Source organism: Netta rufina (assembly GCF_964035555.1).
Source record: "Netta rufina genome assembly, chromosome: Z".
NCBI lineage: Eukaryota > Metazoa > Chordata > Aves > Anseriformes > Anatidae > Netta > Netta rufina.
Window position 1 is genome coordinate 30,479,375 of NC_140126.1, and position 490,060 is coordinate 30,969,434.

Below are 490,060 nucleotides of genomic sequence, written 5' to 3' on the forward strand. Positions count from 1 at the left end.
GCACTATGACTCCCTGGATTCTTACAGCTTACAAGTCCCTTGCTTCATAAGGCTGTGTTCCAGGATTCATTTTGTGTCCAATTGTACCCTATGATCGATGTGCAGTAGGGGCTATCTGTGTTCAGGTATCTCCTGGGTTGAGAAATCAGCCTTTTCAACAGTACATACCTTCCTGGATCCTCCTAAATTGTGCAGTTTGTTACTGCCACTTCTTTTCTTTGGCACCACTTTTGTTGCTCACTTCCTTGGAAACCTTGCTAGTATAAATTGGAGACTCTTGTAAACTTCAGAAGGAGCCAAATTCTTTATGTCGTGAAGGTCCACATTTCTGGTGCATGACAGAGGTCCTTATTAGTCACATGCCACATTGAAATGAAACCTGCCCTGATCCTGGCCCAGAAGCTTTTGTCAGTCACAATGTCACATACTGAGGATGAAGCATTAAAAGTTAAAAGAATATATCTTATAAATTTGCACAATGCATTTTTTTCTTTTCCTTTTGCCATTTTCAAAAACAAACAAACAAAAACCTTTTCAATTATTCCCACTCAGCATCCCTTGGAATATTTTAGTCATGCATTTCAGGGACTCCATTTTCTCTCCATTTCTGACCTAATCGCAAGGGAAATGAAAGGCCAGATTCATTTTCTGATCCCTCTGCCTCAGTTGTAGGCACGGTGAATCCCCCAGCCCAGAGAGGTTAAATGAAGTCTATACTAAACCAGGCAGTAGTCTAATTTAGGGGGTTAATTTTCACCCAGCCCTCCGAAGGCATGAGGAGCTCCCCTCAGGAGCTCCCCTACTGTAACATTAGCTCTTCTAAGCCCTCTCTCCCTCCAGGGCTTACTGCTAGGAGTTCAGGCAGGGTGACAGGAGGGATGAATGTCTCCATAGCTATTAGACTGTGAGGTGCATTTGAACCAGCTTCAGCAGAGAGTAAATGGCTGCTAATAGCAAAATCCTAAACCGGCAAAAGAAGAACTCCCCAGAAAAGGCCATCGTGAAGGCTGGCATCTTTTTGTTTTTGTTTTGTCATGGTGTTTTTTGGGGGGGTTGCTTTGGTTGGTTGGTTTTTGGGGGAGGGGGTTGTTTGTTTTGGATTCCATTTAGCTTTTGATCTGTTCTTCACTGTTTAAATTGAAGTGCGTTTTGCTGGTGCCATGGATCATGAGGCACTGTAAACAGGATGACTTTGTTCTCAATATAGAGATTTAGTGTTTTTAGCAATACTCTTGCAGTGGGCCAAATGCAGCATCTTTTTATCTCCTTTCTCATTTGAGGAAAGGGAATACTGGCAGCTGACAGGGTGAGCTTTAAAGGGAGCAGAAATCAGTAGCTGCCTACCAGATGTTCAAGGAGTTAGGATTGGTTAGCAAGACAGAAAATGTGAAATACTTATAATTCACTATCAGTACGTATTTTCTGTTTCCACTGGCAAAGTCCCAAAACACAGGCCTGCTGATGGGGGACCCCAGGTAGCCTCAACCCCACACCTTTTCCCGTGCACAGCACACATTCCCAGTTGCCCCATACAACGTGGTTATCCAGCTGCAGAGACTGGCAGGGGGCTCTTCCCGGAGCAAGGAATCTTGTTGTCTTGTGATTCCAGTGAGGAGCTCATAAATTTAGGAGAAAGTACTGCGTGAGATTTCACCACCTGTCAGTGAAACATGCTAAAGCTTGTTAGCTGACAGCCATGAGGTTTGCTGTGAACATTTCTTAAGTGTAGTGGACAAAGTACCAACCACAAAGTACTGAGTGCAACTTCAGAGATTTTTTTTTTTCCTGGAAATTATGGTTCAGTAGAATTCACTAAGAGCTACCCTCTGGTGTCTGATGTAGTTACAGGCATTAAAGCCAACCTTGTAAAACACTTATTATAAAGAATAACATACAGCGAAGATATAATTTTCTTAAGCAATTTAAAAAATAAAAAATAAAACAGCATTATTTATAAAAAATTAAAAAATAAACAGCATTTTTCCTCAATTATTTCCAATGTAAAGAACAGAAACTCCACATCCATTTCAAAATGTCCAGGAGGTCAAATAAAATGTCAGAAATGCACAGACCTCACTTCAGATTGAGGTGAGCTTTCTGACAGCTCTGTAGCTATAGCTTAGTCTTGTTCTGTATGTTAGGTTTGAACCGTAGAGGTCACATTACAGTACTCCACTGCAAGCATAGATACAGTGGGAAAGTTTTAATTACAGGAAGCGTGCAACCTCTTAGTGCACACAACTGAAGTGAAGTCATGCAGGTTTGCTGCTATAATAGCATTACTGCAGGAAGGATCCATATACAGATACGGGTCATTCCCCTCACCTTTCTGACCCACATCATTATACTAGTAGAGGCCATCACAGTTGTGCTGAGAGAACAAAATCTTGTTAGCTTGAGGCACAACTTACTCCTAATAATGAATTTTTAGAGGCTGAGAAGTCTTATCCAATTAACACATTCTTGATTTTGCAGAATGCTGTGCTAATTACATGCAACCAGTCATTGCTGGGTTAATTAAACATTCATCCAAAAAAACCTACAGCACTAATCTAATTAGCAATTACTACAGCTGTCATTACCTCTTTTCACCTCCTTTTAAGCTGTGCAAATTCACACTAAGAATTTACTCCTTCAGACTCTTTACATGAATAGCTTTCTTTGACTACAGTAATCTTCAGTACACAGAAGGAGCTTTAAAAATCAGGCTGAATTCTTTACAGTCTAAAATATAACTTCAGTTCTGCCATTCATATATGCAAAAGTCACATTTTAGCAGTCAATCATGTCAAAATTAAAAGACTAGATGACTTTTCTTTTTAATTACCTTCTTATTGGAAGCATAGGTCCTACCTTCAAAGTGGTTCTCTGTAAGTATCAAGTCTGAAACATACTTGCATCAAAAAAAAGAAAAAGAGAAAATGCAGACAAAGATTCCTGTATATTCATGCAGCTTTAAATGTCAGTAATTAGAAGCCTCAGAAAATTTAGCTTTTTCAGGTTAAATAGTAAAGTTGTTCATAATCTCAGCCCATTTATGCTCCATGCAGCCCAGCATGTGATGGCAGATTTCTGAATCCTTTCACCAGCTGGCATCCTAAGAATATCGATCAGTATTATAAAGCTAGAATATATATTAAAATAAGTTAAAAATAAGTATTTATTGGGAGTAATGCATTCAATACAAGGATGGTAAAAACTTAACAGATTGTTATTTGAAATAACATTATATATCATACTGTAACATACAAACAGCTATATACAGTTTACACATTAGTCTTTAGTGCAAAAGGACAGACAGAAGGCTTTGCTTAGTTTTAATGGGCTATTTTTATTATTTAGAATCAGGTTTATATACAGTGAAATATAACTATATACTAGTCTTCAGTTCTGTCACTGCATGTAACATGCAAACTGCTACTGCAGCCATTCAGACTCAGTACCAGAATATCATTCAGATGCAATTTTCAGTAAAATTAAAAATGAGCAGATCACTCTAAATCCACAATGAACTTGGACAAAATATTAAGATACTTCTGGTCACAGCACAATTCATACACAAAGGAATCATTTACCAAACCCTTGAATTCACCAGTTATACGAATACTGATTTCCAATACCCAAAGAAAGAGCTGTGGATAGTTTAATAAGAGGGGCCCAGGTCTGACAGTGTGGCAGTAGCACTAGAGCAGATTCCCAGAGGATTACAGGAGCTGGTTAGAAGTAGTATGGTCCAGTTTTTGGAATCTGGGATGCCAGACAAGTCCAGGGAGAAGCAACTGGAGAAAGCAGCAAAGACAGCAATTCAGCTAACAGCTACTCATGCTGTCTGTACTGGCTAGGACTGGAATCAGACCTTTTCTAACAGAAGGCCTTCTCTGGTGTTCCTATAAACCTATACAGGTATCGGCATGCTGATAAGATCCTTTTGCAGATTTTCGATCACACAAATGTGTTTTCTGCTTTAGTTTAGCTGTTGAGAATGCTACTTAAACTTTATCTGGCAGTCACCACCAACACTGAAATTCATCTAACAGGAAAATATGCATTGCCTTTCCACAGTGAACTTAAATAATAACAACAGTGGAAATACATTAATTTCTGGTGCTTTCTGTGGAAGTCTATATTTTTCTTTTTTTTTTTTTTCCTCCTTCTACTGTATGAAAGTTTCAAGAAAAATACATGCAGAGGAACTGCAGGTGTGTAAAAAGAGAGTAAGGGGTTTCTATGGCAAACCACTTGCAAACCATTCGCAACTACTAAGCATATAAGTTGTGAGGTGTGTTAGTTTTTGCTGGAAACTGAACTCCAGCTGGGAGCAATCAGAATGACCCTAACTCATCACAGCTCTCTTTTTGCCTTATATCCATTTATATTTTACACTCTCCAGTCACTATCTTGATATAAAAACGGACCTGTTTTTGCAATGAAGAGACTAAAGCCTCCTATGTGTTCTCAGTAGAACAATACTGGCAGTCTCTGCAAGCAAAGGCAATGTAGAACAGCCATTACATTACGTTTTTGTAGAGATAAATCATCATGCTAGTTCTTCAGCTGTTGTTTGCTAGCATCCTAGGATGCTAGTAGTTATAGGAAGGTTGGAAAACTTTAGAAGGTTTCCCTTGTTAAAGTAAAAACTTTATGCACAAACCCAATAATTCCATCTCCATTTCTTTAACAACTGCAAGGAAACATCTGTTAAATTTTAGGTAAAATTATTGTTGAAGCAAAGAGGCAGTTTATGTAGAAATTTACATCTTTAATATTTTGGTGTAACTGTGTGATGAAAGCCTTTGAAGTTCTTTGATTATTTTTTTTTTCCCATTGGCAAATTCTTATGATCAGGGACTTGAGAGGTACCTTGAACAGGTTAGTTGTGCTCGTGTGCATTTTCATGCAAATCTGACTGTCGAGATTCAAGCACAGGATCTTTAATCTTCTGAATCTCACATTTACACTCTTCCACAATCATGACTTCTTTGACCACTGGGACAGAATTGGTGCAGTTGAGATCCAAGCGCTTCATGGAAAACTTGGTTGGCATGCACTGAGAACAGAAGGTATAAAGACGATCTTCTGGACCAGGAACATGAAAGGAACTACACTTTCCAAAGCACAGATTATTCTGTACTATCACCTTCTCACAGCTCTCATGAGCTATACCCTGAAACAGAAAACAGTTTGAAGATCACAGTATTAGCAGTGATACATTAATATAATTTAGTACTAAGTCTATATTTCTGGTACATGAGTGACCAGTGGGATTTACTAGAAAGCATGAAGGCAAAAATAACAAAACAAATCAAAAAGCATAACTCCAAACTACTATTCTATAAGAACCATTTTTTTTTCTCTGAACATTTACTTTAAAAATGTTTATTTTCGATGGCAATCAAGCAGTAAAATACAAGACTGATTTCTGTTTTACAAAACAAAAATAACAAAGACCAAACTTTGGAACTCCTATGGGCACTTTTTAGATTGAACAACACAGGAAAAAAATTCTGCTCAACTCAGAGCCTTTGTGAACTGGTGGGAGAAATCCAATAGGTGGATTTACCTTTCAATTGGTCTCTGAGTTCTGCATTTCCAACATGGTTAAGCAGTCTTTCCCACTTGCAGGACTTAAAACATCATTTTGTACCAATATTATTTCAGATAAACCACAAGCTAAATTCAGCTGTAATCCTGATTCATTTTGATGTGGGAGATGAATATAATGTTATTTAGCAGTTAAAAAATAAATATATAAAATATTTAAAGTGTAATTCAAGTTCTGTAATTTTCTTGATTTGCAAGAGTAATAATTGCTTGTATCAGGAGGGACTATGTCACATTCCCAAACCAGGAAAAGCTAGACTGAAGTTAGCTCTTTGATATTGGCATAACTGCAGCCATCATGGAGAAAGCTTGCCATATTAGGCTGACACAAAAAGTAAAACAGTACATGTGCCTAGGCCATATATGTCTGCCAAGGAAATAAATTTAGGGATGTAAAAAAAGAAAAAAAAAAAAAAAAAGAAAAAAAAAAAAAAAAAAAAAAGTGATCCTTAACTTATAGTCACAGTGTTGATAGAATGCTCAGAATACATACGGCCTTATGAGGAAAACAGCACTGTTGTCTACACTGCTTACTTGCCTTGATATTACAGCATGACTGAATGGCTTCATCTGGGAATGGGACAATTTACCTGTTCTCCAACATTCTTAGTATGGAATTAGATATATGCATCAGTCTTTCAATTAATACAGTAGACAGGAAAATTTGCTTAGCTGTAGGAAATCAACCAGCTTCTCCTGTAAATTGTTGTTCTGGGACACATTTTTTATACATAAGTACATATATAGAGAGATGTATAGCAACTCATGTATAGAAACATTATAGATGTATATTTGTTGTGTAGACCACCTCCCTGCTTGCACAGGCTAGGTCAGAACATCATTGCAAAAAGAGAATAAATAACTCTGAAAACAATGTGTGGCTTTCCAGTGCTGTGGTTTCACAGTCTGCCTCATCAAAATAAAGCTTCGAGTCTTTCTCAGAGCTTATGGAGTGTGTGGCCCTTTGTCTTAGCAAATGAACTAACCCATGCATGTTTACTTGCTGATTATAAGAGGCAGGAAAAAGGACACATTTATTGACCTTGGACACCTGTTCTTACCTGAGAAAAAGGCAGGGTTCTGCAGGTTTCTTGGTGCATTTCATTAGTCTTGATTGGCAGGACAACCTCTTCTGAAGCTGAATTTTTCCTTAACATGAAGTGGTCCCAGAATTTCTTGGCATCTTTTCTGTAGGTATGTTCAACCTCCCTCTTGCTGGAATAGTGGGATGGAGAGACGTTTTCCATGGGAGAGACCTCTCTGGGTGCTGTCCAGGTTCTAACATCTTGGTCTGCATAGAGTTCTGCATTAGGAAGGATGAATCTGGACATTTTTTTCTCCCCTTGCTTCTGACTCTCTCCTGCTGTCTGTGGAATTGCTACAAAAAAACTTGGTTGTCCCTGGGTTTCCTCAACAGCTACTGGGTTTTCCCCCACCAGCTCACGAAAACTTTGACTCTCAAGCAGCTTTTTGTCCAGGTAGAAAAGCCGCTGAAATGGCCTTCTGCTTTTCCTTTGCTGTGAGTCTACCTGTGGCTCTGTGGCTCCAAGATGTGAGAGCACTAGCAGCTGAAAGAGAAGCAGTGACATGGTCCTGCTGAGTGTAGCCCTGTAGACCTGCTTCTATTGCACTGAACAGTGTGCTAGTTTTATACAGGAGCCTGGTGTCAGCTTAAGTTTGTGTGCCAAGAGGAGGGGGGAGCTCAGAGGAGACCGTGGTGTGCTTAATTGTATTCATTTGCTGTAGATTACAATTATGATAGTGGAGTTTGTGCTAATGAAATTCCACTTTCAATCTGTATGATGTGTATTGCAAGTTCCTATCTAAAAACTAGTAACCTAGGATGGTGTGGGAGACAGGGGGAGTCAACAGGAGGAAATGTTTGGATAAGCTGTCTAGCTGAGGCCTAGGAATTAAGGAAACATTTGAGGTTGTGTATTAGCATGTTCAATGTGGTCTTCATTGTTTATTTTGACTTTCCATTCCACAAAGCTAGAGACTGTCAAAACAGGGAATGTTATTTCATCACAACAGGAAAAGGCAAGCTGATTAATGTTTTCTAAAACATGAAGCTGGATCTGGAGATGTAAAATCAGTCTGTGTTTTCAAAAGTTGCTACTAATTTTGGTCTTTCAGATTTTGAATATGATCCAAGGCCTGCATCAGCACTGCTGCAAACTGGCAGACTTGTGCTCACACACCCAGAGGAACCTGGCAGAGAGCACTAGTTCTAGCTTCATCTCTTTCACAGTAGTTTTGCAGATGTGAGAGTGCAGAAGTTTTACTAGTCCAGAATAAGTTCACAAGGTCAATAAAATCTGCACCCTCAGTTGTCAAAGATCCATACTGAAATTTCCTGTACTGACACCAAAGACACTACAAATAACCAATAAAGCTGGTAAACAAAATGAGGACTTAAGCAAAACACATTTTGTGATGCATTTTGTGATTCCAGAGTTGAATGTCTCAACAGAAATATCTAAAGACTACCAGAGCTAAGCTGGAGGCTTAGTTTCACAAAGTTATGCTATGCAGCATGTGAGAAGAAACTTCTGGTAGTACAGCATACTTAGGAAAGCACTGAGAGAAGGAAAAAAATATTTTCAATAAATATCTCAAACATTGATTCTAATCCAAAAATATTAAAAGGAAAATCTGTTTCAGATAACTTGTGATGTTAGTACTCTGTCCTCTACACATACCTGTTTCTACTGGGAAGATTCTATCAATAGACTCTTAAGTTTGTAGCTAATTTCTTCATTAATTTTGAAAACCAAGCAGGTCTGTACCAGACATATAGAATAATATGTCTTTCATTTCAGGGGAATTAGTTTAGTTTACTTCGATTAGCAGGTAATAAGTTCTTGGCAATTTCCTTGCATGGCACTGATGCAACACACAGTGAAGATTTAGAGCTTGTCCTTATTCCATAATTTACTTGAGTTAAAATTTGTTCTTGTCTTGATTTGAACCCTGAGACAGAAGTGCATGGAGCTCCAGCAAGAATGGTATTCACACACCACTATTTGAGTATGTGTGCTTTGACCTCAGTGGGATGACTATCTTGTTAAGGGAAGCAAAACTGTCAGGCACAAACTTTATTACTCTGTATCTTCAGTCCAGAGAAATTTAATTCTGCTACTGATTTGGTACCTTCCTGAAGTCTCAGAATTGCCAGGGACAGCAGACCTCAGTTGTCAGGAATGAAATCACTGGAAATCTTGGCATTTGCAACAAGATCAGCTATGACACATATCCCCCAGAAGTCCTTGCATCAGATTTACATAAGCATGTGCAGTAATAAAGTGGAGTAGGAAAGAATCAAGAGGAATAATTTGATTGTCAATAGCAAATTAAGTAGTATAAAAGTACAGTTTGGATCCTCACACCTTGTCTTCATTGGCCACCATGTGTAGCTGAAGTGACTGAGGTTTGGATCTAAAATTCCTTATATCTGGTGCATATTGGTCGTAGCTGTCCAGAATTACTCAAGGAGGATAAGTACATTATATTTGTGTAGAGGTGGTGGTTAGGGGCACGGTAAACTTGGTATTGCTAGGTTAATGGCTGGACTTAAAAGATTCTGTCATTTCATGTTTTTATGACTCTTTCTCCTTTTTCCTCATTATTTTAGTTGCTTGGAATGTTACAAGACAAGGGTGATACTCAGACCTGTGTATTATATTGTATTATATTGACATAGAAGGGTCTGACGTGTTTGGTAATGACTTTCAAATACTAGATTTGATTGTTTGAAGTAATATATATTTTTGTAGCTCTTTGCTTCAGAATTTAAAATTATAAAGCTCACTAAAACAATTTAAAGTCCATTTCTTCTGGATTATAGAAATACAACAGAAATATTCCTTCTGTTTGCTTTTAAGCTGTTTTTCACTTCCTTTGTCAGAAGTGCCTTTTCACCAAGTTGAAGAACCTAGCAATGTACCAGCATTTTTTGTTTAAAAGGTCCAGCTATGGTCTTGAGCCTTTAATGCTTGTTTCAACTTTATCCATATAAGCAAAATTATACGGATAAATTAACTCACATGTATGTTTACAGAAATGAAAACTAAGTGCCTGAAGGGCCCAATTTACCCCTTTTCAAAGCCTTCTGAAGAAAAAATAATAATAAATTTAAAAAAATCCCACCACCTTCAAGGTAAAAATGAACAGACTTTTAGTCTTGGTTAAAAGTTACCCTAATCTGCCCTGAAAGAAGAAGCATACATGCAAGGCCTTTCTTATCTGGTGTGTCTGATGTGGTTGAGGCATGGTCTAGTACCCAGACAGCTTTAACTTCTGTTGGAAGCTTCTCCTGTTCATAATATGAATATGAGCAAAATAATTTTATGACTGCCTTCTCTCCCCCCCCCCGCCCTCTACCCCCTCCCTTCCTTTTTTTTTCTCCAAGAGGGGGTTCTTCCTGCATCTTTTCACAAAGAACCAATCAGGCTGCAAGCAGGAAACATTGTGCAAACAATTTAAGAATATCACACAATAATAAAGAAAATGTTAGTACTGGAATTCTTGTCCTAGACACTTGTATGTAAAGTAAAATGTTGTGGATTATTTGTGCAGTGCAAATGTTAACAAGGAATGCATAAAGATTTATTCTGGCATATAGATATAGATGTTAAACTGCTAGTGTGCAATGGCACTGGAAAACAAAACAAAACAAAACAAAACAAAACAAAACACTGTTTAAGATCAGGATGGTATTTTCTGTTCTATCCTGTACCACACAGCAAGAAAGAAGGCTGAAGCAAAGCAATACCAACAAATCTCTCTACAACCTAAAGGCAGAAAACCGAGCTCTTATCTCCTCTAGGCTAAGCAAACTCTGGTTCTTGGATTTTCTTGGATAGTTTTACCTAAAGATCTGCTGAGAGCCAAAAGCTGCATGCCAGCTCCGGTTCTGCCAGGCCAATCTCATCCTGCTTCTTCATGCCTACAATAGTAAGCTGTGGCTGGTTTCCAAGAGACAAATTTGGTAAGAAATGGGGCCTGGTACATCTGGGCACAGTTTGTTCTATATTTACACACAGTCTAGATCTGCTTTGGAGTCAGCTGCGTGCATAACTGCACACAGGTAGCAGGACATGTCCTCAGCCTCTCGTTTCAGCGAGGAGCCAGCCTGCATTATGGGAAGGCATCCCAGCTTGGACAGTGAATTTGGAGAACCACTACAAAGTTAAAAATAGTAAGTATTTGTACGTCTTTTTGTGGTGACATCAACCGCATAGTCTAATAATTGACAACAGAGATTGGACTGAGCACATTATCATTATGTTCCAAATGCAGCTAATCTCAGATTTCTACAAAAAGCAATGATGTATCTTTTATAAAAACTTGTTTTCCTGCCTGATTATCCTTTCATGTAAGCATAGCACATGTTTTCACTGTATTTTGGTTGTTAAATTTTGTGGCTAAATGCAGCAGCGTCTTTCAGGCAGGCTTTGATTTGCCTTCATAGTAGCATTTTTTCAGGACATTCTGCTTTCAGAAATAGTCACTGTGAATGTTTGCCCATCTTTTTAAAAACACTATCAGGTCTATAGATGACAAGTGACATGCAAATGCAAAGTGGTATTATTCATTCGTTTCAGAGCTGGAGTTTATTCAGTCATTATGGACATAAACTGAGTAATTAGTTACACTGCCAGTTGATGCCTAAAAATAATTCTTAGGCAGTGCCTGAATTACTTGCCTTCTGTTGAGCTAAATAATTTCATTATAACATGATTAATGATTAAATCATTAAAATGGATTTTATATTTTACAGTCCACTTCAATATCCTATCATTTTAGAAACACATTGTATGTAGACAAACTTGTATCCACATATATCTTTTACAGAACCCACATGAAGACCTCAGAACTAATGAATTAGCACTATGCAGTTTATTCTCCAATTATTGTACTTATCAAAGAAAGCCATCTGTGGTCTTTGTTTTACTGAGTTTCGGGAAAACAGATCGCATACAGGCCTCACGGGGAAGTTATAATTATGAAACCAAAAGGCTTTTGTGAAGTATGATAGGAAAGAATAGCCAGTAAATAATTTTGTATTTTCAACCTTATGTACTGTACAGCATGAATTTCACCCTTTGTCTATTCAGCTTCTAGTCTTTTGTTGTGTTGTTTCTTGCATTGACTCATTAATATACCTTTCCATTCACATTTTTCTCTTTCTTTTCTCTGTTCTGGAGAAACACAGCTAGAATCTAAGTTTCAAACTACTGCCAAAATGTAGATTCTTGCACTTGAGAATGTTCACTTTTGTGTCTAGCAGAGCTAGGATAAGTTTCTTTTCATATGTGTTGATTCATTGCTCTCACAACACTTGACAGTAAGATGGAATAATCTGCATGGCATTAAGGACACATGATGCAATGGATTGTTTTCTCTCTGTTGCAGTTCTCAGGATGGAAGATTTTGGACTGGTAGCCACCTCTGAAGCATTTCCTCCATCATACCGGTACATATGTACCACCTAATTGAGAACATACTCAATTCCAAAGCCATGCTGAGGACCTGTGCTGAATATGTTCCTGATCGCTACAGCTTATTAAACCTTGAGACACTGAAGGAGGAGGAGTCTGCGCAATGGGAAATTTCAGTCTTGAGGAAAACACGATTTCTCAGAATAATTTGTGTGAATAATAATTGGTTAGCAGTGATAATTCACCAAGGAGTTCAACAATACCAATTGAAGAAATATGCAAGAAAATGTTTCTAGCATAATTCAAGAAAGAAGAAGAAAGAAAGAAATTAAATTTAACAAGAAAAACAAGAAAGAAAGAAATTAAATGTATTTAATTACAGTAAAAATGTATTAAGACTTGTCTGAAAAATTTGTCTGTATGCATAAAATAGTATCCTTTTGCATACTGTGCTTATATCCAATTATTTAGGTATCATGTTCCTATTCATTAGGTCTTCCACTACTGAAAAAAATACATTATCTCAGCTCTGTGAAAATAAACTAACAAATCTCTGTTCTTGTCTTCTACCCTTATACTGGTTATATACTGATAAACAGAATAGTAGTTAAGCAGTGGAGATAGTGTAGCAGCATTGTCCAAATTACAAGTAGCATAGCTTCTTGTAATAAAAGAGTTGAAATCTCAATGAAGCTGGCTGAAGATCACAATGAGAAACAATGCCTTTTTTTTTTCCTGTTAATTTTAATGATCCTTTAAATGATGAATCATTTTAAAAATCAATTTTATGGACTGACAATCTTTCTTGAAGTCATTCTTTCTCTTATATATCTGCTTGTAGACTTGTAACTTTCTTTAAATTTACTTCTCAAAATAAACATTCCAGCATTTTCTATTAAACATATAGTTTGCTTATGATATATATGTCCTTATAGTACTAATTCAGAAAGGCTCATGCAGAAGAAGAAACAGAATTCAGAAACTGCAAAGAATAAACAGCAGCTATATTATACTTAACTATAAGTACGTTACTACCATGCCCAACACTTACGTTTTTACCACTAGCTAAAAAAATAAAAATAAAACCACCAAAAATAAAACACACACACACAAAAAATGAAAACAACAACAACAAAAAGCACCTTTGGTTCAATTATGGAAGGAAACTGAAGAAACACAGATTCACCAAAATGATATGTTTCAGTTTTGTATTGACACTAAGCTATGCATAACAATGTATATAGTGTTCTGAATACAGTAATTAGGTTAACACCAGTCTTGTGATGTAAATAAAGTAGAATCACAGTATTCGCTGAGTTATATATATAATTTCCTCAAGCCTATTTTTGTAGTTTTAGAATGAGTGAAAAAAGAATGCCTTCATTACATTTCTGTGTGTACAGAAGAGATCTCGAAAACTTTAGTGATTTTTTCCAAATTAAACTTGATCTCTATGACATTAGTAACAACACACTTGCTCACGCAAATACAATTTGTTCTTAAGTTATTGAAGCTTGTTTTCCCTGTATTTGGCTGAATCTGGGGAGCGACAAGAGGTAATATTACTACCTTCAGTTACTGGGTTACTTCAAAGGTCTCCACCCGTGGCAAGATCTCAACAGTGTAATATCAAAAGAATTCAGGTCAGAATTTTCTGCTTTGGAAGAAGTGTTCCTGTGGCAAGTTGCCTACCATTTTTTTACACAGCTGTCATCTGCAAGTCATCTGCTTGGTCAACAAATTAAAAAGATAGCTGACAGGGAGAGGAGGTGGTTAAAAGAAGCAGGCACACAAGCAGCTCACCATTCCCTTTTTAGAAAGCTGGGCTAACAACATTTGTGTTTTTTTGTTTGTTTGTTTGTTTGTTTGTTTGTTTTCACTGAGCTGTCACCTGTTGATTCTGTTGCTGTTAAAAGACACATGGGTAGTTCTGGTAAAATAAAACTTGTGCTCATTCAAAACATCCACAGGTGAACACCAGTATTTATATGACTTTCAGCCTCTCAAAATTCCATGTTGACACTGATCCTTGAATGCTTGCTCAGTTTCCCAAGTTTATTGAGAGTCTAAATCAAGCTGTATTGAAGACTGAAAAAGTTCCCAGTAACTTCTCAGGATTTTAGGCTTTTTCTTTACTAGAACTCTTAGAGACAACAACTTCCTATGGCAACAGAAAAAGTGACATATTTTTGCTTTCCCTGTTTTGAATATGTAATATTTTTTGAACCTATCCTAATAAAGAGTGCAAAAATCACTGAAAAAAAAAATGCTTCATTTTAAAATCATGTAAGAATTTTAGCTTCATTAATGTATTGTATCAGATCTCATGAAAGCAGAAAATGCATATAGTTTGCATAACTAACTATCCGTTGTGTACTGAAAACTTCAAACACCTCAATTGCTTTAAGGTACTTCAAGTAAAGTACAGAAAAGGGGTATTTTCCACTCTTCACACACAAGCAAATTTCTGAGATCAGTGCTGTCTCAGTACAGTCACTAGTCATATATTAGTTACTGGTCCAGTAACAAACTCCACGGCCAAAATTCCCTCTCTGTTAAGGTCATTCATTATATAAGTAGGAGGGGTACTTAATAATCTTGATAGGTTTTGTAAAGATAGTACCAATAAGCTCAGTAGTTTTTATAACAAGAAGTCCCTAAAGAAATAAAATTTTATGTTTATGTTTAACAACCTCTCTTAATCATTTTTCCCTGCAATTACAGAACATGATATCAAGCTATCAAGTGTGCTTTGTTGCACCATGGGTTTTGTTTTTTTGTTTGTTTGTTTTTGTTTGTTTTCAGCGAAAAGAAATATATATATATTTATATATAAAATTACAAAGAAATAAAAACAGGTCTGGACAGGTACTCAGAGACTACTTGTTTTGGGGGTATTCTTGAAACAATTAGCATATATATCATTTTGGTTTAGATAATTTCTTGAGCAAAAGTGTTAGTGTTTATAAAAATGTCTAGAAGCTTGGCATAAAGGTTATAAAGACAAAAACGAATTATGGAAGTGTGTTTGGTTGTATCTGTTGATACCAACAATATGATATGGTTCTGTCCACAGTATTTTACCTCTAATCTTGTAAGGCACTTGTGCTTATCTGCAAGAGTGCAAGAGTCCCTTCAGAAAGGTACTCTCCTACATGGAAGGACTGTCCAGCTACTCACATGCCTGTTCTAACTCATCATACGCAAGAAGGAGGGATAAATAATCTCTGGAACAGTTCCTCCAGCACAGAGAGGAGAGGTGATTCTGCTGCATCTGTTCCTTCACAGGACTGAGAAATTACTTTGAGGAGTCCTAGAAAGAGCAGAGGTGCAAATGGTGCACAAATGTAATTGATCAAGAGTCTGGCCGAATTGATGAGCTTGTAAGGGACGTGGACAGAAACAACTGCTGGCAGCAGGCAGGCAGATGGGAGGGCTGAGAGTTCATATGGTACATGGTAAATTCTTCATACTTGATGCCACACCACCTGTCATACACTCATGTCAGGCAGAGGGAGGGTTTGAAAAAAGCTTTAATTTTTTAGCAAGCTTATGACTTGTTTCTTTTTTTAATTTTAAGGCTGGCAGTAAAGAGGTCCTAAAACAAGATTTTTGTCATGTCAAGAATAACTTTACTATAATGTTACCAAGTGGTAACATGACAATGGCATGTATATATAATAAGTTAAAATTAAGTTATGGGCAGCTGTTTGGGTTTTGGTGTTTTGTTATCTTGTTTTGTTGTTTTGTTCTGTTTTTTTTTTTTTTTTGGTCTTGTTTTGTTTTGTTTTGTTTTGTTTTCCTATTAAATGCTGTTTTTAAGCTATTCTCAGAACTAAATCTGGATTTTTTATAATTATTTTTTAAAACCTCAAATCCCTAATAAGGACTTAGATTAATACTTTTCAAAAGCCATAGCTGCTTTAGTACAAAGTATGTCTCACGATTACATTGGCTTATACACACATATAAATCCTATTCGTGTTCATGTATCACTGAATCCCATGATACTATTCTGGAATTAAGCTTCAGTATTAATTTTTTTGTGTGTGTAAATCATCCTTCGAGATAGCATTAAATTTGCAGAGGTCCAGTTATTTAATTACACTGTAAAAATTATAGCAACATCATGCAATTCTAAAAAACAGTGAATAAGTGAATAATTTTAGTCAGAAGTGACAAACAATGTGCAGTTCTATATGAGCAGATCCATTAGGATCTGAAGCTGTTCTTGGATACTAGAAAAAGTAATACAAGGCTTTTGCTCATGTTGGTACTCTGTCACTAAACCATATCACTGCTATTCTTTTGTAGAACATTGAACTAGGATATCCACACAAAAAGTACAAAGTAAAAAAAGTATCCTAACAAAATGTCTCACCCTTCCACACACAAGATAACCTGCTTTCAGACAGCAGAGTCTGCCCTCACTTCCACCCCAAACAGTATTTCTTTCACTGTGACTGCAGGGTAAAACTGCTGTTTTTATTGCAAATGTACTAAAGCAATAGCCAATCCATAATCACTCCTTAAGAGTGAAGCAAATCAACTGATGTGCTACTTTCTTTGTTTTTTCTTTCTTTCTGTGTAAACAAAGGTATGTTTACACAGAAATTTGATGAAAGCGGTTAGGCCTAGCTCTTTGGTGTGAAAATACAAATGAATAAGCGACAGATCAAAGTTTCTGGGAAGAGTTCAAAGCCTTGACCTGGACTTACTGTTTGCAACTGACCTCTATTTCTTGTTTGGAATCCAATGCACCTGCATCTCTGGCAACACAAAATAAAACCTCGGTGATAATTAAGATAGTTTTCTGTCTGCATACCATCACATGCCTGCAGATAAATAGACTGAAACAAAAGGAATATCCACATGCTTTCACAGGGATCCTCCATTCTTTACAGCTTTCTAGAACATACATAGCTGTTCCGTTTGACCTTCCTGCAGTCAGTTGCTTGCCATTTTCCTCTCTTCTGCACTAATACACAATTGTTGCCTCTCTTTGGAAAGTGATAGAAGCCTCTTCTCCAGTTAACATATGTGACAGGTTCTCCTCCATTCCACTCCCAATGTCCAGGATTGACTTGGTCATTCAAGCCTGTGTGAAATAAGTAAGACCAAATGAGTGATATTGTTCATCCCTGGAGCCTGATGTCAACAGAAGCATGTTGTCCTATCCCTCTTAAAAAATATATGCAAATTGTGCAGGCCAAAAATAAATAAATAAATGAACAAATCTGGAGAAATACAAGCAATAATACACTTTAATATTTTGTACGGCATCTACACTTAACTTTTTTCCACATTACTGGCCTGAAATGTTTTCTTTCTCTCCATGTCTATCATACCCCAAGTTTCTCTTTTGATACTTAGGATGCCAAATAGAGTGTCATATTCAAGCCTGGGCAGCTTCAGACTTCATGGATTCCTCCTGAAAATAAAATCCTGCAGATCTTCATAGATCTTGTTTATACTGTTGAAAGGATGATAGTTAGCACAACTTAAAGTATGCATTTTCACTTAGCCTCTGAGTTCCTAAGACCAAAATGGGTCAGATATGACCTTTCTTCTTAGCTAGAAGAGATGACAATTAGAAAATTGACACAATGGGCTTGTAGTTTTTATTCTTATCAAAGGACTTTATTTCTCTCAGGGTAACAGAATCATTATGCCATTAAACATGAGTACAAACTGAATGTAGTTTTTAAAGCTGATTTAGTTGATTTATTTTACCAGCTAGGTTTAAAACGGGAAAGGTTTCTAGGCAACACAGATCATGATAAACTCTTCTTTTTGATAAAGACATAAAATTATCCAGGTGCATGACAGCTATCAGTTTATGCATTGCTCTGAAATACCAAAAGCTGCAGAAAGTTGAGGGCAATGAAGCATTTGGAAATGGTGCTGAAAACTTGTAGCAGTTTAAGGCTTTATCATCAGTCACTTTATTGTCAGCTGATATACTTGCCTATCCAAAAAGGCTTTCTCCCGCTGAAGTCCCACAGCCACTGCATGTGTTGTTCATTAGCCACACTTGCTAGACTCCCCTGGTATCTAGGCTCAACAAGAGAGAAGAAAGTAATTAGAATTCCACAGAGCGACAGACATCTCCCATAGACTTACCAACAAGATGCATGAAGGATTCTAACATACACCATATAGCTCACATTTCACAGGAAAATCAGTACAGGCATGAAAGAATAACTACATAAAGATTTAGTCTTACATTTACCAATTACTTGTAGAACTTAAGTCCTAGATTGATTTTTCTAATTTTCTAATGGAAAAATTAAAATGTCTGCGCAAATAAAATATGTGTATACTGGACATGTGTAACAAACTCAAAAACTATGTTTTAAATCATGGACATAATTGTTTATCAATACTGCCTTTTCTCTAAAATAAAAATCCACCACACTAAAAATCCAACACAGCACAGGATTCACCCCCCTACCCCTCTTTGCACAGTGGATCCCCCAACACCTACAGGACAGCTGTGTGTTAGCCCTTATGCTGTGTACCTGATGTGCCCTGATGCAAGGCTACCCTAGACCAAGGACCATACAGTAACACAGGCCCCATCAAGGTCCCTTAAGATCTGAGACCACCAAAAAACAAAGTATGAAGGATCTTACTGACATCTTCCATGTACAATCCACAGATAGAGGTGTGGCAGGGTGGCCTCAGAAGCATTGATCATGACTTTACAAATGGTAGACTGACCCAGCAGAAAGTGGTTAGAAGCACCCAGACAGGGGCCAGGGATTGCACACCTCCTTATGGTACAGAATCCCCAAACTTCACCCACTGATTGCAAAGCTGTGTTACCAGCTCTTGTGTGTGTACTCTTTGTCCCCTTGCGTCACAAGGGTGACATGCTTCTTCTCTGTGCTCAACCACCAGGCCCATCTACCAAGTCTCCAGTGAACAAAGCAGTTACTCTGGCTAATGCTCTTGGAAAGTTTTGGATTCTTCTTCTTCAAACAAAAGGTCCAGGAAAGCAGGGCAGCTCATTCAGGGTGTCCTCCCCAGGTAACTGATTCAGCAGCAGAACGCCATTCCCCCTCACAGTGACTGTGGCTGGCCAGTCACCAAACTTGAGGCTGAGAAGAGTTTTGGGCAGCAGTCTCTGTGGTATCACCATTAGTAAGCAAGAACAAAAATAGGCATTTTATCTGGCTGCTGCTTAAAGACAATCAAAGCACCAGAACTTAGTCAGATACTTTAGAGAGTTGTAATAGTTTCAAGAAAATTAAAAACAAAAAAAAGCATCAATTTGTATCAGTAACTGCTATACCATTTACATACAAGGGTGGTCTGAGCAGTAACAGATTCAGACTTTCTTCAACACAAGCACCAGTGAGAGCCTTCAGCATTGTGAAGGGAAAGTAGTGCAATAATTATGTTATCTAATCTTTCCTCCATAAGAGTGCTTTCTAAATACAGCCTGACCAACAAACATGACTGGAGAGAGAACAACTATTCTAATCATTAAACCTGGTCAAGGGTTTTGCGGTATTGTAGGGAAATGAAAACAGTACTGAAATACCACTGCTGTTAATATTTCTAACCTGTATCTCCAGGCAGAGCTCCTGACACAAGAATTGATGAAATAATGTTCATTATGGAGTTATGTAAATCTACCACTTCCTAATTTAAATTACTCCATACTGCCTTATTTATAAATATTTATAAATAAGGTCATACTGCCTTATTTAAACAACAACAAAACCACAACACTGATTCCTCTGGTAAGTAAGTCCATTTGCAAATCATTCCTTTGTGATTTAAAATTTTTGCTTTCAAGTCAAGAGCATTCTTCTAAGAGCAGTTTCCCAAGCTAAGGAAATATTTCAGGTAGCCATTAACCTTGAAGTATTATATGCAAAACACTTAGCACAAAGACTTTTCTGATTTTACATGAAATTAACCAGTACATTTAAAGGAGATCTGTACCATTCTGATAAACTGAACTTCTGCAAAAGCAGACTTGACTGGCAGTGAAGATCTCTGTAGCACAGGAGGACATGTGATATGAATTACTGCAGTAAATTCATGTCCCATACTGACAGTGAAGGGGCAGTGACTGAGAGGCTCTGCTGTAATTATCCCAGGCTTTTGTTTGCTCACCTAGGGAGTAATCCTGGTGCCTTGAAATAGCTGTCTAGCGTTGCTTATGACACCTCCTGATATTCAAAACAATCAGATGAGATTGACAGACATGATGCTGAGTTTACAGGAGCCCTATATATCCAGAGTGGCTGTTGAAAGTCAAACACCTTGGGCCTTCAAAATTACTCCCTGTAATTACTCTCCTATGCTGGAGTCGCCTGTAACAATGTAAGTTAAATCAGTCTCTTACAGAACTAGTGCAGCATTAGGAGTGGAGAGCAGTTGGGTCCACCCTGCTTTGCACAAGGCAGTACAGAGCCATCACAAAGGATCTAACCATTGTTTTAGATATGGCTTTGCCTGTGATTCCTAAGGACTGAAGTCACATGTTGCTAAAATACAAACACAAAACAGAAGAACAGCCTGTCTTAAAAAGCTGGCAGCAAATGATCTGCAATCTGATCATATTTAGACTCTCATTGAATATTTAACTTTGAGATGGTGAAGGCATCATTTGACTAACAGCAAATCAAGCAACAGTGGATTCTGTCTTTGCAGGAGCAGCAGTGAAACCATCTTACATGTGAGTCAGCCCTGCTGCATTGACCCTAGGGGAACATGTGGTTCTATGGGATAAACAAAAACTGCAACATAAATGACCAAAATTGCTGCTAAATCAGGCTGCTGTATGGTCACTGAGCCATAATATCCCTCAGATGCCTCTCTTCATGCTGCCAAGAGTCTCCTCATGCATAAGAAACAAACACAGATAAATGAGTTTTAAAACACCTTTCTCTCCAGTGTATTGGAGGAGGTTTAGAAATGGTACAAGATTTTATGTGCAATTAGCTGAGATTTTTTTTTAACCATACTATCACTATTCAGCAACTTCTGTCAAGACAAGCCCATTTTTATGTTGTCTTCTATCTCTGCACATGGAAACCAAAGAGTGGTATGTCCCTTGTAACAAATGGATGCAACACATATCAAAGCTCACTGCTGCAACATGCAGCGATAGAACCCAAATGGGTTTGCATAAGCCCAAATACATAGTTATGTCCAGACAGCAGTTGCTTCCATGATAAATTGTTTGTGCTGTTTATCCTGATCTACATACTAGCAAACGTCAAGCAAGAAAATAGAATAGAAAATTGAAAATAATGCCACTTTTTTAGTAATAAAAAATATTCTTTTTTTGTATTTTTTTTAGTAATATATATATATTTATTTTTTTTTTAGTGAAATTGGCTGGTATCATGAAAGTCAATTCTAATCTTTTTATTCAATATCTGATGTTTCTCTGATCTATTAAGTGGCATCCATGTTGATTTCATTTGCTTATTGGAAAACTTCAGCCAATTAAATGCCAACAGTAGAAGTACTAGAAGTATTAATTACAGAAATACCAGAACCAGCAGTGGTGGATGATGGGGGCATGGGAGGAGGAGGACAAAAGCACAAAATAAGATGTATTAAGTTATCTTATAGTAACACTTTAAAGTGTGTGCTTGGGGTCCTACTTTGGAAATCAATTCCAGGTGGAGGGCAGGAGTACTCCATTTACCATGATAAGGCTTCATCAGTCTGTGGTAATCTGACATTAATTAAATTGTCACTGCCCTAGGATTCACTTGCTTGTGGATTGTGATATGCCTTGACTCTTTGTGTATCTGTTTCATGCTGTCACTAACTTACTGTTACTCAGTTTAAATTCTGTATTACACGCTATAGCCTTCAGCAGGAAGTTATCTTCCACAGACAGTATGGGTCCCTGGGAACACACTCTTCTACGAAATGGGAATACCTCCCAGCATACAGACATGTGATTAGTTCAGCGAGAATTCCTCAGAAATCAACTGAATGCTGAGTCCTTTGGGAAGAAATACTAGAATATTCACAACTGACGGCTTTGCTGGGATAACCCAACACTTTAGGAAAAACTATCAACAATATGAGATTTGTGGTGAGTTTTCATACAGAGTATTGTCCATTATCTGGATAGAACATATTTGGAACTAAGACTCTCCTTTCGCCTGTTACCAAGACAAAATAAACCGGTATAACTGACTGGAATAAATCAAGGTTTGTCATGCATGCTTGTACATGTTTCATGTTGCCTATATATTCTTCAACCACTTCCTGAATATATTCTGTTTCTTTCATCTCCAACCCATCTGTGTGTTTCAATTTTCATTTCATGAAGCAATAGAAAGAGGCAATTAAAGCCCATCCTTTTGTTCAGCCTGGTGCTCAGGATTCAACACAAGGTACTGAACATGCATGATCCCAGGCAAGCTCGATGTTACGAAGGCTAGCATTTCTTCCAGTCCTAAACTGTTGCTCCTAAAACAAAAATCACAAAGCAGGCCTCAAAAGCAGGCCTCAAGGCTGGCTTGTATGGTGGATTTTGTATTTGTCTCCTACTCTGTTACAATTATTATTATAATTTACTAACTTTCATTTTTCCCTGGAAGTCAAAATCTTATTGTAAAATTGGATGACAAAGTTTTTGAGTAGTTACAGATCCTGAATCAGCTTCTTCAGAAGAATACCATGCAGCACAAAGGAGCTGGTAACATTGTGCTGTTGCTAATATTAACTGAAGACAGAGTCAAAGAAGCGGTGGATCAGAGAAGGCTGAAGAAAGGCATCCATATAATGAATATAGTATGATAACCACCCAAAATCCTATGACACTAATGATATGTGAATTTTCCACTGGGTCAGAATCCCAGGGCTTGTTCAATCATGTTGTAGCTGTGCAGCACAACAAAAGCAGGGCTTATCCAAGTGAGCTTATCCTCAGGATCAACATTCAGTTCAGGGCAACAGTCAGTGCACATCAAATACATTTGTTTTGAGAAGTGGCTTACTGTTCTCTGCAAGCCCGAGCAGCAGTATTCCAGGTGACCTTGTGATTTACTACCAGTAAATAGCAGTTCCCATCATGATGACTCCATCCGGAGGTACATTTTTTTGGGCTCACCTCCTGAAATAAAAGATGAAAAGGCAGAACAGACTCTTACTCACAGTAGTCTAGCTCTGCCCTAATAATCAGGCTTGAAGCTGAAGGTGCTGCTGATAGCCTCTCCAGAATTCGACTGAACATGAAAATTAGTGTATGTCAATAAAGCTAAAGCATCACTTAGAAGATGTAAAGAATTACATGCCTGCCAGAGGACTCCATGGTTTATAACCAGTAGCATAAAGCTGACACAAAGTCTCAGATCCAGAAATCCTCTTAAGAGAGGACATTGCTTTGGATAACATTTCCTGGCTCCTACAGTTTGCATAGGGAATGAGGTATAACAAAAATTCAGTATGAGATAGTGAGTGGCAAGGGAGGATGTTTGCTTACAGAATACCTAAGTCAGTTGATTTTACTAAATCCCATCCACAAGCATCAAGACAACTGTGTCCATGCAGTTTGTCTAGAAGCACCTGTGGGTGGCAGAAACAAAAGGTAGCCACAGCAATCAAGCTCTCATCTTGTCTCTGGGAATTTTCACTTCTGTTGACAGTAAACGTGACTCTGGACAACTTTTTTATCCCCTGCAAGCACAACTCAGTAGTTGTTACAGGCTGAACCTTTGCTTCAGAGTCTTAAGCTTTGCAGACTCCATGCTCTGCTTCAGATGCATAGTAATGGTGACCTTTTTACCTTGCTTTGGGAACTCCAGAATGTCCATATTATCCCATCACACTGAAATAACTTCTGAGTGCTTTCTTCATAATGCAAGAGCCCCTTCAAATCTGGTGTACAAGCCTTTGGAAAGGAGTTGAAGTCCTGGAAAAGGGAATGGCACTTGAACATTTGAAGGGAAATAATTACAAAAAACAAACAAGTTACATGAAACAGATGCAACAGCTCTTATATTAAACTTCATTACATGAAAACTGCAAGGATTAAGTTGTTAATTTATCTGCGTATTGTTCAAACTCAGTTTTGGAACAGGGGGAGTTAGGCTTCTGATCTCAGAGGCATTAACTAATTTTGGAAAAGAGCACGACTGAAAGCAGATGGTAAAAATTCCTATGAAAGAAAAGGTTTCATACTTCATGGCTTGAGCGTGGTTCAGATGCCAGTTCTGCCTTATCAGCTTGTGGGATTTCTGTCTTCCTAGAGGAGATGACATTTATCTGCGTTTGTGCTTGATTAATTACTGACACTTCAGCCTTCTTGTTTGCTTTAGCTGATGAGGTATCATCCTCCATTTTGAGTGATACCATCCCATGATACTTGGATTTACAGTACCACAAACAAGCAAAACAGGAGAGGAAAAACTGTGTTAGCTCTTACAAGCAGCTTTTAAATACTGCCTCCCCACCCCTACCTCCTCACCCCCACCCCCAGCAATAGTACAAACTGTTGGAAATTAAAGGGGAATTATACCAATGAAAAAGGAAGATACACAGAAAAATAAAGCATTGGTCACAATGAACAATGAACTTGGTTAGCAAGTTGTTCTGCATAGAGTCCAGAAAGAGCAGAATCAGAAAGAAATCACAGAAATGTATGAGCAATATTCACAAGATTCTTACTTTGAAAAATACATCCGTTCCATTTCTAAATACAGATGAAGGATGAACCTGAAAAAAAAAAAAAGTACAATAGCAGAACGAGATGGACATATTCATATATTAAAGAAACAAAAATTTCAGTGAGATGCGCTACATGGTCTAAATTATAAATTATGCAGAATGATTTTAGCTCTTTCTCTCTGAAAATGCAGACTAATGACTTTTGAAAACAGCCGTCAAAAATCACACGTTAAAAGTGTTTTTATAAACAGATTGCATTAACTTTTAAGCAGAACATGACAAAACCAACATAGCTTAAATAGGAAAACTCAATGGGCAGGCTCTGTTCACTGTTTAAACTAACAGTATTTTTACCCTTACAACTTCAGGACCGGTTTTACAATTTCCATGCATTGGCGTGACTTGAGTGTCTTCAGTGAAACCTTGCATCTTTCTTCTAGCTGACCCATAACTTAGACAAGATTAAAAGCTACATAATTACTGTTGTTGCTTGTTGAACTTTTCCTTGTCCCAGCTGCTTTCATTCCTCTCCCTCATACATGGATCTTCAAAATCAGGAAAGGTTCCTGTGCCTCCTCACTCCCCAGCCTCCTTCACAGTATTTTTAGTCCTGTAACACTTATGTCTGACTCAGAACAAATGCAAATAGGTAGTACCTATTGCACAGTCAAGTAGAATCACTTCAGAAATAGGACAATTAAATGAAGATATCAAACCCCAATTAATATATAAATCAGTCCATCACCACACAACAGAAGTGTCTTACTATTCTGCCATTTCCTATCACTCTCAGCCTGGTCCTTGACTGATTCACCAAGCTGTGCTCCTGGAGCGTGTCTCCTCTGTGCTCTCTCATCCCTTTGGAAGGAGGTGGTGGGATCCCTTCCAAGTGAATGCTGCCAAGCCTGGAAGGTGATGAGGAGCCTGAGGAAACTGCAAACAGCGTGCCTCTCCTCCAGAAGTCATGCTTGCTTTGGCCAGAAGAATGAAAAGAGCTGCACTGACCTGAAAGCATTAAAAATGGCAGATGGTCAGTTCTAGCTGCACAATCAGATAACTGGTCATGTTGACATGGCCACATAAACAGTTTGTCCTTAAAAGCTGGATGACTCTTTCACTTGATGTGGCTGATTTGCTGTTTGTTCAATCATCCTTGTTTGTGGGGTTTTCTTAATTATAACTGTCTATGACTGCAGCTATCTGTATATGTACATTTTTTTGCATAATGCATTTACATAATCATGGATCAGAATCCCTACCAAGTGTCTGCAGAAGATACCTGTTTTCATGCATAGATTAGGGTTTGGAGAGCTGGATTTTTGGGCAGGGATAGGTATCTTTAACTAATATTGGTGATACGTCCAGTATGACCAGTCAATTTCCTCTTCAGAAACCCAGGACACTATTGTTCCTTCAAATTAATTGTGACAATTAACTCCTGACTTATGTTATGAATGTTAAAGAGAAACTAGATCTCAAATTTGAAATGGAATTTTGGTAAAATTAAGCCTCATTCATTACAACACATGTATTTAAAATACTGTTTCACTAAGTACCAGATGGGAAAATATTATTCACCTTTTACAGGACTCAGCTGCTTTGCTAATCATTTGTATTTTTCTTCAGTTGTTACTTTTTGGTGTGCTTTTAGGCACACTGAAAAACACAATAATAATAAAGAAATAAAGGCCTAAAGTCTGTAATAATCACTGCTGTGCACTGTAATGTTGTGGCCTGTATTTGCTATGCATTAGAAAATGTATTTCTAAGAGCTGTGTCTCGTTATGTTTCTTTTTAGAGAGGAAAATCAATCTTTTTCAGAGGTATGTAACCGCTGTTGTACAATCACTGAAAAACAATTCTAATGGACTCAACAATCTTTTTTTTTTCCACTTTAATAAATAAGAACTGAACTCATGTTGTTATGAAAAGTGGTTTGTTTCCCCCCACTCTTCTCATTTTGTACTTGTTGCTTTCTCCATGCTGTGTTTCCTAAGAGGATGAATATGATTGTGTGAGAGAATAAATGGTCTGCAACTGCCAAGCCTGTTTTCTCTGAAAAGAAAGTAAGCATTTTGATGTGAAGGTAAGTGTTAGGAACAACTTGTGGTTGGCAATAAGTAGCTACCTAGCCAAGATTGTCCCACAGTTTAAAGATGAAGATCAAAAGAGAATACCTCCTTTTGAGTCCAAAATTTTCACTACAGCTTTTGTCCTGGTGCCAAGAACAGCATTCACAGGGGAGTTCAGAACTACTTCAAAGACTTCATCATCTTCCTCTAATCCATCATGGGTAATTGCAATATTCCACATCTTGGTTGACATTCCTAACAGAAATAAACATTTTAATTACTCTTTAATTGCTATTTCAATCAATTGGAGTGTCAAAGAAATATATTAATTAACATGTCTGTAGCTAGAATGGAGTAGTTTATGTATGTTATTGTACTCCCACCAACTGACTGGACTCCTGCTGTTCTCCCAGATAACTTTAGGTTCGAATTTGCTCTTGAACAAAGATGATTCATTTCAAGTGCATACACTGTAACAAAAAGCTGCTTTAGACACTGCAAATGGCAATACAATACATAAATTTGGGACTTCCATTGGGATTTTCAGGAGGAAATGTAGCATATGCTTTTTATGCTGAAAACTTGGAGATGGAACAGCTATTCAAAATACCTGCAAATGGATCAAAGAGTACATCCAAAGAGGACACCAAGTACAACCTTTCAGAAGGCACAACATACACCTGGTTACAAAATTTGGCTTAGTTGCTTAAATTAAATTCTAAATTAATATCAGGCTTGCATTAGTGAAAATGAGAAAAGATTATTCCAAGATAAAGGACTAGACTAGTTATTAGCCAAAAATCTTCAGAATTTGTCTGTGAAAGGTCAGAGGTATTATGGCAGAAGCCAATCTGTGTACACGTTGTTGTAATATAAATTTTTCAGGAACTGTTTCTGCATTACAAATTCAATGCTAAGGTCCAGAATTAGTATCAAAGACACAAGGGCAGCATGGAAAAATAGAATCTCTACAACCTTATGACACCTTCCGTTGCTTCCAAGTTGCTTCTTTCCGGTTTGTATCCTTTGGCCGAGAGCAGCTCAGTTAGTACCTACGGATCCATAAGCTTCAATAGGGCTGCCTTTGTCCTAACTTTCATTTAGAATTTATTGATATAAATCTAATGTGTCAAGTGGTTCCATCAACTGGCATGGTTGAAGTTTGCTTTTAAAACAAACCTGTCAGACTTATGATTAATAAATACAACTAATGAAAAAATATCAAACCTCTTTAATTGAGAACTGAGAAATTGATGCCCTTGATGTACCATTCTAGAAGGTCCTTCCAGGTAAACCTAAGCAAAAGACTGAGAGACAGCCACCCAGAAAGACTGTGTGAGGGAGCTCATCTGTTTGAAAGAGAAGCTGTCCAGAAAAGGGGAACAGTGTGCACCTCTCCTGTCCACGTTCATCGTCAACTTTCATGTGACTCACCATCATAATCAGGAAGCACCATGCTTGGAGAATCTGCTGCTACCAGCAGAAAAGGAAAATTCAGTAAGGGGACTTACACAGAAAATCTCTTTGCAATGATTTCTAGCCATTTTCATCTAAAGTTGGGTAAGTTTGATTGCACAATACATTACAGGAAGGAGAGCTGGAGTGATGTGTAAGCACAGTGTGAAAGATTTTTTCACACTGATCTCTAATCTTTCTTCCATCTTCTAATTTAGCATGAAAAAAACAAAATCTAATACTAAATATAGGGCATTAAGGAGTGGCTCACTGGTTTCAGAGATTTCATGTGTGCTTCAGAGTATTGAAAATTAGGGCAGAGTTCCACCTTCCCCCCTTCCCACCCCTTTTTTTTTTAAATTGTTGTCTGCTGAGGTACATTTATGATTTCATCTATGGAATACAGTGCTACATAATCTCCAAAGGATGTGATGCTCTTTTTTAATTAACATAAAAGCTGAGGTGCTAAAGTAAAAATCTCCAGGCTGGAACTGACTTGCTGTATTCCCAGTATCTGTTTTCCAAATGAAGATAAGCACTTGGACTAATTTTTACCATCAAATATGTGCTATTTATTTCAGCCTTTTACCCATTCTATATTTTTTCTCCTCTATAGGCACAGTGACTTTCTGCCATTGAAATCTTACTCCTGTCAGCAGTGGCATAACCTCCACTATCATTGCAGGGCACACCCAAGGGGCCCTCTGTGGACTCCATTTTCTAAACCCTAATAAATCCTAGTCTATGCCTACAGAATGCATTCCAAAAATCTCCAAAAGGCTAGCATATGCAAACGGACTGATTGTGATAGCATATGGGTTTTCATACCTAGATAATCTATATGCGCAAAAACTTTCTTTTCCCTTCCCTTCCCTTCCCTTCCCTTCCCTTCCCTTCCCTTCCCTTCCCTTCCCTTCCCTTCCCTTCCCTTCCCTTCCCTTCCCTTCCCTTCCCTTCCCTTCCCTTCCCTTCCCTTCCCTTCCCTTCCCTTCCCTTCCCTTCCCTTCCCTTCCCTTCCCTTCCCTTTTTTCCTTTCTTTTCTTTTTTTGGGTGAAGCCGAATCTCTGAATGGTAAATTGTGAAACTCAGTCCCAGAGTATTTTTTCCCCAGAGACACCCAAAACATGACAATAATGAAGCCCACAGCACTTCTGGAAAATGAACCCAAGTATCTTTAATCATATGTTGCTCCTCTAGCTATGAAAACATAACACATTGCACTCACCAAAATGAGACTTTACACCTTCAAAATCAGTGAATTTGTTTTAAAATTAGTCAGTGCACTTGTTTGTACCTGGATCAAACTGAACAAGTTTGGAGGGTGTCACTGTGAAGTCCTTTCCCAGCACAGCAGATATTTCATTGACCTGCAAAGAAACAAAGCAGTACATGGCATGCTGCAACCTGTTTCACCAAACCAGTGTGCTGTGCTGTGTGCTGAAGGTACAGCGTTTCCCCACAGGATCCCAACAAGACATGCTTAGCTGAATGTGTGCATACACTGAAAAACAAGATGAAGGCCTAAAGAATAAATGTTGTGATATGTAGCTGTCATTCAATGCCAGTCCAAGGAAGAAATTAACAGACTCCACTACTTATTATTAGTTTCCAGTTAAAACTTTTGGTTTTAGCTTTACCTTCACTGCGATGAAGGCAGAGTCGGCAGAGTGTCCTGCCCTGGTGATTTTCAGGGACAGCATCCCCACATTCTCACACACCTCATACTCGGTCTGCTGCATTTCAATCCGAGACCACTGCAGCTCCAGCCTGTAGGCAGAGGAAGGAAAGCCTGCATAGAACAAAGCCACCTTTCCCTGCTGCCCCCACCCCCTGCTGTCTGCAGGGTCAGTAAGGTGGCGCTTCTCTCTCTCGACTGTTAGTCTAGGCAATACACATACTCAGTCTTTCCTTCCAAGTCAAAACAAAAACATTTGTGTGTGATTTGGCTGATTACAAAGTGAGAAGCAGTTAATAAATCTTCCAGTTGAGCCCTTGTCTGACTCAAGCCAAGCTTAAACTTTTTTTTTCTTTTTTTTTTTTTTTCTTTTTTTTTTTTTCAGAACCAGAGAGGTTCTGCAGTGGGTTTGGAAAGAGCATGGTTTGTCCATAACATCAGACAGGCCAAGCAATACAGGCTGTTGTGGTTCCCACCATCCCTGTGATTTGTTTTTATTGTCACTCCACAGTATTTACTCTGCAACACCCTCCTTTCCTCCCACTTCATTTCTCCTCCAACTCACCTCCTCTAGTGTATGGGCACACTCCAGGACTTCACTGCTTCTATATGTGTGTTCACCCCACAACCCTTCATTTCATACTCTGTGTGCTTTTCTCCTCAGCCATAGAAGTAGCTGAATCCAAACTTCTCATATAATCAATTTTAGAATGGCCTATAGGGAATGTGACTGAACCTTAGAGAATCCCATGCTGCACAGGGTAACCAATAAAGATCTCACCTTTTGAAAAGCTGTAATAAAAATTAGTGAGAGTCAGAGATGAATGAGACAGAGCAGAATGAAGGAAAATGAGCTGCACTACTTACAAATCAACCTCAACTTTTCCAAAACAAACTTCTAGAACTTTTGGGGTTGAATAGCTCTAACACTAGTGGAAGTTTCTTAATAGTCCTCCTAATACCTGCTGATACCCAAAAGTAGACAACCTACTTAGAAACTGATTTTCTTTCTTTTTTTCTTAAGAGTATTAATGATCCTGATATGGTGCAGCAGTCAGACAAAAGGTGGGATTCAATTTTGATAGTATCAATATACACATCAACTTTTCTTTTGACCCATTGACAATTACGTGATGAACTATTAAAAAAAAAAAAAAAAAAAAAGTCACAAGCTTATAAATAACATAATGAAAACATTATTTTTTCCTTAAAAGACAAATTCCTCTTTGTTCTGGGGTCCAGTGCAGCTATAAAATATTTTCTACTTCTCTGAAATTCCTTTTTCCCATAGGAATAATGTTTACTCTTTTCGCTTTTCCTAAAAACTATATTATGCCTTGCTATTTATATGCAAGTTCCCATGCTTTCCCATGAAGAGTGACTGCATATTAATATTGTGTTTAATATCAGAACATCTCTGAGCAAGCACAGGGCAGCTGAGAAGCGCTCAGGTTAACTATGTTCAGATGTGTTTGGATATAGGGACATCTTTTGGCTTAGTGTGTAACTGCGGAAACACTGGCTCCAGCTCTGCTCAGCCTCAATCCTCTCTGTCTTTCAAGTGCTTTGCAGAGGGGCCTGGAGCCTGAAGCCATCTGTCTGCTCCTTCCCCTTTTTCCTCTCCAGAGAAGTTTCCTTTGTGATTCCTGGTTTGTGGGAACCAGTTCAGCACAGGGAAATAGTGTCAGTTATTTTTCTCAGTTACTTCAGATTAAATAAATTGAACATTCAGTCCTATTTGCAGAAATAAGAAAAACATTGTCCCCTTTGGAAGAGTTACTCCCACTTTCAGCCTTTATCTTCAAAGTACAGTTCAGATGATAACCCAGTGTGCAATTTTTGTACAAAAGGTTTATCATATGTCAAAAGGAAGATTGGATAATATGCCTAGTTGAAACTGTAGAATTACATGACAAAGAGAATGATGTGTGCCCTCCACCTTCTTTCATTTCTCTTTTGAAAAATTACGACTCCCTTAGCTTTTACAGCTGAAGAGCATCTCCACCATCGTGATCTTAGGCCTGTGGCACAAAGTGTGCCCCAATCTGACTTGAAACTAACCCTTTGTATTTTGCTACCCCAAGGGGAAGAAAACTTCTCTATTTTTTAGCAAAAGAAATGGTGGTTCGAGTCTTTGAAACCATAGCTACATTCAGTTGTGCTCAGCTTCCAGGCCAGCACTGATTCATTTGACCTTAGCCACCCCAGAGCCCTGAGAGATGATGTGCACAGTGCATTGCAGCGCTCAAAACCAACAATCAAACTTACATTTGTGGAACTGCTGAATTTCCACTGGGATCTGTGACCTGAAACTCCAAGTTGTCTGAATTCATCTCCCGCAATGGATTGATGACATAAAGTATAATCTTGCTATTTACATCCTTTTGGCTAAACCCTTCATGGATAAATCCACCTGGGAAAGAAAGGAAAAGTCAAGGTAAGTTAAAAGTCTTTTAAGTCTATATGAACCATGTAGCTCATACAGACTGTTTTCAATATTTCTCTTTGTTAAACACTTAGAAAACTTTGAAATTCCAGAAAGCTGTTTTTATAACTACACAGCAACAGTTTATTATCCCAGTTTATTATAAGCCCCAGTCAATTAGCTCCTGTGTAACATGTTGATCAAGTGAGCTAGTTTTGGGCCCCTCGCTACAAGAAGGACATGGAGATGCTTGAGCGGGTTCAGAGAAGGGTGACGAAGCTGGTGAGGGGCCTGGAGAACAAGTCCTACGAGGAGCGGCTGAGGGAGCTGGGCTTGTTCAGCCTGGAGAAGAGGAGGCTCAGGGGCGACCTTATCGCTCTCTATGGGTACCTCAAGGGAGGCTGTAGCGAGGTGGGGGTTGGCCTGTTCTCCCACGTGCCTGGTGACAGGACGAGGGGGAATGGGCTTAAGTTGAGCCAGGGGAGTTTTAGGTTAGATGTTAGGAAGAACTTCTTCACTGAAAGGGTTGTGAGGCATTGGAACAGGCTGCCCAGGGAAGTGGTGGAGTCACCATCCCTGGAAGTCTTCAAAAGACGTTTAGATGTAGAGCTTAGGGAAATGGTTTAGTGGGGACTGTTAGCGTTAGGTCAGAGGTTGGACTCGATGATCTTGAGGTCTCTTCCAACCTAGAAAATTCTGTGATTCTGTGTGATTCTGTGATATTCATTATTACTCTCCTTGTCATAAAGTTCAGAGTACATATGCTTTATTCTAGTTTGCTACCTCCTATACCAATCTTTCAAGCTTCCTTTCCTAAAAGCAGTTTCTGAACTGCAACTACTAACAATCTTCACAAACTTTGTAAGGATTAATGATGAACATGACATTCAGGTCTTGGTGCAAAAGCTTTGCTACTACAATCAAACTTTACCCAAAGTTTGCTAAAAATTTTTGCTTTCCTCTGCCAAGCAACTATTAAGAGAATAGGTTTTGAAATCTGGTCTGATTATGTCCCAAAAGACGGAGGTAGAGATTACAGAATACAGTACCCGATGTTACATTTTCCAGGTAGCCATAATGAGGACCTCGTAAAATCTTAAAAATTATTTTGTCATCTTCTGTATTGTGATCAGATGCCTTCAGGGACCTGGCAGTAATATAGATCCCATAATTGCCATTCTTCAGCAGTTCCACATCAGAACAGCAGTGGAGGTGAATAATTTTTGGTGCCATTTTGTCCGTATGATCCACCTAAATCAAAGTTAGATAAATGTATATTTATTTGACAGTATCAGGATATTCTTTATCCATTCTTCTTTTGCTACAAGCACAATAGCCTGCTTAGGAGAGCAACTATCATCTTGATTAGCTGTCTGCTCCAGAAGGAATCTGACTACCAGTTAAGTACTATTTTCCATGTGAGGTTTCCAGGCTCTGTTTGCACAATTGCTTGTTTCATGCAGTGAGATACAGCACATGCTTGGGAGAGCAACACAGGTTCTGTGTATCTCTTTCCTATATCTATCTATCTATCTATATAGATATGTATATATATTTCTCTGAGTAATGTATTGTGGTAATTACTTAGAACATGGAAAGCAAGCCTTTTAGCTTATAAATATCTCTGTTAAATAATAGGCTGCAGCAAGTAGCAATTCTAAGCTTAGTCAAAATCAGTGCATTTCCCATCTTATCATGCTATATATCTCTTTTAAGTAGGCCTGTGGTCACACTTGCCTGAATGGTGAATGCCACTGGCTCGATCTGCACCCTCCCATTCACGATGAAGCCTTGATTAGTCCTATCTGTTGCAACAAATGTAAATCTGTCAATCTGGGAATCCCCACCTCGGTGCTTGTATGCAACATCCATGTTGTCCACATCTTTCTGAGTGAAATTGTACTGTAGCAGCACAACCCCTCGATAATAGAGATGACCATATTGGGGGAGCTGAGCCAAGAGGAAGGTAAGGTCTTCATTAGCTGTGTCTGGATCTGAAAGCTGCAGGACATCAGGAGAAAGGAGTACCATAGCACCTTCCACTAATCTTAACCCTGTGTTCCTAGATAGTGTCGGCAAAGCTTGGTCGACTGCCTCCAAGGAGATCATGAATGTCCCATGCTTAGTCCTCAATCCATTGCTGATGACGAATCTGGCAAAAAGAGGCAAGGTAGTCTTCAACATGTGTCTTGATTCACCATCTACTGAAATGAAATGATAATACACACCTTTACTACAGGACTTGCCTGTGGTGATACTGCAAAACACATGAAGACTGGAGCTGATTTGAGATCAAACCCAGACTGTGGGGCCTATGTATAACTTAAAAACATGAAATAATATAGCCAGGTATATTGTCTCTGCAGGAATATGACAAAATGCCAAAGGAATGGCTTTGAGAATACACCTGTCAGTCTCAGCAGTCCTAACAGAGTTGATCTGATCTTCTAGCTCAGGTACAGATGGAGCATATCTAAAATGAAGGGATGGTACAGATACAGATGTTTTCTTTAACTATATCTTCACCTGGTTACCTGCCAGTGGTAAAGTGAATATGCTGGCTTTGCCTACAAATTGCAGAAAGAGGTGTGTAAAGTACATGGTCTGCCTGGACAATGGTTTTGTTCTGTTCACTGCTGCAAACCTGTTATATCTAGTAGTCCCCAAACTACCTAAAGAAGACACAGTGGGAAAAGAAATGTAGAGATCCCTCCTCATCTTGCTTTATAGCCTAGATTGGGCACTAGCTGTAACTATACATTTCTGTATATTCAGAGGAACTGAATTATGTTTCTTTACAAAACACTAGTGCAATTTCACTGAAATATTAAGAATCTGATGAATATATTGGGCAGAACTGTACAAGTTGCTAGGGTAATTTAAAAAAATATAGATGTCCGTACCAGATTTTTATCAAAGAGTCACATCTGCAGGATTATTACTCTGTGTTGGGAATTTCTATTAATAGCAGCATAGTTTCTTATACTTCTCTCCCAAGCTGTAATAGCTCTTCAGATATACTAAAGACATGATTATGCTTTATAGTTATTTTTCCTTTCCTGAACTTGAAAAAGATAAAGATACCCATGTATGGAGAGAAAATCTGTTGGAAGTCTACCAGCTGGGTATGGTCTTTTCAGTATAAGTGACAGCATGCTCTGCAGACATTTATTTATCAATTTTTTTTTGGCAGATAAAGACTGAGACAATCAGTCTTTTAACCTTCAATATTCATTCTAGGTTTCACTGCCAATATTACTACTTAAATATTTTTGTCTGAAAGCAGTAACATTGCACATTGTCATGCCTGTAACAAAACCCATTGATAGTATAGAAAAAATAAAAATTGTCTTGGAAGCATCTCATCAATCTTAATGTCACATCATCATAAAATAAATGAGACTTACCTTTCTCTCTACAGAGCTTTCTCTGGTTGTGGCACATAGTACTTACTAAAGCTTCTTGGAGATTGGTTTTCATGCAAGTTTGTTCTGTCTGAGTGAGAACAGAGTACCAAAAGGCCTTGTTTGGACCAAGGCTGCCTTGCAAAGAAATGCTGTTCACATTACCTGTTTTTTTTGTTTGTTTGTTTTTTTGTTTTTTGGGTTTTTTTTTTTTTTAGTTAGTTAGTTAGTTTGTTTTGTTTTGGTTTGTTTTTTTGCACAATCCTTTGAGTACACATACAGCACCATTTAGACTGTTGATCTTGTGAGGGACATCACTGCATGCCAAAGAAAATATGTGGGCCAACCTAGCTGGCTGCTTTCCATCTATACCATATATATATATACCATCTATCTTCTACCATATATAAGTGGAATGAGGACTGGTTGAGGTTTAGATTTTTCCCCTCTTCTTGCTTTCTTGCCTACAGACTTCAGAGGAGTATTAAAAGAATCACAGTGTCAGAACCTGGTCTGCTGTTGTGCGCTTGGAATATTTGACCTTCAGTAGGTCATGATGTACCTTCCTGTGTCACACAGGCTGTCCATCTAAAACTCCTCACTGACTTCACCAATGCTGGATGATTAGGGCTTGATCAACTTGTAAGCAGGCAAAATGCCATGAAGCAGATGGGAATGAGCATAGGCAGAGCAGGGACAATATAGCAGTTAGAAATATGTTTACTGAGGATGGTTTTCCCAGCTGGGAACCTAGAGACATCTGTCTGCACTGACCTAATGCTATTGTGCCAATGGTAAAAGCGTTGTGCTATTAGTAATCTAGCTAAAATCAAATACAGAATTAGAATAATGATGATTAATAGTATGCTAAAGGGAAAAAAAAAAAAAAAAAGCAAAATATATTCAGTGAAGACCTTATCTGTATCTCAAAAAATCTGGGAGATTGCAGCTGAAGTGAGTTTTGTCTGGTTTCTTTGATGGCTATACAATCATTTGGATAATATCTGAAACCATATGCAAGTGAAAGACTTAAAGAGGGTAATTCAGTTTGTGAAAGTGAAGATTCATCCGGAATCTTCTACAGAATACCAGACAGGAGCATACTTCTTGATTATACATCAGATTGAACATTACAATGTAAATGTTGTATTCCAATTGATTTTACAGGTGATGAAGCTGTCTGTGTCCAAGAAGTCCTTTTTTTTTTCTGTACTTGGGGAGACTTTGTTTTTTTAATTCTGGTTTATGGCTGCTTCATCTTTCCCCGGGGAATGGAGAACAGCCAATAGTCTCCTCACTCTGATGAAATTTAGGGTAAAACTCCCAAGCACAGTTAGGAGGACATGTTGCATGGTTTGATTTCACCATTACCAACATTTCATGCTTTCTGCAGTTCGATGGCAATAGAGTTGGCTGTAGGACCTACCATCTGTCATGGCATTTAAAAGATAAAAATGGAATCATAAATAGTGCCAGCTCATTACAAAATTGAGCCAGCGTGTCAAAATGGAGGACATTAGCATGTTCTTTTAGCATCCTGCTGCCAGCATCTGATGTCAGGTTGCTAATCACTTGAAGTCATCTGTCCAAACAAGCACTGCCAAATCTTTCTTCCAGGCCAGCAGCACCAAACAATACAGGCAAATTTATGACCAAAGAAAGCATTTCAGTGGAAGGTAAAAATCTGATCTGTTCATTTCCCAAACTCCTACCCACACACCCTCCATAATTACCCATATAATTAACATAACCATTCCTAGTTTAAATAATAATAATAATATTCTGCCACAAAAATTATGTGCCTATACAAAACCAAATTCTTTGCCAAAAGCTAACTTCAAGGAACATCAATTATTGTGATTAAAATATTTATCAAATATCAATATTTATTAAAACATCATAACCTTACTTTTATTAAAGCTGATTTTCTAATTTGTTTTTCAGCAGTTGTCCTAAACAGAGGACATTGACCATATATATGCACATTTGCCCTAGAATTATTTCATCTGTTGTCATTAGTCTGGTACAAGTCATACTGATGCAAGCCACTCATACACTACCTATTCCACTACCTAGTTTAGAGTTGGCACAACTGCAGGTTTTCTTGCCTGAGATAATTTTAGTTTTGGTCATAGTGTTTTACAACTGTATCACTAAGCTTCCATGTAGCCAAAGAATATTCATTCACTTTTCCTTTTATGACAAGTGGACCAGACAAGTCTCATAACTATAGGCATCTGAAAATCTGAATTTCTGTTGCACTGAATTCAGTGGAAGGAATAGTTTTAAGTGTTTCTTCTGAGGAATGTCTCAAAATTACATTTGGCTTAACTATAGATAATGTCACTGGAGCTGCCCCACTGGAGCAGTGTCATAGGGAGGTTTATTTGATGTTTCCACACCCCACTTCCTTGGCTTCCCTCCAAAAAAGCTCTTAAAATGGTTGATGAAACATGTCCTTGTAGCTTCATCATGTATCATGGAAAATGCAGTAGGGATTCTATTCTTGTGAGTGTGAATACCTCTGAACTGCAACCATTAGGAGTGACACACTCCATTTCTCATAGTCACAAATGAAAAATAATTGACTTTTCCTGGGGAAAATCTGAATTTTAAAGGAACTTCTTTTTCCATAAAAGTCTCTTTTTAGGAAAAAATTAAAAAAAATAAATAAATAAAACAAAAAAACAACAACCAAAAAAAAAAAAAAAACCAACAACAAACAATGCTAACAAGAAGTTATCATTCTTTCCTTAGAAACATTTTATTTACTTCTGAACTATTTCTTTCTGAATTTTCTCTCTTTTAAAAAACTTCCCTTGAGACAATACATATCCCCTGTTTTTACCTGAGGATAACTCATTGCATCATTCCATTCACTAAACAAGGGAAGTTTATTTAATAAAATAAGGAAATACTCACTTTAGGATTGAGCCTAGTCTAAGCTGGTATAAGGGAAAGGTTCAGAATAATGTGAAGCAAATTTAAATATCACTAGACTGCTGAATTGCACCTATAAGTAGCCAGGTTTGCTCCAAAAAAAAAAAAAATCCAGTTTCTACATGATTTTATGAGCCATTAGAAGCTAGTCAGAATTGATTAATTGTTTCCAGTGTGTCGAAGAACAATTTATGCATTCAAAAAGCCTACAAGAGAATAGACATAATAAATACGAATGGAAAAGCAAGCAGTTGGCTAATAGCTGGATGAAGCTGTTTTATCACATCCGTCCACAGCAAGAAACCAAAGGAAATTTACACAGAGGATACTCTTGGTCCATCTCCCCCACTTAAATCTTAACATCTGTGTAAGCTTGGGTGCTATGATAATATTTAAGCCAGTATCATTAATTGCATGTGCCTCTGGCTACTATTTAAGCATCAATTAGAAAATACAGTTATTACTAAGGCAGTCACAACTAGCTATATAAATATTGAATATTCCCATAGAGCTTCCTCTTTCTTTTATTTATTTTTTTCTTTTCTTAGTGGATATGCAAGAAATACAAGGGGAAAATTGTTCAGATGAGGTTTTGCATGCCTTACCTCAGTGTATCTTCTGGAACAGCTGCCTTAGTGTTGTGAACATAACAGACTATTTGTCTTGCTACGTCCATTTGACTGAAGCTTGTAATGGGGATTCCAGGGTGGCTGACATACTCTATTTGTCCATACTGGGGTGGGGAAGTTATCACATACAGCAGCTCCTCTGGCTTGTCAGTACCATCCAGTGCAAGCAGGACGTCGGTTGTAATGTAACCCCGATCCCCTTTAGGTACTTTGAGAGGTTTTATGAAAACAGCAATGTCTCCTGCAGGATAGGCAAAACAACACAAAAATAGTCATACTGAAGTGAAAATTGATCTCTCATCATTTAGCATCATTTAGCTATAGGGAAATTCACGTGGGAAGGGACTTCAGGACCCTTCTGCTCAAAGTAGGGTCAGCCATGGTACTAACAATATCCAGTGTTCTCAGAGCTTGATCCCATCAGGGCCTGAAAACCACCAACTGTGGAAAGAACAGAACCTCTCTTGATGTTTGTCTCAATACCCATTCCTAAACTAACATGGTGTTGGGATAGCCTGATCTAATTTAGGGCTTTAATAGCTATCCAGTGAAGGAAGAGAGACTGTAGGACAACAGCACAAACCTGGGAGGAAGGGTTGTCTTTGAGCAACATTTTTCTTTTCTTATTACATTCTTGTCATTTTTTATTTTTTTTTTCTATGCTGTGATTTACTCACATAAAGATAGTTTCAGAAAGATACTGTCAATTATGTTTGAAAAGTAGCTGGGATTCCTTGGAGGCAAGGTGGAGTGCACTGCCTTAGGCAGAGGCTTTTCAAATCTCATGATGCCTTCTCCAGCACCAGGAGCATCAGGGCTCTGATCAGCGTGAAATTTGAGCAGAGAGACTTTGGGGGCTGCAGGGAGACTTGCCAAGGGCCTACATAGTGCTCAGGAAAGTATCAGGACGTGCCCTCAGATCATCTTTGTTTCAGAAACAAGCACTGTAAAACATCATCAGGCAGATCTTTACCCTTTTCCATGTCCTTGATATTTATGTAGAAGTCTATAGCTGGGGATCTGTTGTACCCATCCCACAGATAAAATGTGAACCAGTCTTGGTTCTTGGACCCTAGAGTTCCTGTATGGACGTATCTTACAAGGTTCATATCCAGTTCTTCCTGAGTACACTTCATTCTGGTTTGGAGAGTCACCCAGTCTTTGCCTACCTAGAAAGAAGAAACATCCCTCAGTAAATAGATGCAATCTCCTGTGTATCCTCCACAGTTAATTCTGTTTATTTGTGGTTGTGAGAACTGAAAGTGGCAGCTACCTGGCTTCCTTTCTAAGCTTTAGACTTTCTTCATATATGTTTCATATGTTTTGAAGGGTGGGATTTAGATGCAGTTTTTCCCAGGCATCTGTAAGCCTGGAGAAAATAGAGCTATCATAAATAAATGCAGGTAAATGGAATTTAGTGACTTTTACTCTGGGAAACACGTTTCTGTACACTTCTCAGTGAGACGCCAATAAGATGAAAATTAAAGAGTTCCTGACTCAGCTTGTGTTTTCTATTTCTTAATCTGACAAAGCTGCTCATAATTCTGTCCCAAACGATACCTGAAAGGATAACACAAATGAATCTATGGAGAACTCTAGAGAAGCATAGAAACTTAGAAAGTTCCAGCCGTCTAATGGAAAAATGCAGTGTCCAATACAATTTCCTGCTTTTCAGAAGATGATATGGTAGCCTAAGCTAGACTCTCTGTGTATTTGAAATTTAGCATGTAGTTATAGTAGCACTGGCTTCAGAGCAAAAGATATCAAGCACAGAAGGTTCAAGTACGCTCTGGTACCCTCTATATTCTAAACTGTCAGACTTGTCAGTAACTCTCTCTTGTCCCAGTGTGTAGATCCCTTTGAATTCACAAGCCTCACATGGTCCCAGATTCTTTCAGAAAGCCACGATAAAATACTTTGGGGCTCACAAGTTTTTAAAATTTATTTTTTTCTTTCTATTATATGTGTGTGCAATAAAAAAGAGGCATTTTTTCTCTCTCTCTTTTTTTTTTTTTTTTTTTTTTTTTTTGTTCTAATATCTTACCTTTGGTTAGTAGATAATTATCTTTCATTCCATTTCTAATCTTATTTTCTAACTCCCCTTTTGCTATATCCTTTTCTTTTTTTTTTTTTGGTCTTTCTTCTCCCCATGCTTTTCTTCTAACTCATTAATTAGTCTTTCAGAAACGTCTCCCACCATTCCTTCTAAACCCTAAAGTAACTAAAGTAATGGCTTACTAGCCACCTTTGTTGGTCTAGAACTTTTTTCCTTCCTTTTTTCACTTAGTTTCAACCCACTGATTGTCCATCCCAGCATTTCTCTCCATTGTCACCTCAGATGATCTGTCCTGCTTTTCACCTTCCCTCCCATCCTGTTGAGGATATGGCTTTTAGTGTCAAAGCCTCCGGAACAGCATCATTTTTTTGTTCAAATACTCTCTACAATTGAACTAGCCACATCAGTCTACTTCAAAACATGAAAGAGATCTGGGAGAAAAGGAAAAGAAGCTACATTCTATCTTAAGAAGAGATAGTTGTTCGCATACCTGCTTCTTGTCAAAATATAAAACCTAACCTTGAGCTGAAGCTGACCATTTTCTGGAAGTCTTTCAAATAAGTAGTAAATTCTGTCCCTGGGGGTATCTTTATCTTCAGCTGACAGAACAGCACTAGAAATTATTCGAGTTTCGCCCATGTTCACCTCTATATCATCCTTCCTGCAAAAGTTAAAGGTTATGCATTTATTTAATGCAAGAAAACTAATGCAATACATAAATTCCTTTCCAGGAATATGGATTACCCAGATGCTGACAGAAATAAGATCTACAGAATGGAACAAGGTTCCTATTTCAGCTCAAAACAGGAGAAGAATAGACCAGCTTCTCCTAACAGTGGTGAAAAACAACAAAGCAGCTCAATATGACAACTTCAGATTTACAAAGTCTGTCTTTTTCCCCCAGAAGAGTACACCATAAACAAAAAAGCTGCATTATATGTTACTGCCACTGCAGACCATAACAATATTGGCTCTGATGTTTATTAGAGAAAAGACTCTTTTTCAGTTAACTAGCTATCACTGCTCGTCTTTATCTTCAAGAGACACCCATCTACAAAGAACTAAGTGTCTTATTCTCTGAGCTCCCTGTTGCATATTTCTTTCTGGGTGTTTGAAGCAGGTAAATAGGTTAAAGTCACCTGCTCCTTGACAGTCAATAGCCACATGAGCTTTTTTCCTAGTTTCCTTATTTAAACTGAAATGGGTATGATTTCATGCTTGGCAAAATGAGAAGCAACCACAATGACATCATATAGCAAGGCATGTCAAGTCATGTGAGTGATAGGTCAAGCAACCTTGATAATTCACTAATATCACTAATCATGCTGGGGCTATCCAAACATAAAGACCAGTTGTTTGACCTAAAGACTGTATGACCAGGGAAAAGAAAATTCAAACAAAGAGTGTGTGAAGATAAACACATTTAGGTATGCTCCCCAAATGCTTTCTAATCCCAAAACATTTATCTGCGTAGCAGTTAGTTGGTTACGTCTTTATAGCACCCATGTATCTGATCCTGAGAAGAAGCTTTCAAGGGGAATGCGTGGGGGCCTTATATTCCCCAAGGGCACTCCTTGCTACAGCATGCAATCCAAGTAGTGACAGATTGAGTTTTTGGCAAACACTGCAGATTAGAGCCACTGTTTGCCAGCCGTTCTTCAGTCTGTTGACCATAGCTAATGGAGATGAGAACTGAAACTCCTTGGGGTGAAAAGATGCTCTTAGATCAAAAGGTGAGAAAAAGCTTACAGGTATTGTCATATGTTCACTTGCAAAACATCTCAGTGGCATAAGGGAGTTCATACCCCACAGCAAAGACGTGGCAGCTGCATATGGTGGCTAAACCACTTTGTGCCAAATTGGACATGTTAGAGCACTACTGCTTAACTGCTGGCAGCAAACTGCATCTCAGTGGAAGAGTAACAGGTAAGAAGCATTAAGTTCATAGAATGATAGAGCTGTTTTGCAAGGAAATGGCTCAGTATATGCTACTGTTCACTACAGGAATTGTGATTTGTAAGATGTAGTACTGCCAGCAAAAGAAACAACCTTTTCTGGATCCAGCTGGGCAAAAGTGCTCTCCATCACCTTCCTTCAGAGAGAAAGATGGAAAATGACATAGAAGCATGGAACGGCTTGAGCTGGAAGGGATCTTAAAGATCATCTAGTTCCAACTAGACATACCAACATTCAATAAGCAAAGAACAAAAAGGCCATGGCCTTTAATCTGTGCTTATGTAAAATCTGTGCTGATGTAAATATATAAACTATATCCTTTATTCTAACTTGAAATGGACTTTGTCCCTTGTTAGTGTTGGGTGGTTTTTGATAATCCTCACTAAAAAACTAACATTTGTATTGCAGGAGGCTCTACATGGTAAACAAAACAATTCAAAACTCTCTGCAATGGGAAATATAGGTCTGGTTTGAAGATAGGCCAAATCCATACTGTTCTGTAGCTAAATATCCTGAGGGATCAGAAATTCCTGCATTAGTGGCAGCCTGCTTAACATGCTGCAAGTCATTTCCGAAACACAGACTTTGGAGGTTTGGAGCCATATCCCCGAAGCCTTCAGGCCTCTAGCTCCCCATCTGCCTGCCTGGGTCTGGAAGACAGCCAGGAGGATGTAGGCCATGAAAATATTCTGGGGCAGGTCATCAGTTGAAAAATGGGGATCCCAAGGGACAAGTTCACTACTAAAATGTCCAGGAGGTTCAGCTCAGTCACAGTCAGCTGCCTATCTGAAAAGGGTCTGCCAGGCAATTTCTGACCAGGGCTAATTCATTTATGAATTCTAGTATTGGAAAGTAAAGGAGATTAGTGTATACCTCATAAAAAGTTGAATTAGGGCTGAGCAATAGAGTATTTTTAATTGCAAAGAAGAGAATCATCAAACTGAAAGACTATCCCTGGTGAGTCAAGGAGGTGTCAACCTTGTGGACTCTTGTGAAAGAGCTGATTTCAGAGGGGTGTTTGACAGGCGGCTGCAGCAGGGAAGGGTAAAGCAAAGCATCTGGGGTGGATACCAGTACAGTGGCCAGCAGAAATGTGTAAATATCAGGGCTCCCTGACAAACATCTTGAAGTAGGTTGTGAAAAACAAAACAGGCATGTTCTCCCTCTTTCTTTTCCAGTATTCTCCCTATACGCAACTAACAACCCTGTTTTATGTATTTTGAATACTGAGCAGCATTCAACATGTCTTTCACTAAAAATGCTTTTATTAAACATTCTGATAGTGACCCACATAGAAACATCTGTGTTGACATTAATCTCTGACTAATTATGGAATCTTCTCCTTATCAGTCACAGATTAGCTCCTTTGATCACTTTTGGATCATTTTGTCTGATCTCAGCTCTGTGCCAGAGACAGAAACATGTGGCTTACTTGCTCAGCACTGGTTTCTCATCATTAACTGGGATGACCTTTACAAAAATGGTTCTGAGGACTTTATGTTTCCCATCTGAGAGCTGGATTTTAAAGCTGTCAGTGAGGTTTTCAGAATTGTCATGCATGTACATCAGCTTCATTCCTATAGAGGTGGGGGGGGGGGGGGGAAAGGGGAGGAGGGAAGGGGAGGGAAGTGAGACAGAGAGTAAGAGAGAAAGGAAAAGAACAAATAAATCCAAAGTGACCTTGGTGAGCTGCTGCCATTCATTAATTTAACAATGTAGTAGTGACTCAAAGACACCAGTCTGACCAGCCTGAAGGAGTTACCCACTTCACGAATGGCTCTCTGTCAGACTGGAAGAAGACACATTTCTTCTCCTCTCCCCCTTCCAATTCATTTTAACAGAGACCACAGAAAGGGTGAGACAATTAGGTAGTACTCTCTGTACCTTGAATAATCCTCAGGGAGCTTTAAAGTCTCCGAGAGAAAAGCTGGACTTGTGGTTATGGCTATGGCCATGGGCAATCAGAAGATCTGTGCTGGAGATAGCTAATAACAGATAATGGTAAGCTATAGAGCCTGATTTCATACCCTTATCGTTTATGGCTATGTTGAACCCCATAATAAATATATATGACTAAATATGACTTCTCATAATCAGACAGCGTGTTTTTAAATGAATCTCTCTCTTCTAGATACTGTCAAACATTTTGAAATGTGTTTATTGATATGTTTCAATACTCCCTTTATTCTTTTCAGGGCAGATGGCCTCTCTAGTCAGATTACTACCTCTTCTGACAGGTAGGCCTCTCAGGGTGAGTTTATTGGCAATTCCTCAAATCATTAGATAACATTAGTATTAAATAGGTTGGTTTATATTCTTTAAAATTATCTTGAAATTATACCTAAGGCAAATGAATAAATAAGTGATGAAGGTTTCTTATGGTGCCACTTTGTCTGCTATGAATTATTAAAGGAATGAAAGACCAATGTCAGAAGAACTTTGCACCTACCATTCTTCAGTAGGTCCATAGAAAATTCATGAACAAGCAAGCCATGCCTGTGGTGGTGAATTAACTCTTTGTAATGTAGAGTGTCATGGCCATGAACTCCATTAATGAGGAAACCATGCAAGGGCTTCTGCACAACCCCAAATACCAAGTGGTCTTGAGGCACATCCAGATCAACTGCATTGATAACAGAGAGATCCAGCTCTTTCATCTCACCCTCTTGAACCTGACAATAAAAGAAAAAAAAATCTTTAACATAAAAAGAAGCTGTAGCATTTTAGCGCACTTTTCTAAGTAGACCTTTTTAATCTAGGAGTCTGTGTTTCCTCAACTTCTTTCCCAGTAGTTCTTGAGCAAAGCTACTGATTTCAACCAAGTGTAAGAGGCATAGAGTAGTAAGTGGTTGCGGTGATGAAAAGGTGAGAAAAGGGATTCATATCTGCCCCTATTAATAGAAAAGCTTTGGTAAGTAAAGATCATTTTAAGACATTTACTTAGGTAAGTAAAGATCACGTTAAGCATTAGTGAATGCAGAGAGGAGAAAGCCTTTAAACACATAAATGTGTATGTATATATGATATACATACGTATATGTTTATGATATAAAAATACACACAATATAAAAATGTGTATATGAATACACATTTATACATATGTCTATGCATATATATGTATAGATCTATAAACATGCATACACTTTTTTCTTTACAGTAAGATAAACTCATGTTTCCCTGGCATAGTAGTCACAGATGTATTATTTATATTAAAAACAGTCTTCAGAGAGAGGCTTTGCCAGGAGCAAATACTACTCTGCAAAAAAATTCTGAAAGACTCATGTGTAACCAGAAGAAGCATAAAGATCCTTCTGCTGTCTGAATGACTTATTTCTTTGAGACCTCATTTACTTTACTTAAAGTTACCAAACAGAGCTGTGCACAGCTTCAGGCTCATTGAAGCTGTGTCTTACAGGTTTACATGGGATTTAACTAAGGTGTTTCCTGAACTAGGCTGAATTGCACACGAGAAGGGAAAGATACGGAGGAATATATGTCAGAACAATGTTCTGATTTATATTAAAGGGTGTTTTCTATAAAAAGTAGTACTATGGCAGGCATTTTTCTTCTGTCCTTACAGTGATGTTTCTTGCTATGAATTCTGGGACTTCATCATTGGTTGGGCTAATCAACACGAAAAACGGGGTCTCTGCTGAGCGATGCAGCCCATCGGTGACATAAAGTACAAAGTGGTCTGTCGTTGGCTCCATTCGCATGTGCCTGGCTTGTACATAGTTTATGTTCCGGGCTTTCAGGTGCTTCAGCTGAAATGAAGCTAGAAATGTTAAAGAAATGAGTTAGTGCAATCAGTCTTCCGTCCACTGGTGTGACATACCATAAACAAATCTGAAACTATGCCCTTCTTCAAAGACCAAATTGTTTGGATTTTGTAAGCTCTCAGACATTTTCTTGTCTGCCTTACTGGGTACTGAGGAAAAAGACAGAAAAAGGCTCTCCCCTCTAACACTCTGCAAATCCCAGTTTCAGACCTCAAGGCAGGGAGGGAAGGCAATTCCTTGTTCCCATGATGCTCAAATGAGAGGACTGATGAGAGAAGAGGAGCTGTTAATCCTTCTCTTCCACTACTCACAAGCCAGCTTGTGACTGGAAAAAAGTCAGTCGCTGGGAAGAGAAAGCCACCATGCACATTTCCAGAGGAGTATGCTGGACATATGACCTTCTCTCTGTGGCACACCACTCTGTCCATCTCAGTGTAGACTGCAGAATGGCCCCAGATAACAAGACCCAGAAAACATCTGGGGCCTAAGTAATTACATTGATTGTTTTTGACTGGCAGACCAAGAAACCGGGGACCAAAAGGCTCAGCAATGCTGGGTGTCCAGCTGAAGACACAAGTAAGCATTACCAGTGCATGCGTGGTACAGTTTATTCTGCAGCAATTGAAACTGCCTTGCGGTATTCGAAGGCAGACCAGGGAAAAGACTGAAGTCAACTACTATCTCTATCACTTTTGCAACTTGGCCTTGGAGAATAACACAGGATCCAGATTTTTCACATCCTCTGCTACAGGTTTTTTTTGACAGAAATGAAGAGAGGCTGGGGGAAGGTTGCTTGGGAGAGTGAAGGCACAGAAAGCAGATTAATATTTCTTATTGCCACTTCTACTGGATTGCAGCTGGAATGCATAACACAAGAGCTGGCTTGTGCACTCCAAGTGCCAATTGTTCACATTTGCATAGTTGCAGTCTCTTTTTGAACTCCCCCTACACAATCCTACAATTCTTAATTTGCCAGCCACTGCTTTCCCCAATAAGCCCATACACACCTGCAGCTACCTTTCCACAGCCCACCACATGGTTCTCTCTGTGTTTCATCTTCTCTATTACTTCATGTTTTGTAGACTTACCTATGCTTATACCAATGTTGCTCTTCTCAAACCCAGGAGAAGGCAGTATATTTTCAATGTAACCAAACTGGGGAGGAGAAACCAAGACAAACTCTAAGTCATCGGCAGTGGTGTCAGGGTCAGTGGCAAACAAATGGTTAATGGTAAGGGCTGCTGAGGAGCCCTCCTCCACCACAAACCTTGCACCTGCACACAAACAATATGATAACCATTACTGCTTATTAAGTTCAGCTTACTATTGTTTTTGTTAACAAGAATGGAAATAATAACTATGGAGGAAATGACAATAAATTCAGAGTTACTGAGGGCATTGGTTTGCCTTGGGAATTTTTGCTTACACCATCAACTTTCCCCATCATATAAGTAAAGGGGAAGGGTATCACACAATCATTTTACTGGTAAGTTATTAAGTATGGTTTATGTGCTGCTCAGAATCACTTGTTACCTCTGTTTGTCAGAGCATTAATTACATGATAGCTGTTACGAATTGCTCATAATGAACAATTTTTCATGCATCACTGCTTAATTTCCCTGCTGGGACAATGCTTCATTTCCAGAACATTGCTTGGGTGATAGCCTGTAAATTACAAAACTACTCATACATATGCTTAAATATTCTCTGGAATACATACATATACATGATGCATACAAACAAATGACATTGAAAAAGAAAAAGACAAGCATATGGAAAGCACACCTTTAATACATATACTACAAGCCTCATCCAAAGCCCTGTGATTCAATGGAAATTTCACATAGTAGCTAGTTGTTGCATTAAATGTTTGTTATCAGCACAATTTCCTTTTCAGCTGAGAACTTTTGATCCTGAAAAGTACTAGAGAAAAAGTGGCTTCTGATCTATTCATTTCATTAGTTACATATATGGACTAGATTTGTTTCTATTCATTAACAGAATTAAACATAGAAAATAAAATATTCCCTTCCTTGATACCTACATACTCATATAAACTAAATTTCTGTTGCATACTTAACACACAAAGGTATATACATGTAGATACTTATGGGTATGTTTTTGCATTGTATAAACATGACAATTGTTTGGACCTAAGTTCTGGGATGAGATGTTGCTCTGTTTTACCCAGATATAGTGTACATCTACAACAATACACACGTGTAGATGGATGGGAGCAGATCTGAGCACCCTAATTTCTAGCCACATGAATATGCAGCTGAACTCATACTTGCACCTGCAACTGAATTTGGTGGTTGCACTGCACTAGTAAAAGAATAAATAAATAAATAAATAGAAATTCAATCTAAAACTTCTGCATGTTGATCTCAGCTGACTCTTCCTGGTGCTTAAAGAAAAAAAAAAAAAAAAAAAAAAAAAAAAAAAAAAAAGCTAGAGTCTTTAGCTGTTACATTAATTACTGCATAGCCCACATTATAATAATATGCTATAGTGAGAGGAAGCTTTCACCAGTTGCAATGGATGGTGGCTGGTTGTCCACTGGGAGTATAGTGATGTTAAGGTCATACACTGGGAATGGATCATGGAGTGGAACTGGAGGAGGAAGAGGTCTATCATAACAGCAGTCTTTCACATCTGGGCCAGCTTCACCATCAGAAATAATAAAGGTTAAGATCTCAAAGGAAGGAGTCAGGCCAATCTCCCCACCTGGAAAAGATGTTGCAAGTAAGAAGAAATGTTTTACTATAAGGAACCAAAACTTCAAAAACTTCACAAAGAAGAGTCTTGAATCCTGCAAGGAGAGACTCCAGTATTTGAAATCAAAAGATGGAGACAGACCAAAAGAACAAAACAAAACAAAACAAAACAAAATAAACAAACAAACAAACAAAAACAGTAAAATAACTAGAATTCTTAATTTGGGCTGTTTGGTCCACAGTTTGGTTTGGTATTTTTAAATAATTTTAATCAGATTACTTCTCTTCTAGAATAAAAAGCTGTAGACAAGTGTACAACTAAGTTAATATTACTGCTTTAATGTTATAATTTAATATTTTAATATTATAATTATAATTTAATATTATAATTTTAATATTACTGCAATAATATAATATTCAATTGTAATAAAATTGCTAATAGTCCTCATGATTCCGTTCTGCTTGTACTGAAGCATGTTCAGAATGTTCTTTTGTGCAGAAAGGATATTTTTTCTGGATTCCTCATCCAAGAAAGTTGGCAAAGATCTTTCTTGTATAAAATACTGTCACTCTGTGACATGAGGCAACATTCATGCTCTTCGGGAAGAAAACATTTTTGCATACCAAGAAATGCATGTATTCCTATATGCCTCTTAACCCTATAAAATGGACTGTAACAAGGACTGTGCTTTGTTACTGTGCTATATATGATGCCTATATCCAATCACTTTCAAGCTGTGGGCTGATGTTGAATGTCACGCAACAGGCCACAACTGCCACCCCTCACCAGAAGCATCTGAGGGTGAGTGCATTCCATTTCTCAGCAGCCCTGGCAGCCTGCATCCAGTGCTGCTGCAAGTTGCTCCTGATACACTGCCTGAGAAGGAAAGGGAGTGACTCCCTGCCTCCTGTGCAACAGCTACTGGAAGCACATCTAGCATGCAGAAAATTGGGAATGGCAAATGCAAGTGACTTTACTCTTGAAAGTCAGCTTCTGGCCTTTAGTGCCCCTGCAAAACACTACTATTAAAATAGCATTCACAATATCTTTAGGATAATGCACAAAAGTTTGTTATGGGTGGCCATAACCAAGTACTTCCTTCTCTTCTTAAATGCCAGCTGTTCATTTTAGACAGCGCCAAGCCTGAAAATATCACATAAATTCCCCACGCTAGCACAAAATTACAGACTAATTACACATAAAACTGGAGCCTTTGGAAAAAAAAATAAATAAAATTAAAGCTGTCATCAGAGATGCAGAAAAGAGAACCTCTTTCATGCTAATAAAAGGACCAAATTAAGTAGGAAAGGGAGCTAACCAGCCGTTGATTTCTGTGAGTAATTAAAAAAATGTATTTGGGGATTTTAAAGATAAAACCACAAAATGACATCTTTCACCACATTCTCTTGAAGGAAATCTGAACACATTTTACCTTTTGGTACAGATAGACTGTAAACTTTCCAAAAGTGGGTACCTATCTAAATTGGAGAGGCAAGTGGCTAGTACCTTATGTTGTAAGCAGTTCTCTATTATAACTCAGCATCGATATATACAGCATTACATTACTTTATCTACACAACTAAGAAAAAAGTCAAAGATATTTTAGTGTCATAAAACAAACAAAAAGATTCTATTTAGCTTCTATTTTAATATTAATATTGATAAAAATAATTTAAAAAACAATATTGCATCTGCAGCAGTGAAAGATATTGTCCAGGATTATGTTGCTTTCACGTAGCTCTACTATAATTTTAATTTCAAACAGTGATTTGGAGAACACATTAAAACATTTGATAGTAGTACATCATCAGCCCTGTTTCAAAGGCACCTCAGTTTTCTCACCAATCACAACATGTGATTTCTCAGCAGCTCCTGCTGAGCTTCTGGGAGGATTTTATGGATAAGGTTAAGATTTTCTGCCAAAACTACCTGACCACCTCCCAGTCTCACTTACCAGTATGTTTATATGTGACTAAACCAGAGATGACATCAGCCTGGGAGAAACGCTCCACAGCTATGCCAGCTTTCCTCACCACCCCATGGTAGGGCTGGCGAACCAGCATAAACATCAATCTCATGTCATCACTGTCTGCATCTGTGGCATAAATGTACTTGGAGGAGAGGACCACTTCTTCACCTTCTTGGCAGTGTACCACAGGGATGAGGCCTGTTTGCAAAATGGGTGGCTCATCATTCACAGGCAACACCTAATCAGAAAGAGAATTTAAGATCTTTTATTCTTCATTTCAATGAAAGCCTGTTGTTTTAAATGCATTGCTTTCCAGACCAAACCATCAGCACACTGTCACAGTAAGAGTACATTGAGCTCTCTGTGAACAAGATTGAAACAGCTGAATTAGGTCCACTGTTAAAATCCAGATGTGAAAGTAAACCAAATTAAGTAGACTGTGTAAAGGAAATGGAACACATATATTGCTTCTGTCTTTACTTGCTCAATGATAAGGATGATTTGCCAAATTAACCCAAAAGCTAGGGTGAAAATGAAACCTAACAAGTCCATTATCTCCCAGTTTCCAAGGGAATATGAAGATTTTCAGAAGTTAAGCTTTGCAGTCTTCTGCATGGGCAAATGCTCTCAGAAGTATGCAACACACTGACCTTGACATGTAGGATGAACTCTACAGAGTGGATGCTGTCTGTGGCTGCAAAGAGGATTTCATCAGTAAATGTCTCAGAGCCATCATGCCAATACCTGTGAGAAAAAGAAGCCATACTAATTTCACACAGAAAAAGAAGTTGTGGTTTTTGATCATGCCAGACAATGTGTATGCCCAGATAGAAAGCCAATCCCTGTGCAAGGGTTCCTATCAAAGACTTACAGTTCTAAATCACAGTATGTTCAGAAGGCTTGTGGGGTCTCCTATGTGAGGAACACCCCTAAGATATGGCAGATATCAACTACGAAAAAGTTTTCACTGAATCTTTGTTATTTCTACTCTATTAAACTTGCTTTCTCTCTGCAGTACTAACAGCCTCTGACTAACAGATGGTAACAAAGTCAGGGATCTCTAATTCTGCATGCATGCAGAAAGTCAGCATCCTGTTCTCACCCCAGATACAGTAGCAAAATTTGCATCTTCAGGTTAATCAGTTTCAATAACAACCAAACTTTCTTGTAAGTTTCATTAAAAGAAAAAAGCTGATAACTGTTGCATTCTTCAAAGGAACTACATGGCTGCATGGCTTCCTCCTCACATGTGTGAGACAATGCTTCCTATTTACATCAGACGTGGTCTCTAGCTCTGTTTACTGGCCACACTTCTAGTTAGTTTCCACAGTGACCTTTGTGGTCCTCTGAGGCTGAGGTGGTAGTTTTGGCCAGGAGCAATATTGCCAGAGCCTGCTGCAGTGAGAACTTCTTGCTGTAGCCTCTGCACCTCACACTTCTTCACTGCAAGCGTCTCACTCATCCAGCTGAGACAGCCACCACGAGAAGAAAAGCAAACACTCTTCTAACCTGACTGCCCTGGTACGCAGCTCCCCACAGGAAAACCTGTCACCTTCACTCATGGGAACACTATCCAGCTCCACCACCCCGTGCTGAGGCTGTCGCTGCAGGAGGAGGAAGAGATGTTCTTGTTTTGTGTCCACATCAGAGATGAGAATGTGTCCCTCTGTGACAAGGCTCAGGCCACCCTCTTCCACTGTCAAGTGGCTTGTAAAAACCTATACGGAGGAGAAATGCTTAACTGATATTTGCTACTTCATGTCCAAACATACATTGAACACAGCAATTTCAATTTGCTCTAGTATTAAGACAGGTGACATCTTAAAAATCAAAACACCAAAGGCTTTAATCTTTTCTAATGCATCTAGAAAACCTGAAGAGTATACTAACAGTATGCCTTAATATGTAAAGCCCAGTCCTGATCCCATTCAGGGAGGCTCTTGACCTTCAAAGGCAACAATGCAGAATAGGGATTTAGGAGTTGTGGTTGAAGCCCTCAGTTTACTCACTATAAAAATTTTTAAATTAATAATAATAATAAAATAAATAAATAAAAATGAACAAACAAACAAAACAAACAAACAAACAAACCAGGCAGAGATCAGGACATTTCCCTATATTTCTTTTTTCTACGCAAAGCCATTTCCAAGTCCTTCAACCTCCACCTCCCCATCACCCTACCTCTGGGGCTTGGTTGTCCACAGGAAGAATTGTAATATTGAAGCAGATCCCATATAAAGTGCCACCGTGCTGATTGCTGACAGAAAAAACAAACTTCACTTGCTGAGGTTCAGGACCAATGTCCTGAAGTGGAGGCATATAAGCAACTTTCATGTAGTTGACAGCATGCTGCAAAAAGTGAAGAGGGGTGCATGTAAGAAGATAATATAGGAGTAGTGAAAATCAGAACTTCAGGGACCTTTCTCATCCCCTCATTAGATGTTATCTGAACTTGCAAAATTAATTTCAGGAACATTGCTCACAGTCTTTAGCTGCTGACAATACTGTGAGCAAGTGTATTTTTGCAGAACCACAGAATGGCCAAGGCTGGAAGGGACCTCTAAGATCATCTGGTCCAACCCCCCTACTGAGCAGGATCACCCAGAGCACAGTGCACAGGATGGCATCCAGGCTGGTTTTGAATATCTCCAGAGAAAGAGACTCTACAACCTCTCTGGGGAACTTGTTCCAGTGCTCTCTCAGCTGAGTACAAGTTCAAACACTCAAAACTCTTGTGGCAAATAATACAGTCATACACAGCAAGTGATTACAGAGGCAATGGCTTTACCTACTTGATGGAAAATGAGCTCTTTAAAAATGCTGGTTCCAGAGCCTTTTCCACACTGTGACTTTAAAAAAATTATCGAAACATAACTTTTATTACAATATCTTCCAAAGCAGCTGAATTTGCCCTCACCCATATGAATAAACTGCACATCCTGCTTCCACAGGTAAGTGCAGACTGGTGAAAGAGCCTAGAACAATCAACAAAATTTTTCATTCGAACACATATGTTGGGTTAGGGATTAAGGACCTCTAGGCTCGCGGTTCTCATCATGGTATTACAATGGTCACCACTGTGCAGCCTTAAGCATACAGCAGGGTACAAAACAGGGCACTTTAATAATATGCTTAACAAAGACATCTGTCAAACTACAGAACAAAATCTTGAAAAAGAGCACATAGGCCTATTCTAGCTTGGTACACAGCTATCAGTGGAGACACTGAGAAGAAACAGGGAACAGTCAGGGCCCCGTTTCCACATTTTGTGCACTTTTTCTTCATATCAGCATTATGCTGCAACCAAATACAGCCTACCTGTCAGCAACTGCAGCCCTTGTGGTTTCAGAGAGAGAGTTACATTTGCATACTCCAGAAATGAAGCATGACAGAAATTAGTTTTAAAAAACTGAGTTGAATTAACAAGCAATTGAATTATCTCTTCTAAAGCAGTATTCATGTGATAAAACTGAACCTCAATTTTCACTGCTTGTTTTCCTGTCAGGAATAAGCTATATGCTTGTGATTGTTCTTAAAATTGCTTGGTACTGATTATAGTACCACCTAACATAACAAACCTGAGTAAATGACCTCAGTGCAAGAGCAGCAGGATCCTTGACCAGTTTGGGGATGGTGTCCACCATAAACAGCTTCCCAGCATCGGAGTGCCTGTACAAAAATATGCATGTTACATCCAAGTTAGTGATATTAAAGAACAGGTTAAAAAAGTAAAAATAAAAAAAGGCACATAGATAAGTCTTGCCTTTCAAATTAGCTTTGCAGTCCCAACTGCACTGAAAGGAAAAACATTTTTCTTTCTTATTTTTTAATTATTAATTCAAATTTTATCACAGAAGACTGACCGAAAGAAATATCTGTTGGGAAAGTCAAAAAAATCATTGCATACCTCATAAGCAAGCTCTGGGTTTCCTACTAGCATGTCTCTGCACATCGCAGATACCAGTTTCAGGGCAACTGTGCCCATTTACACCACCTGCAATGCTAGACCATCATATTCCTTTTATTTACACAACTGCATCTATCTGTATATAAAAATTAAATTATTTCTTCCTATAGACTGTCAAAGTCAACTAGTTTTCACCCAGCCATCTTTCCTATGGAGACAACGACAGTAATTAGCAAACTGAATAATTATGTACCTCATCAGCTGAACAGGGAAAGTGCCTAAACATCCTGATCCCTCAGCTACATACTGATTCTCTGTGTTTTCAGGTTAGAGTTGAAAATGTTGATTTTCAGCTTAAACTATATGGTGGCTGGAGTTTGAAATTTTCTGTTTAGTAGGTTGTTGCCAATGTTATCATGAATTTACCAAACAGTGAAGCAGCATCAGGCATGTAAATTGCTATTACACCGGCTTGTCACATGTCCATGTTGTCCCCTGCATCCTGTCTTGACTGCAATTCTGCTCCACAAGTTCCTGGTCCAGGAGCTCACAATGCCATACATCACCTGGAAAAAGCTGTAGCACCTCATCTTCTCAGGCAGGGACAGCACAGGTCAGCACCAGTCTATCCATTAGGAGAGTTTCTGTGACTTGTAATACAGTATCCCAGGGGTGAGTGTAAAGTGCAAACCCAACCAAAGGAAAGAAAAGATTTCAGGTGCATTTCTTCTACTTTCTTGCTAAATTTTGCAACTTTCTTGTATTATTCTGTGTATTACTCTGTTACTTTCAGCTCTAGCTCTGACTTAATTACTAACAGGAGAGCTGCACCCAGCTATTGTCAGCTGTACTTTAAGCGAACAGATGAATAACCTGAGATACAAGCATGCTATTGCCACTGAGTTTGCTCTCAGGCTTTGCCCTGACCCACCTGAAAGTTATGAGTCCACACCTACCCATGCATGCAAGAGAAAAATGGGGAAGTGGTTATGGTGTATGTGAGTTCCCTGTCTTGCTCTTCCACGTCTATGAAGTGAAGATGTTTCTTAGTGAGGTGAGCAATCTCAGTCTCCTTAACAACAAGGTGACGGGTCACTCCTGGGGCTTCTCTGGGTAGCTGATCATCCACAGGGATAATTTGCACCATCATCACCTAGAGTCAGAAGTTGATAAAATCAGCAGCCACTCGTCTTGATGAGAGACTGTCCAAGCAATTTTTTTGCACACAAGCACATACAGAAATAACTGGATCACTGGAATATGAGATAAATAACAGTTAATTACAGAGCCCATAAACATCAGCAGCATACCTTTAAAACAAAATCAAAGTTAAATTCAGTATGTTTGACATCTGAGTGGAATAGTCTGTTCTCTGTTGATTTCAGGAGTACTGTTTTTGTTGTTATTTTTGTTGTTGTTGTTGTTGTTGTTGTTTTACCATCCCCAAATCCAATATTTTCAGCATTTAATTTTATGATATGGGGAAAAGGTCACTGAGAATGGATGGTATTTTTCAGACAGAGAGAATTACCCCATGGAAAGCAAGAACAGGAACTAGCCCTGAAGGATATTACTTGTGGTGATGACTATGGTGACAGCAAACAGAAGAGACCTATCCCAATTTGGCTTGAAAGTCTTGCAGAAGTTGTAAAATCATCAGCTGTTTGAAGGAGAAATAGAGGGCCCTGCCAAAGATGTGTCAGTGTCGTACCTGTGGCTCCGAGAGATTGGGAGGGTCATGGCTATCACACAGCACAAACTCAAGGGAGTCTTCAAACACTTCTCCTCCCAAATGATGATAATAAATTATTCCATTAAACAGATCCCTCTGAAGAAAACTGCTGACAGGATATCCTGTTGAATTAAAGAATATGTCTTCTATTCAATAGTGTAAGACTTTAATCATTCATAAATACTGTCCATTAGCTATTCAAGTAACTAGTGAAGCGTAATGACCCCTTTCTCACCCTAGGTAGAGAAAAGTCTTTAAAATGTTCTCTGATCATCTTCCATGTTTCCTGAAGATCGTCAACTTCTTTTCTTTGTCAGTAAGCAATCATTTAAATAATGAAGCAATGTAGAAAATGGACCTGGAGCTCTAAGCAGAGGATAACAGAATTCATGTGGCTGGCAGCCTCTGCATCTAACACAGGGGTTTCTGAGTTCAGCTCATCTAATAGCTCTGAACTTTTCAGGTATCCTTGCAGATAAAGTTACTCCTGACTAGCCCAACACCTCTGGAGGAGAAAAATAGAGTAGAGAAATAGATGGAAGACTCAGGGCTAAATTGTGTTCATATTTAAAATTTTGCTTTAAAAGTGCAGAGACCACCATTAATTAATGATTAGGATTTACATTATAATAACAGCCCAATTTTTCCTGAGCCAAAGTAAGCCTAATCGTTTCACATAAAGCAGTCTAAAAAGCAGAGGGAAAAGAAAATTGTGCTATTGTGGATGTGTTTCATTACCTATTAAGTTTGGCCCTGGTTTCTTCATGATTTCTCCAGCCTGGGGTAGCTTGGTAATGTTGAACACTATGTAGTCATCACTGGAATCCATGTCAGAAGCTTGAAGCATGGAGCCCTGAATCAGGATCATCTGTCCCTCGTGAACCTCAATTATTACATTGCTGATCAGAAATGGAGGGCTGTCATCTTTAGGAAGGATATTGATTGGAAATTTATGGCGAATACTGTGGGAGCCATCAAAAATCCTAAACACTACAAAATCCTTAGTAGAATCACTGTCATCATGATGGTAGTAAACAACTCCAGCCTGAATGTCAGAGACTGTGAACATGAATCCTTTCCCTCCTGTCAAAGCAGTATAAGAAAATGTATCAAAAATGTGTAATTCAGCCCAGAGGAGAATACTTCCACCAATATAAATGTTACAATGGTAAAGACGAGGAGAGTGCATTTCTAAACTTTCTAGTACAAAATTAAAAAAAAAAAAAAAAAAAAAATCATCTACTGGAATAGTTAAGAATGCAGAATTTACAACTGTGCTATCAGGCAAAATCCTGCAAATGTCCATTGCATTAAGATAATTGGAGGCATCAGGGATTTCTAACTGTGACAGTTTGGATTTTAATTTCAACCAATCCTTTCTTATCAGAACATTTTGCTTTTATTTTATGAATCAAGGAGACTATGCTTTGTAATTACAGCTCAGTGTTTCATTGCAGATAAAAATAACATTTTTATCTGATAGTTCTTAGGCTTTTTGTGCATATTCAGGTTACTGTCCATAAAGAGACTATTTTGTACCTCTGCTTCACTGGATGTGTTATACATACACAAATATTTCAGGCAGGTTAAAAGTTCTGTGAACTCCAGGCTGGTGCAGGACAAAATGGTCTACCCAGGGCCTCCAAGGAAAATATTTTTGGCCCTCCATTCTTTGTGACCTCCACAGAGCCACCCACAGCTGCATGTACAGGTGCTTTCACACTTCCTTTGTGCCTTACTTGAAGAGAATTATAGGCAGACTTTAGGATGCAGTCATAACTGCATCCCCATCAAACAAAAGCCTTTTAAAGGTGACAGGAGGCACGGAGCAACACCGTATATTCCTTTTCCTTTCAGGGCTTTCCTTTAGCCCTAGGACTGGGATTACCAGACCTATCACACAAGCACTCAAAACATTGGGTTGATTTATTGCTCTCTAAGCCGGTGGGGTTCGGTGGGCACTGGCTCAGACCATCTTCCAGCAGCATTAAAGGAGTGACAGTGCAGCTGGAAGGCTAAACCTGGGGCCTTCCTTTAGTATGTGAGCACCAGCTGGTGTTTGCCAGACCAGAAAGGCAACCACTAAAAATTGCAGTTACAGCTTCCTCTGCACGTGCCTACGCATAAATGACACAAAACCGAGAACCAGGCATGGTCACTGGACAAGAAGCATCTGTCACAGGGTGGCCTGCGGGAGGCAGAGCAGGCCCAGGGTGCTGCAGGCAGGGACACCAATGCCACCACAATAGGGGCCTGGGCTCAGGCTCTGCTTGCTGCCAAGGCTCGGCCAGCCTGGGTGCTTGGCCAGCCTGGCTGCGTGGCCACCCCAGGCCACCTCCTGCCACAGTCTGTCAGGCAGAGCTGGCCCTGGAGGCTCTGCCCATAGGGTGGCAGGAGGCCAATCCCTTGAGGCCCACAACTGCACAGCAAGGGTTTCCTGAGGGGAAACATACTTCTCAACAACTTCTGTTTCCAGCAAATTCCAAAAGTACCACCTTCCCCTTTTCTTTGAATGTTTGCTTTGTGTTTCTAGGCTGTGCATTTTACTAAAAATATTTAACTATCAAAAATCCAGCATTAAGACTGGCAGCATCTTTCCACCCTGCCAACAGCAGAGTGATTTCTTTTACCTGTATTCTTTCCCATATGAGAGTAGCACTGAGATGACTCTTGAGATTTCAGACAAAAAATAGTAATATGGAAAATGCAGCAGGCTAATGAATTAGAAGTGTAAATTGATTTCCACCTTTTAAATTAAACTTTTTAAGATGCTGGTAAACAACAACCCTATCCTGGATTGTCTGTTGTCTGTATTTGTCAACAAATAAAGATCATTCAGCAAACCTTAAGCATCCTCAGCACTTAAGAAGAAAATGTAGTAACTGAATTTGACCTAGGCCATGCCTGCTCTATGACAGCATAGCTGATTTCTTTAAAGTTTCGGCTTTGGGATTTAAATTAATGTTAAGAAAGTAAAAAATTAAATACTGTGGATTTTTTTATTTTTATTTTTATTTTTTACAGTGGTATTTATTGCATGGTTGCAATAGAGGAGGCCAGTCAGCAGAGGGAGATCAAGCCTGACATCAAGCCTTCCCAGCGGTGCAGCGCTGAGATGCCCAGAGCCGCGGGGCAGGGATAGCCCAGCACAGGGCTACCTTGCTCCTCGGTTCATTGCAGAGCCGGCTCCTCTCTGGCTCTGCTTTTGCTGTTCTCTCTGGCGGTGAACGCTGCAGAAGCAGCACTCCCATATCCCTGGCTTTCTTGCTGTCTTTGAGCAGCACGGGGAAATGTCAGGCTATGCTGGTATTTCTCTGGTTCTGTGGAGGGATCACAGCCACCAAGGACTTCACCCATCCCTGGTGAGAACTGGCAGTAACAGGGCTGCTGCCCATGGTTACTCACATTAATTCACTTGGGCTGAATTCACCTACAGTGAAGAAAATAAGAACCAATTTCATTTTCAAATGAAAGTGGCATGTAGGCAAAATGCCAGACTTACAAGTCTTTCCCACTTAATGATGGAGACAATATAAATATACTATTTGCAAAAGTGTGCGAGCTATGCAACTGACTTTCATTACGAACTTTTGAAATTCTTTGTGTACATCCTGCTGTTCCCTTCTGCATCTTCATTCCCTTATAAATCTGTCTCTCAAGCTGGCTGTCCTCAGCAGGGAGTGACATACAACAGACTCTGTCAGCATCTTCTTAACCACCACGTTAGCATAGCCAGTTGTCTCTAGAGACAGTGTTTCCCGGCCCCCAAGTCTAAACAATGATTTACCTCTCACTGTGAGCCGCCCATGCTGTAAGCCATCAACTGTCACCAAGCGAACATTTTGGATGTCATCATTGTCTACAATTTGGAAGTGTTGCCATGTGATTGGTCGGGATTGTCCTTCCAGGAGATTGAGGCCTACAAAGAGCAGAGTGTTATTTTACAAAAGTATCAGCAACATTCAAGGCTCTCAGTATCCCTTTCTGAATGTTTCTGCAGTCAGGGAAAAAAAATTAAAAAATAAAAAAAAATTTAGTCCCATCCATGTATCTGCCTGATGCAAACATTTCAAGAGCAGCTTAAAAAAATAAAATAAAAAATTAACATTTCTTTAAGTTTCTATAACATTTCCTCCCCAAAAGGGATAAAGAAAAAAAAAATTACACTCCTTCAGTTTCATCCTTAAACTCCAGGTGTAGGTTTGAATTTTAGAGCTCTGTCAAATGCCATGTCCAGACTGTGAGCAATTCTGTAGAATAAACTAAGTAAAAGAAATCTCACCTGTATTCCATGAAACCCGGGGAGCATTTGTATCTGCTGTTCTGATAGAAAGATGCACTGTGATCGGTAAACTCCTTTCAAAGTAGAAGTCATGAACCTCAACCTCTAGCTGTTGAAAAAACAAAGAGTTTATTGGAAAAAAAAAAAAAAAAGTGTTTGTACATCAAAAATGTGTTTGTACACCAAAACACATACAGTGTGTTCTTATCTCAGTGACAGGAGATTTTAACATCTTCTGATAAAAAAAGTAAAAAACAAAACTCAGCTTAGCTTGTAAAGAGTCTTTGAGATTCTGTACTAGATTAAATATCTGTCTTCTGTGTTCTTGACAGCAAATGGAGGTAATCTGCAATGTATAGAAATTAATGGGAAAGATGAGCGTTTTCATTGTTGGTTGGGGTATAATTAATACTGCAGTTAACACAAGACTTTTTTATAGCAATAATAAAGGGGGGAAGGGATACTTCCCTCTTTTTAATACCTGTAGGAGGGAAAAAAATATTTTGAAAAAAAAAGATGTACCCAAAGTGGGAGACATTCATCTTCTGCAGTCTCTGGCATGTCTGGTGGGTGAAAAATTGCTAGCAGCAAACATGGGAAAGGTAGAAGTGGTGCTCAGTTCCTGCCCAGAATACATAAATGTATTCCTGCAGCCTTGGTCTCATAGCTTTATACTGTTTAGTTGTTGACTTACTACAGACCTGCATACACCAGAAGAAGTAGAAGAAGAAGCAGAGGAAGAAGAAGAAGCAGAGGAAGAAGAAGAAGAAGAAGAAGAAGAAGAAGAAGAAGAAGAAGAAGAAGAAGAAGAAGAAGAAGAAGAAGAAGAAGAAAGAGGAGGAGGAGGAGGAGGAATAAAAAGAAAATTGTTTTTAGGTATTTTGAGACAAAGGATAAAACTCTTCAAGTTCAAAGAAATTACTAGAGTAGCAAGCAACAAAGACATGGTTTTTGTTAAACTGGTAAGCTGATGAGACATAGGTGAAAGCAGTAATATTTATAATCTCAGTTCCTGTATTGCATATAGTTAGAGTAACAGTAAGTTTTGTTCTGAAAAATATCTGTTACAAATGGATGCATTTGTTTATAGATTAACAAACTGCAAGATGAAAACCAGCAAATATTCATGTTTTACACTGGTACCTCATAACTCCTCCTCTCTGTGTGGCTGTTATTTGGAGGCTGATAAGCAATGAGCATTTCACTGAGATCTTTCCAAGTGAAGGAGCCAACAGGTTTTGTGTGGTCTGATAAATGAGTGATGAAGCCCTGCAGAGGTGGCTTGGTAATGTTGAACACAAGCAGGGACTTTGGAGTTTCACTGTCTTCAGCATCAACCGTTGTGGTTGTAATGGAGGTTAAAATAAACTGGTCTACTTCCAGGAAGAACTTTGCTCCCAGAGCAGGTTTGGGAATTTGATTGGGAATAGCACCTTTAATCTGAACACGGAGCCATGCATATTCAGTCTACAACAGGGAGAAAAAGGAAAACTGAAAGGACAAAGTAAAGCAAACAACATAAATTCAACTTCCATTACCATCACATAGCTAATTGGGGCACTTGTTAAAGCAATAAATTATTCTGAAAAGAATTTAAACATTTTCAAGAGAAAATGCCTAAAGTAAAATATTTATACCTCAGGAAAGGTCTTCCAGGTTCACTTGTCTTCTTTGTGGTTTTAATTTTGGGCTGAAACAACTTGCCTAATTTGATGTGAGTTTCATGAATAATTTTACCTGACAGAAACATGCACATGAGTCATTAATTATTATTAACTGAAAATGCTCACACAGCTCTTAGCTTATTAATTACTATATATGTTGAAAGCAGTGCAGTTCATGCTCTGTAAAGGAGTGGAATTATGCCAGGATTAATTTTGCTTTTAGGCTAAACTACTCAAGACTGCCAGTAAACAGCCAAAGGTGTTTCTCTCTAGCATAGGGACATAAAGATAATGCATGCAATTTGTCCAGCTGGCAACACTGTAAGAATAATTTAAAAAATAAAAATAATTTTTTTTTTTGGAAACCAAGAAGACAGACATTGTAAGTTGCATAGAAGTCTACCTTGTGCAGAGTTTTGCTTCTGCTGTCTGTGAGATCCAGCCTCACAGGAATATAATCAGTGTCTGGTGAGGAAGGGTCAAGGTGCTGATACCGAATCCCCATCCTCAGAAACTCTTCACAGCTCATTTTTGTGTTGTAGATGACTCCCACTCCCGGTGTACAGCTCCCATTTCTGCACTGCTGGCCTGGACTGTGCTCTGTAACACAACAGAAGCCATAGTGAAACAGTTAACTGAGCAGAAACCAATACAGGAAGCCCGTTCACTAGGTTAAACTAACCCAGATTTCCTGACCCAATTTCTCCTACAGGATTTTGCTTTCACCTGAGCTTTTCCAGCTCCAGACTCCCTTGGTCCTTGGCAAGATGCTTCCTCCAACTACTCCCTCTGCTGTTTCTACTGGGTTTTGGCACTCCCAAAGCCGTCACATCGGTCTACAGGTCTCAGAGCCAAAACCAGATTCCTCTTAGGGGATTACTGACCATTTGTGAGCTGCATTTTGCCCCACACAAACTTCATGACCCTTTCTGTTTCCAAGATAGCTCAAGCTGTTTGTTAAACTTCTCATGACCCACTCCTACCCAGCATGTCTGGAGAAAACAGCAAATGCAATCTGCCAGGTCCCTTTGAACCTGCTAACACAAACAACTAAAGCACATCATACTAGGGCCAGGGAAGAAGCTCTGTGGCTGATCCCCACGAAGCTGTTCCTGCTGCACGTCCCCCACGATGAGCTGGCCATGGGCAGGTAGGTGGGTTTCCGAAGAGGCTATGGAAATGGTACATTCCAGATTTATCTTCCTGTCGTAGTCAAAAGTGAGGACATTTTTGTCAATTGCCCTGGACAGACCGTAGTACTCAGGCACCTCCAAGGCTTGGGAGCGCATTTTGATGATGTTACAGTCTGGCTCAAGTAACTGCACGTGGAGAGTGAATGTTTCTACAAATGTTTCGGTTTCTGTAAACCTGCAGGTGATAGGAGGAAATGAATTATGCTTCATCCCATCTGTCACTCTCAGTGAATTTTGTGTTAGCCTCACTTTCTAAACTGATTTACTTGAACTCCTTTCACTCATGTGCTCTCAAATCCCAGATCTTCAGAGAACATGAGGTGTCCAACACAGCTGCCAACCTCTTCATGCTTGTAAAAAGGGTGTCAGTGAATGAATAGGCTATTTGTTATTTATACCCAGGGGTCTGTGTCCCTGTCAGAAGTAAAGGATGGGACATGCCATGCTTTTAAAGTACTCATGCCACTTTCAATAACAAGAAGAAGAATCACTAGTTTTCTGTAATGAACAAGCAGTATATAATATTTAGGAATACTAATAAACACATTTTCACAGTGTACTTGATATAAATCATGAAAAATGTTCCAGTAAACAGATGGTCAGCTGTTCATTAACAATGCTGCTGCTGAATCTAAGTAGTTACCACGTGTACAGCAGAACCTGCTTTTACCCTGAAAAATGAACTGCTTGCTCTTCCTTACAAAATTGCATTCATTGTAACAATGAAATGTGATGATCCAGTGTGATCCAATGCTGCTTACCTGTACAGCCTGAGCATGACCGTGTCTTCATCTAAAATTGGACAACCATTGTGGGTATATTTAACTTCATTAGGAAGGAAGTGGCAATCAAAAACCTATGGAGGAAGAACAGACAAGTACAACACTGTCGAGGAAGCTAACTTCACAACTTCTGTTGTTGTTCTCTTTGGCTATCAGGAATGCATCAGCCTAAGGAAATTTCTAATCTACTGTTTATTTCTGTAAATAGGTATTTACCCATCCTTTGGTCTCCCAGAGAGATCCAGAGCACCAACAGCAATGTGCTGCTCTGAGGTTAGAACGACATATAAATTGATTTTCTCATGCCACCAATTCCCTTCTCTTCCCTGACTCTTTCCAACAGCCAGCTTTGCACACACTCGCCACCGCTGCCTGTGCATGTATGGATACTGTTGTGCTCAGAGGAAGAACTGCAACTGACCTGAACTGATCTGAACTGCAGTTCTGATCAACAGTTTCTGAAGGATAACTTTGCATTTAATAGTTTTACAAGTTGCTTATACTGTAGCTACTTTAAACATTAAATCCTTTATATATATATAATATAATATATATATATATTGCTCTGGAGAGTTCTGATATGCCCATTCTTCAGAAAAGAGATTTAGATTTTGGGGCATATGATTGGCATGTCCTCATATATGCCAATTTGGTATATGTCCTCACATATGCCAGTTTGAGAGTATGGTAAGTTACATGCAGTTATAATTTTTAACAGAGTTTAATGACTGAAAGCTCCTGGCATTAATTTAGCATAGACCATTTCCAAGTTATCCTTGTGATAAGAGGGAACCCTTACACATCCCATGCATGGGCAGAGGATAATCAATGTCTCATATTTACAGAAAGAATATATTAGTGTCAGCAACAGGGCAGAAGCTAATCATTTCTTGTGTGTTTCACGGCAGAGTGAAATGTGTTTTTGATTCAGTTTCTATGGGCAGTATTCACACATGATTTCTTCCTCTGTGTACTAAAATAAAATCTGTTTAGCATTCACCAATAGTTCTGATGAGGTCATAACCTATCAGAATTAACACATGTGCAGTTGACTGGCAAGCGAGGGCTTTTTGCAGAAAGTAGTTTTTTCATACTACCAGTCATCTCTTAAAATACAGTAAAAGAGTAATGAAAATGAAATGGATTGCCTTAATTAGCTACACCTCCCAGCCGCTCTGGAGGATGGTAAAATGGAAAGGGCTTTTTGGTGAGATTTTGACTGTAACTGTTGTAAACAACGAAATTCTTTAGATGCTCTGAATTTCAATGTAAAAATAAAGTAATACTCTCATTATTAGTAGTAGCAGTATAGTAGTAGTAGTGGTAGTAGAACTAGTAGTAGTACAGCAAGATGGAAGTTCTAATGCTGTGTAATGGCTACATAGAAACAAAGGCCAGTAGTTCTTACATCTTTCAATGTAAATCAATGAAATGGTCAGGATGCACTTCTGTTAATTGCACATTAGCAATCAGAAATTTAGAAATTAGATTTCATCTGCTGTCCCTTCATCACTTTCATTATTATTGGCAGTGTCCATTTTCACTGATGGTACTCTCAGAGGCTCAAGCTACGTGGTAATTGTTCCGTATTTCTAGTGATTTTAAAATGTATTCCCTGCTTTTAACTTTTACAAAGAAGCAGGTTGCACAAAATCATATTTTTTCAGTAAGTAATGAATTAGTTGTTTATCAGACACATATACATGGATTTACCACCATATTCCAATTGGCTAAAATAACCTTGGAACAATCCACAATATATGGTGTTACAGACATTATGACTGATTTTTGTTTGTTGAGGCTGCTTAGGAAAAAAACGATAAGAAGAGTTCGTGAAAAAATGCTTCATATATAGCCAGTTTTTGAACTATGTTGTGTTTGTTCCGCTGTATGTTGTTTTCACGTGTTTTAGAAATATATTTTGTATTTTGCAGTATTCAGCAAATAACATGCCCTTTTCTTACTTAATATCTTCCTCTTTTTTATGGAAGCTAACAGCAAGGAAGGTAATTAACAAATTAGAGAATGAATTAACAGCAAGGAAGGTTAAGTAATGAATTAGAGAGTCTTCAGTGACATTCTAGAGAAAAAAAAAATGTTGAAAAAAAGTTGTTAATGTTGTGTCAAGCTAAACAAAAATATGCATTTATATAGGAAAGTCACTCATGCTATAGCTTCCTGTAGTTTAGTAACATACGCTGATGATAAGATTCTTCACTGATATAAACCAGTGAAGAGCCGTCAAGGTCTGTGGGGTTTTTGGTAACGTGTAGACCTGACCTGCACCTAACAATTGGCTGATGAATCCCTGTTTGTACAAGAATAGACTTCCTACAACTGAGGAGGTGGTTATTCATATCAAAGAATTTATTTCTTTCTTTATAAGACATAATTAGTTCCACCTCTTAATTGATAGCAAGGGGATAGAAGATGAAGGACCTTTCCACAAAGGTCTGTTACCACTGACTGGTTATTTTATATGTGTATAAGACTCAATCTGCTTTGCAAGAAGAAACATCTGTTTTATGTTTCCTAATATGTTTTCCTTTTATATGAGCAGGCAACTCTAATTGTCTATAAATTCACTGGGTAAAACAAAGGAGATCTAAATCTTTTCCTAATTACTGTCGAGCTTTGTTTTTTTCCACTTCAACTGCTTTTCAATTACAAATTATAATTAAATTGTCACACATTCCTAGTACATTACTCACTTTAATGGCAGTAAAATAGATCAGATCAGAGAGATTTTCAGGTGGTAGAATTTCCTAGTAGAAAGAGCATGAGTGGCACCAGGATGGCCAGACTCTGGCATGTTGTTACAGGAATGGTTAAAGATCAGAGAACACATTTGAGTGTGTCATTGAAAAGAGAAGGTCTTATCCTACAAATGGCATATTGCCAGCTGGGCAATATGACTTGACAAGCAGACTGGCTAATCCTCTGGCAGCGTCCATGGAGAAACCCACTTGGAAACATGTTTGCAGCGGTCCCACCTCCATGTGGATACAGAGCGAAGGAGAAGGCACCTCTCCTGTTGGGATGTCACTCTGGCCAGCACCCATCCAGGGGAGGTATCCCCACACCACTAGCAGCCATAGCCCTTCGCCATCTTGGTACCCTGTGTTCACCTGCCCATGAGAGCTCCTTCTTCCAGGTGAGGTGCACCTGTAGCCTCCAAGAGGTGCTCTTGTGCCTGGGATAGAATTGGGACCGTGAAAGGATGGGCCCTTCACTTAACAGAGGTGGGGTTGGGAGCAGAGAAAGGCAAGGACCCTAGGTATTTCAGAAAAATTGAAAGCAAAGAGTAAGGTCAATTCCTCAGTCAGCCGCTTTGCATACAGAAGCAGTCTACTGGCAATGTGGTGTGTAAGACTCTCTTTTTCTCCTAGTGGGCCAGGCAAGGCTGGGGAAGTGGAGAGAAAAAAATGCTGCATGCACCCTTGAGCTCAGAGAAGAGGGTTCTCTGCAAAGCCTTCCAGCAGAGGTACTGAACTTCCAGGGACCGGTCTCTGGAGAAGCTAACATGTTGCCATGGTCATCACCTGCTGTTTTCCCTGGCGTGAATGTGCTGGTTTGGCAAAAGTAATTGTGGTGCAAAATGATGTAAAAAATAATGTTGATGACCAAGCCAGAAGCTCTGAAAAACTTTCTGGGGCTAGTGTTTCTGCAGAGACCACGACAAACCTCAGGGAGAGTGTTTAAAAATCCAGACACATACACAAATATAGCCAAGTACGTTATATGGTACAATTAACAAAACTTTACAGAAACAGAAAAAAGCTGTTTGGTTATGGTTCATTTTAAAGCCATTAATCTACCTCTACCATTATGTTTTCATGCCAGTTACTTCCAACTCCCTCCTGCTATGACTTAAATGGGGAGATTTGTGAGGCAAATGAGTGAATGGTGGTATGTGAAATATATTTCATCATTCCTACAAGCTTGAGATTTTAAAAGAAAACAATTTTTTTTTAATGTATTTGCCATCTGTTAGCAATTTGGCTGTTGCAGAGTTCAGCAAACAATACTGTACACAATATGCTTATTGTATGTGATGATTTTTTTTTCTTAATTGCTCCCAAGGTAGTGGCTGCGTGACTAAAATGCAAAATGTTCTAGCTGGCTCTGCATTACCCAAGGGACAGTGAATATCCTTATGGTAGAAAAACAGGCAGCTGAGATTAGAAGAGGTCTCCTAACCAAAAGTTTTGAAATACCCATTCTCCATTTGTGAAAGGAGACTGACCACTTTTATGTATGCATGTTACTGGGCTCAGCTTTTCCATTTCAGGAGTGCAATCCTCTGTCAGCTGGCTAACTTTAACAAAAAGTTGAATCTCATTCACACAAAGCAGTCAGTTCAATGCAATTTAACCACTACCACAAAAAATCTTACATAAAGCAACACTTCCTACTTTCTCCCATACTTGTACGCAGGCAGACATGCAGAGCAGCACGACAGGGCCCAAATACCTGTGGAGTTAGCTTCCCAACCCTCTGTGTTATTGGCTCATTTATCACAACTTCAACTTTGCACAAATCCTTCTCTTTGGGGATGGAGAACTTGAGGTCATCTTCTGACAGAAAGACAGACTGTCCCTTCATCACTTTCATGCCAAGGTTGACGCTAATAAAGGAGGAGCAGACAACTCTTAGGAGAACAGACAACAGTGGCAACAACCAGGTTTTCTCAAATGGCTTCATGTTATGAGGGTACATCAGCTCTTTCCCACTAGTGAAAATGTTCTTGATGAAAGTGGTCTTCTCTTCCTCCACCAGAAGATTTATACCATATAATGAAGGACCAAAACGTTAGTCACAGGATAAAATGTACCACATTTTATATTAAGATGCATCCCTTGACTGAAATTTCGACAGAGACCTTTCAAATCATCCTTGGGTTTTTCTAAAATTCATTGGTAAAGCCAGACGAAATGATAAATTTGTTCTCAGAGTACTTCTCAGGTTTGTTAATCCTTTAAAAAAGAGAAAAAAAAAAAAAAAAAAAAAAAAAAAAGTATAAGGCATTGAGCATCTCTTAAAAGCAAACAAGCAAGCAAGAAAACAAACATATTTCCCTATAATTCATTGTAATTTCAATTTAATTTCAATCAAAAAAATGAACTTTACCTTTGAACACCATTAAGAACATATATGCTCAGAAAATTAGCTATGTACCAATGAGACTTCTCCCTCAACAGATAAGCTCTCACTGTGCACTCCAGGCATTTTCACAAATAAACATTTGGTATGTAGGATCCTCTGCTACCAGCCATTTTTATCACTGAATCATGTTAGTTTTACTGAATAGCATATTAATCAAAGGGTATGAGTATCCAGACAATTTCAAAGTGCAGAAAAGTAGGCCTTTGTCCAGATTCAATGTAAGTAGTAGAATAAAGTAGAATAAAGGAAATGTGGCTTTTTGTTAAATACATTTTTTCTGTGTCATCGAATGTGGATGAAAAAAAACAACTTTTAGCTCCAAACATGATCCTAGTACTCTCTACTCTTCCTACTACAGTGACTGACTATCCCACAATGTTAACAGAGATATATATGATATTGCACTGCAAAGCTGAATTTTTTCTTTAAAAAATAAAAAATGTAATCAGTCTGAACTGAACTAAAAAATAAAAATAAAAAAACAGTAGCAATAAGAAACAATAGACAATGATAAAAATAAAATTACACAAAGTCTCTCATGCCCCTAGTTACAGCTAATCTCTTTTTTCATGTTTATAACTTCATAAGAAAAGCATAGTTCTGTCATTAACCAAGCAGTTTTGAAATCCTTACAAGACCCTTATACAGCCCTCCAAAGTAACTGGAACTGTGGCCCAAAGAATAGGCAACAGTATTGATTTAATTAAATCTAATCAGATCCTAGGCAATTACAACCTATTAAAGTATCAGAATTCCTTCAGTTTCTTATGTATCTCTCTATATTTCCTTCATTACTATTCACAGATACGTGTTCACTCTACATTTTTCTGCAGTGACCTTCTGAACAGTCTACACTTGTACATAGCCATCAGCTCAGTTCTACAGTTCAGTGAACAACAAATGGCAGTTAGAATTTGTTAAAGATTATCCCCTGCCTAAAGTAACACAAGACAGACCCACTCACTTCAGCCCAAATTTAAAACTGAAGACACTGGGAGTAACATATGTTTAAAGTTAGATGTATGTTGATTATGGAACCCAGATCTTAACTCTAGTTTTCTGGCTTTTTATCTAAAAATCTTTCCATTTTGGTCTAAAATTATGCAGCTTGCTCAGTCTGAAAAAATCTAGGAGAAAATGTAGAGTTCTAGGTAGAGAAAAGAGAATGAAATTCATGATTTCATCACATTTTGATGAAAAATGTGATGAAAAAAACAGGAAAAAAAAAGGAATAAATAAAATAAAAATAAAAATAAAAAGATCAACGTATTTAAAAGCATTTAATTAAACATGCAGATTTTACTAAAATCCTAACATATAAATGTGTGCAAAGTATATGCTAATTTTTGTTTTGTTTTGTTTTGTTTTTTTCTAGTGGGATGCATGTGCATAACACATCATCAAAATGAGCACATCCAAGACAGCACTCTTATTCCTACAATTCAGTTTTGAAACACAGTTGGCAATTCCATAAAGGAAGGCATGGAAAGAGGGGGAAGAAAACAAATTAGACCTCAGGCTTTTTCCAAGTGAAAGAGTACAGTACCCTTTTAGCCTGAATATATCTGACTGGTATTTATCACCTAGTGCACGGAATGTTAACATTTTTCAGATATACACTATGTTTCCTAAAAATATCAGCTGCAAAGCATGGTCAGACGTTCTGAGTGAAGACTTGCCTCACTTGCCCTGCCCTCATCCTAATTCCTGAATCTAGCATGGCAAGGACTAGGCTAAAACAAACTCCTTGGCATATGGCTCAAGAAGATACTGTGTTTAATGTCTCCTCTGGCCTCAGGCATGCCAGAATCCTTAGCCAGCAAGAAACTCCTGGCAGAGGAATGCAGTGGCTTTTAAATTGTTGGAGGAGGAGAAGGAGGAGGAGGAGGAGTAAGAGAAGGAGGAGTAAGAGGAGGAGAAGAAGAAGACAAAGAAAAAAAAAGGAAAAAGGAAAAAAAAAAAAAAGGAAAAGGAAAAGGAAAAGGAAAAAAAGAAGGAAAAGAAGGAGAAGGAGAAGGAGAAGGAGAAGGAGAAGGAGAAGGAGAAGGAGAAGGAGAAGGAGAAGGAGAAGGAGAAGGAGAAGGAGAAGGAAAAGGAAAAGGAAAAGGAAAAGGAAAAGGAAAAGGAAAAGGAAAAGGAAAAGGAAAAGGAAAAGGAAAAGGAAAAGGAAAAGGAAAAGGAAAAGGAAAAGGAAAAGGAAAAGGAAAAGGAAAAGGAAAAGGAAAAGGAAAAGGAAAAGGAAAAAAATATAGCCTGCACAGTCTTTATTCCCACCTGAATGGCTACCACAAAAGTACTTTGTAGCTTAATACAGCCTGACCTCCAATTCAGCAGTGACAGTGTTCAGCAAATGTATTGTTTTCTTTACACTTTCCATACATGCTTACGAAAGAGAAAGCCAGCTGTATCTCTCAAACAAGCACTGTCAGAACATTGCTCATGTAGAGACATCCACAGCTCACTGTGGTTAAGCTCAGGTCAATCTACATTCTGGTCCCTGCCCCATAAACCCCAAGACTGAGTGCAGGTATAAACCTCAGGCATGGGCAGTGGTTTCTTCACTGCCTTTTCTTACTCTGCATCAAGAACACTAAGAACAGAAAACCAGAGGCCCAGAGGAGCCAGGAACATTTTGTCCAATTTCATGGTGGATATATGAGCTATTCTCTGCCACGAAATTGGTCCCATGCTGTCACTGTGTCTTACAGGCTTTCTTTAACTGCTTTTACCTGCAGGCATTGCTCCCATACACATGTGTTTTCCCGGAATGTTCCTGCAATTGTTCCCTACTTATCTGCTGCAGGGCTGTCTCCCTGTGTGGCTGAGTGAAGTTCTTGCGAAGTGTAACCTCACTTCCTCAGTCCAGTGACAACAAAACAAAATGACAGGGGATCCTTTCCAAACGTAATGTCAATAACATGAGAAATAAAATGTCCAAGTGAGAGCTATGATATTAACATTCTCACTTTTGTATGAAGAAGGACATTGCTTCAGCAAAGTCATGCATGCCCTACAAGGCACTTATGCTGGTGCAGAGTGTCCATGTGTTGTTGCTCTACTGCAGATGTACCACTGCTGGTGATGCCACTGTTGTTTTTCGTGGCTGCTTCTAAGTTGCTTACGGCTTCCCTACTGCTCTACCCTTCATATTACTGCTAAGCCTGATTCATCCCTGCTGTTCCTTCATGTGCCACCTATGTATCCAGAATGAAGGATACTGGGGCATTACTTCCAAATACTCTGCAATATTTCATATAAATGTAGATGCTTAATGAAATAATGAAGTTCATTAACTATACATTAGGAAGATTAGCGCAGAGTTTTTAGACTAAGCTGTTTTCTCATTGATTTTCTAAAGGTTTGGCTATGGAGTAAAATAGCTGAACTCCAGGTGAGTTCTGAGTTGTGCGAGAACCTAGTCCAAGATTCAAAACAGACATGCCAATTCAGCACTGTATTATATAGTAGTTGCTATGTCTTGGCAGAGTTACGAATAGTCAGGGGTCTGGAGCACATGATTTATGAGGAGAGGTCAAGAGAGCTGAAGAAGCGAGAGCTATGAGACAATCTTGTATCTGCTTTCAGATGTCTAACAAAGGAGTGCAGAGAACCTGGAGGCAAACAGCAAAGAGGTAAGATGCAACAAAAAATTCACAACAAGGGAAATTCCCATTAGATATTGGGGAAGAGAAATTCACAGTGAGTACTGCCAGTGGAACAGGTCACCAAACACTGTGGAGTTTCTATGGTGGAATTTACTTGTAGGGGTCTTTTACACCCTAAACCATGCTATGATTCTCAGCTGAAATGGTATAGCTTTCTGGATTCTATCACCCAAGTGAATTACCTGCTGTGTTTTTCTGAATCACTGCATTGTACCCTGCAGACTGTCCAGTAATTCCTGTGAGATCCAGTATAAAACCATAGTAGCATAACAACTGTGTTGATAAAGAAAGAAACTTGATAAAGAAACTTTGACACGATTACTTGTGGATTTGCCAATCTGATGCTGCCAGAGGAAAACTGCTTGAAAAGAACTGCGAACCTGGAAAAGGAGTCTACCTCTGGCAATATGGACAATGGATATTGTTCTTGGTGCAAAACATATCTCCAAGCATGTGTACAAGGCACTGTGCATGAGACACTCAGCAAGGGGAACTCCAAGGAGCTCCTTGTCTGCCAGCAGACTTCTGCCCTGCTCTGCAGATGATCCCAGGGGAGCAAGAAGGGAGAGGGAGAAGCAGCCTCTGAGGAGACATTGGTGTGACTCTGATGAGCTAACAGAGGAATAGAGCATATTGGGTACAGTTTCGAGGAGAGTAACTGAGAACGTCTGAAGTGGTTTGTTAAACATTTCCTCCAAATGCTAGAAGAACTAGTTTTCCCTCACGGCTGCTGGTACACATGTGAAAAATTATGCAATGGTTAATTACAATCATAAGCGTCCTCACCAAATACAACTGACTTTCAAGAGGGAAGGGAAGGGAAGGGAAGGGAAGGGAAGGGAAGGGAAGGGAAGGGAAGGGAAGGGAAGGGAAGGGAAGGGAAGGGAAGGGAAGGGAAGGGAAGGGAAGGGAAGGGAAGGGAAGGGAAGGGAAGGGAAGGGAAGGGAAGGGAAGGGAAGGGAAGGGAAGGGAAGGGAAGGGAAGGGAAGGGAAGGGAAGGGAAGGGAAGGCAAGGCAAGGCAAGGGAAGGCAAGGGAAGGCAAGGGAAGGCAAGGGAAGGCAAGGGAAGGCAAGGGAAGGCAAGGACTCAAACACTTTTTTTAGAGTTATTACTATCACAAAATTTCTTACAAAACTTCTCAATTTAGCATTATCTAGTGTAAATTTTTCAAGTGTTAACTGTCTTCAGAATCTGGAGAACTATGTATGTCCCTAAAAGTATCCATGAGTTATGGAAAGCTAGACATCTGTGCAGAACCCCTTCAGAGGTACATACAGAAACTCTCAGTTGTGTACCTCCAGAACCGTGTCAAAGTACATCTGGTCTTTTACATAATCTTTGCAAACAAAATTTATCATTGCAACTCCTGCATGAATGGAATTTACTTTCAAGAATGTAAATATTAATAAGCTGGTGAAAAGGTTTCCAGCACTTCTTCTTTATTTAACATTATAAAGGCAAGTATCCCTGGGTCTGAATCTGAGGGGAGCTAATGTTACATAAATAAAGACTAATCCCAAAGATTTAGATACACTTCTATTATACAAAATGACTGAAAATAAGATCCCAGGGGAAAAAAATAGCACTCATTTGTAATACTTAAAACCTTACTAAAAGAGCTGTAAACACAAGCAACCATGGACCAAGTTTCAATGACATCCGAAGTCTTCAGTGAGATTTGGATGAGACTTTAGTAGCTGTGACTTTACGATGAGAGTAGGCTGTGTGACAAAATCGCTGGTTGCCTGGGAGATTTCACAGAACAATAGCATTCATAATTGCCCTCTTCTTTCACAAAGCTTAAAAGGGATTATAGAGCATGATTGGTTTGGGCTGGGAGTTGGCCTGATTTGTTTTAATGAACACCAGGAAAAGTTTAAAAAAAAAAAAAAAAAAGACCATGGGATTTTTTTAGAAGGCAGGATTAAAGAGAACAAATTGTCATTCCTTGCACGATTTCTAGGAAGTGAGATAAATATTATTACAGCAATTAAAACTTCCCTCAGGGCAATGAGAGGACCCTAAAATATTCAATTAGGGGATTGTCACTTCAGAACGTGCAATTAACCCATGCACCATTGGACTGTTTGCTATTTATCATTTTAGCTCCACACACCACAAACAAAGATTATAGGCCACAGTGAAACTAAGTATTCAACAAGGTATTTGCTGAATTAAGGAATGCTAGGTAGCAGTTTTCCTCACTTCTTCCCTTCTCAGTTTTGGTCTGTAAACAGAGTCCTATATACTTTTCCACAAATCCTGTGCCTTTTTATGCAAAGCAAATAAACTTTTTTTTCATCAAGGAAAACAAATGAAGGATGTAAAACACATCAGATATATGCAGTCCATTAGAGTTTCTCTGTTGTACTCTCATAGCAGTGGCATAATACTTAGAGTATACAAACAAGTAAGCAAAGAAACAAAAACTGTTCTTTATTCTACTTTCTTCCACATTACAGGTATGGATTATAAGATTAAAACCTGATATAGTTTCAGTTTACAGAGGTTATTTTTTACTTCAGTGTTCATTCTCAGTGTGCTGTTGTTACTCCCATAAACTAAATTATGATTCCTCCAAGTTTATGGTATTAGGTGCCTGGTGACAGGATGAGGGGGAATAGGCTAAAGTTGCTCCAGGGGAGTTTTAGGTTAGATGTTAGGAAGAACTTCTTTACCAAAAGGGTTGTTGGACACTGGAACAGGCTGCCCAGGGAAGTGGTGGAGTCACCATCCCTGGAAGTCTTTAAAAGACGTTTAGATGTAGAGCTTAGGGATATGGTTTAGTGGGGACTGCTAGCGTTAGGTAGAGGTTGGACTCGATGATCTTGAGGTCTCTTCCAACCTAGAAATTCTGTGATTCTGTGATTCTGTGATAGGTGGTGGAAACTGAATATAGCAGTATCCCCCATTTGCTGAAGGGACACCATAAGACTGAAAGCATATTTGGTGTTATACAAAGACAGACAAGAAACTGAGGAGAAAAATCTGAATGTGATGTCATAAACATTAATGCAGTGTAGTGTGAGGTATTGGACCTTATGGCAAGGTGGAAGGAGCAGGGTGCTAGTTTCACTGTGGGGACAGGATCCCTTCCATAATCAAATACCTGGGGCTCAGCACCAGGATTGAGGACTGAGAGGTAATGGAAAAACAAATTGAAAACTTCCAGAGAGGTTCCTCCACAGATGCTTTTAGTATGATAATTTCCTGCATATCACCCTCATGCTCCTGGGACTGAACACTCACTGATTTCCCATTTTCCCCTTGATAGTATCAACCTACAGGAAACATCTGTTTGCAGGGAACATCAAGCCAGCCTAGGAGAAGCCAATGAGCTTCTCATTGAGCCAGAATGAGCCGACCACTTCGCCACTTCCAGGACTAACTAACCTTTCAGAAGATTTGGATATTTCCACTTATAATTTTCTTTAAACCATTCAGATACAGCAATAGGTTTTTCTGTCAGCGTTTAAAGGGAGTAGACTACTCAGTGTAAATAGTATCACAATCCACTGTGTTTTTCACTGGTTTCATTTGCTTGTTTGCTTTTGTTTTAGTTTAGTGTCTTGGTGGTACTTTCATGACAGTATGACACAACTGTGAAGTTCAGAAAGGTGTTTAATCTCTCTCCCTCTCCTCTCTCTCCTCAGAGAAATACTGGAGGCTCTCTGTTATGAGAGACGGGATAAAAACTAGGGGAAAACTGGTGAAAATAGTGAAATGAAAGGACTAGAACAACTGCTAGATAAACTCTTCTTTAGGCTTTTTGCATAATAATATGCACTGCAGAGACAGAATAAGAACTAGTCTTCCTAAGAATAGAGAAGTGTATAACAAGTGGGTAGACAAGTGGTTTCCCCTCATCCACACAGAAATGACTCAAAAGTAAAAATGAAAACTACCTCTAATAATGGAAACTGTGGATGGGTGAAAGAAGGCAAGTGTAATGGGCAGAGGAAATTTCCCAAGAAATTTTAACATCAAGTAGCTGTTTCATGTTAGCAATTAACTCGCTATAGATAGAAAAGAAATGAGTTAAACATAAGCAGGCTACCTAGAACTAGTCAATGATTATCATGTCAGTGTTACAAGGATAAAAGTGTTTGCCTCTCCTCAAGCCATGAGATTGACAAGCAAAACGCAAAAATTAGGGCACTGTACCCAATACTTAACGTGACAACACAAAGCTGGCTTTACAGCCCCATACTTTTCCATGACCTTTGCTAGCTATGGCCTCACCTCAAGTGTGAGGTGCTAGATGAGCTTGACCCATGGCAAAGCAACTACACCAGTGAATGAACACATCCCTGATCCAAAGGCCTGGGGGTGCAAAAACCCATGAAATAGGAACAGAAAAAGCCTCCTGTGAAAGGAAGAGAAAAGTGAGGAGACAGGGAGTCCATGACCTTTTTTCACTACACCATGAACTACATGGTGTGATACCTCTGGAAACAATCATCAGGCTGTGGTGATGAAATGTAACACCACTGACACACTGCACCTCTTCGCAGTGTCATGCATTGATTGGTTCATGTACTGAGGAAGCTGTGTGATCCCACCCATCCTTGTCCTGCATGGACAGCTGTGGGCTTCTACCCCTGGCTGACACCCTTATATGGTTAAAAACTTACTAGGAGCACAGCATGTGGTTTTGATGTTTTTAGAATAATTTCTTTATGCACTGTTATTGGTTGGCTGGTTTTCTGAGTGTGGGGGAGAAAGCTGGTGAGCCTGGAAGATAGTGGCAGAGGTTTTAAATTTCTGCAAGGGAAGATTTTGCAGGCTGCTCTGCACAAAGATGAGCTCACTGAAGGGTGTACTGCGTCTCACAGAATTAAACAAGCATTGCAGTCTCCTGCACATGCTATACACAGGACTTTCTTGAATGCTTAAATTTTAACAGCTGGTAGATGGTATAGTTTACATTTTCCCACAATCACGGTGTCTTGGTTCATCTCTCTGAGCCTTAGACATGTGAAACTTAGAGGCTCATTTGAGCTTTTCACCAAGATTACTGCTATACTCTGGTTGAAAAAGATGAGTCTCTAAAGAGCAATTCGTTCCTGTTTATAAAGATACATAAAGGCAAGAGGATGGATTTAGAACACATACAAATTTAGGTTTACAAAGTTGTGTGAGGGGGCTTGATGTTTCCTACATACAAATCAAAAGAGATTTTGAAATTCTGTGAAATCCATAATGTAACATAGAAGTGGTATTATTGCATGCAAATTATATTTGACAAACAGAGAGTATGCACTAAATCAAATAGTAGCACACCTCATTGAAATTATTCTAGATCCAAAACTACACAGTCCTTCTTTTATTAACAGATTTTTATTGACAAAGTTATATCCTTCTGCATTCAGGATGCCTGCACACTGCAGCTACAGCCTGTCTGCTCATGTGGTCAATGGTATAATGGTTTTAGACAACTGGAGGCTACATCTGGCAGAAAATCACACATGGTCCAGCTACAGTTTATTGTCACAGCTAGCTACTAGAGTTCTTTGAAATGTTGTTGCAGACGATGATAGCAGCTAGAGACAGAAAGAGTACGTTAGGGAGTGTTTAACAACTTCCCAAACAGTCTATTCAAGTCTTTTGTCCAACTGCATAAAAGGCAGTTGAATCACACCAAGAATCACACACACATTGCAAGTTGTAAAATCAGAAAGTTGTGATGGACACCGTCACTACAATAATTGCAGACCACACAGCCAATGGCAGGAGAGAAGTAAATCAGGGTCCACAAGCAGTGGCCACAGAATCTCAGAGAGAGAGAGACACAGAGAGAGAGAAACACAAAGTTAAAGTATTCATCAAGAATGATGTTTTTATTGTCTCTTTCTGCTCAACAGGTGTAATCTGCATGCAGTCATGTTTTTATTAAAATAAACCACACAGAAAAATAAGAATGAAAATGCTGGCAGGCTTACAACAGTAACGCCCGAGTAAGAGAAATAAGATGGGACAACTTCTACAGATGCATGTGCTCTTCCATGGTGCAAACTGGTATCAGTGCATCATGCATTTTGCCTAAAGTAACAAGTAGCTCTGAGTTAACTGAGATGATGAACTACTAGAATTCTCTAAGCAGCAAACATGTAACTTGCAAAATACCCTTTTAATAAATACTTCAAGAAGCTATGTATTATTGTCTACAGGACTTTTTGAAGTATCTCAGAACAACACAGAGTGAGAGAAACCAATCTCTAAAAACTGTTCTAGAGTTCAATTATACATAAGTGAATAAAAATGAGCAAGAAATTAAAAGACTGTGCAAGCTGTGTTCTCGTGTGTTCAGAAACAAACATAAACATTTACACACATATATGACCAATGAGCAGCCATCTAAATCAGATGAGTAAAGTCAGCTGTCTAAACACACACAAAAATGTGAAAAGCCTTGCAGATATCTCCTGCAAAATAAAAGTCTACAATTTTAAAGCATTCATTTAAAAATGAATTCTTCCAGTTAAATAATATATCCTTTGGGCAGACTTACTAATATCAGAAGTTTTCATGATGTTTTCCAGTGCTTCGTAATACATTTCTCTCTCTCAGTGTGTTTTTATTAAAAAGACAATTTTAAGAAAAAAATTCTTACTAAGTGTTTCCAAGCTCTTATAAAATATAAAAGCATAAAGTTTTATTAGTGCTGGTGGAAGAAAGCCAGCACAGTTAAGAAATCTGTACCAACTTGAACCTTAAGTTAAACTAAGTTACTTGGAACCTTTAACTTCCATGGGTCTACTAAACAACCAGCAAAATACAGTGCCTGTTTCCCTCCTAAGTCAGAATTGAGCTTTCAACCACCTTAAGTTCAAAAAATTGCTGTCTGATTGCCTTGGTGCAACATTTGTTAAGCATTTAAATATTACAAGCACAAACACAATAGCATTCAGCATATACAACAAACCTGAAACAGATACTTACGGGAAGCAATATTAGTCCAGGAGGCTGAACACAAGATCATACTAAAATGAAAGGAATAATGAATGTCACTGACCTGGTAGTCTCTGGTTTAAAAAGGCTGGCAGAGAAAGAAATCCAATGAGTGGGTGACAGAGGGAGGGAGGGAGGGAGAGAGAGAGAGAGAGAGGGAGAGAGATGAAATTCCAGTCTTTTTGGTCAGCTTGTCTGTAGTTTCCTTTGTACTAAAATTTGACAATAAACACTCTTTACTGGCAAGACTGTTCCTGGCTGCAGAGCCCCAGAGTACAAATGCTTTTGGGCTCCCTATGATAAGGGCATTCTGAGATGCCTTGCAGTGTTTACACTCAGCAATGCCTCTCTGGCAGCCAGCCCCGGATCTTCCCTTCCCCTTCTGCTAGTTAAATCTGTTGGGACTAGAAACTGAGCTCCTGTGAATAATGCTTGCTCATTTTTTCTCCCCACTTCTGCTGGCTTACTCCCTGCTACACACACATACAGACACACACGCCAACTTATGCATGTATTAAAGACTCAGAGAAAGTTGTGAGTTAAAATCTTTTCAGATCACCCAGTTTTTCCCCACAAAAAAGGGAAATTCTTTAACGAAATACAGATGTGATTAATTTCCTTCCTAATATAGTAGCATAGTTTAGTTTGGTCTTATTTGAGGTTGGGTGATGAAATTAAAATAAGTAAATTATCTATTTTATTGTGAAGTGTATTGCATGTGTGATACTTCTTAGAAGCTCTACTGTTCAGTTGACTGTGGTTCAAAATCCTTTTGCATAAGAAAGTATAAAGTATTCAAATTAACACAGTACGGGCCAAATCCCAGCAATGATTTAATACCTCAAGATACCCCTCCAGCTTTCTGACACCAGCTTTGCATCAGATTTGTAGATTTGACTGGCTTGTTCCTGGAAGTCTGTAAAATGTGCTAGCACATTCTGGCTTGTTCCTGAGAAGCATGCTCAACTGTGCACATTTTGAGTGTAGAGGCTACATTGCAAAGTCACCTTTCTCAGCATTGCCAGGGATAGACCATTATTACCATTGCAACACTTGAGCCAAAACCATTTTTTAGCATAAGGGTCACAAATGTTTTTAGCCCGGTGATGGGAGCATTGCTACAAGTCAAAGGGGCATGTGGGGAAGGATTGCTGACTTGCTTGTGTAAGCAGGGGCCAAATCCAGCACTAATGTAACAGGCCTAAGATCACCTCCTCTTGCAGGCTGACTTTAACCTTCATATGGAAACAAAACTGCAGTATAGAAACACAAAACAGTCAGCAGTATAGAAGAAAAGAACCGGCAGATGTTCCTGTGCCATGATGTAAAGGCAAATGAAAAAAACAGACAACTGTTAAAAGTTAAGACTCAAAGTTATGCCATGCGTTATATGCTACAATATGGGCTATAGTCACTTAAGAAAAAACACTAGACAAAAAAGCCTCCTTCAGGAACAACAGTAGTATCAGAGTGGTATAATGTTCAGGTTTTCAGACCTTGTAGAAATCCTTGGATTTCATAAAGTTTCAGAAACACTTGGAACGAGTATTTATCTTCTGTGAGCCATGTAGCTGACTATAATTTGTATGTTTGTGTTTGTATTTACTAAAGTGTGGCTTCTAACTCACTGTGATGAGACACTGGTCTGTTTGTTCTGTACACTGGTCTGGTTGGGTTCATCAACATAACTATACTTACAGGCTGGTAGAAAAAGTGGTGGCTTGTTTTGAATTGTAACTTCTTCAACCCATTAATCCACAGCATAATTGCAGAAGCTTGTTTCAAAACAGATTGATTACTCCAGCAATGAATGTGGCCTTCTATTTCTTATTGCCATCCTTAACTATGATTGATTTTTGCAGTCTATCAATGTCACATTATCTAAAGAACAGATTAAAATTAACAAAGGTTTTCTTGAAAAATGCCACAGCACTGAAAAGAATACACGTCTTCTATATATACACTTTCACTTCTTATTTCAACATCTGTCCACATGGGAAAAGGAATAGGTCAGTTTCCTGTGAATTAAACTTAAGCACAGTGTATATCCCTCCTTAATTAGCAGATAAAATCTTACAGCCCAAACTGTTGATATGAAGGTAATCATTCAGCTGTTGTCTGTAAGCTGTCTGTAACAGGGTATAGTCATAATCAGTACCATTCTTTTCTGGCTTTTATCTGGAAAGTAGCATGTGTACCTGAGGCACAAAACAGGCAAGAATGCATAGACAGAGAGAGCAAACTCTTCTCTTTCCTTTCAACTCACATTACTAAGCAACAGCCTAAACTATTAACAGTGTCTAGAACTGTCAAGAACATGCTGATCTGCACAGTCAACACTCCTGCCAGGAGGATGAGGTTCTCAAAACAACAAAAGTCTCATGCTTATCTGAAATCTGAAGGTTGCACACAGGAAGATCTGCTGAACTGCAGGGGAAAAACAGAAATGATTATTTCCTGGGTATTTATAACATGGCAGAAGTTCTATTCTGTTAGCAGCACCACCAGGCTGCAGCAGTATCTCCTGTCCCACTCTTCACTCTGTTGAGGGATGCGGAGAACAGCATGAAAGACCATATTTAAAAGGGCAAACATTAAATCTACGTTCTTCTCCCTCTCCTGATTGTATATCCTCTGTCTGTAAAGATTCACTGTACTCCTGGTTACCACAAACGTGGGAAGATTCAATCAAAGTACACTGAATTATTTTTTGATCATGAAAATACAAGATCAGCAATGCAAAGTGAGACAGTGAACAGGAAATTAAGATACACTAACAGACAGCTGATCCTGACAGGAGCCTATCAGGTAGCCTTGAATGGGGACTTGCCTTCTTGCTCCCAGGACCTAGCTGAATTTATTTGTAAGAACATTATAAATGAATTAATTAATAAAAATAAATAAATAAAAATAATAATAAAAAGACAAACAAACAAAACCAGCTTCCACAGAACAAACAAGTATAATCTGGGGCTGCCACCAGACTGTGGCTGGATCCCCTGTCAGGGGCTTCTTTACAACAGCAGGTACTATCACCACAACAAGGAAGGAACATTTGTCTTCATCCACAGTAACCCAGCATTCAGACAAGAAGTTAATAATGAAATTCATAATGCAACTGTCTGCTGGATATTTTCCCTCTTTATCTAAAAGTATTTAGTAGATGACTACCAAGTAAATACTATACAAGATAGTATATATAGTATATACTAGTATACTACTATACTAGTATATATAGATATATAGTATATACAAGAACTGCATGAAGTTCAACAAGGCCAAGTGCCGGGTCCTGCACCTGGGGCGCAATAACCCCAAGCAGAGCTACAGACTGGGAGAAGAATGGTTGGAGAGCTGCCAGGCAGAGAAGGACCTGGGAGTGATGGTGGATAGTCAGCTGAATATGAGCCAGCAGTGTGCTCAGGTAGCCAAGAAGGCCAACGGCATCCTGGCTTGCATAAGAAACAGTGTGACCAGCAGGGCTAGGGAGGTGATCGTCCCCCTGTACTCAGCTCTGGTGAGGCCGCACCTCGAGTACTGTGTTCAGTTTTGGGCCCCTCGCTACAAGAAGGACATCGAGGTGCTTGAGCAGGTGCAGAGAAGGGCGACGAAGCTGGTGAGGGGCCTGGAGAACAAGTCCTACGAGGAGCGGCTGAGGGAGCTGGGCTTGTTCAGCCTGGAGAAGAGGAGGCTCAGGGGTGACCTTATCGCTCTCTATAGGTACCTCAAGGGAGGCTGTAGCGAGGTGGGGGTTGGCCTGTTCTCCTACGTGCCTGGTGACAGGACGAGGGGGAATGGGCTTAAGTTGAGCCAGGGGAGTTTTAGGTTAGATGTTAGGAAGAACTTCTTCACTGAAAGGGTTGTTAGACATTGGAACAGGCTGCCCAGGGAAGTGGTGGAGTCACCATCCCTGGAAGTCTTCAAAAGACATTTAGATGTAGAGCTTAGGGATATGGTTTAGTGGAGGGCTGTTAGCGTTAGGTTGGAGGTTGGACTCGATGACCTTGAGGTCTCTTCCAACCTAGAAATTCTGTGATTCTGTGATTCTGTGAAGATACTCCTTTGAGTTTTCTCATAGAAGACTAAGTGTCTATTGGTTATCAGGTATGACCAAGCAAGAAATATGCCCATTTTTCATGGTACAAAAAAATTAACATGTATATCACAACAGAGGAGATGGTCCTTGCTGCAGGGAGTGCAACCAATTCCTCCTCCACTTCTGAGACACAGAAATACATCATCCAAGACCAGAAAAAGCCCCTCTGCTTGTCACTCACAGTCTCTGAGTGGCAGTGATGGAGAGGTTGCTGTAGTAGCAAATTGAATAGAGCGATGCCTAGTCAGATTAATGACAGTCTGCAGACTTGCCATAACACAGCCAACATATCCTCAGAATTTGGAACATAGTCCTGGACAGTTCTGGTGACTTTCTTAAAGAGCCTGGCAGGAAGAAGATCTGGGAGACACCAACCCCCTTACATAAGCATGGGCATGCCACAAGGCAGCTCTTGAGATTCAGTACTGTCGTGGTTTAACCCGGCCGGCAGCTAAATACCACGCAGCCGTTCGCTCACTGTCCCCCCTCCCTCTCTGGGACAGGGGAGAGAAAGTGAAGCCTGTGAGTTGAGATAAAGACAGTTTAATAAGACAGGAAAATAATAATAATAACAATAACAATAATAATAATAATAATAATAATAATAATACAACGATGATAATAGTACTACTACTACTAATATGTACAAACAAGTGATGCACAATGCAATTGCTCACCACCCGCTGACCGATGCCCAGCCTAACCCCGAGCAGTCTGGCCCCCTCCCCCCGGCTAGCCACCCCTATATATTGTTTAGCATGACGTCAGATGGTATGGAATACCCCTTTGGCTAGTTTGGGTCACCTGTCCTGGGTCTGTCCCCTCCCAGCTCTTACTGCACCCCCAGCCTGCCTGTTGGCAGGACAGAGCAAGAAGCTGAGATGTCCTTGGCTTGGTATAAGCACTGCTCTGCAACAATTAAAACATCGGGGTGTTATCAGCACTCTTCTCATCCTAAGCCAAAACATAGCATTCTACCAGCTACTAGGAAGAAAATTAACTCTGTTCTAACTGAAACCAGGACAGTAGCACAGCTACATGAACATTGTTTCTGGCTCTATGCCACAAAATCATTCTTAAGTATTTCAAATTTAGAATAGTTTAGTTGGAAGGGACCTACAAAGACCATCAAGTCCAACTGCCTGACCACTTCAGGGCTAACAGAAAGTTAAAGCATGTTAATGAGAGCATTATCCAAATGTCTCTTGAACACTGACAAGCACAGGGCAACAGTCACCCGGCTAGAAAGCCTGCCCCATTGTCACCTGGCTAGGAAGCCTGCCCCATTTTCTGACCACCCTCAAGGGTGTTTCCTAATGTTTCCTAATGCCAGCCTGACTCTTCCCTGGTGCAAATTCGTGCAGTTCCCTTGTATCATTGGTTATCATAGGTTATCACAGAGAAGAGACCAACATCTCCATGTCCATTTCCCCTCCTTGGGAAGTTCTTAATAAACAAAAAGACTGGAAATTACTTTTCATCAGCATTACTGAGTCTGATGTGGCATAGAAGGGTTTAACTCTCTCTATAATCAATAATACGAGTGTCAAGTAACACAGACTTCTATACAAACAGCATGACAAAGGTTTCTCAGCTAATGAGTCCAAAAGGATAAGACATCATGCTGTTGACATTTCTTCACTGATAAGTATCAGAAAATACTCCTTTCAAAAAGACCATTGTAATAGAAACTTGGCAGTATTTTAAAGAATCTCTCAGGTGCCTAAGATGATATTTTCATTTCTGGTGACAAACAATTGACCTCTTAATTTATGAACCATGACATTACTGTGTTGTCTGGGAAAAAAAAAAAAAAAAAAAAAAAAAAAAAGACCATGTAGCTGTGATCCAAAGTCAGATTTAACCCACATACACTTCCAATAAACTGCTAGAAAGGCAAGCTGTTAACCTTCAGGAAATGAAGGAAATTACTATAGACCCAAACCACTGACAATAGTCACTTACTGAATATGAGGAAGCTTGTATATACCCTACTGCAAAGCTTCAAACCAGAAGAAAATATACTGTTAGTTCATTCAGATTACATTTACAGTACTAGTTTTGTTTGAGGAAAGAGCTGGGAGGATCTCTCTGCTAGCACAACTGCCCTGACTTTCAATTTATTTTTAACAGGTAATGAGCATGGGCAAGACATACCAGCATGTCAAAATGCTTGCCAGATTGAGTGTGACAACTACAGTTAGATATTCTCGATACTGATTTCAACTTAGAAGTTTCAGTCCAGCCACCTGGAAAGCATTTTTTAACTCAGTTATCCTATCAAATGAAAATTCTGCTTACTTCAGTCATCTTAAATGATTTGATTTGTTGAAGCCTAAGTCATATCAAGGCCATTTGAAGCCATTATTGGTCTTAAAGAGTGAAGGTGTGTGCTTGTAAAACATTGAGATTCTCAGCTGGAATATATTAGACACAATTACAATGCTATTTATTTCATGTATCATGGCAAATGGTTCATTTATGTTTACTAAGGTAGTTCCCTAAGTTAATGTTGTATTTTGGTTAAAGAATAAAGGAGAAAAAGAGAGAGAAGATTCTATTTTTGCCTACTGTTACATCAAATAAAAGGTGGTGGTTTTGTTTGTTTGTTTGTTTGTTTATCAAGCTGGCAATCTACATAAATCCTTCTTTGAATAAGGTCAATTTTTCTGCAAAATCTGACATAACTGCAAAGCCTTTCTCTCCTAAACTGTCTATATCTATGTCCTTAGCATCTGAGATCATTACAGGAACTACATGTTTTACAGTTTTTCATTATGCTGTCAGTCAGTAAGTCTGACAACAATCCAATTCAGGTCTGTATACAACTCCAGGGAGTAAAACGAAGTATTGTGACGCAGTGTTAGTATTACACTCTTTATTAATCTCACACAACTTTTAAAGAAAATACTCTAATGCATTAATATCTTAAATAGTACACAGCTGTCAGGAGATCAAATGCCAGCTGTTTCACTGGACAGTACATGCAGCAAATGTGTAATAGCACAGCCCCTGAACTCGAACTGTTCAAGTGAATAACCACAGAAGAGGAACAAAACTTAAGGTTAGGAACGGCATTCTCAAAAATCAAACCAGTGAAAAACCTTAAAAGACACCACAATGCATTTGCTGTGTGGCCAAGTAGAAGTCTGAGTTGAGAGTGAGTGGGCAGCATTTTCAGGAAGACTTGTAGCTTCGCTGAAAAATCCACACTTGATGCTATTCTCTCCATTTTCAAACAGTTTCGGTTTTCCCAGAATTATTTGTATCTTGAGTCATAGCAGTGGTGAATGGATCTATAAAGACTCCAGCACTTTGGTGGTCCCTGAAGTCCTTTGGCCTGAGCATGCACCACTGCTCCTAAGGTTTCTTTAAGTTATACCAGCCATAAGGGGCAGTGTCTATATGTCCATACTGCAAATGATCAAAACATTTCCTCATAGCCGTGGCTTTCCCTTTGTGGCTGCATGAGAGGGACTACATGCAGCTGGCCATACAGCAGCAGCAGATTGCCCTCTGTGCACTCAGTAGTGGGATGTGTGGCTGTCGGGGTCATGGAACTATGTGACCATCAGAGATGCCTGACCCTTGCTGGGTTGGGACAGTAGAGGCATGCTATAGGATGAGAATCTTGGGCTAACACTGTAAGCTGCATATCTAGGGAAAAAAAAAAAAAAAAGATTGGATAGTATGAAATGGTTGGCAGCATCTAATATGACCACAAGCATCTCTAACTTCTGAGGGCGGGAATGGACTGATAATGCCACACAGATGTCACAGAGGAGGCCCAGGATGAACCTATTTCCATCCCTTTCTCAGACAACCAGTGTGCTCAAAGAGGGTAAAGATAGGTCTTGAGCACTACAAAATTAATGAATTTGGCACAGTTGGAGACAGGAACTCACTGAAAGAACTGGAGAAGCAGAAATTTTGGCATAATAGAAGAAATAATTAGATTACAGCTTGTGAAAAGCTGGCCTATTCTTTAATGTACATAGCAAGGGATAGAAAAAGAAGACTTTTTTTTTTTTTTTTTTTTTTTTTAAGATCAAGAAGTGTAGGAGGCCTGGAGTAAAGACTACATGTTCAAACTGTAGTTAGTCACCCCCACAGACTAAAAAAAACATGTGTAGGATTGTTGCATGTTGGCAGTCTGCCCACTTCCTGTAACAATGCTTGCAGCTAGGTTTCAAAATACATGTTCAAAATGCCCATGATTTCTCTCGCTTCCCTTAAATTGTCTTGTTCCTGCTCCAGTCCTTCCCCCAAAAACCCCGGACCATATGGCCCCAGTCATGCTGATGGAGGATTATTGTCCGTGTTAGAAAACTACCCAATTTAAAACAAATGGGCTTTTAGAAATACTGCTTTATTGCCATTAAATTAATATCAATACACTCAGAAAACATTCCTTAGTTATTTTAATTGAGATCAATCAAAGTGAACTTAATGGGGTCTGAATGTTTTTACCATGTGTCTGGACTCTTTGAAAAAGGAGCCTTTGGACGGGCAGGCCATTAATTTTGGCTTACATGGATTTAGACCACAGCTGGCACAACTGGATTTTTAATCCATTTAATGCCTCTGAAGTTTCACTAGCTTTCCTTGTTTAGGTCACACTGCCGCTGATGATGAAAGATCTGCAAAATAAAGTTTCCAGACAATATGGTGCATTTTACACCATTTTTTGCAGAAAGTTGCAAGTTCTGCAGTCAGAGCATGTCTCAGAAGCACTAGCGGGCAAGACTAGTGTGTAACCAGTACAAATCCTGATCTCAACCAGTAGCTCCAGTAAAGTAATACATTTAGTACAGTGAAATCACCCGTCATCTATGCTTGCATGTGCTACACATAGGATCCAGACTGAAAACCAAGAATGCTAATTGTCACAAAGACCGTCCGTTTCCTCTGGTCTAAATTTTTACTTACAGCAATGTTTTAATAAATAAGCATATTCTAAAACTGTTGCAATCCCTAACTGTTTGGAAGGTATGCTGAAGTCGTTAAGCACAGGATGGAGCTATAATCTGCTATAATCCTCTAAAAAGATTAGTTTCTGAAGAATTTTCATATCTTGGCATTCAGCCAAGATATTATTAAGGTGACAGTTTAATTAGACAAAATCGAAGGAGCTTTCTGAGATACAGGAAGAAAGGAAACCTCACTTGTATGCACCTAGAGGGGGCTTGGGGAAATCTAGGAAGATGTGTTATTTTAATTATGACAGTGTCAAATCTGATCTTCCCTAGCCATGAATGAAAATATCAACTGAAAAAGTGACGTTCAGATTTCTCCATACCTGCACTTGCACGTATTCCTGCGTTTTTTCTACTTAAACACTGAATTCCAGCTGTGGCCTAACCAGTGTTGTCTGGGCAGGTACAGGTGTGAGAATGAGAAATACACTGGAAGGTAAGAGACAACAGTCAACCTGGGAGGTGCCAGGTTGGAAGATAAAGACAAAGAGAAAAGGAGAAGAGTGCACAACAGAGGCAACATCAGAAAATGAGAACCTGAAACCCAGGCACCAAGTATGGCCTGCAGCTCCATCTCACACAGTCTCAAGGCATGCCTTTGTTCTGCTATTCTTATTGAATAACATGCTAGCGTTAAGCAATGATCTGTGATGATCAGCCAAAGAAGCAGTTCCTCAGCCTGACACAGATGTACAGATAGATAAAACACAGCATGAATTAGGTAAGAAATTACTACAAAAACTGCAAATAATGCAGCTAAATCAGGTTTGTGGGAGAAATATTTTTTTTTTTTAAAGGAGCTCTGAAGATGGCAGTAGGTAATATGAGAAGAAAGTTCCTGTGAAAAACTAAGTTGTGTTTTTGTAGTCAAACATGTTTTCAAAGTAGAGTGTGTTTTTGCAGTAGAAAACTAACCTTCTGTATTCAAAGGTAGTTGTGTAGTCATAACAAAGAGAAATGCTAAGTAAGTGGACAGTAGAAGGCCTCACAGTTCCAAAATAATCACAGAATCACAGAATTTCTAGGTTGGAAGAGACCTCAAGATCATCGAGTCCAACCTCTGACCTAACGCTAACAGTCCCCACTAAACCATATCCCTAAGCTCTACATCTAAAGATAGAAGACTGAGAAAAACAGGGTGAGCAGTGTGAGAACAGTAAAAAAAAAAAAAAAAAAAAAAAAAAAAAAAAACAAAGATCACAAGTTATCTAAACAGAAGAAAGGAGAAAAAAAAGAAAGGGGGGGAGGGGGAGGGAGGAGGAAGGAGACATTAAAGTGTTGATCAAAACACTTATGTTATGATTTGTTTACTATAATGTGCTCCTAATTGGCAGGACACACACCATTACAATTACGAATAAAATAGCGTCACAGAAGATCCTGTCTAAAGAAAATTATTGAGATTTTTCTCACAGTTCCCAAACGAGAACTTCTGAGAACCCAACACATGCTCCTGAATAAATGTTTTAAGTTGTGTTAACATCATGATCTCCCATTAACAGAAAAGGAAATTATAAAATACACATCATGAAACACCTGGAAAAGTTACACAGAGCAGAGACTTTTCCCAAAATTTAGCATGTTAACCTCATAGCCACATTTACAGCTGGTAGCATTTGTTTTGTTTTGCTTTGTAGAAAAGAAAAGAAAAGAAAAGAAAAGAAAAGAAAAGAAAAGAAAAGAAAAGAAAAGAAAAGAAAAGAAAAGAAAAGAAAAGAAAAGAAAAGAAAAGAAAAGAAAAGAAAAGAAAAGAAAAGAAAAGAAAAGAAAAGAAAAGAAAAGAAAAGAAAAGAAAAAAAGAAAAGAAAAGAAAAGAAAAGAAAAGAAAAGAAGAAAAGAAAAAACACTAATCCTTCCATTATTTCACTACCAGCTACTGTTTTTCCTTTTTTTTTTTTTTTTCTTGAAGTCTTTTTCCAAGTTTTTTAATGACCAGAAGACATAGCTCTATTTAAGTTTCTCTTAGATCTGTTTATTTTTATCCTCAGGATTTGTTTCTTGCAATGTATTTTGGTTCCTGAGCCATATCTGAATTTTTTGCCTTGTATTCTGGTTAGCTAATATCTTGGTTTCCTAGACCTCTGTGCTAAAGTATGGTCTCTCAAATGTTCTGCCAACCTAAACTTTTTGTTTGACTTGAATCAGCATCTTCTGCTGGTCTTGGCTTCTTTTTTAGCTCTTCTATTTAAAACTTCCAGCTACATAACGACTCAGAAGTCATTCAGCCTCCTCCCTGCACAAGTCCAGTTAAAAAAAAAAAAAAAAAAATTAAATTAAATTTAAAAAAATCAATGTAATTTAAAACCTATTTCCAGACTGAGACTCTTTACAGAGTACCAGTGGATGATATTGAGAAGTCCATTCCCCTGAAAGTTTGTCCAAACAGAACTTGAAATCAGCCAAATATGGTCACTGTTAAAAAGCATAAAGGAAGTCAATTGACAATTGCAGTGTGTTGACTGGAAATACTGGTGTTCTGTGAGGGAGGGAGGTGTTGTGGAGGCACAGGAATATGAAAAAATTAACTGTGAAAATTCTCCCATTTTCTGATATTCCCCTTCTAAAGATTAAGGTTAGATTCAAATACCAACATCACAGAAATTGGGCTCCCCCAGAGACTGGAGTCAGCTGGGAAATTTCAAGGCCACCAGCAAACTTTGTCTATGTTCACAGGGAGACTTGGGGGCACATCTTAAACGCCAGTGTTGGATTAAAAAAATCCAATTACTTTATTCAGCCATGTAAACAGAGGGAAGGGGAAGCATCTCCCCCAGAGTCTGTGTTAGGTGATTAGATGAATTTATTCAGCCTTAACAACAGTACAATGCACAGGGATGCCATTATGAAAGTAAAGGGTGTGTGCATGTAAATTTGTGCCTGTGTCAGTCCTTCATGCTGTTGAAAGCACTTTTGAGACTGAATTCAGAGTAAAACTGACCAAACAAACAAACAAACAAAACAACAACCTGAAGGTCAAAGCTGCTCAATTATTTTTGTTTCTGTGTCCACAAGTACAGAGGAAGCTTCACCTGCAGGGCACCACTGTGCTGAGCAAATACTGAATGCACTCAGCTTGGCGCTTGCTGTTGCAAGGCCAAGTCAGCACAGGGCTTTGCCTTGAAGAATACATCCCGCTTCTGGCAGAAATAATGAGCTAAGGAACCATGCTTACAGTCACTGAGAGCTGCAGTGGCATCTGTTTGTCTCCACCAGTAAGGAGTTTGTGACCACCCTTGTCCTGAGGTCACTGTTCCTGAAGCAGAGTGAGCAGAGGAGATGGGCTGGGTGCTCCTCAGCTACTTCGTCACAAGTACTGAAATAGCCACCAGGCTTTTTCCCAGATCTCAGCAACTGTTTTTATTCAGGACATGCCCAAAACATCTGAGGGTTTAGAACTGAAAATCAGCATAAAACAAGCTTTTATTCAAAGCAGGCAACTCTACTCTAATCCACAAAAAAAGGGGGTCTGATTTGACAAGATAAAACCCTTTACAACCCATAAAAATATTTTGTGAGCATATACAGAGATTTCCAATGGTGGAATGTTGGTTCATTTCCAGAGAGATTTGTTATTTACTCATTTAAACTTAAAATAGAGCCCAATGAGATGGAAGTGCTATAAAACTGAATTTTTTATAGCTTTTGACAAGAAAGAATCTTTTCCTCTGCAGAAGTCAGAATATGGAACTTTTACTTCCTAGCAGTTTAATCCATCATCACTTGTAGCAACATCATTGGATATTTAAGTAGACTTCCAAAATTGAAAATGACATTTTGTCAAACAATTTTTTTTCTTTTTAAGAGAGAGAAAGAGAGTTTTAATTTCATAAAGGTTTAGGTATGTCACGTTAAGGGGTATAGCTGATTAACCGTTACGGGCCCGGTCGGATTCAGGGTACTGAACCAGTCGGACATTCACCAACAACGCATTAACAGTCTGGGGGTCCATTCAGACATTCACCAACAATGCATTAATCGTCTGGGGTTCTGGTTGGATTAAGAACACTGAAATATCACGGATAACCACTCTTACCCTAGTTGCATTTAATGAGAGCTATCACAATGCAATCAAGTATGGTTTATTACAGCAACAGATAATGAGGTTCTTTTGGATTGCCAGCGATAGTGACTGTCTGCAAAAGCAAGCTATCATGCATGAAATATTCAGGTGTTACAGGTGTTACAGGTGTTACAGGTGCGCAGCCTAGAAATAAACACGTTAAAAAGATCAAAGACTCTAGAGAGATTTATAAGCAAGTATTCAGATCTCACCCAAAGGCGTCCCAATGGGGGGGGGTGAAGAGAGGCTCAGCCCGTCAACTGATCCCAGGAGTCAGGAGGTCCTAAGGATGTTGTATTTCCTCGGGATGGTATCTCCCCTGATGGTGGTATCTTCCCTGACATCCCCTCTCTCTTGGGCCAATTTATATTATTTTCTATCTTTTAGGTGGAGCTTGAGTGGCTCTAGTCAAGCATATCTTAGTTATGATTGGTGAAAAGTTCTCCCGTCTCCGTTTAAAGTAATCGGCTCCGAGAAATTCAGGGCGCATGCTTGGTGAGGGGTGATTGCACCTTGGAGGCAGGTAGCTTTTGGGATGGAGGTGTGTTTTGGTATTATAATGATATTATAATGAGCAAAAAGTACACTAGGGTACAGCATTTGTCAAAACATGACAGGTCCTTGGCTCAGGGTGGCAAAAGCGCAGCTTATCAGTCTCAGTGTGCACAAGAACAATAGAGTCCCTACCTGGTTACAGAGCCTAGCCGTGGTGTCTCCACTCCACTCTATGCTCCGTACTGTTCCTTAGGGCTAACACACCAAGTTTCCCCAGCGCGATAGCATCTAAGGTTGGGAGCCCGGGGAACACTCAGGTAATGCAGCTATGCCCTACCCTGAAAGCCTCTTCAATGCTGTACATTTTCTTTAAAAATGTGAATGTTAGTTTTATTTTCCTAGTTACTTCAGGCAATTACACCACAAGGTAGCACTTGAGGTTGTTTGGGAAGAGCATGAATTTAAATGCCACCATATAAAGCACATCAAAATCCTCTTCACTAATGCTCAAACCTTGAACAAGGCAAGCCAACAGCCTCACCAGTGGAATTTACTGAATTATTTTGTCTTCCAGCCAGTACCTTTATTAAAGCAAACAATGCAAACAATAAAAATCCTAGTAAGCATCTAGCAAAAAGTTGTTGTTTGATCCTTTTAAATCACAGACTTATGTCACATATGTAATTACATGGAAGGGAATTACACAGACAGCATAAAGGGTCTCTTACCTGTGGTGATGGATATGATCTTGGCCCGCAGTCTTTATAACATACTGAGTTTCACTGCTTCAAGGTTCTTGTATTCTGCTAACTGCTCTTTTATCCCAATAGAAGGTAAAAAGAGTAGTTTCTAAAAAAGTAATTAAGTAATTAAAGTAAATGAGAATGAAAGCATGACCTGAGAGGTTTGCTTTATTTTTTATTTATTTTTTTTTAATTGTTCTCTGTGCTTTGTATTTCTGTATTTCCATGCTTGCAGTATGAGAGATTGGAAGATTGGAGCCTGGCTGCTGTGTTGGGGTGGGGGGTGGGGGAAGGGTAGGAGGTGATATGTCCATAAATGAGATTTCCCCAGTTGCAGCCATTTAGATGGGGAGAAAGCTCACAAGCAAAGCTGCTATCCAAATGCAGCCTGGGCATCCTAGTCTTAGTGACTGCTTGAACCAAATGCATGCATCTGTAGCTCACTTGCCCCCAGCACCAACTCCAGAAGAAAGTGCCACCATTGTGTGCCACTGCTGGAAGACACTTCATGCCCTGGACATACCCTGTTGAAGGGCAGATCGCTGCTGCTAGCACAGCACTCACCTCCAGCGCCAGTGACAGGCTGTCCCCATGGACACTGGTCAAACCATGCTATGGTCATACCATGCTACAGCAGGAGGATCCTGCGTGGAACTTGGCAGCATCGGCCTGGCTGTGTTACACCCATAGTTGTGATTGGGGTGGGGTCATGGATGAGAAAACAGCTGGAAGCACATTTTTCTTTTCTTCTGCCAGGCTCTTCTGCCCTCATCACTCACAACACTGCATCAGTGCTTTTACAGGGAGTTACAGTGGCAGTTTACAGGGAGTTACCTGGCCAGCACTGGGGCACTTGCAGCCCACGCACAGACGAGCCTCATCTAAAGTCTAAGGGCAAGTTTTTAACCATGCCTTAGTGTTCAATGTAAACTAAATGGCGACTCCAGTGCTTAACATAAAATGGAGCTGGACAGAAAGTCCCCATCACTTACCACACCTGCTGCCCCTTTTGCTCTCCAGCACTATGTGGACCACTGACAAGGCCAGACAAGAGACATTGTCCATCTGAGTGAAAATGCTAATTTTAATGTTTCTAATATTATGCCTTTATGTCCAAGGCTGATCTGGGTTATGTGCAGGACTGTTTACATGCTTAACAGGATATGTTATAGACAGGGATATAGGCAAGCTACGAAAATGCAGACCTCCTGTCTGCAGACCTGAGGTTTTGGGTGAGAGCCCCTCTCCACTAAATCCAGTCAGAGCTGTGACAATGGCATGAGAGATTTTATCCTTGAGAACCAGGTTTTACCCCTTTAGGATTCCTGAATTTTGACTGAAACCCACTATTAAATATAGAGAAGAGTCATATCAAATGGATCAAAGACAATATAGTGGTTTTTTAATCCATGTATAAACCAAAAGCTTCAGCCAAAACACATTTTAGATGCTTTTTCCAGAGTTTTTGTTTGAATGGGCCAAACAGGTAGCACCAGTAACAGAAAGTCACTGTGTTTTTAGGAAAAAAAAAAAAAAAAAAAAAAAAAAGAGTGGAAAAGTCTCATTGAAGTGTTTTTGTTTGTTTGTTTGTTTGAAATAATATCTTAACTCAAAATGATGTTCTGTCTCTTCCATATTACCACATTCAGCTCAAGTTTCCTCATTTCTGATCTCCATACGCGTCACTAATATAATCCTCTGGAGTCTCATTCCTGTCAATTCTGACCCCATCTCTTGCTAACTTTTAGCACCTTCCTCTTTCCAGCAGCTTCACACAGTGAATCCTCAGTCTTGTTGGCACCAGGCAGGGCTATGGAACTCCCATGAGTGTGAAGATTCAGTCCTGCACTTGGATGCCATCACAAGACACTCTGATTTGTGGAGGTGCAGAGAATCTGGCATCTCCAGTCTTCCAGTGTCAGATGTTTATGGGTTTAGGTGACAATGTCATACCAACAGAGAGTTGCCATCAGGACCACAGCCACCAGGACCTATTCTTCTGTGCTTTTCAAGCCATTTCCTATTGATGTGCATTAAAATTAAAATATTTTTGTTTAGAAAACTTCAATTGCCTTCATTCTAAACAGTAGCCAAACAGTTGCTTCTCCTGGACAGTCCACACCAAGTGCCAGACCTGTAGTCCTACAATGAATTGACACTGCCTAAGAGGATCTGTGCATGGAGCCCCACCGAGGTAAATACGGCTCTCCACATTCAAAGTTTGTCAGGGGATCCAAGCCTCATTGTTTATTGAAAGCTCAACATAAATATTATTAACAATATCTAGTTTTGCAAACAAAGCAGAAATCCTACCAGTGCCACAAAACCTGCCAAATGAATTGCTAATTGCATTAGAAAATGAGGTGCAACCATGTTGTACTGTCAAACAGAAACATCCACTCCTCTTTTATACTGTGTGTTGAGGACCCCCCCACACACACAATACCCAGCATTCAGCTTGGGACCAAACAACACTACAGTGTTTGCACTACTCACTCATTCTGCTAGGCTGAGCTCAGGCAGACAGGAGCGGCAGCTCAGCTCTTTCTGAGCCTGTTTCACAACAGATGGTTACAATCAGCTTTTACCAGTAAGCAGAAATGAACAGTGATGTTTAAATTCTTAGCATCCTCTAGATAACATCTCATGTAAACAGGAGTAAATTACATATAAGAAATGTCTTTAAATACCATTAGAGGGAGCACATTTATTTCAGTACTCCTCTGCAACTGAGAGCATGACTTCTTGAATATATACAGTTCAAGGGGCCCCAAATTCGCATCCTGCTGGATTAACCAAACAAGTTCTTGCTAAGAGCACTGCCAAATACTGGAGATGACAGGATGTAGAGCATGTATATCACCCTCCATAAACAAAGCAACTGCCAGAGTAACTATTCATGCTGGCTTTGCAAAATGTATTTTAATTCTAAAATGAGAACAATCTTTCACTCCCTGTAGCAAACATAAGATTAGAGGCCTGTGTTATGTATGACTAATAAGCATGCCAGTCTCAATCTTGCCTAAACAGATGTTATAATACTGAAAAGTATATTTCTGAAAGTTGGGGAAGGGAGGAGGGAGGTGCTAGGATGGGCAGAGCAGGAAATTTCTTTAAAGGAAACAGACTGCTAATCTCTGCAAGTGTCAGCAGTGTTGCATCACTCATAATCCTACAGCAATTTTTAGGAAATTAAATTTACCTCTGCTTACTGCAAAGAAACACATTTCTTTCCTAATACAGCTTCATAATTTTGTGATGTTTACACTTTTAAAGCACTTGCTTACTTTGGAAAAAAAAATAGTTCATCCCCACATGAAAAGTGTTTTCCATAATTTCTGCCATAAGCAGAAGGAGCTCTGGTAAAGAGCCAGCCCAGAATTTTTATAGAAATGCCAGAGTAATGTTTTGTATGTAAGTTTGCAGTCTTATTTTCTCTGCTTCTTTGTTCTCATCCTTCCACCTCTATTTGCTTTAGGGGGATGTGGAAAAAAAAGGAAAAAAAAAAAAAAAGAAAAGGAAGCTCAACTTTTTGGTTTTCCTTTAAACTGATCTTCACAGATGCAAACATAAGAGAAGCAAAAACTGGGGTCAAAAGGGGGGGTTGTTGCAGCAGAAACTTCTCTTTGGACAGAACATCAAGTCTTGGTTGCTACAAATTAAGATGTATAGGGAACTGGTAAAGCGATTTTCTCATTAAAGTCAAGAAACAGAACAAGGATGTTAAAATCCTTAGGAAAAAGGATGTTAAACTAGACTTTTGAGAATTTTTCAACTTCTTAAAGTTTTTTGTTTGTTTGTTTGTTTGTTTTTGTTTTTGTTTTTGTTTTAAGCAGCTTTTTATTATGATTTATAAAAAGTGTTTGGAAAACACTTTAAAACATCTTCCTGTCAGTCAAAGAATATGAGCTGACTACATGTGTGGGTTTCCTCCTAGGCTAGGAGGTCCATCAACAAACAAAACACAGAGCAAATAGTCTTGATGCTTTTTAAGAAATAAAATGAAAGACACTCTTCTTAAAAACAGAGGGGTGGGTTGAGAAGGAGGAGTCAACTCTTGAAAGCTCAGGAAGCTGGAAAGCAGAGAAAAACATGATTTTAGGATGCCTTTATTATATTTTATTATTACTATTTACTATTTATTATTACTATTTATTATGAACATTTCAGTCCACCTTGAAGTAACATAATGGTGATGTTATCAAAGCTTTTTTTTCATACTATTAAATGTTTACTACTCAAATTTCACTGCATCATTTTTCTGCTCATGAATACACAACCCCTTTTATTAGAAGATAATTGTTTTGGAGAAAGAAGAAGAAAATTGATAAAGTGACATCTTGTTTATGTGGCATAATGAAGTCAATGTTTATAGTTCTCCTTTGTTTTCCTGAATAGGGGATGGATCTCTTCTCCCACAAAATAGGGTTGATATGTCTGTTAATTTCATGCAGATGCACAGTTTCCATAAGAAGAAAAAGCTCTTGTTAATACAACATGCAACTTAAGTTTCACATTAACCAAGTGTCCCAACCATCCTTTATCTTTAAATATTCAACAGATTATCATCATGATTTTGTCTCCTTTTTTTCAACATTGGTAATAGATTACATTCAGTGTTGAAGAGTCACCAGATTTAGTATATTATTTCTACAGTAGCCCTGGAGATTACAGCAAAGTAAGCAGGGGGACAAACCTAATTGTAGGCAGAGAAGCGTATACATTTCACTTGCAGCAATGCTATTAATCCCTGCATTTTTTCAATTGGTTTTCTGTGACCAGAACATTAGATTGCTGTTGTATTAAAGGCTCTTTCCATTAATCAAATCACACCCAGATGTTGTAATGGCCATAGGTGGTACTCTACAGGATCTCCACACATTGTATTGGTTGTTATATCCAGCTCCTCTCTTCTAAGAAATGGAGTCTAAACATGCTATATGACTTATGCTGCCAGAAGTCTAAACCATGAAAAAACACATTATCTTGTCTGAGCTAAAACACAGATCTTGGATAAGTGTAGCCAGAGACAGCTAGATTTATATGAACTGCACTGAGATATTCTCTCATCACAGACAGCTGGTAGATTGTAATCATAGTCAGTCCCAGACTATTTCAAAGTCACAGATAACCATAAAATATCAGGTATGTCTCCCTTAGATTATATCTTAATGTACTTTAGTTGTTTTAGTAAAAGCTAACTGCTTTCTCAGGGTAGCCAGAAGTCAGGGTAGCCAGAAGTGCAGGTTTCCCATATAAACTACTTCCCTCAGTCGTTTCTGTCATGCTGCTCCTTTACCATGTTCTCCAGAGGTACATTCAAAGGCCTGGATCAAGTAGCAGTGACAAAAATGCAGTGTTAGTCCTTCTGGTGTGAGTCTTAGTGTACAAAGGCTTAGGGGAGGGGAAAAAAAAATAAAAAAGAAAAAAAAAAAAATCCTGTGTTTCCCGCAACAGATGCTTAAGCTCTCAAAATAGCCAGAAAAACATTAAGAGTAAAGGCCCCATTAATCATTTCCAGTGCATTGCACTTTCAATTAAAGTTCTGCCCTGGACAAGCACTTAAGCGCTTTGAAAAATCCCATGTCCTGCAGGGCCTAATGGTATTTATTCTGAGCTTTGCACACAGAATGAAGGTAAAATAAGGTCTGACAGGTACTAAAGTAAGCCACACTTCATGCTCTTAGCAAGCCATTAAGGAGGCATCTTTAATACCATATTAATGAAATGCCAAAAGGAAAGACTACTAACACCAATGAAAATAAATATAAGAAAATATCTTACAGATTACAGAATACACTTGGGGACACATATACATTAACACAGAACACACACCTGTGTAAACAGATCATAGAATCATAGACTGGCTTTGGTTGGAAGGGACCCTAAAGGTCATTTCCCAATTTCCAACACCCCCCTGCCATGGGCAGGGACACCTCCCACCAGACAAGGTTGCCCAAAGCCCCATCCAGCCTGGCCTTGAACACTTCCAGGGATGGGGCATCCACAGCTTCTCTGGGCAACTTGTGCTAGTGCCTCACCACCCTCATAGGAAACAATTTCTTCCTTATATCTAATCTAAATCTCCCATCTTTTAGTTTTAAACCATTCCTCCTTGTCCTGTCAGTATAATCCCTGACAATGAGTCCCTCCCCAGCTTTCCTGTAGGAGCTAGAAGGCTGTTATGGGATGGGGCCCTGGGCAACCTGATCTAGTGGGTAGCATCCCTCCCCATGGCAGGGGGTTGGAACTAGATGATCTTTAAGGTTACTTCCAAACAAAACCATTCTGTGATACTGTGACCTTATAGCAGCCTTCCATTACTTAAATGGGGCCTGCAAGGAAGCTGGAGAGGGACTTTTTGCAAGGGCATGCAGGACAAGAGGTAATGGCTTAAAACCAAAATAGGGGAGATATATATTAGGTATAAGGAAGAAATTCTTCACTCAGAGGGTGGTGAGGCACTGGCACAGGTTGCCCAGAGAAGCTGTGGATTCCCCGTCCCTGGAAGTGTTCAAGGTCAGGTTGGATGGGGCTTTGAGCAACCTGGTCTGGTGGGAGGTGTCCCTGCCTGTGGCAGGAGGTTTGGAACTAGATAGTCTTTAAGGTCCCTTCCAACCCAAACCTCTGTGATTCTGTGATTCTATGATTCTGAAACATTAACATTTTGAGCATACAGACATATTCTGATTCTTAGGACTTTGTTTTTGTGGAAATTGCAGACACACAGTGACAGGCCCATGTCATGGGGTCCAGATTCTGAGTCAGAACTCCTGGAGAACTTGCTTTCCCCAGCAGTCTCTACATTTCAGGGCACGGCTCCAGAAAGATCACACATCAGAAAATGAATCGGGGGCTCTTCTCTCCTTCAGAGCTTCCTGTTGATTCCAGAGGCTACATCTGCTTTCCAATGGAGAAGTCCATTCACATGTAAAATATTTGCACTGTACCTCCACACATTGGATTTTTAGTTCACTAAAGCTTAAAAGACCTTCAAGATACCACCTGAAGATACCACCATTCAAGATCAAGCATAGGTGCTGTGTTGCTCCACCAAAAGCTGCTGAAGTAATCCATTCACATGGGGTCTCATTGTCTTCAGTAGAGATCCTGTCCATGGGTTTTATGTAGTACTACAGGTAGTTTTTGTCAAATGGTTAGGGAAGGTGAGAATAACTGGCCTGTACAGAAATGTAATTCTTCTTGAACCAAACCAGTTAAATGTTGTCAGGGAGTTTTTGTAATCCAGTTAACTCTGACCCAGACTTATGTTCTTCTAAAATGGACAATAACAAGTGCAACTTATTTTAATGCTGAAACCCATCGCCCTTAAAAAGTTTTGACACGGGCTTCTCAGTAACAACAACAACAAAAAACAAAAACAGAGAAACACCTACCACCCTGTTACATATTCTGAAGATCATGAAGATCATTAAATGAATTTGCATTTCATTTCTCCTTTTCCCAAACCTAGAAGAAATGAATTCTTAACAAAACCACAGAATGCATCTGATCTAGTGGTGGTAAAATACCTTAAAGTGTTATGTTTTCTTCCCCATTCAGACAAACCTATATACACACTCAAGAGATTTCATGAACTATACAAGGGCATATCAGGTTCCCATTGCTGCCCACTGCTTGTCTAGTGCAATCACAAGATAATTTGTTCTGTGTCAGTAACAGCATTCATGAGGCTGTGCTGATAAGGTGGCCCTGGATGTGATTTATTCCCAGAGCAGCTGAAGATGAAACTCCAGCTGCATTATGTCCTCTTTGTGGAAACAGCTGTAAGTTATATCCAGGTCCCTGCAAAAGGCAGGGAGATACAGAAAAGATTAAAAAGGAAAATATCTCCAGGGACACAGCACCTCAAAAGCTCCAGGACATTTGGTAATCAGCTTGGCTTGGCTAATAGTCCTCTGCGTGACAGGGAACATATGGCTTTCACAATTAAAAAAGTTCTTGGAAAAACATATCATACAGGGAACATTAAACCTCAGGTAAATTCATCTGGTGAAGGGCAAAGGGCAGAATCTTAACTGGAAAGCACTAAAACAATCCCAGACATTCTTACTGGATCTGGGATCTGAAAAATACAGCTAATGAAAAAGATGGTCTAGTAATGAGCCATATACACCCTTCCATGGAGAAATTTTTCCAGATATATAATTGTTCATAGAAAAAAAACAACAGCAACAACAAAAACAACAAGTCCTCCTTCAGGTTTCTCTTTATGCCTTTCTCTTTCAGAATATTTTGTAGCATCACAGGGAAGCAAGACATGAGCATCACCTCAGAGCCAAAGAGATAGGGAGTGCAACTACACAAAGTCTGAAGCAATAGTGATTTTGTCATCCAAGGGACCAATCATCCTAACAATCTTTCCAAAATGCTCAAAAGCTGCCAAGCTGGGGTTAAACCTTCTTGCTCCTTTTTATACCTCCTAAGGGCATAGTGGAATAAATATTCCACTGTTAGTATGTATGTTAGCAAATATTATACTGTTAGTATGAGAAAGGGATGGGAGAGCTGCACCATGCAGGATGTGTTACCATCGAGCACCCTGTCCCGTCCCCATGTCCAATGCCAGGACCAGGTATGGCCACGGCCCCTTTTCCATGGGGTCACCAAGGTGGCCCAGAGTGGAACTGGGAGAAGAGGACGGTGAGACAGAGGCAGCTCATTACCTAAATGAAGGTCATTGCACAGGTGGAGAGGGGGAAGGAAGCAGCTCCAGGGATGTCTGTGATTTACCAGAGTATTTGTTTGACCAAGCAGAAAGCTCTACTGCCAGCACCACCCCAGCCTTTCAGTGTGCCAAGGGAAAGTGTCAGCCCTGAGGAGCTTGCAACCTGAAGATGAAGGATGGGACAAAAGAAGGGTGAAGTCCATATTTACAAGCACACACTTACTACCTACCATGAGATTTGAGTGAAATGTTATAAAATGCAGACTGCAGTCCAGAAGTTCCTGCCTAGCCTTCTGAGGTTTATGAACCTTCATCAGCTTCTCCATGTTGGTAGATCTGGTAGCACACACACACAACCTGGTTTATCCTGGTTTTCTCTTCTTCTTCCCTTCCCCTCACCACATGCAAACTCCATTGCAGAACCAGAGTCAGCTGGCTTCTCACCATCTGCTCATCCACCTCTCTCCACAACCCTTCAGCACATCTGCACACTTCCCCGGCCTTCTGAATCTGGGAAAATTGCTGGGCATACACTAGTTGTCTGTTTAGGAAACAGCACATAGCCACAATGTTTTTGGGAGCTTGAATTCACAGTTTTCAATTGCCTGCAAACAGACTCAGGTAGGAACCAGTCTCCACCTCTTCTCTGGTCTTAGAGGGAAACAGTATAGGTAATAAGGATCTTTTATTTGAAACACAAGCATCAATCCCAAGTAAACCCACTACTGTAAAGTTACTCTATAACCAGAGATTGCACACGCTAACAATTCCCCTCTTCTGTGTTTTTTGCTCAAAGGACAGAGCAACCAGACCTTTGCAAAGCAAGAAGCATTGTTAATACAATTCACAGTGAACTAAACTCAGACCTATTACATTTTTGCAGTCTTTTGCAAACTATTGTTTTAAGGTGAAAATGAGAAGAAAAGGTAGCTCAATATAAAACCATGAATAAAAGGTTTTAGTTTGTTTTTATATTGGTGCCAGTGTTTTCTTTAGAGTAGGAAAAAACAGCTTTCCCTGTCTTTCTGTTTGTTTGTTTTTTGAATAAATCTTTTCATTTTTACATAGACATTTTATATCTGGAGATAATATAAAAAAAAACATAGATATATATCATTGTCCAGCTGCAGGAAGGCTCCACCACAGCAATCAGGAGCCTTCTCTAATCTCTGGAATTATTAAAAAGTAAAAATAACTCAAATAAACTGCATTTTGGATTGGAACAGAAAAAGAAAAAAGAAAAAAAAAAAAAAAAGAAAAAAAATCTGTCCTTGGCAATGTTCACCTGGTTGCCCCCATTTTCAAATTACATTTGGAGAAAAACATTTTCTTTCCCCAGTTTTTCTTAATCTGCTTGCCTTCATACTTCTGCTCCTATTTAGCATCAAAAGATAGCTATCAAAGATAGTCATAAGCAAAATCAAACTGGCAGACAAACATTACAGATAAAATAATTACGAAAAGCATGATTTTGCATACCACCCAGACAATCATATATTTTCTCTTTCCATCACATGACGTTTCTGAGGACATGTGCATCTGGCAGAGCCATGGACATTGTACCAACACTAGCCTAAAACATGAAAGGTGCAGATGGCAAATGCTAGAGAAGATTCCTGAAACATTAACTCCACACCACTGCTGTCCTTTGTTTTGTGGTCAGGTCCAAGGTTGGCTTTAAAAAAAAAAACACTCAGTACTAGCAAAGGATGTTATTTTTCCCAGGATAGATCCAAACTACACCAACTTTTGAAATAAGAAGAAATGGCAATGCCTTAAGTATTTTGGAGCTTTTCCAGATGGTCATCATAGTCCAGACTGTGAGTAAAAGGTAGTGCTAAAATACCTCCAAGAGTCCAAACTCATATTTGTTCAGAGACAAGTAAGAAATTAGCACTGGAAATGCTTTTCTCCTGGAAGTTTCTGTGTACAAACTCCCTTAATCATATTTTTTTTCTTAAGTCATTAATGTGCAATATTTGTCATGGAACAGGTACCTATTTGTGACAGACTTTGAAACTGATGCATTTCACTTTGTTTACAGAAAGTATGAATTTTGGTAGGCTCACAAACAATTTCTGTAAATACGTCTGTGTTGGACGGCTAGGCTGCACTGCACAGAGTCCGTCAGTTGAACAATGAATCCAAAGGAGATTACAGTGCAGCTGCAGTGAATCGTAGAGACATGCAACGAACAAAGTGAGAAATCCTGCAGAGGGTGTAGCAATTTCCTTCTAACACTGGAATTGGGAAAATGTGAGAGGAGATGTTAAATCAACATGCTCTAATGAAAGAACAACACTGATGTGACCTCCTCCTCCACTCTGCACACCAAAAGGTATTTTATTAGCTAACTAGTAACTGACCATCAAGCAGTGGGAGCAGAGGGAGTGAATGCTGCAAGATGATGTTTCCAATCTTCCTGAAAGACTGAGCTACAACCGCTCAATAGAAAACACAATTCTGACAAGAAGAAACTGAAGACTGGACCAGACAAATCCTGACTAAATACAGGCCTTGTCACCTGTAAACTCTGGCTTTCATATCAGATCCCAGGAAGTGTCAAAACAGTACGATGGATGGAGGTCACAAAACTATAAGCAATCAAAAATTACAGTTTTAATCCTGCATTTACTTTGTGATAACTGGGTGCATGCTTTTTCTCTATGGCAAGCACACAGTAGAATATTCTGGCCAAAATCAAGATGACAACTGGTATGAAACATTTTACCTCATTAAGATATGGTGGTCAAGAGCTTCAGCACAGACCTCATCTGACAAACAGTTATTTGTGAAACTGCAATTGTGATATTGTTTTCTGCAATACCTTTCTGGAGTTGACAGTGAAGCTGGTTCAACAAATCAATACTATTTAATGCAGGCACCAACAACAAGTTTTGCAATTTCTTTCAGTAAAAAAACATGTACAGGTCTGATTTTTAAGTAGAGCCACCTTAATGGTTTAGTTCCTCAGGTATTTCCCTGAATAAGCATATATTTTTTGTAAAACCACTAATTATAAAATAATTATTTTAAGTGTTCTAAATAATACTAAGGATGGATATAGAAATGGTAAAGAGAAGTCCTGAAAAGAAAAACACCAAAGAATGCAACCCAGCAGTGAAATTTGAGTTTCTTCATATAATCTATGCTGAGCTAAGACAGTCCAGAGAAGCTGAAATCAACAGTTAAAACATGTCTTGTCATTGGAGAAACTACTGATACTTTATGCAAATATAAAGTCTTCTAAATCTCTGTAGGATTCCTGACCCAGCATTCCTTCTAGATCTCTGTAACATTCTTGATTCCACTACAGGTTTTCCAGAAAGTAACTTTGCCTAGTCTCTGGAGGAAATAATTCAATGAGTCCCTCAGGCAGTTAAAATGTTGTTCTCCAGCCTTCTAGCTTATAAATGACTGGCCTTGCATATAGTTTCATTTTCTGGTAAGGAAAAATGGATCACAAATGGATGCAGAACAGCCAATTGAGCTGTGCATACTAGCTATAAAGCGCAGAGAAATTTCAGCCAAACAATAGGTTGCTTGCAGTTGTTTTTTCATGTTTTATATTCTAGTGATGTGACCGGATCAGCTATCCAACTGAGAAGAAACAGATTCATGAAGTCCCTAAAATGCCAAAGAAAAAGACAGAAGGCACACTAAATTTTCACAAGGAAAATTGACTATCTGCCAATTGGTACTCTGAATTTGTGGAGATTCCTCCATTAATCCATAAATTATGAGGATTATCCATTTAAAAAACACAAGAAGCAAAACACAACATATCAGAACCTGTTCAAGACATCTAAAATAAGAACAATACTTTGATAGATATTCACAACTAGATCGTGGTCCAACAGCACAGTTAGTAAAAAAAGAGTTACAGATGAACCCTAATGAGAACATTAACCTCAGCTAATCTGCTCAGACAGTAATAAAAATTGCAGAAGAGTCCAATACTTGCAATACCACTACAACATATGTGAAAAAAAGCACGCAGTCTCAGTATTTGCAGGCATGCATCACAGACAATATTCAGATACCAAATGGGTGTACACCAGAACAGGTCACTGCAGCCACCATGCACACGCTCTGTGTGGGTTTCTCATCCTACTGCTGCCCCATTCCTATCCTCCGTGCCATGAGGCATTTGGGTTGCTGTTACAAAAAGATCACAGCACAGCAGCAAGTTTTGCTCAGACAGTTTCAGATTTCACATCCGAAGCGGATGGGGAATGTAGGCCAGAGCTGAACTCTCTGGCAATTAAGGGCTCTCCAGACCTTCCTCCATCCAGCACTCATTCTGAGGTCACATTAGCCTTTAGGGGGCCCTGATCATGGAGGGCTTGCCCTTTAAATTGCAGTGCACAGCTCTTTGTGTGGTCCTCTGCTAGACTCTTGATTAAAAAAATATGGCCAGCTTTGTTTTTTAAAGAACATGTATTTATGGAGCAGTTTTTGGCTCACAAATACTGTGGAACATATAGAAGAACACACAAAGTGACACTTTCCAACTTTTTTTGTGTAAAATTTGAAGTGTTAAAGGCCAAACTTTTTCATATTTTTTAATGAATCTGCACTTACATGATGCTGAAACAAAGCAACTTTCAGGCAGTGAGGATTCAATAAGGATTTTAACGAAGTATGTGTAATTGCTCTCTAGTTTAAGATAAGTGCTCCATTCTCCTCTCCATAGCTGAGAGAAATTACAACAGTGGTTGAGCTCTGAAGCTGGCAAGTTGTTTCTTGGGCATGAATCTGAAGGGCTACAGAGTATGTAAATAGTACATTGCAAGAAGCCAAAAATCCAGAGAAAACTTAGGTTTGCTCAGCTAGTAATGTCCAGCCCAGGCTCCTGAACCTTCTGTCTTTCCACTGTGACTGCCCTCAACTCCTCTAGGTGGTGCAGACATGACAATAAAGTAGTCCTGTGAAGCTGGCTGGTCAGTCTTAGCCTGCTTACCTCAGTCCTTGTGCTACCTCAGTTTCTCCACCTGTGAAATGAGAAGACTAATATTTTTAACTGTAATGTTTTGCCATCTAAAAAAGAAAGAGGAAAGCACATGCCATTCTTCAAAATCTTGGGCACGATATTTGCCATTGGTTGTCTATTTTCATTCTAAACTAACTGGAAGGTATTTATTGAAACTGAGGACATGGGTGAAAAGACACAAAATCAGTCAACACTACATTCTTACTTTGTAAGTAATACAAACTAAAGCTATTGTTTGCCAATCTGTCAGTTTAGGAGTGACTGACCAGGTGCCTTGCAAACAGTTTCTGCTATCAGTGAGACACAGTAAATAAAAGCAAGGCTGTTAAGAGGTTGCTTTGTGGAAAACAAGATTGTATCTCATTTCATGAATCCTTTCAAGTGGCACATTCCTATCCCTATTGCCTTACTGTCTTCCTTTTTGGTTTAAACTACTTATAAGTGAAAAAAAAAAAAAAAAAAAAAAAAGGAAAAAAAAAAAGAAAAAAAAAAGAAGAAGAAGAAAAAAAAAAAAAAAGTAAAGATAGCCCCGTTCTTTGGGCTCCCATGCCAAGCTTTGAAAGAAGTAAGCTGAAATCACAGCTGTGTTAATCACATTTTGAGACTCCAAAGAAGACAATGTTTCCAGATTTTTAGCATTCAGGAATGGCAGCAGAATCTGTGAAAGAAGTAAACTAGAATATGTTTCAAGACAGCAGCATTTGGGTTTATTTTTGCATGTCCTTAGCTACCTCCTTGAAAGGTTTGGGTATGAGTGGATGTTAAAGCAATTTCCTAGATTAAAGGAAAATGTCCAGGTCTGAGAGTGCGTGGTGCACATCTAGGATAACCATGCAGGAGTAAATGTCAACATCACAACAGTGGAAATGGGAATTAAAAAATCATGTAATTGGTACTGAGTACCCCAAAGTTAGGTTAAAATGAGTGGTCTTCTCAGATCCAAGCCTTAAACACACTCTGAGTTCATTAGAGCATTTAGTCAGCATTCTACTGAATCTGTGCAAGGCTTTGATGAACACAAGGTAACTGCAAAAGTTCTCTTTTTTTTTTTTCCTGTTGAACTAGCATCAAGAATTTAAGATATATTAAAAGGCAGAAAATATGATACTGTATATAAAATCACATATTACAAAAATTAGGGAAAATAATCTGCTTCTATTAATTGAAAACTGTTATTTCCACATACATACTAAAAGCATATTTAAAGGAAATTGAACCATTATGTAGTGCTGTAGCTCATTAACAATAAAAAGACAAAGCTATACTCAAGCAGCAAGAGCATTTTAAAGAGGAGTCAGAGTAACTGGTATTTCATAGGACTGAAGTGCTAGGCAGTCTATAAGGAAAAAATTATAGTGATGAACCAAAGAGTATAGCAAAGGTTTTAAAAATATCTGGAGCATGGGAGTTTTGCTCAGGCATTCCTGATGAAGTGTTCCACAAAAAGGCATCAGCCATTTTATGAACTCTGCAAAGAGGGTATCTGAGCCTTTTTCTTCTCTGGAGAATAGAGTCCTCTTACAAAGCAGACACATAGCCTTTGTTATCAGTTACTTTAAAGCCCACAAAAGCTGAAACAGAACGGTCAGGGGTCAAGGATGAGAAGAGGGTCAAGCAAAAGCTAAAAAACTACACAGAAATTCAGTAGTGAGCTGTCAAAGCAGAGGAAAGCCTCTGGGATTCCCTTAATGTGTTCACTCCATTTTAATTTCTTTGTTAACTAATGAAGACAATGATGTGTAATGGTATTTATCAATGAGCTTTTGGAGGATGAAACGATAACTAATAATTAAAATAAGGAGGCTTTTTCTGCATAAGACTGGCTTTGCTAAACATGCAGACACAACTGTATTAAAAAAAAAAAAAAAAAAAAAAAAAAAAAGACATATGAAAGAGGTACCCAGGGAGGTCAGTAGGCTCTGCTCAGGGGATGATGGCATTGAGAGAAAGCAGATAGCACTGCTGGAGAGCATTAAAATTGAGGGACAGTTAAATTTGATGCAGTGGAGAGGAAAACTAGTGAAGAAAGGAGATTGAAAGTACAGCAATGTGATTACGGTGACATTTACAACTGTCACTTCACTGACCAAGAAGCTACAGGCACGCCAAGGGACATGGCATTGCGAAGGACAAAATAGGTGACCAATCCTCCCTCCTTTGAGCCACTATCTCCTTTTCATACCTACCAGCTTCAGGGGGAGCAGGAAAGAACTGTGATTTCTGCATATTAGCTCAGTTTTTGGATCAAAAACAGACACAAGATCAAACAGCAGACAATGGCTTCAGTGTAAATTCTGAAATGGAGTGATCAGATGGGAAGAATAGGCAGTTTTTGTGAAGTACACAAAAACTCAGGGTTTTCAGTACACAAAAATTCGGGGTTTAGAGGGAAGTTCTCAGTGTTTTCTGCTTCACTGATGCCAGGAATCAGTTGTCATAAGAACAGGTAAAACATCTGCTCATTACTGCAAGCATGAAAGATTTATATGAGGGAAAGTCCAATACAACTAGAAGTAATTTCAGGAATTTGAGGAGGCAGATAAACACCTAGACAATTCAGGTCATTTTCCCATAGACTCCTTTTCTAGTGCATTGAAGCTGGAGAAAAGTCACTAGAAAAAGATTAATTCTGGAGCTACAACAGGAGAAAAGGTGTTAAGTGGGTGAAACTGGGTTCCTAGGATGATATACTGAATTAAGACTTTCTTAAGGAACTCATTCTTATTACTCTATTACTACAAAGTAAACTGGAAACTGGGTCATCCTAAGTTAATTATTTCACAGTAGGAGGACTCATCTGCATTCTGTATGGTGAAATTATCCCCATTTGACACACAGAAGGATAAAAATGCAAGCCCTGACTTGCCCAAGTTCAAACACTAAGTAGAGAGAAGTGGAAGACTTCCAGATTCTTTTGTATTTAGGGTTTTTATTCCAGTCCCTTGAGTCCCTCTGCACTTTACTAAACCTTAACCTTTGCTCCTACAAAACAGCAAGAAGGAAAAATTCAGTAGGCAAGGCCTATACATTGGACAGAGAGTGTCTAAAAATATCAGTAGGAATCTCTTGATCTCTGGAAAAAAAGAAAAGAAAAAAAAAAAAAGAGAGAGAGAGAGAGAGAGAAAAAAAAGTTTCTGTGGCTTACGCCAGAAGCTGCTTTTTGATGTGGGAATGAGATTGTATATTCCAGTCTTCTCTTCCTCATTTCTGAGAACTGAAATACATGTAAAACTATGCAGATTATCCAGGGAAAGAACTACCACAGCTGCTGTTCTGCTGATGCACCAGAATGACCAAGGGAAATAATCCAACAGTTGTCATGATGGTCTGAATCAGCCCATGGAATAACTCAATGGGGGACAGCAAAGATGCAGTTATGAAAACAGACTTCATGGGAAAGCTTTCGTGATGGAGTAATCCAACCTGATCTGTGTGTGTTCTCACTTTAATTTTCTCTGCATTTCATACAAATTGGAACAATGCTCAATGCTCTTTTTTTATTTTTTTTTTTATTTTTGTCTTTTCACTTGCTTTCACATGACTTGCTGTTCCTTCAATGCTTGCTTGTACTGATGAGAGGAACTAATGAGCTATCACAAGTTTGCCTTCATCTCACAGAAAGGCACTCATTAGCAATAATATTCTGTGCCTACCACTGGGATTTCAGAGTCTTTAAGAAAAAAAGTTTTTGCAACTTCCACTGCATTTTGCATAGCAGAGTGAGAGGCTCCTCCCTTGTGGGCACTGAAAACTCAGAAGTTGTCTGGAGTCTTCAAATGCCTTCCTCAGATGCATCTTGTGGACAATTCATCATTCTGCACAGAAAAGAAACAGAATTGGCTTCAGCTAAGTTTCAATCTCAGCTGTGCTGTACAGAAGAACTGCAGGGATCTGATCCATCTATCTACCAGGGCAGGCTGTTTTTGTCAAAAAAAAAAAAAAAAGCCTTAGCTAGACTGTCTTCAGCAGTCTGATTTTTCTCCCCCATTTCTTTGTAAAACTTCAGGATGAATTAATGTTTTTCCTTGTATTTTCATCTTTTCCATTTCTTTCACCTCAAGTTGCACATCAAGAAGAAGGCAAATGGATAGCTGGAATATCAACTGCCCCCAGAGCAATGCAGTTTAAAAAGTCAACAACTGTATGCTTTCCTGATAGAAAACTAGAAGCACAAAATGCATTGTCCCTGGATAAGTAACCATGATTATTTCTAGTCACAGCTTGGCTCTATTCTTACTTATTCTGTAGTTCCCTGATGTAGTGACAGCTTAATTGCTCAAAAATAACAGTTGATATTAAACCTTAATGTTTGTTTTTGAACTTTCCATAGTTGACAATGAGTAATCCTGGTATGATAAATGCTACATCTTTCCCGCCAGCACTGAACCTGAAATCATTGATGGTGTTCTCCACAGCAGAGCAGCTGCACCATGCAGGCAATCACAAAAGAAGGCGATAGCTGAAACTCAGGGCGAGGGGCCAGGGAAATTTCACACATAAAATCAGAAGAGATCCTAGTCAACCTTGCTTAAATATTCTATCCAAAAGGATATTTTGCAGAATGCTTAGAAATTTTAGGATATTTTCAAAAAGATTTTGTGTAAGAGAAACAATCCTGTAAAATCACTATTTTACTGAATTATCTCAGCCATTATGTAGAAGGACCAAGGAAAGGTTTTCAAGAACTTTCCAAGTTTTTAATTTCTCTGCAAAGACCCAAGTAAATGGGAGACTTTGTATAGCCATTTTTGCAGTGAAGTAGGGTCTTGCTCCAGACCACTGATCCCCAGGAGGAACTGCAAATCCAAGACATTTTTGAACAAGCCAAAGCCCAAGTGAGTTGATAAGTAAATAAGCAACTGGAAGAAATGGCAGTTAAAAAACAGACAAAGCCTGATTTCATATTGCATCCACTTAATGTCCATATTCTTCTGCTAAGCTCTTTTGATAAAACAACGTAGCAGGTGCAAGCACGAGTCCATGAAGACAGTGAAACAACAGAAGTATTAATAATTTTACCAAAAAAAAAAAAAATCCCCTTTTGTGACAAAATATAAATTCATAAAGCTTTGGTTCCTCTTACTTCCACTGAAGTCCTTGGCTTTAGTAGGTTCAATTTCTAATGATTTCAAGTGTACAGTCTTGCAATAGGACTGTAAAAGAAATTTCTGGAAGAAAAAAAAAATCTGACCACCTCTTCTGAAAAAAAAGTAAAAGTGCATGTGACATTGTGTCAAAACCTGTACAGATCATGCTGCCTTAGCGGAGATCACAGTGTATTTCTACTGCATTGCATTACATGCTGCAAACTGCATGGTCACAAAGAGTCAGAGAAAGTCTCTACCACACTGCTACCTCTAGCTTTTGCCCTTACCCTCTGCAGAGCCCTGCCTCAGCTTTTTCTTTCTCAGCACAGAGGCAGGGAGCCTGCCAGGCTGCTCAGAATACGGTCAAACAACTCTTTGCACATCTGAAACCATGCATCTGGTAAACAACCTGGCTTAGCTGGGCCAGGCTACAAAGGGGGGCAGAGCAGAGTGCTTCAGCTTCTTCCACTGCAGGGCAGAAGCTGGGGAGGTGGCAGAACTGCACTTTCAACATCAGGGTTAAAAGTACACCCAGAGCCTGTGCCACATGGAAGGTGGCCCTCAGCCCTGCCAAGTCAGTCTGTGTACTACTGGCTGTCTTGGCCAGCACAGCAGGTCATGCCTTTATGGTCCTCTTTTCCTTGTCATTGGTACCACATATCCCTTACTGTTACCTACCTACATTGATTATTTTCTATTACTTTTTTAAAATTTTTTATTTTTTTTCTAGATGTAATGGGGAAAAGTAATTCTTTCCCTCATTAGATGTTTTTGGCACCATGTTGCCCTGTTCTAAAGCCCTGCTCCAGAAGAGTCACTCAGTCGGGTATTTCCTAAAAGCACAAGGTGTATGCCTGCTGATGTCTGAGCTGGTCTCAGACCAGCCATTTTCCTTTGGGTAACAGAGAAAAATTCACCTTCTGTATAGCAAAGAAGTGAAGAAACAACACCAGTTTTACTGACAATAATCTCCCAAGAGGCTTTTTACTTTCTTTCCCCCTTCCTTAGACCTTTATGGTCCTTTAAGCAGCTGTGACATGACAGGAGGCAAGCCAAGCCCTTGGAGTCCCAGAGGGCAGGTAGCATGCCATGGCCGAGGTGTCTGCGCTGTGCACAGCACCTCCTCATACTCACTGTTCAGCTTCACAAGGGACACATTTCTCCTCAGCATGTGCCCTGCAATAGATGCATGTCCTGACCAGCTCTCTGCACTCACTTGGGCACATGCACCTCACTCTTCTTCCACCCTCCCCTGTATTTCAGCCAAAACAACATTTTGTTCAGCTCTCTGGCTTTGATGGCCATCTTCCTCATGCCTTTAGGTAGCTTTATTATTTCCCCTCACAACCTGGCTGTATTTGCCATGTCAGCGGGGGATGGTTCCCCTTCTTCAATCTTCTTCCACTGCAGGCTGCGAGGGGTCACCCTAAAGGACACACTTTCTTGTCTGGTTTAGTGCCCCAGATATTTGCAGACATGCAAAACATGACATGGAATCTTTGCTTTCTGCTTTTCCCTCAGCTAGTCAGTTATAAGTTCAAGCTTTTCCTGTCTTCTTACCAGGATAGTCAGAGGCAGAACTGGAGGACCACCGTTTCAAGACCTTTTTCCACTGCTAGTCTGTGAACCTCTTATTGTGAGTCTCTTGTTGATTAGGAGGAATATTTTCCTCCCAGTGCTACCCTGGACTTTTCTTCCAACACTCAGTAATGTTTCTCTAGTCAAGGTCATGCCTTGTTCTTTGCTGAAAGTCTCAGCCTTAGCCTGCCATTTTACCCTGGGGGTCGTTATGATTGTGCCCACTCAGAAAGGCTACAAGCTCATCCTTTTTTTCACTGCTTTGTAAGGAGCCAGTTTGCCCCCAAGAAAGATGGCTGTCACATCATAAATGGGAGGTGTAAGTAAAAAATTGAGGGGGTGGATGCATGTAGAAAACACCAGGAGAAAAAGATAAGGAAGCAACAAGGTCAGCATATGGAGAGGTAATTCCATCTTAAACCCTGGAGACTAACACATTTAAGATGAACACAAATTTGGACTGGCTGAACAGGTTCTATGGGGAGCACACAGAGCAAGGTGCTATGGACAGCAGAGGTGAGAAGATAGGAAACAGGGTATTGTTTTATGAAAATGATTGAACCAAGTGACTGTATTAACAGATTTACAGGGGATGCAGATTGGAAGGTGAATAAATCAGAGGAGGTGGGTGCAAAGGAGAGTAAAGACCTAGTCCAAGGATGAGGAAAGGATTAACAGAGTTCTCCCTCAGCAAGTCCATATGTTTTCAGCAGTTTATATGAGTCCTGCAGGATTGGACCCTCCAGCTCAGAAAAACAGATGTCAGGTATTAAAACAACTCCTATTATTGTTTACAGATCTCATGGCTGGCAGTCCAAATAAAGAGAAGCACAGCGTAATGAAACGACCTGTGCATGGATGCACAGCTTGCCATCACAACCACTCAGGAGCAAATTCCAGTTAAACCACAGGACTTTACCAGTGCAACTGGTTTCAATCTTCTCCACCAGCACACTTCATTCCTGTTAATGAGCATGCAATCTCTCCTTCACATACCCAGAAACATTCCCCCACAGGACTTGCTAGCTGTTCAATAGAGGGGCTTTGTTCTTTGTCTAAGTCCAGTATCTTTAAAAATAAACCAAACAGCTGCAGCAACTGTTACAGCTGAATTGTCATCCCAACTACTGAAGTTCCTAAGTTCTTTTCAGATCCTCTGTTAAAACTCCCTGGTGTTCCTCATGTTTGTTTCTCCACTTTTCTTCGCTCCCTCTTTTTACTTCAAGAAGCACTACAGACCAAGCATCCATATGAAATACTATGAAAATTAAGCACACAATATTTTATACTGTAAATGTAATAACAGATCTTTCTACGGATTCTGATCAGTGTCAGACCAACCTCCCACAGCCCTTTTTGTTTCAAACTCTTTTCTTAATGTTTTGGTGTATCAGACATCCAGTTTGTTTCCTTCCAAATGCCTGAAATGTGAGTTCTCCTGAAAAGCCAATCAACATTTAGTAGAAATGCCACAGGCCCAAGGAAGAAAAGAAATATCTGTTGGGATCCCAAGGCCAGTCCTGCTCTCTGTACCACTCAGCTACTTTTGTTCTCTACTTGAAATTAAATTACATGGTTGCTAAAACACGGGAATCATTTTAGTTATATACTGGAGGGGCCTCTTAGGTTTCTAGAAGGTCACTCTTTTCTCAATAATATACAAAGAGTTATGCCCAGACTTAATAAGTATAATAAACAAATGGCAGCAGCAAAGCATATTAATTATAAAGAAAGAAATTGCAGTGTTTTTTTATTATTTAAGCCAATGATTATGCTGGAATATCAATAAACCAGGCCTGTGTTTTATGGATGGAGTTTATATTTGTTTTTGTTGTTGTTTTATTTTGTTTCAATGGCAAAGGGGGAAAAAGGGGGGGGGGAGGGAGGGGGGGCATTTTCCCTGTTGTTTACTCAACAATCTCAAAGAGCACTACACATAGAAAGTAAATACTCCACTGCAGTGGCTATAGCCTTTTCACAGATCAGGCCAGAAAGGAAAATGATTGAATTAGGAGCAATAATGGCTCCTTTTTGCAAGTGAAAGAAAGCAAATTTTATTTGGATGAGGTCCAAGAAAAGCTTTCCCAGCGTATGCTATTTTAATTGCATTATGTAGGAGTGCAAAAAATATCCAGCCAAGTATAGCTTGTGAAGTTTGCCACCTACTGAGGAAAGCACAGCACAGCAATGCCAAGGAAAACGGGAGAAAGAAAAAGGGGGGAAAAAGAAAAAACACTGGATTTATATGATATTGCCATATTCACTCTTGGAAACAATGCTCATAAAGACTTTTGAACAGCTCTAGGCAGCTGCTGCCAATGGATCGATAAACAACAGAAATGCTTCTCTCTGCATTTACACACAAAAAAAATCTTTCCAGAGCAATCCAAGCCTTATCATCTGTGTTTTAACCCAAACCAGTCCTAAATTTGAGATCTGATATATAATTCTCTCTCTTAGAGATTTAACGTATTGAGATGTCCAAAGTCACAAACTACTAAATAAGAGGAAGTCTTACTGTAGATATTTCTAAAATCATATTGGTAATTTTTATTTACCTCCAAAGCCTGTAAGAAATATTGTTAAGAAACTAAGAGTCTGTCTCTATGAGTAGCATACAAGAAAACACTACCTGTTAAAGTTTAGAAATACTTGTTAAGGTTTAGGAAAATCTCTCTTTAGTATGCTTTTCTGTGAGATGCATGGCATATACATAGCCTCAGAGAAAGGTAGAGTCCTACACAGGTCATGGAGACTTTGCTGACTGTGACAGAGTTGCTTTCATTTCAAATTTACTTAGATAAAATATGTGTAAAACTGAAAATTTTGTTAATAACTTTAATGAAGCCACAAATAATAATAATAATAATAGTAATAATAATAATAGCAATAACAATAACATATCAGAAAGTAAACACTTCAGAAGGCTGAAGAGTCCAATGAAATGCTCCTCTGCATCCGATCACTGAGTTTTATAAAGCACCACAACAAAAATACTCCCCTTCTTCAGAAGAGATTGCTTCCTACCACAGCAGAGAGCAACATCTTTGCAGCAGAACTCATCGCCTTCCCTTTGGCGCAGAAATAGTCTGCTCTGGCGACCCCAGCTGGACATCTAATTGAGTTTCAGAAGGCCCATGAACCCTCAGAGCTACATTTGACATGGAAGCAAATCGCACTACACCAGTAGATGAGTACCTCCACTGGAGCATGCAGCCATGACTCTGCAGCCACCCAGTCAGTGAGTCCCCAGGTCAGCTGTAGACCCTTCCTGCAGTAACAACTCACTCTCTGCTTTAGCATGGGTGCTGCAACCTCAGCACTAGCATGAGCACTTGTTTTATGTTCCTTTCTCATTTGGTGCACCTACCTCGGATCCCCTACCAACAGATTTTCGAAAGAGTTTTGCTGCAGTTGCTTCCTCTCCTGTGTGTGGTGTGGGACATCACTGTAACGGTCTCTTCACCACAGTCCTGGCATCAGGCTTGGCACCTGCAGTCTCACTCACCCCCTTCTGATGTTATTCAGATATCTTGTTGTCCTTCATACCTCAAATGATTTAAAGAGGTTCAGCCAGCCCCACGTGGCAGCTCTGTGCTTTGGATGTGCCAGGTCCCATGTCTACAGGGCTGCAGACCTCCAGATGAACCTCTCCCACCAAGCTGATTTTTCAAACCTGGAAATCTGCCACTGGTATTCCATAAATTAATGAGCATTCCCTAAAGTAATAAGGATTTGTGTGTGTGTGTATGAAGGATATACTAGTACAAAAGCATCTAAAAGCTGCATTAAGTTCCTGTGTTTTTTCACAACATCCATGGCTTTTTGTGCCCCAGTACAAATGCAGCTGCTCCCCAGCTTCCCTCTGTGTGAACATCAGGCTGGTTTTCAGCTGTCCTAACACCCCTTGCCCCTGGTCCCCACTCAATGACCCTGCATGCTCTTGCATACCTGCAGCCAACAAGACAAAGACCAGTACCCCTAAACCCACAACACAAGTATTTAAAGATGCTTCATCTTGGTGATGGCAATAGGATTTTCATTACATCTTAAGTCTCCAGATCTCAACTTCTAATTCAGCTTTTGAGAATGCTATTTTCTCTGTGAATAACATTTCTCTGTAACCTGCAGTCTTCTGGATTCAGTCCTCCAGCTGCCTCTCCAATTATCAGAACATGTTCCTCAATAACACTGCACACATTTCTCAACCTCTGTTAATCATGCAATGGCTGTGGGCATTTCGTTCATATCCTGAGAAATTACTCCCATAGTCTTTTGTACTCCTAATTCCAGTTGTCTCCTGTAAAGAGCAGCCTCCTTCTTCTCTGCAGTTTCAAAATCCTTCTTTGATGTTTGTGATGATAAGGGCAGAAAGAGCTTTTTGCAGCTACTGCTCTCCCTGGGGAGCAGAGCTTTTACCATCTGGGAAGTGCTGACCCAGTCTATCTGAGTCCATATTTTTTCCTTACTTACTTAACCTTATTTATTAGCAACTTAATATTTAAACATATTTATTTTTCTTTTTCAGGAGCTGTGTCCTATAAATCACTCACCTGTCGGGTCTTTCAGAAAACCATAGATAGAATTTACAAATGCTTCCATATTTTGTTCAAACGGGGTTCAGCTAAAACATGTCTGAAAATTGATTTGTAGTAAATTGTACCTCAACAATGCAGGGAGGGAAACCTGCAAAAGTGCTGTGGTCATGCTTGCACAAGAGGACTTCTTAATCCTTGACAGTCAAAGGTATTGGGAATTAGGGACACCCCACAAAACCTGCCATAACACCTCCAGGTGAAAGCCTCTGTAGTCTCCATTGTCACACTTGGACCTTTCCTCTCCCTCAGCCTAAAGAGAGCAAATAAAACCAGTTCACTATGACAAACCACCACAAGAAGGATTTTGTTTGCATTTAATTAAAATTATGTAAACACAATTGTATCAACGTGTGTAATCCAAGCCAATATATTTCACATGCATTTTCCATCTGATGCCCCTCTGTAGTTATCCATGTTATCTTTACATTTGTAGTTGCTTCCAAATATACCCTGTGTCTATTACACACACTTCCAAAGCTTACTCTTTGTCACAGCAAAAGGACATCTTTTTCCAAGTTATAGGTATTTGAAGAGAGGTTTAAACCCTGCAAATTTGGAAATATTTTGGGTTTTATTATTGTTTGTGACAAATAGCAGGCCTAGATCAGTACTCACGTATGACTTCTCTCACTTAAAAAGTTATTATTTCTCTATACTCATTTGTTTAACATGAGAGAAATTTTGGAACTTGAAGGTTTGTTTGGTTATTAAATATCAACATTTTGAAATGAACAAGGGCTTCCATGAGGGATTACAGAATTTTCACCTGGACTTATATGTATAGCACAAAAATTTGAAAACATACATAAAAGCAGTAGGGGTGAGACCAATCATTAGGAGTTGGAAAAAATTTCTTTAAAAGGTAATCCAATTATTTACATATGTGTTCCATTCATTCTTTCCTTTCTCCTCTGTATGTGCCTTTCTGGAAAGATGAGGCTTCCAGTTATCACGGTTCCTACCAAGAAAAATCACAAAAGCTTCCAGTTTTCAGTCAATACTGCACAGTAGACATGAAAAATGCAAGCTGAATGTGCAGATGTCAATATTTGCCCCAGGCATTTGACCACAATTTACATTCCACTCCATGCAGAAATATATCATGCCAAATCAAAACTGCTCAGAGCTGGAATTTAAGGCAATGGACATTTACCAAGAGAAGTTTTAGTGATTCAGAGACCAAGAGTCAATTCCAGAATTTATTAATTACATTCTTAAATTGATGCTTAAATTGTAACAATTATTTGGTGAATTAACCAAAAATTCGCACATGTAGGGATAGAAAAAATAAAAGCACAAACAGAATCTCTGCTATTTTGAAGTGATTTCTACAGACATCTATGTTATTACTGTTCAAAAACAAGAACATTACAGAATGAAATGTAAATAATACATACTGAAGTCCATTTTTAGCTGAAATGTTAACAATGAAAAATGAGTACGTGAGAAATAACAAAGCACCTGTTATTGCATTTTGCTCCTATACATGGCCTGAAAGAAAAGTTATGCTGTCCAATCAATGAAAGCATTGATTGGTGTGGCTAGGAAATAAATCAAGACCTTTACTTTTATGAAAGAATTCAGCTGCCAAATGGATGGAGTGGTCTGAGCTTTGAGCTTCTGACAGTTCACAGGTATAATATATTGTAAAAAGACTTGTAAAAATTGTTGAAGGTTTTAAGACAACTGGCAGCTTGCACACTGTAAAGCCATAGAAAATAAAATAAACAACTGCTTCTGCACCCAGCAGGGAGTGTCCTCCACCCAATTTAAATGGCAGCCCTGCACACAGCATGTGAACTCATGTTATTGCTTGCTACCAGTAACACATGTGGCTCTTGCACCAGTCCGTGAGTCTATTCACCAGTGTCAACTTGGACTTTAGCTTCCTTAACACCCAACTTTTTTACCCAAACAGAAAAAAACAATTCCCAATTTAAAAGAATGAAAAATAATCTACACTCATTCTTCAAGATGTGCTTAATGCCTTTGCTTCAACAGCAAACCTGGGCAAGAATGATGGAGGAAATACAAGTGGATTGTATATTTTCATCCTCTACAAACAGTCCCTGGTGCTTTCTGTACTTTGTCTGGAGGTAGGCCCATTCCTGAGACCATGACAGCCAATTTCATCAGTTTTTAAGGAACTGAAATGTATGTATCCGAGGTGGAGATCCAGCCTTTATACAGGCCTCAGACACAATACGAAAGCTGTTAGTAAACAGCTGTTTTCATATCTGCCCTTCAATCACACATGTAAAATCGAGAAAATGCAAACACTAAGGAAGAGAAGAGGTGCAGGGAAAAGAAAAAAAAAAAAAAAAAAAAAAAAAAAAAAGTGAAACTCTGAGATCCTAAGGCCCTGGATGATGACAAAGAGGTACCATCTTAAACAAAACAGATATTAAACATGAGCTAATAGAGTTGGAAATGGGGATAAAAAAAATAAAAGCCAAATGTGAGATGACAGGAAAAGCTGCACCATAAGGTACATTCAGGAGAAGACAGAATCAGTGAGGCTGTTAACAAGAAATACTTTTTCTAGCAATGCTAGCTATCATTAGTCTTAAAATCATATGTGGGATTTCAAAGGTGCTTCATCTATAAACACATAACATTGATGAATGCATGAATGAGTATGTGAATGTATGAATGAATGAATGAATGAATGAATGAATGAATAAGAAAAAAGAAAATAAATGTATTAGAAGAAGGAATAGGATGCATTTTTCATAGTTCAGGAAAATATTCTCTAGTTCAAGCTGCATCTTGTATGACCTTTCTATGAATTTTGCAGTTACTGATATACTCCTACTGCATTGAACTAGTGAGATGGGAGAAACCAGCAATCAGCCTAGTGTAAGGCAAGCACATGGCAGCTTCTGTCATGGGGACAGGGCACAGCCCGCTCTCAGGCATCCAACCTTCAGATTTTGTAATTATGTTCCCCCATGTAATGGCATCACAATTCAATAAAATGCAGCTTTTGCAAACAAACTGCTGGCAACATGAACAGAAATGAAGTAATAGTGCTTTAATTGGCTGGATTGCCAGAATGTCAGCAGCAAAAAAACGCCCATGCTGTAATGAAATGGTCCATTTTCTTTCAAGCAAAGTGAGGAGTTCAACACTGTTCCCTGTGGCTTTCTTCAAAAGCTTATCCTTTGACAAGTCAGCCACTTAGAGTGTTAAGAGATGAAACATGCCTTTCAAAAAGCCTGCAGTATAAATTCGAGCTCAGATATCGAGAGTTTGTTTGTTTGTGTTGTGGTTTAGCCCTGCCGGGCAGCTCAGCCCCACACAGCTGCTTGCTCACTGCCCCTGGGTGGGATGGAGGAGAGAATCGGAGAGGTGAAAGCGTGAGAACTCATGGGCTGAGGTAAGGACAGTTCACCAGGCAAAGCAAAAGGTGCGTGTATAAGCAAAACCAAACCATGAATCCATTTGTCACTTCCCACAATAGGCAAGCATTCAGCCACTTCCACAAAAGCAGGGCTCAGCACGTGGAACAGCTTCTTGGGAAGACAAATGCCATCAGTCTGAAATGCCACCACTTCACCCAGCTTCACCACAGCAGAAATGTCCACAGCCCCTTTGTGTCTTGCAGAAACATTAGAGGAAGCAGAGACTTGGGTGAGAAGATGCCCGCATTTATTGAACCACTGGCAGCTGGTTATGCCATAAAAATGTCAGCCTTCTCTGGATGAAACCACCTCCAAGGTCACAGGCTGCCAGTGTCCCTGGCAGCACAGTTCTCCAGAAAATTCTCAGACATGGGTTGTGTGGGAAAAACTAACAACAAAACCCTGCCTATCCCAAGAAACCCTGCTAAATGGCATAGCCTCCAGCAAGAAAGACACTGTGTAATTCTTGACAGCTCCAGTGCAGCACTGCAAACTCCTGGCGTCTTCACTAGGTGGTGCAAGATCGTTCCAAAGTCTTTTCAGCAGTGGAAATCACACAAGTTTTTCACCCCCGCAGTAGTAGCTGGCCACAGAAAACAAATTAGCAAAATAAGAGTCCCATCACACCAACTACACTGGAATTGATATGGACATGTGGGGTAGCTACACCCAAATACAGTATTTGGCATTTCAAGTAGGATTTACAATGCAGGCTACTGTCAAATGGTTTGGGTAGAAGCTGCCAATATTTAGGTAGAACAGGACAAATTAAACGTCATTTAAATGTACTCCCAGAAATAGCTGGAATACAGAGCCTAAAGCTACATTTGCCCAAGTGGCTTATTTTTCTGAGACACAATGTTTTAAATTATAAATAAGAATACAATGGATACATGCTCACAAAACTCCTGCATATGCCTCCTGTAAATGGTCAGAGACATATCAGCCCAGTCCTTGCACTTTCCAGACAGGCAGTTACGACTTCTACCTAGCCTAGCTGTACAGCAGCAGTAAAAGGGATTAACAAAGCCTAATACTAATCCCATTAACTTCTCACTGAAAAGTGCACTGGAACATAGGAGCAACTTCTGCTTCTTGGTTGGGGTGTGTGTGTGTGTTTGGTTTTTTGCTTTTTTGAAAACTGGCTGAACATACAAGCATAGCCAGATGCATTACTTGACCTGTCCATAGACAAACACTGATTAGGTAGCCTATTCAAACAAGATGCCTGAACTGGACTCTTTTAACAGTCTCAAGCCAGGACACAAGTCACTGAGTGCAGAATGCGTGCATGACAGGGGGAGCAAGAGGAGTATGCTGGAAACAGGCTTGCTTTACAGATGAACACACTTCTCTCCTCTGGAAGCTCTGCCTGCATCACGGCAAAGCTTGTAGCCCAGCAGAGGTAGCAGCCCTACATATGGAAATTATATACAATTATATATTAAAAAAAAAAAAAAAAAAAAAAAAAAAAAAAAAAAAAAAGAATGCTCCTTCTGCTCCTTCACTGGTGTCCCAGCAACACTTGCCAGCCAAAATCTTGCTCTCCTACTCTGATGTTTCAGCAATACGATTTTAACTGAATGCTTTAAATTGATCAAAACAATGTTTTTCCATCTCAAAGGACAACCAACTTTGGACTTTGCTGAAGGTCTGCTCTGCATTGCTAGCAGTAATCTTCTATTAATGTAATACTCTTATTCAGATCCTGTGATGGCAAGTTGAGAAGATAATGAGAGTTTTAAATTGATCATGTAATCAAATAGTTCAAAATTTGCACCCATTGGCACAGCTGTCAGATTCAAGCTCCAAAAACAATCTTGTAATGTATGTTTGTGGTGAAAGACTATTTATGAAAACACCACAAACTACCATTAAAACCTAGAATAGGATGAGGTGAATTTGCATACAATACATTCTTCATGGAAACAAATTCACAAGGCAGTAAGTTACAGCAAGACATTCAGATTTCCTCTTGTGGCATTACTATTTAATACTACAGCTCTCTCCAGGGGTACTTGTTCACAGGTACTTTTTTTTTTACCACCATATTGTGTTTTAAAATATTTCTCAGGAGGGGGCATGGACATTCCAGCCACCTCAAAGAGGATACCATGAAAAAAAATAATATGAGTATGAGCTTTTAGGTCACCTATCAAGTGACAATTACTTCCATTACTGTTTTGAACTCTGCTCCTTAACAGTGTTTTCTTTATGGTTTTTAGAAATCTTGCAATGTAAGGCTGCTATATGGCCATTGCACTGCCACATTGCATTTTTGTAGTGATTGATGTTTCATAAAGTGATCCATGAGGCTCTGTTCCTTGGAACTTGCATATAGTTTATTAGTATATGATTGCTAGATTGGAAAATTTATTTCAGAAATTGAAATTCAGTTAAATTTTTTCATGTTGAAGATTGACTAAAGATATACATGCTTTCTTTAAATGAGAAGCAGTAACAAAGTATTCTCAGTTATTTCTGAAACTGGGTAATATCTCTGCCCATTCTAGTGTTTCTGATGCAAAGTTACCACTGTTCATCTGTGGGTTTTATTTGTTTTATTTTGTTTGCTTGCTTTTAATGTACACAAAAGATAGGTAAAACAAATGGTATATTTCCATCTGCTGTACCTGTATTACCCCCCACTCAACAAATGCCTTTCCTTACTGAACAGATGGAATCAGAGTGGAAGACCCCCAACCAACTCCCACCTCCCCCACCACACACACACTGGTCAGAGTAGAAAATTAGTAGTCTGCTTTCCTCTCGATCCCCTACTGCTTCATCTGGGGACACTACAAAGGTCTCTCTCATGCTGCCTCTGTGGGCATACTGATCCCTGCCAGGGCTGCCTGAGCACAGCAGCACAGGGTATGGGGGGAGTTTGAACACTGAAGACTGGTGATAGCTTTCTAGTTGGACACAGAGTCTAAAAATTACGCTGTCTGTAATACAATTTTTATGTCAGAAATGCTTACGGAAGTCTGTCCACCCCCCTCATGTTTCATTGATGGTTTACAATCAATAAACTTGGTTGGAAAATCATCCAAGACAGCAGTGTGTTAGCATGAGAGACTGCTGTCATGTCAGTCAACTGATAAAACATAAACAATTTTATAAAAGAAGTTTGAATTCTTTCCAGGCTAATGGAAGGCATCCTGGTCTCCCTAAACTTTGACTAAGTCAGGATGCAACAAGGGCTAGAATTCCTGCTCAGACTGCAAAATAGATCTCTTTGGTTGGACTGGATTAATATACCTTCCCCCTAAAAATCCCCCAAAATCACCTCCAAGGACCACACATTTTTTATAGAAATTATTTATTATGCACCAAAAAAAAAACAAAAAAAAACCACCCACTCAAGCAAACAAACAAAAATGACCACAAGCCACAGAAGAACAGCTTCAAAATTAAGTTAAGCTTCAAAATAGTATAGATTTCACAGGGAATTCAACAGCAAGGGCTTACAGAAACATTGATAGAACTGTAACTAAAAGTGACAATCAAAAATTAGGAAAATATTATTTAATCGGTGTTCTGAAAAATAGTTGTACTCTAACATCAGCTCATTTCTGGCTTTTTCTACTATAATTTTAGGCTCTGTCCTCCACTCAGATTGTTGCTATTATTAATTCACTATGATGAGTGTTTTGTTTGTTTGTTTTTTAATACCTGTATTTATTTTTGAGGGCCACAAAGATGATCCGGGGCCTGGAGCATCTTCCCTATGAAGAAAGTCTGAGAGACCTGGGTCTGTTCAGCCTGGAGAAGAGAAGACTGAGAGGGGATCTCCTCAATGTATATAAATATCTGAGGGGTGGGGGACAGAAGAATGTAGCCGACCTCTTCTCAGTGGTTTGTGGGGAAAGGACAACGGGCAATGGCTGCAAGTTAGAACACAGGAAGTTCCGCACTGACATGCGAAAGAACTTCTCCACGGTGAGGGTGACGGAGCATTGGAACAGGCTGCCCAGGGAGGTTGTGGAGTCTCCTTCTCTGGAGATATTCAAGGCCTGTCTGGACGCCTACCTGGGCAGCCTGCTCTGAGGAACCTGCTTTGGCAGGGGGGTTGGATCCAATGATCTTTTGAGGTCCCTTCCAACCCCTATAGTTCTGTGATTATGTGATTCTGTGAATAAACTGCACAATAGTGGAGACAGTTGCCATAAGTCTGCATAAGCACCGTTTTACAAACACTGCTTTCGGGAAAGCTGTTTTTTCTGGGAAAAGTGTACACTTGACCCTGGCTACAGATGGTATCCGTAACACAACTAGTGTCAGCCAAGCCATCTCTCAGACCACAAAGAGCATCTGTAGCAGCCAGCCAGTCATTTATACTAGGATCCGTACTACTGTTAAATGTTACTGAAGCTTCAGCATCTTAAAGAGCAGTGAACAGGTGATCCCCACATATGAATCTCTAATTTTACATGGAAGATAACACAAGTAACAACACCAACTGTTACCACATGAATCAATTCAATTTAATCTTATTTAGCCATTGTCTAACCAGTACTGATCCTCATTTGAGACACCTGCCCTAAACTTTTCTTTCTGAAAGTCCACAGAGGAAACCTACAAAAGACGCCCAAATTTCAGATGGATATATGAATCCCACTTAAAGATTGCACGTGGATAACTGTCTAGTCCTACTGAAGAATGAACACAATGAATTATAAACAAATTCTTGACAATTAAGTCAACAATTCATAAAAATAAAAGCAAAATTTCTCAATGTAACTAAAACCATCAAATATTTAAAAGTTGTCATTACAAATTTCCATGTTTTTTCCAATATTTAGTATGTGTTTTAGACATCTGGCACCCTAAGAATCTGTCCTTAGCCACAGTTCTGCAAGACTTTCAGACAGGCAAAGGCTGCACTGATGACAGAGATAAAGTCTTCATACTGGAACTCAAATACCCTCTGCCCTTAATCATCAACAGGTGATGATTAAACTACATGAAATCTGCCACTGTCTAGATTTCAGGAGCCAGAAGGATTTAAGGACTTCGAAGTAACTACTTAAGGTTGAATTTGGTTTGCCAGTTGTACATTGTTTCTTTGAACACATTCCTTGGAGGAGCAGAATTCATTCTCCATAGTCCCTTCAGTAGCATAGTTACTTGTGCCTGATATGGTTTGATGGGATGTCTGTCCCCATCACTTCTTAAGCAGGAAAAAAATATTTTCTTCCAGTGTTACCTCTGGATGATATTATCTACTGTTACCCAGCAACTGATAACTAAACTCCATAATTTTTCTTACGTAACACCTTTCTATCACAATTGCATTTGCTTTATTCCCTCACCTTACTGTTTGGTTCCACAGTCTCACGTTCCCTTGCTTAATGGTTGGGGTGCTATGGAAATCCCTATTGAATATATCCCTACTGCTGTCCCACTCCCCAGTTTCCCCTGCATTTTCTCTGTCAGCTATCCCTTACTGACTTGCTCTCATTCATACCTGAATGGGGGCAACTGCTATAGCCAGCAAGCATGAGCAGCCATCTTGGCTTTGTATTATTCCAGGAAAGCACAGAGCATAGATACTAATGGTGGGCAAAGATTTTCCTTGGATGGCTCCACTACCAGTTTCAGACAGTGAATTGTCACAAATTGTCATTAGACTCCAGAGTATACTGTGTGTTAGGTAGCATCCTGTTGGACTGTTCATCTTCTACAGAGACTGTAAGCGCCTCACTACAGATTAGGAAAGGGTTCTTCACTGAGAGGGAGGTTGGGCACTGGAACAGGCTCCCCAGGGCAGTGGTCATGGCACCAAGCCTGATGAGGTTCAAGAAGCATTTGGACTATGCTCTCAGATATATGGTCTGATTGCTGGATGGCCCTGTGCGGAGCCAGTTGACTCAATGATCCTTGTGGATTCCTTCAAACTTGGAACAGTGTATGATTCTACAATTTCACATTCAGACCTCTCTTTTCTTTCAGCTAACAAAAAAACTGATTTAACCTAGCTACTATTCAAAGATTCACTATTGAATAAACTCAAGCATTATCCATAGTATTTGTATTGACTGGAATAAATGAAACAGAATATGGGTATTCTAGCAAAATTCATGTGAAATACAGTAGGAGCATTTTCCATGGGATTGGGTTTGTTGTTTGTTTGTTTTTGATGGAATTTTTGTGCTTTTATACCCATACCTGAGCATATTTAGACATATTTTAGCTTATTTAGCTTATTTTTGTGTTTTGCTTGGATAAAATATCTGTTCCATTGAGAAAAAGAGTATTTAAAAAGTAATAATAATAACTTAAATTCATACTGCTCTCTTTTCTACATCATTTAATTCTGAAGATCCCCTAATGCTCTGAAACAAGCTAAGCCTCAACCACACAAGCTACATAAGCAGTATTAACCTATTTTTACATATCCCTCCACCCTGATTTTAGATACTGAAGCAAGAGCAGATCATTTAAGCATGTCCAAAAAAAGTATATTAAGATACTCTTACACTCATTTTACAATAAGAAAATTAAGCTTTGAGATCCACATTTCTATGCTCAAGTATAGAAGGATATTAACATCTCAACTGGGATTTCCTTGCTGTTAAGGATAACCTTACCAGTTGTTCCACACAGTGGCATGTCATCAGTACTAAGTACCTACAGCTTCAGATGAGGTAGGTATTGAAAGTGGCCTACACAGCTTCAGTGCTCCAACTACTGTATTTATGGTACAAAGGCACAGCACAAAAAGCAGGCACCTCCTCCTGCTAACGCATTTGAAGAAGTTCTCTTGAAATGAGTGACAAAATCTGGAAGGGTATTCCTAACTGTGATTACTAGCTGGCACATGCCTCTCTGTGCAGTGGAACTACCTACTGAAATCATAGCATTTAATCTTGCATTAATTAAACCCTGAATTTACTATGCTAACCATAGGATCTGATTTTTTTCCCAGAGGCTACTCTTCTACAAAATGCAAAGCTCAGAGTTGCAATGCTTAAATTTCTTTCTGAAGCTGTCCTTCAAATAAAATAAAAAGTAAATGATGAGACCAGAGACTAAAAAGAAAAAAATACGAAAAAAAAAAAAACAAACTGAGCTATGGACCCAGCACCACAGACATTCTCCTAGTTGGAATACAGGAAGTAAAAGTATTGAATTTGTCAGGTGACTGTAAAAATGTAACATAGCTTCTGCAAAATGTTTGCATAAATGCCAATGTAGTTCCTATCTTTGTGCTCAAGTCTTCAGTGTGTCTTCTATTCCCTGTTCTACTCATTAAGCTATCTTTACTCAATGTGTTGCAAGCATTCTGATCTATCCATGAAGGCTTTATTCTGTACCATGGTATATGTAAAAATTGAGGGTAGATTAGTGCCTTTCAGACAACGACAGATATGCAGGAACATCTCCATTCTTTGCCTTTCTTTGAGGTAAGTCATCCACTATCTCTGTTCTTATGATAACCATAACCTCCACTCTTATCATTCAAACTATGATAAAAATGTTGGCCTAACTGGTTAGAAGCATCAGTTAAAATGACACACAACTGTGGAAGTATTTAAATGTACCAAATGAAAAGAAAAGTTTTTGAACATTTACTTTTCTGAATGTTACAAAAATCAAGGCCTGCACCTATATATAAAATATAATATTTATTTATTTATTTATATTATATTCTCCCCATTTTTCATGCTGGGATTTTAAAAAGCTCCTGTGGGTATATTATGTGTCATTCTCACTGAATTTAATGACATAGTTGGTAAAAGAATTAATTAATTATTAATCACTCCTGTAATTTAATGGTATTATCTGGTCTCTGGTGAGAAGTCAAGACTAGTTAAAGTAGCTTTTTATTGTACATTTACTACATATATTTCAAAAGACTATTTATTTTCTACTACACTTCGATAAATCAGAAGATAGGTATTAGAGATATATGCCTATCATAGCATATTTAAACTTAAGTATATGCTTTTTTTGCTGATATTGTGTCAACAAATCTCAGCTGAAAGTTACGTACAATAAGAATACTGTGCAAAATGTTGCATTCAGTAGCAAAAGCATAAAACGTGATTTGTTCCTCTGAAGAAAGAATCTGTTCATCAAACTGAACATCTCTACATGCTCTTAATACCAAAAACACTTCATCGCTCATCAGCCGTTATTTTAACCTTGTCCTTACTGAAGTAACAAACATGAACATGTGCAAATCTCAACAGTTTAGAAGGAAATAAACTGCACCACCAGTGCAAATATAAACATTCTTTGTTGAACTATGCAATATAAGAACATACAGAAACAAAGGGCATTAAACACAAAGATTAGTAATAAAATAATTGCAAAGTTAAGCTGGACTTGTTAGAAGAAATGGCTTCTTTAATACATTAGTTGTCAAGGTATTTTGGAAACATAGCAGGATCCAATTATTGTAAATTTTTCTTGCTCAATACAGCTGCTACATATGTGTTTTAGAACAGAGATGAAACACAACCTTTTAGAACAGATATGAAACACAACCTTTAATCAGCTTTCTTTTAATGTGTATTTTCTTTTATTTTTTGTTAAAGTGGTGAACTAGTATTTAAAGATCGTAGCATAATAATCTTTCCCCAATAGATTAAGCATTTGACTGATATGCACAGACAAAGTTATTTTTGTAGTATTTTCCAAGTAGGCAATTCTTAACTGAAGAGAAGCTTTGTCTTATAGCCAAGCTGCTTTATTATTCCTCACCTTAAAAAATATATACCCGTCTATCACCAGTAAGACCAGAATGACCTTTGTCATAACATTACTATGCAAATTCAGACCTGCTTGCTTAAACTAAGGCCTTAGCTTTGTTCTTGAATATAATTCCTACTATTATCAATAGATGTTACAGTGTCTCACGTAAATGCTCAACCTTGTTCAGTTTCAAGGTTTCACCACATTATGCAAAATTACCACACAACATGAGCAGGTGAGGTGAAGATTCTGAAGCACAGTAAAACTAAATCATAGTTTTATTTAAGGCCTGGTACCGTATGCAGCAGATATCAAAAAAATAATAACGTAAGACTTTCCATTGAAACTCTATCCACAAATCACTTACCCTAACTCAGACACAATGTACTAAATATTATTGCATCAATGATGCACTAAGTAGGAGCAGACCATAGCTATGCACAGTGTTTGGAAGACAAAGCATCTCTTACAGATCTATTGAGACCTACCTTATATGAAAGGTTACAAGTCAGTCTCACACATTTATATTCCTACCATTAGCTTTTAAAAAAATACCCAGAAAAAAGCTATGAAAATCTGATTGCTCAAGATTCTAACAAACAAGTTTGGAATAGCAGCAAAGAAAGGGACATAGAGTGTAAATAGAACTTAGGCTGGGGATCTCAGGGCATCAAAGCACTACAGAGTATATTGCAGGTTTTTGTGGATATGCCTGTTCTCTGCATGAGTGCAAAAAGGCAAATCCTGAAAGAGACAAAGAAAACTAACATACACAGGGTGTGATATTGACTTTGGAAGGTTGAGCTGATGAAAACAAAATTCTTTTTTACCTTTGTAGTCAGTACTATCAGCAGTGAAAAAAGTATAGCGCTACATTTTTTTACTAGACTTTCAAAAAGTCAGTTTCTAAGAAAGCTCATTTTTTATTTTTTGCTAATTTTGATTGCTATTCTGAATCACCCATAAAATAATAAATATAAGACACTACACAATGACAAGATATCAGAGACTATTTCATGCTCCATCCTGAGTCAGTAGTCCCTGATCTAATCCTTTAGTGGAGTGAATTATTATATGAAACACAAACTATAGAAGTTCCACCAGCTACTGTTTTCACCACCTTTCAGAAGAAAATGAAGTGGTCCCATTTGATTTTTGTAATCCAATAATCAGACTGAATCACAAATAATCCTAAAATGAACACATAAATATACAAATAGGCCAATAAAACATTGTCTGAAAATATAACATACAGAAATTTATTTTTGCTGCCTGTCATTTATGATCAGGTATGCATAAAAGGGCTAGGAGTCAGAGAAGTCAGGTGGTGGCATATGTTAGTCTTCGGTGATGTTTTTTTTTTTTTAAAAATAAAACTCTTACTTTACCTGCATTTATATGCAACTAAATCACTCATTTATAAAGTCATAAAAGACATAAAAGAAGGCTGTGTTCTTAGTCATCTATAGCATTTACATTAGATTGACTGATTAATTAGAAATTTTACTGTCACTCATTTACTGAAGATAGGCTTTTCACCTATTTCTTTTGTTCCATTTTCTCTGGGGTGGCAGTTGAGGACAGAGAACCACATACAGGAGTGTAATTACTATGAATTTACCATGGGAAGCAAATATAATAGATTTATTAAAGTATGGAGATTGGCAGGTTTTGCAAAACACTTGTGACTGAACAGTAGAATAGAATAGAATAGAATAGAATAGAATAGAATAGAATAGAATAGAATAGAATAGAATAGAATAGAATAGAATAGAATAGAATAGAATAGAATAGAATAGAATAGAATAGAATAGAATAGAATAGAATAGAATAGAACCGAACCGAACCGAACCGAACCGGTTTGGTTGGAAGGGATGTACACAAAGACCAAGTCCAACGGCCTGACCTCTTCAGGGCTAACCAAAAGTTGAAGCATACTTTTAAGGGCACTGTCCAAATGCCTCTTGAACACTGAGAGGCATGGAGCATCAACTACCTCTGGAAACCTTCCCAAGTGTTTGGTATATCAAACATATTCTTAGTTATGAATAAATCACTAGCAAAACCTGCAGAAGTATTAATAATGAATTGGGAAACTAAATCTGATAGTGCTGTCCACATATTAAAAGGAAAACAAAACATATAGAAATGTATAAATATATGTATTTTCCTACATACTTTTTGGTAGAAAGCTATGGTTAGAATATGCACATTTTTTAAACTCATTTAGTATATTTTAACACATTTTTTAAGTTTAAGAGTGGATTCAGTTTTGATACACAATTTGCATCAATATCAGTTACTCCTATAGATCAGGAAAATAATTAAATTCTGCAAGTTTTAATTTGTTTTGGTTGGACGCCAAGAACCAAGATGACTAACATGAGACAGTCTTCAAATTAAAAGACTGCTTTAAAAAAGGAAAAGAACAAGCCATTCCCCACATCCATGACAGGGAAGATAGGAAGTAGGTTTCAGTTGTGCCAATAATTATTTGGGGTAACTACCAGAAAAAAAAATCCAAGTAGAAATAATAAAAGCACTGGGAAACACTGCTTGTGTAAGTTACAAAACCCCTCTCAATGGAAGCTTTTGTTTTGTTTTGTTTTGTTTTGGTTGTTTTAGTCTGTTTGCTTTTTGGTTATTAAACAATTTAAACAAGTACCTGTGAGGAATAGCATAAGGCTTGATTCTGCCTTAGGGCAGTAACATACATGTAGAATAGATGACCTTGTAATGTCCCTAGAACCCTGCTTCTCTGTTACTGAGACATGTCCCCTGTGACCTCTTATTTCAAGTGAAATAGAGCTGCAGAGATTTTACACCTGTAGCCCTGCTTAACATTACCTTGAAAGATACAATAAAAATATTGCACTTCAGACAAATTCATTTTGTTCCCAAAATGAAATTAAGTCAAAGATGATGATTTTTTTTTCCTCTGGAACACAAATTTCAGAATATGGTATGCCAAATATGGGTGAAGGTTATCCACTGCCATTGCATTGTTGTTCCAGAGGCAAAAAGGTCTCAAGTGTACTGCAGAAAATCAAACCTTCACAAAAGGCTGAAATTATCACAAGTTCCACTGCATAGCCAGCATCTGATTTCATATAAAAAATAAAGTGTTTGAATTAAACTTTATTGCACCATCAACTGTTTTTTAAATATCCCCCATCAAGTCAAATATTAAATTATTTTTATCAAACAAAATATAATGTATTATTTAAAGTATCAAGTAGATATAGTATATGAGCCATACAGAAAAAGAACAGTCAAAAGGAATGACATACATCAAATCAGAGATGACAGAAAATAATCATTATTGTTTCTTTTCAAAGATTTAAAAAAGATTGCAAAAACATCGTGTAGACTATTGTATGCATTGTGTGCATGAAAAGCATCCCTCCTCATTCAAGGTGTTGAAGCAGGCGACACTTTCAAGCTGTCAAGTGCTGCATGAATCCTGAAGTGCAACCTGGACTCCATGGAGTATTCTTTGTAGTTGTTTCTGCGAACAATAAAGTTACTTTATCAGCTAGAAAGCTCTAAGAAAAACATTTTTGACCTGGGCTATTTCTATTTCACACATTCACTGAAGTACCAGAGTTAACAGTCTTTACTCATTCCACAGAAAAGAGAAGTTGATACAGAGATGAATTAAAGTGTTCTGATGCCATTTAAAGTCTTCTCCATCAACAGAGCAGAGATCTATACCAGTAATAACAGTTACATATCCTGCTAAACTACAACCATGTCTTAATGTCTCTTTCACTTATTTTGATCCTTCAACAATCCTTTCAGAAGTTTGCTGTGAAAAGACAAACTAAAAAACTATTGAAAAGAATGTTAGCTCCAAATATAATCTCAACTTCAGAACAGAACTCAGCTGGTGTAATAAAACAACAAAGAAACTAAAGCATGTGAGACAAACAAACAAACAAAAAAAGCAAAAAGCTACTATGTTTCTAAAAAGCATTTTAGGAGGCAGTTCTTTCTAATCTATATTTAGAACATTACTGCATGATTGGTATATTTCTCTATTGCATGATTGGTATATTTCTGTATACATAACAAGGGTCAAATTACATCTCCTTCTACAATGTACTTGCTGCAGTACAGTAAAATTTGCTCTCTACCACTCTTCTGCAACAGGATGTAAAAGGAAAATGGGATGTGGTCAGAACTATACTAGCTTTTAACCTATTCTCATCAACATTTTTATTGCAGCATATATAAGCCCCACAGCTGCTCTCTGACACACAGGTGCTATTAATCCATTCTCTGGATTCTCCAGCTCCATCCCACACCTGCAAAGGAGCCCAGCCTTTTCCTGTCATACAAAGAGCCTCAGCATTTCCAAACACTAATATAAAACAAAATATTTTCCTTTCATAGTCTCTGTTGTTTGATATCGTCTATTCCTCCATGCCTGAAGTAGTACCATAGACTGTAAAACTGAACTTTTCTTTAGCTCAAGAATAAAGATTTATAATTAATTTTATTTTGACAAGGGGCTGGCAGGGAAAAAAAAAGTCCTCATTGCTAAACTTACCCAGTTATTCTTAATTGTTGAAACAACAACAACAACAAAAATCCACTTACTTTGCAGTTTCTATGTATCTTACTGCTTTTTCTCTCTCACCCTGTTGTTTGTACAGAAGACCCAGTTCGTACATGGTGAATGGCACCAAATAGCTATCATATTTTATTTGTTTCTCACTAGGAAATCATAAAAATAAAGAATGGTTAATTACAACATTTTCTCAAGTGAACATTTAACTTTTAAATGCAATCACTACCTGTAGAAGCACGTGATCATAGAAAACACTCTGGAACTTCTTTACCAGTTGACACTGTGCATATCAATTAAACTTGTAAGCCATGGGCATAAAATACTACCAATGTGATGTTATGCAAGCAAAGATTTATTCATTCCCAGTTATTATTTGTACTGTTTTGTGTTACCCAAGCTACCATGAACATATTCTCAGGACAGGAGCCCTATTATGTAACTTACAGTTCAAAAAAAAAAGGAACGAAAAGCTGACACAAGATTAAAAACATCGTTAAGTCTTGCAATGTAATACAAATGCTTTGTCCCTGCAAACAAAATTGAGATCTTCATTCCTAAGCTTGCCTGAACAGAATCAGGCAAAGAAATACAGAAATTCAGTTTTTCTTCAATAGAAGAAATACTTAGAATCACGGTGACTGGAAGGCACCTCTGGAGATCATCTAGTCCAATACTGTCCTCAAAGCAGGGTCAACAACAGAAACCTGCTCAGGACTGTGTCCAGTTAGGTTCTAAATATCTCCATTGTCTAATCAAGTTGGGTCAGTGATTGACCAACTTCACAATAAAGGAAGTTTCTTCTTATGTTTAAACAGTATTTCCTGTGTTTCAGTTCACACCTATTACACCTCTTCCTGCCACTGTACCACTGGGAAAAGTTTGGTTCCTTTTTCTTTTTTTTAACAAATAAAATAAATAAATAAAAACACATTCCCTTCAGGTATTGATAATTAATTAATTTATGGTCTACTGGGCAAGATGCATGAGGCCTAGCTGAGGTCCCTTGGTTTGCTCAGCCCCAAGCAGAGCAGGCTGAGGGGAGGCCTCATGGCGGCCTGCAGCTCCCTCACGAGGGGAGCGGAGGGGCAGGCGCTGAGCTCTGCTCTCTGGGGACAGCGACAGGACCCGAGGGAACGGCATGGAGCTGGGACAGGGCAGGGTCAGGCTGGGGGTTAGGGAAAGGGTCTGCACCCAGAGGGTGCTTGGGCACTGGGACAGGCTGTAGTGGTTTTAACGTGCTATGCAGCTAAACTCCACAACTGCTCTCTCACTCCCCCTGCTTAGATGAGGAGAGGAAAAAGTAAAGTAAAGAACAACTCACAGGTTGAGATAAGGATAATTTAATCAAAGGGAAAAAAATAATTATTAAAGAAAGATTATTATTTAAACAATTTAACTAAAGGAAAAAAAGGGGGAAAGGGGAAAAGGGAGGGGGAAAGGGAAAAAAGGGAAATAAAAAACAAACAAACAAACAAAATAAAGGCTATGTGGAAGTGCAGAGGAAAGAAATTACTCTCTATTTCCCACAAATGAGCGATGATTGACCACGTCCTTGAAGCAGGGCCTCAACACACGTAACCTGTGTTCGGGAGAAGGACCGAGGTTTTCACAATGAGAGCCCACCCCTCCCCTCTTCTTCCTGTTTCCACCTTTTATTGCTGAGTGTGACACCACATGGTACGGAATATCCCTTTGGTTGGTTTAGGTCAGCTGCCCTGGTGATGTTTCTCTTCTCTCTTTTTTGCCCACCTGCTAGGAGAGTTAAAGAGAGGCCTGATGCTGTGCCAGCACTGCTCAGCAGTGGACACAACACTGGTGTGATAACACTGCTGTTCTAGCTACAAGTGCAGAGCACAGCACTGTATGGGCAGGGAAAGTTAACATCCCAGCCAGACCTAGTACACAGGCTCCCCAGGGCAGTGGACTCAGCACCAAGCTGCCTGAGTTCAAGAACTGTTTGGACAATGCTCTTAGACACATGGTCTGATTTTTGGGTGGTCCTGGGTGGAGGTAGGAATTGGACTCAATGATCCTTGCAGGTCCTTTCCAATTTAGGATATTCTATGATTATGTGATTCATACAGATGACCCTTCCAAGCCCCTGCTCTGCACCTTCTCTTCTCCAGGTTGAACAGTCTCAGCTCTTTCAGCCTCTTCTCATATGACAGACACTCCCATCTCTTAACTGTGTTTGTAGTCCTTTGCTGGACTTGGTCTGGTATGTCTCTCTTGTACTGGGAAGCCCTGAACTGGACTCAGTAATCTAGATGTGGCCTCACCAGCACTAAGCAGGAAGGAGGGATCACCTGCTGATGACACTCCTCCTAATTCAACCCATTGATAAGGCACATTGCTGGCTCACTGTCAACTTGGGGTTGACCATGATGTGCAGGATCCCTAGGGCTTTCTCTGACAATCTGCTTTCCAGTCATGCTGCCCCCAGCCTGAGCTCTGTCATAGAGTTATTCCTCACCAGGGGCAGAGCTTGTCACTTCCCTTTGCTGAACTTCATGAGGTTGCTGTCAGCCCATTTGTCTAGCCTGTCATTGTGTTTTCACATTGGTAGACAGCCAAGCTGGCTATATTGCTCTCTCACTCCACCTCCACAAAAGAATGGGGAGAAAATATGATGAAAAAAAGGCTTATGAGTTGAGATAAGGAGCAGTTTAATGGAAGGAAGGGAAAAAGAAAAAAAAAAAAAAGAAGAAAAAAAAAAGAAAAAAAAAAAAGGCAGGGCAAAAGCAAAGGGAGAAAACAGTTATTTTCTAATTTCCTTCAGCTAGCACTGTTCTGCTGTCCCTTAGGAAACAGTAAATGAAACAGTAAATGTAGTGGTTGCTCAGGCCACAAATATTTTCACAACAAGAGCCCCACCTTCTGTTTTCTCTGCTTTTACTGCTAGGCATGATGCCATACACTATGGAACATCCCTTTGGTCATTTTAGGTCAGCTGTCCCAGTGATGTCCTCCCAACACCTACAGCCTAATGTCTTTTGGTAGGGCCAGCAATGGAGAGCCAGTCTTAATGTTGTGGAGCACTGCTAAGTAACAATAAAAACATTGGTGCGGCATCAACACTGTTCTAGCTGTAAGCACAAAGCACAACACTACATAGGCTGCTGTGGGAAAAGGAAACTACATCCCAGTCAGACCCAGTACACCTATCCAGGTTGCTCAAAATGGCAGCATACTTTTGTATCATCTACATATTTGCAGAGGGTGCACTCTGTCCCATCATCCAGGTCCTTAAGGAATATGTTAAACAGTGCTGGCTCCAGTGTTGAACCCTGCAATATTCTAATGGTGACTCATCTCCAGCTGACTTCATGCTGCTGTTTGCAGCCTGTTTTTAATCCACCCCTCGTTGCAGTTCAGCCAGTTTTCAATCCATCTTGCTGCTCCCTTGTCTAATCCAGACTTCAACAGCTTCTCTACGATGCTATTATGGTAGACTGTGTTGAAAGCCTTTCTAAACTGGAGATAACCATGCACTGCTTTCCCTTCATCTACTGAGCCAGTAATCACACTGTAGAAGACTATAAGGATGGTTAAGCATGATTCATAAACCTATGCTGACCACTCCTGATCACCTTCATGCATTTGAAATGGTTTCCAGAATTTTCTTCTCCAGCTTTCCAGGGCCTGATGTGAAACTGACTAGTCTGTAGTTACCCCAAGCTTCCGCCTTTGCCTTCTTGAATATAGGGGTGACCTTTGCTTTCTTATGGTCCTCAGGAAACTCCCCCAGTTGCCATAAATAATATGTATCTTTGAATAACATATACCCTGCTTGAGCAGGGGGGTTGGACTAGATTATGTTTGTAGGTCCCTTTTAACCTCAACCATTCTGTGATTCTTTGAACATTGGCCAATTCCCTCATCACTCATGAATATGTACCAGTAGATCCCACTGGGTATATTCAGCTGAGATGGTCACATGCGTGTCTGGCTTGTTTAATGTTTCCTAACCTGACCTTCCTCCACCAAGAGGAAGAGGAAGATTCACAGAATGATGTGAATAAGGCATTGAGTACCTTGGCCTTTCCTATGTCCTTTACAATCAACTCTTCAATTCTTATCTAGATAAAATAGTATCAAACAATTCTTCAGAACAAAAAAGTTTGCAATGAACAAGCGTCAACATTTTGAGAACAACACTTCTAGAGGTATTTTGTCCAACAAGGCAAGTTTTGATGCATAGAAAGCATGTCTTTAAAGCAGGGAGACTGCTTATATGACAAACAGTCTTAATGTGTCGTAGTAGCCCAACAAATGTAGAGACTGAAGCTAACTGAAACTCAGATCTTTAATTTACCAGAAAACTCCTCCTCCCCATCCAAAACATCTTTTTAAGGAACTGTTGTCTGACTGTTTTTGAAGTGTCTCAACCCTAGAAGTCTCCACAGTGTCAATTGCCTTTGGAGAGAGATTTTCAGAAAACATGTAACCATCAAAAGCACCTATACTCTAACTTGCAAAGTGTTTGACCAAACTCTCCTGTAATCTTAGAAATGGCAAGACAAGGCCTGCTGGCAGGAAAGCTGCAACAGGTACTGGAATCATAGACAACATATTCCTTTGAAAGAAAATATTTTTTTTAGATCATTATTGATTAGAAAAATTGTATGAAAATTGTAAAATAACACTTTTTCAGGCTAACTACTTTAAAAATTCCAAGTTCACAATCAATATATGACTTAGAGTTACAAAAAAAAAATATTATAGTAGAAATTGACCTGACATCTAAAATGTTTAATAAGTCCATAACACAAGAAACTAAAATTTTCAACTGAAAATAGCAACAACTTCAATAATTTCTCATCTAAATGTAGTGTTAACTCATGAAGCACTAAATACTGAAACAAACGATAAATCCACATGAATTACCTTCACTTCTATTGATAGTTCTGCAAATATAAAAATACTAATTACAAATGTATATATATAAATGCATTATCCATCAGTCTTACTTGTGTGGTCTAAAACACATCCTATTTATATAAAAGCTATATAATGTCAAATTACTATAGAAAAACAATGGTAAAGTTTTGTGGTCCTCCAACTACTTTCAGAACTATTTTAATTCCAGCTCCCTAGCAGGATGTTAAAGTTTAATTATTTAAAATTCTAATGTGAAGGCTTCTGCAAGAATATCATGTTTCACCCAAACCTACAAAATAAAAGTGAAAAGTCTATTTCTATTATTCTTACCTTTGAATTACTTGATTGAAACACAGTTCAGCTTGCATGAGTCTTCCCAAGTGTTTAAGGCAGAGACCCTTCAGTAGCTGCAACATGCACATGTCATCCATATAGTATTCATTGTGGTCTAAAGGCAAAAGCAAAATACATCAACCAATTTGAAGACATCATCATGAAAAGGTAACATTTTTCAGTAGTGAATATATACTCAGACTCTGAGGTTTGCTTCTCAGAGTTCTGTATCTCAACACATAATCCACAGGCACAATTTTAAACATTGCTTACTAGAGAGGATATGTTCATAGCTTCTGTATCTTTCTCTTTAAGGATAGAGACTGAGGAAAAGAAGAAATCTAAACATCTAGTTGTTCCCCAGTCTTCTAAATCAGGAAGTCAGTACAAAGTGGGCATAATCTGGCACAAGTTAAAGACTTCTATACATTTAACATCTAAAACAGAACAGAAAACCTGGATTGAGACTGAAACCTTTACATCTTAAAAGCTTCCACTGTTCCAAAGTACTGGCAGAACTCCAGCAGCACCAGTAATGTGAAAAGCCCAAGAATACCCTACAATTCATTCCTACATATCTCTTAGGAAACATAATACTACAACAGAAATTCAAGAAACCATCTTTGTTAGTATTTGCATCATCTCCAACAATTATGAATGTTCACTTGGAAAATTCAAGGAAGTTTTATGTTCAATAGGACTGAAAATATGTGATGAAAAGGCTTCTATAAAGTAATTAAGAAATGTAGCCTTAACCAATGTGGTCCTTTTTTGTAGCATCGGTTTATATCCTTTGCTAGGTGCAGGGAAGAAAAAGAAAGGAAAGAAAACACATATGGATAGACAGATGGCTGCACATACATTAACAATTCAGGAAGCAAAACAACCTCCCTTCAGATCATGTTGTTTACAACTAATTACCAGATCTCTATGGTCACTTTTTTTTTTCTTAATAGTCTGCCAAAAAATCCTACATAAACAGTTCTGAAAGATGCAAGACTAGAGTATCTTAGGACTCCATGAAGTGCTTTCCCACTACTTTCAGGCATATTTCTGTCTGTGTTTAAACCCAGAAATTCTCTACGGATAACAACTAACAGACTGTGCTTTTAGTGACAGGTAAAACTAGAAGGGATGAGTATTTTGCATTCCTCTAGCCCGTTTTACTAGATAAGGTACTAGATTTATGTGGTTATCTCCTAAAAGTCTCATTCCCCAAAATTACTGGAGATAAGCATTGATGTCAATAAAAGAAATAACTGATAGTATCTCCCTGGCATGTCCCAGAGGAAGAAAAGACAGTGAGCTAAATTACTGTAACAATGACAGTAAATGAACAGGCCAACTTAAAATAGAGATCCTTGGCAATAAATGTGTAAGACACATATTCCTGCAGTACCCTGTACCAGAGGAAATATTATCATGCTGATGAAACACACAAGATAACCATAGGAATATTTTTTTCTTAACATTAAAAATTTTTTTTATATTTTGGAAATGACACAACTGTGGAAAAATACAATACACAGAAATCCTGAGGAAAAGATTATTTCTAAAGTGTCCTTCTGTCATCAATATTTTCAGTATTCTCTACAACCATTTTCAGTCCCTGACAGATTCCTTGCTGTGCCTGTTTACATGAACCAAATGTAGCATCAACAGCTCTCTCTGAGAAGTCTCAATCCCTACATGACCTCTGTGTATAATTAACCTACTTTTTTTTTTTTTTTTTTTTTTTTTGTGATGACACCTTAGTAGTCCTTTAAAGCTATCTAGTACTGACAATTGTCTTTTAAAAAAAATACTGTATCCTTGCCTCATTTTGGCTTTGGGTGTACATTCAGCAGCAATTCTGGTAATCAGTGCCTTTATTTTGTTTGACTCCGTATCTTTAAAAGTTAACCAGGCTCACAGATAGAAAGTACAGAACAAAACTGTATTTCATTGTAGTTATTACAAAAAAAGCATAAAAAACAACTTTGTATCAGAATTACATTGTATCTGTAATCTGCATGTTTCCATGAGAAAAACATAATGTTTTTAAAAAGGAATACAATTTTGAAACACTAATAAGTTACTTATTCTAGCCACTGTTAACTACAGATTTCCAAGTGCTGATTAAATATTTCATACCACAATCTAAGGCCAAAATACTACGGTTTAGTCCAAGCAGAATGAAATTCAGATTTATATATTTTCATAATACTATAATACAGACACTCATTTTTATCTACATAAAAACATATGCTTTTTACAGTAAATTAAACCATCATCTAAATGCTATAGAGACATATCTCAGCAACTCAGAAAAGCAGCCCTGAATACTCAATCTGATTCCTTTGGACTTCTTGGTTTGTTTGTCTGGATAGTGTAAATAAACTCATTTTGCCATGCAGGAATGTATCTCACTGACAGAAAGCAACCTCATCCTGAATGACCTATTCACTTGAGGTATATTCATAAAAAGGATCCTCACCCATGATTCTCTACCATCCAGTTGTTTACAAATAAGTCACACCAGTGATTTCAAGAATTTTAAAGTAACAAAGACACCACAACTGAACAGACCATTCAGTTTCTCCTCTGCCTTTGTGGGTGTGTAGATCCTAAAGTATTTTTCAGCTACTTTCTCTTTTGAAAGGAATTTACCAATTCCTTTAGTAATAAATATCTTCTATACCTTCTCCAATCATCTACCTATTTCTATTTCAGTCCTCTTGCAATTGCTTTATTCTACTCCTTTTATGTTGATATCTTGAGCATCTCTGCCTAGGACAGTAAATTTACTTCACTGTTCTAACTGATTAGATAGTCATAACACAAACATCTGGATAAAAGATCTCCAGATCCCCTACAGCTTCTGCCAGCATTCTTTGCATTCATGGCAGCATGATTTATTTGGTGTCTTGCCTTTTGCTACATCTTGGTTTTAATGCGGCAAAAAAAAAAAAAGAAAAAACAGAGCACCTCTCCTCCCACTGCAATCCAGTTGTCATGTTTGCTTTATAGCTAAATATGTAGTTTTCAGATGAGACAATGGTAGCATATTTCACACCATTTTGTCATTTACTTAAAAGATGCTTCTCTTTTCCTGTGTATCTTTGGAATAAAATAAAATTGTAACATTTAAGATTACCATTACTATCAGTTTTGTTGTGTGCTTACTTCTCATTTTCTTTACTAGCAGGTACATTTCATTGCTTCTATTTCCTGCCTTGCACAAAACACCTCATACTGTACCAGGCCTGCAGCACAGAGCTCAGGGGAATATTTGTAATTCTGCAGTTCAAAATTCAATTTCCAACTGCTTTGGCCTTATTGGAATACTATGTTTTGGGGAAAGCTATACTTCAGCAAAAATGTTTAATGGGCATTTTTATTTGCTAATAACAAACTGAATGAGTTTTGATACTCAGTCATGAATATTGCTCTTATCGATGTAAACAGGGGAAATTAATACTATATTTAGTGTTTCCAAAACTCATTACATGTTTTAATAATGTGGGTAAACTAACTTTCTAAATTATTGATAAGTATGACTAAAATCTGGGTTCAATAGAAACTGCTCTTGTGAATTGCCATTACTAACAAGCTAATAATTATTCATTTTAGAAGAATTCAAAGGAGAAATATGCTGAGAAGCTCACATAATAGATAACAGGAGCAACCTGATAAAGCCTGATTTAAGGAACAGTAAATAATGCCATGTACTTATCCAGCACAACTTTCTTATTCCTCAAGAAAATTAAGTTCCAGTATGAAGTTATGGACTGATACACTCCATATTACCTTGAATATCTATGCTTCTTATACTTCAAGATCTAAATCCATGGTCAAAGCTTATTAATTAAAAATACATTTTATTTTATAGCTGCCAGACATTAGATTTTGGCAGACGTTAAAAAACAAACAAACAACAAAAAAAAAAAACAGAATCATGCATAATACTTTGTCTTCTCTTTCATACTTATATTCTGCTCAGTATGTGTCCTCTGTAGTACAGCTGAAGTATGGCATAAACTGGTTCAGCAAAAGTATTTTTCAGGCATTTAAAAAATCAGTGGGTTATGGTCTAAGGACATTCTTTGAGACTGTAATGTCTTAATAAGATTCAGTTAAGTTATGTAAGTAATAGTCTCAAATTCTTGAGTTTTGTATAATCTAGCCCCTAGCATTAATCAAGCTTGATAAAGGGCATACCGAGGAATCAGCACTAAAGTTTAAGCAGCTCCAAAATTTTCATACCAGATTTAACAGCACATTGCCTAAGTCGGCAACAGAACATTTCTAAGACAGAAGCAAAGCAAAATGTCAACATTTCTTACTAGCTTGTTATTTCCATCTTGATCAACTACTTACTAGTTTCATTTTGTAGAGCAGTTTCTTCTTTTTCAATTGTTACCAATAAATTTTCAGTAAGGTCCACTCTTTTGCCCACAATTGCAAAGCCATTCCAGACATACATCATTTCCTGACAAAAAAGCAAAGACACCCACAGAATTGCATAAATATTTAACTGAAGAGTATCCCTTTGAAGGCTGTTATTCAATAGTTTGAGTAAATAAAAATACTGCCTACAAAAACTTTTTTTAAACAATATGAAAGGTTTCAAAGTTTAACACTCACTGTTAAGAAGCCCAAGAACAAAAGTATCCATGTTACTTCAAATAACCACCCCACAATGTGTACTGGACACTTAGTCAGTTACATGGGAGTTTACAAAGACAATCACATTTGTCTTTAAAGTCATTTAATTACAGTTGCAGTAGAATACCTGTGCATAGGAGAGGCAAATTAACATTGGTCATGTATGGTGTTTTTAGGCTTTTTTTTAGTTTCACTGCTCTAGTCTGTTAGCAATAGGCGATAAATTACATTAATCTTCCTTACGCTAAGTCTGTTTTGCCCATGATGGTAATTGGTGAGCAACCTCCCTGTCCTTATCTCAACCCACATGCTTTACTTTTTTCATCATATTTTCTCTCCCTAACTTTCTGAGGAGAGGAAGTGGTGTGGTCCAGTTTAGCTGCCCGTCTATGTGAAACCACCACAGTCCTTTCTGGCACCTAATGTGGGACTCAAGGAATTGGAGATACAGACTGAATGCTGTTAGAGAGAGTAATAACTGCAGTGAATTTGTGTTCTTGTAATGTGGTGAAGGAGTAAGGGGTGAGGTTGTGTAAATTGTCCATCTTTGTCAGTGTTGTGATGATGTTGAGTTTGGTGTAGGGAATTATTTTTGTTGACATGAGCAAAGTTTGTGGAGATTGTGTGATGAATGTTGAGTAATGTGTGTTTTAATGGCCATTCTGAAAAAAGTTTTTCACAAAGGATGGAATATATATTATAAATGTATATATGTGTGTGCACGCACACATACATACATGTGTTTATATAGAGAGATGTTATAATTAATTGGCTTCTATATTCCAGGTGGAACAGCAGTAAAGTAGACAAAACTTCCCAGATAAAAAACGTTTCCAGCATATACATCCAACTGCTTCTAATATATTCCTCCAAATCTTATTTAAAAAAAAATCAAGATAAATCCTAGAAAAAGCTTCCCAGCTGTTTTAGTGCAATAGTAACCAAAACAATTGTTTAATGTATTACTTAATGTACTATGTGATAAAATTTAAAGAGAATGAGAATACTTATGCAGATTTAATTCCAAACAAGAAAAATCTTTGCTAGTATCTCCACTCAATCATCACAAACACTACAGTATAATTTTGTTTATCACTTTGAATTGTAATTGCACCTATGAAATATGAAATGATGTCATTCTGAAACAGATACATCACTGAAATGTTTCTGCTGTAGCTATGTGTTGTTTCAGAGAGAAAAAAATGGTTCTATTGAAGTCTAAAAGAAAGTGTTATTGACACTACCAACTAACTATATTACACTGGACTCATTTCAATTCTTTAGTCTTGTCTAATTTGCATTTATTATAGTAATACCCTGCGTTTTCTTTTACTTAACCCATGGTGGAAAAACTCTTATATTTAAAGATATTAGATTTGACAGCAAGACCAAAAATACATATTCACACCTGAATAGCACTGTGCTGTAGAAGCCCAGGACAACCTTATTACTTAGGTCTTTAAACATAAATGAGTAAACAAAATCAAATACATGAACCACCAAATTTTAAACTGTTGGATGAACTTTCTTTGGACTTCTCTTTCTATGAGCTTTAACGTAAGAAATTCCTTCTCAAATGTGGTTTTTTTTTTTTCCACTTCCAGTAGTTGCTATATTACCCATATTCCAAAATCTCAGCATAAGTGTATATGAAGTATCATTATGGTGTACATGCAAACAGGTTGTGCACTACTAATGCCTTCTGAAGTGAAAAGCATATGAAATTGGAACAGAATTTGTATAGTATCAACTTCTATACCTTTTACTCAGATTCAACACAAAAAAAATGCTTTTCATTTTCACCAGAAGAACAGATGATGATATAGAAAGAACTGAAGTTGTTGTCAATTTCCTAGTGAATCTGTGGGATACTGACTGAGAACCTGTCACAGTAAATAGCATGTATTTACACATGATAGAAACCAATGTAGATCCGAAGATGACTTTCAGCCCCATGTACTAACAACAAATTATGCTCTATGGGTTTGAATTTTCACATAGAAAATCTGGCCTTGGTTTTGTACTGCTAGTTGATAGCATTACTCAGCCCTTAACTCCATTTTACAAAAATCCCAAGGCTATTCCATTTGCATGAATGCCAATAATTCTTTAAAAATAAAAAATAAATAAAAATGCAACTATTGGACACATAGCACCCAACGATAATATTCTTTCACTATGTAAGAAATCATAGTCATTTTTCCCCATTTGTCCCTCAAAAAGGACAAAAAGAAAGCAAGTGTAAGTACCAAGGCAGGTAATATCAGCTTCACTGGTTGAGAACATGCGTAGCGCCGCGCTTTCCTTACTGCAAACTTCTCTGTTGGGATAGATTTTCCCGCAATTCTCTGTTTTAGACCTTCCACTTGTCTAAAAGGAGACAAAAATGGATATGACAGTTCACTTTATGTAGTTTTTCCTCTTATTTCATTTAGTAAAATATTAAGTATTTCCTAAATACTTAGTGATTGCCTAAATACATAATTTCCTTAATATTAGTAAAATATGAAATATTTGCTCTTATTTCAGTTAGTAAAATATTACGTTCTCCACACCACACAGCCTGCATATGCAGGATATATGTTGCTAATAAAAGCAGTGTTTTAAACAATGTGATGCTAAAAAATAATGAGAAAAGCTGAAAAGGTGTATAAGTAGGGAGTAAATGATACAAGACAAAGATATTTAAGTCAAAAATATTTGCAGGGCAGGAATGGGGATGGGACATGACAACTGCATTTTTAGTTATTCTATAAATGTTTACCTGAACAAAGACACAATGTCCTCGCCAGTCTTTTTCAAATCTTCCTCTGGAAGCATACATAAAATTGCTGCTTTCTGGAATACATATATTGCCTGTTTCAAACAAAAAAATCATATTTTACTGCATCTAATTTGTTGTGTTCAATCAATACAATAAGGACTGAAATATCTTACCCCAATTGTTACAGTGAAGTGTTTCCAGTAGTTCTCATGCAAGTGGAACTACTGAAGTTTAGCTACGTATCTCTTTTTTCACATAATTTATAATTTTATTTTCAGTATATTTGCTAATATTCTTAATAAGTTAGTCAATATTAAAGGTCTTTTCTGCAAAGAATATGACAATATACTATCTAAATAACTGATAAAAAAGTTAGGTTAACGGCAGATAAAAGTATTCTGAAGTCCAGAAATGTCATCTGATCTGTTATGTGCAGAGATAAGCTAAAAACAAACAAAACAAACAAACAAGCAAACAAAAATATATCTGAGAATTGAATCAAGGAAAATTCAGTAACTGGACTTTTCAGAAAAGAAAAGAAACTTTTATAACTCTGTTCAAGACATTTACACTTCACACTGAATATACTATTCTCTTCCTCTTTTTTCAAAAACTGGCCATATTCCCTTTTCCACTAAGCATAAAAGAACAACATAGAAAAGAACAGACAAAGGATGCACATTGTATGTTGTGCTGGGGTCATACTGTGAGAACAGTTTCTACAAGGAGAAGGTAGATTACCCTGCATGTCTCCAGCAGCCTTTTATTTCATGTCACAAAGCATCTGCTGACTATGCCTTCTTTTGTCTTTTTATAATTAACATACACACACAGTTTCTTCTGCCAAGTTTTATTAGCAAATATTAGAAATTACAACTGCAAGTTAACCACTTTCCTCTCCCTTTTCTTTCTCTTAATTCTGATAAGCACCCCAAGACTGAAGCATTTCTCGTAATGGTACCATAAGAAAAATTCCCCCTTGTCTACACAATATACCATTTGGTTCCATTGTCCCTTTGCTTTTGAGTTCATAAGAAAGGAAAAATTCCACTGATTCCGCACACTGAAATGCATATTTAACTGTGGAGTGGCTACCGGGATAACACAGTAATATCTGCCTGCTCATTTACCTTAGACCACCTGTTCTCTTTGCTGAGGAGGTCTGCATACCGATACGCTTGAAGCCAGTTCTGCTGGAATGTGTAGCACCACATTAGTTCCCAGTAACAGAGATGATGAATCTGCTTCCATTCTTGCTGGGCTGCTATGCATTCATGGAACGTTAACTGTGCCTAGGATTTAGAAAAGTAAGAATAATGAAAATTGGTTCAATTACAGGTTAAATCTCTATGACAGAGCCACATTTAATTACAGAGCAAATTCCTTTGTAGCACCCAAGCAGAGAACACTCCTGACTAGAAAAATGAAATAATCTTCTCTCTCAGCTTATCTTAGAATAAAAGCTGGAATCAATATTAACACTAAACACAAACAGGAAAATAAGCATAATTATCAGTCCAACTAAATAGTTACCAAGATGAAACATACATATTTTTTCACCCCAAGCTGAACACTGTACAAATAAAAATCTTAAAAAGAAAACAATTGATTTACCTTTTCAAAATTTCCTTTCAGTATATCTATTCTGGCAGCATAAAAGAGAATAATGGAACCCTTGAAAGGAAAGGAGAAAAAAAGTACTTAGTTATTACTTTAAGCTTAAGGAAATACATTACTATTACAAAATGTATTGAGAATACACACATTTGGAAACTTCTGGAGGTAGGGTTCGAGAAGACTGTCTGCTTCCTCAAGGTTGGTGTCCCCTGTACCTAGAAATCACAATAAACCAACCTTAGTCTACTTTAAATAAATAAAAAAAAAGTGTAACAGATTAAGATTGTGGTTTCAAAATCCTATTTATGGCTTGAATAAATTAAAGAATGACCACCTCTACTCAATATGATCAAATAATATTTCTGTTTTTATGTTTCTATAAAAATCAGTTCTTGTCCTGCAAGAAATAATAGTTTTTAAGATAATAAATGCCTGTAAGTAGACAAAGGTTAAAATACATTAATATTCTTTAAACCGTTCCATTATAAATTCCTTTTCCATTTTCAAGTTCCTGTAATTGCTCTATCAAGTTATGAAAACATTCTTCAGCTGCCCCCTTTACTAATTTTGAGCTCAGTTACAAAGTAGGGGTGAACCTGAAAGAAACGAAGTTATCCCTAATTTCCTGACGAGCCTAAGGTACAAGGACTGAAATACTTTGAAACTAAAGAACATAAGCATGTATGTCAAAGATGCATACAGAATTAATAGTAACGTTCATGTGGCAAAAGCAATTGTTTCCTCACATTTGAGAAGTGTTTTCTGATATTTTGCTGTTGCGTGTTAGGATAGCCCTTCAAATGAAATAGCTTGTCAATAGAACAGTATCTACCTTGCTGGTTTTGCAATTATAGCTCTGTTAGAGGCGTGACTTTCAGATCGTAACAAAGTACACAGCAAACTCCTCTTACAAAACTACTAGCCACAGTTTCTAAATTCAGTTCAAAAAGCAGAATATCTTTCAAAATGCGTAGCATGACTGAACACAGTGGGACTCACCAAGGATTAAAGAGACGTAAGTATGATAAACCAGCAGGGTGAAAGTACACAGAATGGCCCTCAAACTGCTGCCAGATGCACCTTCCTGTAGTTGATGGAGGCCTAACTCCTAAGAAAAAATACAAACACATGAAGAATTAATTATGAGTATAGTACTATGGTACTCTTAATCATTTCTAGCTCACCTGAATGTTTTATCCTTTTAAATACAAATATTTCATAATTCAGCATTTCATTATCTCAGATCCAACACAATGTTCTACCAAAACAGTTCTGACACAGCTGATAGCACTCAGCAAGGAGTAGACTAAGTCAATGCTGAATAAAATTACCCATGAATTTAATTGCTTTGCATGGTCACAGACCATGCAGCCACACGGGTCTAAATCTTTTCTCCACTACTTTCTGGATACGATCCTTTTAGAATAACGTCTTTATATTTGGTAGGGAACTCTCTCAGCTTCTTCAGTGCTACTTCTAGGCAAGAGTCCTCCTTTGGAGAAATCACTGGTCATCCTTAATTTTCTCCTGTCAAGTCAGCCACTATTTTGAGGTTCTGGTCAAAATATTAGCTCTACTAACACATCAACTTCTATACAGTATTTTCATAAATTACAATTCAATTTCTGATTATTGAAAAAGATTCATGGGGATTTATTCTGTTCTTACATAAGAAAGATTTTCCTATCTATTCCAGTTTATTCCCATTAAATTACAGCTTGACTATTTGAGGATTGTCAAGACAAGTTCAGAGGTTCCCTTCTTAAGAGCAGTTGCTCTTCAGAAACAGATTGTAACAGTTTTGATTAAAAAAAAAAAAAAGTTTTACTGTATAGCAACTTGTCGAGTTACATGAGAATTCAAGCACCATGCAAAAAATGTGGTGTTACTACAAAATTGTTCAGCTTTCCTTTCAGCTTTTATCACCTTTTCAGTCAGGGCACTAATGTGTATTGTCAAAGAGCTTCACCATGAAGCTCAGTGAACTAGAATTTTTACTGGAATAAACAGAACGAAAAGGACTCTATTGAAGTCTAATTTTATATAAACAAAATGTACTTGTGGACGACCTACAAGCAGTAAGACCATAAGGTGACTCTTTGGTTCACTAATAACTTGAAATTTAGTTACATATAATTCTGTTTTTTTGTTTTGTTTTGTTTTTTGTAGGCGGCAAAAGGAGTTGTAAAGGGTTGCAAAATATAGAACAATGGGAAAGCGGATGGGAGAAGGGAGAAGGGGAGAGGAGGAATTCAGAAAGGGGAAACGGGAAGGGAACCATCTCTGAAGCATACTGGCAATCTCCTCTGATTGCTCAAGAGTCAAATATCAAATATGCTTTCTTGCCTGCATAATCTAGCCTACTTAACTTTTTAATAACACTAAAATATTAATCAGCTATGCAGATCATTATACATTTAGTGTGAAATATGTAACAATAAACACACCCAATCATTACCTGAGAAAGTCTAATTTGAAAAAGCAAATAAAATACCAAATCCCATACCCTATTGCCAGAAAATCCAATAAATTCTAAAAGTCGGAGGATCCTTCCTGGTAACAATGACAGCATCTGTAATACATTTCAAACAAAAATATATGCATTCAAAAAAAGTGTAAAACCACTATAAGCTTCAACCAAAAACTACTATATCAAATGCCACTACACATCAGTGAAAAAGTAAAACACGAAAGAACTCAAAAATAGACATGCATGATCAACAATATGCAATCAGTTTGCAGCTTAAGGAACACTCAGACTCTTTATGATCAGCCAGCATAGAAACAGCAAGAAAAAGTCCATCTGTGTTTTTTCAGATAATGATCCTTCTGTGAGGAATTGTTCAGATCTGATCAGAATTGTTCAAAAAATTTGAGCCATATGGAATCAGAAGAAAGTATTATCTATTTTGGTAGCACTTACAATCCACAATTGTTATCTTCCTTGACTCCCAGTTGAATGATACAATGGTATACAAAATTCTACTTGTTCCTTCTTTAGAGGCATGGAATTAGCAGACCAGAAAGCTATTCTTTTAGAAGTATTAGCTATTGTTACCCTCCTTTACATGCACTTTCTGCTCTTGTAGCTGCAATCTTCACATTCAACACAACAGAAAACTTTTAAAGATCACAACCATCTTTTCAGAAAACATTACTGGAAGGTCTATTTCAAGGTTAGTTTTTGTAAGCTCTAGTCACTCTAGTCACTGCCTAGAACAGACTTTTTCTGTTAGGCTTCCTGCTGAGGAAAATTCACAAAGAATAAGTCTGAGCACTTGTGTACAGAGACATCTACCAGCTGCTTGGGTTTTAAAGAGTGAGAGGTGCAGGTAAACCTGAGTTCTTCTGACCATACACAGAACTGGCCAGCTCCAGTCTGGAATGACACAGAAATTACAATACCAGCAAAAATCAACTCTCACTGCTGTCATGGCATATGCTAAAAGACAATCTAGTAAACTGTAAATAAAAACACTAGCAGATGTATCCAGTTGTCTCTTGTACAAATCCAGTAACTTACTGCTTATTCTCCCAAACTTGTTCATGATCTACATTAATTCACAGTGCCAATCTACAGTATGCCACTGAAGCCATAGAACAGTATACGTGGGTTACCATAAAAATGTTCACTCGAGGATCCTGTAACCAACTGTAGAAGAATCTTAAAAAGTCATAATACACATAGCATGTAGCAGCTTTTCCTCTCAAGAAATACATAAATAAATTAGTCAAATAAAATTAAACATTATTTAAAATAAATTAGTAGAAAGACCCTAGAAGGCATGCATGCAAAAAGCCACTACACTTTTCATGTTGCATAAAAGCTACAAAACATGCATCTCTGTTTCTAAAACATTTTATAAACATTTTTAAAATAGGATTACAGTACCCTATTTGCAAAGAATCCTACAGAATTACTACAATCAACTTTATACAGTCTGAAAGAGTCATACCAAATTGAATGCTCCGATTCCAAGTTTTACTCCTCCTTCAAATTGGTGATAAGTTTCATTTTTGCTTTTGTTCCCCTGAGTCATCTGTAGCACCTGATGACATTCCCTTTTGATACAGGAAAAAGGGAGGAGATGGGAAACATGACTTAGAAATTATATGAAGTATAATCATTGTATTATTTTAATATAATATAATATAATATAATATAATATAATATAATATAATATAATATAATATAAAATAAATGTATTATTTAATGTAATATTATATATATAATTTAATGTAATATTATATATATATTTATTTATTTATTTATATATAAAATTTGGAGGCATTAATGCACCTCCTTATACCAACATTAAACCTCAGTGTTTTCTAAGGACTTACTTGTATATTTGATAACTCGTCCTAATTTTGAGGCCGCCTTTGATAAAGTTGATCATATTTTCATCCTGAAACAAAAAATATTAATTATACAAAATATGTTTTTAGCTATTGCATATAAACAGACATAAACTTCAAGCTACATTTTAATTGATTTAGAACTTAAAAAGACATTGGAAATTTTAAAAATGCATTTCAGTTATTAGAATAATCTCTAAGCCTAAGTTAGAAAATGCATTAAGTTGTTAGGGAAACATTCTTCTGTTGCATGTGACAAGTTTTACAACCTAAAAAGAAGCAGAGTGGTCAGAGCTACCATTACTATTAACTAGATTTCTAATGCATTTAAGTGAAAAACAGAAAACTCTCCACCAGATGGTGCTGTAGGAATCTTTACAAAAAATTTTGGAAAGCCATTTCTGACACACACAAGCAAGCCTGAGACCTGGCAGAAGATATACCGAAAAATCCCCTAAACAGATTAATTCCCATTGCTAATAACAGCAACTACACGTACTATCCAACATGTATTTATTCACCTCTAGAAAATCAAAACCACAATCTATTAGCCATCAAAAATAAGTTCCTGAATAGCAAGATGGTTAACAATTAAGCAGGAGAATTTTTTTTCTCTTAGAATTAACACAGAAGGGGAATGTGTACTGGCATTTCAAAAATCCCAAATAAATACTCAAGTACAGCATGTATGACATGAAAAAGAAAAAAAAAAAAAAAGAAAAGTTTTAGAAGAGCATCAGAATCTGGAACTGAAGGAAACATTGGCTTCCATAAATGGATCATCATTTTGAAAAACCTCAACTGTTCTGTCTGTAAGACTGGACAAGCAAATGCAGATGTTTTAGTACAAGCATTCTTGCTACCTCTTTCTGACTGACTACATTTTCATTATCATCATCATCCTCAGATGAATCAAGGCCAATCAAGGATGAAAAATATGGTGTATGGCAGCAATCATCAGAGTAGGGTATTACAGCAAACTGCAGTGGAACTGAAATGATGGACAGGCAGATGCTGCTCTAGAGAAAGAATACACTTCCCTTAAAGGTATTTCATTTCATACAGTCCCATAATTGAAGACACGTATTTAAAAATTCTTTAATAATTAAAAAACAAAATCAAGAAGCAAATAAACAACCAACAAGTGGTTTGCTCTTGTTTTATTAGGAAAAGAGAAAGGCAGTTATAAGACTGGCATTCCACTACTAACATTTCCTGACACTTCTGGCCTAAGTATTGTATTAAGTGGTTTATAAAGCTGAGCCAAATTAACCTTTTAGGCCCATCTGATCTTAATATGTCTCTGTGCTTTACTTCTTCTTCATAACTTATATCTGAAGGAATTATCTAAAATACGTTAATTAAACATTTGTTGAACAACAACACACAAGCAATGAAAGTATGAGGAAACAACAACTGTTTTCTAACCAATTTTTAGATCACTAACATTAAGTCTCTGAAACACAAGCTAAACAAGAAGCGTAAGACAGCAGCAAAATGCACACCCTTATGTGAACCATAAGATTACCTCAGCAACGCTAAGGCATGCCCATTTTATAATAATTCATTACTATATTGTTCATGACGATATTTCAAAGGGGCAGAGAGAGTGGTACTAAATTAAAGACAAGCACATATCAGGTATAATATTGTAAGTTGGAAACATTCTATTATTTTTGTGAAATGAAGAAAAAAAAAAAAAAAGCAACTGCATTTTAAAATGACATTTTGTCATACATTTCCTCGTATTTGAATGTCTTTTTGAAGTCCTAGACTATTCTAGAAGTGATGCCATTAATTTAAATCTACCATCTGTATGATACCTTCAGTTTTTCATTCCTGGGTAACAATAACATCTTTGGTTATTCAAAGAAACAAGACAAAAAGCAAGAGTTTTGCTGGATAGCATAGCATTTGCTGTACTTTCAATCACTGTCATGAAGTAATATTCATTCAAAGAGGAAGAAGTTTGGTTTTTAAACAACATATCTATTGTGGGGATGATGTTCTAAAAGCATGAACTGTTTCCATTAAACTGTTACACAAAGATACAAAATTAACAGTTGATTTTACCTGTACAAAGGTGAGAGCTGCTTTCTGCAGTAAACACTCAGCATAGCAGATTTCAGCATGCATTTCCTCTATACAAGAAAGAAAAGTTATCTACTGTCAACATTGCTGTTGTTAATATTCTCAAGCTCAATGGAACTAATAAAATGCTGCCAAGAAAAAAACTAGGATTCTGCTGTTGCTCTTTTGATAACTGCTGGATAGCAGCAGTAACAAACAGATCCCATCAGAACTAGTAATTGAGAAGCTAGCTAAAAATAGTTTTCTGTTTCACCTCTCCTCAGACAAAACCCTTGATCTTGCCAGAGCTGTCTTCAGCCTTAGGCAAAAGCCACTTACCATTCTGATGGATGATCTCCTGCACTTTGCATTGACACTACGTTTAAAACTGAGCCTAAAGCAACCAGTTCCTCAAACACTATCTTAGAAAACTTCTACAGATGAACAGTAAAATTCACAACAGCTCAGCTGTTTCCTAAGTCCAGTAGAATGTTACGAACATGTTTTTACTGAGTCATGCTAAGCAATCTGAAAGGCCCAGGCAGACTTTCTGTCCTCATGCACCACTAAAGACCATTTGACTTAACACACATGACACAAGTTACTCTGCAGTGAGAGTAACTGCATGCTGCAAGACCAGCCACATGCATAAGGCTGCTGTATGTACAATGCACACATGGTGAGTTTGATGTGTCCAGTATTAAAGAGGGTTCTTTTGTGTCAGGTTAGAAAAAAATGCATACTTGATTCTGCCTGAATCGGAAATAGTAGATCAGCATTTTCAGAGCCATGAACAATGTACTGATACCATTTCCCAAAACACCTTAAGGCAAAACAGACAAGCACAAAACTTGTTAATATATTCAGATTCAAATACAACTAAGGATAAGGACTTATTCCACAGCACCAATGACTCTTAAACCTTTTGGCAATTGTCTTAAGCTAAAAAAAAAAAACAAAAACAAAAACAAAACTCTCCTCAGTCCTGTAACTGGTTGTCAAACACATTGCTCTCTTACTTCATCATGCATGCTCAGTCTAACAAATAAGCCTGTATACACCATTTCATGAAACTATGCATTGAAAAGGACACATAAGTGATTGGTCCACACTAATCAACATTGCTCCCAAAGGACTCCGCAATATTTGAAGGTGGAACATGCAGGGTTTTGAGGGGGGGAGGGGGTTGCTTCTTGTTTTAACTGTAAGACACTAAAGTCAAACTAAAGAGTTAAGCATATTAGTGTGCGTTGGCTGGGTGTTCTTGAGCTTTTTTCATTTTGTTATTTTAATTGTATTATAAACCACTTACCTTCACTCAACTGATCCACTGACTGTTTAGAAACTAGATTGGACAAGGACTCTACCACTGTGTTTCTTTTCCTGAATCTGAATCAGTCATACATGGAAGAAAAGAAACCCATGTAGCATAAGTGACATTTCAACAAGAACTTGAACTAATTTATAATTCTTAACTATTTCCAACCACAAATTGTAGACATTCTTAGGAAGGTCGATAGCTATGATTTTTTTAGTCTAATCGTGGCCGCTGACAGGCCCAGAAGCCTATGCAACCTTAAACTACCTTTCAAGTATGCATTTAATCTATGCTAAGTATACAAGAGCATACCATTCCCCGGTTCCAGCCATGGGGTTCCCACCTAACTCAGCTCACATGCAAGAACACTGCTGGGGAATGAATCACATGCTAAACAGTTTCTCATTGGACCTCTAGCTTTTAAAACAAGACTTTTGAGAAAAAGTCACACACATTAACAAAACTGCTGCAGAGTTCTTTATGATGCTGGGCAAGCCACAATAAAAATTTGAAGTCAAGTTATTCTTCCATTTGTTCTCAAACCTGGTCTCAGAATTACAATGAAAACCAAGGAGCTACGTTTTCAACAAAAATGAGAACATAAAAAGTCATAAAATACTGATGTATTTATGTCAGACATGGAATTTTACACTGGACATCCCGTATCAGTCACACATCTTAGTTTTAACAAATCTCAATTATTCATATTACAAGGTGATGGTTTATCTTAAGGTATGCCATTGTAAAAACATATTCACTGCTATTTACAAACACCTCAGCCTTATGCAGAAGCCGAATACACAACTCTACATTTAGAAAAGGAATGCATTTTACATGCCAGAAAGTAATTCATTACAAATATTAAACATTTGCTTATCATCTGTTTACTCTCTTCTGCATACTGAAAAGGGCAGGGCTCCATCAATGAAATTACGACATTACAATTTAACATGATGCATAGCAAAAAAAAGTAATCATAAATGAGGAACCTCAAAAAAAAGTACCTCAAAAATGTAAATTTCTCAAGTTTACCTTTGGCAGGTTTGCAAAGCTTCTTTCATTGTAGAAATTCCCATTTGTATATCCTGTTGTTCAAAGGTCATAGCCGCTTGCATAACTAAAATAGTGCTGTATCCAAGGGCATGGTACATACTATCTTTAGACCTATGGCAAACATACAAGTCTTGTGCATTTTAACCAAAATTTAAATTAAAAGACAAAATTAAATGCTGTCTGAGACACCTACATGAGTTTGTGTAAGGACAGAAGAATACAGCAAGAAAATAGAGTTAGGGACATAACCTAGTAAATACAATCAGTATTTTCCCCACAGTGCTACTTGTCCACCTCCACAAGGGATTTGCAGCAAGTCCCAGAAAATATACAAACTGGGTTACACAAACATTTGCACTTAATTATACACCCATTTATAGTCCACTGGCATATCTGTTTAATTTAGCTAATTAAGCCTTGACATAAATACTCTTTCAGCTCTGCTTTCACTTAACATAAGAGGTAGGGACATCCTTATAAAATTACTAACTGATCCAGAGATACAACGATCTGCATGTGCTCAGTCCTGCATAAAAGGCTACATTGAATCAGCCTGGCTTTCACAACATCTAAAAAAAATTCTCACACCATCAAAGCAACTATTGGAAAGGGGAAACTGGAGTGAAACCTGGGTACCAGCTGGGTTTTGGTACCAGCTGGGTTTTGAAAGCTTCAGGAAAATGAAGTCTGCCCACTCCTCTGGTACTCCACTAGTCATTCAATGTACTTTTTCCTAATGACCAGTTTGAACCTCCTAAGCTTCAACTTATGGTAACCGCCTCTTGTTTTACCATCTGTCACTATGGATAAGACCATCTCTATCTTTGCAACTTCCCCTCAATAGCTACAAACCACTATTAGATTAATCCCCTAAGTCTTTTTTGACGAACTGAAACAAGCTCAGCTTGCAATCTCAGGAGTCATATGTATTAGTTTTCTAGCTATCCTGCTAGCCCTTTGCTAGATCCTCTCCAGTTTCCTCAACATGCTTTTTCAATCAACGAGCCACACCACAAGCACAGTTTTGAAGACAGAAAACTTCAGCAGATGAAAGGAAGACAGATCCTTGGAATGTTTATTTTTTAAAGATGTCAACTCTTTCGCTTATTTTTATTTAGGTATTTTAAAGACTCAAGTCTAACTTTCATTAAAAGGCAATTTTTCTGTAAAACAATTGGGCTTTTACTTTTTGAAAGGTGGCTTTCTGTTTCTTTGCTGGGCTAAGTCCTCCTTTGCAGATTAGCTGAATACGCTGTATAAGAGGCTCAGAGTCTATTAGCTGCCAGGGACTCAAAGTACTGAAACCATGGAGTTTATAATATTTTTCTTCATAGAATACATCAACTAAAACAAACACTTCACTATCTGTAAAAAACTGCAGTATAAAATGGGGTATGAATTACATGTTTTTTTATTTCATAAAGCAAAATAATATATATAAGGAAATATATATACATATTAAAATTTTGGAAATATATGTGTGTGCATTTATTAATACACACAAGCACAAACCTTGCATGTGGTACTAAGTATTTTGTGATAATACCCCAAAATAAAGTTTTTGCATACAGATGCGCAGCTGGGAGTTCTCAAAATGTTGCTCTACAACATGTAATTTTGTAGTCTACCTTCTTAAAATCATCAATACATCATTTTTACCCCATCTTACTATTACCAAACAATAGAGCAAGAACTTTATGCCACTACCTACATGTGCTACAGAACCCCCTCACTGAAATACCCACAACATGCATCTTCTTCAGGAGGCAGACAGGAAAAGGACCATGAATTTGCATCTGATCCCTGCTGCCTGTATTTCTTTTCCCCACAGTCACAGGTCATCTACCTTCACCCAAACAACCTTTCAGTATCCTCTAGCTACCTACACTTGTAATGGATGCAGATATGGAAAGAGTCCCAGCAGATGATTTGGTGTGACTATTAGCAACACCTTCCAGAACAAATTAGTTTGTACTGTTTGTTATAGGCTTCAGCACTACTACTAAGGGATCTGCCCCATCTGTATTTTATCTCAGTGAAGTGGTAAGAGAGTGCTTTCAAAAACTTGAAAGTCAGAACAAACAGAGCAAGCAGATAAACCATTGATACTGTTTATTTCCAGGTTTATCAGCACTGTTCTTATTACAGTGATAGTATGAAAGGAAAAGTACACACACTCTCTAGAACATGCTACATAACTGTGTCCTTCAATTTATGAAGACTTAGTTATACTGACCAAATGCAACAGGGCAGAAAGACAGTCATTAAATTGAAAGGTTTGATTTAAAAGTAAACACTACTGTCACACAGATGTAATTTTAAAAGCATTTGAAAGAGAATTTAGAGTTTTCCTAATTAGCTTTACTAATCTGCTCAAAAAGCAGCTCCTTTGCACAAATTCTCTGATCAAAGATATATTGGATAAGGTCCTGTTCTTCCATTTTTTCATTATGCACTAGAAAAGACAACTTGAATGATAAACTATAAGAAACCAATTAAGTGCTTCATTAACAGGTCTGTGATGGAATTAAGGAGAAATATGTGCACTGCTAAAGGCCCAGAATATTGAGAAATGTTTTTGGACATGAGGGAATAAATGAAAGCTATTATTTTCAGAGCTATAAATTAATCTTCAGCTACCACTTATCACATTTCACACTATCTGTTTACAGTAACGTAAGCAAATAACATGATCTCACCATGGGCGAAGTAATTCCAGGGCTTCAGAGAACTTATTGTTTAGAAATAAATTCAGTGCCATTGAACATTCTTCCAGAGCAGTCTTGAGATCCATTTTGGATGCCCTAAAAAAAAAGAATGTTAACTTAGTCAAACTGTAAATGTATTTTATATATTTATATATATTTTTCTTATATAACTCCATGGGTCTTACATAGCAATTTTATTGTTCATTTTTAAAATCTGACCTTACAAAACCAAGTCAGATTCTTATCACTTCACCCATGCTACATAGGAATACTCTCTTTTCTTACTAAAGTGATGTTTATGGCTTTGTCATCCTCTGTTTACCAGTCAATATGCAATGGAGTCATTTTTACTACTACTTGTACAACAAATACACAAGTTATTGTGCCTAAGCTCTCATGGGTCAGTATTAACACAAATGTAATGTCAGATTTTGTATTCAGATCTAAGTCTGGAGAGAGATGACACAGTAATACTCTTGTTCGAGAAAGCTAGTAAACAGACATTCACTCTGTAAACAGCTATGCCCAAAACTAGACCTGTCAGAAGCTTGCAACCACGCAAAAAGCTTTTGTTATTCCTGATTCACTTCAAGCAAAGTCACTTGCACTTGCTTAAGAGCAAAGCATCTAACAAGTGTTACCTCAGCCAGTTTTGTCTGACATTGGGAGCACTCACAAATTGCTCCACGAGTGGAACAGGTAACACACTGGGCATTCTTGGTAGTAAAGAACAGCTAGCAGCTACATAGCCTTTAATCAGCACAGCTGGATCTGGGAAAGATAATCTGTCTACAGCTTTAAAACAACAGGTTTAGGCACTATAATGGGCTTTATTCAAGAAAGGTTAAGCAGTGGTAAGCAACAGATCATGTCAATGAGATGAATATTTAAGTGCTGACCAGAAGAGAAGAATCCTGAAGGAGGAATTTATGAAAGACAAACAACAGTGAATGCATCTGTTCTAAATCTTAATGTAAAACACACACATGAAAAAAAAAAGGGGGGAAAGGGGGATATCAGAATATGATTGGACAGGTTTTCACATAGAATAATCAAACTCCTCTCCCCTCTAGCACTCTGCATCACCAAAAAAAAAAAAAAAAAAAAAAAAAAAAAAGCTTTAAATTATTAGTTATGCTTTTTGTATTCCGTCAGGGGCAGAAAATTACCTTAAGACTAAATGACCTCCAAAAACACTTGTTCAGCTTTCTGCTCTTTTTTTAGAGTAGTACTTGAAAAATTAATCCTTCTGTAGAGATATAAGATCTGTAACTGAGTACTTTGAAACTACTAAAGACATTATTGAGCCTACCAAGAGGCAAATTTTGCACTTCGTAACTGTGAATTGCAAAGTTGTGAATTGCCCAACAGATCACTTCCTTCCCAATCTGTCTTGAAGATACTGTTTAAAAACAAACAAAAACAAACAAAAAAGTGCCACACATCCTGGGCCTTGAGCCATGGTATAGTTTGGCCAAAAAAGCATACTAGTTATTATTTAGGGACAGATTTTTTGTTGTTCTTTTTTGATGGTGCTCTGCTGATTATAATATTGAAGCAATCCCTAAGGAAATAATACAGAAGGTTTTGGCCCACTGACAATACAGATCACATATACACGATCACATACTACTGTGATTTTACAGTAGCTTTTGTCAACACAGGAAAAGTAACCCTTGTTCAAATATTTTAATAATTTTACAGTTCATTTTACTTTTTGTCTTTTATAAATCCCGTAAATTAACAAAATATTACAGAACAGTCAAAGCAAGTAACAAGGCCTTGATGAACTAATACCACTTTAGCCATTTGTCTAAGAACATATGGTTTCATGACCCTCAAAGGCCCTTTTTTATTTAAGTGATGAGATAAAGGTACAGGTCCTCTTTATATCCTGGCTCTAACTCGCTTCCTAATGCAATTATTTCAAGAATAATTTCACAAAATTAAGGCCCAGTAGAAAGCTTATCAAAGGCAAAGTTTCTATTTGCTTGACAGTCTTTGTTTATGCATGACAGCTTGGTTTTGGGGATACCTATGGTTGTGATATGTTATCAGTCCTTGCACTCTATTGCTGGTCATCTAGAGGCTTCTCCTCACCTGAAAATTTACAGTATTTATTAGATGTCTCACTGATTCTGATATTCCTAGTACCTTCTGACAACACTACAACTTTCCAGCAGGTCTGCTTTATGAAAGAAGGCATAACATAGTTAAGCTACAGAAGTCCTGACAAAAGGACACAAAATATAATACTGATTGTCGAGATGTGTTTTTGTAACTCTTAGTTTGCTACTTGTACCAGACAGCAAAGTCTAGACTTCAGCAAACTCCTCATGTTCCAGTCTTTTCACTGCTCTTTGTCTGGTTGAGCTTTACTGAACTTCCTGTACAGATATTCTCCTTGGGGCATGCTGGGGATCCAGGCAAACAGAACAAGAGTCTTATCAGCACAGAAGCTTTCTCCTTCCCCAGGTGCTTAAGATTCTCTGCCAGAGGATCAGACTCCCAGATTTCACCCAGTATCCTGTCCGAAGCCTGGGGAACAAGGACTGTAATGTGGCTCACGACTGCCCTGCTGTATAGGTACAGGTAACTGAAGTCTTTATTAACCAGTACTTATTAGTAACATATGGCAAGCAAATCTAGTTCATATGTGTTCTTTTTATCTCTAGCCTACACAACCCAGTGTCCTGTTGCCTGTATTCATTTATGTTCTCTTACTTAGCTATCTTCAAGCTAGACATCTAACTTGCCTTCTATTTAAAAAAAAAAAAAAAACTCAGGAAAGTTGTTGCATGGAAACTTTATTTAGGTCTACATAAAAATACATAAGTAATAATAACAAAATGCAGATGAAAAAGAGTCAGCATTTTGTTGTTGTTCACATGCTGCTCTTCATATAAGATATGAAGATACATATACATATGAAGATGCATATAAGATACAATACAAATACAGAATATAAGGGTACAATTCACAATTCATACTATGCTGGCTAACTGTACCCAATCTTTTACCTAGACATTCAATTTTTACATGTTAGTTACATTAATTACAGGAGTATATTATGATATTTTATCTTTATTCAGAAAGTTTATAGTATGCATTTTCATGTAAATTCTTTGGTTTTATAATAAACCATAGCCTTGGGACTACTTCAATTGAAGTGTTGCAAATGTACTGTAAAAAAAAAAAAAATGATGGTTGTTTTGCCTTCTTTCTTCTTCATTTTCCAAGTCCTAAATCTTTCAGTATACAAGTTTGTATGAATTATCTTCACTGGACTGGTGATAATAAAGGCTACTCAATGACAGGAGTGTATTTGAGTAAATCCATACATTTATTTTTCGGTTCCCCCTCTGCTACATATATACATATATACATACAAATCTCTGAATCTCACCTCTCCATGAAAAATGGTGGGGTGGGAGGGTGGGGGAAGCCAACATAGTAGCGTTATTGCAAGATGGCTACAAAACTAGACACCATTTTCTTTATGACTTCAACAGGATCATGTACAATTTCTGTTTTCACCTTTTAATAAGGTTTGCTTAATCTCTTTGATTTCGGACTCTCTCCTCTAAGTCTTTAACACCCTGATTAATCCTTCCTACCAGCTCCTCCTTGACTAGGGGAAAATGGAAAGTGGTATATTAAGCATTCAGGTTTGTTTGTTTGTTTGTGTTTAATTGGGAAACAGCAATTTACTATTGGTCACACAAGGCTTAAGAACTTTCTTCTCAAAGTTTCAGTGCACACACACTTTTTTATCTTTGTGAGGCTACTTGCACTGATATTAACAGAAGATTTGACTTCTCAGATCTAAATTTGAAAAAAAAATCTGTGAAGAGTTAGAACATCAAATACAAAATCTTAAATGTAAATTTCTTTGCCTTACAAGTCTTATACTGAAGACACTTTCCACAATCATTTCTGAAGGAAAAAAAAAATTCATCCCACAGACCAAGAAACCTTTATGGGAGACATACAGAGTATTTCTCTCTTCACACATTCACACTTTCTGTATCTTTAGTTTAAGAAAAAAAAAAAGTATCAAAGCCAACCACAAACTTGTTTTGTATTTTTGCATACGGTAGCTTCTAAATCCCGAAAAAATAACCCATTTGAGTACTTAGTTTGGGAACCTGCCAAGGCCTGAGATCTTAATAACTGTTCATACTGCTGAAATAAAATTCTTTCTAGATTCTGGCTGGAGAAAACCACTGAATCTAGGCTATGAAGCACCCTGCCTATTTGGCAAAACAGTGGACTTTAAACTTCGTTTAAATTTGTTCAACTGAATAAATGTTTCCCATTAACAAAAATCATCAGAAATAAGTATGTGTGTGATCCCATCCTTGTTAATCAATATTTTCTTGATAAACATTTTAATTTACTAAATATAAGCAAAGAAAATATATTTTACTGTATCTAGACTGCGTATTAATATATGAATAAATTTGTCTAAATTAAAGTATTTGTATGGGTAATAAATGTACATGTGTTTACATGTCTTCGTTAAAAGTCTTAAACATCATGGTCTCAAAAGAATAGCAGCAAGAAATATAAGAGTAATTCATAATGAAAGTTTTGCAAAATACTCAATTTTATCAGCTAATTCCAATAGCATCTGTAAATAGATCGCTGTCAAAAATTCACTTTTACTTGCCTACATTAATAGGCTCAGTTTTGTTTCTGATATATGAGGAAGGAAAAAAGTTAGTCCCTCAGTAACTAACCATTACTACCACTGTGTACCAATGCTTCTGTGTTCATGCTTCACACATGTTTTTTTAGGAAACTAATTTCATTCAGTACATGCCTGCTTAGACTACACATTCTATTTGCTCTATCTTTCCAGCAAATGAAAATAGGTAGCTATTTTCAAAGATCTCAAATAAATTACTTTTCTAAAAAAAAAAAAAAATCCTACACTGATAATCCACTGATTGCCATCATTCCTGCCTCAGGACATGATTTCTTAATGGTAAATTGCAGATGAGCCTCACTTGAATCTGTTCAATTGTTCCATTTTCTTGGCTAGCAAGCTCATGGTCTTTTTGAACACCGCTTTACTTTAAATGTATCCATCCTCTGTAATGTCCAAGATCAGTGATGATTCTGACCTTTATCACCTTTAGCTGATAGGATCCCTCTTCCCCTCCCACCTGCACAGGATTACTGCACAGAGCTTCCTCCATGAGGTACAGATTTCTGTGCTGGTGTGCACTACCATACATACTTAATAAAGTAAACTCAAGCCTTGCAGTCTCAGGGTGTTGGAATCCACTGTCTCCCTGGAAGAACTTCTCTGAGACAAGATCAAAAGCTGTACTGCCACTACAGCATCAAATGTCACAGTTCATGGAGAGACGATAAAATCATCATTTCATGTTCACATCTCACGTGTGTTCCCCAAGGCTCAATTCTTGTTCCTCAGGACTCACATCTACAGCCAGTTTTGTTCAGCATTTTTATCAGTGATCTGAATGTAGGGTTGGAGTGCATCCTTAGCAAGTTTGCTGATGATATTTAACTGGGAGCTGATGATGACTCACAGCAAGGACAAAAGGCCTTGCAGAGGCATCAAGATATGTATTGCAGCATTAAGCAATCATCAAAGGCATGAAATTCAACAAGGGTAAACATCAGGTACAGCACCTGGTATGGAGTAATGCTGTTCACAGGCACAGTTTTGGAGACCATTGGATGGAGAGCACCCCTGCAGAAAGAGACCTGGGGATGCTGGTGAACAGCAGATTCAACATGAGCCAGCTGTAGGCCCCAGCAGTCAGGAGGGAAAGCTGTATTTTGGGGTGCATTAACACAGCACAGAGGTGATTTAGCATTGGTGTGGCCTCGCCTTGACTATTGTGTGCAGGCCTGTGCAGGAAGGTGCCAGTCTCTGCTCCTGGTCACCAATGGCAGGGCACATGGGCACGGCACAGAGCTGTGCCAGGGGAGGGCCAGGCTGGGCGTTAGGAAACATTTCTGTGCCGTGAGGGTGGTCAGGCACTGGGACAGGCTTCCTAGCCGGGTGGTTGGTGCCCTGTGCCTCTCAGTGTTCACGAGGCGTTTGGACAATGCCCTCAGTAACATGCTTTGGCTTTTGGAGAGCCCTGAAGCAGTCAGGCAGTTGGACTCCATGGTCTTTTTAAGTTCCTCTCAATTAACTTCTTTATTTTATGTACTAACACTCCAGAACATTCCTGATGGTCTCCGCTGGTTTTACTATTTAGCAGGGATCCAAAACACTTTAAAACTGCCACATCAACCCATCACTTATTTAACTCAAATGACCCTGGTACTTTGTGTAATTGCAGCAGGAAGGCTTTCTGTCCCTGGCATCCTCTTTGACACATTTTTAATTCTGAGCTATGCCTCAGATCAGTAGCGAATTACAAGAATGCATTTGGCCTTTGTTTCATGGATGCAGCTAGCAACTATAAAGATTTCCAATCTCCAGTGGTAACTGCTTTCACATTGACAGTAACATACATCTATGTATGGATGTATGGATCACCACCAGAGGGTGGTGATCAGCAGTGCAGAGTCCGGCTGGAGACCTGTGACTAGCAGTGTTCCCCAGGGGTCAGTGCTGGGTCCGGTCTTGTTCAACATCTTCATTGACAACCTTGATGAGGGAATAGTGTGTGCCCTCAGCAAGTACACCGATGACACAAAGCTGGGAGGAGTGGCTGACACGCTAGAAGGCTGTGCTGCCATTCAGCGAGACCTGGACCGGCTGGAGAGATGGGCGATAAGAAATCAGATGAGGTTTAGTAAGAGCAAGTGTAGAGTCCTGCACCTGGGAAGGAACAACCACATCTATATCAGTACAGGCTGGGGGACGACCTGCTGGAGAGGAGTTCTGAGGAGAAGGACCTGGGGGTCCTGGTGGACAACAGGTTGACCATGAGCCAGCACTGTGCCCTGGTGGCCAAGAGGACCAATGGGATCCTGGCATGCATTAAAAGGAGTTTGGCCAGCAGGTCAAGGGAGGTGATCCTGCCCCTCTACTCTGCCCTAGTCAGGCCTCACCTGGAGTACTGTGTCCAGTTCTGGGCTCCCCGGTAAAAGAAAGACAGGAATCACCTGGAAAGAGTCCAGCGGAGGGCCACAAAGATGATACAGGGCCTGGAGCATCTTCCCTATGAGGACAGGCTGAGAGACCTGGGTCTGTTCAGCCTGGAGAAGAGAAGACTGAGAGGGGATCTCCTCAGTGTATATAAATATCTGAGGGGTGGGGGACAGAGGGATTTGGCCAACCCCTTTTCAGTGGTTTGCGGGGACAGGACAAGGAGTAATGGCCACGAGATGGAGCACAGGAAGTTCCGCACTGACATGCGAAAGAACTTCTTCACGGTGAGGGTGACGGAGCACTGGAACAGGCTGCCCAGGGAAGTTGTGGAGTCTCCTTCCCTGGAGATATTCAAGGCCCATCTGGATGCCTATCTGGGCAGCCTGCTCTAAGGAACCTGCTCTAAGGAACCTGCTTTGACAGGGGAGTTGGAGCCGATGATCTTTTGAGGTCTCTTCCAACCCCTTCAACTCTGTGTGTATTCTATGTGTATGTGTCTATTATATCTGAAGAAGCATTCCAATACCTCAGTTATTGGCTTTGTGATCTGAAGGTCTTTCTCGAGTTATTTTCCTTCACATTTGGAAAACACAGTTGACCTCACTATTAAGAGAGCGACTGAGAAGAAAAACCTGTTTCACCTTATCCCTCTCATTCATCACTTATATATGAGCCAATAGTAATACTCTGCTCTTCTAGTTTGGTGTACCAAAATCTAGTTTGGGTGATTTCCTAATACGCAATGTTATTTACTGACACTTACAAATCTCTCAAATGAAGGCTATCATAAAATTATCTCACTGCCTACAGAAGAGTTTGGGCATTTACCTTGTCTTCTTTAAAAAAGACATTGTGTTAGGTGTATGTTTTATGTCACAGATTGTTCTGTTAAGTGTAGTTGAAGGTTTGAAGTCTCCTTGGTAAGTACAGTTGAGATTCACATACTGTGAACATTAGAAAATGTTCATAAAAGCAAAGACTAACTTTCTTGTAATGAAAGCAAAAGCAAAGCTTTCTAGTTATGTTCAATTTTTTTTCTTATTCCAAGAGAGTACTCCTAAACACTCCTAAGTGTGGGATCCTTTAAAAAAAAAAAAAAAAACATCAACAACAACAACAAACCTGTACTTCAAAGAATCTTTTGTGCATCGCGCTTGAGCATATTAAGAGCATGCAACCCCCTCACTGAGAACTACTTATTCCTCTATAAGTAACCACACACACCCTTCACCACCACAAACTTTGCTAGTGTTGGTAAACCTCTTTCGGCATGTGAAAAAGCAAGGTTTATCAGGCAAACCTCCATACAGCTGAATTTTCTCTTTCTACATATGCTAGGCGTTATTCACATTTGGAGAACAATGCACAAACGTAGAATCAAATTGTGTAAGCTTTCTCACATTTAAATGTTTCTCACAGCTAACAAATGGAAGTAGCTTAAATCATTTACATTGTAAGAGATCTGAACATTATTAAGTTGTCAATCACTTCCAATTCACAAACAAGAAGGACTCTTAACCCAATGTGTTATTTTAAAAAATCAGCAAGGAAGGATGTAAGACCATATGAAGAACAGTTCTTTTTACAGTAAACAAAAAGCTTATTGAAACTGTTTTAAGATTTCCTCTAAAATCCAAACAGCACACCACTTACAATCACACACCAGAAAAAGTGTGATACTTGAAATGAGTTCCAATTAACATAAGTCACTTCCTATCCTAGGCTATTATCACTACTAATATAAAAATTCTGCAAACTGCAACTATCTGACCAGTATAGCAAGGATACAAACTTCTTTTCTAGCCCATAAAATAAATCCACTATTGAGTTTATCTCCACAGCAAATGCTACATTCATTCTGCACACATCCTTTTTATGAGAAGCATGAATTTTGCATACATAAAATGTCTGCAGTTTATATATTCAATGGAAATGTTATCAGCTTATGGGAAACATTCACAAACATTTCATTCTGATGCAAGACAGACTTGATAAAGTAATTTCTTTGAAGGCGTAGTGTATTCGCTGTTTCAGAACTTCACCAACGCATGCTTGTAGTCTGTATGCTAAACATTCATTTAAGGAAACCCCACTGGCAGCAAAACTACCCAGTGCTGTTTTAGCCAACGAACAGACGAATTACTCTGAACGCTTACTATACTGTGATCTATTCTACAACGCATGGTTTTCTGAAACAAACACAAATAAAAAAAAAAAAAGACCACACAATGCACACAGGACAAACACACTAACCCCAGATGTCTGTTGGGAATACTGAACAGCCTGCTGTAAGCAATCTAGGAGATTCCTAGAGTACTTTGAGGATAACTTCCAAGTCCAGGTATTAGACAAACCAACAAGAGAAGAAACATTACTGGTCCTGGTGCTCAACAACACAGAAGAGCTCATTAAAGAGGTGAAGGCTGGAGGCAGTCTGGGCTGCAGTAACCATGCCCTGATTGAGTTTGTGATCTCAAGGAGTATGAGCCTGGCAACGAGCAAAGTTAGAACCCTGAACTTCTGAAGAGCAAACTTCAGGCTATTCAAAGACCTAGTGGATGAGATCCCCGGAACACTGTCCTTAGAGACAACGGAGCCAAGAAGAGCTGGCAGCTCTTTAAAGATGCTTTCCTTAGAGCACAAGAACTCTCCATCCCCTTGCGTAAAAAAGTGGGCAGGGAGGGCAGACAACCAGGATAGCTGAGGAAGGACCTGCTGGTCAAACTGAGGCACAAGAAGGAAATTTGCAGGCACCAGAAGCAGGGACATGTGGCCTGGGAAGAGTACAGGGATGCAGTCCAGATTTGCAGAGATGGGATCAGGAAAGCCAAGGCACGGATGGAATTGAACTTGGCAAGGGATGCAAAGAACAGGAAGGGATTATACAGATAAGTTACTCAGAAAAGAAAGTCCAAGGAAAGCGTAGCCCCTCTGATGGATGAGAAGGATGAACTGGTAACGACGGACATGGAGAAGGCTGAGGTACTCAACAGCTTCTTCACCTCAGTCTTCACTGCCAGTCAGACTTCCCAAGTCTTTTGTTTCCCTGAACCCATAGATGGAGACTGGGGGAGCAAAGTCCCACCCACTGTAAGAGAAGAGCAGGTTTGAGACCACCTGATGAAATTGAACAGGTACAAGTCTATGGGGCCTGATGACATGCACCCCAGGATCCTCAGGGAACTGGCTGATGTAGTCACCTCTTTTCATCATACTTGAAAAGGCCTGGCAGTCAGAGGAAGTCCCTGGTGACTGAAAAAAGGGAAACATCACTCCCATTTTTGAAAAGTAGAAAGGAGGACCTGGGGAACTACAGATCGGTGACCCTCAGCTCTGTGTCTGGCAAGATCAAGGAACAGATCCTCCTGGAAGCAATGTCAAGGCACATGCAAGACAAAGAGGTGATCCAAGACAGCCAAAGATGGCTTCACCAAGGGCAAATTGCACTTGACCAATCTGGTGGCCCTCTATGATGGAGTGGCTGCATCAGTTGACAAGGGAAGACCAACCAATGTCATCTACTTGGACTTCTGTAAGGTGTTTGACACAGTCCCATGTGACATCCTGGTCTCCGCATTGAAGAGATGTGGATTTGAAGAGCGTACCATTCAGTGGATAAAGAAATGGCTGGATGATTGCACCCAGAGAGTGGCTCTATGTGTATAAGTGGAGGACAGTAACGTACCTCAGGGGTCTGTCCTGAGACCAGTACTGTTTAGTATCTTCATCAGTGACAGACAGTGGAATCGAGTGCACACTCAGCAAATTTACAGATGACACCAAGCTGAGTGGTGCAGTTGTACAACAGAAAGAAGAGATGCCAGCACCTGGACAGGCCAGAGAAGTGGGCCCATGTGAACCACATGAGGTTCAACAAGTCCAAATGCAAGGTGCTGCACCTGGGTTGGGGCAATCCCAGACATGAGCACAGACTGGGAGAAGAGCTCACTGAGAGGGGCCTGGGGGATTCTGGTGGATGAAAGGCTCAACATGAGCCAGCAGTGCGTGCTTGCAGCCCAGAAGGTCAACTGTGTCCTGGGCTGAATCAGCAGAGGAATGGTCAGTAGGGGAGGGAGGTGATTGTCCCCCTCTGCTCTGCCCTTGTGAGGCCCCTCATGTAGTGCTGTGTCCAGGTCTGGGGTCCCCAGCACAAGAAGGATGTGGATGTTCAGTCTACAGAACAGAAGGTTTCAGAGGGACCCCATTGCAACCTTCCAGTACTTAAAGGGGACTTAAACAAAAAAAAAAAAAAAAAAAAAAAAAAAGATGGAGAGCGACTCTTCCTCAATCAGTTAACAACAGGACAAAGGGGGAATGTTTTTTAACTAAAGGAAGGGAGATTTAGATCATTGGTTAGGAGAAATTTTGCCTGGCAGCAAAGGACCTGGGGGTGTTGGTCAACAACCGGCAGAAATGAGAGCATCAGAGACAGTGGGGCTAGCATGACAAGGAAAGTGACTGTCTCCTTGGCATTGGTAAGTCCAGACCTCAAATACTGGTCTCAGTTTTGAGACCCTCACTACAAGAAGGGGGCAGAGTTGCTGGAACACATTCAGAGAAGAGTAGCAAAGCTGGTGAAGGGACTAGGAAACAAATGAGTTCAAATGACTTCTCTCAAACATACCTCTCCTGAAGCATTTAAAACTCATCAGTTTCAAAAAAAGTTCAGTAGAGTTCAACTTTTTGTGAAAACGGGACTTAGGGAGAGAAAAGGGATCCAGAAGAGTATTCTTGCAAGCAAAGCTGCAGTTTCACTAAATTGCTTTATTTAGACACTGGAGAATTCGTACAAATGAGAGCTATGTAAAAAAAAAAATAGTTTTCATTAAACTTCACAACTTATCAGATACATATGATCAAACAATGAGATAGACGGAAGCCAGAGAAGACCAAAAGTTAGGGTGAAGTGACAGCATTTTAAGAGGGTGTTCACCCTCTATTCCTTTTTAAAAGAGGAAGTTCTTAAAAGAGGAAGTTCTACAGAGTTCTGGAAAGCTAAAATTAGATACATGCTACAGGAGAACACTGCTTTATTTTAGGAATTACTACTGTTCACATCGGTAGAAATATTTTTAATATTGTCTTACGAATCAAGTGTGTTCAAACATTCAAATAAAACAAAAAATGTCAAATAAAAATTCCTTCTCATAATTCTCATCTGACATCACATTTTAGGTGTCAGACCACCACCTTTCAGAAGACCATTAATGTGCCTTTGCTTTACATTCTTCAGCTGAGTCTTACTTGTCAGATTTGAAAAAGCAGGTGCTGCTCTTGTGACTTTTCCAAAAGAAACAACAGTTGTTTAACTGAGGACTACAGGTTTACTAAACTAGGAGGCTTTTTTCCCTTTTCTTCTCTGAAAATCGTAAGCAACTCTACTAAAATTTTCAACAGGATATTAATGCTACCTTGAAGATCTAATACTTCAGAATTGTCCCCTGCTTTATATGTACATCATGTCTTCAGTGATCCCCACCTCCACCCCCCCCAGAATCTCAGGTACCATGCTGCTATTTAACCTTCTCAATAGTAATAGATGAATAATAGATTAAAATTAGTATTCAATCAAAAAAATTTTGCAGCTCTTTGAAGAGAGGCAGGGAGAAGGACAATGAGCATGAGGCCATCTGGCAGCCAGGTTTGGGCATTCACTGAAAACAATTAAGGAATTGTCATTTTCTTACAGCAAAAATATGGAAAACATGCGATGTGTAGGTGTGATGTTTACTATTCGCATTGAAACAATGCAAATATTTTGGGATATGACTAGAACTGTGTTTGTTGTAGTTAAAAAAAAAACAACTCAGTGCCTACAGTGGACTCGATGATCTTGAGGTCTCCTCCAACCTAGAAATTCTGTGTACAGCACTGCTTCATGAGAACCTGGTAACGGAGCGCAATAAAGCTGTCAAAAAGATTTTGCATGCAAATATTTGCTCTATTTTACCTCCACAACTTGAAGGGGTGGGGGAGGCAGATAAAAGGTTATCTGATGGTGTTTCATATCAGAAACACTGCATTAATAATAAATATCTAGACTGATACTGCATCTGTACAGCACAAAAAATACCAATTGCTCTGTCCTCACGTATGCTCTACAGATGCAACAAAACTGGGTCAGCACAAAGAAAACAGGTAAAATTCTTCATCCCCCTAAGTCTCAAATAGTATAGAAAATAAAAGGGCCAACACTAAACTCATCTTATTGGCTGATCAGCATCCACCACTCACTGCCAATGCCACCAGTCCACCCTTCTGAAAAAAAAAAAAAAAAGGCTACTGTTGTAGTCACTTTTTTTTTTTTTTAAGAAAATTAGAAGGTCGTATTTAGATTCATCATTAATCAAATTTGGTATCCCAATAATCAAATTATTTTCAGGTGTTTTTACAATTTAAAAAGAAAATGAACATCAGCAGCTTTATCTTACTTCAAGTTCTTTACTTGTTCAAGTTCAACTGCAAATGGTACTGCACATGCACAGTACGCAAGATTCACTACGGAAAATTTGCATCAGCCATATTGTGAGAACAAGGCACACCGCAACTACCTGAGCTTCTACCTATCTGAATATGCACATACAATTTATCAAGAGAATGACTGTGAAATAATCCTAGTCAAGCAAATCAAGCCCCTATAGCATGACTTTGACACAACCTTGAAAAACATGTAATCCTAAACGCCATGAGTAAAACAGTTAGATCATAGGTATTTAAAAGTGACCACAGTTTGACTAAGGGGAAAGAAAAAAAAAAAAGGCACCATGATGGTCTGCAGTTTAAAAAAATTTGCTTTACGCTGTTCTGTTGGACACTATGGGAAATATATACCACTATTAAATGTTAATTGTTATCAGATTTATTAAAAGAATTCAGTGATTCCACAGTATTTTCAGATGTATATTTTAATATGCAATCTTTGCAGGTAAACTGAGAATTTCCTATGTTCGAAAACCCCATATCAGACTAACAGCTTTTATGAATTACTCCATCTGAGGTCAATATAGGCTATGCTGATTATAAAAATGAGCATCTGAATGTGCTAGAGAACAATACAGTCGAAACTTAACATACAACATGTATATAGAAATAAAATTATTTTTTGTTTGTATTCCAAATTTCTGATTGTTTAACGTTTCTCATAAGGTGTAGGGCATAGGACACACTGACAAGGAATTACGTTGAAAGAGATCCTCCTGAACTGAGCTAGCATATATAAGTAATAACCACAGCTTACTGGCAGTTTTACACAAAATGAATAAAAATTCCACTTATCTTGCTATGGAAAGGACAAGAAATAAATCATTCAGCAAGTAGGACACCAGATCAGGCCAGATGTTTATGGGACTTGCACTGCGTCACACAAATATTGGCTCTGATCCAAAACAGAAAATTAGGACAGAGTAGTTCTACCAATAAGAGTGTTCTACCTAACTTCACAATAATTTATTGGAATTTATCACACAGTGAACTTATAGCTGAATTTGGAGACCTTAAATTGCTAAAAATCTCTCAAAACACACTGCATTATACTTAGCATTTTGTACTTTAAAAGCACAGAGATGCATTACATTAAAGTCAAAAAATCATATAACCTCAAATGGTTAATTAGAGTATATCTTCTTCTCTTGGTAGGTGTATTATAAATGCAGGAAATGATTACAAGTCAGATACTATTCTTAAATTACCACATATTAAAAAACAGCATCCAAAACACATACCTTGCGGTGTTCTACAACCTACAGCATCCTAGCTGATTAAGCACTGACATCAGCATAGATGCTGCTGCTTGCTAGAAGCATTGTTCACCACAGCAAAGTGCAGAGGAGAAACAATTAGTTCTTAAATCCGTTCCAAATACAATTTTTTCCCTCCTCTCCAGAGAACTTCATCTGAACTACAAAATGTTTTTTATTAAATGTTCAGCATACCTGCTAAAGTACATTTTCACAGATAAAACTCCATAAATCTGTCTAACACAATCACAGTTTCAGGGACTAATAGGCAGAGATAATGTACTCACAGGGTTAATTTGGTTAACTTCAGGTAAGTAAATATATTCCTTATACAAAAATAATTGCTTCTTCTTTCACTCTTCTTTTTCCACCGCACAACAAAAAGACAGGAGAAAAGCATACAGAGAAAACAGACTATTTCACTCTTCAGCATCCATGAGGTTTCATTAATGAGTTATCAAGCAAAAAGAATAAGAGAATAAAAGTTCACAAGCCAGCAGCCGGCATCGCAGGCACTCTCCATTGCTGAATTTAAAAGAAATGTCAGAGTGGCAGCAGCTACAGTCAACGCTGGAAGCTGATGCCTCTGCAGGAAGAGGATGCTGGGAGATTTTCCCAATCTGTGCTGCAGCCTAATTCTAATCCATCACTCCTAACTGCAAGGAGAAAATGGAGACAGGAGGAACGCAAAGTGATTTATATTTAAAGACAAAAAGGGAGTTGCCACAGCATTCCCTGAATAATTATACCATCTTTTCTTTTAAGTCAGACAGAAACAGACAAGTATACTAATGCAACCACAGCAAAAATAGAACAAACACATAGGAATTGATAGCAAACAGCACTGAAGAAAAGTAACTGTCTCGTGTTTGATTTTCATATTTATGTAGTCCTCAAGCAAATGAGCATGGTTTTTATTAACCCTTTGGCACTTTCTCCCTGTAAATTCAAGTGTGGTTTTTTTGTTTGTTTGTTTGTTTGTTTTTTTACTTAAAATCTTGTGAGCAAAATAAAATAGCACAGAGAGGCAGTTAACATGAATTGGTTATATTCATGAACATTAGTACCAATGGGAGAAAGTAAGAGTCAGAAGCAAAACGGCTGCAACAGGAATAGTTTCATCCCCTTGGTCTAATCTCTCCAGATAAGAGAGAAAGGGAAAGCTCAGCACATGAGAGCTAAGCAGCAGCAAATTAAACTATGTCCTCTGTTGTTACCTTATAAAATTGTTCTTTAATGCTAGAACACCTAGGCTAAGGGTATGTGTTCATAATTATGTCTACAATCACAAATTGAGCTTAAATCACAAAAAAAAATCATCAGGAAAAGCCTGTAAAACAGTGCAGGAAACCATAGGTTTGCATTCACTAAAGTTTACCATTTCAGATGGGTGTTAATTAAGTCATACTTCAAGGCTATCTACTTAAACAATTTACTTTTCAAAATACAAAAAGTAATGCATTTTGCATCACACAAATATTGGCACACAAATATATATATGCATCACAGACATAGAGGTGCACAGTATTTCCTAAACCACTGGAGGCAACCAAGGACTGTGAACAGGAAGAAACATCAGACAACACAAAGGACTTTAGTAATATGTGTAAGTAATAGGGCTTTCTCAACCAGAAGAAAAAAGAAAAAACAGGAGTTTTGGCTCAGTGAAGCATAGGTAGTGAATGAAGCCACTCATGACAAGCATCCACGGTGAAAAAAATAGAAATTGTTTTAATACATACCACCCTGACATTAACTTCCAAGCCAGCAATGGCTAGTTTGTAATTTCTTCTGATCACCTGATCCCACCACAGTTATGAGCAATTCCACAAGCTCACCATCAAGCTACCCTAAAACACCCAGACGGTCGCAACATGCCATTGCCTGCCTAACTAACCCACAGCGTAACCGTGTGCTAATTGAACTGTTTCACTTAGCAGGTCAGGTTCTCCAACCAAATACAACTCTGTTGCCAGCCCAGTTTCACATCTCTTCTGTTCTACAAATCTGAATGACACGATGCAACAACAGTCCTCTGTTCTCCCTAGCCACACAAAGCAACAGCAGAGGGAATGTGGTGTTTCGTTTCTGAAGTAAACACAAATTAAACTGGAGTAATCTTACATGCTGTGGCTGATTAAGCACTTTCACACCTAAAACTTCCATGTAAACCCCATTTCTTAAAATAAGTCAAATTTCCAAAAGTTTGAAGTATAAGATTGAAACCATTTATAGAGTTCAAATACTGCTTCCCTGCATAACAACAGTATCCTAAAGATGTCAAACTGTTCATTGGGCTGCACCAAAACAGACACAACCACTTGTACATACATGTGCTACTCCAGGGTTTGCAAGGCAGAGATGAAACTGACAGCTGCCTTGACTAATACAACTTACTGACAACAGCAACCTTGAAACCAGGATGTTTCTCCCTGAAGTTGTTCCTGATAGCATTAAAGACCAAGGATCTCTGAGCTCTCCACCACACAACTTGGAAATAGCATTTATGTGTACTGTCAGTAATTCCATTACCATTATTTGAGGCAGGGAGAGAGGACATGACAGGAATTCTCTCACCTTGACTGCACGCTAGAGACAAGACAGTCTTGAATCAACGTTGAGTAGCCGCATAAAAACCTACCCAGTTCACACAAAACACAAACCATGTCCTGTCTTAAATTTAGGCCATGTTTGAGACCTCAGAAAACACCTCCCTGTAAAAGCTGAGAGAGACAGGAGCCAATTTCCACAAAAATGCAGCAACTTCCTTTAACTGATAAAAATGAGCCTTCCACCTGCAGATGTCAAAAAAAAATGTTTTCCTGAGATTACCTAACAAAAAAAGCACAGACACACACGAGCTGCTCACACAAGCCACCTTCACAACTGTTTCCCAAAATTTTCCAAGACAGTTTTCAATTATCTGTCAAAAGAAGAGAGACAGTATTAAAGATCAGAGAGCAGTTTTTAATAGTTTAAAATAAAGCATGTGGCAGAACTGGTTTTCAGTTCCCATTTCCTAAGAAGGATCATCCTTCTCAATATTTGAAGAAGTTATAACCTACAAGTTTTTATTTTTTCATCTGTTTACGAGTCAGAGCTCATTTTTTCATTTCCTTATTCAAAGTACTCATGATTCAAAAATTGTGACACCAGTTTGTGAACACAACTAAGTACTCTGAGATCACAGATTGATCACCTAACTGTAAAAAAATGAGGAAAGAATATTCACATTCCTCATTCCAGCAAAATATAAAAAAATAAACATAAGAAACATTTCAGTATAAATCCTTTACCACAGAACTGTCTGTGGTAACAATCTACATCCCTTTCAAAGTCCCTGAAATATTCAAAGAAGAAAACTCTTGAACTGGATGACTGCAAATTATCACAGCATTCTTCATTAAAGCACAGGATAAGATAAACGCTAATTTCCCAAAAGCAATTTAAAGAGATAACATATGGATGTGATCAGCAGATCACACATTCTAACATCAAAACTAACACAATAGGCTCCAGAAGTCTATTATTATCCTGAAGACACCAGGAACCCCTGACATAAACATAGTATCTGTGTTTACTACTATGGTGTTAATTTGTCTTTCATGGAAGAGCTAACCACAAGCAGCTACCCAAACATTTAGCCTCAATGAAGACAAGCTTCACTTGGCCAGCACTGGGTCATGTAAAATAGGCTGTTCTATCCTGCACGGGAACCTTTCAGTGAAGGCTTGCAAGGAAGAATGGCACGGGAGAGATGCAGAGCCTTGGGAAGTTCTGTGCAGAATGTCCCAGTGTGCTCCAGCATCACGGTTCCCCTTCAAGCCAGGACAATTCAGACTGTAGAGTTCGGTTTGAGGGATTTTTTTGTTTGTCTGCCTGTCTGTCACTGGTTTCCCCCACACATGCGTTTTAAGCAGCTATGGACACATGGAATTGCACGTTTCAAAGTCACCAGAAGACACCACAACAAAAAATTGTAAAATGTATCCTGAAAGCATCTACTAAAATACAACAAACAAGTCTTATGGTAGAGGCAAAAGGTTTAGTTGCAATAAATACAGAAGCTTTAACAATAATATAACCATTGCCCACTCAAAACCCCTCAAATTTACAGAACTGTTGGGGTTAGAGATTAGGGGTCAGATTAGGCTGCTTTCTTGACTACTGCTCTTCCAAATCTTGATACTGACAACAGAAAGTAGTTAGTGTGTCATATGTGCATAGCTATGAAAATCTTATTTACTGGATACAAAAATCACCTTTACAGGACCACTTTTTTCCCTGCCTTGAGGACCAAGCACAAGAAAATACAACTTTGATCACAAGTTGTCATCGCTGTTTCTCACCATCTTGAGACAATGTGTGAATATGAATTCAAGCATATGGAGATCAAGATTGTTCTTACAAGCTTTTGGCTCCCAGAACTCAGATTTGAATTTAGGGTCACTTCCTCAGCTGTTCAGTTTCCTTAACTGACAAAACACACACATGTGCAGGTATAACCGAAATCTTAACTACACTTCTGAGATTACAAGGATAACCTGCTCTAACTTCCTTAAACACTTCTGGCCCTTAATCTATCACCCCAGTAATTCCACACAGAGCTGCTTTGGTAGGATCAAGGATTAACAAAATCCAGCTTTGGGTAGGAAAAGGAAATGCAGAAGAGGAATGATAATATAGCAGCAAAATATCAGCATTTCTGCTGCAAAAAAAATATAGAAAATCCTATGAATTCCATTATTCATCAAAACTCATTTGTCTGCTTCTCTTTGGAATTGTGGCTTAGATCTTTCCCCTATTTCATTTTTGAACTGTATTCACAGGAGATTTCACTATCTTTCCAGATCTCCCACCAACGCCAGAACTGGAGGTCGGGCGTCAAAATTTTCTGTACAAATAGAGCAACACGAAGGTGGCCCCTGTATGAACTGTTTTGATCAGCCAGGCAGACAACTGCATTTCTTCCCAAAGACAACTACCAGTAATCCTCTATAAAACATACCCAGCCAGTTACCATAGTATAACCACTGTGAATGTTATTAAAGGAATCATTAAGGTTGGAAAAGACGTTCAAGATCATCTGGTCCAACCATCACCCTACTACCAATGTCACCCACTAAACCTTGTCCAACCTTCCTTGAATACTCCCAGGAACGGCAATGACACCACTACTTCATGTAAAGGCAAGATGGTGTTTTCAAAGAAAAAGACTGCACACCAACTAGACTACAGGAAATTATGATAATCTGATGGTAACCCATTCCTGTCACATACTAATGAAATTTTAAGGAATAATTAGTAAAATAAAACAGGAGAAAATTAAAATATAATTGAAAGAGCATTTAAGTTCTTAGCAAGTTTAAAGCTTCAGAGAAGACGTTAAAAAAAAAAAACAAACAGCAATGACAAGGTTAATACAAGATTAAGCATACTATGGTTAAAAACTAGAAAGAGCACATACCTTACTTTTTAGTCATCTTGTAAAAACAAAGACAAAATAACTTCCAAAATAATACTCTGACAACAGAAAACATAGGTCTCCATATTCAATAGAAAGAATTTCTGAATAATTCAGGGGAAAATTAATGTAGCAGAAATACATAAGGAACAAATTGCAGAATTTGGTAATTACCTTGGTCGCTAAGGTTAGAACTGTATTTGAGTTTTTACATAATAAAATTCAGATGCTAACAAAACATTTTAGGAAGAATTAAAGGATAAAACCAATCTTTTCTATCTATACATCTTTTTGAGCTTATAATTCTATTACCCAACAAGAATCTAAGTTACCTTATGAAACAGACTTGTACAACACTTAAAGTAAGCCAACACTCAGGTGAAAACATGCTGATACATTTGGTAAGCAGCAGCTTAGCACCAGAAAACTTAATTATTGCCAAAGGCTTGAACTTTAAAAACAGAGATTTATTTCAAGCTATTGAGTTATTTTACCACAGGGGATACCAGTGCAGAAGTAATGTAGAATTAACTGTACCATGTAATGGCAAAATTTAGTTTCACACTGATCCCAGCTATCCTCTTCATAAGGTTGAACATGCTACATCAAAAATTATGGCCAAGACAAAGTACTTACAAAAATTTAATAGCTAGATTTGACAGAGTAAATAACGTGAAATTCTATGGCTTGTTTTAAGCAAAATAGCAGACTGCCTGTAACAGCCGTACTTTGACTTTAGCGACAGTAAGTAAAGAATTATATTTACACTTAATGATCCCTCCACACTTCTAATAGAACCATGAAATTTGTGATCATTCAAAAAATTGTCAGAGTTGCTGAGTATGCATACAATACCTAACACAAGATCACAAAAGAGTCTAGATAAATAATCTAATCCATTTAGACAATTGGAGCAAAGACTGATTGCCTCCTGGACTGGTCCTCAGTTACAGCAGCCAGCACTAGAGATTTAGGGAAGGATTTTAACCTCTTAAGATAACTCATTGGTCTTTTAGCATCTAACCTACACAACCTACCTGTAGTTAAGCAATAATAATAATAATATGGAAAACAGACAGTTAAAGAGAAGTTAAATTAGTAAAATTGTGTGTTATTTACTGGAGCAATATACACAGTACTATTCCTTTATAAATATTTTATGTTACTGATACACAAAACATCATGATGACAGGTCCCACTTGTTGATTTAGAGAATTCTAAAAGAATAAGTTGATCTGATATAATTTGAATAAGCTCTTTCCTTGTAAGTAAACAGAAAAAGCCCTTATATATAAAAAAGATTCTACCCAATAAAAGGGTTAATTTCAGCTGAATTCAAGTCAGTATAATCAAACTGCAATAAACCACTCAAATAAATGCCAGATATACTGTCACAGAGATATAACAATTTAACTTTCTTATCTGATTAGAAGAGATTGAAACATAGATACATTAGAAAATTCCAAAAGGAATTTTATCAACAGCAAAATCAAAAAAACTAGATACAGCTTCCCAAAATGTTGAGCCTCCAGTACAATGAAGTGAACAAGCATTCACTGTTTCAATGCAGTAATGCTTTCAAACTTCTATTACTGTATTAGTAACAGAAAGAAATACCATTAATTCTAGACCGAATAAGGTGAAAAATAACAAGAATGGCTCCAGATTGGGGAAAAGCTTCCCTTAGGCAACTTATCAGTATTATTTGAAAACTAAAACAATAAAAAATTTCGAGGAATACAAGATTAAAAACTTTCAGGAAAAGTCTGAAGGCTTGCTTTTTGTAGTTCTTATGCACATTGTTTAAATAGCTGTACCTTTTGAAAAATTTGAGAATGGATTCTAAGTAGTGAATGCTGCCTGGATACAGAATGTATGTATTTTCTACATAATCCCCAGAACTGCGAAGCAGCTAATTATCTAAACACCAAGCAAGTCAGAGCAGCAATTATTTCAAATGAGATTGTCCTATTCTTATTGCTTAAATCTCATAAGCTGAGCAGTCTTCTCAACAAGCCTCATTTTCTACAGAAAAAATGTACATGGTTATGCCAACTGTCTGGTCATGCTCTCCATATCTTAGTCTATTCGCAGTTTCAGTCAATTGCATTTAACAAAGAAGCTGTAAATCCGAGAGATAATTAAAATCAACACCTGGATAGTGCAGAAATACCTGAAATATGTACCTACTGACAGAAAAGCTACAGAACCATAGTTAACTGTTTTGTTGGCCTGCTGAAAAATGAAACCACCACCCAGGAGCAAGGAAGATTCAGATGCAGCTGGGGAAAGGAGAGGTATGTAGGTGCAGAGAAAGCTTGAGTCATCTGGTAGGGAGAGGTATAGGTTCGTAAGACATAAGGACATAAGGCTCAGTTCAGAGAAATTGGCCATGAGCACTGTCACCTACAATGAACACAGAATCCAGAAGAAAGTAACAATGGAAATGCTCAAGATTTACTGTGGCCATTAGCAATCAATAGAACATTTAAGTGTAAAATAAAAGCTGACACTGTAAGTCATTTTAATGACTCACTAAATGCTTACTAAAGCTAACACTTCTCAAAAATCTTGCGAAGCTTTAATCGGTTTACTTTTCCTTCTTCTACGTATTATGGTTAAGATTTTACAGGCCTTTTACACTTTCACTAACCAAAGCCTACAACAACTTCCCCACCTGCAAAAATCTGATGAAAGCAATTCAAGGTCAGTAATACTGTGTGAAAGTAACAAAAGCCTTTCCGTATATCACAGGCCTCTACAGTCCTCTGATACAGAAACACATCAAATTCTGTTTTCCATTAATATTACAGCAGCTGAATTAAAATTTCTAAGCCAGACTGAAAAAAAATAATAGTCTTAGCAGTTTGGAAGAACAGTGCTGTTCAAACATATATTCTTGACATCCTCTGTCAGTTAACCATCACCAGACAACTCCAATTGCACACACTGCATATCGAAACTACTAAAATGGAGCTTCAAATTTTTCTTCCAAAGAGGAAGAATTAAAAGAAAAAGAAAAAAAAAAACCTACAGGATTTCATAACAACTTTAAAACACAAGTTGTAAAGTTGGAAAAATTGTAAAGAATTTAGAAAAAAGCATGGAAAACTAGAAATATTTCTTCTCTCAAAGATTACTAGTACTTTCACTTATACTATCTGTCAGTCTAAAAATGTACTCAAAAAATAAAGGCATTCAGAATCTGATGCTGGAAACTCACATACTTGTTTGTTCATCTGTACATCCTGTTGGGTTTCAGAGTCCTATTGCTTCTTTACAATCATTCAATTAATATGAAAGTACATGCCTCTTTTACAGTATTATTTAAAAGTTGTCTATCTGGGGACACACCCGAGCGGCATTTATGAGTCCAAACATTCAACATAAGATTAAAGCATAGTGCATTTTAGTAGATACCTTTTTCAACATCTACAGAAAGTGGGGTCTTTACTGGTTGGGTAGCCTGCCAATCAGTCAGACAGGTTAATCCCTGCATTATTTCAAGTTTAAAGTTGGTGACTTATCATCACGTTAATCAACCAACCAAAGAAATAGAAGACATATTCCGTGAAGAACATTTAGCACATAAATGCACGTCTCATAACAGGTCAATGAGCTAGGCTTCCAAATAATAACATATACTGCCCTTATCATCTATGGAAGTTTTACTACATCTAGTTCAGCTTATTTTAACAGCCTATGCAATCAACTCAAATCCTGCAGGATACTTTCAGAGTCTGTTCAAATGCCACTCTTACACAGCCTATATAACCCAAGTTTTTTGATGTAGCTATTCCCTAAATTGAAACAGTTCTTGAGATGTGAAGATAAATTCATTTTCTGCAAAAACAATACTGGAATAATCAGATTCATTATAATGACATTTTCTTTTAGAAAAACGAATAAGAGCTCGGTGAATGCAGTTAGTCACATTGTGACTTCTCCTAGGGTTGAAAAATAGAAGCTGTTTTAATACAACACAGACTTGCCAGCTCTTTTCCTTTCCTAATAACCCATTTAAGATAGATAATAAGTCTCATTTTATGATCTCTCTAATGGTACCCCACAAGAACTGCAGGTGGTCCTATGCTACTGAAACACAGTGAACTAAAGGCTGTGAAATCTGAACAAATGCAAAAACTGTTTTAGAATACACATCCACCAGAATCAATCAACAATGTAACAGCACAGGGATAGTATTTTTGGCCAGTAGAAGACTGCTTCTGCTACAGACTGCTTCTGTCCTACTAATATTCTCTCTACCACCCTACAAGAGGACATTTATTCTTTTACATAATGGTTTAATACAGGCAGAAGTAATACTAGCAAGAAGAAACTATTATCAGCCTAACTTCTATAGCTGTAACAAGTCTCTCTATATGGCAGCTATGAGCACTGAAGACATACACACAGAAAATTACCAGAGTTTTGCATACTTTTGCATAATAAATATCCATGCCCATGTCTAACATCAACAAAAACAATGAAATAACCTTCTCACGGAATTGAGTGAGTGTTGGATAAATATCCCTAAAGTAAATATTAGAGTCACTTTCTCCCCTCACCCAGGGGAAGCAAGGGCCAAAGAAAGAAGTTACCTAATCATACAGCACCTGCTAGTGGGCCTAAGGAAAGAGTGGTCATTAACATGAAAAAGTTCTTGACACTAATGTACAAGATTCTTCTTCATTTATTTCTGACTACAGGAAGTTACATTACATTTTTCATATAGAGGGCATACCTTACTACTCTAGGTATTATACAAATGCTTCAGCATTAAATCTAATGCTCGAGAAGTGACTATACCTAACTTCATCAGGAAAAAAATACCTGTGCAGCAATTTGTGTAGCAATCTGCATTCAAAAGTCTTGTTTTGATGGTCCTATCATCTGAAGTTTTTCCACTAATACTAGGTTATGATTTTTCACTATACAAATATTTGCCTATAGCTATCAGTATGCAACCAAGTTACTTTTTTTTTTTCTTTACAACTTTCACATTTGTTGACAAGTACTTTATCACACCCACCAACCTAATTACACTCACTTTTCCCAACTCTTGGGACTCTGAAAACATGAATACAGTCAGTGCATAAAAAAGCTACACTGCCCTGAGAAGATATGCGTATAGTACTTTATTGCTGTATAAGTAGCTTTTAAAATATTTGTTTTTATTAAAAATATTACTTACACAGGGATGTTTTCAAAGGCATCTTCAAAATTTTCCTGGAAAAGAAAAAAGCTGTTTTAATTAAATGTGTATGTGTATTTTGGGACTCTTTCTGTAACATGTCAGAAAGTTACGTTTACCAGGTAGCATTTATTATGCAACATACAGTAATACTCAGAATATTCATAGCCTACTGGCTTTCCCTTATGGTTTCACTACAAATCATCACCCAAACATATACATTTCCTATGGGCCTACAGTATCACACTACAGTCTCAAGTTAAACACAGACGACAACTTCTTCAGACTCATGAACTTCTACCATGTAAACTTCTAAGAGGAATACAGGCTTACGCCTCAGTAATTTCTGCAGCACATCTAATGCATTCAGGATGCACCAGCTTACTTGCACAGAAAAAACAGCATGTAAAATGTTCTGAGCATATAGCTGATATGCAGATGGACCAGATTATATATGTCAAGTCCAAAATGTGTAACAGATAGTGTGAATACACAGCCGACTCAGGCATTAGTAGGGCTTACGGGAATTACTTGGTACAGACATCAGGATGATGTCTCTTCTTCTTTTAGTTCAAATTAAAATAGAGGAAGAGATGCATGAACATAAAATGGTCAGAATGATTCAGATCAAAGGACACCTACTTCTATATCCAGTTTCCAAAACTAGTCTTCAGAGTCGTGTAGCAAACAAAGAACAGAGTAAACATCTACATTCTTCCATCCACCACACGTTTTCCAGCCATTAACAGCTCAGGCAATTTCCTGACCTTGTTGTGGTTTGTCCATCTGGTAATTTTCAGCATCTCTCTGTTCCATATACTGATCCAGTCCTTCCTTGTTCATTTTAAATTCATTATGCCATAACCTCATTAAGGAATTCAACATCCTTGCATGATACTTACCTTAGAATCACAGAATCATTAAGGTTGGAAATAACCTCCAAGATCGTCTGCTCGAACCACCAGTATCACCCACTAAACCGTATCTCTAAACACCAGATCCAACCTTTCCCTAAACTGCACACACTGTTGTGGCCAAAGCGTGGGACCCAGCGCTTGGCTATGTTGAACCTCATCCCATTGGGTCAATTGGGTGATCAACCCAACCTGTCCAGGTCCCTTTGCAGAGCCTTCCTACCCTCCAGCAGATCAACACTTCCCCCCCCAGCTTGGTGTCATCTACAAACTTACTGAGGGAGCACTCAATTCCCTCATCCAAGTTATCAATACAGATTTTAAAGAGGATGGGCCCCAACACTGACCTCTGGGGAACGCCACTGGTGACCGGTCACCAGCTGGATTCCACCCCATTCACCACCACCCTCTGGGCCCAGCCCTCCAGCCAATTTTTAGCCCAGTGAAGAGTGTCTCTGTCCAAGCCATGGGCTGCCAGCTTCTCCAGCAGAATACTGTGGGAGACCATGAGAAAGGCCTTGCTGAAGTCTAGGTAGACTACATCAGTGGCCTTTCCCTCATCCACCAGGCAGGTCACCTGGTTATAGAAGGAGATGAGGTTGGTCAGGCAGGACTTGGCTTTCATGAACCCATGCTGACTGGGCATGATCCCCTGGCTGTCCTGTATACACTGCATGATTGCATTCAAGATGCCCTGTTCCATCACCTTTGCTGGCACCGAGGTGAAGCTGACAGGTCTGTAGTTCCCTGGGACCTCCTTACAACCCTTCTCATAGATGGGCATCACATTAGCACATCTCCAGTCATTCGGGACCTCTCCAGATGACCATGACCAGTGATAGATGATGGAAAGTGGCCCAGCAATCACATTCGCCAACTCCCTCAGCAGCCTCGGGTGGATCCCATCTGGCTCCATGGACTTGTGACAGTCCAGGTGGAGCAGCAGATCTCTAACTATTTCCACCTGAGCTGTGGGGAGTTTCTTCTGCTCCCCATCCCAGATTTCCAGTCTGGGAAGCTGACTACCCCAAGGATAACTGGTCTGATTATTAAAGACAGATATAAGGATGGCATTAAGAACCTCAGCCTTTTCCTTATCCTCATGTTCCCCCAAGTCCAGTAAAGAATGGAGATTCTCCTTGGCCCTCCTCTTATCATTAATATATTTGTAAAAACATTTTTTGTCATCTTTAACCATAGTGGCCAGGTTGAGCTCATGCTGGACTTTAACCTTCCTGACTTTCTTTGTGTATGCTGGCAACTTCCTTGTACTCTCCCCAAGTTGCCTGTCCCTTCTTCCACCAGGCAGTCAGGAAGAGAACTCACCTTAAACGTAACATGAGATTGAATCTACCTTTCAGTAAATACTTCAGAAGACACACCAATGCTGCACGAATTTTGTATTTCTAGGCAAACTTACCAGCAGAAAACAGCTAATAAATAATCAAACATTGTAACAATTTCTCTGCTAATTCAGCAATATACTGTGATACTATGATCTACTTTCCTGAAAATAATACTTGTTTTATCTACAGGAAAATTTCTATTCATAATAACCGTTGCAAAAGGACATGACTTTTATCATTCTTTACAGGTAGAACATGCAATTGCAGTAGCTTGAAAGAGAGTAATAGCACGTTCTTTATTGTCTGCAGCTGCCACTGCCAAGGAGTGCCATACATATACTTAAAGATATGTTATTAACAGACTGCCCAAATGCTCTCTTTCAAGCTAAATTTTCTGGCTGACAATGGTATAGTAGACAGGATAAGGGATACTCTGAAGAGTACAGTAGTTAACACAGAAGACAGTAAAACGATGTGTGATCTGAGGAAAGATGAACTGAGTTTGTAAAAGCTGAAGAGATGCCAACAGGAACAAACATCTTAAATAAAAACTGTGTTACCCATGTCTCACCCACACACTGATAAAAGTCATCAGCCTTCTAGTAACTTGCCTCTCTGAAGACTGCCTCCCTGAGCTATTTCCAGAAACAAGAGGAGAAATTCAGCAAAATAAATAAAACATACTGACAGTTTTTGAGCATGTTTCCATTTTTGCTATGAGGACAACTTTACATGCAAAAATTAGATTCAACTGTCAGATATTTACAAATAACAGTAATAATCAGAAGTGTATACTGTCATGATAAAACTTTCGATGTCAACCTCTTGCCTGCTCCTAGCACATAAAGCTCTTTTAAACCTGAGAGCACCAGCCATGTACAAGCAGAAAGAGATAACTCACACATTGTATCTACGTGGACCTTCTCTGTCCAGCTCCTGCTGATTTTTGTTCCTTACTATTCATACCAGTTAAATGCATGCCTAAACATTTAGAAGGTGAAGAACAACAATATCTTTTCCCAATTCTAAAGTACAGGTCACAGTCATGGCCTCTTAAGATTCCTCATAGGGGTTAAAAACATTGCAGAAGGGGTTAAAAACATTGCATTTATTCTATGCGCCCTCACAGTCCCACTGGATACAGAAGGGGAATTAAAAGGTATTCAAGTAAGACATCTTGTTCTGTCTTAAACAGTCTCAGGCAAGCTCGTAGTTGACTTTATAGTATCTCAATGATTCTGTATATAGTGAAGAATGTTGAAGGCATTAAGTGAGAAACGTGGCCATTTTCTACTCCATTCCATGTCTCCTTCAGGGAGGAAAAAAAAAAGTCATCAAAAAAAAAAAGTGTAAATGGAAAGACTGCAACTGAGGTACCCAAAACAGCTCTTCCCAGATCAAGTTATGAGATTTGTCATGTTCCTACAAAAACATAAAAGACTTCAGAAGTATTCAGGGCACAATCACTTTTCTCCAGGTGGCCTGTTACAATTAACTTGTGAATTAAACCTGTTCTACGAAAGAAAACATCAAGTTGTTACATCAAGTACATTTTGAACACGTGAAGTTATATATTACATGCATACCTACATGTGTTTCAAAAAAAAAAAAAAAGAAAATCAAGTGGTTTGTAATATTTATCAATCCCTCAAAGTACAGAAGCAGCCCAAAGACAAGGACAGACATTCTTGCACATTTGATTAAAGCCTAGCAAAGTTTCCATCTTTAGTTGCTCATCACAGTACCAGAGCCTACAGACAACAGATACAATTGAAATGCCATAACTAACTTCAGGAGGTGCTTGTTCAAGTCAGTCTACAGTGAAGATTACTTAATTCAAGATAGATTATTTTACAAAGCACAGATGATGGTCTGCAAACAAGTTCCTTCAAACCTAATGCCATGTGTAACTAAATCAGCCATATTTGTGACCTCAACATTTTATGAGTGTTATTGGATGAATATAATTTCCTTTGTTTGCATGGCTAGAGAGACTTGCCAGAGACTTAGGATAATGCAGTCCCTCATCCATTTCTTTCTGCTGACTTGGGTCCATCCTGCAGCAAGTCCTAAAGTATGTCCTTATTACAACAGCCACAAACACTCTGCATAAATATTCAGGAAATAGAATTTGCAGATGGGTCCACAATAAGAAATAATCTCTTTTTTCCTGATATTCTACTCAGGAAAAAAAATACATTAACACTTTATTCAGTACTAAGTGAAACAGTTTAGTAATGTTTCTCAGTACATAACACTGAGTAACAATTTTTATTGCACCTTTTCCAGAATACCTAATAACTTAACACATGAATGTAAATTAAAGTGCCACTAGATGGCATGACGAAAACTGATTTAGATTTTCCCACAAATCTGGAAAAGAAATTGGCACAACACCTCAAAAATAAAGCTGTCTGGAAGAAAAAAAAAAAAAAAAAAAAAAACTTTTATTGAATCACATAGTCACTTTTTCTCAGAGACAGACAAATGAGACAACATAAGATAGTGGTGAAATAATACTAGCCAGCATTAAAAGCTGTTGATGTAAGACACTTAGTTGTCTATTTACAGCTTTATTTTTAGGTATTAATTGGAGGACTGCTTTAAGTCAAGCTGTGGAAAACCACAGTAGTAACTCCCCTCCCCAGAAAGTAAATAGTAATGGCAATCTATAAAAAGTAGCATATTTAGTAAGCACATACACTTCAAGATTCTTTTTGTCCTGATGCTTTTTTCCGAACTTATATTCAAGTATGGGTACATCTAATTATTTTTGTCTTCTTCTACCTTCTGTAATTCACTTCAGTGCTGCTCCTCCCCTCAAGATCAAGGCTGAGAGAAAAGGATGCATAGAGAATCAGGCCTTTGTCGAAAGCCAAGAACACTTCATACCTCTACTTGTCCATAAGAATTTGCCTTTTTGGATGTCAGTTGCTGGATTCCCCATACACAGAGAGAGAGGTCTAAAATACCGCAATAGGAAGAACAACAGAGTGAGAGAACACTGCAATCACAGAACAACTATCATTCTGCAGAGGAATTTGTCCCATAGGACTCTATGGAGTTTAAACAAAATTTAGTTGACACACTCAGCAGCCATTTTCTAAAATCCAGAGAGATTCACCCTATTCCCTCTAACTAAAATGGTGCAGACCAAGCTGAAAGGGTACTAACATGCGCATAGCATGTAGGAGTAAGTATTCTCTTGGTGGAACATGGGCTATATCATTTTTTCTTTTTAATGATCAATACTCAGTACAGGAGAAAAGTGTGACTACGAGAAGATAGGGAAAAAATGCTGATCTGAAATATCCACACTATGGACTGGGACTATCAAGGAGAAGCCTTCCCGATAATCTTAATTTCTGACCAGAGCAAGTTTCTAGAAAACAGTAATCACCACAGTTTTATTAGCAAACGGAATAGAGTATTAAAAATGTACTTGGAAGAGAATCCAAGTAAATACAGAAAAAATACATTTATATTATTACTTGTTATGCGACTTTCTACGTATTCATTCCTTTTTAGCCCGAGTCAGGAGTACATTCATAATAAATTCAAAGAAACTGGTGGCTACACATTTCAAATTCCATAGCCCCAGAAAGGCCCCTTAAAATGAGCAGACAGTGGAGCTTGCACCTTGCTCATGGATACAAGAGGACAACATACCTCCGTTCAGTTGACTTGAGTGGCTTGTATCAGGAATAGTGCAGCCAGCAGAACCAGGGAGGTGACCGTCCCCCTGTACTCTGCTCTGGTGAGGCTGCACCTCGTGTACCATGTTCAGCTTTGGGCCCCTCACTACAAGAAAGACGTCAAGGCCCCGGAGTGTGTCCAGAGAAGGGCTACGATAGCCAGTGAAGGGCCTGGAGCACAAGCCCTATGAGGAGCAGCTGAGGGAACTGATGTTGTTTCAGTCTGGAGAAGCGGAGCTCAGGGGAGACCTTATTGCTCTCTGCGGCCACCTGAAAGGAAGCTGTAGGGAGCTGGGGGTTCTCACAGGTAACTAGGGATAGGACTAGAAGAAATGGCCTCGAGTTGTGCCAGGGGAGGTTCAGGTTGGAAATTAGGAGACATGTCTTCTCAGAAGGAGTGGTTCGGCATTTCGATGGGTTGCCCAGGGAGGTTGTGGAGTCAACGTCCCCGGGGGTGGTGTTTAGGGAAAGGTTGGACCCAGTGCTTAGGGACATGGTTTAGTGGGTGACATTGGTGGCAGGGGGATGGGTGGACTAGATAATCTTGGAGGTCTTTTCCAATCCTAGTTATTCTATGATTATGTGATTCTGTTCTATGACTAAGCTGAGAACTACGAAGAGAGATCTGATGAGAAACATCAGTGAAATTGGGTACATTCTGAGACATGCAGCACAGGAGTATGACTGACCCTAAAGCAAGAAAATAACCGGGACAATCCCATTTCAGTGGGATTGCACCTTCAAATCTCAGCAATACACTGATTCTCATTTCAGGCTTGTTTTTCTGTTTGTTGTTGTTGATATTTTATTTGGTTTTGTTTGTTTTCAATGCTAAAGACAGGACATATCAGAGACATTTTTCTGCCAACTTTTTTTTTCCATTTATCATGCTCTGTACTTTGGAGTTCTCCTTCAGGGCAACAGTGTACTCAGCATTTAATGAAATACAAATCCACTGCATAATCCACTGTCAGTTGTCTACTCACTTATTTTGCATTTATGTAAGAATATTGAGGTGTTCTTACTCTGTCAAGTACACTGAAATAATTTTAGCCAAAGAACTGCTACAGTACCACAGAGCTAGTCACAGCAAGCAACTGAAAAAACAGTTACTAGTTACTAGTTAAGTTACTATAAGCTGCTTAATATGAAACCAATCTTAAAAAAAAAAAAAAAAAAAAAAAAAACACACGCAAAAGTTACAATTAATAAAGAATTAATGTATAATTATGAAAGTTGACTTTTTTATATAAAAAATGATTTGAGGCTACTAAACATTTCTTGAATAAAAACAGACACTTCGGATTTGACAAACCTTCTTTCATATTGTAGGCTGATCTAGTTTAAGCGGTCTCCCATAAAACATACTTTATATCAACAACTAGCCAACTAAACATAAGGAAATACAGTTGTCAGTGGAATACTATCATTACATTTTTTCTAATAAAATACCCTCATGGCTTCATTCAAAACAATTTTTAATCAATATCCTAGATGTGAACGAAATCTTCAGCTGTGAAGAATTATATTAGAGTTAGAGGAACACAAATCATAACAAGAAAACACTGCCTTTAGTAGACTAGCATCAATGAATATAACGCAGTCTCAAGTGAAGAGCTGTAAATGTAAAAACAATGAAAGAAATCATACATGCTGGCTGGGTTTGTATTATGGGAAGTAACAACCTGGAATAAGGCTAGAAGGTCATTTTGACAAGTAATTCAATATGAATTCCTATTGTTATTGTGATCCTTAAACTAATCTGAAAACAGTAGAAAAAAGTTTTAGCAAGCAACACTGAGAGGATGAAAACAGTAAAACATTTTACTTCCTTAGAGTTCAACCATCCTAAAGGTTGGTTAATATGTACAAATACAGAAGATTCCCCAAAATAGTCCAAGAGCTAGAACACATGACTTAATGTAAAAGCTATTTAAAAGTTTAATCACTTCGATTTACCAAGCAGAAATATTTAATATCTCTTGCTCATTTAAAAAGTTTTAAAAAAATCACACACAAACACAGTATCACACAAGCACAAAATCAGTACAAAGTAAAACCTCTTTGGTTTCTTGTAAACAATGGTTTTCATCACGTCTTTTTTTTCCTGCTGAGTCAAGTTCACATTTCTTCAGGCAGAGTGTTAAGTAAGAATAACAATGGATGCCATCTTTCATGGCTCCAGATGAAGTCTGAAAAGTACATAACACTATGACTCAGCTAAGCACAAATTACTAGGTTCAACATCAGCTAAGTTTCATGAAAACTGATTGCTTTTGTTACACAAGGAGAAATTATCTGTAGTTCTGACAATACTTTGTTCAAATTAACTCATAGCCTGAAATTTGAGCTACAGACAGTGTTCCACTACAGAATTTACTGTCAGAATTCCACTGCATAGGATCAAAAGGATACTGAGGTAGTTTTAGGTAGTTTCTGAATACTGCTCTTTCCCTTTTTTCCCAGAAGCATGCATATTCTCCACATAACATAAAATACCTTCATAATGGATTATATGGGCAATTATACCTTGACTTCAGCAAGGCTTTTGACACCGTCTCCCACAGCATTCTCCTCAAGAAACTGGCTGCTCTTGGCTTGGACTGGCGCACGCTTCGCTGGGTTAGAAACTGGCTGGATAGCCGGGCCCAAAGAGTCGTGGTGAATGGAGCCAAGTCCAGTTGGAGGCCAGTCACTAGTGGCGTCCCCCAGGGCTCGGTGCTGGGGCCGGTCCTCTTTAATATCTTCATTGATGATCTGGACGAGGGCATTGAGTGCACCCTCAGTAAGTTCGCAGATGACACCAAGTTAGGTGCGTGTGTCGATCTGCTCGAGGGTAGGAAAGCTCTGCAGGAGGATCTGGATAGGCTGCACCGATGGGCTGAGGTCAACTGCATGAAGTTCAACAAAGCCAAGTGCCGGGTCCTGCACCTGGGGCGCAACAACCCCAAGCAGAGCTACAGGCTGGGAGAGGAATGGTTGGAGAGCTGCCAGGCAGAGAAGGAACTGGGAGTGATGGTGGATAGTCGGCTGAATATGAGCCAGCAGTGTGCTCAGGTGGCCAAGAAGGCCAACGGCATCCTGGCTTGTATCAGAAACAGTGTGACCAGCAGGGCTAGGGAGGTGATCGTCCCCCTGTACTCGGCTCTGGTGAGGCCGCACCTCGAGTACTGTGTTCAGTTTTGGGCCTCTCGCTACAAGAAGGACATCGAGGTGCTTGAGCGGGTGCAGAGAAGGGCGACGAAGCTGGTGAGGGGCCTGGAGAACAAGTCCTACGAGGAGCGGCTGAGGGAGCTGGGCTTGTTCAGCCTGGAGAAGAGGAGGCTCAGGGGTGACCTTATCGCTCTCTATGGGTACCTCAAGGGAGGCTGTAGCGAGGTGGGGGTTGGCCTGTTCTCCCACGTGCCTGGTGACAGGACGAGGGGGAATGGGCTTAAGTTGAGCCAGGGGAGTTTTAGGTTAGATGTTAGGAAGAACTTCTTCACTGAAAGGGTTGTTAGACATTGGAACAGGCTGCCCAGGGAAGTGGTGGAGTCACCATCCCTGGAAGTCTTCAAAAGACGTTTAGATGTAGAGCTTAGGGATATGGTTTAGTGGAGGGCTGTTAGCGTTAGGTTGGAGGTTGGACTCGATGACCTTGAGGTCTCTTCCAACCTAGAAATTCTGTGATTCTGTGATTCTGTGATTTTGCTGCTTCTCCTCCCCTCAAAAATTACTCTCAAAGAATCATATATCAGAAATGACTACTTCAAGAAAAAAGAATGATGGAGATGAACAATACTGCAAGCTTTACTGATTTAAAGTTGTGAAAGTTCACTTCATAATACTGCTCAGTTAAAAATAAATTCACCTAAGCAAACTCATTTGATTCATCTAAAGTAAGAGAAGTCTAACATGCCTACACACACTTCAAAACGTTAGGTAGAAGCTGTATAAACTAGAAAAAAGTAACCAAGAACTTGACCTATAAAACAATCTGTTGTGGACACCTTTCTTGCATACTAACAATCAGATGATGGTGTCACCTACGGACAGAATTCAATTGTCACTTAAGTGGGCTGTGGCATTAGAAAGTAAGAACTGAACTGAAACACACAAGTTCTGTTTCTACTCAGTGCAACTTTTTTTATTTTTTACATGAAAATAACTCCTTCTCTGAAGGAAAAAAACATGTATTTTTGTGCTTACGCAGTATTTCAAGTTCATTGGCTTGAACTCTAAATATGATCCATCTGCTTCTTCAAAGTTACTCTTCAAAATACTTGGAATAAATAAGTCTGAACTACTGAGCTTGATCTTTGGCTTCTGAGAGCTCAAGTTTTTCATCTGCTGTGGAAAACTTTTAGGATAACACAGCTCCTCCAAAACAGACACCAAACCCTCCACTCTCCTCTTTGGAAAAACACTGGTATTTTATGCAGTCTCATCCACGTGGAACATCATGTCATATTCAAGATCTTTACTAATGTGGGTGATTTGATTTTTATATATATATATATATATATAAACTATATAAATATAAATATATATATATATATATATAAAAAACAGTGGTCATGTGCTAAGAAAAAATAAAAAACACAACTTTCCACACACAAAGAGAAAACAGGAGTTGATAAGGTAGAACCCAGCTCTACTGTAAATTTGGCTAAATAAACTGTAGCTAAATACAAACTTCACTGTCATTTAGCTCAATGATTAGATATCAGTACCCACAAGAACAAAGGTGTCTCCATTACAGCCTGGAAAGCAGTGACCTTTCCATGCAAAGCTGGTTACCTCAAATTTACCAAAAGACATGTGAAAATGCAGTCTTAAAAGTTCCATACTCAATTTTAACAGAAAACAGATGCTTTCAATGAAAGTACCTGCTGTAGTTCAATGTTAATTATTAACATGTTCTAAAAAGCAGACAACTCTGGATTTGCACTCAGCTGCATGTAAGCAGGACATTTATAAAGCAGCATACCAGCCACTTCATATAAAAAAGGTCAGGACTGGGAATGATTATACTCAGCGATATCAGTCTTTGTGGGTCAGACTATCTACATACCAGAGTGAGCATCAAGATGAAGCCTTTTCTGAATCTACTTCTAAACACCAAGCTTCAGGCAGTCTCACATTAGTACATTAGCATCAGTCTTGCCTGTTGTGACTGCAGCTGGCTGAGCTTGCACTGTTTTAAACAACTGCTCTCCCCTATGACTGAGAAGAGGAAATAAGCAGAATCGGTTACACCATCAGCAAGGATCACAAAATACTTCATTATAATTGACATGCAAATGGCTGCTGTCAACAGTTATTTGTATTTGCATTCATATCTGACATTTTGCACATAAAAGTGAGAATATAACTGAAGTTAAAGTTGGCTGAACACCAGTCTGGATCCTCTTACAGTTTACACTGGCACCTTCCTGCTATTTGACCTGTTATTTGTCAGTTTGACCTGCTTTTGCTTTTGCACAAAGAGCATTTTTAAGAGTCAAAGGAGTAGGGTAGCAACAGAACATCATTGCTATAATAAAGTTTATATATACATATATAAACAATTAGCCAACTTTCCTCTCACACATCCCAACAAACAGCCCCAAGTTCAAAGAAATATCAGTTAGACATGTGTTTGTTAACAGCACCAGGAAATTAAAAAAAAAAAAAAAAAAAAAAAAACACACACATTGGGAGTTGCTAGTCCAGTACAGAGTATGCTCCTAAAGGGATCTGAAAATATGTCACTATTCTTAGTCATTTTTATTGGACAAGACTGACTGCCAAGCAATTCTACAGTCAAAGATAAATACACATATTTAGATGCACTTTGACTGGATACATCTGCCTTTCGATACCATCAGAAAAGTGACTTGAGAAGAAGGGGAAGGTGACTAAACAGACTGAGAAAGTAGGGACTACGCAAAATCATCCTCCTCAAAGGAGATACTCCAGAAGACACCAGAAGTTTGTCCTCTCTAGCAGGTAAGGATGATTGTTCTGTCAGCTTAGTTCTTCTTTAATTAGACATGCCTGAGAGTCTTGCAAAACTTTGTTCCAAGCCCATCAAGATTTATTAGAAACTTGAGTATCATGTAATTTCTATGAAATGATTGAATGAAGCCCTATTAAAGTCAAAAGGAACCATAGCGTGCTATTTATCATGTCTGTAAGCTGGTAAAACCATCTTCACATTTTTCTAGACCTAATTCTTCTAACACATAGCCATATGCATTAATAATTAGGTGTATCTACATCTTCCAGGACAAAGCTGGTGGAGACTTTTCTACTGTCAGTCCAACCAACCTTCTCTAATCGGTTTCCAAAGACTGTTGAGAGGTCATTCTTAAATTAATTAGAAAATGCAAAACATTGTGAGATGTTTTACAGAAAGAAAATCAGAGGGAAAAACTAACTGGAAGCAAGTCATCAGCTGGCACTTGACAGACATAACAAGTATTTATTCTCTTGATTTGTTTGCATGCAGTCAAGGTATCAGCAATCAATGTCACCAATCTGTGACACAAAGAAAGAAGCATGGTCTTACTAATTCTGGCAAAGTTTCACAGCTAGGGAAATTTCACCCACTCTCGTTCAGATTTGTCTATCCCTCATGAAGTTTAGCTTTCCACAAGTGGCAAAACTTCACAGAAACTTTAGCTCAGTCTAGGCAAATGATCATTAGATAATCTGCTGCTAACAGAACAGGTATTACCTCAAAACGTACAATTCTACTGCACAGGAAGTTAAGGTTGCACTCACTTTACTCAGGCAAACCCACCAAATAAGATAAAAGCCATCATGAAAAGGGAAGCTGGAAGATCCATCTGACAAACACCAGATGACACATCTGTATGCACTTTGAAATTGCAGAATCTCCATTCTTCCTCTCTCACAAGGGTAGATCTGCCCAGCTGCCTCACATAACCTTCCTACTTGTATTTCCATATTTCAGTACGCTTGATGCAGAACGTGAAGCAAAACCTAACAGTTCTCACCATGTTATCACAGGATGCTCAAAGTAAAATTAAAAAAGCATAGAAAAATTGGAAGCAACAGGAGCCAATGTAACAAGGTATTTATTTTACTTTTAGAAGATTTTCATTTTGCTGACCAAAATGATTCCTCATCAGCTGAAAAAGCAAGGAATAGAATGGGAAAGGAAAATTCCTTAAATTGCTTGTTTCAAACTGCCTTGATGGGAAAGAAAGGTTATAGTTAACTTGAACCTCTTCCTATTTCCACTTGGGATTTATTTCCACCATGATCTTTTACCAAACCATTTGACAAAGTTATTTTGTGGTGAATAAAAATTCCTTTCATTACTGTTTCATAATTTGAGTGCTACATCATTTTTTGTGCTGCTAACTTGTGTAACTATTTGCTAGTAAAACAACTTCTCAAAAACCTGAAATCCACTGTTGTCAAGAACAGGTTTCTTCAGACCAAAGAAAAAAAAAAAAAAAGTCTCCCCTTCCTCCAAATTACATGTTTTTTAGTGGGACTACTATTAGCTGCAACTGAACCTAGCTGTTGATTCATATGATCAACATTAAAGACAGTAAAAACCCATCACCAATTAGTAGTATTCAAGAACAAGGACTAAAGAACAGAGGTAAAACAAGAAGCACTGACAGAGTGGTAAAGACACTATCTCTAAAATGGATTACAAATCAAGACCCTTTTGAAGTTCTTAAGCTATCAGTCAAAATACATAGTAGGAAAGAGCTGTACCCTTCATGCAATGCAAAAACATGCACAATTCTTGATATACGGGGCTTAATCTTGAACTAAACAGCATGGGCAATCAAAAAGACTCAAAATACATGTTTATGTGGTACCTTTTGTTTTGTGAAAGCCATGAACCAACTGGAGAATTAACCTGAATTGAAAACCATCTTCCCAAACTATCTGGCTATCACAGCAAGGAATTAATCACTCATTTTCTCCCATTATCAATGTTCAGAAGTTGAAGTGAATGCCGTCACCTTCACTAGATGCAATAGTATCAGATATTCTTTGATCTTGTAATGCTGGATGCCACAGCTATAAACTTGGGAACACTTCCAGAATCATTTTTTTCCCAGGACAACTGGTGTCTTGCCTACTACACAGAATTTCATAGCCTATGCAAGGAAGCCTTCCAAAGACCTCATTTAAATGCATCCTCAGGTGTCATAATTCTACAGACTTCTGCACCTCCTTCAGAGAGCAATTCATTTTATGGTTTAAACACACACACAGATAAATAAGAACAACTCAAGTCACAGCTAAATTACAATCCATGGCAAAAAATGACTGTGTGGTAATCATAAGGAAGTGCTGTTGCTAGAGAGTTCACGTGCTTCATAGAGGTAATCTATTATCATTGCTTGGCATTTGGTACAACTGGAAGCAGTTTAAAGAACAGAGCTCAAATAATTTCATTTTAAATAATAATAGTAGTAAACCTGCAGTTTTATCTTAGTACCATGAGACTCCAACCGCATGTCTGAATAGAATGCAAGGTGTCTCAAGTGTAACATCAACTGTGCTTGTGACGTAAAGAGAAATAACTATTTCTGAAAGTGCAAGCAAGAGGAGTATCAGTGCTTTCCGGCAGTCTGTCATTAAAAGAAACTTGAAAAGTGTATCAGAGTTACTAATAATAGTGTATGTTCTCATTAAGACATCCAGTTCTGTCAGTCCTGGATATAAGAGGTTTGCCATTTGTTTGTTTGGGGTTTGTTTTTAATCTACGCTAAGTAAGTATTTATGGCTGAGATTTAAGTGCACTTATTAAATTTCCCAGACCTTCTCCAGTAAAGATCGTGTTATGTCACAAGTTACCAAACTCTGGTGAGGTCTCTACTTGCATAATATAGTTCATATTAAGCATGGGTAGCTTAGAGCAGGACGGAGCAGAACTGCAATTCTGTGTCTCTGTCCTTACCCTACAAAATCTGTCTTCAGCCATGACAAATAGTCACAAAAAAATAAAAACAGAAAAATCTCACACATTTCTGGAAGCATAAAACAAAGACACAGTATTTGTATAAATCAAGCTGCAATCATACATTTTTAAAAAAATCTGTCTTGATTCAGGATAGAAAAGACGTAGATGCAGTGGAGACTACATCATAGTAAAGAAAAAATGGTAAGATAGAAATAGCTAAGAAAAAGAGTACATCATGTACTTGGGCAGAGTGACCACGAAATGGTGGAGTTCACTATTCTTGGCAAGGCCAGGAAGGGGACCAGTAAAACCGCTGTATTGGACTTTCAGAGGGCTGACTTTGAGCTGCTCAGGACACTAGTTGGTGGAGTCCCTTGGGAGGCGGTTCTGAGGGGCAGAGGGGTCCAGGAAGGCTGGGCGCTCTTCAAGAGGGAAATCTTAATGGCGCAGGAACGGTCTGTCCCCACGTGCCCAAAGACGAGCTGGCGGGGAAGAAGACCAGCCTGGCTCAACAGAGAATTGTGGCTTGATCTTAGGAGGAAAAAGAGGGTTTATAAGCTTTGGAAAAGTGGGCAGGCCACTAGGGAGAACTATAAGGATGTTGCGAGGCTGTGCAGGGACAAAATTAGGAAGGCCAAAGCTCATCTGGAGCTCAATCTGGCTACTGCTGTTAAAGATAACAAAAAACGTTTCTATAAATACATCAACACAAAAAGGAGGACTAAGGAGAATCTCCATCCTTTACTGGATGCGGGGTGAAACTTAGTTACAAGAGATGAGGAAAAGGGGGAGGTGCTCAATGCCTTCTTCGCCTCAGTCTTTAGCGGCAATACCGGTTGTTCTCTGGATACTCAGTACCCTGAGCTGGTGGAAGGCGATGGGGAGCAGGATGTGGCCCTCATTATCCATGAAGAACTGGTTGGTGATCTGCTACGGCACTTGGATGTGCACAAGTCGATGGGGCCGGATGGGATCCACCCAAGGGTACTGAGAGAACCGGCAGAGGAGCTGGCCAAGCCACTGTCCATCATTTATCAGCAGTCCTGGCGATCGGGGGAGGTCCCAGTTGACTGGCGGCTAGCAAATGTGACGCCCATCTACAAGAAGGGCCGGAGGGCAGACCCGGGGAACTACAGGCCTGTCAGTTTGACCTCAGTGCCAGGGAAGCTCATGGAGCAGATCCTCCTGAGAGTCATCACGCAGCACTTACAGGGCAAGCAGGCGATCAGGCCCAGTCAGCATGGCTTTATGAAAGGCAGATCCTGCTTGACGAACCTGATCTCCTTCTATGACAAAGTGACGCGCTGGGTGGATGAGGGAAAGGCTGTGGATGTGGTCTACCTTGACTTCAGCAAGGCTTTTGACACCGTCTCCCACAGCATTCTCCTCAAGAAACTGGCTGCTCTTGGCTTGGACTGGCGCACGCTTCGTTGGGTTAGAAACTGGCTGGATAGCCAGGCCCAAAGAGTCGTGGTGAATGGAGCCAAGTCCACTTGGAGGCCAGTCACTAGTGGCATTCCCCAGGGCTTGGTGCTGGGGCCGGTCCTCTTTAATATCTTCATCGATGATCTGGACGAGGGCATCGAGTGCACCCTCAGTAAGTTCGCAGATGACACCAAGTTAGGTGCGTGTGTCGATCTGCTTGAGGGTAGGAAAGCTCTGCAGGAGGATCTGGATAGGCTGCACCGATGGGCTGAGGCCAACTGCATGAAGTTCAACAAGGCCAAGTGCCGGGTCCTGCACCTGGGGCGCAATAACCCCAAGCAGAGCTACAGGCTGGGAGATGAGTGGTTGGAGAGCTGCCAGGCAGAGAAGGACCTGGGAGTGATGGTGGATAGTCGGCTGAATATGAGCCAGCAGTGTGCTCAGGTGGCCAAGAAGGCCAACAGCATCCTGACTTGTATAAGAAGCAGTGCAGCCAGCAGGGCAAGGGAGGTGATCGTCCCCCTGTACTCAGCTCTGGTGAGGCCGCACCTCGAGTACTGTGTTCAGTTTTGGGCCCCTCGCTACAAGAAGGACATCGAGGTGCTTGAGCGGGTGCAGAGAAGGGCGACGAAGCTGGTGAGGGGCCTGGAGAACAAGTCCTACGAGGAGCGGCTGAGGGAGCTGGGCTTGTTCAGCCTGGAGAAGAGGAGGCTCAGGGGTGACCTTATCGCTCTCTATAGGTACCTCAAGGGAGGCTGTAGTGAGGTGGGGGTTGGTTTGTTCTCCCACGTACCTGGTGACAGGACGAGGGGGAATGGGCTTAAGTTGAGCCAGGGGAGTTTTAGGTTAGATGTTAGGAAGAACTTCTTCACTGAAAGGGTTGTTAGACATTGGAATGGGCTGCCCAGGGAAGTGGTGGAGTCACCATCCCTGGAAGTCTTCAAAAGACGTTTAGATGTAGAGCTTAGGGATATGGTTTAGTGGGGACTGTTAGCGTTAGGTCAGAGGTTGGACTCGATGATCTTGAGGTCTCTTCCAACCTAGAAATTCTGTGATTCTGTGATTCTATGTTACCCTGAACTTTACTAGGCAATTTCAAATAAAGGTCCTCGCTGCTTTTTTGGCTTTCTAAAGATTCAAAGAAAAATCCTATTTATGTAGCAGGGTCACTGTGTACATATTACAGACTTACCAAGACAAAAGTATCACCTCTTTCCAATTACTCTTCCCCTGGAAGAATATCTTTATAGCATTCCAGAATGCTCATCAATTTCAATGTAGTCAACAATCCTCAATAAGTCTCATTATAGAGACACTGCTTTGGAGCTGCTAATACTAATACTTTTCAGAGATGACGCCAAGCTGGAGAACAAACATGTTTACTTTGTATTAAAGATGACTCAGTGCCCGCTTTGCCTTTATTTCATTAGTTATATGAAGGAGAAACTAGTACAAGCATCTTTGATATTAACCTCCTCGTTCCCCTCAGGTTAAGTGTTTCCTGGACCACATGGCTGAACACTGCTTTGTACAGAATGCAGCAGCAGCTGCTGCACGGGTAGCACCCAAAAGTTATATTTTATTGTGTAAAACTACTGAAGTGATTTTCCTTAAGTGCTTTATTTCCTTTTAAAGAATGCCTTGCTGCAGTAACGGTAATTGCAACAACCTATTTGTGATAATGTTTTTCTCATTACAGAACTTGACAGTCTCTGTGGATATCTTCTAATCCACCAGCAGCATTAAGTGCAGTAACAAAACAGCAGAGCTTTAGAAACCAACATTATGTACAGTTGAAGAGATCTGTACAGGATTAAAGCAATGACTTTTGTCCAGAGAACAACCTGTTCCCCCAGTGCTAGAGAGGCCACCTTCCATCTCTCCTAGAAACAGATTTTTTTTCATTACAGTAGAAAAGCATCCTCTTCAATAAGCACTCACTTGATGTCCTCATTAGTATAAAATTAACTAATTATTAGCTGATTTATAAATGTGTTCTGAAGAGCTCATTGTGTTTCTACCAGAATCAGAGTGAGACAGACAAAAGCCTAACAAAAATATAGTGTCACAACCAGAACAAGTGTCACATTAAATTACACTTAGCAGAATCAGATCTTGACTTAACTTGACAGTAAGCTAAAGTGTTAGTTCTTTCTAGGCTACTTAAAGGCAAGTACAAACAAAACACGTTCTCTTCTGAAGTTATGAGGGTAACTCTTTACCAACAAATATCACAAGTAACATGCACCTTCAAATTTCATTAACATAAAGTTAGAGTTGACCTACTAAGGTCCCCCATTAAGTTTTCCTCACATGTCACGAGGCTACTACCTTCTTCAGTAAAGATTCCCTCTACTTTAACTATTCATCCACTACATCCAGAGCTTGCTGTTTCCTCAGCCATTGACTGAAAGCTGCAGGATCCAGAAACAATGCATTGAATTCAGCATGCATTTCCCTACAGAGAAGTCACATCATCAATTTGTGCACTGAGGCTTGTCAAAAAGGTAGAGATGTGCAGTTTCCCTCCTCACACACAGATGTCATGCAGCTTACTGATGCATAACCGATCTGTAGCCTTAGGACATTTCACTACGAGTGTAATAATGACAGAAAAAATACACAGTTGTTGCTGGATTTGTCACTTCTGCCCAAAGGATCATTAACATTTCACCCTAAGTGTAAGGTTACGTTTACAGTATGTCAGTGTGTCTAGGTCACTGCTCATGTGCATAGTCCCTCCTTCGGTGCTATTACGTTGAATTGCACTGTAGCATGGAGCACATACTCACAGGCAATCAAAACGCTGACTCCTTTGCACCACGTTCACACTGCAAAATGGCTGGTGAACTGGCTGCGATGACTCATGCTACAGAAAAGGAAATCCCACACTGTTAAATCTAAAACACTGAACCTCTCTAAATGCCACTTCCTCCCTTCAGCACCAAGGGATATAAAAACAGAAAAGACAGGCACAGTACTCAAGGTGTAGTATACTGGTGTAGTAAACTTCTTTCAACTATGAAAGGAGAGGTAGCAGCCAAACAATAAAAGGCTGGCAGTGAACTATTTGTGTCGTTCTGACCTCCACCCATTGCCAATATCTATATTCATTTTCACTTTAGCCCATGGTCATTACATACATGAGAGTTTTTATTAATCTGTGGAGACTTTCACACCATTTCTTTAAATCTCGTGACATTTTGGTTAACTCACCTGCACAATTTAAAGAGACCAACTTATAAAATAAGGTATGATCTGAACAGATAAATGACAAAAATCTACTGGTATTTACCTGGATAGCATAAAGCTGCATGCTCTATTGCCACTATAGCACAAAACAACACTACATATATATATTTATTAAGAGCAGTATATATTTAATAAGATTTAATAAAAGCAAGTGTAGAGTCCTGCACCTGGGAAGGAACAACCACATCTATATCAGTACAGGCTGGGGGACGACCTGCTGGAGAGGAGCTCTGAGGAGAAGGACCTGGGGGTCCTGGTGGACAACAGGTTGACCATGAGCCAGCACTGTGCCCTGGTGGCCAAGAGGACCAATGGGATCCTGGCATGCATTAAAAGGAGCTTGGCCATCAGGTCAAGGGAGGTGATCCTGCCCCTCTACTCTGCCCTGGTCAGGCCTCACCTGGAGTACTGTGTCCAGTTCTGGGCTCCCTGGTACAGGAAAGACAGGGATCTCCTGGAAAGAGTCCAGCAGAGGGCCACAAAGATGATACAGGGCCTGGAGCATCTTCCCTATGAGGACAGGCTGAGAGACCTGGGTCTGTTCAGCCTGGAGAAAAGAAGACTGAGAGGGGATCTCCTCAGTGTATATAAATATCTGAGGGGTGGGGGACAGAAGGATGTAGCCAACCTCTTCTCAGTGGTTTGTGGGGAAAGGACAAGGGGCAATGGCTGCAAGTTAGAGCACAGGAAGTTCCGCACTGACATGCAAAAGAACTTCTTCATGGTGAGGGTGACGGAGCACTGGGACAGGCTGCCCAGGGAGGTTGTGCAGTCTCCTTCTCTGGAGATATACAAGGCCTGTCTGGACGCCTACCTGGGCAGCCTGCTCTGAGGAACCTGCTTTGGCAGGGGGGTTGGACCCAATGATCTTTCGAGGTCCCTTCCAACTCCTACAGTTCTGTGATTCTGTGATATAACTTTGTGTTTGCTTATGATGGCTGGGCTATGAGATTGAGAACAGTCCTGAGGGTGTTGGCTGATGAGAAGCTCAACGTGAGCCAGCAGTGTGAGCTTGCAGCCCAGAACGCCAACCATGTCCTAGGTTGCATAAAAGGCAGTGGTGCTAGCAGGGCTGGAGAGGTGAGTGTCCCCCTCTGCTCTGCTCTCAGGAAAACCTACCTGGAGCCCTGCGTTCAGCTCTGAGGCGCCCAGCACAAGAAGGACAGGGGAAGGATATGGACCTGTTGGAGCAAGTCGACAGGAGGGCTACAAGGATGATCAGAGGGCTGGAGCACCTCTCCTATGAAGACAGGCTGAGGGAGTCAGGGTTGTTCAGCCTGGAGAAGGGAAGGCTCTGGGAAGACCTCACTGCAGCCTTCCAGTATCTAAAGGGGGCTTATAAAACATATGAAGAACAACTTTTTACTTGGGCAGATACTGACAGGACAAGGGGAATGGCTTTAAACTAAAAGAGGGGATATTGAGATTAGATGTTAGAAGGAAAACCTTCATTCAGAGGGTGATGAGGCATTGGCACAGGTTGCCCAGAGAAGCTGTGGGTGCCCCATCCCCAGAGGATTTCAAGACCAAGCTGGATGGGGCTTTGGGCAACCTGGACTGGTGGGAGGTGTCCCTGCACATGGCAGGGGTGTTGGAATGGGGTGGTCTGTAAGGTACTTTCCAACCTGCAACATGCCGTACTTGCAACTCTTAAGCCATTCAGAGGAAAATAACTAAGCTCCTTCCTATTCTTCAACCTCTAAACCTCATCCCTGTGCTTTTTTTTTTTTTAAATACAATCTATCCCCTTTGAAGACTTTGTACAAAGTAGAACAGTCTAATATAGTGGATAGCAGCAAGCCTTTAACTACAGTAACCAAGACAGCTGTACCTGTTAAGGACAGTAACTTCCATTGTTCAGTGTAAAGTGTTCATTAAAAGACCTCAGATGTTGTTTTCCACAACAGTATAGCCACAGATCGATATATGAAGAAAAGTCTTCAGAAAAAGCTGTTTCCTTTTTCAACTTTTTTTCCATCTCTATAGGTAAATATTACACCATTAAAAAAAAAAAAATAGACAGATGTAAAGGCAAATTATAACAGATTGAAACAGATTGGCTTCACAGGTACTTAGCTATTCCAGGAGTTCCTCTGTCAGCTCTGCCGTTGTAAGAGGCATCTTGTGCTTCTCACATCCTGGCAGCCTTTATATATTTTCATTAGTGTTCTCACTGAAGAAGTCTTTGGCTTTCAAAATAACCACAGCTTTCAGTAATCTCATGTTTCATCATGTCTGTCCCCTCAGTGGACCCTACCACTTCTAGGAAGTGTGCACACACACAAGGAGCCATAAACCAGGCTTTCTTTCAGTTTGCACTGTCTTGTAATTCATTAACCGCAATAGCCCCACCTTTTCCTGTATCCCCCGTGTCTTTCTTCCCTCTCTTTGAAGAGGGAACCAAGCTGACCAACCAAAGGGAGCATTAACTAAGAACATTTAATTGGACATTTAGTTACATTCACTTTCTTTGCTTCTCCAGGAAATTAACAAAGACTTAAAAGCCATTCTTTTTCAAATTTGTTCACAGTTAACCGAGAAGCTCAAACAGATTATTGAAACAAACTTCAGGAAGGCAGCTAAGAAATGGAAAAACACAAGCAATAAAAATTCACCATTTCAGAACAATACAGGTAACAGAAAATGTGAGTATGCATCCTCATCTTGATACAATGAAAAAAAAAAATACCTCTAACAGGAAAAAGTACTCTTACTGCCCCTTCCCAACACCATCTGCACCAAGTGTTCATTTTTAAGGTTTAAAAAAAAAAAAACCAAAAACAGGTGCTAATCAGCTTGTTCCAGCTTCCCGAAGTCCCCAGGGGGAGCACAACTACAACAGTTTCTCCCCATTGACATTTTTCTGTGTTAGAAATACCAGCCAAAACCAGTGGAAAGAAAGTCTTCAGAGTAAACATTAAAGGAGCCGGCATTACAGGCCATTTTCTCTCTATTATAGTCTAAAGCACATTATTATATTGTTACTGGTGAAAGCAAGCACTCTGGTAGGTTCTTTGATTTTAAGCACAGTAGCTGCAGCAGCAGTGAATAAAGAGCTCTGAGTACTTTAACGGAGTACTAAGCAGCACTAAACAGTTCTTGAATTAAAGAACGCCTGTCCTGAAGACACTGGTTTCATACTGAAATTAGTACAGAGGATAAACTGCTCAGGCTTGTAAAGCCACCCTACATACTATTTGTCCTTGCTTGGGCAGTTCAAAGGAGTACAGTGTGCATCATCAGATCATTAAACAAATTTTCCTTAACAGGTTAGTTTAGAGCTGAGGCACAGATTAGCTGAATCGGCCAACCTGCCCTTAATACAAGACTTAGAGTTAACCACAGCAAGGGCACGAAATCACTTTCAGATCTCTATATAATCCTTAGCCTAGCTGGCTGTGGGCAAACAGGACATTTTTATAGCATCTAGATACTTCTAGATCATGATCCTTTTTGTCTGGCCACAAGCCTCACAGGCACAAAGGCCAAGGTTGGGTTTGTTGCTTTTTTTTTTTTTTTTTTTTTTTTAATGGATAGGGAATCCCCAAGTAACCAATTAAGCTGGCTTTAAGACTTTGAAAAACCAGGGCAGCACAGAGTGAACTTAATGGGAAGCAGATCTGGCCCACTATTTTAAGTAATCTTTAGACAGTAGAGGGGGGAGAAGGGGAAGGCTTAAAGTTTTGCTTGAAGACTGCAGTGGCTGGGAATGTAATTTTGCCCCTAAACATTATCTGTCCTATATTTATAACTTGTTCCAAAAGAACACTAACATGAGCACTTGCAGTATAGAAGTTCAATGCTGTATCGATGTTTAAGGGCCTAAGAGATATCAGGTTCTAAGTTCACAGGTAGATACATCACAGGTGGACACTCACTCTGATCACTTGACAGCCAACAAACTTCCTCCCAGTACAGGAGCAACATCCTCCTACGCACACTTCAACACCCGGGAAGCAACATCACACGGAAAAAATCCTGAGTTTAATAACCGTTTGTGCCTTTTTTTTTTTTCCAGATGAACATCCTCACATTAATATGGCCTCTTAGGCTTAGGTCTCCAGTTCCAGTTGGTGTTCATTAAAAAACACCAAAACTACTACACTTGCATCAGCTGGGGAACAAAACAAAGAGTTACACTTCATACTACTTCCTTGAAATGCCCAATTCAAATCCACAGCTGTAGGACAAGACAAAAAAAAAAAAAAAACAGCAAGTAAAGACGAATATACTATCTTGTACTTCCTCGAGCTACAAAAAAGCATAAGGAAAACCACACGTTTTCTTCATCACGGACTACAGTAGAGAGCTGCTGCCTGTACCATCAGCAAGGACTGCAGAAGTCTTCTTGCTAGTTAAGGTCCCATCAAGTAGAATATGATTTCAAGGTTGTTTAGCTTAGCACATCCTTTTTCAAAGCTTCAGGGATGAACAAGTCCCTACAAAGCAAAATCCTGTGCTAAAAGCTGTGTTTATACGGTGCTAAGGATGCACACGTAAACAAGGAAATAAACAGCTCATATCTTTCACGTTACATGTAAACGTTACTCGGAAGCACACAGCTCTTAAGAAGAAAACTAACAGCAACGTTCCCAAGCTTAAATACTTAAATAACAGCTAAGGCACTTCAAAACAACTAGTTCATGTCTGAAGTGCTGAAATCACATCGAGATTAGTAAAGACTGTGATGAACTTGCAGGCAAAGGATGCCAGCGGTCGGGACAACTTCTGATATGCACGCAGTCACTTTCTCCAGGATCAAGCCAGCATCTGCCATTCCTCTCTGAACTCTCAGTTCTTATCAGGAAAAAGTTGACTGCTTGTGCTATTACTTGTTCTGGTCCACTCAAAACCAACACTCTAGAGAATCAAGTACAAGTCTCTACACAGACTGTGAGCTCATGGGAAAAAAAAAGCTTTTTTGCTTCTGGCATGCTATTGCTTAGGTAAAACCTTTTCCAGGTGTTTTTATGTCCACCTGTCCATTTGCATGGAATCATCTTTTCCTCTAAGAGATACAGCACTGACACTTGACAGAAAGCAACCCTTATTTTTTTTGTTTGTTTGTTTTTATATAGGACAGCTGGATTACAGCGAGGTTGCTAAATACCTGTTTTACCAATTGTGAATCTGAACTACTCGCTTATGAGCAGCGGGAGTTCATTAATAACTTGTTCCCACTGGTATTTACTCACTCCCTCTGTCAGAAACAAACCTTAGCCCCACAGAGATCACTGCCCCTACTTGGTGCATTAAGATTTTGCAGCAATTGACTCAAATACACAAAGCTTTTCACTTCCTCTTCACATTATGCTTCTATGCTACAGCCTTGGGAAGTAACAACTTTTTTAGCATGCCCTGAAATAGAGGGTAGTATATCCCCACCTTCCAAGTGAGAAGATTTGTTTGTTTGTTTTAAATCATCACATCCAAAAGCAACTTTTGCAACTTCCAAATACAAAACATGAGTATTCGAGACAACTATACAGCATCCCCATACTATATAGACGTTTGTCAGCTTCTCTGTTATACCCTACACTAGCTCACCTCGGAAACAGGGCACTGGCTGCGTGCCTGTTTCTGAAATTCACACCAGCAAGGTCTTTGAAAAGAAAGAAGACAAAAACTATTATGCAATGACGTGATTCACAAGTGTTGTTCTGCAAAGTCCTGCTGGAGCTACGCCTTGTGAACCTTCCTGAAAAAGCTGCTGAGCGTAAGCAACGCGAAAGTCATCGCTCTTACAGCCTGCAGGCAGGAGCCAGGTGGGTTATCCCCACCCAAGCTCGCCAGGACTTCGAGCTACTGCTTTTAGGAGCATTTTTACAAGCCTTTACGTCTGCCTTGCTTTCGTGGTCCTGCTCCCGCGAAGCCAGCCTGGGACACCCATTACACCCAGGAGCCTGCTCGCAGCGACCTGCAGGGGCTCTGCTGCCGCACCTGCCCGGCCCCATGGCAGCAGGGAGGGCTGAGGAGAGGGCCCCGGCGGCAGGACCGGCAGCCGGGGAAGCCGCAGCAGGGCTGGGGAGCCGCTGCCCGGCCGCCCCACGGCGGAGCCCCACCGGCACGGGGCCTACCGGCAGCGCGCTGGGCTGAAAGGGAAAGAAAAAGAGGGAAGGGAAGGGAACGAGGGCAGCGAAACGGGCAGGAAAAAACCCAGAGGCGATAAAGAGACGGCAGCAGGAGCAGGGCAGGGCGGCCCGGCGGCAGCAGGCTGCGCCGGAGGGGCAGCGGCCGCCCCCGGCACAACTTTCCCCAACTCGCCCCCTCCCCGCTGCCGGGCCGCCCCCAGCCCTGCCCTGCCCTGCCCTGCCCGGCCCGGCCCTTCTTTCCCTTCCCTTCCCTTCCCGCTGCCCCGCACTCGCCTCCTCGCCGCCGTTCTCCTCGGCGCCGTTGCCGACGCTCGCCATGTTCCCGCTGGGCTGACGGCGGCCGCCGGTCCCGCTCCCTGCTCCCCGCTCCCCGCCGCCCGGTGCACGCCTCCCGCCCGCCCCCGCTCGGCTCGGCCCGGCCCGGCCGGCCCGGCCCGGCCCCGCCGCCCCCCGCCGGCCGCCCGCCCGGCAGCTCGGCTGTCCGCGCCCCCTGCTTTGCATCGCTGGCCCCGCCCTGGCCCCGCGGGCTCGGGCCCGCAGCCCGGGCAGCGGCGGGCCGGGGGAGCCGGCGAGGCCTCTGCTGCGCTCTGCGCCTCGGGTCTCGTCCCGGGGCAGCGCTGCGGGGCCGCAGGGGACACAGCAGGCTTGCCTCCTGCAGGGGATGGGGCAGGTGCCCGCCACCTGCGGTCCCGTCGGACCTTGGAGTCGTTCAGCAGCCTGTGGCCAGGCGCTGTGGAAGGGCTGTTGTATCCCCACAGTGGCTGGCGGTAGAGGAGAGAGTTTGGAAAGCAGCTGGCTGAGAGGAGCGCTCTCCAGTTCCCTCGCTCTGCCTTCTCCTGGGGCATGGATGTAGTTGGCAGTACCGTAATGTTCTCCAAAAACCTGCCAGTTTCCACTTCTACCTATTCAGCAAGCTGATGTCAAGTTCCACTAAAAGACCATTTAGAGACCATCATGTCACCATGTCCTACAAGTTACATCTCTGCCACAGCCCCTGTTAAAAAAATAAACACTTTCGATAGAAGCAGAGTCAGATGAAGAGGGAAAGGGTGCTGAGCAGATTCAGCTAACCAGGAGGTAGATGCAGTGTCAGGGCTTTTCGCAACATTGGGGATTGCAGTCTAGATATAGGCAAGATTCCTCAGCCTGAGGCCAAAGTACAAGCTTTCAATATAGGCTTGCAACTGAAATGTTCCTCAGGTCTTATCTAGACTGCTCTGTTTTATCTGCACTACTATTTTTACACTGCTTAGCAGGAAGGAAACCTGACTTAAATACATTCCTCTGTACTGCAAGACAGCGTCCTTGTCAGTCAAGGTGGTGCAGACACTCTGTTCTCTCATACTCCTATTGCACTGGAGTAAGTTTCTTCAGTGGCAACTTCCTGGAAGGTACTTCAGGCATGTTATATATCCAGGACTAATCTGCAATACATGAAACATGCTTGTAGTGCAAATGCAGTCGATAGGCCCACACATGCCTTGTATTTAATTCAGGACAGCCCACACAGCTCTACCTGAAATTCATATTACCATTACATCATAATCTTACGCTGTTCACAGAATCACAATCACGGAGTCACAGAATGGCTGAGGTTGGAACAGACCTCTGAAAACCGCCTGGTCCAAACCCCCCCTGCACAGCAGGATCACCCAGAGCACATTGTACAAGTTGGTATCCAGGCAGGTTTTGAATATCTCCAGAGAAGAAGACTCCACAACCTCTCTGGGCAACCTGTTCCAGTGCTCCATCACCCTCACAGTAAAGAAGTTTTCTCAAGTTCAGATGGGACCTCCCATGTTTCAGTTTGTTTGCCTCTTGTCCTGTCGCTAGGCACCACTGAAAAGAGTCTGGCCCATCCTCTTGACATCTTCCCTTCAGGTATCTATACACACTGATAAGATCCTCTCACTATCAGTCATTTTTCCTCCAAGCTAAACAGGCCCAGCTCTCTCAGCCTCTCCTCATATGAGAGGTGCTCCAATCCCCTAATCATCCAAGCACTCTGCTAGACTTGCTCCAGTAGCTCCATTACACAGGTTATCATCTTCTGTTGAAGACATGACTACTTTTATCCTTCAGCTGCAAAAGCAACCCCTTCTAGACATCTTTTTGCTTGGAGTAGCAGACTACCTCCATTTCAAAAACTAATTTTCAACTAGTATTCCTCTATAACAGAATACTATGTGTTACATAGTGTGTGAGTAAGATAGCTTATATGTAAGTTCTCCAAGTTCTGGGAACATGGTCCTTGAAGATGAGAACCAGATATACCACTATGTAGCACCTACTCATATAGGCAATTGCTCACTAACAGTTCTATCTAGAACAAATAAAAACTTAGCTTAGTCCCTTATGTTCTTGTAGAAACTGGTAAAGGACTATAGCACCAACACTCATGAAATTAGTTTGGAGAAATTACACTAATTACGGAGTTTGTAGTCATGAGTAGTACTGCATGTGCAGGAGACAACTGCATTTGAGTCAGTGTTTTTAAAATAACATACTCTGCAAGTTCAAGGCTAAGTTTTAGGTCAACATCACTTTGTCATGATCAGCTCTTGATAAGTTGCAGTTATATTGTTGTATTCTTTCCTCCCTGCCAAGTCCTTTAGATCATTTATACGCTTTTGGACAAATGAAAGCTATATCTGTTAGTGGTCTTTCTCTGATCAGAACAAAGATGTATGCTAAAATGATCATGGTAGAGAGAACTGCATCATATCATTCCTGACCCAGGTAGCAAAACCACAAAAAATACTTCTGAAGTCTGAACACAGGTCCTGTGAAAGGCAGAGCAATGACTGAGTTTTGCTTGTTTTTTGACAGGCTATCACAGGCCATATTTCCATTTAGGTCACTGTAATAGTAGTCAAAAGGGTATCTCAAAGCCCCCCAATTGGCTTTAATGGGTTTAATCATCCTTCCCCTTGTCCCTTGAAATTTAGTCATTGAAGAAAGACCTCGCACATTCCTTTTCCTTGTAGTTTTCCACTTGTAAATAAATAAATAAATAACACTTCTGAAGCAGTTGTTTACAAGAGCTAACAGGTCTGAATCTCCTGAGATAAGAAACCTGTGGCAGTTCCCAGACAGCTTGGGTTTCCGTCCATTTGAATGTAGATACCTCCAGAGCAAGAATTAGGAAGATTATGAGCTGATTAATAATCTTCCATAGAGCATTCCAGTGAATTGGTTGAAAGGATTTAGCTGAGATATGAGAGAGGAGGTGAGTCCTTGAGACACCATTCCCCTCTGCATAGCACAGCTGTATAGAATTCCCACCCAACAGAAGCCTGCCTGTATTTTCCCTCATTTTCTGATCTAGCACCTGCATGCTGCTGTGTTAACATGATTTAGATATTTGATAGCTCTGCTAGTCTTTCCTTCTGCAGTATACCTATTCACTGGATATTTGCCTGATTATAAAAATTCACAGAACAATGAGGGGGGAAAAAGAGATTTTTCTTAAGCTTCTGTAATCAAATACTAAGGTTCAACAAGGATGAAAAGTCCTATTCTGCTTCTCATGATCAGATAGTGAACACAGAAGGGTAAAAACAATTTCAATGTAAACATTTGGTACAGATTTAGTTTTATGGAGGTCTGTGCTTGAGAACAGGCCTGCCAAAAAAGAGCCTATGAAGTTGCCTTAGTAATTCTGAGGCTACTTTCCAGTAGGATTAGACTGTCTCAGACTCTCTCAAGTAGAAGAACTGTAGATACCAATCATTAAACAATTAGCTGTTTCACGGATGGAGGTGGGGCAGGTGAGCAAGACAGAAACTAAGTCCCACCTAGTTCCAGAAGAATTATTTCATAAACTACCAATTAAAGCAATGAGTACTCTTAGCAGTGCAAGCTGCATGTGAGTCTACTCATATAAACATGCCACAAAGGACTTGCTGACAGGAATAAGAATCACTGAGTTTGAGGAATACCTTTCAAGATCAAGAGACTACGTTTCTGTACTGCGGTATGGCGTTAGAAGCCAGCTAAGCAAGTATATATATGTATATATATATACTTGACGTATATTTTTTTAGTATATATTTGCAGTAACTTAGCAGACATGCCAACTCATAAAGACCTTCAGCAAAAGCAAGAAGGAATAGCCAAGACAGAAAAATAGATGATGGTGGATTTTCCTGTGGACTGTAACAGCAATGCTGTAACCTCTAAGCATTTTATTTTTAAATCACCATAGTTATGTCAATTAAGATGAAGATCTCCTCCAGATTCAAAATATTGTTTATTTCCACAAGCTGAACTAGTCTGTGGCTTGCGAACAGTATTTTGGAGATTACTGTAGCAGCAGTAGTGATCTCTTTAAAGTTAAGACACATGAGAGTGCATTGGTGTGTACATATCATTGTATGAGAAGGCTGAGATTGATAATCAGGTTGTTTCCTTGTGTCCTCCCCCTCCTTCCCCTCCCAGCCACACACACACTCGGCTGCTACCAGACAGACCTGGAACAAGAAGTCTCATGTTTTCCCTTAGTCTCTAGAAAGAATATCAACTCCAGTTGCTGGAAAGCAGCTGCTTTCCCACAGGCAGCCGCAGGGAGAGCTTAGCAAGCCATAAAGTAGCCCACCTTGTCAATGCAATAATTATAATCACCAGGAAAGCCGGTGTCCTCAGAATATGTTCTCTGGCATCAAGCCCCAACAGAATGGCATAAGGAGATGAACCAACCAAACCAGCATATACTTTTTCTAAAAGATGTCAGAGATAGCAGGCTCTCCAAGACACCTTCTGGCATGGAGGCAGCACTATGTCATGTACATGTAGTATTCAAGTACTCTGCAAAGACTACATACAGTCATCAAATAAAGCTTAAAGTATAGGACTGTTACAGTTAAATGTTTTCTGCCCTTAATTAGTTGCTTCATCTCAATCCTTTTTGCTAGACTCATCAAGAATTTTCTGTGGAAGATAAGCATCTTGGCATTACTTCTTTCATGAGTATATTAATGCAGTGGCTTTGGTTTGGGTTTTGGTTTTAAATACTTAGAGTTTCATCTTCCATTAGGCACTTTTAAAGATCCGCAGTCATTTCGAACTCCCACATTATATTTCCATAATTAAAAGTGGTAGCCGTATTAAAGTCAAAGTAGAGCCACCAGTTCTTTTGATCTGACAGCCATGTTTCCCTTCAGTCACTGTACTAGCATGTTGCAATGAAGGATGTGGTGAGAAGACATACAGAACTGTTATTTCACCATGTCCATGATTAGAAGAGGGGTGGTCAGGTAGTTACCAGAAAGTCCAGCATAAACACGGTCTGGAAAAATATCCAAAAGAAATTTTCCTCTACTAAGGGAAGCCCTGCCTCCTTCCCAATGCCAGGTCAAGGACAATAATGTGCTTTGGATAAAGCTCAGTGATTTTTCTCAGTTACCATGCTTTGCTTCTGTGAACATGAAGCAGGTTGTATAAGCTATCCTCAGTGAAAGCATAGTGCAATCAATGCGCCTAGCTTTCAGCCACCCACTAACACTCTTACCGATGTATCTACACAAACGCTGTTTGCATGCTAGTTTTTAGCAACACTTCTACAGGTGCCACCTGTGACTTATGGGCTATGGCATTATTTTGTGCATCTCCTTACTGTATCTCTAGGGAAGAACCAGAAAACTGCAAGGTCTTTATTACATCTGAGGAGGTTTAAAAGTCACCCCCAATTTCTGTGATTCTGGACAGCAAAGCCACAGACCTGCCTGATATTCCATTTCATCTGGAAGACCAGCTCAGCGTCCCATCACCAAAACTCTTTCTCCTCATGGTGTCTTCAATGATCAGCATTCTCTCTTCAAACCTTATGCATCCCATCACACTTTTATGGCATTTCCTCCCCTTTTTCATTTTTCCTTATTTCTTTCCCCTTCCCCATTTCCTCCCCTCTAAACAAGCAAAAGTTACAGAATCACAGAATGGTTTGGGTTGGAAGGGCCCTTAAAGATCATCTAATTCCAATTCCACTGCCATGGTCAGGGACAGGTCAGCAGGACCTACTGCTTCCCAAACATCCTTATTTCACCTCCTCCACTAGAGTAATTTCAGGCAAAGTACTTACAGAATCCATTTGCCAACACCTTCTTCCCTCCTTCTTCTTTTTGATAAATATAAATGTAGAATAAGGGTATTAAAATAATAATATAAATAAATAAATAAATAAATAGAACAAGCCTGTGCAAACTCCTTATAACCCCTTCCTCAGACACTTCAGGAATGTTAATGTTATTTCCCACCAAAAGCAAAACAATAGGCATATTGGTTTAAATCTAACAAAACACTAATAACTCTAATTATCTATGATAATCAATAGGAAATTAGGATCTTCAATACATTTTTTTTTCTATCTTGGTCATTCACATTCATCCTTCAGACAGACCAACACAACTCCAATATATAAATAGGCATCCTGATCTAGAATGGCTAAAAAATTGACAGACCTGGAAATTTTGGGGTTAAAACAGAGCTTGGTTCTGACTCAACAAACGTGGTGTTTCTCAACAAATGTTTTTCTTTGTTAAAATTCCAACCTACTCAGATACCTAGAAATCCAAGAGTAAGAATCACACCCAAGCAAAATCTAGTATTACTGTCTAAGACTTAGCAGGCTTAGAGAACAACAACATTACTGAGGACTAAGGATAATTCTATATAATATTCAAAAGTAGCCATCTGCCTCACAAGAATAAATATGCTTTCTCTCATCTGTTTCAGACTCAAGTCAACTGAATGTCATCTTATCCAGAATTAATTTTCTCAGGTTGGATAGTGAAAATCGAATCAAACCAGCAACTTCAATTAGGGGGAAAGAAAAAAAGTGGCAAGAAAAGTATGAGAGGAAATTTTGTAGTCTGTTATACTTTACCATTAAAGTTAAGTCACAACAGAAACTGAGAAGAGCTTGGTTTACAACAACTTTAGCAGATGAAGCACTGTTTGTGCCTATTGGGAAGTAAATGTAATAATAACTCATGCAATTGTGTCCTGGAGAACCATAAAACTGACTTCTTCCAAAGAGAGCAATTTACGAGAGAAAAGAGAACACACTGACCATGAGAAAGGAAAAAGGTGACGTGTAACAGCATTTGGCACAGCTTAAGCTCAGAAAGCAGCAAAGAAACTGAATAACTTTGAAGATGACACGGAAGTAAACTGTACTTTTTAGTCTAAATACTTTCAACACATTGGAAAATCTTCAGTAAACTACAAGCCACAGAAACATATGTTTTGATTTATTTTATTTTGCAGTGCACAAATATGAAAGACCATTGCCTGTATTTTCTCCAAAGAATTTTCTGGGGGAAAGGAGTGCTGTGTATAATATTTCTCCTAAATCAGACGTGTTTTTTTAATATATTTTTATGTTTTATTTTAATGTGTATTCCCTTCTCTGCTCACTCATCCAAGCTAGAGCATTTTCTAGCAGGTGTTCAAGGGACCCACCTATAACTTCTGTCAGCAGGCCAGGTGATTAGCCCTTTCCTGTCCTGCAGCAAGCAGTACGTTTGTGTCTTTTGGTATGTTCTGTCTCATCTCTGCAGGTTTGTATGTTTCTCTCCACTCCTTTACAGCTAAGGAGTTTACTGCTACTTCAGCAAGGTATTTTATCTCTGTTTCTCCCAGTCTTATCTCTATGCTTCTCCGTGTTTAACTTTCATCCCACTTATTTTCGTTGGAAGGATACCAATGTTCCTTTTCCCAGCCTCTTGTGGAAGTTTTTTTTTTTCAGAGAATAATGTAGTAATGAGAGTGGAAAGGACTTCTGAAAGTGTTCTAGTCAACCCTCCATTTTATTTATGATGTAAAACGCCAGATTAAATCATGGTAATTATTTATAAAATAAAATAAATGAATATGTCCTCACTTTCATTGCTACTAGTATGATGCTTATTGTTTGCATGGTATATTGTGAATGGCTGATCATCTCTTGCTAAATAAACCCTTAAAGATGTTGGTGAATTGTTGCAGTTTAATAGGGTGGATTTTTTATTGGTTTATTTTGAAACCTTATGAAACCTTTGGTTCCATTAATAATTCAAACTGTATTTTGTCATGTCGGCCTTTTATTAACTTCAAGAAATTGAGCTTCAGAAAGTTTGCTCATAAATTCTTCAGTAGTTAGAGCAAACAACATCTTTGAAATGATATATGTATTCAGCTTAATCTTGTTCAAGTGCCTTTTCTTCACATCCTGTAGTATTTTTTACAAGAAAAGGCAAAGCAAAAGGTCCAACTTCACCTTACAGAAATTCTCTTTGCCTTACTAGCAAAAGTTCTCAAAGTCATATTTGCCAGAAAACATCTACTACATCTTTTGTCTATTCATTTTGTTATTCTTTCATTGCTCTCGAAACAGCATGTTCTGGTTTGAACCATCTGAACAGATGGTTGTAATGTGTCCAAGTCACCAGAGAATAAAGATGCCTGAATGCAACCCCGTCCTTCCCCCACCAAAAAAAATCCCCAAAACCAAACCCGAAATGTCATGTGTACACAAACATGTTCTTCTTCCCACAAGGAAGCAATAATTTTATCTCCGAGTACAGATCATATGACTTAACAGCAGGACAGCAATTTATAGTTGGTAAATTGTATCCAAAAAATTTCCCTTCACATTGCAGGAAAATAAGTGGCTTTATTTTTTGTTTGTTTATTTACTTGTCTTTTAGCTCCTTTAATGCTTGATACATTTATCCACTTCGAGGGTAAAAGTTTTTAAACAAATTAAAAACCTGCAAAACAGATGCATGGGCTTCTTTTCTCTGAAAGACACCATATTCAGAAGCTCCTACTGTAATGGCAGGTCTGTGCCCCTCTTACTCAGAAAAGAGGTTTCGCTGCTGATTGGGTAGGGACTGTGCCTGCTTTGCAGCCTCTGACTGAATTCCAGTCACACGTGGCTGGGAAAAGGCTGTCTCATTTGGGGACATTAACCCCACTTGATGCATTATGACTCCATGACACTTGGCATGTGTGCCACATGACCTGAGAGTGTCTTGATTAGTTAGACCTCTTGAGGCCTGAATGTGACTCTTCATGAACTTCCATGTTATGGAAAGATACTTATCAAGAACAATAAGAGCTGTTATGCTCTCCTACTAGTATTTTTAGAGCAAACAGTACTCATTATTAACTTGTTAAGTACAACTACTGTAAGTCTCAAGTGCTATTTCTAGAATTAACTCTGAACTTTAGCTGTATTTATGATTTAATTTGTTCATTCAAGCCATTTGTTATTTAAGAAGTCCTAAAACCACAGGATTTAAACAACCAATTTCTCTAAAATGCTTCTATTTATTATTCAATATGTAATAAATAAATCTAGAGGAAGGGCAGGTGTAGATAAATCCAAGCTTGCCTTGTCCATACTTTACATTTGTTGCATCTTATCTAGCTCTTAATCAAAACCCCAGCAGGCACGTTAGCTTGAAGTGGTGCCCAAAGTAATACACTTTCATACCAGATTGTTCTGCAGCAGTTTCCAAATGTTCCTCCACTAGAACTGGAAGTATACGTTCTGTATCAAAAACTTTGTAATGTACTTTGTGGCAGCCAATTTGGCCAATGATTTGCAGACTGAAGGAACTGAGAAACAAAGATAACAACTTCCAAAAGGGATCTGAGGGTGAGTGGATTTGTGGAGGACTATGCAGAAAAAGCATGTGGTGAATTTACCAGATGCTCATCTGTAAATTGTAGCAAATTTGGGCTCCCTAGTGAGTGGAGCTAGTAGAAGGCTGTCCTATAGATAAATTGTGAAAGTATTTGTGTCAGCCTTATCCTGACTGTAGGCCAAATCCAGAGCCTGACAAGGAAAGCAGTGTATTAATGGCATGCATTTGATTTGATTTAAACCAGTGAAAAAACAAGTAAAAAAATATATTGTATGGGTGGATTTCAGATAGATGTTTCTGTATGCAATAAAAATAAATTCTCAGAAGTAATCCTGGCTTGATTAGTGTACTCAGTACTGTGTGGCTAAAGTTCAGGAGATGTTAAAACATCGAATTAAGAGTAGGTATTTGCTGAGTAACAATTTCTTTTATTAGTCACATATAACCAAAAGGAAATGTCTGTGTACATGCAAAATACCACACATGTTGAAGTCAGTAAGAAAAAAAAAACAACCAACTTTTTATTTCAATTTATTTTCTGCTCTCAAATGTTTCAAGGTTAAGATTAGAAATATTTGCTTTTTTTGTATGTGCATTTCCATTCTCATTTCCCACCAAAAAAAAAATAAAATAAAAAAATAAAAATAAAATATCCCAATTTAAATTTTGGTTTTTAAAAAAACAGTACAACTTCAGTATGCTTACTCAAAGACATTTTGGCATCACATGACAAAAACAGATTGAGCCTTTTCAGCTCCGGCACATGAAGTGCCAAATGCAGTTTCAGAGTATGGGTACATGAACAAGATACCAGGAGATGTGAATGCACACTGAATTAGCTACTACGCATGACTACCATCCAAATAGCCTGTCTTGTGACAACTGCAAGGTAATTTTCCTGCGAAAGGCATTGGAATAAACTTGTTCTCATTCAGCATTGCCCAAATTATTATTAGCTAAAGTGTTGTAAATTGTCACAATTGTCTTTACCATAATTTACTCACATTGGTGTGTCTAATGCACACCCCTTCCCTTCCCTTCCCTTCCCTTCCCTTCCCTTCCCTTCCCTTCCCTTCCCTTCCCTTCCCTTCCCTTCCCTTCCCTTCCCTTCCCTTCCCTTCCCTTCCCTTCCCTTCCCTTCCCTTCCCTTCCCTTCCCTTCCCTTCCCTTCCCTTCCCTTCCCTTCCCTTCCCTTCCCTTCCCTTCCCTTCCCTTCCCTTCCCTCCTTTTTCTTTTCCCTGTCTGCCTATCTATCTCTCTATCTATCTATCTCTCTCTCTATCTCTGTCTCTATCTATCTATCCAGTATCCCTGCATCTGCCCAAAACTTATTACAAAGTTTTCTTTATTTAACCAAGCACTGCAGGTAATTTCTGAAAATTTATCATATTTCATTAGGTTCATACAGCTTTATTCTCAGTACAACTTGAGGACAAGCAATATGCAAAGCTTAAGTAGAGAAATGACATTATATTTGTTCATACAGGATGCAAAGGAAATATGTGGCAAAGCAGGGAACAGAATCCAAGTACTGTCCATATATTTGATCTTTTGAATAAGACCAGTAAATACCTAGAAGTCATGAAAGACATCTTAAATAAATGGAAAAGACAGGCTGACAACAGCCAAGGTAGCATTCTCCATGCTAGCATGCATTTCCAAATGTTTGAATTGCATTTCATTTGGGCTCCTTGGCACCAAACTCTGCAGCTTCCATTACAGCAGCACTTCACATTCTCAGCCTTCTGGTCATATAAATGGTTGTGCTATGACTAGTAGTTCAAGACAATCCCAAGGCTGCTTCAGAAGTTGCAAGCTGTCTTCTATTATGCAAGGATCCGCAGGGATTTCTTTATCTTTGGAACAACCACAGAACTTCTCCTTGAGTTGAGTCAGTTTACCTTTGTTAGACACAGGCATGATGAATTTTCTGAACACAGATATACATAAGAGGATTTTATTGTCCCAGAAATCATAAGGTCATAAGAACAGCTGTGCTTTACATGTTCCACTAGTCTGTTCCTGTTTGTTACTTGAAATGCAAGTGTGTTTTTCAGTAACATATTATAAAAACTGTTATTAGTCCTAATCTGATCCTGAAAATGTTTAGAAGTAGTCCTAATCTGATCTTAATTCTGTTTTTCATCAATGACATTTATGTGAAATTATGGGTTTTAAGTCTTTTTTCCTGATCACATTCACAGCTATATTCATAGAAAAAAATATTATAGGGTGGCAAAATAAATTTTGTGGCAATCACTGACTCCAGCGCTGGTCTTCCGACTGTCAGCCGGCTGACGGTCTGAAGTCAGATAACATGGAGAAATGGAGAGTTTCCAAATGGCAAACTAACTTATCCCCAACAATTCCATGCATTGGGGAAATTCATGGTTCTAGCTTTTGTTAGTTACAGTTTGACTGTCTACTCAATATGCAGCAATTATCTAAACACAAAACCATTGCTAAATGATTAGGAAGGATTTGAATCAGCAAATAAATCGTCCCTTACTACTGACAGCAATAATGCAGTAATCTTTTCAACTATCAATAGTTGACTTTTAACTATCAATAGTTAAAAAGCAAATGTTAAGCACTGGCTCAGAAAACTGCTAAATTGTTTACACCTATAATGAAAACTGTGCAGACACTTCTATCTAGAGGTGAACACCCTGCAATTGCAATAGATGGAGATTGAAAGAAGAAGAAGAAAAAAAAAAAAGAGCTTTTTTTTTTTTATATAGTTTACAGACTAATGCATGTGGGCGATCTCTTCCTGTAAATACAGATGGCTGTGAGCCACAGTAGGTCATGTTGAGAAGCCAGACATTTATTTGTGGGTTTCCTATTTCCCACTGAAAGAAGGATTACTCGACAGAAATCATATATTTGTAGTTCTTAAAATAAAATCTTTTGAATTGGACAGATTTGATGTAAAATGCATTATAGGTGCATCAAGTAGAAGCTTAAAAATGGTGTGTCTGAATGCAAATAAGGGCTGCAGATTTAGGTTTTGAAATTTTCTTATAAAGATGGAATAGATAAATTGTCACAGTACATATTATCACAAGATTTTATGCCTGTTTGAGACAACATACAAGGTCATAAGTCATGGAAAATAAGACAGAGCACTGGGATGCAGCCACATGCAAAGACATAAATAGATAGGAAGAACAAGACAGTGGTTAGAAAACAAGTCTGGAGCTTGAGTAACTAGTTCTACTGCCTGCCCTGGCACATACTGGCTAGACGACACTGTGCTAGACACCTTGTCTTTCCATGCCACAGTCCTATAACAATACTGCCTTCCATCGGTAGGGTGTCACTCTAATAGATATTTGCATAACCCTCTTGACTCTATAATTACCTAAATGTTGCCTACCTGTAAGAGGTCTGTATGCCAACAGCCCAACCCATAGTGGTCAATGTGCTTATCTTGGCTTATAAATACATATTCCTCTCACTGGGAGCTGTGGGTTGGGAGGTAAGGAGAATCACAGTAACTGCTTTGTTTGATTCACAGTCTCTCCTTCAGTCAGCCAAGCCACGCCAGTAGCACTAGTAGTAAGTAGTAACCAACAGGAGTCTAAAAAGATTGGCTCGTCTCCTAGGGTGCAGCCGAAGTACTTAAACCTGTGTCCCCATGCAAAAAATGCCTGTAACAGCCGAGATGACACCAGTTTATTTACTTTGTAGGAATCACCCCATACACTGGCAACCCAAGATAAGGAGACATCACCTGAGCTTTCCTGCAGCAGGAAGTTATTTTCATAGAAACATAGAATATCCTGAATTGGAAGGGACCCACAAGGATCATAGAGTCCAACTCCTGCCTCTACTCAGGACAACCCAAAAATCATACCCTGTGTCTGAGAGCATTGTCCAAATGCTTCTTGAACTCCAGCAGGCTCAGTGCTGTGACCACCGCCCTGGGGAGCCTGTCCCAGTGCCCGACCCACCTCTGGGTGCAAACCCTTTCCCTAACACCCAACCTGACCCTCCCCTGTCCCAGCTCCATGCCGTTCCCTCGGGTCCTGTCACTGTCCCCAGAGAGCAGAGCTCAGCGCCTGCCCCTCCGCTCCCCTCCTGAGGGAGCTGCAGGCCGCCATGAGGCCTCCCCTCAGCCTGCTCTGCTCAGGGCTGAGCAAACCAAGGGACCTCAGCTGCTCCTTGTACGTCTTGCCCTCTAGACCCTTCACCACTTTTGTTGCCCTTCTTTGGACACCCTGTAATAGTTTTATGTCCTTCTCATATTGTGGTGCCCAAAACTGCACACAGTACTTGAGATGAGGCTGCACCAGCACACAGCAGAGCGGAACAATCCCTTCCCCTGACCAGCTAGTGATGCCATGCCCGATGCACCCCAGGGCATGGTTGGCCCTCCTGGCTGCCAGGGCACACTATTGACTTCCCATCATCCAGAATGCCCGATCTCCTTCCATGGGTCTGCTCTCCAGCAGTGTTTTTCATAATGAGAAACAAAGGAGAATGTAGGGTGTCGAACGACGAGATAGTGGTAGTTTAATGGTATTAAACTACCATTGGCTGCATTGGTCAATAGCTTAGAGGAGGATGTGGAGACCATCTTCAGGTAAAATAAGAAGCCCCATGTGACATAGCACCAGGCTCAGCCAGCTGCTGTACAGAGGATGCATTGCCACTGGGAACACAGATTGAACAGACAGCCTGGGGTCCACAGAAGAAGCAACAAAATTTCATCCAGGGAGAATAGTATTTTGAAGGCCAAACGGGAACCATTCTCTGAGGGAACAAACCATCTGCAACCATGCACATTTTGGTACTCATCTTAACTAGAAAATCTAATTATATAGAGTAATTCCCCAAAGATTCAGATCAGCTGAAACTGTCTATGTAATAGAATTCTGATTTATTAGCACAATATTAATAGATACTACTTTAATTTTATTAAAGGGGATGTCATGAATTTAAGAATTGTATGTATTTATAATCCCATTTGTAAAAAATAAAATAAAATAAAATAAAATAAAATAAAATAAAATAAAATAAAATAAAATAAAATAAAATAAAATAAAATAAAATAAAATAAAAATTTCAGCCCAGCATTTAAATGCTCAAAATTTTCTATTACACTTATAAAATCTACCTGCATGATCAGTGAAAGTAGGGACACAGAGGATGCTTTCCTTGAATCTTTTACTAGGTTCTTGAGGACTTCAGGTCACCTAAAACTGCAGTGCCTCTCATTATGTACTTCTCTCTCTCTTTCATGGACACTGATGCTGATCTGGTTATGCAGTAAGATCAGTTCTTTGTTCCAGGCAAAAAGAAGGCAGCAAAAACAGCAACAAATCACACAAGAAAACAATCAGTTTTCAAACGGTTCACATGAGCTGCTTTTTCAGACTCTGAGTAAATGCTCTTCTTTTTCAGTGTAGGAAAACCAATTTATAAGATTTAGATGAATGCCTAAAACCCCTATAGAGAGAGGACTATAGAGTTTTGGATTAGGCAGTCTTTTTCAAAAGAGGTTTGGGAGATCTACTGCACACATGCAGTATTGTTCTGTAGTTAGCTGTAAGTTTGCTACATCTTTGTTGTCAGTTAATGAATGCTCTGTGTGCTTGAAAGCTTGTCATCTTTCTCCAGCTGTACCATCTGGTCTCACAAAAGATCTGATTTCTTCCAACAAATCTCATGCAGCATGGTTTCCAGGGTGCAAATGAATTATAACAACCTTCCTTTTTCCTTTGACCTAGTCTATCTCTCTTCTACTAGAAAGATGATTTCATCTTTCATCTGTCATCCTTTATTTTAACATGCTTTAGGCACTATATCCTCCTCTGTTTCCTAGATTTCAATTTATTTTCAAGTGGAAATATTATGTCTGTAATGTAAGTCTGTAACCGTATGAAGCTTAGTACAGATTTCAGTATAAATACTAGCTTTTTTCTTACAGGGATTTATTGTCAGGCATTAAAAATAAAAAATTGATCCTGAATATGTACCAACATTAAAAACTGCCAGGCTTTCCCTATTTTAGAATGTCTAAATCTAGACTGCATTAGCAATCGGTGAATAATCACTAGTAATTATCATCACTGGCATTCAACAGATTTGTTTAGAGGAAGAGCTTCCAATTTCTCAGTGTAGTGTTCCTCCCTTAATTATGCCTGCAGAATAAGAAATATGTGTTATTCTTGTCACTCTTGTCACTGACAGCTGGGCTTTATTTAGAAGATGGAAGATTATTCTTTTGGTGATGGAGTGGGAAGCCCAGGCTGAAGGAGGTTACCATATATTTTGTTCTGAAGACATCAAGGTGTGCTTTTATCCTAATCTGAAACTGCAAATTATCTTGCTTGTCAGCATGAACAGTCTATTTGACTCATGCAGATGGTATTGTTACTAATGAAGTGGAATGTCGCTGTCATACCATAATGAGATGAAGTGAGGTAATCTCTCCAGTAACTTGGACTATAGCATGATGCGACAATGATGACTGGAATGCTGAATTCAACCTAGAATTTCAAAGAAAGCCAAAGATGAGGTAATGTATTGGTAGCTGAACAAAATCCCGGAGTTTTTCAAGACCTGTTTTTATGCCTGTGGATTTTCAACCACAGTGTAAAAAAGCACTCAGGTTTTTGTTGTTGTTTGTTTGTTTGTTTTGCAACCACTTTGTGTAAAATGGTAGAATAATTAGCAAGGAAGACCACATGCTCATAGATCCATGCAGTGATACTGGGTCTTGCAGGAAGCTATGTGGATCCGTTGGGAATCCACAGGTGAGTTTTTATTCTGTCCTTGATTATACAGTTGCTATAAAATATGAAAAGCTCTGTTAAACACTACCATTGTTCTTAGCAGATCCCTCAGGATCAGAGGGCAGATCCTCTCCATAGAACATGATAGGGTGGAGAGTGGTATGCTTCCTGCTTCATCAGCATCATCTCTTTGCAGCAAGCACTTTTAACCTAACCTAAAGGCCTTTGCAAAAATCTCAGAGGATCAGGGTTACTCTTTGTGTTAAATGAAAAGTTAGCCTACATTAGCTTGCATATTGCTAGCATTGTAATCTGTGCTACCCCTGACTTTTCAGAAAATTTACTGATTTTATTTTTTTCCCAAGCCCTCTGACTTCACATACTGTTTATCAGTGGCACAGAAAGCAGCTGACTTGTGGGCAGCAGTCCTTAAAGGTAACTTGTCTGTATATTGGAATTTTGGATGCTGTATAGGATTGAAGTCTATATCATATCTATTAAGGTATCATCAGAATAAATTATTTACCTAAGAGAAAAATTAGCCAGTGTCAGAAAAAGATTTCCAAAAGCTCAGACACAATTTCCTACTATTGTCTCCATCCCTTAGACATTCAGTGAAATATTTCCTGAGAAGACTCATTGCCTAATTAATCCCTGCTAATTGATCTGAGCTGGGGAGTATCAATGATGGTGCAACACGTTTAGTTAGGATGGGACTTTTCTGCACCTTTTTCTCTTTAAGAATGAAAAGGCAGTAAGCTGTTTGCAGTAAGAACATAAAAAGAGTCAAAGTGTCCATTCAGATTTATTGTATCCTGTCTCTGTCAATGGAAAAAGCAAAGACAATGATAATATTGTTAGTATGTATAATTGTTTCCCAAATTGCATTATTTTGCAGCTCAAATTTCTTGTGCAGGTACATAAGAATCCTCACCAGATTATTCTTTCGTAACTTTTTCCTGGACTTCTCTTTAATGGACTTCTCTTTAATCAGTGTAAATTGTCAGCATCTCCAATGCTTTGTGCAAGATGTTTGATAGCTGGAAAGACTGTCACTGACACAGCTGGAGAGACCAACAGCCTCAGCAGAATTTACTCAGCATCTGGTTAAAATACAGTCCACACGAAAATGCTGTTACCTGAACCCTCCTGAAACACAACTCTTCCAGCCAGTTCCAGAAACCAAGCATCCACCCAGCCAGCTTTGTCATCTAAGCAGTCCTACATTACCTCATAGTCTCCTTGTTCACGATGCCTTGATGAGTAACATTCATGAAAAGAAAACACAGCATTTCTCCACTCCAGGAACAATCTTGCTGTAAGAGACTACCAGACACACACAAGGAACCAAAAGTGTTCCTCTGCAAAGTAAATGGATGTAGGCATTTGTTGCAAAAAGGCCATCCAGTAAATATTCTGTTCACTGGCATTTGGTGAGAGGAGAAGGAAGGTACATGGACAGTTTCTGTCACTCACATACGGAATTCACTTTGGCAAAAGTCAGCGTACCATACTTATTTTCTCAAGATACAGAAACAGCCTGCTTTCAACAAATATTTTGTTTTCAACAAAAAGAATATATCATTATTTGGTATGCTAGAAATCCCTTAAGGTAGCAAAAAAAACGTTGCTAGAGGTCATCAGTGGTGGTGGTACAATGGATAAGATGAGGACAAGACCCTCAGGTGCTTATCAAGAGCAATCATTGTTGGGCAGGAATGGGGCTGGAATAGGGAGGGACTCCTGAGCAGAGTGTCACTGGTGGCACCCTGGTCAGAGCAATGCCTCAGAGCTGCCTACTCAGCCAAATGCTGGTGGCTGTGTTAATCCTGTCCTCTTTCCTCTGTGCTGTATTTTTGTTCTGTGCAAATGGCAAAATGGGATTCTTGTTCATGACTAAGGCTCTTGGGAAAAATAAATAAATAAATAAATAAATAAGAAGAAGAAAGAAATAACAGTTGGTTATCTGTCAGGTGAAGAACATACCCTAAAATATAAATAAGTATTTCTATAAAGGTAGATTAGAGAGTCAGAAATAGAATAAACATGGTATAATATATAGGCTAAATCCAACTCTTTGAGTGGACATGCTGCCCATAAAAGAATAACAAATCCATGATGTTACAACCCTTCTGGATTGATGAGCATATCTCCTCTAGTTCACTCTCCTCTCACTTCAACAGGCAGCTAACAAACACTCACATGTTTCCAGGTCAGTGTCTGGAACCACTTCTTTCTTTGTCTTCCTCTCTCTCTTTTTTTCTCTCTCTCTTTTATATGATACCAAAGAATATGGATTCGGTAAAGAATAGGCTGGATGGTCACACTCAGAGAATTGTAGACAATAGGTCAATGTCCAAGTGGAGATGAGTAACAAGTGGTGTCCCTTGGGAGTCAGTGTTGGGACCAGTGCTGTCTAACATCTAAGGGAGGCCTTATAGCAGCCTTCAGGTACCTAATGGGGGCCTACAGGAAAGCAGGAGAGGGACTCTTTGTCAGGGGGTGTAGTGATAGGATTAGGAGTAATGATTTAAAACTAAAAGAGGGGAAAATTAGATTAGATGTTAGCAAGAAATTATTTCCTCAAAGAATGGTGAAGCACCAGAACAGGTTGCCCAGAGAAGCTGCAGATGCCCCTCTCTGGAGGTATTCAAGACCAGGCTTAATGGGGATCTGAGTAACCTGGTGTAGTGGGAGGCATCGCCATCCATGGCAGAGGGGTTGGAATTTGATGATCTTTAAGGTTTCTGCCAACCTTTCTATGATTAAAACCTGACATTGAAATATCTTTCTGAAGCCAAAATGTTTCACAAAGATTTTATCGATAGATTATCATAGACTGACTTGACTGCTCTCAAGGAGTTCTTTGCCCAGTCATGTCGGGGATTGTCCCAACCCAGGTGCAGCACCTTGCACTTAGACTCATTGAACCTCATGAAGCTCATGTGGTCCCAGTTCTCAAGCTTGTCCAGGTCCCTTAGGATGGCATCCCTTCCTTCTGTTGTATCATCTGTACCACTTATCTTGGTGTCCTCTGCAGACTTGCTGAGGTCACACTCAATCCCATTGTCTACCCCATTGACAAAGATATTAAGCAGCGCCGATCCCACATTGGACCCCAGAGGGACACCACTCATCACCAGCCTCCACTTAGACATAGAACCATTGACCACCACTCTCTGGGTGCAGCCACGCAGCCAATTCCTTATCCACTGAATGGTTCGCTCTTCAAATCCACACCTCTCCAATATAGATATAAGGATGTTGCATGAGACTGTGTCAAAGGCCCTATAGAAATCCAAGTAGATGACATTGATTGGCCTTCCCTTGTCAATTAATGCAGTCGCTCCATCATAGAAGACCACCAGATTGGTCAGGCATGATTTACCCTTGGTGAAGCCATCCTGGCTGCCTCGGATCACCAGGTTGTCTTGAATGTGCCTTGACATTGCTTCCAGGAGGACCTGTTCTGTGATCTTGCCAGGCACAAAGCTGAGGGTCACCCATCTGTAGTTCCTTGGGTCTTCCTTCCTACCTCTTTTAAAAATTGGAGTGATGCTTCCCTTTCTCCAGTCACCAGGGACTTCACCTGACTGCAATGACTTTTCAAATATAATATAGAGAGGCTTGGCAACTACATCAGCCAGTTCCCTTAGGACCCTGGGGTGCATGTCATCAGGCCCCATAGAGTTGTACCTGTTCAATTTCATCAGGTGGTCTCAAACCTGCTCTTCACTTACAGTGGGAGGGACTTTACTCCCTCAAACCATGCCTAGAGGTTCAGGGACTTGAGAGATCTGGGAAGCCTGACTGACAATAAAAAATGAGGCAAAGAAAATGTTCAGTATCTCAGCCTTCTCCATGTCTGTTATTACCAGTTCTCTCTTCTAATTTATCAGAGGGACTATACTCTCCTTGGACTTTCAAATGGTACCAATGTACCTTTAGAATCCCTTCTTGTTATTCTTTACATCCTTTGACAAGCTCAGCCCTATATGTGCTTTGGCTTTTCTGATCCCATCCCTGCACATACATGTACTGACGACATCCCTTTACTCTTCCCAGGCCATGTGTCCCTGCTTCCACTGCCTGTGCATTTCCTTCTTATATCTCAGTTTGACTAGCAGGTCCTTGCTCAGACAGACCAGCTTCCTGCCTTCCTTGCTCAACTTCTTATGCATGGGGATGGAGACCTCTTGAACTCTAAGTCCTTAAAGAGTTGCCAGCTCTGATCAGTTCTTCTGTCAATAAGCAGAATGTCCCAGGGGATCTCATTCTCTAGTTCTTTAAATAGCTATAATTTTGCTCTTCTAAAGTTCAGGGCCCTGACTTTGCTTTATGCCAGGCCCTGTTAATTGGAATAATTTACTAATTTAAGTAATTAATTCATAGTGATTTATTTAATTAATTAACTGCTAGCTAATCATTGGAATTATTTACTAATTCCAATTTCAAGCAAAGCTGGCTGAAAGCTAGCTTGTTCGCTTTGGGTTTCACAACTAACTCAAAATGTTTTTAGATAGATATCATCTTGCATATTTCCAAGCACTGAAGCTCACAGTGACATCAAATACATTTGACTTTTCTTTGAAAAATATTCATCAAAAAATACAACACAACTTCTTTTTCCCGTAGAAGTACAGAGTACTCTTATGATTAGTCCTCCAAGACTATAAAACAGAAATGACATATTTGGGCAATGATTTATAATGTTGTGTGACAAGGTTTCCTTCATACTCTGTAAAACAAAATTCTAAAATGTATAGGACAGTTATACACAACACAAACAAGAGATTCCCTACTGGGTCTTCATCCAAAGGGAAATGATGGATCAGATGAGACATCTTGCAGAAGTTTGGCTATCGTTCTGCTTGGTGTTTCATAAAATCTTTGCATGCTCTAGCTACAAAATATTTGTACTAGAAGGAAAAAATTGCCTGTGTGCTTTAAAAATGTGGTTAATAGTGGGGTTTAGCACAATTATACTGTCAATTTACACTGCCAAAATGCTAAGTAATTCTGTGAGAGGGTTACCATCACAACATACCTCTGCAAATATTAGCCTTTTCAATGCTATTTCACCTTCTTATGTAAAACTGTACCGGTAAACATCTTCTTTGTCTTTTGTCAGATATATGATATAGCTAGTCTGGCAAAAAGCTCCTACACCTTAGGAAACCTGTAGTTTGGCCTTAGAAAATGAAGTTATGCTTTCTAGCTGTGTGTTTCACTGATACAGTTTAAAGTCCTGTCCTGGTTTTAGTTAGAACAGAATTAATTTTCTTCCTAGTAGCTGGTGGAATGCTGTGTTTTGGCTTAGGATGAGAAGAGTGCTGATAACACCCCGATGTTTTAATTGTTGCAGAGCAGTGCTTATACCAAGCACTGAAGCTTTTCTTTCCAACTTGTGCCTGAATCCAAGCATGATATTTATGATAAAATTCCAAAGAAGGTACCAGTGAAAAGTGTTCATGACAGCTGACATAAATGTTTGGAACAATTGCAGCAGCTTGAATTCTACTTTATTTACATTTGTTTGCTCCTGGCTGTAACTAAAATGTAATATACTGAGCAGCTTTAGATACTGTCTGGTCTATGATACCATTTCTGCTTTGTGTCTGACTTCTGTTTGTTCCTTATTTCAGTCATATACTCAAATTCAATTCTAAACTCTGCACTGGTGCAGTCTCACCTTGAGTACTGTGTGCAGTTTTGGGCACCACAATATGAGAAGGACATAAAACTATTAGAGAGTGTCCAAAGGAGGGCAACAAAAATGATGAAGGGCCTAAAAGGCAAGATGTATGAGGAGTGGCTGAGGTCCCTTAGTTTGTTCAGCCCAGGGCAGAGCAAGCTGAAGGGAGACATGAAAAAGATGTGAAAATGTTAGTGGCTGCCTTTAGAAGAGTAAAGGCATGCAAAGTCTGATGCAAAGACTTTTACATCCCCGAATCACTGTTCATCAGCATGGGCATTTTGGAAGCAGTGACAGACAAGACACTCCTAAGCAGTTCCATTTACTCCCATTCCTGGTGAACACCAGGTTGGTTGTACTGATGCAGCACTCTGTAAGATCATAGTATAAACACTGTGGCTTAACTTGGGTCAAGCTACAAAACAATCCCCCAGATGGAACCAGAAAATACTTTCAGCTGGGTTTGTTCAATGCTTTGGGTGCTGTAGTCCAAGAATGCAGATTATGCATCTTCACAATAAAGGAGTGCAGTAGTGTGTGTGGCAAAGAAAAACTATTTAAGCCTCATAAGTGTTGAAGCCCTGTCTCAAAAAATTACAGCCCCAAACCATTTCTGTATCTCTGTATTGCTGTACTGAGGCAGTCACTGCTTACAAAACAGTGACAGACAATGCTCTGTCTGTCAAGGTACAGAGGTATCACAGAACTCCAGACTGAGCTAGTAAACAAAGATGGAATCTATTCTAAAACACTGAATAAAAATAATGTCCAACACCAATTCTCAGAAGTTTTTTGGTTTTTTTTTTCAAACTGCCTGCAAACATTAATTTTCTTAGCTTCATGACACACCTGTTAGTGTTTTTGTGGTTATTTTCTGGATGAAGCAGAAGCCCAGAGTATTTTAAATTACTTTTCTTAAATGACCTAAATTTAGTTATGTGAACTAGGACTGAGAATAACATAAAACAATGATTTATGACTAAGCCACAGAACTACCCTTTCATAACCATTACCAAGGTATTATATAAAGGCTACTTCTATTACATTGACTACTGCTGTGGAATGTAATAAGCTATCACAAGTAGTTATGTATTCCTGAGGATGTGCCCATCAAGAAATGAATGAAGGGTGTTTCTTGTGGTGAACTAAGGAGTTTAATTAGTATCTTTGCCTTAGACTTCCTTGATCATTTAGGCTTTCTGATGGTTATGTATCCACAATGTTTATTGACTGTAACTGGAGTTGTGCATATGTGAACTCTGAAAATCTGCCTCTTAAGCCCTCAGGGTACCACAGCATTACAAAATACAGACAACCTGATTGCTTCAGAAGCACATTAGTTACAATTTCTCTTTATTCTCCTTTGCATGTAATGTGCTTTTTCCAGCTTGTTTTCCATCCCTCTTGCATACCATCTCCACTTCTCATCTAGCTCTGATAGTCTTTCAATGCTCTTTGGGTTTCAGAATTTCCCATCTTAGAGAATTTAGTTTCCTACCTGCCTGAATTTATATTGCTTGAAATCTTCATACATCCCTAATTTCTTTTAACACTGAAGTCTCTTCATCAGAGAAAAGTAACTATTGGAAACTTTAAAATGCACATTTTCCTTGTGCCTAGTGTATAAAGGGCAGACTGGTTCCAAGCCATAAATATAAACAGGTCTGTTTGTTCTTAAAAGGATTTAGGTTGAGTGAAGTTGCTTTATAGGTATGTAACTTCTTCGTATTGAAGTTGGGAAATGAAAGAGAAAACATATCATCTACTCACCACTCAATGTGTTTGGCTATAGTATTTTCACCTTAGCTATTCCTTGAGCGGCGTGCACTAGCTACTCCTGGAGCTTACTTACCCAATTGTGCTGCATGAAGTTTATGTACTACTTTTTTTTTTTTTTTTTTTTTTTTAAGTAATACAGAACAGACCCCTAAAATACAGAAGAACTCAAAAAATCAAACCTGTCATGGGGAGAAGGAAGAGAGGCAGTGAACGAGATTCATACATCTTACTGATCATTCCAAGAAGTATAAGTAGAGCACAGCAGTTTCTAGAGCCTTCCAGACATGCTCCTCAGCAGCACAGACCTCTGTGATAGCTCTGTGGTTGGCTTGTGTTGTAGAATTCTGTAGTCATTTTCATGTGGTTTTGGGACAAAATCCAGCTCACTGATTTCCACATTGTTTAGTGTGCTTGGTATTCCAAAGAAGGTTTTTGAAACCAATATCCTTCTCTGAACATTACACAACTGTTTTCTGGAAGAATAGGATTTAATCCTACTACTTTTGGCCCAAAGGGTTTCTAAATGTTTATGCCAACATTTAGATCAATACAGCCTACTCTCATCTGTGGCTACAACAGATACATGATAGGGTGTTTTCAAATTTCAGGAAGTGTTGCAAGTGCACAAAGGGGAAAGGTATGTTCATAACATAAACAGAACATGCCCATCATGGGAGATCACAACAAACATATATAAAGGCAGGTGTGGCATTGGAAACTGGAATAAGAACCCCTCATGGAACAACATGGAACAACAAGGTTTCGGGGAGGATACAGCAGGAAGTGAGGGCAGCAGTCCCTAATCAAGAGCTTCCTCCAGAGCTTGGGAGTGTCGCGATGCACAAATGTGATGGATGAAGAAAGCAGAGGGTGTAGCTGAAAAGGAAACAAACAGTGTCAATGAGTACAGGAAAAATGGACTGAAGCTTAGCAAAACTTCCATAATGAGGAATAATAACTGTAATTAAGAGGCAAAGGTGAGCGAGAGCTGATGAAAGAATTTAGCACTGAAATGCAGTGCAAGTCTAAATATAACTGGGGAGGGAACGTGGCTGTAGATCATTCTGTTATTGTTAAGTGAAGCAAAATATGGTCCTGCATCATAGGCTGTGCTATTACATTGTAACCACTCCTAAGTACTTACACACTCCTCTCAACTACTTTCTCTTGCAAAAGCTGCAGGTAAATGCTGTGACCACCATCTGCACTTGGCATTCTGCCCCTTCCACGTAGCTTTCAGAGACCTGACCTCTGATCACAAACTTTTCTGGTCTCAACCTCACCCTCTGCCCCTCCTTTCTAAGTACTATTTCCATACTTAAAGAAGTAATAGGGTATTTTGACTTGCAGTGAGTGAGAACGCTGTTGTTTAATTGGTACTTGAAAAAGGTGTATCAGGTTAGATCAACCCAGGATTATTTGTGCCTCTTTCTTAACAGGTGGTGATAACAGCAGCTTTCTCACACTGTTCCTATGGCTGATTTCCAAGTGCTCTAACAGGAGAATATGCTGCACCTGTGCACTGTGGGGTTCTTTCTACCTTCTCTAAAACGCTGCTCCTGAAGCAACTGAAAGCATCATTAATCCTGCGTGGCTGGGGGGACAGGTGGAGCCTATATATATATATATACATATATATACATATATATACATATATATACATATATATATATATACATATGTGTATATATATGTGAGGTTCTGTATATATATATATATATATACATACACACATACATACACATACATACATACACACATATACATACACAATGTATATATATACAGACATATCCCTAGAACCTCACTCATCATATTTCTGCACACCCTAATGCTGTAAAAAAGGCTCGGCAAGCACCACGCTTGCGTTTCAGCAGGAGGATGGTTGGGGCCGGTGTCCTTCCCAACCCAGCTGGTTCCGTAGCAGAAATTTTCAGCCAGGCGCGACGAAAGACTGCACGCCCCCATCACACCCCAGCGCCTCACAGTTTTAAGGACTTTATTTTTTATTATTAATGTTTGCCACGCTGCCCGCCGCGTTCCTCCAGGAGCGGAAGGGGCGGGCATGTCCCTGAGGACGTGACGCGTTTCCAGATGGCGGACTACAGGCCCCAGGGGGCGTCGCGGGGCGGCGGCCATGTCCGTGCCCGTGCCCGTGCCGGTGCCGAACATGTCGGCGGCGGCCGCCCCCGAGTACGAGGTGGGGGAGCTGCACAGCCGTGCCTTCAGTGTCGGCGCCCTGGGCCGCGCCTGGCGGCAGCAGCTAGGGCCCCCCGACCTCTCTCTGGCGGCGGAGGAGGAGGAGGAGGAAGATGAGGAGGAGGACGACATGGCCGTGGCGGAGGAGCTGGGCTGCGGCTTGGAGACGGCGGCCGAGCTGCGGGCAGTCTGCAGGTGGCCGCGGGAGCGGGGGGCTGCGGGGGTGGGTGGGTTCCTCCCCCCCCCCTTCTATTTTCCTCTGGAATAAATAGTGGAGAAGGAAAACGTTTCTGCATAGAGCAGTGCTGTGCTTTTCCTTACGGTGTGGGCTTGTCGTGGTGATGAACCGGGTAAAGACGCGGCGCTCTGCAGGTAACGGCGTCCCTGCGCAGCGCTGACCGTGTGTGGGTGTGTGTGTATGTGCTCGTAGGACGCCCTGGTGGCAGAGGGGGAATTCAGGTGAAGAAAGCAACCAGACATCAGTCTTTACACCGCCTAGACGGGCCCTGGCACCCTACGGGGGTAACTTTTGACCCTGTGCATCCTCAGCCTCTGCCTGCTTTCTCTGTCGAGGCTGGCTGTGCAGGGCTCGGCTCCTGACGCTTGGTGCAGGGGACAGTGCTGTTGTGCTGAGCTGCCCAGCCGGCACTGGGTCTGGGAAAGAAAAAAGGTTCTCATGTTGTTGTGCACTGGTTCCCATGTAGCTCTGCTCCTATTTGCAGACCGGTGAATTGCAAACTTGTGCTAGCACGGGAAGGGGAGAACCATCGGCTGAATATGAGCCAGCAGTGTGCTCAGGTGGCCAAGAAGGCCAACAGCATCCTGGCTTGTATAAGAAGCAGTGCAGCCAGCAGGGCTAGGGAGGTGATCGTCCCCCTGTACTCAGCTCTGGTGAGGCCGCACCTCGAGTACTGTGTTCAGTTTTGGGCCCCTCGCTACAAGAAGGACATCGAGGTGCTTGAGCGGGTGCAGAGAAGGGCGATGAAGCTGGTGAGGGGCCTGGAGAACAAGTCCTACGAGGAGCGGCTGAGGGAGCTGGGCTTGTTCAGCCTGGAGAAGAGGAGGCTCAGGGGCAACCTTATTGCTCTTTACATTAAAGGAGGCTGTAGCGAGGTGGGGGTTGGTCTGTTCTCCCATGTGCCTGGTGACAGGATGAGGGGGAATGGGCTAAAGTTGCACCAGGGGAGTTTTAGGTTGGATGTTAGGAAGAACTTCTTTACCTAAAGGGTTGTGAGGCATTGGAACAGGCTGCCCAGGGAAGTGGTGGAGTCACCATCCCTGGAAGTCTTTAAAAGACGTTTAGATGTAGAGCTTAGGGATATGGTTTAGTGGGGACTGCTAGCGTTAGGTCAGAGGTTGGACTCAATGATCTTGAGGTCTCTTCCAACCTAGAAATTCTGTGATCCAGGTGCTAGATCAGCAGGATCTAACATGTTAAGGCTGAGAGGCGTCAGACTGCCAGATCAGATAAGTAGTGAGAATCACCTGCTCTTACCCGACCTCTAGGAAAGGCTGGATTTCACACAGCAATTGCTTCAGAAAGCGTCACAGCTGGTGGTTTGCCTGCAGCTCATCAGTTACAAAGATGCACCAGAGCTCTGTTGCTATACGTATGGCTTTGTGCAAGTCCCTTGATGGTTGTTTCCTCAAAGGAGGGAGAAGCATGTACTTTTTTTTGTAAAAGCAAGGTGGAGGTGGCTCTCTTTCATGCATGGAGTAGAATGAACTTAGTCTCTGTAGTGCTTTAACCCCAGCAAGCAGCTGAACCCCAGGTAGCTGCTCACTCACTCCCCCCAGCTGGATGGAGGGGGAGCACTTAGAAAGATAAAAGCAGTGTAATGAGAAAGAAAGAAAGAAAAAAGAAAAAGAGTAATAATAAGAGGGGGGATGACACAAATTAAAAGAGTGACAGAAAGGCAGTTGCTTACCACCAGCTGACTGATATCTAGCTAGTTGCTGAGTATGGTGCCTCCCCCAGTCATCTTCCCCTCTTCTTACTTCTGAGCACAATGTTGCATAGTACAAGACATTCCCCTGTTCCTCTGGGCCAGCTTTGCTGGCTGTGTCCCTTCCCAGCTCCTGGTGCACCCCCAGCCTTCTGACTGTCAGGGCAGTGTATGAAGCAAAGACCTTGCTGCTATGCAAGCACTGCTCTGCAACAAGTAAAATGCCAGTGTGATGTCAGCACTGTTTTCATCATAAATCCAAAACACAGCACCAAAGGAGCTGCTGGAAATAAAATCAGCTATCCCAGCCAAACCAGGACAGTCTCAGATGTGAACAAGAAGGCAAAAGTTGGTAATGTAGCTGGAGTTGCTATCTATATGGGTACACTAAGTGCAAGGTGCATATGAAATCGGACAAGTTGTGTGGTGAGTGTCTTGCTAAATGTTTCCACGCTTTTACTTCAAATTGTGGTGATAACATGACAGCAAAGCCAACATCAGCAACGTTTTTTGAGATGTTCATTAACTGGTAATTACTGTTTGTTTAAATGGTGATGGTGCTTGAGAGGGAGGAGGAGGTGTAGGAACGTACCACACTGCTTCAGTAAAAGGCAAGAAACATGCAGAATTGGAGCCCAGGAGCACTGAGTTCAAAGTTGGAGCCCAAACATACCTGTGTGTATGTTGTGTGTGATGGTGAAAGTTTGGGAAGCCAATCGGAAATCAGGCCCTTTAGGGACAGTTGTAGTGCAGGAAGAAATCAGGACAGTGAGTTATATTTTGCCTTGTCTATGGAGGAGAAACTTGCTAAGCGTTCTCACATTTTCTAGTGCTAACTTAACTAACCCAGTGCTTTGCTTCAGCTGTCATAGTCCTGGTGATTGGGATTTTTTTAGCATTACTAGGCTTAGGAAAAATAGAGGCTGATGCTAGCATTATAGAGGCTAATGCTAGAGGCTAGCATTAAAAACAGGTCATGTGTTCTGGTGTGGCAGCACTTGTGCAAATGACTCTTTTAAGTTCTCCCTCTGTAGGTATAGTTCCTGTTCCTGTGCTGTGGCTTACTCTCTGCAGTGACCCTGTTTCTTGATCCTTGATGCTGCTACTTTTGCTTAAATTTCAAGCAGATTTTCTGTGCTTTATATTTCCCTTCCTTTATTCCATGCTCTTCTCTTCTGTCTCCTTCCATATATGACTGCTACATTTCATCTGCTGTCTGCATTTGCTGGGGTTACAGAGCAGTGCTGACCATTTGCTGCTGAGTAAAACGTGGAAAGTGATGCTGCGAGCAAGAAATTTTGGAAAAGGGAGGCAAAAAGGGAGAGAGGGTCTATGAGGGAGAAAGAACAGATCATCTGGCAGCTGCCTGTTGGCTTTGCAGGAGAATGAAGATAAACCTGCACATCCTGGTGTGACCTTTTCCCTCATGCAGGCTGGAATCCCAATCCCTAATCTCCACGTGCTTTTGCTTTCAAATTAAATAGTCCTAGCCTCTTGAATCTCTCCTTAACATTGGCCAACCTCAAGTCACCACCTCTGATCACTTTCACTTGCCTGCTCTGAGCTGTTTGTACTCGTCCCTTGAGAAGAGCTGTGGACTGCACCAAGACCTGTTCTGTGCAGTCTGCTGGTCACACTTGTTGTTGGTCTAAATATAGTTTCCTAGGCACTGACATGAAGGCGTGTTGGATATAAACACATTTTCTTGAGTGAGCTACTTGTGACTGAAGTTCTGGCAAGTTAAGCTGTTTTGCTTTGGTTAGAAGAGAAATGGCAAGATGTGGATACTCCTGCTGTACCTGTGTTTAAAAGAAAACTCGTACAGCAGGAGTAAGGGAATCTTTCCTAGACTCAGGATAAAGCTTCAAAACCCACAGTAGAGTCTTTTTCACAATATTTGTGATACAGTGTATCTTTAAGTATTCCTTATGATTTAGACTTTTCTGGTGAGAAGAAATGGAATAATATTTAAATGCTGTTTAACTTGCTGTGCATCCCAATGTATTGTGGTTGAATCTCTCCTTTTTTTGCACCTGTGTATTTTTCCATTTGCAGGAGAATAACTGCACTTTCACTTTACTTGAATTTGACTCAGTAAGGACAGTTTGCATGCTGCTCAACTTGTTTGCAAACCACGGTTGTATGGATTGTGTGCAGGTATAAAATGCAGTCCCCAGCTAGAAGATCCTGTCAGCTCTTAAATAACCAAGATGTTGGGAGAGTCAGGTTTTGCCCCTTGTTCCGTCAGTCAGCACAGAGATTTACGCTGGGTGTCAGTAGTGATGTTTGAGAGACTGAAGTGTTTTAATGCTGGAGGTGCTCGGCTATGTTACTCTGTTCTGCCTTCGGAGTGGTTTGTTGGGTAGGCTTAGGCTCAGATCAGTGTGGATTTTAGGTAGGTCAAGAGAGGTGAGGCTTACAGGTACCTTATTTCTCTTCAGCTCTGATTCACCTTCTTGTTTTATTAGAAGGAGGTAGTTGTAAATATCTCTAGGGATGTGTTATAAAGCTGCATTAAGCTAGCATTAGTGTCTTACCGTATTAGTATTTAGCATCTCGTAGCGTTAGTGTCTCAAAGGTGATGAAAGTACAGCCCTCAAAATATGTGTCATACAGAGAGTAGTATAAACACGGTATCTGTTTTAGCAGAAAAGCATCAGGCAAAATACTAAAGAATCCTCAAAGTTTTTAATTTCTAAAACAGAGAAAGTTTTTTGTGTTGCCAGAATATTCTGAGAAAAGTGAGGCCGTGGTGATTAAGGGCTTTGCTGATGTTCTGTTTCCATGTCCAAATTACCACAGGCCTGGCCTTAGGCTTCTTATTTTTAGCCTTCTTCCAAGGGGACGTGAATTTTGTGTAGTACTTTGCATGCTTTATTTAAGTGCGACCTTTGCCTGTTGTTCCCTGTCACTATCCTACAGTTCATCTCAATGCCTGTTAAGCAATTTGGGCATCTGCTGTAATTATTTCCCCCCAGCCATAGCTGAGTGCACTGTTGTGTGTATGACCGCTCTTTGTCTTGAAGCAGCTTGCCTCGGGACTGAGGTGCGCCTGGTGCAAGCTTTCTGCTGTGCAGTTTGGTAAGTTAGGCACGTGACACCCACTACCTGGGCTTAATTCCCCTAGGGAATAGCCATACACCTTACCAAGGCAGATTTTCCTAAAACTGTGGACCAAGCATTTGTGGTGTGGTTCCGCTGCAGTGGAGTTACTCCAGTGTGGCCTACAGAAAAGGCCATGTAGCAAGGTCTCTCAGGACTTAAATGCCTGTGATACAGTGAGACTGATTCAAAAGCCTGAAAAAGGTATTCTGCATGTAACGTTCCTTTAGAAATCAAAGGTTTCTGACTTTGAGGAGTTTGAAATGGCAGTATCAAGGCTCACAAAGGTCCACGCAGCCTCCTAGGAATCCAGTGTCATTTTCTCTTTGTGCTAGCCACCATTCCAGCCTTACACGGAAAATGAGGAAACAGCTTGCATGACAGGTGTTTTTCACTGTGTCTTCTTGAAGCTGCTTCCTAGGGAATGTGAGTTGTTTCCTGGCCTGGATGATTAGTGGGCATTCTGCAGATGCCACAGCCAGAGATTGCTGTCTAATGCTATGGGTGGGAAGGAAAGCATATGTTAAGTACTGGTGAGTTTGACACCGTATGCTTGTGTAGAAGGGAAACTGACTTGTGGAAAACAGACTCCACAATCAGTAAGACTGTAAAGTAGGAATGCTTATGCAGCACAGGGAGTAGTCCCACCAAAATCATGCGCACGTGACATGGCAACTTGCCATGGTTATGTAAAGAGCTGCATATGCAATAATATGCAATATACATGCATATACAATGTGCCTGTTCATACACATAACCTGTCCCTGCTTCATATTAAAATTAGCTCAAGAAGTCATTTTCATAACCTCCTCACATCTGCACTTGTGCAATGTCTCCTGGTGGTGGTCGCCGGGGTTTGTGGGCATGAAGGTTGGTGACTCTTCCTCGTCACCACTAGTTGACCTCTTGTGTTTGCGCAGACTCAAAACCACAAAATCCTCATCCTGACAAGAGCTCCTTGGTTCTTGTCCATCCACAGAACCAGTTTCTGCAAGTTTCTTAAGACAGGCTCACGCTCCCATCAAGAGACTAATCTTGGTAAGGGGCCCAAGGCTTCTTGCTCTAATTAATTTGCACAATGGACAACAGTTACCAAAGACACTAAGTAGCATCCACTAGTTTAATACTGTCAGCGCTCTACCTCTACTTGATAAGATTCTCCTAACTCCCTCTCTCAAAATGGGATTTTGTTGCCTTTGATGTAGGTAGAATTTTACAACAGTAGGTTTCAAATCTTGCAAACAACCTACACGTTGCTTAAAGAGCAAAGGGCCTAGGCATGTTTACAAAATGGCAGGACCTCAAGAAATTCAGGGCTTTTAGGTAAATAGGGTCACTGATGCAAGTGCAGGAAGACTTCAGCAAACAGCCTAGGCAAGCTGGTGGGATGTAGATTGTGTTTATTGGCCACAGAAGGGTTATTTGTGAATTGCTTTACCTGCCAGGGGCTATGTTTACTTCAATGGATGGGCTGTTCATAACAGTGACCTGTGCTGAATGGAGAACAACCCTATCTAAAGCTGATGCTTGCTGTATATTCTCCGAAGTACTCTTTATGTTGCTTAAAATGACTATTCCTTAGCAGCAGTCTGCATCCAATACAGGGCTGACTTAATTGTCTCTGCCTGTAGTTCCTCTGGCGGGAATCTTAAGGATAAGGTTGGTTCTTTTTCTAAGGGGTTGCAAGGAATTGCTGCATTGTTTTTATTTGTTTCTTTTTAAAAATAATACGTCTGAATGAATCTTCTCAGTAACTTGAAATACACAGAAAAATTCTTATTTTTCTTTTGGAGTACATCTGGATGGTGTGAAAGTATCTAAACAGTAGTAAATACAAGTAATCGTCAGTGCAGAATAAATTTATTGGGTCATCAGAAGTAGGCCACCTACCCTGAACCGAAACCTTATCTCTGACGTTTACTTACTGTCAGCTGATAGCAGCTGGTTCCAGACTTCTGTTTCTCAATTGCTGTATACTCCTGTGCAGTCCTGCTCTAATGACTTACCCATTACTGCAATTATAGACTTCCCGAGCTTAGTATTGTTGACATGGAGGACATTAGAAGATGATAATGAAAAAGAATATAACCAAATCATGCATTACATTGAGAATAGATAGTACAATCTTTTTTTTTTTTTTTCCTCCTGGATTCCACGAGTGCTCTCCTTCTCTATATGGAGAGGTTTGCATAGCTTTGTTGGGATTCAACCTGAACAATGACATAAGCAGCGATATAAGCCCTGACTTTATATAGTCTGCAAGCAGTGGGGAGACAGATCAAGTCTGATTCAAAGTGGGTGATACTTCTCTATTTTAAATGTGTGGGTTTTTTTTTTTTTTTTTTTTTTTAGACTATTTTCATGTTGGATAAAATTTGCCTTGATTAATAATAAAATAATAATAATAAAAAAACTGTTTTTTGAATCAGCATTTTTCTGTGTTTTTAAATAAAAAAGGTAAGTGATGCTAGTATAATAGTGTCTAATCTGAAGCCTACACATGGATAGTTGGGTCTGTTTGTGGCGTGATGTGGAATAACTTTATATTATAAAGCTGTGACAGGATGCAGATGTGGTGTTCTGAAGGATTTTTTTTATTTTATTTTTTTAATGTATTGATGAGAAGGCACTTCTTTACTCTGAGGGTGATAGAGCAATGGCACAGGTTGTCCAGAGAGGTTGTGGAGTCTCCTTCTCTGGAGATACTCAAAACCTGCCTGGATGCCATCCTGTGCAACGTGCGCTGGGTGATCCCGCTTGGCAGAGGAGTTGGACTAGATGATCTCCAGAGGTCTCTTCCAACCTCGGCCATTCTGTGGTTTAGTGAGAAATTTCATCCTTGTTTATGGTATGAAAGCATGACATTTGTATAATCTGTTTAAATCAGTACTGCAGCCAAACCAGTTCTGCTCTTCCATCCTACATCCTGCAGTGATTTGCACTACAGCAAAAAATTCTAGTTAGCTGTACTTTGGAAACTGTATGGGCACAAAGAGAGTGAGTGTTAAAAGGGTCTGAGGATGGAAAGAAGGATGCAAGGAAGGGTGGACCTACTGCTTTCAGCAGAAATGTTGTTTAATTCCCACTGGAAGAAGTAGGGTGTAAATTAATGCCTTAATACAGCAGTCAGTGCTTGTGTGAATGTGGTGGCTTGCCTATATGTGTTCAGGTGAGTTGTTAGCTTTGCCATATGGGTTGAGGCTGATGGTTCTTTTTGGTTGAATCTGTTTTGCCATATATCATCAGAAAATTGGAGCAGGTGGGTGGGATTTTAAAAAGTCAAGTGACGTTCTTAGTTTATAAAAAGTGTTGGACGCACATGGGGCTTGTTACACCTCTGTAGACAGCTGTGCTATGTTAGGAAGAACGCGAAACAGAGAAAACTTGCCCAATGTCTGTGAAAGCCAGGAATAAATTCAAGGACTCTTTTACTTCTGGTTCTCTGTCTTACCAGGGCATAAGGGCAGTAGAGTTGATTTAGGCTATGCAAGCTGTGCCTTGTTTATTTGCATTTTACTGTCTTTGTTCCTTTTAAGAACAACTTACAGATTTTTGTTAAGTATGAAAAAATGTGCAATAACTGTTTTCTTTGTTGTCCTAGTGTTGATATGTTAATGTCTCCCGATAAAGACAAGGACCCGGAAGTTATTCCTGAAGATAGCAGTTTACTAACTCTTCGGTATGTTGCTACCATATACTGTCTGTATCCTCATTTGGGGGAAGGGAAGAAGACCAAACAAACACAACAGCAAGGTTAGCTGCATGTTCATTTTCTAGGCCATGGCGTACTTTCTGAAGCAGTGTCTAGAAATACTCTAAGGGCAGAAACACCACGTTAGGACAAGCTAGTTGGTATGAGCCTTCTGCTTGAATGTTACTTTGGATTTTTTTTTTAATTTTTTTAATGAAGATATGACACAGAATACACCATCTTTCTTCCTGGAAGAAATGAGGATTCCTGAACCTAGGTGCTTCTGAATTAGTGCATTTTGAGCACACAGGAAACTTCCTGAGAGCATGTGAAGAAGGTTACTGTAAAAAATAAAAAAATACATCTTTAGTTCTTATCTCTAGCAACCCACAGTCCTATTGTAACATCCGAAGTGTTACTACTGACATTATGGCCATATAGTTCTTTAAAATCTTCCTGAAGACCTTCAGGAACCTTCAGAAGGGGGTGAATAGACTTGTCCTGGAAGTTAAAATGGGTTTGTTATTCACACAGTGGTTAAATATGTGTATTGTAGTCAATATTCTAGGTGTTGCGCTCTTTGGGTTTTTTTAGAAGTTCTTTTTAGGAAAGTATTTCCAGGGGTTGAGAATATTAGTGTTTTTGTTTTTTTTTTTTTTTTTCCTTTTTTCTTCTTTGTTGGAGTATGAATTGAATTTTTCTAAAGCATGAGGACTAGAAAAAACAGCTTCCTCAAAGGTAGCAAGGGTCTGTAGGGTGTCTGCAGGGTCAACATTTTGTTTTCTCTCATGTTAAAAAACTGCCCACAAACAAACTGTAATTTGAGTATTGAGGGGGGAGAAAAAGCTGAAATCCACAACCTGGGATGATGAATAGGAATTGTCAAACAGGATTATTGCAAATGTTGTTTGTACTAAGATGGCCAGAAATCTTGCTCTTTGAAAGCTGCACTGTAGTGCCCTGTGTTATTTGAAATATGTCTACAGATTGTGTACAGAAGTTGTTTAATGACGTTTTTGTCCTGTGTTTATGTCCATCAGAATTAGAAAGAAGGTACTAGAGAGGAGAGAGGAAAGAATCATTGTGGATCGGGCTTGCAGGCAAGAAACTCTTGCCTATGAGATGGTAAGATTTTCCTGTCATCTCACAGGAGTTCAGTGCTGCCTAGCACAGCCAAAATCCAACTACTGATTGCTTTTTTTTTTTCCCCATTACTCTCCCCATTTCCCCATTAACCTGTGTACACTGTAAATGTTTGCAGATCTGAATCTGCAGATCATGACTGAGATTAAAGACATTTTATGGAAAGATAACACAGGAACTTTTCTCTTGTTCTGTTGATACCAAACATGGTAAGGAGGAACTCCAGCCCCTTACCGCTGTATGAGTGCTTTTACTTGGCTGCCACTAAAGCATTGTGTAGGGTGTCAAGTGTACTGAGCATTGTATGAGCTTACTGTAGAGCTAGACAAAATGCATAGCATTGTTGCTTGCAGAGTCCTGTGTTGATATCTAAGCTTTAATGTATAAATAGTTGTCAGCTGGTTTCTGTAGAGCTGAAAGAGGAAAACAGTAGAGGCGAAGTCCCTAGTTCTGAGCGTCATAACCCGTGTTTCTCAGCCATTCTGGTTTGCCGCCGTAGGCTGTCTCTAATTGGCAAAAGTACCTCAGTTTCTCCAGAGCCGAGGAATAAAGGGAAATGTTTGAAACCACAATTTTTCACTTTCCCATGTTGAAGGAACAAGGCTGTTAATTCAGAAGGCTGCAGAAAGACAGTCGAAAACAAGTTACGGTTAGAAGAGTTTCTCAGACTTTTATCCAGGGATCATGGTATATAAGAATTTGCCAATATAATGTCTATTTGTATCTTTTTTTTTTTTATTCCAGGAGTCACATGCAATTGGAAAGAGGCCAGACAATCCAGTAGATCTAGTAGAAGAGGGAGAACTGATTTTAACTCTGAACATTTTCTATCCTGTCATATTTCAGAAGGTTGGTACTAAACCCTTTAAACTGTATTCTAATACTTCTGCTTGGGTAATGTACTGCTTTCCCAAGCATTTAAAATCAGTGACACCACTGAGGAAGCATGATAAATTCTTCAGCTGTGGTAACTTCTCAAGGCTTTTACAGAATGTGTTTTTCCCTTTGGTACTGGTATACACAAAGATATTGCTACATAAAACTGGTAATTTCCATCTGTAAAAGAGGCTGAGGCAAGTTTAAATCTTAAACAGGAAGGTGTTGTGCTGTGTGCTGCTATTAAATACCTCAAGCTGTCAAGTCAAGAGCAGTTCTTATACTGAAGTAGTTTTCACTTGAACCTTTTATGCTGTTTTCTTTGTAGCATAAAGATCACAAACCCTATCAGACAGTCCTTGTACTGGGCAGCCAGAAGCTTACTGAACTGAGAGACTCCATTTCCTGTGTCAGTGACCTCCAGATAGGTGGAGAGTTCAGCAGTCAGCCAGATCAAGCACCAGAGCACATCAGCAAGGTAAAACCTTCTGCTTGGAGCACTTACATGTAAGAACTTGGAAAACATAGTAGGGAGGGGCTTGTTCATTGTTGTGTGGTTTTTTTTTTTTTTTTTTTTTTTTGTCCCTTCAGTACTATATTTAGCTAGATTGGTTCTGAGTGGGGTTTGCGCCACAAGTAAATACTTCCTGGTGGCACTGCCAAGCTGACCTCCTACGTACATTTTTGATGGCACGTCAAGAGAAATGTCATTAGTGCTATTGCTGGAAAGTAGTAACCCTAACAGTGACTTCTTGTGGAGAGATGTCCATGTGGACTGTTTTTTACACTGAGCAATATTCTGAAACACCAGAGGTAATGGAAAACTAAAGATGGACTTTACATCTTTGAACACAACTCATAGAATCATTAAGGTTGGAAAAGACCTCCAAGATCGTCTGGTCCAACCATCCCCCTGCCACCAATGTCACCCACTAAACCATGCCCCTAAGCACTGGGTCCAGCCTTTCCTTGAACACCTCCGGGGATGGTGACTCCACCACCTCCCTGGGCAACCCATTCCAATGCCTGACTGCTCTTTCTGAGAAGAAATGTCTCCTCATTTCCAACCTGAATCTCCCCTCATGCAACTCAAGGCCATACCCTCTAGTTATCTGCTAGAAGAGGCCGATCCCCAGCTCCCCACACCTTCCTTTCAGGTAGTTGTAGAGAGCAATAAAGTCTTCCCCGAGCTTCCTCATTTCCAGACTAAACACCCCCAGTTCCCTCAGCCGCTCCTCACAGGACGTGTGTTCCAGGCCCTTCACCAGCTTTGTAGCTCTTGTATGGACATGCTCCAGGCCCTCAATGTCCTTCTTGTAGTGAGGGGCCCAAAGCTGAACACAGCACTCAAGGTGCAGCCTCACCAGAGCAGAGTACAGGGGGACGATCACCTCCCTGGTCCTGATGGCTGCACTATTGCTGATACAAGCCAGGATGCCATTGGCCTTCTTGGCCACCTGGGCACACTGCCATTTCATGTTCAGGTGAGCATTGACCAGCACCCCCATGTCCTTTTCCTCTGCACAGCTTTCCAGCCACTCTGGCCCAAGCCTGTAGTGCTGCATGGGGTTGTTGTGGCCAAAGTGCAGGACCTGGCACTTAGCCATATTGAACCTCATCCCATTGGCCTCTGCCCATCAACCCATCCTGTCCAGGTCCCTTTGCAGGGCCTTCCTACCCTCCAGCAGATCAACACTTCCCCCCCAGCTTGGTGTCATCTACAAACTTACTGAGGAAGCACTCAATTCCCTCATCCAAGTTATCAATACAGATTTTAAAGAGGATGGGCCCCAACACTGACCTCTGGGGAACGCCACTGGTGACCGGTCACCAGCTGGATTCCACCCCATTCACCACCACCCTCTGGGCCCAGCCCTCCAGCCAATTTTTAGCCCAGTGAAGAGTGTCTCTGTCCAAGCCATGGGCTGCCAGCTTCTCCAGCAGAATACTGTGGGAGACCATGAGAAAGGCCTTGCTGAAGTCTAGGTAGACCACATCAGTGGCCTTTCCCTCATCCACCAGGCAGGTCACCTGGTTATAGAAGGAGATGAGGTTGGTCAGGCAGGACTTAGCTTTCATGAACCCATGCTGACTGGGCCTGATCCCCTGGCTGTCCTGTATACACTGCATGATTGCATTCAAGATGCCCTGTTCCATCACCTTTGCTGGCACCAAGGTGAGGCTGACAGGCCTGTAGTTCCCCAGGTCCTCCTTCTCTATAGATGGGAGTCACATTAGCACATCTCCAGTCATCTGGGACCTCTGTGAATGACCATGACTGCTCGTAGGTGATGGAAAGTGGCCCACAGCCTCTGGGCAGTGTGTGCCAGTGCTCTGTCAGTGTAAAATGTTTCTCGATGTACAGACAGAACCTCATGTGTTTCAGTCGGTGCTTGTTACCTCTTACCCTGTCACCGGGCACCACTGAAAATAGCCTGGTTCCATCCTCTGTGTACCCATGGTGATGAGATTTCCTCTGAGCCTTCTACAGGCTGAGCAGTTCCAGTTCTCTCAGTATTTCCTCATATGAAAGATGCTTCAGTCCCTTCATCCTCACGGCCCTTCACTGGACTCTATCCAGTAGCTGTATCTATCTTTGCACTTCTCCTTGCGGAACTTCATCAGGTTCCTGACAGTCCTTTTCTCTAAGCTGTTGAGGTTCTTCTGCATGGCAGCATGACCCTATGACTTATCAGCCAGCCATTCAAGTTTTGTGTCATCTGCAGACCTGCAGAGGGTGTATTTCACCCTATTCTCTGGATCATTAGTGAAGGTGTTAAAAAGGACTGGACCCAATGTAGACCCCTGGGGTACACTGCTAGTTACTGGCTTCGAACTAGATTTTGTGCCACAGATCCCACCCTCTGGGCCCATCTGTTTGGCCAATGTTATAAATTAATAGTATAGCTTATTATCAAAGTAATATAATTTATATGATGTGTGATAATGCATAATCTGAAGAGAAACCATAGTGAACTCTGTACGCTGGAACCTGCACATTCTGCATTCTTCTGTGCAATCTGAAGAGAAACCACAGTGTACTCTGCATTCTGGAAACAGTATGCTCTGGTTTCTTGTCAGTTCATATATTATCGTCTATTATATATTGCATAATTTATATTACATTGATAGTATATTATTTATAATACTGCTTGTATTGTACTGTTGTATATATAAAACTGAAAATTTTTGCACATTCCCATTTAAGACAACTGAAAGATGTCCTCCGTCTTTTCAGTTATATAAATTAAGTAGAATAATCTTTCTACCTAGCTACTAAAGCAGTGGCTGATCGGTTCCGAGACTAGAGGGTAAACTCCCTTCCTGTGCATGCAGAGGAGTCATCTGAGACTAGCAAAGCATTCCTAGAAGACAGGGTTGAGATGTGGCGTCCTAACACAAATAACTTTTACAAAGTAAATGAATGCTACCATGCCTGGCCTCCCAGCAGGAGTTGTTTGTGAGAGGTGTGCTTTGCTTCCATCTGTTTGTTTTCCTGAAGCATGACTAGGAACTGCAACAAACAGCGGAGTATAGGCTGAGTGCATGTCAGTAAAGTTGCATGATTACAACAAAATGTGTGTGTTCCTTCAGCAGGCAGGTAATCAGCTGTCATTGGGGTAGAATTATCTTCTTTTGGTCTAGAAAGAAAGTAGTAGCTATACTTACTAGAAGTGTGTTAGCTTTTCCAAATTCTTGACAGTTAGTAGGATCCTAGAAGCTAATTTAAATCATAGTGGCATTATGAGAAGCTACCAAAAAGAGGCTGTTGTATGCAAGGTAGCTGTTGATGCCAGCTTTGTCTTCTCTTGAAATGAAGTTGGGGTACATAAGCTGAGCAGAAAGATCAAGTTCCTGCTCTCATTCGGTAGGGAAACATCTGTAGCTGTTCAGCTGATGCAGAGGGCAGGAGACTTTCTGGATTTTGTTGGTGTAAGTAGGCAGAATTTATTTCATCTTGGGTTTTGTGATTTTACTCTTTGCATCTGTGCCATTTTAATTTTTTTGTAAACAAGCATTTGAGTCAAAGCAACATAAGGGGGATGTTTAAGAAAACTAGTCAATATGGAGGTGCTTTATTCCACAGAACAAGGATCTTGATCTTTTGCGTGAGTATTATTATTATGAGTATCCCCTGGAGAAATGTGATGAGACATTCCTCCTTGCATGCTGAAGGATAATGCAAAGTCTGAGCAGAAGGAATGTGTGAGTCATATCTCTTGCTAGCGTTAATCAGGAAAGACCTGACTCAGATTCCCCAGAATCTTGACCTTTTGTCAAGGGAGATGGAAAACGGCTGCCTTCTGAAGCTTGGAGCAGCCTGTGCCCTTCAGTCTGTGCCCTTCAACCTCCCCTCATCTCTAACAATAAATGCAGTGCAAAGCTGGCCTTCTTCTGCAGCCCCAGGTCCAGGATAGACTTGTTCCAAAAGAACTTGGAAGAACACAATTTAAATGTGATGGATAAAAAAGCACAGATTTTGTGGTCATCTCTCTGCTCAGACTGCTTGTTTGTATAAAGGCTGTTTTGAAACCAACAAAAGGAAATTACGGAAATTATGGAAAAAGGAATTACAGAAAGCAGATGTGTGCTTTAATTAAGCAATTACTTTTTTCTTAGGTATCAATGATGTAAGTATTGAAATAAAAAGTATGTATGTTCTTCCCTATCTTACTTTTGTCTGTGTGTATATATAATGATATTCTATTCCATTTCTTTCTCCTATTGTAATAGCTTTATTAGTTACAAAACTACACACAGTTACTATTTTGTAGAAATAAAGTATGGATCTAACTTTAGTTTTGGGAAAGGACAGTTCTCTGAATACTGCTGTGCAAGCAGTCTGGATAGGTAAACATAACGATACTTAACTGTGTTATTCGAGTAGGATATTTTCTCCATATTTTGTTCCTTCTCAAGAACATGCATGCTGCAGGAGCTATTTTTATGGCTGGATATGACTTTACCTTAAATAGTTGTATAGTTCTTCTGCAGAATTTGTTACGTATGTGTGGACAGCTCATAGGTTAGCTCAGTTTCTTGGGATGATTTGGAAAGTGACAATGCTTGCACTGCTGATATGAATGCCACAACTTGTTAATAGTATTTGATAGAGAAGGTTGGTACCAGGCATGCCTGTCTGCATGTGACAAACTTTGTAATTAAGGGAGCATTTTGAAGGAAGCTAGATTTTCTTCTGATCCCCCAGAGGTAAGGGGATTGGACCTTCCAAAATTGCATGTCTGTCTTGTTTATGTAGATAAGACTAGGGACTGCTCCTGTGTAGCTATCTTGTCTCTGTTGTGTGTGTGTGCACATGCAGGCGACAGGATTGCAATTATTCTCTGTCATCCCAAGTGCTCCTTGTGATGTTTTGTGTTTTATAGAAATCCATAACTGCAATGATGGGGATAGGAATAAGAGAATTAAAATAACTTATATTGCCTTGAGAATAATATCAGCAGAACAACTGCATGAGCCTTCTTGTCAACATCTAAAACCGGAGCAAGGTTTATCTCAGTAATCTGTAGAATGAAATCTCTAAAAGTAATTTGGATACCTGAAGTGCTTGTTTTTTTTGACGTGTTCTTGTAGTGTTGAAGGTGTTAAATATCTTGTAACACTAATGTAGACTTCTCTTTCTTTCTCAGGATCTCTACAAATCTGCTTTCTTTTATTTCGAAGGCATCTTTTATAATGATAAAAGATATCCAGAGTGCAGAGATCTGAGCAGGTACAGTATTCATAAACGTAGGCTATCAAAAACCTTAAAGGACGGGAAATTTACTAAATTTTTATTATGATTTGTGGTGTTTTTAAGACTGGAATGGTTAGTGTGTAAATCTAGAATGGACTTTTCATTTCTACTCATATCACTTATAAAAAGAAAGAATGCAGTTGTTTCTCACAAATTCTGTTTTGATGTGTTGGAATGCTGTGAAAGGGAAAACATTCTTTTTCAGTGCCCTCCTTAGTTGTGATGACCACCCAAAAGACTTGTCTGTGAGGTGGAAGATGGGTTAGAAGGACAGCAAGCTCAGCTGTGTGGGAATCAGTTGTTCTGCTCCATCTTGAAATTGTGCTGAATTTAACCATTTTCTGGTTTAACCATTTTATGGTTAAACCAGAAAAGAGACTGGTAGGAAAAGAAATGCAAGACAGCATTCCCAAAGTCTCGGGTATCTCTTATTTGGAACTATACATACCATTTAAGCTATATGCCGTTATTTTGAGGAAGTGGGGACTTAATGACACATTAGTGAGACTTAGGAGATTAAGTTGTTAGAATGGCGTGGAAGAGCTTTGCGTTCGAACTCTGTTCCTGTTGTGCCAAACTTGGTATGTGATTTCAAATAAATTAATTATTTTGCTGCTGCTTCTCTTTCTGTCCATGAGCAACTATGATTTTTATGGAAAAGGCTGTGATGACATACACAGTTCATAGTGAATATATAGTTTATAGTGAAATGGCATGTATGTAGGAGTACACTGAAAATAATTGTAACAGTGACTAGTGCCCTTCCAATCCTAAACAGCTGTGCAGTTGTCAGCCTTGTTTCTTCTTGGGGAAAAAAATAAAATAAAAAATGAAACCAACAGCTTTAAAACAAAGTCATAGGCCAAAGGAACAATGATGACCTGAGTAATTGGAATGCTTTAGAAGTGTCAGACTGCAAACGACCTGACCTGGATGGGGTGCCACCAGTAGTGTGCACTCCGACTAGACCTCCTCATCAAGCTACCTGGTAGGGATTAAAATGCAGGTCTTCTACAAGAACAGTGCGCAGTTCTGCAGAGCTGTGTTACTGCTGTGAAGTTACCTCATTACAACCTGTTGTGAACTCTTTTCTTTTCAACCTGTTAAACTGTATCTCACTGAAGAGCATTGCATGTTCCCTGAAAAGTAAGGAAAAGGAGTATTCTTCCTTTCTGCATGTTTGCAGCGTATAGCCTTGCCATGCTGATGACCTTTCTATTTTCAGAACAGTCATTGAGTGGTCAGAAGCCCATGACAGAGGCTATGGAAATCTTCAGTCAGTTAAAATGGAGGACTACACATTTAACGATTTGTCCCTCAAAATTGGCTTTCCATACCTTTTCTGCCACCAAGGGAACTGTGAGCACGTCGTTATCATCACGGATATAAGGTAAGTTTCTGCTGTTTGGGAGTTGCCAGGCAATTAAAAGCAAGCCTTCAGTGGACAAACTTCAGACATTTAAGTGCTGAATATCTGTTAGACTAACTTGAAGATCACTCATGTGTCTTTCTGCAGGATTTATTTAAGATTTATTCCATATACCACCTTAGAAAGGAGGAAAGTGGTCTCCCTTGCATCTTTTTGTAATAGTTTGTTCTGCATAAAAAATCTGGTTTCTTACTAGCATGACATGACTTGCAATATGGGAGGAATGGCACCCACAGTGAAGAGCCTTTTCTATGCAAAGCCAGTGCGTGCCAAATTTACAAAATAATTCTGGAGCACTGGGCAGCACACTGCGGATAGCAGTTCTGGCTACAGTCAACTAGACTTGGTAGTTTAGACTTAGTGCCAGGCAGCAGAAACTGAAAAGGGGATGGAGGAATGGAAATAGTGGGGTGACATGGATGGGCAAAGCACAGGAGGGAGAAGGTGACAGTGGCTGTGAAGTGGCAACCACATCAGGAATAGAACTGTTATGTATGCTCTGCTCAACATATAAAGGGTAGAGAGAGCACTCCTCTGAGTGTCTGTAGATCATTTTTTCCTCCTAGAAGCCTGATATATCTAAGTATTATTAACAAACGATATCTCTCAGAGGAATACAACCCAAAGAAGGGTCTGGATGTCACACGATGATGATCTCAGGGTTGTGAACCTCTGAATATTCTCCTAGTTATGCTTGTGCCTGTTAGTCTACACAGGAGGTGTAAGCTTTAAACTGTAACTTTGAATTATTTGCTTGAATGACTAGAGTAAATGGTCTGAGAATTTCTGAGTTAGTAACACAAACTAAATTTACTTCTGATGATAAAAGCCACAGATGGTGCAACGAGCAGTCTCATCTGAATACAGATGAAGACTTGGAGAAATGCTAAGCAGAAGTAAAGTCATAGTTTGTACTGGAATTGAAGTCCTGCATCCATGCTTATGTACAGATCAGCTCCAACGTGTCTGAGTTTTTATTGTATTTTGTGTATTTATTTATTTCCTTCAAGGCTTATTCATCATGATGATTGCCTGGACAGGAACTTCTATCCCTTGTTAATCAAGAAACACTGGTTATGTACCAGAAAATGCTTTGTATGCAAAATGTATACAGCCAGGTATGCTACATAATTTATCTTTTTAAGGTGTCTTCTTAAACAAATCTTCATAGATGTTTTTACTAACTTTCCAAAAATAATCAGAGCTCTGTATGTTTTTGGTACACGATGTGAATAATCTCCATCCAAAAATCCGTAAGTGCTCTGAGATTCTATATTTCAGGCAGGTGTCCCTTGAAAAGGCTTCCTGTAGGTGTAGTCATTGGGAGGAGATGATTCAGGATGATCAAAGAATTGTAATGGTGCAGAGGTTAATTCTTTGGCTCAGGTTCTTTTGCATAAATACAGCTGGGCTCTTGATCGTTTACTTACTTTTGAAAATCTCAGTGTTGGGGGAGTACGATGCATTTTTACCTTACGACAAAAGATGCGAGAGATAAATTCTCTTACAGAGCTTTTGTTAAATCCAGCATTTAAGTCTGACTTCAGTGTATACAAATCTGGAGATTTTCAGAAGAAGAGGGCATGTAGCTCCCCCATGGATAAACTTCAGACTTCTGCCTGAAAGCTCTGTACTGTGCTGGTGCACTTGAAGGAACTTCTTGTGATGCACAGATTTTCTTCAGATAAAAGAGCAGAACGTGAACTTGCTACTGCAGGGTTTAGTGCTGTTTTCTTAGACATGAGAAAGCCTTTCAGTAGTCATGGTAGAAAGTTCTCTCAAGGAGTTCTGTGCACTAAACTAGGCTCCTTGGTTTTATAGACCTGAATGGTTTCTTTACAAAAACCCTTACTGCCTCCCTTGTGTTCCCAGCACCCTCCCCTGCCCCCCCTCCCCCCAACAAGCTTAAACTCTGTCCCCGTTTGACACCAGAGCTGTGTTCTGTTACCTTGCTAGTTTGGCCTTAGATTTTGCCTGGAATTAGGCAAAGAGCCAGTTTTCCATCATGACAGGAGCCTCTTCTAGGGTTCCTAGCAGAGCCCCCAGAATGCCTTCACAAGTGGCTATAATCTGTGAGGCATTTGGCCAGAACGGGGGGTGGAGCCAAAGGGTCAGTTTGGGGGAAAGATGGGATAGGGAGGGCATTACCAGAGGTGATGTAAATGCATTAAATTAAAACGAGGATTAAGCACTAAGCTTAAGTGGGGAGATGCTAAACCATGGATGCCAGAGCTGCTTTGGCTGTCTGTCCTGTATGTTGTAATCTGTGCAGATAGCATCTTTAATCACCAGAGGCCTTGAGCTGTCAGGGCTACCATAAATTAATTGCTCGGTGACATGACAGCCCCTCCTTGTGCTGGCAGCTGTGTTCATGTTATTTTTTGTGTTCGCTGGGGTGTGCAGCAGTCCTTCCTTGCCCTGTCTGCATCACCCAGGCCTTTCTTGCAGACTTGTAAATGGATTTGGTTATCCCAAGAGTAGTTCGAGGTCAGTCGTGTGCATGCTCTGTGTCGAGGTTTCTCGCTGTAAGGTAAAACAGATTTGTCTTTTATGACCTAAATGGCCAGAGGCTGGACAGAAGATTCCTGACTCATTTTTTGTTGTTGTTGTGCACTGTGTGAGCTCCACGGGTCTGAGGGTTCCACAGGACATGCAGTGGCAGCAGTGGCAGATGTCAGCTGGGATTGACACAGAATAGTCAGAGGGGTTAGGGAATGGCTGTAGGCATGGGATGGTAAAAACACAATATACGTAGTTCCTGTTCAGTGTAACCGTACTGATGTTTGTTGATGCCATCCCCACCTCTGAGTGAAACATTGAGATGTTTGTCGTGTGTTTGGCTTGCATGGAAAACACTTGTGTTTTGCAACTTGCAGGTGGGTAACCAACAATGACAGTCTGGCACCAGAGGATCCTTGTTTCTTCTGTGATGTTTGTTTTCGAATGCTCCACTATGATGCAGAAGGCAGTAAACTGGGGGAGTTTCTTGCATATCCTTATGTCGATCCTGGGATTTTCAACTAAAGCTTGCGTGATTCAGTGGACTACATCGATCAATCTGTTGCTCTAGCTGCTAAAACCACCAAACAACTTGAGCGTTGAGCGTACTATAGGATTTTTGGTTAAACTTTTAACTCTTCTGAGGATGAAGGAGCTCTTTGCACTTGAAATCTTTTTTGGTATACCTTTACATTCACAGAGAATAAGTAAGCATGGAAAAATATGCTCAGGTGTGTATTTTAATACAGTACATTTTTAATATGCTTTTACTACAGTACAGTAGTTTGGAGATTAGGCTCTCAAAATCTGGATGTTTTGAAGAGATAATACCCTGAGAATGCCCGTGTAAAAGCTGCCAGGGTTTTTGTTTGGTTTTGTTTGGGAAATCTTTTGCATCCAACACTGTTAACCTCAAGGATGACAAAATGGTCTTTGGGCATCTTACCTGTAAAACTGGCAGTTGTCATCTCTGAACAAGGTTGGAAATTGGTGCGTTGAATTTGCTGGGACAGGGGTGCTCCCCGGGAGACAGCTCATAGTGCTGGTTATCTTCTAGGTCTTTCCATCAAAAAGAGAGTGCTTGTATCCATAAGCTCCTGCTGTCCTTGCATGTTGACGCTGAGAGCTTGTTTTTTGAAGAGGAAACCACATTTTGCCAACTAATGAACTGTAGTCTGCCTTTCAAATAACTCGATTAACTATGTTTACAGTGTATGTAGTTGTAAATGTTCAAAATCAGTGTCTGTTGTGCAATTTTTTATATTTTTGTTGTTTCTATTAAAATGTGAGCAATTTGTACTTACTAGTCTTGTGTGAAGTTGAAACTCTGCTTGCCGAGGCAGAATATACCTATTTAGTGTCTTGCTTTTTAAATTTTTAATGTGGAATTCAGGGGATTTCAGTGGAGATCTGTCTGTTTAGGAAAGCTAGTCATGCTTTTAGGAAAGCTAGTAAAGTAACTGCTTTTCTTTTGAAAGTTTCAGCCAGCTCCTAGGAAAATCTCCTTCTGGTTGGTGTAAAAGACTGCCTCTTCTGATAACCTGCATACAGTAATGTATTGGATGAACTGAACTGCTGTTCGGATCCTATGGCCTGAATTATGCACATGCTTGCTTGATTATCGTGGATGCCTTGAAACTCCATCACGCAGATACCTGGCTGCTTTCCAGTGGCGCACTAGTTTGTGTGAATGTAAACCAGTGGTTTTTTAGGACCAAAAAAAGGAGGTGACCCTTTGTTTGTCTTCTAAGTCAGCCCACTGTTGGCCTATTCATTTTTAAAATGGAGTAGTGAACCTAGCCCTGCTGTCAGGTGTTAGGGAAGTGTTATGGTTTGATAGTTCTTATCCTGCAGGAATCTGCGGAAGAGGAACTGCCCTGCCCTCAACACTGCCCCAAGTCAACCTGTTAGGGCACAACTGCTTTGCCGTGCTGTAAGAGCTGGTTTGAAATCCCCTGCAATACACTCCTGGCTGCAACTTCTGTGTTGTTTTTTTTTCCCTCATCTTCATCTTTTCCCTAACCCTGTCCTCTGTCAGCCACCTCCTGATAACACGCCAGCTTCCCAGTCCTCTTCAGTATTGGAGCTGAGATCGCGTAGCTTTAGAAATTCTATCACCTGCCTATTGTTTAGTTCTTTGATGTCTTCTTATGGTGAATTTTAAGGAGGCAATCTGTAAATTTTTGTGTTTGTGTAGTCTTAACTTGTTTTTCGGTTTTGCTTTTCTTTAGCAGTAGTGTGGTGGTATCACACTGATGGGCAGCTAAGCTACACCACACTGCTCTCACTCCCCATCCTCAGAAGGTCAGCGGGAGAAAATATGATGAAAAAAAGAAAGCTTGTGGGTTGAGATAAGGACAGGACGATTGCTCACCAACTATCATCATGGGCAAAACAGACTCAGCATAAGGGAGATTAGTGTAATATGTTGCCTATTAATAACAGACTAGAGCAGTGAGAAGCTAAAACCAAACTAAAAACACCTTCCCCACATCCACCCTCTTCCACCTCCTCCCCCCAAGGGGTCGAGGGGAGCAGGAGAATGGGGGCTGCGGTCAGTCCCTGTCGCTTCGTCTCCTCTGCTGCTTCATGGTCACTCTGCCCCTGCTCCCCACGGGATGCCGTCCTTCCCGAACTGAGCCTGCGGGGGCTGCCCACAGGCAGCAGCTCTACAAGCACTGCTCCCACATGGCTCCGTACCATGGGGTCCATCCATCCCCAGGAGCAAACTGCTCCAGCACAGGTCCCCCGTGGGTGGGCGGCAGCTCCCCCCAGACCCCTGCTCCTGCGTGGGCTCCTCTCCACGGGCTGCAGCTCCGGCCCGGGGCCTGCTCCTGCGGGGGCTCTCCATGGGCCGCAGCCTCCTCCAGGCCACATCCGCCTGCTCCCCGGGGGCTCCTCCACCCATGGGGGGGCTGCAGCGTGGAGATCTGCTCCATGTGGGACCCATGGGCTGCAGGGGGACAGCCTGCTCCACCAGGGGCCTCTCCGCGGGCTGCTGTTGTATTTTTTTCCCCCCTTTTCTAAGTATGTTACCACAGAGGCACAGATTGCTCCCTGGCTCGGCTCTGTCCAGCAGCAGGTCCCTTTTGTAGCCAGCTGGAGGTGGCTCTTACCTGGCAGCTTCTGGACTCTTCTGGCACCACAGTGTGTATTTTTATTTTATTTATTCTTTTAAAAGAAGCAACAGGAAGAGGATTATGTGAATTTATTCTTTCATTAAACTAATTCTGCCTCAGTATAATTGTTTTCCACCTAACCTATTTACCTTCTTTCCAGTAAAAAGTTACAGTCAAATTGGTTACAGCAGCAGTTCTCTTGGCAGGTTAAGAAATTTTGTTAGGGCCAGTACCATACTTCTAATAAGGAATGAGAATCTGGCCACAGTCTGGGTGCAAGAAGTGAGTGCATCTATGCTGAACTACAAAATGGAGAACTCATAGTAGAAGTTACAGTGTGGTGTGTTCTGGTCCTATTTGATATTCAGTTTTATCTTAAATGACAAAACAAAAAGGTTACCTTAATCATAGTTTTTAAAGATGCTTTTAATTCCCAGGTGCTGTCACAGGACAGCTGGTTCTGACCTTAATTTAATGTTTGTGAGTGATTCCTCGGAGTGAAATCCAACATCAGACCCAGCTGCCTATTCATAATTAAATTGCTTTGACACCAGCTGGATAGTTGTGTTTTGGCTAATTGTTAAATGTTCTTAGAAGGTAAGTGATCACAACTTCAAAGTACGTTTATTATTTCACAATGAAAAATGAGAAAATAATTATTTGTAATAATTGTATGTGTTTGTTTTTTATGTTTTTTTTTAAAGCAAGACAATCAGTTTGTTTCTTACAAATTCCTTATTGTGTTAAATTAGGTGCAAAGGTATGGATGGAATTTGAATATGTTCAGAATTAAATTCAAATGAAATTTTAATAGTCCTGCCTGCTGACATGTGAAGACGTATGTCTGCACTTACCAGGGGAAGCAAAAAGGCTAGAGAATTAAAAACTGCAGTTGAGTCCAGGCATGACTGTGTATTAAATGCATTAAAGATTAGTATGATCTTGCTTTTTATCCACCTTTTTAAAACTTTTTTTTTTCAGTCTGTTTGCATAGACAAATTTTTATCTTAAGGGAAAAATACAGAAAACTTTCTTCTTTAACTTTACAGTGCATTTCAGACTTAAAAGCATGGAGTCACCACACTAAATACTAAGCTAGAAAGTATTCCTAAATAAAGGGCATTAATCTGAATTTCTGTTTGCCTTCTTGCTTTGATCTTTTTAAAGACTTAGTGATTGGCAGTGTGAACCTTTACAACTCAGTTGAAACTTCCAAAAGGTCTTGGAGGTTCTCTCCTAAAGTTTTTGCTTTGCTAGCGAGGTGATGACACAGGATGCTGTCCTCATGGTGAGGAGGGAAGAGGTCCCTCTGATTTTACTGTGGGTGTGAAATACAGAAGCAAAATGTAGCGTGTGTAGACAGCGTCACTGTCCAGTGCTAGCAGAGCGCTTGTAACATCAGCACAGCGGCCCCCTGTGCACCTGGAAGAACAAGCAACTCAACGTGACTGTGCAGTGCTTTAAGTTACAGTAAACTTGACTCTGGAACAAGACCTTAGGACGCTGTGTCAGGTGAGGTTTAGGTTGGGTATTAGGAAAGGTTTCTTCACTAAAAGGGTTGTGCAGCATTGGAAGAGGCTGCCCAGCAAAGTAGCTGAGCCAGCATCTCTGGAGGTCTTCAAAAGCCGTGTAGGTGCTGCTCTGTGGATGTAGAGGTGCTGCTGTCAGAACCAGCTCTGCTCTCAGTTACATGCGTTGGTTGTGTCTCTCCTGCAAAAGGGAGAGACTTATTACTCAGGAGACTTATTACTCAGGAGACTTAAGGAGTTGGACAGCCTAGTCCTCACCTCTCAGAAATACTTGTAAAGGGGCACAACTCACAGAAAGCTACTCAGAATACTTAAACACCCTGGGAAGTGAGATAATCATTCTAGAATCAATGAGATTCTGTAAATTCACGTTACGTCTGGTTTGTAGGTGGGCAATAAACTCAAGCAGCTGAGTAGGTAGCAGTGGACGTGAGTTACTTGCAGCAGCATACAGCTGGTAGCGCTCCATCTCGGTTACCCTCTGGAAGTGGTGGCATGGTTGACCCTTCATATCTTCAGCAGTTGTGAAGCACAGATGTGCGTTAGCTCATCGACATTATTTCCTAACATGTGTGAAAACAAGGTGGATTTGGCATAGTTGTGAAATACAGTGCCTTTTTTTTTTTTTTTTTTTTTTTTGGTGAAATGGTTATGATACAAAGGAATGATCAAAATCAGGAAGTGCCTGTGTGAGAATTCCTGTTTATTTTGGGTTAATGTATTTCTATAAAGACTTTTGAGGGTGACAATCTAAGTTATTTTAGTTTTCCAAGGCAATAAATACATCCTGTGATGGCTTGTAGAAATACACAAATTCTGACCTGTAGCAGCTACCTGTGCTTGGAAGCTGAAGTACAACGCTGTTGTCTTTTGACCTACCTCTAGGGCCTTGTCAGTTTGCCCCCTTTTCCGCAGTCTGTCACTAAGTACTAAAGATCATTGAAAGTTAAGATCTACAGCAGCTAAACATTGTGACCGTCTACTAATAGCAACTTCATGCTGGGACCTGCCATGGCTGTTGAAGACGGTACCTTAAATCAAACCCGCAACATCAAGATCTGAAAGGTATTCGGTTTTGTTATACCAAAACCTTCCATTTTGTTAGACAAATGCATACCCATTCTGCCCATGAGAAGCTTTGCAAGCAGTTTCAGCATTTAGTTCTGAGACTCCTTGCATGTTTATACCTTTCCTTCGGGAAGGAGATTCCTGTGCTCAAAATCACACAATTGTTGCAACCTAAGACTTCTTTCCATGCTGAGGTTTAACTTGCAGTAATCACGTAAGTGGATTCTGCTCTGTAAATACAGGCTTCAATATTTAATCATTAACCTTTCTAAAGGCCTGCAGCTTGAGACTTTAATTTCCCAAGACAGCAAGCTTCTTACTATAAAATACTGTTGTAATTGAGTGCAGTGCAGTGTAGCTGCAGCAGTATTAAGTGTAAGTCCTGCAAGTTTGTATTTAAAACTCTTGTACAAGGTAATTAGCAGGATAAAGGCCTGAACAACATACTCTGCATTAGCTAGTGTGATACTATGATTCAGCTCTAAAGGTTTACTTTCTCGAGCTTAAAAAATAATCATGTTTTATTACATGTGAAGTGGTTGAGGCACACAACAGCGTATCAGTCAGTCTTTTAATCAGCGTGCATCCAGGAGGCTTTACAGTTTGTAGTGTGGAATAATGTTTTAAAACCTGCTTGGATGACTAGTGATAGATGATAACAGCGGGATTTTGTCTATTAGATGTAGTTATATACCACAGATCTTTGCTGCTTTCCTCCCTCATCCCCAAGGCTTTCAGGCTTTCAGCGTCTGGGTCTATTGCCAAACTCCATGAAACATACCAAAGAAAAAAAGCACTAGGCCTTACAGTTAACACTTGAGGGCTGACACCATTCTTGGAGTATGCAAGTAGAGGAAGAGTGCGGAACCTCATTTATTAGGAACATCTTTACTGTTTATTTATTTGTTTCAACAATAAGTAATTTACTAGCATGCATCTCAGGATGGAGGCCTTACCCCAGGCACTCTTCACATCTCTCTCTGTTAAGACAGCTGTGAAGAGAGCAGCTGCTCACAACTTAAGGCAGGAAGGTTGAAGGGAAACGGTACCATTCTGTAAGTACACACTGAAGCACAAATAATCTTTTTGTTAAGGTCACTACAGATGCATGCTTCTATCCATTGACAGTAAGAAGGCAAAAGTGGTGTAATAAAGAATGTTGGGGTAAAAATATCCTTGCATCTACAAAACTTGCAACAGATCAATATAGTGAATGTATCTTTATAAGGCATGCAGGGTATTCTGATACTATGGATTCAGCTGTACAAATGCATAAAACAGACTGCATAAATTCAACTGCAGGTGAGCAATACGGTTGAACGCAGACACATTCTGTTGGATCCTCCACATTAACTGTTACCTGGCCTAGTCGTAATATTACAGAGTAATGAAACCTTAAATATACGTAACAGATTCTACTAAGGTCAACATACAGAAGCAGGAAGAGCATCCAGGTGTACCACTGTGTAAGTGGGCAGGTAAGCGGTGGTCAAACTACTTCAGACAGGCATTAGCAGCTAACCATGTATATAGTAACTTCATGTTGCACATGCAGTCTCTGAAGAAGTAGCATATTTTGCAGAAAAAGACAAAGCAAATGTTCTTTTTTTTATGGCAGATTCTGGCAAAGTTACATCACAATAGTAAAAGCTAGTGCAAACTACACAGTAGACCTTGGACTGCTTGTGAATCGAGTATAAGCTAAAGTGTGCCTCCGGTCACTATTGAGATTTTGTTATTACTTAAAGCATGCAAGTGGAGAGATGAGGAGGCTAAGACTGTGATCCTGAATTAAGATCAATGTATGCAGTTTAGTTTTCTATCCTATTAGAAAGGAAAAGGCAAGGTGGTAGTGCTAGGAAGAAACAATTTTCTCTCAAGAATTAGGAGATGCAGAGTAATAACTGTGAGTAAGGCAAGACTTCAGTGCAAGCAAGCATTATTATTAAGACAAATCTGTCACAGTTCAGATTAGGGAAAACAGGGAAACCTGAAGCCAGTGTTTCAAGTTACTGTAACGTCAACTAGTTTGCACTTGCAACTTCACCATAGTGCCTGGTGAAGCTGCTTTTTTTCCTGTTACTGAATGTTACTGAATAGCTGGCTGTTTGGCACTACTGCATGAGCAGAACTGCGAACAAAGATAAGAAGTGCCAATTTATTGAACTTTAAGTGGGGAAAAATAACTCATTTTATGTATAAGCAGAGATAAACTAAACAGCAACAAAAGGCATGGGCTGACTGAAGCAACCATGGCAATTCACAGGCATGTGAGCAAGAAATAATTTGATTTTTCACTATGACGTACTATACTGCTTTGGTCATAGTAGAGTACTAAAAATTCTTCCTGGTTTATAGGTGCTTCTGACCCCATTGAGAAGCAGTGGTCTCCAGCAGGCTCAAATCATGTTTTTCTGGTGCTTCCTTGAAGGCAAGACAATACAAGGTGATACAAACACCTGGAACACTGTCATCTTCTCTGGGAGTACCCAAAGAAGATTCTTAGAACTATTAAAATTAATTTCTAACCTGGCCGTCCTCTGTCAAATACCCTTTTCTGTTCACAAACAAGGTCTTCCTACGTCTGATGTTAGACAAAGTAAGTGTTTGAAGATGTGTTTCTTAGGGAAACACATAGGAATTGTTTGAAGAAGTGTTTTTCAAGAAGCTTACACGTCTCATTCCCCTTCATGCCTTTAGGAATTTTTCATAAGGAGTTCACTGTAATTCATTTTTATTTTTTTTTAATTCAGGTTAAAAATCCCCAAGTTCATGCCAAGACAAAGCTTTCAACACTGAAATAGTACTAAAATGAAGTATATGTAGTTCTTAAGACTGTTTTAGTTTTTATTAAGAACCAGTCTCTCTTTAGCACTTAAAATTCTTTTATTTTAGAAATTGTTCAAGACTGTTTTCCAACCAGTGTGCATCAGCAGCTTTGGTGAAAACACCAGGTATCTTTCTAGCATACTTATCATACCAAATGCATACCATGAAGTCACATTGCAGTAAATTGGCACAATAAGTTTTGCAAGAACAAACTTAGCTTGTTTAAGAAAGTGATTAAGTAAACTCACACGTAAACATTTTAACTATAAAAATGCTGCTTCCAGCTCCTACAAAACACAGTGAAAAGACATCCCCACAAGAGTTGAAAAACTATGCACAGAGGTAAGTATCATAGGAAGAGATTTTATACAAATTAAGCAATTAGGCAGTTAAAAGTATTTACACTTTTTCCTGCTATTAACTAGACAAACATACAGTAGTCAGAGAAAAATATACTACAACTCTAAGTCTTGTAACATATAAGCATTTTTTCTCTAAATGGAATTTTAGTCTTTTGAAATGTGTTACCTGTTAATACTGGACAAAACTATTGGCAAAAGTGTTTAAATACTTTTAAACCAAGATTAAAGGGGGTTTAATTCCACAAAATTTAACTTCAAAATACTATGCTTATAAAATTATTTAAACTTTCAGCAGTGTATAGATTTCAAATGTAAAACTTAGCAATCCTCTTCAATCCCCTTTATAAAAAGACTCCAGTGGTGTCATTTGTTTTTGAAGGCAGACTCTTTTGCTGTTTTTTCAGGCTCTCTCTTCGCCACATGTCCTAGAAATATAATAAAATAACATTAATGACAATGTAAAAGCACTGAAGGGAGTCTTACTCCCGATGAATGTTTTTACACAGACTAGAGTTAAATGATACTGATACGCATTCAGCAGTGGAGAAGTCTGGAGAACTAAGGCAGGAGAACAGATGCCACCTGTTAGCTTTCTCTCCTAAGTGGACTACCCCCAAACACTAGATGAAGCCAGCAGTGACTGTCACCACATGACCATGTGCGTCCGGACATGAGTGGCAGTCATTCAGAGGTTGGTTTCTGTTCTGTTCAGGTCATCCTCCCAGTCTGCTGCTACTAATGTCAACTCAAGTGGAAAAGCACTCTGGCTTTTTTCCTGTGTGGAATATGCTTATTTCACCTAACTATAACACTTTTCTTTGTAGCCACAAATAATGCACTGTGTTCAAAACACTAAGTAACCTCAGGAAGCAATAGAAATCTCTACCAGCTGAGAACAGAAAGTGTCTAATACTTCTGTAGTTATTTGTACTTTCTGTCTTGAAAATTTCTGAATTACCTTTTCAGAAGGGCAATTAATATGTCTTGCCTCTAAGTAACAAAGGGAGTAAAATTCCCTTTGTTCCCTTACGTTCTGGAAGTAAAATTCCAGAATGTAATAGGTAGCTCTGCACTTGAGAAGTTTACAAATTATTTGCTTAGATTCAGCAGTGGAAACTGTAAGAACAGTTTTTAACATTCATGATTTTTTCACAGTCATTTTGCTTACCAATTGCTCGCTTGCAAAAACCAGAGCACCAGAAATAAATATATAAATATATATATTAAAAAAATACTGACTGTAAGGAATTTTACGTGATGGAGAGACATCAGTCTGTAGCTTGCTTGAATTTAAACAGGTATGTGGATAGATTACTTTACTTATATCTGTTAGCAAGCAATGAATATAAAACAACTTGCAAAACCTCTTATGAATGGATGCTAAGTCCAGAGAAACTGCTCCCAAACAGCTGTACAAGGTTTTATATGGCGTGGAGCTGATTTCCTTGTTTAGCTAGGTCAGAAAAAGTGCTGGAGAGTGTAGAGTTCAAGGCCACACCAAACACCACAAACACATAAAAAGATAAATGTTTATTAGCATAAGATGACACTCCCACCCAGTTCCTTCATGGACTATATATTTACAAGTTTTACACACACAATCACAATTATTGAAATGTTAAAAATATAAATTACATTGCCTAAAAGTGGCTTATTTGAGACTGTTTATATTCATCTGCCTGTTGTAGGCATGTCATTTATGTATCTGGAGCATCCACCTTAGGTTTCTTTTCACCAATGTCCACTACAGTGTCATGCATGCACCCAAATGTTCTTAAACTTTTTCTTTTAATAGTAAATATAAAGGGAAATTTGACTGAGGTTTTCTTTTTCCCACTGGAAAATTTGTGTTAGGTTATGCAGAAAAGAAGAAAGGAGCAGGCCATGAAAAATGATGCCTTAGTCAACCAGTTGTTTATTTTTAAATACTTAGACCAATATATTTAATGCTGATCTCCTTTGCTGTGGATTTCAAGTTGCTCGGGTGTTGCACTTTATTAGTACTGTACTGTGTTTTCACCACATCTCCCGTTTAAGGAATGTGCTATGCTCTGTAACTCATGCTGGTAATCTACACTCATGCCTTAATTATGCTCCCTTAACATACTTGTTGAAGGCAGATGAGGGTCTGGCATCCTCACCACTGGCTGAAAATGCCCAAGTGTCATTTCTGAAAGTTCAATAGTAAGAAAGCGGTAATTCTAAGGCTACCTCCCAGCAAAAATCAAATTCATAGTCATCTTAAGGTGTTTTGTTTTTTTTTTTTTAAGCTTCCCCTACTGTAAATAATGGTTAATATACACACCCTCATATCTTTAATTTGTTATGCAGCCAAAAGAATGCCATGCAACTCTGGCATACAGTCCTCCTGGACTGTATGAAGATGGTAATGAAAGGAAAGCTTGAAGTAATACATACTGCTGGACATAAAGAATCACTCAACACAAGAGCAGAACTGCTCAGAAAAAAAACAAATTGGTATTCCAACCAACCAGTTTTGCTCAAGGATAATTTTAGACCCTTCCCTCATTTTTCACTAAATTCTGTTACATATTCCTCATGTTCTACAAGAGATTCATTGCTTACGTTTTTATTATTTTTTATTTATTTTTACAAAATTGCATTTTCAGCAAGACCAAGGTTTAAATACTACCTTTAAGCATTCATATGCATGTTTGGAAAACATAAATGCATCGACCTCTGGCATTATTATATACCATCACATTTTATAGAGTTCTAAAATTTCACAGGTGTAAGTTCTAGTCTGCAGTTAATCTGCATTTGGGCGATACCAGAATTATAATTACAGAACACTAGTTGAAGTAGTTTGGCTATTGATCAGGATAAATTGATTTTCAAAAAAAACAAACAAAAAAAAAACTTGACAAATCCTATTAGTTTCTGTAAAATTTGGTTCAGACATCATTTGCTTTAAGTAGTGTAAAATACAGTGGAAAGCATGTACTTTGCCCTACCTCCCTACATGCTGTTTTTCTCCTAAAAAGACATCTTTTTTTTTTAATTTTTACTTCCTTCACTGCTGTAGTGGAAATTATTTTTAAAATGCTCATTTAAAATCTTAAAAAAAAAAAAAAAAGTATGCCATTATTATTCTCTGAATTATTCTCTGAAGTTGAGAAAAAAGACACCTGTAAAGAAAACAGTAACTCAACACGATTAAGTAACTTCAGTCTATTCATGTTCTGTTTATATCACTTTACTGTAACAAAACAAATCTTTAATTCATTAAAGTTACTAACTCACTTTTTCTTACTCCCAACTTCTGGCTTGTCTTTGTTTTCATCAGTGTTGTCTCCATTGTGTTGTGATTGGGTGGTGTCTTGAGTTTCAGACCCTCCATTCAGAACTTTTGAACCTTTACAATGAAAGGGCGGGTGAAGAAAAAAAAAGTACAGTAGGCAAAAAAAAACGTGCTATAAGAAACCCCAAATAATGTTACAAATAATGTTAGCTCCAACAATATGTTTTCCCATCATCTTGATGCTTAGCAGCTGAAATAACACAAAAAGCAAGAACTGATAGTGTTTTAACTTCTGAAAATTCAATGTACTGAGCCTCATCCCGTAATTTTCATGATGGGAAATTAAAACATTTCTCAAGATTTCAGGTTCCTCTTGTTTTTGCCGGGCTACAAATAATAGGACTAATGCATACCTATATCCTGAGCAGTAAGAGACTGAGCATGCACGAGTGTGTATGCATTCTGAGCATGAATCACTTGATTATGAATTCTGTTTACCACTCTAAGCCAGATGGCCAGTTCAAGAGACCCCACCTGGCATCCTGTGTTCAGCTCTGGGTCCCTGACACGTGGCTTTGGCTGGGACAGAGTTGATTTTTTTTCACAGAAGTTTGTATTAAGCTATGATTTGGATTTTTGATGAAAATAGGTGTGCTAACCCACGTGTGTTTTTAGTTGCTGCAGAGCAGTGCTCACACAGAGCCAAGGCCTTTCCAGCTCCTCATGCTGTCCTGCCAGTGAGGAGCCTGGGGGTGCTCCAGGAGGGGACACAGCCAGGACAGCTGGCCCAGGCTGGCCAGAGGTGTCCCACACCCATGTGGTGTCATGCTCAGCAACAACAGCTGGGGTAAGAGAGGAGAAGAGGAGGGGGGGACATTCAGAGTGATGGCATTTGTCTTCCCAAGAAGCCATTCCACGTGCTGAGCCCTGCTTTCCTGGAAGTGGCTGAACACTTGCCTGCTGTGGGAAGTGGCGAATGGATTCCTGGTTTGGCTTTGCTTGCATACGCGGCTTTTGCTTTGTTTGGTGAGCTGTCCTTACCTCAGCCCACGAGTTCTCGCACTTTCACCTCTCTGATTCTCTCCCCCATCCCACCTGGGGACAGTGAGCGAGCGGCTGTGTGGGGCTGAGCTGCCTGCCGGGGTTAAACCACAACAGGCCCCTGACACAAGAAGGACATGGTCCTGTTGGAGTGAGTCCAGAGGAGGGCCATGAGGATGATCAGAGGGCTGGAGAGCACCTCTCCTACAAAGGCTGATGGAGTTTGAGTTGTTCAGCCTGAAGAGAAGGCTACAGGGAGAAACCTTACAGCATCCTTCCAGTACCTAAAGGGGACTACAGAAGAGCTGGGAAGGGGCTCTTTGTCAGTGTGTGCAGTGATGGGACAAGGGGGAATGGTTTTAAACTTTGAAGAGGGTAGATTTAGCTTAGATACAAGGTGGAAATTCTTTGCTATTTGGGTGGTGAGGCACTGGAACAGGTTGTCCAGAGGAGCTGTAGATGCCCCATTTTTTCATTTTGCTTTTGTTTCCAGTATTTTTTTCCCTATTAGAACAGAGTAGAATAATCCTCAAGTTGAATCAGTTTTACACATGACACAACTGATGAGCAATCTTGCTATCCATACCTCAACCCACAAACCTCATCTCCTCTTACTTTCACCTCCTGTCTTGCTGAGAAAAGGGAATGAGAGCTGTGTGGTGGGCACCCAGCCGTCAGCCAAGGTCAGCCCACCGCCCTGTGCCTGTCACGGGGCTGGGGAGAGATCTGTGTGGAGCCCCCACTACATCAGACATACTTCTCTTGCAATAAACGGCAGGATTTCAAGGTCATCTTTCTTCCTTAGTAGTTGCAAATACAACTACAGTTATTCTGAATCCTTGGCATCCTCAGTCACCTCAGTTACAGTTACTTGCTTTTTTCCAGATCCAAGTGATAAAAGTTTCATTTTTGATTACATAGTTTTGCTCCCAGGATTCAAGTTCAAATTAAATTCAGCTTTTTTCCAATACTTGTGGGCATCAAGAACCTACATAATTTTAATGAATGGGTAGAACTCTGTCAAGGATTTAAATTTCGTTGTAACCCAGCTTCCCAATGTCTCTCTCATTTTGTCCTATTTCAAAACACAAATAAGACTCTTTACTGCATTTCACTCCTTTTTTAAGTTACTGAAGAGCCTCCTTGCCACAGGAGGCTTTCAATGTTGTCTAATACTTTTATAAGCACTTAGAATTAATCTGGAATAGTACTGCTTTATGCTAAGGCATAAAGGCTGCTTCTGCCTTCATGACAACTACTTCTTTATTATTAGACTGAACTATGCTACTAAGTAGTATGTAAGTGGTTAAAAGCTGCTGCTACATATAGTAGCATGCATGACATAGGAAGAGGCTGGTAAAAAGCAAGGTGGAAACCAAAAACAATGTAGGCACCAAAAAGCTCCTTGAAGAATGGAAGTAGGATGTCATTCTATCTAAAGCTTAATGTTTTTTTTTTCCCCACAAAGTAATGGAGCTAAAAGATTTACTAAGTAAAAAATGCTGAATTAATTTATTGCAAAAGCCCTTACACTCACATAGTAAAGGCAAAATAACCGTGGAAAACAGTCATAAGTTTTACCAATGCATTTTAAACTTAGTTACAGGAGCATTATCCTTGACTATTTCAGATATGCGAAGGTATAAATGGTATATAAATGGTATGTGAAGGTATAGATTAGTCGAATTCATACATCAAGCGTTTCTGGAAGCTGGCTCAGAAGTGGGTGGAGACTAAGTCTTCTATATTACAAGAAATTAAAACCGCAATGATTTACCTGTTTGGTCCTTTTCTTTTTCCATTTTTTTGTTACTTCCTTTCTTCCACTGTTCTTTGGTTTTATTGGCTTCCTCGTGCTGCTTCTGCTCAGCAAGTGATTTATTTAGAACTTGGGAAAGAACAGAGTCTCCTTCCCCAACCAGAAACATGGTCTTGAACTTGTTATAAAGCATAGTAGATTTCTCCACGATAACTTGGCTAACTTTGAATTTCCGTATCTGAAATTGAAGTGATAAAATAGGCGGTTCCAATTCTGCATGTAAATACCTATGTAATTTCATCAAATGGTAGATGAAATTCTTAAGTTAACATGAAATATCTTAGTATTCTCACTCTCCGAAGGGATAAATAACACCCATGTAAAATTAAGAACACAGTATTTTGAATAACATTGCTGATCTCACCTTCTTGAGAGTTAGAATCATCTCTGTATGTTTCTGAGCTTGTTGCATTGTGATTTGAAGGGATGCAAGCTCATCAAGAGCCTCAATACACCTGTTCACATCCTGTAGATAAACAAGAAGTTAGTTTGATGACTTCACTTAAATGTTAATACTCCTTAAATAGCCATATTGAATTCATTTCCACACTTAATGATACATTCCTAAAATGTCCTTAATTTGATGATGTACTTCATTTTATAACAATCTATACAATCCATACAAACACATACCAAGAGGTACACGTTATTTGAATGACATAAAATAAAAAACAAAAACCAAGAAACAACTTCATACCTTCATTATACCAACCCAAGCTTTCTGCTGCTCTCACAGTTCTAGTAGTTCGTTACCTACAGCTGTTCTGCAAATACTCAGCCTTTTCGATATACATTTTTTTCCATGTGACCTGCCACTGAGAAGGCAGCTAAACAAATTAAGCAGCTATGTCTGATACACAGAACTGTATTCGTGTAGAGCTTTCAGTTAAAACTTTGGTGAGTGACACTTTGTGGAGGGCACCCAGAATCAATTGTGATTTTCTGGTCCATGTCCCAGAACCATCGTGTTAAATTCTTCCTTCTATAATACTTAGTTCTCAATTCCGTTACCTTCAGCTTCTCTTACTTTTACTTTCTATTTAGAACTAAGGTTAGTCTCCAGCACAGGTCACAATAGTATTTTACATCTTGAATAAAGCTGTAGCTCCTGTTCTCAATAGAAATTAGTATTTATTTTTTTCTTTTAATAATTAATACATGTAATTATGATAAGCTAGGTATCCTTGCTGTAGCTCTATAACCAATGTTCTTCCCAGTGTTGTAAGATACTTGCTCCATTACTCTTATTTGAAGAATTCTAGGTGGGTTTTGGTTTTCCTCAAAGTTCATCCATCCATGTTTGGACAGCGTCTGCTTATTCCTCCCAGGTCACCAATCTGTTCCCACTTCCTGTGTGCTTGCTTCTCATGTCCAAATTTAGTCAGGAGCTTCTTGTTCATCCATGCAGACCTGCTGACATATTTGCTTATGTTCCTTCATGTCAAGATGAACCAATCTTAAGAAGGTAATTCAGGCAAACCAGATCTCCTGTTCCCCCTTTCCTCTCCAGAATTATCTCCCAAGGGATTCTTCCAAGCAGGTCCCTTTAAAGGTCCAAGTCTGCTCTCCTGTGTCCAAAGCTGTGATCACTTTTCTCCTGCTCCCTCTTCCTAGGGTCCTGAACTCTTACCATCTCACAGTCACTGCAGCCAAGATTGCCCCTGCCTTTACTATCCCTGACCAGCTCTTTCCTAAGAATCAGGTCCAACAGGAGGTCTTCTCTTGTCAGCTCCGTGATCATCTGTTATAAATTTCTCGCACTCCAGGAACTTCCTGGATTGTTGTGTAATCTCCATGCTGTCCTCCAGCAGATAGCAGGGTGGTCCGCCTAGGACCAGAACATTTGAATCGAAAGTGTCTCTCATCTGCCTTAAGACGATCTACCTCTTCCTCATTGGGTGATCTGCAGCAGATGTTCTCATCAATATCACCGTTGTCTATCTGCCTGCTAATCCTGACTGTAAGTTCTCAGTTGGGTAACAATCTGTCCCAATGCAAAGATCCAAGGACTCCCACGGGTCTCTCATATAGTTATTTCTTGCCTTGCCTACATGGCACCTGTCCTTCCTAAAGGATGGAAGCACCCATCCGTATCAACCTTCCATGAACTGTTCTACCAAATCTATGATCCCTGTGACACCACAGATCTGCAATTGCAAATAGATGTCTAATTTCTCTGTCCAATTTCCCACGAAGTGTGCATTGGTGTACATGCAGTTCAGAGAGGCACCCGGTTGTGCTTTTAGAAAGGCTGGGAGATTTCCTTGTAATGCTGTGCTGTCGGCAGTTCCTCATTTTTGTGCATGCACTTGTAGTGACTCCACTTCAGCCCTGTTTTGTTGATAACAAGGTTACTTCTGTTCTTATCACCCTGCATGCCATCCTGGTCCGCCATTTCCTCACTTTTTCATTCACTGTTGCTCTTGGTTTAAAGCTATTTAACCAGGTTGACCAGCTTCTTGTCAGTGATACCTTTACCCAGTTGGTCAGGTGGATCCTGTTGTCTCCTTGCAGTCCTTGATCCTCAGAGTTTCCATCATCTGGAAGTCAAATCCTGTTGCTCACATCAGTTCAACTGTTGACCCACAACGGTCAACAATTGTTGACCCACAGGATCCATCCATTCCTTCACAAGCCCTTTCCTCTCATTGGGAAGATTGAGACCACCACCCAGGTCCACAGCGCATCTGAACATCACTCTCAGAGCCACAGAGTCATATTCAGTACTTTGCAGGTCTCCCCTGACTGTATCACTGGAAAAACAGCTGCAGTTAATAAAAAGCCTGAAGGCCACACAAGCCTCAGCCACCTGTCAGCAGTGTTAAGAATTTGAGCCCTCAGAAGGCAGCAAGCCTTCTTCAACAATGAGCTGAGACAGCAGATAGAGGTCTCCATCCCTTACAGCAGATATTCTGCCACTACCCAACTCATTGCTTCCTTCTCATGTTCCTGTAAGGCTCATCTCATTTGAATGTTTCTGATAGGTAATTTATTCTGAAGTATGTTTAAGCAAAACCAATTTTACCTGCTGACATCAATATTTTAATGTCTATAGTAACCCCATTTAAACATTATCATTACCCTTCAAAATGAAAAAAAAAATCTTTTCCTTCTCAGAATATTAATTAAAAACAAATGTATGTATTTCTTGCTGTAATTCTACAAAAGACACATATACTTACAAAATTATCAATTTTTAGGGAGTTCTTAATTTCTGCATGTATTCTTTGAAGCCTGGAATCCATTGATGTTTCTGAAGATTAAAAATACTATGTATTAATATTTGGTAATCACATGAGGTTCAGTTTTGTAGAAACCATTACACAAATCTGAACACAAAGAAAAAAATGGACAGGCAGCCCAATTCAGATAACCTTTCAAGCACACTCAAGCATGCCACAGGGGTTATGACCTGAAGTGAAGTACACACTTTGTTTAAACTGGACAGTATTAGCAACCTGTAAAGTTTTCTCCTTAGGAATTTTAAGCTGAAAATATTTTTTCAGTTTCAGTATCTACCTGTCACCACCTGCTTCACAACTACGTTAAAAGAGAAGTTTCAATAAATACTAACAGCTACAAACTTGGAAAACCGTAAGTGACAGGACACCTGGATATTAATTGTTTTGTTTTCAGTAAATTGAACATAAAGAATACTGCACACAAACAGAATTTAAGTCTAGTCATCTTGGATGGGTTTGGATAAATTATTTTCCCCTGCCAGCAGTGGATTTTCTTGCAGTCCATGCCAGTGGATCTTTACTATATTACAAATAACAGCCAGTGGTTTGGATTGCTCTTAAAGATAGGAGTACTAAAAAAGGAATTACTTATCCCTGTGAAGGTCAGTTTGCAACTCTGGGTTAGTAGGCAAGACCACAATAATCTGAATCTAAGCCTCTTGCTTAGGAAGAACAAGCCTCTTCCTTAGTGAAGCCTCTTGCTCAGTAAAAGGTAATATCTAAATACTTTCAAGAGGTCCCCCAGATTATCTTGTGTTATGAGACAAAGGAAAAAAAGAAAGGGAAAACTAGAATGATTTGATTCAAAAAATAGAAACTTTTGTTTCTTTTTCACCATCAGAAGGGATCATCAGAAAAGGTTTAAAGTCTTGAATGACAGTAAAACAAGAATAGCAGAGAACTGTTATAATGCACTGAAGAAGGAACACAGAAGAACAAACACATAAGCACAAGAATGTCCCGTTTCACAGAAGGACGCAGTCATGGATCAAACAACTTGGACTAAGATCCCAACACCACCCTTCACAGTAGATTATCTTATCCAGGCAGTTAATTCTGTTCAAAGTTTAGGGTGACCCAAAATATTCTGTCAGCTTCTTTAAACTAACCTCTTTTTTTCTCCATCTTCTTAACTTCTGTTTTTTTGCCTTCTTCTTTACTCTGCCTATTAAAAACATTAAAGTGTATTTACAAAATTGTAAAATCTGTTTTTCAGTCTTTTTTTCCTCTAGTTTTTAGATGAGATGTCATGTTTTGACATACTATTTCTATAAAACATTAGCATGCAAAAACTACAATGAACTAAGCCCTGGTTTTCACAGACTGAAAAAAAATAAATAAAAGTTATTTACTTAGCTGTGATACTGCTGATAAATCACACACTGACAGACTGTTTTCCCCCAGAAAAGAAAATTACAGGTTTATAAAGACAAGTCACATTTGTGAACTATACTCTGTTTTGATTGCATGTGCAAATTTGAAAAATGGCATTGTACAAAGTTAATTTTGTAGGGAAAAAATGCTTTACGATGACAAAAAAAGTGAACTGAAAAAAAGAGCAATACTACTATTTAACGTTACCATAGGGAGTTATGGAAAGATAAGTTATGGAAAGATAATAATCAGTTAGTATGTGATTTCACTCCTTATCTGGTTATTACATCATATTTATCCTACAACTGACCTGTAACGTATCAATGATAACTTAAATCTCCTGGACATAAATACTACTAAAGAAAATTATGATTTAACCAAATTATGATTTATGATTAAGATAATTATGAATTATGATTAAGGTAATTATGATTTAACCAAAATCTCCTGCCTCTAATTGCCTTTCTAAAAGTAAAGCTGGAACTCAAGAAAACAAGACAAAAAAAAAATACCTTCATCTGTCTTAGAAGAGGAAGACAAGCAAAAACCTTTCAAACCAGATTAACTTTTTTCAGAGAAGATCATTAAAACGTTTTACAATTCCTCATTCTTGTCTTATAGAGGGGTTTCAAAACCTTATTTTATAATTATAATCAGCCCTGATGAGAAGAAGCTGGGGTCTGTTTGATGAGAAGCTCAGTATGAGCCAGCAATGTGCGCATGCAGCCCAGAAAGCCAGCCGTATCCTGGGCTGCACCAAAAGGACCATGGCCAGCAGGGCGAGGGAGGTGAGTGTCCCTCTCTGCTCTGCTCTCATGAGACCCCACCTGGAGCCCTGCGTTCAGCTCTGGGGCCCCCAGCGCAAGAAGGATATCGGAAGTATGAGTACAGAGGACTGCCATGAGGATGTTCAGAGGGCTGGAGCACCTCTCCTACGAAGGCTGTAGAAGCTGGGGCTGCTCAGCCTGGAGAAGAGAAGACTATGGGGAGACATTGCCACACCCTTCCAGTACCTAATGGGGGCAGGAGAGGGACTCTGGCAGGCAGGGAGTGGAGTGGTAAGACAAGGGGGAATGGCTTTAAACTAAAAGCAGGTAGGTTTAGACATAAGGAGGAAGTTTTTCACTCAGGGTAGTGAGGCCCTGGCACAGGTTGCCCAGAGAAGCTGTGGCTGCCCCATCCCTGGAGGTGCTCAAGGCCAGGCTGGATGGGGCTTTGGGCAGCCTGGTCTGGTGGGAGGTGTCCCTGCCCATGGCAGAGGGGTGGAACTGGGTATTCCTTAAGGCCTCTTCCAACCCAAACACTATAGGTTTATAGGCAGATTGATAGAATCATATTTCAGCATGTCATGACTAAGTATTTAGTAATACGCATCCATAAAACATTCAGGCTTTCATGTCTGTCATCTTCCACGGTCCTTCCATACTCCATCCAATTACAGACAACAATTTTCAAGTACATAAGGCTATTTTACCTCAACTGGTAGCACAGGTTCATGCCCTTTAAACACTAAGATTTCCTCAAATTTCATACAAAGCACTATTAGTACATTTATGTAAATATTAATGAAGTAGTTAATCCACATTTTCTTGGCTGTAAACTGATGAGGAAGATAACCAAAAAACAGGATCAGCCTACATTTGGCGTACTAATAAAGTAACTTGAAGTCTTGTGCCATTAATAATCAGCTACAATGAAATTCATTATACATTCATTAACTATTCCTCCCTTATCTTCCTGAAACAAAGCTCTATATACCTTCAAGAGAATACAATACAAAAGCCAGTTAAAAGTAGAGGAAATCTGATTACTATAACCAAATCAATATATGACACTTAACTGCAGAGATCAGTCAGTGTATGTCAGATTTAAACAGTTATATATTAAAAGCTGCAAAAATTCTAATGACAATTTGTTATCTCTGGAGTTGGAAACACTTAGGTTTGCTACTGGCAGGCAGAATAACTGTGCTAGCTTTCCAGAGAAGGAGTGACAGAGAAGAGAAGAAAGGGGTAGAGGATAAAAACCCCAGACAAACTACAACGTTGTTAATGGATGTGAAAAAAGTAGAGTTTCAGTTAAAAACGAGGGGGACCATTATCCTCCTTCTTATTCTCCCTTTCTTCTGCCCTCCCATCAACTGTGGAGATGGGAACATCATGTCCTTGTGGTGGTGGTGGCTTTTACACCCATTTGCAGAATAGCTCTTGAGAAGGAGTAAATTTTTTTCCTATTGGCCCCCCAGGTTTTTGGGGGGCTCTTCTCTCCAGAGTCTTATGCTTGATTCATTTGTGATAACTTATTTTCTGAACGTGGACTGCTCTTGGTATCAGTCAACTGCCCTTGCACTGCCAGAGTATTTCTTATTTTTTAAGTTGTTCCATCTGACAGTTCCAGCTGCCAGACAGAAATGTTTTCTAGGAAACCCTATGCATTCCACAACCTGACCAAAAATATCCGTTACCATGGATTAATAGGTCCTACCAGTCTCAATAAAATGCCTTCAAGATAAAGTAAAATACAAGGCTGTCCAGAATATCATTTCCATTCTCAAATGCATAGTCTAAGGATACTTCTAAACACACTCCATGATCTGTTCTCTGCTAGAAATTCCAACTCACTGGAAGACTGATATCACTTCATTTCTAGGTTCAGTTCTTCTCATCCTCCCATAATAGTACATACTGATTTAAAGGAGCTTTTTACTCTCCCCTTAAAAAGAATGTAAAATAGACAAAAAGAAGGGGGGTGGTGGAGAGAAAAATAGAACACGGTACAAACCAGCTTGGCATTTTTTCATATACTGTCTTCTCCTGCTAGTTTCAAAGTGCTCCTATGATTTGTAGACACTGCATGTTAGACAATACTCACGGTTCACAGTCTGTCTGCTCCTCTTGCTTACGCTTTCGTTCTGTCACCTCTCTCTCCTGTTGGCCTCTCATAATGTTTCTTCTATGAGCTCCCTGCAAGCTTCTTCCTCCTTTTTTCTTCTGGTTTAATTTGGGATTTTAGGATTGGAAAGAGAAAAGAAATCTTTAAGTTACTGTAAAGCAAGATGATTGAATCCTTTTCTCAAACAGGTGAACCTACCCACACTATGTCTCTGAAGCAACTCTGGTTCATGGAACAACCTGACAACAGTTGGCTTTCCCTGCAACTAAATACAAGACTTCCATATGATGATAAACTCTGATTTTTTTAGTCCTTCTCCCCTTTCTTCCTTTTCCAATTGGAAGAAAATATTCTGACCACCACAAAAACGAAGAAATTGCAAATGATTGGGAAAGCCTTATGTCTTTCAAAAGCTTATTTCAAGCCAAATATTCTCTTAGAAGCATTCAAGCAAAAAAGACCCAAACAAACAAAACAATCAAAATAAAGCAAATACAATAGCTGTAACAACAAAAAAAAAGCAACTGAAAAAAATTCTGAAAGAACTATTTGACAGAATAATATTCTGCAACTTTTATTCTGCATCTCTGTATTAGCCAACCACAAGGTTCCAACATTGAGATCTGGCATAAACTTCAGTTAATGCCCTGTCCCTGGAGGTGTTCAAGGCCAGGCTGGATGGGGCCTTGGCCAACCTGATCTAGTGGGTGATATCCCTGCCTAAGGCAGGGGGGCTGGAGTTAGATGAACTCCAAGGTCCCTTTCAATCCGGAAAAAAAAAAAAAAGTATCTTCAGTGATACTACTTTCCTTTATAATAAATAGATCAGTACAGCGAAATTATACCTTGTCACACTCTTGCTCTTCTCCATCATCTTCAGAATCAGAAGTTGATGTAAAAATGATTTTTGTAGCATTCTTCCTTTTTGGTTCAGCCTCTTTTTTTCCTTCTTTTTTGTCAAATTCCTTCTTTGGTTTCTCCTCTTCCTTCTGACCTTCTTCATCCTTCTTCCCTTGTTTTTTAGACTTTTCTTCTGGTCCTTTTTTCTTTGCTTTCTCCTCCTCAGTAACACTGAAACATGAACAGTACTTAGGCATCATCATTAGTAACAGTGAACTTAAAGCATGTGAATTCCCTCAATTCAGGAAGGTGTGTTTTTTTGAAAATACAGAATCTTAAAAATTATGAAATTAATGAACTCTCAGTTCATCTAATGACTGAAAAAATGTACGGTCTTTTTCTAGAATTATTGTCCATTACCTAAGGTAAAAAAAGAATGTTATTATTGAATACAAATAATAATAAATGAAGATAATAATTATTAATAGTACAGAGGCCTTAATGAAGCAAATGTATTGTGCATGCATAGATGTAAAGTCAAGAAGTTAACGCTCAGAAATTCTCCACATGCATATGTATCTGCAGGACCAAAGACTATTCCAGAGTGCAAACACTAAAGTAATTCTTATGTTATAATTATTTAAGGCGTACATATACCAAAACTGTGCATTTGCTAACCTACTGAAAATTATGCTAATGCTGAACTTTCTTTCAGTTATAAGAAAAACTTGAGGCATGGCACAAGGACAATGGAAGGTAAGTATAAAATTTAGGTTGCTGATAGTGTTGGAATTCGGTCATACCATCAGAAGACAATTTTGAAACAAAATGTAACAAATTGACATTTTCCTTTTGTATGATCTTGCCTTCCTCTTATCAAGTATCTTTTCACACAGCATGCAGTTACTAAGTTAATAACATTTTTGCACAGACTTTACAAATCAGGAAGGTTAAGATCTTCTGTCTTGATTTATACAATTGTATACCTTGAGTTATGTAATAGTATTCATACATAATACTATATAATAGTAACTCAAGAGTTAATATAGAATCATAAACAACATCAAAAAAACCAGTAACTCATATTGAACAGTAGAGGGGAAAAAAACAATCAGGAACTAAATATGAAGTCTTCACATACAATAAACAAATAACTCACAGGTCACTCTCGGAAATACAAGGGGTTTTCACCAACTTGGGTCTCCCTCTTGGTTTTGGACTCTTCACTTCAGAAGCTAGTTTTAATACAGAAATAACAGGTTAGTCCACAGCTACCATCTAATTCCTTGTCTCTGAGGAAAGATTCTTACTCAAGAGACGTTACACTTAAACCAAAATAACTGTTTTTATACAAAATTCAAGTGTTAAGTGAGTACCAGCCTTTAATCAAGATCTCTTTGAAATATTAGTGCTATTTCATACTTCGGTTATTTGCTAACCACAGGCTCAAACTACCAATTCTCTCATATTTTCTGCACTCTGTGCAATTACAATTTGTTTTAAATGTTGCATAACTGATATAAACAAGCCTGAAATCAGAGAATCAGAAACAAGTGTAAAGAAGTCATTTAGTGTCCACATTTACATGGAGCCTGTTTAGTGCCAGTAGCTTTCGGTACACCATGGAGCTTCCTTAACTTGGTAGCAAACCACTTAAGTTCTACCACCATACCAAGGTATATAGAAAAACTTGGCATTTCCTCACATTTGCCATATTGTTGCAAGACAGTATATCTGCCTTCTTGGCATTTAAACCCATGAAACTCTGTCAAACAAAAACACTCAGTGCACTGCATTTACAGCTTTGCAGAATGTGCTTGTCTCACCACATGTTCACTGTGGTATCAGGTGACGTAATAGTGTTTAACTTTCTGTTGGTATTAGTGTAGAGCACTGTTAAGCAAGAGATGCATGCATTATATTGGCACTAGAAAATGCTGCATAGTACATCTTACAAAACGGTATTTTATGTAAAGGGCAAAAGCATCTCATACAGATCCTTTCCTGCTCTTACACACAGTAGTTAGTGGAAACAAAATACATTTTAAAGACAAAAGCACATATGACAAATGTACATTTAGTAAATATAATGAAATTGTGGAGGACACTGTAGATTTAATTTCCTTGCAGCTTCCAAGGCAAAAGCAACTTTGTCTAGTTAACTGGTTGCACTTTCTCTAAGTTATTTTCATATTGTCAGCAGACAATACAGATGAGTATAAAGTATTAACTATCTGTTTCCCAAACTGTATGGTCATACAATGTACTTAACTGCTCCAAGAACTGTTTGCTAGTGAAGTAGTTAATAACCAATTCAAGAATATCTGCAAGCTTACCATGAAGCTTCCAACAAATCGCATCATTGCTACCTTCAAAAAAAACAAGCACTACTGGATTTGCAGCGTTTCAAATTATATATTTTTAAATAAAGTAGTTGTACTTTCACTTCACTTGTCTGTCAATCTACACAGATCATTCTATTGTTTTAAATATTTTTAAATGAGTCTCTCCTACTCTTTGCTTGTTTTTATTGTTCTCTGAACTCCATCTACAGGCACCATCTCCCCACAGCTCTCTTACTCATGCTTTAAGGATGTTCTAACAACAATTTAACTATTCTATGGTATTCTGTACGTTTTTAAACCTTTGCAGAGCAACAGTGCACAAAGAAATCTTATTGCATAGTCTATAGTTTAGCAGTGTTCTATGAAGAACGCTTTTCTGAAGGGGACACTTGTACCACCCGAAACAATGAGACTTATTCAGAGGACTGAGCATTAATGCTAACAATTTAAATCCATTTATGTCCTAGAGGCTCCAGTTTGAGATATGAGATATTTTCTCATAACAATCTATTATCAAGCACTGTCCTTAGTGTAAGAAATTACTTTGCGGTAGTTTAGGTGGAAAGAGGCAGTAAAACCTCTCTAATTATACAAAGGTATTTCTGTAACAGAAAAAAAAAAAAATCCTTTTTTAAGGTTACCTGCTGGTCTTCCTCTTTTGGGGCTTACTTTTGGAGACACTGTCACAGGAGTTGCTGCTGCAACCGCTGCTGTTGCCACTACTGCTGGTTCCTCAGCTTCAGCTTGTTTTTCAGCCTAATTTAAGGAATGCATTACCCAAGTGAAAAACTGCACCAACTGTTGCTTCTTCAAACAACAGTTTTAAATGTTAGCATTACTATACTATTATATATTATTAATATATCATACTACTGTATTGTTTCTATATGTGAAAAAAATCAAATTTAGTAACAGTAAATCTTAAAAAGACATCACTTGTTTTATGTGCTCCATACCATGATTACCTCATACAGTAATGTTTCAAATAATTTCAGCTATTCATCATTCATCTTCAGAAAAATAAAACTATCTTGGTACAAGGAAATAAAAGAATGATTTACAAGAATCCTTAATATCACCGTAACAGCATGTCAAAACCAAGTTTTAAGCAGGTAAGTTCACTTTTTGCCCATACAGAAATATTCTTAGATACCATCATCTTCCCTAGCAGTATCACAGCATCTGGTCAGTAGATGGAGCTACTCAGAAAAACACCTGCTCTGTAGCTAATTATCCACAATGGAAAAATTGATGAGCTGCACTAACCAGATATAATAAACTTCATCCATACAGTCATCTTAGAGGGGCTGGGTTGTAAAGAGAGAGAGAAATCTATGAAAAAGAAAAATGATATGCATCTCCCCACAGAAACATTCCATAAAAAGAACATAGAAAAATTCCAGCTTGAGAAAATATTCACAGAATTTCGTGTAGTGGATACAGAAGCATCAGCTTGCAGAAACAGAAAAGTTAGTTACAAACACATTTATCTTCATATTGTCTTTAGAAACAAGTAATAATGAGCTATTTAGAAAGAATGAGTGTAGTGGGTTTACGTGGCAAGGTTTTGGTAGGCCGGAGCCATAGGGGTGGTTTCTGTGAGAAAGATCTAGAAGCTGCCCCATGTTTGGGAAGGGCCCCATTGTTTTCCAGATCCGAGCCAATAAGCGATGTTGTTTTTCGCCTCTGTGAGAGCATATTTAAGACAGGGAAAAAACGCTGCGCCACACAGCAGCCGGGAGCGAGAGAACAGCCTTGCACCAAGGTCAGAGTAGAGGGAGGGGGAGAGGTGCTCCAGGCGCCGGAGCAGAAGTCCCCTGTGGCCTGTGGTGAGGACCATGGTGAAGCAGGATGTCCCCCTGCAGCCCATGGAGTACCACGGTGGAGCAGGGCTCCACGCTGCAGCCCGTGGAGGAGACCACGGTGGAGCAGGTGGCCCTGCACCGACGGAGGCTGCCGCCTGTGGAAGACCCCTGCCGGAGCAGATTCCGGGCCGGACCTGTAGCCCGTGGAGAGGAGCCCACGCAGGAGCAGGTGACCTGGCAGGAGCTGCTGCCCGTAGGGGAGCCAGGTTGGAGCAGTTTTCTCCTGAGGGATGGACCCCGTGGTATGGACCCATATCTGGAGCAGTTCTGGAAGAGCTGCTGCCTGTGGGAAGCCCACGCCGGATCAGTTCATCAAGGACTGCATCCCGTGGGTGGGACCCCACAGCACAGGGGACGAGAGTGACCGAGAAGGAGCGGCAGAGAAGAAGTGCTGTAGACTGACCATAACCCCCATTCCCCGTTCCCCTGCGCCGCTCGGGGGGAGGAGGTGGAAGAGGGTGGATGGGGGGGGAAGGTGCTTTTGTTTTTTTTTTTTCCTTTGTTTTCTCACTTCTCTCGCTTGTTAGTTGTAGGCAATAAATCTTACTATCTCCTTATGCCGAGTCTGTTTTGCCCGTTACAATAATTATTGCGTGATTTTGTCGTCCTTATCTCAATCCTTGAGCCCTTTTCACATATTTTCTCCCCATTCCTCTTTGAGGAGGGGGAGTGAGAGAGCGGCTGTGGTGGAGCTCGGCTGCCCACTCGAGCGGAACCACGACAATGAGACATACTTAGATCAAGGCTGAAGTAGAGGTACATCTCACATAGACAGATTGTTTAAGTAAGACAGAAAAACAACTGATTTTTTTAAACAATTCCAAGATGAGAGAACACCTTGTTTCTTTCAAAGGCATATAAGGAATGCATTCAAAGCCATGTAACTGCATAGACAACACTTTTCTGATCTGTGAACATGCACCACATCCCTTGGAATAACTATTCAAGCTCAGGAGCAATGCATCCCAACAAAGAGGAAGTCAGGCAAAAATGCGAGGTGGCCCTCCTGGCCCAACTCCAGCAGAAAAAGGAAGCCTACAGAGGGAGGAAGCAAGGACAGATGACCTAAGAGAAAGGTAGAGATACTGTCTGAGCAGTCAAGGACCAAGTTAGGAAACCTAAAGCCCAAATGGAATTGTTTCTGGCCAGATACAACAAGAAGGGCTTTGGTAAGTACTCAGTGACAAAAGGAAGACTAGGGAAAACATAGCCCCTGTGCTGAAGGAAACAAAAGGCCTGGTTACTCAGGACAACAAAAAGGCCCAGGTGCCAAAGAGCACAGTCTTTCCCAGCAGGACTGGCCTTCAGGAATCCCAGATTCCAGAGGACAGGCTGAAAGACTGGAGCAAGGAAGATGTACCTCTGGTGGAAGAGAAGCAGGTCATGGAATACTTCAGCAAACTAGACATTCACCAGTCCACAGTGAATCCTGATGGGATACACCCATGAGTGCTGAGGGAGCTGGCAGATGTGATTGCAAGGCCAATCTACAGTCTTTGCTTGGTCATGGCAACCAGAAGTGCCTGAAGCCTGGAGGAAAGCAAACATCAGTCCAATCTTCAAAAAGGGCAAGCTGCAGGACCCATAAAACCTCTGCTCCTTCCTTGGGAAGGTGATGGAATAGCTAATCCTGGAAGCCATTTCCAGACACATGAAGGAAAAAATCATCAGTAGTACTCAGGATTCACCAGAAGTAAGTCATGCCTGACCAAACTGGTTACACTTGTATAATGAAATCACCAGCCTGAAGGATGGGGGTGACAGAGAACAGCAGATACTGTTTTCCTAGACTTCAGTAAGGCCTCTTACACTGTCCTGCATGACAGAAGCTTCTGAAGAATGAAAAGCAGTACATGTATGTTGAAGACTTAGCAGGCAGTGAGATAGATTGAAAATCAGCTGAACAGCTGGACCCAGAATGTAATGGGTTAGTGGTACAAAATCTAGTTGTAGGCCTGTAAGGAGCAGACTACCCAAGGGGTCAACATTGTCCATTTTTGTTTAACATATTCATTAATAAACTGAGAGATGGAGTAGAGTGCATCCTCTGTAAGTTCACATACGAGACCAGACTGTGAGGAGGCTGAAGTAACCAGCCATCCAGAGGGACCTGGACAGGCTGGAGAGGTGGGCTGACAACAAACCTCATGAAGTTGAACAATGAGAAGTGCAGAGTCCTGAACCTGGGTAGGAACAACCACACTGGGGGCCACCCAGATGGAAAGCAGCTGGGTAGAGAAGGACCCTGGAGTCCAGGTAGACACCAGGTTGAACATGAGTCAGATGTGTGCCCTCGCTACTGAGAATGCTAAAGGTATTCTGGGCTGCATTGAGAGAGGAAATCCTTCAGCTCTACTCTGCATTGGTGAAGCTGCACCTGGAATACTGTGTCCAGTTCTGGGCTCCCCAGTACAAGAGACACATGGACGTACTGAAAAGAGTCCAATGGAGGGCCACTAAGATGATCAAGGGACTGGAGCACATCTCCACTGAGAAAGGAGCCTTGGAGTGGATCTTATCACTGTGTATAAATATCTGAAGGGAGAGTGCAAAGATGGAGCCAGGTTCTTTTCAACAATGTCCCGTGGCAACACAGGAGGCAACAGACACAAACTGAAGCACAAGAAGTTCCATCATCAAGAAGCAGTTCTTTCCAGTGGGTGAGGGAGTGGAAATCTTCAAAAGCCACCTGGACATTGCCCTGGGCAACCTGCTCTAGGAGGCCCTGCTTGAGCAGAGGGTTGGACTAGATGGCCTGCAGATGTCCCTTCCCAGCTCACCCATTCGGTGACTCAGCAATGGTCTGCAGTAATGCCAATTTCTGGTTAAACCACCTACAACAAGCAGCACGTGCCAAACACAAAACTGAAGCTGCTAAGTGTGACAGAAGAAACCATCCGGGGCCTGAAATGTGTTATGACACTAAGAAAACAACAATGCCAAACAAATCAAAAGACACCACAGCCGTAAGATTTGGGTGCATTATGAAAAAGTACAGAATGAGATCTCTGTTTTAATGTCACCTGAAAGGCTTCTCTCCCATTTAGAAGCCGATATCAAATATATGCACACTCACAGATATACTGTCAATTCCTTGCTGTTTCAGACTTGCCTTCATTGAATATTATTTTAGATTTATGTTTAAGATTTTTTAATAAAGTACTCTTTCAATTATTTTAATTGTTTTTATAAGAATATATAAATGGCTATCTTTCTTTTTCATGAAGCAAATGATACTTAGTATGCTACCTACCTATGGCAAACACACTAAGGTTCACAAGTACACCTTTGCACTCATCCCTGCTGTCAGCACTAATGTATCATGTTAAAAATCAGGAAATAGTTTCAAATTAAAATTAAAACTTTGCCTCACTTTAATCTATTTTTTATTTGGATCAGTGCCCTGATCTAGCTTGCTATGTGACCACATGAATGCTGATGGTGGAGTACACTAAGCTAGCAGCTGGAACTGCTTCTTTCATAAGAACACCAATTTTTCCCAGGTAGAAGAAAGTGCAAAAGCACAACCTCACAAAAGTGGGAAGTATTTCAGGTGTTGGTTCAATGTGAAGATGATATTAAACATTTTTTTCAGAGCTTCGAGACAAAATAATTTATGTTAGTTTTTCTTATTTACACTGGACTATTTGGGAAAAAAAGGGAAACTCCCTACTCTGCGCTGAGTTCAAACAGAATTATGGCTTTTAAAACATTCATGAGAAAACTGCCATTCCTGGAAGTCTTCCAGCTATTTGGAAGGGATGGGAGAGTGAAAACAAAACAAAAGTCAAGCAACTTACTCATAATCTGTCACAAAAAAAGTGATACCAGTATTATCACATCCAAACATAAATAATTAACCATACTGTTACCTTTCTTTTTCTTCCTCTTCTAGCAGCTTTAGGAATAGACGCATCACCTGTTTTCACCACATCCTGTGTAAATTGAAAATGATGCTGAGTTTTAACAGAAGAAAGAAATCTTATGAAGTGATAAAAACACACTGTTCCCCTGATTTTTAATTGAACTCAGACAAGCCAGATTAAAGTTTGCTCTCTGCCAAAAGCTTAAATTCCTGTTAATTTCCATGAGAAGTTTTAATCTGCGTCAACACATATGAAGTTTTACAGCTTAAACTGCAGTTCTGAGACTGTCACACTAGCAGTAACTGTATGTAGCTTCCCAGTACATAAAAATAAATTTTAATTAACTGACATAACATTAATATGTTCTTTACTATGCAGGAAGAGATGAGTTTTCACATACTTCTTTATTGTTTCTTTCAGAAGGTACATCATCTTCCTTCAAAGTATTCATCTCTTTTTCCTCTTCTTCCATTATTGTACTTAAGCTGTTATCCCTCTTAGTGGGCAACTGCAAACAGAAACAACAGAGAGTCAATGGAAAAGTGCTTTGAAGAAACAAAAGTTAAATGAGCACATGCTAATAACCATCATGCTGCTTTTCTCTTTTCAGTCTCCCTGTATACACGCTTCTTTCTTACGTACACTTTGGAAGTATAAGGCAGGACCACTTTCAAACATATTGCAGATTGATGTATTCTGATAACTATGTATTATGATGGAAATTCAAGACCGTTTTGTGTTTATGATAATGTAACTACTTTTTCACTGCATCATCTTTATGTGAGTATTTCTAAATGTTCATGCCAATATTCAAGATTCAACTGAATCAGCTCAGGCATACAGATGGATTACAGTCACAGACATCTATCAAAGACTATCACTATTAAACAAAGACTTCATGTAGACCACAAACAAGTTGTTTAATCATGTGAGACAGTAATTAGTGATAAATGGTGTCACCTAACCTGTGCATTTTTCTTCTTTTTTTACACCTTAAAATACTAATTTTCATTTTAGACAAGCAAGTAGATTTGAACATCAAGTTTGTAATAAATTACTTGGAGATAATCAACATTTTTCTTGTTGTCTAGGTATGCGCATTTTTTTTCTTCTTTTAAATTTCTTTTCATCTTCTCAACTCTAATGCTATTGCTTTGCCCAACTTTCAAGCACCTATTATGAAATTCCCTTTAATAGTAGCTACAGGTCTTAAAATTTCAAAATTGAACGAAGTATCACAGGCAGGGGGCTGTCACATAATGCTGATAATCACTTACAGCCATATTATATAACAGAAGGCTTTGTTGTGTTTTTGTTCACTTTTTTCAGAGTGCAACTTTAAGAATAATCACTGTACATTAAAATCACAAGAAGTCAGAGTACAAGGGTTAGAAGCATATTATAACTACATCAATATCAATAGCAAAGGACTAAATCTGCTACAGATGTTGTCTTAAACTGGTAAAATGATTGAGACTCATTACATAAATCTATCCCTTAAAGACATTCCATTCCATTTTGGTGTTCAAAGGGCTACGTATGGTCTTTGTATTTTTCTTTCAGAGAGCTAGGTCAGGACAGCCAGGAAGCACTTCTCAGTGGAAACATGATGACATTGACATCTCCACTCACACAAGGTGTTTGCTGCATACATTGACAATGAAGCAAACTGATGAACTGGTCCAGTACAAAAAAAAAAAATAAAGTTTTCCCTTCGCAGTAGCAAATGCTGGGAGAAAAATGCTTTTATCAACATTGTTCATAGGCAACAAAGAGGAATAACAACTGGTTTACAAATTCTATGAGGAAATTACATATTGAAAAGTGTTCCTGAAGTACACTTGACAGAACCCAAATTAGACGGACCTTCCAAATGTGCTGGTACAAAATTACGAACACTCAAAGCAGCAACAAGTTGGGAGAAATAACTCAAATGCCTCCACAGTTTCCAACTCAACACAACAACTTTTGACACCTATTTTTAAATTGAAAGTCTTTTTTCCTCTTGAAAAACAAGCTTAGAGCTCCTAGACAATCCTCCAGGAGGTATATTCACTATGTATTAAGTACACTGGAAAATCTTCAGTTTCAGTGCTAAAGGACAGCCACCTACGCCTACAGTAAAACTACACTAAAGCTTGACAAATAATCAACAGGAAATCTAACACAATTGAGGCAAGTCTATTCAAGAGTTAGACACTTGTTTTAAGGGCACTGATTGTTCTGTAGTGTATTAATTTCCAGAAGTGACTTAAAAATAAATGAGATGCCATAAACTTATCAATATCAACTGCATCACATTTTTTGTCATTTTATGATTCTAGTCTCTTTCAAGGAAAAAGGAGATGACAACAACTCTTCTACACTGTATGGAAAATAAAAGACGCGAACAAAACAAAACATTCAAGAATAGAGAAAGTTCAAAGTGATGTGCTACACTCTGTTATCATTAAGTAAGCAGTAAGCTAGAAAGATTCCCCTCTTAAAATACAGACTGTACAGCAGCAAGAGGCTTGAAAAAATGGTATTTCAGACAGAAATGCATTTTGTAAGTATGAATACAATATATTTAAGAATATAATTTGTTTCAGAAAATTTCAATGTATGCACACATTGACAAGGCAAAGAAGCTAAACCTTGTCTGAATAAATTACCAATTACTCACAAGGCACTTCCCTGACCCTGAATTCAACTGATACAACTATCTTTTTATCCCTTATATATTGCCTTTTCTATCTGTTCCCATCGCAGCGTGTGGTGTAATTCAAACTGACTCGTCTGTTCAGGCAAATACACTGAAAAACTCTTTCAGTCCCAAAAGAACTTAACTTCTCTTCAGCTTTTCTTAGTTCTCTTCTTAGTTCTCTTAGGCTTTTCAGGGGAAAATATTGTAAATGAATAGACAGTTGTACCAGACAATGATATTACCAAGTCTTCAAAGAGAAGAAGGTAATCTTAAAGTTACATGTTGGCAATCATTTTGAATTTAATGTACCTAGGAAATACTAATACATATATTAAGCCTAATAATAACCAAATGTGAAGTAGTTATGACAGGAAAGTACAGTTCAAGTATTTAAATAAAAATTTGACAACAAGGTTTGACTTGAAAGGTTGATAGTAAAACAAAACACAAATTCTATCACTTACTTTTAGGAGAGAAGACTTTCTCCTTTTGGCTCCTGATTTTTCTTCACTTCCCCCAGCAGAATCCTGACTGCTCTCTTGAAGAGTTTCTTTGATAGAAGTGCTAACAGATGGATGGGACTTCAATAGAAAAACATGGCAATTGAAACAAAAATTACTTTCTGAATTACCGAGTAACTACACTGAGAGGTGTTCTGCCACCTGTAAGTTACCAATGAAAACATCAGCCTAAGGAATCCTTAATGGGAATCTACAAAAATATCGAAATTTATCTATTTCTTTAATTTTCAAGCATATCAATTTAAATTATATTTTCATTATCAAACTTTCAAGTTCTAATGCTATACTGATAATAAAACTACTGCAATGCGAAAGAGCAAGATTTTGCTTAAACATAACTTGCAAGGCTCCTGTCAAGAAACACTGATTTAAAAGAGCTGTCAATCCTAAATGAGCAAGAGCCAGCTACCAATTCCTGAAAACACGAGCAGAAAAAAACAAAAGCTAAAACTGAAAGTCAAGGACACGGTAATTGACGAGGTAAAGTCAGAATTACTCTTTTAAATTCCATTACTTTGTGGATAGCATTCTCACTCTTGAATATCAGCTCCTTCGAACAACGCTGGCAGAATTCCTCTGACTCTTAGTATTTCCCCCTCTGAGGAAGTGGTTTTGGATTTAAGCCCAAGCCACAAGCTCCCTTCTACCCTCTACCTTCCTCACTAGCAGTTACAAGCAACATCTGTGAAGTATAAACACTGCTTTCAGAACATTCCAGCCAGCCCTGGCAGTTGAACAGAAACGGCAGCTCTCAGAAGGACTTATCAAAACAAAATATACTCAATAAAGAGAGAGAAAAAAAAAAGGGGGGGGGGAGTTAATTTCCCTCTAGGAATAGCTAACAAGTCTGTCACTTCAATATTGTCTTGTAGTCAAAATAAAAGCTTGATTTTGCCAACATCTCCACGTGACTACCCCCTCTAGCCTTCTGTTCTGAGGCCAGACAAAACACTCCCTCCTCGCACTTAATATTTAGACTCTGACAACTGAGCCATCTTTACAGCTACTGTCCAGTAACTGTGCTTCATTTAACTCAAAGAATGTTTGTTTTAAGCCAAAAGGCTGTACGTGTATCACATGTAGACGTCACCTACGTGAACTGCAATGTTACCAGTAGGCCATAACGTATCACCCTGCTTCAAAGCATCATCGGAAAAAGAGGGCCTCACTTACCAGTTTACTACTGTTATCTTCCCTCTAAATCTTTGCAGCCTACCACCACTGCCCTCAGCTCCAGGCCGGCTCGCTGCCGGCACTGACCTTCTCTCACAGGCTGTCCTGTCTGGGGCGCAGGGGCGGGTGCAGGGCTGAGGAGCGCCGAGGGGCTGCCTGCAGCCGGCCTCAGCCACTTCCAGCCGGCCGCGCCCAGCCGAGAGCGTGAGGGCGTGAGGCGCCTCTGTGGGGACCGGGCGCATGGAGGGGGCGCGACAGCTACGGGCAGCTGAAGGGAGGGAGGATCAGGCGCCTGATGAGGACTGGAGCACTGACGTGGAAGGACAGCCAGTACCTGCTCAATGACATGACGCCTGCACCGGGCAGGAGGGACACCAGGGCAAAAGAGATGCCAGGGCTGGAGGGATGCTGGGGAAAGAACAGAGGCACAAGAGGTGTCCCCCGAGCCAGGCTCAGAGCCCAGAGGAGCTGCCTGAGCAGGGGCGAGGAGGTACACCTAGTAACTACACCTACATCACCTCACCACAGGGACTGACTGTAACGTGTGGCAAGGGGACTTGACACCAGCAAGGGTGGAGCAGAAGCGTACAGAGGGAAGGCTGAGGCATTTTTCTCTAACCTGTTTGTCTTTGTTTCTCATTGCACAGATCTGTAACAAAAAGCTTGTGTTAATTGCCTAAATTGTGCAGAATTACCTTACTTGTTAGTGTTTTGTGGCCTGTGACACACCCCTTTTTGATCTCTAAGCCACCCCCCTCCCATTTTGCCAAGTTCAACCACTCTGCTACTATTAATACTACTTTCCTATAAACTTCCATAAAACTGCATAGGTAACTAAATCAAACTCACATGCTTGCTTTCCTCCCTGGATTAAAATGTCTACTTAACTTAAAAAGACTGACAGCCACAGAGATTTTGCCTATCAGACAGATGAGCATCTTCCTCTTACTACTTGAAGGGAGAATCTGCATGTACTCATTTCTCCAGCTTATAAAGTATGATGCTAAGGCAACATCCTCACAAACAGGAGAGCCATCACCTAGTCAAATAGCAGGGAGCTAACAACAAAATAAAACAAGGTACCACTTAGTCTCATCTTTGTGAACTGTACGTTACCTGCAAAGTATTAAAAAAAAAAAAATAAAGCTCATTTCAGCACACAAGCTGAAAATAAATAAAACTGAAACAAAAAAATATCACACTACAATTCTCTTATTATAGGATAAAACGGGACATTCTTCAGTCTTAGCTATGGATCTCTGAGGGACAGTAACATAATACTCCATTCTGCAAATAAAACACCAAAGATGGTGTTTTGTGAAAAGCCATGGAAGACATACAACTCGTTTACTTGAAAGCATCAAATATTGTCAAAAAAAATCCCTTTAAAGCAGGCCCTTACTGCTGGCTTTATTTCAGATCAAGTAACCCTTACTCTGCCTGTTTTACATTCAGATTTCTTTTACAGAATACAGCTATTTGCAGGTGTTCTCCTTCAGCAACAACAAGAATTGCATGCATGTAAAAATATGAGCTCACTAAATCCTATGGGCTTGATTTGCTCCAAGTAAAGGTTCCTTTTAAGAACGGATAACAAAGGGAAAGCTATCAAAACAAAATGCTTTCTAAAATTAAGGTGAAAATTCAGAGGAAAATTTCATAAATCACAGAATATCCTGAGTTAGAAGGGACCCACAAGTATCATTAAGGATGCTCCCCATGACCACCCAAGAAAGTCAAACCACATGTCTGAGAGCGTTGTCCAAACAGTTCTTGATTTACTTCTTACGCTTGTGGAGGACTTGTTAGTGTTAGGTCAGAGGTTGGACTCACTAATCTTGAGGTCTCTTCCAACCTAGACAATTGTGTGTGATTCTGTGTGATGCCTAAATTGCACTTACTCAACATGAGGCTGCACCAGCACAGAGCACAGCAGGACAATCCCTTCCCTCGACCAGCTAGCGATGCTGTGCTGGATGCACCCCAGGGCACAGTGGCCTTCCTGGCTGCCAGGGCACGCTGCTGGCTCATGTTCAACTTGACATTGATGAGAACTCCCAGATCCCTTCCTGTGGGGCTGTTCCCCAACCTCTGGTCCCCCCAGACTGTGCATACAGCCAGGGCTGCCACGTGTCAGGTGCAGAATTTGGCATTTGCTCTTGTTGAATTTCATGCAGTTGGTGATTGCCCAGCCCTCTCATTGTCAACATCTCTGTAAAGCCTCTCTACCCTCAAGGGAGTCAGCAACTCCCCTGAGTTTCACATCATCAGCCAACTTAATTAGCAGACCTTTAAGTCCTGGTTCCAAGTCGTTTATGAAGACATTAAAGAGAAGTGGCCCTAAAATGGAGCCCTGCGAAACCCCACCAGTGACTGGGCACCACCCCATTTACAAAACACTTTGAGCCTTTATTTACCCCATTCATAGAACCATAGAATGGCTTGGGTTAGATGGGATCTTAAAGATCATCTAGTTCCAACCCTCCTGCCATAGGCAGGGATGCCACCCACTATATCACATTTGCCAGGGCCCCGTCCAGCCTGTCCTTCAATTCCTTCATTCATTCTGTAAAAACTGAATATATGTAAGCAAATTAGTAACCATGGCCCTGTAATTCATTTAACAGTTAAGACATCCCCAAGAACAGTTTCTTCTTTCAGCATTTTTAAAGCTCACTTATAGAAACAGAATTTAAATACTACTTGTGCAAAGACTGTGTGTTTCTAAGCGTTTTTTCTTGTGTGTTTCTAAGCAAAAAAGGCAGTGGCAAAAAAACAATCCAGTAGCTCTAGACAGAACCTGAGTAGTTCACAGAGCTTGTTAAAGAACTGTTACAGAAGCTGGACCGAAGTGTTTGAATGATACTGAAAAGGTATAATGGACTTTCCCCATAGCAAAGTTGCTAGACTAAGAAACTAGTCTGTATACATCTGTTGGTAATGTTTTTTCTGCCTCCAATTGGAAAAGTATTTAGAAATGCCTGAGATGTTAAGAAGGCAACGCAAAGTACCGCTTAGCTGAAGTTATTGATCCCCACTATGAAATAAAACACTGGAAGGCCTTGCTGTCAGTGGTTGTTTATACCCACATATATTTTCAGGTTGTTAGAACTGACTGATAACATAAAACTAAGCTATGGTTCACTATTTCCTCAGCCACCCAGGCAGAACCTCTCCTAAGCTGCCACAAATAAAACAGCAGATTGTCTAACGACTCATTTTTCAGTAGCAGAAGAAAGAAACTGTCTTATTAATAGTGTTTCTCTCTGTTGTAAGGGGATTAGCATCTAGGGGCAGAAAAAGTGTACATCCAGAGCACAACCTCTTTTCTACTGACTCTTGCTCAGATTAACTCTTGATCCATCCTTCAAACTAGAGACGCAGTAGCTTGGGATATCTTTAGGAGCAGGAGTTAACTGGTGCAGAAATGGCTGTCTGGCATGTCAAGTAGGAGCAGAAAAAAAATACAGACACCAATTTTTTTTTTATTATTACCACAATAATGTCTAGAGGCCCCAGTATGTGATCAGGGCCCACTGTATGTACCAAAACCAAGAAGCTATAGAATGTTCAGAGAACACAACAGACAAAGAGGATCAAGACATTTTTTTTCTTTTAAGAAGAAGTTTAGGCCTTTTTATAAGTAGAGCTGCTTAGCCCCAGTTTAAGCTTGGGACATCTACCAAGAGGGTAAGAAACAGAACTACTGGCAAATGAAAACTTAATTGAGAGTCACATAACAGAGGGGCAAAAACCAAGAATCACATTATTTCCAGCCACCATAATGAAAATACAGTGTACTACAAAAGCATGCAATGAAATCTTACACAGGTATTTGTGGAGAAAACCACTTGGGCTTAGATGACAGGAAGAAGTAAAGTGACTGAGATTACTGATGACTGAGTAAAAACTGATAAAAACCACTATTTTTTAAGTACAGTTGTATGGTTCTGAATATGACTTGACATCTGCTGTGATAGAGCAACATCGTAAAAAATATGTTCAACTTTCAATAGTGATAGACTTATGCTCTGAAACTGTCAACATGAGCTTCATGAGCTTACTGTAGAAAATTTGGAAATTTCCACTTACATGAAAGGAAAGTCTCATGCTACTAAAACTAGAGATAAATTAAAAAAACAAAACAGTGTAACCTGCAATTGAGTGTCAACGATTCTTTATCCTAGAACAGTAAATATTCATTGCCTTTTTTTTTCCCCCAACAGTACGATAACAACTAGTTGCAGACTTTGCATAACTTACCTGCTGATGAGAGAACTTCACTCTGGGATTATTGTCAATTTCCCACAAGCCTTCATTAAAGCCCTTTCTTTTATTTGGTTTTCCATATTTCTCTTTATTTTCAGAGTAAGGGAATATGTCCTTTGGTCCCAAAAACGCCCTTCAGAAGAGAAAGAAAAAGTTACCAGGAAAAAAGCTACTCATGTTTTAAATATTTTTTTTTTTTTCAAAAGGAGAAATAAGCATCAGATATCATTAAGAAGCACAACTCAGCATTGCAGACAACCAATTCTGTTACATAAGCAACTTTAGTTTTCCCAATTTAACCTACAACAGCCCAAGTTTTCCATTACTACCACCACATATATGGCCCCTCTCCTTCCTAAGGTGCTGAGTGTCTGGGCAAGAAACAGACAATGCTTCTTAACAAATGGCGGAAGACAACCAACTACTGTAAACCAGAACAACTAAAAAATTGTTATCTTGTGAATGAACAGAGAGAGCACATGCTTTCTTTAGAAAAACAGGCTTAAGTGTTAAGAGTAAAGAATTCTTATATCCTGACTATATAATACAAGAGAACAACAACAAAGCAGAAGTAGTTCCAAACAAACAAAGAAAATCTTTTGAAGTTACTAAATTAGAAACAATGTAGTTAAAAGACAAAATTCAAGAAGAATGTTAAGTGTATCAGGCATAAAGAGCACTAGAAGGCAGTGCCTAGTCACACCTGAATGTATTTGACTGCCCGGGTCCTTAAGAATACTGTGAATTCAGCATTACTTCAGTAACTTCTCAGTTTCTCAAGATAAGTCCTCATCACTTTATTTACTGAATTGAATAAAACTTTAAGCCTTTCCATAAGATTCTTCCTCAACCCCATTCTTGGGGAAGTAAATATTGCAGTTTACATTTTTTTAATTTAATTTACTCTTAGAAGAGGTCTTCAGATAGCTTGTGTGTCTTTTTCACAAAAACTGACAACATCCCTGCACAGCACTACCCCTACTGTAGTCTGTGTAACTAAAGCTATCAGCCTGGCTTTTCTTGTATGTCAAAGTCACAGTATTCACACTACTATTTTCTCTAAGCTAGACTTAGGAGAACGGGGTAACAAATTACTGAGGACAAACATTCTGGTTTATGCTGAAGACCAAAGCCTGTATAGTTACTGCTCTACTCCCAGTACTTTTAAAGTTCAAACTTCAATGCAGCAACCCATACACTGCTAAAACAAAGATGCCACTTTGAGTTTCGTTCTTATTTTTGCTATGTGTCTAGATGCAGCTATCTGACATTGAGACTCGGTAATCTGAAAAGTTGCAGGCACTTGCTTTCTAAAGTAATGGTTCACGGAAAATGATATAGATACTTCTAATCCTCACTCTATTTTCTTCGTCATCTTTAAAAAGATCTAATTGAGACCTACACCCTACTACACTAAAAGACAAAATGTTATCTAGAAAGCTTAAGCATCTCCTGCTCCAGCAGTAGAATTCTTACCTATGTGCACAAAGCATTATGTAAACCACTGAGAGATCAGACTGCAGATTACCCACCCCTTTTCAAGAGATGGTTATGTTCAGTTCAGCCAGCATGGGAAACACACATCTGCAGAGTTGCCTTAACCAGTGTCCTGGTTTCAGTTAGGATAGAGTTAATTTTCCTCCTAGTAGCAGGTAGGGTGCTATGTTTTGGATTAGGATGAGAAGAGTGCTGGTAACATGCCAATGTTTTAATTGTTGCAGAGCAGTGCTTACACCAAGCCAGGGACTTTTCAGCTTCTCACTCTGCCCACCAGCAGGCAGGCTGGGGGTGCAACAGGAGCTGGGAGGGGACAGACCCAGGACAGCTGACCCAAACTGGCCAAAGGGGTATTCCATACCATCTGGGGTCATGCTGAACAACAGATAGGGGTGGCTAGCTGGGGGGAGGAGGGCTGGACTGCTTGGGGCTAGGCTGGGCAACAGTCAGCGGGTGGTGAGCAATTGCACTGTACATCACTTGTTTTGTACATATTATTTTATTTTATGTCCTAATAAACTGTCTTTATCTCAACTCACAGGCTTCATTTTCCCATTTCTCTCCCCCATCTCAGAGAGGGATGGGGTAGGGTGAGCAAACGGCTGTGTGGTGCTTAGCTGCTGGCCAGGTTAAACCACAACAACCAGAAAAAAAAAATACTGGGGAGACAGACAAATGGAAACTGGACAAGACAAAAATAAGAAGCATTGCCTCCTTTCTTCCTATCCCCTAGGAAATGTTTTTCCAAGATTTGTATGGCTTTACCATACACATTGCTCAAGCTTTGAAAACCATCAGGAACTCTCAACCATGAAGAAGAGGTCACATAGCATACTGGGCTGATATATTTAAAACTCCATGCACCAAAAATGAAAGAAAACTTAGTGTAGAGGCTTTACCCTAAGACACAGGTTCTAGAAACTACATTTTCAGTGTGGCCATCTGCAATGATGTCATACACTAGCACAACGGACCCAAATAAAGCTCTCATTAAAATAACTTTTTATTTTTTATTCTTTCAGAATGTTGCTACATTAAGACAAAGACGGAAATAAAGATATGTCACCCAAATCCCCAAAGCCTATTGTAAGAAGCAAATACCCGTTCACTGAACATAGGTAGTAACATGTGATTGTTATTCACAGGTACATGCTGTAAGCAACAGTAAGTATGATTGAAAAGCAGGAGAGTTTCACCTGTTACCACCCTAAGGTAGTTTAAAGAACAAGACAGGCGGGTTTCCGACACAGAAGTTTCTCTTATATTCATAGGAGAAACTATATTTCTCCTCTATTCATAGAATATAGGAGTATAGGATACTGAAAGGCAGTAATCCTGAAGCTACAGCCTGCAAAACAAAGAACTAGACTGCAGTAAAACTTTACTAAGAGTGTCAATGAGTGACGAACAGATTATTTCAAGTTTACCCATGCAAATGAGAAAGAAAATTAAAATTCAAAGCCAAGCATGAGCTAGGAACTTAACTAAAGTTTAAAATGCACCACGATGCTTAAAATTTGCAAGGTATTTCTGCACCTTTAGGTAAGGAGTTGTTTCTTTCTCCCTTATATTCAATTTGTGCCTGTAAACCTACATAAAACTACACAAAACCCAAGTTCAATCCAGAATGACACACATCAACATACATCAAAGGGGAAAAACAAAGCAATATTATATTTTTAACTGCCAAAGTATTCTGGGGAAGAAAAAAAAAAAAAAAACATAAAAGATAACCAAGTGCACTGTTTAAACTTATCGTTAAGCAAAGGGACAATATGCAAACTTTGCAACCTTGAATTGAATTCCACAATTCTGTTCACCCACAAGAACACACATGCTAAAAATAAACCAATAACTGATCTATTGCCAAGATCAATGGAAAGAAGGTATATAAGCCAAGCACACAAAAAGCTTTCTCATGGGGAAACTGCTTCTCGAAAAAAAAAAAAAGTAGTAAAAAGTAATCTCAAGAAGCGTAGAGGATGCTTGCTTTTTAATTCAACAAGCACTGGGTATTCTCTCAACATGAATTATTTTAAAGACATACGCAAAGTAACAGATTAAAGAGATTTGAATAAATATTTAGTGAGAGGAAGATAAAACCTTCCCACACAATGCAAGAAACTGAGTACTTTTATACGTAACTTCTATTTGTGACCTGCTTGTATATAGCAATTGACATTTTATAAAGAGAAAACAAAGGGGAAAATATATATATTTTAAAAAAATAAATGAGGCAAAGGCAGCACTGAATTTGAAATCTTAAATATCCACACTGCAACAAACTCCTACTAAAAAGTAACATGATAATTTTAACAAGACAGAGACCTACATAAAAAACAGTATATCGGCAAGAAAAGTTAGCAGCAGAAATACCCTCAAAACGAGTTTATGATTGCAAAAAGGTAGCATTGTTGAAAGTACCTAAAGACAGATGTTTTGCAGAATAACAGGTACAGAATAACTGTACCTTCTGATTTTTTTTCCTCAAAATCTTACAAAACACAATACCCATGCCCTCAAACATCTTGGAAGGGAGGGGGTAGGGACAACTAATGCAGGATAATTTAACTATTTCTTTTTTTTTTTTTTCTTATTTCATTGTTCTCAGCAATATTTCACTTTCTTTAACAATATATTTTTGAGAATTTTGCCTATATACAGAGCTTAATTAACGTCTATTACAGAAGAAAGAAAAACTCACTGCTTATATCACTTTGGGTAGGATTTTTCTACTGGCATTGGCACATGGTATAGTCACAGTCTACCATTTCTATTTTCTTGAATAGCTTAAGCAAGTGTGAAAGTAACATGTCTTGGCAAAAGAAAATAATTCAGAAGATGACACGCTACTGAACAGTGTAATTTTAAAACACACAACTTTCAGGTAAGTCATTAAGTTCCTATTATAGCATGCTAATGAAATAAAAGAGTATGTGTCTCTTAAATAAGAGGGACTTACGTCTCATGGGTGCCAAAAAAGAATATAGGCATTTTGTTTGCAGGAGGCTTTACTGCTCCCTCAGGAACTTCATCCACCTAAGGAAAACAAAGACCACAACTGAAATCAAGTAACAGTTAATGACAGTCCAAAGGGAAACATCTAGAGCTGTTAGAAACATGGAAAAAAAATGCTACAGAGAAGTTAACAATGCCAAAAGCATACAATGTCAGAAATAAAACCCATTAAACAACAGTATTATCAACAATAGGAAGTGAAAACACTTCTGGCGTTACAGCAACATAGGACGTTGTTTTTTTTTTAAAAAGGATGTACATGATGGGCTGCAGGTAGAAGCACGATTTGATTCCATCCAAAAAAACATCTCCCCTTCACCATAAGCCACAACGCCACATCCTCCCCTTATGCTGAGCCGATAACTGGTCCAAGCCCAGATGTCAAGTACTACGAAAAAAGTCGCTACATTTAACAAGGAAACAAAACAGGAAAGCACACAAATAATTCTTGATGCCGCCTCTCATCTAGATAGCGCACAGTTAAGTCTTTTAGCTGCATTTCCACAGCCATTAAATGCCCGAAGGCAGTCACAGCACTCGCCGTGGCACTTCCAAGAGAGGAGCGGGAACAGGAGAAAGAAACGACTGGGCAACTTACCGCTTGCACCCAGCTTCTTCTACAGGAAAAAGCTACAGCGATGCCCGACTTTAACAGCGAGGCGCAACGCCGCCCTAAAGTTGGTGCTCCCCTTTGCCAGAAGGGAGCAGCTACTGGGGAGCCGTGTTTTCGCACAGCCCCAGCCTTTGTTACCGCTACCACGCAGCGGGCTGAGCACGGCCGCGCTGCTGCCAGCCGGGCTATGCAAATGAGGGCAGCGAGGCAGGGAGCCCGGGGCTGCTGCCGTCGGGAGAAGGCGCCGAGTTCAAGGAGAGGCAAGGCGGCAAGGGGCCCTGCGGGGCCACCGGGGGGGGGGGGGGGGGGGGGGGGGTACGGGGGGCGGCAGGGTGCAGGTGCTGGGCTGCGAGGAGGAGGAGGAGGAGGAGGAGGAAGGAGCGGGCGCCTTACCCTGGCCGGCCAGTGCGGGTACCCTTTCATCTTGGCGAAGATGAGGTCTCCGGGCTTGAAATCGCGGCTCATGGCTTCTCCTCGTCCTGCGCGACGCGACGCGGCCGGGGCCGAGACGCGGGCTCCCTGCTGCTGCTGCTGCTGCTGCTGCCGCCGCTGCTCCCAGCCGCCGCCGCCGCGGCGCCGCCAGCCACAGCCCCAGCCCCGCCAGGTGCCGCTGCCGGGGGCGGCGCAGCACAGCGCGGGGCTCGCTACGCGCCGGGACGCTCCGCGCGGCGCCCCCCCGGGCCGCGACGCTCCCGCCGCAGGCCCCGCGCCCCGGCCCCGCGCCCCACGCCCGCCCCGCTCCCGCAGCGGCCGCCCCGCGCCCTTCGCCGTCCCCCGACCCGGCCCAGCCCGGCCCGGCCCGACCGCGGCACCTCTGCCCCGCCGCGCTGTCCCCGCCCCGCCGCGCCGCGCTGTGCCCGGCCCGCCGCCCACCTCCGCTTTTAGCCGCCGCCGCCGCGCGCCCTCCTCCCGCCGTGCCGGGCGCTACCACGCGGCGGCGGGAGGGGGGCGAGGGGGGGGGGCGGGACACCCGCGCGGGCACGGCCGAGGAGGGGCGGCCGCCAGCCTCCCGCCCCGCGCCTCCGCGGGACGCGACGCGGGGCCGCCGGGCGGCGCCGGTGCGGGCGGGGAGCGGGCGAACGGGCTCGGTTGGGCCCGGCCACCCCCCCCTCACGGCGCGGCGAGTGGCGCCTTCCGCCGCCTGCGGGGCGGGGCCGCGGAGGCGCGGAGGAGGCGGGGCGGGGCGGAGGGGGGGGGGGGCGGCGGCGCTGCCTCGCTGCCGCCCTCCCGCCGCCGGCAGCGGCCGTTGGCGGCCCTGAGGGAGGCGCCGCGGAGCGCGGTGCCCCCGGAGCCGAGCGGGTGGCGGCTGCCCCAGCGCTGCCTTTGTTCCGCTCCCGAGCCCCGCTAAAGCTCGCCCCCCCTCCCGCACCTCGCCGCCCGTACCCCCCTGCCGGTCCGCAGGCGGCTGCTGCCGCTCCCCACGTGCTCCTCGCCTCGTTTGTCCCCTTAACTTCGGGGCCGCCCCCGGCGCTCCCCAGCGGGTGCCCTCGGGTTCGGTCCCTGCTGCCCGCAGGTCTGAGGGCGTAGCGGCCACAGCTCTGCGCCGGCCGGCGTACCTGACAGGACCAAAACCGCTCCTCTCGCACCGTTTCGCCCGCTCCTGAAACGGCGTCTGCCCCCCTGGCTGCCCGGCGGGGGCTGGCGCTTCTGCTGCTGCACTGGAAAGCACCGAGCCCAGCAGCTCGGCTGCGGTGTTGCCCCTTCCCCGTGGTCCCACACAGCGAGCGCAGCGCTGCGGCCAAGCCCAGGCAGGAGAGAGAGGTGCGAGGGAGAGGCGTAGCACACCAAGCTACTTCTAACTCCCCGCGCAGCTGCATTTATCTGACGCTGGCAGATGAAACCACGCCGCGCTCGAGCAGCCAGCCTCACCACGGGGCCTCGCGCACAAGGTTTACGGGCCAGATTTCTGTCGCCTCTCCTCTGTGGCACTGGTGTAGGAGGAGGCGTCCTCGTCAGAAGGCACAGCATACTGCTGTTAGTTTTCATACTGAAACTGAAGTCAGACCCAAGACACCCACTACAGTTGCCACAGAGAAAGTCCTGTTCTGTTCTAGGCTCCCTTCTCCTCTTAAGCAAAAAAAAAAAAAAAAAAAAAAAAAAAAAAAAAAAAAGTAATGTATAAATGTTAACTCTTTACACATTCGGGGCAGAAGTTGTTTAAAAAATAAGACTAAGGTAGGTCGTACATCTGGAATTGTTTAGCAGAAGGTACCGGTCTGACCAGCAGAAAACTGTAACTGCATTGGTAGTTACAGAGCTCTTCGTTTTGGTACATCGAGTCGTTCCAATTTCAGCACTAGACAACGTTTCCTATTTTTTCATAAATGTGACAGTGTTGAATACTGGGAAACAAACAAACAAACAAACAAACAAAAAAACCATATATTAATATTTTGGTAGGCAGGAATTGACAATCTGCAGGGATTCCCTTAGCTAAAGCATTACACTGTTTAGTCGTATGATTACATTTGTCTTCCATATCAGATTAAATATGTTCGCCTTTTAGTTTTGAAGCAGTGCTTTCGGAATCTCTTGAGGACATTCCAATTTTCTCAGCCTTTGGAAACATTCTTTTGAATCTGCTATTTCTCAGAAACCAGAAGCTTTGCACATTGTATTTAATTCAGTGTAGAGCTGGTAAAAAAAAAAAAAAAAAAAAAAAAAAAAAAAAAGATTTTTCCTAATTAAGGAAGCAATTCAAGATTACTTGGTTTTATCAAAAAGTAGCGTGTTCTTCAGAAGAGGCTAATGAGACTAATACATTTTTAAAAGGTAAAGAATACAAAGTTAAATATGATTTAAAGAATAAAAAAATAAAATTGTTTGAGCAAGTTATATTTTGCATGTGATCAGGCTCATTTGTATAATAAGTAAAGAGACTAAAGACAAACTGTTCAAATATGGGCTAAAGTGTTAAGTAAACAGAAGACTGTAGACAAACTGTTCAAATATAGACTAACATGGAATGAAAAGATGTGTATGTTGCAATGCAGACACTGTGCTCGGAAGAGAGTAGCAGGTCATACTGATGCTATTAAGCTTTAAGAAGGGTAGCATCACCAATTTTTAGCAAATGGTTTCATTTTAAATGACAGAATCTGCAGAGCCAGACCTGCCAGCTGGTGCTAAAGTAAGAGGTCAGTGCACTGATAGGCAGCAAGCTATCACAAGCTGTGATAACTTTTTCACAGGTGAAAAAAAAAAAAAAAACTTCTTTTGAGGAGTTGCATTTCTTGAGCTTGTCTGTTTGAAACATTATTTCCAAGTTATTTCCTGCAGGTGTGAGTTAGCTTGCTCTGCAAAGCAGCAGGCTGTCATCCTGTCTGCAAGTGAAGCAGTTGGTTGTACTCTGCTAAGGTGAGAACCATACAGACGTAACAGGTTTTCCCCTTCTTTTTCCAAAACTTCAAGTGCTGCTTCTATACATGCTGTGAATATGTCTCTCTAAAGAATCTATTCCACACTTAAAAGTTAACATTGAATTCAATCTCTAATACGGTTTTGTTGCTATCTTCCTAAAAAAAAAGCACATTTATCCTAAGTATCCATTGGTTGTAGACTGAAATACTCCTTAAAGAGTGAAGAAACTTCTAAAGCATTTTATGTGGGACATGAATTTTTCAGTAGTGCTGGAAGGAGGGATGCTTTCTTTGCTACGTGCATATGTCAGCATTGTTTTGTCTAATGTGGCTTGTTAATCAAGGTCAAAAAAAAAAAGAAAAAGATGTGCATTCTCTTGGGCAGACAAAATAATTGCTTATTGGTTCTATATCTAGGAAGCTTTTATGGTTAGAAAACCTGTGAGAATTTGTACACATGATGTAAGTCTCTCAAATTCCTTCCATGTTATCCTGTAATTTATATTCCTTTAGTATTCTATGCCTTTTCCACCTGCTTCAATTTTCAAGTACCATCAGACAACAGCAGAGTCCTCACTCACTACCATGTTTTTGATCAGCAAGGAAATGCTGTTATTAAAATAATTGTAACATAATGATTTTTTTTTTTTTTTTTTACTGTTACACACCTGGACAAAGAACTTCATTGGCTTGTTTACAAGACAAATCAACCACATAACGCAGATGTAGAAAAAAGCACATCTAAAAACAGATTATACAGATCAGATCACAAACTAGAGATCAAGTTTCGAGACCTCTTGGAAGGTGTGAAATAATATGGAGCTTTTTGTCTCTTGCAATTTAAACTTCAGTCTATGCTGAAAGACATTAGTATCAGCTTAATATTTCACCATGCATCTTAGGAAATCTCAGCCCAAAGTGACATTTTTGCAGTTAAAAATGACAGGAAACAACTGCGGGTTAAAGTCATAGGGGACCTCAACTACTACAGTACTTGTGATAATGAAGTAAATCATGTTGACCTGTAATCCAAAGCAATTAGCTGTACTTTGAATTCAGTATGAGTGTTTTCCTGAGTGAGGACCAACTGCAGTGCTGTGGTTAGTATAGGCTGATTTTGACTTTACAGATAACTGTCCTTAGCGTAATTTCTGTCCTGTTGGGGAATTCCAACTAGAAAAAAAGAATAAACGATTTTGTGTTTGCTTATGTATTTATTTAATAAATGTAACAAATTTATATACACATAACAGATACCATGTTTTCCTTTCAATCACTAATAGTATTTCCTGAGAGATTTTTGAAACTACATAATCGGAAACCTTTAGATTCAAAAGACTGAGTTAAAGAAAAGATTAGGACTCGATTCTGTTTGCTTCCACTTGTTACATCCAGACTAAACAGTCGCACCGTATCTGGAGACCGTATCTGGAGCCGCCAGACCAAACGCTGCCGAGAAAGCCTCAGAGGAGACGATGCGACAAAGCTCCCCTTAGTGTTCAGAGGACGGTATTTACCTACGCCACAGGACAGCGCAGGCAAGCAGATGGATCATTCCTGCGTATCCAGTGCTGAACATGGCACCCATACAAACTCTGTGGGGCTTGCTGGACGCTTGTATACCCAGCCTTCACACGCACCTAAGCTGGTAATTGGGGCCAGCTTCAATTACAGTTAAATGAGGTGACACCTTCTAGAATGATAACTGAGTTGTCCAAAGAAGATTGTTGTTTTCTGTGTTTTTAATAAGTGCCCGTTCTGTGCTCTGTCCGTCAGGGTATCGAGTCTCTTCAGTGGCCTGCCTGGGCTGTGACAGTGGCAGCCCAGACTGCGCGTTCTCAGATAACCTGCCCCTATCTGGTGTGATATATGGAGTAATAATTCGAACAGGAACCTGGAAGGTTGAGTAAAGATAAGCTTAAAAGAACTTCAAGTACATCGGGGCATAGCTACCCTTTGGATGCTAATTCTATGTGTGTTATACCCGAAACATCTTGAATTACCATGGTCCCGAAATTTTAAAATAATAAGTGGAATAATGGGGAAATATACCTCGAGGATTGGTTATCTACTTTGAATCGAGCTCCCACTAACTCATGGAAAAATTGAACACAGGTAGAAGAGCCATTGGGTGTGTAAACCTGGACCATTTCCTAAGAAGCATCAGGGAGAGGGCAAGACCAGAGGAGGGACCAGTGCCGCAGCTCAAGAAGGTTTACCAAGGGCTGCAGCCCCTCAGGGTAATAACCACCGGGTAACATGGCCTTTACCAGACCTCTTCTAATTACATGCATAATTCTATTGGTCCAGGGGCATTCTCAGAATTGTAGTGAATATATTGTTAACACCCGGAGAGGAAGAATTCAGGAATGAACACTAATATATCATACTATCTATGCCTGTAAAGGGGAAGAATTAAACCCATGCTATGTGAACCAAACGGAGTATGCTATATGTAATGAAAGTAATAAGATAACCTGTTATGATCCCAAAGAGGTCCCCTATCAATGGTGGATAGAGGTAAGAACTAATAATGAAGGAGGAAGGTTAATTGGGAAAAGTCACATCACCACAAACCTTAGTAAGCCCTTATCGATCGAATTGGATGTGTGTGATGCTGTTAGTGATAATTATTATACACCCTGTGGAACAATGAGTTGGGTGAAATATTCTAAATATGAGGTGCTGTGCTTAATTCCTTGTATTAAACTTTTACAGAAAATAATAATCCAAGGAATGCAGTTTACCACAATCCTGGTGGAAAGTCCTCAAGAAGACAGCCTCTCTTATGGCTGAATTGACTTGGCCAAATTCAAAGCCAAGACATGAATTAATGGCATTCAAAAGAAGAGGCGGGATTGTGATATATGGATTAATACTTCGTGTCAAGAAGATGGTTGATATTAATAAAGAAAGGGGAGATGTGGGAGTGTGGCCGTGGGGGTCAACAAGCCCCATGGTTGGTGATACCATCAGAGTCTGAACAATGAGGCCATCAGGAATGTAAAAGAGTTTAGAGGGCACAAGGAAGGGTGATTCAGGAGACACCATGCAGTCTGGGGTTGCTTGTTCTCCAGTCATTAAGGTATGGAAGTTGCTGGGTGTTTGCTGGTTATCGGGCAAAGTTGCTTGACCAATGAAAAGTTGTTTGAAAAGGACTGCTGTGGGGAGAAGGGTATGAGAGGGGAGCCTGTCCTCGAGATAAAAAAGGCAACAAGATGTAATGAAGTTATGTCATCAATAAAGAAGTAGGAAAAAGGAACGAATAGGGACAGGCTAGCAGAACAGGGACCAGGACAGGCACATTGATCGCCTCATGAAGATAGGTTTGGCCAAACTCAGCAAACTGCTCAGAGAAGCTCGTACTGAAAGTTGCTGGAAATTGCACACCAGAGCTGGGAAGAAGCTCAGGCTGAGAGAAGCGGAGCCGCACACACAACTGCCCCTCGCTGGTAAGCAGCTGTGCATTATGGGGAATCATACGTCCTTAGGAACAAAGACTGTCCTGGTAACTTTACAGCTTATTCCCTTTATTAACAATCAGACACCTTATGATCCTGAAATATGGGACCTAATTGAGGTCAAGGTGTGGGACTCTGCTACTAAAAATGACAAGGTTGCAGTGGGATTGCTCAGCACCTGGCGAGCAGTCTCTGAGGCCTTAAAGAGCCATGTGGGGCCACAGTCAGAAACGTGTGGTTTGCCAAACAGTAATAGGCTTAAAGCATTTTTTGTTAAACACTTGCCTTTTAAAACTTTGCCATGTTTATGTTTCAATTGATACTTTTTCTGATTATACATATGTATAGGCATACTTGAGATTAGTATGTAAAAGCAGTATTTTGTATATTTAAAAACTTCGATGTTCGTGTGTGCGCATTGGTAGTGTTGACTCCCCGCACTCCCAGCGCTGTTTACTTGCCTTTTATAAATATTACTAAATTCAGATTGAGTTGTATCTTCATTTATAACACTGGGCTGGGTATTTGCTGAGGTTAACCTGCCCGCTTGTGGATCATGCATCCCCTCAGATCTCCCTGTAATCACAGTCACAGGTGATAGATACACCCGTAACAATGTGTTTTTCCTTCAGGTGCAGGGGAGCGCCCTGTTCAGAGATGTTCTGTGAGGAGCCCAGTGTTTTGCCGAGCGGGGCTGGTGACAGCTGTGAGGTGACCTTGCTGAGGCACACTCCCTGCAGGGGACCCAGCTTTCTCGGGGCCTGCAGAAGTTCGCCACAGGAATAGGAAAATAACCCATTTCCGACTGCTGGCTACCACAGCCTCACTGTGCATCTGCGTGTGACGTTAGCGGCACTTATGGAACACTTTCATGCAGTTTTAACTCTCTTCAGCCCGTGCCACGCTTCCCAGAAGCAGACGGCGCCTGCTCTGTGCACGCCTTGGGAGGGCTGTCGGCCTCCCCCCACCCCCCGGCTCCGTTCCCCTTCACACCCGGCCGAGGCGGGAGCCCGCGGCGAGCGCCCCCGTCCCGCCCCGCGCATGCGCAGCGTCCCTGTGACGCGCCGCGGCCGCGTCTTCCTCGCCGGGCCCTTAACGACCGAGCGGCAGCGCCGGCAGCTCAGAGGTGCGGCGGGGCGGGACCGGAGCGGGAGAGTCGCGCCGCGCCGCGCCGCCCTGCGCCATCGCTACCCCCCCCCCCCGCAGGGTATCGCCGCCCGCCCGGCGATAGCCCAGCGTCGAGGCAGAGCTTCCCGGCACCGTGGGCTCTCGGTGAGCTGCGCTTCGGGCTACCGACTTCCCTCCCCCCCCCCCTTTTATTTTATCTTTTCCTTCCCCAGCCTGGAAGCGGCGTGCCCCGTGGTGTCTGGCTGCAATTAACGGGGAGAACCCCTGGGTCAGTTGGCTAGAAGTAAATGCGCTCGTATTAGTGCAATCTGTGTTACCGGCATGCTGTTTATACTGATTTTTTTTTCCCCTGTCACGAGCACCGAATTAAAAAGTTTCCTCTGAAGATGGTCGCGGCTGTAGTTTAATGCTCCTCCTTTCTGCCCTCAGATACTGCTGATGTACCTGATACAACACGGATATTTTTAAGCACAAAATAGCAGATTCATGGAATGGAAGGCTAGATGTGTTGCTGTGTTCACCTAAACTTGGCTACTGACTGGAAAAGATACCCCCCCACACACTCCCTCTCACCCTCCTCCAGTGTTTTAAGTATTAGTAATAAAATAATACTCCAGTATTATTAGTACTAAGTACTAGTACTAAGGGAGATACAAAATATCTCCCTTAGTATTTTGGAGATGAATTGAATTTCCTAGAATACTAGGATCTTAGAATCACAGAATATCCCGAGTTGGAAGGGACCCATAAGGATCATCAAGTCCAACTCCTGGCTCCACACAGGTCTCCCAAAAGTTTAGACCATGCGCACAGCTAAGTGCACAGTCCAGTCGCTTCTTAAATTCAGACAGGCTTGGTGCCGTGACTACATCCCTGGGGAGCCTGTTCCAGTGTGCAACCACCCTCTTGGTGAAGAACCTCTTCCTGATGTCCAGCCTAAACTTCCCCTGCCTCAGCTTAACGCCATTCCCGCGGCTCCTATCACTGGTGTTTACAGAGAATAGGTCACCTGCCTCTCCACTCCCCCTCGCGAGGAAGTTGTAGACTGCGATGAGGTCTCCCCTCAGCCTCCACTTCTCCAGGCTGAACAGGCCCAGTGACCTCAGCTGCTCCTCATACGTCTTCCCCTCTAGGCCCTTCACCACCTTTGTTGCCTTCCTCTGGACACTCTCCGATAATTTCACATCCTGTTTGTACTGTGGTGCCCAGAACTGCACACAGTGCTCGAGGTGAGGCCGGACCAGCACAGAGTAGAGCGAGACCATCACCTCCCTTGACTGACTAGCAGTGCCGTGCTTGATGCACCCCAAGATATGGTTGGCCCTCCTGGCTGCCAGGGCACACTGCTGGCTCACATTCAGCTTGCTGTCAACCAAAACCCTCAGTTTCCTCTCTGTGGGGCTGCTTTCCAGCATCTCGTCGCCCAGCCTGTATGTATAGCCAGGGTTGCCCCATCCCAGGTGCAGGATCTGGCACTTGCTTTTGTTAAACTTCATGTGGTTGGTGATCTCTCAGCTCTCCAATCTGCCCAGATCTCTCTGCAAGGCCTTTCCAACCTCATCCGAGTCCACAACTCCTTCAAGTTTAGTGTTGTCGGCAAATTTGCTCAGAACACCTTCTAGTCCTACATCCAAATCATTTATAAAAACATTGAGGAGGACTGGCCCTAAAATGGAGCCTTGAGGGACCCCACTAGTGACCATCTGCCAGCATGATGTGGTGCCATTTACCACAATCCTTTGAGCCCTGCCTGTCAGCCAGTTGTTATCCTCTTAAGAGAATTGAGACTGTAAGGAGTGGAACAGCATATACAGACCAGAAAACATTTTGTGTTGGAGTTTTTTCTGAAAATTCTGGCAGCAGATATTCTACAAAACGCATATATTTTTTTTTTCGTCTACAACATTTAAGCTTAGAGGACTCGCTGTACAGTTCTTTTTGTTGGGTAAGGCTGATTTCAAACTCCAATTGGTGGTGCTTGTTCACATGACACAGTAGCGCTGTTTGGTAACTATTTGTGAGTGTTGACAAATGATTCTTTCATTATGTTGCTAAGAAAACTAAAGTATGTCTCTGTTACAGGCTTTAATGTTTTTATCGTATGGAAAACAGTAATCTTTGAAGCTCCTCAACTACAAATATTTATAGTCAAAGGTGATGTTGATTTTTCAGAGTTCATAGACTTAAAAAGCTGCATAATGGATATTAGGAGTTCGTCTTCTACAGTCATTCCTGCAGTCCAGGAAGCTAATTGGTGAGCTTTGCTTCTATATTTTGTAGTTCTGGACTATGGTTCATCTCTTTGTGGCTAATTTTCAAGGTCCCTGAAATTGTGTAATTCAGACTGAGGAAGAACAAGATGTGATTCATCAAAGCCGTGCCATGCTGATCTAGTCACCATATAAAAAGTGTTGTTTGAAGATACATGTCATGACCATCTGATGTGCTGGAATTCTCATAGGAGAATTCCAAAGACGTGACTTCGGTATAGAAGGAGTTCCTGACTGCAGTCAGGAGTGCTGACCTGGAGTGACAGAAAGATTCTGCATTAGCTGAGGTGGTAGAGGTCAGCTTTAAGTCTTACAGGCAGGTTGTATTTTTTACAACCTGGCATGTTTGATACTTAGCACAATTAAAGTAAGCTTTAGTTAATTCTGTTTATCTTAGCTGTAACACCTATTTGCCACTATTTAAAGCCTCATTATACCGAGCTGGCAATGATGTAGGCAGGAATAAGAAAATCCATGATTACTAACTTTGGTTAGTCAGTCAGACTGCAGACTGCTCCTTGACGTAGAGGAATTTAGCAAGATTATACTAAAAGGAATATTAAGAGATAAGAATAATAAAATAATCACTGTTGCAAAGTTTACACTTGCTGCTAGATATGGAGGAAAAGATAGCAAAAACCTTTTCCTATAATGTTTTGTGTCCACTGTAGCTAGCTGACTTAGGAAGTGAATGGGAATTTAAAGCTTTTGAGTTACAGAAAGGCATTTTGCAGTGTAGAACTCAAAAGCTGTTTCACCTGCCTATGTCTTGAAGAAATTTGAAAAAGTTACTAAAATAGTGCCTTAGATAAAAGCTATAGCTGGTAAAATAGATGTTTTTGTTCAAAACCTATTACTGATGAACTATGAATGTATGAAAATGGAAATACAATGCTTTCTCTGAGTTTCTATTAGATTGCAAATCACATGTGAAAGTTTCCAGCGATTTTGTGTGGTTTTGTCTTTGATTTAAGCTTCACTGAGCTTTGTACACTAACCCTTTTGCTCTACATATGAACATGGAAGGAAGAATCTCCTACAATAGGTGGCATGAAAATACTGCATGCACTGAATTACTGATTACTAATTATGCAGAGAATTACTATATTTAAAGAAGAAAAATGACACATGCACACTAACCCCACCCCACAGCCAAAAAGTAACATAATCATTGCATAGCCTATTTTTCCTCGAAGACTGCAGAGAGAGGAGAGGGGCAATTTGGATTCTGATTTTCTGATTTTCTGATTTCTGATTTTCTGATAACCTGTGCTTTGCTAACTCTGGCCTTCTTTTAGGTGCCTAAAAATGAGATTGATACTTTTTGTATCATCCCTGAATAATAACGTGTGTCTTTCATCAGTTTTCTCCAGCCATGGAGAAGAGGGGAGGGGAAAATAAGTCTCTGTGGACACTTACACAATGTCCACAAACAAGCTTTTACACAGTTTCTGGAAGCTCCAGCTGTTCAGATCCTTCTTGTTTCCTGCTTGATTTACCACATCTTCTTACTGCTATAGTTAAGAGTCATATAAAATAGCGATCCGTGATACTGCTTACTTTGTTGTTGATCTTTTGCCCTTTGAGTGATGTTGATTCCTTTGGGCATGGCTACCACAGTAACCCCGAAAATTAGTAATGCACCTATGGTTTTCTCTCAGTGCGCACAGGTGTTAATGATCTTTATCTCCTACAATTATTAAACATTAAAACGCGTTAAATACATAGCACCCCATGAAACAAATACTGATGACATACAGTTATATTGGTCTCATAGGTAAAGTCTGCCTTTGTTTTAAATGAAAATAGACTTAATATTTATTTCATCAAAATACTTTTTGACCTTTTCTAAGAACTAGAATTTCATCCTTCATTACTAGCGATGTCTCAGTGAGGGTAACAGTCAAAAATCTATGCTATTGTTCTCATTTTTGACAATGTTCTTGTCTTTTTTTTTCTGTTATGTGTATCATCACGTAGGGTTCTGAGACATAGCAAATATTAGTTGTGCCTCTGCACAAACCCAAGGGTAAAGAGGTCTTAGAAAAAAAATAATTAAATCCCAGTAGATTCTGTTGTTTTGCAATTAATATTTATGACTCTTAAGACAAAGGTAAGATAATGATTTATCATTTTTAATTCAGTGTGAGATGATAGCACCTTTTTGGCTAATCTGATTATGTTTCTCTTTATGGTATGTTTCCTAGTGATTCTGAAAACTTTTGCTTTTGTATGTAGCAGCTAGTTACTCCAGACAGACTTTTTTATTATATATATAGTAAATATAGTATAGTGTGTATATATATATATTTACTATACATATTTATTATATATGTATATATAAAATGTGAAGACTTGAGTTTTAACTCTTGAAATAAATTTAAAAATGGCCAACCTGAAGTTACAGTAATTGCACACAAGATTATTAAACTAGCATATTTTAATTAAATGTTCATTTTTGTACTCAATTTCCAGTCTATGTATAAAAACTTGTTTCTATTATTTTAACATTACTTGTGGTTCCTAAGGACCAATCTTACTGTCAAGTAGTTTTTCTGTTAAATTAAATTCTAATTGAAATGAACATACTAGCTATTTTAGAGGACTAGGCCTTTAATAGGTATTATGTTAGTAATCAGTTGCTTATGTGAAATGCAAATGCATGCATCTTTCAAAAATATGTAAAGATTATTTTGATTCCAAATATGTGCATTTGTTACACGATAGGGGTGGTTTTGAGATCGTAAGCTAATTTTTTTTTCTTTTTTTTTTTTTTAAAAAAAAGAACCCTATTGCAGGAGATAAACAAGAGATGGAATGATGTTCTGAAAGTGTCCTGAAAGATTATTGAATCAATAAAAAAGACAATGAGAAACAATAAGAGAACACATTTTAAAATCAATGTTAAGAAACACAAAACACAGATCTGTTTTCAGTGCCTACAACTACATCCTGTATCCTGCATAACAAGCAATTATATGTAACTCCTTTTTCAAAAAGCAATAGTATGATAACGCCTACATGGCATAATTTGTGAATGTTTTGAATTTTTGCCTCACAAACTAATATTGAATTAAGGGACCACTAAAATTTATAAGGAGTATTCATGTATCTTGAAAACATTCATATTTTGCAGCCTAGATAGTGCCAAGAATGAGTCACGGTTACTACAAAATAGCGATGAATCAGAATTGGACACTGATGAAGATCTAGCATGGCAACTCTATGAAGCCGAAAAAGAAAAATTAGACATAGCTGTTAAACACCATCAAGAAGTAAGTTTTTTTTGTTTGCTTTATTTTGCTCTTTTAAGAAATATAATCTTGTTTCATTAAAGTCACGTTCTTGCATGATGTGTTGAAAGTGCAATCATTAGCTGAAAACTAATAATAAAGGTGTCACTCTACAGACCTCTCATACCTGTTTTAGTGGTTCTTCTGTCATTGTTAATAAAGTCATTCCAACCTTGGTGCAAATATTCTGCAAGGAAAATTTCTGCCTACCCAGTAGTTTGTTAGATAAAATTGCCTAGTGGCACAAAAAGATAGATGCCACAGCTTGAATCTAGCTTGATAAAAATAATGTTCTTTATTCTATTTTTATTTTTTTTTCAGAATATTAGGGTAGCATTTTAATTCTGTGGAGATCATCTTGCTAGCTTTATGGTTGTTTTTCTTTGTGTACATCAAATCTAGCTAGGGTATCCATTGATGGTCTTGCACTGTCTTACGTTGTACAAATTTGCTATTTTGCAAAATTTGTTGCAAAATGTATAAAGTGCAAATGTTGTGGAATATAATCATAAAATGTCCTGAGTTGTAGGAGACCCACCAGGATCATCTAGTCCTGCTCCTGGGTCTGCATAGACCACCCAAATATCAGACCCGCTGCATTGGCCAAATGCTTCTGGAACCTTGGCAGGTCTGGGGCCATGACCACTTAATTCCATGGGGAGCCTCTTCCAGTGGACGTGTTTGTCAAGCACTTGGCACTTTTTAATGAAAGCTTCATTCACAGGGAGATTGCTTTACCAGCATTACAAAGATTTTTCCCGATGGTGTTGTAGCAGATTAGTGTTGAAATGAAGTGGCAATAGCAAGAAAATATTTGATACTCAAATTAAAGTAGATGGAAAATTTTTGCATTTGTATATATAAGATAAGTTGAGCACTGAGTGCAGCGGTAGTTGTAATCAACTGCAGTGGTTTTGATACTGGGAATACTTTGCACACTTACTAATGCCAATCTGAGGAGTGATGTGCTGCTTTAAACTGTGCTTGTGTGGAAGTATTACTACTATGGATGGCAATTCTGTTCTTAGTAGTTTTCTGGGGGTGATGGATGCAGTTTCTCAATGGTTTTGTTGGGGTTAAATCTAGGCAGTAAACCAAGTTTGCTTTTTCATGTTCATTTATTATTGGGGTGTGTACGTAGATGAGAGATTTCTGCTTTTCCCACAGTTAACTTGCTCTTGTGCTGCATTCTTCTTCCATTGTCCCATCAACTGTGGTGTTATTCTATAGAAACGGGTACCAGAAGTTATCTGAAGAGTAACCTCTTAAATTGAGAATTTGTAAACTGGGTATGCATAGCAAAATTAATGTGCTGTACCATGTTGCCATTGTTTGTACTGCTCAGATTGCTTTTTAAGCAGGTGAACTACTTGAGAGACTGTTTTTTTACAGTCTCTGTTTACAGTATAGTTACATATAATGGGAGTGCTCAAGTTACCTACAGCCAGTATCGTTCCAGTCAAGAGGCTACTCTGTAGACATTCTGAAGAAATCCGTATTTTACAATGATGGGACTGTGTTTCTTAATCCGGATGAGGTCACTTTTTGAAAGGTTTTCTGTGCTTTATTTGTTGTTTGTTAAATTTAACTGTACTCTGTTTTAGTACTGAGTATCTTTATGTAAACTTTATGTTCATACTCATGCTTGTCAGTTATTAGAGGTTTGGTAGTCTAGCATCTCAACATGACTATTCTTCAAAGTGTTAAATTTGAAGAAAATTAATAGAAAATTCCCTGTTGAATAGAATGTTTTGGTAGCTGCAGTTTGGAATTTTGAGGTGAAAGAAGATGACACTATTATGACTTATTTTCTTAAGGTAGAATAGCTTTGAAAAAATGAAGGTGTTTCTTTTAAGTACCTGAACTTGATCTAGGAATATGACCAATTTGCATATATAACAATGACAGTATATTTATGCAGACTTTGTCATTTGCAAGACTAGTTTTTAAGTGTAATAAGAAGGTAGCTGTAATAAGAAGGATGCAACTCAAGATATCTTCTGAAAATACTCTGCAGGCATATTTTTGGAACATACTGCTTATTTAAAGGAGCATTGTTGCCAGTTTTCTGAAACAAATTTTATTTTCTAGCTGTCTAACTGTAAAATCCAGATTGTCAAATTACGGTGTGAAGTTGAGAAAGGAGAGGCAGTGCGACAAAGTCTGGAGTATGAATTGGCAGTTGCCAGAAAAGATGCTCATTTGAGAATGCGTGATGCAGAAGAGGAATTAAGTGATGTAAAAACCAGGCTTGTGGAGCTGCAAGGTAAGTTTCAGAAGAGCAAATGCTGCTAAGCGGTGAAATCCGTTCCAGGTCGGGCAGACAGATGAGGTGCAGGAACTTGATTAAATTTTCTACTTATTGCTGTTTTTCTTTAATCTCTCTTACCTATCTGTTTTTGTAAGCTGGTATGCTTGTTGGTTCCTGTGTGAATTAAAACTAACCTACTAAGCCTATCATCCCTTTTTATTTTTTCTCCTTGTCTTCCGTTCCCTCTTTTGCTGCTGTCCTTGTACAGAATTTTAATCACGGTTAACCCATGACTAACCTGTCCTGGTTGTTGCAATGTCCAGCAGTTCTTAATTCCCATTTTGGGAAAAAAAAAATCCACTCCATTTCATTTGTTTGCACTATTTCCAACAACTTTTTTCCAGCACTTCTCATCGTGCAGCTTCTGTCTTTCATCTCTTCAAAGGCTCCAAGTATTTAATTATTCATGTCTAGTTCCTATTCTTCTCATCCTCCTTGTTTCTCTTTTTATAGGTAATACAACATGTATGTTGTGGAGTTATTCTATTCTGCAGAAGGGGTATGACATTAGTATGTGGAGGGGAAGGTTTTTACCTAGACATTTTTTCCTACTAGAGTTATATTCAGAAATTCAGATTTCCTTGATTCTCCTCAACAGATTATGTGAAATTTCTCATTCTTACAAGTTAGTGAGGTCCATCTTTAATTACCTAAGTGAGAATAGAATCCTAGAATCATAGAATATCCCGAGTTCAAAGGGACTCATAAGGATCGTTGAGTCCAACTCCAGCCTCCACACAGGTCTACCCAAAATTTTAGACTGTGTGACTAAGTGCACAGTCCAATCGCTTCTTAAATTCAGACAGGCTTGGTGCAGTGACTGCTTCACTGGGGAGCCTGTTCCAGTGTGCGACAACCATCTCGGTGAAGAACCTCTTCCTGATGTCCAGCCTAAACCTCCCCTGCCTCAGCTTAACACTGTTCCCTTGGGTCCTATTGTTGGTCACTAAAGAGAATAGATCAGCGCCTTCCCCTCCACTCCCCCTCGTGAGGAAGCTGTACACTGTGATGAGGTCTCCCCTCAGCCTCCTCTTTTCCAGGCTGAACAGGCCCAGTGACTGCAGCCTCTCCTCATATATCTTCCCCTTTAGGCCCTCCGCCATCCCAGTAGCTCTTCTCTGGACACTCTCCAATAGTTTCACGTCCTTTCTGTACTGTGGTGCCCAGAACTGCGCACAGTACTCGAGGTGAGGCAATATATTATTACACCTTTTTAACCTAGTACATGAGATACTTGCTGAGGTGATCAGCTCTGGGGTAGACAAGTTCTGCAGCGGAGCAGGGAACTGGGACAGGCAGGGCTTTTTTCTGGCATCAAGGCCACTCGAGGCAGCTGTGGGAGACGCCAGGGCCCGGCAGCCCTTGCGAGGGAGGTGAACGAGGCATAGGTGGACCCGGCAGTGCCCCCTCCCCAGCCGTTCAAAAGCAGCCCCTAGGGAGTGCAGGCAGCCAGAAGCGTGGTGACCAGGGTGGGCAAACAGGGCGGGGCGCAGCTGTTTGCGCTCAGGCAGGGCAGAGCGATCCCCCCACCCATAAGAACAACTCATTTAACGGCCGTCTTCCACTAGCTAGGCTGCAGTGGTCTACACCAGGCACAGTGCTCTCCATAGAAAGTCAGTAACCACCCAGACTGACTGCCCGCTCAAAAATGCAGCAGTTCGAGCTCTGGATGCATGGAGTGCCTGAGCCCGTTGCCGCACTCTGAGGGCAGCAGAGACACCGTGTGTGTGAGGTGCGAGCAGGTGGGTGACCTGGTCAGCCTGGTGGCAGAGCTCAGGGATGAAGTGGAGAGGCTGAGGGCCATCAGGGAGTGTGAGCAGGAGATAGACTGGTGGAGCAACTCCCTGCAAGGCCTGAAGGAGGGGTACCGGGGTGAGACACCCCAAATGGGGGTGGACCCCCTGCCCTGTCACAGCTGGGCAGAGAGAGGGGACCTAGGAGCTGGGGAGAAATGGAGACAGGTCCCTGCTTGACCTTGCAAGCAGCGCCCCCCCTACCGGCCCTACCAGCCCCACCTTCCCAGGTGCCCTTAGACAACAGATTTGAGGCCCTGGAGCTTGAGAGACTGGTGGGTGAGGAAGAGGTAGAAAGTCTACCCAGGAGGATGCCTAGGGCGAGGAAGTCCACGCCTCAAGACTCCACGCCTCAAGACTGCCACCACCAAGACAGAAAGAAGGGTGATTGTTGTAGGCGACTCCCTTCTCAGGGGAACAGAGGGCCCTATTTGTCAGCCTGACCCTACCCATAGGGAAGTCTGCTGCTTCCCTGGGGCCAGGGTCAGGGATGTTGCCAGAAAGCTTCTCAACCTGGTTTGCCCCTCTGATTACTATCCTCTTTTGATAGTCCAGGCTGGCAGTGACAATATTAAAGAAAAAAGCCTGAAGGCCATCAAACGGGACTTTAGGGGACTGGGACGGTTAGTGGATGGAGCGGGAGTGCAGGTGGTGTTTTCGTCCATCCCTACAGTGGCAGGGAGGGGTACAGAGAGGACATGGAAAGCCCACCTGATAAACACGTGGGCTCAGAGGCTGGTGCCAACACAGATTTTTTTTTTTTTTTTTTTTTGACAATGGGCTGCTTTACTCGGCACCCGGCCTGATGGCTGCAGACAGGTCCCTATCTTTAAGGGAAAAACTGATCCTAGGCCAGGAGCTGGCAGGGCTCATTGATAGGGCTTTAAACTAAGTAAGAAGGGGGACGGGGCTGAAACAAGGCTTGTTGGAAGTGTGCCAGCGGGCACAATGACAAGGCTGGGGTAGAAGGCAATGGCCCAACTGAAGTGCATCTACACCAATGCGCGCAGCATGGGTAACAAACAGGAGGAGCTGGAAGCCATTGTGCAGCAGGCAGGCTACGACTTGGTCGCCATCACGGAGACGTGGTGGGACCAGTCTCATGACTGGAGTACTGCAATGCCTGGCTATAAGCTCTTTAGAAGGGACAGGCAGCACAGAAGGGGTGGTGGTGTGGCTCTCTATATTAGAGAGTCTTTCGAGGTTGTAGAACTCGAGGCTGGGAATGACAAGGTCGAGTCCCTTTGGGTTAGGATCGGCAGGGACAACAAGGCTAGTGTCCTGGTCGGGGTCTGCTATAGACCGCCGAACCAGGATGAGGAGACGGATGAGGAACTCTACAGGCAGCTGACAGAAGTTGCAAAATCATCAGCTCTTGTACTCATGGGGGACTTCGACTTCCCTGACATATCCTGGAAGCACAACACAGCCCTGAGAAAGCAGTCTAGGAGGTTTCTGGAGAGCGTGGAAGAGAGCTTCCTGACGCAGCTGGTTAGTGAGCCTACCAGGGGTGGTGCCCCGCTAGACCTTCTCTTCACAAACAGAGAAGGACTGGTGGAGGATGTGATTGTCGGGAGCTGTCTTGGGCAGAATGACTGCAAAATGGTAGAATTCTCTATTTTTGGCAAAGTCAGGAGGGGGATCAGTAAAACTGCAGTCTTGGACTTCTGTAGGGCTGACTTTGAACTGTTCAGGACACTGGTTGGCAGAGTCCCTTGGGAGGCGGTTCTGAAGGGCAGAGGGGTCCAGGAAGGCTGGGCGCTCTTCAAGAAGGAAATCTTAATGGCACAGGAGTGGTCTGTCCCCATGTGCCCAAAGACGAGCTGGTGCAGAAGAAGACCGACCTGGCTGAACAGAGAGTTGTGGCTAGAGCTTAGGAGAAAAAAGAGGGTTTACAATCTTTGGAAAAGAGGGTGGGCCCTGCCTGGCCCGATCCCCCACTCTGCTGCAGAACGCATCTGCCCCGGAGTCGATCGCCTCGGCAAGTGGCAGTGAAATGGCGGTGGCGCCCAATTTAAATAGCCTGCCGCTGGCGCTGCTGGCTCTGCCTACTCCTCGTCAGCCTCTCTCACAAGGGCTGCTGGGTCCTGGCAGCTCCCTCAAGTAGGCTTGATGCCGGAAAAATTAGCCCGATTAGCCTGAAGTAGGCTCGATGCTGGAAAAAATTAGAAAAAATTAGAAAGGCCAAAGCTCATCTGCAGCTCAATCTGGCTACTGCCATTAAAGACAACAAAAAATGTTTTTATAAATACATCAACACAAAAAGGAAGACTAAGGAGAATCTCCATCCTTCACTGGATGTGTGGGGAAAGTTAGTTATAAGAAATGAGGAAAAGGCTGAGGTGCTTAATGCCTTCTTTGCCTCAGTTTTTAGCAGCAAAACCAGTTGTTCTCTGGATACTCAGTACCCTGAGCTGGTGGAAGGGGATGGGGAGCAGGGTGTGGCCCTCATAATCCACGAGGAAATGGTTGGCGACCTGCTACAGCACTTGGATGTGCACAAGTCAATGGGGCCAGATGGGATCCACCCGAGGGTACTGAGAGAACTGGTGGAGGAGCTGGCCAAGCCTCTTTCCGTCATTTATCAGCACTCCTGGCTATCGGGGGAGGTCGAAATAGACTGGCGGCTAGCAAACGTGACGCCCATGTACAAGAAAGGCTGGAGGGCAGACCTGGGGAACTATAGGCCTGTCAGTTTGACCTGAGTGCCAGGGAAGCTCATGGAGCAGATCCTCCTGAGAGTCATCACGCAGCACTTGCAGGGCAACCAGGTGATCTGGCCCAGTCAGCATGGGTTTATGAAAGGCAGATCCTGCTTGACGAACCTGATCTCCTTCTATGACAAAGTGACACACTGGGTGGACGAGGGAAAGGCTGTGGATGTGGTCTACCTTGACTTCAGCAAGGCTTTTGACACCGTTTCCCACAGCATTCTCCTCAAGAAACTGGCTGCTCATGGCTTGGGCTGGCGTACACTTCGTTGGGTTAAAAACTGGCTGGATAGATGGGCCCAAAGAGTTGTGGTGAATGGAGTCAAATCCAGATGGAGGCCAATCACTAGTGGCATCCCTCAGGACTCAGTGCTGGGGCCAGTCCTCTTTAATATCTTTATCGATGATTTGGATGAGGGGATCGAGTGCACCCTCAGTTAGTTCACAGATGACACCAAGTTAGGTGCGTGTGTCGATCTGCTCGAGGGTAGGAAGGCTCTGCAGGAGGATCTGGATAGGCTGCACTGATGGGCTGAGGCCAACTGTATGAAGTTCAACAAGGCCAAGTGCCGGGTCCTGCACCTGGGGCGCAATAACCGCAAGCAGAGCTACAGGCTGGGAGATGAGTGGTTGGAGAGCTGCCAGGCAGAGAAGGACCTGGGAGTGATGGTGGATAGTCGGCTGAATATGAGCCAGCAGTGTGCTCAGGTGGCCAAGACGGCCAACAGCATCCTGGCTTGTATCAGGAACACTGTGACCAGCAGGGCTAGGGAGGTGATCGTCCCCCTGTACTCAGCTCTGGTGAGGCCGCACCTCGAGTACTGTGTTCAGTTTTGGGCCCCTCGCTACAAGAAGGACATGGAGGTGCTCGAGCGAGTCCAGAGAAGGGCGACGAAGCTGGTGAGGGGCCTGGAGAACAAGTCCTACGAGGAGCGGCTGAGGGAGCTGGGCTTGTTCAGCCTGGAGAAGAGGAGGCTCAGGGGCAACCTTATTGCTCTTTACAGGTACCTTAAAGGAGGCTGTAGCGAGGTGGGGGTTGGTCTGTTCTCCCACATGCCTGGTGACAGGATGAGGGGGAACGGGCTCAAATTGTGCTAGGGGAGGTTTAAGTTGGATATTAGGAAGAATTTCTTTACTGAGAGAGTTGTTAGGCATTGGAATGGGCCGCCCAGGGAAGTGGTGGAGTCACCATCCCTGGAGGTCTTCAGAAGATGTTTAGACGTTGAGCTTAGCAATATGGTTTAGTGGAGGACTTGTTAGTGTTAGGTCAGAGGTTGGACTCGATGATCTTGGAGGTGTCTTCCAACCTAGACGATTCTGTGATACAATTGTGAGTTTGCTGAATCTTTTATTTTCAGTGAAGAGTTCAGAGTGCTGCTAGTGTAGATCTTCTTCCAAGGTGTGAAGGAGACTTGGAAACTTGGAAATACATATTGTACCAGGTATTTCTAAGACAATTAGAAAGCTGAAGTTTTTACTCCCTTTTTTCCACTGCTTTGGAGAATAAAAGGGAAAGTAAAACATTGTTTTTTGGGGATTGCAAAATGGAAGAAGGCTTTTTAAATACTTTTTTTGAAGGATTCCCTTGCTACTGCAAGTGTTAGTTTCTTACATAAAGGAAGGCTATCTTTCTTTACATGTTCATATTATTGCTAATTTGCATGACAGTTTTTGTTCTGCTTTAGAAGTGATCAGTATGCATGTGCATTTTAAAACAGTTAAAATCTCATGTTGTTATATACTTCATGATTTAGAAAAAGCTGTATTTGTTGGCTGCTAGGGTGGGCATGGGGCTGTTGGTTACCTCTTCAGGAGGAGGTATGTTGTAGTCAGCTTCACAGCTGATGAACCCAGCAAGCATGAAAGTGTGCCCACCAGTAAGCGCGTGGTACTTCTGTAGAAAAGTAGCCCAGAAATGGTGGTAAATGCTGAGATGAAGCAAAAAGAAGAAAAAAGAAACATCACCAGAGCAGCAGGAGGGAGAGGTGGCTAGAGAAGAAGAAAGGAGAGGCAGGAACAGAGTAGGGCTGGGGCCAAAGCAGTGATGGCCCAAGCAGAGACAGAGGTAGGACTCAAAAGGCACTACCATTGGTGGAGGAACCACAGTGCACTGCCCCTGATCTCTTGCACTGCCCATCACCTCAGCAAATGGACTGATTGCAATATGCAGTGAGAGGATTGGAGAGCAAAAAGGAGATCAGAGAGATTTTGCAGAAATGAGGGGTGTTTTCCGTGTGTGTCAGTATATTAGTTTGTTTCTCGTGTTGGAAGAAACAGTGTTTAGTTGTCTGTTAATTGGCAATGAATTAAATTGGTTGAAATTCCCCAAACTGTTTTTTTTCCTTTGCAACAGCCACTGAAGAAGTCAAATAATTATGAAGTTGCTTCACAGCTCTTTTGCTGTTTGTGGTTTACTGCTCGTTTTCCTTGGTCACTTGGAGCTTTATTCAGTTATTTGGTGCTGTGATGTGACCCCACCTGGCATTCTGTATACCAATGTGCAAAGCATGGGAAATAAACAGGATGAGCTCGAGATCTGTGTTCGGTTGCAGGGCCACGATCGCATTGCGATCACTGAGACGTGGTGGGACAGCTCGCACGACTGGAACTCAGTCATGGAGGGCTATGTCCTTTATAGGGAAGACAGGCTGGGGAGGTGAGGGGGTTGCCCTTTATGTGATGGAGCAATTAGACTGTACCCAGCTCCAGCTGGGGGAGGGTGAAGGACAAGTGGAGAGCTTGTGGGTAAGAATTAAGGGGTGGGCTGGTATGGGGGACAATGCTGTGGGGCTGTACTACAGGTCACCAGATCAGGAGGAGGAGGTCAATGAGGCCTTCTACAAGCAGCTGGATGTAGCCTCACAGTCCCAGGCACTGGTTCTCGTGGGGGACTTAAATTATCCAAACATCTCTTGGGTAAGCAACTCAGCCAGGCATGCACAGTCCGAATGGTTCCTACGATGTGTTGAAGATAATTTTCTGACGCAGGTGGTGGAGGAGCCAACGAGGCAGGGGGTAGTTCTGGACCTTGTCCTTACCAACAGGGATGGGCTTGTTAGGGATGTGAAGGTTAGGGGCAGCTTGGGATGCAGCGACCATGAGATGGTGGAGTTCAAGATAGAACTTGGTGGAAGAAGTAACGCGAAAAGCAGGATTGCTACCCTGGACTTTTGGAGAGCCAACCTCGACCTCTTCCGGGACCTGCTTGGGAGTATCTCATGGGATAGGCTGCTAGAAGGCAAGGGTGCATGTGAGAGCTGGGCTACATTTAAACAGCATTTCTTGCAAGCTAAGAGTAGGAAAATCAGGGAAGGGGGGCAGGAAACCTATGTGGATGAGCAAGGATCTCATCGGCAAGATCAAAAGGAAGAGGAAGGTTTATGAAATGCGGAAAAAGGGCCTGTCTTCTTGGAAGGAGTATAGATGTGTTGTCAGGGCCTGCAGGGACATGACAAGGAAGGCTAAAGCCTGCTAGAGATGAGGCTTGCAAAAGAGATAAAGGATAATATATATATATATATATATATATTTAATATGTAAACAGTAAAAGGAAGACTAGGGATAATGTGGGTCCCTTGCTGAACGAGGGGGGTGTCCTGGTAATGGGAGACACTGAGAAGGCAGAGATACTGAATGCTTTCTTTGCTTCAGTCTTTGCTTCAAGGATTCCCCCCAGGACTTCTGTACACTGGGAGGGAGGAGAAAGAGTCTCGGAAATGGAGAGCTCCCCCCTTGTTGACAAGGGAGTGGTCTGGGAGTGTCTGAGTGGGATCAATGCACACAAATTCATTGGCCCCGATGGGATGCATCCACATGTGCTAAGGGAGTTGGCAGAGGTGATTGCCAAACCACTCTCTATCATCTTTGAAAGGTCCTGGAGAACGGGTGAGGTGCCTGAAGACTGGAGGATAGCCGGTGTCACTCCAGTCTTCAAGAAGGGGTCGGTGCTGGGTCCGGTCTTGTTCAACATCTTCATCGACGACCTTGATGAGGGAATAGTGTGCCCTCAGCAGGTACGCCGATGACACAAAGCTGGGAGGAGTGGCTGACACGCCAGAAGGCTGTGCTGCCATTCAGCGAGACCTGGACTGGATGGAGAGATGGGCAGGAAGAAACCGAGTGAGATTTAATAAGAGTCAGTGTAGAGTCCTGCACCTGGGAAGGAACAACCCAATGTGTCAGTATAGGCTGGGGAATGACCTGCTGGAGAGGAGTTCTGAGGAGAAGGACCTGAGGGTCCTGGTGGACGACAGGTTGACCATGAGCCAGCACTGTGCCCTGGTGGCCAAGAGGGTTAATGGGATCCTGGCATGCATTAAAAGGAGCTTGGCCAGCAGGTCAAGGGAGGTGATCCTCCCCCTCTACTCTGCCCTGGTCAGGCCTCACCTGGAGTACTGTGTCCAGTTCTGGGCTCCCTGGTACAGGAAAGACAGGGATCTCCTGGAAAGAGTCCAGCGGAGGGCCACAAAGATGACACAGGGCCTGGAGCATCTTCCTTATGAGGAAAGGCTGAGAGACCTGGGTCTGTTCAGCCTGGAGAAAAGAAGACTGAGAGGGGATCTCCTCAGTGTATATAAATATCTGAAGGGTGGGGGACAGAAGAATGTAGCCGACCTCTTCTCAGTGGTTTGTGGGGAAAGGACAACGGGCAATGGCCACAAGTTAGAGCACAGGAAGTTCCGCACCAACACGCGAAAGAACTTCTTGATGGTGAGGGTGACGGAGCACTGGAACAGGCTGTCCAGGGAGGTTGTGGAGTCTCCTTCCCTGGAGATATTCAAGGCCCATCTGGATGCCTATCTGGGCAGCCTGCTCTGAGGAACCTGCTTTGGCAGGGGGGTTGGACCCAATGATCTTTCGAGGTCCCTTTCAACCCCTACACTTCTGTGGTTCTGTGATTTAGCGGCATGGACAGAAGGGCTTGTTTGTGGCCTGTAGCCCTCCTCAGTATTTCCTCCAAATTGTTTTTCTGCTGTTCTCAGTGAGTCTTGATTTTCTGCCATCTTGCAGTCCTTTCTCATTGTTTTGTCCACTGATTCCCTGTCTTGTCTTAATGTGCCTCTTTTGTTTTTTTTGCTCTTCTTCAGGTGGGAAGAATTTTCAGAAAACTCATATGAATGTGAAATAAAAACCTGTTAGAGAGTGGTGATCACTGAAATGCCAGTGCATTTAGTTGTGTTCATAGAAGTGAGAACCTGATAGAAAATACTTCCATCCAAAAGCCAGCTTGTGAAATACAACAATGTTCCTAGTCAAACTATTAATAAGGATAGGTAATGAAGGTTTCCACAGCATTTAAGGTTTTGCAGAAGAGCATATACAATATTCCCCTATCTCAGGACATTTGCAGGGCTGAAGGTTTAAATCTTTGGGGCAGCATGAAGTTTCCTTGGAAAAGCCAAGCCTTTTTTCACTAGCCTAACCTGCTTTGGGTTGTAGAATCATTGAATGGCTTGGGCTGGAATGGAGTTTAAACACCATCTGGATCCATCCCTGCCCATATGGCAGGGACACCACCCTCTAGACCAGGTTTCTCAAAACCCCATTGAACTTGGTCTTGAATACCTCCAGGGATGGAGCATTCACAGCTTCTGGGCAACCTGTTCCAGTGCCTCGCCACCCTCTGAGTGAAGGATTTCTTCCTACTGTCTGATCTAAATCTCCCCACTTTTAGTTTTAAATCTCCCCTCTTCTAGTTTAAAGCCATTACCCCTCATCCTATTACAACACTCTCTGACAAAGAGTCCCTCCCCAGCTTTCCTGTAGGCCCCCTTTAAATACTGGAAGCTGCAATGAGATCTCTCTGTAGCCTTCTCTTCTCCCCACTAAACAATCCCAACTCAACACGTCTTCACAGGAGAGGTGCTCCAGCCCTTCGGTCATCTCTGTGGCCCTCCTCTGGACCTCTTTTAATAGGTCCATGTCCTTCTTATGTTGGGGGCCCCAGAGCTGAATGCAATGCTCCAGGTGGGGTCTCATAAGAGCAGAGCAGAGGGGGAGAATCGCTTCCTTCAGCCTGCTTGCCAAGCTTCTGTTGATGCAGCCCAGCATATGGTTTGCCGGTTTGTGTTCAGTTTTTTATCCACCACTGCCCCAAGTCCTTCTCTGCGTGGCTGCTGTCTACCTACTCATCACCCAGCCTGTATTCATGCCTAGGATTGCCCTGACTCAGGTGCAGGACATTGCACTTGGCCTTGTTGAACTTCAAAAGGCTCATATAGGCCCAGCACCCAAGGCCATCTGTGTTCTTCTGAATGTCATCTTTTTCTTCCAGCATCTCAACAGCATCACTCAGCATGGTTTTCTTATAGTTCCTTTTATTAGGCAGATGCATGCCTTTAAAGTCTTTAATTGTCTTTAACTGAGCTCAAAGTTAAATGCTAGAGACCAGCATCTATCAGATAGAAATATGGAAATTAGCCAGCCAAGTACTGTAGAAATCTGAAATTGTCCTCCGTGTTATAAAGACCTCACTTGAGTTATCTCAGGTTTTTAGTCTTTTACGAGAGGAGAAGGGTTTCAGTTTATAAAAACCTCTGAAGCATCCTTATGTCCTTGTGTGAAAGGTACTACAGAAACTCAAAATTTTATTGTTTCTTTATTGAGGAAGTGGTGTTCTCCAGTGCTCAAAATGTTAATGTTCTCATGTTTCACAGAATATCACAATACACAGATAAACCAGCATATGTTATACTTTTTTATTCTGAACATGCTTAGCAGTAACATTTGTCTTTCTATTTTTCTGAAAACAATAGCATCGAATGAAAAACTTCAGCAGAAAGTGGTAGAGACTGAGAAAGCATTTCATATTGCTCAACAAAAGTGGAAAGAACAACAGCAAAGACTTGCAAATGAAAAGGATGATATTCTCAGAAAATGCAAGGATGAATATGAATTGCTTCTTAAGGAGAGAACCAAACTGGAAAGTGTTTTGCAGGTATGGTGTATTAATAGTTGGAAAGATGAATTGCATTAGATGATGCTTGGAACTTTTTTTGGTGAACAAGTCTATGTGGTGTGTTGGGTTTTCTCCTGGTAGAGAAAAAACAAGTCTCACAAATAGATAAATATTGCAGCATGTTTCTGAAGAATATATAAAGCTGTACAAAGTTATGCTTACTGTTTTGCAGTCTTCCTTGTTTTGATGGAACGTGTTATAGCTGGCTTAATGTTAGAAACTAAACCAAGCTACCAGTGTACTATGGTGTTGAGGCCCACTTGTACTGTGGTTCAGAGCTGAGGTAGCAGAATCAGGGAAGCCCAAGACCCAGTCCATGACTTCATTTCCCTTTTGACTTCCCTAGCCTGACGCACAGTAGCCTCTAAACATGAATATCACTTGTATAGTAAGGAGACAAAACAGTGTTATGGAACCCACTGTGATGACAGGATTCTTAAGTGATGTTTGGCCCAGGGTTGAAAGAGGATATGGATTGCTTGGGACATTGTATTCTGTGTCAGGGGACGCGTATGCAGAAGTAAAGGTGATCTGCAGAGGCAGGTATTTGGTTTGTAAATGTAGTAAAGCTAGAAAATTGTTCACTCCAAAGGTAAACTGTTTTAAGTTTTAAAGATATTTCCAAGATATCCCAAGCTATGAAATGAAAACTAGATGAAGTTTAATATTGGTTGTAGTACATACAAAGAAGTGAGATTCTGAATAGGTGCACGAATCCCATTTGGAAAAGCTGCATTTCAAGAGCTGTAACTGTGAACTTGGCTATGAACATCCTAAGGTAAGCATGGAAATGAAGTCAGGTTAACCTATTGAAATATGTCTCTCAGATATGTCACCATAGATTCAAATAATATCCTGAGTTGGAAGGGACCCACAAGGATCATTGACTACAGTACTAGAGTCCACACAGGACCACCCAAAAATCAGGCCATGTGTCTTGAGAGCGTTGTCCAAACAGTTCTTGAACTCCAGCAGGCTCAGTGCCTTGACTGCTGCCCTGGGGAGCCTGGCCCAGTGCCCAAGCACCCTCTGGGTGCAGACCCTTTCCCTAACCCCCAGCCTGACCCTCCCCTGTCCCAGCTCCATGCCGTTCCCTCGGGTCCTGTCACTGTCCCCAGAGAGCAGAGCTCAGCGCCTGCCCCTCCGCTCCCCTCCTGAGGGAGCTGTAGGCTGCCATGAGGCCTCCCCTCAGCCTGCTCAGGGCTGAGCAAACCAAGGGACCTCAGCTGTGCCTCATACGTCTTGCCCTCTAGGCCCTTCACCATCTTTAGATGCTTTCTAATATTTTGATTTACTTCTTACACTGTGTTGCCTAAATTGCACTTACTCAACGTGAGGCTGCACCAGCACAGAGCACAGCAGGACAATCCCTTCCCTCGACCAGCTAGCGATGCTGTGCCTGATGCACCCCAGGGCACAGTGGCCCTCCTGGCTGCCAGGGCACGCTGCTGGCTCATGTTCAACTTGACACTGACGAGAACTCCCAGATCCCTTCCTGTGGGGCTGTTCCCCAACCTCTGGTCCCCCCAGACTGTGCATACAGCCAGGGCTGCCACGTGTCAGGTGCAGAATCTGGCATTTGCTCTTGTTGAATTTCATGCAGTTGGTGATTGCCCAGCCCTCTCGTTTGTCAACAACATCTCTCTGCAAAGCCTCTCTACCCTCAAGGGAGTCAACAACTCCTCCCAATTTAGTGTTGTCATCAGACTTAATTAGCAGACCTTTAAGTCCTGGTACCACGTCATTTATGAAAACATTAAAGAGAAGAGGCTAAAATGGAGCCTTGCAAAACCCCACCAGTGACTGGCCACCAGTCTGACCTCACCCCATTTACTAAATAAACCCTTTGAGCCTGACCCATCAACCAGTTGTTCACCCATCATATTATGTGTTTGTCTAGCTGTATGCTGGCTGGACATTTTGCCCAGAAGGATACTTTGAGATACAGTATTGAAAGCTATGCTGAAATCCAAAAAGTTTACATGAACTGGAGGGAAAGTAATCCCTCTTATTTCTAACAGGTTCTGTAGTGTGCTTTATAGGGTGTGCTTTGTATGCCATCTGTTCCATAATAGAAGAAAGCTTTGGAGTTCAACAGTAAGTGCAATAGCATCACCCTGTGGTTAGCCAGAAGATAATATTCCTTCCCAGAAGCACTCCAGAGTTTTTTCTTAAACTACTTGTGCAATTATATTGTTTATACACACATTTATATATATAAAATTAATAAACTATTTTGCATCAGCAATGTTTTTATAGGCATATATATGTAGTAAGTGTGCATATATGCACACATAGATGTATATATAGTGAAATATAGAAACATAGTGAAATATGTTTGTCTTTGTACCTTTTAAGTGCAGGTGACTAAGGTGTTACTCTGGCGAAGTTTCATATGCATAGGAGTTGGAAAAGCTCCGAGACTTCTCTAAGATTCTGAAATCCTACAACTGATTTTGACATGCGTAACTGGCTCGATGTATTCTAGTCAATTAGAGTCTGACTGATGTTAACTACTTTCCAGTATAAAATGATTTTAAGTTTTGATGTACTGTTTTCCAACAAACTAGTCATTATTTTCCTTGCACATGCTTTTCCCAGTTTATTTTTTTAAGTTCTGGAAGATGTACCTGAAGAGATAAATATCTCTATTTTTTTAAGTGTGGGGAGAGTGTGAATAGCTATGTATTACATTATTATAATTTTTGTATATGTCATTGGAGGAAACCCATGTATTGCATTGATACAACAGGAGACGTTAGGGGATTAGTTTAAATATAGTTTGTTTCTGTGTGTATTGTTTTTACAATATTGTGGTTTGCTTTAGGTTCCCATTCTAAATTCACATGGTCCTTGTTAATTTTTCAGATGAAAAAAATCATACCATAGTGCCTGCACATTGTGATACATGGATTAATAATTTGTGTCAAGAAGATGGTTGATATTAATAAAGAAAGGGGAGATGTGGGAGTGTGGCCGTGGGGGTCAACAAGCCCCATGGTTGGTGATACCATCAGAGTCTGAACAATGAGGCCATCAGGAATGTAAAAGAGTTTAGAGGGCACAAGGAAGGGTGATTCAGGAGACACCATGCAGTCTGGGGTTGCTTGTTCTCCAGTCATTAAGGTATGGAAGTTGCTGGGTGTTTGCTGGTTGTTGGGCAAAGTTGCTTGACCAATGAAAAGTTGTTTGAAAAGGACTGCTGTGGGGAGAAGGGTATGAGAGGGGAGCCTGTCCTCAAGATAAAAAAGGCAACAAGATGTAATGAAGTTATGTCATCAATAAAGAAGTAGGAAAAAGGAACGAATAGGGACAGGCTAGCAGAACAGGGACCAGGACAGGAACAGGCACATTGATCGCCTCATGAAGATAGGTTTGGCCAAACTCAGCAAACTGCTCAGAGAAGCTCGTACTGAGCTTCTGGAAGTTGCTGGAAATTGCACACCAGAGCTGGGAAGAAGCTCAGGCTGAGAGAAGCGGAGCCGCACACACAACTGCCCCTCACTGGTAAGCAGCTGCGCATTATGGGGAATCATGTGTCCTTAGGAACAAAGACTGTCCTGGTAACTTTACAGCTTATTCCCTTTATTAACAATCAGACACTTTATGATCCTGAAATATGGGACCAAATTGAGGCCAAGGTGTGGGACTCTGCTACTAAAAATGACAAGGCTGCAGTGGGATTGCTCGGCACCTGGCGAGCAGTCTCTGAGGCCTTAAAGAGCCGTGTGGGGCCACAACCAGAAAGTTCGATGTTTATGTGTGCGTGTTGGTAGAGTGTAGACTCCCTGTGCACCCAGTGCTGCTACTTGCCTTTTATAAATATTACTAAATTCAGATTGAGTTGTATCTTCAATTATAGCAACATGAAAGAAGAGAGGAAAATAAGGTTACATTTTCAGTTAGCAATTGGTAATACTTCGCATCTTAGAGTAGTCATGATTCCCTTACTGTCATGTTTGAGTGGTCAAAACTCTCTGCCTTCAAACCAGAGGAACGCATAAAATCCCTTTCCAGACTTAGGAAGGGACTTGCATTTCTTTGATCTTCATGTATAAACATGGTTCTGTCAGACTTCAGTCTTCCAAAGAATCATTTTATATGAATAATTCATTTCCTCCTCCTTTTCCTCCCTGCTTGGGAGATGCCTTATGATTAGTAATTTCTAGGAACAAGAATATGTGATGTAAGCGTAATAGCAGAATTTGCAGACCAGCTGAATAGCTTTGGTTTATTTTTACAAAATGTCTCTTGCCATGATATTGAATAGGATTAAATGAGCAGGAAGACTTACTGTGATCTTTCTGCATTTTTCACAGGAAGCCATTTTAACAAATTGGGTCTCCAAAGGCTCTCCAACTAAATCGCTGGATTTATGGCTTGTTCCTGATCCCAGTTATGGGAAAGCTTATTCCTGTCCACTAGACCAAAGCTATTCTTTCTGAGACTTCTGGGATCTCCAGCTTAAGTATATGCTAGACTACTGGGGGTTCATTATTTGGCTACTTTCCTCCCAGCCAGGTGTGGTATGAATGTGGATTTTGCAGCTGTGACTCCACAGAGCTACTGAGTCCAGTAGCTCTAGTAATTATCCTAGCCTGTCGCTTATCTCAACTTCTGAATTCAGAAATCAAAGTTGGGAATAGCTTGATTATTTTTTACTATTAAGAACTACTTAGTAGTTCTTATACATAACTGTTTAACATAATTCAGTTTCTAAACAAAAGGGAGTCTTTCTAAGGTTAGCAAAACCAAAGAGTATTAGTCCATGGGAGTAACCCATAGACTGTCCTAAAAGCTCCACTGGGGGCTCCTGCACAGGCTGCAGTGTGGAGATCTGCTCCATGTGGGACCCATGGGCTTCAGGGGGACAGCCTGCTCCACCAGGGGCCTCTCCACAGCCCACAGGGGAACTGCTGCTGCGTGCCTGGAGCACCTCCTGCCCTCCTGCTGCACTGACCCTGGGGTCTGCAGGGCTGCTTCCTATTCCTCTCTCCCAGCTGCTGTTGTGCAGCAGGTTTCTTTCTCCCTTTCTTCAATCTGCTCTCCAAGAGGCTCCACCAGCGTTGCTCACTGACTCAGCTCTGTCCAACAGCAGGTCCTTTTTGGAGCTGTTTGAAACTGGCTCTGGTCTGATACGGGGCAGCTGCTGGGCTCTGCTCACAGAGGCCACTCCTGTGGCTCTCCTGCTATAAAACCTTCCCACATAAACCCAATACACCACCTTGTCTGAGCGTGTGGTCTGAACGAAGACATTCTTGGTAGAACCCTTGTCACTGCAGAGAAGTATGGTGACCCAATGATTCTTTACTTTGTTGTAAGTTTTCTATCAAAGGTGTTTGAAAATATTTTCTGCAATCAACTGTAAAGAATTGGTACTTGCAGGATAATAGGGGTCCTTAAAGGAGTAAGTGACATACAATTTTTAGCTGTGTTCTCTTACTTTTCCCCTGAAAGGCAGAAGTGTTTAAAGCATTGATTGCTAGGAAGTTAGAGCACTGCATTAAAGATGAAGTACAAAAGAAAATTCCTACAGGGAACATAAAAGCTCATCAACTCAAAACACTGATTATTGACCAACAAGGTAGACATTTGTGCCCTCAAAGAGATCTACAGGAAATCTATTGTCAGGTATTGCAAGCTGTGTATATTGGCCTAGGCAGAATTGCCTTCAGATGGAAAGTGCTGTGTACTGGGAAGCTTGAATAGCCCTTTTAAAACAAAGATTTTTTTTTGCTTTCACAAGTTTTTGTTTGTTTGCTTGTTTTTGTTTGTTTCTTTTGTTTCTTTTTGTGACATAGTGGCTTATTAACATAGGAATTATGAGATGAAAGGAAGAAGAGGAAGGCAAGCAATGATTTCTCTGTTTAAATAATTTGATTGGGTGTATTTACCCTCCGTAAATTTGAAAAGGAAGCTCTTAGACTTCCTTTTACATTAAAGATGTAACTTTTAGTTACATCTTTTTACATTAAAGATGTAACTGTGCCCTGGAGATGGTTTTATCAGAGAATACTATCTATTAACAACAATCGAGGAAGATATTTTAATTATTGCTTAATTTTTATTAGAATTATGTTAATGTACTGATCTCTCAATACTCTCTAGTGAGAAAACAACATATTCACGCCATAGAAGAAAGTCTTGTGGTACTTGTAAGTGTAGGTGTTTAATCAGTGATGAAGGGGTTTGTGATAAATGCTCTTGAATAGGAAGGTTTAAGCAAATAAGTGCAAGTCCACATGAATAATAATAAAAGAAAAAGCCTAAGTTAAACTGCAGCGGGTATGCTGTAGTCAGCTTGCATTTCACTGCCATCTCAAAAGTAAATTGCATGTATGCAAATGTCTGAAAGAGCATATAGTGGTATCTCGAAGTCAGAGAGATTAACTAATAAGCATATTTTGAAAATGCCTTTACTGTAAGAAGCAGAAGCACTAAATATTTTCAGCTCATAGTATGGCTTGCTGTAGACTTCATACTGAATGGACTCAAATTCCAGGGTTTGTGACAGCATTGTCTGCATTGTACAAGGTGACTGTACTCTGCATCTCTGTTTTACAGAAGTTTGTTTTTGCGTTTTCCGTGGTTATGAAAAGCTGCCTCCTTCAGGGTTCTGAACTTCAAAATTCAGGATCATAAAATCTGTTTTAAATTGCCCTCTCACCTTTATTTCTCTCGCAGAAACTTTACATAGAGGAGCATTTTAGTATTAGCGGAGCATAAAAATTAATTTGCTACCTTTCTTGTTCAAAACCTCGCTTTGGCTTACAAATTTGTCATTCTGCTTCTCTGACATTCTGGAACACAGTCAGGCAGACATACTATATGTTCTTCATGCTGAAAGAGAGTGGAAGAACCTCAGCCAAAGAGACCAGATAAACTCTTCTTCAACTCTGTAGTATGGTTATTGGAACTTTCTCTTTGGAGATTGTAAGGAAAGTAAATGCTGAAGTATTCAAGGACAGCCCTGCTGGATAAAGGAGGGGAACTGAGCACAGCCTTCCCTCCCAGTTGTTTGAAATAAAGGACGGTGCTCTTTTAAATGGGCATGATGCATTCCCACATAGAAAGAAGTGCTTCTGTGAAGCCTGGAGATTGCTGGAATATATATGAGCAATACAGATTGCCTGGATATAACCTGCTGTACTGTCAGTGGAATTTCTTCCTCCCTAAATTAAGCAGCCTCCTCACTAGCATGATAGCACCTATGGATCACATTCTTAGTTGCCAAATTCTTCCTGTGCATTGTGGAAAAGGCATTAAAGGAGGGCAACAAAGTCTGGGCAGTGGTTCTCACTGTGTGCCAAAATGTTGAGGTCTCAGCAGTTCTGCCTACCTAGTGCTACTCTTGCAAGGTTCTGTGCTTTTCTTTTTAAAGCTGTCAATTTAAAGGTCCTCAGTCTATGCGAGTAAGTACTAACTATTAGAAATACAGATAAAGTTCTGATAACCTGTTCTTCATGCTGTGGTTAAAATACAAACATTATTTTTGCCTGTAGTGTTAGTATTTGAGACAGATTTCCTTTCAGATATAGAAGCCTGAAAGTAAAACCCCAGTTAGAAGGCAGTGCATTTATTCAAGTAGTTCCCCTGTATTTCTTTATTTATCTTCATGGAATATTTACCTTATAGATTGATTTTTTTTTTAAATATCTCTATTTTTGTTTATTTTTAATGGGAAAATGGGCTCGTGGGATTTTCTTATTTCAGTATCCATGCAGAATACCTCATTTTAATGGGCATTAAATTTAAAATGTGTGCTTAAGTTTTTCATGGTGGTAGTAAACATCTTAAGGTGATTTGTGTAGTGAGTAGGATAATTCTAATTACAAGTCAGCCCTTTAATTTTATGCTATACAGTACTTCTTGATATGCAGTCAGGATGATTTTTTGGAGTTCACAAAGCTGTTCGTTTACTACCCTCTGCTGGATGTAAGGGAGAAGTCCATGAAAAAATGCAGGTTACAGTAATGAATAGAAATGGTAAATTTAGAATCTTTCTTCTTGTACTTTGACACTCTTGGAGATGATTAATTCTAATGCATTACATTATAAAGAGAGTAAGGAGGAAAAAAAGTCTTGCCGGCCAGTCCACCCAAGTCCCCCCCCCCCCCTTTTATTATTTTTGAAATGTTACTCGGGTTTTATACTTCCTATTATTCTGAACATGGTCTAAAGGAGTACATTTCTAGTTTCTGGAGCCCATCTCTAGTTTCTGGAATTAGACTATTCATTCTTGGCAATTCTGCAGAAGCTTGCCTTTATTCTGCTGCAAGATAGCTATTGGTATCATGTCTAACCTGCTAGTTTTAGCTTGCAACGGTACCGAATGTGGTGCCCATTGCATGGGCTTGGAGTCCTTCTGAGCACATACTGTACCAGAAAAAATTGAAGTGGAAACCCTGTCAGTGTTCTTCATCTTTAGCCAAAGATACAGCAGTCAAACAAATTATTGATATATTTGTATTGAACTCATCAAGATTCTACAAGTTACAAATATAAGTATTCTGGAAGCAGAGTCTATTATTTTAGCCCGTTGCTGTAGTGCTCTGGAAAGATGATTTCTTGGGAAATATAAAGAAATTTGTATTTATAAACAGTGTTTCTTGTGATGTGTTTAGCTGCCAAAAAGCTGGGAGGGAAATCTGTTTGATGAACAGTGAGGAGAGGAGAATCGGGATTTTTATCACGAGAAACAGAATTATTAGTTCATAAATTTCAGTCTCTTTGTCTTGTTCATAGAAATGCAATGATTTTCTATTGTTTGTTTTGTGTTTGGGGTTGCCAACTTTTAGTAAGCTGAAGCTCAGTGCCTCTCAAGGTTTTAAAGCCTTTCTCATGAGTCCTGAAATATGTCCTATAACTTTGTGCATTTTATTTTGGAGACTTTGAATATGTTGCCATTTAAAGATGAGTCCCTTAGCTTTCCTAATGCCTTTCCCCATCAACCTCCATTAAGTATATTGACCTTTTCATGTCCTGCTAAATGCATCATCTTGCAATAATTTGGTAATGCTTCTGTGGTGGGAAGATGACTGCAAAGAAAACTTGTTGGAGTGATGTCCAGCTCTGTACTTACAGAAGGTGTAGGCACATGTAATAATTCAAGGTTGCAGGTGCACTAAATTTCTTACTGTATCCAAATCAGAGAATCAAGAAATTGAGGTCCCAGATAAAATCAAAGTAAGAGTGGAGAAAAAAAAAAGCAACAACACACGCCCCACCACCAACAAAACAAAAACCAACCAACCAAAAAAAAAAAAAAAAGAGAAAAAAAGACCTGCTTTTTAATTTTATGTGTTACTAGTAAATTCACTGTGAATTACAGTGTAAAGTAAGTTAGATAGGTCTCATAGGAAAAACTTGAAAAAGCCCCAAGGAGTGTGATAGAGAACACATTCCTCACTAGTTAACAGTGTCACTGCTTGAAATTTAAACTCTTTCCTGTCTTCTATGCCTACACACTTGATGGCTTTTTCATGTGTCCATAATGCACACCTCCTATCTTGGAATTCTAGCTACTGTGACTGTCTCGTATCCCCTCTAAGAGCTGCAGTTTTCATAACGATACCTGTGTGGTGGCTCTGAAGTTTAGGCTTCTTCAGTGACAAGTTCACTGATGTAATGGAATTCATCTCTGAGAGGATATTCCCCTTTATCATCTCGTACTTCATTGTATTACTCAAGCTGAGGTTGAAGGCTGTTCACTCTTAACTTGCTATCAGACCAAAACCCAATACTGTCTTCTGTAGACCTTAACAGGAGCTAGCAATAAAGCACATGTAAATCTTGTCTGTGTTCATATATAAAGTAACAGTGTCAGCTAATGTGCTCTTACAGGGTTTATGGGTTATGGAGCATGGAACCAGAAGGGACATCCTTTTCCCCTCAAGGTACGGTAGAAAGGGAGAGCAGCTGCAAATCAGTTGCAGAATAGAATGAACTTGGACTTTAATCAAAGTCAACCAAACTGTATCGTTTTAACAGTCCTAGTTTTTACTTTTTTTTTTTTTTTTACAGCCAAGTACATGGGTGATCTTGGAACTCCCATGCCAATGCAGTTGTTGATCCGGTGTTGCACAGGTCAAATATGGCTCTTCTGTCAATGACGTATGTTACTCTAGACTTCATATATAGGAGATGTTCAGTGAGGATTAGCTGAGCTCCCTTACGCTTGTAGTTATGTACTTTTATAGTTACTAAAAAGTTGTTTATTATCTGGACAGGAGATGGCTCCACCTTACCATGATCAAGAAGCACTAGCCTTTCTAACACTAGGTGGAAATGGTCAGTACATTTCCCAAAGATGTGCTTAGACCTGACCTCCTGATTTCAATTAGGATTCATAGGGAAATGCTTTTAAGTTGGAAGAAATTAAGATCTTAATCTGAATATGGAAGCACACAAATAGAGTGTGTGGATGATGATGCTGATTTGACACATCTATCTTCACTGAAAACAGTATCTTGGCTGAGCATTGCCCTTAGGGACTGGATCTCAGCCATGGGATGTGTAAGTATCCTGAGAGCTTGTTAGTAAAAATGAAACTGAAAAATCATGCGGAAGTGATCTAAATAGAAGCAGAGAAGATAAAAATTATTTCTGTTACAGTATCTAAACTTAGTAACTGTTGTAAACATACATTCATATTTTTGTTTTCTTTGTTTTTCTTTTCTCTGAAAACAGGTATTTTGATGTAAATGTAAATATCAAAGGATTCCATTTTCATGGCTGTGGCATTGTACAAGTGTAAGATATTGAATTACTCTTTCAGTATGCACTTCCCGAGTATTCACAAAAATTTCAGTGCTTAAAAGAAGGGTGAGAAGCAGAGAAAAGTGGAAGCCACACAGGCCAGCATGGAAAATGGTACTGCAAACTGTTAGCATGTGCAAAATGTCTCCTAGAAACCACATTAGCATTGGCATTCAACAGGCCAGTGGAAAATGTGGCTGAACCTTCAGGGATTAAAGGAAATAGTCTAACCATAAAGCATAGTTGCACCCATGAATTGTAAAGCTTGCAGTGAAGTTTCTCTAGTAATTTTTATTTGCCATTTCTCAAAAGACACGATTGTGTCTGTGCTCTTGTGGAAACAGATGTGAGATACTTTGTCCTTTAAATTAAGACCTAATTTGGCTCAGTTTGAATATCCGAGGAAACTTTGGAGTTTCCACGAGTTTCTGTGTAGTACCTTTCTTAAGATGCCTGTCTTCAGATGCCTGTCTTCAGATATCCTGCAGGTGCACAGGGAAGTCACAGATGAGCTCTTCGACTACTGCATCTTACTGGATAACCAATTTTATATCAATGTTGAATATGCAAACACTGGAGAATACACTTTTTTGGATCTATCCTTGAGATATACCTCTCTGGCTGGCTTGGACCTGAAAAGAGGCATTCCAAGCTAAAATAGAAAGTATTCCCACTTGATTCCCAACTGAGAGACTGTGATCTGTATGTCTGAGACCTGCAGGTTGTTTTCAAGCATATTCTTTGTATGAAGGCATTGTGTAAAGTTTTTGGATACATGGTTCTGCAAGGAGGGTGATCCTCATCTTCCGTGAGATTCAAAGAGGTTTGGCTAATGTGATTCTGGTACCAGCAGATTTTTTTTTTTTCCTGTTTGTTACCTTTCTGTTTATCAGAAAGGAAAGTGGAACTCCTCATCCCACTTCTCCTTCTGGAATTGTTCATATCGTGTTACAGGTTAGATTCATCCCTGACATCTCTTTCTTTCCCTCATGGAGTGCATAATGCATCATTCTCTCTGGCAGAGTATGCAGCTTCTCAGTGTGGAGAGAAGTGTTTATAAAGATCAATAGAGCCTGTTTAAAACTTTACTAGCAAAATAGTCAGTATGGTGTATTTTTAGTTTTAGTTTTTGGTTCTGTTGTTCCCAAATAGATCGTCAGTCTCAGTTTGGAATCCACGTACATTTTTTCTGTCTGATGTGCACTTAGATAAACAGTAATTCCCAAATTATTTTCTGTATAGCAGTCTAAGCAAATGTGAACTTCTCTGTATTTGATAAGTCTTTCAATTGTTTAGCAAGGTGTATGTGCTGATTGCTGGAAATACATCTCTTGCAGTTTCTGTTTTCCCACAGATTTTCCATTCAATTGTCTGGCATATGACTGCTTAAATTTGCTAAATGTATGGTGAACCAGAAGCTGTAGCAATCAAGTCACAGACCTCTGGAAAAAGAATATTCATTGTTGTACCAGACACAGACAACATCTATGTTATTTCCCCAATTTACACGTGTAACTTTTCTGCAAGCTCTTTTAAACATGTGAGGCTATTCTGGATAAGAGAGCTGCTTATACTGATAAACTAAGGTTGAGTTTTACCAGAATAATCTTTCAAGACATTTGAGAAGAATATAGTTCAATCGTCATCTTCGGTTTCTCCCAATCCAAGAAAGTAGTGGCACTTCTTGTCTGGTCCCTTACAATGACTTGACTTGATTGAAAATATATTTCAGTCCTCTCCCTAGGTCCGTGTTTTTTGAAGCTTCAGTAAACTCATTTAAGCAAGATTTTAAAAATCAGAGTGGTGACAAACTACTGCTATGACTTAAGACTTTGAAGAATCATACTCTAGAAGGTGAACTTCAAAAATAAGGACAGGAATTGAGATTCCTAACCTTGCAAAGAAACCCCTATTTTGAACAATTAATTTGCTCAGGTCTTTATATGGGGAGATTATCTGTAAGATTCTATTATTTTCCCACCTATTTTTGATTTCTATAATATAATATAATATTCCTGTATTCACTGTCTTGAGTATCTTTTGATTGCTTTCCATTGGATACATGCCAGGTGCATCTAGGTCGTCTTTGATTGGTGTCTAGGATTCATACCTCTTAACTACAGCCTAGACATGTTGTCTTTTGTTCCAAGCTCTAATTAGAAGCCTGTTTCTCACGTTCCAGAGATTATTAAGAATCTCTGTAGATGAAACACTGCTTTTCCCAGTACTTCCCTTTTTAGGCTTGCTAGTTATGCAAGTTAATTCTTCAGTAACTGCGATGGTTCAAGCAAATGAACCATCTGCAAACATGTCTTTTTAAATGGATTTGCTCTTAATTCAAAGAGTAAAAGAGTGATGTGTTGGTACTTCTTAAGGTGTATGATTGCTCCTGCCTCTCTTTCTTCATTGTTTCACATTTTTTAGGACTGAAGTTGTGTATTTTTTGACAGTTTGTTTCCTTTGGACCTTTACTTTTCCCTTGCAGTTAGTGTCTGTCATGTCGGCTTAAAGAAGTGTGCTCTAGTTTTAAAGAACTATACCAAGAAATGATACATATGTGATCTGTTTTGGAGATGAGGGTTGCTCCAGTTTTGCATTCTTGCAGATGCCCTCAATCAAGCTGTTATTTGTTCTCTCTGTTTCCACTTTTCTTCTTGGGACTGATGAAATCTCATTGTCCTAGGGGGCCTCTATTTGTGAAAGTCAATTAACCCTTGTGATAGTGACCTGCAACAAGCAGAAAGCTCTTTTGTTTCAGATGAGGAGAGGTCGACAGGAAGGAACAGAGTGAAGTTCTTGGTTGGACTGATGCTCAGGAAACAAAAAAGGATTCTGTAGTCTAATGTAGTACAGAACATGTGAATTACTAAGTTATGCCTAAAAACCTGCAGAATCACTTTTTTTTCTTTGATATATAAATAGACACTTGAGCAAGCTGACCAAAGATGGAAAAACATTTTTGCCCTTGAGTGTATGTCATGAAATGTTCCCAGTGAAGTTTTCACGTCTTAATTTTTTAAAATAATTTTACTTCTCATGCTAAATGTTGTGATAAGTACCTATCTTGCTCTTCCCTATACTCTTCTAATCAAAGATTGACTTTCTGTGAGTTACTACAGAAGAAATGAAATCCACTTCACTTATATATATTGTTTACTGACTACTTTTACTAGGGTGGCAGTATTCTTTAGTAAAACCATTCTGTTGATAGCTGTTGATCAGTTGGAGAATGCTAAGGGGGTCCTTCCAAACTGATCCAGGAGGTAGTTTGATAGTTCTGCATTAAGGCTAAAGGGGAGTAAGAGCTGATGTATGGAAAGAATGAGGTTGTTAAGAGTCTAAACCAAGTTGTTTCTGAGAATAGTCTTAGAAAAATAGAAGTACAGGGGGAATGTTTGTGCAGGATTTGTGGACTTATTTATTTAATAATTATGGTAAGCAGATAAAATTCCCGAGAAGAGAAAAAGTCTAAACCTTCTGACAGATCTTACTGTGGAGTAGGTTTGGTAAGCTCTGTGCTGTTGCTGCTTTTCTTTTTAATAGGCCTTCTATGGACATCAGTTTTAAAAATCTTTCCTTTTTTTGTGTGTGTGTATGTGATTATACAAATGAAGTTTCAATTTATTGCCAAGAACTTTTGTTTTAACATCTGTTAATGTTTCTCCTCTTAAATGTTTGGAATCAAGATGCAGTCTCACATGCTTATTACTTTATTTTACATTTCCAAAATCAATAACTTTGATTGTATTTGTGTAACCTGAAATGTGCTCATGTTAAATGGCTTCTTGATATTAATTCCTTTTTCTTGGTCTTCCTAATTTAACTTGAAACCAAGAGACAATTTGGGATATATTTTTTTTCTCAATTCAGTCATCCATCACAGTGAAAAGATTTTATTGATAGAAAACAATGTAGTTAAATTTACATGCAAGTTCCTGTTGTATCAGATCTTTGGTTACTGCTTTTGATAAAAATATTTTTCCAGATGAAACTCTGTTCAGACCTTTATCTGTATGTATGTGTCTGGTGATCACTTTTGTGTTTAATGTAACTTGGACGATTTTTCTTCAGCTTGAAACACTTGAAGACAAAAAAAAAAAAGCAACAAAAACAACAAAAAGTTAAGTAAAAAAATAACCTACCGTTTGAACTTTTGGTGGCCAATCCAAATTTCACAGTAGATTTTTAGCATAGTTATTTGCATTCTTCTGCTTTTCTCAATTTTGAAAGAATGGACATGAAAGATTCACAAGTCTAATTCAGACTTATTGCTTAAACTATGCATACATCTGTATGTTCTTTTGTATAATGACATGTGCTAACTGACTAAATTAGATATTTGGTAAAAGATCATACGCATACTGTCTGCTAGACTAAAACATAAAATAGTTATAGGTCAGGGAACACAATAAAGAATACGAAGTTAGTTCTTTGAAGCATTACAGACTGGAATTTTTGATGCAGAGAAACTGACAGGTCTAGAGCTGCAAAGCCCTATTTTTATCACATTAATTGGAAATTACGTGCCAAAACCAATATTTGTTTAAGGAATTCTCTATATTCTTGGTGCTTTGTCTGTCTTAATACTGAAATTGCAGGTACTCTGTTGATAAATACTCATTGTATTTTGAAACATATAGGATGGGGTTGTGTTACCTCAGGTGACAACCTTGGTGAACAAGCAAATAGCAAGGTAACGAGTAGAACATTTAAGTTTAATGTTTTTACTTTCTCATTTCAGCCACAGTTTTGTTCATTCTAAAACAATGCAGCAATAACATAATGTTATGTTAATTTCTTTATCTAAACAGAAAATATTGTTTACATGCCTAAAATAGTAAATTATTATCTGGATATGTATTTCTTGGTACATCACAGTTCTTACATCATTTCTTGATATATCACATTTCCAAGTACAAGTTCCAAGTTCAGATCTACCAGGTTGGTATACAGAGTCCTAATATACTGAATGAACAGAATAATCTTTGTGTGCTATTTACTTTCTGGACTTAAATTTCTTCAAACTGTATTTCTAGGCAGCTACAGTGAGAATAAAGAAATTGGAAGAAAACACTGAAGCAGAGAGAGCAGCGCATTTGGAATCCAAGTTCAATTCAGAAATCATCCAGGTAAGCTGTTTGTTAAATACTTTATGGAAGTGTACAGTAAAAGAGTTGATAAAGATGTAAAGAAAAAATCTTCCCAAAATGGTAAGACCACTTACTTTACTCAACAAGAACATTAAATATATATTTTTTGTACTGTGTCAAAACTGTAATAGCTGATACATAAAGGGAAGAATAGAAACATACCTATTTTTGAGGGACCATTATTTTTTATATTAATATTTTAGTTACATTTGTACGTTTGAGAGAATAATTTTTCCTAGCATTTAAACAGTGTGGGAAAAGGAAGTATTTCACTGGAGTTAAACACCATAATACTAGTCAAATATCCTGTCTTATATCTTTTCAATGGATGCTTACTAGAACACCCAGTGGATATATCTAACTTCTTTAGGAATGGGATAATCAAAGCACCCTGAAACTGCAGTTCCAAATATGATTTTTCAGAGTAGATTTCAGCTTCAAACAAAATTATAGTATCAGCAATTACCAGGAAAGGTTAATTGTATGAGGAAAAGTAGCATATATATACCTGAATATTAAATCTTTAAATGATATGGGGTTTGACCAAGTAAGAAAATTATGGCTTATTTTAAAAAGCAAACAAGAAGAATTTAACTAGCAATTCTTTAGTAATCTTACATTTTCACACCTTTTATAATGTATTAAAAAAACTCCAAAACCCACTTCTTAAAAAAATAATCTTAAAAGAAGACAAAAATATTTTATTTTTTTTTTATTTTCTGAGTAACAAAAATAAGTACTGCCATTCCTGAGATAGTTATTTTCCTAGTCTCATGATCTGCTCAGTCAACAGGCACTTTTTTTTTTTTTTTTTAAGTGATGATTAATGCGCTAGAAAGGAGGTATTCAATTTTCTTCATTTACTTTCCCTACTTCACCATCTTCAAAGGAACTGGGAGGGCAACATTCCTTAAAGTTAGGATCTTCTCTTTTATGAGTTAATGACTGGTAAGGTTTTATTCCATGTTCATGTACGTGGACAAAGGCTACACTTCTGCTCAGCACAAAACACGCTTGTGTTTTGTGCTGAGCAGAAGTGTAGCCTTTGCTGTTATTCCCCCGCTTCCATGCATCTGACTTAAAAAACAGAATTTCCCTGAAAACCGTACCTAAAGCGTAAAAGACAAAATACTCAGACACTACTGAAGGACTATAAAAGACACTTTTCCTCAGCTTATGTGTTTGTTTCTGTTTGGACTGTTTATATTGATACACTTTTGTGTATTTTCAGTGCTTTTTCTATAAATGCATTAATATAGAATTAATAGAATATAATTGTCCGTAGAACATTGCTTTCATTGTTTTTTTGTTTGTTTGTTTGTTTGTTTGTTTGTTTTTATCACTTTGCAGCTAAGAATTCGAGATCTTGAAGGAGCTTTGCAGGTAGAAAAAGTCAGTCAAGCAGAAACTCTTTCGGATTTAGAAATGATCAGGAAGGAGTTCAAAGAGGTAGAAAATGCATATGAGAGAGAAAAACAGAATGCCCAAGAGAACCTGGAAAAACTCAGTATGTAAGTTATCTTCTAAATTTACTGCAAAATGGCAGTAGGCAGCTTGAGTAGCACTTACAGTTTACATTCTCTATAGTATTCTGTCAGTAGAAAACAAAGCCATCCTATGCGCTTTGCCAAACCAAGGCTAAGTGCCTGGCATTCTGTTAATAATGGGTTCATACTGGGAGCATACGTATCATGGGAAGGTGGAGAAAATAACCAATCTGTTATGCAGATTATTTGTCAAAGCAAAATACTGAAAATGGTAGTTATAATAGGGTTCTGTCTCCTGCAGTGTGTGTGAGAGGTGTAGGAAAACATACATGACAGGCTTTTAGTAGATTTTTTTCACTATACACTTGAATTATAATGAAAATTATTGACCTTGTGGAGCTAGATGAATCTTTAAGATTTCTGTCTTGAAGTTGTGTATTTATAGTGCGTAGTCTTCACTTACAGGTTTTGAATTCATGTGGAAAGTTTTGGCATAGTAAGAAGATGACAGGAAAAGGTGTGAAGTGTGTGAGAGTAGACGATCATAGAATCATAGAATATCCCAAGTTGGAAAGGACCCATAAGGTTCACTGAGTCCAACTCCTGGCTCCACACAGGTGTACCCGTGTACCCAAAAATTCAGACTAAGTGCACAGTCCAAATGCTTCTTAAACTCTGACAGGTTTGGTGCCGTGACTACATCCCTGGGGAACCCGTTCCAGTGTGCAACCACCCTCTCAGTGAAGAACCTTTTCCTGATATCCAATCTGAACTTCCCCAGTTACAGCTTAACACCATTCCCTTGGGTCCTATTGCTGGTCGCCAAAGAGAAGAGATCAGCGCCTTCCCCTCCACTCCCCCTCGTGAGGAAGCTGTAGAATGTGATAAGGTCTTCCCTTAGTCTCCCCTTGTCCAGGCTGAGCAGACCAGGTGACCTCAGCCATTCCTCATACATCTTTCCCTCTAGGCCCTTCACCATCTTTGTAGCCCTCCTCTGGACCCTCTCCAACAGTTTCATGTCCTTTCTGTACTGTGGTGCCCAGAACTGCACACAGTACTCGAGGGGAGGCCACACCAGCACAGAATAGAGTGAGACCATCACTTCCCTTGACTGACTAGCAGTGCCGTGCTTGATGCACCCCAAGATATGGTTGGCCCTCCTGGCTGCCAGGGCACACTGCTGGCTCATATTCAGCTTGCTGTCAACCAAAACCCCCAGTTTCCTCTCTGTGGGGCTGCTTTCCAGCGTCTCGTTGCCAAGTCTGTACTGATAGCCAGGGTTGCGCTGTCCCTGGTGCAGGACCTGGCACTTGCTTTTGTTAAACTTCATGTGCTTGGTGATCACCCATCTCTTCAGTCTGCCCAGAGCTCTCTGCAAGGCCTTTCCATACTCAGCAGTGTCCACAACTCTTTCAAGTTTGGTGTCGTCGGCAAATTTGCTCAGAACACCTTCTAGTCCTACATCCAAATCATTTATAAAAACATTGAGGAGGACTGGCCCTAAAATGGAGCCTTGAGGGACCCCACTAGTGACTATCCACCAGCTGCATGTGGTGCCATTTACCACAACCCTTTGAGCCCTGCCCATCAGCCAATTGCTCACCCATCACATGCTGGCTTTGTTAAGTTGTATGCTGGACATTTTGTCCAGTAGGATCCAATGAGAAACCGTGTCAAAAGGCTTGCTGTAGTCCAAAAAGATCACGTCAGCTCATTTCCCTTGGTTGACTAGATGGGTGATCTTATCATAAAAGGAGATGAAATTTGTTAGGCAGGACCTACTCCTCATGAACCCATGTTGGCTGGGACCAATGACTGCATTGCCCCCCAGGTGTGCAAGAATAACTTCAAGAATCATCTTCTCCATAATTTTACCAGGCACTGATGTAAGACTGACAGGCCAGTAGGTGTCAGGCTCTTCTTTCCTGCACTTCTTGAAAATTGGTACAACATTTGCCAGCTTCCAGTCTACTAGGACCTCTCTGGATTCCCATGACCATTGAAAAATAATTGAGAGAGGTCCCACAGTGGTGTCAGTCAGCTCTTTAAGCACCCTGGGATGAATCCCATCTGGATCCATGGACTTAAATGGATCCAAGTGGAGCAGCAACTCCCGCAGATGTTCAGGGTCAGTTGGGAGTTTATCATTCCCACTGTCAAGGTCCTCTAGCTCAGGGCACCCAGGGTGCTGAAGCCCATCATCTGCATTGAAGATGGAGGCAAAGAAGGCGTTAAACGTCTCTGTCCTATGTCCTTTTCTGTGAGGTGACCTTCCCCATCAAGTAGCAGACCTATGTTTTCTTGGGTTATCCTTTTTCTGTTCACAAATCTAAAAAAAACCTTTTTTATTGTCTCCCACAGACCTGGCCAGCTTCAACTCTAGTTGGGCTTTGGCCCCACAAATTTTCTACCTACAAACACGAACAGCATCCCTGTATTCCTTCCTCATCACTTGACCCTCCTTCCAGCAGCCGTACACTTTCTTTTTCTGCCTATGCTCCAGTAGAAGATCCCTGGTCAGCCTTCTGCCTTGCCTGCCTGCCTTCTGGTATTTTGGAATCGCCTGATCTTGTGCTTTTAGGAAGCAGTGCTTAAAGACTGACCAGCACTGATGGATGCCAATGCCTTCAAAAGCAGTTTCCCAGGGAACCTTGCTGACTAGTTCCCTGAGCAGCCTGAAGTCTGCTTTCCCCATATCCAGGGCTGAAGTTTTGGTGGCACTTTTCCTTCTGTTACCATAAATTCTAAACTCAACCACTTCATGGTCACTATGACTGAGACGGCCGCCACTTGCCATGTCTCCCACAAGACCCTCTCAGTTCTCCAGCAACAGATCTAGCAGGGCACCTTTCCTAATTGGCTCCCTTAGTACCTGCACCAAGAAGTTATCATCAAGGTGCTTTATGAGCCTCCTGGACCTGCTCATGTCAGGCATGTGGTGATACCAGTTGATGTCTGGCAAGTTGAAATCCCCCATAAGGACAAGGGCAGTTGATCTCGAGGCATCTCTTAGTTCTGCAAAGAATAATTCATTGGCATTGTCGTCCTGGCCAGGTGGTCTGTAATAGACTCCCACAATGACATCCCCTTTGTTTGTCCCTTAATCCTTACCCAGAGGCTCTCAACTTTGCCATTGCCAACTTGAAGTTCCACGCAGTCCGGCTCATGCTTCACATACATCGCCACCTCGCCTACCCTGCCTGTTCCTCCTGAAGAGCCTGTAACCATCTATTGCAGCACACCAGCCACAAGACTCATCCCACCAGGTTTCGCTTATGCCAATGATGTTGTAGCTGTGGCACTGGGCCAAGACTTCTAGCTCATCCATTTTATTCCTCACACCGCTTGCATTTGTGTAGAAGCACTTCAAATGCGTCTCCCTACACGTAGCACCTTGTGGAGCTGACTAAAGGACCTCACTGGCACACAGTCCCTCCTGATTCTAGCACACCATCCCTTAGTTCATCACCAGCGTGCCTGGTTTTATCCACTTCTCCCTTCAACTCTAGCTTAAAGCCCTATCTATCAGCTCTGCCAACTCCTGAGCAAAAATCCTTACCCCTCTCTGAGAGAGGTGCATCCCATCTGGTGCCAGCAGGCCCAGTGTCACTTAGACCTTCCCCGTGATCAAAGAACCCAAAGTTCTGCCGGTTGCACCAGTCCCGAAGCCACGTGTTAATGTGATGAGCCCACTTGTCAGCATCGGTCCCCCCCACTGGAAGGACAGAGGCAAAGAGAACCTGCACCTCTGATCCTTTAAGTAGTTACCCCAAAGCTCTAAAGTCCCTTTTGATTGCTTTTGGACTTCCCTTGCTGCTTCATCATTACCAGACTGACAAAATTACCTGGAATTCCTGTCCCACTTAGCATAATCTCTTTTATCTGGTAACAGGTAGTTTTTGGAAGAATGGCTTTGTTATGTTCCCCAGGCAGAAAGGAGGATTCATAGTTCTGTATTGTCTTCTTTGGCTGAATCAAGTATATAGTGGGGTAAGAAACTGTCAACCAAAAGAATGGTGTTGGAAGGCAGATAACTAAGCAAAATGTTAAGTAAAGTGAAGGACAGTAATAGGTGAAGTTTAGGGAAGGAAGAGGTTTAAGAGGACTTAAAGTTGGTGGTGCACAGTGGGGTCATGGAAGGAGATTGAAGCTGCTAGAATGTGTAGGAGAAAGGCAGAAGTGGAACTTCCTTCACTCTGGGATTATATGGGTCTGTACACATAGGTATTTATGTTGACTTAAACAAACAATAGCAGAAAACAGAAGAAACTGGATTTTGTACAGGTAAGGAATTTTGTGGACCTTTGAGCACTGAATTCATCCTTACTATGTACATGGTTACAGAGCTGTTTTTAGTAACATTTGAAACATCTGCTGTGTTATTATTTATAAAAATAAGGACAAAATAAGTCTGAATGTGAGATTATGCATTTAGGTAAACCAGAGCCATATTAAAAGAAATAAATCTTTTTTTTTCTTCCCTAATAAAATGAAATAATTTTCATATAAAAAAAGTTGTGACAATATGTGAAATACATTACGATTCTTCGTGATTGCAGTCTTAACAGCTGGGAAGCTGACTGAATATATTTTGAGACTCTCTGTGGTCCAAAAAGAACATCCTGCCTGGTGGTTCTTGCTTTGAGCATGAATCTGTATTAGCAACATAAATGGCTTTAAACTTAAACTAAGTTATTTGTGTTTCCTTGAAGTAGAGAGCCTGCATCAGTGAAATGACTTTTTTTTTTTTTTTTAATTTAAAAAATTATTTTGTGCTCAAAACAGCCTTACTTGAAGATTGTTGGGTCACTGGCTTTACATAAGAAGCAATTTGCATTTTGTGTGTTCTTCATGTATGTAACTTCTTGTTCTTATACAGAATATGGTTCATTTTTTATCTTCTGGTAGGTTGCCATATTCAGGTGGTCCAGAAAATATGCATAATTCATTTTTTCACAGATAAATTCACAGATAATATCTTATATACCCCACTCATTCTTGGACTGTTTCTTCAGTCCTTCCAAGGTCCAGTATTCCAAGGTCAGATTTTCCAAGGTCCATATCTGTATTTACAGCTAGAGCAGACAAAATCAGCATCCTCAAATGAAACAGATGAATTTGTTTTTTTTTTTTTGGCTAATGTCAATGAAGCTGGAGTAGTTTTCAGCCTAGAAAAACTTTTAATGTCTTGTCAACATGGTATGACTTTCTGTAATGAATCACGGAACCGTTAGTCTTCCAACACTCTCTAGGTACCATTTACTCCTTCCGTCTAGAAACTTCTGGAACTATTCTATTATTATTATTTTTTTTCTGTGTAAGCTCAAAACGTTGCCCTTGAATTGTATGAGCAGCTCATACATGCATAAGGCATTGGCTTTGTTTGTTAATTGGATATCAGTATAAACTTTGTATAATATCCAGACAGTACTTTAACTACTTTCAATTATTTGTTGATTCAAGCAATTATTTCTAGCAGCTTCTGCCTACTGAGAAAATTTTCCTTGATTTTAGACAATGCAAACCTTTCTGTGGAAGCCAACACAATTTAACACTTGGTGGTTGTGTCAACAGAGCTTAAAGAACAGGCATCCACCTGATGGTCTCAGGTGGACCAGTATACTAGTATACTTTGGATACTTGCATGCAGTGGGCATGTACTGCCTCTTTTGTCTCCTGCCTTTTTTATGTTTTGAGGCAAACAAGTATCAGTTAAGCTGATGAGTATCAGTGATTGCTTTCACTGGATCCCATCATTAGAACTTACGATCTACTTACCTTTGAGGGTTGTGGTCCTTGGACTAATGACAACGTCAGGAGCTCGACATTTTATTTTAAGCCGTAGTTTGGCATCCTAATGTATTTTCCCTTTTTCTGGAGGAGTCCCACAAGATTGTCTTGAAGTCTTACATGTTGGAAAGTGTTGGCTACTTTCATTTATTGTGATAGAACACTTGAAATTTTTTTAGTTGGACTTGATGTGGAATAAATGATACCAAAGTTGGAAGCTATCTAAAACTGTGAGAAATTATTTTCTCAGAAAAAGATGGTTGTAGTAACAGATCCCAAGCAAACAGACTTTTCTGGGTTGCATAATTTATTAATTAGCTCTGAACCCAGTAGCACTATGTAAATTGGAAGCAACAAGGGATCTGGCTCTCTGTGTGAATTTACTTTTCTTGAAGAGTGAGGGCATGACATAGAATAAATTGGAACTTCTCTTACTGTGTTTCTGAAAGCTATGAGAGTAGGAGTGACTTTGGAGGACTGAAATAGACAAATGCCATCTTTAAGGATAAGAAGTAAACATCTATAGCTAAAATAAAAAAAAAAATCAACCATGCTGAAGCAGAAGCACATAGGTATTAGGAGGACTTATAAAGTATTCGTTTAGCTAAAATATATGTTATATCTTTATATAAGAGATAAGTCTATAGGATGTATGTAAGAAATAAGTCAAAGCCAGGAAGTGATGATATTTATTCAAAACTTTAAAATTTGGAAGAATTTAGAGCCTTTTGGATTACTTAAAATTCTAATGAGACTGAAGTGGTGGGAGGAAAGACAAGGAAGAGAGAGACCTTGTTGTTGCCACTGTTAAGTTATGTCATAGAATAATTCAGATTGGAAGGCATCATAGAAGATCTTTACTTCAACCTTCTTCTCAAATCAGGATCAGCTATGAAATCAGGTTGTTAAGGGCCTCAACCAGTAAAGTCTTGAACACCTCCAAGAACGGAGATTGCACAAGCTTTCTGGGAGTCTGCTACATTTCTTGACTGCCATTATGGTAGAAAAAAGTTTATCCGACTTTCTCCTTTGAACCTTTTCTGATGCAATTTGTGACTGCTGTCTCTTGTCCTCCAGCCATACATTACAGTGATGAGACTGTAATGTCTCAGTCTTCTTGATAACCTAAAGATATTGTAGGGGTCTGTTATGCTCCCTGAAGTCATCTTTTCTCCAGGATGAATATATCAAGTTCCCTCAGTTCTTACATGGCATGTTCTCTAGCCCCTGATCATTCTGGTGGTATTCATTGGAGCTCATTCCAGTTTATTATTAACTTTTTTTCTTGTGCTGCTATTAGTTCTCTACTAAAATGCTATGCTGCTGATTTGTGGCTAGCTTGCTCTCTGACAGGTCTTTCTGGGCAGAGCTGCTCCCAAACTGGTTATCAGCCACATTGCTTCACGGGGGCTCTTCTGTCCCAAACTCTGAACTTCCATGAGCTACTGTTGAATTTCAGAAGCTTCATGTTGTTGTGCTCCTCCTGCCTGTATAGGTTCTTCCTAGTGTATCAGTTTTGTTGTGTTGTGTCCCCCTGGCCGAGTTCAGTGTTATCTGCAAAATTGATGAAATGGCACTCTTGGCCTAATCCACGTGATTGATGAAGATGTTAAACAGACTATAGTATACACTCCTACAGTATCCAACAGTAGTTACCAGCCACTACTATCTAACCTTTTTTATTTTTAATCTATGTGGTAGTCTGTGTATCTAGACTGTGAATTCCTAATTTGGCTATAAAAATACTATGAGGCAGTGTCAAAAGTTTTGCTAGAATTGAGTTAAACATCATCCACTATTCTCCTTTTGTCAACAACTCAATTTGTTCTATTACGGAATGTAACTGGGTTGGTCAGACATGATTTAACCATGGTAAATCCTCAGTGACTGATTCCTGGTCATCTTTTTCTCTTTCATGAGCCCAGAAATTTGTTTCAGGAGGAATTGGTCTGTGATCTTCCTTTTACATGTGAGGCAAACTGGTCTGTAGTTTCATGGCTGGTTCTTTTGCACTTATCTGAGTAGAGGTGTGATATTTGCCTTTCTCCAGTTGCCAGGGACCTCCCTGACCTCCCTGATCTCTATGACCTTTCAAGGGTAATGATGAGAAGCCTAACTATGACACTGGCCAGCTCTGTCAACACATCTGAATGCAGATGTGCTGATGTCTTCAATTTCTATGTATTCAGTTTTCACAAGTAATCCCGGACTCAATCCTCATCTGCTGCTAGCAGTTGTTTGAACCCTGTGGACAAGCATGTTTTCTTTCCTACCACAATACAATGGTAAAATCTCTTTTTCTCCTTGTCATCCTCTACAAACGTAAGTTCCAAGTGAGCTTTGGCCCTTCTGACATCTTGCACACATGCATAAGCAATCTTTCTAAATTCCTCCTTGCATTTGTATTCCTGCTTCTGTCTCCTGCATGTTGTTTGGCCTTGCAGCTCTTATGAGCTACCTGCTTAGCCATGCCACAGTCTGTTTGTATGTTTGTTTTCATGAGTACCAGGAAGGACAGTTCTAGCAGAAGAATATTTTAAAGCTTTGGATGAATCTGCTGGTGGAAAAATCTGAAGTCATGCCATTCTGAGAAGAATATAGTCAGGAATGTGGAAACATTAGAAGTGAGGTTTTTACATGAAAACAAACTTGTTGATTAAGCAAGACTTGGCATGGTGTTTCTGAAGAGGGCTACCGTGCTAATTAAGTTTTGATGAATTATGTTTATTACGTGTAACTTGGAGTCCATATCAAAATGATCAAGTAAAGTTATGGCTGGAAGCTTAGTAGAAACAGTAGTAATTGAAAAAACTTCTCTGAAAAAAAAAAGGTAGGACTTTTTCAGTTGAAAAAATAGTGTGTGGCTTCAGAAGCCTTACAATGTGTAAACATCATATGTGCCACATCTGTTGATTATATTTAAAAGTATATAGTGTAGTTCACAAAAGTATTTTTGATTAATAAATGTTCTAATGCTGAAACTTTCCAGATTAAAAAGAGAGTATTTCTCCACAAACAAGCAAATGAACGAGAAGATTGAGGAAAAGAAAAAGGTAATTAAAGATCTCTCTGAGAGACTACAGGATAATGAAAAAACTCGCAGAGAATTACAAGAGGAACTTGCAATGGTAAGACAAAAGGCCTGTGGCACTTGTTACGTAGGGGTTTTTCAACATACTGTAAAAATGCATTTGCTTTGCTGAGCAGTGCAAGAACTCCATTATTACTCTAATCTTACTCATATTACTTTTTTTTTTTTTTTTTTAACATGAATAAATGTAGCTAATACACTGGAGAAGCTAAATTGAAAATGTACCTCAAGTGTTCTGCTGAGTATTTAACTGAAGAGCTTTTGCAGAAAACAGCTATTTTAAAAGAGTAGCTATACGAATTTAACTTGTGTTTACATTCCTAGAAAAGGCAGCAATTTGTAGAAACAGATTATGGTTCCTTGTAGGGAATATTATATCTTTGTACCTAGCCCTTTTTCATATACAAGCTTCATTAGGTACCATTGTATGTACACACATTTATTTCACACATCTTGTTTTTACTGCAACATTTGACTATAAATATGCTTGTTTGAAGGTGACAAAACAGAGGGGATTTTTTTTTTTCTTTTGATGTGGATTTGGCATGTGGGATGTATTTTACTGTGTTACTTTCTGAAATCTTTCTTTTTTATGTGACCAACTGGGGCCTTCCCTCTGTTTCTACTCACCCCAAGTCTGAATAACGATTTTCCCATCCTGTTGCATAGCAGCAGGGACAAAACACATATCTTAGGCATTATCTATAAAACCTTCTCTCTTTCAACTGTGTAGTAGCATTTGCAATCCGATGTAAACTTTTTTTTTTAATACTGGGCTGCAAATTTCTTCCTTTTCCATCTCCTGGAGCTGTGAGTTAATGTAAATGCAGTCAATTCCCTGCTGCTGGCAGTTACAGCAGCAGTGAACAGGAGCAGAGGCCTGCAGCAGAGAGGATCTGCAGACTTATTGCTGTCGTCTGTTCAGCTTATCTGAAAACCAAAGATATTTTAAAAGGTTACGTGTTCACAGTCTGTAAACAAAAACATGAACAAGTAGACTTGAATTATAGTTTCCTTGACTATGGATAATCAAATAGGTGAAAATTGTAAGTAAGAACTGAATTGGAAAAGAAACCTGTAAGCCTTTTGGAGTGAAATTGCTGAAGGGTTCTCCATCATGAATGTTAAAGTCAGTATTGGGTGTGATTTCTGTAAAAATCTTATACGCTTTAGTTCAGACAGGAGTTAGTTCATAGAGATCTGTAGCGTGCATTTATAAATGAAATCTGTTTTAAGTAACTGGGATCAGATGACTCTGTCCTCTGACAGATGATAGATCTTTTGTATGTCAGTCTTTGCTCTTGCCAATGTTTTAGTGTATTTGGATTCTCATTTCAAAATTACATTGATTGGCCATTCTTCCAGTAACTACAAAATTAGTGTGTATGAATGGCAAAGCATTCACCTATTCAATGAATTTAGGTTTTGTCATAGAGCTGATTACTAGTTTCAATTGATTCATGCCAAATGATTAATCTTACTTTTTATTTTATTTTATTTTATTTTGGAATTATTCCATACATTGTCTTAATATTCAGTTCTCATGCAGATTGGTAACCAATAAATGATAAACAAATCAAAAAACCCTTCTTCCTTCTGGGAGAATCACAGCTTCTTCCCTGCAAGAAGAAGTGTATTAACAGACATTTGCTGGCCTAGTTAACCTGGAAAAGTCATCTTACATGGCACCAAAGGAGTAAGAAGATAGAAAAGCAACTGTCTCCCTTTACTACTGTCAATAATGATTAGTATGCATTCATATGAAATATATGTTCAATATCACATATTTCTACTGTGAACATTAGAGACTTCATAGATGTCTCTGTGATACAAGTTTTCCTTTTTGTGTTTTATGTAGTAAAATTTATGCTGTATTTGACAAAAATTCAGGACAAAATTCTAGTTTTAGTTAAGGTTTCTGGTAATGGCAAAATTATTAAACAGTGTATTCAAAACGAACATTACAGAAAGGTAAAAAGTAGAATAGATTGTCTTGGTTAAAAGAAGGGTCTTGTTCATAGAGCTGGTTGTTTTAATTTTTACAATGGAGTGATTTCAAACCAGAGGACTGTCTTGAACAGGTAATAAAAACACTCATTTTCTGTGGAGTTGCATTAAAGGTTCCCTCTGGGATTAGGTTTTTATCACCTTGGATGGCTTTGTATTTTTCCTGAAGACTTGCTGTATTTGTTTGAGAAGCAGGAGTGGCTGTGTGTGGTCTTGTTTATTCAGTCTGGGCAACTTTTTTTTTTTTTTTCCCAGAAATGTAAAAGAAGAAGTCTCTAGCAAAAACTGAGTATACATGTAGATAGCATTTCACATGCATTCACATTATCAGACACATACTAAAATTGTGTGGACATGTGTTCTCTTCCCTTCGTTTTCTGATCCTGCTTTCCTGATCTGTTCATTACTTTCCTATGTTTTATACTACCATTAGACATCCTGTCCTTTCCACTCCAGTCTCATAATCTTATATTGGTTTCTCACTATACTGCTATAATACAGGTTAACATTTTTGTTTGTAAAATGTTTTTGGAAATATAATCAAACCAGTGAAGGCTGTTTGTTTTTAGAGAAACAGACTTAACGCAGGGACCAAATACATTCTTTGGAAACTTTTTATATCAAAAAGAACATTTTTTTTTTTTATGGCTCAGTTGAATGTATAGTAAAGTAGTTACACTGCTTTTAATTTTAAATATCAGCATGTGGCAGAAGTTTGCCAGAAATTTGCATGGATCGAATGTGATAGAATCTGTTGGTATCAAACAAAACTGCTTATGAGTGTTCAGCATGAGCAGGCTCTCAAGATTTCCATTGTGTTTTTACTGAGGAAATTGGTCTCAAGCTTGTCATTATTTCCAGCTAGGGTTTTTAAAAATTTTAGCTTGAAGAACAGGAATTTGGAAGAATGGCCATTGTGATTCAGATCTTGTTTTAAATTGAAACAGTCCCAGCTGTATTCCTGCCCCATGGAAAGAATAAGCGGTGTCTTGAATAGGTTTTAAAGTTACTCAGGGTATTTACATTTCTGGCACCTAGTAGTGGATGAGTACTAATTCTTAGTACCAGACAAGAGGGAGACGTTGAACCTTTATTTTATGAGAAATGTATATTGAAATTTGGGGAACTTGCCAATTCACCAGAATGCATATTAGGAAATTGCAGTCATTAAGAATAGTGTATTTTAGTGTAAATTTCTTTAATCTGGATGTATTGTGTATTCATTTCCTCCCCCTTGTATAGACACTATCAGGAGTAGTATAATTGTATAATTAGTGTATAAGTAGTGTAATAGATTACACCCAGACTCTTTTGCCTTGTGGCATATAAATCTTTCCCTTCCAGACATGCATGCAGTCATGTGGTGTATATATTTAGGCTGTCTGTAATAGCCCTGTAGGTTATTGCAAGCTGAAAGTCAGGACAGGAGTATTTGAGAATCTAGTTCATGTACATTGGCAGTAACTGTTGTTGTTTAGTAGTAGTCTCTCAACTATCTATTGAACAGACAATGAAACACCCTGAATATTATGATTGTTCTACAAATTCTGTGGAATAGGATCTGGTACTCAATGGCAAAGATTAACTGTGAACAGTTTTTTGTTTCAATTAAACACAAACAAACAAAAAAAGCAACACAGAAGACAGAGGCCCAGTCTTCATTAATTTTGTGCTAAGGATTGTTAAATGCTGTATCACCTTCTTTTGTGTTCTTGTTTTACTTGCCTTAACTCAAGTGTTCCTTCTTCTGTTGTTGTCCCAGTTTAAGAAGACCGATCAGTTTGATAAATCCCATTGATGACAAGCATATGTTTAAATGATCTTCTACAAAGAAATCAATTTCATAAGTTATTCTGGAGATGTCACTCAAACTGTGATGTCCCAGTGTTTGAAGACAGGCATCTAAGAAGTGCTTTTGAAGTTGCCAATTTTTGAAAAAAAAACACCTGACTTAAACAACCAAAAAAGCCTGAAGAGAAACTCTTACAAAATTCTCTTCTACCAAAAGGTTGTTGCAAACTTCTCTGTAGAAAACTACAATTGTTCTATTTAAAAATTGAACATTTTTGTTGAATTTCATTTCAGGTTATTAAAACTGAGGCACAAAATCTCTTGAGAAATTGTATTTAATTTACCCGTGGCCAGGCATGTTTTAAAGACTACTCTACAAACTTTCAAAAATTTTAGCTAATACGAGAAAATAAATAAAATGTGAAGTATTTAATAGCTACTTAACTTGAACAAAAATAAAGAGTACCCTAAAGAACTATATTGTTGGGGATTGGAGGAATTGTTTTGTTTATGATATAGTTCATGCTTGGTTACTAAAAAACTGTGCCACTGTTCTGCAATACAGAACATCACTCAGGTAAAACCAATTTTTTGTTTACTGTGGAGCAGCCTTCTGGAGCTATTTCTGTAACTGATTTGCTTTGGTCATGCTTGGTCACTGCATTCTGATTATTTTATAAAGCATTTACCCAAATGCTTTTCAAGGAGTAGCTGAACACGCTGCTTCTTAGTGACTGCGTGGCTATGTCTAGCTTTGGCACATGCTCTGACATCAACAGATTTCACTTGGACTGCGCACTAAGTGACTGAATTAGTCTGTTTGCAGTAGAGCCACACAGAAAATCCCTGCAACTGCAAATAAAACAGGCAATGCTCCTGAGAAGATCCCTCATGGAATAATGACAATAGATTGCAGGACAGGACCCCAGTTCCTTGTTTGATAATCTGGAGTTTTTGTTTAGTTAGTTCTGAAAGAGCCTCAGACTCCTGCCTACATGTTTATTCTTAAGTAGTATTGAGCTTGATATGCACACATTTGCAGAATCAGGTCACATGGGCTCTTCTTGAAGCGTGTATAGTAGGGTTTATGTTTACTTCGTTCAACATCAGAGTTCACTCTTAGAAAATCCTAAAAACAAAGACCACAACATAAATCAAAAAAGAAAACAAACAAACAAAAACAAACAAACAAACAAACAATGGGACTTAATTTTGGTTCTGGAGCAGGTGATGGAATGATACCAAAATAGGAGACTATAGATGAGAGTACCTCTGCAACCGTGGTGGTAGGGAGTTGCCCAGATAAGTGCAAATAGCCTGCCTCTGAAAGGTTATTGTAATTCTGTCGGTGGGTGAAATAATTTATACAAGTAGTAGGTTTTCCTAATAGTTCCAGTTATTCTTACTTAAAGATTTGTAGCATTTGGAAGAATTTTCCCCTGGTTGGAGCCTACAATACTTGTAATAAAAAATACTTGGCTTCTATTTAATGTCTTGAAAAACGCACTTGTGTTTTTAGATGTTTATGTAAATATATAGTGAAATACATTCTTCTGCCAGAACCTCTTCTGTTCTCAAGAGATGTTGTGCAATACTAAGAGCCTTCTTAATGATATGAGGCTTGACTTGGGAAAGGGGCTATAATCCAGCATATATTCTGAGTTCAGTAAGTATGATTTTGCTGCCATATTATTTGGTTTCTAGCCTCCCAGTCTGAATATTTTGGAGGGGGAGAATTGTGTTTGGGAGGGATAGGAAATACTCAATATAAGTTTGGAGAATTTAAAATTCTCAAGTGATTTTCATGCATGCACTTGGGCTTTTTGAAATTAGACATGATAGTGGAAGTATTATTTGCTTCAACCAGACTATCCTTTCATTTTTCCCTGTGGGTACCTTCCTTTCAGAATAATCACACAGAATGACAGAGTCACTGATGCTGGCAGGCATCACTGGAGATCATCTAATCCACCCCCTGTTCAGAGCAAGGTCAGCTACAATAGGTTTTTCAGTACTGTGTCCAGCTGGATTTTGAATATCTCCAAGGACTGAAGCTACACAATGACTTTGGACAGTCTGTTCTAGTGTATGACCATCCTCACAGTAAATTTTTTTTTTATTGTATATAAATGGAATTTCTTGTAGTTTAGTTTGTGTATTGCCTCTTGGCCAGTGACTAAGCACCGCAGAGGAGTCTGGCTTCCTTTTCTCCACATCTTCTCATCAGGTGCTTACATACATTGTAAGTCCACCTGAGCCTTCTCCTCTCTAGGATAAACAGTCCCAGCTCTCTTTGCCTCTCCTTGTATTACAGTTTTACCAGTGTCATCTTTGGCCCTTTGTCTTTTTCTACTCAGACTCAGGGCTGAGTATAGGGGAAGGTATCACTTCCCCTCAACTTGCTGGTGACGACTTTGTAGTGCAGCCCAGGATACTGGTGGCCTTCTTTGCCTCAAACACGCATTGCTATCTCATGGTCACTTGACCACAAGTTGGTTTCCAGTCTGTGCTGCCATGGAGAAGTGCATCTTCCCCAGGTGCAGGACTTTGCACTTACCTTTTTTTTTTGCACTTCCTAATGTTCCTGTTGGCCCATTTCTCCAGTAGCTGCAGGTCCTTTTGAATGCTAGGAAAATCCATCTGGTGATTCAGTCAATTCTTCCACTTTTCTACTGAAAACCTGCTGAGGGTGCACTCTGACCATCATCCCAGTCATTAATGAAGATGTTAAACAGCATCAGCTCTACTTCTGACTCCACTGGGATACCAGCCACACCAGCTTTGTGCCACTGCTCACAACCCTTTGCCTGCTTACAGCCCCACAAGCCGGTTTAAAATCTTTCTCATTGTACAGTTATCTATCCAATATTTCATCACTTTATCTATGATGATGTTATGGGAGGCAATGTCTAAAGACTTACTAAAGTCAAGATAAATGACGTGACGTTTCCCCTCAACCTTCAAGACATTTGTCTCATTGTCGAAGGCTGTCAGGTTAGTTAAGCTGGATTTCCTCTTTGTATGTCCATGTTCAGTACTACTGATCACCTTCTTGTCTTTCATGTATATGGAAATGGTTTCCCAAATTACTTATTTATCACCTTCTCAAGGATCAGTGTGAGGCCAACTTGCCTGAAGTTCCCTGGATCCTCTTTCCTGCCCTTTCTGAAGACAGGAGTGATCTTTGCTTTCTTGCAGTCCTCAGGAACCTCCCATGATCACCAGCGTATTTCAAAGACAGTTTAGAGTGGCCTGACAATGACATTGGCCTACTTGCTCAGCTCTTGTGAGTACATGCCATCAGGTCCCACAGGTGCATTCAGTTAGTTCAAATGTTTCCTAACCTGGTCTTCCACCACTGAGGGTAAATCATCTTGGTCCAGGCTTTACAACTGGTCTCAGGGAACTGAGATTCATGGAGGCAGGTCTTGTGCACTGAGGTGAACAAGGCGTTGAGAAGGCCTTTCTTGTGTCCTCATCACCAGATCTCCTTCCCCAGTCAGTAGCAGGCCCACATTTTGCCCAGTGTTCCTTTTGCTAGGGATTTTTGTGAAGATACCTTTACTTCTGCCTTTTTTATGCCTTGCTAGATTCAAGTCTAGGTGGATTTTAGCTTTTCTAAGCTCAGTCCTCTATGCTTTGACAGTGTCTTTGTATTTCTTCCAGGTCACCTGTCCCCACTTCCACCTTCTGTGTGCTCCCTTTATATATTTGAATTTACCTGGGAGGTCCTTGTTCGTTCTTGGAGGTTTTCTGTTGCCTTTGATTTTCAAAGATCACCTCCAAGCTCAAGAATGGTCAGTCCTGATGAGCATGAAGTGAAGAAAAGTCAGCAAAAGGCTTACTTTACAAGTGGTCTTTCACCTCATAAGGGCTGGGAAGCAAACCATCCTTATGTAAAGGCTTTAGCACTTTGTCACCGAATTTCCCTTTTGAAGTAATCTAGGGAATGTTCGTACAAGTATTCACACAGGAATGACATCCCCTAACGCAAACGTGATGATGGATGGAGGTGCTGGAAGAGAAGTAATCTCATCTGCTCGAATAGTTGGATCTGGCAGAGATCTTTCAGCAGCTGCAACTGATTATATTTGACTTCTACACTCTAGTGGACTCCATTTCCCCTTTCAAAGCAGAGTTATATATGCTCTCTGTGTTTGTTCGTCTTGAAGAAAAGAAAACTAAGGAAGTTACAGCTACTGCCATGAACTATCAGATGGGTGCTTTTGGAGAAGACTGAGCTATGCTCTCGTTAGATTTGTGCAGTGCAAGTATGAGAGCAAACAGAAGTTTTAGAAAGGGAAATTCTAACTACCTGTAAGGGGAAAAAAAAAAAGAAACGCAACAAAAAACACTTCACAGTGAAGATTGTGAGCTATTGGAACAGGTTGCCTGGAGGGGTTGTCGAATCTCTGTCCTTGAGGATACTCCAAACTTGACTGGACAGTGCTCTGAGCAACCTAACCTGACTTCAAGCATGGCCCTGCTTTGAGTGGGGAGTGGGTCCAGATGACCTCCAGAGATCCTGTCAGTTTAAATTATTCCATGATTTTATGACTCTACGCATTCTTATTAGATACCTGTCAGTGAGACATAAGAAGTTAGATCGATGTGTTCAGACCCTTTTGTACTCTTATCCAGTGGCTGGATTTCCTACGCTGTAGTTCACAGTATTCATTTCTAATAATGGGAGAGAGTGATTGAAAATGGGAGTTAGAAAGGAAGGATACAATTTTTTTTTGCAGCAGAAGTGTGGAGAAACTGGCTAGTCTAAAGAATTTTGCTTTGATCTTTATTGCTGTTGAAAAACAGAGACTGAAATTGGTTTAGAGAGTATGGACGCAGTTAGCAAATAAAGCACAGAGCAGTAGTGAAGACTAAATAAACTGCAATATACTGTTTAAATTGTGGTAAATTAACTAAACCAAATGAAAACATTGGATTAGGAGAGAGAAAAAGAATTCTCACATCTGAATTTTTCACGGAAAAGGGTTTTTCTGGGAAGATTTAGTTTGCTTTTGTCTGTGCTGGAGTGCTTTATATAAAAAAAGAGTATTTATTCTACAATGATGCTGATCATGTTGTTAACTTATCTGTAATAACTGAGGTCTCTGAGATTATATCAGTACAGGACAGTAATGAATTTACTATATTTGCATCCTGTAAACTATTTTTACTGGATTTCAGCAAATACAATCTCTCTCTACATAGAAAATTTTATAGACTAAAAATTAAAACTTTCTTATTTTTAAATATATAGAAGTGGTTTGGAAATTCTTTATGAAGTGAGTACAAACTCACACAAGGAAAGGCGTGTAAATGCTACAGGGGACCTAACATTGAAATACACACATGAATAATATATTAGTTGATATACAGTACATATAATTAAAATTGAAAGAGCAAAGCAAATTTATAAAATATTTAAACTGAATAGTGAAGAACACTGCAGAGAATTAAATAAGTCTTTCTTTCTTTTTTTTTTTTTTTTTTTTTTTTTTTTTTTTTTTTTTTGCCTGCCAGTTATACACTACCAGTAAGTATGTAGCAGTAGCAGTTTTCTTAGGGAGGATGTTTCCCACACTTAAGAAATTGACTGGGTCTTTACATGTGCCGTGAAGCATAATTAAAGCAATAGTTTATAGATATGATACAAAACAGTAGGATTTTTCTCAGTGCAAAGAGGGTAAACGTCCGTAACAAAGTAGAAGTGGAAATTAGTCAAATAAGTATTAGAATTTAGAATAAAACTGAATAATTAAAAATAATTAGTTTGAACATAACATCTTTGAACATAACCTTTGACATCTTTGAACATAAACCTAGTTATAAGAAAATTATGAAAAAAATTTAAATCTAGTTTACTTTTTTTTTTTTAAACTTGTGAGTTGTAACACACTCTGTCAATGATCGTCTAAAATTATACTTTTCTTTTTAGAAGTCAAAGCTACATATGTCCAACAGGATGTTGGTCTTATCTGGAATTACAGAAGCATCTGTAATAGCAGTCTTTGAAAGCTGCAAGTTTTAATATTGGATATAAATTGAAAGAATTATATGATACAGTCTATATTATTGCATTGATTAAAAACTCTGCTATAATACCATTCTACCCTCAATATAAAAAGTGTTTTAATTTGAACATAAGCTGCACTTAACAGCTTTCTTTAAGAAAATTCAATGCTAGAAGCTGAAAGGCTCTGCTGCTTTACATTCCATTCATAGGGAGAAGTTTCTGAGGTTGAGGAAATAACTATCAAGCTTGGAAGATATTAACAATTGAAGTAGGCAGGTTTGCAATGAGAATAGGTGTGGGGTTTGACAGAGTGCCAAATCATGAATTTCTAGACTGTCTGCCAGTAGTTTGGTGTCTTTCTGGATGCCCTTGTAGGGTATAACAATAGATTTCATTGCTTGCATATTGCTTCATGGGCAGCAGTTAATCATCATTCATTAAGATATTTTTAAAGCAGAAGGTCTTCTAGACGAATTCTTATTTTTTTTTGACTACCTGAAGCCTTATCTTCTATTTTAAATGTGCTTCAAGTTTCCATGAAACCCTGTTAATTATTTGTGGCATTAGCTCATTTGACTCATTTTTGAGTATTGCTTATGTTTACTATTTTAATGGATTTCTTTTTCCTCCTCTTCTCCTGTCTGTCTCTCCTGTCAAATAAAGGCCAAGAAACACCAGGTCTTTCTAACAGAGACGTATGAAAACAACATGAGAGAGCTGGAGTTACTCTTGGACAGCTTTGCTATGTCAGGCCAGCGGACAGCAGGTTAGTTGAAGGTATAAAATGACAGATGCATCTGTCAATGTTCCAAAGTCACTACATTGTGGGAATTCTGCAGATGCCTCTTGCATTCCCTCTTCTCAACATGCTTTGATTTGATGACATGATAAGAGCAGTTCTCACAGCAGTCAAATGGCCTTCCTAGCTGAGAAAGGGTGACGGAATGTGGACCTGCTGTTGTCAGCCCAGAGCTTGATTTACAAATGCTGGGGTGTATATGATCGGTCAGAAAAGGGCTCACTTGCTGTGCTCTAAATCCAACTGAGAAAAAAGTCCTTACAGTATACCTGCAAAGGGAACAGATGTTTTGCCTGAACTGAGCCAAATTCTCAGGCAACCTTCAGCAACTTAAAGGTCATATATTCAAAAAGGTTGTGTAGGACACATGATATAACACAATACTTTTTGCTGTTGAGTGTGCACTAGTATTGTATTGCATTCATTGCGTTCATTTGATCTAATACAATTATTTTTCTCTTCTAATTATAACGAATTGCAAGTTAGTAGTTGTCAGTCAACAAACTGCTGCATGCATAAACATTTGAAATTGTGGCTAACAAACAGAATTTTAACATAAAAGCTTGCGATCTTTTTTAAAGGGTGAAAACAATACACTTTTCTCATTTGAAATGTTCATTTAACGCTATGTATACAAAAAATTCTCCATGTGATTTCTGTTAGAAAGTCCTATGCTAGACACAAAAAGCTTCCAGTTTACAGAGCAAATAAACTGGAAACAACAACAACAAATGAAACAAAACAAAACCAGATCAAAAGTTTCTTAAAGGGCAAATTAATTTATTTGATTTAAATTGTGATGACAAGTTTCTGCAATGTTTAGCACCAATAGACATAAAAGGTGGTATAACACCTTTAAGGAAAGATACACATATAAATTAAGATTTTTTTAAGGCCTAGTACTGTTAAAATAGAGTAAAGGAACTTCCTAGAAATTCTGTTGTTCTCAAAGGCCTAGCCTTGCATATGTGATAAATTGATTTCTTCATATGGGCTATATAACTTTTATTTGGGAGCTGGTATCAGTCTTATTCTGAAATTGTAAGTGTAATTCCTGTGGGTAATACCTATAGGTTTACTGCAGATATGTCAGACTGAAAAGCTCTTTAAATCTGTATGTTTTCCTCAGTCTTGCAAAGTTCCACATGCCCAGAGGGGATACTGCAATTCTGGAGGGAGCTGGATGCTGCTGCCAAAGTGCAGTTCCAAAGTAGTAATTGTCTTTTGGGTAGGTTTTCTGTTCTCCCTCGTGATAAACTTCGCAGAGAACAGCTTTAACCTGTCTCACAGCTTTAACCTATCTTATTAGGGATTTGGTAACTTCAGTATTAATTTGCTTTTGTTGTTTGAGGTAAACTTTGAAAGATCTTATTTAAAGGGATCTTTTTTTAATCTTCAGTGTCTCTGTAGAGGCTTAGTTGTGGAAGAAAGTCAAATTTAGCACTGCTGTAGATTGAGTCTTTAATACTGAAGTGGATGTTGACGAATATATTTGTTCTACATGTTCAGTATGCTTTTAAAGTGTGAAACTTAACATTTTTAATGCTCTCAGCTTAATGTGTTACTCTTAGGAATTTATTATCTAACAATATCATTTTTCAAGAAAAATGTCTTATTTGAAATGGATACACCTTGATGTCAGTAAAAGTCAAAATCATTGGTAAATCTTCATAGTTTAATTAGCAGAAGTGGGGAATTGATGCTACATGAGCCACAGTTGACTGGACAGTCTTCCTTGTTTTGATTTTTTTTTCTTTAAACTTTCAATTCCAGTGGTCAAAAAAGTGGCCTTAAAAATCTGTCAATATAAAGGCTCCAGACCCTTCATTTAAGTGCTGATAGTTGCTGTGCTTTTGGAGCTATCCAGGAAAAAGAGAAGAAGACTTTATATTTGTCAGATTGAAAGAAATTAAAACAAAATAAATCTTTATACATTCCAAACTAAGAAGCGCAATCTACATCTTCCACTTTTTAAGTGACCTTAATAAATATTTCACAGCATTGTTACTGTTACTGGCCAATTTGCATGATTTTGGTTTGTTCATATTCAGTTTGTCATATTTTGTAGTTTTTCACCTGTAGGGTGTGAGCTCAGGGAAATTTGTCTTCATTTTAAGCAAAAAAGAAAAAAAAAAAGTTGCAGTAATCTGAAAAAAAAAAAAAAAGAAAATTGTGAACTGAATATAAAGAGATAAGAGTTTTAGCTGTTTGAATAAGCTGAAAGACTGAAAGAGTAGTTTACTCATCTTTCTACCTCCTGTCAGAGTCATGTTGAACCTGGCATTTTCCCCAGATTTTTCCCCAAAACTCTTAGGTGATACTGGGCAAATGCTTCAAGTATTGTTTTCCCCCTTGTTGCTGAAGTAGGGCCTCTCCAGCAAGACAGTGCCATTTGGATTATGTTGCATGTCTCCTGCATAGCTGTATGGAAACAGACAACATTTGGCCAGTATTAAAGCTGTAGGCTTGTTTTCAGCTAATGCAGGAAGGTGGAATCTGGTATTTCTGTTGGCAAGCTGGGCTGCCTAGAAAATAAGGTTGCAGCAAAGGCAAAGAATGCCAGGATGGAAAGTTTACTGGCAAAAGTCTGTTCTTGGCAACCATGATGTAAATTAAGACAGTTCAAAGGCATGTTTTAGGGACAGCACTGGAGGTTGGGACTTCAGAAATGAAGATACATTATTTAGACAGCTTGATGAAAAATATGGATTGGAAGACAACTGCTAGATTGACTTAATGGCTATTATTTTAAATTGATGATAACTCCATGTTAAACAGCTTCTTTGGAGCTAGAAGTAGGGAATAACAGTATTTTTATTTTATTTTTTATTTTTATTTTTTTTTCCCGTGCAGGTTCACTGCTAAGTGTTCCTACAATAGATAATAGGAAGAAATTGCTTTTGTAATTGAAAAGACAGCACTGGAGTCCTGTGCATCCTTAACTTTAGCTATGGTAAAACGGCAGTATTGTAAGGTGTTACAGATCTGTTACTTATGTCTAAAATCTGAACTTCTCACAAAAGGTCAGATTTTATGATTTTTTTCTCAGGATGATTGTATGTGTAATAAATTGCCATCTGGGACAGTTCTAAGACTCAGAGTTTTGAGTCAGGGCACTGGACTCCCATTGAGAAGATGTTGCTTTTCCCTGACTCTGTAGATGGTTAGAAACTGTGGAAAATACATGTAGCTGTCCACTGGAGGTACCTGATAAGACAGAGCAGCATTCTGTCCTAGAGATGTGCCTTATTTTTAAATTCACTTTTATGTGCATTCTTTATAAGTTCACTTTTATGCTGTAGGGCAGATTATGCTCCTGAGACTGAAAACAAATTTACAAAACTGTATTGGTTTTTCTAGGCATAACTTTGACAGAAACAGCCGGCCAGCAAGTTGAATAGAAAAGTTATTGTCCAATCTGAATAGTACTCAGCCATACTCTATGCTTTCTGGCATTGAAGGGCTGGGAAAGAAGTCAGTAATTCATTTAAAACTTAAATTTTCAGAATGGATGTTGGCAGTATTTTCTAACTTGCATGTGTGTGCAGGTTTTCCACTAACAATAGTGTTATGTGTGGCATACAAGATGTCTCATTTTTTAGAATGTCATACTAATTAGATAATACTAACCATAGAATTATATAAAAAAAATAAAGATCTAACTACTTGGAAGTCTGTAAGGCCACCTTCTCTGACTGACAAAATTTCATTCAGGACTGAGACTGACCCAATGAAAAGACTTAGTATTTAGTATCTGATTTGACTTTATGAGCCTCTCTGGGAAAAATGATGATAATTGCACATTACTCATAACAGCTTTCTTGGAGCTAGAAGTGTAGAAGAATAGTACTTTTTTTTTTTTTTTTTCGTCTGTACAATAGGATCACTTCAAAATATTCATGCAGTGGGTAATAGGGAGAAGCCCTGTACATTCTTATCTCTAAGGCTTGAGGAAAAGGTGATGTTATTATTTGTTACAAAATGGATTTATAAAAGTTGCATACTAATATAAACAAAGCTGAGAAGAGGAATCTGTCAATAACTTGCTATTTTGCTGTAACACCAGAAAAAATGAGTACGTTTTTCTGGGAAATTTAATATCAGCTGACATCTTGTGACCTCTTGATCAATATAGGGTTGTTTTGCTTTCTTAGCACATTGTACTACAGGCTTTGGAATGTTCAGACTTGTTCATATGTCCCTAATTAAGGCAACCAGATCAGAAGTCTCCATCTAAAAGTTTAATAAATAAGTATAGTGTGTATATAATGGATATATCAGCTTGAAGATTTATAATTGAAACATTATGTAGGACTCTGCAGACAGATAATAATTTTTTTTTTTATTATTTCCTTTGGAATGAAATTCAAGATCATTTAAAAGGTTTTTAAGACCTCTCCAAGCATAATATAGTCATGTGATCTTTGGCTCAGTTAAGCTTTGAGTAAATGAAGTACTACATTATAATTTGCATGCTTAGTCACAACAGCAAAATAATGTCAAGAAAAGTGTAACATACTTAACTTTCAGGCAATGTGTTTTTCAAAGTGTGTTATTGTGTGGTTTTAATGTTGGCTGGTCTGACTGAATGACACAGTTTTGACCACTGTAGAAATTATATATGAGACTGCATACCAAATACATTAGGTAAAAATGTAATCCAGAATTTACAGTCCTGTATCTTGTATTAAAACTTTTATACAAATGTCTTTCAGCTGTATTTGCTATGAAAGTATGGCTATTCAGCTTTATCTTTTGTGGAAAGCAAGGCTGCTGTTCAGTGTTTTGTATTGTCACTGAAGCCCTAACTAATTTTAATATTTCTCATCCAGTGCGAGTAGTTTTCTCTCTGTGGCTTTATGGGCTTAATTTTCATTCTCTATTTTTCTTTAGGCACTTGTAAGGACAAAGATAAACCTTCAAGCTTCTCTGTCCTTGAGACTTTGAGTTGTACCTTGACAGCTTACCAGAACAAGCTGGAAGATACGTCTAATGAGGTAACACTTGCACTGTTTGGCTCTATATGTATTGCCTTCAGCCTGCAGCAGTACATACGCTTTGCTTGTAACAAAGGTCAGAAGAGAGGGAATGTTGAGCTGACAGCTTCACGTATACGAAAAGAAATAGCCTCTGTCACTACTATTTCTCTAAGCTTGCCCTATGGTAAAGTTTCACTTATATTTGGGGGGACGGGGAAAAGAGGTTTTTTTCCCAGGTTTTTTTTTTTTTTTTAAATCTGTTGGGCTTATTATTTTCAATAATCATTCATGGAAATAGGTCTTCCATATCTAGGATTTCAGTTAAAAGAAGACAAGATGTAAGAGTTCGGGCAGTGTATACTACAGTACTCCTAAATATCACTTAAGACTCAACAGTCATTTGTATCAGATATGCAAATATGCATTCCCTTGTATATTTAAAAAATGGCATAATTTTCTGAGATGAGTGTGTTTATGATGAAGTCTCTACTTTTTGATGGTGTTTTGCAGTCTTTGAAGTAAAATAGCACCTTGACAGTACTTTCCTTAAGATACCTAAGATGGCAATTGATACATTTCAATTTTGGAGTCTTACCCATGAAAAAAAAGAAAAGCTTTTCATGCAGTTCTACTGACCTTTTATTTTACTGTCTAAAAAGTCACAATCTTGCATTTATTTTCTCATTTGTATTGCTAATGTGATTAAATTAATCCTCTTGGGTTTAAATGTTTTATGAATTTGTAGCTTTAAAGGCTGTAGAGAGAAGTTAACTACACTTTGTTAAAGCTTTTCTGTGCAAAATTTTAATTAGCTTATCTTTGGATAACATTGGCAAATACAGAAGACCAAGGTGTAGTAAGACTGTAAAAATGCCAGTACTGGTTTTTCATTTCTAGGTTTTGTCTTCTGTTTTGATAAATGCGTAGTCTAGCTAGGCATTCACAATATTAAAAAAAAAAAAAAAAAAAAAAGTATATGAGCTTTGCCCCTCTTACAGGAAAATGCATGGTCTCCTGGAAGACCTTTGAGTTTGTTCAGTGGGCGCAAAAATAAGTGACCATGGATACAATTATACTTTTGTAAACAGCAAGCACTGTTAGGTCTCTCCCAGCGAGATAAGAGAGCCGACGTGTATAGTCATTATGAAACTCTTCTGAGACCCAAGTCTGGAAGCTGCAGAGTAACTAGGAACATATTACCCACAGCGAATTGTTATTTGGGAGGAGGAGTGTCACGTGGTGTGCAGCACAGTTGAAAAGTCGACTCAGCAGGCTTTGGCTTAGTGATGTGCTTTGTTGTGAAACCGTGCCAGAGACAGCAGTGGGGAGACCAAGGGGGTGGCTGCTAAGAAAGCAAAGAGAGTATTCTGACAGAAAGAAGAATGAACTGTCAAGAAAAATAAATCGCAAGCAGAGCAGGACCAACTGATGACCTGCCACAAGACTTCCCAGTAGGACTGCATGTGACTGACCCTGAAGTTGTCATACAGAGCCAGAGATCACCGAGCACCTTCATGGTGCACAGAAAGGGCAGTGCTCTGTCCTTCTTGATTACCCCGTCCCCAAAGATAACACTGCTTTTGTTTTTTTGTATATTATATATGTATAGTAATAAAACTGTTTGTAATAATACAATAAAACTCAAAGGGACTATGAAGGGCACTGTGCAATAAAAATAGGATGTTTTAATACACAGCAGTAATGGTTTAGTTTTGAGTAATTATGTAGTGGTTATTTTTGTAGTGAGATTTCCAACAATACCGCACATACTGATGGAATTATTAATATACATCTACACCTGTGTGGGCATGTGAAATATACTGGTAAACTTGTAATTTGTCACCTTTAATTTACTGTGTTAATGACTAGATCAAGTGATATAGTTTGTTTGTGTGACTGAAAGTTGTATGCGTGTTTTGTTTTTGATGGAGAATAAGCTTTTGACTTTCTGTGCAGAATGTGCAGAGGCTCTAGTGCAGAGGCTAGAATATGCTTGGGGAGAGAGAAATGGCTACTAAACCGTTACTAACCGTAAAAAGACTGGAAATATTCCAATTGCAGTCTGCAGTTTACCATAATTATTTCTGAGGGTTCTGCCAGGTCTTCTGATCTGAATTTGAACAACAACAACACCAAAAAATTCAGAGTAATTTGTAAATTTTGTAAATGGGATATTTTACTTAGGAGTTGTTCCTGAATGTTCAGGTGTGAGCAGTAGCCTTCAGTGTAGTACATATCTATTTGATGTTTTATTTCAGATGAGTGTGTTACTAACCTTATCATCAGGTAACCAACAACAAAGATTATAGTGATGTGTTATTATCTTTTTTTTTTTTCTGAAAGTTAAGCTAGTGGTGATATGGAGCACTAAGGTGGTTGCTTCTAAAATCAAAAAAGTTGACAAGTCAACACGTCTCTCTTGGGATCATTACTGCTGCTTCTTGGTATCTGACTGCTGGGCAGCACTCTGTAAAAAGCAAGAGACTGTTCTCTTAGCTGGACACTTTGTGCAAAAGGCCAGTGACTTTGCAAGCTTGTTTTCTCAAACCACTCCCCAAATCATAATTTGAACTTATTACATTTTAAACACACTTCAAAGTCTATGTTTTTGTCAGACATTTTGAGAGTTGATGGAAAAGTTAATGATGGGCTCTGTTTGGGATTTAGCCACTGCTATTTATTGTAAATCACTATAAAAGAGTTTTTAGGGCTTCTTTTTTTTTTTTTTTTTTTTTTTTTTTTTTTTAATAGCACATTATTCAGATTGTGGAGAGTATAAATATTGTCAAAGGAATTGAAAAAAAATTTATTATACAAAATTCTTCCTTTATATTAAAGTGATTATATAGATCTTCCGTAAGAGTCTTTTTGACCTCCGTGTTTTTTACAGCTTGGGAAAATGACGGCTTTGTGTGAAAAGATGACAAAAGAACTTGAGATATCCAAAGAGAAGATGTATGCTTTAAGTCAAGACCTTAAGGTATGGTTTCATGAACTTAACATCAAATTTGAAAGTTCTTCAAAATGTATCCATCTGGATTTAAGTTATCTTTTCATCGTATCTGAATAAGTCTCTGAATCATTGTATTCTGTTGAGCAGACTAGTTACTCTGCAAGCTTGTGTGAAGTCATTCTATCTCATTCTGGTTACCACCTGAGTCTACATAACTGAACATTTCAATGATTGCACTTCTGAAATAATTTGAAATCTGTTTTTCAATTTGCAAAGTATTGTTTTATATTGAGATGACTTTCAGTAGTTTTTTTCTTAACTAACTGTATCTACTTTTATCAAGAAAACTAAGAATTAGGGAAGAACGTTATCTCTGTTTATGTGAACGGAGATTTTATTAAAGATGTCCATCCTTAGTTTTTGTTTATCAAAACAGACAATATATGTATGAAGCATTAGGTATACCAGTAAGATATACCTGGGAACTGGTAAAGACATTTCAGAAACCTTTTTGAATAAAGAGATTTATTTTTTTTTTTTTTTGGCTAACATACCACTTTTGTAATGTCCTGTCTGGTTACATCAGTGGCCAAGAGAGTGAGGAAGTCCTGAGGTCATGGTTAAACTTAATGTTCCAACTGGCAGTGTATTATATTACTGCCAAAATAGAATGTCTCTACTCCCAGTGTTTCTCAGATTGTTTTGCACGGTATATACTGCTTCATCACTTCAATTTAGTCAGAGATATTTCTGCAACATTCATTAAATCTTCGTATTCGTTTATACTTGAACATCATATCCTTTCATCTGATGTGAACTTTCTTTACTAACTAGTTTATGTTCAGGACACTTATGGTTTCTGCTTCTGTTACAAGGTCTTTTTAAAGCTTAGGTGCTTTATTATTTGCAGACCCTATTGCAACAGATATGTGTACTCTTCAAGCAAAAAATGCATTTTCTGCACACAGATGGTGCTGCTTTGTATGTAGTACATACTAAGTGATTGTGTATGCACGCAGTCACTTTAAATCTTCAGTGATAAGATTTAATAAATGATTGAAAACTAGATCCACCCTGAAAAGATTTGTTAGAAACTTACTGGTGCTTTAATATTGTAATATTTTCATTAAGAGGAAGAAAAGTCATTGTCTAATGAGTTGGAAGCATCTTTACTATTATATTTTCCATATAAGCAGCTATGGTTGTATGAAAAAGAAACAATGCTTTTATTTTGACCTTTAACAAACTTTAGCAGTTCTGGAAGTCCAGTACTTGTAGGAAGGGTAAGCATGTGTATGTCAGCAATCTTTTGTCTTATAAGGGATAGTTTAATAAATTCTTTATCTTGTGAGATTTGGTATTGGTAACATGATCTTTATGACCATTTCTGATGATTAATTTCTATTCATGGTCAAACCTCCAAAGGGAGTCCTCAAATTATTATTTTTTTCCATGCAGATAAAGAATATAGTGGTTCACAGTAGCTCTGTTGTCCACCAACCTGGCTGTAATGGATCAAAGATTTACTTATGAAAAAAATCTTTCACTGTCTCAAAGACCAATTCACTCTGCGGAGGATAATTTGCATTCATGACTTCTGAATTCTCATTTGGGGAGATAACCTGGATTTTGAATTCAAAAAGATAAGTCAGTGTACCATGGAGTTTTTAACTTTCTGAGATGGATTTCTGATGCTGTCTAGTTCTAAGCTGCAGAAAAGGACTATTGCCAATTTTGAGAATCCATTATTGGTAAGATGTAGTCAGATTAGCCTGGAGTCTTCTGAACACGTGGCAATGTAAATGTTTACCTCCTCAGATGCAGACGTCTAGAGTAAGGTACCAACCTTTCTGTTCTGTGTCTGTTCTACAGGAAGCACAGGATAACCTGGCTGATGCCAATGAAGAGTTAAATCATCTGCATACTAAGTGTGCAGACAAAGAGATTTTAATAGGAGCTTTAAAAATGGAGCTACAGAATGTACAGCAGTGCTGGGAGAAGGAGAAAGTATGTGCTACAGAATCTGAAAATGAAATCCAGAAGCTTACCAGGGCTTACCAGAAGGATATGGAGGTATTACCAGAGACAAGATGACTGTCAAAAAGAGTCTTTATTTAATCTCTACTTTGTACATTTACATACATCAAATGGTTACCTTTAGACTTAACATTTATCCCCAAAATATGATTTTAAGATATGTATTTTTAAAAATGTATTTAATATCTACAAGATCTCAGGATATATTGTTTCTGCTTCCGTCTGTGTTGGAACTAATATCTTAACTCTTCCAGTATTTTGAGCTTTTGAACAACTGAAATTATTTAAACAGATACGCTCAATGAACATTTTTTCTTTCTTTCAAACTGAAAGTTAACAGGAGTGTTCTATGTTTGGAACCTACAACAGTATCATCTTCACATGTTGTTAATTACTGATTCACATAGCAATTGATAGATAGCAAATGTGGAATTGAGGTAATTTTGCATGCCTGACAAAAAAACTAAAAAAATCTTATTTGTGACCTTTTAGCTCATTGTGGTGTGCTACAAGTGGGAATTGCTTAAAAAAAATCTTATCTCAGAACTGTTTTCTCTCTCTCTCCTTGTATTTGTTTACAGATGTTAATTTTCTTGCTTTATTATTTCCCCCCAGTAAAGTAGTTCTGTATTAGCAATAGCAATGATTTTCTTTATCATTGTTGTTGTGCATATTGAGCTCATTACTTCCACAAATTTAAATTTGAATGCCAACTGAGTAAAAAGGGAACATTCTTTCCACCTCCCTAGCAGTCTGGTATTTAAATAGTGTCCACATGAAGCAGCTGGAATTGTTATACACACATCAGATAATGATTAAAGTGAAGGAAACTAGAAGCCTGGTTATATTGTAAAGTCAGCATGTCTACAGCACTGTGGTTGCATTCAACATGTGTGAATTGATTTGGGGTCTTGGGATCCCTTATTTTCATGCCAAATGGATAATTATCATCCTCGGTTTATCACAGCTCAAGCAAAAATGCTATGATGGTGGCACACTGCATTTTCCTTGGGGAAATAGAAGATCTGCCAAAAATGAAGTAAAAACAAACTGAACTACTTTTTTTTTTTTTAAGTTAAAATACCATTAAATAATTGTGAGAAAATGCATCTAAGTGCAATGGAAAGGTCTCAGGAAGACCATAGTTCCTCAACTTAGTCATCCACAATTTCTTGATTTAAAGCTTCACTGGGGCCCCTGGCAAACAGTGGGAACCTTTCCACTGGTTTATTGACTTTGAATAAAGGCTCCGTTTCTGGCGGTTATTGAGGTACAGCTTTCTGTTGTTTTCTTAATGAAAGCTACTAAGTTGCCTATCTGTACTAGAACGATGAAGTCTGGAATTTCCTTTGCATGCAATTGTTGCTAAAGATTATGTACAATTTACATCAATTTATTATACCACTGCCTGAAGTCACTGTAAATGAATGAGATGTGGTTCGTGAAATTTAGCTGATGAAGCCATAAGCCTGTTTTGTCTAGCTATTTGGTTATACATATTCCATGCAGAATAAATTTTTGAAGGAATTTAACGTGTCAGTTGTTTGAACAGTGGTTTGTGCTGCAAAGCCAGTCAGGCTTCTGTGTGCTGTGCAGATACTGGAGGTGGGTACAGTTTCAATGTACCTGAAAGTGTTAACATGAATAATTAAATTGTATTTACTAATAGCACTGAAAATTGCATCTGTATTAGGTACTGGTCATGAGTACTGCAAGATCAAATTTTATGTATTTGTATGCTGTGTATAGCCAGACAAGTTTTGTAAAAATTGTATTCTTACTCTGGCTTTAATATATTTGACCACAAATATTAGCAGTATCGCTTTTCAAAAGATTGACAATGAGCTTGGTGATTTTTTTTTTCCTCCCAGTTGTGTGCAGCTCATATTACTGCAAGTGTGATGTACCTCTTTAGATTCTAACGCTGTTCATATATAACAGTTACATTTTCTTTTGTCTCAGGAGAAGCTAACCTTCCTCCATGGCTTGTACCAGCGGTTGGTAGCTGGCTGTGTGCTTATAAAACAACCAGAAGGCATCCTAGATAGATTCTCTTGGTCTGAGCTTTGTGCAGTCTTGCAGGAGAATGTTGATGCCCTGATCTTAGACCTCAACAGGGCTAATGAGAAGGTAAGTGTCCTTAGGCACCAGCTACCTCTATTAAATTCAGTGACATTTGTCCACATCACAGTATCATTAAAAAGGACTGACATTCATCTTATTTCAAAAAGAATTTGGACGTTAATAATTCAATACCATTAATTATGGCTTGTCTACAACTCAGTTTGATGCCATTGCTGTGGGCATGTAAATGTGACTGAAGTCTGTATGAAGTCTCTAAGCTCCGCTTTCTGTGCAGGACATGCTAATAGTACTAGCCAATATTAGCCACAGGGACCTAATTAAAAGAAAATAAATTAATCTTACTGATGAAGCAATTCAAAGAACTTAGTCATTTACACTAATAAAGCAAGTCTTTATTTTAGCATAAAACAGAAACAAAATGCACTTGCTTCAGGAACATCATCTTTAAATTATGGGTTTAAGATTCAGATACAGTATTTGAAAAAAATGCCAATGTGTTTTTTGTTTAATTATGATTTCTTGATTACCATATTTGTATTCAGAAATACAATAGAAAGTAGTTATTTTTATAAATCATGTCAACATATGTTAATATTTGTTCCAGGGAGAAACTGTACTTTTCTGAGTGATCATAATGTTAATAAGCTTGCATGGCCCTTCTCCCCAGAAATCCCTACTTTTTAGGAAGAAGAGACTGAGACTGGTTCCACTGACTGACATATACCACCCTTTAATTTCATTCAGTTCATGTTCTGACTCCATTGATCAGGTCACTCCTGTGCTGACATGGTCTACTAGAATGATTCCAGATCTTGGCTGCCCTGACGTTTTGTTACTGAGCATAGGAAGGGAAAAGCTCTTTCAGAACTTTCTCATCTGCTGGAATTGTAACCACTTTTCTAGCTTGTGTAAGGGACAGGGCTAGTTACACTGAATCATTTTGATTCCTTCCATCATTTAGTAAAAAACCTCAGCAGTCCATCAAAATTACTAAAGAGGGATATATTAGAATAAATTCTGGATTATACAGAAAGACAACATTTCTATTTTTGATTAAATGTAGAGGAAGAAGGAGAATGTAAGGGAGGAGATGGGAATGAACATTGTTGACAGTGTTTTTGGGTTTATGTGCGCCTAACTCTTTTGTACGGTTTAATTTAGTATGGCTATTGAGATTGATTGTGAGGTCTGTAGGGCTCTTCTCATGTACTTACCAGTGTTTCATGGATTTGGGGCAGTGTTGTTACCTGTGGTGTACCCACTTCTTAAGAACAAAGGTTTTCTCCTGCAGTTTGATGTGATGTATTTGGAAGGTATATTGCTGATACTCTTTCACAACAAAGTGCATATACATATATTAGAGATTGTTGCTAGCTTGATTCATTCCTCCATTTGGTTTGCATAGGAGCTGCAAAGTTAAATCACAGAGTGAATCACTTCATTCATGTTCATTGAAATCACATTATAAACTGACGAGCTTATTTTGAGAAAAACATTCTGTACACTAAAGTTTTTGCAATTGTTTTCATACTCAATAATATGTGGAATGTCTTGGTTTTCCAATCAAACAAGAAGTAAAATTAAGGACTGTTTTTTCATTATTACCCTAAGTCCTTGCAGACTGCTAGAGGACTGGTATACTTGGATTACTAATTTAGCAGTGTAAGATGTAATGCGCTTCTTTCAAAATGAGTAAGGGATGTCTAGTTAAGTTTCAGAAGGCAACAGTTATATTCAAGGGGGTATAGGGATGAACAAACTGAAAATAGAGAAAAGCCACTATTCTAACATATGCCTTGCAAGATTCAAGAAAACCATTTGTAATGAAAGACTTTATTTTTAATAAATAAGTTGAAGAAATTAAAATTTAGATTTTATGCTGGGGAAGACTCTGTAATTAAATTAATATGCACAGTTAAAATCCAAAAGTGTATCAAGAGATAAAAGAATTTCTTTTTAAATGCTTGTCACGCAGGTATCTCACCTAGAATATGTTTATAAGAACAAGTACGATACTATGAAGGAGCTTCAGCAAAGCCAGGAAGAAGCTTTTAGCAAAATGGCCAAACAGATGAAAGCACAGGAAAGCTGTTGGCAGAAACAAAAAAAGTATCTGGAACAGCAGTACTCAGGTCTCCTTGGGGAAGTTCATGCAAGGGCACAGGTATGGTGCTGTGAACTTCTGAATTTCTTTTCCTTGTAAATATTTAACAGACTATTTCAGTAGCTTGAGCTCCTAACCAATTTCAGGTTGTTTGGGAATTTTACACAGAATCACGGAGTGGTTGACGTTGGAAGGGACCTTTAGTATCTCTTTAAAATAAAATTTAAAAAATCACCACTACTAAAACAACTCTGCTAGTATTGAATTCACTTAGGACAGGAAACAAGTGACTGCTTGTTAAAATGTTCCAGAAATTAAGTGCTTAATGTTGTCCAGCAGTTGCTAATATATTTATTATATATTTTGAGAATGCTAAAGCTTTAAGATTGAAATTGCTTGTTTAGGAATTATGTAGTTCAGCAGTTAGTTTTTAGTGTCATGCTTTGCAAAGACTTTGTAGAATAACAGCAGTTTGGTGTCATCTGGGGATGAATTTAGGTGTATTTGTTCTTACCCTGAGAACTAATTAGCAGTTACAGTGGTAGATTTCAGCAGTGTTAAAGGACTTTTTATACAAATACTTTGGTGAGCAATGGTTCAAAAGTGTAAAGCTGTCATCAGTCATTGTTAGTAAAGTTATTCACCATCTAAAATTCTTACTGTTACTCTACAACTATAATTCATTGTCTTTACAATCACATCTCTTTAGAAATGTTTCAATTAAAATTGTTGTGAAATACAAGAAATAACGTATGACTTGCTATTTGTGACTACTGTCTGAAACATGCTTTGTCAGATGAAGACTGCTTTTGTCTCTGATTTTAAGCTTTGAAGTCTGCTCTCTGAAAATCGTATTTATGAAGTATTCCTTAGGCAAAGCAGTTTATTGTGATTTTTTGGAAATGGGCTAAAATCTTAAACGTTTTCTGCTCAAGATTTACATTTCCCATTGGATATTGACAATGCTAAAAATATCCCCATGAGTGCCTGTAAGGGGCATCCAGACTCATAGTGACTTCCTCCAGCATGCTGTACTTTCATGTTATGAGATCATTATCAACAAAAAGGATGATGAAATAAGGAAGATTAATTTTGAAAATGACCTTTTAAAAAGAAGTGGTGGGGTTATGCAGTTTAGATTTCTATCTGCTATGGATACTGTGTGAAACAAAGGTCTGCATAATCTCTTTCAGACCGTAATGTGTTGTGGAGAATTTATTCTGTGTAGTACTGTACCATGCTTTGGGACATTGCTGAGTATGCCATTCTTCTCAACTGTAGCTGGCAAGCGTATGCACTGAAAATACCACTCTCTTTTGCAGCCTGTGCATTAGGCATGTCTTCTGGAAAAGACTTTTTACTTCAATGTGCTGTAAAAGACTACAAGTTTTCTAAAAAGGAAGTGCTTTCCCTTAGAAATATCTGGGCATGTTTTCTGAAACAAGTTATGTAGGATTACAAGCTGATAGTGGTAGAAACTAGGTGGTGCAGCATCTGTATACACTTTGAACTTCAAACAGGAGTTCATTCAACAAAATCTGGTCTTATCTTTGTTCTTTCTCACGTTCCAGCTTGTCTGCCTTAGCATTTAGTGTCAGTCTTGGAAGAAGACAGTCTCATTTCCTCTGGATTTCTACCTTATGACAGACGTTGAACTTACAAATACCAGATTAAGCTTTTACCTTTCTGAGGTCCATAAGCTCCATGGACATCTGCTCTTAGGGCTGTTCTAATCCTGACTGCTTGTTTCTTGTTAGACTAGATTGATTTTTCCATAGTGCATTTTGTGTCTGTTGGCCATATTAATCTGCAAGCTCACTGCTGTGATGGATCAGGGCTATGCAGACACACTAATGCTGTAGCCTTGTTTCCACAGGAAACATATGTGAAGGCAAAGAGAAGGCTTTCAGTTCAGGCATGTCTTAGATCTGTGCTGATGACTTTATCCCGTTAACTTAGAGCTCTACCTGCACAGCAATATGAGTAATGGAGTGTGGAGATTGCTATTTTTGTTTCTTAGAACTGAAGTGGAGAAACAGGGCTTTTCTGAATGGCTTCCTAGTTATTAAAATGTGACATTGCAATGTGGAGGTTGTAGTAGCAATGACAACTGCCACTGCTTCTGTCCCTGTCTGTTCAGGGTCCTGGTGTCCAAGATGGGATCTATGGATATTAACAGATTGTACTTCACAGCTGTTATTGTTGATCAGGTGGACAATGTTAACTGGAAAGCAGTTTTTCTATGGGGCAGAAATTCCCACAGTGGCCTTATTGCAGGCCAACAGTAAACAAGCCTCTCTACAGATACCGCTCTTTGTTCCTAGTTTCTATATATAGCCAACAGACCTTAAAATGAATATCCTTTTTCCTTGCCTTTTATAGCAGAAGCATAGTCCCCTTGATTTTATGATGTACCATTCTGTTACAGTGCCTGTTCCTTAGCCTTACACAAATTATTTATTTAGTCTGTACACAGTCTCATAGGAAAAGTCCTCTGAACCTTAACTATGAGTTGTTGTTTGTTTATTATGTAGACATTTATTAATCTGTCCCTGTTTTTTTGGCAACAAAGTATATAGTAGTGTTTTGTTCTGGCAAATACATGTGAGAGAAAATTCCTGTAACCACTTTTAAATTATTATTTTCAACAGAAAAATAAAAGGTTTACTAAATAGGAAATGGAAAAAAAAATCCTTGAGGGAGAAAAATGGCTTTTCTTTCGCTTGTGTTTTTTTTTTTTTTTTTTTGTAAAGAATCTTTGCTTTTACTTCAAGGTGAGTGAACTAAACAACTGTGGTTATATTGTAATTGTATCAAAAATTGGTGTTTTACACAAAAAAGAAACTAACTGAAATACAGGAAAACCTTTTGAAGTTAGCATCATTATATTTCTAGCTTCCAGTTCTGTTTTCTTGCCAAAATAAAGTGAAAGAAGTAGGATAAAACTGTGTTACTAGTAACATCCGTTCTTTTGTCAAGGAATGTCATAATCTACCAAGTTCTGTAGCCCAGTGAGGAATCTCTCAAAACTCAAGCACCCAAGGAAGTCAAACTACCAACATTTAGGAGGAGAATTCTCTCCCTTTCAAAATTGTGCTTTTAAGCTTTGAAGAAAACATTAGAAATGATGAAGAGAAATACAGAATTAATTATCAGTCCCTAATAATAAGAGGGTGCATTTTCTTACAATTTATTTTTTAATTTCTGTAGTCACTGTCTTGTTCACTTCTGCGTATTCCCATATAACCTGAAACATTTAAACACTACTTTTTTTTTTTTTTTTTTATTATAAATTTTAATTAGCCAGAGTACTGGATGTTAGTATTGTTGCCCAACAACCCTGTAGGGATCACGCTTTAAGTTTGTTTACTCAGATATTGGCCTTTCACCTGTAATGGCCAGAAACCATAAGTTGTTTTCTAAATTCAGCTTACCTTTTCAATTCCTTCCAGTCATGCTATCAGATTTTCTTCTTCTTTTTTTTTTATTTTTTATTTTCTGTAAAAATGAAGCATTCTAAATAATGCAGTAGCTCTGAAAGTATTTGTACTTGTGCATACTTAATTTTAGAGCAGTTAAGTGACATATGAGGCCTGTAAGTTTCATTTTATAATTAGGTATTTTAGTTACCTACTATATTTCTTTATCACTGGAAGTATTTTAATAACACACATAACCTGGTTATATGCAAAACACTGTAGTATGTTTTTCTTTCAACATCAATATTGTCAAACCATCTGTAAAGTCTACCTGTTGGTATTTTATTTCTTTGTCTTAAAGAGCAATGTGTGTAAGTTCGGTCATGAGAGAGCTGTTATTCTGTTTGTCTTCCTAGTCCAGTTAAAATGCTTTCTCTTTCCAAAAATAATTAAATATTTATTTGGTCAAAGACATTCTGAGCTGACATAGGTTACCTTTTTACAGAAGTGCAGAATCTTTTTATTTCCTTTTCAGGGATAGTTTATGTATTTTTCCCCTTTTTGTGTTTATTGTGTGAAGGAGGAAGAAGAAATTAGGATGCCTCCATCCCCATTTGCTTAAGACCAGTACCAAAGTTGATACATGGGAATGTGACTGGTAAATGTCACTTCATTTCTCTCTTGTCCACTGCTAACAGGAATAACCTCTTCCCCATTTCTGACAAAACTGCTTAGAGCTATACGAGAGGCAGCTGAGACTTGATAATAATCCTCTCTTTAATTTGTCATATTACTTAGCATTACACTTGTTCTACCTTTATGTGTTTGTTTATTGTAACAGGGGCATAAAAGTTTAACTTGAGCTTGTGGTTTTTTTGCGAAGTGTCTAAAAATTATTACCTCCACTGAATCCTGTTAAACATAGCTTTGAGTGGCTGAGTCACAGAGGACCCTGATGTATCAGGGAGCTAGTCTAAGCATCAGAGGCCATGGCACATTGTCTTGATTCTGGTATAAGAACACGCCCGTCATCAATAGCACCTAATCTGCATGGTCCTTGTATTCCCTAGCTTTTTGGAGTCTTCATTTAGCTGTTTGGGTTTACTGTTTCAAACCTCCCTCTTTCCCTATTTTAGGGCTTAGAGAAGGGTGAAAAAAAAAAACACCAACAGTTCTGCAAGTTGAAAAAATCTGTGATGGCTGCAGTCAACATAAAAATATATGTATTACACCATTTTTTTCAAAACTCTGTTCTGTATGAGACCTAATTAATCTGTGAATATATAAGTAGGGGGTTGATTACAAAGTAATTAAGAGATCACCTTTAATTCCCCTTTCCCAGCTGCTGCCAATCTGTCTAGTTTTATCTTCCAGAGTTTTCCTTATTTTTTTTTCCTATCTCTTACAGTAAATTTCTTTTCTGCTTTGAAGAACAATATTTTTTTTTTCTGAAATTAGAGCATGTAATTGCTTATTATTAAGTGAACTCATGAAAATGTATTGTGGATAGCCAGGTATTGTTGAAACCTCTGTGTATTGTTGCAGAAGTGGATTAGCTTCAGAAATCTAGAGTTTGTAGTTGAAGATTGTGCAAATTTTCGGCATGTTATTGGTTAGTTTTTGCATGTATCTGGTACTGTAACTTTTTTCTAGGAGACGTGCTTTGACAATCATGACTGATAATTTTTGTTCCTTCAATTTGTTATAATTCCATAAAAAAAAAAAAAGAAGACGAAAACCAACTAATTTAGGTAAAATGATTTTGATTTTTTTTTTTTTATTTTAAATAATAATTTTCAATTAATGTTTATTCTCCCCCTGCCCCTATTATCCCAGGAATACCAAGAAACAGCAGAGAAAAACAAGGAAACAATCTATGACCTTGAAAAAAGATGGGAGAAGTTGGCCCTTGAAAATATTTGTGTGAAAAATACATTAACACAGATTCAGAAGGAACATTCATCTCTCCTGGCAGCATGTGCACTATTGGCAGGTGCCCTGTATCCTCTCTATGGCCGATCATGTGCTCTGTCTACACAAAGACATCTTCTGCAGGATCAGGTCAACATCTATGAGTCAGTTAACCGGGAGATTAGGACTCTAGTTCATGCTCTCTCTGGTGTGGAGGAAAAGAAGCAAGAATCTAAAATGAAGAAAAGAAAATTCAAAGGCCTGATATGTGTGTTCCGAAGAGGTGTGATTGCAGTTCTGGCAGCCAACAGGCTTAAAGTTTTAGCTCAGTCTTCTAGTTCTCTCTTCTCCTGGGCAAATGGCTTCAAAGAAGGCATTGGAATTCTAGTTTGTGTAGGGGACTCCAAAGGCAAGCATAATCTGTCAAGTAAGCTAATTGTTTTCTTGTTTTATAAGTGTTATGTCAAATTAAATGGTTAGCGAGTAGCAGATAATAATGTTAATAATAAAGTGAAAAGACTGATGTGACATGACAAATGTCATTTCTGGATTTGAGGTTTCTAGATTTCTTGACAAATGTGATTTCCACTAAAAGGAACTACTTAGTCTGTTTAGCTGTAGCTTTTTTTTCAGTGCTTCACATGTGAACTCATACTATTTCGTATCTCCGACATTTGTGTTAACCTGTTTTAGAATTAATTAAATGCTAACATATCTTTTGTGTCATATCTTTTTCTAAAAAGATGATTCCCCTTTTTTTATTAATCACTTTAATTATATTTTTATACTAAAAATGCAAAAAGATTTCATTTTAATTCAGATAAAATATTAGTATAGGATTTCTAAATTTTTCTTCTAAGAATTATTTAGTCTTTCTGTTCCTTTCTTTTACAAGATTGCTTCCCCACAGTATCAAATGTTATCAAAAATGTTTCACAAAGACAAAGATCCATTTACTGTTTCAGTAGTTGTTGAAGAGTACTTAATATAGTCTAAAATGTTGTGAAAGAAGAATTGGTTTGTAGGTTATGTACTTTGGTCATTTTCTGAAAGAGCTGAGGATAGTATTGTGCCTTACTTGTGTCACCTGGTTTTATTGCTAGTTCCAATTTTTTTTCACAGGACACAAAGAGGAACAAATTCATTGCGTTGAAGCACTCAGCTGGTTTACTAGTTCTAAGCTCCATGCTGCAATAATCAGTTCTGTCACAGAATTACAGGATGTTGTTAACAAAACAGGTAAATTTAGAAATATGTTATTGTAGTAGAAGAAAAAAAAAAAGGCATAAACTTCAATATTTACATGATTGCTATTTTCATGCTGTTTTGATACTATTCTGTATCAAATTCTTGGAGAACTGCCTTCGTAGAACATATCAATTTTCTTTAATTGGTGATATGATACGTCTATCATTTCAGTACATGGAATCATGGAAACAGAAGGTTCAAGAATGTTTCTAGAAATCTGAACTGCTTTGTTGTGAGTTAGAAAAACCATTTCTATACCATGCCAATAGATAAACGATTAACTTGTTCTTAAAAGCGTCCAATGACATAATATTTAAAAATTCCTAGTTATCTTGTTCCACTGTTACAAAATATTTTACTGAAGATCAAACTATTTTTTTTTTATAAAGTCTGTTACTGTCTTAAGTAAAGCCCTAAAGCTGATGCATTTAACCTGGGATTTTACTGCTGCTGACTGACTGAATGTAATTTCTGCCTTTTATATGATACGAATCTAGAATTCCAGATATAGACCTATAATTTCCAGAATTACAGGCATCTGGAAAACAACTGAGTTTTTCATCTATTTTAGTTGCTATCTTGTGGTTTCTGACAGAGAAAGAAAATGCTCTCAATTAGGACACACTATAGCAGTCTTAATTTTATGTACCTGTTGTGTTCCCTCTTTAAGTAGATCCTTAATGAGCCTTCTGTCTAGATTACCTAATTTTATCAGTCTCTCCTCACATAAGTATTATATATGTGTTATGTTATATATGACTGTAGAAAATTTTAATGCTAGTTCCCGGATATGTCATCTCTTGATTCCCAGCTATTAACTGTCTTCTTTAATTTCTTTGCAATGAGGATTGATACAAGATCTCACTTGTTCCTTCTATGTTGCTGTTATCCATAGTTGTTCATTGTAATTTCCAAGTTCTAAGAATTGTGTCATCGAATAAAGGGTATTAAAAGAAACGAAGGATAATTTATAAGAGTAAAGGGAAGTAGCAGGATGGAAAGACGGTGATACAGCTTACAGACCACAAACAGTGAACTGAGACCAGAGGTTAGCCATTAAATCAAAAGTGTTTTCTTTGAGTTTCAGGTGCCCTCTTGGCTCAGTTTTCAGCAATTTAAATTTGCATCCATACGAAACAAAGTTTGTACTGTGTTTCAGGACATGCATGGACTTGCAGTATATACTGCAAATGTTCCTGTGTGTAGAGTACTGAATAAGAGAAGCAAATTGAATGGGAATCAAAGATAAACTCTACAGCAGCATCAACATGCTGAAGTGTCTAGTTAGAATACCCATGATATTCATCATGATACATCATGATATTTCGCCTATGTTGAAGTAGATAAGAATTCTGTTGGACTCTATTTACATGATACCTCTGTACATAGTAGTTTTGATGTTTAGAGTTAGCAAGAACCGTGCTGAGAATGTGATAATCATAGTCAGTTTGGTGATTTTTTTTTATAGGTCATCTGTATTTAAGTCGTATTTTTACAGAACCTCAAGATCTTACTGCACATGTATTACTTGGGATTCTGTTGCTCATGAGATCAAAAGTCTCCAAATAACCTTTGGCCCAAAAAAATACTCATAAGTAATTTAAAGGTGGAAATTAAACTTCCTGAAGTACCAAAGTGATAAGGCTGTGAATATATTTGAAAGAAAGGCTTGCATACTTGGGAAGCCCTTTTATGTTTTGTAAGTCGTATTTCAAGTAAGATTTAAACCTGCAAACTGACTTAAGTCAGTTTTTAATTTTTTAAAAAAAACTTTAAAAAAATTATTTAATGTAAATAGGCAATCTGAGAGGCATCTTCTCTCTTTATGTCGTGAAATTACAGCAGTTCTAGATGAGACTGCATATAACAAGAGACAGTAGGCACAGGAAAGTGCTGTGTGGATCTGCAGCATGGAGTGGTTCGGTGTCTTGAAAGGAGTTTTAAAGATGGACATATTTGAGGAAGAAACCAAAGAAACTGAATCTGTATCACTCAGAACTGGAACTTCTGGACTTGTGCACTCTGTTGTTTTGAGGCTCATTTCTTGACATTTTAGTTTTAAAAAGTGATTTTGATTTAACAATCATGATCATTTCCCTTCACACTGTGTGTTAGTTTGGTTCTCATTCTAGCATGTTTTGGAATGGTCTCTTAGCTTCAATTTGAATAAAAGTTTGTTAGTTTGTTAGTTTTTTTTTTTTTTTTTTTTTTTTTTAAGGTTGTGTTTGTAGGTTTGTTTGAACAGAATCTGTACTGCAGTAAATCAGCAAAAATGCAAATCCAGTTGTTTGAATACAAATACCATCAACTATAACATACACAAAGGTTTTGAAGCATGAATGTTTTAGTCTAGTGTAGTACTACTGAGTTCATCCTTCTGCCAGTTCTGTTTCACCAAAACAAATTAAAGGAGAATTTTCTTCACCTGTCAGTAAATGAAGATTTTTTTTCTAAATTTGCTTAATGTAAGAATTAAATTCTCTTTGTGATTTACCTGCACTAGTGTTAATCCTGTGTTACACACATTATAATATCCAAAACTGAATGTTTTTATTGTATCCTTGATCCTTTGAGGGCATGTATGTAAAATGATTATGGTTAAATCCCTTATTTTCTTCACAATGATTATAGATCCAGTTCCGTGTGGAATTGCATTATATTCTTATTTTGTCTTTCAAAACAGTAACTTGCATCAACATATTTCATGGTTACTCTAAATCACTCTTCATTAAAAATTAAACAGAGATGAGGCTTTTTTTTTTTTTTTTTTCTTTTCCATCCCAGGAAAGTGTCTTTAGTTATTGGGCCCTCAGCTGGAATACTGGTTGTGAAATACAGTGTTACAGTACAATTCCCCAAACTATTATTAAATTATTTTTCATATGGTTAAACTGGGGGTATTATAGCAGTAAGGAACAGTGTGCCATCCTTGGTAATGAACACATGAAGAAATACTACTTTTTCTGACAGGCAAACTGTCTCATATAAAATGAGGTGTAGATGGAAAAACTAGGGAAAAGGAAGAAAAAGGTCATTGACAGGTGTTTTTTCTCCTTTCCCTTTCCCTTTCCCTTTTCTCTTTTTGATATTTACCAGTAATCACTAGAAAGGAGAGGTTTTTAGAATATTTTCAATGTCATCTTACATGGAAGGCAGTGCACACAGTCTAGTTTTATGTTAATTAAACATTCAAACTGATGTCATTATATTTGGAGAAAAGAGATGGCCTTTGAAACTGAAAGGTAGGACAAGAATAAACTTTTTAAGAGTTAAAATGATGAAAGTCGTTTATCTTGGATGTGATCAGGAATAGAGTGCTGACTTTATCAGGTGCTATTTTGTTTGCTTACAGATAAATTTGGTCTAATGTAAATGATAAACTCTTTATTTTGAGAGTGGAAATCTGATAAAAATAATCTTTTGTTTACTTACAACCTTTGGCTTTATCCTTGCAACATATAAAAAAGTATTTTACTTTAAAAAAAAGAAGCTATCGTTGTTATTTTCTCTGTTTATACTTATAAGCAAATATTTTAATTCACTACAGCAACAGGAGATCTGTACTACTGAATGTAAATAAGCTCTTCCATGCTTGTCATCTTACACTGATAGTATCATAAGACAAGTAATGACAGATTAAGACCTGCCTAGCAGAGGGAAAACTAAATTACAAGACTTTTATTAAGGCATAAATAAACCTATTAACTCTTATCTGGAATACCAATTAGTGGAAGGAGCACTGACAATTTTATTTATCAACATTAAACACAATTATTAATTACAGACCTGACGAATCTAGCAGTAAGCAGGACATGTTGGGTGTGCTGGGGCCTTAAGTCCATTATATGAGAAGGATGATTACCAAAATCCTGTGGGGAAATAAGTAATTGTAGCTGTAAAATTTTAATTGCCTTGGAATAAGGTAAATTATATTCTCTTGTCTCAGAATATAAATAGTATGGCATTAAGGTACCAAGCCTCACTAATTTTGAACAGCAAATGATTTAGACATCTATGGAGGGGAGGGAAGAGGAATCAGAAAAAGCTCAGAAATTTGCATTGTACATGTAAATACCGCGATAAAGTGTTTTACCATGTGTTATCACATCTGACACATTTGACCTGTCTGGCATTTTGCTTGCATTTGTCTTATATGTTTCATAAATTACAAAAATAGAACATCCAAGAAAGACTTAAGAATGTATACTGTTGGAGGTGAACATGAACAAATTTTCTTTGAAAAACAAATCCTATTCTCCAGAATCTTATCCCATCTTACCCTGCCTATCCACAGATTGATAGGAGTAGAATGTTCAATGCTCAATACAGAATTTGTCCCAGATTTTCTCTGAGAAATTCCCTTGACCTCAGTCTCCATTCTCTAATGGAAATTTCCTACTGAGTATTTTATAGATGCTATTTATTATTATTTTTTTTTCCTCTCTCTTAAAAAAAAAAAAAAAAAAAAACACACAAAAAAAACCAAACAAACGCTAATGACCTACATAATGTTTTGTTGTTGTTTTTGTTTCTTGAAGATCCAAATTCCTGGCTTTCTGGACACTTACTTGTAAGTGCAGCTAGGAACTCCTTTTCAAAACTTATGGACAAGCTTAATGTAATAATGGAGACTATTCCACTAGACAGCAGCAGGAGCATTTCCTATATGGAGAAGGACTCCTTGGTACAGAGGCTGGCTCGTGGACTTCATAAAATAAACGCCCAGGCTGTGGAAGCTGGATTTTGTGACAGACTACCCCTTATGGTATGCATGTGCTACTTCATGTAAACTGTAGGTTCACAGTAAAAGTGTTACAGTGAAACTCTCTTCATAGCAACATTACTTTTGTTTCAGATTTTTTATGACTCAGTTGAAGTCAGCTACATAGGGGATCAGAACTTGACGTGAAATACTCCAAAGCATTATGCACTGACTGGATGTTTTCTTTTGTCGTCTAAGAATTGATATATACAAAAAAAAAAAAGGGGGGGGGAGGGGAAGTTCTATCAAAATTATATATACTTTAGAAAAAGAAACCTATTTCTCACTTTAACAATGTTTTTTGTTTGTTTGTTTTGTTTGTTTTAAATTTGTTTGGGTTGCCTTTCAGTAGGAAAAGATAATTTTCTCCCCTTTAACCAAAATTAAAGGATATGATTCTCTCATAGAGTCTGTCTTCCTCTGTGGGTCTTACATGAAAGCAGATACTTTCTGAAAACAAAATTTGCAATAACCCTCAAGAGAGGGTGAAATGGGTTCATGTTTTTGCACTTGTGTGCATCTTCTAGAGATCAATGACAAGATGACAGTTTTGCTTGGGTACTCAATGTAACTGATTTTTTAAAATCAGATTAAGAACCATTTGGACTGTGCACTTAGTCACATGGTATAAAATTTTGGGTAGACCTGTGTGGTGCCAGGAGTTGGACTCGAATGATCGTTATGGGTCCCTTCCAACTTGGGATATTCTATGTTTCTCTGATTCTCCATATGGATATAAAATGGCACATTTTTAAAGTGTGTAATATTGTTTCTGTTTACTAACAGAAAAGCATAGCATCCTTGCAGAAGCAAATATTTGAGTTTACACAAAGACTTCATAAGGCAGAAGTGGAACGACGCTCATTGCGCCTAGAACTTGGAGAATTCAAAGGGAATTTCAGTGAGATGAAAAAAGAGGCTGACAAAGCTCAGAGCCTGCAAGAGCAATTAAACATGTTTAAGCAATCTGTAAGTACATTTGATTTAGGTAAGGCTGCTTACAAGAGAGACCTTCTTTTTGCACATTTTTTGTTTTGTGTTCTTTTGAAAAACAATTAAATCTACAAAGCTCATATGCTATTTTCCAGAAATTTTCCAGAAAAATTGGTGCATAAATGTCACTAAACTTCAACCCAGATGTATTTAGAATTCTTTCCATACAAGTTTCTCTTTGGTTTGCAGAATGAGATACTCTATGTAAATTACACATTCGGGCTTCAGCAGCTCCAGTTTTCTTCCATGTGTTGAAAATGTTGGTGTGATTTTTGTGCTCTAAAATGATTAATAGTTATCATGTCAAAACAGTAAACTTAGAGTATTTAATATGAATGTTCATGACAAAAAAAAAAAAAAGTATAAAGTATAAATAAAGCTCATAAAGTATAAATGTAATATTTTAAATTCTATACTGATACTGTTCAACATTATGATACATTTTTTACTCTGTCTTTGAGTATGGAGTAGTATTGTGAGCTAGTCAGTGCAAATTTTAGTTTGTCTGTTTCCTTGAAGGAGTGAGTTTATGGGAAAGAAAAACAAAACAAAACAAAATCCTTGCTGCACTCTAAATAGCATTTATGCACCAAATTCCTCTGAACCTTTGCAGTAGCTAGATGATTTACCTGAGCACTATGGGTCCACTAACCTGTACATAGCACTGTCTGGCAGGAATGAGAAGAAACAAGAAAAAGGTTCCTTAACAACTTTAAACCAGGTGTGTGAGGGATCTATCCTTCTCAGGGCAGGATCTATCCTGCCCTGCAATGTGAGTTCTCTGTCCCCAGTACTCCATTTTGTCTGTTGCTGGAATGTTCCCTATCATCCTGATGCATCTGTTCCTTTGGCGGGAACAGATGGAGGGAAGAAATCTGTCCTGCTTTTGCATACTGGAGATTGACTGGACATGTTTCTTCCTATGCTTATCTTCTGTAGGTTACATTAAAAATTGAATTCATGTTTGAGCAATATGAGAAAGTAAATGGGTGGGAACTCTTATCTGTAACAGTGCCCGAAGTTGATCCTGAAGCATAGCTGGTAGATCTGTCAGTATGACCCAGTCAAAACACTTCCAATGAGACTATTTAATAGATGATTTCACATCCATTCTCCTTTCTGTTCCTAGGTTTAAATAATAATAATAATAATAATTGTTATTGTTATTGTTATTGTTATTATTTAACTTAGCAAAGCTATCTAATCATCTTCGGTTTCGTTTTTAATGGGTTTTATCTCCTTACAGTTCTGGGAGAGCTACATGAGATTGTCACCTTTTACATTGTCAATCAGATGTAAATTATTTTTCACAAGGAATTATTTGTTCCTCTGGACTGTAGTGGGTGTGGGAAGAAGGTTCCAGGCAGGTGTTTGCAAGGGTTAATAAGATGCACACTAAAATGTAGGCCATTGATCTGCATATTTCCTTCTTAATATTAATTTTTTACAACCTGGGTATATTAATTTGGATAGAATAATTAATGCATAGTGTTTACGGTACCCTGAATATTTTTCAGAAAAAAATACAGTGAATAATGTTGTCTACCCTTTAGTGTTTAGTGATCTGTCTTCATGTTCAAAAACCTAAGTACTCATCACAAGCATGCTTTTGTTTTAGAATTTCATATGCTAGCAAGTAGAATTCTGGAAGTCAACCTTGTAAACAAATGAATATGGTTACACAATCAAACACAATTTATTTCCCTTATCAGAAATTGATCACTCATGAGAGGTTTGAAAGTGCATGTGAAGAATTAAATAATGCATTACATCGGGAGCATCAGGCACAAGTGCTTTTGAATGAACAGGCACAGCAGCTACAGGAATTAAATAATAAACTAGAATTGCACTCCAGTGAAGAAGCAGATAAAAACCAAGTCTTAAGTGAAACTGTAAAGGTAAGATGATTATTCTTATGAAACAGGCATCAGAAATTTTTCTTTTGGTGAATAAACCAAATCTTTTGTGTTTTGTGCACATAAAATGTTAGGAGGAGATGAATGTATACCATTGGAGTTTTATAGTACTCAGAAAAGACTTTAAAGATGAACTTCAAATATAATTTTCCTTTTCTGTTTTTGGGAGTGGAGAGTGTACATCAGTAACCTCTGAAGTATTTCAAGTTTACGTGATACTTAAGAGACAGCAGTTATTGCTGTCATGAGGTGTTAGCAGGCTGAAGAAAAAATGAATGAAGAAATACAAGGATACTTTTTTTCATTTTTGGGGGGGGGTAAAGGTCCTTATAATATTTTAAAACCTTGATTAGTTGTTTCCTGACTGTAATCTTAGTGCAAAGAACACATTTGCCAGTTTGGAATGTGATAGATGACAGTAGAGAAAGAGGTTCTTTTTTTCATCAGAATTTAATTTTTCCCCTGACATAATGAGTAATGAGGAAAAGGAACTTATCAGAATCTTTGATAAAAAATCAAGGAGCAGAAAGGGACTAAGAGCTTTGAGAAAAGGTGCATATCTAATATGAAACAGAAGAAACATTGTGTTGATAGGCCAGTAATGCGTGGTGAGTTTAGCTCTGCAGCTTTTGCTTATTTTTTATTTAAAGCAAGTTCTGCTGCTTCTTCCTCTTCTTCACCACTACTACTATCCACTTCCCGGTATTCTTCTGTGAAATGATAGTTAAGCAGAAGAGAGTGCCTTACTGGTATTTAGAGAAATAGAAGCAGTTACAATTCAGAGGAAGATTTAGGAAGGGAGTGGTAAGAAAGGTCAAGAGGCAGAAAGAGAACCTAAATGTCAAAAAAGATTTTGGAAAATACAACAATGAATAGGGATGTCAAAGAGGATAACTTGCAACAAGGAGTTACAGTCTGCAGTGGTACACAGTGGAGAAAGCTGAAGGATATTGCTAAAGTTATTAAAGGGTTTTCATCAGCAGTATTACTTACTAAAATGCCGCATCTCGTTAAAAGGGAAAGACAATGATACTTTCAGTTTAATATTTATTTTTTATGGTTTGCCCCCCTCCTAGGCCCCTAGCTGGGGGTGTTTCATTTCAATGTAAGAGTCTATTAAATTTGTCTGTTCAAGTCAGTTTACTTCTTAATACTATTGCTTTTTTTGTTGTTGTTGTTTCAGATGCAACTGAAGTATGTATAAGCCATTAGGCTTGTTTGGGAAATACTTGATTAAAATTTTTAAAATGAATATTAGGATCATAAAGAAGGGAAGAAATAAAACACAGGTGCTACATGAAATCTTCATTAGGTTCTACTCTTTATACATTGCTGTATGGTACTCCACCATATTAAACTTGATATGCAAATCCTTCCTTTGAATTTGTTTGGAAGAGATGAGGCAAAATCAATTGTAAGCATTTAAAATATATGATCGAGTTTTAAACAAATCTATTAAATGGATTATTGGTTACTGAATAAGATTTAACAGCTTCTTGGCTTTATTAATTAAAAGATAGATATTTTATGTTTTAGACAGCGCTTGTGCAGCAATGCACCCTATTTCTGCAACCCCCAGCAGTTGTTGGCTACTGGAACAACTTGATTTAATACTTGGTAATAACTTACTGGAGCTTGTAAAGATACAGTACAATGTAACAATACACATGTAGCTGTAGTGATAGGATAAAGGCTACAAAAGTTGACAAAATAAGCCTTAAAGCTGCAACTTTGACCACTTACAGTTACGCTGGTTCGTTTTTCTAGATGTATTACCCTGTAATTCTCAATTTTTTCCATGGATGAATTTAAACTAACTAAATGAACTTACCATACTTGGCCCATAGTAACTGTAGCAATTAAAATTAGCGTGTTACTAACTTCTGTGTAGGTATTAGAAAGTTGATTGATCGTCTCTTAATTCTTTCCTGACGTTGGCTACCCTAGTTAGCATAAAATTGCACTGTGGTTGTAAAGGCCTATCACTGTATAAAAAAAGGAAACAAAATCTGTTGTAGTAATATGACAACCTAGATTCAAGATCTGGTATTTCTTGACGTCTTATCATGCATATTGATCTTATAATGCATACTTCCTAAATCATCACCATTTAATTTTTATCGTTGTTTTTCTACAGTCTCTGTGTTAAACCAAAAAACAGTTCCAAACCTGTGCTAAATAAATAACTCCTAACGTCAAGTGACAGTCTAACACAAACTACTTACCAAGGGGTAAAAACAGTTCTTTTTACTTTGAGCTTTTTGTGGTTTAACCCCAGTAGTCAGTTGAGCCTCACACAGCCTCTGGCTCACTCTCCTGCAGAAAAGGGAAGTGGAACAGTAAAAATGAGAAAACTCACGGGCTGAGATAAAGACAGGTTAGCTAAAAACAGTAAAAATGAGAAAACTCGCGGGCTGAGATAAAGACAGGTTAGCTAAAAACAAACAAACAAAAAACAAACAGTGCACACATGTAAAGCAAAATAAGGAATTCATTCACAACTTCCTGTTGGCAAGCAGATGCTGAGCCATTTCCAGGAAAGCAGGGCTCCATCATAAGCTATGGTTACTTTACAAATACAACTCTAAATGTGACCTCCCTCCATCTTTCTCCCCAGCTTTCATTGCTGTACACTTACTATGGTACAGGGTATTTCTTTGGTTAGTTGGGGTCAGCTGTCCTGGCTGTGTCCCCTCCCAGCTTCTTGTGAACCACCATCCTCCTCAGTGATAGGGCAGCGTGACAAGCAGGAGTCTTTGTGGAAGCAGTGCTCAGCAACAGACAAAACATTAGTGATACCAAGGCTGTTTTGGTCACAAATCCAAAATATAGCACCATATGAGCTTCTGTGAAGAAAATTAAGTCTATGCCAACTGAAACCAGGACAGAGCTGTGCATGCTACGTGTTCTTTTTTCTTTTCCTAATTTATGAAAATGCCTTTAAGCTTTTTTTGTGCTACAGTTTACCACAATCCCTCTTTATTCATAGCTCTATTCAGGATAGGCACGAATGGTCTCTGCCTCTGCCGTGATGTTTTAAGTGGCACGTCGTTTGTCTTGGCTCATCTTTTTTTGTGACTTAAAATTGTTTTTTTGTAGCTCTTATTTTACAGTACAGAGGAATAATCTAATCTCTGGTAATTGTTGCTTATAAAACTGACTGTGTAAAACTTGGTGCTTTTACAATTTAATCTCTTCAGTAGTATTGAAATATAGAAAAAGGTGGTGCTGCACTGAATAAAAAATAGAAAAATATGCTTTCATTTTAAGATATGAAATAATCTTTCAGTCTGGACTAAGCACATACAAAAATCTGAATAATATAGTGGTGTACAAATGATTTCTTGTGGAGTATAGAATCCTGGAGTAAAAAAGAAAACTAGCCTTGAAGTCTTCATTTGTAATTTATATAATGGTAAGAAGGGGAAAAATAAAATATTTGACATTTGTACTTTTGATAACTTATTTTGAAACTTATCCACACTTCAATAGAAATCAGTAAGGAGATATTTTGGTATTCATGTACTTTCACAAAGTAGCCTTATTAAAGGAGTAATACTTAATTTCTTAGCTTTATCGGTTCAGATTTTAATCCCGTATATTTTTATCTTCTTAATGGCATATACCATAGAGACATCTGAGGTAGCCAATTACATTTCAAGGTCAGCTGGAACTAAGCAACTCTTTTATACCACTTTTTTTTTTTTTTTTATTAGATGAGGTAAATTACTAGCTTCAATTCCCTTTTCTTTGAAGAGACTTTTTATACAAATGCCAAACAGGCTTGTAAAGCAGACATAATTTTTACTCCTTATACAAGCATGTCTTAATTCCAGTAAAATACTTTTTCTTCCTATTGGCAGGAACTGTGTATATTTAGATTTACTTCCTTTTAGGGATGTTAGTACACGTAACAAAAGCAATATATTTTTGAGCTTTAATTTATGGAGCATGTCCTGTAAATTGTTAATGAATAACTCTGTTCATTTCAGGTTTCAACAGCAATATATGCTAAATCATGTAACTTGCTACTGATCTGCCTGAAAATAGTCTGAAACACGTATTTCAGAAGAAGATTGTACCCTGACTAAATTTTTGTTTCATTTACTATGTTGAATTTAGTGAAGCTACTGTTGATTTATGACAGTGTGAGAAAGTAGTCTTGTTCAAGTGCTTTGATATCACCACAAAAAAGCATTTTCTGATGGGAAGATTTGGAGTGTTTGCTTTCACTAGCTATTTCATTTAAATCATTATATACATATTCTGTGTTCAGAAGGTGTAGAATCTCTTGCTGAAGAGATTCATCCAGATAAATTAGATTCTGATGGAGAGAGGGATTTCTAGATTTGTTCAAGTGGATGTTTTTCCTGAGCAGGTTTGGTGTGGATTTGAGGTGAAAATGATACATAATTTTCTGGGGTTTTCTGCCTTTTCTCTTCAAATATTTATAGACATATTTTTCCTGAAGAATAATTCCACCTATCTATACAATTTATTTAATTAATACCATTGCACATGCTTTGAAAATCACTTTTATAGTTGTCTGTTTCTGTAAATGATTGCCACATTCCCACTTACAGAAAGGCTTAACTTATGTGTGGAATAGAATAGAGAGGTTCAGTTGGAAGAAACCCTCAAAGACCCTGTAGTCCAACTTCCTGACCTCCTCAGGGCTCTCCAACAGCCAAAGCACGTTAGTGAGGACATTGTCCAAACGCCTCGTGAACACTGAGAGGCACAGGGCACCAACCACCCGGCTAGGAAGCCTGTCCCAGTGCCTGACCACCCTCACGGCACAGAAATGTTTCCTAACGCCCAGCCTGGCCCTCCCCTGGCACAGCTCTGTGCCGTGCCCTTGTGCCCTGCCATCAGTGACCACGAGCAGGGACCAGCACCTCCTTGCACAGACCTGCACACAGTATTCAAGGCGAGGCTGCACCAATGCTAAACACAGAGGGAGGATCACCTCTAAACATGCTGTGCACCTCAGTGAAGCTTGCTCTCCTGGCTGTCAGGGCACACAGCCGGCTCATGTTGAACCTGCTGTTGACTAACACCCTCAAGTCCCATTCTGCAGGGGTGGTCTCCATCCACTGGTCTCCAAAACTGTGCCAGTGTCCAGCATTACTCCATACCAGGTGCCGTACCTGATGTTTAACCTTGGGGAATTTCATGCCTTTGATGATTGCCCAATGCTCCAGTGTATATTGATCCCTCTGGAAGACCTCTTGTTCCTGCTGTGAGCCAACAGGAGCTCCCAGTTAAGTATCATCAGCAAACTTGCTAAGGATGCACTCCATCCCTGTATCCAAATCGCTGATACAAACACTGAACAGAACCGGCCCTACAACTGAGCCCTGAGGAACACCACAAGTGCCCATCTGCCAGCCTGATGCAGCCCCACTCATTACAACCTTTTGAACTCTACTGTTGGAAATCCACTGTCTTCCCTTCATCCACCAGCAGGTGACCTTATCATGGAAGGAAATCATATTAGTAAGGCAGGACTTTCTGTTAATGAACCCATGTTGACCATACCTGATAATGTTCTCCATAACTTTTCCATGGACTGAGGTTAGACCAACAGGTCTGTAGTTTCCTGCATCTTCTCTTATGCCCTTCCTGTAGCTGTAGGGTATAACACTGGCTAGCTTGCAGTCAGCAGGTAAATGGTTGAGAGGATTCCTGCTCTAACATCCGCTAATGCCTTCAGTGCCCTGGGGTGAATCCTGTGAAACCCTATGGACTTACAAACATTGAGCAGATACAACTGTTCCTTTACAGTGTCAGTGACCACTGTAAAAGAAAGTCACTGCTCCCCTAGTTATGGTCCTCCAACTCCAAGGTCAGGGCAGCCCAAGATCTGTTGTTGCTGTTAAATACTGGGGTGAAAAAAGCATTAAATGCCTCTGCTTTTTCCTCCTCCTTACTTATTAGGTGATCTTATACTTCAAGTTATCAGTCCAATGTTTTGACCTTCTCTTGCTGTTGACATTGAAAGACTTGGAGAAGCCTTTTTCATTGCTTGACACCATACTGTCCAGTGTCAACTCAGGTTGATCTTTGGCTTTTCTTGTTTTCTCCCTGCAGATGTAAACTGCAGCTCTGTACTGTAAGTGATTTTCTTGCTTTTCAAATAGAATAGTGAAGGTTGCAGTCACTGTAAAAAGAGCAATATTTGGGGGATTTTTTAAAACTCTCTGGCATCTGAATTTAAAAGGCTGTTAAGATTTGGCTGTACTGAGCTGTACTTTTGATTCCCAGAAACTTGTTTGCCACTTTGGCAAGAAACTGTGTTTCTGTGCCTTGCTCAATTAAATCAAATTAAGTCTGTTCTTTAAAGAAAGCAATGTGGCTCATTACTGTTTGTGTCTAACTTACTAGAAACTTAGTATTAATCAAATTTAGTACGTTGAAGAGAAGCAAGGTCTCTTCTGAACAGGTTAGCAACTAAAACTCATAATTCATTATTTTTTATTATTTTTAGTTTCCATAATCTGTTCTGAACATTGGAATAAATTATGAAGTGGCTAAGAATGGATTAGCATTGCCATCTGCCCTATTCTTAGTCAAAAGAGGTCATATGTTTTATTATAATAACTTACAGGTTAAACAGCTTTGTCGTATATTTCAATTTGCATTGACAGTAATTGTAAAATACGTGAGCTTGCTCATTCTCCCGCTCTGTTACATAACTTCCACTACTGATAACTACTTAGACAGTGTTCAAAGAGTTAGGTCTACTAAAATCCTTCCCTGAAGCTGGCCCTATGTGATTTCTTGTTTAAAGATTGTACTGCATTGCACGTGGAATACAGGAATGTGGGAAGGCACAGTCTTCCCAGGCTTCCTCCTAGCAGGTACTGTCCTTACCCAACAGATGAGTCAAACAGAGAGCATCCTGTTGTGGACTGAACCTGAGAGCTTCACTTGACAGTCAAGAAAAAGACACCAATGGTGTTGAAGACTGCATTCTATTTCTCAATCTACAGTTCTGATATATCTCTCCATGATGTTTGTCCATGTTACTGTCCATCATGTCGACATGTTTGTCCATCTTACTGTCTTTCTGATTGCTTTTTTTCTTTTTAATATCAGTAATTTGTAAAGTGATTTTTCTCTTAGAGATAATTATACTGTGTTTAGCATTTTGAAAGCAAGTTTACATGTTCTATTGCACAGCCATCCTTCCTTTAACATTCAAGATTGAAGGATTGCCCTGTTCTTTTTCCACTTTGGGGATCACCTTATTAAAAATATTGATCCTCTGCATTTCCTCACTGAGCTAACTTTACAGTCAGATTGTTACGTCGGTGTATTTCCTTTGTTGTGTGCCTAGAACATTCATCAGTATGCACAAGTCTGGAGGGACTGAGGTCAGTACATGGTGGTTAGAAAAGTGGTTTTTGGTGGTTCTTGCTCTGGAGTCATCAACGAAACAATCCAGCAACTAAGTTCTTGAAGGTCTGCCTTAGCTTTTCTGAGTCAGGCTTTCTGGAAGATACGTAACTAATGAGCAGAACATGAGAAATAACAAGGTTTGCAGTTATGTGGTAGGATGTGTATTACTGAACATGAAGTTCAGTACAATTAAAATTTTTGCATCAGTCAAACATAATTCACTTAGACGCTCCTATTTTAAAATGATATTGGCATTGCATTTGTTTTTTTTTTACTGTTTCATTCTTCAGCAGTTCCCCCTTTTGTCCAGTTTTGTGAGTTGAATATGCCAGTAATAATTTACTGAAATTTTAAGACTTTACATTGCAGTTGGAATACTTTCTTCATATCAAGTGAGTGTTTTGTTATTTTTTATATTGTTCTACTAGAAAATGTTTATTGGTTAACAGTAAGAATATTAAGCATCTGTTTGGCAATTCTGTATTACCCTTAAAGAAAATAATCTCAAAAATGACATCTATTTTACAATGACAGAACAGTGAAAAGAACTGCCAGTTAGACATTATGCTAAAATTCACAAGGTAAAAGAGTATTTATCTAATAAAAAAAACCACCAAACCCTTATGTTGTATTTTACTTCTAACGTGTCAAAACAGTTGAAGATAACTGAGATAGATGCTCTCACCATTATGACAATTATGGTGTAACTTAGGCACTGAAAAAGAACTCTGAAGTAAGTAATGGCTACATAAGATCACTTTGGGTAATCTTTAAGGAGCTAATTAAGACTAGGAGTTAATTTCCAATTAAGAATATATATTTTTTTCCATTCAATAAGAAGGAAAATAGGTTTTTCTTTTTATAGAAAATTATGGAATTAGTTTGATAATGCTGGTCTGATTCAGCATTCTGATTTCAACAGTCATTTTTATTAATTACTGACATAAGCACCCTTCCACTAAGGCAGGTGACCAAGACAGGTAGAATTTTGCCTAGAACTAATGTGGAAACAAGAATTGCAAGTAACAATAGTTTGGTCTGCAAATTACTTCTGAGTACTTGATCAGATGGCTGAGACTTTGTGGTTTTGGGTTAAATTTATTAATGACTGATACACAGTGAAATCCAGAATGCCTTTATTTATATCTTTGCAGTGTAGTAATGTTGCCCATTTCAGGGAGTACTTTTTCTTGAAGTCTGTTTGCTACATTATTATTTAAAAATAATATAAAAAATCTGATATTCTGTCAAAATTTATTTATTTTTCCTTTGTTTAGAAAGTAATTGAATGAGGCAGAGTGTTTTTGTAGTCCTTTAAAAGTAATAGTCCAATATTTTCCATGCATTCTGTCTTTAGGAACTATTTCTCCCTTTGGTGAAGGGGAAAATAAGTGGAAAAATATCAGAATCTAAAGGCTTAATGGTTTTATTGCTGAATTTTAATTATAATAATAAACACCTCTGTCCATGACCTTGGAATTTATAATGCAGTGAGAGATTTATTGACATGTAATTCGGAAGAAAAATGGGATTATTGCATAATTACAGTGTGTGGTTATTAAGTGTATGTACTTACATACCACTTATTCCTGTTATTTCAAGACCTTCAACTATCTTTCAGTTTTCATTCAAGAGTACAGAAAAACTTCATGTTAAATCCAGCTCCTGGCAGATCTGTTATTTTATTGGCTCAACTACAAAGTAACTTTGTTACCTTGAAATGTGCAGTGGAAATCAATCGATCTTTAAAACACCATTTGATTTTTGTTTTTTAATGTTCTAAACCCATTTTTTGCTGGTCATTTAGATATCAACATGTAGGACTTTCTGCTGTAAAGTTCTTGATATACAAGCCCTTTATACGAAGACTTGCTTCTTGCTGCTGCTTAACTAGGCTGTCTCTAGGGCCCCTTTATTTTTTCACCTTAGTCAGGTTTTCCCATGATCTCCCTTGCTGTTTGTGTGAAGTTAACTGTCCAGAGATCTTTTATATCTTCTTGTGAAACATTAAGTAACTAACTCTTAAACACCTGTTTAAATATAACGAGGTATAGGTTTAGACTAAACTTAGAGATGCATTCCTTTGTATTTTCCCCCCTTTCTTAGCTACGTACAGTGAAAGCAGTTATGTCTAACTTTCTCGTAAGATGGATTTTGAATTTAATAGGGTTGTATGTTTTTTAGGTATTGGTTGATTTTCAAGGGCAAGTTGCTGGTGGTTTTTTTATCCCCTCAAATTTTCTACCACTGTCAGCTTCCAGTACCTATGCCTATGATATCTTTTTATCAGGGTAAGTGTGGAAGCTCTTCAAGAGTGTAGTAGGATAACTAATTCAAAGCATCTTACAGTATGCATTATGGGAAACCTATTGAAGGTCTTGCATCTTATTGCTGTCTTAATAAAATAGTATTTAAAAGTTTTCAGCTGAAGTAAACCCACCTTATTTATTTTATTTTTGTGTGTAGACTATAAAATAAGTAGTTACGTGATCAAAAATGACTAATTTAAGCTTCTCAGTTCTAAGGTAAGTCTCATGATTTTTCCAAGTTAGCTGTTGTACAAGAACATTTCTTAGCTGAGAGAATGAAAAAATGTGTTCTTTTGAAAAAAGGGAAAAAAAATTCAATAAAGTTACTGTTTTTTGTGGTATCCAATGTATTTGATAATAAGCCACATTTATTACTGTGAAAAATGTGAATAGTGATTCAATTTAATAATTGCAGTGATTTATTGCTGTCAGTGAGTATCATGTTGGCTTCAGGATCTGTGGGCACCATGCTCAGAGAAATGTATTCCTCATTTAGAGTTTGTGTTCTCTGTTGGCATTTGGTGCACCACAAAGCGTATCCAGAGGGAAGGGAGACACCCAATCAATATGCCTTTATAGTACTTTGATCTTCTTGTTGAATATGGGGCTGTGATAATCTTTGAAGCTTTTTCAATGGAACGATTTAAATTTGCCTTTTGTATTTGTTAAATATTGTTTTACTCTATCTGTTCTTTCTGCTGTTATATGTGTTCATATATATATATATTTATATATATATATGCGCTGTTTGCTTACCTCTATTCCTTTAATAAATTGTAAACTTTGATTATAATCCTATTTTGAAGACTGAGCCATTTATAACACTGCTGAGAAGACCGACCACTCTCCAGTTTTTAATGAAGAGGGACAGTGGTGACCTGCATTAAAAAAATACAGATCTTTTTAGTATGAAATGATATATTGTGTGTATATATGTAAGTAATATAATATATATATAATATCAGTTATATATTGCTTATATAATATATAAGCAATATCTTTTGCTTATTTAATATATATATTAAATAAGCAAAATTGCTTATATATTATATTATTGCTTATATAGTATATAAGCAATATTATATATATATAATGATATATAATAATGTAAATTCATTTCTGTTTTATTGAGGTTTAAAGAGTAAAAGGGATGAAGTTTTTATGTGCGTGTGTCATGTATGTGTGTTTTCCCCCTGCAGATGCTTCATGCAGTAGAGTGTGGGTGGCATGATATTAAAATTAAATATGCATACATTCACTAAACAGCATTTGGGACTGTCTGCAGAAACACACATCTACTTGAATACAAATGTGTGCAGTGTGGTTAGAACTCTCTGAAAGGGAACACAGTTTTTGAATGTAAGCTGTATAAAAACTGATAAATCTGCCTAAGCCTACTTTAACGTTTCCTGTTAAAAAAAATAAAATAATGGATTTGACCAATTCTTTTAGTTAAAGAAAAAGAAAAACTTTTGCTGAAGCAATATCAAAACTTTAGCCAGTGTAAATTGGTGTTCTTGGTGTTGTCCATAAGTACCTGATGTGATGGCCCACCCTAACACACCACTGTCGGGTGGAGTTGTATAGCAGCCTCTTCCAGGAGGAAAAGTTAAGTGACTCAGCAGGGACAACGACTGTATTGGACTCAGGGTAAGCGTAATTTCTTTCTCAGAATCAAACATTAAGTTCTGTTTAGGTGATACCTTGAAACTGTAATCAAGATTTTTAGGGTTCTCCCTGTTGAACCAATGTCTGAAGTTAAGACTGGTATCCCTAGTATCCAGTATCCGAGTATCCTAGTAGATACTAGTAGCCCTAGTATCCCATAGCGTTTGTTTCTTCAATTTAGTTCTGAAACAGAGTGCTGTGTGACTTACTGTGTCCCTGATGCCTTTTTAGTCTGTGTCCACATTCCTACTGACTTCACACTGTGTATGCCATTTTAAATAAACAATGGAAATGAATTTGTGATTATTTAAACTGTAGGTAATATTCCTTTGTCATCGATGACCTTTTTCTCCCTGCTCCTGAATTATCTTAAATAGCTGTTGTGGCTTAAAAATATTCCAAACAAATTCAGTGGTGCAGATGCAATGGAAGAATTTTTTTTTTTTTTTTTTTAGAACTTGCAATACTCTGTTCCTGGACTTAGAAATCTTACTGATAAAAGAAGATTTATTAAGACCAATAGGACATAGTCAGAGACAGATGGTTTGAAATCAGTTTACCTACGGTGAAGCTCAAGTCAGTGGAGTATGTTGTGTCATCACGGATATGATGAAGAAAGTTTCTTCACTGAAGGGGTTGTGTGATATTGTAACAGGCTGCCCAGGGAAATGGTTGAGTCACGATCTCTGGAGGTCTTCAAGAAACGTGTAGATGTGGAGCTTAGAGGCCTTGTCTAGTGGTAGACTTGGCAGTGCTAGGTTATTCAGTGCTTCTATATCCAACTGAGTATTTCTGTATATGTACAGTACCATACAGTAACACTTGTAAACCATAACAAAGGGTAAGGACCATGTATACCTTATATTGTACACTGTTTATAAAGGTGCACAGTTAGATAATAAGAAGCACAATTAAGCAAAAGTATTGCAGATGCTTGTATATAGCAGAAAGTGGTGTTAGCAGTATGACAATTGCACCTGTAAAGTTTGTTACCTGACTTCTATACAGGAACATGAGAAAATTATGAGAAGCCCTCTTTCATATTATCAAGTATCTACCATCTTTTTTTTAGCCTTGCACTGTAAGAACTCTAAGGCAGGGGCTCTGTCAGAGTAAAAAATGTAACAATGGCAAAAAATAGAATTGTCTTTTCTGTGGCATGTAAGTAACTAATTTGACAGCATGACACTGCCAGAGCATGGAAAAGCTGTTGCTGCTGCTGCAGGGCTGTCTAGCCTGCAACTGCAAAGGCTTAGCTTTTATGGTAGCAAAGGAAAGGAATTCACTTTTTCCAAAGACAATGAAGAAACATCTGTCCTTTTTTTTTTTTTTTTTTTTTTTTAACAACAAAGAAACCCACCTCCCTCATTCGTAGTGATTTGGGTTTCTGAAATTTAAAAAAAAAGAAAAAAAAGAAAAAAAAAAGTGCAATGCAATCAGTGGCAGGAGAGGAGGTAGCACATCAGAGATGAACAAGGAATGAATGATCTTATAGTTGTACCACCTAGCATATGAATTCAAATGTTTATAGTCACCATCTCACCATCGTTTTTTTCTTTTTTCTTTTTTCTTTTTTCTTTTTTTTTTTTTAAAAAATCCAATTAAATCTCAGAATGATTAAGCCTAAGCTTTTCTAAAATTGTCTTTGATTATGTTTTGTTATGGTAGTATTCTTCTTCTCTGCAGCCTTCTACTAATACTAACATAATTCACTTAGCTCACAAGACAATATAAATTTCTAGATTGTCACGTGCGTAAATTTGTTATGCTTATTAACATTTTCCAAAATGTTGTTTAGAAGTAGGGTTTCATTATTATCTTTGATTGAATTAGTATATGTCTGACTTGCCCAGTTCATTTTAGTATTCACAAGGGCATCCATCATTTGAGATGGCTTTTCAACTTACATTTCTGCTCAAATGCATTGATGTACCTAGCTAACATGCTGTCCTTAGGCTTTAGGACTACAAACATCTTAACACTGATGTGTTACTTGTTACTACTTGTTAGTACTAACATCCCAGGAGAATCTACCTTAGTGCCTTCCAGTGTAAACCATTCTGTAATTCTATGTGTGGCCGTTTTGTATTTTGCCATTACATCACATAAAAACTTCAGAAGTTTTGTTTAGTTTCACTTACTTTGGAACCAAGAGACATGTGAATAGTATGTCTATTCTGGAACAAGTGTCATGAAGTGAAATTATTCAGGAATAGCTACAGTGTTTAAATTAATAAGCTTTTTTAAGTTCATGGTAACTTTAAAACATCCACAGCTCATTGACTTCAAAAAACGTTTTCAGTCATTCTGTTCTAAACATTTTGAGTTAATGCAATTGAAAAATGTATTCCTTTCTAGTTGATCAGAAAATATATTCTCTTGAGAAATAAGTCTGCATAGTAGCAACAACAACAACAAAAAAATTAACTTATCTTTACATCTTTGAGGTACTGTAATCTGTCCTGAACTAATGCAGGTAAAGTGCTTTTGGTACCTAAACTTGCTTGGATGTCTGCATGGTGCTTCAGTTAACAAATGGACTGTCTAGATATATATAGGAAGGGATATTCACTTTCAGAATATGAGTGCTTACAACTTCTGATAATTTGTCTAAGAAAAATCTCTTGCAAGATGAAAATGTATACATTTTCCCATCATTTGAGTGACCATCCGCAATGTATTTTTTTTTTTAATTGAGATTTTTCTTAATGTTTAGGTTCTAGATCTTTTAAAGTAACTGTGTTACAAGTGCTTTTTCAGCCACGTGCACAATGATTTTACTTCTAGTTTTCTTTACGTGACTACTTGACTTTATGATAGTGATTTGGTAAAGCTTTAGTCATGTTGTATAGTTGTATAGTTTGTGTTCTAATTTTATGGGATTTTCTTACACAGAGCAATCACAGACAATTGTACCCAATACTGTATCAGAAATGTGAAGACATGCCTGAAAGTATTCCTTAATTAACCAGTGCTTTGTTGGTTATCTGTTAAAATTATTTTGCTGATTAGTGTTAATGTTTTGCTTAGTAGCTCCACTTACCTTCTGTTATCTCATTATATGAGGCACTTCCAAAGACAAGCCATTTAGTACTTTGTTAGATAAACTGTGATCTGTAAGGTATGTTTAACTGCTTCTGTGCTACACCACATACTTAAGAGAACAGTCATCATATATGTAATTTCTCAGAATGCCAGCATGTGAAAAGATTGCTGTTTTAAGACTGAAGGTCCAGCAGCACATAGGTTAAAAAAAAATATATAAATCGCTGCTTTTTCTGTAAAGCAGATACATCTCATTCAAATGTCTTTTTGAATACACTCATGTTTCTTTTTCTAGAGGAGTTTAAAGGGCATGTGAAAACATGTCATGGGTGGTCAGCCTCAGGTTAGTTCTGTTTTGCAAGAGCACAACAGCCACATGGAGTTCATTTCAAACTGTTTTAAGACCATACTGCAGCCACTCTGAAACACACTGTGAATCCAGATATAGTATGTTGATATTGCAAAGTTTGGTTTCCAGTTGAGAAGTCTAAATCCATCTTGTTTGTTGTTACATTTCTAAATATATGCCTTAGATGTTCTTTTTCATGTATTGATGAGAAATCTCTGCTATGATTATTTTTCTTTGCCACGGAACTTCTTTCCCTAAGATTTTTCATCCAAATATTTTGTTTTGATTTGTTCTTGATAATGAAGAATTTAAAACAAACAAGCTGTGGAAATTCAACTGTGTAGTTTGAATTACTGTAATTTGATTGTCATTGCAGATATGCACACTGAGAATACAGTTCACATTAAATATGTGTATTTACTATTAACTGTTGCTGCATTTGTATGGTTTGTGTTTGGACCTTTGAAAGATCCAAGATTTCTCTAGGTTATCTGTAGACTGTCTTTTGAGGGGCACTCAGAGGCTATCCTGAAGATTGCATTTGCTGACAGCATTGAATTTACAAGAATGATCGAAAAGCAGAGTAGATGTCCACTTTATCAGGGAGCCCCACTAGACACCTTAACAGACTGTCTGTTTGCAACCAAAATTCCCCGTGGTGCTCTTGTATGGCTAGAAACCAAGGGAATAATGAAGGTTTCAATGCTTGTGGCCATTGAAACATAAACATATAAACATAGTTCTCATTTTTGTTCTTGAAACTGATGTTATTTTCCTAAAGTAATAACTACATGATAATGTTTGCTTTTAGGGTGAAAAAACATATACAGTTATTTCTAAAGATGTCTTCTTATCTGATAAAGAATAATAAGATATACTAATAAAGAAAATAAGACATTCATGAAGAGCAGTGTGTTATATTAACAACAATAATGAATGTTAGTTTTACTTGAATATAAAAAGCAAAATAAATCATTGGAAGAAAGCCACTTAAAAAGATTTAGTTTAAGTCAGTAACACATGCCTTCTGAATGCTGATAACTGGTAACTGATCAGCTGAATGCTGATAACTTCTGAACTGATAACTGAACATAACCAAATTAGACTAGTTTAAACTTTCTCTTAAAGGCCAGCATATTGATCCAATGCTGCTCACTAATAATTGGACCTTCTCTTGGCTAGAAACTTTTGTAGGCTTCCAACTTTTTTCCGCCTGTTATCCTGAGCAGCTATTTACCCCGAACTCTTGGAAAGCTTTTGCAAGGTACTACTACTTCTGCTCTTACCTCTTGGTAGCATTAAAAGCTTCTCTACTCCAAGCTGAAGAGTCCAAGCTCTCTCAGCATTTCCACATAGGAGAGAAACTCCAGTCCCTTCTTGGTCATTGTGGCCCTTCACTAGACTCCCTCCAGTAGCTGCATCTCTGTTGCACCAGGGAGTTCAGAGCTCCAGATGTGGCCTCATCAGTGCTGAGAAGAGGGGAAAGATCACCTCCTTCAATATGATGCCGCATGCATCCTTCTGTGTCACAGGGGCATGGTTCTGATGCATGTTCAGCTTGGTGTCCACCAAGACCCCCAGGCACTTCTCAGCCAAGCTGCTTTCCAGCTGGGGGTCCCCCAGCATACTTTAGTGGCTGGGGTTGTTCCTCACGAGGGACAGAAATTTGCACTTCTCCTCGTTCAGCTTCATCTTTCTGTCAGTCCGACTATTTCTCCAGCATGTTGAGGTCCCTCGGGATAGCAGTATGAACCTCTGGCATATCAGCTACTCCTCCCAGTCTTTTGTCATCAACACACTTGCTGAAGGTGCACTCTGCCCTATCATCCAGATCATTAATGAAGATGTTAAATGTGACCAGACTCGATAATGATTGCTGGGGTACACTGTTAATTCCTGGCTGTTCATTCCAGTGATCACCACCCGCTGAGACCAGCAATTCAGTTTTTGACCTGCCTCACTGTTTGCTTGTCCAGCCCAGACATTGTCAGTTTCTATATTGATTGTCACTGCTAATCTTTAAAAAAAAAAAACACAAACACAAGACAAAACAAAAAGCAAGCAAGAACACACACACACACAATATCCTAGATGAAAAAAGAAAGAAAACAAAACAAAAAACACCACAGAAAAAGTATACCTATGTAGAGCTTGATAAAGCAGTCAGTTTTCCAATCAGATCTGTAGTTTCTGTACATTGTGACAGAAGGGTATGCGCAGTAGCTGTTATTTCTCTTCCTTGGCAAGAGGATTCTTTTACTCCCTCTTAGTTTCATTTCATGAACAGCCATTTAAACAAGCATTTTGGACTCCAGAAGAGTCATAATTCATACATAGTCATGATGCACATTGTTAAATGTGTTATACACCAAGTTCAAAAGCAAACAGTGTGAAAGAAAGTATTTAAATGTTCAGAGTTTTGCTCCTTCATTTTCAAACACTCTTCTGCCTTCCTAACCAGTGAGGGTGTGTTTGCATTTTTTTTTTGATGTGCTTTTATCAGCATATTATTTCTCACTCACCAACTGAAAAGTCAAGTTTTAACTTCATCAGTTAGGCAGATTGGATGATGTAATATAGAAAAGAGAGATAAAAAAAAAGACAGTTGTCATTTATGCTCTGTATGACCTATGTTTTACAAAAAATGAGACAATGGAGAAGTATATTTTAGCTGGTGGATTAATGGATTCTGTCTGAACTTTGTATTCTTTTTCTATGGACAGTTATTTGGTATTTACCTAAAACACCTTTACAAGGGGTATTCAATGTACATTTCTTTTAAAAAATAGTATTTTGTATCTAGATTGAAAATGCACATACCAAATTTCATCCTGAAGACAAAATCTTTAATTTCACGGATCTGTTTATAACACAGATACTTCAGTATCTTGTAGTGCTGTGTTGTTGTTTCTGTGTAGTTTATATCGAATTTAGTAAGCAGTTTGATCTGGCTTTGCTGATCTTGGAAAACATGCTCTCAGTATAAATATGTTGCACATGCTTTGCATGAATTTAAACTGTATGACTGTCATCATTCATCTAGAATGATTATCCCTCTGTTCTTTTGAATAGAGTGGTAAAGAATGACCATGCTGAGCTTTTGTTTCTTTTTGTAACTGGTTTTAACGAAAAAACAAAAATTGTTAAAATTATTTTAGAAATTTGAACTCATCCTTTGTACACCCAATTAGATTTTTCTTCAGTGCTATCAGTTACATGCTGTTCTCACCAACAAGTGGTTTTTCACTCTGTTTATGGAGAAAAAGAAGTCCAAATCTAAAATATGTCTAGAGGGAACTCTCTTTATGGATGCTGATGAAAACTCAACCAACTATGGGATTTTGGTGGACTGTAGAGGAAATGCAGTGAAGTCTAAAGGAGTACCTGAATGCCTAAACATCTGAATTATATGAATAACTGTCATTTTATGAAATGTCTATAAATTGGAGTTTGGCTTCTAAGTTGTTTCAGAATCACTTATGCTTGAAAGTGAAAGCTCAGCATCTTCACAAAACTATGTGCAGGCATAGTAGGTTTTTAAAACCTCCATCCGTGTTATCACATTCAGCCTTAACTTTCTAACAATTGTAATTGTCCACAGGAAACATTTCAAGATAAATGCACTATCAGGTTTTGAAATTTTCTTATTTTTGTAAATAGTAAGACCTGGGGAGCAAAATAAGGGCTATATTGTGGATTAAGTGAAATATCTCAAGGCTGTGCTTTTCTGATAACTGAACCTGAAGTGACCTTTCTCAGACACAATTACAGAGCTGTATGTTTTTCCTTTAATTTCATCAGGGGTTTAATTAGTATACAAATAAAACTTCCCTTATCTTCCTTTCTACCTAATTGGCTTGTCTTCGCTTATATATGAAGTATGTGAAAATGGGCTGTAATTAGGGTGACCGTGTTAACCTTTTTTTCTCAAATGTACTGTTGCCTAAAGGCCTCAAGGCCTAAAAACAGTGCTTTGGATTATTGCTTTGCAATCACTATGGCTCTCCCATAGGTTTTCTCATGAGCAGAAGGGCTTTGGGTGCTGCCGGTTCCCACTGCTTAACGGGATCTTCATTCTTCTCCCCACTAAATGTTTATTGATTATCTCACTGCTCCACACTCAGCCTCCAACAACTTAATATCAGGTGACAGTCAGGAGAGTTCTCCAAGTAATTAGAGTGGAGCATTGAGGGAACAATTAGGAGCAGAGTTATTAAACTTGATTTATCCTATTCTCTCCTGAACACTTTCTTGGATATCAGAACATCACACTTTCACAATCTACCCTGGCTGAGAAATTAGTGGCTAACCTGCTGCTTATCATTGTTGCCTTGCTGCCTTGAGGCACACCCTCTTGGTTTCAGTCACTCAGCTGGAAATATTAGAGTCCATAAAGTTTATCAAGGGTTTTAATTAGATCAATCTGCAGAAAGAAAAAAAAGAGAGAGGCGTAGCAGGCATTACTGTAGAACATTCCATACTGTATTTGAGCAATTTTCAAGGCTTGACTTTAACCCAAAGTAGCAAGGATCTTCAAATAAATGCTGAAATTGTTTTTAGGGAGCTGTTTTGTTTACAGTTTGCGTAGCTATTGCAATGTGATTGATTGGAAAAGTCTGAATCCTTTGGAGATTTCTCCAAAGAATGGTGGAAGTTGTCAAAATGATAAAACATTAAGATTTTTGATTTAACCATTTCTGTATTGCTTTGTCGTTAGCTACTATGGATTGCTGACCATACTTCTCCAAGAGTTGGGCTTCATGCTTTCATCCCTGTTATTGCTTAGGCCTGTTATTAATAGGCCTGGTATTAATAGGCCTGTGCTTGCAATTGGTAAACATTATCAATTAGAAGCTCAAACAAGCTTTTGACACTTAGTGAGTCTCTTCACCATCTGTGGTCAGTGACGAAAGCTGTACAGTGGAACAGCCTACTCTTTAGTCCTTGTAGGAGGATAGCTATCTAATAAAAGTTAAATAAATATGCATCCCTTTTTACCAGGGTGTTCATATTAGCCTGTGTTTCTCTGGTCACTTAGACCACTAGTATCTTGGAGCAAGACTCCAGATGCTTACATCAAAGTATTAGGAGGATTATCTTCTTTGTAGGCCAGAGCTCAGTCCTGTGACTGCATCTGTAAAGCACTTTTTTCAAGTAGGTTGGGAAAGTTATGGTATCCAGAGCATTGCACCACAGGTGCTCAATAAATTTTCTTTGTCAAAAGATGAGAATATGCATGGGAGGAACATCACTCTGCTTTCATAGCTGTGTTTCCTCAATACCGACTTAGCCTAATATAAACAAACAGTAAGCACGATAAATGGAAGAAGGCAATGTTCTTTGTTCTTAAATGATAGACGGCTCCTTTTATCCCTGCCAATACATTTCTAATAATTTGGACATAATTTTTCTGAAATTCCTATTATCCATAAATTAAGCTGTACAGACAAGATTTTGATAGTTGCTGGTGGCATCAGAGTAATTTCTGAAAGCAATGTTTCTGGTTTTGGGCATGTGGAATGAGGAAATCTGTGTTTTAATTTTATTTATCTTTCTTTTCCAGGTAAAAATATCATATTTAGTCTAAATTCTTGATATACAGTAGATTTACAATTGATTTTTACAGTAGTGATTAACCTCAACCTGGATTTCGTAAATTGCCAAACAGAGAGTTCTGGTAGTAGTACTATACCTTAAAGTATGCTGTTAAAATAACTGATTGCTTTTATTGTCTTGAGATTTTTTTATTTTTTATTTTTAAATAGGCAATCCATAGATTTCAGTTTGTTTCACAGGATTATACTGCTTGGTGCTGTACCTCTTTATTTTATAGAAATATTGTCTAACTTTTTTTGAAGTGCTTTTGACTCTTAGCTAGGTTTTGAGCTTTTTTGGATTGACTTGCCGAGGTGATTGGCTCTGGGGCAGATGCGTTCTGTAGTGGAGCCGGGGATCGGGACAGGCAGGGCTTTTTTTTCAGCATCGAGGCCCAGCCCTTCAAAAACAGCCCCTAGGGAGTGTGGCGACCAGGATGGGCAAACACGGTGTGGTGGCGCAGTTTGCGCAGGCAGGGTGAGCAGGGAGGGCTGTTCTTTTGCAGCGGTGTTTCCCTTCGGTGCTTGTAACCTGCTTGCGAGGAACCTGGCCGTGGTATCAACCAGGCAGAAAACCATGGCCTCCGCATCTCTTGCAGCCTCTCCAGCCACAGTCACCAATGTAGCTACTCATGTGGAGGGCTTCGGGAAACCCACTGCTGTCCAGATCTTGGGCTGCAGGGTGTGTCCGAGTCTTCTGGCAGTATCCGACAGCAGCAGCGAGGGGATTGCCTGTGGGAGGTGTGCCCAGGTTGAAGATCTGCTCAGCCTGGTGGCGGAGCTTCGGGAGGAGGTGAGCAGGGTCAGGAGCATCAGGGAGTCGGAGAGAGAAATTGACTGGTGGAGGTGTACTCTACCCTCTCTGAGACAGACTCACGAGCCTGCCACAGCACAAGTGTCTCTTGCTACGCAGAAGACAAAAGTTCCCTCATCCCATGAGGCAGCAGGAGGAGACCTAGGCCAAGGAGGGGAATGGAGGCAGGTTCCTGTTTGGGGTGGTAGGCGAGCCCTGTCTCTGCCCACCTCACTTTCCCATCTACCCTTACGTAACAGGTATGAGGGTCTAGAACGTGACAGTCAGAACAACAATGTAGATGAAAGCCCGTCCCAGTTGGAGACAGTGCCTAAGGCAAGGCAGCCTACCCCCGCATTGCTACATCTTCTGTCAAAAGAGAAAGAAGGGTTACTGTCATGGGGGACTCCCTTCTGAAATGGACAGAAGGCCCAGTATTCCGACCGGACCCAACCCACAGGGAAGTCTGTTGCCCCCTGGAGCTCAGGTGAGAGACTTTGCTAAGAAAGTCAAGTGCCTGGTACAGCCCAACAACTACTACCCACTACTGGTCTTTCAGGCAGGTAATGAAGAGGTAGAAACGAGAAGTATGGGAGCGATCAAAATGAACTTTAGGGCTTTGGGGTAACTACTTAAAGGATCAGGGGTACAGGTTGTGTTTGCCTCTGTCCTTCCAGTGGGGGGGACCGATGCTGACAAGTGGGCTCATCACATTAACACGTGGCTTCGGGACTGGTGCAACCGGCAGAACTTTGGGTTCTTTGATCACGGGGAAGGTCTAAGTGACACTGGGCCTGCTGGCACCAGATGGGATGCACCTCTCTCAGAGAGGGGTAAGGATTTTTGCTCAGGAGTTGGCAGAGCTGATAGATAGGGCTTTAAGCTAGAGTTGAAGGGAGAAGTGGATAAAACCAGGCACGCTGGTGATGAACTAAGGGATGGTGTGCTAGAATCAGGAGGGACTGTGTGCCAGTGAGGTCCTTTAGTCAGCTCCACAAGGTGCTACGTGTAGGGAGACGCATTTGAAGTGCTTCTACACAAATGCAAGCGGTGTGAGGAATAAAATGGATGAGCTAGAAGTCTTGGCCCAGTGCCACAGCTACAACATCATTGGCATAAGCAAAACCTGGTGGGATGAGTCTTGTGGCTGGTGTGCTGCAATAGATGGTTACAGGCTCTTCAGGAGGAACAGGCAGGGTAGGCGAGGTGGCGATGTATGTGAAGCATGAGCCGGACTGCGTGGAACTTCAAGTTGGCAATGGCAAAGTTGAGAGCCTCTGGGTAAGGATTAAGGGACAAACAAAGGGGATGTCATTGTGGGAGTCTATTACAGACCACCTGGCCAGGACGACAATGCCAATGAATTATTCTTTGCAGAACTAAGAGATGCCTCGAGATCAACTGCCCTTGTCCTTATGGGGGATTTCAACTTGCCAGACATCAACTGGTATCACCACATGCCTGACATGAGCAGGTCCAGGAGGCTCATAAAGCACCTTGATGATAACTTCTTGGTGCAGGTACTAAGGGAGCCAATTAGGAAAGGTGCCCTGCTAGATCTGTTGCTGGAGAACTGAGAGGGTCTTGTGGGAGACATGGCAAGTGGCGGCCGTCTCAGTCATAGTGACCATGAAGTGGTTGAGTTTAGAATTTATGGTAACAGAAGGAAAAGTGCCACCAAAACTTCAGCCTTGGATATGGGGAAAGCAGACTTCAGGCTGCTCAGGGAACTAGTCAGCAAGGTTCCCTGGGAAACTGCTTTTGAAGGCATTGGCATCCATCAGTGCTGGTCAGTCTTTAAGCACTGCTTCCTAAAAGCACAAGATCAGGCGATTCCAAAATACCAGAAGGCAGGCAGGCAAGGCAGAAGGCTGACCAGGGATCTTCTACTGGAGCATAGGCAGAAAAAGAAAGTGTACGGCTGCTGGAAGGAGGGTCAAGTGATGAGGAAGGAATACAGGGATGCTGTTCGTGTTTGTAGGTAGAAAATTTGTGGGGCCAAAGCCCAACTAGAGTTGAAGCTGGCCAGGTCTGTGGGAGACAATAAAAAAGGGTTTTTTTAGATTTGTGAACAGAAAAAGGATAACCCAAGAAAACATAGGTCTGCTACTTGATGGGGAAGGTCACCTCACAGAAAAGGACATAGGACAGAGACGTTTAACGCCTTCTTTGCCTCCATCTTCAATGCAGATGATGGGCTTCAGCACCCTGGGTGCCCTGAGCTAGAGGACCTTGACAGTGGGAATGATAAACTCCCAACTGACCCTGAACATCTGCGGGAGTTGCTGCTCCACTTGGATCCATTTAAGTCCATGGATCCAGATGGGATTCATCCCAGGGTGCTTAAAGAGCTGACTGACACCACTGTGGGACCTCTCTCAATTATTTTTCAATGGTCATGGGAATCCAGAGAGGTCCTAGTAGACTGGAAGCTTGCAAATGTTGTACAAATTTTCAAGAAGTGCAGGAAAGAAGAGCCTGACACCTACTGGCCTGTCAGTCTTACATCAGTGCCTGGTAAAATTATGGAGAAGATGATTCTTGAAGTTATTCTTGCACACCTGGGGGGCAATGCAGTCATTGGTCCCAGCCAACATGGGTTCATGAGGAGTAGGTCCTGCCTAACAAATTTCATCTCCTTTTATGATAAGATCACCCATCTAGTCAACCAAGGGAAATGAGCTGACGTGATCTTTTTGGACTACAGCAAGCCTTTTGACACGGTTTCTCATTGGATCCTACTGGACAAAATGTCCAGCATACAACTTAACAAAGCCAGCATGTGATGGGTGAGCAATTGGCTGATGGGCAGGGCTCAAAGGGTTGTGGTAAATGGGGCCACATGCAGCTGGTGGATAGTCACTAGTGGGGTCCCTCAAGGCTCCATTTTAGGGCCAGTCCTCTTCAATGCTTTTATAAATGATCTGGATGTAGGACTAGAAGGTGTTTTGAACATACTTGCTGACAACAGCAAACTTGGAGAAGTTGTGGGCCCTGATGAGGGTGGAAAGGCGTTACTGGGCGATCACCAGCCACATGAAGTTTAACAAAAGCATGTGCCGGATCCTGCATCTGGGACAGGGCAGCCCTAGGTATACGTACAGACTGGGCAATGAGATCACAGAATCACAGAATCACAGAACTGTAGGGGTTGGAAGGGACCTTGAAAGATCCTGGAGAGCAGCCCCACAGGGAGGGATCTTGGGGTTCTGGTTGACAGCAAATGAGCTGGCAGTGTGCCCTGGCAGCCAGGAGGGCCAACCATATCTTGGGGTGCATCAAGCACGGCACTGCTAGTCGGTCAAGGGAGGTGATGGTCTCGCTCTACTCTGCACTGGTGTGGCCTCCCCTCTAGTACTGTGTGCAGTTGTGGGCACCACAGTACAAACAGGATGTGAAATTATCGGAGAGTGTCCAGAGGAGGCCTATGAAGACGGTGAAGGGCCTAGAGGGGAAGACGTATGAGGAGTAGCTGAGGGCACTGGGCCTGTTCAGCCTGAAAAAGAGGAGGCTGAGGGGGGACCTCATCGCAGTCTACAACTTCCTCGCGAGGGGGAGTGGAGAGACAGGTGACCTATTCTCTGTAAACACCAGTGATAGGAGCCGCGGGAATGGCGTTAAGCTTAGGCAGGGGAAGTTTAGGCTGGACATCAGGAAGAGGTTCTTCACCAAGAGGGTGGTTGCACACTGGAACAGGCTCCCCAGGGATGTAGTCACGGCACCAAGCCTGTCTGAATTTAAGAAGCAGTTGGACTGTGCACTTAGCCACATGGTCTAAACTTTTGTGTAGACCTGTGTGGAGCCAGGAGTTAGACTTGATGATCCTTTTGGGTCCCTTCCAACTCGTGATATTCTATGATTCTATGAAGATTAGTGAAGTTTTCAGTGCCCTACAAATTTTTATCAGTCTTTTGTATCTACTGAGTAAAATTATGCAAAATATTCTTAAAACTTAAGCAGAAACAGATTCCTAAATTTTGAATACATGGTGAAAGAACACAGGGTGCAAAGGCAGCTTTGCAGCCTTCTTTATCTTTTTATATTGCTTTAGAATCTATCAGGAAATTTGCATTTTTAAAAGAATGTTTAGAGCTGCCTATTGTATTTTTTTTCCAAAAAAAAAATAAATTAAATACTGTAAGTGAAATGTAACATTTAGCAAAATTAAATCACACTATTAATACTGCAGTCTCAAAAACTATTGATTTATCTCAGCTGAAAGAAGTAGTAACTAGCCAGGTTCCGTATTAATTAGTTTGGTGTGCTATTTGTCATCTGGTGGATTAATCTGAATTGATTTAAAGCACGTTATGTTAATTCTAACCCAGGGAGCAAAATAAAAAATAAAAATATTTTGCATATTGGAAAACTCTTGTTAGCACATCGAAAGCACTGTAAAGTAGTGATTTAAGAAGTATTGCAGCAATGTTGTACTTTGTGCACTAACAGAGAACATTAGTATTTTTTTTTTTATCTTGAATTGTCTGATTCATGCATAATATTTAAATAAATACAGCTTTGTTTCATTCCTTTCATTGTGAATGTTTTTTCTTAATGCTTCTTTTAAATTAAGGCTTGAGAATATTTTGTTCCCTTTAATGCTGTACTCTGGATTCTTTCCACTGTGTTTAGAATCTGTTATTTGTAAATATGGTACCTGTAGCATAGTATATGTACCTGTTCGATCAACACATCACTTTATTGTATAAAACATAATTGTACACAGGCAATGTATTAAAAATTGGGGTGTTGTGAGTTAGTAATGTTTCTGCTTGAGAATTTCTAAAACGGTAGTATGTAATGGTCCAAATCTACTTCACACAGTCAGTCTGTTTTCCGCTTTGTTTAATAGCCTATGGCATAAATTGAAGTTAATTATTTGGGCTGACAAGTAACTCTGCTTTCTGTCTGCTTGCAGAGGCTCTTCGAGGCAAAGATGGAGCTGAGAAGAAAAGATCAATCTCTGCGTCAGCTCAATAGACTTCTTACCCAGCTGGAGCAGGAGAAGCGTCAACTGAAAGAGAGCGTCCATGATGCAGAGAGTGCCCTCTGCATGGCAGCAAAGTGAGCGCTGGGACCTTGGGGAGATCACTTAAAACAGACAAAAGATCAATTCTTACTTTCATGCACAGGGTTTTAGCCCTAGCTAATGTAATGCTTGAAAACAAAAGTGCATCTGTCTCTCTTTGAAATTCAATGATAGTCTTCTAAGAAGAAAACTGTTAGTTCAACATATTAGATGTATGTTTTCTGTAGTTAGCCCACAAAAGTACTCCAAATTCTGGGTCCTGAAATAGCACAGGCATTTTTGTTTGGCAATTATGTTACTGATTTGACAACATCTCTTTGGCAGAGCCCTTGCTGAGGTGATTGGCTCTGGGGCAGACGCATTCTGCAGTGGAGTGGGGGATCGGGACAGGCAGGGCTTTTTTTCAGCATCGAGGCCACTCGACCGAGCCAAGGGAGCCAATAGGGCCCAGGGCTCGGCAGCCGTCATGAGGGAGGCTGATGAGCCGTAGGCAGAGCCAGCAGCACCCCCTCCCCAGCTGTTCAAAAGCTGCTCCTAGGGAGTGCGGCGGCCAGGATGGGCAAACAGGGCGTGGCGCGTCAGAAGGGCAGGGCAGGGCAGTTTCACCTCATTTCAGGATTTTGGTATTCCATTGACTTTTACAAGATTATTTCTAACCTCCTAGAACCATAAAGACATATAAGAAGATAACATCTAAGCATTTAAAATTTCCATTATACCTGAGATATGTTTGACTTCTGAAAAACAACAGCTTAGAAGCTTTAAGTGTTTTATGCACAAGTAAAATCATGATTATAATAGTTTTCAGTGAAATGTTTAACAACATAATGAAAATTAAAAATGTTATTTAGTGTGAATGTATTAAAGGAGATGTGACCCGAAGAAGGATTTTTTCGTGAAGGGTTGCCCCTTTTCACCTGGCCTCAACCTATTTTGTGTACTTTATTAAAGAGCATTCCCTATGACACATATATTTATTAAGTTCAGTAAGGGGTTTTTTTGTTTGTTTGTTTTTAATAAAACCAATTTTAAAACTGTCTTATTGCTGTATATAGCAGTTGAAAAAGAAAAAAAAATAGATTCACAGAATCACAGAATTGTAGGGGTTGGAAGGGACCTCGAAAGATCATCGGGTCCAACACCCCTGGCAAAGCAGGTTCCTTAGAGCAGGCTGCCCAGGTAGGCATCCAGATAGGCCTTGAATATCTCCAGAGCAGAAGACTCCACAACCTCCCTGGGCAGCCTGTGCCAATGCTCCGTCACCCTCACAGTGAAGAAGTTCTTTCGCATGTTGGTGTGGAACTTCCTGTGCTCCATCTTGTGGCCATTACTCCTTGTCCTGTCCCCGCAAACCACCGAAAAGAGGTTGGTCAAATCCTTCTGTCTCCATTTTGAAAACTTTTTTTCTAAGAGCTGTAAGCAAATATGATCAGAACTATATTTAAAGACGTTACTTAACTACTCCCAAAAAGCAAGGTAAGTCAACCACAGTCACAGGGCTTTTTGTTACCTGTGGATCACCTGTCAATCTAGGTCCAAAATTCCATCTAAAGATCTTTTATGATCAACACCTGAGAATATTCAAGGAAAAATCTGAATTCCATATCATTAACTAACTTAAAAATTAATGCTTTTGGACTGGCTCTCTAGAACTGATTTTACACAGACAAAAAGCAGTTGCTACATAAGTGAGGCAAACAGAGTAGGAAAAGTATGTCCCTGGCAATCCAATTGAAAGAAGAACCTGAAGATCCTGAAAAGACAAAAATCTACATGACAGCTTTAGTAAGAGTGTGATAGCCAATCATATTTTTCTATCCACCTTTATTTTTTGGCTGTTAGAATAGTATGAATCAAGAAAATGAGGAAGTGGCGGTTCTTCTAGGCAGAACACCACCATGTTTTGTAATTCAGCTTTAGGAACTCTGAAAGCTAGAACAAAACGTTCACATAGCTGGCAAGGTAACAGACTGCCCTGGAATACTCAGGTATCAGCTTGCTTGGCATAAATTCCATTTGATTTCCTGTTCTGTTTTGATGGTCACTGTGGCCCACTCCCCTTAATGTTGTGCAACTGTAATTATATTTCTGCAAATGGAAGATGAGACCAAAGTTATTTATAGCAGCATAAATGTTCAAAACTGTCTGCCTTAATGAAGCCCTGGTCTACAAAAGGGCATGAGTAGTATTGCATTCTCTGAACTTCAGTTTCATAAAAATAGGATCCTTGACTGGACTTCTGTTTGAAAAGTCCACTGGAACACATAAGGGAATGTTCAGGTTTATAGAAGACAGTTTTCTTTGTGTACAAAGAAGACTTCATGAAAAACATAGTCTGTAAGTATTCTCCAGTATAAGAATGTAATCTCAATCCACTAGAGCCTGGAGTCCATTCAACGTGCCTTTTCTTACCCAGGATTACAGATTTCCTCTCCAGGAATACAGGGATTATTCACTGGTATAAATACACCTTGATATATACACCTTTGGTGTATATATCTCATTGGTATAAATATACCTTGATCCTGAAATGCCCTTAAATATTAGATGTATCTATTGTAAGCAAACTTTTAAACTTTCATATGGAAATATGCTGCATATTGTCCATGAACTATTTTTGTAATGTTTACACTGGAAATAAAAAAGGAGAAAGACAAACATAGTAGTAATTTGTACATCAGTAGAGCTTCAGTTTTATTAATTACTCTGTTTTTTGCTCTTACAATAGACTCAAAGAATTGATCATTAGTCACATGAAATCTGTGGAAGCCACTCTTAATAAGGTAAGAATTTGAAATGTTCTGTCTGTATTTTATTTACAGTCACATAAAGCTTTTAAAACTGCTTGTTCTCTGGGAAGCGGGATGGTAGAAGTTGAAAAACAACTTTGTTTCAATGGCATTTAAGTTTTCACCTTCAACTTTTCTTAGCTTGTATTCAGTTTTAGCAAGATAAATTACAATTACGTAGTATATGGACTTATTTTTAATATATAACTTATTATGTAGTTATTATCATTACGTAATTCACTTCCCTTCTTTCCATCACTGAGTACTATTTCTGTTTAACTAAGTGAAGAATATTGATTCTTCAAATAATTCAGAATTGCTGCTGATTTATCTCTACTGAGTCAGGTGGAGTTCATCAAATACATGATGCTCATAAGACATTTGGTGCTGTGCATGCTACCTTAAACTTTGATACAAATAAGATGATAAAATAAGAAAAAGATGGTGCATATTAACCAAAAACATTAGTAATAATTTCTTCTAAAACCTTTTTAAATTGAATTATAATCTAAAGTTTTCTCTTGGACTTATTTTACTCTGGTATAGTATTCTCTGAAGGTTCAACAAAGCTGAATATGTAATTATTTGGAAGACAGAGCTGTTTCTAACTGTAGCTCTAGTGGCTGATTGTTTTATAACTGTTTTCAGTCCAGATCAACACAGAGCAAAAAAAAAAAAAAAAAAAAAAAAAAAAAAAAAAAGAGTTTTTATTACCTTGGAGTGTTCATTTCCCTTATCACATCTTGAATTCCCAGCAACATGGGAATCTATTCCTTATTTTAGTTTCTGTGTCCACCAAAACTGCTGTTAATTTAATTTTCAGATACCATTTTCTAGCTTTTCTTTCCTTTAATGTTCACAAAAAGTGACAGTACCTAAACTGCTTTTGTGTTTTAGCTGCAGCAAACCATGCTGAAAGGTAATTTTTTCCTTTTTGTCCCCATATTCTTTTAAGTTTGGAAAATCTATGTAATGCAGAAAGTGCTGTGTTTTTACACTGACATGTACATGTCGTGTTGTTGGCCTTGAGAATTTATTATTCTGGATATTATTTATTATTCTGGATTTTGAAAGCAGAGCTGCATATGCACAGGCATTGAAATGTTTGGGGTAAGGTTATAGGAAGTTCACATAGTTAGTAATGTTTTTAGTGATGCAGTGAATGAGTAAAGAAACAGTCATTTTTCTTTGAGAATTTTAGTTACCACATATGCTTTTTTATTTCTTGATGCTTGTTAGAATTGCACACAGTTAGGCCGAAATAGCTCATTACTGAATAGCAGAGTAATTTATCCTTTCTGGTTTGTCAACCTAAAGAATGAAGAAAACATAAGAATTAGAAATGTCAGGATGAGCTTTGCAGCAGGAAATAAGAGAATTGATTGTAAATCATTTATAATTTGACATATTATTTCTTCTTGAAGAATAAAGGGAAAATATTGATCTTTGTTTGGGAAATATCTGAAATGTAGACCCCTGACATCATAATAGTATCTAATTATCTAACATTAATGAGCATGGCTTATGTGTAGGCTATGAAGTTTACATTGTTGTTCTATGAGAACTTGATCAAGTAGATGAAATACTAGTAGAGGAACAACAAGCCTTTCTTTTTTCCCCATGGAAATTCTGTGAATTGAATTGTTTTCCAAAAAGGTATCAAAAGAAAAGGGATAAAGTTCTGAATCATCTGGAGCTGAAAAAGTATTTCTATTAGCTGCAAATATATTTATGGGAGTTTGACACTAAACAATGTGGTATTTCTACATTGATGTATTCATGAGCAAATATCCACTGCATCACCTGCAGGATCTGTGTTATCAATGCATAATACTAAATTTTTGCCTGTAGAGCTCAGAGGGATTTTACAGACATCCTCAGAAATCTTACTTAGTCTAGAGGGTATACACCAATATCCATTAAGGCAAACTCATTCTTTCTTGTACTGTAGCCACTGCAAGAATTCCAGAAGGCAGCAGTGTAGGTGCCAGTTCATCTGCCTTTGGATAAATTTGTGTGTAACTTACAGCCAACAAAGCAGAAAGAAGTGGGGCATAAGGGTCTCTGTGCATGGTTTTAATACAGCTCTAGATGAGGAATCATTTACAATATTTACTGCCCCCCTGTGACTGAATGGAAAATCTGGTATCATACATTTGGCTTTGTCAACAAATTCTTGGGTTTGCTTGTGCCTGCTAAAGGCTCTGATGCTTATAATGATTGTTCTAAGACTGTTCCAGAGCTGCCTTCTGAAAAGACTGTTTTGTTTTGTTTTGTTATTTTAAATCATCATGATATTAGTGAAGCAGAGACATTAAAGAGTCTGAGCATTTTCTATCATAAGAGAGAGTAATTCTAGCAACTAGTTCCATATCCTTTTTAACCTGTAAGATATTCTTTAGAAGCTTAATTTTTGCCTTAACCCCAGTCTTGACATGGTAGCTATCTTCATCTGACACATGGAGCTGGATTATTTGCACAAGAATTCTCATGATACCATTAAAATCAGAGAAGCTTTTTTGTTTTATATCTAAGTATTGAAGAAAAACATCAAAGTGGGAAGTGAATGCTTTTCCAAATTTACAAAACAAAACAAAAACAATAAACAAACAAAAACCACTGGGGCAAACAAGGGTCCTCAAGAGGATTTTGTTCTGGTTCAATTTTATTCTCATAATGTTAAAGAAGACCAAAAGGTACTAGCTGATTTTTTGAAAATTTTGGTGTGGAAAACATGCCTTTTTTGTTTTTCACTAGAATCTCTTAAATTGCCTTAAACTGAAAAGCTGAGCAAAATAGAACACAGATTTAAGCACTGGCTACTGAGAGAACTTGTGCCTGTAACTTGACAAATTCCCTTAAAAAAATAATACTAAGAAAGCAAAATGGCAAGCAGTGAATTTTTACTGGAACAGTTCTTAGAAGAAGTTTCATCTGCTTGAAATTCAAACACAGATTTTCTCAGAGTTGTCATCAAGAGAAAAAAAAAAAGTGTCTTGTTTTAATACCCAACTCCAGTCCTTTTTATGTGTGAAAAATAAATGATTTCTGGAAGCTTTCTTCTCAAAAAACAATGGTAAGAAGTGTTTTTTGTTTGTTTGTTTGTTTTTTGGTGTAAGTATACAGACTGCTTTTTGATTATGTCATTATTAGCTTCTTCTGTAGTTCTTCCTATCAATATCATGTTTGCTTAAAACACAGTAAAGAACATTAGATCTGTTAATTTTATCCAATTAGATTCTTTAACATATGTAGTTAATGACTTGTTAGTCATGTTAGTCCAATCGGTGGAAGAAATTGTTTAATGCTATCTCTGCTAAAATCTTCAGCCTTCCTTGAGTACTGTGTCTCAGTTTGAGTGTCAGTGGTGACTTACTCTTGGCTAGCAACCAGACACCCACCCAGCCATGCAGGCTTTCTCTCCCCATGGGTGAGAAAGCTTTCAGGTCAAGATAAAGGCAGAGAGATTGCTTACTACTTACCATCACAGGCAGAAGGGTTGTCTTGGGGAAAATTAATCTATTAATTAAAATAGATTTGGGTAGTGGAAAAAAAAATGAAAACACACAAAAAATTAAAGGCACACCACACTCACCACCTTTCCGTTAAATTGTCAGGTTCAAGTTAATTTCACTCTCAGCTCCTCAACCCCTGCCCTGAGGCACAGGGGAGGTGGTGCTGGGAGCTGTGGTTAGTCCATATCAGTTCTGTGTCGCTTCTTGCTCCTCACTCTTTTCCCTAGCTTCAGTGTGCATTTCCTCTCCATGGGCTGCAGTCCTTCAGGAAAAGCATGGTTCATCACAGAATCTTCATGGACAGAGGTTCTGTCATCAAATATCTACCTGCTCTGGTGTGTCCTTCAGTGGCTGCAGCATGGACATCTGCTCCAGTGTGTTTCTCCAAGGACTACAGGTGGATGGAGCCTGCTTCACCGTGGCATTCTCCATAGGCTGCTGGGGAATCTGCCTTGGTGCCTGGAGCAGCTCCCCCCCATCCTTCAGTGACCGTGGCGGTCGCACTGCTGTTTTGTACTTGTTTTCTTTACTTTCCCTATGCTTGTGTTCTTTGCTCTTTCTCGAGTACATCTCAGCAGAGGTGCCGCCATCTTGGCTGGTGGACTCAGCCATGCCTGGCTGTAGGGCCGTTGGAGTGGGCTGGATGTGACAGTGTCCAGAACTGGACAGCCACAAACTCTTTCACAGAGGTACCCTCCTGCAGCCCTCCCCACTGCTGCTAACACCTTGACAGCTACTCTTTATACAGTGCTGTAATTCCCTTTTCTTCAGGCTCCTTAAATCCCTCTTCTCTAAATTTCTGCCTGTGCAAAACACTGTCATGGGAAGTCATCCCAGTGAGTCAGCCTGTACAGAGCCAGGAAATTGTTTGTGTTTCCCCTTGTACTCTTTAACTAGTAAGGTCTTGACGAGCTTTATGGGCTGGCAAAGTTTTCGGTCTGCCCAAAACACCACATGCTTAGGATTTGGCCTTTTTAGCAGGTTAATAAAATACCATGTCTTCTCAAGCTTAGACTGTTACCGCTATCCTATGTGAGGTTGATGAACTGTGATAATGAGTTGGTAAAAGAAAAAAAAACAAAAAAACCTCCCCAAAATATTTTTCCCAATACCTGCTGGCAGCCCACTCGCTCTGACATTTTGGCACAGTCCAGGGATCAAAGCACCTATCCAGTGTGTTCCTTTCCTTTTGGGACCTGGTTAGTAAATTCCTTTTTGTTCACTTCTGTAATGCACTTTGTTTCTGCTGATTGGAAGGTTTGTATGCCAGTTGGCAGAAGTGCTTCCACGCAGTCATTGTGTTATGTTGCCTCACTGCTGCTTTCCTCCCACCCACCCTGGTGTCTTCTCTGAGATGTCTATAAAATGGCTGTACACGAGATTTGGGTCCCACAGTGCAATCAGTTAAAAAAAAAAAAATAAAAAAAATAATACTATGCAGTCCATTCATCCGTTCTGTTATCCTTGTAAAATACAAAGACAAAATCATCTTTCTTTATGCAAAAGTATGATGTATTAAAAAATAAAGGATAAGAGACAGTTGGAGATGAGGTGAAATATTGAAACACTTGAGAATTAGTGACATGGTAGCATTAGATTGCCATTTTTGATGTGGTCCATAGCAATAAAATACATCTCCTTATGATGTTTGTTTTATAGCCTGTAAGAAATTAATTTATAGAAGTTTTAAGTCCATATACACATGAATACATCAGTGATAACACTGATAAATAGCATTAGTTGTTAGTTTCAGCAAGAAGACCACAAACTGATTGGGCCTTGAAAAAAAATGGAACAGTTATGGGGCTAAAGCTGGCTTCCACAATCAGGCTTAATAGATGTTGCCCAATACTTCTAGATCCCATTTAGATGCCTTTAGCCCCATTTATTTCTGAGCTAACTGGGATCTTTAAGTGTCTGTCATTATTATTTAGGTATCTCTATAAAGATTTAAGAACTCTTTTTTTGAGATCTAAATTTGACTTTTTTTTCCCTAGCCTAATTTTATTCCCAGAACTGGTTCTTCTAATGTGTTTAGATACATTAACAGAGTGAAGCCTGCTTGTGTGTGTTTGTGTGTTCAGGGTCTGTTTATCACTGTGGATGTCAGTTGTCAACAAGGCATGTTGTATCACAAGCCTATTGAAACCATGGTATGTATTCATGCAGTAAAATCACAAAGAAAACCCAACTAGAATATTAAAACTCTAAAGATTGCTCTAGGAAGTTTATAGTAGGAAACTAGCTATTATTTTTCCCTGACAAGAAAAAAAAAAAAAAGCAATAAAAAGTTGAATTTTTCTTCTCCATCTCAAATTAGCACCTTTTCGTATAAATGTTTTATGAAGTACTTTTGTTCCCCCTCCCTAGTAATCTGACTTACTTGATCCTTGTTCCTAAAGATCAGTTGTGCAGGACATACAGGTGTTAGCACAGCTGGCTTGCTGATGACAACTCTGTCCATATAGCTGTCTAGTGTGTCATCACTCATATTGTTCAGTGTCATTCTGACCTAGCCAAGCTAAAAATGGTACTCCAGCTCAAGAGGGATTTAAAATCCTTGACAAACTAAAGATAAGACATTGTCGAATGTCATATCTATGTGCCTGTTTTCACTTTCAACATATCTAAATAACTAATTTCAAAGTGTATTTATCTTCAACCCCCCCCCCCCCCCCCCCCGTTTTTTCCCCCCTTTTTTCTTTTTTGAAGGCTGAATAGGCTGAATACTTTTGTGTAGTTTGCCTTTAGTAAGGAAAAATCCTTGTTTGGAGAATTGTTGAATTACTGAATACATTAACTGTTATTTTCTCCAAACATAGGTTCATTTTCAGCCCAAGGTCATTGCAAATCTATTCATAGGGGATGTATTATAGTGCACATCCTGCAACTATAGCGAAGCTTAGGTGCAGTGGTCAATGTTTGCAAAAAAACAACTCTGGATCAAATTAACATCTTGCTCAACAGAGCATGTAGTGTCTGTCTGTAGTAATATGAGAAAGCTTGAATTAAACTTCTAGGTAAGCTTTGGATGGTATTTTTCTACTCTGAAAATTAATTTCCAGAAGCTTGACTGGAATTTCAGAGGGCAAAACAACAGCAACAACAACAAAACTAGCATGCCCCAAACTTCAGTTTTAACATACACACTTCATTACATACATGGTGGTTTTGTGGTAATTAGTGTTCTTTTAAACACCACCCATGAAAAGACTTGAATTATAATTAAATACAGGTTTGTATGGCAGTAATCAAAAAGGGGACCAAGTAAATCTGTATGCTAATACAGAAATTTGTAGTAGATTTTAATTAAGTGGTTTATCTGATTAGATTAATGTATGGCTACCTGTAGCAGGATATGTACAGATGCTGTCCAAATCTTCCACTATCAATGGTCGGACACTTGGAATTGGGGATGTATTTCTTCTTCTGATGGAAAACTATACACAATCTGTTGATTTTTATTAAGTACTCAAACCTAACTCTGTTGGACATTTAAGCAGTACCATGTAGCCCTTTCCTTTGTACGTGGCACTATTTTGTCTCACAGAGGTATGTTGTGCTTTGCTATAGTTGGCTTTATTAAAAATAAAATAAAATAAAAAAATATATTTTTTACTTAAAATCAGTGATTTTTTTATGTTTGATTTAAAGTGCCTTGAGTTTAAGCAGCACAGTCTTGTCACAGGCAGTGTCTTGGCTTCTGGAGCAATCCTTGATTCCTGAAACATACTCACGGATAAAGATGTTTCATGGACGAGTATCCATATACAAAGTATATAAAAATATTTTTATACATTTTATATGTATTTTACCATGAAAGATCATCTTTGCAACAGCAACTTGCATTTCTTTGTTTTCTGCAGTATTACCTGCATTCTACATGTTGTCCAGAAGGTATGGACATTATGCAGCTAAACCAGCCATGAACATGTATTTGAAAGACTGTGGTTAAGACTTAGATGCACTTTGCTTTCTAACTGTCTTGTTGCTTTAAGAAATACATATTCTAAAAACATTTTTGTTAATTATATGTCACATGCAGAGTACATAGATGTGGTAGAAGCCATTTTGCTATTACTCTTTTAGAATGATTTGCATAACATATTTATAGCTTCTGTTGTCTCAGCAACGTGGTCATCTCAAAGTCAGGAAGTCTCAATTGTTGTTTGTCATTCACTATCATCATATCACTGTATCACTGTAGTTTTTTGTAGTTTTTAAATTGCAGATAGTATGCAATTAGCATAGTGATAGGAAATGGAAGCGTAGTTAAGTCCAAAGGCCTTCACTTTTGAAGAACTACTTTTAGTAGTAAAAATAACTACTTTTTAGTTATAATTTGTGAACTTTGGACTTATAAAAGGTTCTACTGTATTGCTTACCTTGTGAAATTTATATCCAAGTATTTTCTGTTCAGCATGAGAAAACGATGAATTAGGCCCAAACTGAGAGATTAAAATCTCTGGTTTGTTGTACCAACCAGACCGTAAGCGGGCAATGCTTTAGGAAGGGGTAAGCACATCTTGACACCTTTCACAGCTTGCTAGCATTTTGTACTGTGTCTCAGTTGGCATAACTGGACATACTAGCTCAAAGTGTACAGAGGGAAAACAAAGAAGTGAGCATGGAAGTAGTCTGCAGAGGAAATTACTTTTACCTCTGATCAGCAGAGAATTTTTAACATCATTGTTGGACATGTAGAATTAGTTCATCAAATTCTACACCTTTGATTCAGTCAATAATGTAACTTCAGTTTATTATTCAGTTTCAGCTTTGATCTGAATTCATCAGTACTTTATTGATTTTAAATTGAGTGGCTATGGTGCTGTATTCTGTGTTGCTTTCTTAATTAATTAAAAAGTTAAACACAGTCGTAAGTCACTTTGCTCCTTTGTTTTAAAATGCTTTGAGCACTGTAGAGTTGTTTGAGTCCATTTGTGATTTTCCCCATTTTCACACTGTATTCATATCAGCCTAAACTGAAAAATGTAACGGTCATACCTAGCAGCCCACTGTCATAGTACTAACTATACTCCATATAAAATAACTTCTGTAACTTCTCATTGTCCCAGCCAAAAATGTATTTAACAAAACTAGGAATAGACAAAACCTTTGCAAACATTGCATGTAGGTAGATTTATACATGTTTACTCTATATTCATTTTTGAGTATAGAGAAGTGGAACTGGTTTTAGAAATTCTTCATCATTGCAATAGGCCTGATTAGTTTTTTTAGATTATAAGTCTCAAGCCTAAGAGCACTTTCAGATAAAATATTCTTGCTTTAGATTTCATGAGAAGAAAAAAAAAGTGTTTTAAGTGCAAAAAAGTTCTGAAACTTGCTTCATAAAGCCTAACTACTATGTGGAATAGTTTTTCTTCCTGACAATTGGCAAAGAAAATGTTTTTGTTTGTTTGGTTGGTTAGTCTTTTATATATAAAGTACCTACCCTAACAGTTTTACCTTTGCCTGATAGTTCTATAATGTGTGTAAATACTGTATTTATTTCCTTAGGGAATAACAAATTAATCATGATCTCCCAACTCCTGTATTTATATTTTTAGCTTTCAAAAAGTAAATAGCAATGAAGTGGTGAAATTAGATATTAACTAAGATAACCTGTAGATATGGACTATCCATGTGGGCATGGCCTTTACAACTTTTCATTCCTTGAATAAGGTAGCCACATGGAAGACTGTTTCCACTTTTAGTGAAGCCATGTAATTTTTTTGCACAACCTGTCTTCAGTCTTTTGTTCTTGTTATTTTTCCTGAACCTTTATCAGTATTTTTCAAAAGAAAGCTCTAGCTTCATTTTCTGTTTCTTAGCATGTGTATTCATAATGAGATTTACTCTTTACTGCCTATTTAAAAACGCAAAAAAGTTTATTTATTTATTTATTTTAATTGTGAAGCTCTTTTTCAAAAATCATGCTCTTTATTGAACTAATATGTACTTTTCTGATGCTGTGGTATTAATTACATATGCTTACCTCAATTCAGCCATTTTAAAAAATGTCAATGAAAAATTTTATTTTTCATTGAGTGTCAGGCCCCAATACTAAAATGGAGAGTTTGAAACTAATAGGGTTAAAAGGCCTTCCACTGTCTGTATTGTGTGTGTATTATACCTCCATTGCTTATACATTGTTTTTTTCCCCCTAGTATTAGCAATCTGCTTTTGTACTTTGACATAGGGATTTCCCTTGTGAATATTGTCACAGAAAAAAGAGAATTATCAATATCGCAGTTAAACTTGACTTTCAAAGCTAATAGTATCTCATTTGGGGGCTCAAATTTAATAAATTTTCTTTGATTCTGGGTGAGTTTTTAAACATCAAACAATGAATTGGCCAGGGTGCAGTAAAATATTTAGATCTATTGACTACGGTTCAGAAGGGTAGAAGGCAAAACACTGGTGGTTTGATGTTGATAAATTCTTAGTACCTTAATCCACATTAATGTTTTCTTTTATCTATGTGCATACTGGCAGCAAAGAAACTGAAATGTTGTGATATATATATATATCTATATCTATAAAAATGTAAATCAAGTGTATGTATGTGTGAGTTTATATAAATATATATATATATATATGTATTTAAAGTAATGCATTTTGTTATATTCAGCAAGGTTAACATCTGACCAGAATTACACATGCTGACAGAAGACTCTAGAGAGTATGTTTGTTCCACAGGACTGTATATCCTGAACCTGGTGCACTACGTGTGCAAAAAATGTGTAGAGGACCTTTCCTGTTATAAAAATTGCATCATAGTGCATATGTTTGGCAGCCACAGGTATTGACAGGAATTCTTTAGGTCAACTTGGGAAATGTAGGGCTCCCTATTCCCACAGAACAGAGAAACGAATAAAATAAAATCTTTTATTTTTTGTATCAGTAGATATACACATGCATGCTTCTTTCATTCAGAGCAGATTTCAAAGCCTGCAGTACTATTTGAAATACGTTCACTCATCAACATTTTACAAAATTTAATTTTGTAAGTTACTTCAAAAAACCAATGTGGGATTTAAAATAAATGAGAGTTAATTAATGGTGAGTTCTTTCAACCAAGGGTTGAAAGACTCAAATTTATCTTAAATACTGTTTAGTAAATGATTTATATACTGATATATATGTGTTTAGCGTATGTTTAGTATATGTTTTAATATCAGAATGTCTATTGTTGTAAAAGAGTCAATTATTTTTGCAGTACTAGCTATTATTACTCACCAGATAAAATCTATGCCACATGAATATATTTCATCTTTTCATTTATAGTAATGTATGTTTGTATGCTTGCATGTCCTTCTGTATTAGAATCATACCTGACTACTGGGATCTTTTGAAAGTGGACATGACAATTTTTATATTAAATACAATGAAAAATGGGTTTGTGGCAGTATATGGTGTGATGATGTATATGAGTGATGTGTCCATGGAAGTTGTATCTTAGATATAACCTATTTCTCATCCATGCTGATAGCCTAATTACATTTTGTAGTATATGGAAAAATGTGCATTGTAAATAATGGCAAAAAAAAAAAAAAAAAAAAAGTCTCTTGCGCAAGACTATTAAGTCTGGTTGTTTGTAAAGAGAACAGTGTTAATCGCTTTACATTGCTCAGTTTTTACTACGTATTTTTGTCACTCTGGTCTCCAAACTGAAAACAGTTTCTCTCTTAGTCAGTAGGTGGCACTGTGACACCAACTGCATTTGGTTATGTTTGTGGCCATATGTAGAAATCACATTGATAGTATTTGGGGTTTTTGTTTTATCCTTTCGTTTCAGACTGCCTGCAAAACTAAATAAATAAATATCAAACTGTTTGAATTTTGTACAAGTTGTAGTGTTTCCCACCCCTGAAATGTCACAGTTAGGAACTGTATAAAAGTTGATTAAAACCAGTTAGTGCACTATTTTTTATATATGAGTCCACAATATGAAAACTAGTAGTAGTTGATTTTTTCTTTTCTCCTTCTGTTAATTGAAGTACTACAGGTTGTTTTTTGTTTGTTTGTTTTGTTTGAGGATTTTTCAATGTAGTCAGGGCTCTAAATGAATTAATATTAAATGAACCTGATTGTGAAGGAATTATATGATCTCCACACAGTAGGCAGAACTCATGTAACAGTTTATTGTTTGTATGATTGCATGAACTTTTAAATTTCGTAGCTAGTGGGTCTTTTTTTGAGTCAGAAGTACAATTACTATTTATTTTCTTACAAGGTTTTTACAGGGGATAGGTCTGTAAAATGTATATATCAGGTGGGCTTGTGAGCCCTTAGTGTCTTTCCTTCTCATTTCAGACCAGGGGAAGATGCTTTTTCTTCTTAACATTCTCTCCCGGCACTCTGAATTAGAGATTTATTTGCAACGAAAAATCAATTAGTCCTAAATTTATTCATGGATTTCAGGTCCAGCGATCAATGCAAGTCCACTCAGTGGGCTCAGGGGGACCCAGTTCATCCCAGTTAATGTGTCTGAAGGGGAATTACCATTGATGCTGTTTTTTTCCCTTTAGGTCAGAGATCAGACCTTGCTGTCACAGACTGCGGCAACCAGGAATGACTTCACCCTGCAGCTACCCAAACTGCACCTAGAGACCTTTGCAGTGGAAGGGCTGAAGGGCGGGCCAGAGGTTGTAGCATTTCAGGTTAGAGTCTAAAACAATCCTGTTTCTTCTTTCCCCCCCTTTTTTTTGGCATCTGAGACAGAATGAGAAGCTGGGCTGCTTAGAATGTGTGAAGAACAAAACTATTGCAGTCAACAGTTGAAAGAGAAATAATTTCCATATATGCTCATGAATATTGTATTTCAGAGATGATGTGAACTTTTAATTTTGCAGTTATAATGTTAAATAACTGGCAGGAGTATGACTGTAGAAAATTCAAATATTATCTTTGAAAAATAATACCAGTTTATTCTACTTCTTTCTTTCTTTCTTTCTTTCTTTCTTTCTTTCTTTCTTTCTTTCTTTCTTTCTTTCTTTCTTTCTTTCTTTCTTTCTTTCTTTCTTTCTTTCTTCTCTCTCTCTCTCTCTCTCTCTCTCTCTCTCTCTCTCTCTCTCTCTCTCTTTTTTCTTCTTGATTTAGGTAAGGCAAAGTAGGAAAACAAACACAGCATTTTTATGCTTCTTCTGGTCAGTATCACACTTACAGTTTTAGTAGTAGTAGTGATTTTTGAGCATTCCTTATTTAAAATAAACCACAACTAGAAATACTCAAATATAGAGGCTGTTTTCTTCACGTAGGCTTAAGCACTTGTATGTTTAAAAATACTAATTTGGTAAAGAGGAAACAATGGGCAAGAAAGAGAAATGAACTAAAAGATGTACGTATTTGCAACTCTGAAAACGGATTTTGTGTAATGTCTTATTTTTTTTTTCAAAGTTTGTTGTGTTACCTTATACATAAACTATCCCTTAGTCCCTGTAGCTCTGCAGAATAACTAATTATTTTTTTTTCTGTTACATTATTGCTAAAGGCAGAACATTTAGTTTTCTCAATGGAAGAATGAAAAGCAAAGTGACTGCTTACTTCTTTCATTGTGCTGTCCTGTGTGAATCTGAGAGAGGAAAGCTAGTCGTGTAACGTGCAAAGAACTCAGACACTGCAAATATTGCATAGTGTGCATGCATTTCTGTAGTAATCCTTTCTAATTTATTGTAGATACTCTGTTCTAGATGCAGTACGTAATTGCAGGAACAGGGTCACAAAAATCAAATATTCAAGAGAGGTATATCCTAATCTGCACATACTTCATACTATTTCCCTCTTGCATGCACATGTTTCAGTGTGATAAAGATTTAAATTGTCTTTTTTATCATGCTTTTATAAAATTGTAGTAAAGTGTAACACCTGAAATTCCCGTGAACTTTAGTTAATGCAGCCGTATGTCCCTAGCAGAGGGTGGAGTTGCAACTGTTTCCCCACAGTGATGATCACTTTTATGGCTATGCAGAAAGTTCCAAAGGTGACATATTTTTGAAGATGGTGATTATAGGAATCACCATCTTTTAAATTCTGCTTTTTTAAATCAGTGACTTACTATGTGTTTAGCTGCCTTCCACCCCAACTCCTATTCTTTTTTGACCTCTGGAGTATTATAAGAAGCATTTGCAAGACAACCCATTTCTTCTTCCTTTCTAAAAAGATGAAGAAAAATAGGAGTCTAAAAAAATATAACTCATGTTTGCATAGAGTGCTTGTGATATAGGAACTAACACATAGCAAGATGTGCTCTGGCTAGCTTACTGGTGGCAATGTATGTATTATAAACATACTTTGTGTTCACCTGACAGCTCAGATTATACGTGGTTACTCGGTAGGTGCATGAACAGCATCAGTGATCCACAGTCTATTTCCCTGTGAAGTTTTTTTTTCTTTTCTTTTTCCTGATTAGTTACTCAGTCCCTGTTTGATAACTTTCGAAGTATATTATATAGACTTTGTTTTAAAATTTCCTTTTTTAGCTGAGAGTCAGCAAACTTGTTTTAGTTTCACCACTGTATGCAAAACAATATTAAGTGCAATCCTGCAGTCTTGATTGATGTAAGGAGTTAATAGTCAATTTATGGATACTTCTTATTAAAAATAGAGGATGAAACTGAAAAAACAGTAGAAAGATATGATTGGTCTATCTAACTGATATATGTGTGTTTTATAGTTAGTCTACAATGAGTACATTTCACTTGAAGGCCTTATTCTCTGTGAATGTTAGATGTAAGGAGTTCTTTTCCAAGTCTAAATCTATTGCTGTTTGAAAAAATTGCAGAGAAATTAAGATTCTAAATTAGCCATTATGGTAGGGATTAAGCACTTAGCTATCAGAGCTCTTGAATACAGAACACATCATTTTATTTTTGTTTTTCATACATCCAGCTCATAGCAGCTGGTTGGAATCAGTAATTAATCTTAATTTTATATCCAGTGTTTCAGAGTGTCTCACCTTTTCCTCGTATGAGAGGAAGACAAAAAGCTTGTTTGTGGATACACATTTAGATAGGTTATCTTTCTTCCAAATTTTTCAGAAAAGTGGTACTTAAAAGCATCTGACAGGATGAAATCTGCTATTCCTAATTTACCTTGTCAGTGGGAATATGGGAAGTATTGGAATTTTTAAATTGCTGTTATCTCCATATGAGAGTTTCTTGGGCAAGGTATGCTTTTGCTACAGAAAACAAGTGCACAGAAGATTGGCATAATGAACCTAAGTTGCTTTACTGTGAACTAAGCTATCAGATTTTTTTTTTTTTCTGGCATACTTAATTATCGGTGCCTTTTTTTTTTTTTTCTTCTGTCAAGTGGATCCAGCATTCCAAATAGTATTAATACTTACAGGGCTGATCAAACAAACAGACAAATGAAATCCCTGTATAGAAAGTGACTTAATGTGTTGTACGCTCTGGCGATAGACCTTTGGGTAATGAAACACTTGGGATGCAAAATTCTGTGAATCTTCTCCAAACTCTGCACTTTATTGAATTGCAAAATTAGATAATGAATTGAAATGTAAGTTATTCAACAAGAAAGTCCTTTCACTGAATGTCTTCTGAAACTCCATGCAAACAGTGAAATTAATACCTAGTGATAAGTAACGACTTAATTTATAGACAGTTGTTAAATTCTTGGAAACTGTAACAAGAATTAGTATAATAGTTTGAAAGTGTCACTTGAGATGGATAAATAATGAAAAAACTGCAATATCTCCATGAATAAAAATATGTGATGGCTATAGCTTTGAAATACCCTCATCTGATATTTAATTGCTGTGGAAGATATGTCACAAAGTCATACTGTTTTTTACTTTGCTAAGTTTGAAAGTGCAAAATAAAGTGTTCTTTTTGAGCTACTAAAACACATCAGAACAGGATTTAAAGTGTGCTGTTCAGGCCATGCCTGAATATTCCCATGAAGACAAAAAGTTGAAACAGTATGTGAAACCTTCAATAAATACAGCATACAGGATGAAAAAGAGTAATTGAAATAACATGGAATTCTTTACTCTAGTAATTGTACTTTTCAGATAACTATTTAACCAGTTAATTTTAACTGGTTTATTAACCAGATAACTATTTAAATTAATTTAAATTAATCTTTAAATTAAAGATTACCGGCTCTTTATAAAATACAAAATTGAGTTGTGCTACACCTTTACGAGGAGGATAATGTTTTCTAGCTCTATTCTGAAAGAGATTGTTGGGTCACCTAAAAAGTGGTAATTCAGAAGATTCATTCTAATTTGTCTTAAGTATTTTTACATCATATATGTAATGAATATTCATGGCAAACAATTTGAAGTAAAAACAATGTATATAGTCCCCAAATAAACCTAAGTTAATGTAAATATTCATCATGTATAATAAAACATTGGTATACAGTAGTTCTGTTCTGTTCATGGATGTAGATGCAGAAGGATAAGAACTGGTATCAAAGAAACTATTGAAGTGAATTTAGGTACCTCAGACCAATTTCACAATACCAATGTATAAAGAGCTTTGCACTTCAAAATATTTTTGTGTTTGATTCCCAACCAGAGAAAGGCTGACAATACACAAATCAGCAGCTTTGCCTTGTGTAGAAAAAAAACAAAACTGTTGTAGGTTGCTTTTACAAGAGATTTAGGAGCAGAACTGCTTTTAAGGAGGATGTCCCAGATATTTTGTTAGACAGAAGTAATACAGATTTATCCAGGCATTGATGCTAAAAAATGGTGACAACTAGAAACTAGGTACAGTTGTAAGAATCATATCCACAGCTTGTCCAAAAGATACCATTTAGAGCACATGTGTATGGATATGTGATCAGACAACCACTGGTGTTCACACGTGGTAGCTGCCTGCAGATGTGCAATTAGAGAAACAGTAATCATTTTCCGTGTCATGGGAACTAACTTAACCTCTATCTAAAATATCTCCATTTGCACATTTTATTAACTGGCCCTTTTAATTTGTGGTGGTTGCTTTTGGTCAGTATTTGGCACGGGGAGGGTCTTCTTCCTCCTCTAATGTCCGGTTGCTAAAAGATACGATACAGATTCTGGGTGTTGTTTTAGGATAGAGTTGATGTTCAGAGATGAATTGATGTTGCTGTTTTGCAGGATTTATATGAATTAGAGAGTCCAAAATATGTGAGTTTTGTCAGTGAATTTAATGAGAATTTACATACTTGGTGTATTTATCTACAGCAAAGTAGACGGGAGGACCAGACTATTAGTGGGCTTCTTGTGTAGAAGGGATGCACATACCTATGTCTGTATTTGTCAGCTGTTATAGGTCTTAGGAGAAAACACTTCTATGTGTACTGCCCTTTACCTGAGGTGTGAGATTGACAATTGATCTGGTTGTAGGAAATCTCCTGCACTTTAATAAAATTGTTCTTTGTTATAAACCTGGACTATGAGTGATATGAGTAAATATATTTATTTTTTATTACTAAGCTCTCCCTTAAATTTGAAATAGTTACTATATACTTGTGGTTTGCTTTCTCTCCTCCAGGTGCGTTTGAGACAGATAAGTTTTCTTGTGCTCTGCCTGCCTGCCTCTTTCTTTGTCTCCCTCTTTTGTGTCTCTGTCTCTCTCACCGTGTGTGCATGTTCTCTGCTGCACGCGTGCTCTCTCTGCCATGTGCGCTGTCTGCTGCATGCATGCTCTTTGCTGCATGCACATGCTTGCTGCCTCCATTCTTCTCTTTCCTTCTCTCCCTTCCTCCGTTTCTGCCTGTTGCTCTGTCTCAGATTCTCTGCCTGTCTCCACTCTGTGCCTGTTTTGACCGTTCTGTCTCTGTCTCCCTCATTCTGTCTTGTTTGCTATCCCTCTGTTCCCCTCTCTGTCCCTGCTCTGCCCCTCTCACTCTTACGGGTTCCTCATTTTCCCTCCGTCTTGTTCTCCCTCTGTTTTCAGCATGTGTTAGTCTGTTCATACAGGTTTAGGAAGTCCACCTGGGGATTTATATATACTTCTTTTGGTTTCTCAGGTGTTTTGAGGTAATTTGAAATGAAAAGTGCAGTAATAACATTACAGCTTACAGTGGTGGTAGTAATGTAGTCAAGTACTGACCTATCATTAGTGTTAACACATAATTATAAATTTATGAAGCATAGGTTCCTACCATTTATTTTATGTAAATTACATATTCAAATGTGATGTTGACGTGCCTTATCTGATGGTGTTGTAGGTCTTCTAATTAATCAGGCAAACGTAAATGTAGTTTAAAGTTTAAGGCGTGTCGTCATTTGTATGTATTTTCACTTGTTCATTAATGTTAGACATGCATAAAACATTAGAACGTAAAAGATAATATAGAGTTCTGCTGGTGTTTTTTCTTAAAATAAAAAACACTTCCATTCCTGTGTTTACTTGTCAACTAAAAATTTCTTTCCAAATTGAGGAAGCAAGTGATTTCAAAAGTGTCATTATAATTCTGTCATCAGATTTCATCATCTGCATACGCCAAATCTTTCAAACATTACATCTAGCTCTGATATGAGGACTTAATGTCATGAATTAATTGTGGAGTTGCTAGTATTTTAATTGTGTAGTTGTAAAACTTGTAAAGATTTTGTAAATCTTCTTTTGGAGCCTTTTTCTTTGTTTTCTTTCCTTTTTTTTAATTTTTTTTTTATTGTGTTTTTCTACTTGTTAATATCTTGAGGAGGAGAAACCTTTTCGATGGAATCTTGACGACAGCGCGTTTATATACGCATGCACGTAACACGCAAACACTTCTATTGCTTTCTTTTTATTTCCTCCATTTCACCCATAGAAGGAACTATTCACTTTATTACAGAGGCCAGAATGGTGCTTCTTCTGGAATCTGACTGCTCAGCTTATTACTGGGTAAAACTGTGTCTTCGTTCCCCTGGAGTTCAACATATGCTGTCAACAGAACCTGGGCTGCCCTCCTCATCTTTTCTTCTCCTCTCCAAAAGAACTCATTTCCTATCTACTGTCAAAATGTGTTGCTTCTGGACTGACCACCAGCCTGCCTTCTAATATATTGTTTAAAGAAAAAAAAAAAGATTATTTATTAATATAATACTTTGTACTTGTACCGTGAGTTGAAATGTTTATAAATAAGTGCACTAAACTCATGAGAGTGGGATTACACCTCCTGCAATGCTGATCTTTTGCAAATTCCATTGAACTAAAAATAAAGTTGATGTAAGGCTTAAGGAACAATAATTAACATCTAATTAAAATCTGAACGACTAGATTGAAGAGATTTAACATGAAGGATTCTAGCATCTCCTTGAATGTGTTCAGCTGTTATCTGGAGTCGTGTCTCCAGATACGTTGCATTGTGACTATAAGTATTTAGAAGCCATTTTAGCATAATTTATTTTAACTATAACTCCTTTAAAGACAGTGTTCCTTGTAAGCATGTATGTGCTATGACTGCACAGTATGTATTTTGGATGTATTCATGCACCTGACCTGACAGAAAGCACTCCTTGTAAAGTATACATAAACTTTTTTGGATTATTAAGGTGCTGGTGGTGATGGTCTGATATTATGAGAATCCTGCATTGTATTCTGTGGTATTCAAATGAATTATATGCTCCTTGGATCCAAATTCCATTACAAGAGAGATTGCTTCTGGCACAAGGATAAACCACCTTATGAGGTTTCTCATTAGTGTAACATAACCACAGATGCCCAGAATCTCCCCTGAATTGTTCCAGGATGTTTCTGTGAGGGCAGTGGTGGAAGCTTCTCTTTGGGAAAGGCTGGTTTTGATAAAAACCTTACTAAATAATGCAACCTTGAAAATCTGAGGAGTTGAAAGTCTGAATTTGTTACTGTTTAGATTACTACATTTGTTACACATTTGTTAATGAAACATAACATTAATGTACGTTTGCCCAACACAACATACAACATAAATAAGTGAAGCATCTTCAAAGCATCAATGATGCTGGAAATCTGACTTATGGTTTGGGTTTCATATCACTTTTTCTTTCTGCTGATTGTGTTCCCAATTTACTCCTCACCTCATTTCTTTTAGCAGTTTTTTGCTTCCTGTCCTCAGTGGGCATTCTATTACTCTCTCTCCTTTCCCCAGTTTCCCCCCTCCTTATCATTAGTGTCTTTCCATCAGTTTCTCAGCCTACTTTCACTTTTTTGTTTCTCACCTTGCCTTACTTCATTCTAATAAACAGCTAGAGACTAAATGAAGAACCCTTGTCAGAAGGCTTTGTAGTAGCTGATACATTGATTACACCTCAGTCCTGTTAAGTCTTTGATACTTAGGGACAGTAAATATCAAAGTCAGTATCTGTAATCACCAATTAATCAAATACTGAAAGCTGTATCTTTATGCCTATGAATGCGCTAACTTTTATCCAGCCTGTTTTGTAAGCATTATTAATTTTGTAAAAACTTACAGTCAAGATCTGATGCTGATTATCTTGAATGCCAAAGTTAGTGTATAATCATTTAACCTTTCAGTAACCTTTCTTAATGGAGAAATTTCTTTCTTGACCCTTTCAAGCAATGGTGTAAATATCTGCCTTTGTCCACTTAGAATTTTTCATACATTTCTATCTGTGGTAGGTGGGTAATCTGTTAAGATGAAACCTGTGCTAATATATAAGAAGGTTCACTCAGTAGACATGATGCCAAAGCTGGCTCAGTCAATGAGTGCAGACTCTTAAATGCTGTAGTTACAAAAAGAATGCATTGTCCAATAACAGAAAATAAAAAATAGTTATCATGGTACCTTGTTTGTTTGATATTTTTTTCTCAGATACTCATGAGGTTATCTCCGTGCAGTATCTTAGAAAAAGGAGTCATTGTATCAGATAACCACTCCATAGCTTGGATGTGACTGTATTGTTTGATATTGTCTGCATTGTAAGCTGTTGTAACACAGATAAGCCCATTCAGAAGCACAGCTGTTAAACTGCCAATAATCATGTGGGTTGCAAAAGGAATTCATGAAGTGAATATCATGAAAGATTAGGAATTGTCTGGAGCCTTACTTTTTGTGCTGGTTGTTTTAATTTCAAAAACTAACAAGTGCTAGGCAAGTGAGCCTATACAATAGGATTTAATAAAACAAACTTAATTACACAAATACCTTAGTAGCAAGCACAGAATCAAAACATTTTATATTAATTACATTTAAACTAAAAAACCCTCTAAAATGCTAAATCTTTTTAGTCTTTTTCACTTAACTGTTTAGTATTCCATCATTATAAAGCATCTCCTCAAACATTTGTTATTCTTACTGATCACTTACAGAGAAAAAAAAAAAAACAAACAACACTATATTAGTGCAAGAATCTTGTATTGGCATCGAGGGAGACATTTCTGCCCAGATACTGCATTTGGTGGGCCTTGTAGTTGAAGACCTGGAAAAGGAAGGGTTATCTACAACTTGAGCGAGTTTATTATGGCTTAGTGATTTGCTGATTGATTTCATTTGCTGTCAGTTAAGGCTCTCTTAATGTCAGTTTTCTTTGCATAATGCCTTGAAATAAAGACTGATGAAGTTTTTCAGATTGATGCCGCTTACATAAACTGACCCTGATTTGCCCTTCTGCATGACAATATAAGTGACAGCAGTTAGAGGAAAATATAGCAATGAATATGCAACTTAAGGATTAAGAAAAACACAGTAAACCTTTCAGAATATAAAATTAGGTATAAAAAACTGTATGTTGTGTTAATTTCACAATTGTCTTATATTTAAGAAATAGGCCAGGATAACATCTTAAGTGGTATACCACTCAAGTGAAATTCCAAGAGGATGAGTTATGAAAGGATTAAAAGCTAACTTTTTTTTTTTTATCCCAAATTCTTCCAATTTGTCATTAATTAATTACCTATATATATAAAATAAATACATATAACCTATATTTATGTATTAGTAAACTTTGTCTCATAAATTCACATATCTTGTTACCTATGAATTTTCTCTTTTACGTACTTACATGTATCTTGCAGCAATGCTAATGAAGTACTTTGAAACTATTGTCCTGATTTTTCAGTTGCTGAATTGGTTGATGGTCTAGTGATAGGTACTGCTAGCATCCTAAGGTCACAAATTCCAACACTTTCATTAGACTGTGAAAAGTGTTCATTTTTTAGAATTGGTAAGTACTATTGCTGTAAGTGTTCCAAGACAAAAGCATCTGAAATAGGGCACTCATTTTTTATTGAATACTGTCCACTGTAGAACCCAATTTTATTGTAATCTTCCTTAACGCTTACCTTGCTATAGTCTCTTCCACAGAAGCCAAATGGTGGTAAGAAATTAAGGGCTAGAGAGAAAAGGGTGAGGACTAGAGAGTGCTAAATTAATGGAAAGATGAGTGGAGAGATGTTTTGTAAACCTGAACAATAGGGATACACAGCTCGCATGTTGGCAAGTTCACCTGAAAAGGATTGAGTCTTTCATGGCTTTTGAAAAGATAATGTCCATGGAAAGACCACCATTTATTTATTGTCCTGGAGCCTTGATAGAACGCATACTCAGAGTCCTTTGAATGGCTTCCACATCACAGTCAGTTTTGACAAAATACAGTTCTAAATTAAAGATGAAGAGGAAGCAGTTGCCCACTCCCATTGTGGGGAAAACTCTCAATGCCCACTTAATTCTTGAAGACTATAATTTAGTTTGGAGTTCTTTCTCTTCAGAGGCAGATTATTTTAGAATGGGATGTATTCGTGTGTCCTCTTCCTGGTCATGACACATAACACTAAAGGGAAAGATTAGAGAGCATGATGCCCTTGCTACTGTCTACAGTGCCAGAGTTTCTTTCCAGATAGCTTCCCATTCTCAAAGCAATCATCCCCTTTTTAAAATAAATTTAATATTTTGCAAAGCTAAAGGTTACAAGTTGAAGTTTAAATTCTGAAGTTTTTACAACTGCTTGCAAAGAACACGAGAGTGAATTTTGAGCAGTGAGTCTTCTACATGTCAAAATGTGATGTTTGTCTGTACCTTGGCAAAGGTCACTACTCTAGATGCTTGATTTGTTCTGCATTTATTCTGTGTGAGACTTGCTGAAGATTTTAGTCCTTTGGGAAATAGGTTGTGGGACTGAGTAAACATTTAATGCCTAGAGGGCACATAGAATAACAGTAAGTCTGGTTGTCCCTGCTTATAAACTGGTTAGACAGGGGTAAACAAAGGAAAAAGTATAAGAAACAGGAAAACAATGTCTCTAAAATCTCTCCCATTCTCTAACATTTTAGCTCAAGGACCTCCTGAAACAAAGGTCATGCTTCTGTATTCAGTGGCCTTCAATGTTTTCATTTTTTCTTCTTCTCCATTTATTGTTCCATTGCTTTTTGAATCTATATAAAGTTAAGTATTCATATGACTTGTGGAAAGGACTATCATGGCTTAAGTGTGTACTTTCTGAAAAAATATGTTATCTGTTTGTTTTGCAAATGGCTTCTGCTACTTCATTTAATGTTCTCTCATTCTTGTATTAGAAGAAAGAGTGCATAATTATTCTCAGTTCACCCTCTTTATACTACCTGTGCTTTGGCATCATGTGTCATAGTATCCTCTAAGAAACAGCCGGAAAAGAGCAGGTTGAGAGCCTGTGGGTAAAAATCAAGGATTGGACCAACAAAGGACACCTTGTGGTTGGGGTTTACTACAGGTCACCTGACCAAGGGGAGCCTGTGGATGGGGTCTCCTTGCTCCAACTACAAGAAATGTGCTTACAGGCTCTCATCCTCCTGGTGGACTTCAACCACCCATGTGTTTGCTGGGAAATCCATGTGTCAGGCAGTAAGCAATCCAGAAGACTCCTGGAGTCCACTGAGAAGAAATTCCTTGTCCGGGTATAAGACAGACCATCCAGAGAAGAAGACTTAATGGAACTGGTTTGCTCACCAATGCAGAAATGCTCATTAAAGAGGTTAAGACTGGAGGAAGCCTGGGTTGCAGTGACTATGCCCTGGTTGAGTTTGTGATCTTGACGGATATGGGCCTGGCTAAGAGTAAAGTCAGGATCCTGAACTTCAGGACTCCTGAACTGGAAGCCAACTTCCAGCTGTTCAAAGAATTAGTGGACGAGTTCCCATGGGACACAGTCCTTAGGGACAGAGGATCTGATCAGAGCTGGCAACTCTTTAAGGATGTTTTCCTTGGAGAACATGAGCTCTCTATTCCCATATGTAATAAATCAAGCAGAGATGGTAGGAAACCAGCATGGTTGAACAAGGACCTGCTGGTCAAACTTAGGCAAAAGAAGGAAATGCACAGAGGGAAACAGGGCCATGTGCCCTGGGAAAGATACAGAAATGCTGTCCGGATGTGCAGGGAAGGGATCAGGAAAGCCAAGGCACTGACAGAACTAAACATGGTGAGGGACGCAAAGAATAATAAGAAGGGGTTCTACAGGTACATTGGCTGCAAAAGAAAGACTAAGGAGAGCGTACTGCCTCTGACAAATGAAGATGGTGAACTGATAACAACAGATGTGGAGAAGGCAGACAGCTTAACAACTTCTTTGCCTCAGTATTAATTGGTGGTTAGGCTTCCCACAACTCTTTGAGTCTTCTTTGAAGAAGTCTTAAGACTTCTAGGCAGGATCTGGGCCTGATGCAACTTAACAACTACAAGTCTGTGGGGCTTGATGACATTTATCTCAGGGTCCTGAGGGAACTGACTGATGCAGTTGCCAAGCTACTCTCCATCATATTTGAAAAATCATGGCAGTCAGGCAAAGTCCCCCAGTGGCTGGAAAAAGGGAAACATCGCTCCCATTTTTAAAAAAGGAAGAAAGGAAGACCTGAGGAACTACAGACCAGTGAGCCTCACCTCTGTGCCTAGAAAGATCATGGAACAGATCCTCCTGGAAGCAATGTCAAGGCACACACAGGATAAGGAGGTGATCCAGGACAGCCAGCATGGCTACACCAAGGACTAATTGTTCCTGACTGGTCTGGTGGCCTTCTATGATAAAGTGACTGTATCAGTCGGCATGGCAAGACAGACTGATGTTATCTACTTGGACTTTTGTAAGGCTTTTGACATGATTTCACATGACATCCTAATCTCTAAATTGGAAAGATGTGGCTTTGAAGGGTGGACCATTTGGTGGAGAAGGTATTGGCTCGATGGCTGTACCCAGAGATTAGTGGTCAGGTGGGGGCTGGTGACAAGCGGTGTCCCTTGGGGGTCTGTATTGGGACTGGTGCTTTTCAGTATCTTCAGTGACATAGATGATGGGTTTGAGTGCACCCTCAGCAAGTTTGCAGATGACCCCAACTGAGTGGTGCAGTCGATACAACAGAAGGAAGAGATGCCATCCAAGCTTGAAAAGTGGGCCCATGGGACCTGCATAATGATCAACAAGTCCAAGTGCAAGGTACTGCACCTGGATTGGGACAACCCCAGGCATGAGCAGACTGGGAGAGGAACTCATTGAGAGCAGCCCTGCAGAGAACCCTTGGGGGTTCTGATGAAAAAGCTCGACATGAGCCAGCAGTGCGTGCTTGCAGCCCAGAAGACCAACTGCATCCTGGACTGCATCAACAGAGGGGTGGGCAGCAAGTGGAGGGAGGTGATTGTCCCTCTTTGCTCTGCCCTTGTGAGGCCCCACTTGGAGTGCTGTGTACAGATCTGGGGCCCCCAGCACAAGAAAGATGTGGATGTGTTAGAGCAAATCCAGAGGAGAGCCACAAACAATGACTTAAAAAGGACTTTCTCCATCTAGTGATAATACTTTGCTCTAGTGTATTTTAACACTTTGCCCTGGGGTGTTTTAATTCTCATCCTACTATTAAATAATACTTTAGGCTCTGTAGGCAAATTCGTCTCACCAAGGACAGTCCTCCTTAGTTTTCTTCTTTCAGTGGTCCTATAAACATCCAGCTTTATAGACATAATTCCAAATGTCACTATATCCTTTCCTCATATTCTTCTAAGGAGTTGGATCCAGTTGTTGCCTATTGGCCAGACAAGGGAATGGACCTTATTTGCCAGAATCCCAACCTAATTATTTAAATTCTATTCTGCAATCTGATGGTATTTTTCCATGTAATACAAAATCATTTGGTGCATTTGCTGAAGACAAATCAGAAAATCAGTGTCTTCTAAAATTTTATCTAAAAAAGCTCATCAGATAACAAGTATTTAAATTGTCTGAATGAAGACAACTGGAGCTTTTTCAATGGAAGAGTTGTCTCTTGTCTGCGTCTTACAAGCCTTTCCAAGTGAGCAACTTTCTCACTTAGCTTGCAGACCTCTTGCAGAGAAGGGGCTTAAAACCAGACTCTTGTATTGTGGTGTCTCTTACTCATCCACAAGTTTTTATCGTGTGTTGATTGGGATTTACCCTTCTGAGTTGATGTAACCCATCTTCTATATGACCAATACCAAAAAGGTAGGCAAACAGAATGAGTTTTTCTTGACAAGGTTTTTCTTCAGCTATGCATGAGTTGTTGGTAGAACTAGACATTCAGGGATGACAAGGACCATTTTTCTATTCTTCTTCAGACTATGATGAAAGCAAGACTTGGAAGGAAAATATTTATTTCATACTAAGCTTAAAGATAGTCAATTATCAGCCTTGGTGTTAGTACCACATTTGGCAGATATTGTCAATATTTTCCAACTTTTGTTTTGGAACAAAGAATGCTAATGTGTTTGTTCATTGTGAAGGTCGGTAGTAGATGTACTGTGCTCATACAATTTCCTTGACTCTTCAGATTTTACAAGAGACATTGTCCCTGCAGTTTCTAATACTACATTTTCATGGTATAAATCAGGAATCAGGTCTTGAAATCAAGTCTGATTGAAGCCAATCCCTATGTTTTTTTGTTTTGTTTTGTTTTGTTTTGTTTTGTTTTAATACAAAATTTGGTATGAAGCAAATAAGTTACATCACTGAGTTTAGACAGAATGAATAGAGAACACTTGTCCATGTGGCTATGGCCATTAGAGTTTGTTCATTTATCTGAACACTGCAGTTAAGTTTTTCTAGATCATTACTTCATCATTACTTCGTGTGTCTGAGACTGACTGATGCTTTTTTGTATGCTGGCATAATGAATTTATGCACATAACTGGTTTTTGGGTGAGAGGCAGAAGTGAAAGATTGGTTTGCTATCCAAGGGAACAAGTATACTTTCAGGCCTCCTGACAAAATGAGGAAACATTGCATTAAGTAGGATGAAATATTTTTGTTGAATTAGAATGCAGTACTACCATAAGCACTTCATAAGAAAAGCAGGAGAAATTGACTATATCAAAAAAATTTGTAGCATTCTAGTCCCTGGGTTCCATTAGACCAGGGCATTCACCTACAACCTGATATGAAGATAGACATAGTAATGATTGTTTATAACCACATAATAGCAGTTCTCATATCCACTCTATCTACTCAAAGGGACCTTTGTCACTCCTAACAAATGGCAACTACAGCAGATTATCTTCATCTTTTTGCATGGAAAATATGAGATGGACAGATTTCCCTCTGATTGCATATTTTATTTTATTTTTTGTCTTAATTCAGTTTGAAGATGTTTTAATCTAAAACTAGGGGTTAGACTAGGGTTAGACTAGGTGATCTATATTAGTCCCTTCCAAATTGGGATATTCTGTGGTTGACAAGCTGCTTCCTGTGGCCAGAAAGGAATAAACTAAGTCCCTTCATAGCTCTAGTCAAAATATTTAAGGAAATCTCTGTACTGAGCCTAGCTTTTGGAGGATGATCATATTCATTAGTTGGAGTCAGCGACAGACCTTTTCTACAAGGGTTAAAACTAAACTGATATTTTTTCAAGAGTCCTAAAAAAATATATGTCTCAATAGCGTCTATTTTCCTTTAGAGCATTTTCTTTACTAAAAGTAATTGAAATTGGTCTTAATGGAGTGCCTTTTAAAGCCAGTAAAGGAACTGTATTTTAATTTTCAGTAAATTTGGTTTTACTAGCATTTTGACAAATAGTCATTGAGTTAGTTGTTTTGTTTAGATAGTTCGTGCATAGCATTTCAGAAGAAAAAAAGTCACTCAGATCTAGTACTCACATTCAGTGTGAGGTTGTTTCAGATTTTCCTGTTTAATAACCTCATAGATTAATGTGTGCTTCTCTCCGTGCCTTATGCTGTTCTCATACACATACAAATCCAATTAATCTATTAGACTTCAGACAGTTTTGACTTACTGTTTAGGTAATTTTTATTTAGAAAAAACATTCACTGTTCTTTTTTTTGTTTGTTTGTTTGTTTGTTTTGTACCAGATATCTTATTGGTATGTAGGAGTGCCGTACAATGAGAAGGAATAAGCTTATGTTTATTGATTCTGTTTCTATAGACTTTGTTGTAAAAATAGAATTCTGTACTTAAACTTTTATACATCTTCTGGTTGCAAGATGTCACTCCAATAGACCAAAAGCAACATGATCCAGTTACAAGCAGCTTCTACCTCCACTTGATATTTACATGGATTTTGACAACGTTTTAATCTCGTGTCACCTTAATACTGAATGCTTGATAGGACACTGCAGGTTTTTGAACCTTTATGCTACCTTTTAGTAGAATAAAATACAACTGCTGCTGTTTAGTTCCTCTTATTAGTAGAATGTTGTGCTCATTCTGGGGACATCTCACACTTAGAGTTTGCTATTATTTTCCATGACTACCTGTCCCTCTTTGTTCCCTGCCTAGAATATATGTGGGAAGAGAAAGCTGAAAGAAATATATCAGCGTGGAACTTCTTTCACTTTTCATTTTTTTCTTGCCAAAACCATTTTTTTTGAAAATTATTTTCCCTCCTGACTGACTAAAACATTCTTTTTGTATCAGCAGTTTGAGTAGGGGTATAATATATTGGTAGCATATTCCCTTAGCTGTAGCTTAAACAGTGTGTTCTTTGGGGCAGCAATTGTTTTTCCTTTACATATTACATGCAGGTATGCTTGGCTTTGTGCAACAGACAGTGAGAATGATATTTTGCATGTAAGTGTGTCCTGGTTTCAGTTAGGACAGAGTTAATTTTCTTCCTAGTAGCTGGTAGAATGCTATGTTTTGGCTTAGGATGAGAAGAGTGCTGATAACACCCCGATGTTTTAATTGTTGCAGAGCAGTGCTTATACCAAGCCAAGGACATCTCAGCTTCTTGCTCTGTCCTGCCAACGGGCAGGCTGGGGGTGCAGCAAGAGCTGGGAGGGAACAGACCCAGGACAGCTGACCCAAACTGGCCAAAGGGGTATTCCATACCATCTGGGGTCATGCTGAACAATAGATAGGGGTGGCTAGCCAGGGGGAAGGGAGCTGGACTGCTCGGGGTTAGGCTGGTCAGCAGGTGGTGAGCAATTGCATTGTGCATGTGCAAATGTTTGTACACATTATTATTAGTAGTACTATTATCATCATTGTTATTATTATTATTATTATTGTTGTTATTATTATTTTCCTGTCTTAATAAACTGTCTTTATCTCAACTCACGGGCTTCACTTTCCCGTTTCTCTCCCCCAACCCAGAGAGGGAGTGGGGAGGGTGAGCGAATGGCTGTGTGGTGTTTAGCTGCCGGCCGGGTTAAACCACGACAAAGTGTTGTCAGCCTATAAAAATATGCAGTTTGTTAATCCTGTGAAGTGGTAATTTGCTTGCAAGGTCCATTACTGAGTAGTAAAGGTTACAGATAGCTACTTTGCTGTAAAATTATCAGGATTCTTTCTACGTGATTATACCAACAAACCCATTGCTTGATAGTCTTAATCTGTCAGTTTCCAAATCAATGTTATTTCTGAAACTCTTCTACTTTGTAATAATTTTGTTGGCAATTGTTGTTATGCCCATCCACTGTGGTTTCCAGTAGAGGTACTTTCCTTTCAGTCTCTATTTCAAAGCTCCCTTTTCAATTTTCTGGTAGGAAGTCATGTCATTACCTCTTGTAGAGAATCTTGCCTTTTATTTAGAGCTTCATTCCCTTGGGCTATCTTCTGAGAACTTTGGGGTAAAGTAATTGTTATTGAAGGAAAGGGGATAGAGTTAGGCCCCGTGTGTGGCACTGAATCATGTTGGGTTGGAAAAAAAAAAAAAAAAAAGTTGTAACAGAGCTGACCTGCTTTTTGGCACATTTAAATTGTGCATGCCACGCTCGAATGGAACCCAACAAAAAGTTTAGTGTCGAAATGAGATACAAGGAGAATAGATCATTAAAGAAGTGCCAAACAGCTGCAAAAGTGCAATTTTGCTGAATGCTGATTCCCTTGAGTTTTTTTCCTGATTCCTGAGAAGCTGCTGTATTTACATCCTCCACTGATGTTGCCACTAGACATTTTGGACTATGGGTCAAGGCAGACAGAATGGGATTTCAAATGTTTAAGTATATGATGGAAATGAATTTTAATCCTTTTTCCCTAAATACAGAAAACCTAAATATCTATTAATCTGAAATCTTGCTTCTAAGAAAATTGAAAATTAATTGGGGTATGTTTTAACTTGTGGACATTTTAAACTAATCTTATTTATTATAAATATATATTTATTTATAGTTTGAAGCAAGGCAGCAATGACAGGCATTGTATAGGTTATCTATTAATCATATAGAACTCCAATCTGTGGAGTTTTATTTTCACACCAGTTGCCTTTGCCTGCACTGCACTTCAGCCAAATTCTGTACCCTAAAAAGAATTCTCTGTCTTTTCAGATTCTCATCTAAGCACCTTGTTATAGTGAAGTTAATCTTTCATTCTTCTGAAGCCCATTCATTATTCCTTCTCTTGTTCTTTTTCATCTTTTTGTATATGTTGCCCTTAGGTAAATTTACTACCTACTAATATTCTTTCTAGTTCCAGAATTTCCTGAAGGGAGAACCTAACAGGCAAATGTTAATTTTGACTTTTTTTTTTAATACTTCTTTTAAGCACATTGTGCAAAGTAGATGATCTTGTTATTCTGGCTGCTGTATGTGATGTTACAAATGAAATGCTTACATTGTCAGGCTGTTAGTCTGTGTGATACCTTTTTGTAAGCATCATTTCACACCAGGTTGCCTTTAGCTTTATTCCCTCTAAACAGGAGATACAGTTCTGGGATAACAGCAAGTCCTGAATGATCCTGTGTCAATCATACTGTATGGAAGTTAAAATATAGAAATTGGTTCTTAATCACTGGGTATTTTATTCATAGCTGTAGAATAGTCTAAAACCTTAAATGCATACTTCCATTTGCAATTATTTAGAATTCATAATATGTATAAAAATGGCTTGTTTTAAACTGTGTTCATTCTCATTAGAGAAGTACTGAGGGTAAGGATGACAACATGTATGGTGTTTTAATTTGGAATTTTTATAATTTATAATAAACATTAAAACTTTGATGAGAGATCTGCTAATTTGCATATGCTGATCTGTATATTTCATGTAACATTTCTATTATGACTGAACTGATAACAACTGAAGTTTGAGTAACCTCTGAATTTCATAAATTAATTTAAAAAATAAGCTGAATTTTCTTCACATGTCGTGTTTCATGTTTCTTAAAGGTTGTTGTGTACTAGTTAGTACAATGCTATTTTTAATTTAAGTTTTTCTAAATATTGGAGTCTTCCAGTCTGGTAAATTTGTATGTGAAAAAGCTGTTTTAACGGCATTGTAAAGCACTGTGTGCCTTAAAATTTATGGTTCTAGAAGTGGTGTACAGAAGGAGATGATAAGTTATTCAAAAGTAAACAGGGAATATTCATTCTTTTTTTCTGGGTCTTCTGGAGGACTATCTCTAATGTTAAGTGTCCTCAATCCATTTTAAGATTAATCTGAAGAAATAAAGCACAGCTTAAATTGTGCAATTTTGCTCTGCTGTTCACTAGTTTGTAGTATGTGAACAGCATTAAATTAGTTTGTCTCATTTGTACTCTCAACTCAAGCTTGTCAGCTGCACCAACCTGTAGCATAAGCCAGAAGTATGTATGAATCATAGAACCATAGAATAACCCAAGTTGGAAGGGACCCACAAGCATCATTGAGTCTGACTCCTGGCACCACACAGGTCTAGCCAAAAATTCAGACCATATGACTAAGAGCACAGTCCAAACACTTCTTAAATTCGTACAGGCTTGGTGCTCTGACTACTTCCCTTTGGGAGCCTCTACCAGTGCCCAATCACCCTCTTGGTGTAGATCCTTTTCCTGATATCCAGCCTGACCCTCCCCTGTCCCAGCTCCATGCTGTTCCCTCGGGTCCTGTCGCTGTCCCCAGAGAGCAGAGCTCAGCGCCTGCCCCTCCGCTCCCCTCCTGAGGGAGCTGCAGGCCGCCATGAGGCCTCCCCTCGGCCTGCTCTGCTCGGGGCTGAACAAACCAAGGGACCTCAGCTGCTCCTCATACATCTTCCCCTCTATACCCTTCACCGTCTTTGTAGCCCTATGAGTACCTTCATATTAAAGATGAAACATCTGTGAAAAGGTCATAAGAACCTTCTTCCTTATGTCTGCTTTGATAAAAATCATCTGTTAATTTCACTTAAAATATGTTTATTTTTTTTGTTGAATTTCATATGTTTTCTTTTATCTATTTACATGCTTATCTGCCTGTCTTCAGAGAATGGAGCACCAATAGGTGGCTATGCATATGGCTTTGCAATGCTCTTGTCTTGTGGCTTTTTTTTAACAAGTAGGGGAATCAGGCAAAAGGACAAAGTGTGAAATGTTCAGAATCTTCACAGTTCCATTTCCTAAGAAATCAGGATTTGAAATTTAAAATACTTTATTCCTTTACCAAGGGAATATCACTTTCTTCAATTTTTCAAAATGTTCTGATTCAGTTCAAAGATAGTTAAAGCGTTTATTGGAATTTCTAGACTAGGATGCTGTCTTAAACAACAACAAAAAAGTTCCTTAGATGTACTGAGGCTCAATGTAACTTGTCCATTGAAAACTACACTTGAAAGTAGAACTTTGTCACTCTTGCAAATTTCATGAAAATTTCAGGAGAAAATTGCAATTTTCAAGACAAAAGCATGCTTTCTCACAGAATCACAGAGCAGTTGAAGTTGGAAGGGACATCTGGAGGCCATTCAGTCACTCCAGTCAAGCAGGGCTACCTAGAGCCAGTTGCCCAAGACCATATCTAGATGGCTTTTGACCACCTCCAAGGAAGGATACTCCACACATTCCCTGTGCAACCTTGTTCTCATGCTCGATCACGTGCATAGTAAAGAAGCATTTCCTGGTGTTCAGACAGAACCTCTGCTTTCCATTTTGTGTCCATTGCCTCTTGTTCTGTCCCTGGCCACCACTGAAAAGAGCCTGGCTCCATCCTCTTTGCACCTATTCTTCAGGTATTTACATACACTGATGAGATTTCCCCTGAGCCTTCTGTCCTCCAGGCTGAACCGTCCCAGCTCTCTCAGCCTTTCCTCATAAGAGGAGAGGGTGCTCCAGGCCCTCAGTCATCTTTGTGGCCCTTTGCTGGACTCTCTCTGATATGTTCATGTCTCTCTTGTACTGGGAGGGCGCACAACTGGACTCATTGCTCCAGGTGTGGCCGTGCCAATGCTGAATATAGGGAAGGATTACTTCCCTCAACTTCTTGGCAATACTTTCTGTAATGCATTTCAGGACATTATTAGCCTTCTTTGCCACAAGGCCACACTGATGGCTAATGCTCAATTTGTTGTCCACCAGAGCCCCCAGTGCCTTTTCTGCCAAGCTGCTTTTTATGAGCTGGGTGGTCCCATACACATGTATTTGTACATGGGATTTTTCCTCCCCACATTCAGGACTTCTCACTTTGCCTTCTAACACATCATGAAGTTCATTTCAGCTCATTTCTACATCATGTTGAAGTCCCTCTGGATGGCAGCATGCCCCTCTGATCTATTTGACACTCCTCCAAGTTTTGTGTCATAAGTTATTGAGGGTACATTATTTCCTCATCATCCTGACCATTAATTAAGATGTTAAATAGGACTGGACCCACTGTGGGGTAAACCTCTAGTTACTGGCTTTCCAAGTAAACTTTGCACCACTGATCACTGCCCTCTGGGCTCTGTCATTCAACCAGTTTTCAGGTCACTGTCTGCCCACCCAGCCCATACATCTACGGCTTGTACATGAGGATCTTACAGGGGACCATGTCAAAGGCCTTACTGTAGTCCACATAAACAATATCTACCGCTCTTCTCTGATCCGTCAGGCTGGTCATTTTATTGTAGAAACTTAATGGGTTGGTCAAGCATGACTTCCCGCTGGTGAACTCATGCTGACTACTCCTGATGATTTTCTTGTCCTTCATGTACCTGGAAATGGTTTCCAGGATTAGGTATTCCATCACCTACCCGGGGACTGAGGCAAGGATGACCATCCTGTAGTTCTCTCAGTCCTCCTTCCTACCCTTCTTAAGGACTGGAGAGGCATTTGCTTGCCATTAATATTCATGTGTTTCTTCCAATCACCATGACTGAACAGAGATTATAGAGTGGCTTCACAATGACATCTACTAGCTCCCCCAGCAGTCGTGGGTGCATCAGGGTCCACGGATGTACGTCTGTCCAGTCTGCGCTGTACGTACTCCATGCCAACCTTAGGAATATATTTTTATCCTGTGAGTCGCAGTCAGTTACCTGGTGAAGTCATGCTTTTTTTTTTTTTTTTTGGGAAGTCCTGACTTAGTATTGGAGCACTACAATTCTGACAATGAAAGCACTTCTACCATTATGACTTGCTTCGCCTATTTCAGTAGCATATGATGTAGCATATTATGTAATAGTGAAGTCTTTTATAACATAAAACATGGGGTGGAGTGAAAGGTCACTGTAAAAACCAAGTTCAGCTGACTGCTTCTTTTTCTTTGATTAATGAAGAGTAATTCATTATAATTATTGCTGTTAAAATTGTAAAAACTTAAGTAATTTTAACCACTGTTAACTTGTATCCCCTGTTCCATCCTTAGAATGACTTCGTAATCACAGGATCACAGGACTGCTAAGGTTGGAAGGGGTCATCTGGTCTAACCCTCCTGTTTAGGCAGGCCCACCTAGAGTCAGTAATGTTTAAAATTCATATTATCCAGCCTCAGAATTACCATGCCCTCCTTGGTTAAGTCTTCTCTCCACTACTCATCTATCTGAAAAGTTGTTAACTTTTAAAGAGGTCTGAGTTACATTAATATTGGTTCCTATAATGTTCAGGGATCACTTCATCTGACTTCTCTGAATAGAAGTCGTGTTCTGATGTATATTTTAAAAATGTTTATATTTGTAATGGAAGGCAAATTTTTATTGTTTCAGATGTTCTGTTCCCAGTTTGCATGTCTCAGTATTACCAATACATTCAAAACAGGAAGTGCTCGCTTAAGTGCAGATCTTGCAGATATGTATACATGTCAAGTTTTGTGCTACAAAAACTGATCAGGAGGATTGCTGAGTATCTTACATCTTATTGCTATGTACACTTAACAAAAGAAAGCACTCCTTAGCAGGAGAGCAACAGAATTCTGCAGAGCAAGATGGCCCTTCTCTGAAATTCTATTAACAGGTATTGTTGGTTGTTGAACAATTTCCAGAACTGCAGATATATTTGTATCTGTAAGCCAAAAACAGGAATCTAAATTAAGCTGCTAGACTCCTTCAGGAACTTGTTTAATAATTATTTGATAGATCTTCTAATATGTCAGTGACCAGACTCTATCCCCATTTCATGAGTATCGAGTTTCCTAGTAAGTGAAACTTTTACTGTGGAAAACAGGTTTGTGACTCAATGTGCAACTGACATGAGCTATGGAAAATCATACATAAATGAACGCCTTCCAATGGCACATCTAAAAACCCAATGTATTTTCCTTCCCATGGCATTTAAAACAACTCTTCTGCGCACTCATTCTCAAGGATTTCATGTCACCCACTGGAAGACCCCAAAACACTGTTTTCCCTAACCTGACCCTGAGTGAGAGAAATCCAAGCTGACCCTGATGCTTTGATAGGGTGCTGGAATATGCAGAAAAGAATGCATACCTATGGTGCAAAAGTGCTACTTTGCACATTGCTAAAGAATTGTAAATAACTGAGAAATTGCTTCCTTCTGGGCTAAAAAAATCTAGGTGTTGTAGAAAAAAGTTTGCTGTACCTGAAAATAAAAGCTGGAGAATTAATATGTTTTCTCTACATTGATTCCATTGATTTTTGGACTTTTTAGACAAGACAAAAAAAAAAAAAAAAGCTGAATTTCAGCGATGAAGGAAATGATACTGCTGTTTCAGATAACTGTATGGGCTTATAGTGGCTTTGGAAATGTAAGGTATGTATGGGCTGGATTTGGCTTTGATTTTTGATTTTGATTTTGGATTTTGAATTTGGATTTGGATTATATATGGGCTACATTTGGAAATGTAGGGCTATGTAGATTAGTGGCTTCACTAACTTTGAGGTAGTGGGGGTGGAAGGAATCCTCTTTATGCATTCTAACTTAGTGATACCTTTAAATATCATGTGGGAAGTAATCAAAGGAACACACAAAATTTATTTTTTTTCCTGTGAGACACAGCTTCTTGAGACATATTGTTATAATCCTTGCTTATGAGTCGCAGGCCCACTCCATGGAGATATTTCCTCATATCTGATTTTAACATATGGACAGTTGTTGCTCTATGAAGGCTCTCATGCAGTTTTGTATGGAGTGTAAGTTGTATTCACATTGTTGTTTGGTATTGTTTGTCAAGGGCTGCAGCATTTTCGTGAAGTAGAATGTAAATGAAATAACCTTAAAATCAGAATCAGAGCTCACAGAGGCAAATTTATAAAACTATGTCAATCTACTTCTAGGACTAGCACTGTGGAATGGAAAATATTTTGGATATTCTTTCTGATGAGAAAAGATATGATGGTATTAATTTACCACTGTTTTCTACATTTAACAATGAAAAAATGTGTTTGACTCCAGATGCATCAAGTTTTTTTCTCAAAAGCAGTAGCATGTTTGAAAACAAAGAAAGGAAAATGGTAAAAATCTTTGTGAATGCCTGTTTGTGGTACTAAGTTTATTTTTGCCTATACCACAGAATTACATTCAAAAGACCAATTTCATATTATCTGTAATATGTTCATACAGTAGAAACTCGCTACAGGTCATTTCAGAAGGGAAAACTGTAACCTATAAAATGTGATTAACCAGTTGTAAGGAAGTCCAATAATCTCAACAGTGTTATACTATTTAGGGTAAATATAAAGTTACCAATACTGCCAAATCATTTGTACTCTCTTGTGCTGCTAACTTTATTATCAATCTGATCAATATTACACGGTTGGGACATTCTTCTACTATATACATGAAAACAATTATATTTTCCCAGCTATATAGTAATCAGATTATTTACTTTCAGGGTTCTGTAGGTTTACTCTGTTTCTTTTGTTTCTTCCAAATTAATTTTTTTTTTAAACGTGGAGTGGGAGGATTAGTAACTCAAGTTGTTTTGATAGTATGAACATTAACCTGAAGCTGTATAGTGATTCTTTGGAGAAGATACGAACTTTAAGCTGAAACACTGTACTGATTCTTTATGAAAATAAATTGAACTTGCACTGTCTTACATGTACAGAGAGTGAAAAGTAGTATCAGCTGCTCATGGCATGTTTGAAAATAGTTCATCAACACCTTCTAGTTAGGGTGCACAGCAATTTTCTTTAATGCTATTAATGTTTAAGATAACAGAAAGAAAATAAAGACCCATTTAAGACTTTTAAATGTTTGTCCTGAGAGTGAAATTTAGCTTGCCTTCTAACCTTTTGTTTGATTTCTTTGATTAATAAAAGTTAGCTCTTGTGTAATGAATTTGGGCATATGCTATTTGGCATTAAAGTATATCCTGCCTGGCACTGATTATTTATTTTACTTTTTAAAGGCCATGATTAAAAGTTTTGTGGATGTCTACCAGCTTGCAAGTTCCAGAGTTGACATGTTAGTGAGAAAAACAGCATCTCATCAGCTTCACGCTGCAGTGCTAAAGTCCAAGCTCCAAACAGCTTGTCTTCATGAAAGTGAGAACTTACAATTGGTAAGTCTGCTTTTCAACTAATTTTTGTCGTTTGGATGTAGTTTCTGAGCATCTCCCTTCATGCTGTACAGTTTCTGCAGTGGCAAGAGAAACCTCTTGAGACTTTTTCAGAAGAGAAGGGGTGATAAAAGTTAACACAAGGATTAATTTTACTACCGTATCTTCTGGGAGAACCCGCTCTTTGTTGCTGTCACTGGAAAAGTACACATAGTGATTTCTGTCTTTGGCAGTACAACAACCAGCTGAATTTTGGACCTGAGGAATTTAACCGTCTAAAGATACAGCAGCCTATGAAAAGAAACCATTATTAATTATGCGTGTAAAGACAGTGTTAATTAGGATGCATGATTTTTTTTTTTTTTTGTAGATGGTGATGAAAATGCATCTCACTAAAGGAAAACACTGTGATCCCATTATAAGGTTAAAATCCAATTTAGAGATCATTTCTTGTCTAAAATGTTGTTGTCCACAAAGACACTTGAACTTGTTTAAGGCTAATAATGTGATTCCTCAGATCTGAGAAGTGTCTTTAGGGGATTGTTGGATGCAGATGTATTTGTCACACAGGCAAGACACATTAACTATCAAAGATATGTGGTCAAGTATGTCTAGAACGAGACTGTTTCAGTTGTGCAACTTGCAGACACTTGATAGATTTCTTCTCCATCTTTCTTCACTTTTGCACACAGGATTAAGGAGAAAGCTTTAGGAGGTGGGCTTTTTTTTTTTTTTGCCTTTTGTTGTTGTTGTTGTTGTTGTTTTTCTCCTCATCCTCCTCATCTTTTATTCTTGTGAAGCAAAGGGCCATAAGGAAAATCAGGATTGTTCGATTTTCTGTTTGAAACATAAAATCCTGAAGAAGAGAGCAGTCAAAGCAAATGGCACAGACACCTCAGCAAATATATATCCAAAGATTGTGACTATCACTTTTGTTGTTTCCAAAATAATTGCATTAATTTATTATGATGCTTCTACATTAAATCAACACAATACAAAATTAGCACAAATAGAAAATATATTCATCAGTGCTGAATTTCACTTTTAAGATCTTGAGATGATAATTGTTGAATGAAAGCATTGTTTTATTTGTGGCTGTGCAACCTTTCTGAAAAGCTCAATGAAATTGCTTCACGGAAATTGCTTCTTTTCTCCTCCAACCAGCCTTTCTTTATGTTTCTACTAGGTTTACATGTGTCCTGCTGAGCCTGTGCCCAGTGTAATTGGGTTGCTCCTTTGCTTGTTATGATTGTTTTTGTTTAAATCAAGATGACCACTTGTATACTAAGGATTGGGAAGTGTGCCAAACTTGCTGCAGCAAGGTTTGCTTTCATTTGGATTGAGAGAGCTTTTAGCAAAGATTCTACTAGTCCTGTCTATGGAGGTCTATGCAGTGGCTTGATTTGTTACAGTGAAAACAAACAAACTGCCTCCCCCCCCAGCTCTCTGATGCCTGTGATTAAATGTAATCCTTTCATAAGTAATTGGTGTCTGCCTACAGTATCAATGTACAGATGATAGTGTTTGTAGTTTAGTACTGTCTGTGTAGTACTTCTATACAACCTGCTGAGGAGACAAACAGTTCTTTTAGAGACAAGGTTTAATTTTAACCTCAGCATAAGTGTTAATCGAAAGTGTTCTAAAATTTGTATGTAAAGGGGAAAAAAAAATCAGAATGATAGTTTCTCAAACTTCCTTGAAAAGAATTATATGTGTCTATAGGGTATTGTTTAATATTTGTATTTTCTATAAAATGTGTTCCTAATATTCACAAACATTGCATGAAACATGAGTTTTAGTAACTTCAGGCACCACAGCTTTCCAGCATGGCTTATATTTTTAAGATTCAGATGACAAGCTCCAATTCTGATTTTGAGGAAGTTTGCACTAAGTTTCCTTTTGTATTAAAATACAGCTGACTTTTTGGTTGATTATTTTCAGTGAAACAGAATAATGCCTTTTCTCAGCCATCTGTTGGGTTTCATAATGATAACACACTTAGTTGTTTTCAATCATTGTTTAATCACATATCCAATTCAAATAACAATGCAAACAAAACTTTTTCATGTAGGAAACACAGCAAGTGGATGTGGTGTCTTAATCAGTTTAGACTGTATTTTATTTTGCAGAACTTCTTCTGACATATGCCTGTGTTCCTAGAACAGTGAGGTCAGTGCTGAATCAAATTTTTGAAAAGTTTTTGAGGTGCATGCCAAGTGAGTGGGCACCTAGCTTATAAGACCAATTTTTATATCACTGTGTTATGACTGTCTCTTGGTGTCTTATACACTGGTTGTATAACATTATATGACCTCCCAGATGTCTGTTGCAAGTTTGGGCAATTTATCAGCAGTGTCTTTTGCATGTTGAGAAGGTGTTGCCTTCCGAATTGACTTTTTTGTATTGAAATTTGCTAACTGCATCACCTTTCTTTCTATTCACACCACTTCTCTTCTGTTGCTTTTATTTTTTATTTTTTATTTTTTTTTTTCCTCCTTCTAATAATTGAACAAATCTGATTCAATAAGGCAACATCAGTGATTTTGACTTTTCATCCTATTCTAAGTGTTTGAATTGACATCTCCATCCTTCAGTCTAGTTCCAGGCCAACCACTTTCCTTCTAGTCAATAAATTTTAGATTCTGAGGTTGTTATGTGTGCTCATGCTAATGCCAACAGAGAGGAATATAAAGGGATATGATTATGATGGACAGAGGTGAAATAAATGCTGGAAACACAGTTTACAGAAAAGAGGATGTGAGGTGAAAGGATGTCAAGAGCAGAATATATGTGTGCTCGTTGTTAGAGTCCACCTGTCTGTTGTACTCATCTCTGCTGATTCTTCCTCTGTGCAGATGAAGGCCCCGTGCAGATTTCATTCTTGCAACTCTTTAAAATTCAGTATGGCTAAAATATAGGCCATTATTTTTATAGCTAAACCTTCTTTTTCCTGTTGTTCCCTGTTTCTGTATCTGTTTTCTCTCTCTCTTTTTTTTTTTTTTTTTTTTTAATTACTTTTCTGCTTTTTTCCTCTACCAAATGCTTACGCAACTTCCCTTACATTTCTAAAATGTCTTTTTTTTCCCCTGTATTTCTGTTATCAAACCATTAACACATTGTAAAAGTCTTTGCAACCCTAAGTTTCAGTTTTCTGTATTTCCTTATTTCTTTAAATTTACTTTTTCTGAAGTGCAACTGCTGCAGTCATAATTCTGTCCTCTGTAACTTGCTGCATACCACATTTAGGGCCATATCTATAATTGGTAGAGCTAGTAATAATAGTAATAATAGTTCAGCTAATAATGTGACATTGGTATGGCCATATATATACACTTGTCTATGAGGATTTAGGCTCCAGAGGAAGAACAGAGAAGCCAGCGGTCAGCCTCTAGCATGAAATAAGATGGAGAATTTCACTGAGCATTCATTACAGGACTGGCACTGCCATTTTCTCCATGAACTTTAAGAAACTCTTTTCCAGTTATAAACTTCTCATTGGCCTTCCCTTTATGTGTCTGTGCCCTTATGCCCTCTTACAACTTGCCTTAGGAAAGCTTAGTGTTCTTGTAAGGTGGTCTTAGTGGAAGTTCTTCATAAGTAGGAACTGGACATATAAGGAGAGAAGATACCAGCTAAAATGTTACAATATTCCTTATTTTTTTCCTGCTTATTTTTTGTTCAGCAACAGTTAGTAATGTAAACATCACAAACTGGACTGTGCTTATGGGTTTCCTATTAAGGGAACACTTGCCAATATTTTCACAGAACTGGACTCTACTCCTTTGATCCATTTTACTTTTTCAAATGCCTGAACTTATTACTATGCTTGCACTTTCATTCAGAGTTGTAGTAGCAAGTAGGCTTTGAACTGGGAGCTTTTAAGTGCAGTACTGTACAGTAGTATAGTCATAAGCAATTATTTTGTGGGTGCTATGAGGAAAAATGTGGCATCACATTAGTCACATGGCAAGCATGAGTCCACGGCTAAGGGAATGTGTTGCTACAAGCAGTGCTGTGGGGAGTGGGTGCAGTGACACTGTATTTTCCAGTTCCTGACATGTATCAGGAAGTGACAGAATTCAGTCCAATATAATTGTGCTCCAGAAGGTGTTTTTGTGGCTTTCAGCCCTGAGATTTTGTGCCTGGTGCCAGTACTACTGTCAGAGTTTTAAGGATGTGAAATATTCTGCCATCAGTTTTGGCAAACAAAAGAAGCCCTTGTAACGCTAATCCAAGCAGTCAGGTGTCTCTCTGATCCTGAGTGTACTTTGTGGCCCATTCCACTCGGTGGCATGTGCGTGTAGGGTAAATCACCATGGGAGGGAAATGGGGCACTATATTTAATAGTCTCCCAGAAGTATGCAGATGATCTAGTTAGTGACTTTTTTTTTTTTTTTTTTTTTTTTTTTTTTTTGTGGCTTTCACGTCAGAATCAAAGGAGGATAGAAAATGAATGAATAAAGGGGAAAAGATAGTAACTTACAAAGCTGATGAAGAAAGCTTTCTATGCTGTTTTGGAGAAAATTAAATTTGGGGAGTCAAAGGGATAACTTCAATTGTAAAGGTAGAGAAGGCAAGTTTCAGATGTAGAGAAAGTCTGTAAGAAAAGCAGAGTTCTCATGCAATGAGCCATGAAAATAACTGTTGTCTTTGGATGCTTCTCCTAACTCGGGTTGAAAATCAAATCACTCATTGCTTTATGTGGCTTTGCATCATCCTTCCTTTTTTTTTCCCCTCCATAGTTGTGTCTTTGTCTGTCTTTTGTCTGAAAATTCCTAGTAAATTTTATCTTGTAAAGTACTGCAAACGTAAGGATTACAAGTTTCGGTACGGTGAGAGAAGCAACTAGAATGAACCTACATGTGGGAATATTTTATATATTTTATTGAAAACAGAATTAAGCAGAAAGTATACTTCATACTCAAAGCAGCCAGCTCTCGGTTCTCATGACCTACTTGCATCTTTTTGATGGGAGGGAGACTTACCAGTTAACTACACCACTGACACTCTCTTCCTACTTAGCCAGACTAGTCTGGTCAGTGCATGTCTTTCCCCATACCCTTTGTTTCCATGTCACTGGTTCAAACAACATTTCAAGGCTGGGACCTGTCTCTAACAGGGATGCAGCATCTTACATTTAGAATTATGAGAAAGGAACTGGAGAGGAAGAAATAGACCACTGCCTTTCACTTGCTGCAGAGGAGAAAGTCTCGAACTCCATCAGTGTAGTGTTAAATGTCAGAGAAAGTCTTTCATGGGCCAGAGCCATATCTCTTGTGTTAGAACATGGAATGACTGATGTAGCTGGGGGAATTCTTCCCAGATGTTGCAAGAAGCAGATAGGTTCTGGATGAAAACTTTGCTTGGCTTTTCCACTACTTCATGCTAGCCTGATGCACAGTTCAACCAAAAAGATTTTTTAAAAGATTTGGAATCGAACTGGTTTTGTAAAAGATTTGAAGACACTAGTTTTTAATTTTCCATGCAAAGAATTAAGCAGACTTTTAAAATTTAATATTTTCATTGTTACCTTTGTTTTGTAGCATTTTCTTGGCAATAATCCAGGGCAGAATTCAGTAAGAGGTAGACCTCAAATAACAGTAATTTTGCTCAGTACTGTTAATTACCAGTGCATGGTTTATTTACTGTGAAACATACGAATATTCTTAAAGTGGTAGAAGTAAAGGAAAATACAGCAGCCCTTTAAGGAGAATTTCTCCACTATTGAAATAATAATAGACATGAATATGCAGAAATACCAGAATAAGCAAATAATAATAATAATAAAAACCTATTCTATTTACTAAGCTTGATGTCTTTTATCAGGATAAATCTGGAAAGCAGTAGTATCTACCAGGGACTCATTTTTTTACTGAAGTATTTGACTTTCTTACCTGACTGTAAGCAACTGACCATCAGTTGCCAACTTAACTGCATAGCCAAGGAATGCAGGTATCCTGGTATAAATGCTCACCTTGTTATGTGGTATTGCTTACATAAGTAATAGTTGTAACCGAGCAGTATAAATCATATAGTTTAAACTATTTGCTTATTATGTAGTACAAATAAAAATATAATAATATGAAACCAATATTTTATATCACATTCTGTGACTTGGGGCAAGGTGTTCAAAAAGAGTTACAGCAATCCAACAACACATTTGCTGTTTGGTAAAGAATACTTCCTTTTCTATGCAAAAGTTTTTTGATACTCAATATTCTAGGTATGTGAACTTTTAACTTGTCAGACTATTGTAACATATTTGAAAATTATAGTAATTTGATTAAAATGTTGCCTATAAGGCAAAAGGTTCAGTTAATAGAATCCATATGTAATTAAAATGCAGAACTAAATGTAATCAGACCCCAGTGACTGGTGCCTTCATATTGATAGTTTTACAATGGCCTCTGGGGTTGAAAGTTTATGTTAAAGTTACTAATGTAGCTGTGCTCCAGAAAATGAGCAAGACAATTTAGCCATTTCAAGTATGACAACATGCTGAAGCAACAGTCACAAAATACAGGAAGTTGATACTCTGAATTTTAGGGGTATCTTCCACTGGCAGGTGGTAGAAACACAAGAACTGCTCTAGTACACTAGTTAGAGAATTGCATTCAGCAGCAGCACTGTTGTATAAACATCCCTAAATGAAGGATCCTGCTGTGAGCATCTAAGGGTGTATTTTTTTTAATAACATAGTCACTTCATTTGTGTGAATTCGCATTTGAATCATCTGAAAGTTATAGACACAACACTATGTACCAACCCACAAAAGAAGTTTAAAAAAATTTCCTGAACTTAAAAAAAAATAAAAAATTATTTTCTCTGGACAGTTTTAAGAGTCGACATCCTGTGTTAGAGTTCTCTAATCATCACCAGCACAATTTACAATCAGAACACACAGAGAGCCAGTTCAGACCAGCTCATCTGTTGACTTTGGCAAAAGCCCTTAATCTCACTGTGTGCAGCTGCCACTTGAGAGCTGGGGACTCGGCAGAGAGCCGAAGGAGGGTGGGATACGGAGTTGGTCAAGGCATGAACACATAGGCCTGCTTCATTTCAACAGTTGTACACTGCTTTTTTTATAGTCTTTTCATTTTACAGCCTTTTTTTTTAAAAAAAAAAAAAAAAAACTGAAATTAAATGAGGACCTCTCATGAGCCACTGCGCTCCAGGCATAAGAAATTGTAATGTCTGGCTTCCAGAAACTGTCCCGTCAAAATGTGCTTCTGATTAGGTGGCTTAATTACAGCTGTGAAAACAATGTTGATTTAGGCCTCAAGATTCCAGTGCATGTCAGCCGTTATTAGCTAGCCTTGGACTGAAGCCACCATTTTAAAACTCTGTACCACTAAAGTCACACACTGCCTGACAACTTTTTATTTAGGCAGAAATGTTGCCAGAAGCAACACATTTTATGCAAAATATTTTTCATTGTGCAAATTTCAAATGTGACACTGTTGATGGACATAAAATGGGTAGTTATGGCTGGACTTCACCAAGTCCAAAGCCTAACTTTTGCAAAAATAAAACCCTAAACCCTGTTTAAAATAGTTCTTATAAAGTTTGACTGACATAATGCTTAATTTTAATTCCTTTAATTCAGTTTTATTCCAAATCCAGCATGTTGGTTTAACCACCCAATTTTATTGCATCTAAATTTTCCTGACAGTTTCATTTGCTGTTGGGAAATAAAATTGCCATTTTTGCAACATGGGAAATAATGGCTAGTTTCAAAACCAATATGTTTGAAACTTCCTTTGCCTGAAGCAGGTTAAGGCACACAGTCAATTTACTTTAGGGGAAAAAAGCTCATTAAATAGTTTTTAATATTTTAATATAATTTAAGTAACTGCTTTCACAGTGGGAAAGCTTATTAGGCCCATGTATTTACACCTGCAGAGAGGTAAATGTTTGGGTAATTAGGTGGTTTCCAATACTTCAGCTTTTCAGTGTAGTGGCAGAGTTAATACCATGAATACTGTAGATGGACGCAATGCATTCACTACATTTAAACATTACATTTCCACTGGTAGTATTTTGCTTTTATGTGCTCAAGAAAGAGATTTAAGCTTTAAGTGTTTTTTTTTTTTTTTTTTTTTTTTTTTTTTTTAATTTTTTTTTCTTTTGGTCTGTTTTGAAAGTCTCCTTAATGACAAGAATTGGCGAGGGAACATGAGTGAATGTGTGTGGGTGTTAGCTCTCGGCAGAGCCCTGTGCTTTGGAAAAGCAAGGTCCACGTTCTCACTTCACAGTTGCCATGAAATTCCAAATGTCCATGCTGTGCAGTTTAATGGAAACCATGAAGTTCCTAAATGACCGCAGGTTTATTCCAATGTTAAGCACAAAACAAATCTTTCATGTCATTGGCTGAGTAGCAGAAAAGGAGGGTCATATTTTCAGGAAGCTAATCGCCTTTCCTTTTTTTCGTTCATGGTTTGCATTTCTATGGCATTAGAAATGTGTTTCTGCTGAGGTGCTGGAACTACTACCTCACAAGCAAGGGTCTGCAGTGGTTCCCAGGACTGAAAATGAGATACTTGGAAGCTATTACTGTATTCGTCTCTTACCCTAAGTGCTCAGGCCAGAGCAATAATTGTACCTCCTACAGTAACTAACTGGAAATTAGTTCGGAGAGACTAATGATTTGGACAAGGAGACAAGTCTAAAGCATAAATTTAAGTTTGCCTTTTAGGAGAACATCATGCTTCCATTCACTGCTTGCACCAGATTAACAGAGAAAAGTGAATGCCTATGTTTCATTTTGTTCAGGGTTTGGAGGAGAAAGAAGTCTTCCGTTTCATTTGCAAAATGGTATGTGGGGTTTTGAGGAACTGAATGTTTCTGAAAGGCCGCAGTGGATGCAGAAAGCAACTTTGCGTCAGGAGGCAGCTGTGTGTCAGACATATATGTGGTCTTTCAAAATCTGTTTCTTCGGTAATATACAGTGAATTTTATTCACCAGCTGCATATGTTTGCTTCATGTATGCTACATGACTTTGTTTTTTTTTTGCCTTCCTCCCACACCTTGTGAAGTGAAATTCTCAGCATATCAAAATAAGAGAAACTTTTCTATATGATTACAGGACCTGCTAATTCCGTAGTAGAAATAAAAGTATTGGGAGTGCTAGACAGGCTGTTATTTTGAGAACTGGATATTATAGACCAGGACATTTAACCCCAGGAAAAAGTTTTTACAAAAGAACAGAGCCAAGGACAAAATTTTACTGGCTTTGTAGAAGAAAAAGAATATTCTCTACAAAGGCAGACAAATTCACTTCTTTCCAGACTCAAGGACTTTTACTCAGGCCAGAAGGTGCTTCCTCCTCCCTTTTGAAGAAGTTATTTCAAGAAAGGGAGCTGGGAAGCTTCTATTATTCTCCGTTAAACTGTGGGTTAAACATAAAGGGAATGTCTGTCTGTTCTGTGACTGTGAATTCACTGAGAAATTTTTGGAGGGGATTAAAGCATAGCTGTGCCTGAATGAGTCTAGCTCAGATACTTAAATGGTGTGTGAATCCATGGAATCCAGGTTGTCATCTGCCTGATATTGTCTTATCATTTTAAATTTAGATCACTTAAGGTATACTGTTGTGAATAATGATTTTCTTATTCTGACACCTGTTTGATTTTGCATTTCTGTGTGTTTCAAGCTAAGTATTTAAAGCACTGTTTATAAGGAGAAAATTCGGTGCTGATCTTCATTCATTATCTTTGATGAATGTGTAGATGATACCCATGAGTTGTGATTAAATTGAGTAGTATAATAGATGGAAGGATTTTTGATGTCTTTCAAAGTGTTTTTTGTTATTTTGTAATACTACCCCTGTCCAGTGCACAGGGAGAAAGGACCAGAGAGGAAGAACCAGTGTTTCCAGGAGTCAGCCTGTTTCTCTGCCAGCCTCAGAAATGCATACATATGCAGCATGCCCCAAGTGTAGCATGTATAATGCTACATTTACTCATTACAAAAAAAAAAAAAAAAAAAAGTTTGTGTTGGCATTTAACAGGATTAGTCTGGAGAATCTAACCATAAAAAACACATTTTTTAAACAGTGTAAGTAAGTATTCCCCTCAAAAGATGAATTTTTAGGTGTTTGTAAAGGAAAATCCCATATTTAAGTGTTTGTATTCCCCTCTAGGTGGCAGGGAGACAATACACAGCCTAGAGAATTCAGTGTCACCTAGCTGGTAGACCTTCATTCAAAGGAGACAACCTTCTCAGACAGCTCTTTCAGCTCCTAATCTCAGCTCCTGATGCACTGGTTTGGAAGAAAGGTCATGGGAGCACAGGGCTGGGTATCATCTCCACCCTAGGTCCCACAGCAGATTTCTCAGCTGTCAGAGACCAAGCAGAGGAGGAGAGGATCCTCTGCAGGCCAAAGAGAGATAATGAGAGTGATAAAGAAGGGTAGCTGTAAACCACAGCAGCCTCCTTTACTTTGTGTCTTTCTGGAATTTGTAAAATCAAATTACTCTCTGCTGTTCCGCTCATACTCTTTTTCTCTTGCCTTCTCCTGTAATTGTGTATGCTTGCATCCTTTTCACTTGGGAAAAAAAGAACAAGCCTTCTGTGACATTTTTGCTGTAGAGTAACATGTTTTTGTAGAAATACATCTGTTTACCTATTTCCATTGCCTGAATGTTTGCATTTTGTACTTTAAGGATAAAAGTTAATGCAAGAAATGAAAAAAAAAAAACAACACAAAAACACCTTTAAAATATATTAGAGTGTGTGACTTACACAGATAAAAAGACAGGAAATTCAAAGTTAGGGCATGAAGCATAACACTGCTCTTAACTCATAATTCTATTCCTATAATGTTGACATGATTTAAGGGCATACAGTCAGCAAGTTACATCTTAATGTTTATTTTTATTGGGTTTTACATATTTAAGTCACACTACTTAATATTTACCCAGCATATATTTATTTATTTATTGTTGTTGTTTCTAAATTACATGTAACAGCCTTTCGTGGAAGTCTGTGAAAACCTACATTATGCAGCAAAGGCACAGTTTTTCCAGTAAATCTTAGTGAGGACTTATTTTCTCCAGAGACTGGGCTTCCTGAAGCTATTTGGCCTGTTGAATAAACTAGTACTTGAAGAAAATTTTTAAATATGGAAGAAGTACCCAATAGGGTAAAGAACCTCCTTGTCAGCTGTGAGGATGATATAATGATAAAAATAATTATTTTTCAAATAACCTTTGTTTTCTTTAGTTTCTGTAATGATTCAGTACAATCAAAGGCATTTAGAACCACAGTGTGCTTCTTAAGCCATATCCTTCCTATTTTACAAGCATTTTGTCTTCTGTTGACTTGTTGCAGAAATTCTACGTTTAGGAAGGGGAAATTTACAAAAAATATAGACAAGAATACTGTGGTAAACCACCAGCAGTTTCCATGTTATGTTTGATATTAAGAAAGCAAAGTAATATAGTGATGATGTAATGATTCCGTTCTTTCATTTTCAGATGCTGTAATTGTTTCAATTCTTACATTTTTTTTGGAGAGGGATCCCTGGAACCTTTAAAGACACATTACTTTTAGACACCACACTTCTGAATCTGTGCCTGAACTGAAATTGACCCATAGAGCCAAGGTTTAGTCAGGAAATGTCACCATAAAACTGATACTACAATACTTGCCTCTGATAAATGTGTATGTTCACCAGTATTTTGGGAAACCTTTTGTTCTATCTAGGCATTACATGTAGTTTGACAAAGAAAGTCCAGATCCACAGTCATGGAATAGTTCACTGATTTTTCAGGTTTTGTTAAGTACCGGTGAGTGTCTCATTTGATCACAGAATGATTGGCTCATATGGTGACTATAGGCCTATGATCAGGATCCCTGACAGTCTTTCAGACTCTGTGTGACACCAAGCTTTCTTTCACAGGGTCTTGTAAATGCATGGCACTCCTCTGGGAGCCTGAGCATATCCTGCAAGTTAACCAGGACTTTGCAAAGCTTTTTGACATTACCAGTCATCCAGTTTCATTTTAATTTGCGCATGTCAAAACATCTCATTCCTTTAGGAATTTCTAGTTGAATTTAATAACTTACTGAAGTTTACTGTGCTTTAAGTAAAAGATTTTTTAGAAGAACATAATCTAATCAGGAGTTCTGTGTAAAAAAAAATTTAAGGTATCATTCTGAAGCATAAAAGGACCACCAAATTACTGAGATATCACTATGTATTTTTAATGTTATGTTACAGTTTTCTTGCTATACAAACCAAAAAGCTTAAGGAACCTCTCTCCAAGTCTCTTTCTATGTTCCTCATGAACTTTCAATAAAAAGCCTGTGTGCCTGATGAAAGTTTGCAGTGTCGTATGTGGTGTGTTTTTTTTTTTTTTTTCCCAACTCTTTTTTGCTTTCAGAACATGCATTTGGCATATGTATACCAAAGGATGAAATGCCATTAGCAATTTTTTAATGGCGATTTGCATAAAATATGGTTGGTATGCAGGAAATACTAGTTCCATTTGCCTCACTCACACTACATGTTCAGCCTCCCAGAAAGTGATGATCTAGTACCTGACTAAACTAAAAGCAGTTCTTAGAGGCTGATTGTACTCTTGAATTTAGTGAGTATAAAAAGTTCTGTTGAAGTAATTATTAGATTTTTATTTAATCTCAGTCTGAAATATAACTGTATATATAAATTGGGCCAAAACCAATAGAGACAGTAACCCTAGCTCACCCACACTCAAGTTGTTTATAACTGATAAGCTTGATTCCTTGCCCAGTTAGTGTAATTTGGATCTTGCATTTACAAAAGACCTACATGTTAGCTGTCAACTGAAATTGAGCCTAATTTTTTTTTTTTTTTAGGCCATTCAGATATCAACTGATATTTTATAAGCAACACTGCAGGAAAGCCAACTGCATTCCCCAACCATTACTGTTATAAAACTACTCTTTAGAACTCTATTGAATATAAACTGCATGAGATATTATATGCAATTTGTGGGAGAAGGAGTAATTCCCTCCTGAAGTTACTTGAATCAAGTTTTACTGGGGATGACTGAACATTAAAATGCTTGGTTTGGATAAGCAAACAAAAGCTTGAAAAATGTTGCAAACCTATAGGGATCCAAAGGTATCTCTTCCTGGTGTATCTTTCTCTGTGCTGTTTCAAGGTGTGGGGGATCAAACCCTAATGAGGATTTTGACAGGGAGGTGGCAGTGTACACAATTGCACTGGGTGACCAAGAAAACGCATGCTGCGTTGGCCAGTGCTAAGGGAACCCTTTGTCCTCCTAATACGTTGATGGTTTTAATAATAAACATTCCTGTTGAGAACATAAAGCTGACAGCAGTAACAGCTGATGGCATAATTCTAATGACATAATTCTGTCATTTTTTGCTTTGTCGTTAGAGGATTTTTTTTAAGAGGCCTTTCAGTTTAATACAGTTATTTAGATGAGCAGAGTTACAGGCCTACAGCCTCATGCAAATGCTCATGTTCTTGCTCAGCATTACAATCTGTTGTTAAAAGCAAACAAACAAACAAAACCCTACAACAACAACAGACAAAAGTCTATCTTTCAAATGCAGATAGGTTGCATTTATTATGTCTGTATCCAGTTTATCTTCCTAGTTCTGTTGTCTCCTAAGAGCTACCTACCTTCAATCTGCTGTTTGTTATGGAAGGCTGTCAATTCACGAGATCAGCATCTCCCTTCTCACTACATGATCTGCAGTTATTTTCTCCGCTAAAATGCTTTCTGTATCGCTGTTACTTCAAGTCTGAAAAATACTATTTTCCTACTTGAAATCTCACTCAGATGTTCATCACATTTTTTTCATTGCTGAAAGTTACCCATTTTAGCATCAGCAACCTCTGCCAGAGTTGTACAAGTTCCATGTCCTTATGACTTGCTTCTTTTTCACCACCTTTTATAACGATAAGTTGGTTCTATGTCCTTTCTGTAAATTCCTGTTGTGAGAGATGTCTGCTTTACACCTCAATCAATATATTTTATTTTTTGTTTCCTTCCTTCACGCTTTTGGCTTCTCTTGAGTTTCTGATTTCTACAAGCTGTGTGTCTGCTTCTCTTTATAAAAAAAGCAAGTTTCTTATAGGAAAAATGCTCTTTTAATGCTTTTTAGAGAGAACTTAAGGTGACCGGTCCCTGTAGATATGCTGGTAAATCAAATAGGTAACACAATCTATCCGAACTTGCTGTAGTTAAGCAAACAACAGAATCTGAAATAACTCAATAGATAGGCTTTTGGGTCATGCCTTACTGAAGTTCTAATAGTTGAAATCCATAAGGCTACCACAAGGCATTCACAGTGGCTGTTCTCTTAGTTCCACTGCCCAGACATCTGTACTCATACAGTCTGTTCTGGCTTTGGTTAAGAAGCCTTTTCATCAAAGGGCACTTGAACATTGTCAGTGCTTACTGAACATTGGCTCTTTGAAGGCACTTTTGGGCTTAGTCCACATATTCAATTCAAATACATTTGAGAGAAGTAGTAAGCAAATGAGTATTTTCAAGGCATCTGGCTGCAAAGTAACAGTAAGTTCCATGTTTGTTCTCATTTTTAAATAAGCTATCAGTAGAGTGCTAAAATGTTAATTTCCATTTTCATTTGTTTTGCTAGCTCTGCATAGTTCTGATCATTATTCCTTAAAATATTGCATATTTGGAAATCATCTTCTCAGTATTTTTAATGCAAGACAGCTGAATCATAAAGGTACTTTAATTGTTTGTAGACTTTTCTCCTCTAGGTTGTTAAATGTTGCTGTCAGAAATAATTACGTTTTCCATCTTTTCAACTTTTACCTGTATTGCTGATACAGTATATCTTTATTAATTATAAAGTGAGTGAATTATTTTACTGAATCAGTGTAATTCCTTTTTTTTTTTTTTTCATTTTCCAAAATGTTTATGTTGATTAGCTCTAGGATTCTGCATTAAAATTAGTCTCTAGTAGAAGATATATTAATGCACCACTGGCAAAGCTTAGCTTTCCTTGTCCTGTTTAGTAATGGAATTCCTAAATTGTAGTCACACCATTTCTGAGCAAACAGACAAAAAGGAAGGTAGCTAAGCATTTTGCTGTGCGTGAGCAGTTAGAGGGCAAGCAGACACCATGCACCTTGACCACCTATTATGAAGCTTTTTGCTGCAATGTCAAGTGAAAGCGAGTTAATTGGGTGAAGCTGTAGAGCATGTTAGGGGCATGGTAAAGGGTTGCTGTCTGACAGCTGAATGTCAGCAGAAGCTAGTCAAGTGTGGCTGAGAGACAGAGACCTGTCACAAAGTTCATGTGGACTATAGCACAGTTAGGAAGATGAAATGTGGTTCTGTCTCACTTTCTCCCTCATTGCATTCAAGCACCTTAAGATTTCACACTGTATGTGTCAACCCTTGTTCTCTAAGCTGTTTTCTCCTAACACTTCTGCATTCAAATGATTGGACAGAAGATGCTAATGTTTGGTAAAATGAATGTAAATACACCCTTTTTCCTTTTTCTGCTAGAGTGGCAGTATGCATGCAACTCAAAAGAAACTTTGAAGGCTTACATCAGACAGTCACACTGCCTAGGAGTTCAGATGATGACTGAATACATTTCTCAAGAGAATATGAAGCTTGACACTTTAAATTGTTGGATAGGGACTGTTTTCCCTCTAGCAATGACAGAAGAAAAAGCTAAGCAGTAAGCAGTGAGGACTATTTCATGAGCCACTTGTGCCTCAGCATGGTGTCACAAGCATGCTAGTCTCCAACTGTAGTTATCTTCTTCTCTTCTTGTTAGAAGGAAGCAAAGAGCTGTGAAGGTAACCATCAGAGAGAAATACTAATTAGAGACAATAAAAACTGCAGGAAAACTCACACAGTAGAGAGGCTTACTGGGAAGCAAGAGGAGCATCAGTTAAAGGCAACAACAACCTCACAATACACTGATGCAAAATGTGGAGAGTTGTTACAACCGTTTAGTAAGAGTACAGTGTATCTTTCAATGTTGGTTGCACAGTACAAAATAAAGCAATAGTCATTCAGGTTGGTTATTAAGATTAAAAATAAACAGAAATTGCTTCTATTCTTGAGAAAGTGGAAGGACAGTGGTAGGCAATGTTGGGTAAGAAGTCTGGCTCATGAAGTCATGTTCCTGTGTTAAAGAACTTGAAAACTTCAGTTGAAGTCAATGAAGACTGAGCATTTCTCCATGAAAATAGTGCACTATATAGTTTGTGTAGTGTTTTGGCATTATTACAGTGTAGTGCAAACAACTTGACCTGAAAATGAGAGACGTCCATGTGTATTCCACTGAATAGAGACAAAATTCTGAAAGAATTACTATATATGCTGCATGGCAGATTTTTGGCTAAAATATTTAGAAATCATCACAATTAGCAATGCATAGTCAAATTCCTTGTCTTTAAGCCATCAAAACATTGAAGATATGGTGGTCTGATGTGGTAATCCTGTGCATTTCTTCAAACATACCAGGTTTAAATACATTTGAATAAAGCAGGATTTCTTTTAGAAAAAAAAAAAAAATCTTTCTTTAATTGCTTGTAATAGAGTCTCTAGAGTGTGATTTCACTGAATGCATTAAACGCCAAAGTGTTATAAAAGCAGAAAAAAAATGATTTCCAGATATTTCAGAATTGTGTATTTTTTCAGTAACTTCTGGAAAGTGAAGAGGGAATTCTTTGAAAATGAAAAATGCTATTGGCTAGCAGCACCCAAGGAAGAAAGTGTGTTGTGTGTTTAACTTGCTGACTTAATGTGTAATGAGTTGGCAGTCCACTGAATTATTCTCTGATAGTAAATTGTTTCCAGAATCCAGGCAGGAGTGCTGACAATTAGAATTTATACTGAATGTTACAATTTTCCTACTTTATGTCAGGGATAAATTTAGTCTTACTGCCTCAGAATACCGAATTGCAAAATCATTGACATGGGAAGCAAACTTTCTGGTTTTGGCCAGCATACATTCCTCCTTTGAAGAAATTTGTTAACTAGCGCAGTATTAAACTGACACCACTAGTAATACTTTCCATTTTAAGTAGCAGTTTTTAGCATTTTCATCAGTCTGATGTTTTATTTATTTCACTGAGAGTGAGAAATGACTGTTTGAGCTACTTTTAACAGCAAACGAATGAGCAGCATGCTGAAGTCCATTGGTGTTATGGGGCAAAAGCCAACTATTACCAGTTTTGGGAATATCAGTCTAAGAAGGAGGTTGTAAATTATTTGAAAATTTTCATCTTTTTACAGAGAAATAGGTTTTCCACATAAGTGCTGAAAAATGGTATCAAAGATGGCTCTTGTTTCTTTAACACTTAGTGGAAGTTCTATTGCTACAGTGAAATGATGTAACACACAATGACAACATAGACGAAAGAAGCTGGAAAAAGTATTATTGGCCATTTGATATGCTGTCTACTGCTATTACTGTGTATATGTATGTTCTAGATTCAGGGTAAGGGAAAGAGATGAGAAGAAATCAGTACCAGAAATCAATTGCGGAGATGTATACTGACTGTTTCCTACTTCTCTTCCATTGCTCTCTGCTCTGTGCTTACCCCTTGCATTTCTTTCTGCTCTTGGATGGCTGTGCTGCAGCTTCCTCAGAGATTTTAGAGGTTGCTGGAATTCAGAAGAAACTGCAGCTTGCTCCTCCTTCTATACTTCTGTTTGCTGTCAGGAATCCTCACACACCTAGGTCTCCTGTAGTCTGGTGATTTCCTATAGATAACACTTCGGCCTTATAATACAATAGTCACCTTTAATTTGCCAAGTGATATAACACTGAGCTTACTACTGTATCTGCATCATCACACAGGAACATCTATAACTGAGTCTTTGTTTTATGTCGCAACTTCAGTATTATTCTTTCTGCCCTTTCATTTCATCCCTTTCTTGGTAGTCTTCTGTTCTAAGTGGCTTCATTTCTTTCTTACCTAAGTCAAAGAGATATATGCAAGCTTGTTTTTCACAATCCACAAGTTGTAACTCACAAAAAAAATCTTACAATTTTTTATTATTCTGATTTTTTATTTATAATTTAATTTATGTCATAAAAAAGCGGAGGGGAAATTTGTGTTTTGAAATTGAGTATTTGAAAGCAGTTTAAAGTGGTTAAATTTGTGGTGGGAAATCCCCAAATTGGAAGGAATTACTGTAACATACAAATAATAGAAGGCAATTGAAAAGTTGTGGTATTATAGTGAAAATTGTGGCCCAGTAAAATTATCCTTGCGTTGACTTTGCAGGCTGAAACCATTCTGACTGATTTGTGGCTTCCACTCTGGGTATAGATTTTAGTGCTACAATTGAAGATAAGCAATATTCTTCCAACAGTGTGTTTCTTCATGTAGTTATCTGTTTGCACCACTGTCAAAACGGATGCACAGTTTTCTAATTCCAAACGTCTGACATTACTTCACAAGTATTGATATATAAAAGCAAAATAGGGTGTCTTTGATCATAACATGATGCTTTTGAATAGGCTGACAACGCAATAAAAACATACATAAGAATATAATGCATGGTGGTTTTATAATATTCACTCACAATGTTACATAATAAAGCAACCCTTTAGAAGTCAGTTTTAACTTTGGTAAAACAATGCATATATCATGAGACATCCTGTAAACTAGATCCTAAATGTGATCAGAGGTTAGCCACGAAAGAGAACCAGTAGGGAATAGTTGTTTTAGAAATCTTTTTTCCATGTCTAATAGTAAAATGTTGTTTGAGTTAACTGTAGTTTAGAAAGCACTTATTTCATAATATAGACTAATCTTTTATTATTATTTTTTTTTTTCTTTGGGAAAACATATTTTATAAAGTCAGGCTACCAAATTCTGAAAAATGACCGCAGGATGTGTGACCAATTACTGTATTCCATAAACATTTAGAAAGCCTATTTTTGCTAGACCTGTTGTGTCCTAAATATTTATTTAGCTGATGCAGTGCAACAGTCTAGATGGAATCATCTAAATCAGGTAAATAAAAGTGCTATGCTAAAGATTTACCCAAACAGACACTTTATTTAAGACACATAATTCCTCTTTTAAAAATTATCTAAATGCATTTTTATATAATGGATTATTATCACAACCCTTGTATAGTGTTTGAGTTTGCCAGTTTAATACATATGTTAGAAAGGTGTCTAAATACAATTATGTTGAAAGAACTGTGTTGAGGAAATTATCACTGCCTTTAAAATTTCTTTGTACAGGTATGTGTTCAAACAATGTGTATTGTAACAGTTCTTAGTGTTTTTTTCTAGTAACCTATAGAAAGAATATTGTTTTCTTATTCATCATGAGTGTATATAATGATATGGGATCAAAACAGTTCTTAGAGTAACAGCCAAGATATTTTTTTACATCAATCACGTTGTTATTAAATCTGATTTCCATTCTACTCAATGAATAGTATTCTGTTCTGCGTAAGAGGTACAGCGCAGGATCTGGATAACTAAAGCAGAGCTTTTTTCCCCCAGCAGTGAAGCTTTTACTGTAACATAGTCTATTGACTTGCTGCCAATCATTAAGTTTCATACATTTTTTTTTTTGCAACTCTCAAAGGAAATCTGATTTCTTGTCTCCTTACTGGGATTTTGATGCCATATTCCTCAAAAAAGTCCCAAACCTCACTATATCTGGAAAAGGCATTATGAGATAGTAATTGTAGTATGTGATGTTTAATCATTCCGATATGCTGATTAGCTGAGATATTGAAAGCAGTACAAACCATCATGTTTACATTTGTCTTCAGTATTTGTTATCCAGAGTGAAACCTGTTAGTAGGTTATATCTTAGTGATTTCATTCATTTACACACATAATTGTTTCTAGAACATCACTGTTGGTTTTTTTTGGTGCATTTCAATATTTTCTTAATAGTTTCTTATGAATGTCTCTTTCTTTAGAGAGAATTTAAGCCAGCTAATTAAAGTGTATAAATAACAAACTGTTAATCGGTGTAATAGGTGGATGCTTTCACTGAGATCTTATTTCAGATATGCTGATACAAATGCAGTGAAGCTTGTTTGTGCTTTTGCTCCTTAATGGTTCCCATCCTGCATAGTGTTGAGCACAGTAGGACTGCAAAGGTAGAGTGTTACAGATCAGTACCTGACAGTTCTGCTGGTTATCTGATCCCTGTAACCAGCATAGTTCAGAAAAACTTGAGGCACTACCTCATTTTAACTATGTCCTTGAAGTAGTCATCTAAATTTGCTACCATATGGGTTCTTAATGAACATGTAGCATAACCTGGCTGTTTACAGTAGCTGCAATATGGCTTGTGGTGAACCAGGAAATCAAAAGAGTCCATATCAAAGGGAACTGTTGAAGTAAGTGTTAGAGGCAACCATTGATTTTTCTTCTGCAATAGTAACAGAGGAAAGGGGAATCTTTCATGAATGTGTCTTTATACCTATGACTGAGTCTGGATTTGTTGAAATATGAATATACACCCTCACCGCTGCCTCTTTCTGTGTATCAGTGAGTCAGTGTATTGGAACCCGTGTGCCTTCATATACATGTATTTCTTCTTCTGTGTATATTTGTGTGTGTGTATGCATGTGCACGTGTGTGCATATGCATGTACAGTCTCCCTCAAATGCTGAGGGTGGGTGTTTAAAAACTGAAATACAGAGGCACGGTCTTTCATTATCTTACCTTATGTCTTTTCCATAGTAATACTTTGCATGTGTATGAGTTTTTCACATACTTTATGGCCTGATTGATTGTTATTTCCGCAGCTATAACCTTGGTTAAAATACCTTGGTAATAGGCAGAAGAGCAATATGACATCACATTGTTAAATTTTTTAAATTATTTTTTTTATCACGAATATTTAAGGGAATACACAATGTGTCTCTTTATCACTAAAAAAACTATTAATGTTGATAAACTGGTATTATCCATAATCTTTCAAAGTAGAATGCACAATGTTTTGGTTATGTGAGTTATATAATGTTGAATTTTAACTGGTCTAACCTTTGTAACTGTTCAACTGAATGTCGAGACTCATTGAAAGATGAATTGTATTCCCCAGCAATGTACATTCAGTGTATATTCTCTACCATCTTCTAACAGGCTAACATGCAAAGAGTATTTGATTTCAAATTATGATAAAATATATTTAAAAGTAATTTATTACCTTTCATGGATAGCACCGCATATTTTTCCTAATAACAGTGACAGGGAAACTGTAGATGAAGTTTGTTTACTTGATTAAAAAAAACTCACCTAACAATGATAATGAAGAGGGGTAAATGCTGTCTGTACATATCTTTAGTGCTTTAAATAACATAGACTGTAGTTTCTTAACATTTATTAGTGCAGAATATTGTATGTAATATCCTTCACTCCTGCTTATTAAAGATTAATATACATGTATATATGCAGGTATTGTATATATTACAGAAATGGTTGAAACAAGGTACAAACACAGATACTTCATATATATATATATTTGTGAAAGATATAATGAAATTATTTCTCTTGCTTGTTTAACATTGCATGTAAATTCTTTTTGGATTTGTTTTTTATTATTATTTTATTTTACTCCAGGAATCAAGAGGGAGTTCAAACATCACAATGTCTTCAAGCTAGCAATTCAGCCTGACCAGAGTAGAATCCCAGATTTTTTGGCATTGCAAGCTGAACCTGACACATCCTACAACAGTTTTATGCACAATAGAGCCAATTCGCAGTCTTCAGTCTATTCCTTCAGCCTGAATGTCACATCCAGTCCCAAAAGAACAATGGAAAATGGATTTTCAGGTTCTTTGTATCAATAATCTTTTAGAAGGAAAAAATTGCATTAATGTAAAATGATGCAATTAAAGTGCAATTTTGTTGCTACCTTTGAATTGTAGTTCAGCGTTTGTATTTTTTGACATTAATTTTACGTTTTTATGAAAATGTGTATTCATATGTTCACATTTCTATGCTTCCTGTTCTTTGCATACGGTAACAGTTATTTTTTTTAACTTTTATTTATTGCAGTTGCTCATTTCTTATGTAATATATTTTTAAATGTTAAAGAATGACACATTTTGGGTAATTTTCCTCAGTCTTAAAAAAAAAAAATCAATAAGCCATTTTAGTCTCTATCTATCAAAGTTGTTTCATACTTGTCTATTTTAAAGCAGGACTGCAATACTTTAATAGGATTGAGAGAGCTATTTGAAATGTATGCCAATGATTCCTGTCATTTCATGGCAGCCCTGCCATGGTTCACTGAGCCCCCTCTTTTCTCTTGTCAGCTCAACTGAAGACAAGCATTTAGTTGCAAACTTTAAGCAGGTTGTGCAAAACAGAAATGATGTGACTGCTTCTCTTCCTGCACAATAATGTCACTGCTGGTCAATGTGAGAAGGTCAGGTTGCTCCTTGTAAAGCTACATGATACCACTTGCCTATTTGAACAAGTTAAGTTAACTGCTGAATCTGGTCCCTGCAGGCGTTGAAAACTCACCCTTTTATCAAGTCTGCATTTCATAAGAAAGAAGAACAATTGTGCAGGGAGGATTTCTGATGATATGTTTATGTACTTTATAAGGACAGTTCCCAAACCAGTGTTGCAGGTAATATATTTAGTTTAAGCTGAAAGACTTTAAAGTAATGGCTGTTTTGACCTTCAAATAGACTCCTTTTTTGTTGTTGTTGGTAGGACCCAAGAGTGACGCCCATCTTTGATGCTGACAGAATTTAAAGCAAGGCCATTGCCCTGCATTTTCTGCCTTGTAGCACACAAAAGTAAAATTGTATGTCAGGCCGAGATGTCGGGGAGCTGACAAGATGCCCCAGTGACATTTCAGCTGGAAAGAGCAAGTGTCTTGCAACCAAGTGGTCAAATATCAAATAATAGGTCAAGCAGGAAGGAGCTGAGTTCTAACCACAAAGAGGTTTCTGGTAACTTACTTGACAAGCTTTTGGGCGCTTTGTGGCTTGACAAAGTGATGTTCTGTTGGGTATCGCTAGACAGACTGTTCTTTATCGCCTTCAGAAGATCAGACATTGACATTGATTAAACTCTTTAACCCTTAAAGGTTAAATCGTAGCAGTTTCATCATTGTGAATGAAGAACAAAAGAAAATTTGTAATATACCATTTGTTTTCATATTAAACACTGAACTCCCCAGTGCTATTAACTTTTGATGTGCTATGTAGTTTTTGACAAAAAGATTGAACACAAAATCTATATAATAGATTGTTTCTCATTATGGACCAGTGATACATTAGAAAAATAATATTATGCATTATGGAATTTGTAATTTTTTCTAATATGTCAAAGACGGGATTTGATTTTAGAGTCCTGAATACTGAAACTCCATTTTGTCTGGAAAACAATTTTTGCATAGATAATACACCACTTATGATGACCAAAATCTTCCAAATGTCCTTGTTTTCAGATGCCAGAAAGGCTGATATAAATCTCAAATATACACCCAAAGAACTTTAATCAAATTTTCAAGTTTTCATGTATTCTCTTTTGCAAGTCCATTGCTCACAGCCATGATACGCATGTGTGTATGGATACTAATATAGGTTAAGGAAAAAAACAACTAATATATCATCCAGAACTCTCACACATAAGAGTTGGCTGATATAGGAAGAACATTCCTTTTCTTTATGCTGATGCTTTTGTCTTGAACACTGAAAACAGAAGTTTTGTTTCCCTACAAAAGTCTTGGCTCACCTCTTTCCTGATAGTGACTGTTCCTGGTAAAAGCACTGTAAGTACTGTATTCTTCTCCCACAAATATAATGTCAAAAATCTTCAATATTTGCATGAAGAATGAAATAATATGTGAGCAGTTGTCTCTCTACTGTGTATCAGAACTGTGTATGTGTTTTATTTTAAAAATATAATCTCAAGGTGCTCTACAGTTTGATAGTGCCTGTTCTTTCCTACATGACCTTAAGCTACTGAAGAAAATTTGCAACATATTTATTTGTCCCTTCCCATCATTGCCAGTAAATGTGATATTGTACATGTAGAAACAGAGGAAGGATTTATTTATGAAATTTGTTTTTCTTTCCAAAATCAGTATCTTACTGACAGTAGGACTGATCTCCTGAAATTACTTTAACTGCTCCAAACATAAAGTTCATATGATTTTACACAGTCCACAGCTATGGTTAACTGAATGCAATTAATAGGAATAATCTAGTGAGCTATCTTTTCTCACAAGAACTAGTTCATATGTTTCATGAACAGGAGGACATCTACCTAATTCATTCTGTTTAAATATTGACCAACTGCAAGTTACAGACTTCTTAAACCCATCTGATTTGAAGAGACTTTGAAATATGTGTTGTTTGGATGTCAGATGTCTCATTTGTAAACGGAAGCTCCTCTTTCCCATGTTGGAAAGAAGTTTTTGAGTAGTAAACTGGATTATCGTTAGTCAAATACTCCTAGTTGCTTTTCAGGTAAATTGGAGTTTGTGATAAACTCCAAATGAATAGATGAAATCCAGCTGGCAAGATCTCCTGTGAGTAGCCTACAAATGATCCAATCAAAGCATTTTGTTCCCTTTTTTGGGGACACAATGAAAATTGTGTTGCTTGTGCTGAATGTGGCAGCACGGTTTGGTAACAGTAGCTGCCAAAAGAACATCATGAATGTTTTATACCACCTGTTCTCTTTGGCTTGCTTCAATAAAAGCAAAGCATCAGACCTTGATCCTTACTTTCAAAGCTCTGCATGGTTTGGGCCTGGAAATTCAGGTGAACTGCTTCCATTTAAGGAACCTCAACTCCATCATTAACATTATTCTGTGAGAACAACCAAACACTTTTCCTTAGAAGAAGACCTGTGTTTGATGGGATTAAAATGTTCTCCATTTATTGTTATTTTTTGCAATTGGAAGGTCATGAGATAAATAATTGACCACACATCTGCCTTCTGGTAGGTCTAAGAATAAAATCTGTATTTATTTGTATTTATTTTGTATGTATTTATTTTCCCAACAAGCAACTCATCTCTAAAAAGACTGCAAAGTATATGATTTCCTCCCTTCTGCAGTTGTTACTACAACTCGGTGTGTGGATATTAGGAAAGAGTTTGGAACTAACTGCATTATCACTCTACATGCTGTAAGCAATTAGTATTAGGGCAGTAGCACAGAAAGGCTTTTCAGCTCTCACTTACACACACACACACCCCACTTGAAAGGACTTTGGGTCTCTTTACCAAGTTAATTGAGTACATTTGTGGTTGGAAGGCACCTCTGGAGATCGTGTAGTCTCAGAACATGGTTAGCTACAACAGGTTGCTTAAGGCCATGTCCAGCCAGGTTTGCATATCT

General features: G+C 39.0%; 6 protein-coding genes across 12 annotated transcripts; 2 read left to right on the top strand and 4 right to left on the bottom strand.

The window, feature by feature from the left end:
• Window positions 1-4,870: 4,870 nt before the first annotated feature.
• CER1 (cerberus 1, DAN family BMP antagonist) lies at window positions 4,871-7,190 on the bottom strand (the record flags this gene model as incomplete). Its single annotated transcript, XM_084305154.1, has 2 exons — window positions 4,871-5,164; window positions 6,663-7,190. 2 exons carry the CDS (start codon window positions 7,188-7,190, stop codon window positions 4,871-4,873), a joined length of 822 nt encoding a protein of 273 aa, XP_084161280.1.
• A 9,752-nt stretch (window positions 7,191-16,942) lies between these two features.
• Window positions 16,943-70,040, bottom strand: FREM1 (FRAS1 related extracellular matrix 1; the record flags this gene model as incomplete). The annotated part of the gene is made up of 36 exons (XM_084305625.1): window positions 16,943-17,142; window positions 18,013-18,098; window positions 23,030-23,145; window positions 23,818-23,943; window positions 24,213-24,395; window positions 24,699-24,746; window positions 25,465-25,703; window positions 26,876-27,025; window positions 29,520-29,592; window positions 29,863-29,992; window positions 32,169-32,313; window positions 33,375-33,576; window positions 34,063-34,477; window positions 39,275-39,539; window positions 40,272-40,467; window positions 41,874-42,015; window positions 44,743-44,887; window positions 45,760-45,982; window positions 46,889-47,085; window positions 48,178-48,363; window positions 49,619-49,816; window positions 51,762-52,014; window positions 52,427-52,520; window positions 53,286-53,494; window positions 53,958-54,125; window positions 55,355-55,445; window positions 56,640-56,836; window positions 57,395-57,537; window positions 58,154-58,498; window positions 61,203-61,334; window positions 61,698-61,806; window positions 62,841-63,164; window positions 63,765-63,961; window positions 64,428-64,729; window positions 65,316-65,410; window positions 69,810-70,040. 36 exons carry the CDS (start codon window positions 70,038-70,040, stop codon window positions 16,943-16,945), a joined length of 6,555 nt encoding a protein of 2,184 aa, XP_084161751.1.
• A 65,256-nt stretch (window positions 70,041-135,296) lies between these two features.
• On the bottom strand, window positions 135,297-214,358 carry TTC39B (tetratricopeptide repeat domain 39B). Its single transcript, XM_084305528.1, has 19 exons — window positions 214,260-214,358; window positions 188,343-188,377; window positions 162,856-162,960; window positions 160,136-160,267; window positions 159,098-159,174; window positions 157,789-157,856; window positions 155,701-155,765; window positions 155,313-155,418; window positions 153,863-153,928; window positions 152,356-152,464; window positions 151,504-151,571; window positions 151,354-151,413; window positions 150,870-151,031; window positions 149,740-149,831; window positions 149,225-149,345; window positions 146,688-146,799; window positions 142,326-142,443; window positions 137,144-137,260; window positions 135,297-136,049 (listed from the first exon to the last, which is right to left on the bottom strand). Exons 1-19 carry the CDS (start codon window positions 214,302-214,304, stop codon window positions 135,953-135,955), a joined length of 1,755 nt encoding a protein of 584 aa, XP_084161654.1. The 5' UTR covers window positions 214,305-214,358; the 3' UTR covers window positions 135,297-135,952.
• Window positions 214,359-239,970: 25,612 nt separating this feature from the next.
• SNAPC3 (small nuclear RNA activating complex polypeptide 3) lies at window positions 239,971-268,884 on the top strand. Of its 3 annotated transcripts, XR_014619310.1 has the most exons (10): window positions 239,971-240,229; window positions 248,684-248,761; window positions 249,814-249,898; window positions 250,661-250,765; window positions 251,121-251,270; window positions 256,444-256,526; window positions 257,776-257,940; window positions 258,990-259,097; window positions 260,856-261,209; window positions 261,957-262,204. XR_014619310.1 is itself a non-coding variant. In XM_084305470.1 (9 exons), the coding sequence occupies exons 1-9, from the start codon at window positions 239,973-239,975 to the stop codon at window positions 268,560-268,562; spliced, it is 1,041 nt and encodes a 346-aa protein (XP_084161596.1). In that variant the 5' UTR covers window positions 239,971-239,972; the 3' UTR covers window positions 268,563-268,884. The 3 variants fall into 3 exon arrangements, 2 of the variants coding, with proteins under 2 accessions (XP_084161596.1, XP_084161595.1); XM_084305470.1 differs by lacking the exons at window positions 260,856-261,209; window positions 261,957-262,204 and adding an exon at window positions 268,553-268,884; XM_084305469.1 differs by lacking the exon at window positions 261,957-262,204 and having other exon boundaries at window positions 260,856-261,756.
• A 159-nt stretch (window positions 268,885-269,043) lies between these two features.
• Window positions 269,044-306,724, bottom strand: PSIP1 (PC4 and SRSF1 interacting protein 1). Of its 4 annotated transcripts, none has more exons than XM_084305466.1 (17): window positions 306,582-306,724; window positions 306,102-306,318; window positions 305,040-305,116; window positions 300,575-300,713; window positions 295,082-295,198; window positions 292,332-292,439; window positions 291,938-292,000; window positions 286,842-286,956; window positions 285,015-285,090; window positions 283,861-284,086; window positions 282,995-283,113; window positions 279,859-279,914; window positions 278,690-278,760; window positions 275,872-275,973; window positions 275,466-275,685; window positions 272,650-272,761; window positions 269,049-269,810 (listed from the first exon to the last, which is right to left on the bottom strand). In XM_084305466.1, exons 2-17 carry the CDS (start codon window positions 306,171-306,173, stop codon window positions 269,786-269,788), a joined length of 1,698 nt encoding a protein of 565 aa, XP_084161592.1. In that variant the 5' UTR covers window positions 306,174-306,318; window positions 306,582-306,724; the 3' UTR covers window positions 269,049-269,785. The 4 variants fall into 4 exon arrangements, with proteins under 4 accessions (XP_084161594.1, XP_084161592.1, XP_084161593.1 ...); XM_084305467.1 differs by lacking the exon at window positions 306,582-306,724 and adding an exon at window positions 306,521-306,538; XM_084305468.1 differs by lacking the exon at window positions 306,582-306,724 and having other exon boundaries at window positions 269,044-269,810; window positions 282,995-283,110; window positions 306,102-306,416.
• Window positions 306,725-313,700: 6,976 nt separating this feature from the next.
• Window positions 313,701-486,368, top strand: CCDC171 (coiled-coil domain containing 171). Of its 2 annotated transcripts, XM_084304666.1 has the most exons (24): window positions 313,701-313,800; window positions 315,829-315,910; window positions 319,063-319,201; window positions 321,311-321,485; window positions 332,790-332,971; window positions 348,787-348,879; window positions 350,251-350,411; window positions 359,167-359,305; window positions 369,746-369,848; window positions 374,775-374,878; window positions 377,751-377,840; window positions 379,686-379,886; window positions 381,813-381,980; window positions 383,911-384,099; window positions 389,295-389,796; window positions 390,492-390,608; window positions 395,156-395,382; window positions 396,166-396,348; window positions 398,085-398,270; window positions 424,369-424,514; window positions 427,208-427,262; window positions 439,315-439,446; window positions 464,601-464,753; window positions 486,313-486,368. In XM_084304666.1, the coding sequence occupies exons 2-24, from the start codon at window positions 315,855-315,857 to the stop codon at window positions 486,352-486,354; spliced, it is 3,543 nt and encodes a 1,180-aa protein (XP_084160792.1). In that variant the 5' UTR covers window positions 313,701-313,800; window positions 315,829-315,854; the 3' UTR covers window positions 486,355-486,368. The 2 variants fall into 2 exon arrangements, with proteins under 2 accessions (XP_084160792.1, XP_084160793.1); XM_084304667.1 differs by lacking the exons at window positions 464,601-464,753; window positions 486,313-486,368 and adding an exon at window positions 445,580-445,879.
• The last annotated feature ends 3,692 nt before the right edge of the window (window positions 486,369-490,060 follow it).

What these genes read in the sequence shown, in the direction of transcription:
- TTC39B (XM_084305528.1), bottom strand. Translation starts at nt 214,304, where the DNA reads ATGGCGAGCGTCGGCAACGGCGCCGAGGAGAACGGCGGCGAGGAG. An exon ending in TTACGTCTCTTTAATCCTTG is followed by an intron (nt 151,572 to 152,355) that starts GTGAGTCCCACT and finishes TGTGATTTCTAG; the next exon opens with GTACAGGGGACACCAACCTT. An exon ending in TTCAATCAAGTAATTCAAAG is followed by an intron (nt 137,261 to 142,325) that starts GTAAGAATAATA and finishes ATGATTTCCTAG; the next exon opens with TGAGAAACAAATAAAATATG.
- SNAPC3 (XM_084305469.1), top strand. Translation starts at nt 239,973, where the DNA reads ATGTCCGTGCCCGTGCCCGTGCCGGTGCCGAACATGTCGGCGGCGGCC. An exon ending in GAGCTGCGGGCAGTCTGCAG is followed by an intron (nt 240,230 to 248,683) that starts GTGGCCGCGGGA and finishes TTGTTGTCCTAG; the next exon opens with TGTTGATATGTTAATGTCTC. An exon ending in GAGTGCAGAGATCTGAGCAG is followed by an intron (nt 256,527 to 257,775) that starts GTACAGTATTCA and finishes TTCTATTTTCAG; the next exon opens with AACAGTCATTGAGTGGTCAG.
- PSIP1 (XM_084305466.1), bottom strand. Translation starts at nt 306,173, where the DNA reads ATGAGCCGCGATTTCAAGCCCGGAGACCTCATCTTCGCCAAGATGAAA. An exon ending in TGAAGTTCTCTCATCAGCAG is followed by an intron (nt 295,199 to 300,574) that starts GTAAGTTATGCA and finishes TTTCTATTGAAG; the next exon opens with TCCCATCCATCTGTTAGCAC. An exon ending in CTGAAAGAAACAATAAAGAA is followed by an intron (nt 292,001 to 292,331) that starts GTATGTGAAAAC and finishes CAATTTACACAG; the next exon opens with GATGTGGTGAAAACAGGTGA.
- CCDC171 (XM_084304666.1), top strand. Translation starts at nt 315,855, where the DNA reads ATGGATATTAGGAGTTCGTCTTCTACAGTCATTCCTGCAGTCCAGGAA. An exon ending in TGGAAGATACGTCTAATGAG is followed by an intron (nt 374,879 to 377,750) that starts GTAACACTTGCA and finishes TGTTTTTTACAG; the next exon opens with CTTGGGAAAATGACGGCTTT. An exon ending in AGGCAAGCATAATCTGTCAA is followed by an intron (nt 389,797 to 390,491) that starts GTAAGCTAATTG and finishes TTTTTTTCACAG; the next exon opens with GACACAAAGAGGAACAAATT.